We start from the raw sequence: 576716 nt of genomic DNA, 5'->3' as shown, positions 1-576716 counted from the left end.
TTACAAGAAATATTGGGGACAAGAATATATTAAATAATATTGCTGAGATCCTATCAGCAGAATCTAAAATATGGGGAACTGTTGAGGAAAAAGACCGAGTTTATTCAACAAATAAACTGCCAATACAATAAAGGTAGAGGGTGGAATCTACAATTAAAAGAGATTTAAGAGATACATCAACCCAACGTGTCTTAATTCAAATAACCCACTGTAAAACATAATTATGACACAGTGGGGGAAATTTAAAAACATTTGGTATCATTAAATTAAGGAATTACTATTACTACTTTAGGTATGATATAGTTGGTTTTTTAAAATGTTTATTACTTATCTCAATTGTGATATACATACTAAAGAATAAATGAATGGAAGAATGTATTTGGGCTTTACTTCAAAAGAGCCCAGTTGGGGTTGGAAAGTTAGGCCAAGGGTAGATAAAACAAGGTTGGTCAGGAGTTGATAATTTTTGAAACTGTATGATGGGTACTTGGGAGTTTCATTATGCTATTCTCTCTATTTATGTATATGCTTGAAGATTTCCATATTAAAGATTTCTTTTAAAAGTATCTTCTACAGGTCCTCATTGCTTACAGATAAAGTCCAAACTACTTGACAGAAGCAGAACACTAGGTTTTCTGTAATCTGGCCACCTTCTAGGCTCATCTTCACCTGCCCTCATTCCCAGCTACCTCCTCTTTACCTGTAAGGAACTACATTTATTTCCCTGAACATACCCTGTATTTTCATGCATTTGGTAATCCCATTTGCTTACCTGGAAAACCCTTCATTACTTTCATCATTTGGTGAACTCCAAGACCTAGTTCAAGTGTCACTGTTTCTAAAAATCTTCAATAGACTCCTTGAAGTAGGATTAATCCCTCACTTCAAAGCAATCCCAACACATCATGGACATGACACTCCAGTACACCCCTTATATCATCCCATCATCATCCCCTCCCCTCCCCATGTTACTCAGATAAAATTCTATGGTCCATCATTATGATCACTCCCTTTAACATAACCTCAACTCCTTTGCCTCTCTCTCATACTTGCTAGGATAAATCACAAACCTGAGTAAATGCTACCCTCTGCCTAATGTATGCCTGTACTCTTGCAGCTGAATGTGAATGAATGGCTGATTTCTTTTCAAACTCACTTTCCCTAATGTCAGTGGGTTCTTAATACTGCCAGCCATCTTTTTTCCCCCTTAATCTGGCTGCTTTTCCAGTTTTCAATCTGAAACCATCATTTAATACATTTTCCTCTTTCTAAATCTCCAGTATCTCTTCCCCCATACACATCTCATAAAATCATCTTTATTTCACTGAACAAAATAAAGGTAATCAGAAGAGAATTTCCAGGATAACCAAATGGCAATAAGCATATGAAAAGCTACTGGGTTGGCCAAAAATTTCGTTCGGGTTTTTTTCTGTGCCATCGTACGGAAAAAACCCGAAAGAACTTTTTGGCCAAACTGATACTTAACATCATCACTCATTAGGGAAATGCAAATTAAAACCACCATCTGATACCACCAACACCCACCAGAATGATTAAAATGACAGAGAAAGATTAATAATATTAGCAAGGAAGTGAAGCAAATGCAACTCTCACACCTTGCTGGTGAGAGTTAAATTGGTAGATCATGTTGTAAAAACTATATGACAGTATTTACTAAAGGTAAACATATGTATACCTTATGGCCCAGCAATTTCACTCCTACATACCTACTCAATTGAAATGTATGCATATGTTCCCTATAAAACATTTCAAGAGGTTCATAGAGCACAATTCATAATATATAGATAAAAGCTGAAAACAACCCAAATGTTCATCAGCAATAGAATAAAGTATGGTATATTCATATAGGGAATATTACACAGCAGTAAAAGTCATTGAGCTATGGCTACACACAACAACCTAGGTGAATCTCAATGTTGAGTTTAAGGAGCCATAAACAAAAGAGAACACAGTATTTATAAAAAATTCAAAAACAGGCCAAAGAACCTATGGTGTTGTTACTGAACGCAACTTGGGTCCACTCACCTGACACGCAGCTAAGCCAATCTAACACCAGGCTGTGATAAAGGAAAGTACTGCATTTATTTGCAGGGCGCCAAGCAAGGAGAATTAGGAGCTAATGCTCAAAAGACCCAAACTTCCCAATGGCTGTTGGTTTTTAAAGGCAACTTTAGGGGTGAGGGTTGCAGGATGCGTGATCAGCTTGCGGACATTCTTCTGATTGGTTGGTGGTGAGGTAACAGGGTGAAGTTTCAGGAATATTAATCATTAATCTTCTGGTTCCTACCAGTCTGGGGTCTATGATCTTGTGATCCACATGTAGTCTCAACACCCTCCACCAGATGGGAGTCTTAGTTTCTGCAGAACAACTCAAAGATATGCATCAGACTGTTATCTATATCCCTTCAGGAGGAACTAGGAGTCCTCTGACTCTATTGTTCAAGCCCTTTGTTTCACATTTTCTACTTCTCTAATCATTAATTTGAGTCTACTCTTTGAAACTTCAGGAAGGCCTAGGAAAGGAAAGCTTTTTCTACAAACCAGAACTGGAGACACAGAAGGGCTTGCACCCAGGAGGGCCCTGCAGGGTCCTGCTCAGTTTCAGTGGTGTATCACATTGATTGTTTTGCATATATTGAAGAATCCTTGCACCCCTGGGGTAAATCCCACTTGATCATGGTGTATGATCCTTTTAATGTGCTGTTGGATTCTGTTTGCTAGTATTTTGTTGAGGATTTTTGTGTCTATGTTCATCAGTGATATTGGACTATAATTTTCTTTTTTTGTGTTATCTTCCTCTGGTTTTGCTACCAGGGTGATGGTGGCCTTGTAGAATGAGTTTGGGGGTGTTCCTCCCTCTGCAATTTTTTGGAAGAGTTTGAGGATAGGTGTTAACTCTTCTCTAAATGTTTGATAGAATTAGCCTGTGAAGCCATCTGGGCCTGGACTTTTGTTTGTTGGAAAATTTTTAATTACAGTTTCAATTTTATTACCTGTGATTTGTCTGTTTATATTTTCGAATTCTTCCTGGTTCAATCTTGGAAGGTTGTACTTTTCCAAGAATTTGTCCATTTCTTCCAGTTTGTCCATTTTATTGGCATATAGTGGCTTGTAGTAGTCTCTTATGATCCTTTGTATTTCTGTGGTATCCATTGTAACTTCTCATTTTTCATTTCTAATTTTATTGATTTGATCCCTCTCCTTTTTCTTGATGAGTCTGGCTAAAGGTTTATCAATTTTGTTTATCTTCTCAAAGAACCAACTTTTAGTTTTATTGATCTTTGCTGTTTTCTTTGTTTCTATTTCATTTATCTCTGCTCTGATCCTTATGCTTTCTTTCCTTCTATTAACTTTGGGTTTTCTTTGTTCTTCTTTTTCTAGTTGCTTTAAGTGTAAGGTTTGATTGTTTATTTGAGATTTTTCTCAAATAAAAGGTGAGAAAATTGAGGTGAGTTTGAATTGCTATGAACTTCCCTCTTAGAACTGCTTTTGCTGTGTCCCATAGGTTTTGGATCAGCGTGATCATGGTGTGTCTGTCGTCATTTGTTTCTAGGTTTTTTTAATTTCTTCTTTGATTTCTTCAGTGATCTCTTGGTTATTTAGCAGCACACTGTTTATCCTCCATGTATTTGTGGGGTTTTTCCTGTAATTGATTTCTAATCTCATAGCATTTGTGGTTGGAAAAGATTCTTGATACAATTTCAGTTTTCTTAAATTTCCCAAGGCTTGATTTGTGACCCAAGATGTGATCTATTCTGGAGAACATTCCATGTGCACTTGAGAAGAAAGTGTATTCCTCCTCTTTCCAGCAGAATATCCTAAAAATATCAATTAAGTCTATCTGCTCTATTGTGTAATTTAAAGCTTGTGTTTTCTTATTTTCTGTCTAGATGATCTATTGGTGCAAGTGGGGTGTTAAAGTCCCCCACTACTAGTGTGTTACTGTTGATTTCTCCTTTTATGGCTGTTAGCATTTGCCTTATGTATTGAGGTGCTCCTATGTTGGGTGCATAAATATTTATAATTGTTGTTTTCTTCTTGGACTAATCCCTTAATCATTATGTAATGTCCTTCCTTATCTCTTGTAACAGTCATTATTTTAAAACCTATTTCATCTGATACGAGTATGGCTACTCCAGCTTTCTTTTGATTTCCATTTGATGGAATATCTTCTTCCATCCCTTCACTTTCAGTCTGTATGTGTCACTAGGTCTGAAGTGGGTTTCTTATAGACAGCATATATAAGGGTCTTATTTTTGTATCCACTCAGCCAGTCTGTGTCTTTTGGTTGGAGCATTTAATCCATTTACATTTAAGGTGATTATCAATATGTATGTTCCTATTACCATTTTCTTAATTGATTTGGGTTTTTGTGGGTCTTTTTCTTCTTGTGTTTCCCGCTTAGAGAAGTTCCTTTAGCATTTGTTGTAAAGCTGGTTTGGTGGTGCTGAATTCTTGTAGCCTTTGCTTGTCTGTAAAGCTTTTGATTTCTCCGTCGAGTCTGAATGAGATCCTTGCTGGGTAGGTTTTTCCCTTTCATCATTTTAAATATGTCCTGCCACTCACTTCTGGCTTGCAGAGTTTCTGCTGAAAGATCAGCTGTTAACCTTATGGGGATTCCCTTGTATGTTATTTGTTGCTTTTCCCTTGCTGCTTTTAATATATTTTCTTTGTATTTAATTTTTCATAGTTTGATTAATATGTGTCTCAGTGTGTTTCTCTTTGGGTTTATCCTGTATGGGACTCTCTGCACTTCCTGGACTTGATTATTTCCTTTCCCATGTTACGGAAGTTTTCGACTATAATCTCTTCAAATATTTTCTCAGACCCCTGCTCTTTCTGTTCTTCTTCTGGGACCCCTACAATTCGAATGTTGCTGCATTTAATGTTGTCCCAGACATCTCTGAGACTGTCCTCAATTCTTTTCATTCTTTTTTTTTTTTTTTTTTTTTTTTTTTTGGTACACGGGCCTCTCACTGTTGTGGCCTCTCCCGTTGCAGAGCACAGGCTCCGGACGCGCAGGCTCAGTGGCCATGGCTCACGGGCCCAGCCGCTCCGTAGCATGTGGGATCTTCCCGAACCGGGGCATGAACCCGTGTCCCCTGCATCGGCAGGCGGACTCTCAACCATTGAGCCACCAGGGAAGCCCTCCTCCCCTGTATTCTTAACTCTTTTCCCCCTCCTTTACTCTGCTCCGTTTACACCAGCTTCCTTGCTCTTCCTCAAACGTGGCAGGTGTGGTCGTGCTTCAGTGCTGTGCAAGTCTTCCCTCTAGGCCTAGAATGCTCTTCCCTCATTTATTCTCACGGATCATTCCTTCATCTCCTTCAAATGTTTACTCAAATGTCACCTTTTAATTAAGGGCCTCCCTGACCACACTATTTAACATTTTCCTCCCCACTCCACTCTCCTAAGGTCTCATTTACTTCCTTCAATTTCTCTCCAGCACTCGTCTCCTTCTAATATACATATACATTACTTACCCATGTATAGTTGTTTTCCCACTGGTATGTGAACAACATGAACATGGGGATTCCTGTTTTGTTGACTGCACTATCCCCAGTGTCAAAAACAATACCTGGTAAATAGTTAGAGCTTACTTAATATTTGTGGAATGAATGAATGAGTTATTTCATCGCTTAGCATACACTCAAGCGTCATAGAGATGGGAACCATATCTTTGTAATGACTGACCAACTAAGAGGAAGAAGTAAGAATAGGTATTCAGTTCAATTGAAGGACTTAAGGCAGGCAATGGATTTAATTATTCTTTCCATTTTTAAATTGAAATACTTTCTCTCCTCAAATAAATTATATCTTCTGTTGCCAGACAGGGTTAACTGTCTTTTCTTCCTTTCTTAAATTTTCGCTCAGTCAAGAAAAGAGCAAAGATTGCAATAGGCAGAGTGTGCAACAAAAAATATAGTTATTAAAATGCTTATCAGGACTTCCTTGGTGATCCAGTGGTAAAGAATCCACCTTGCAATGCAGGGGATGCGGGTTCAATCCCTGTCCGGGAACTAGGATCCCACATGCCGTGAGGCAGCTAGGCCGGCGTGCCACAACTACTGAGCTCGTGCGCCTCAACTAGAGAGCCTGCATGCAGCAAACTACAGAGCCCACGCACTCTGGAACCCACACGCCACAACTACAGAGCCCATGCGCCCTGGAGCCTTTGTGCCACAACTAGAGAAGAGAAAACCTGCATGCCACAACTAGAAAAAAGCCCGCACACTGCAACAAAGAGCCTGCACACCACAATGAATGATCCTGTGTGCCACAACTAAGACCCAACACAGTCAAAATTTAAAAAAAAAAATCACTTACCAACAGGCCACAAATCAAAAGTAAAGAGGAAATTCAAACCTTGAGAATATAAACATAGTTGCTCAATTCATTAATGAGATTTTTCCTTTCCAGAGAAAGGGTATAGAAACAGGTATGACTCAGAGGGAAGGAAAAATCAACAGATGTGTTGGTTTAATTGTACGGTTTCTAAAATACACTCACCAAATGAGGGAGAAATTTGACCCTTCTGATAAGAAGACCTTAGGTTTTTTATTAAATAAAGAGCACTTCCTATTCACCTTTGAATGTATTTCTAGAGGAAATTTCAATGCTTGGAGAATTCCAGCAACTTGTTCCCCCAAAATGACAAGTTCACATTTTAATCTTTTTAACGTATTTATATAAAAACTTATTTATTTCACATGAAAATTTAAAGAGGAAGTTGACTATGAAGCCAAAAACCCACATTCTTTTCTCAGAACACGTGCACTCGGAAACTTTTCTGCCCCCTTGCAGCCCTCTCAGAGGAGGACCAAGGACAGTCACAAAGGCTAACAGGTGGAGAGGTCCACAACCACCACTGCTAGGGACAGACCTTACAGGGATCATCTGTGGAGCATCCGGCTATTCATTAGTCATCCCCATGATGGGGCTGAGAGCAAAGTGAAGAGGACTCAGTGTGACAGTGCAGGTAAGTTGGTGGTGGCAATGCCCATTACCAAAGGAGTACAACCTTACAAAAAGCAATCACTAACTTATTAAATTCACTGTATCAGACACAGTGATATCTATGTCAGAGTACATGGGTTGCAGGGAAAGTTGGTTGTGAGAGAACACTTGATTAACTGAATCAAGATCAGAAAAGAAACACACTAATGACATCACGACATATTAATGGGAACATCATTCAAATTACACAAATTAACTGGTATATAGATCACTTTTGCAGAGCAGATTGTATGCAGAAGACCAGCTCTACCATATACAAGATATGCTTATCTGTTTATGAGGTATCCTTTTCCCATCACAGAAGAATATAACTAACAGCTAATTGCCTTCTGATTACCTGACAATTATCTCTGGAGCTTTAGAAAGGAAGCTGTTTCGTCAGGTAACATTTGTTAGGCAGGCGGATGGAAGTGTGAGGCAGAGAACACATGCATGCACACACACACACACACACACACACACACACACAAACTGTCTCCCCACAAGGAAATGTATAAGCCACAGAACTATGAACAGTGACCATTCCATTCACATACTTAAATAAGAGTTTTGACTCAAGAGGCATAAAGATAGAATAACCAGACCTAGTTTATTCTTGTTATCTAACATAATTAATACTATAGCACCCACCCACCTCCAAGTAAAATGTGTTCCAGTTTTGACAATAAATTATACGGTGACCTTACCTAATGGCAACTACCATCTTTCTCATAGAATGTTAAGCTTTGGTTGTGAAGCTTGCAAAATTAGTGCTGTAATTTTCCCATAAGGATATGGATGGTCATATTGGTTAAATCACCCTGCCTTTTCCCTTACAGAAAAGTCATGAATCTGGCAATGTTAACAAAATGAGGAGGGCTTTCAATAATGAAAGAATCAGCTGTGTTCCTCTATATTCTTTTGCATCTGCCATTTATACAGCTTGCCATGATCATTCCAGAACAATGGGGATTCTCTTGCTGGCCACCAGGGATTTTAAATGTCACCAATAGTTATGAGAAAATGTCTCAGAGTTTTATCTTATCTCTGGCTTACTAGACAAAAAGTAGAGTCAGGGATTTGAATCAGAAGCTATTTATCTTTAAGTTAATAGTACAAAATACAAGGCCTTTTCTCCCTCAAGGTCCCCTCCCTACTACCAAGCCTAGAATTATTAGGAATGGCATCTCCAAAGAGTGAAAAAGCCAATACCAAGAATTCAACTGAAATCCAGGGTTCTCCTGCCACACTTCCCCCTCCCTTATTCACCCAAAGAGCTGGTTCTTATTCCCAACTCGGTGGGAAAGTCAGTGGAGGAGCTATTGGAAGTGAGGTGAGTGAACAGTCAGTGTTCAGCCAGGGCAGCAATTTGCAAGGCAACAGATCTACTCACCACACTCCAAGAGCAGCCCCCTGACCCAGGGAGATGCCATGGATTCCAGAGCCCTGGTCTCCCACCCCACACTGTCCCAGCATGTCCAGGGCACGTTTGTACATGTTCCTGCCCCTCGGGTAGCAATCCTCACACGGTGCATCTCAGAGTTCAGTCCCATAGATGGCCTTATAACGTAAATACTCTTCTAAGCACTGAAGAGCATTATCATCCACCTTTGGGTCAAACTTGTTCGCCAAGAGGTGATGATTCTGAAGAATCCAGTGCAGGTCCCCAGCCCCATAAATGCAGATAGCCCGCTGGTGGATTCCAGAGCAAGGTGCATAAGGTGCCCCCATACTGATGTCTCCCTCATGGAGCTGCCATTTGACCAGCCTGGCAATGGCGGTCATGTCTGAGATGTGAAACTTGGGGTGGTAGGGGACAGAGCCAGGCATCCACGGTGCACGCTGAAGGGTGGCCCAGAGGTGTTCATCGGGGCTATAGGTGTCTTTTGCCCATTCAATCAGTCGTTGGGATTTGGGGTTCTCTAAGACATGTTGGACAAAGGCTCGAGAAGCCACAAAATAGGCATTCCCTGTGAACACAGGTAAGTTATCAGGGGGAGGGTCCTTCATCTTGCTGGTTAGGTGCAATGTGTCTGTCACCTCATAGTGGTATTTCCAGCGAGACTTTTTGTACTCAGTAGGTATCTCGGACTCCATACTGTTCTTCCCATTCAACATCTTGAGGGCCAGGACCATCTCAGCATTGGTCTTTATAGGAAAATCTGTCCCACATGTATTCAGTAAGTATTTCCATGGCACCGAGCTCTGGAGCAAGTCTTCCATACAGTTCAGGTCAGCCTGCACCCTGGACCAGGAAGCGTAAACCACCCGGACCAACTTACTGGCCATGAAGACATTTGGGAAGCAGGAAATAATGGCCTTGACTGCCTCTTTGAAAGTTTCTGGGGACTTCTCATCCACATGGATGCAGTATATGTTCTGAGGGGCATACACAGCTCGCAGCAGCCGTTCAAAGTTTTCAATCTTCTCATGGACCACCACAGAGTATGCAATGGGGAAGTCTAACTCTTCTTTGCTCAGTGGGAACTGTATGAACTTCCTTTGGGACTTAAACTGCTCACAATCTCTGGTCATGTTGAGGTAATCGGTGTCTGTGAAAGGCTCCCGCTTCTTCTTGACCTCCAGATTGTCCAGGAGAGCCTCGACCACTGCTTCCTGGTCCCCTCGGGTGACCCCAGAACAGTTGATGGATCTCTTTGCTGGCAGCTTCAGGGACTTGTACAAGATGTCCTTACAGCGCTGGCTTCGAAAGTCCCTGGATTCCAGATCCAGGGAATCTATGTCACATTTTAACCTGAGAGAAAGTCTCAGAGCAACAACGGCCAGCAGCATATAGCAGCCCAGGGCCCACAGGTGATGCACCCCACAGAGTTTCTTCTTCCACCCAATCATCTTCATGAAATGGGAGATCGGTAGAGTTTGGGCACAGGGAAGGAGGAGGAGGATGAAATCCTTGGACAGAACAAAATGCCTTCAGTTACAAACTAACCTGGAACATGCTCAAGGAACATCAAGTTCAACTCCAAAGTGATGGCAAAAATAGGTTTCTTCTCTAGACGAATATCCTCAGTCAAGTCCTGCCTAGGAACTTCATACACCCAGCTCACTGATGGAGGTCTATAGCCTGATACTACAAACCAGCTGATCGTGCTGGGATTGGAATCAGGATCTGGGTCCACCTCCACCTCAGGAGAGAGAAAGGGAAGCAGAGCTGAGTACCTGTTGCTGTAGAGGTGTAATTAATAAGAGGAACTCCCCATGCTTCATTTTTCCTTCTTCCCCCCAAACCTTACCACCCTGTTTCCAACACAGCTCTTAACTGGGGGATAGAATTTCTGATCGGTCTAAAGAGAAAATCCATGAAATTCAAACTCTTAGCTTCAGTTCTAAAAATGTCCTTTTAAAAGATAAAGTACACTTCTTGTTCTTATTTGACAGTTCATATTTTAGGATGCTTTCACCACATATAATTCATTGGTTAGATGTGGCATCTAGCCACGCTTTAAAGAAAATGTTCTTAAACAAGTACAAAAAATTGGATGTAATTCCAAAAGTACATTGTAATCATTCATACAGATAACTCTCAGTCTATCCAAATTTAAAATATATCCACACAGAGACACACAAAGCTATGCATATGCAATATTTAATGAGAACTTTCTTTGAGCCAGAAATTTCTTTACATTTTCCCAATGAATCTTCACAACATGCCTAAAACAGAGTAATATTAGGCCTCTTTTATAGAGAGGAAAACGGAAGCTAAATAACTTGCTAAATTAAATGTCATATACATTATAAGAGGCAAATCTGGGACTCTTCCATACTCCCTGTTCCCCCCCAATTTTTTTTTTTGTGGCGTGTGTCTGTAAGCCTAATACTTGCTCCTCCAAACCACAGCTACCTTTTAAATACAATACAGGGTACTTAGAAACTACTATGTAAAAAACAGATAAACAACAAAGTCTACTATATAGCACAGGGAACTATATTCAATATCCTGTGATAAACCATAATGGAAAAGAATATGAAAAAGTATGTACATCTGAATCACTAAGGGTACTTAGTACCAACAAAGAAAACCAGATAGTATAGGGGGGAAAAAATCCCTAAAAGGAGAAAAAGAGGAAAAAATGTGACATATCCTGCCAGCAATAATTCTTTTTCCTTATCGCAATCTTGTTCAAAGCATAAGACTGTATCCTCTTTAGTAATAACTTATGGGAATCTAAGAAGAAGAAAAAATGAAAAGTAAAGAAAACTCTCACCTTTAATAGCTTCTTTCCTATTTAGGGAAGATCTTTTTTCCCAAGGGAAGAGCTGTTGGGTTCCATGGAAGCAAATGTGAACACCATGTCCCTTCTTCTTTCAGCCTCTCCAAAATATATTTTCTAACATTCATAGGATGTCCAAGAAACTGCGTCAGGCTCCTTAATCTCTGCAAAGTAAAGAGCAGCAGGTGGCTCCGTCACTCACCTTCTGGCTTCCTGCTCTCAGATAAGAGAGCCACTCAGATATATCATTCAGGAGCATAGTCTCAAGGACAAGTCATTCAGGGAGGTGAGCAAGCAGGAAAAACATACTGGCAATGCGTGAGAAGGCAAGCAGCTATCTGATCCAGAATAGCCCAGTTTGTACTCATGCTCTCCTGCCACAAAACCATTCATAAAGACTTGTCAATACTCATACAAGAACTTGAAAGCTTTTTCTCCCCTTAACACGGAACTGTGGAAACCACACAGGTATGCCCCTATATTCTTTTGGCCTGGAGTTCAAATATCACTCCTCTTATGTTCCCTGAATACTTCCTGAATTTCACTGAAGAGTGAAGCAATGAAAATGACCTTCAAGGATTATTTCTTTTGTTCTTTTACTTTAAAGGAAAAGTCAGTGAAAAACACTTTGCTCTTCCATGGCAACTGCTCAAAAAAAATTCATTTGCCTGTCTTTCCATGACTGTTAATGATTTGTAGGTTGGAGAAATATCCTCGGGGCTCCAGATTGTAGATCTCCGTCACTAATGTCTGTGAGTCTAGGGTTCCTGGCAGTCTGAACAAGGCTAACACTAAGGGTGGTTGGACTTAAGTGAGAGCCCCATGGGTGGTTTTGGCAATACAGTGTGAAAAGTTACTTCTTCAAAACTGCTAACATTGTTTGCCTCTCCCCATCACCCCCAAAGCACCCCTCCAAATATGCAGCATTCCTGGCCAAATATTTGAAATAACAAATTTAATAATTTCACATAAAGAACTTAACCAGGTATCAAGTTAAGTAGATAACAGAAAGCAGGGGGAGGGGTAGATGATGCTAAATCATGAAGGAAGTAACAATTGCTGGAAGTAGCTACCACCCCCAGGCTGGAGGAAGGAGGAAAATATTGGGGGATTATTGAGAATTTGGTAAGGGGATGCCAACAAGCGGAAACTCAGACCTCTGGTTGGTGCTGGGGTCTCTGAGCTCAGAGGAGGGCCTCCTAGGCTGAGATCCAGACCTCTCCTGAGGAGCCTGGTGTCTCTGTGCTCCGTTACTGTAAACTAGATTCGGTGCAGCTACATAAAGGAACCACAACTGAGAAGGAAAAAGGTGTTGACATAGTGACGCTCACAGAAGCAGGAAATACCTACGAAGCCAACAGGAAGTCCCGCCTCCAGTCTGTCTTCCTCCAACGCCCCCTATTGGCAGAGCCTAATAAGGGGCAGTTGGCAAGGCACAAACGTGATTTGCAGACTTCCCTCATCCAGCATCACAAAGCTGAGTCCAGGAGGGCGGGCTTCATCTGAAGACAACAGCTTAATAACGAAGATGAGTTAGTGTTGCCTTCCTCCTGCAAGAATTGTTTATGCAGCCCCCAATAAAGCACTGGGAATTTAGGTCTTTTCTTTTTTTGGACCTCCTCTGCCTGTTTCTGACTGTAGATGAAGACAGACCAATGGCACGGAGCCATATGGAGTCATGTGCGCCTGCTCTTTTATTGGCCCCGCTCTGTCTTCTGTCAGCTTTGGTCACTCCGAGGCAAAAACGATTAAAGGATAAACACTTGCTCCTGTATCGGAATCTAGCAAAATCTTTCCAATTTGTTTATATCTTACTTCTCTTTGATGGCCACCTCAAAGTCCCACCTTCTTTCCCCCAAAAAAAAAATCAAAGAATCTCTCAATAGAGAGAAAATATTTTAAATATTTGATTTTTAAGGTAACCAAAACAGGTATCCACTTTTATTTGCTAAATATATGCTAATGTAACATTAACAAATTGTGGATATATTTTGTTAAGATAATCTACGTATGAGTAACACCAAGTGGCTAGTAGTCATGGGCACACCTGGGCTTTGGCAGGAGAGAGCTAGGTCTGAGTCCTGGCCCTGCTACTTTCTAGCTGTGTGACCATGGGCAAATTCTGTAATCCCTCTGTGCTTCAGTGATTTCCTTGGTATAACTGGGGCTAATACTAATAGCTATTTTATAGGATTGCTGTGAAGATTAAACAAGATAACACATATGAGAGACTTGACTTAAAACCTGGCATATGCAGGCCCTGGGTGAAGGTTACTGTTAAGTAGTCTCCAGTACCAGCCCACAGAGGCCATTTTGCTCACAGAATAGCTCAAGGAGGGTACAAATAGTGTTCTTTAACTCTGGACCAAGGAAAAGTATTGATGCTGGTGATGTGGGTAGATCAGGGAAGAGACCTGGAATTGTCCCCTTCTCTGTGCTCTGGAAAGAGGCTCAGTTTAAGTGGTCAGTGTTAGCAGTGCAGAGGGGAGAGGTGAGCTGCAGCTGACCCCAGGGAAGTGCAAGAGAGGAAACAGAATAGCTGGAGAGAGGCACAGGAAGATCAGGAGCCAGGCAACCTGCAGAGATCACAAAGCAGCAGATTCCACACCTTAACTCAATGCTGGCCTTAAAGAGAAGGTGGGGACCAGGCAAGTTTCAAGGTCTAGGAGCCCAGACCTAAGGAATGAATCCCTTCATGAGGGTTTCTTTTAGCCCTGCTGAGGCCCAACAGAGCCAGGTGAGCCTGGGGCAAATGTGTCCAAGGGTCCAGGATTACATGAAGATACTTACAAGTCCCAAGCACTGAAAATGATGAGGGCACTCAGCTCCCTCAAGTACTGAGAATAAAAGCAACATTAAACCCGATAATAAGTGTAAACCTAACACAGTCCAGAGTTCCCACAACGACTACTGCTATGGTGGCGTTTCTGAAATAGCAGACTTTTCCCGCTCAGACCCCTCCATCCTTTTCTCCTAATCATGAGTCTAGTCTGATTATTGGGCAGATAGTTTTACCTCCTTCTGCTATTTTGAACTGTAAATCCCTGTATGTCTGTGAAATGGTCTAAGCGTTCCAATAATGGGGAGACTAAGCCAGGCTCATCAGGGTGGATCTGAAAGAATCCAGTGGAGTTTGGTGTTAACTTTGATGGAGGTACAGGGGACCCTGCAGTCCCAACAAGAGGGTCAGAGGAAGGCCCAGGCAGCAGGGATCTGACCTTTTCTTTTTTTTTTGCGGTACGCAGGCTGGGCGCGCAGGCTCAGCGGCCATGGCTCACGGGCCCAGCCGCTCCGCAGCATGTGGGATCCTCCCGGACCGGGGCACGAACCCGCATCCCCTGCATTGGCAGGCGGACTCCCAACCACTGCGCCACCAGGGAAGCCCAGGATCTGGGCATTTTAAGCTGAGTTTACAAACTGGCAAGTGCACCCTTTTACTTATTTCAACATGGTGGTGTTTATCTCTAGTATGTGTCAGTTTTGTCCTCTCATTAGACTACAAGCTCCTAGAAATCATATTCGTTCTCTCTCAGCACCCAGCACAGTAGGTGTTGGCAGAATTCTAAGGCTGCGCAGAAGAGAAAGGTTGCATGTGGTCACGAGAGCAAGGAAAGCCCCACTGACTGGCTAAAGAGAAGAGGCCATGACTCAGAGAGGCAGGAAATAGAAAGACATAAGCAAGCCAAGTTAATGTGTTACCAGATGGGTGGAGCTGGAGTCTGAAAGAGACAAAATGTACTGAAGAAGATGGGGTGTGGGTACTTTGAGCCCTAACCTTATTCAATGTTCTGTATCAGTAGGCTCTTGGAGAAGATGGGCTATGATCTCTAGCCACAGAGAAGTGGTTCAAAGACTCAGTATGACCATCTTTGTCTCCAATCAGGGATGTAGGACACAGCTCAGGGTCAGCCGAGATTTGCTGGCTGGCTGGGGGCACTCTCCAGTCCCACCCAGACCTCCACTTCCTCTACGCACCCAAAGCTCTCCCTCCCCCTGGACACACTCCACCTAGAGTGAAGGAAAAAAGAGATTCAAGAAAGAAAAGAAAAGAAAAAAAAAAACAGCCCACAGAACTCAGTAAGTACTTATTTGCTGAATGCAGAGGAAACTTCTGAGAGCAGAGAAGAAACCAATCTCCTTGGGTGAAATAATCCAACTTGTTCCTCCCTGCTTCTCATGTTTCCAAGGTGAATCATTTGCTAAATTATAAAGGAGGCCACCTTTCCTTACTCCCCATGCCCCACCTTTGGGTGATGCTCTGATTTCTACCAAGGCCAGGGGTCATGCTTCTCAGCACCGCAGACCGAGGGGCAGCCACAGCTAGGCTGTTTCTATGCCACCCCCGCCCCATGAACTCATCAAAACTCACCCATCTCTGGGCTTCCCTGGTGGCGCAGTGGTTGAGAGTGCGCCTGCCGATGCAGGGGACACGGGTTCGTGCCCCAGTCCGGGAAGATCCCACATGCCGCGGAGTGGCTGGGCTTGTGAGCCATGGCCGCTGAGCCTGCGCATCTGGAGCCTGTGCTCCACAACGGGAGAGGCCACAGCAGGGAGAGGCCACAGCAGTGAGAGGCCCGCATACCGCAAACAAACAAACAAACAAAACCCTCCCTCATCCTCATTGTGGTGTCCTGATCCCAAGGGCAGAGACCATGTCTAACTCAGCACTGCCTCCTTAGAGTAGCTATAGCATGAGAACTTCCACGTGACAGACGCACCAGGAATGTTTCCGGAATGAACAGCTTCCCCAGGGTCCCTGAGAGGTCCTCTGATTACTGGAGTCTTGAAACCCTGGTTTACTAATAGTTACTGGAATTGATGTATGGAGGTGCCCTCCAATTGTCCACAAAAATACAATGCCACAGGGCTTCCCTGGTGGCGCAGTGGTTGAGAGTCCGCCTGCCGATGCAGGGGACACGGGTTCGTGCCCCGATCCCGGAAGATCCCACGTGCCGCGGAGCGGCTGGGCCCGCGAGCCATGGCCGCGGAGCCTGTGTGTCCGGAGCCTGTGCTCCGCAACGGGAGAGGCCACAGCAGTGAGAGGCCCGCGTACAGCAAAAAAAAAAAAAAAAAAATACAATGCCACAGAGTTGAAACCAACTGAAATCCAAACAGCATTAATGGGATTAATTTTGTTTAGGAAACTTCCTCAGAAGTAACCTCCCAAAAATGAGATTTAACTTGGAGATTAAGGTACCTCCTACTGAGTCATTAGAAAGTAACCTTTTAAAGGGAACTAGTAACAAATGGCATGTAACATGACACTCTTTCATTTGTTCAGTCAGTTTAACATTGATTGAGGAAGCTGCTAAATTTTCAATGTTGGAGATACCAAGTGGATTAAGACAGTCCCTACTCTCAAGGTGCTCACAGTCCTGTGTGGGAGAAATGTTTCAAAATGGATTATAATGCCATGTATGAGTGCAAAAAAAGACATGTGTTGGATACAGTGGAGGTCCAGAGGTTAAAACTAAAAAGGGAATGGTTAGCAATACAAGTGCGAACAAATTAATGTAGGTCTGAATGAAATCTAGAAAAAAAAGATTAAGAATTTGTCTGGGTGCCTCTTGCACTGTCTAGGGAAGGATCTTGGCTAATGGCTACAAGAGGAACAGATATTGTGGGTTAAAGAAAATGTCCCTTTACGGCAGCCATTTGGAAAAAGAATGTTAGATCTCTACCCCACACTATAAACATAAATAAATTTCAGATTAAAACTAAAAAGAAAAAACAGTCCTAAAATTCCAGAAAATATACAGAATACTTTAATGATACTAGGTTGGGAAGATATTTTTACTATTACACCAAAACCTGAAAATTATAAACAAAAAAGAAACAGATTTGACTATGAAGAAATCATAAATAAAATTACAATTGAAAGTATAAAAGGGGACTTCTGGGAAAGCTCCTTAAAAGGGAGAGGCTAAGCCTTTCTTCCCTTCCTTCTTTTATTATCATGAATGCAGATGTAATGGTTGGAGCTCCAGCAGCTATCTAGGACCTGGAGGCAACAATGAGAAAGGAAGTCATGAGCTGAAAGATAGTCATACCATAGAGCCACTTCACCAGTTCTAGACTGCCTACTTCTGGGTTTCATTTATATGAGAAAGAAACAAATTTCTGCCTTATACAGCCACTACTTTTTCAGGTCTCTTATATGAGTCACAAATTCTTAACCCATACAGAATCTGTTTCCTAATTCAGGGACATTTAGAAACATAGGTATGAAAAAGGCATACGTTTCAGGGAAGTAAAAAGAAGTTAGTCTGAAGCCTGCAGAGTACAGAACAGGAGCTCTAATTCCCATTCTCTCTACCACCACTTCTCCCATCCCCATACCACCACCACCATTGTTTGTGTCTTATTTAAAAACACATTTCAGGAAAAAGTCTGGAAAGGAATGCACTAAAATATTAAGCACGGTATTCTGGGTTGTGTGATTGCTACTGGTTTTCCATTTCCTTTTTTTTTTGCCTCATCAGTTTTCTAATTTATCTAGAATGCACAGGTATTATATATTTTTTAGTTTAATTAAAAAAGCTATTTTAGAATCATCTTAGGAAGCAAAACAAAATAATGCCTTCTACTATTTACAATAGCCAAGACATGGAAGCAACCTAAATGTCCATTGACAGAGGAATGGATAAAAAAGATGTGGTATATATTTATACAATGGAATACTACTCAGCCATAAAGAAAGGATGAAATAATGCCATTTGCAGCAACATGGATGGACCTAGAGATTATCATACCAAGTGAAGTCAGTCAGAAAGAGAAAGACAAATACTATATGATATCACTTATATGTGGAATCTACAATATGGTACAAGTGAACTTATTTACAAAACAGAAACAGACTCACAGACATAGAAAACAAACTTATGGTTACCAAAGGGCAAACGGGGTGGGGGAGAGATAAATTAGGAGTTTGGGATTAGCAGATACAAACAACTATATATAAAATAGATAAACAACAAGGTCCTACTGTATAGCAAAGAGAACTATATTCTGTATCCTATAATAAACCATAATTTAAAATTTAAAAAAATATATATATACATATATATGAATCATATTATATATATATGTGATACATCACATATATATATATACTGAATCACTGCTGCATACCAGAAACTAATGTAACGTTGTAAATCAACTATTCTTCAATAAAAAAAAAATCATGCTGTCCTTGATTGCAGAAGCCAACCATGATTTTACCTCTGTGCAGGTCTATGTGAACAGATCTAGTCTTTATTTTGGGGGGGAAAGTAGGATCGTGTGCATGTGTATATGTATGTATGTGCATGTATTTATGTCTAACTGGATACTAATAGAAGTACCTTTTTAATGAATGTAAAATTGGAAGTTTTTATAATGAGAGCAACTTAAACAAGATAATTGAAATACTTGCACCACCTAACACTCACAAAATGCCACTTCACTTACTCATATGATCTTTTAAAGGAAAATGACCACCATGCCAACTAATATGAAAATATAAAAATGTATTAAATGACAAAACAACACACAGTGCATCTTAGTTCTATTTTCTTGGTCTTAAAAAACAAAATAGAAATAAGGACACTACCGGCTCTTCATGCCATCCTTTTGGATAGCACATGAAGAAAGTATTTCTAGGGTAGGGCCCTCTCTAGGCTGTCCTAGCCCATAAGGTCCTATCAGCTGTGTACACTCTAGACCCCTAGAAGTTTTCATGTGTGTGGTTATGGTCATTGCCATCTTTCAGGCATAGACCACTGAGACAACATGCTGGGCCCCAGGCAGAGAGAGTCTACCTTCTTGGGTGGGGAGCAGATGGAAAGGTGAGGAGGGGGAATGCAGGCCTGTAGGAACCAGTGGTGTCTACGACTTCTCTCCAACCCACACCTACCAGTCAGGAATGCAGAGTAGATTCCTGAGCAACTGAGAGGCCAGACAGACTGAACTTGGTCCTCGGTACCTCTCAAGCCCTCAAATACCATAGTTCCAGCTCATCAGAGATGGGCTTTGTCTTTTTTTCTTTTTACTTTTTTTTTTTAAATTGAAGTCTAGTTAATTTACAATGTTGTGTTAATTTCAGGTGCACAGCACAGTGATTCGGTTTTATATATAGATGCACGTATGTGTACATATATATATATTCCTTTTCAGATTCTTTTCCCTTATAGGTTATTACAAAATATTGTGTAACGAGCTTTGTCTTTGCCCTGACCAGCAAAGCTCGGCTGCAGCCCACATCTGGCCTGGGTATGTACCTGCTTCCCGTAGTTGGTAGTGGACGTGAGTCCATGGTGTAACAGTTGTGGAATTTAAGAACTCGAGTGAAAATTCTATCTCCCTTTATCCTTGGGAAGCTCTTGGACCCTCTTCTGGCCTCTGTTAGCTCATCCATACTAACAGATATGCATTGGTAAACAAGTGCCATGCATATATTACCATGGAGGAGCTCCTAGTTTGGTAGGAAGAGCAATCAACAAGCAGGGACAATAAAGTTTGGAAAGTACCAAGGGTACTTGTACCAAGTAGACATAAAGCTCTGTGGGAAAGTGGGATCCCTGGAAGACATCCTGGAGGAGGTGGCATTTAGGCTAATACTTGATGGGTAAAGAGATCAGTCAGGCAAATAGCAGGGGTAGAGGAAACAATCAGGCTGAAGGTCCACCTTAGTCGCCTTATCCTCAAAATCATGATACCTGTGCTCAGGGATTTCTCCTGCTTTACTTTCAGTTCCTGGAAATAACAAGGCTCAATCTCAGCTCTGGACTTTGACCCCGGCTGTTTAGTCCACCCAGAGGGAATGACCACCTCCGCCTCCTCTAGGTCTCAGCTTGGCTGTGGCTTCCCCTGGGCAGTCTCCCCTGACCCTCCAAGCCTGGGTTGGAGGCCCCCCTTCCTTGCTCTCTTAACATCCTGAAACATTACCTCATCATAGTATTTCCCACACTCTATTCTCCACTGTGTCATAAATTCCTTCAGTTACAAGGACTGTGCTTTCTGGTCCACCTTTGAATCTCTAGTACCTTGCAAATAATAATCATCAGCATAGACTGAGACATTGTGTGCCGGGCACCGTCTTAAGCACTTTACATTTAATTCTCACAACAAATCCTGTAAGGCACAGAGATACTGAGTAATTTACCCAAGACTACACAACTAGTAGGTGGCAGGGCCAGAATTTGTACCCTGATGCCTGGCCCGGCTCCCACCCCCTTATCCCCTCTGCACGCCAGCTGCCCACACTAGGAATACAATTCCTAGCCAGGCTGCCTCTCCTGGGACAGTTCTAGCTCAGCCTCAGCCTCTCCCTAACTGGGAAGCCACCTAGGATGCAGCCTGTACCTTCACTGGGCCTCAGTTTCTCCACCCATGATGGAAGGTAGAGTGGATCATGTGTAAGGGAAGAAGTTAACCTGCCCGAGAAGAGCGCCATGTGATGGGTTCACACTTAGGCAATCCCATTTCAGAGTCAGTTTACTTAACCTCACTCACTGCCTCAGGTGCACAACGAAAGTTTGTGCAATTAGTTAGTGAGCAGGTGATTGAGTGGCTGAACCCTGACCCTCTCTGAAAGGACGGAGGATCACTGAACCTATTAAGAGCTATTAACCCAGCAACCTAATTATTGACTCATGGTATCTTTATAGGAATCTTCTAGAAGAATGCATATCAACAGCAGTCAAAAAATATTATTCGGGCTTCCCTGGTGGCGCAGTGGTTGAGAGTCCGCCTGCCGATGCAGGGGACATGGGTTCGTGCCCCGGTCCAGGAAGATCCCACATGCCGCGGAGCGGCTGGGCCCGTGAGCCATGGCCGCTGAGCCTGCGCGTCTGGAGCCTGTGCTCTGCAACGGGAGGGGCCACAACAGTGAGAGGCCCGCGTACCGCAAAAAAAAAAAAATATATATATATATAATATATATATATTATTCTAATGATGATGCAAAAAATTGGATTCTGTTTTACCTGCCCTTTTGAATCTTGCTTTTTCTCTTTACAATACACATTGAAAGTCATTCAATGTCAGTACATTTTTATCTATGTAAATGAAGTTATTTCCAATGCATTTTCAATTATAAAAATTGCTGCATTAAAAATTATAGTTTTGTACATTTGTTATTTTTATAGAATAATTTATTCTATAAAAAATAACTTCTAATAATTTAGTAGAAGAATAATTTCTAGGTCAAAGATTATGCAGATTTAAAATTGTTTAATTGGCACTACCCAAAAGGTTTTACCCACTTTAACCATAAAAGTACCTGTTTCCCCTCATCATCACCTGGTATTATCTTTCATTTTTTGTCTTTTCCACAATCAATACATGACAAATGATAGACTACTATGATTTTCATCTACTTTTCTTTGATTATTAGTAAGCTTGGGCTTCTTTTCATGATTTTGGCCATCTGCTTTTTTTTTTTTTTTTTTGGCCATGCCTTGTGGCTTGTGGGGTCTTAGTTCCCCAACCAGGGATTGAACCCAGGCCCCAGCAGTGAAAGCATCAAGTCCTAACCACTGGACCGCCAGGGAATTCCCTATATTTCTTTTTTTTTTTTTTTTTTTTTTTTTTTTTTTTTTTTGCTGTACGCGGGCCTCTCACTGTTGTGGCCTCTCCCGTTGCGGAGCACAGGCTCCGGACGCACAGGCCCAGCGGCCATGGCTCACGGGCCCAGCCGCTCCGCGGCATATGGGATCCTCCCAGACCGGGGCACGAATCCGTATCCCCTGCATCGGCAGGCGGACTCTCAACCACTGCGCCACCAGGGAGGCCCCCTATATTTCTTTTTAAATTTCTTTCCTGTTGATTTTTTCTACCCATTTTTCTATTGGATTGTTAGTTTTTCTTATTCATTTGTGAGAGCTCTTTGAATTTATCAGTTAAGTATCCTTTGTTCTGGTTTTGGAGGTGTTTCATCCCAGTGTGTTGTTTGACTTTGATTATGTTTTATGGGGTTCTTTCCAAGGCGCAACATTTGATACGTAGAAGTTTGCAGTTATTTTCTGTAGTTAAATTTATCTATCTTCTCCCTTTGGCTTCCGAAATTCATATAATCCTTAGAAAGCCCAATTCCACTCCAGGGTCATACAAATATTCACCCACACTTTCTTTTAAAAAACGTTCTGTGGGGGGCTTCCCTGGTGGCGCAGTGGTTGAGAGTCCGCCTGCCGATGCAGGGGACACGGGTTCGTGCCCCGATCCCGGAAGATCCCACGTGCCGCGGAGCGGCTGGGCCCGCGAGCCATGGCCGCGGAGCCTGTGTGTCCGGAGCCTGTGCTCCGCAACGGGAGAGGCCACAGCAGTGAGAGGCCCGCGTACAGCAAAAAAAAAAAAAACGTTCTGTGATTTGTTACATTTGAACTTTGGATCCATCTGGAATATATTTTGATGTATGGAATGAAATAGTCAAGGTAATGATTCTGCTAGGACCCAACAGCTATGCTTTGAAAAAAAGCTATGAACCTTTTGGCTTGGCACGTCAGGAAAAAGCCAAACACCAATGAATGGAAGGAGGAGCTGGCATGGGGACCTAAGGACACAGTGCTGGCTTGAAGGGGAGGTGTCACTAAGTTCCAAAAATGCATTCAATTTTGATTATGTAAACACCAGTCAGTGATTTTGAAAAACCACACAATGCTGGCGATTTTGGAGGGGAAATCAGAACCTGGCTAAAGAAAGAGAAAGCAAACAAACTAAATCTTAGTTGGTATTACACATGGGACTTTATTACCTCTATTAGGGACCATCTAATCTTGGCTACATCCTGAGTGGCAGAGTCCAGATAACTCAGGTGTTAAATAAATATTTTTGTGGGCTCTAATGATGACCCCAATTGCAAGAAAGTGGATACGATGTGTACTGTGATCTAGGCAATCGTGCAAAGATAAACAGCATCTAACACAAAGCTGACTCAATTATAGTTGTAGGGGAAAAGTTTAAGGGACTAACTCACTTACTGGTTCCCTGTGGGAGAACCACAAAAAGAAGAGGTTAGAAGGTAGTATTCGTGAAGGAAGAGAGAAGTAGCATTGGGAGGCCAGAGGGCTGGAAGAAAGCAGAAACAGACAGTGGGGAAAAAAAAACAGAATTAATTATGGGAGTATCAGGAAAAAACAGCCACATGATCCAATGAGTGGCAAAAGAAGGAAGCCAGCCCTTTCTGGGGTAGAAGTGGGCAAGATACTAAAGCCAAAGGAAACGGGTCAGGACGGCTCTGGGAGGTGCTGATTGAAGCCAGAAAAGCTTGGATTAATTGGCACTCCCTTCTCCATGCCCATTAATGGAAATATTTTCTGCCCTGTACTTTGCAATGGAAGTGACGGGGGAACAGGCAATAGCTGGGATTTATGCACAAAGCCAGTTTCCAGAGACTGTCCCAGCACATTCAACCTGATTGCTAACCTCTTCAAAATGATTCCCCTCCCTCCCTGTGTGACTTTAACTGGGTCTCTGTTTCCTCACTGTGTGGGAACCCTAACCCTAAACCTTAAGCCTAACCCCTAACCCCTAACCCTGAATCTGAAGGACCAGCTTTTTCATAGCAGCACTATTTACAATATCCAAGACATGGAAACACAAACTAAATGTCCATGGACAGGTGAATTGATAAAGAAGATGTAGTACATATACACAATGGAATATTACTCAGCAATCAAAAAGAATGAAATAATCCTATTTGCAGCAACATGGATGGACTTGGAGATTATCATACTAAGTGAAATCAGTCAGAAAGAGAAAGACAAAGACGTCACATATATGTGGAATCTAAAATACAATATAAATCAACATACCTGTGAAAAAAATAGACTCACAGACATAAAGAACAGACTGTGGTTGCCAAGGGGGAAGGGGAAGGGGGTGGGGGAGGGAAGGAGTGGGAGTTTGGGATTAGCAGAGGCAAACTATTGTATATAGGATGGATAAACAAGGTCCACTGCATAGCACAGGAAACTATATTCAACATCCTATGACAAACCATAATGGAAAAGAATACGAAAAAGAATATATATGTATAACTGAGTCACTTTTCTGTGCACCAGAAATTGACACAATATTGTAAATCAAGTATACTTCAATAAAATTTAAAAAAAAGAAAAAAAGAAATTCTGTGTTCCTGCTGCCTGGTGTCTTTGTCCTACAAACATCATGTCAGAGCCACAGTTCAAAAATCCTTATTTGGAGGTGGATCTTACCAGGGATGGAAGGAAGGGGCAAAAGACTGGCAGTGAGGAAGCCTGTGGGGCAGATATTACAGTGGTCAAGTGGATATGATGAGGGTCCAACCAGGTGGGTGGCTGGTCGATGTGGATAGCAAGAGGAGAGGGCTGTGAGGGACAGGAGGAATGTAAAAGCACCTGAGAGAGACATCTGAGAAGGCTTGGGAACCAAATCTGAAAGCTAGGAGCCTTCTGACCCAAAGTTCATAGGACTGCCAGGAAAATTAACCATGCTAAAGCATAGCTTTCCCTAAAGTTAAAAAACCACTCTCCCCAAATATACATTGAACGTGCATCAAATGCTCAGCTCACTACTTAATGGACACAATAAGATGGTAAATCTGGTTCCAAGAGGATTTTGAGAAACTGGCTATTTGTACGCACTTATAAAGGAAGGTTAGAGTCAAGTTTCTAGTGTACATGTACTACTGGTTAACGCCCTACAAGATAATACAAAACCATAACATTTGGAATCTCCCTTCTCCTGGGGAAAAATTATTTGCTTCTCAACAGAGTAAGATCTGCAAATTGAGAAGTAACTTGACTGAGTCTGAGCCCTTAACAGCAAACAGCAAATGTTCAACAGCAAATAACAAATGTTCATTCTTCTAAATCTGTGGTTCTCAAACGGGGGCAATTTTACCTCCCAGGGGACACTTGGCATTATCTGGAGACACTTTTGGCCACAACTCAGCCAGGAGTAGGGAGTGGGGAGAGGGATGGCATCTAGTGAGAAGAGGCCAGTGATGCTGCTGGACACCCCACAGCACACAGGACAAGCCCCAGGCAAAGAAGTATCCTGCCCAAAAGGTCAGTAGTGTGAAGGTGAGAAGTCCTGCCCCAGAGAATTAACGAGCCCGCAGGTAAGCTTGTTAAAGAATGCCCTTGTGTGGGACTTCCCTGGTGGTCCAGTGGTTAGGACTCTGTGCTTCCACCACAGGGGGCACGGGTTCGATCCCTGGTCAGGGAACTAAGATCCCGCATGCCGTGCAGCATGGCCAAAAAAAAGAGAATACCTTTTGTGCAAAGATATGCTGCCCCCCTCTTTTCCTTATTTCCAAGTTCTAAATAATCTTTCTTAATGGTAATAGTCAACCATCTGCCTTCAAAGGAAAGTAGACTTCTTTTTACGAATATTTCACCTGAGTATGTTAGAAAGGTTTCTAATTTACCTGAAGGACATCAGAAAAATTCAGTTAAACAGCACACCCTTTCCCAGTTACTGAGCCTTTTGTCTTATTAAGATCTTACTACAGTTGCTGTCCAAAGACTATGGGATTTTTCCAGGGAGCATGCAAACACCTGGAACTTTCTTAAAAACAAGAATATCCAACCCCCCCAAAAAGCAACAACCAAAAAGATGTGCTGACATCACTGGGAGAAGTTGGCAGCAGGGCAGAAGCATCGTCACAGGAAGTACAGCTGGGAAAAGACAGACAGAGGCTGATGACCCCTCCGCTGACCCAGCTGGGACACATCTCCTTCCTCCCTGTTCCTGCTCCAGCCCCATTGTTCCAAATCTTGGCCAACTCTACCGTCTACCCAGGTACCCAGGCCAGACTTTGCAATGATGCCTTAGCTTCCTCTTCTTTCCCTCCCATCCACAGGAATTCGCTCATTCAGTAAGACATTTATGGATGGAGCAATGACTCCCAGGCACCACGTATATACAGAGCAGTGAGCACAATGGTCTTGCAGCAGATTGCCAAGGCCCTCGGACTCTTCCTTGATTAGCTCTCCATTCTCACCACCCTCCTTTCTTGCCTTTAAGCTCTGTAGCTGCAGCCTCTTAAATTATTCCCCTGCCCGAGTCTGGCCTCTCCTGTTTTCAGATTATCACCCTGAAACACAGCTCTGCCTGTACAGCTCCCCTGCCAAAAACAACTTTGAACTTCCCTTTGCTCAGGGAATGGGCTCAAAGAATAAAATCCAGACACCTTTGCACAGCAACCAGGTTCCTTCATACTTAACCCCCCTTGCTCAAAGACACTACTGACGAAAGCAGCATTCACGGCTCCCAGGACAGATGGCAGGCTTTCCCACACCAAAGCCTTTCTTTCTGCATCCTAATTTTTGTCAATTCCCTCATCTGCAGGTATCGAAATGTACCAATTAACATATCTGTCATGCTAGATAAATATTTGCCGGCCCCCAAATAAATATTCCTAGTGTGAGAAGACAATTTATGATAATCTACAGCATGTCTGTAGGTTAATAACACATTTTAAAAGGTTTTTCATTAAAAAAAATAAATTTTGCTACTTTAAAACGTTCAGAGGTAGAGTTTTAAAAACCTAAATATGAGGAGTAAATTCTCTGGAAAAAAGACATTCATCAAGGGAAGCAAGTGCTACGTTCTCTTTAGGAAATTTTCACAAAGAACATTTATCATTTCAATATTGCATACAAGGGTGTTCTTGGTGGCCCAAATGTGGGCTTATCTCAAGACATAACAGACTTCTAGAGAATACAGGCAGGTATGAGACCGTGAGTTAGGTGATCGGATAATGTGCTTTGGAAACAAGTATGTGGGTCAGAGAGGACTCGCGAAAGAGGTCACTTCTAGGCTGAGACCTAATGTTTGTTTCTTTTAAGTTTTTTCATTTTGTTTTATAAGCAGAAAGCTAATTAAGACTGGATTGTCCAGTTCAAAACCTGAAACTCTTTTAGCACTTGTCAGAATGCAGCATAGAGAGTCGTTTAATGTCTGGCCTTGCACCCCACTACCTCACTCCTTTGGCCTGCCACCTTGTTGCAGATAAAGACTGTATCTTACTCATTATGTATCCCCAGGACCTAGGATTGTGGCTAGTATCTGTGCCAAACAACTGTTGTTGGAACAGACTGGAATGAAATGAATGGAATGGAAAATAAAATCATGTGGTTATATTGGTGAACAAATTCAACTAATAAGTGATTGATTCACCTATAATGGAAAAGAATCTGAAAAGGAATGCGTGTGTGTGTGTATATATATATATATAACTGAATCACTTTGCTGTACACCAGAAACATCGTAAATCTGCTATACTTCAATTAAAAAGAATGTGATCCATCCAGTCCAATCATTGCCTTGACTTCCCTTTTCTCCACTGAAGTGAACTTACCAAGCCAACCCTTCCACAGGCAATTGCCACTTAAAATGCTCTAGAGCACAGCTGGCCCAGAATGGAGAGTGGTTAAATAAATCTACATATCTACCTTCTCTCTTTCTCAAGTGCTATGTGTGAATCTCAGAAATGAACAAGAGGCAATAAATATTTATTGGTGTGTGAGAGACTGAACTCACTTACACAGCAGTTGAAAGGTATGAAGGGCTGGGCATTTAACCATACTTCTCTTATTTCAGGGAAAACTCGCTGAGTTTGAAGTTATCCGGCTGACCTATGAACAACACAGGTTTGAACTGCACAGGTCCGCTCCTATGTGGACTTTTTTTTTCAGTAAATACATACTATAGTACTCCACAATCTGTGGTTGGTTGAATCCATGGACGTGGAACTGCAGATATGGAGGGTTGACTGTAAAGTTATATGTACTTGGATTTTTGACTGCACGGGGGTCGGCGCCTCTAACCCCTGTGTTGTCCAAGGGTCAACTCTAGTTTGAATACATGTGAAATATTTCAGATTGGACTAGTAATAATACATAAAAAGGACTGTCTAGGTCTGGTCGACCAGGTGAATCTTCAGACCAGGTGGGATCCCATCCTGTGCTGCTTGTACCCAAGCTGCCCCTAAGACCTAGGGTGGAGGACACAAAGGCATCTCAAGAAGGAAGTGACAACCAGAAACGTCTCACTTGGAAGCTTGAAACTCCCTTTCATATCTTTTCCTAATCACTGCCTTTCTTCAAATAAGATACCGTTGATTAAAAGATGCATCGCTTTTTTATGAGCCACTGAGGAAGAACAAATGCCACAACAGATAAAGCTGGACACGAAGCTTTCTGGTCATTTATTTATTTATTTATTTATTTATTTTCATATCACATTTTAGTGGTGTGAAAATAAATAAAGGTAATTTTTAAATTTTAATTCATAACGCAATCACAGAGCACTTAGCTCTCTTAATGAACATACTTCTCATACTCCAGGGAATTTTTAAAATCTCTCAGTTCAATTACAAAATACTCAGTGAGATTCAATCATACTGAGAGCTTGTTCTATATTCCAAGGGTAAATAATACATTAGTGCTAACATATACATATGGAATCTAAAGGAAAAAAATGGTTCTGAAGAACCTAGGGGCAAGACAGGAATAAAGACGCAGACACAGAGAATGGACTTGAGGACATGGGGAGGGGGAAGGGTAAGCTGGGACGGAGTGAGAGAGTGGCATGGACATATATACACTACCAAATGTAAAACCGATAGCTAGTGGGAAGCAGCCGCATAGCACAGGGAGATCAGCTCAGTGCTCTGTGACTACCTAGAGGGGTGGGATAGGGAGGGTGGGAGGGAGGGAGACGCAAGAGGGAAGAGATATGGGGATATATGTATATGTATAGCTGATTTACTTTGTTATAAAGCAGAAACTAACACACCATTTTAAAGCAACTGTACTCCAATAAAGATGTTAAAAAATAAAATAAAATAATCAGGATAAAGAATAATAGAAAAAATAATAATATATTAGGACAAGCAAGAGGTACAAGATGGGGAGTAGTTAATTAACATCCAATTCAAAATGCTTATATGTACATCAAAACAATGAACTAGCTGTTTTTTGTTTTGTTTTCATAAATAATGCAAAATATTCCAAGAATCAAGCAAATTTGTACAAAATACAATAAATGTGACTGGAAAAGACTGAGTAGTTGTGCAGCCAATTAAATGAATAAATTATTTCAGTATTTCAGGCAAGCTCTCCTTTTTTAGTCAAAAAGGCTGTGCCTTGGTCAGTGATAGTTAAGAATGAAAATTGTCTTCATAATTTCACATAAATGTTTGAATTTCATATCAGGAAAACAAGACAACATTATTTCTGTAGGGAGACACTGGTGAATAATACTTACCATATATCACTAAAAAATAATGTAACTGTTGGAATTTGAGTATAAACTGAAAAATAAAAAGTGAGTTTGTTGGGTTTCTAGACTATTACTAGTTCAAAAAACTTAGAATCTTTTCAGCTATAGCCAGATATTTTAACAAGTAACATATTTTAATTCAGCAGAAAACAATTCTTTTGAGTTATGCTCAGAAATAATAAACACAACACATTTTATTCAATGGGATAAGAAACAAAGCAGCAGCAATGTTGTACAAATTCACATTATTAATGTAACTCTTACATGACAAGGATTTTTATATTAAATAGAAACAGATTGCTTTGCCTTAGCTGGAATGCCCATCCTGGTTGGACTACTTTACATGGTAAAGTAAATTCGGTCAATAGAAGGTTTGTTTGAATTTTAGAACATGGAAGAGTTTAGAGACAATCTACATATACCCTCTATTATGTTTTCTGTTTTGCTGTTCCCTCAATTTCTCTTTTCCTATCCAAACCCATTCTTTGATTGCTGTACACCTGAAACTGACACAACATTGTAAATCAACTATACTCCAATAAAAATTAAAACAAACAGAGCAACAACAAAAAACCCCATTGTTTGAATAGAGTAATAGCCTTTGTTAAGTGCACCTAGCACAGCAACACCAAAGTATCTTCCTCAACAATCTTCTTGATTCATTTCAACCTCTTTGGGGTCATATTGTTATTATTATTACCTATAAAGGTTTGGTAGAAATTCCTTGAATTAATTTTCCTCCTCTTTCCCTGCTTGTGATTTCTTGACAATCAGTGTGACCCTTAGACAAGCTTGTTTTCCACTCAGATTTGTTCATGCTGTTGAAAGAAACGTCTTGTAAACATGACTAGGGCTGTTGCTAGTAGAACCTTCCTATAAACACCTTATTTTTATTTTTTTTAATAAATTTATTTTATTTTTATTTATTTTTGGCTGCATTGGGTCTTCGTTGCTGCACGCGGGCTTTCTCTAGGTGCGGCGAGCAGGGGCTACTCTTCGTTGCGGTGCGCGGGCTTCTCATTGCGGTGGCTTCTCTTGTTGCGGAGCATGGGCTCTAGGCACGCGGGCTTCAGTAGTTGTGGCACACGGGCTCTAGAGCTCAGGCTCAGTAGTTGTGGCACTTTCTGGTCATGTAGAATGTTTACCTTATGCTTATAGAAAGAGCTCCTTCCTGTTTGAACATATTTGAACACAAATGACCTGTAACCTGTGCTCTAACATTTAGCATTTACATTGTAATTTTAAGGATGAAGAGCCCTGGGGTTTAGTCAGCATTTTATATTTGGCTACATTTGTAGTTTGGGTTTTGGCTCCACTGAATCACTTGTCTCTGGATTTTGAGCAGCTTCTGTTCAAACTCAGCAGGAAGCTCCCAACGATTAACGATCAACTCCTTAATCATAGTTCAGTGTGATGCACTTCACGTTGACATGTCATGGCTTTGAAATTTGTTTCAAGGAATTTGTCAATTCTTCCTAACTTCAGGTACAGTGCTTGGCCTTGTATCAGTAATAAAATACAAGTTTTTATGACCTTATAGCTAACCTTCTTTGTTATCTCTCATAACATACTTTGCTGATGTTGCAAGAAAATATTGGATTGTGATTATTCCTCTAACAATGAACATGTGCTTCTCTAATATATAATCTATGCCCCTTTTGTACTTTGACTTTTTGTTTTAATGCTGTATCATAAAGTGATTTTTTTATTGAGATGATGATTTTATGGAGATATATATAGAGAGAGATATAGATATATAGAGATATATATATCCCTACAGGTGTGCCTTGGAGATATTGCAGGTTCAGTTCCAGGCCACGACAATAAAGCAAATATCACAGTAAAGCAAGTCATGCAAAATTTTTGGTTTCCCAGTGCATGTAAAAGTTGTGTTTACACTATACCGTGGTCTAATAAGTGTGCAATAGCATTCTGTCTGAAAAAAATGTACATACCATAATTATTACTTTATCACTAAAAAATGCTAACTATCATCTGAGCCTTCAGCATGTTGTCTTTTGGCTGGTGGAGGGTTTGAAATATCACGAGAATCAACAAAATGTGCCACAGAGACAGGAAGTGAGCAAATACTGTTGGAAAAATGATACCAACAGACTTACTTGATGTAGAGTTGCCAGAAACCTTCAATTTTTTTTTAAACATCCTTATTGGAGTATAATTGCTTTACAATGGTGTCTTAGTTTCTGCTTTATAACAAAGTGAATCAGTTATACATATACATATGTCACCATATCTCTTCCCTCTTGTGTCTCCCTCCCTCCTACCCTCCCTGTGCCACACCTCTAGGTGGTCACAAAGCACTGAGCTGATCTCCCTGTGCTATGTGGCTGCTTCCCACTAGCTATCTATTTTACGTTTGGTAGTGTATATATGTCCATGCCACTCTCTCACTTTGTCCCAGCTTACCCTTCCCCCTCCCCGTATCCTCAAGCCCATTCTCTAGTAGGTCTGTGTCTTTATTCCTGTCTTGCCCCTAGGTTCCTCATGACCTTTTTTTTTTTTTAAATTCCATATATATGTGTTAGCCTACAGTATTTGTTTTTCTCCTTCTGACTTACTTCACTCTGTATGACAGACTCTAGGTCCATCCACCTCACTACAAATAACTCAATTTCATTTCTTTTTATGGCTGAGTAATATTCCATTGTATATATGTACCACATCTTCTTTATCCATTCATCTGTTGATGGACACTTAGGTTCAAACCTTCAATTTGTTAAAAAAAAAAAGAAAAAGAAAATGCAGTATCTGCTGAGCACGATAAAGAAAAGCACAGTAAAATGAGGTCTGCCTGTATGACAGAGAGAGAGTAGACTTGAAATATGTGCAGTTTACTGTATGTCGATTATACCTCAGTCAAGCTGTTTTTAAAAAGCATTGTAGGGCCTCCCTGGTGGTGCAGTGGTTGAGAGTCCGCCTGCCGATGCAGGGGATACGGGTTCGTGCCCCGGTCTGGGAGGATCCCATATGCCGCGGAGCGGCTGGGCCCGTGAGCCATGGCCGCTGGGCCTGCGCATCTGGAGCCTGTGCTCTGCAACGGGAGAGGCCACAACAGTGAGAGGCCCGCATACCGCAAAAAGAAAAAAAAAAAAAAAAAAGTATTGTAAATCATCAATAGGTGAATGGATAAAACAATACATGGTATATATATATATATATATATATATATATATATACACATATATATATATATATATATATATATTCAGCATAAAAAAGGAGGGAAATTCTGATACATCTACAGCACATAGTCAGCTCTTATACTCATCTGGCACTGGGGTTTTACGTCTGCTGCCCAGGGGATGATTCTGGATCCCCTGGCTCTGGTGGCCAGGGAGGCTTGCATTCCTGGGTCCCTGGAAACTAACAATTCTGGAGACAATCCTTGACAAGTTAACACCCCTAGGGCATGGCACAGAGCAGACTGAAACACAACCCTGTTTTTCCATGAAAGAGGCCTATTTACTTGTCCTGGAGCTTTGGCCTAAGGGGCAGTTTCAGGTTTGGCTCACAACTAGAGGCGGGTGGAAGTGCACTCAGAGAACACAGGCTGGTGGACACCATCTCTACATCCTCCCTTTGCCTCACTGCAGCATTTTGGTATCTCCCAGAAAGTAACTTATACACTTGTCTGGAGCCCTGATTTTTCAACTGCTTCCCACAGGACACCTCCAAATTGCCAGGCTCTCGTGGACAGGGAGGCCTACCCTTACAGTCCCACATGACTCCATTTATTTGCGTACTTTATAAAAACTGCTGCCTGAGGGTCTGGCTTCTAATCATCCTGAATCTAGGTGCTGACTGAGATCCTCCCCTTTGGGACACTGACAGGTCTTGGCATAGCCTCAACTACTGGCAGCGATTAAAAAATAAAATAAGGGCTTCCCTGGTGACGCAGTGGTTGAGGGTCCGCCTGACGATGCAGGGTACGTGGGTTCGTGCCCCGGTCTGGGAGGATCCCGTGTGCCGCGGAGTGGCTAGGCCCGTGAGCCATGGCTGCTGGGCCTGTGCATCTGGAGCCTGTGCTCCGCAGCGGGAGAGGCCACAGCAGTTAGAGGCCTGCATACCGCAAAAATAAATAAATAAATAAATAAAATAAAATAAGCTGCTTGGACAATCACAAAGGTTTGAGAGACAACCAAGAGCTAGGGCAGGGTTAAATAATAAGGCTTAATCTGCTGCACGAGGCCTCTTATTTAAGAATGGGACAGATGGCTGTTTTATCTACTGCATAGAAACCAACACAGAGAGTCAAGCAAAATGAAGAAACAGAGAACTATGTTCCAAATGAAAGAAAAAGATAAACCTCAGGGGAAAAAACCCTTAATGTAACAGAGAAAAGTAATTTACCTGATAAAGAGTCCAAACTAATGGTCATAAATATGCTCCCTGAACTTGGGAGAAAAATGGATGACACAGTGAGAACTTCAACAAAGAGATAAGAAATATAATAAAGTACCAAATAGAAGTCAGAGAGCTGAAGAATACAATAACTGTATCAAAAAAATACACTAGAGGGATTCAACAGCAGACTAGATGAAACAGAAGGATCAGTGAACTCAAAGCAAGGCAATGGAACTCAACCAATGAGAGCAGCAAAAAGAGAAAAGAATGAAAATAAAAATGAAGATAGCTTAAGAGACATACGTGACACATCAAGTGGACTGACATTTGCATTACAGCGCTCCCAGGAGGAAGAGAGGGGAAAAAAATAGCAGAGAACTTATTTGAAGAAATAATGGCTGAAAACTTCTCTAACCTGAAGGAGGAGACAGGCATTCAAATCCAGGAAGCCAGAAAATTCCAAATAATAGGAACCCAAAGAAACCCACACTGAGGCACATTATAATCAAAATGTCTAAAGTTAAAGACAAGGAATGAATCTTAAATGTGGCAAGAAAAAAAAAACTCATTACATACAAAGGATTCCCTGTGAGAATATTATCAGGAATTTTGCAACCAGAAAGGAATGGCACTATATATTTAAAGTGCTGAAAAGACATAAAACAAGAATACACTACCTGGCAAAGTTATCATTCAGAATTGAAGGAGAAATAAAGAGCTTTCCAAACAAGCAAAAGCTAAAGATGTTCATAACCACTAAATTAGCTTTCCAAGAAATATTAAAGGAAGTTCTTTAAGCAGAAAAGCAAAGGTGCTAATTAAGAACAAGGAAACATCTGAAAGTGTAAAGGCAAATAAATAGTAAAGATAGGGGATTAATCACTTTTAAAGTTAGCATGAAGAGTAAAAACAACTAGCTACAATAATTAGTTAAGGGAGAAACAAGATAAAAATATGTAAAACTGTGACATCAAAAATATAAAACATTGTGGGGGGAATTGAGATGTGGGGTTTTTAAATGCGTTCAAACTTAAGTTGCTAACAACCTAAAATAGACTGTTATAAGTTGTTATATGTAAGCCTTATGGTAATCATAAAGCAAAAACCTATACTAGATAATCAAAAGGTAAAGAAAAAGGAATCTAAGCATATCACTACAGAAGGTCATCAAAACACAAAGGAAGAGGGCAAGAGAAGAAGAAAGAAACAGAAACTAAAACAGCAAGAAAATAATTAACAAGATGGAATAAGTAAATACCTAAAAATAATTACTTTAAATGTAAATGGACTAAATTATCTAATCAAGAAAAACAGAGTGGTTTAATGGATAAAAAACAAGACCCATCTATATGCTGCCTACAAGAGACTTGCTTCAGAAGTCACACACAGACTAAAAGGGAAGGGATTGGAAAAAGATATTCAAAAGATATGCAAATGGAAAACAAAAGAAAGCTGGAGTAACTATGCTTATATCACACAAAATAGACTTTAAAGCAAAGACAAATAAGGGTATTACATAATGATAAAGAGGTCAATCCAACAAGAGTATATAACATTTGTAAATATTGATGCACCCAACATATGGGTACCTAAGAATGTGGGGCAAATATTAACAGACTTAAAGGAAGAAAAAGACAGCAATCTGCTGATGATAGTCCTGATGAACAATTCAGTGTAACAGATCAAATCACAAGAAGAGCAGGACTAAAGGAAGTGCAAGCTGCTAACCCTTCCCAGAATTGGAATTCTGTTGAAATTAATGCTCCTCTAAAGGAACTGCAAAAATTAAGAAGAATTTTAATATTCCACTTAGTTCAGCCCCTGGATGCAGTGTTGGATGATGGCATTAGCTGTGCTGTCTGGCTTGTTCTACAGAAATTGGGTGGTTCGTGACCCAGGATGAAGCGAAATCATATCAGAGAAATGCAAAGGTAGTTCTTACTGGACCTGGTGTAGATGAGCAACTTGCAGCTTATCATCATCATCAGGTCCATTTTGAGACAGGTGGGCTGGACAGATTGAATAAAGAAATTGAGATGGAACTGGGTCAGATTTCTGCTAGAAATCTTGGTTGTGAAGACAGAATTATTACTTAACATGGTAAAGCAGCAAGATCTCCTTTCCTGGATGAAAATGTTGTCTCCATTCTAAATTCCGCACAAGTTTGGGAAAGGGCAAACTTGACTTTACCTGGTGAAACTGGTAAAAAACTATTTCTGTGTCTTGCAGCAGTGGAACTTGACCTAACTATCTCTGTTCTTCTTCTGAAACAGGCCATGAAATTTGGATCCAAAAGTGCAAAAATGGAAAAAAGTAATGAAAAGCCATCTGATAAATGTGGAAGGCTCCAAGTCATTTCCTCAGAAAACCTTTCTATTGAAAATGAGATTAGAAGATGGTGCAGTGGGAGGACGTGGAGGTCATGTCTCCCCACAAGTAGGGCACCTACTGGATGCTGGTGGGAGAACTTGAAGCCCAAGGAGATGGGAGGAATCCCTGAGCGATAGGGTTGGACATTGGGGAGGAGTGAGGGGGGAGGAGAAGTGGAGGTCGGAAGGGACGAGCACCCCTGAGAGGTGGTTGGGAGAGGGGAGGGGCATGCCTGGAGGGACCCTCAGGGGCTCAGAGAATCAGGTGGAGCACACCTAGCATTTCCCCTACACAATTGGGCCCCAGGAAGCCTGCTGGGGTCCCAGGCTGGGTCCCCTGCCTTTCAGGGTCCCCTCTGGCTACGTTGGTCCTAGGGGCAAGGTGGGTGGGGGGGAGGAGAGAAGAGGAGAGGAGAGGAGAGGTGGATGGAGAGGGACCATCCAGGATCAGAGGATCAGGGGGAAGGCACCTAGCATTTCCCCTGCCCACTTGGCCCCAGGGAGTCTGCTGGGCTCCCAGGCTTGGTACTCTGAGCTACAAGGCCCCTCAGGCCACGTGGGTACTAGGGGTGTGAGAGGGAGAGAGGCAGGGGCAAGAGGAGGAGAGGCGGACAGAGGTGGGGGGGCTCTCAGGGATCGGAGGATCAGGGGAGACGTGGCTAGTTTCCCCTGACCACTCAGGCCCCAGGAAGCCTGTTGGGTTTCCAGGCTTGGTCCCCAGCAAGGCTGTTGGGCTTCCAAGCCTGTTCCCCAGCCTTCCAGGGCCCCCTCTGGCCAAGTGGGTCCTAGGGGCATAGGAGGGAGGGAGCAGGGAAGAAGAGGAGAGGTGAATGGGGAGGGATCCTCTGGGATCGGAGGATTGCAGGAATGCATGTAGCATTTCCCCCACCCACTTGGGCCCAGGGAGCCTGCTGGGCTCCCAGACCTGGTCCTCCAGCCTGAGGCCAGAGGCACTGCTGGGTCCCTCCAGTCTGCTCTGAGCCTAAGCCCCGCCCCCCAGGGCCTTTTTGACCCCACCCACTGTCTAAATCTCGCCCCTGCCTAAGCCCAGCTCCCCACAGCCAAGGCCTTTCTCTGGGTTTTTTTTTTTTTCCCTCCTTTTTGCTATTGTGGTTCTGTCTTAACTTTCAGTTGTCGTTTCATCTATATTTTTATTTTTTCTAACATATCTGTTAGTTTTCTAATCTTATTTTATTTTTTACTCTTTATTATTGTTCTGTTCCTTTTTCTCTCTCTCTTTTTTTTTTTGCGCCACCCTGCATGGCTTGTGGGATCTTGGTTCGCAAGCCAGTGGTCGGGCCTGAGCTCCTGTGGTGAGAGCTCTGAACTTGAACCACTGGACTAACAGAGAAACTGAGACCCGAGGGAATATTCATCGGAGTGAGGTCTCCCGAAGGTCCTCATCTCAGCACCAAGACCCAGCTCTACTCAACAGCCTACAAACTCTAGTGCTGGAAGCCTCAGGCCAAGCAACCAGTAAGACAGGAACACAATCCCATCAGTCAAAAAAAAAAAAAAATGAGATGACGAAAAACTACGTTACAGATAGAGGAGCAAGGTAAAAACCTACAAGACCAAATAAATGAAGAGGAACTAGGCAACCTACCAGAAAAAGAATTCAGAGTAATGATAGTAAAGATGATCCAGAATCTCAGAAATAGAATGCAGGCGCGGATTGAGAAAATACAAGAAATGTTTAACAAAGATCTAGAAGAACTAAAGAACAAACAAACAGACATGAACAACACAATAACTGAAATGAAAAATACACTAGAAGGATTCAATAACAGAATAACGGAGGCAGAAGAACAAACAAGTGAGCTGGAAGACAGAATGGTGGAAATAACTGCCAAGGTGCAGAATAAAGAAGAATGAAAAGAACTGAAGACAACCTCAGAGACCTCTGGGACAACACTAAATGCACCAACATTCGAATTATAGGGGTCCCAGAAGAAGAAGAGAAAAAGAAAGGGTCTGAGAAAATACTTGAAGAGATTATATCAAAGATTTCCCTCAGAGACCTCTGGGACAACACTAAATGCACCAACATTCGAATTATAGGGGTCCCACAAGAAGAAGAGAAAAAGAAAGGGTCTGAGAAAATATTTGAAGAGATTATAGTCAAAGATTTCCCTAACACAGGAAAGGAAATAGCCACCCAAGACCAGGAAGCACAGAGAGTCCCATACAGGATAAACCCTAGGAGAAATACACTAAGACACATATTAATCAAACTAACAAAAATTAAATTCAAACAAAAATATTGAAACCAGCAAGAGAAAAGAAAACAATAACATATAAGGGAATCCCCATAAAGCTATCAGCTGATTTTTCAGCAGAAACTCTGCAAGCCAGAAGGGAGTGGCAGGATATAGTTAAAGTGATGAAAGAGAAAAAACGTACAACCAAGATTGCCCAGCAGGATCTCATTCGGATTAGACGGAGAAATCAAAAGCCTTACAGACAAGCAAAAGCTAAGAGAATTCAGCACCATGAAACCAACTCTACAACAAACGCTAAAGGAACTTCTCTAAGCAGGAAACACAAGAGAAGAAAGACTCACAAAAACAAACCCAAAACAACTAAGAAAATGGTAATAGGAACATACATAAAGACAATTACCTTGAATGTAAATGGATTAAATGCTCCAACCAAAAGACAAAGACTGGCTGAATGGATACAAAAACAAGACCCATATATATGCTGTCTACAAGAGACTCACTTCAGACCTAGGGACACATACAGACTGAAAGTGAAGGGTTGGAAAAAGATATTCCATGCAAATGGAAATCAAAAGAAAGCTGGAGTAGCAGTACTCGTATCAGATAAAATAGACTTTACAATAAAGACTGTTACAAGAGATAAGGAAGGACACTACATAATGATCAAGATATCAATCCAAGAAGAAAACATAACAATTATAAATATTTATGCACTCAACATAGGAGCACCTCAAAACATAAGGCAAATGCTAACAACCAGAAAAGGGGAAATCGTCAGTAACACAATAACAGTAGGGGACATTAACACCCCACTTACACCAATGGACAGACCATCCAAACAGAAAATAAATAAGGAAACACAAGCTTTAAATGACACAATAGACCAGATAGATTTAATTGATATTTATAGGACATTCCACCTGAAAGTGGCAGAACACACTTTCTTCTCAAGTGCACACAGAACATTCACCAGGATAGATCATATCTTGGGTCACAAATCAAGACTCAGAAAACTGAAGAAAACTGAAATCATATCAAGCATCTTTTCTGACCACAATGCTATGAGATTAGAGATCAATTACAGGAAAAAAAAACTGTAAAAAACACAAATACATGGAGGCTAAATAGTGTACTACTAAATAACCAAAAGATCACTGAAGAAATCACAGAGGAAATAAAAAAATACATAGAGACAACTGAAAATGAAAGCATGATGATCCAAAACCTATAGCATGCAGCAAAAGCAGTTCTAAGAGGGAAGTTTACAGCAATAAAATCTTACCTCAGGAAACAAGAAAAATCTCAAATAAACAACCTAACCTTACACCTAAAGCAACTAGAGAAAGAAGAACAAACAAAGCTCAAAGTCAGTAGAAGGAAAGAAATCATAAAGTTCAGAGCATAAGTAAATGAAATAGAGATGAAGAAAATGACAGAAAAGATCAATGAAATTAAAGCTGGTTCTTTGAAAAGATACAGCTGATAAACCTTTAGCCAGACTCATCAAGAAAAAAAAGGGAGAGGGCTCAAATCAATAAAATTAGAAATGAAAAAGAAGAAGTTACAATGGACACCACAGAAATACAAAGGATCATAGGAGACTACTACAAGCAACTATATGCCAAAAAATGGACAACCTAGAAGAAATGGACAAATTCTTAGAGAGGTAAAATCTCCCAAGACTGAACCAGGAAAAAACAAAATATGAACAGACCAATCACAAGTATTGAAGTTGACACTGTGATTAAAAAACTCTGAACAAACAAAAGTTCAGGACCAGATAGCTTCACAGGTAAATTCTCAAACATTTAGAGAAGAGTTAATACCTATCCTTCTGAAACTATTCCAAAAAATTGCACAGGAATGAACACTCCCAAACTCATTCTATGAGGCTACCATCATGTGGATACCAAAACCAGATAAAGATACCACAAAAGAAAATTACAGACCAATATCATTGATGAATATCGATGCAAAAATCCTCAACAAAATACTAGCAAAGAGAATCCAACAATAAAGTAAAAAGATCATACACCACAATCAAGTGGGATTTATCCCAGGAATGCAAGGATTTTTCAGTATCCACAAATAAATCAGTGTGATACATCACATCAACAAATTAAACAATAAAAACCATATGATAATCTCAATAGATGCAGAAAAAGCTTCTGACAAAATTCAACACTGATTTATGATAAAAACTCTCCAGAAAATGGGCATAGAAGGAACCTAGCTCAACAAAGGCCATACATGACAAACCCATAGCTAACATCATACTCAATGGGGAAAAGCTGAAAACATTTCCTCTAAGATCAGGAACAAGAAAAGGATGTCCACTCTCACCAATTTTATTCAACGTAGTTTTGGGAGTCCTAGCCACAGCAATGAGAGAAGAAAAAGAAATAAAAGGAATCCAAATTGGAAAAGAAAAAGTAAAACTGTCACTGTTTGTAGATGACATGATACTATACATAGAAAGTACTAAAGATACTACCAGAAAACTATTAGAGCTCATCAATGAATTTGGTAAGGTTGCAGGATACAAAATTAATACACAGAACTCTGTTTGCATTTCTATACACTAACAACGAAAGATCAGAAAGAAAAATTAAGGAAAAAACTCCATTTACCCTCGAATCAAAAAGAATAAAATACCTAGGAATAAACCTACCTAAGGAGGCAAAAGACCTGTACTCTGAAAGCTATAAGACGCTGATGAAAGAATTCAAAAATGACACAAACAAGGGCTTCCCTGGTGGCACAGTGGTTAAGAATCCACCTGCCAATGGAGGGGACATGGGTTCGAACCCTGGTCCGCAAAGATCCCACATGCTGCAGAGCAATGAATCCCATGTGCCACAACTACTGAGCCTGTGCACCACAGCTACTGAACCCACACACCTAGAGCCCATGCTCTGCAACAAGAGAAGCCACCGCAATGAGAAGCCCTCTCACTGCAATGAAGAGTAGCCCCCGCTCTGCACAACTAGAGAAAGCCTGCACACAGCAATGAAGACCCAATGCAGCCAAAAATAAAATTATATATATATATATATATATATATATATATATGAAAATGATACAAACAGATGGAAAGATATACCATGTTCCTGGATTGGAAGAATCAATATCTTCAAAATAACTATACTATCCAAAGAAATCAACAGATTCAATGCAATACCTACCAAACTACCAATGGCATTTTTCATGGGAACTAGAACAAAAAATCTTAACCTTTGCATGGAAACAGAAAAGACTCCGAATAGCCAAAGCAATCCTGATAAAGAAAAACTAATCTGAAGGAATAAGTCTCCTTCAAACTATTCTACAAAGCTACAGTAATCAAAACAGTATGGTACTAGCACAGAAACAGAAATATAGATCAATGGCACAGGACAAGCCCAGAAATAAACCCACACACCTAAGGTCAATTAATCTATGACAAAGGAAGCAAGAATATACAATGGAGAAAAGACAGTCTCTTCAATAAGTGGTGCAGGGAAAACTGGACAGCTACATGTAAAATAATGAAATTAGAACATTCTCTAATACCACACACAAAAATACACTCAAAATGGATTAAAGACCTAAATGTAAGACCAGATACTATAAAACTCTTAGAGGAAAACATAGACAGGACACTCTTTGACATAAATCACAGCGATATCTTTTTGGATCCACCTCCTAGAGTAATGAAAAGGAAAACAAAACTAAATAAATGGGACTTAATTAAACTCAAAACTTTTGCACAGCAAAGAAAACCATAAACAAAATGAAAAGTCAACCATCAGAATGGGAGAAAACATTTGCAAACCATGCGACTGATACGGGATTAATCTCCAAAATATACAAAGAGGTCATGCAGCTCGATATCAAAAAACCAAACAACCAGGACTTCCCTGGTGGTGCAGTGGTTAAGAATCTGCCTGCCAATGCAGGGGACATGGGTTCAATCCCTGGTCCGGGAAGATCTCACATGCCGCAGGGCAACTAAGCCCATGTGCCACAACTACTAAGCCTGCGCTCTAGAGCCTGCACAACTACTGAAGCCCACACACCTAGAGGCCATGCTTCACAACAAGAGAAACCACCACAATGAGAAGCCTGTGCAACGCAATGAAGAGTAGCCCCTGCTCACTAGAGAAAGCCCATGCGCAGCAACAAAGACCCAACGCAGCCATAAATAAATAAATAAATAATATAGATAGATATAGATATAGATAGATATAGATATATTTAAAAAAACAACCCAATCAGATAATGGGCAGAAGACCTAAGTAGACATTTCTCCAAAGAAGACATACAGATGGCCAAGAGGTACATGAAAAGATGTTCAACATGGCTAATTATTAGAGAAATGCAAATCAAAACTACAATGAGAAATCGCCTCACACCAGTCAGAACGACCATCAGCAAAAAGTCTACAAACAATAAATACTGGAGAGGGTGTGGAGAAAAGGGAATCCTCCTACACTGTTGGTGGGAATGTAAATTGGTACAGACACTATGGAGAACAGTATGGAGGTTCCTTAAAAAACTGAAAACAGAACTACCATTTTATCCAGCAATCCCATTCCTGGGCATATATCCAGAGAAAACCACGGTTCGAAAGGATACATGCATCACAATGTTCATTGCAGTGCTGTTTACAGTAGCCAAGACATGGAAGCAACCTAAATGTCCATCGACAGATGAATAGATAAAGAAGATGTGGTACATATATACAATGGAATATTACTCAGTCATAATAAAAGAATGAAATAATGCCATTTGCAGCAACATGGATGGATCCAGAGATTATCATACTGAGTGAAGTAAGTCAGACAAAGAAAGAGAAATATCATATGATATCACTTATATTTCAAATCTAAAAAGATGATACAAATGAACTTATATACAAAACAGAATCAGACTCACAGACTTCGTAAACAAACTTATGGTTACCAAAGGGGAAAGGTTGGGGGGAGGGATAAATTAGGAATTTGGGATTAACATACACCCACTACTATATAGAAAATAGATAATCAACAAGGACTTACTGTATAGCACAGGGAACTCTACTCAATATTCTGTAATAACCTATATGGAAAAAGAATCTGAAAAAGAATGGATATATGTATATGTATAAATGAACCCACTCTGCTATATACCTGAAACTAACACAGCATTGTAAATCAACTATACCCCAATATAAAATAAAAAATAACAATCATACACCATGATCAAGTGGGATTAATTCCAGGAATGCAAGAATTGTGCAACATGCACAGAGTAATCAGAGTGATAAACCATATTAACAAATCAAGGATAAAAATCATATGATCATCTCAATAGATGCAGAAAAGGCATCTGAAAAATTCAACATCCATTTATGATAAAAACTCTGAGAAGATGGCGGAGTAGAAGGACATGCTCTCACTCCCTCTTGTGGGAACACCAGAATCACAACTAGCTGCTGGACAATCATCGACAGGAAGACACTGGAACTCACCAAAAAAGATAACCCACATCCAAAGACAAAGGAGAAGCCACAATAAGACAGTAGGAGGGGCGCAATCACAGTAAAATCAAATCTCATAACTGTTGGGTGGGTGACTCACAGACTGGAGACCACTTATACCACAGAAGTCCATCCACTGGAGTGAAGGTGCTGAGCCCCACGTCAGGCTGCCCAACCTGGGGGTCCAGCAACAGGAGGAGGAATTCCCAGAGAATCAGACTTTGAAGGCTAGTGGGATTTGATTGCAGGACTTTGACAGGACTGGGGGAAACAGACACTCCACACTTGGAGGGCACACACAAAGTATTGTGTGCATTGGGACCTAGGGGAAGGAGCAGTGACCCCAGGGGAGACTGAACCAGACCTACCTGCTAGTGTTGGAGGGACTCCTGTAGAGGCGGGGGGTGGCTGTGGCTCGCCAGGGGGACAAGGACACTGGCAGCAGAAGTTCTGGGAAGTACTCCTTGGCTTCAGCCCTCCCAGAGTCTGCAACTAACCTCACCAAAGAGCCCAGGTAGGCTCCAGTGTTGGGTTGCCTAAGGCCTAACAACTAACAGAGAGGGAACCTAGCTCCACCCATCAGTAGTCAAGCGTATTAAAGTTTACTGAGCTCTGCCCAGCAGAGCAACACCCAGCTCTACCCACCACCAGTCCCTCCCATCAGGAAACTTGCACAAGCCTCTTAGATAGCCTCATCCGCCAGAGGGCAGACAGCAGAAGCAAGAAGAACTACAATCCTGCAGCCTGTGGAACAAAAACCACATTCACAGAAAGATAGACAAGATGAAAAAGGCAGAGGGCTATGTACCAGATGAAGGAACAAGATAAAACCCCAGAAAAACAACTAAATGAAGTGGAGATAGGCAACCTTCCACAAAAAGAATTCAGAATAATGATAGTGAAGATGATCCAGGACCTCGGAAAAACAATGGAGGCAAAGATCGAGAAGATGCAAAAAATGTTTAACAAAGACCTAGAAGAATTAAAGAACAAACAAACAGAGATGAACAATACAATAACTGAAATGAAAACTACACTAGAAGAAATCAATAGCAGAAAAACTGAGGCAAAAGAACAGATAAGTGACCTGGAAGACAGAATGGTGGAATCACTGCTGTGGAACAGAATAAAGAAAAAAGAATGAAAAGAAATGAAGTCAGCCTAAGAGACCTCTGGGACAACATTAAATGCAACAACATTCTCATTAGAGGGGTCCCAGAAGGAGAAGAGAGAGAGAAAGGACCCAAGAAAATATTTGAAGAGATTATAGTCGAAAACTTCCCTAACATGGGAAAGGAAATAGCCACCCAAGTCCAGGAAGTCCCATGCAGGATAAATTCAAGGAGAAACATGCCAAGACACAAAACAATCAAATTGGCAAAAATTAAAAACAAAGAAAAATTATTGAAACCAGCAGGGGAAAAACGACAAATAACATAAAAGGGAACTCTCATAAGGTTAACAGCTGATTTCTCAGCAGAAACTCTACAAGCCAGATGTGAGTGGCATAATCTACTTAAAATGATGAAAGGAAAGAACCTACAATCAAGATTACTCTACCCAGCAAGGATCTCATTCAGATTCGATGGAGAAATCAAAAGCTCTACAGATAAGCAAAAGCTAAGAGAATTCAGCACCACCAAACCGGCTCTACAACAAATGCTAAAGGACCTTCTCTAAGTGGGAAAGACAAGAGAAGAAAAGAACCTACAAAAACAAACACAAAACAATTTTAAAAATGGTCATAAGAACATACATATCGATAATTACCTTAAACGTGAATGGATTAAATGCTACAACCAAAAGACACAGGCTTGCTCAATCGATACAAAAACAAGACCCATAAATACGCTGTCTACGAGAGGACCCACTTCAGACCTAGGGACACATACAGACTGAAAGTGAGGGGATAGAAAAAGATATTCCATGCAAATGTAAATCAAAACAAAGCTGAGTAGCAATACTCATATCAGATAAAATAGACTTTAAAATAAAGAATGTTACAGGAGACAAAGAAGGACACTACACAGTGATCAAGGGATCAATCCAAGAAGAAGATATAACAATTATAAATATATATGCACCCAACATAGGCGCACCTCAATATATAAGGCAACTGCTAACAGCTATAAAAGAGGAAATCGACAGTAACACAATTATAGTGGGGGACTTCAACACCTCACTTACACCAATGGACAGATCATCCAACATGAAAATAAATAAGGAAACAGAAGCTTTAAATGACACAATAGACCAGATAAATTTAACTGATATTTATAGGACATTCCATCCAAAAACAGCAGATTACACTTTCTACTCAAGTGCACATGGAACATTCTCCAGGATAGACCACATCTTGGGTCACAAATCAATTCTCAGTAAATTTAAGAAAATTGAAATCATATCAAGCATTTTTTTGGACCACAATACTATGAGAGTAGAAATGAATTACAGAGAAAAAAACGTAAAAAACAGAAACACTTGGAGGCTAAACAATACGTTACTAAAATAACCAAGAGATCACTGAAGAAATCAAAGAGGAAATAAAAAAATACCTAGAGACAAATGACAATGAAAACACAAGATCCAAAACCTATGGGATGCAGCAAAAGCAGTTCTAAGAGGGTAGTTTATAGCTATACAAGCCTACCTCAAGAAACAAGAAAAATTTCAAATAAACAATCTAACCTTACACCTAAAGGAACTAGAGAAAGAAGAGGAAACAAAACCCAAAGTTAGCAGAAGGAAAGAAATCATAAAGATCAGGGCAGAAATAAATGAAATAGAAACAAAGAAAACAAGAGCAAAGATCAAGAAAACTAAAAGCTGGTTCTTTGAGAAGATAAACAACATTGATAAACCTTTAGTCAGACTCATCAAGAAAAAGAGGGAGAGGACTCAAACCAATAAAATTAGAAATGAAAAAGGAGAAGTTACAACAGACACCATGGAAATACAAAGCATCCTAAGAGACTACTATAAGCAACTCTATGCCAATAAAATGGACAACCTGGAAGAAATGGACAAATTTTTAGAAAGGTATAACCTTCCAAGACTGAACCAGGAAGAAATAGAAAATATGAACAGACCAATCACAAGTAATGAAATTGAAACTGTGATTAAAAATCTTCCAACAGGGCTTCCCTGGTGGTGCAGTGATTGAGAGTCCGCCTGCCGATGCAGGGGAAACGGGTTCGTACCCTGGTCCGGGAAGATCCCACATGCCGTGGAGCGGCTGGGCCCCGTGAGCCATGGCCGCTGAGCCTGCGCGTCCGAAGCCTGTGCTCCGCAACGGGAGAGGCCACAACAGTGAGAGGCCCGCGTACCACAAAAAAAAAAAAAAAAAAAAAAAAAAAATCTTCCAACAAACAAAAGTCCAGGACCAGATGGCTTCACAGGTGAATTCTATCAAACATTTAGGGAAGAGCTAACACCCATCCTTCTCGAACTCCCAAAAAATTGCAGAGGAAGGAACACTCCCAAACTCATTCTACAAGGCCACCATCACCCTGATACCAAAACCAGACAGATACTACAAAAAAAAAAAAAGAAAATTACAGACCTATATCACTGATGAATATAGATGCAAAAATCCTCAACAAAATACTAGCAAACAGAATCCAACAACACATTAAAATGATCATACACCGCGATCAAGTGGGATTTATCCCAGGGATGCAAGGATTCTTCAATATATGCAAGTCAATCAATGTGATACACCATATTAACAAATTGAAGAATAAAAACCATATGATCATCTCAATAGATGCAGAAAAAGCTTTTGAAAAAATTCAACACCCATTTATGATAAAAACTCTGCAGAAAGTGGGCATAGAGGGAACCTACCTCAACATAAAAAAGGCCCTATACAACAAAGCCACAGCAAACATCATTCTCAATGGTGAAAAACTCAAAGCATTTCCTCTAAGATCAGGAATGAGACAAGGATGTCCACTCTCACCACTATTATTCAACATAGTTTTGGAAGTCCTAGCCCCAGCAATCAGAGAAGAAAAAGAAATAAAAGGAACACAAATCGGAAAAGAAGAAGTGAACTGTCACTGTTTGCAGATGACCTGATACTATACATAGAGAATCCTAAAGATGCCACCAGAAAACTAGTAGAGCTCATCAATGAATTTGGTAAAGTAGCAGGATACAAAATTAATGCACAGAAATCTCTTGTATTCCTATATACTAATGATGAAAAATCTGAAAGATAAATTAAGGAAACACTCCCATTTACCATTGCAACAAAAAGAATAAAATACCGAGGAATAAACCTACCTAAGGAGACAAAAGACCTGTATGCAGAAAACCATAAGACACTGATGAAAGAAATTAAAGATGATACCAACAGATGGAGAGATATACCATGTTCTTGGATTGGAAGAATCAATATTGTGAAAATGACTATACTACCCAAAGCAATCTACAGATTCAATGCAATACCTATCAAATTACCAATGGCATTTTTTACAGAACTAGAACAAAAAGTCTTAAAATTTGTATGGAGACAAAAAAGACCCCGAATAGCCAAAGCAGTCTTGAGGGAACAAAACAGAGCTGGAGGAATCAGACCCCCTGACTTCAGACTATACAACAAAGCTACAGTAATCAAGACAATATGGTACTGGCACAAAAGCAGAAACATTGATCAATGGAACAAGATAGAAAGCCCAGAGATAAACCCCACGCACCTATGGCCATGTAATCTATGACAAAGGAGGCAAGGATATACAATGGAGAAAAGACAGTCCCTTCAGTAAGTGGTGCTGGGAAAACTGGACAGCTACATGTAAAAGAATGAAATTAGAACACTCCCTAACACCATACACAAAGATAAACTCACAATGGATTAGAGACCTAAATGTAAGACTGGACACTATAAAACTCTTAGAGGAAAACATAGGAAGAACACTCTTTGACATAAATCACAGCAAGATCTTTTTTGATCCACCTCCTAGAGCAATGGAAATAAAAACAAAAATAAACAAATGGGACCTAAAGAAACTTCAAAGCTTTTGCACAGCAAAGGAAATCATAAACAAGACGAAAAGACAACCCTCAGAATGGGAGAAAATATTTGCAAACGAATCAATGTACAAAGAATTTATCTCCAAAATATATAAACAGCTCATGCAGCTCAATATTAAAAAAAAAAACAACCTAATCCAAAAATGGGCAGAACGCCTAAGTAGACATTTCTCCAAAGAAGATATACAGATTGCCAACAAACACATGAAAAGCTGCTCAACATCACTAATTATTACAGAAATGCAAATCAAAACTACAATGAGGTATCACCTCACACCAGTTAGAATGGGCATCATCAGAAAATGTACAAACAACAAATGCTGGAGAGGGTGTGGAGAAAAGGGAACCCTCTTGCACTGTTGGTGGGAATGTAAATTGATACAGCCACTATGGAGAACAGTATGGAGGTTCCTTAAAAAACTAAAAATAGAATTACCATATGACCCAGCAATCCCACTACTGGGCATATACCCAGAGAAAACCATAGTTCAAAAAGACACATGCACCCTAATGTTCACTGCAGCATGATTTACAATAGCCAGGTCATGGAAGCAACCTAAATGCCCATCAACAGACGAATGGATAAAGAAGTTGTGGTACATATATACAATGGAATATTACTCAGCCATAAGAAGGAACGAAATTGGGTCATTTGTTGAGACGTGGATGGATCTAGAGACCGTCATACAGAGTGAAGTAAGTCAGAAAGTAAAACAAATATCGTATATTAATGCATATATGTGGAATCTAGAAAAATGGTACAGATGAACCGGTTTGCAGGGCAGAAATTGAGACACAGATGCAGAGAACAAACATATGGACACCAAGGGGGGAAAGCTGCAGGGTGGTGGTGGTGGTGGTGTGCTGAATTGGGCGATTGGGATTGATGTGTATACACTGATGTGCATAAAACTGATGACTAATAAGAACCTGCTGTATAAAAATAAAATAAAATAAAATTCAAAAATTAAGAAAAAAAGATTACTGAAACACAAAACCACCACAAAAAAAAACTCTCAACAAAGTGGGTATAGAGGGAACATAACTCATATCATAACTCATGATAAAAGCCATATATGACAAGCCCACAGCTATCATCATACCTAAGGGTGAAAAGCTGAAAGCGTTTCCTCTAAGATCAGAAACAAGGCAAGTATGCCCACTTTGACTACCTATATTCAACACAGCATTGGATTTTCTAGACAGAGCAATTAGGCAAGAAAAAGAAATAAAATGCATTCAAATTGAAAAGGAAAAAGTAAAATGATCAATATTTGCAGATGACACATTATAGCTGATTCACTTTGCTGTACAGCAGAAACTAACACAACATTGTAAAGCAACTATACTCCAATTTAAAAAAAAAGCAGAGGATCTGAAAAGAAATTTTCCCATACATATGAAAAGACATACAGATGGCCAACAGGTACATGAAGAGATGTTCAACATCACTAATCATCAGGGAAGTGCAAATCAAAACCACACCTGTTAGAATAGCTATATCAAGAGGACAAGAAATAACAACTGTTGGCGACAATGTGGAAAAAAAGGGAACACTTGTGCACTGTTGGTGGGAATGTAAACTGCTACAGCCACTATGGAAAAACAGTTTTCGAGGTTACTCAAAAAACTTAAAAATAGAACTACCATATGATCTAGCAATTCCACTTCTGGATATTTATCCAAAGGAAACAAAAACACTCAAAAAATACCTACACCCTCATGGTTTTTGCAGCATTATTTAAAAATAGGGAAGACATGGAAACCACCTCAGTGCTCATCGATGGACAAATGGATAAAGAAAATCTGGAATATTATTCAGCCATAAAAAGGCATGAAATCCTTCCATTTACAACAACATGGATAGATCCTGAAAACGTTATGCTAAATGAAATGTCAGACAGAGAAAGACAAATACCATATGAAAATATCATATGATCTCACTTTTATGTAGAATCTAAAAAACAGCCCCCAAAAAACAAAAAACTGACCTCATAGATACAGAGAAGAGATTGGTGTTTGCCAGAGGCTGGGGATGGAGAGTGGGCAAAATGGATAAAGGAGGTTAAAAGGTACAAACTTCCAGATATGAACTAAATAAGTCATGTAATGTACAGCATGATGACTACAGTTAATAACATTGTATTGCACATTTGAAAGTTGCTGAAAGAGTAAACCTTACAAGTTTTCATCACACATAAAAATTTTTTAAACTATGTATGGTGACAGACGTTAACTAGACTTATCATGGTGATTGCATACACAAATATGGAATCATTATGTTGTATACCTGAAAGTAACATAATGTGTCAATTATACTTCAATAAAAATAAAAACAAAATGTGGTATACTTATGATGTAATATTATTGAATCTTAAAAAGAAGGAAATGATGACACATGCTACAACAAGGATGAACCTTAAAGAACTATGGTAAGTGAAATAAGCTAGTCAAAAAAGAACAAATATTATATGATTCCATTTACACGAAGTCCCTAGAATAGTCAAATTCACAGAGATGGACAGTAGAACAGTGGCTACCAGAGGCTGGAGGGAGTAGAGAATGGGAGTATATTGGTTAATGGATAAAGTTTCAGTTTGGGATGATGAAAAGTTCTGAGATAGATGGTGATCATTTTTACACAATTTGAATGTACCTAATGCCACTGAACTGTACACTTAAAAATGGTTAAAATGGCAAATTTTTTCAACTCATTTCATTCCAACAATGTACCTAACTCAGTTGAAGGAACCATTGGAATAGAGATGCCCATATTTGCAGGCATATGTAAGCAATGACAAATATATCAGGACTGCAGCCAGGCCAACAGGGATCAACAGACTCTGTTGATGGTAAGAGATCTCCAACTGGGAATGAATATGCATCTTAGAATTAATGAAATATGATTTTTTAAAGTTCACTGGTTACTATGTCTTGTGTGAAAGACCTGTTAACCTCCAACTATTTCACATATTCCTGCAAGACCTGGCTCAGCCTCTTTCTTCCAGTGTGCATTTAATTCACATCAGTCAAATGAAAAAACTGAGAATTTGTTAACATTGCAAGGACAAAATCTTATACTACCAGCTTCACTTTACCTAAAATTTTGATCAGTTTTCCAATTCAGTACCACAAAGAGTTATTGACAGCTTCAGGATATGTGTTTCTGCCTTTAATTTCTGATGCTTAATACTAGATAAATACAGTATACATTCTGTTATTTTTTGAAGAAATCAGCCTCTCTACAATAACAAAGAGTGGTAAGTGGCTAGAGAAAGCAAGATAAACTTTTAGAAATGTAATTGATTCTTTTTTTTTTTTTTTTTTTTTTTTTGCTGTACGCGGGCCTCTCACTGCTGTGGCCTCTCCCGTTGCGGAGCACAGGCTCCGGACACACAGGCTCCGCGGCCATGGCTCGCGGGCCCAGCCGCTCCGCGGCATGTGGGATCTTCCGGGATCGGGGCACGAACCCGTGTCCCCTGCATCGGCAGGCGGACTCTCAACCACTGCGCCACCAGGGAAGCCCCTGTAATTGATTCTTAATGACGTATTGGGCTAACACTGGAATCTTTTTCAAATACACGTTAACTGCTTTTTCAAAGAGCCCTTATGAAGTTTACAAAGTTAGAGTTACAGGATCCACTTTTCCCTTCCTTAACGTGTATCACAAAGTCCCTTTGTCTTGCCTTGATTTCATGTGATCTTCTCTGCAGACACAAGACAACACTCAGAAGGGATCTTAGGTCATAATCATCAATAAAATAAGTTCTGTCACTGTGATGTGGTAAGAAACCAGTCTGTGGTGGTTGCCCAAGTATATGATCACTCCTCTCCATTTGTCCCACCATGCAGTTCTTAGAAATAATCTCAGAGTGTTGTGACATTCTGAGTCTGTAGTCTTTTTGTCGCACGGCAAACCATGGAACAGGCTGACCTACTTTTTGTCACCCAAAGTCGTGCAGAGTACTACGGTCAATAGTGCCGTTCTTTTGCTCACACAGGCTCATGTGACTGATATGGGTGTTTCTGACCCTGTGGAGACCATTAATGATGACCTCCAGATTGGGTTCTCATTTCCTGGTAAATATCAGGGAGTCAGAGTTTCTACCTGGTATCTCTCATGAGCAGCGCCCCAACTGTGAGTGGTTCTTCAGCCCTGCTCCTGGCTCTGCTGTGGACAGTCCCCACAGCCACTGCCTAGAGCTTTACTTTCCATGAGAAGATGGCACTCCCTGTCCTCAGGCACCAGGAAGAAGGTTGACTTCATTGTCCTCCAAGAAACAACCACCACACAATATTGTCCTTGTGTATTAGGCTTTCCTGAAAGATTTGGAAGAAACTCAAAGGAATTCAATCTATAAGTGGTGTGATTCTAACTTTGCACCCAGGAAGTTAAAATTCTCTCAAAGCACTCCCCAAGTCCTAATTTGGATCTCTTGCCCACTTCATATTGCCTCTGCCTTCTGTCCAAAATAACCAGGCCTCCTATCTGTAGGGATTGATTTTACTTCAGTATCCCCTGTCCTCCACTTGCTATACATTTTCCAGAGTCTCAATCCGGAATCACAAGTCAGAGTGTGTGTGATTCACAGGGTTCGTGGCTCAGCAGGACATTCAGTGAAGGCAATTATCACCCCCAACCCTTCAGAATAGACTCCCCAGTTTTAATTTTCAGACAGTCCACTCTCCTCTCTCAGCAGTCCAGCACAGAACAACATGGAGAAATAATAGTTCTGAGACAATATAGTATAAATCCCAAAGGCGGAAGAGAATCCATCTCCCAACTGACTCATTCTTTGCAAGGTAACTTCCTCTCAAGATATAGCCAATAGCTCACATTATTACACAAAGCAGCTTTAGTTTTTTTCCTTTGATCTCTGCTTTCCAAAATGGGCATAATTCAATTAGGATAATGTCCTCCACCTGAAAATCTTAAAGTCCAAACTTTCAGATTTTGACCATAAAAATAGGATTACATTTTTAGTCCAATATCATCTTTATGTTTTCTGAGGATGTGTTTGTGGGCAGAGATAAAGGAAGATTATTTTATTATTCTAGTTATACATGATTTTGAACAGACCATATTACTGTACTTCGAAGTTTTTGATACTGTCCTGTTAGGATACAAAGAGAAAAAAGAGGAAAGGGATGTTTGTGAAACTTCTATAAAGATGTAATTCTATACTGTATACGGGGTGTGTATTTTCTATGCAATTATGTAAATTACACATAAGTTACATATATAACCATTATATATATTTGTGTGTAAGTATTTATTTGTGTATATATATAATATTGTAGAGCTGTTCAAGAATGTAGGCCCTTTGTAAATCAAAGTATACAGACTTGGGATAGATAGACTCTGAAGTCTATATAATTCAATGATTCCTGAAAGAATAATGTAGGAACCCTAATTTCTAGGAAACACCAGCTCTCCTGAGTTTATGTTTCAAACTGTGTATGAGTGTGAGCCTTCCACTCAGTAGCTGAGCCCTCCAAGGTGGTTTCCATGACTGGTGTAAGGTGACTGCTTCGTGTGCGGTCTCTGTGTGAGCTCTGGGCTGCTGCCCTGTTTGGGCTTGTCTAGAGGACAGGTGAGAAGGATGGGCCAGGATTCTGTCTGACTCATAGAAGAGACCACAGAAGGAAGATAATTACCCTCTTGGAGATTGGAGAGAGGGACAACTATGCTTTGGAAAGAAATTACATGAGAAATGGCATCGCCTCCAGGCCCTAGGGAGGGGCAATTTTTTTAAACATTTTTATTGGAGTATAATTGCTTTACAATGTTGTGCTAGTTTCTGCTGTATAACAGAGTGAATCAGCTATATGTATACATATATCCCCACATTCCCTTAGGGAGGGGAAATTTTAAATACAGAAGAGAATCAACTGCTCAGTTTCAGCAACCTCAAAGTGTTGGTTCAGGTCCTTTGAGCTGCTGACACTACAATGGAATTGAACATGCAAGACAATCATTATTGGGGAAGTTCCCTGTGAAGAATAAAGGGGACGGGGGCGCTTTCAAACAGCAGTCTAGGTCCTATTGTCAAAGAGAGAGAGAAGGAAGGATTATGTAGGAAGAGCGTCAGCCCACAGTGCGGTTCTGAGAAACTTTTGGCAAGGATGATGGGGAGTCAAAGTTGCCTGATGGAGGAGTCCCATGCTTGGCAGGAATCTGTGGGCACACATACCCCCACTGTGTGCAGCCCATAGGTTGGAAGCAGCCTTGGAGAAGTGCAGCTTCAACATTCACGGGGCAGCATCTGGGGCTGCCGGCAACCATCCTCCCCAGCAGCTTCTCTTAACAGGTGATCTGAGTGGGGTGCTCCTTGGCCAATACATAGCCACTTCTTAAACTTGTTCAGGAAGCAAGCTTCCAAGGTTCCTGTGGGCCTCTCTTCCTGAGAGGAAACTTAAATGAGAAGATTGGCAGGATGAATTAGACCCCCTTTGGTCCATCTCAGCAATGGACCTCGTACTCACTCAGTCCTTTATCTACAGTCTACTCTAAATTTCCTTCACCTTCATCTATCACCTCATAGTCCTTGGTGTCTTATTGATGATGTGACACAAACCTTCACTTTCTAGGATCTGCACTTTTGGTAATCAGACCCTTCTTATGTTGGTTCATGTTACAATGAGGGGAGGGAAGCACCCAGAGTCTCTATACATATTTCTACCTGCCCCTATTGTGTGAAAGTAGCCTTGACTCTTTCTAATGATCAGGGTCAATACTCCTGCTAAGATGATGACTCCTCTTCTCACCAACTGTCCTTGAACTCAAGTAGTTCAGAGGGTCTTGGTGACTGGTATAGATTATAGGCTTTTTCTCCCAACAAGAGTCCATCCCTAATAGGAACCAGAACCTCCAGCCCCGTAGGACCCAGAGCTGTGAGGATGGAAGCACAAAGTCCCCCTTTGGGACTGGTCATTTCTGTCAGTGCAAGTCCTCCAAGAAACAGAAACAATACAAGATTAGATATCTATAAGCTTTGTTGGGGGAAATGCCTGTGATGGATAAAGGGGAAGGAGGCAGACTAGGTAGGGAGAGCCTTTGGGCCACAAAGCAGGTCTGACATCTTTGAAAAGAGAGAGGGCAACGGAAGTGTTCTGTGCCTTGATATCCATTCATCAAACCTGACAGAATGATACATGTAAGAATGAGCAGTTTACTATATATCAATTATACCTCAATAAAATATTTTAAAATATGAGATCTAATCGTAAAGAAACTTTTCAAATAAAGATAGAAGGTAGAAGATAAATAAATTCCTATATAATCTGGGTATAGGGAAAGACTTTCTATTACTGACTCAAAACCCATGTGCCGTAAAAGAAAAGACTGATACATTTAACTACATAAATATAAAAAGCTTTGCATAGGAAAAGTAGACCAAAAGCAAGGTAAAAAGATAAATAGGTAGGAAATAGTTGCAACATATATCACAATTAAAGGACTAATATCCATAATACATCAATTTTTAAATAGAAGGAAAAGAGACCAAACATTTTATAGAAAAATAAAAGACAGAAACAGAAAAATCAAATGCTATAAAAATGGCCCTTAAATATGTGAAAAGATATTTGACTTCACTCATAAGAAGTATACCAGTTAACAACTCCAGACCTTGATAAAACATATGTTGATGAGTCTATGGGGAAACAGACCCTCTCAAATATTTCTGGTGGGAATGCAAAATGGTGTAATCTGTTTGAGAGAGGAATTTGACAGTATCTAACAAAATTACATACATTTATCTTTTGATGTAACAATTTTCACTACTAGGAATTTGCCCTGAAGTTATATACTCAGTAATTTGAAAATACAAATGTACAAAGCTATTTAGTACAGTATTATTTATAATTGCAAATTACTATGTAAGTGGCCAAATATAGGAGATGTTTGTACTGTGATACATCAACACAAGGAATATTCTGCAGCTGTAAAAAGGAATGAGGAAGACCTCCTTAAACTAATATAGAATGATTTCCAGGATATACAGTCAAGTGAAAAAAGCACTGCTGGTGGGAATGTGAATTGGTACAGCCACTATGGAGAACAGTATGGAGGTTCCTTAAAAAACTAAAAATAGAACTACCATATGACCCAGCAATCCCACTACTAGGCATATACCCTGAGAAAACCATAATTCAAAAAGAGACATGTACCAAAATGTTCATTGCAGCTCTATTCACAATAGCCCGGAGCTGGAAACAACCTAAGTGTCCATCATCGGATGAATGGATAAAGAAGATGTGGCACATATATACAATGGAATATTACTCAGCCATAAAAAGAAACGAAACTGAGCTATTTGTAATGAGGTGGATAGACCTAGAGTCTGTCATACAGAGTGAAGTAAGTCAGAAAGAGAAAGACAAATACCGTATGCTAACACATATATACGGAATTAAAAAAAAAATGTCATGAAGAACCTAGGGGTAAAACAGGAATAAAGACACAGACCTACTTGAGAATGGACTTGAGGATATGGGGAGGGGGAAGGGTAAGCTGTGACAAAGCGAAAGAGAGGCATGGACATATATATACTGCCAAACATAAGGTAGATAGATAGTGGGAAGCAGCCGCAGAGCACAGTGAGATCAGCTCGGTGCTTTGTGACCGCCCGGAGGGGTGGGATGGGGAGGGTGGGAGGGAGGGAGATGCATGAGGGAAGGGATGTGGGAACAGATGTATATGTATGACTGATTCACTTTGTTATAAAGCAGAAACTAATAAAAAAAAAAAGAAAAAACAAACAAACAAAAAAAACCAAAAAGTATATATTGAATACTACCTTTTCTTTGTAAGAAAAGAAGGCAAAAAAGAAAAAATATATGTATCTACTTTTTAAAATATAATATAGAAAAAGAAGTAATGAAATTGGCTAGCCTGAAAGGAAAGGTGGAAGAGGGAAAAGACGGAAAGTATATGGGAGAAAGGGACACTTCTCTCTGAGTGTGTATTTTTGAACAGTTTTGACTGTTGGAAGTATGATAATGTTCCATATGTTCAAAAAATAAAATTAAATAGATGAGGGTGGGGGGAATAAGACTAAAGACAAACAGAAATACATAAACCCCATTGTATTTCAAATGAGTAACATAACCAATGAAGATGGTGAGGAGAAATAATCCAAATGACTTTGAATGCAGTACTTTGACTATGTACCTTTAGGCTAAAGACAAAGGAACTGCAAACAAATCTTGAATTATTTCTAGGAAGTTTGTTTTACACAGCGGTTGAGTGTGAAAATCTAAAATTATTTTATGCACACTGTAGGACTGAGCAAATAAGCAACATGAAAAATATGTTGACATTGTTGGCAGCCAGTGTTCCCACTGTGGAAGAAGGGAAATATAAATGTGGAATGAAAAAAGGAAAAGAAGGACCTTTGTGGGGTAAAATTCAAAGTACCAAAGTGAATTCATGGTTTCTAGAATCTGGGTATGTAATTTTAGAAATCATGAATCAAACATTAGGTATATACATATTTTCCTTAGCTCAATCCATGGACAGAGCCTGCGAACAATGATACCCCCCAAACCATGAGCACAGCTAGTGCCCAGATCTTGGCTTCTAAACATTGCTTCTCCCCTAAAAGGAATCAGGGCTCCTTGGAGAAGTGGATGATTCTAGGGCTGGGTTAAGGAAGGCACAACATAAGACTGGAATATCTTATTGTGCCAGAAAGTAAGAGAGTACGCAAAGCATAATGGAAGCGTGTTAAGAGGATACAGGAATCAACTTGAAGGGAGTTATCTCAAACAACTGAGCATTAAAATATATTAGAACAGGGATTTCCCTGGTGATCCAGTGGTTAAGAATTCGCCTTCCAGTGCAGGGGAGGCAGGTTCGATCCCTGGTCAGGGAACTAAGATCCCACATGCCACAGGGCAACTAAGCCTACGTGCCACAACTACTGAGCCTGCGTGCTGCATCTAGAGAGCCTGCACACTCTGGAGCCCGTGCCCCACAACAAGAGAAAAGCCCACGTGCCGCAACGAAAGATCCCACGTGCTGCAACTAAAACCTGTCGCAGCCAAATAATATTATATATATATATATATATATTAGAACAGTGATGGAGTATAACAAATTGAATAAAATAGGAATCCATAGGTTCATATTCATAAAAGAGATCAATAGATGATGGGTAGATGGATGGGTGGATGGACAGACACACAGGCAAGCAGGCAAATGAGAGAGGAGGGAGTACGCTTCCCTACAGTAGAATACCAGCTGATAAATGTGCAGGGAGTGGTAGAGTGGGAAAATCATCATTTTGCAACTATTACATTAAAGGTTGGTCTATGCAGGGATCATCAATGGTTTCTAAATATAGGGCAGATTCTAAATACAGGGTAGAAAATTTGAAGAGGAACTGGATATCTGCATGATCTTAAAGTGCCCACACAGATTATTTATCGATTGCAAGGGGTAAAATAATTAACACAGTGGAGAAACCAGACAACACCTTGACACCCAGACCTGGTGATAATTATCACAACCAGTGAGGGGCAAATAGACATAACTTGCTTCCAGATGCAACATCCTGGGAAGGACACACACTCTCTTACATAATGTTCCAGTCAGACCTGACTATAGTGAGGAGGAAACATCAGGTATTCCCAAATTGAGAAATATTCTGTAACATAAATAGCCTGCATTTAAAAAAAAAAAAAAAGTCAATGTTTTGAAAGCTAAAGAAAGGCTGAGCAAGCATTCCAGATTAAAGGAGCCTAAAGAGATTGGACAGCAAAATGTAACACATGATCCTGCACTGGGACAGGAAAAATACTGGATAGAAAAATGCACTATAAATAAAAATGTGCTGTAAAGAACACTAATGGAAAAACTGACAAAATTAGAATATGGACTATAGGTTAGATAAACATGCAGTATGGAGGTCAGATTTCCTGAACTTGCTATCTGTGCTGTGGTCATGGAAGAGGATATTCTTATTACAAAATACACAGTGGGGCTTCCCTGGTGGCGCAGTGGTTGAGAGTCCGCCTGCCGATGGCAGGGGACATGGGTTCGTGCCCCGGTCCGGGAAGATCCCACATGCCACGGAGCGGCTGGGCCCGTGAGCCATGGCCACTGAGCCTGCGCATCCGGAGCCTGTGCTCCGCAACAGGAGAGACCACGGCAGTGAGAGGCCCACATACCGCAAAAAAAAAAAACACACACAAAAAAAACACAACGCAGTGAAGTCAGTCTTAAGGGATAGGGATCAGGGGTATGAGTATGTAAACTACTCTCAAATTATGCACAGAAAAAAAAGAACACCAAAAAACAGTATTTTCGTGTGTCCAGGGAGTTGGGGAAAGGGAGGGAGACAGAGAGAAAAAACAATAAAGCAAAAGTAGTGAAATGTTAACATTTGGAGAAACTGAGTGAAACATATGGGATTTTTTGGTACTATTTTTACAACTTTTCTGTTAGTCTGAACATATTTTTTTTTATTAAAAATGAAAAGCAGTTTGAATGTATTTTCATTACAACCTAAAAAGTTTTTAAAACCCAGTAAGGAGTCTACCAAGAGGAGAGAAAAGCGGAGGAGGAGGAGGGAGAGAAGCAGAAGGGGGGAAATGGCACGGGACCCTCCCCCTCCCTCCCCCAGGTCTCTTTCCTGTGTGTGGTAACAGGTCAGGGCAAAGGCGAAGCCTCACGTTAGTTTGGTTCGATGGTGTCAAGATTATTTTCTATAGAAAGAGAAAAGTGAGTCACTTATGGAGTTATATGAACTATGCATGAATTTTTACAAAACCCTTCACTACTTGAAAAAAAATGTGATACTCAGTGAGGGCTTCTTTTGTCCAGGCTGGGAACCCCCAGGGTTGACCAACCTCAATTCCCTGATTCGAGAACACGCAAAGAGTATGGCAAAGCCAGTGCATACAGCGGAGGACTGGAACCAAAGTTTTCGGAGCAGGGATTTGCCATTTCTAGAATTTATGCCAAAGGTAGTTTCGTAGACAGAGCTGGTCCTGGCCAGCCTCAGGTAAAGCCATGGCGCGGGGCCTCTCTGGGTCAGGGGTCAGAGGAGCTGGCCGTGGGCCTCCCTGCTTCAGTTCTCTATTACTCCATGGGTGGCACAATCCCTGTCTCTCTCCTGTCACCCCACTGCTCCTGGGAGCAGTGAAATGGTTCCTGAAGTCATTTAACAACCCCATCTAGATGGCAGGTTCAATGGTCAGAACAATCCCTTCCATATGTTCAGTGTTTTGGCTGCTCTCCAGGTTCCCATAATCCTGTGGGGCAGGTTGGGATCCCTGGGCTGAGGTGAGACCACCAGGATGCAGAGGGGCTGAGTACTACACTGTTGGTGGGCTGGGGTCCCAGCACTCAGACGGATCTTCTGGTTCCAGGTTCAGTGGATGTGGCCTCTAAGGCCCCTGTTAGCCAGATCGACCTCTGTTACTATTTTTGGAGCACCTAACTTTTTCTATTTTTACATAGGTGAGGATGGGGGTGCTTAGGAGCACTTTTCCCACCTTCCCCCCATCAACAACCTTTTCCTCCTTTTTGGTTTCCCCTACCCATTCCTGGAACTCCTCATTTTCCCCTGTCACTCCCACACAAAGATCTAACCTTTGTATAATGGCAAGACACTGGAAATAACCTAAATACCTATACTACAGGAAGAGGTTAATAAAGCAGGCCACATCATTATGAAATATTAAACTACTTAACATTATTATTGTGAGAGTTCATTAGACACATAGGGTAGTGCATATGATAGTAATTAGAAAATAAAGACAGTATAGATAGAAAAAAATACAGATTACAAAACTGTACACACACTATAATCATGAGAATGTAAATTGCATGTCTGGGTGAGGTCTGGAAGAGAAACAAAAAATGAGCATCATTCTCTTTTGTTATTAATATTTAATTGGTGCTTGCCACATGCTAGGCCCTGGGCTAAGAGCTTTAGAAATATAACTTAATCCTCGTAACAACCTCCTAACAAGGTAGGTACTACCATTTCCCCGTTTTGTGGCTGAGGACACAGAGAGGTTAAATTGTTAAAGGTTACACAGCTGCTTAGTGGTAGGACCAGGACTTGACCCCATGCCATCTGGTTCTGTATCTCCCTGATACTCCTTTACTACTCTTACACTGTTGACCCTTGAACAATATGGGGTTTAGGAGTGTTACTACCCTCGTGGTTTAAAATTTGCGTATAACTTTTTTTTTTTTTTTTTTTTTTCTTTTTGCGGTATGCGGGCCTCTCACTGTTGTGGCCTCTCCCGTTGCGGAGCACAGGCTCCGGATGCGCAGGCCCAGCGGCCATGGCTCACGGGCCCAGCCGCTCCGCGGCATATGGGATCCTCCCAGACCGGGGCACGAACCCGTATCCCCTGCATCGGCAGGCGGACTCTCAACCACTGCGCCACCAGGGATGCCCTGCGTATAACTTTTGACTCCCCCAAAAGTTAACTACTAATAGCGTACTGTTGACCAGAAGCTTTACCGATAATATAAACAGTCAATTAACATATATTTTGTATATTCTTACAAGAAAGTAAACTAGTGAAAAGAAAACATTAAGAAAATCATAAGGAAGAGAAAATACAGTATCAAAAATTACAGTACTATAATGTAAGTTTACATTGTCTGTTTACAAGATGAATCGTCTGTTTGTCAGTACCTACATCAATATTGCCTCATATGATACAAAATACTGTAGATGTTATATGTATTACTAACATGAGACATCAAAAGTGAAAAGCTAATGTGAAAAAGAAATTCATATTTACAGGTGTAATGATTCATGCACTGATAACAAAGCAGCAGCAGTATGATTGCTTTATGGTAGCCTAGTATAATCAATATACTTGTTTCACGATAGCCTAGCCTATACCCTAATAAACAAATTATTATACAATTTTTCTTTTTTTTTTTTTTTTTTTGCGGTACGCGGGCCTCTCACTGCCATGGCCCCTCCCTTCACGGAGCACAGGCTCCGTGGCCATGGCTCATGGGCCCAGCCGCTCCGGGATCCTCCCGGATCGGGGCACAAACCCACGTCCCCTGCATCGGCAGGCAGACTCCCAACCACTGCGCCACCAGAGAAGCCCCATTATACAATTTTTATGGCACACTGCATTACAGTGATATTCATAAAAAAGTATTGGAAAGAGTGTTACTTTTTTTTAAAAAAAACACTTACCTTTGATGACAGGCTGATACACTGTTTCTCCAAGGGAGAGAGAAAGCTACACTATTCACCTGCTAGCTTTTTCAAATTGTTGCTCATCTCCAAAAAATTTTCCAATATACTTAGTGAAAAAATATAAGTGCAACCCCACAGTTCAAACCCATGTTTTTCAAAGGTCAACTGTATTACTAGAGTAGTTCCATTATACTACTCTACTCTATCTCGTAAGTTAAGAAACTACAGATAAGTTCCTCTTTTTGTTTTGTTTTTTTCCTATTACCCTTATTCTTTATTACTTAAAAATTTAAAACAAACAAAAATATTTAAGTCAACATGACCATGTTTGATAATGTTACATATATATATAATGTGTATAGTTTCAAAATCAGATCCATTTATTAGTGAATTTTTCCTAGGCAATGTTTTCTAATGACAGTGAGAGAAATATTTTCATGTTATGTCAACTGAAAGACATTTAGCTTTATCTGAGCAAACCTAGTATGTGATTATTTGAGATTTGATCTATTGACAAGGAATTTCAATAGAGGTAGCCCAAAACAATGACTCAAATAAGTGAACTGTGTCTTGCTTTTATGTCCTAATTTAAGAATATATTTACAAATAAGATGGTGTCATATCTGGGAATGCTTCAAATTAATAGTGAATTGAGGTATGAATAGGACAAGACTGGTCAATGGGTTAACAAATACTGAAGCTGCATGATGGGTTCATGGAGGTTCATTTCACTATTCTGTCCACATTTTGTGTCCGCAAAATCCTTCAAAATGAAGGTTTTTTAGAGCACATTTACTATCAAAAAATGATGAAATCCAATGTTATTGATGCAATGCTGATGTGATTACAATTCTCAACAACTATTTCTTGGAAATTTATATGTACCAAAGAATAGAATAGTAATGGACAAATCTGATATTTTTAAGGTAGTTGCATTTAAAAAAATCCAAAATATAAAAAAAATTCAAAATATAAGTTAGTCCAAGTGAAATTTTAGTAATATGGGTTTGAACTATCAAAATATAAATTTCAAGAAGTTTAAGACATGACATAAATTAATAGTGAGTATAGGTCAAAGACATACTTAACTCATTAATAAGGGAATCAGCAGGATATTAGAGCTGGTTCCAAGGAGGATAGGATTGGTAAATATATAATTAAGGGAAAAAAGAATGCCAAAATAAACCTTCTGGTTAATGTCGTACAAGATATATCAACTGTAAGTTTTCAGGTTATCTTTTCTAACAGACAAAATCATTTGCATCTATTCAAGACAAAAATCCACAAGTTAACATTAATTTCATGGACTCTGGGCCCTAATCAGTCATAAGTAACAGGCTAAACTCTCACCTCTTAGAATCAGATGACTTAGCAAGTGTGTTAGACAATGCTTTAGTGACTAATATGATTTTGAAAGGGCATGCAGCACTCTTTGCCTCATTTCTCAGTTTTACATAGTTTTTCTTAATAAGACCTCACTCCCCAACAACCATGAAGCATTACAGTTCTTTGTATCATCAAGTCTCAACCAGAAAATTAGGGACTAGATTCCACATGTTATCATTTCACTTCAAGTTCAGTGAAATTGGCAAGGATTTACTCAATGTCTTCTTTGTACCCCAGTTTCTATTCCAGGTTCCAGGTTGCCTGAATAAAGAAAGCACTTCCCTAGCCAGTCTGGAGAGGCAAGAACACAGACTCACCCACATTCTACCTGCAGGGTCAGAGTGTGCACATCAGGTGTTTTCAGCCTCAGTGGCCATAATCTCTACCTGACCTGCCTCATAGGCTTGTTCTCTTGCTCATTTATGTCAAAGTTTATGAAAACACTTTGAAACAATAATGGCACGTGAGCATAAACTGATATTACCGTCATTACTCCTTCGTTTTGGCCTAGAGTCTGGAACTATGTTTATCCCCACTACAAATATAGCAATGGGTTGGAGGTTTCCTCTTTTCTAGGGTCTGGTAAGGATCAGTTGCAGAATTTGGTGAACAGATCTATACTGGAATCTACACTTTTCATGTATCACACCAGTTTCCCCAGGCTGCACCAGTTTTGAGGTAAAAATGAAATTTTTAGAAGTCTGTCTCTGGCTCCAAATCCCACAAGCTTTGGGGACCAGGACCACCACCCTTTGCCCTTTAAAGTCATCCCTGAGAGTGTGTCCTGTGCTCACTGGGATGCCATATTCTCCTTTCTTCAACCGCTCTTTTGAACCGTACCCTGGCTGAAGAGCTACCTGCAAGAACCTCATGGCTTCCACTGTAGCTGGTGTCACCTGTTAATGGCATTGTCGCCCATGCCAAGTCCCTGTCGCTCACTGCCCCTAAAGCTACTTGTGCCTTCAAAGTCGCAGATGTCTTTAAAATAGTGCTGAGCTGACAAAATGCTGAGCCAGGACTGCCAGGGGACCCTGTGGTGATGTCTGAGGCCAGAGCCTCCAATGTTCCACAAAGACAGCTCATTTTAGCTACTGCTGGCAAATGGAGTGTAACGGTGCTGGCACCATCTCTCATCTCTTATTGACACCCAGGACTGGCTACATAATTTGCGTGGCCTAGATAAGACAGGGCCCCTTGCCAAGGAAACAAAAGTATTAAGAATTTCAAAATAGTGACAGAGAGCATTAAACCAAAAGCACAGGGCCCTTCTCAGTGCAGGGCCTTGGGTGATGGCACAGGTCACAGGCCCACAGAGGTTATCCTGCTGACACCCTGAGACTGTCTTGAACATATACCCGAAGAATTCATTGCTTCCTTCACCTATGTGCCCCACGGCATTAAACTGGGCTTGATACAAGCTCAGCTTCTTCGAGACTGTGTGCCTAACCAAACGAACAAGCTCTTCTGGTTTGGTTGTTACTGTTGCTGTTTCTTTCCCTCATCCTCTGCACTGGACCCGGGCACAGAGAACCGGTGCTGTACTCTCAACTGCCACACTCCTCCTCTTACCCCACGCCCAGCCACAGCCCTGCACTTGAACTTCTCTTTCCTTGGGTGAACTCCTGTCAGCCCATCTCCTCAGCCTCAAGCAAGTGAACTTACGGTGGCCACCTGCACCTTCCACCAGAGGAATCAAGCTCCCAAGGCACCCACACAGTGACGGATGCACCCAACAATTCTGGCAGTCTGATAGCTAGAAGCCAGGGAGACCACTATGCCGAAACTGCCAGGAGTCTTATGTTTAAAGGAGAGGGAGCATTCAACTTTGGTGCTAAAGTTAATCGTTTATTCTGCAATACTTCATGGCTATTTCAGAGTTGCAAAGGAAACAGCCAGATCCTGCCCAAGAATAGGAGGCTTGAATCTGAAGGGGTGTCATCCTTGAAGATAGAGCCATATATCCAAAGGGGTGCTGAGGACAGAAGGGGAGGATTTCCTCCTACCTGGGTGTGATATTGTGATTTATAATAAGAAATATATATTTGGTCTTTATCCCCTTTTCTGGCACTGGGCTCCTAAAACCCTTAGAATTTTCTAAGTTTTGAGAGCAGCAAAGGTGTCTTTTGTTATGTTAATGGAGTTACTTTTGGAAGGTTGAGGGCTGGGTGCCAGGAACACCAACCATAACATTAGAGAGTTGGAACTTTCAGTCCCACAGACATGACCCCTGGGGGAGGGGAGAGGAGGTGGAGGCTGAATTGATTGTCAATGGCCAATGAGTTAATCAAATCATGCCTATGTAGTAAAGCCTCCATAAAATCCCAGAAGGACAGGGTTCAGAGAGCTTCTGGGTTGGTGAACACATGGAGATTTGGGGAAAATGGCACACCAGAAGAGGGCATGGAGGCTCTGAACCCTTTCCCCATATCTTGCCCTATGCATCTCTTCCATCTCGCTCTTTCTGAGTTCCATCCTTATATAATAAACCAATAATATAGTAAGTAAGATGTATGAATTCTATGAGCTACTATAGAAAATTAATTAAACTCAAGAAGTGGGTCATTGGAACCTCCCATCTAAAGCCAGTTGGTCAGAAGCACAGGTGATAACCTAGACTTGCAATTGGTGTCTGAAGTGGAAAGGCGATGTAGGGGAGAAAATCTTGTAAGACTGAGTCCTTAACCTGTGGGATATGACTGTATCTCCAGGTAGATAGTGTCAAATTGAGTTAAATTGTAGGACACCCACCTGGTGTTTGAAAATTTCTTGGTGGTGTGAGGGAAAACGCACACATTGGAAATTGATATCAGAGCCATTACCGGGCAAAGGAAAGATAAGGGGCTGGATCAAAGGAAGCAAGTCGGCTCCTGCAGCAAGACAGCCAGTAGGAGTCAAGGGAGAGCATGAGCCTTCAAATGGCCCTTCCTATTATCCCCAAGGCTTTGTTTATTAGGGGAAAAGCCTATGTCCTTGCTTGGGGGCAGGGATAGCAACTGCTTGGAAAGGCTATTTAGTGATGGCTAGAGTATCCCAGGGAGTGTCTGAAGCAAGAATCATGGCTGACACAAGCACGACCTCAGGACAGAGAGGGAGACAAGCTCATAGCATCTGGGCAGTCTCTGAAATACTCATGGAGGAGAACCCAGGGGAAATTCTATCTCCGTTATGGAGGTGAGAATTGTGTTATCTGGGTAAAAAGGGAAGGTGACCCCTACCAGCTGGAGAAGTTTGAGACATCTGGGTTACTTGTGTTTTACCCAACTCAGATATGCTGTTTCAAGGTTGGCGCCTGTAATCTGTCTTGGGATTTCTGACCCTACTGCCCTTGTTTTTCCCATGACATAAAATTTGCCAAACAAATTTAGGAGAGACCTCCAGAGCAATGGCGAGTAAGTCAAAGTTTCACAAGATTCTTTTTCTAGATATTCTGTTAAATTTTTCATGTCCATTTCCAAGATGAAATACTTCTGCCCACAGCATTGAAAGTAATAAAAAGATTACTGTAAGAGGAGACATTACAACTGACACCAGAGAAATACAAAGGATCATAAAAGACTACTATATTATACACCAACAAATCGGACAACATAGAACAAATGGATAAATTTCTAAAAACATACAAACTACCAAGACTAAATCATGAAGAAATAGAAAATCTGAACAGACCAACTACCAGTAAGGAGAGTGAATCAGTAATCCAAAACCTCCCAACAGTCATGTGATCCAGGACCACATGACTTCACTGGTGAATTCTACCAAACAGTCAAAGAAGAATTAACACCAGTCCTTCCCAAACTCTTCCAAAAATAGACGAGGAAGGAACACTCCCAAACTCATTTTACGTGGCCAGCATTACCCGTATACCAAAATCTGATAAGGTCACTATAAGAAAAGAAAATTACAGGCCAATATCCCTGATTAACACAGATGCAAAATCATCAACAAAATATTAACCAACCAAATTTCACAATACTTTAAAAGGATCATACACTGTAATCAAGTGGGATTTATTCCAGGGATGCAAGTATGGTTCAACAACCACAAAGCAATCAATGTGATACACCACACTAACAAAATGAAGGATAAAAATCACATGATCATCTCAACAGACAAAGGAAAGGCATTTGACAAAATTCAACATTCATTTATGATTTAAAAAAACTCTCAATAAATTGGGTATAGAAGGAATGTACTAAAACATAATAAAGGCCACATATGACAAGCCAATGGCTAACATCATACTCAACAGGGAAAAGCTCAAAGCTTTTCCTCTAAGATCAGGAACAAGACAAAGATGCCAACTCTCACCACTTATTTGATACAGTATTGGTAGTCCTAGCAAGAGCAATTAGACAAGAAAAAGAAATAAAAGGTACCAAATCAAAAAGAAAGTAGGGCTTACCTGGTGGCACAGTGGTTGAGAGTCCACCTGACGATGCAGGGGACGTGGGTTCGTGCCCCGGTCCAGGAAGATCCCACATGCTGTGGAGCGGCTAGGCCTGTGAGCTATGGCCACTGAGCCTGCGCGTCTGGAGCCTGTGCTCTGCAACGGGAGAGGCCACAACAGTGAGAGGCCTGCATACCGCAAAAAAACAAAACAACAAAACAAACAAACAAACAAAAAGAAAGTAAAACTGTCTCTATTTGCAGATGACATTATAATATATGAGAAAACTCTAAAGACTCCACCAAAAAACTGTTAGAATAAACAAATTCAGTAAAGTTGCAGGATACAAAATCACTATACAAAAATCAGCTGCATTTCTATACACTAATAACGAACTATCGGAAAAAGAAAAAATTTTAAATCCCATTTACAATTGCATCAAAAGGAATAAAATACCTAAGAATAAATTTAACCAAGGAGGTGAAAAACTTGCACACTGAAAATTATAAGGTTGATGAAAGAAATTGAAGAAGACGTGACAACCAACAGTAGAGTCAGCAGGACGTGAAGAAAACTTGTGTAACTATGTGTGGTAAGAGATGTCAACTAGATGACTGTGATGATCATTTTTCAATATTACATATATTGAGATCAGGATTGATGGGGACCCGTTGCTGGACTCCCAGTCACGCAGCCTGCTCCTGACCCTCCTGGTACGCATCCCTCTGCTCGGGGTCGTGACTGAGAGTGGGGACTGGAGATCGGGGACCAAGGACTGGGGACCAGGAAACTTTTTTCCCAAATGTCTCTGGGTGAGGTACAACTGCCAGGGAAGGGACAAGTTCTTCCCTCCCTAACACACCTCCTGGCCCATGGTGGGCCCATTCTGGGCACCAGAATTCAGGAATTCACTTCCAGTTTTCACCACAGACCACCCTCACCCAGAGTGAGCACATAGAGAAATTTCACCATCACCTTTGGTTAATATCACACCCTTTGTACATGCATGAAGAAAGTTTCCATGTTTTCCCCCTGCTGCTGCTGGACCACTGTCTTACACCATACACAAAAATCAACTCAAAATGGATTAAAGACTTGACCATAAGACCTGAAACCATAAAACTTTTAGAAGAAAACATAGGGGGTAAGGTCCTTGACAATGATCTTGGTAGTGATGTTTTGCATTTAACACCAAAAGCAAAGGCAACAAGAGCAATCATTTAAAAGTAGGACTACATCAGACTAAAAAGCTTCTGCACATCAAGGGAAACCATCAAGAAAATGAAAAAGCAGCCTACAGAATGGGAGAAAATATTTGCAAATCATATATCTGGAAAGTGTTAATATCCATTATTATAAAGAACTCATGCAACTCAATAGCAAAAAATAAGTCTGATTAAAATCAGGCAGTAGTTCTAAATAGACATTTTTCTGAAGAAGAAATAAAGATGGCTAACAAGTACACAAAAAGATGCTCAACACTGCTAATTATTAGAGAAATGCAAATCAAAACAACAGTGAGATATCAGCTCAAACCTGTGAGAATGACTATTATCAAAATATCTAGGGACTTCGCTGGTGGTGCAGTGGTTAAGAATCCGCCTGCCAGTGCAGGGGACACAGGTTCGAGCCCTGGTCCGGGAAGATCCCACATGCCACAGAGCAACTAAGCCCGTGCGCCACAACTACTGAGCCTGCGCTCTAGAGCCTGCGAGCCACAACTACTGAGCCTGAGTGCCACAACTACTGAAGCCTGCACGCCTAGAGCCCGTGCTCTGAAACAAGAGAAGCCACCGCAATGAGAAACCTGCGAACCACACAAAGAATAGCCCGCGTGCAGCAACAAAGACCCAAGGCAGCCAAAAATATAAATAAATAAATAAATAAATAAATATTTTTAAAAAAAATCTACAAATAACAAATACTGGGGAGGATGTGGAGAAAAGAGAACCCTTGTGCATTTGTTGGTGGGAATACAAATTGGTGCAGCCACTATGGAAAACAGTATGGAAGTTCCTCAAAATTTAAAAATGGATCTACTATAGGATCCAGCAATTCCACTTCTGGGTGTTCATCCAAAGGAAATTAAAACACTAACTTTAAAAGACAACTTCAGGGCCTCCCTGGTGGCGCAGTGGTTGAGAGTCCGCCTGCCGATGCAGGGGACGCGGGTTCATGCCCCGGTCTGGGAGGATCCCACATGCCGCGGAGCAGCTGGGCCCGTGAGCCATGGCCGCTGAGACTGCGCGTCCGGAGCCTGTGCTCCGCAACGGGAGAGGCCACAACAGTGAGAGGCCCGTGTAACGCAAAAAAAATAAATTAATTAATTTAAAAAAAGACAATTTCAATCCCATGTTATTGCAGTATTATTTACAATAGACAAGACATGCAAACAACCTAAACGTCCATTGATGGATGAATGGATATATACACACAATGGAATATTATTTAGCCATAAAAAGAAAATCTTGTATTTATGACAACACGGATGGACCTTGAAGGCATTTATGCTAACTGAAACTGGCAAACTGAGAAAGACAAATACTGTATGATCTCACTTACATGTGGAATCTAAAAACAAACAAAAACTAAACCCAAAGATACAGAGAACAGATTGGTGGTTATGAGAAATATGCAGTGGGGGGTGTGTAAAAAATGAATAAAGGGGCGCCAATTATAAAATAAATAAGGCCTGGGGATGCCATGTACAGCATGGTGACTATAGTTAGTAATACCGAATTGTGTATTTGAAAGTTGCTAAGAGAATAAATCTTATAAGTTCTCATCACAAGAAGAAAAATTGTGTAACTATGTGTGGTAAGAGATGCCAACTAGATGACTGTGATGATCATTTATCAATATTACATATATTGAATCAATGTTGTACACCTGAAACTAATATAATGTTATATATCAATGATCTCTCGATTAAAAAATTTTCTACATGTCACTGGATCTGACAAGAACTTATATAAGTGTTCAGCTCCACAAAGCAGGATTAAGTAGCACCAATAGCTTTTCTAAGATTGGGGGTGGGAAAAAGCAACAATAAAGCTGTTTGCTCTCTCTCTTCCTATTAAAAGAAGGGCATACCCAGCAACATTACCAGTAATTGAATAGTTAATCTTTTGATAAACCAAATAGCTTGTAGCCATACCTTGAAAGTTAAACTCTTAAGCACTACGTGGCAATATAATAAATGGGGACACTTTTCTGCAAAGCAGTTAAATTTTAAATTTTTACCTAATTTAGCTACTTGGTTGAGGAGGGGGATGGCAGTGAGATGGGCAGAGAGCATGGCTGGGCCCTGACTCTGGCTGCTTCTCCTTCCTTGGAAACATCTCTGAGACCTGTCCATAGTGCTTGCAGCTGCCAGCCCGAACCCCAGTGGGTACTGGCCCAACCCTCAGAAGGAATGGACCAGGCCAGGAGACGCCTACTTGCCCACTCTCTCTCTCTCTTTTTTTTTTTTATAAATTTATTTATTTTTGGCTGCGTTGGGTCTTCGTTGCTGCACGCGGGCTTTCTCTAGTTGCAGCGAGCAGGGGCTACTCTTCGTTGTGGTGCGCAGGCTTCTCACTGCAGTGGCTTCTCTTGTTGCGGAGCATGGGCTCTAGGCATGTGGGCTTCAGTAGTTGCAGCACGTGGCCTCAGTAGTTGTGGCTTGTGAGCTCTAGAGCTCAGGTTCAGTAGTTGTGGCACACGGGCTTAGTTGCTCCGCAGCATGTGGGATCTTCCCAGACCAGGGCTTGAACCCGTGTCCCCTGCATCAGTAGGCGGATTCTTTTTATTTTTTAATTTTATTTACTTTTTTTTTGCGGTACGCGGGCCTCTCACTGCTGTGGCCTCTCCCGTTGTGGAGCACAGGCTCCAGATGCGCAGGCTCAGCGGCCATGGCTCACGGGCCCAGCCGCTCCGCAGCATGTGGGATCTTCCCGGACCGGGGCATGGACCCGTGTCCCCTGCATCGGCAGGCGGACTCTCAACCACTGCGCCACCAGGGAAGCCCGGTAGGCGGATTCTTAACCACTGTGCCACCAGGGAAGTCCCAGCCCACTCTCTTTTTGCATCAGCAGATCCATGCTCTTGTCCTGTTTTCCACAGTGACTATCATAAACGTGCCTGCTCTGAGCTGGGAGTGCTGCCCTCAGAGCAAGCAGAGACTCAGGGACATTGCCAATGCTGCTTCCAGTGCCCAATGTTGCCTCCCAACCAAGTCAGAGGCTGAGCACCCTATGGTTCTAGGGTACCCTGAAATAGAGTGGCATGAACCCCATTACAGCTCTTGGGCTTGAAATCTACATTTGGCTGCCCTGAGTTTCCCCCTGCCTGGCCTCCATCAACTGAGCCAATGCACACAAACTCTAACTCAGGGATGGAAAAGGGAATCTACCTCAGGTGAGTAGATCTGCCCCAATACCTGGAAGGGCTAGACTAGGACAACCCCGAGGGCAAGCTGAGATTTGGGCTGAAGAAACTGACAGAAGAAAGAGACAACCCCAGGCTGTTTGAGCTTCAGTCCCAGACTTGACCACCAAGCCAGCTGGTGAATGGACCCTCTGCAGCAGCACAAGACCAAGAAATGGGCTGGGCTGCTGCATGTCAGCCTGGGAGGGAATCCCAAACAGCCTCTCCTAAAAGAGTGGGTCCCCAAGGAGTATCCAGTTAATTGCAAAGAAATAATCTGGCCCTGTTGAGAAGTTCTACAAAAAATGGAAAGAGAACAAAAACAGAGCTAGAAGGTCAAAATCATCCCTAAAGTAGCTGTCCAGGACACATCTGTTCTGTTCTCATCCTTTCAGGTGTAACATGGACCAGGGGTGAGATGGTGGCATTCCCTGGAGGGACAAGGAACCTGGTTCCCCATACGAGCTGTATAGGCCAGCTGATTTTCGCTTGGAAGCATGGGGAGGTCTGGGAAGCTTTCCCAGGGGAAATGACCTAGGTGAGACATTGGAAACCTAGCGCTGACCATGGAAAGGAGGAAAGGGTTTGCTAGACAGAGGGACAGCACATAGAAATCTCTGAAGGTGAGAAGACAGAGGGGAGCTTCCAGGACAGATGGTAGGAGGCTGCAGATCTCAATTTGGGACAACAGCAGCAGATGAGGCTGACAATGTGAATAAGTGGCTTGCTCACGAAAAATCATTTAAGCTAAGGTAAGAATTTTACCCCCCCACCCCCCCGCACTGTGGGGTGCAGCTAGGGGAGAGGGACACAGTACAAGCTGTAGAACCATCTGCCTGTTGGTGCGGTGGGCATAAACTGGGGTAAGACTAGAAGCAGGAGGACCAGGTAGGAGCATGTTAGCCCAGCTGGCAGTGAAATAAAACCACCTGGGAGAGCAACACTATGAGAACTTGCCTAACACACTCGCAGAGCTGGACACAGCGCCAAGCACGTTGTCGTTACACGTTAAATCGATCACTTAACCTCCGCAGCAAGCCCATAAGGAAGGCGCTATTACTAGTATTTCCATTTTACATTTGAAATGAGGCAGAGAGCAGCTGAACGATTTCCCCTGGGCTGCAGAGCAGCGAGGACAGAGCCAGAGTCCACCAATGCTCTCAACCATGACCCGTCCTCACCTGAAGGTGGGAAACAATGGACAACAGATTCTAGAGATGGTTGTCAGGAGGCAGAATTGACAGGACTTTGTGGTCAATGAGGTATGAGGGGGGAAGAGTCAAGAATGACTCCCGGGCTTCCCTGGTGGCGCAGTGGTTGAGAGTCCGCCTGCCGATTCAGGGGACACGGGTTCGTGCCCCGGTCTGGGAAGATCCCACATGCCGCGGAGCGGCTGGGCCCGTGAGCCATGGCCGCTGAGCCTGCGCGTCCGGAGCCTGTGCTCCGCAACGGGAGAGGCCACAGCAGTGAGAGGCCTGCGTACCGCAAAAAAAAAAAAAGAGAATGACTCCCAAGTTTCTAGCTTGGGTATCTGGATGGAAGGTAATGCCTCTTGCTGAGCAAAGGTGCACAGAAGATGGTCCACATCTGTGGGCATTTCAAGGAGGGCATTCCAAATGCTGCTGGAAAGTCACAAAAGTCTGAAAGGTTTATGGGAGATATGAGGAAGAGCAGAAGCAGTGGATTAACTGGGAGTGGGCTAAGGCGTCAAAGCAAGGTAGAAAAATAGAGTGTGTAGACAACTCCGTAAAAAAGCTTGGCTAGGAAGTGGAGAGGGGAGCGAAGTGTCCCGAGGAGGGATTTTGCTTTTGCTGTTTTTTGACTATGACGACCCGAGCAGCTCCTACCTCGTGACAGGAGGGACTATGGAGGGGTTGACTCAGGTGGGTTCAGTACAGAGTGAAGGAATTTGCCATTTGGTGGTTCCTATTTTATCTGGAGGAGGGGGGTGGTAATAGAGCACTTCACAAATCTCTTTGATGGTCTGCCCAAGATTATGCAGGCTTCTCATGCTGTGTTAGTTTCTGTTACACAACTTAAAAGGTTTCTTTTGCTTTTTTCTCAAGCAAGTAGCTTTGAAATGTTACCTTCCGTATAAAGTGGAATTATAATATTTAGCATGTAAATTAATCTTGTTTCATAGATGGCTTTCTCTTTCAAGAGAGAAATTCAAACAGGTTTGTGCAGAAAGTGTCCTTCACATTATTCAAGATAAATGTTCTATTCTGGAGATCGGGAGGCTGAGGGGGATGAGGAATCACTTATGAGTTTTAGGTTGCAATGCAGCCTTTAGAAATTCACTTACAAGTTGCACACCAAAACACTCCAGGAAAAATGAGTAGTTTCTCCAATTTGGATTGTATTAAATAAAAAGAGAAAAAAAGTAAAGAGTCAAATTAAAGATCATGGAGGCTAGATTGGTTTGGATGATGTTCTTAAACTTTTATAGTGAGGGTTGGGGATTAGACTCAATGTCCAAGAACTACAGTCTGTGTGGTAATATATCTAAATATAGATAGATGGGTGGTGGCAGGGGGAGAGGGGGAGGGAGAGAGCTACTCATTGTAACAACTTGGAAAGGTCAGTTAAGGACAAAAACGTCATCCCTCTCTCCTAACACAGAATCATACTGCTCTACCTGGTCTTCTTTTTTTTTTTTTTTTTGTGGTATGCGGGCCTCTCACTGTTGCAGCCTCTCCTGTTGCGGAGCACAGGCTCCGGACGCGCAGGCTCAGCGGCCATGGCTCACGGGCCCAGCTGCTCCGCGGCATGTGGGATCTTCCCGGACTGGGGCACGAACCCGCGTCCCCTGCATCGGCAGGCGGACTCTCAACCACTGCGCCACCAGGGAAGCCCACCTGGTCTTCTTTTTAACGCAAAAAAGTCACTGTACGCATACAGTCATGGAGTCTGCTCTTTTCACTTAGTATTTTATGGCAGGCGATTACTCACGCCATGAAGACCTTTTTGTAAACATTATTTGAATGGCGGCATGAGGTCCCAGCCCAAGGGCATCCTGTAGCCCATTTCCTCAATCAAAGGATCCCTATTGGGCAGAGAGTATTTGCCATCTGCTTGTTTGCATAGTCAGGTGGAGACCAGGGGCTTGTAGCTAAGAGGAATAGGGGCCTTGTCCTCTGAAATACAATTTTTCTTTGACTGGCTGTTCTTGAATTTTACTGTGTTAAAACAATAAAAAAAAAAAAATCAACCAGCAGGAAAATGCTAAGTTTGATCATTCACGGATTACAGTGTCTCTATTTTTTTCTATTTTCTAGGTTTCTGAGACAATAATCATTTGTTTAAGCTCCCATGGGTTTAGGTCTGGCTGAGAGTTTTGGACAAACTAAGGTGTTGCACTTCACAGCCTTGAGCAAATAGGGTAATAGGTCTAACATCCCTCTGTTGTCCAAGAGGAAAGAGTCAGATGTACAGGCATCTCCCGGTCAAATAATAAATTATAGAACACCCACCCAGATGCTACCCACACACAACGCTGCAGGAATTCTTCCCCATCCCCGCCCTCCCACCCCCAAAAATAGACTAGACCATGCTAAGTCATTCAGCCTAATGACCCCAATACTCGGCCTTGGACCTGCTGGGCTACCCTTCCTGTCCACAATGTAACCTTCCTCCAAAGTCCAAGTTCAAGCCCTGCCAATGCAATTTCCCCTGGCTAAAATGTCATAGGATTTAATCAATTGTTGGGAAGCAATTTATCTGAGCTTCCGCTTCTTCATCTATAAAACGGGAAGAATGTTACTTAATCTTATCGTTTCAGGTATCTGAAATTACGTTTACTTCTGCCAAAAGAAGAGTAAAGATGGTGATAAGGAAGTGTTCCCACATGGAAGTGATCTTGATATCCCCAAGTGAAGGATATTGACATTTCTTGCCATATGTTAGTTTCAGTACATGGCCTTACAAAGCTGAGATAAAGGCATTGGACCACTAAGAAGCCACTCCACACCATCTGAAGGTCTGGTATTAGGAGTAACTAAATCCAGTGAGGAAAGAGCCACTGCTTCTGATGCAGCAACTGTGGGAGTTTCAGAGACCTCGCCACACAGGGGCCACTGCAGTGCACACCCTGCTTGCCCAATGCTGAATTACAGGCACAAATGCAGGAGCAGAATGCCTGGGTTCAAATCCCAATTTTGCTACTTCTTAGCAGTATGACTTACTTGGAAGTGTCATGTAACTTCTCTGTGCCTTGGTTTCCTCATCAAAAATGAGTTCTACTTCATAGAGTTACAATAAAAAAAGGCATATATGTAAAACCCTAAGAGCAGTACAACCAGTACCCGGACACAAAGAAATGCTCTATAGATGTTGGTTACTATTAATCAGATTCTTTTTTTGAGATCTAAGTCAACTCTTTCCTTCCCTTTGAAGAAAGGTCTGATGCTAGAGAAGCAGCAGTGGGTAAACCGTGGTTCCAGAGAAACCACAGTTAATTTGGTCATTTAACGAATTATTGAGTGCCGAGTGCTCTCAGAATTTGAAAACTTGGAGGGGTATTGCAGGGACTACTACTATCTTGCTAATAAAACCTGCTCTAAATGTTACCTACCTAACACTTGTTTAGTGCTTTTTATGGGTTAGACATAGCTAAATGTTTTACTCATTTATTTCCATAGCAATCCTATGAATGTGGTGTTGTTGTTGTTATTCCCATTTTACAGATGAGAAAATAGAGGCTTGGAGTTCTCAAGTAAATTGCCCCGATCAGCCAAGAAGGTGAGGAGGAAGGGCCACTTCAATGTGTGTATCCCATCTTCAGCAGAGGGAAGCATGCCTTATCCCTGGTTTGTATCATTCAGAGCCTTGCATTTAGCAAGCTCTCCAAAGTATTTCTGGAGTAATTAATTTATTAGTGTGCAGCTAGCTTGACCTTTAAGAAAACCTAGACTTGGGCTTCCCTGGTGGCGCAGTGGTTGAGAGTCCGCCTGCCGATGCAGGGGACGCGGGTTTGTGCCCCGGTCCGGGAAGATCCCACATGCCACGGAGCGGCTGGGCCCGTGAGCCATGGCCGCTGAGCCTGCGCATCCAGAGCCTGTGCTCTGCAACGGGAGAGGCCACAACAGTGAGAGGCCCGCGTACCGCAAAAAAAAAAAAAAGAAAACCTAGACTTCACTACTTTTCACTTTTGAATAATACATGTCAATATATCCAGCAAGACACTTATTTAATAAATAGCTCTGGCATAATTAGCCATCCATCTGGAAGACAAAGTTAGATCCATACCTCATTCCGTATACAAAATAAATCCAAATCGATTAAAACTTAGTTTCAATATAAAAATGTTAGAAAAACAAAGGATAATATTTGTATTGCTTAAAGGGAAAGGTGATTTTTTTTTAAAAGAAAAGACAGGTAACAGAAGCTGTAAATAAAATTTTAAAATCCTGAGATTTAACAGCCTAGAAGTTAAACATTTCAGTATGGCAAAAGACACCAAAGTCAAGTGACAAACAGTAACTCAGGGAGAATATGTTCAGTTAACATCCATAATAAATCACTTCTTCTCTATGACAATTAGAGGTTGCCATGTCCTGCTGAAATTTGCAGGGGTGTGTCTTGTGACCAGCCCATGGTGGGTACAGAGGGTGTGGGGCAATGGTCTTACTTCAGTGGATATGTAACAAACAGAATAAATCAATTCTATTTTAATTAATTTATTAAACACTTCAGTAAGTTAATTCTTCTTAAATCTTTTTAGCAGCAACCGGGACTTTTAAAGTGCTTTAACACACGTTGTCCTTAGCCAGGTCAATAGGCACAGCTAGCCCATCTCTGGCTGTATCTGCAACATTTCTCCTCTTCCTCATTCTATTCCTCACTCACTAGTCTCCTTGATATTCGCAAACATTCTAGCACCTCCTGTCTCAGGACCTTTGCACATACAATTCCTTCCTTTGGATACCCTTGTCCCACATACTCTCTTGCTAGATCTGTCATTTCATTTACGTCTCTCCTCAAATGTCCCCTCCTCAGTCAGGCCTTCTCTGACCACAAGGGCAGGGACCCTGTTTTGCTTCTGCTGTGTCCCCAGTGCCTAAAGCAGTGCGCTGCCTGTAACAGGAACTCAAATAAAAATCTGTTGAATCAGGATTTTTTCATTTAATTTGATTTTCACAATAAAAAGATCTGTTTATCCAGGATATTTACATTTCTTCATTTGAATGCAATACACGCCCAGTTTTTCTTTTCTTTTTTTTTTCTTTTATATCCTTCCAGCTCAACACACCTGCCTCCCTGAAGCATGTAAAGGCCAAATGTGCCAATGTGAATTATTCCCACTATAGAGATTCTGCTGTCTAAACAACTCGCGTGAAGCCAACATTGTAACGAATACTACAATGTGACTCATTCTTCTTTCCTCCAGTTGATGATAAAAAGCAGTCAGTATGGAAATTCCAACAGTTTGCCACCTGTTAGCAGGTCACCTCATAGCATTCCTGCCCTGTGATGATTCCAGGTTAAAGTGGCACTTCATTGCCGTTTCCTGCAATAATTTCCACCAACACACGAAGCTATCCTGCCCCATCCCTGTGCTTACCTGCTGTCACACCATGACCAGGTCTCACAACAAGCCCCAGCAGGTCCCAGCAGGGCACAGAGACCTGAGTGTTTTACATCAGGACCACACTTAATGGGCCAGTGATTCTTGGAGAAAGATAAATGCTATTTCCATCATCTAGTCCAGGGCAGGGGGTAAATAAAATATACAAAGTTGTTTAAAATACTTGTTCTCGAGAAGTTAAAATAGGAGATTCAAGTTATGAAACCATGAAGCAGCTTATCACAATGAAAGTCGGAATGAAATAGATGCTAAATAGAAGTGCAAGCACCGTGCTGGGAAAAGGTACCCTGAGGGAGAAAGGAGAGAAAGAGAGGTTTTGTGTTTAAGGATGGGGGTGCTTGAGTTAAACTGAGTTAAAGTTAGACTCAAGGGTGTGGGAGCACTTCCCTGGCAGTCCAGTGGTTAGGACTCCATGCTTCCACTGTTGGGGGAAGGGGGCTTAGACCCCTGGTCGGGGAATAGGATCCCCAGGGAACTAGGATTTAAGATACAATAAAGAAGGGATGATTACTGGTGAAGCAGGTGATCGTGAGTGCTTGGGTGGACAGGACGGTCTCGGGCAAGAGGAAGGATGATTTCCTCCTCTGAGACGTGAAGGCATGAGTTGAAAAGAATGCATGGGGATGTGGTGACCTCTTACTGAAGGCCAGGAAGGTTCATGCCACAGTCTTCTCAGAGAAGTAGAAGGCTAGGTCACTCAGTGAGTGACAGCACGAGGAAGAATGAGGCTGCAAGTGAGAATATTCCAAGCACCTGGGGGGAATAAGAGAGAGTAACTAAGGGTAAAGAAAAGAACCAGACAGCATTCGGGGGCCAGCTAAAGAGCGATCACCTGACTCTGTAATGAAGTCAGGCAACATGGTTCTCTGTTTTTGGTTTTTCGTTTCGCCAGCACTCTCTCATCAGCTTGTGTGAACACGTACAGGAAATTTGCACCTAGGCTTACCTGTGGTGAGAAATTGACTAGGTTCCCAAAAAGAAAGTTAAAGGGTGAGAAGAGGGACTTCCCTGGTGGCGCAGTGGTTAAGAATCCGCCTGCCAATGCAGGGGACACGGGTTCGAGCCCTGGTCCGGAAAGATCCCACATGCTGCGGAGCAGCTAAGCCCGCGCGCCATAACTACTGAGCCTGCGCTCTAGAGCCTGCGAGCCACAACTACAGAGCCCGCGTGCCACAACTACTGAAGCCCACACGCCTACAGCCCGTCCTCCGCAACAAGAGAAGCCACTGCAATGAGAAGCGCGTGCACCGCAATGAAGAGTAGCCCCCGTTCGCCACAACTAGAGAAAGCCTGCGCACAGCAACGAAGACCCAACGCAGCCAAAAATAAATAAAATAAAATAAATGTATTAAATAAAAAAGGTTAAGAAGAAAGGAGGAAGTTCATGAGAGCAGAAAAATGAACACTAGGTCCACCCTCGATAGCGAAACAAACTAAGCCAGCAGGGACTCAGGCGTTGGGAGAAAAAGGAAGCACTGAGGAGCCAGAAATGCTATCGCAGAGCAGGTCTAGGGGGAAGGAGGATGTAGAAAAGGTAAAAGGTCACCTTCAGAGAAAGCAGCTTCCGGGTTTGTAATTTCAGATTCTGCAAAGGGACCTGTCCAAGCAGGCTGCTAACATGGAGAGGAAGAAACACGGTAGGGCCACATGCTGGATGGATGAGTCACTCATCTGGACACTGGGGACACCCCGGATGGCCATCAGGGACTGAGTACAGGGCATGCCCGAGATCCAGGGGCCAAGATGCTCAAGGCATCTGGAGGCGACCTGGAAGTATGAGCAGCAGGCAATAATGGCTGACTGGTGGTGTCTTAAGAGGGGGTGCTCAAATCACGGTCTGAAAGCAGAAATGGAGAGCACAGAGGTGGTGCTGTCCTCCTGGTTCCAGCAATGCAGGGACTATGAGGTTGTGGCGAAATTGATCTTTTTAAAATTTATTTATTTATTTATTTATTTTTGGCTGCGTTGGGTCTTCGTTGCTGCACGTGGGCTTTCTCTACTTGCGGTGAGCAGGGGCTACTCTTCATTGTGGTGCGTGGGCTTCTCACTGTGGCTTCTCTTGTTGAGGAGCACGAGCTCTAGGTGTGCAGGCTTCAGTAGCTGTGGCACGTGGGCTCAGTAGTTGTGGCTCGCAGTTCTCTAGAGCACAGGCTCAGTAGTTGTGGTGCACGGGCTTAGTTGCTCTGCAGCATGTGGGATCTTCCCAGACCAGGGATCAAACCCATGTCCCCTGCATTGGCAGGCAGATTCTTAACCACTGTGCCACCAGGGAAGTCCCCTATTATTGATTTCTAAGTCAATTTCACTGTGGCCAGAAAACACTTTGTAATACTTGAATTTTTATATTGAGAGCTGTTTTATGTATGGTCCAGAATATGGTCTCTCTTAGTAAATAATCCATGTGTACTTAAACAGTGTAGTATGCTGTCATTGGGAAGAGTATTCTATAATCACCTGTTAGATCAAGTTGATATTTTTGTGGCAGAGAAGGGAGAGCTGCAGGGTCCCATACCAGTTCATAAATGCTTCAACCACTACTTAATTAGTTCATTGGTCACAACCAGTTACATGGCACTACCTACCAACATGGGACTGGGAAATGTTGGGGAACACATCATGTAATATGGCCTTGCATGTTTCTTAGAATGGAGACAGGAACGACCTTTCTTAATAACGCAGCCCCAGGAGATGAGATCTGGAATTACAATGCAAATGCATGATCTCCTGAAACCTCCAGAGGGAAAGTAAAACTTGGTTTCCTCGAAAGGATGACACCTGGGAGTGAGGAATATATCAGTTCTTTTTCACTTTAGTTTTTGCTCTAGTCATTTTTAGTTGTTTGATATTTAATCCAAATTAAGTAGAATATTTTTGATATTTCATTTCTTCCATTGGGGGTGTGTGTATGCACGCATCATAGTCCCATCTTCCCCTGGGAAATTTCAGGTTTAATTATCAAGTGTATTGACTGTGATTTATTAGAGGCATCAAGAGTAAGAGATGAGGGCTTCCCTGGTGGCGCAGTGGTTGAGAATCTGCCTGCTAACGCAGGGGACACGGGTTCGAGCCCCGGTCTGGGAAGATCCCACATGCCATGGAGCAACTAGGCCCGTGAGCCACAACTACTGAGCCTGCGCGTCTGGAGCCTGTGCTCCTCAACGGGAGAGGCTGCGACAGTGAGAGGCCCACGCCCCACGATGAACTGTGGCCCCTGCTTGCTGCAACTAGAGAAAGCCCTCGCGTGGAGGCGAAGACCCAACACAGCCAAAAATAAATAAATAAATAAAGAATAAGAGATGAGAGCAGAGATCATTGCTGTTTATTGGGCTTAAGAGTCATAATCATTTTGAGGATTTTAATCCTTTCTGATAAATCTTTCAGCATTTCTTTAATATGGGGCAATATTCAGTGACCGCTGTTCCTGATATAGACCAAGATCCTGCGGTGTATGACTCATAACTCCAGCATTCAAGGTCCAGAAAAATGGCAACGCTGGGAACCTGCTGAGCAGTAAGTCTTGCTCCTGTGGTCTCCCTTCAACTCTCCCAAAGGCATTATACACCTCAGTACAGAGGCAAGGATGCAAGGTAAGCACACACAGCCACTCCAGAACCTCAGGCCTAGTGGTGAATCCCTGAAAACCCACATCATGTGGAACAACTGAAATTTACCAGGGTTTCTCATTCTTGTTTCATGACACACACCTATACCCATCCTAAAAGTTCTGTGACTGGGTGAGGGGCAAATTTCTTCAACTCCCAGCCCTCTCCTTTGGAATTCAAATCTGTGCCTTCCTCTCCCCTCAGGTGTCTCACACACTCTAAAAATGTCTCAAGTTAGCATCTTGATTTCCCCTCCATTTACAAGCCCCTCTCTCAACCAAAGCAGCCTCTCTTCCAGGTCTCCCATCAGTAAAGGGTACCAATGGTTTTTAAGAGAAACCCAGGAGTCATTCTTGGCATCCACTTTTTCCTCATACCAATGTATCACCAGGTCCTCTCAATGCTACCCATCAATGCCTTATTTCCTCAGTTCTAAAACACTGAGATATTCCTAGAAGCAGAAGTGTCGTGAAGATTAAATGGAGTAACAGAGAAATTGCTTAACAAAAGTGTTCAGTATTTACTGTTTTCTCACAACCTACATCAAATAGCCATTAGGCAGGGGGGGTGGGTTGTGTCACTGAGGTTGTGTCACTGATAACTGTCACTGCTCTGCATGTGGAGACTTGGCTGTGCAGCACATCTCTCACCACATTTGTGGGACACCTCACAATAGAATTATTTGGATTCTTCATTCTGTCCTAAAATAACTTCCAAAGGCATTATACTGATATTATGCAGGTTTTCTTTTAACTTTTGACACAATTCACTTACAGAAAAACTGCAAAAATTTAGTACAAAGAACTCCCTTATACCCTTCATGAGATTCCCCAAATTTAATATTTTGTTTGCTTTCTGAACCATTTCAAAATCAGTTATGTGACTGGTGAGATGGTGCCTTTTACCCCTAAAAATAAGAACATTCTCTTACAGTGCCCCGATGCAACGACCAAACTCTGAAGATTAACACTGATCCAATTCTGTTACCTAATCTATAGACCTGACTCACATTTTGCCAATTGTCCTAAAAGAAAATCTGGATCACGCACCGAATTTTATTGTCACAGCTCTTTCATCTCCTTTCATCTTGAACATTTCCTCAGCCTCCGTATTTAATGACACTGATACGTTGGAAGAATGTGAGCCAGTCATTTGCAGAATATCCCTCACCTTGTGTTTGTCTGATGTTTCTCATGGCTGGATTCACATTATGTGCTTGTGTTAGGAAAGCCACAAAGTGAGGTGTTCTTTATGGTCATGATAGTTTTAAATAGTTTTAAAACAAAAATCTATTAAATACACAGATGACTGCTTAGCAATGCAAATATTAAAAATTGCCTATTCTTTTTTTTTTTTTTTTTTTTGTGGTACACGGGCCTCTTACTGGTGTGGCCTCTTCCATTGCAGAGCACAGGCTCAGGACACACAGGCTCACGGGCTCACGGGCCCAGCCGCTCCGCGGCATGTGGGATCTTCTTAGACTGGGGCACGAACCCATGTCCCTGCATCGGCAGGCAGACTCTCAACCACTGTGCCGCCAGGGAAGCCCTAAAAATTGCCTATTCTTTTCAGACTAGCTGAGTTGGAATGATTTTGAAAGATGGTCAGTCAGGACTGAACATACACTTAAAGGATCCAGGTGAGTTTCAAAAGAAGCCATTTAATTTCTAGCATTATATGATTCAATTAATAAAACCCAAATCTATGAGTTTTTAAATAGAAAATGCAGGTAACCCCTCTCTCCATGCTTTTCACTATCCTTGTAAGTATATACCTTTCAAGGAATATACCCTTAAAAGTATATTTTCAATTCACAAAGGCGCTAAAGAAATTGAGAGTACAAGCACGGGGGAGGGGTGGGAGTGACAGCCTGAGTTCTTATCTTAATAGATGAAAGTGATTCAGAACTATCTTAAGGCTCCACCAGTTTCAACATCTTAGGCTTTTTGATACTTAAAATAATTATCACTATGTGAATAATCATATGTGACTGTCAATTAATTTAGAATTAGTGCATTTAACATGCAAACACTTTTACCCACAAAAGAATACCAATGTACTTATGTACACACATATGCCTAAAGAGTTTAAAAAAAACCCAGAACCATATAATGGCACAATGGCATGTGACATTAGAATGATTTTTATATGTTAACAAATAGTATTAGATAAGGTTGGCACTTTTTCCTAAGTCAACTGACAACTGACAGAATCCTTAGAGGGAAAAAAAAGTGGTAGAAAAAATCCCATGTCTGTCTTCATTGACTCAGGAAAAGTTACCACCCTAAGATACTCATTTAAAATGTTTCCAATACAGAAAACAATGGTTATTTTCCAAGTTACAGGAAATTGCTGAGTTCAAGGTTTATTATTATGAAATCTGGAGTTCACCTGGCATCAATGATGTGGGTATCATGGTATATTTTCATTTATTGAAAATAAAAGGTGATATTCCTTCTCACACACACCCCACCCAGCCAAACCATGTCCTCTGTTCTTGTAAGATACAACAAATGAGAAGGTGAAATAGGGACTTTTCTATAGTTTTTTTTTTTTTTTAATTCAGGCATGTCCTTAGGGCAGAACTCATTCAGCCCAATCTCCCACACCATTTTCAGCTACAGGTTGTACGACAGCTGATGTTAATCAGCATTATGAGGCATAATCAAGCTCAAAGAAAAATAAATTATGTGCCATTAATTTTAGTATAATGTCATTCTATAGTTCTGGGTTCACTGTTTAAAAACAGATTACCCATGTGTAGTAAACATAGAAAGTCTCCATTAAATAGAATTTTCAGGGCTTCCCTGACGGCGCAGTGGTTGAGAGTCTGCCTGCTGATGCAGGGGACACAGGTTCGAGCCCTGGTCTGGGAGGATCACACATGCCGCGGAGCAACTAGGCCCGTGAGCCACAGCTACTGAGCCTGCACGTCTGGAGCCTGTGCTCCGCAACAAGAGAGGTCGTGATAGTGAGAGGCCCGCGCACCACGATGAAGAGTGGCCCCCACTTGCCACAACTAGAGAAAGCCCTCGCACAGAAACAAAAACCCAACACAGCAAAAATAAATAAATAAACTCCTACCCCCAACATCTTCTAAAAAAATAAAAAAATAAAAATAAATAGAATTTTCAGTAAACCAGGCCACATCTGATTTCCTTACCTTTTTGATAAACAGATTTGTGTACTAACAATGCTATGAAATCAAGTAGAACTTAATAAGGGAACACCTAATTTACAGTTTTTGCCGATTTCCATGGTATCAGTACACCTATCATGTCTCATTTCAAGTTATCAATAGTTTACCAACCAGTTCACAAATTTCCTTCATACAAAATTTAACAATAGGTTCTTGTAAGCTGGTATATGCAGGTTCCAGACCACTGCCCACATTCTGAAGAAAATATCTAAATTGAAGCACAGAGTCAAAGGATAGAAAATGCAGGTGAGAGGTAAGAGAGATAAAGGATACAGTGTAAAGTTCTCAGGTTTAATTGTAGTTGCAGAAGGAGAAGGATAGAAATGATCTTCAACAAGGTATTACCTGAGAGTCCTCCAAAACTGATAGAAGACATTAATCCACAGACGTAAGAAGCCTTATTAACCCCTAGCAGAGTAAATTTTAAAAACCCTTTTCTAGACATGTGGTAGGAATACTGCTGAGAACCAAAGGCAAAGAGAAAATTCTAAAATCTAGAAGCAGCCAGAGACAAAAAGCTTATTGTTTTCCAAACCATTAGACTAAGAGCTAACACAATAGAACCTAAGTGATAGAAACCAGGAAATAATGGAAAGATATCACCAAGGTTCTGAAAGAAAATATTTGCCAACCTAAAATTCTATAACCAGTAAAATTATCCTTCAAGAATGAAAGGAAGGGCTTCCCTGGTGATGCAGTGGTTAAGAATCTGCCTGTCAATGCAGGGGACACGGGTTCGAGCCCTGGCCCGGGAAGATCCTACATGCCATAGAGCAACGAAGCCCATGTGCCACAACTACTGAGCCTGAGCTCTAGAGCCCGCAAGCCACAACTACTGAGCCCACGTGCCACAACTACTGAAGCCCACGTGTCTAGAGCCTGTGCTCCACAACAAGAGAAGCCACCGCAATGAGATGTCCACACACCGCACTGAAGAGTAACCCCCACTCACTGCAAATAGAGAAAGCCACGCACAGCAACAAAGAACCAAAGCAGCCAAAAATAAATAAACTAAATAAATAAATTTATTTTTAAAAAAAAGAATGAAAGGAAAAAAGTTTTAGACCAACACTAAGAATGTTACTGGCTCACTGCTCTAAAGGAAATATTAAAGAATGATCTTGAGGCTGGAGAATTCAGTCCCAGGTAGAAGCAAAGAAATGAAGACTGGAGCAAGGAAAAACAAAAACAATAAACAAAATGAATATAAAATCTAAATGAATATAATCTAAATATAAATGAATATAAAATGGTAACAGCTATGTCTTGTGCGGTCTTAAATGAATTAGAAATTAAATATTTGGGCTTCCCTGGTGGCGCAGTGGTGGAGAGTCCGCCTGCTGATGCAGGGGACACGGGTTCGTGCCCCGGTCCGGGAAGATCCCACGTGCCGTGGAGCGGCTGGGCCCGTGAGCCATAGCCGCTGAACCTGTGCGTCTGGAGCCTGTGCTCCACAACGGGAGAGGCCACAACAGTGAGAGGCCCGCGTACCGCAAAAAAAAAAAAGAAATTAAATATTTGACAAAAATAGTATATAAGGGCTTCCCTAGTGGCGCAGTGGTTAAGAATCCACCTGCCAATGCAGGGGACACGGGTTCGAGCCCTGGCCCAGGAAGATCCCATGTGCCGCAGAGCAACTAAGTCTGTGCACCACACCTACTGAGCCTGTGCTCTAGAGCTCACGAGCCACAACTACTGAAGCCTGTGTGCCCAGAGCACGTGCTCTGCAACAAGAGAAGCCACCACAGTGAGAGGCCCATGCACCGCAACAAAGAGTAGCCCCCACTCGCCACAACTAGAGAAAGCCCACGCGCAGCAATGAAGACCCAATGCAGTCATAAATAAATAAATAAATAAATTTATTTTTAAAAATAGCATATAAGTCAGATGGGATGTAAATGGACTCAAAGTATCTTAAAGGTCCTAAGATTATCAGCAATAAGGTAAAAGCACAATTAACATTAGCTTTCCAAATTGATATATAGATTTACTGCAATCAATTCCAATCTAAATCTCAGTCTTTTTTTGTAGAAAGTATCAAGATGATTCTAAAATTCATGCAAAGGACTCAAATTAGCCAAAACAACTTGAAAAAGAACAAAATTGAAGAGCTTAACACTCTCTGATTTCAAGACTTATCATGAAGCTACAGTATTGAAAACAGCTTAATATTAGTATAAAGATAGAAAGATAGATCAGTGGAACAGAATAGAAAAACCCAGGTACATATGAACTGATTTAAGACAACAGCAACATACGCAAAGTCAGTGCATTGGGGAAGGATAGTCATTCCAACAATTGAATATCCATATACAAAAAAAAAAAAAAAGAAAAGAAGGAGGGGGAGGAGGGGGGAGGAGGGGGGAGGAGAAGAAGTTTGGATACATACCTGTAACTCAAAATCATATAAATGTAAAGTCTAGAACTCTCCTGTCTAGAGGAAATCATAGGAAATCTTTGTGACCTTGGGTTAGGCAAAAATTTCTTCAGTAGGACACTGAAAGCACAATATATAAAAGAAAAATGAGGGCTTCCCTGGTGGCGCAGTGGTTGAGAGTCCGCCTGCCAATGCAGGGGACATGGGTTCGTGCCCCGGTCCAGGAAGATCCCATATGCCGCGGAGCGGCTGGGCCCGTGAACCATGGCCACTGAGCCTGCGCGTCCTGAGCCTGTGCTCCGCAGCGGGAAAGGCCACAACAGTAACAGGCCCCCGTACCGCAAAAAAAAAAAAAAAAAAAAAAGATAAATTGGATTTCAAAATTAAATACTCCTGCTCCCTGCAAGACACTGTTAAGAGAATGAAAAGGCAAGCCATAGACTGGAGAGAAATATTTACGATGATATTTTAAAAGGACTTGTATTCAGAAAATATTAGAAAAAAATAATTCTCAGCTCAGCAATAAGAAAACTACCTAATTTAAAAATAGGCTAAAGATTCAGACACTTCACCAAAAAGAGCACATTAAGATGCTTAATCATTAGGAAAATGTAGATTAAAACCACAAGATACCACTACACTCCTATTAAAGTGCCCAAAATTAAAAAGATTTGTCCTATCAAGTGTTGTTAAGAACGTGGAAAAACTGCAAGTCCCAACAGGAATGAAAAACAGTACAACCGGTGGTAATGAAAAGATATTTAGTACAAGTACCTCAGAAAACAATTGGCAGCTTCTTTAAAGAGTTATACACCTATGATGTAATCCACCTATTTCACTCCTACGTATTTACCCAGAAGAAAGGAAAATACGTGTCCATACAATGACTTGTACACAAGTGCTTATGATATTGGGCTGGCCAAAAAGTTCCTTCAGGGTTTTCTGTACGATGTTTCAGAAAACCCTGAACAAACTTTTTGGCCAACCCAGTAGTTTTTGTAATAATAAAAAAATAAACTGCAAACAACTCCCATGTCCAACAGGTAAATGGACAAATCAGAAAATGCCAGCCCATCTATAGTGACAGAAAACTGATCTTTGGTTCTTAGGGAGGGGAGGAGTGGGGAGGGAAAGGGAAGGGTATACAAAGGGACAGGAGAAAAGTTTAGGGCATGATGGACATATTCATTCACTTGATTGTTGTGATGGTTTCACAAATGTTGACAAAACAAATTGTACACTTTAAATATTTTCACAGTATTTTATGTCAGTCATAGCACAATGAAGTTTTTTTTAAAACTACATTAAGGCACCATTTGTTCCCTATTAGATTTGAAAAGCTTAAAATATGACAGAACCACACAGATAAGACTGTGCAGAAGCTAAGGAGTTCTCTCTACAGAGAGCCATGTGACACTAATTATCAGCATAAAAAATGCAACTACTCTGACCTGCAGTGCTACTTCTAGGAACTTATCCTACAGAAGTACTTCAGCATGCATAAAGACATATTAAGATAAGACCTATTGAAGCATTTTTTGCAATAAATTGTTGCCAAGTAGTAGAAACACTTCTGTGTCCATCAGTAGGGTCTAATTAAAGTTAATTGAAATCAATTATGGTAAATTACTGTAAGAACACACTATAGCTATAAAAAGCAGGGGGGACTTTTTTATGTTCTGAGAATGGAAAGATCCTCAGGATACACAGTGACCCTTGGACAACATGAGTTTGAACTGCACAGGTCCACTTACAGGTGAATTTTTTTCAATAAATATAATACCTGTATTTTCTTTTTACAGATGAACACACAAATCAACTGAGTGTGGGGCAAAGTTTGTTTGATTAGAGATCGCAGCATGTGGAATCACAAGAACTAGAGTTTGAATCCCGATTCTAACCAAACTGTTTCAGCTTCCTGCCCTTGAGAATCATTTATCAATTCCTTCGTTTCTGAGGCAGATAGCAGCACGTAGATTTTTGATTGGGGAGGGGGGAACCCCAATCCCTGTGATGTTCAAGGGTCAACCGTATTTTTAAAGGGCAAGGTGTGGAACAATATGCATATGTTACCAAGTGAAAAAAGCAGGCTTGAGAGTGTAAAGACTAGCCACAAAGGTGAAGATAACATTTGCAATGTAACAAAACATTTCTTTGCACCATGAGAAAAGACAAGAAACTAAGAGGAAAAAATGGTAAGAGACCAGGTATTTACAAGCGAGGACATCCAAATGGCCAATAAACAGGAAAACATGCTGAGCTTCACAAGTGATAGGAAAATACCAATTAAAACCACCATTAAATAGCATTACAGACCTGCTGAGTGGCTTTAAGTTTTAAAGACTAACAATACCAAGTGTCGGTGAGGATGTGAAGTAACAAACTTTCCTACACTGCTGGTTGGAGTATAAGCTGGTACAGCCACTATGAAGACAATTTGGTAGTATCTACTGAAATTGAAGATATTCACTCTCTGACTCAGCAATTCTACTGCTAAGTATATAACCATCAGAAGTCTGTGTACCTGTTCACCAGATACACATACAAAAATATTCTCAGGAGCTTAACCTTCAGTAGCCCCTTTAAGCTCTGCACACTCAATTTCAATGCTTGGGGAGGGTTTTCCTCACACCACCAAGCAATTCTCTGACCCCCGCTGGGTGTCCTACCATTCAACTCAATTCTGACACAGTCTACCCTGGGATAGCAACCGATTCCACAGGTTAAGGACTGAGTGCCACAAGATAGCCCTCCACTTCATATAACACTCACAAACCCAGGTTAGCTTCTGACCAACTGGCTATAAATCAGAAGTTCCCACAACCCCTTCCTTGGGTTCAATTTATATATGGGCTCACAGAACTCAGGAAACCTGCTTACTCGCTAGATTACTGGTTTTTACCAAGGATATTAAAGGATACAAATCAAGAGCCATATGAATAGGTACACAGGGTAAAGTCCTGAACAAAGGAGTTTCTTCCTCATGAAGTTTTAAACCCTGCACGGTGGCACGTGGAAACTCTCTGGTTTCCTAACCTGGAAGCTCTCCAAACCCCCTTCCCTTTTGTGTTTTTATGAAGGCTTCACTACGTTGTCACTGTTGAGTAAGTCATTGGCCTTTAGTGACTGATTCAACCTTCAGCCTCTCGCCCCTCCTTGGAGGTCATGGGACAGGAGAAGTGGAAGGGAGACTGAAAAGTCCAACCCTCCAAATATATGATTAGTTGCCTGGCAACCAGCCCCTATTCTTAAGGCGCTTTCCAAAAGTCACCTCATTAACATAAAACCAGTTGTGGTAGAAAGGGGCTTTTGGGGCCTTCCCTGGTGGCACAGTGGTTGGGAGTCCGCCTGCCGATGCAGAGGACATGGGTTCGTGCCCCGGTCTGGTCTGGGAAGATCCCACATGCCACAGAGCTGCTGGGCCCGTGAGCCATGGCCGCTGGGCCTGCGCGTCCGGAGCCTGTGCTCCGCAGCGGGAGAAGCCGCAGTGGTGAGAGGCCTGCGTACCGCAAAAAAAAAAAAAAAAAAAAAAAAAAGAAAGGGGCTTTTTATGAATAACAAGACACCCATTCTTCCTTTGGGGAAGCTACTAAGGACAAGAGACCAACCATTAGAACAAAAAATTGTTCCCATTGCTCTTATCACTCAGGAAATTTCAAGGGTTTGGGGAACAATGAGCCAGGAACCACGGACAAACACCAAAAATGTATTTCTTTTTTTTTTTTTTTTTTTTTTTTGCGGTACGCGGGCCTCTCACTGCCGTGGCCTCTCCCGTTGTGGAGCACAGGCTCCGGACGCGCAGGCTCAGCGGCCATGGTTCACGGGCCCAGCCGCTCCGTGGCATGTGGGATCTTCCCGGACCGGGGCACAAACCCATGTCCCCTGTATCGGCAGGCGGACTCCCAACCACTGTGCCACCAGGGAAGCCCTGTATTTCTTATATATCACAATATCACAGCCCTAAACAGGAAACAACCCAAATGTTCACCAAGAGTAGAATATATAAATTGTAGCATATTTACGTAGTGGAAGAGTGCACCCAGCGGTAAAAGTGAACAAACTATGGCTACGTACAACATGAACCTAACAAAATGGGCAAAGCAGCTCATTACAAAAAGATATGTAGGACTTCCCTGGTGGCGCAGCGGTTAAGAATCTGCCTGCCAGTGCAGGGGATACGGGTTCCAGCCCTGGTCTAGGAAGATCCCACATGCCGCAGAGCAACTAAGCCTGTGTGCCACAACTACTGAGTCTGTGCTCTAGAGTCCATGAGCCACAACTACCGAGCCCACGTGCCGCAACTACCGAGCCCATGTGCCGCAACTACTGAAGCCCGTATGCATAGAACCCATGCTCTGCATCAAGAGAAGCTACCGCAATGAGAAGCCCGTGCACCACAACGAAGAGTAGCCCCCGCTCACCACAACTAGAGAAAGCCCACCTGCAGCAGTAAAGACCCAACACAGCCAAAAATAAATAAATAATTAATTAAAAAGGAAAAAAAACCCTTGGGTTTTACTCTTTACTCACTGAATATCCTAGAACAAGTCACTTATTCCTTTTCCAAACCCAAATTTCTTTCTCCGTAACATGAAGTAACATCTCTTCCAACTACACCCACAACTGGATTAAGAGTTAAATGAGATGGGCCTCCCTCGTGACGCAGTGGTTAAGAATCCGCCTGCCAATGCAGGGGACACTGGTTAGAGCCCCTGGTCCAAGAAGATCCCACATGCTGCAGAGCAACTAAGCCCATGCTCCACAACTACTGAGCCTGTGCTCTAGAACCCACAGGCCACAACTACTGAAGTCCACACGCTTAGAGCCCATGCTCCACAACAGGAGAAGCCACCGCAATAAGAAGTCCACACACCGCAATGAAGAGTAGCCCTTGCTCACCGCAACTAGAGAAAGCCTGAACGCAGCAACAAAGACCCAACGCAGCCATAAATAAATAAATAATGTAAAAAGAGTTAAATGAGCTAATATGTACAAAAGGGCTTTTCAAAACACAGAATTATGATTTAGACTGTGTGGGTAGAGAAGAAGAACAAGCTTTATGCCCTAATCCAATGATTCAATTTAACTACATATAAACTGCCAATCTAGGAGGGTCTAGACAGCCAGGGCAGAGTTGGAACTGGAACCCTGAACTCCAGATGCCAAGTTCAGTGCTTTTTTCCAAGCTGTCATGTTACAAGCCTTTAGCAGGTTGACAGTGAGGCTGGAGCATCACTCAGTCACATAGCCCAGGTTTGTGTCCACACCTGCACCTGTCACTAACAGTGTAACCTGGAGCAAGACCCTCACACCCTCTGGGTCTTTGTTATCTTTTCACACCAAAGAGTTGGGCTACATGCCAATCTAGCAATTACATTCTAAGGTGTGATCCGAGGGCCAACACACACACACACACTCTCTCTCTCCTTTTATTTGGCCACAGAATGGGCTTCGCAATTGTATGAATTCCCCCCCACCATCTTCTAGGACTGCTCATTGCCTTAGATCAAGTCAAGTCCAAATACCTCTTAACATCCAAAGCCCTACCATCACCAAACTGCCCTTCTAGTTCATCACTAAACCACCTGAACTTCTCAGCCCACTGTGCTCCCCACTGTCCCCACACGTACCTGCCACTTCCCCACCTCCGTGTTTTGGTTTATGCTATTCCTGAATTGCCACCCTTTCCCCATTGTTATCAAGACCCTGCCTTTATTTAATGTAGGAGGATGGTGGGAAGGATCCTAACTCACCTGACCCACCACATGCATGTCGCCAGGGTGTAATGCTGTGGGGGGGACTAGGTCCATGTTCTGTTCTTCTCAGTTTCCCCAGAGTGCTCAGTGATACGCCTCCACACACGTAGCAAGGGCTCCACTACAAACACTTTCTGCTTTTGAGTTTGAAATTTTTTGTGGAGTTGGGGGAGAAAAAAAGGATCCAGAGAAGGGATGGGATTGGCCTAACATAACACAGCAGATCAAGGACACTTCCAAGATAGCTGAGCCAGAAAGGAAGCCTGGCTCACCTCACTTCTAGCCAACAAGCCTGATCTGTTTTTTTCCCTATTGATGAGTAGAATAACTGAGCATTTAAAATGTGTGTGTGTACGTGTATTGGGATTCTATTTTTAAGAGTAAAAAATTGAAAGCCACCAAAATAAGAATACTTTATGGTACTTCTAGACTATAAAAGCTTATGAAGTCATTAAACCATTTTAACAGTCATTTGGAATCTTTAAAAAATGGTTTAGAGCATAAAGAATGAGATACATGGGAAAAGAGCCAGGACAGGTTGTCAATGAAAACAAGTGTAGGGGAATATGAGTAACAATTCATCTGCATAAAAAGGAAGCATACACACTCACTCACACACATGTATGCAGGCACACACCAAACACCTGTATTAGAAACCGACCTAAATTATTAACGGTGCTTTGCTGCACTGGGAGAATTACATGGAAATTTTTCCTATTTTATGTTCATATGTAGTATGTGTGTGTTTTATAATGAACATTCACTATCTTTATAATCAGAAGAAATAAGGATCCAGCCATTTTGAAAATATAAAATGTAAAAATCTTAAAATTTGTATGGAGACACAAATGACTCCGAATAGGCAAAGCAATTTTGAGGGAAAAACAAACAAACAAAGAAACAACAACAAAACACAGCTGGAGGAATCAGGCTCCCTGACTTCAGACTATACTACAAAGCTACAGTCATCAAGACAGTACAGTACTAGCACAAAAAGAGAAATATAGATCAATGGAACAGGATAGAAAGTCCAGAAATAAACCCACACACCTACAGTCACTTAATCTACGACAAAGGAGGCAACACTATACAATGGAAGAAAGACAGTCTCTTCAATAAATGCTGCTGGGAAAACTGGACAGCTACATGTAAAAAATGAAATTAGGGGACTTCCCTGGTGGTGCAGTGGTTAAGAATCCACCTGCCAATGCAGGGGACATGGGTTTGAGCCCTGGTCCAGGAAGATCCCACATTCCACAAAGCAACCAAGCCTGTGTGCCACAACTACTGAGCCTGCGCTCTAGAGCCTGTGGGCCACAACTATTGAAGCCCGCGTGCCTAGAGCCCATGCTCCACAACAAGAGAAGCCACCCGAATAAGAAGCCCATGCACCACAACGAAGAGTAGCCCCCACTCACCGCAACTAGAGAAAGCCCGCATGCAGCAACAACGACCCAATGCAGCCAAAAAATAAAATAAATTTATTTTAAAAAATGAAATTAGAACATTCTCTAATACCATTAAACTCAAAATGGATTAAAGACCTAAATGCAAGACTGGGTACTATAAAATTCTTAGAGGAAAACACAGGCAGAACACTATTTGACATAAATCACAGCAATATCTTTCAATTCGTCTCTGAGAGTAATGGAAATAAAAACAAAATAAACAAATGGGACCCAGTTAAACTCAAAAACTTTTGCACAACAAAGGAAACCATAAACCAAACCAAAAAAAAGAACCCACAGAATGGGAGAAAATATTTGCAAACAATGCAACCAACAGGGATTAATCTCCAAAATATACAAACAGCTCATGCAGCTCAATATCAAAAAAACAACCCAATCAAAAAATGGGCAGAAGACCTAACAGACATTTCTTCAAAGAAGGCATACAGATGGCCAAGATGCACATGGAAACATGCTCAACATCGCTAATTATTAGAGAAATGCAAATCAAAACTACAATGAGGTATCACCTCACACCAGTCAGAATGGCCATCAGCAAAAAGTCTGCAAACAATAAATGCTGGAGAGGGTGTGGAGAGAAGGGAACCCTCCTACACTATTGGTGAGAATGTAAGTTGGTACAACCACTATGGAGAACAGTACTGAGGTTAAAAGACTAAAAATAGAGCTATCATATGATCCAGCAACCCCACTCCTGCGCAAATATCTGGAGAAAACCATGGTTTGAAAGGATACACACACCCCAGTGTTCACTGCAGCACTGTTTACAATAGCCAAGACATGGAAGCAATGGAATATTATTCAGCCATTAAAAAGAATGAAATGCCATTTGCAGCAACGTGGATGGGCCTAGAGATTACCATACTAAGTGAAGTTAGACAAAGAAAGACAAATATCATGTAATATCACTTATATGCAGAATCTTTTAAAATGATACAAATGAACTTATTTACAAAAGAGAAACAGACTCACAGACTTAGAACAAACTTACAGTTACTGGGGGGGGAGGGCGGGGGCAGGGATAGATTGGGAGTTTGGGATTGACACGTATGCACTGCTACATTTAAAACAGATAACCAACAAGGACCAACTGTATAGCACAGGAAACTCCGCTCAATATTCTGTAATAAGCTAAATGGGAGAAGAATTTGAAGAATAGATACTTGTATATCTGAATCAATTCGGGTGTACACCTGAAACTAACACAACACTGTGAGTCAATGATACTCCAATATAAAATAAATTTAAGAAAATATAAAAACAGTAGAGAACTTCTTTGACAGGCATACGTCCCACCCAGCAGAGGAAATGACAGAGAGAAATGCAAACAGGCAAGTGGCTCAGCACCGAGACTGTGGCAATCACTCTACTAGGTGAGCTCCCACCTGACAGCTTAATTGCTCCCCTGGTTTAAGAGCTTCCCCATTAAGCCCTTAGCAGCTGCGTCAAAGGATCAAAGCCATTCTTTACTGACAGGAACCTGAGGACAGGAGGAGGAGAGAGCTGCAGGAGATTTTCCAGTGTGGCTCCTGAATAGTCCAAGAGCCCCGCCCACACTATTTCTAACAGGTCAATTTGCTTTCTATTCCTCTCACTCCTGAAGATGCTTTCTTGGTTATGGTGGGAATCACAAGGAACTGACCCAACACCTGAGGCTCAGTTCTGTCACTCATTGCAAAACAAGGGGCCAGTCACCTCTCCCTGAACCAGTTTCCTGTTTTACAAAACGACTAACTGCTCATCTCTCAAGATTTTCCTGTCATGTTATTTAAAACAGAACTCCAAGGTCTGAACCTAACCTACGCAGACATTAAGATCGGGGATAGAGCCCCTGTGTGAATGTGCAAAGGGCATGAAGATGGATTATTAAGTGAAAAAAACTCAAGGCACAGAAAACTGTGCTGGGTTGATCTGGTTTGGGTGGGAGATATAAATTGCCTGCTTCTATGTGCTAGATGATTTCTCTCTAGGCTCTTGAAAAACTGAGATGGTCTGAGGGAGACAGGGCTGACATGAGCAAGGAAGCCTTTATTTTTCATTTTCATACCATTTGGCTCTGAATTTTATTTTATCTTGTACTAATTTTCTTATGATTTAAATTAAAATAGAAAATGGTATCTAGTTAAAAAGGTGCATGAGCTAGTTAAAAAGACTAAATGAAGCTGTGTGTATAAAACTTTTCTGTAAAGTTTAAACAACTCACCAATATTTTTTTAATAAATTTATTTTATTTATTTTTATTTTTGGCTGCGTTGGGTCTTCGTTGCAGTGCGCAGGCTTCTCATTGCAGTGACTTCTTATTGTGGAGCACGGCGCGTGGGCTTCAGTAGTTGTGGCTCACGGGCTTAGTTGCTCCGCGGCATGTGGGATCTGCCCGGGCCAGGGCTTGAACCCATGTCCCCTGCATTGGCAGGCTGATTATTAACCACTGCGCCACCAGGGAAGCCCTCCAATATCACTTATCATTCTTAATAGAACCAAATATCCATTTATTGAACTCTGTTCTCTGATTAAATAGGAATCACCTGATTTAGAACTTTCATCTTTACTATTTTTGATGGTTTTAGACAGGAGACCAGTCACCATCTTAGGGTGCTATGTGGGCCGCTGAGGGTTTATCCACCCCCCCGGGTCACCACCCTGAGGCCATGCCCCCATCTAACCAGGCTCCCTGCTTCCTTGACCCTTGCCCTTCTCCATATAGCAGTTACAAGGAACAGCTAAAACTCAAGCCAGATTATGTCATGGCTCGGCTCACGACCTTTTAATGGCTCTCACATCAGCCAAAGCCAGATTCCTTACTAGGCCCCTCATCATCGGCCTCACCCCTTCCACTTTTCAGACCAGTCCTCCCACTCCTCTGGCCACGGCTCCAGCCGTGGGTCTCTTCGCTGCTCCTGGCCCGCCAATACCTCCCTTCCTCAGGGGCTCCGTTCTTCCTTGTATTCTAGTACCTGTACACTTGTCCCTGGTTACCTGGATGGCTCACTCCTGCAAGTCATGACTCAAATGCCACCTTCCGAGGACAAGCTTTGCTGAACCCTCACTTCCAAGTTACGTCCCTCCACACGGGCACACACATGCCCTGACCCCCTTTCCTGGTTTATTTACCTACCCTAACGCTTAACGTCACGTCTTTTACTATTTCATTTATTGCCTCTCCCCTCACCGCAAAGTTCACTCCAGGAAGGAAGGAGAGTTTGTTTTGTTCACTGCTACCTCCCCGCTCCCTAGAACAGTATGTGACACGTAGAAGGTGCTTGACAAATCATGTTTTACTTAATTCTGGCCATGGGGAGATCAAATAATGAGTTGAGCTCCCTGCCAGAAGAAAAGACAAGAGGAACTTGAGTAGATAGGTGGGACATCCACCTTTGGGGAGTCTTTTAAAATTGGAAGGGTGTGTGTGTGATGAAAGCAGGAAGAAAACTAGCTAGAGGAGATAATAGAACCATTCTCTTAAACTGACAACAGCGTATGGGCAGCCATGAGTCATGCAGTTGCTAAGCATCATAAAGGGCTTCCAGATATCAGGCAATATTCAGAGTACAGTCCTCCTGGAGGGAAATGAGGAAACATTCTTGCAACATATGAACAGAATCAACACAATTATTAGAATAATGATACTAATGAAAAAACAGGCAAAGTTAAACACTTACTCTGCACTCACAGTAAATGCATTAGATCACAGAGGTTGGGAGATACTGGGGCATTTCCTGGATGAAGCAATAATGACCTCTCCTCTGACCACGTCACTGGGGTAAGTATCCCTAGTGTCAGGATTGCTGTCAGTTTCATAGCTGTGCTCACCCAGCCAGAGGCTCAGGCATGTGAGTTTTATTCGTCCTGATCATGAATATGAAGTTCCTGAGAAATGAACAAAGGGAGGACCTCTAAAAGTCAATGAGTGACAGTCTTCTTGGGATGGTATAGTCAGTCAGAGCCGGGTGGGACCCCCACTCTTGTGAGTCATGAGGAAACCAGAGGGGTCCAGAACCTGAATGTGAGACAAGACCATTAGATATTCCCAAACCTCCCAATAGAAGAAGCTGCACTTCCTTCAATATACCTGTGCGAAGCACCTATGGCCAGCCAGGTCACTGTGGGAATGTTGTTTGTGTTTCACGAGATCTGATCTTTTTTTTTTTTTTTTTTTTTTTTGCGGCACGCGGGCCTCTCACTGCTGTGGCCTCTCCTGTTGTGGAGCACAGGCTCCGGACGCGCAGGCTCAGCGGCCATGGCTCATGGGCCCAGCTGCTCCGTGGCATGTGGGATCCTCCCGGACCGGGGCACGAACCGTGTCCCCTGCATCAGCAGGCAGACTCTCAACCACTGCGCCACCAGGGAAGCCCACGAGGTCTGATCTTGTATAGTAAGAGGGGCGAATCTAATCCTTGGAGTAGAGCCATTTCATTCTGCTCCTCTCACCACTTATTTCCAACCTTCTCTGAAGCCTCTTCCATCTCCTGTCCTTCCCTCCCTCAGTTGTACTTCTCTCTCACTTTCCAGTGACTGTCACAGCACATGACACCTTTGAGTTAGAGGGTATTAGTAAGAAGAAAAAGGGAAACTGTTCTATTTATTCTGGATGTTGTTAATTCCTAGAAGCCTGAGCAAGTTAAGTATTCAGTTCATTTCTTTTCTTACTGGATTAGGATTGAGTAAGAAAGATGAGGCAAAGGCACAAAAGGGACAGGACATAATATGGAATCAGGAACGTGGCTAATACAAAATGTATGCCAGGACGTCTCACACCTTACGAGGGTTAGTTTCAATTCTAAATTTTCTACCTGGAAAAACAACTATCAGTAACATGAGTCCTAGGGTCTATCTGATTCAAAAATAAAATGGTTTTGAGAAACACATACCTGACCTGATACCAATAGGAGAAAAAAAATTTCTTCTACAGATACAGTGTAATGAACAATGCATCATTATCTTTAGAATGTTCAAAATGACAGTTTCACAGAACTACTTAGAAGATGCCTCAAGGAAAACCATGGGCACCTCTCCTCAGAGCTATTTACTGACGGCAATTCTAGGGAAGTCCAGGCCTGGAAGATCAGCCCATCTGACATACGCAGTCACAAACTAGCAGCACACACATGGGTTTGGTGTAGCTGGGACTGGGTTGTTTTTTTTTTTTGCGTTACTTGGGCCTCTCACTGTTGTGGCCCCTCCCGTTGCGGAGCACAGGCTCCGGACGCACAGGCTCAGCGGCCATGGCTCACGGGCCCAGCCGCTCCGCAGCATGTGGGATCTTCCCGGACCGGGGCACGAACCTGTGTCCCCTGCATCGGCAGGCGGACTCTCAAGCACTGCGCCACCAGGGAAGCCCGCTGGGACTGTTTTGTGATTGTTATTGCTGTTGTTTAAGTTAATGCTCTTAGTAGGGATGTGCATGTCTCAACTCTCCACCCACCTTTGTTTTTATTCCAGTCGTTTCATACTTTTGTAACATAACTGGCCTCTAAAGGCATTGTGTTGGGGATGGTCATTCATCTACTTACTCAGGTATTTGAGCACCCTACTGCCTGATACTGTTCTCTGCAAGCAAGCAAGCAAGCACAAATAACATCCTGCCTCAGAAAGCTTAAATCCTAGAGTAAAGGAATGGGCAATACACAATAAAGTAAAAGTATATGGTATATCAGATGGGTAAGTGTTATGGAAACTAACAAAGAAAAAGGGAGTGCTGGAGGGAGAAAGAGTCTAGGGAGTAGCCAGGAAAGGTCTCAGTGAGAAGGTCACATTTGAGTAATGACCTGCAAGAAGTGAGGAAGCTATGTGGATACCTAGGGGAACAGCAAGTGCAAAGGCCTTGAGGTAGGGAGGAAATAGTAGGATGAACAGCACACAAGGTAATGTGACCAGAGCAAAAAGTCAGGGTGAGTCAAGAAGCCCTCAAGGGAGGGAAGAAATGGTAGGCCAATATGGGTACCTAAGGAGACAGCCACTCTTACCCTCACAGAGGTGAGCTGACAAAGCCCACAGAAAATCTGATTCAGCTCAAGACACAGGGGTGACTAATACCCCCCTGGAGTGGGGCTCCAACTGTTGGGTGCAAACTATTCAAGCAGCAGATGCCAACAAAACTTTCATCAACTTCCTCCTAAGACACGGTGCCCAGGGAACACTCAGCTCTGAGCAAAGGTTACTTCCTGGTGGGCCCAAACTGGAAGGTAAATGAAATCTAACGCTGGCTTCCTGGGATCATAATAATCAGTTAAAATGTGATTAAAAGCGAGGGCCCTTGAAGGTAGGATAACGGCCTGGAGAACAATAGCCCTTTCTTCTGGTGTGAAAGGGTTTCCACGTGTCCTAGCAGTTAAGACACCTGAGCAGGGAGAGCCCCTCCCCCCTTGAGGTGGCCCAAGCCTCTGTGAGCACCTGTGTGCAATGGACAAGCACCCCTGGCGTCCCAAGGCTGCACCTTGTAGTGGGGAACCTTGGGCAAGGCACGTCTCTGAGATGCAGTGTGTCATCTCCAAATGGAGTTTTATGAGGATTCCATGAGATTATAACCGGGAGGAATGGCACAGATCAGAATGGGGATTCACTCAGTTCGTAGGTTCCCTTTGCCTCCCCCGATCCAGGCTGACCAAGGCGGGGTCCCAAGCAGGGCCCCCAGCACCTCTGACTGCTGTTCCGTCTGACCTGCCTTTCCCAAGCGCTGGCTACAGAAGTCTGAAGCTCCCCCATCTGAGAGTAAGGCCCGAGAAACCCACCAGAGACCTGATGGGTTGCTCGTACGGAAGACCAAGCAGGTCCTCGGCACGTTCCTGCTGCGACCCAGGCCTTCACCACCCCCATCACCACACATGATGTCCCCCAACCTGCCGCCCCACGCACTGCCCTTGCCCAGCACACCCGCAACCAAGGAGAAAGCCCTGAGGAAGGGCAGGAAAGCTCCACACACAGAACGCCCCGGGGCCTGCACACTTAGCACAAGTTCTCTGAATTTCACTCTCTACCAAATACAGACAAAATGCAAGCTTGCCTAAGAGGGCTCCAGGTTTCGAGAAAGATAAAAGAGGAGTTCCTCTGTGGGAGAGGAGAGTTTTCCTGGGTGTTTCACACACAAGCAAAGTGCCCTCAAGCCTCATCTAGGAGACCGAAGAGCAAGGGCTCAGGCCACAAGCGCCTGGACACAGGATCCCCACCCTCTGTAGCCTCCGTCCTTTGGGGCTCTTGGCCTCTCTCCCAGCCGCCTCCCAAGATTGTGGAAGCCACAGAGAGGCTGGGGATCCCACCGGCAGACACGAGGCACACACTGGGGCAGAGAGGGGAACTGAACTATTGGAAAGACAGAGCCCAAGAAATAAGATCCAGAAAGCCAAGTTGCCAACACCTGTGAAGCTGCCCGGGGGCCCAGACCTCTCCTTCCCAGGTCTCCCTGGGTGGTCCCGCTCGGCTTCTCCTCTTCAATTCACAGGCACAGTGAACCCACACTGCTTGAAACAATGGGAGTCTGGTCCTTCCACCCGAGGACGTCATGGTTCCCCCTCTCCTTTCTAGAGCTGTTTCTACCTAAAGCACCAGGCCACCCCAATCTGAGATCCTCTTCTCTGGCTGGTGCAAGATAAACACCCCTCCAACGTGACCCCAACCCCTGGTCCCACCTCCCAGCCCATGTCTTCTGGTCACACGTCATGATCTCAGAGACCAGAGCACAGCAAGATGGGGCCTCAGGACTTTGGGGTCACCCCTGCTGGATTTGGAGGTGTCCAGAGTCTCCTCCCACATGCTCTTGTATAAAATACATCTCCCCTGTAGGGGAGCAGAATTTGCCACCCTAAAATATGTCTCTTTGGCATATTGTTTTAAGCTGGTCATTTTCTGAGAAACAGCAGACATAGGAAGGGCTCTGAAAACCAAATAGGAGTTGCCCTTTTGCAAGAAACACAGTTGTAAGGGAAATCCCCATTTTTACGGGCGACTCCCTCTCTGTACCAGGAAGAAAAGGATGACCTCATCTCTAGAAATTTATCAGTGGAGAGGCACTGATTGCAATCCACATAATAACCTTACCCTTGTTTACTGTGCTTTTCCTGGTCACCGCCCATAACTAAGTCTCTCCAGCTTTAACATCCTCTTGTGTCTTTAGCTGAAGATGGTATTTAAGGTGAGGGTTTCAGCCATTTTGGCGAGTTACTCAATTTTCCTGAGTCTCTCCCACATACACACGTTACTAAGCTTTTGTTTGATTTTTCTCTTGTTAATCTCTCCAATGTCAATTTAATTCTTAGACCAGCCCGAATAACGCTGGCAGGTAAAGGAAAATGTCTTCCTCCCTGACACGGCTTTGTGGGCATCTCCTCACAGTAGGTTGGTTTTTATCAGTTTCACCCCAAAATACTGCATTCACCAGGACCCCAGACTCAAGTTCGGACACATCTCACCTCAGCTCCACAGGCACTAGGTCCCCAGGTGACCCGACAAATTCCACCACTTCAACTCCATAGACACTATTTCAGAGTAGCAAGACAGCTTAGAAATCATCAAATCTTTACAACGCTTGAATTCCTTCTGCCATCATCAATCGAGTGTGACCTCCTTGACAAGAAGCGTAACCCCCATAGACCCGGGGGCAGCCAACCAACCAACCCCGCTGGACAGAATGAATCCCCCTAACCTCCTAGGTCTTCCTCTGGATGACACATCCCTCAGTCCCCTCCTCCATCCTGAAACAGCCTCTCGAGGGTCAAAGCACTTACCTGCCTCCTGCTGTTCTTTCTTCTCTCCTCCTGGCTACACATCCTCAATTCCGTTCACGCCTGCTCAGATGCCGCAGTTCTGAATCCCATCAGTAGCCTCATGGCTCTTCTTTAAATATACCCTGGGCCCAGCGTGCTTCTCACACCTTAATGTGCATGAAAATCACCTGGGCCCTCCCTGGCATTCCTGCTTGGGTTCCATAGGTCTGGGTGGGGCCCAGGAGTCTAAATTACTAAAAAGCTCCAGGTGATGCTGATGTTGCTGGTTACCACTTTGAGTATGAAGGCTTCCACTGGGGATGGCATTTCTGCTTGGAGTCACCTGGCGCTTGTTAGAGACATGACTCCTGGGCCCCATCCAGATCATCCAGAATCAGAATCTGCATTTTAACAAGATCCACAGGTGTATAGTATGCCTTTGAAGTTTTGAAAAAATAGAAGCTGGCAACCATGGCTGCGTATTAGAATCATCTGAGAAACTGGAAAACAATCCCATGGCCCAGCAGCCCCGCAGACCAATTACAACAGAGGGTGGGATCCAGGCATCAGCGGTTTTAAACCTCCCTGGGTGGTTGTAATGTGCAGTGAGGGTTGATAACTCTGCCATCAAGTGTCTTAAAGCACAGGCCCTACCTCTGAGACCACTGCCAGGGAAAGGCAGGATGTACTCTGCCACCTTGAACTTCTCAGGTCACAGCCAGAGGTTCCATTTGCTCAGGGCAACCCTCCACAGTAAAACAGAGCAGGACCCCTATGGTCCTCCCCACCTCCATGTCCTCTGCCTGTCTTTTGTCTATACAAAAACTTTAGTCAAAAAATAAATTTAATCAGAGAAGTGAGAAAATGCAGAAGCAAAGGAAAACAGTCAAACAAGACCAAATAATAATAGTTTAATCATTAAGAAAAGTCAAGTGCCTTTAGTTCTCCTTCAAGCTCTATAGATAATATTCTGAGTCATATACTTTGAGCTGTTTTGTAGATACTGAAACCCACACCAGGTGGAAGAAGTTAATTACATGATAGCCAAACTGTAGCCATGACTTAAGCTGCCACAATTCCAAGAACTGGCTTCAAGGAAATAGGAACAAACTGACCCTGGAACTAAAGAGTAGCTGTACTTAAAACAATCAAGATGACACTGATCAGACCACTGCATGACTAATTTCAAGATGGCTGTCAGAGATGACTGTGCTGTTTCTGCATGTACCCCCCTCCCTCCACTTATACACCCCTGAGACTCCCCTTTAAAAGCCCTTGCCCAATGATTGTCAGGGGGCAGTTGGCCTTTGGACATGAGTCTGCCTTCCTCCCCATTTGCTGGCCTCCGAAATAACGCGAACTTTTCTTTCCATCAACCTTGCCTCTCGAGTATTGGCTTCCGAGCGGCGAGCAGCCGGACCCCACTTTCGGTAACAACAATGCCGATTCCTTCTGAGGCAGTACAGAGCAGCGGGTACGAGCACTATTCTGGAGTCAGGTAGAGCTGGATTCGAATCCAGAGCCCAACATTAATCAGCTGCGTGATCTCAGAAAATGTACCTAATTTCTCTGTGCCTCATTCCCTCGTGGGTAAAATGGAGCCAAGACAGTACCTACCAAGTAAAGTCATTGAGAGGGTTGAATTAAATGAAAAGCAGGCACAGTTCTTAGCACAGTGCCAGCTCCACCAAGTGATGGATCATGGTTAATTGCAGTTATTAACATTGAAGCTAAAACTCCTGATATTTTGCATGTGCAGCTGCTATGCCACATTGATTCAACGTATCTGTTGAGGTTTCCCTTCACAAGCAACTCCAGTTTAACCGATTCTGGCTAAGCTAGGCAGAAAAGAAGTATCTCAGAAGACGTGCCCAAAACTAAGCACAGGAATGGAACCAGCCCCAGGGATCTCAGTGGGAAACTTGCAGGTGGCGTCCTGGGAAGGACACCACTCGGCTCAGGGTTCAGATTTACAAGCCAGAGTCTGATCTGGTTCAGCCAGGGTCACTTGCCCCCTGCATGGCAGGTCAGGGGCCCTGTAACTTATGCTCCCAACAGGACCATCAGAAGGAAGCTAATTCTCCAGAGAAATCAGAGACTGTCACCTAAAGAAGGTAGAGGCTGGCCAGACAAAAGGAGATGTCCACTTCAGCCCCTTTAATTCTTGGACCCAAAGGCAGGACCATGCGTTTATTCTTATTACGTTTTCAGATGGAAGTTTTTATTTCTTCTTTGAGTGTGTTTTTAATGACAGCTTTATTGAGATCTACTCCACTCTTTTATTTTTATTTTTTTACATTTTTATTGGAGTATAATTGCTTTACAGTGGTGTGTTTCTGCTTTATAACAAAGTGAATCAGTTATACATATACATATATCCCCATATCTCTTCCCTCTTGTGTCTCCCTCCCTCCCACCCTCCCTATCCCACCCCTCTAGGTGGTCACAAAGCACTGAGCTGATCTCCCTGTGCTATGCGACTGCTTCCCACTAGCTATCTATTTTACATTTGGTAGTGTGTATATGTCCATATATACATTACCACTCTCTCATTTTGTCCCAGCTTACTCCACTCTTTTAAAGTGTACAATTCAGTAAGTTCTTAAATATATTTACCGAGTATCACCAGCATCAAATTCCAGAACATTTCACCACCCCCAAAAGAAACCCCATTCCCATTGGCCATCACACCTCATTCCTTCTCCCCGCACCCAAGCCCCTGACAACCACCAATCTACTTTCTAGCTCTACAAATTTGCCTACTCTGGCCATTTCATATAAGTGGAATCATATTATTTGTCCTTTTGTGTGTCAAAATTCCATTCCTTTTTATGGCCAAACAATATTCCATTGTATGGATATCCATTCATCAGTGGATGGACATTTGGGCTGTTTCCACCTTTTGGCTATTATGAATAATACTGCTATAAATATTCTTGTACACATTTTTTGTGTGTACATGCGTTTTCAATATTTTTGGCTCTATACCTAAAAGTAGAACTGCTGGGTCACGTGGTAACTCTATATTTAACCTTCTGAGGAACTGCCAGACTGTTTTCCACAGCAGCTGCACCATTTTACATTCCCGCCAGCAGTGTAAAAGAGTTCCAAATTTCTTCACATCCTCACCAACACTTGCTATTGTCTGTCATTTTTATTCTAGCCATATTAGTAGGATTGAAGTATTTCATTGTGGATTTTATAAACATTTCGATGACTAATGATGTTAACCATCTTTTCATGTGCTTCTTTTCTATTGCGTATTATTCTGTTAAATTCAGCCCATCACCTCAACTGATCACATATTTGGACCCTACTCCTATACGGCAATTCTTTCAGTGCCTGGTCAATTGCAAATGTCATGGGATAACCTGTTCTCAAAAAAAAAAAAATTATTGGCCATCTTGGGACAGATGGCAGGACCCTGTAGAATGACACAGGGAATCTCTTAGGTTGGCACTGAACCTCCTTTAGCCATCTCTGAGTGAGATTTAATTCTCTCCATAGCTCTAACCCTAACCAGCTCTCTCATCGCCCTCTGCCCTGGGGCTGTTTCTCTGCCCCTCTGTACTTTCAGCAGATGCTCCTTCAGACACCTGGGCCCCTTTCCCCCAACATTTGCCAGCTAAGCCCCCAAACTATAAAGTCTCCACACCACATCCGTGGAGAGGAAACCATGTCTGGTTGCTGGAGAAACACCCAACTCCTCTCCTGTTTGGTTGGCTTATTCCTTCCTATGTTCATTCTCTCCCACCTAGATGCAATGCTCAGGAAGGTGAGAAGACCCTTCCTGATCTCAATCTGGCGTTTGTGCCTTAAGTGACAGGGCTTTTTAAATACACAGACTCTCCAGCACCCAGGCAGTGCAGCCACGGTCGACTGAGCAGCCAGAAAGAGGCTCACTGACTGAGATGGACTTGTCTCCTGCTTTTAGTTCCTTCATCCAGAGCACGGCTTTTCAAGTTGTGGTCTGTGGACTGAGTCAGACACACCTGAGGGATGGGGGATAAAACTCCACAACTACTAAAGCAGATTTTCTATGGGGTGGATCCTGAAAAAAACACATTTAGAATAAGCGCCTCAAGGATTCTTACCTACACTAAATTATGAAACCCAGACATCTAGAGGTGATATTAATGTATTGTTAATAGACATACATGTATTCACAGGGCTCTTTAAAAATGTACATTTTTGTCCAAGGTCACACATCCTGTAATCAGTAGTGAGGATGCAAACACAGACCTTCCAACTCCTTGCCTTGAGCTCCTTCCCCAGTGTATCAGCTGCCTCGCTTTTGTCTGTGGAAGCCTCGGGGCCAAAGCCTGAAGCACAGTCACCTGCTTGACACCAGAGAGCCTTGTCACTTCCCTAGAAGATGAGGGGCCTCTGTATCTCACTCCATCTCTGTAAGTCTCTCTCCCTGTCCCTTCCAAGATATAGAATGTACACTAAGCAGCTGTGGGATAAATACCTACATAACCCAGATACTAGCTAATTTATGTCAACCTTCCTTCACCACCTCATCCCCTAGCAAGCAGAAGGGATTGCATGCAAGTTTAAATAACTATAGACCCAACTCAGCTTTTTGCACCAAATCATATTAGAAGTCACTAGTTCACCTCTGATTGGCTGTCTTTGATAGGGTGTCTACCTTGGTCCAATCAGCTGTGACCAGGGGCATAAGCCATCTGGGCAAAAGATTGTGTGCAGAACCATTTCATTTAAAGAGTTGTGGGCAGTCACCAAAACCAACATTTCTAGAATAATTTAGAAGGTGGCCAAGTCACAGAAGGACTCCTGAATGTAAAGTTTATGATAATGAGTGTTCCATACATTTAGTGTTATTTGGTGTTGCTTCAAACAGAAACAACACCATCCACTCTTAAATTTCAATACGTGTTCAGTAATAATCATTCATTGAACAATACTTATTAACTACCTATTAGCTACTGGTCTATTTTCTAGGCATTAGAATAAATTTATATTTTAAGAGGGATTCAGGGCTGTAGTGGGGGGGGGATCACCATGTAAAGAAAGAACTTCTTATCACCAACAAGTATTTTCAATCTGAGAATAATGAACACCCACAAGGCTTTATTCAAAGGCCCAAGGCCAAGCTACCTACAACTACCTACAACTGGCAGTAGAAAACTACTAAAGGGACGTGTTATGAAAACACCTGAGAAAGGTAGAAGGAGGAGTGAGAAAAGGGAAGAGGGATTTTTTTTTTCAGGATGAAACTATGAGTTTTACACACTGATGCTATAAAGGTAACTCTTTCTCATGTTCCTTTCTCCGCCTCTGCAGCTTTACAGGTCCTATGAGACGCAGGCCTAAGTGGACCTGTGCAAAGGAAGGCTCTGACATAGGAATTCCTTTCCAGAAGCTTGAGGGATCTAATAGGTGGTAGTAGGAATTGCATTAGACTTGGTATCACAGAATGTGGGTGCTCAGCCTTGCTTCGCTGGTTATATGACCTTGACCAAACTCCCCTGAGATTTAGTTTCCCTATTCGTAAGATTTAAAAGGTAATTTCTTACTCATTGTGTTCTTGTCTAAATTAAATGAGATATACAATTTTAAAGTGTCTGGCACATAGTAGGTGTTCAATTAAAATTAGTAGCTTTGGTTTCTTTATCTAAGAATGAGAATAATAATAGTAATGCAGGGGTTTTATGAGGGCTAAGTATTTTAGGCAAAAGTGTTTCGTAAATTACAAAGTCCTATACGTGTATCAGGTCATCATTATTTAAGAAATTTGAAAGTTGGGGTGGGGGGGGTGTTGGGGTTTTTTTTGTTGCTTCTTAAAAATCTACCTTATTGTTCCATCTAATGATAGACTTCATAGCTCTACAGTTTCTATAGTTGAAAAAGAGCCAAAATGAGGTTAAGCTGAAATGATTTCTTCTTCTTGAGTCTTATAAAGCCAGAGAAATTTACCGTCTGGCTTTCGGAATGCCTGTTTAAGACAGGTCTGCCATAAAACTTATTTTTCACAGTGTCCAGAAACAACAGGTAAACGAGATAATGTGCAAAATGTCACTTTCCATAGGGCATGTGCTTAGTGAATGACTAATGCAGTGGTCCCCAATGTTTTTACCTTCCTTTTGGAATTTTACCCCAAGCACAGACCCTTTAGAAAGATTAGTTTTTTTTTTTTTTTTTTTTTTTCTTTTTGCGGTATGCGGGCCTCTCACTGTTGTGGCCTCCCCCGTTGCGGAGCACAGGCTCCGGATGCGCAGGCCCAGCGGCCATGGCTCACGGGCCCAGCCGCTCCGCGGCATATGGGATCCTCCCAGACCGGGGCACGAACCCGTATCCCCTGCATCGGCAGGCGGACTCTCAACCACTTGCGCCACCAGGGAGGCCCGAAAGATTAGTTTTTTAAACATGCATTAATTAAACAGTTAATTCATTTTACTTTTCATTCATCAAAGACCTTAGCCCATCTGGAACTATTCATTGGAGTCTCTAACTAGTCTGGGGCAGGAAGCTGCCCTACAAGGAGCTGTGATAATGGGAGACAACATAAGGAAACCTGAAACAGTAGTTAATCCATACATCTTTTCATGGTTAGCATCTGACTTCTCTTAGACATTTTGAGATATTTGGGGAAACGTGACCATGCCTTTTAAGTAGATCACAGTCTAGGAGGAGGATATTCAGGTATACGTAATGGGATAATATTTTGAAATAAACTAATTGACTAATTGTGTCATTTGCATACCTTGCCTTCCACCTGTCCCCTATTCTATGGAAGTATCTGTTTGCTGAAGAGGGAACTGGGATGGTGACAGCAGGAATGCCAAGAGAAAGTAGTTCACATTCAGTTTGGAAACCCAGAATAGCTGTCTTCAACACCTAGACAAATCTCAAAAGCCAGGCTTTGTCACAAGAGAAAGAACCTTCTAAATTTCTTTTCCTAGTAGGAGCAACAGCTATGGACTTGGTCATAAACCAAACCTGCCTCCCTGGTGCAGAAAGAACCCCCTTCTACCATAAGGGGCTTGGAATGAGGAGGGCAAGGCAGAGTGGGAGGCCAGTCCAGACAGGAAGCAGAAATAGGACACCCAGCCTTCTCTTTCATCCAGTGGGGTATGAGGAGGAGAGAGGACAGCTGACAAACACGCCCTCCCTTTTCTCCCTCTTGGGGTGAAACCCAGAGGTGGAAAACTGGTCCAAATGTCCAGATGGGTTTGAGGATGCTGAGAACATCGTGCAGAGAGTGGACAAGCTGAGGTCCTACTTAAGAAACTCAGTGTGTGGCCCTGTCCATCCTGGTTGGGCAGCAGCACAGCAGCTGTTGGACATATGAGTTCCTGGCCAGATTCTAGAGTGTGCGCCTGAGGGTCTGGGAGCTGCTGATAGACCAGCAGGGGCCTGGGGCAGGGATAAAGGGGCTGCTCTGTCCAGACCTCTTGGCAGATACAGAGATCAGTGCCTAGCACAACGTGGGGCACACTCAAAAAACCTTAGCTAATAGAGGTGCTGTTGGCTTATCAGCAAGCACAAACCTGGAAGTTCCAAATGTCGATGCAAATAATCAATCAACAATCTATAACAGGAACAGAAGAGAGCTGTGTTCAGCCAAACGGAGGATTATAGCCCGGGAGCGCAGCTTTCTTTCCAAGAAAGAAAGCCCTCTGGAGAAGCGTGGTTTTCAGCACAGTTTTGTATCTTGTCAGAATCAAAGAACATCAAATATGACAGAGGTGCGTTCCATCAAGGTTTCAAATGAGGCAGATTGGCACATACATAGCGAGTCAGCATGACCTCGGTATCTGGGAAGGGAAGCTTATCTTCGAAGGAGTACTAGCTGGGGACTATGAAGGGGTGGGGAGAGGCATTTATCCCTATCTTCACAGTGGACGTACTTTACTTTTGGATAATGCATTCTTCTCTTAATGGCTAAGGCAGATGTACAATGCATGATAAACAGGCCATAAGACAGGCCATTCTCATTAACATGAATTCAAGCCAGATTGTGTATAAGCCAGGATGACTTACCCATACCTCAATATGTGAACATTTCTTCCATCACAAAGATCTACATGGCACTGGAGGAAAAGCATGTGTGTGATAGGGCAGAGCAAGTGATAATCCCGGGTGCAATTTACTCGTTATGTCAGCCGGGGTCCATTCAGAAAGACAGAAACCTCCCTAGGTATTTCACACAGGGAATTTACTACAGAGAATTGGTCATCCAGGGTATGGAAACTGAGAAGCCAAATAGGGGACAATGAGGCATCCAGAGATCATAAAAGCAGGGGGAAAAAAGCTGCTAACTGTTTAGCCAGAAGGACAACATATTAGCAGCTAGATGGATATGGAATGTCTGAATTATAAATAGGGTTATTTTATAAAAATAAGAAGATGTAGGTAAATTCTTCCCCCAGGTAGCTGCCTGGTTCCTCCCTTATCTCCATCAGGCCTTAACATCTCAGCAAGGCCTTCCCTGGCCATCCTCCTGCGACTGGCACCTCCCTTCCTGGAACCCCCTACCCCCAACCCCTGCTTTATTTTCTTCCAAAGCGCTTACCATCAACTGACAGGCTTGAGATTTACTTGCCTGTTGATTTTCTCTCCCTACCCCCACCTCACACTAGACTTGAAACTCTATAAAGGCAGCCAGGGGCTTCCCTCGTGGCGCAGTGGATAAGAATCCGCCTGCCAATGCAGGGGACATGGGTTCGAGCCCTGGTCCAGGAAGATCCCACATGCCGCGAAGCAACTAAGCCCGTGTGCCACAACTACTGAGCCTGTGCTCTAGAGCCCGCGAGCCACAGCTACTGAGCCTATCTGCCACAACTACTGAAGCTCACAAGTCTAGAGCCCGTGCTCCACAATGAGAAGCCACCACAGTGAGACACCCGTGCACGCAACGAAGATTAGCCCCCGCTCGCCACTACTAGAGAAAAGCCCGCACTCAGCAACAAAGACCCGACGCAGCCAAAAATTATAAAGGCAGACATTTTGGTCTGTTTTGTTCATTGCCACATCCCAGACAGTGCAGAGTTGGTGCTGAGTCACTATTATGATTACAGCTTGTCTATCATACTGTCACGCATCCTCACCTGCAAAGCCCACTTTTAATTTCTCTGGTTTCCTGTTCTAGAAAATGAGAGTGGAGTTCAAGGATCTCCAAGGGCTCTTCCACAGAGGCATTCCTTCGTTCTGGGTTCTTCCTACTGAAACATATTCCCTATATGTGGAATCTAAAAAATAAGACAAATTAGTGAACATAACAAAGCAGAAACAGACTCACAGATATAGAGAACAAACTAGTGGTTACGGGGCAGGGGAAAGGGGCAGGATACGGGTGGGGGATTAAGAAGTACAAACTATTATGTATAAAATAAATAAACTACAAGGATATATTGTACAGCACAGGGAATATAGCCAATATTTTATAACTATAAATGGAGTATAATCTTTAAAAATTGTGAATTACTATATTGCACAACTGAAACTACTATAATATTGTAAATCAACTGTACCACAATTTTTTAAAAAAGATTCCCTAGAAGTTTCTATTCCCTCCACATAGGGGCAGCAAAGGACAGTGAATCCCAAGGGCTGGCCAAGTGGCGCAGCAGAGCTCTCTCTAGGATGACAGCAAGTGACGAGACCGTGCAAGCATTTTCACTCCTCTCCATCCCGCTCCCCTGCCATCCTCCTCTGAGTCTCAGAAAGGTCAGAGCTTTGTTTTCTTTGTGTCCCAACCTACCACCAAGAAAAACTGGGTCACAAGTCTGAAAATTAAACAAAGCATGACAATTAGGGATAAAAACAGACCAGAAACCACCTAAAGCAATCAGACATGCCTGTGATAAGCTAATAACAATAATTGAGAACTGGATTTAGCTCCAAATTTCTAGATCTCTGGGCAGGGCCGGGATTAGAATGAGGTGAGTGAGCTCTCATCTCAAATGCTAAATATAAAGAAAAGAGCAGCCAAAACCCTCAGCTGTCAAAATAAATAGTATTTTTGTGCAATATTTCTAAAAATCTAAATTAACAACCAAAAAAACCTCATGATGCACAAATGTCAAAAAATTTAAATAAAATTACATAAAACATGTATATAGGGCACACATTTTTCTTTTTGCCTCAGGTCCAAAATAGCTCCATACAGCATGGTTTGTGGAGGTTTGGTATTTTGTTCATTGTGCATTTTGTGGCATTAATTTTGATTTTTAAAAAGTACTGCATTGACATACTATTTATCTTAATTACAGAGTATTTGGTGCCCCTTTATATTTTCCACTTTGGCTCACCCTAATCCAGGCCTGCTGGATCCATCTCCCTAGGGGGCATCAGAATCACTCAAGTCATATATACACTACCAAACGTAAAATAGATAGCTAGTGGGAAGCAGCTGCACAGCACAGGGAGATCAGCTCGGTGCTTTGTGACCACCTAGAGGGGTGGGATAGGGAGGGTGGGAGGGAGGGAGATGCAAGAGGGAGGAGATATGGGAACATATGTATATGTATAACTGATTCACTTTGTTATAAAGCAGAAACTAACACATCATTGTAAAGCAATTATACTCCAATAAAGATGTTAAAAAAAAAAAAAAAAAAGAATCACTCAAGTCCCCTGGCTGGCAACCCCTTGCTGGGCATCCTCCACGCCTGGGATGTCCTGGTGAGAATCTGCAGCTGGCCCTGGCCCTTGGGTCTGGCACCAGCCTTCGGATCCTTCTCAACTCAGTCCAGGCAGCAATATCTACTGATCAGGACTGGCAGATGAGACAAAACCTTATAAGGACCTGGGAAATCATCTCTATTAGGGACAACTGACATAACATTGTAGGGATGAGGCTGGAGGAAAGTTCCGGGTCCAAAGCTCGTTCTAGGCTGATCGACTTAGGTACAGAGTTGTGCACAGCTGTCAGTTGAAAAGGTGAGGAAATTATTGCTGTAGATCAGAGCTGTCTAACAGAACTTTCTGTGACAATAGAAATGTTCTACATCTGCACAGGACAATACTGTAGCCACTAACCACATGTGGCTATTGGGCATGTGAAATATGGCTAGCGCAACTGAGCAACTGATTTTTTAAATTTACTTAATTTGGATTAATTTATATTTAAATTTAAATGGTCGACGTGACTAACGGCTATTGTATTACAGTGCAGCTCTAGCTCAGTGATTCTCAAATTCCACTTGCATTGGAATCTTCTGAAGGACTTGTTAAAGTAGGTTGCTGAGCCCATCTCAGAGTTTCTGATCCAGTGGGTCTGGGGTGGGGCCCGAGAGTTTATATTTCTAACAACTTCCCAGGTGATGCCAATGTTGCTGGTCTGGGAACACTCTGAGACCACGGATCCAGAGAGGATTCTGATTCCAATCAGCTTTGGGATTATTAAACCAATCACGTTATGTCTTGGTGTTGGCTTATCTTGGAGCAAAATGCCAGCCTGGGCTTTAGAGAAGGACAGATATGGATTCACATCCCTGCTCCTCCACTAATTAGCTGTATGACCTTTCATAATCTGCTCCCTCACAAAATGGAAATAATAGTACATACCAAATAGGGTAATTACAAAGATTAAATGTGATTAGGTATATATGTCATTCGATATGTTTTTAAGGTCATTTCCTGCTCAGAAAGTGTATTAAATAGGATTATATATGTGGACAATGTAATTTGTAACATAACATCAGGCATTTCCACAAAAAAATTTCTGTCAAGATTCCCCAGTGCTGGTGTGTTAATTATTGTATATAACAAATTACCCCCGAATGTAGGGACTTCAAACAACACGTATTTTATTACCTCACAGTTTCTGTGGGTCAAAAATGTGGATGTGGCTTAGCTGGGTACTTCTGGCTCACTGTCTCTCATGAGATTGTAGTAAAACTGCCAGGGCTGCAGTCTCAGCTGAAGTCTTGACTCGGGTGGGTGCAACTCCAAATAAAAGTAATAAACTTATTCTCCTCTTTCACGTTAGTCACACTCTTTATATTAACAATACCAATTATAATAACAAAACCAACATTTACAAAAGCAACAAATACCCACCATATGTAAAAACCCCTATCTCATATGCTTTTGTTACAAGCTTAATTCCAACAATATGAATTCATACAGGCCAAGAAATAATTATCTCAAACTGACGATGAATTACCATCCAAACCCTTAAATTATCACTTAGCTTCAAAACAGACTATTTCTCAATAATATTTGTACCAGTAGCATTATTTATAAGATGGTTTATTATAGAATTTTCAATATGATATATACACTCAGATTCTAATATTAACCAATTCTTCAAATATTTACTCCTCTTTCTTATCACAATATTAATTCTTGTCACTGTTAACAACCTTTTTCAACTTTTTATTGGATGAGAAGGGGTCGGAATTATATCTTTTCTTCTTATCGGATGATGGTATGGATGAGCAGATGCAAATACAGCTGCTCTCCAAGCAATTCTATGTAACCTTATCGGAGACATTGGATTTATTAGAGTAATAGCATGATTTCTATTGAACTCAAACGCATGAGATCTGCAACAAATCTTCATACTCGACCTAGGCCACTCAAACCTACCTCTAATAGGACTTGTATTAGCTGAAACTGGAAAATCCCCCCAATTTGGTCTTCACCCACGACTTCCCTCAGCAACAGAGGGCCCTACCCCCGTTTCAGCCTTACTCCACTCAAGCGCAATGGTTGTAGCAGGTATTTTCCTACTTACCTGCTTTTACCCTTTAACAGAAAATAATAAATTCATCCAAGCAAAAGCATTATGCTTAGGGGCTATTACTACACTATTTGCAGCAATATGTGCCCTTACCCAAGAAGATATTAAAACGACTGTCGCTTTTTCCCCTTCAAGCCAGTTAGGCCTTATAATGGTAACAATCGGTATTAACCAGCCTCATCTAGCATTCCTCCACATCTGCACATACGCCTTTTTTAAGGCCATATTGTTTATGTGCTCTGGGTCTATTATTCACAGCCTAAATGGTGAACAAGACATTTGAAAAGTAGAAGGCCTATTTAAAGCAGTACCTTTTACCGTAACAGCCCTCATGATTGGAAGCCTAGCACTGACAGGAATACCATTCCTCACGGGATTTTATTCTAAAGACCTAATTATCAAAACCACTAACATGTCTTATACCAACGTCTGAGGCCCGCAAATAACTCTTTTTTTTTGCTCTATTTATTTATTTATTTATTTATGCTACATCTCTATTGGAGTATAATTGCTTTACTTTGTTAAAAAGCAAATAACTCTTAATTGCCACGTCCCTCCCAGCTGTTTATAGTACTCGCATTATTTTCTTCGCACTGCTAGGACAACTCCGCTTTTCCACCTTAACTTTAATCAATGAAAATAACCCACTCCTAATTAATTCCACTCCTTTGGTTCTTTTTTTTCTAAATTATTATTGTGGTAAGCTATATGTAAAATTTACTATTTTAACCACTTTTAAGTGTAGAGTTCTGTGGCATTCAGTACATTCACATTGTTGTGCAACCGTCACCACCATCCATCTCCAGAACTTTTACACCTTTCCCACTTGAAACTCCGTATGGATTAGATATTAACTCCCTCTTCCCCACTGCACCCCTCAGCCCCTGGCAACTATCATGCTACTCTCTGTCCCTATGAATTTGACTTCTCTACGTACCTTGTACAAGTGGGATCATAGAATATTTGTCCTTTTGTGACTGGCTTATTGCACTTAGCATAATGTCCATGTAGTAGCACGTGCCAGAAGTGCCTTCCTTTTTATGGCTGAATAGTATTCCACTGTACGCATATGCAATGTTTTGCGTATCTATTCAACCATCAGTGGACACTTGGGCTGCTTCCACCTTTTGACTATTGTGAATAATGCTGCTATGAACACAGGCATACAACTGTCCAAGTTCCTGCTTTCATTTCTTTGGGGTGAGGGGATTCACTTCAGTTCACTCACATGATGGCTGGAAAGTGTCAGTTCATTTCAGGCTACTGGACTGAAGGCCTCAGTTCTTGGCTACACCACACGGCCCTGTCCACGAGGCTACTTACAACAGGACAGCTTGCCTCCACAGCACAAGTGATGAGACGGGGGTGGGGTGGGGAATCCTTTTATAACCTAATCTCAGGAGTGACAAGCCATCACGTCTGCCATATTCTATTCATGAGAAGTGCGTTAACAAGTCCAGGCCATACTCCAGGGGAAGGGATCGCACAAGGGGTGAATACCAGCAGGTAGGGATCATTGGGAGACATGTTCCACACTGCCTACCACAGCCAGTATTTTGACTCTAATAGGTGGATCTGCAGTGCAAGTATCTATATAAAAGGATACCTAGAAAAGTCCTTTAACTCTGGAGTTATGCAGATGACAAAAAATGTTTTTGACATTAACTGGACCCAAAACTCAGCATGAGAAACACAATCTTCTGCACATTATGCTACGTGTAATTCTACGGTACTGCCGCTATTTGAAGGGATACTGAATTCACCTGGCAGTTTTTCCTTAGCATAGCGCTGACGATTGTCTGCTTCTGATGCACACCTTTTGTCATCCAGCCCAGCCACACACTTGAGTCTTCCAGTCTATATACAAAAAAGCCTCAAGGGGCTTCCCTGGTGGTGCAGTGGTTGGGAGTCCTCCTGCCGATGCAGGGGACACGGGTTCATGACCCGGTCCGGGAAGATCCCACATGCCGTGGAGCAGTTGGGCCCGTGAGCCATGGCCGCTGAGCCTGTGCGTCCGGAGCCTGTGCTCTGCAACGGGAGAGGCCACAGCAGTGAGAGGCCCGTGTACCGCAAAAAAAAAAAAAAAAAAAAAAAAAGCCTCAAATGCCAGCCAGCCATTTGGGTTCAGCCCCCATGGTTCTGCATCTCAATTCCCAACCTGAACTCCGGGCTCTGCATCCTCAACCTCCGTATCTGTCTTTACCCCTCCTGATGTGGAGTCTGTCCTTCCCCAGCTCTGATCCCACCCATCACAAGCCTCTCAATGCTCCTGGGGAAGCCACACCTGCTCCACAGATGAGACCAACTAGCTTGAGGATCTACCCAGCCCTTCCCCTCATTCAGGGATTATCCCCACGCTGGTCTCATCTGCTTATTTCTTCATATGGGCTCTACTGCTCTTCTCTGTCTCAGGCTGGGCTATCACTTTCTTCGGAGGTTAATCACTGCCCATACACAGTCCCCGCAGATAATGGGACACTTTGGACCGAAACGTGGACCCCCATATATTTTCTGCCCTCCCCAGGCCCCATTTTTCACCATCTGATACCTAATACCTATTGCATAAATTACTTCAGTATTTTGAAAAGGATAAACCAGCTGCCTCTTTTAAATTATTTTCATCTCTATTCTGCAGATAAGAAAAATGAGACTCAGAGAGGTTAAGAACTACCCAAAGTCACACAGCAGTGACAGAAAAACTCCACAGAGTTACCATTGAGTTTCCAGGATGTCCTGAGTGGTTTGTGATTTTTCTTTTTCAGGCTGAAAGCCTAGTGGAATGACCACAATTCAGAAGGGGCTGTCTTTCTATTCTGCTCTGTACTCACCCAACACAACCCATCTCCCAACGCACAGAGCCACAGTCCACTACCTCGGACAGCCAAGAACAGGGGATGAAATGCCAATGATCCTACAGTCCTGTGGCATCAACTACCTCACCTTCACTGATACAACCAGAGGAAGACATCTGACCCAAGCAAAGCTAATAAGATTGCCTCTCTTTGGTATTTGGAATTGGGGAGTTAAAATGCACAGCGACTCAGATGGCAGAACTGTAAGGTCATGCAGAGATGGGGCTGGAGTCAGTGGCCTGGCAAGTCTGAGTTATGTGGGAAGCAAGGCTGGGGACTTCCCTGGTGGTCCAGTGGTTAGGACTCTGTGCTCCCAAAGCAGGGGACTAGGGTTTGATCCCTGGTCGGGGAACTAAGATCCCACACGCAGCATGGCGTGGCCAAAAAAAAAAAAAAAAAAAAGTTAGGCAAGGCTGTATCTTTAGAGGTAGGGTAGGGGGTAGGGTAGGGTAGGTGCCCAGACTGTGGAAGTAAGCTGCCAGGTTTGATCATGCCTCCCACTTACCCGCTGCAGGATTTGGGGCAAGCTGCTTCACCTTTACATGACTCAGTTTTCTCATCTGTAAAATGGGGAAACAAACAGTATTTAACTCAACTCGTTGTTGTTATAATGAAATGAGTGAACATCCACCAAGGTCGTAGCGTGGGCACACAGCACACGCTAGGAACTGCCAGACATGGTTATTCCAGAGCCGAGAAGACACCCGTAGCTGGAGACCCAAGGATGGAGCAGCTCCCCATGACTTTCCACTTACCAGCAGGTCTGCCAGGACTCAGAGCACTTTATTTCAAGCACCAAAAGGTTTCCCCAGAAAAGTAAGAGGAGATTTCCTATGGTATTTTACCTAATTAAATTTCACCTCACACTAAAAGACTAAAAGTCTAAAAGTTTAAAAATCATACGCCACACTGATTTGGAAGTTTTATTCTTTTTATTGCAAATTTCTGATAAAGGAAACTACAGGGAAACTGATTCTCATTTAAACTTTGGTGATAAGAGGACGTTGGAGCTCGGGGCTCACAAAACGTGAGTCACCCAGGGGCCTCTGACATGTGTGGCCGCCTACATCCCCTTCCAGAGGTTCTGACTTAGTTGGTCTGAGGGGGCAGTCTGGGCGTTGGCAGCTTTTTGAACTGCCCAGGTGATTCCAACTTGCAGCCAGGGTGGAGAACCCCCGCCAGAGCTCGTGACGTGGTGGTGGCAGCATTAGAAGCATCACCCACTCACGTCACCCCTTGACCTGAGTCCAGCTGCTGTCCTCTGTCCCCCTCTTCCCAGGTGTGACACGTGCTGACTCTTCCTCCTCGAGACCCACAGAGGAGAGAGACGCTGGAGGGGCCATGGCTCTCGGTGCTGTGGTTTGTGCTGAAACCAGGAGAACTGTACTAAACACGGCTACTCTATCACAAAAAGAAACTCACTTTCTGATTGCAAAAGAGCATTAACCTTTTTGTTTTTTCATTAAGTGGACATAGTCTTCCTATATAGAGATGCAAAGATTTGTGACAAAATAAGGAAATATATGTTGGATGACATATTCCTTATATGACTTCTCAGGTCCAAATTAAAAAAAATTTTTGTCAAGCCATTGAGGGTAAACTATTATGTACTTCAGCAGCACAATTTATATGGGTAAACAGTAATAGCCAGTTAGAGATTTCATTTATGATTTATTCTAAAATAGAAAATGCTTTAATTTTCCTGAGTCCTAGGCAAACAAAAAAAAAGTTTTTAAATTTTTCAAAGTATCCCTGTTTTCTTTTTCCTGGGCACCCTCATAGTTTAGAATGGCGTGTGTCTCAGTATTAGCTTTTACAGACATAGGTGAACAAATAGCAGTGGCGCCAATTTTCAATGATTAATCAAATATAGCGATTGAAAATAAAACACCCATCATCTACGAAGTTGCTCAAAATGAACGTTTCTTAACATTGTTATAAATGCAATATCAATTTGATTCTCTGGCCGTACAAAAGTATGAATTTCTGTTCCGTTACTGATAGTGAATGATTAACATCTTAACAGTGATAAAATTTTTAGAGCATTTAAAAAATACATAGGATCCCATTTTTACATCATAATTCTGATGTATTATCGTGCCTTCTATTTTGTCCGTAAAACTTTTATAGGGTACAGTGCACTGACGTGATAAAACCAAGGCACAAGAATATAGTTACAATAAGTTTATATAAACCTTAGCACTTTGTGCCAATTTTGGAAAAATTTAGAGAGGAGATCAAAGAGCCTGAAAATTTTTCACATCCCATTACGATTAATGAACAACTAATTGTGTAATAAACAGGCTATTAACCACCATTCCATTACTGAATATATGGCTATCACTATACAGGCAGTGGATAATTGAAAAAAGTTTTCAATATTAAAACCTGGTATAACTAGGTGGTCGATGTAGATAATTGTGCCTTGCATTATCTAGGTAATTGTCTTAAGTTTCCATTTTAATTTGTAATCTATATGGCAGTTATCAATTTTTAAACTATTTTCACTGCATAAATGGTAGGTTTTTTTCCAAATGTTAAATCCCCTCCCCCTACAAAAGACAGAAGATTTACAAGAAGATACCAATATAAGAAATGCACAGACAACAATAATAAAATCCAAATGTGGACTCAAAGGTTGAATTCTAATCTATCAGGACATTCTCTTAATTTAGGGTGAGGAACAACACATTCCTGTGATAATTCATTATCTTCTTAATTTAAAAAAATCACCACGACATTTTTCAATAGTAAAGTCTTGGCTAGAGCATCAAGCATTGAAGGAAAATTGTTAAGTCTTTTCTCATTCATAAAACGAAAGGGATAAAAGCCTTTCAAAGGGGGCTTCCCTGGTGGCGCAGTGGTTGGGGGTCCGCCTGCCGATGCGGGGACCACGGGTTCGTGTCCCAGTCTGGGAGGATCCCACGTGCCGTGGGGCGGCTGGGCCCGTGAGCCATGGCCGCTGGGCCTGCGCGTCCGGAGCCTGTGCTCCGCGATGGGAGAGGCCACGGCAGTGGGAGGCCCGCGTGCCACAAAAAAAAAAAAAAAAAAAAAAAAGCCTTTCAAAATCCAGGGAGGGCAGGATATTCCATTGAATTTAGAGAAGTGGAATAAAGTGGTAAAAACTGTACGTAATACTTTTAAAGAGAGTGTTTTCAAGACTCCAGGTAAACATTTAGAACCATGAAAACACATTTCTCGGCACATGCACGCCATGAATAGAACAATCCTGAATGCAGGTACAGCCTGGCTACAGAGGTATCCAGTTCCCGGCCCCACTGGCAAAACCACCTTTGAAGTCCATGTCCCAAGTCCCTTCACATTGGAGCTTCCGGCTTCTGCATCTGTTGGATTTGCTTCTGTAGCTGGTCCTTGTCCAGCTTCATCTTGGCTTCGAGAACTTGCCTGAGGGATCCTATGCTTTCATAGATGGCTGTAAACCCTTTAAGAAGAGGTAAATTTCATAGGACTTAATATTAAAAAACAAGCCTGTATCAAATCTACAGCAGATAGTAATAATTGATCTGGGCAAAAGATATCAATAGATACTAAAACTACTGGAATAAAAGTTTGATGGGAAACAGGATAGTTACCTAGTTTCAGAGTATCTCCCTACAGATACAAAGGGAAAAAGGAAATATTACAGTGGAGAAATCTGACAGACACCACTTTAATCAAGAGATCAAAGCTAACTTCACCAACACTGGGAGGAACCAACATCATGTATCTCTGTAAGAAAACCCTGGGAAGGACACATCACTTCTGTGGCACTGCTGTTCAAAATGCACACCCTGAATCTAATTAAAAGGAAGCAAACAGACCCAAACTGTGGGACATTCCACAAAATGCTGGCTTGTGTTCTTTAATCATGACAACATTACTGTGGTACTGATCTAGATGAAAGGAGACTAAATAAAGAAACAGGATAACTAAATGTGATATGTGATTCTGGATTAGAACCTGGACTGGGGAAGGTTTGCTGTAAAGCAAACAATGGTGAAACTTGAAAATTGAGTATCGAAAAATGTTTCATCAATATTACATTGTAGGGCTTCCCTGGTGGTGCAGTGGTTGAGAGTCCACCTGCCAATGCAGGGGACATGGGTTCGTGCCCCGGTCCGGGAAGATCCCACATGCCGCGGAGCGGCTGGGCCTGTGAGCCATGGCCACTGAGCCTGTGCATCCAGAGCCTGTGCTCCGCAACGGGAGAAGCCACAACAGTGAGAGGCCCACGTACCCTGCCCCCCCCAAAAAAAGAAGTTACATTGTACCATAGTTACTTAAAAGAATGTCCTTGTTCTTAGGGTATATACATTGAAATAATATAGGGGTAAAAAGGTATTCTGGCTTTTGCAACTTACTCCCAAAAGATTTAGGAAAAAAAATTATATTCATACACACACTCACACATTAAGCAAATTTCAAAAGTGTTAACAATTGGTGAATCTAAGTGAAAGATGTATAGTTTTTGGACTAGTCTTAACGGTTTTACTAAATTTGAAATTATTTCAAAGTAAAAAACTAAAAATAGAAAAAATTCCCAATCAAAAGGTAATTTTGTATTATTCTATATTCGTATTGTTTTTTTTAAATTTATTTATTTATTTATTTTTGGCTTCTTTGGGTCTTCGTTGCTGCGCACGGGCTTTCTCTAGTTGCAGTGAGCAGGGGCTACTGTTCGTTGCGGTGCACAGGCTTCTCATTGCAATGGCTTCTCTTGTTGCAGAGCATGGGCTCTAGGTGCACGGGCTTCAGTTGTTGTGGCTCACAGGCTCAGTAGTTGTGGCTCATGGGCTCTAGAGTGCAGGCTCAGTAGTTGTGGCGCACAGGCTTAGTTGCTCCGCAGAATGTGGGATCTTCCTGGACCAGGGATCGAACCCATCCATGTCCCCTCCATTGGCAGGTAGATTCTTAACCACTGCTCCACCAGGGAAGTCCCCTATTGGTTTTTAAAATAAGTGTCAAAAACATCTTGTCTTCATTAGCATATTTAGAATTTTCTCTCAGAAAATTTTCTTTATGTAACAATTCATGAAAAAGAAGTATAAAAACTACTTATTAGGGCTTCCCTGGTGGCACAGTGGTTGAGAGTCCGCCTGCCGATGCAGGGGACACGGGTTCGTGCCCCTATCCCGGAAGATCCCACATGCCGCGGAGCGGCTGGGCCCGCGAGCCATGGCCGCGGAGCCTGTGTGTCCGGAGCCTGTGCTCTGCAACGGGAGAGGCCACAGCAGTGAGAGGCCCGCGTACAGCAAAAAAAAAAAAAAAAAAAAAAAAAAAAAAAAAAAACTACTTATTAAAAATAATTTTGTTGGGAATTCCCTGGTGGTCCAGTGGTTAGGACTCGGTACTTTCACTGCCGAGGGCCTGGGTCCAATCCTGGTCAGGGAACTAAAGATCCTGAAAGTCACATAGTGCAGCCAAAATAATAATAATAATAATATTAATAATAATAAATGAGCGAGTTTTAAAAAAAATAATGTCCTTACTGAATGAAAAGATACAACATATTACTAAATAAAAGAGTAGGTTGGGCCTCCCTGGTGGCGCAGTGGTTGAGAGTCCGCCTGCCGATGCAGGGGATACGGGTTCGTGCCCCGGTCTGGGAGGATCCCATATGCCGCGGAGCGGCTGGGCCCGTGAGCCATGGCCGCTGGGCCTGCGCGTCCGGAGCCTGTGCTCCGCAACGGGAGAGGCCACAGCAGTGAGAGGCCCGCATACCGCAAAAAAAAAAAAAAAAAAAAAAAAAAGAGTAGGTTACAAATCAGCATGTATTGCATGAGCCTGTATTTGGAAAAGCATATATATATCCTGTATGTATAGAAAGATAATATACATAAAAAATAACTCTGGGTAATAGGAGGTTTTTTTTTTTTAATTTTGTGCTTTATGATTTTCCACTAAGAAGTCTGTTTTTGTAACAAGAAAAAGTAAATCTTTTTAATTTTTAAAAGGCTCATATGCATTTCTTATTAGGTACTAACTATTCACAACTTCAGTGATATGTTGTATAGCTGATAATAAATCCACTCAGCAAATGATGCAAAGTTAACCATCAATAAAATATTCAAATACCATATTCTACTGGCCCAAAAGACCAAGAAAGAAAATTCATTTTTATCTTCACAAGTTCTAAAATTCAAAAATTTAATGGCGGGCTTCCCTGGTGGCGCAGTGGTTGAGAGTCTGCCTGCCGATGCAGGGGACACGGGTTCGTGCCCCGATCCCGGAAGATCCCACATGCCGCGGAGCGGCTGGGCCCGCGAGCCATGGCCGCGGAGCCTGTGTGTCCGGAGCCTGTGCTCCGCAACGGGAGAGGCCGCGGCAGTGAGAGGCCCGCGTACAGCAAAAAAAAAAAAAAAAAAAAAATTTAATGGCATCTTCTCCTTAAATAAAATAGTTACCTTGTGGTGGTTACAACAAAATTATTCTTGGGATAACTAACTACTTTTATCTCCATGTGGCCAAAATAGAACAATTCCATGAAGAAAATTCACAGAACCAAAAAACTGGAAGGAATCAGGAGATAATATAGTTCCCCCTCCCACACTACCCGACTGTCTTCTCTTTCCTGACCATGGTCAACAACTCTTCACTTAAATACTTTCAGTAAAGAGCTCTCAGCCTCACAAAGCACCTGTGTCTTTCTAGGACTGTTAACTGTAGATACTTCTGCTTCATACTGAGTTAAAATCTGTCTTCAGGTAACTTCCAGTTATTGGTCCCAGTTCTGTATTCCTGAGTTCAGAGGATAAATCTAATCCCTCCTTTACCTGGCAGCACTTCAGAACTTAAAATCATCTGTAACACTGTCTTCTAAACAAGTGTAGAGGAATGGGCCCTGTGGACTTTTGAGCAGAGGAAAATCATTCATTGCCATGGTGGGATACTGCCAGCAGTATAAAATAAGCCTTCAAAGGCCCCTCAAAGATATATGCTTTATATATATACATATAAAATGCTTTTAACAGAGAAGAAAACAATGCATTTTAGTTTTAATAGTATTTAATCTTAAAGAATAAAAATATTCTCTTTAATTTTGTTAAGATTTCATTTTGTCTTATTCCCTATATATTCTCTAGTTCTTTGTTGCTAGATTATACAATGGATCAAATAAGCATTGGAGACAAATTTAGTAAATATAGAATAAAGAAAGTATTTAAGCCTAAAAAATAAAAAGATATATGCTTATTTCTGAGGCATATTGACCTTGGCTTTGATCAGAGAAGAATGTGCAGATGGCACTAAAGAAAACGTACATCAGTTGCAAGCTAAGCGATTTTAGGTTTGTTTGCCTGTCTCTCGAGGTCTATCTTCATGTCCTTGGCAATGAAGCAACATTTTCGTTCAATATACCACAGCTACTTAGAAAATCACCTAAGGACACTTCATCAGCCAGGTTTGTGGTAGTTGCAGGGTAATACTAATTCATTGGCTTTTAGATCAAATAGAAAATGACCCAGAGAACTGTTTTCTTTTTGGCCTACCTGCATCAACTTCTGCTTTTATTTCCTTCATGTCCTCGGTCATCTGTAACTCAAGCTTGCTGATTCGCCCATGCACCTTCTCCTCTTCTTGTTTTGTCCTCTGTACCTCCATATTCTTCTTTTGACTCTCTTCTATTTTGTCCAGTCTGGCCGACATCTGGCTGAGCTTCTTCTCCATGTCCCTTTCACTGGCTCCCTGAGATCCATGATAAGAATGGCACCTGATTATTCCAAAGAGTCTGATGCATTCGCATCAGTCATAATACCATTTAAGAACAATCTGCAGGGAACAGAATTGCAAAGGTTGCTTGTTGCTCACCCCAATATCCATTCTCCCCTTCTTCCATAACAGATCCCTGAATTTCAGCTGGCTATAAGGTCACCCAGAGTAAAGACTACCTTTTCTATTGTCTCCTGAGTTTGCTGTGGCCATATGATTAAGCTCTAGCTAATGAGATATAAGTACAAACATATGTGGCAACTTCCAGGAAAAGTTAAAAAAAGCTGAGGCATATCCTTGCCTCTTCTTTCTTTCTTCTGTTCTTGGAATTAAGATGTAATGGCTGGAGCTCTAGCAGCCATCTTGAACTATGAGTACAAGGGTCACTCTCTAGGACTGGCAGAGAGTTAAACCAGAAAGATCATGGGTCACTGAGGACTGACAAGCTACCACAATAGCCCTGTGATTCCTACACCCAGACTTCTTTTATGTGAAAGATAGATAAGCTTCTATCATATTAAAGTCACCATTATCCTGGAGTTTATTGTTAGTTATTAAGCCTATCTAGATGTAAAAATAGTGCTCCAAAGACCTAGAAGCCTACAAATGTATTATTATGAATCTAAGTAAAGCAGGAGATCTGATAAAAATATGGAGATATGTAAAGAAATATTTGAAACAGAATATTTTCTTTCCTTTCCTCTCCACTATGCTTGGTTCTTATGAGAATCTGGGTCTGCAGGCAAGCTTTAGAGGCCAAGACTGCAAACATCAAGCTGTAAGGGGGCTACAGCATAACAAAACTCTCTTGATGTGTTCAGTGCACAGTCTGCAATTCAACAGCTCAGCATCGAGAGAGAGCAGAGCCAGAGATGCAATCTACACCAGTCACTTATGCTCCATCAAAGTCCAAGGGGAGGAAGCAGTGAAAGAAAAGAGAAGGGAGAGGGAGATGGTCAGGCTAGATAACCAAACCAAAAAACAACTGCTTGCCAAGTACTGATATTGAATACTACATGTGCAAGGCTTTCTTGATATGATTTTTGAGTAGTTCTGCAAACCTTAGTTCTGCAGGAGAGTGGGGTAAAATGAGAAGGAACATGGAAAAGAAAACTGGATTTTGTTTAGATCTTGCACTGACACCTCATACTGGGTTTATAGTTTGATGGAGGGGCTTGGAGGGAGAAATCTAGTCAACACTGTTTCTACCAGATCGCAGAATTAAAACAAACTAAGATGAAGTATGTAATTGTAAATGCAGCTGGACAATTTGGTTCATTAAGGTCTTGATTTGGCTTCATCTTAGCTGAAAGTACTGAAAATTTCTACTTAGTCTTTGTAACCAAAACAAGCCAAAGTGCTCTGTCTATATAACAAACACAGAGAGTCAATATGAACCATGGAAAGAGATTCTAAGGCAAGAAACAACTGTAACAGCTTAATGTGGTGCTAAATAAATCAATGATAAGTTACGAGGTATTATTCAAACATTGCAGGCCCCACCAAATAACTTGACTATATTTATGGCTGAACATCAACACCTACACTGTTTTCCTTAACAACCAAGGAAAGCTGATCGATTTTCTGTAAAAGTTCTTTTTCCATCCGTTCTTGTTCCTGTTGCAACCAATTCCGTGCAGATAAAATCTGGTTACTGAGTTCCTCAATTGTACCTTTAAATCTAAAATAAGGAAGTTAGCAAGTTAGTCATAAAACCATTTTAATATGACATCAAATAGTCTCAGTCTCTGACTATCAAATCTCTCAGAAATATATCAGCATTAAGTTCAGCTCACTCAGAATTACATGCTTACCTTTTTCTTAGAGTTGCACTTAGCGCTACATTGGGAAGGGCGGAGAGAAGGAGGATATAACAGAAAAGCACCTAATAATACTCCCACCCGTGCACAGCTGAGAGTGTGGACACCAAGGTGTCACACAGTGACAGAGAGCCACGCCACGTACTAATCTTTGCAGTTCAGAGGGTCCAGGGTGCTCTTGGCTCAAAGGACACAGTAGCCTGGCTCCCCTCCAGGCTCCCCTCTTGCCCTGGACTCTTCCTCCTTCTCCCTCTTAACTCCCAGGACTGGAGCCTGGCTCCCTATCTCTCTAATGTTCTACAAATTGCTCTTGCCCCATACAGATATTTCTTAATTTAAACCAAACAGAAAATTAAAAAAAAAAAACCCCAACTTCTATTCCTATATAACTCTCCCTTTCCACATACCTTAAAATCACACGCCTTTTATTTTATATTTAAATATTTAATAAAAATTTAATAAAATTTATATTTAAATAAAATCCCCCCTTTATTTTTATTATGAAAGTAATAAAAGTACACAAGAATATATGTGACTTAATAATAATAATAAAATGAACACCCCCTGTGGTAGAAGCCCCCAATTCTCTGCAGTATCTGTTCTCCTCTTCTTCCTTATTAAGAAACCCTCAAATGTGAACTGGATCCACAGCTACCTAGTCAAAACTACACTTCTCAGCCTCCCTGGCAGCTACGTGTGGCCCTATGGCTAAGCCAGGGAATGGGACACATGAGGAAGTTATAAGTAAACTTCCTGGTCATATCATCAAAAACAAAGCTTCTCAGCCTTACCTGGGCAGGAAGCCAAGCCAGCAGTCCTGCCCAATTATGGAGCCCCACGTAACCTGGGAGACTGACCATGGAGCACAGCAGCTTTACTGAATTCATTTATTCTAATAGTTCTTGGATGGAGCCCTTAGAGTTTCCTCTATAAGATCATATCATCTGCAAGCAGGGATAATTTTGCTTCTTTTTTTCTGAATTGAATGCCTTTCATTTCTTTTTCTTGCCTAATTGCTCTGGCCAGGAGTTCCAGCACTATGTTGAACAGAATTGGTGAGAGTGGGCATCCTTGTCTTGTTTCCGATCTTAGAGAAAAAGCTTGCAAAATTTCATCATTGAGTATTAGATTAGCTGTGGGCTTCTCATGTGTGGACTTTATTATGTTGAGATACATTCTTTCTATACCCAAATTGTTGAGAGTATTTATGATGTTGAATTTTGTCAAATGCTTTTTCCACATCTATTGATATGATCGAATGATTTTTATCCTTCATTCTGTTAATGTGATGTATCACACTGATTGATTTGTGTACATTGAAACATCCTTGCATTCCAGGGATAAATCCCAGTTGATCATGGTGTATGATTCTTTTAATGTGCTGTTGAATTGGTTTCTTAGCATTTTGAGATTCTTGTTCATCAGGGATATTGGCCAGTAATTTTCTTTTCTTGTAATGGCTATCTGGTTTTGGTATCAGAGTAATGCTGGTCTCGTAAAATGAGTTTGGAAGGGTTCTCTCCAACTTTTTGGAAGAGTTTGAGGATGACTGGCATTAATTCTTCTTTAAATATTTGTTAGAATTCACTCACAAAGCTATCTGGTCCTGGACTTTTCTTTGTTGAGAGGTTTTTTTTTTTTTTTTTTTTGCTGTACGCGGGCCTCTCACCGCTGTGGCCTCTCCCGTTGCGGAGCACAGGCTCCGGACACACAGGCTCCGCGGCCATGGCTCGCGGGCCCAGCCGCTCCGCGGCACGTGGGATCTTCCGGGATCGGGGCACGAACCCGTGTCCCCCGCATCGGCAGGCGGACCCTCAACCACTGCGCCACCAGGGAAGCCCTGTTGAGAGGTTTTTGATTACTGATTTAATCTCCTTTCTCATCATTGGTCTGTTCAGATTTTCTGTTTCTTCATGATTCAGTCTTAGTAGGCTGTTTCAGGAATTTATTCATGTCTTCTAAGTTATCCAATTTGTTGGCATATGATTGTGCATAGTAGTCTCTTATGATCCTCTGTATTTCTGTGTTATCAGTTATAGTATCTCCTCTTTCATTTATAATTTTATTTATTTGAGTCCTCTTTCTTTTTGTCTGGGTTAGTCTAGCTAACGTTTTGTCTATTTGGCTTAACACTTAGTTTTATTGATTTTTCCCCCAATTGTTTTTCTGTTATTTCCTATTCTCTATTTCATTTATTTCTGGCCTAATCTTTATCATTTCCTTCCTTCTGCTATCTTTGGGCTTAGTTTATTCTTCTTTTTCTAATTCCTTGAGATATAAAGGTAAGTTGTTTATTCAAGGTCTTTCTTTTTTCTTCATGTAAGCATTTATCACTGTAAACTTTCCTCATAGAACTGCCTTTGTGGCATCCCATAAGTTTTGGTATGCTGTGTTTCCATTTTCATTTGTTTCAAGATTTTTCGAATTTCCCTCTTGATCTTCTTTGACCCACTGGTTGTTCAGGGGCGTGTTCTTTAATTTTCACATATTTGTGAATTTTCCAAATTTACTCTTGTCATTAATTTTTAGTTTCATACCATTTTGGTTTGAAAAGGTACTTAACATGATTTCACTCTTCTTTAATTTGTGAAGAGTTGTTTTGTCACCTAACATATGATCTATCCTGAGAATGTTCTGTGTGCACTTAAGACAAATGTATATTCTGCAGCTGTTGGATGGAGTGCTCTATATACGTCTGTTAGGTCTCTAGTTGGGCAGGGCTGAGGTGTGAGTGGTGGGGGACTGCTGGCTGGGCTCTACGGTCAGGTGATCCTACTGGCTGGGCTCCCAGGGAAGGCAGGGCTGCTGGCTGGGTCGCACAGTCAAATGGAGCCACCAGCTGGACTCTGCAGTTCCCTCTGGTCCGGTGGGGTCACTGTGTTCCCTAGCATGGTGCTGGTGCTGGTTGGACTCCATGATGGGGCCTGAGGCTCCACAACTGGGCAGGCTGCTGGTTGTGCACCACTGATGAGTAAGGTCACTTGCCGGGATCCCTGGTCAGGCAGGGCCACCAGCTGTACCCTGCAGTCAGGTGGAGCTGCAGGCTGAGCTCTGTGGTTGAGTGGGGTTGCTCTCTGGGCTCCCTAGTCAGGTAAGGTCACTGGGTATGTTCTGCTTTTAGGAGGGGTTGTTGGTTGGGTTCCTTGTTTGGGCAAAGCCAAAGGCTCTGCTCGGCAATCAAGTGGGGCCATAGGCTGGGCTCCACTTCTAGGGTTATAGGCTGGACTCCAAGGCCATCTGGGTCACTGTTCAGGCTCCCTGGTCAGGTGAGGCAAGAAGTTACATTTTATTTTCAATGATTATATTTTCTAAAAGCTCAATTTGGCTGTTTGTCAATTCTGTTGGGTTTTTTTCTGGCCACACCATGTCACTTGTGGGATTTTAGTTCCCCAACCAGGGCTTGAACCCAGGCCCTCAGCAGTGAGAGCACAGAGCCCTAACCACTGGACCACCAGGGAATTCCCCTGACTGTTCATTTTTGGTAAGCTCTTATTCCTTAGTTGTACCTTCAAAATGTGTATGTGTGTGAATACCCACACATACACAGACATACATATATACACACACATCACTTTATCCACGAATTCCTATATATGCAGTATTTAGAAGTCTGATTCTGCTTATTGTTGTTTCTTCTCACTCTATTACTTATGTGATTTTTTTTCCTTCTGTTGGCCTACAATTTCTGATGCGGACCATTTTTAAAGTCTTTACTGAATTTGACAATATTGCTTCTGTTTTATGTTTTGGTTTTTTGGCCGCAAGGCATGTGGGATCTTAGCTCCCCTGGCCTACAACTTCTGACTGTACATTCATGTTCCTTGGAATTTCATGTCTGTGGGAAGACTTGAAGACTGAGTATTTGCATTTGCTTCTGCCAGGCATCTCGGGCCACTACCAAATCAAGCTCATTCTAAGATAAATTACTTATTCTGGTTTCTTCAAGGTGCTTGGGTAACGTAAATTCTAACTCTAAATCCACGTAAAGGTTGTACTGTGGTCCTGAATTTTCAAGGAATACCTTTTACCCTTCTACCCAGAATCAAGATTTCGACAGGAAAGTTTCCTTATGATGTCTCTGTGGAATATTTTTTTTTTCTCCTAGTTCATCCAACCAGGGTTTTACCTTTTGGGTCTCTAATCTGTCCTTCTACCTTACACAGGCCCCAGGCTTGTTCCCCTTACCTCTGTGAACAGCCTTTGTGTCTAGACTTCTGGACTTTAAATTGTAGGAAGAAAAATAAAGATGTCATGACTGCTAATAATATCTACTAAGGAAGAAAAAATACTAAGATATTTATTTTCTTCCTGTGCGATGGAAGGAAGGGGATGGGAGATCTCTCTGTACTTGGCAAGATTGCAGAATCTATGAGAAAGAGTGACGTAACTCAGTAATGATATAAATACAGATAATTAGAGGAAAGGAAACATGGTTTTCATAAGAGAATTCCTGTTAAATCAGCAATAACCCTAAAATGGCATTAAGCATGGAGAGAATGTGATACAAGAACCAGGAGAATAATAAATTTAAAACTTCCACAAGCCTCTAACAAAGTTCCATACTGAAGTCATCTTTAAAAAAATATAATAAGTCAAATACACAAACAAACACACACATACACATATATGGTCACTACTGGCTCTGCTCTGGCAGGAAAATGCCAAGCTCATGAAGATTCATGACAGGGAAACGTGTATGGTTCTGTGACTAAGCAGAAGAGCAGCAGATGAGTTTCACTGGGGGCAAGTCCAGTTTAAAGTGTCACTAAAGCACAATGCAAAGTATAACACATTAGAGGGTCCTAACTAGACAGCTCAGCAGCCCCTAGGTGCAGACCTCTCTCCCCTAGACGCCTGCAACAATGCCCCCCACCAGCCGACGTCCCCATCTCTGCTTCAGCCCCTGTGATCCATCTTCCAACTGCAATCAAGGCCATTTTAAAAAAATAACATACACATCTGACTATATCACCCTATCTGCTTAAAATCCTCCAACGGCTCCTTATTGCTCCAGGGAAAGAAACAAGATGTCCTGAACACGGTCTACAGGGCCCTGCGTGCTGGCCCACCTCCTCTCCAGCCTCATTCCCCACCAGCACGCTCTGTTCAGCGCCCTCTGCACCCTGCAGTTTCCTTCATGTCACATGCCTCCCGCGACGGGCTATTCCGTCTCCTGTGTCTTCACCTCACTCTTTCCCTCGTGAATGCCATTCGTGCTTCAGCTCTCACTCCCAACATCGCCTCCTCCGGAAGGTCCCACAACCAGGCTTCTGTTACTCATTCTCACAGCACCACCATACTAGCTTCCCATGGCTACTGTGACACGTCACCACACACTTGGTGGCTTAAAACAACACAGTCATTCCCTTTTGGTTCTGAAGGCCAGAAGTCTGAAATCAGTTTTCACTGGAGCAGAGGTGGTCCCTTCTGGAGGCTCTGAGGGGAGAATAGTTTCCTCGCCTTTTTAAGCCCCTAGTGGCCGCCTGTCTTCCATGGCTCATGGCCCCCTCCCCCATCTTCATAGCACATCACACTCCAATCTCCTGTTGTCACATGGCCTTCTCTCCTGATTCTGACCCTCCTGCCTCCCTCTTATAGGGACTCTAGGGACTATTACATTGGGTTTACATAGATAACACTGTATCATCTACTCATCTGAAGATCTTTAATCTAATCACATTTGCAAAGTCCCTGTTTGCCATATAATATTCACAGGGATTAGGATGTGGCGATATTTGGAGAAACCATTATTCAGCGTACCGCAACCACGTATCTTTCCTTCAAAGCACTTACCACCATTAGTGATAATACAGCATGCACCATATTGAGTGTGCTATATATTTAGGTCATTTTTTGATTAATACTCATCAGCTCCCTAGACTATCAACTCCACAAGGATAAGAACAGAGCCTGTTTTTCTTCATTACTGGATCCTCAGCACCTAGGCCATATTCAAGAAATATTGGTTGGATAAACAGATGGGTTATTATCCAATCACTAAAAACAATAATTAGGAAGGTAAAGTGGCAACAGGCTACAAGGAAATTTTCCTGTGAACTTCCATTATGGTTTTCACTTTGTTTGTGCAATAAATAAAAACCAAAAGGGAAAAAATTATAGTATTGAGTAAGCTCATGAAGAACTTCAACCAAAACCGATGTTTCTAAGTTGATGACTCACTTAGTATCCAAAAGCTGAAGCTGGTGGTTACTGTCTCTGTGGGACATCTTCAGTTTGGTGCTTTGCTCGGATATCGACAAGTCCACTCTGTTCAAAAGCTGAGAAATCTGGAAAAGAAACTTCGCTTGTAAATGTCACATCAAACCTTTTCAGAGGTAATTGCAGAAAACATTAGGGAGCTGTATTCTAGTCAATGGCATTAAATTCAATCTAATTTCATAAATTCATTTAGGAGTCCACCTCATCTCTCCACTTCCATTTTCTTTTATACACACCCACCAAAAATCAAGACCAGGGGCTTCCCTGGTGGCGCAGTGGTTAAGAGTCCACCTGCCGATGCAGGGGACATGGGTTCATGCCGCGGTCCAGGAAGATCCCACATGCCATGGAGCGGCTGGGCCTGTGAGCCACAGCTGCTGAGCCTGCGCGTCCGGAGCCTGTGCTCCCCAACGGGAGAGGCCACAACAGTGAGAGGCCTGCATACCGCAAAAAAAAAAAAAAAAAAAAAAAAAAAAAAAAAATCAAGACCAGAGGAATTCCCTGGTGGCCTAGTGGTTAGGATTCTGGGCTTTCACTGCCGTGGCCCAGGTTCATTCTCTGGTCAGGGAACTGAAATCCCACAAGCTGCGTGGCACAGCCAAAAAAAAAGAAAGACCAGTAGCACTGCCAAAATATTCATCATGCACTGAGCACTTAACTACAGGTCTCTGATGAGCAAGCCCAGCTTCTGCCCAGGAGCACTACTTCCCCCTGCTGGCATATGTGTGGTTGCTAATCACAGAATGGACTTCTTATCACTTACAAATTCCATCAAGGTCCCAGATTTACCTCCATATCAAGTTAAGTCACCAGAATATATCATTTTTAAACTATAACCCCTCTCACTCCTTTGTCCCACTACCTATCCATTTCCCTTGTCTTTTTACTAAAATGTATTGAATAATATAAAACTAGCCCTTTATGAAATGCCTTTATTTTCTGCAAAAATTCTGATGTTCAATGTTCCTTAATTCGAGATTCACGGAATAAGTATTTATCAGATCCAAAGCAAAGAAAAATTATGTCTCTTTTTATGGATTTCTATGTTTTTTTACTAGAAAGCTTAGTATTTTGGCTACTAGAAAGCTTAGTATTTCCTTAGCATCTATTTTCTGATCTGATAATTCTGTCCTCGCATTTCTTTAGAGAAAATTATTGGACTTATTTCATTTTATTCTTTTTTTCAAGGTTCTATAATAACTATTTTTTACATAAGTAGCTTTAGATCCTTATCAGAGGTAGCTAGCACACAAGTATGTTTAACCCAGTAAATTGACTAGATACCCCATTTTATTGAACAGTCTCTCTTTGAATGAAGAATAGCAAGTAAGGCAGACACTGTAGGGAAAGTCCTAGAAGATAGGCCCCATTATGGCAAAGGGGAACTTCTAAGAAGCCAAAAAACAAACTGTGAAATGCCAAGAGTTTTGCTTTGAGAAATTAATCTGTGAATTGCAAGGTGGAATACTCTGAAATTTATTAGCCAGCCTACTCTCTAGCTTTGTTTTAATCTTTTCCCACATACAAACTATGTGATGAGGTAGTCCATAAGCCTCATGAATAAAGTATCTATTTCCTGAACCCCAACTGGGACGAGTGCCCTGTAAAACAATGCTTTGATCACTTATGTGTGTAAGAAGTAGTTTTGGAGATATAATTTAGAATTTTTGGAACATGTTAATTGTTTGAAGAATGAGGAGAAAGAATCTTTAAAATTAGGATTGTACTGAAAAATCTTGGCATTTTGGTCGCATACTTACAAAGGGCCACTCCAGTGAAACAGAAGGAGGAAGAAGAAAAGGGATGCTTATGCTGGGTGCCCTACCTAGTTTCTCATGCAGGAAATAATCAACACCATGTTATTCTTCGATAAGAACAAATACTCACTTTCAAAAAGGTACCTGAAACAGGTCATACCTGTCCCTCTGCATCTTTGATTTTCGTTTCCAAGATCAGCTTGGCAGCTTGCTGCTCTTTGTTCAAGTGCTGGAGCCCCTCATAGGTCGTTTTGTGCTCAGCAGAGAGTCTGGCTATGCTGGCGTCACATCTATCCGGGCAAACGACAAAGATAATTCTTATCAAAGTCTTCAAACACGCGCTAAAGCTTCCTTACACACTATAAAGCGCATGACCCCACTCGAAGAAACTGCACTATGAAACATGCCTTTTAACAGAGTTCTGAATGAATTCGGGGAGCTGCTCTCATTATGGTTTTTAAGTTAAACCACAGGGATGTTGCTTAATAAGACTAGAGATGTAACCATCAAAGCAACAAAGTCTTTACAATGCTCACAAGTACAAAACTGAATATGCAGTGAGAGCCCAATTACAAAAGCTTACACAGTGAGCCAGATGTAGTCTGTCGCTCTGTAGTACCACTTCCGCCCTCTCAGGTTCGGGGCCTCTCTGGATTTTGGAGGCAACTTCTACTACATTTGAAAGTACTATTCCTAACCTTTTACCAAACCACCTGTAAGGCTGTATGCTTTGAGTGTGGTCCAGAGCAGAAGGCTCTACAGCTGGTCCCAGCTGCTCTGCCCTTGAGCCTTACAACTTGGCCGTTCCAAAGGTGCCCAAAGTATCTGCGGCAGATAAGCTGGGTTATCTGTCAAACCCTAACAGCAGAGTCACAGAATGACCCCCTAGGAATTGAGAGCAAAGTCATGCCCTGTTCCAACACAATCATTCCTGCTTTGAGAAGGAGGAGCCAGCTTGCTACTGGGCTCCAGGAGACACGGCATGCCTAAGCAGGGGTCACTGAGTGACCATGCAATCTGGGCAGCCCATCATGAACACCAAGCCATAGAGGTGGGCGTATGGGCAGCACTCCGTCTTGGAGGGAAAGGGATATATAGACGTCAGGCTTAACAGTCCTAAAGGCATAAGTTAATTAGAGGAGCCCAGACTCCTGTGGCCTCTACTCTTACTACTGCCAGTTTCCTTCAACTCACATGTATGGCCTGGGATCAGATGAGCTTAAAATACAAATGTTTAAAGTACTCAACAATCAAAGATAGATTAACATCCATCAAGAGAACTCTAAACTATTTTTTTAAAAAGCAGAGATGAAAAAAGAATAAGGGGTTAAGAGAAAAAAATAAGAAATCCTAGAAATAAGCTAAACAGTTTTCTTAATAGAGCTGACAAACATGACTGGACATGATTGAAGATAAAATCAGTGAATTAGAAGATAGTAGCAAGGAGCTCACTCAGAATGCAGCAAAGACAGACAGAGATTCAAAACATGAAAAAATAGTTAAGAAAGATGGAGGACAAATAAAGAGATGCTAACATCAGTCAAAGGGAGGTTGAGAAGTCCCAAAAGAAAAAATGGAGAGAAGGGCAAAAAAGCAATATTTGAGGTGTGAGTGCTGACAACTTTCTAAAACTGAAAAAAGACATGTGTTTTAAAGTATTCAATGAATACAAAGCGGCATAAGTAAAAATAAACAGAGCCTGGTGAAATTCAGATAACCCATGATAAAGATAAAAATTTTTAAAGCTACCAGAGACTAAAGACAAAATGACTTTTTTGACTGACTGTAAGATTGACAGCACACAGTTGATATCAGAAGACAGTAGATATCAGAAGACAATAAATATCGTAAGATGTTGCAGAAACAGCTTCTAAGGATTGAGCGGAAACAACCTATCATGCAAGAATAAGTACAAAATAAAGACAGTTTTAGACATACAAAGATTAAGAAATGTATCACCCACACAGCCATACTGAAAAAGTCATTAAATAATACACTTCAGTAAGAAGAAAAGAACACCCAGAGAGAAGGAGTAGGACGTAAGAAACAACAGTGAGCAAACTGAGAAAAATTTTGGAAAATTTATTGTTTTGTAGACTCTGAAGAAAGTAAACTACCAGTTCAATTATTCCAAACTTCTTGAGTCCTTACTTGGTATTGAATCACATTTTCTCTAAATTGAACAACTTGTTTAGCTTAATCATTTGGCTAAAATGCTACAGTCCTTTTTGGAAGTAACAGAAAAAAAAAGTATTAGGATAAAAAAATGTTTAATATTGACTAAAATATTTTTTAATATTTTAAAACACAATCTGACAAACTGCATATATGCACTTTCTAAATTTCAATGTTCATAATAAAATAGACACAAAGCAACAATTATGTCACTATCCTTCTATACTGGAAATCTTTTTTAATGTTTAATGCTCCATGCTGGCATTTGTACAATCATGCTATACCGCACACTGTAGGTGGAAAAGTATATTTTATAGGCTTTCTTGAGGGCAACTTGGCAGTATATACCCCAAATCTTGAAACATGAATATATTTCTATGTATCTTTCAATCTAGGTATTAACCCCAAAGAAACAAAAGTGTGAGCAAAGAAAAATCAAACTAATTAAATTCTGTATAAATTCCTTGAACAATTTCCTGTTTTAGGATAAAAACGAAAATCCTTTAAAACGCTCAGAAAGAGTTGGTCCCAACCCACTTACCTCCCTGCATCATCTCCTATATTCTGTCCCCTTTTTTCCTCTGCCCTCAGCCACACTGATTACACTTCAGGGCTTTGAACTTATGTCACTCCTTCCCACTTCAAGGCCTTGATGCAGGCTGTTCTCTCCGTCTGCAGTGTTCTTCCCTGACCTTTTCACCTGCTTAGTTACTATTCATCCCTCAAGCTAAGCACACAAGTCACTTCCTTATGGAAGCCTTCCTGGAGCCCCCAGAGTAGATCATGTACAGCAAGTACACACTTTCAGGATGCCCCATATTTCTCTTTTACTGAACTTCTTATAATAAACATTTATTATTATTACTATTACTATTATTATGATTATCATTAATCTCTTAATCCTTGTTCCATGACACGTTCTCATCATTAGTCCATGCATGGCTCACTTCATTCAGTTAATTATTTTTTAATAACTGCTCCTATTCTGAATCCTGTCATCATTCCCTTGTTCTCCTTTTAAGACTATATTGCACACATACACACACATATGCATGTGTGTGTATATATACATACATACATACATATATATATTTCTTGAAAGTATGTTATGTGTGCATTAGTTGAATTCAACTTCTAAAAAGCCATTATGTCATATGTAATATTTTGATACTTATTGTTTTCACTTATTGCTAAGATTCAACTATATTGTTATACGCCATTGTAGTTGTTCATTTTAACTACAGAATAACATTCTACTGTTTGTTACAATTTATTTGTCCATACTCCCACTGATGGGCACTTTGGGTTATTTTGGGATTTTGCTATTGTGAACAATGCTGCTATGAACATGCTCTCCTGTGGTACAAGTACAACCATGTATCTCAGGCAGAAATTAATGGATCACAGACTATGTGTATGTTCAACACTGGGAGGTAATATCAGACCCCACTAATTTATACTCCTACTAGCAATGGGTAAGAGATCCTAGGCACCTGCACCCTCTCTAATGCTTGGCATTGTCAGATATTTCAGATGCCAATCAACTGGGTGTAAAAAAAAGCATATATTGTTATGTTTTTAAATTTTCATTTCAACATTAACCAGTGATGTTGAATCTCTTCACAGGTTTATTGGCCATATGTGTTTCTTCTTTGGTAAGATGTCAGTTCATGTCTCTTACCCACTGTTATACTGGGTTGTTTGCATTATTCTTATTAACTTGTATGAGGTCTTTATATATTCTTGACACTAACCTTTTACCATCCAATATCTTCCTCAATTTGTAACTTCTTATTTTCTTCTTTAAGAATGATGAGCAACATTTTAAATTTTAAAATAATCAAATCCATCCATGCCTTTTATATCAATAAGAAATCCTCCGCTACCTAAAGGTCTAAAACAGGGGTCCCCCAACCCCCGGGCCACGGACCAGTACTGGTCCATGGCCTGGTAGGAACCAGGCTGCACAGCAGAAGGTGAGCGGCGGGTGAGCGAGCGAAGCTTCATCTGTATTTACAGCCGCTCCGCATCGCTCGCATTACCGCCTGAGCTCCGCCTCCTGTCAGATCAGCGGTGGCATTAGATTCTCATAGGAGCGCGAACCCTACTGTGAACTGCGCATGTGAGGGATCTAGGCTGCGCGCTCCTTATGAGAATCTAATGCCTGATGATCTGAGATGGAGCTGAGGCGGTGATGCTAGCGCTGGGGAGTGGCTGCAAATACAGATTATCGTTAGCAGAGAGGTTTGACTACACAGAGACCATAATAAATCAACTGCTTGTAGACTCATATCAAAACCCTATCAGGGAGTGGCAAGTGAAAACACACTCAGGGCTCCCACTGATTCTGCATTATGGTGAGTCATATAATTATTTCATTATATATTACAATGTAATAATAATAGAGATAGGGACTTCCCTGGTGGCGCAGTGGTTAAGAATCCGCCTGCCAAAGCAGGGGACACGGGTTTGAGCCCTGGTCCGGGAAGATCCCACATGCCACGGAGTAACGAAGCCCGTGCGGAGCAACTAAGCCCGTGGGCCACAACTACTGAGCCGGCGGGCCTAGAGCCTGTGCTCCACAACAAGAGAAGCCACAGCAATGAGAAGCCCACGCACCCCAATGAAGAGTAGCCCCCGCTCGTTGCAACTAGAGAAAGCCTGCACGCATCAAGGAGGACCCAACGCAGCCAAAAATAAATAAATAAATAAATTTATATATATAAAAAAAACCTATTACTGAGTGGTAAGTGACAATTAAGCTGCATCTGGTGGCAGGCTTTACAGTGGCAAGTGAGTTGATGTACTTCAATTGTAAAGCTGCATCTGGTGGCAGGCTTTAAGTCAGAATCCAACACTTATTTTAGTCCACGCGTGGCCCGCCCATTATTTTATTTACCACCTCCATCCACGCCTCTTTCCCACACTGTGCACTTATCTCAGTCACAGTTTTGGTAAGCCCACAAGCTAACCCTAGCCAAAACGAGTAATAAACAAACACTGCTGCAGAGCTTCTTTGAAAAGACCCAGTGATGAGACAGCAGAAGCCTCTAAGACTGCCAACAAAAAGAAAGCTGCATTTAAAAGAAAATACCAAGAGTCCTACTTAAATTATGGGTTCATCACAACAGGGGATTCACATTCTCCAAGCCCGCTTTGTATAATACGTGGCAACTGGCTATCCAACAAAGGCACGAAACCTTCCAAACTGCTTCTCCACATGGAGACCAAGCACCCTGCATTAAAAGACAAGCCTTTGGAGTTTTTCAAAAGACAAAAACATGAACACGAAGAACAGAAGCAATTATTGAAGGTCACCACTTCATCAAATGTGTCTGCACATCATCACTGAGAGCATCATTCTTATTGGCTAACCGCATTGCTAAAGCTAAGAAGCCCTTTACTACTGTTGAAGAGTTGATCCTGCCTGCTGCTAAGGACATTTGTCGTGAACTTTTAGGAGAGGCTGCAGTTCAGAAGGTGGCACGTGTTCCTCTTTCGGCAGCACCATAACTAGACGAACTGATGAAACAGCAGAGGATACTAAAGCACAACTGTTAGAGAGGATTAATGAGTCACGATGGTATGCAATCCAGGTTGACGAGTCTACCAAAGCTGACAACAAGGCAACAATGCTTGTTTTTGTGCGATACATTTTTCAGGAGGATGTGCATGAGGATATGTTATGTGCACTTTTGTTGCCAACCAACACCACAGCTGCAGAACTATTAGAGTCTTTGAATGATTACATATCAGGAAAACTGAATTGGTCATTTTGTGTCAGTATATGCAAAGACAGAGCGGCTGCCGTGACTGGACAGCTTTCTGGTTTCACTACTCAGCTCAAAGAGGTCGCTTCTGAATGTGAGTCTACACACTGTGTCACCCATAGAGAAATGATGGCTAGCCGAAAAATGTCACCCGAACTTAACGTTTTGCAGGATGTGATTAAAATGATCAACCACATTAAAGTACATGTCCTTAACTCACGTCTGTTCGCGCAGCTCTGTGAGGAGATGGACGTAGGGCACAGACGTCTTCTCTTATGCACAGAAGTGAGATGGCTTTCTAAGGGTAGATCACTGGCCAGAGTTTTTGAGTTACGAGAGCCGCTCCAGAGATTTTAGAAAAACAGTCACCAGTGGCAGCACATTTCAGTGACACAGAATGGGTCACAAAACTTGCTTACTTGTGAGAAATATTCAACCTGCTCAGCGAACTCAATCTGTCACTTCAGGGGAGAACCACAACTGTGTTCAAGTTGGCAGATAAAGTGGCTGCATTCAAAGCCAAACTGGAATAATGGGGGCGACGAGTGAACGTTAGGATTTTTGACATGTTTCAAACATTAGCAGAGATTTTGAAAGCGACTGAGCCAGGGCCTTCTTTACCCCAGCTGGTGCATGATCACCTATCTCAGCTTTCAGAAGAGTTTGAGCATTACCTCCCAACCACAAAATACCCCCAAACTGGGAAGGAATGGATCCGCGACCCATTTGTGAATAAGCCAGGTGAAGCGACTTTGTCCATGCCAGAAGAGGATCAACTTCTTGAGACTGCAAATGACGGTGGCCTTAAAAGTATGTCTGAGACAACTTCATATGGTCTGGATTAAGGTGAAAGTGGAATAGCCTGAGATTGCCACAAAAGCACTGAAAAGCCTGCTTCCATTTCCAACATCCTGCAGAGTTTTCTGCAGTGACAGCAACCAAAACAAGATTATGGAGTAGACTAGACATAAGCAACACACTTCGGGTGTCACTGTCTCCCATCATCCCCAGATGGGACCATCTAGTTGCTGGAAAACAAACTCAGGGCTCCCACTGATTCTGCATTATGGTGAGTTGTATAATTATTTCATTATACATTACAATGTAATAATAATAGAAATAAAGTGCACAAGAAATGTAATGTGCTTGAATCATCCCTAAACCGTCCCCCCTCCGCCCCGGTCCGTGGAAAAACTGTCTTCCACAAAACTGGTCCCTGGTGCCAAAAAGGTTGGGGACCGCTGGCCTAAAATATATCCATCTATATACTTCTATTAAAAGTTTTAAGTCTTATGTTTAGCATTTAAGTCCTTTACTCATCTGGAGTGGATTTTGTACCTGGTGTGAGGCAGGAAAAAAAGGATCTTTTTTGATATGGATAATAAATTTTCTAGCTCCATCTACAGAACAATCCCTCCTTTCTCCACTGATCTGCTGTGCCATCTATCACATATACCAAAGTCCCAGGCATGTGTGGTTCGATTTCTGGACTTTCTATCCTATTCCATTGTTCAGTTTCTCTATCCCTAAGCCAACAACATACCATCTTAATTACGGTAGTTTCATAACAGGTCTTGCTATCATCTGGTAGGGCAATTCTCCCCTCCTTGGTCATCTTCAGAAGTGTCCTGGATATTTTTTACTCTTAACCCTGACATAAAAACATTAGGATCATCTTATCAAGTTTCTCTGTAAAACTCTGAATTCTAATTGGAATTCCATTGATTCTAAAAATTAATTTGTGAAAACTGATACTTTTAAAGATATTAAGATTTCCTACCCTTGAATATAATACCCATTTCTATTTACTAATGTTTTCTTATTATTTTTTTCTTTTTTTAAAAATAAATTTATTTATTTATTTTTAGCTGCGTTGGGTCTTTGTTGCTGCACACAGGCTTTCTCTAGTTGCGGTGCGCAGGGGCTACTCTTCATTGCAGTGTGCGGGCTTCTCACTGTGGTGGCTTCTCTTGTTGTGGAGCATGGGCTCTAGGCGTGTGGGCTTCAGTAGTTGTGGCACACAGGTTCAGTAGCTGTGGCGCACGGGCTTAGCTGCTCCACGGCACGTAGGATCTTCCCAGACCAGGGATTGAACCTGTGTCCCCTGCATTGTCAGGCAGATTCTCAACCACTGTGCCACCAGGGAAGCCCCTCTCGTTATTTCTTAATCAAATTTAAAAAAATTTTCAAGAAGTCTTGAATAATTTTTGTTAGATCTATGCATAATTACACATTCTCTGATTTTATTTTAAATGGTATCTTCATTTTAAGTATGTTTTCTAGTTGTTTGCTATTAGTTTACAGTAAGGAAACTGACCTTTGTACATTAATATATATAGCCACCTTGCTAAATTTACATTAACAGATTAAGAGAGAAAAATTATCTGATGATTTGAACAGATGCAAAAAACATTTGAGAAAACTCAATGCAAATTATAAAGATTCTTAGTAAATTTGGAATGTAAGAAAACATACTGAATCTGATTATCATCCCAAAATGGAAAACCTCTGGAGGTATTCTCATTAAAGCTGAAAACCAGATAAAGATGCCCACTACCACAATTTCTACTTAACTGTATTGAAGATTTTAGCCTGTACAAGATGACAAGAAAAAGAGACTAAGGATATGAGGATCAGAAAAGAAGAAATTAAATTGTCATTATTTGTAGATGATATCATTTCTACAGAACGCCCCCCAAATCTACAAATCAGAATCATAAGTGAAATAAAATAATTATTTTGCAATAATTCATTTAATGTCTCTCTCTCCTGCTAGAAAGAATATAAGCTACATTTAAGGAAGAAGGACAACTGACTTTTTCATCACTAAAACCCTAGTGCCTAGCACATTGCCTTGCATGTAGTAGGGGCTCAATAAATATTTGCAAATGAATGACTCTAAGGAATAGTACTACGTACCATGCACTGTACAAGATACATGACATATATTAGTTCATTTACTCCTCACAAGTCATCCCCACTCCACAAATGCTGGTTAAAAACACCACCAAATACAAACCCTTCTTTTTAATTTTGAGTTCACAATTTTTAAGCAAATCATTATTTAAATCGTATTTGGGGAAATCTGAGGTTTTAACATATTACAGAAAGGCATTATTTTCCAATCCAAATAGAAGATTATTGGCTAGAAACTGTCAGGTATCACTACATCAGACCAGTTCACCATCTTTACAAAGCTGTTCAAGGGACAGACTATGTTTGAAGAAGTTACTTGAAAAGGTCTCAGAATGATCCTGAAGCTCATGGCTCACACATTTGCATTAGCTATAGCTTGGCTTTCACATTTTGTCTCACTTGGAAACACAAATACTACTACATAAATTTCCATTAACACAGGAGTGGCTAAATACATTCAAATATGGTACATACATATAGCAGAATACTCTCTATCCAATTAAAAAGTATGCCAGATCTGTGTGCATACTAGAAGGAGGCCCACAGTATATTGTTATGTAGAAACAAGTGGCAGAATAGCATGTAGAATACTTTGTAAAATTAAAATCCCACTGTTAGGTAATTATTACACTGCAAATCATTACATTACTGTAGTGATAAATTATAATTATGTATGAGAAAAGTCTAAAAGGACAGATACCAAACTGTTAACATTAATTACCTCTAAGAAGTAAAACAGAGCTAGGAGCTGGTGAGCCTCCATTCTTCTACTTCATGTATTTCATAGTATTTCTGACTGTTTATCACAAGCATATACCATTTCTGTTCCTTTATAAGTACAAGGGTAGGGTAGGCAGGGGATGCAGGGAGGGACACAGGGTGTGATACCAAAGCCTCCCATCAGGAAATATACACAGTGAAATCAACTGTGGTTTTCTTAGATTAATAACAATGTATTCTCAAATGTTTCAGGAAAAAATTTCTTTTTAAAAGAATAATAGAGTAAGTTACTTGTAATAATGATAGAGTAAGTAAAGTGCTAACAATTGGTAAATCTTGCAAGTTTTCTATAAGTTTAAAATTATTTCAAGTATATATATATATATATATAGATATATATATATATATATAAGAAAAAAGGATAAGCAATATTACTCTCAGCTAGTATTGAATCAAAGACATCATTCTTCTCTTTTCTAGAAACACACTCATAAAAGGCAGCCTCGGAGCTTGAATATAGCTGCGTGTGTGACTCAGCTGCTTTAGTTAAACAAGAATTTGCAGTGAATCTGACCAGTTGTCCTGTTTCATCCTGAAGTATACTATAGATGAACCGATAATGCACTCATTGCAAACTTTCCCTTTTCGCGTCTTTGGGCAGCTGTTATCTCCCAGGTACAGTTCTTGGTTGTGGCCATCAGGTGGCAGAATGACTCTGTCACTTGGCTGTCTGATCAATGATGGCAGGGAGGTGGTCAGAGTCCAGAACAGAGTCCCGAAGGTCTAGCAACAGACATGACTTGGGCACCATGCTTAGGCAGATCTTCTCTTACAGCTTATGAGATGGTGGCATATGGCATTGAAAAGGCAATGACGCACATAATGCCTATGTCATTCACCTTACTTTATCTCTTCACATCGGCATTTTATAATCTTGCAACCTTACATAGGTGAATACAGTACAATAAGATATTTTGAGAGAGACCACATTCACATAACATTCGTTATAGTAAATTGTTATAATTTTCTATTTTATTATTAATTATTGTTAATCTCTTATTTTGCTTACTTTATAAATTAAACTTTATCATAGGGATGTATGTATAGGAAAAAACATAGTATATATAGGGTTCAGTGCTATCCTTTGTTTCAGGCATCCACTGGGAGTCTTGGAATGTACTCCCTTGGGACTGTATCATAATCTAAGCCTCCAACATGGGTGTTATCCATGGCCTAACAAAATATTGGCATTATCAAGAGGTTCCATGATATAAAAACACATCTTACAACTATATCAACTTAAATTCCTAGGTGCCTATCACTGCATAACCACTGATAGAGTGCTTTAGGTTTTGGGGTTTTCTTTGTTTTGCTTTCTGCTAGTTATTAAATTGTAGTGAATGACATTCATAGGAAATATCTCTAGTTCCAGCTTGATCTCTTTCAATCAACAGCAATAAAGCCAATGTAAGTTGAAAAAAAAAGGCAATGACACTTAAAACATTAAGTTGCTCACCTTCCATATTATAATAATTATTATATATATAATTATTGTATGTATACATCATTAAGCCCTTAAGTGCTGGCGATAATTTAATTGAATTAGACTACATAGAAATTTACATCCCAGGACATTGTCAAAAACAGCAGAACATGACATATACACACTACTATATATAAAAGAGATAACCAACAAGGACCTATTATACAGCACAGGGAATTATACTGAATATTTTGTAATAACCTATAAGGAAAAAGAATCTGAAAAAGAATATATATCTATATCTGTATCTATATCTATCTATCTATATCACTGTCTGTACTGTACACCTAAAACTAGCATACTGTAAATCAACTAGTCGTCAATTTTTTAAAAAAGAATTATATTGGGGATACTAGGTTGTGTAAAATACAATAAAAATAATTTAAAAGCATATGTTTGGAAAGAAGAAAAAAAGTAAGCAAAAAAAAAAAAAAAAAAAAGAAACAAAACAGTAGAGCAATCTGCCAGGAATCAGTGGAACCTAAGATTTGGATGTGACACCAACATAGGCAGGCAGCTTTATAAAATATGAGGGGAAGAGATGGTCACAGAGAGCTTTGGTAAAACCACTATCATCACAGACTGACTGTGCAGCATCTGAGGACCAACATCAGTCTTAACATGAGAGGCCTCATAGTGCAGGAGAAACAGACATGACTAAAATAGTCCAGCTAAGTCACTAACCAAACAAACAACAAAAACAAGCCCGAGGGCATCGGTATCCAGGATTGCTACAAAATACTACCTAAAACATCCAGTTTTTTTTTTTTTTTTGGCCATGCCACATGTCATGCAGGATCTTAGTTCCCTGACCAGGGATCAAATCTCTGCCCCCTGCAGTGGAAGAACGAAGTCTTAACCACTGGACTTCCAGGGAAGCCCCAAACATCCAGTTTTTTTTTTTTAAAAACATCTTTATTGGAGTATAATTGCTTTACAATGGTGTGTTAGTTTCTGCTTTATAACAAAGTGACTCAGTTATACATATACCTATGTTCCCATATCTCCTTCCTCTTGCGTCTCCCTCCCTCCCACCTTCCCTATCCCACCCCTCTAGGTGGTCACAAAGCACCGAGCTGATCTCCCTGTGCTATGCGGCTGCTTCCCACTAGCTATCTATTTTACATTTGGTTAGTGTATACATGTCCATGCCACTCTCTCACTTTGTCCCAGCTTACCCTTCCCCGCCCCCGTATCCTCAAGTCCATTCTCTAGTAGGTCTGTGTCTTTATTCCCATCTTGCCCCTAGGTTCTTCATGACCTTTTTTTTTTTTCTTAGATTCCATATATATGTGTTAGCATACGGTATTTGTTTTTCTCTTTCTGACTTACTTCACTCTGTATGACAGTCTCTAGGTCCATACACCTCACTACAAATAACTCAATTTCGTTTCTTTTTATGGCTGAGTAATATTCCATTGTATATATGTGCCACATCTTCTTTATCCATTCATCTGTTGATGGACACTTAGGTTGCTTCCATGTCCTGGATATTGTAAATAGAGCTGCAATGAACATTGTGGTACATGACTCTTTTTGAATTATGGTTTTCTCAGGGTATATGCCCAGTAGTGGGATTGCTGGATCGTATGGTAGTTCTATTTTTAGTTTTTCTGTTTGTTTGTTTGTTTTGCGTTACGCGGGCCTCTCACTGTTGTGGCCTCTCAACAGTGGTTGGGAGTCCACCTGCTGATGCAGGGGACACGGGTTCGTGCCCCAGTCTGGGAAGATCCCACATAGCCGCGGAGCGGCTGGGCCCGTGAGCCATGGCCGCTGAGCCTGCGCGTCCAGAGCCTGTGCTCCGCAACGGGAGAGGCCACAGCAGTGAGAGGCCCGTGTACCACAAAAAAAAAAAAAAAAAAAAAAACAAGCAGACCCAATCAAGAACATAAAAAGAAAACCCTTAGAATGGGGGAAAATTTTTTCAAATTAGATATCTGACAAGAGAATTGTATCTAGACTATATAAAGAACTACTACAACTCAGTAATTAAAAAAAAAACAAAACCTCAATTTGAGAAGGGACAAAGGATCTGAATAAACAGTTCTCCAGAGAAGATATACAGATGACCAATAAGTACATTAAATTATGCTCACCACCTTTAGTTATTAGGGAAATGCAAATCAAAACCACAGTAAGATGCCACTTCACACTCACTAGCTTGGCTATAATCAAAAAGACACATAGGGCTTCCCTGGTGCTGCAGTGGTTGGGAGTCCGCCTGCCGATGCAGGGGACGCGGGTTCGTGCCCCGGTCTGGGAGGATCCCACGTGCCGCGGAGCGGCCTGGCCCGTGAGCCATGGCCGCTGAGCCTGCGTGTCCGGAGCCCATGCTCTGCAATGGGAGAGGCCACGACAGTGAGAGGCCCGCGTACCACAAAAAAAAAAAAAAAAAAAAAAAAAAAAAGACATATAACATGTGTGGAAGAGGATGTGTAGAAACCAGAGACTCATACGCTGCTGCTGGCAACATAAAATGGTGCAGCCACTTTGGAAAACAGTCTGGCTGTTCTGTTCCTCAAAGGGTAAAATACAGAGTTACCATATTACTCAGCAACTATACTCCTAGGTATACACATCCAAGAGAAATGAAAACATATGACCATACAAACTTGTATGTGAATGTTCAAAACAGCATTATTTATAATGGCCAAAAAATTTTAACTTGATGATATCCAATTTATCTATTTTTTTCTTTACACCAGGACTTGCTTACCCTGAGGGAACTTGCACACCTGCCTCAGTACATAGGTACTTCTCCTCTAAGGCTCTGACACCATCCAAACAGACCTCATAGAGGAAAGTGGATGAAGCCACTGAGTCTTGGACAAATGAAGATGATAAGCCAAATAACGGACCAAATGTCTCGTTAGGAACAGGAAAGCTAAACTCTGAGCTCTGCGTTAGGGAGGGGTAGGAAACTCTCTGAGACAGTCCTGTTTAGGGTGTGTTCTGCTTAGTGGGGTAGGGGTGTCTGTCACCTCCATAGAGAATTTGCCTTTACTCTTTCCAGCTGGATCTCCAGGGAGGAATCAGGACCTGTTTCCTATCAATTACTTCACCAGTGGATCCATGAACACTATAAGATAAAACCTGAAATAATATTGCAGCCTAGTAATTTAAGACTATCACTGTAAAAGTTCATACCCTTTCAACACCATGATATAATTAATGCAAGAAAACCAAAACTTTGCCAAGGAATTTTTATTTCACGTGAGTTTGTTTCAACAAAGTCTCATTAGCGTTCCAGGAAAAAGATGAATATAGCCACAAAACAAAGCAAAAGTATGTGGTGCTTCCAACACGTTTTTAAAAATTGTTTCGGAGTAAAAGCATTTGTTACAGAGAAAGAACAAGCTGGGTAGAGAAGTTAGTAAGAAACTGCAGAAGAAAAATGTAAAATTCCTGAAAGTATTCCAAAAGTTTGTAATTAGAACCAGTATTATGAGGATAATTTCACTGCTGCTGCTCCTGAGATAATAATAGGTCCCATTTGCTCTATATTCACTCCATGCCATGCACACACTAAGCCTCTTACATACATCACCTCGCTTAATCTTCATCTGCAACTCAAGTGACTAGGAAAATTTCCAAAGTTCTCCTGAAGTTCCTACTCTTCCTTGTAGCTCTGAAGCTCCTTAACTCCTCACAGTTCTGAGAGGTGTAACAGAGCTGGAGTTTCTTTACAGCTGACCACCACAGAAAAGATTCAAGTTTTCTCAGTCCAATTACAGTGATTTTCCAAATCATTAATTCATCCAAACAAACATTTATTGAGTACCTACTGTTTTCCAGAGACTGTTCTATGCACTGAGGGTACAAAAATAAAAGATGCAGTACCCCACCCCCAGACAACAGAGAGACTCAATAGAAAAGAGAGTGGGGTACCTGGGAAGACTTCCTGGAGGAGGCAACACTTAAGCTGAATTTTAAAGGCTGACTAGAAGTTAGAAAAGAAGGGGAAAAGGCATGCTAGGTACAAGAACAGCATGTGCAAAGGCACAGATATAGGAGAGCATGGCCCATTCAGGGAACAGCAAGCAGTGGATTACTGCTGAAAGGTACGGTGCGAGGGCAGAGAGAGGTAAGGGGGTCAACGGGGTATTTCTCACCAAGGGCCATACTGAGACTGGAGTTCACCCAGATGAGGACAGAAAATCACACAAGAGTAGAACCAGGAGCCCTCTGCTGTGAGACAGATGTTCATCCAGTGGACCCAAATACACAGGCCAAATATTCAGGGCCCTTCATGTGTTGTCTGCACAAATACCCCCTAACATCCCAAAGAGGCCTTGGATCCTGTGGGTCCCCTTTTCCCCCTCCTACCCTTTGCAGGCCACTTTCATTCTTGCCTCAGGATGATTTGAATCTCGTATTATCTCCACAGCTCCTGTGTACACTCGTGCTTGACCCTTAACAGCAAGAGAGGGCAGAAGAGGCCTGCAAATGTTTTAGAGATTGTGCACCTCCAGCAAGCTCCCAGGTGACAGGGACGCTACTGGTCCATGGGGCACCCTTTCAGTAGTGAGTGCCTAGAACAGCACTCTTCCTCCTACCTGAGGGGAAAGATCTCTTTTTCAAATGTACAATCTACCATGGACCAATACTTCCAGAAAATAAAATAAAAATGAATGACAAGAAAAGTGAAATTTTAAAAAGACACACAAACTATACGTCCCAACTGTGTATTATTGGGCTCAGTAAACATAACGTTAACCTAGCAAATTACTCAGGTCAACTGAGCGCTCCCCTCATCGACTCCTGCAGACCCAGCTCCAACTACAGAAGCACAAGAAAGCAGGGGCTGCTCAAAACAAGGTCTAACCGCCACTGCTACATTGTATGGGCAAAGGAGGGGATGTACTAGAAGAAGCAAAGGATTTGCTCTGGGGCTCCATGAATATATTCCCCACTAAAATGGAGTCGATGGAAACTCGCTCCTGATACACAGAGGCGCAAACATCTGACCACCTACCTGGCCACTCGTCCCCGGAGATCTCCCAGGCCGGAGAGCTGCCGCAGCTCCAGAGTCTTTAAGGCAGAATTTGTTCCATAGCTAATGTTGTCCCGGGCACGGATCTGCTCCTGGAGTACCTGAGCAACACACAAAAACACTAACGGGGTCATCCGGGAATTCACATGCTGCCACAGAAGCATTTTACGCTTTTGGCAAAACCAAGAATGTTCAACTCCTTTCAGAAGAGGCTCCTTTGTAAGAGTCACCTGATATACATGGAGAACCAGGGGCTTAGAAGAGAGATCTCAGAGATGACACTTGGACCAAGGCCCTGCATTTACTAGTAGAAACACTGAGACTCAGGTGTCAGGTGACTTGATGGAGGTCCCACTGCAGGAAGAGGCAAAGCTGAGACTAGAAGTCTGGACTCGTGGAGCACAGTTCAGAGGTCTTACCCCGCTCCAGGGTGCTTTTTAAATTTTTTGAATTTTATTTATTTATTTATTCTTTTGCGGTACGCGGGCCTCTCACTGTTGTGGCCTCTCCCGTTGCGGAGCACAGGCTCCGGACGTGCAGGCTCAGCAGCCATGGCTCACGGGCACAGCTGCTCCGCGGCATGTGGGATCTTCCCGGACCGGGGCACGAACCCGTGTCCCCTGCATCGGCAGGCGGACTCTCAACCACTGCGCCACCACGGAAGCCCTCAGCCATTTTTTTTAAATTTCCGATTTGCCTGATGGCAACTTGAGTATCTATTCTCTTTTGCTTTCTTTGTTTTGTTTTTTGTTGTTGTTATTTTAAAAGATGAGTACCAAGTTCCTTTATTTTAACTATTTCTTCCTTAATAATGAAGACATTTTCTTTTCAGTACAGTATTTTCTGTGTCCACGGGTTGTGTGTGAAGTGTTTTCTTTTTTATTGTTTAATTTCAGTTTTGAATTCCTCTTTGGTCTAAGGATATCTAGATATCTAAAGATTACTTAGAATTGTATTTCTTCATTTTCAAGGAGTTTTCTTCCTATCATTTTTACTATTTATTTCTAACTGTACTGGCTTATGATCAAAAATATGATCTGTAATATATTTAATTTTTTGAATGTATTGTGGTTTGCTTTGTGGCACATGACTGATATTTCAAAAGTTTCATGCAAAAAACTATTCAAGGAACAAAAGGTTCAATACTGCATATTAGATTGAGTTTGCTGACTTATTTATTTTTGTCTACTAGATCACTCCAACTATGGAAGAGATGTTATGAATTCTTACACTGTAAGATACTTTCATCAAGGTCTCCTTACATTTTTAATGCTGTTTACTTTACATATTTAGCTGCCATTTTATTTGGACATACAGATTTATGATCAAAGTGGCCATAGCCATTATATAATAACTTTTTATCTCATTTCGTGCTTGTAATATTAAGTTTCATTTTACCTAATATTAACATTGCTACTATATTTTATAAATAATAAAGCAAATATCTGCTTGGTATAACTATACACCAGACACTGTTCTAAGTGCTATAGGCATGGCAACTGGTTTAATTCTCACAAAACGCTATGAAGGAGACACTATTATTATCCCCATTTCACAGGTGGTGAAATCTCTAAGTGATCAAGTAACTTGCCCAAAGCCACAGTCAATACCTGAGGGAGCTGGGATTTGCACCAGGAGCTTGGCTCCACAGTCTGTGCTCTCAATCATGACATTATGCTGCCTTATATTTTCATTCGTCCTTCCATCTCATTCTTTTTTTAAAATTTTATTGAAGTATTGTTGACTTACAATGCTGTGTTAATTTCTTCTGTGCCGCAAAGTGACTCAGCTATACATTATATATATATCTATATATGTATCTATAGATATATTCTTTATCTATAGATATATAGATATATATTCTTTTTCATATTCTTTCCCATTATGGTTTGTCACAGAATATTGAATATAGTTCCCTGTGCTACACAGTAGGACCCTGTTGTTACATCTCACTTTCAATTTACAATTTATGGTGCTTTTTGTTGTTGTTTCCCTTCTCCTTTTCCCTATTTTGACTGGTTTAATCAGGTTACCGTTCATTGCCTTTTCTCCCCCCTTGTTAACTGGGGAATGTTCTGGCCATTGCTAGTCCATGAATGGCTACCTCCCCTTTCCCAACATTTATAACCATGTACGCACCTACTCCAGGCTCTGTCCCTGCACAGCACCCCTCTCCTCCACACGAGACACTTATTTAGCACATTCACACCCACCCTCCTTCATCCTTCAACCCCAGATGATTTATGTGGAAGGATTTTTACTTTTCTCCCCCTCTTGCTTTTCCCCACACCAACTAGGCTTTGCTAAAATAACTCAATACTTCTAGTTGGGATACAATTAGAATTTTGCTTGTAGAATGGCCCTTCTTTTTCAACTATCTTTTTTTTCTTCGTCTTTTTTTAGCACTGTTACCCAGTCCCAGGCATTTATCTATATCCATTTACATGAAATGACAGGTCTTTTTCTAAGGATCACCAATTACCTTTGTGCTTCTCCTTTTCATTTCCCCCTATCTTGGGGTCTCTGTGCATAGTCACTGTGTATTGGTTAGAGTCCTTCCTCTAGCATTTTCCTCAGATCAGGCACTTGGATGAAAGATTCTCTGGATCCCTGCGGTGTCTATTATCTTCCTCCCTGGCTCTGAAGGGTGGGTGATAAACTGAAAGGGTATGAAATTCTTGACCTAAAGGCCTTTTCTCCCAGTGAACTTTGAAGCTGACAGGAAGTCTGATGCTTTTTCCTCTGAAAGCACCTTGGCTCCTTAGGCCTAGATGCTTGTTTTCCATCTTTAGAGTTCAGGATCTTTATCAGGATGTACCTAATTGTGGATTTAAAAAAAAAAAATTTGATTCTACCTAGAACTCATTGAACACTTCAAACTGTAGTCTCAGATTTATTTTCAACTTGGGTAAATTTTCTTCTTCTATGTAATTATTGTTTTTTCTTTTCCCTCTGTTTCTTTGTCTCCTGGAATTCCTATTATTCACACGCTGGGTGTCCTGGATCTGTCCTCTAAGTCTTGTATCTTTTCCCCCATGGTTTCTCTCTCTTTGTATCTGGCACTGATATTTCAGCACTTCTTCTACTTTGTCTTGTGGGTAACTAATTCAATTCATAAAAGTAACCATCCTTGCCTCTAGCTCATCTACTGACTTTTAAAAATTAAGTTCAAGGAAGAAATTTTATGTTGTACCTGGATCTCCTTAAGCACTCTGTCTTATTACTCATTTGGAGCTGTTGTAACAAAACACCACAGACTGAGCGACTCATAAACAAAAAACATTTCTTTCTTGAAGTTCCTCTAAGATCCAGGTGCCAGCATGGTCGTGTCCTATGAGGGCTCTCTTCCTAGCTTGCAGATTGTTGCCTTCTCACCATGTCCTCAGTGCCAGAAAGAGGAAGCTCTGGTCTCTCTTTCTCTTCTTATAAGAGCACTAATCCCATCATAAGGGCCCACCCCCCATGACCTCATCCTAAACCTAGTCTCCACCCAAAGGCCCCACCTCTAAATACCATCACATTGGGGGTTAGAGCTTCAAACATATGAATTTGGGGGAGGGGACACAAACATTCAGGCCATAACATACCCTGATTATTTTTCATGCAAGGGCCACCTGTTTCCTATTTCATTTGGGTCTGTTCTAAGGGCTGTGCTTATTCTTCCTCCCTCTGGCTGCTGGGCCCACTTAAGTGTGATGTTTCTTTTTGTTCTCCGCTCATTGGAGTGAGATTAAGTAGGTAGTCCTAGGTGTAATGGAAGGAGCTTATGAGCTGGAGGTGCAGCCGATGAGAGCGCAGAGCCAGGGTCCAGGTGAGGTGCCGGGAAAAAGCATCTCTGTGTCCTTCTCTCTGCAGCCCTCCCAGCCTGGAGCCAGCGGGGAAACAGCCCATCTCTACAGTCCCTCCTCGCCTGCCTCCACCTCAGTAAGGACAGGAGAGCAGCTCAGACACATGGTGCACAAGGCCAGTGAGACCAGCCTTCTCTCTCTTACTCCTAAACCATGGCATCGAGGACCTGTCTCCCAGCCAGGTCTTTGCTGGCTCCTCCAGACCTTCCTGCCTGCCCATCCCAGCTGTTCAGGAAGGTGGCACTGGAACTGGGAATAGGGAAGAAGGCACACTAAGCCACTACCTTCCTATCACCTCCTGCACCAATCTAGAGGTTTAAAGATACGTTCACGTGTAGCTACTTGTTACCATTTCTAGAAGTTTGATGATTTCCAGTATACTGTCAATTTGCAGTCCAATTTGCAAACGTCCTATTAGACAATAGATTTATGCTTGCATAAATCGTTTTTGTGCTCCCTTCTATCAACTATATTTTTAAATTTAATTAATTTATTTATTGGCCACACCGTGCAGCATGCAGGACCTTAGTTCCCCAACCAGGGATCGAACCCGTGTCCCCTGCAGTGGAAGCATGGAGTCTTAACCACTGGATGGCCAGGGAAGTTCCACTATCAACTATTTTTTAAGTATAACATATATGCAGAATGGTACACTTATATACATTTTTTTAGGATTTTCAAACTTCCTTGTAAAAAGCAGAAATGAGGAATGTGAGGATTCTGTGTTTTCCTTATTGGAAACCTGGCTGGAGTCACCATTGACGGAGTGATACTGACAGTGACAGTAAAAAAATTTCACTGGCAGGAATTTGGAACTGCTAGACCTATCTGTTATTTGCTATAGTTTCCAGCTTTTTCTGAATGAACCTGCTCAACAGAATAGAAGAATGCAAACCAGTTACAATCACCTGTGAATGATAAAACGTTAGTCATTGGAACACACTCTTGCAAGAAAACTCGAGATCTGACTAATCTGGTTCTGACACTCCCACTGGTGAGAAGGCAAAGGGGAGCTCTTTCTCTTTTAATAGGAAATAACGCTTATTTGTCACAGTTAATAGAAAGTAATACTTATTTTTTTGTACATAATGCTTCAAATCTTTGTTTATAATAAGGCTTAAGACCATGGGTTCTCAACCATCTTTGGGGTATGTAAGGATCCCCAAGTGGCTTGTTAAACACACAAGTTCCTGGGCCCTACTCCCAGGGAATCAAAGCAAGGTAATGGGCCCAGAAATGCAGATGGTAATGGTCCACAGACCACTCCTGGAGAAACACTGCATTAGACACTGGAGAAATGACAAAGGCTCCAACCAATCATTTCATCTGAGTTGTTTCTCAGTCAAAAAAATCACTAAGCAAAGACCATGAAGAGCAATTCACCAAACAGATGCTAAAAATAATTAAACAACACATTTTTTAAAAGGTTCAACCTTTCTGGGACTTCCCTGGCGGTTCAGTGGTTAAGACTTCGCCTTCCAATGCAGGGGTTGTGGGTTCGATCACCTGGTCAGGTTTGGCTAAGATCCCACATGCCTCACGGCCAAAAAACCAAAACATAAAACAGATGCAATAGGACTTCCCTGGTGGCGCGGTGGTTAAGAATCCGCCTGCCAATGCAGGGGACACAGGTTCGAGCCCTGGCCCGGGAAGATCCCACATGCCGTGGAGCAACTAAGCCCGTGTGCCACAACTACTGAGCCTGCACTCTAGAGCCCTCAAGCCACAACTACTGAAGCCCGTGCGCCTACAGCCTGTGCTCCGCAACAAAAGAAGCCACCACAATAAGAAGTCTGTGCACTGCAATAAAGAGCAGACCCGCTCACCGCAACTAGAGAAAGCCTGCACGCAGCAACAAAGACCCAGTGCAGCAAAAAAAAAAAAAAAAAAGACATTAAAAACAGAAGCAATATTGTAACAAATTCAATAAAGACTTTAAAAATGGTCCACATCAAAAAAATGCATAAATAAAAAAATAAAATGATAAGTGGAAAATAACCATTGAAAAAAGACAAAATTAAAAAAAAAAGTTCAACCTTTCTACAAGCAAAGAAACAGGAAATAAAAACCATATCATTATAATGCACCACTGTGCTGCAGATAAGGATAGTGCGGAAGGCTGTACCTTTGTGGGGACTGGGAGTATGTATATGGGAACCCTGCTCTTTCTGCTCAGTTTTGCTGTGAACCTAAAGAGGCTCTAAACAAATAAAGTCTATTATTAAAACTTTTAGTCCTTGCTGGTGGCGCAGTGGTTAAGAATCCACCTGCCAACGCAGGAGACACGGGTTTGAGCCCTGGTCCGGGAAGATCCCACATGCCGCGGAGCAACTAAGCCCGTGCGCCACAACTACTGAGCCTGCGCTCTAGAGCCCGCGAGCCACAACTACTGAGCCCGTGTGCCACAACTACTGAAGCCCGCACGCCTAGAGCCCGTGCTCCGCAACAAGAGAAGCCACCGCAATGAGAAGCCCACGCACCGCAATGAAGAGTAGCCCCCACTCGCCGCAACTAGAGAAAGCCTGCACACAGCAATGAAGACCCAACACAGCCAAAAATAAATAAATAAAATAAATTAATTAAAAAAATTTAGACAAAAAAACTTTTAAAATCACACCATTTCCATGTATTAAAGAAGGAAATACTTTAAATTTATAATATTAAAATGCATATCAAAAATTGAAAATGCAGTTGGCCCTTCACAATACAACTTTTCCAGAGTATGATCCTTCAAAATATATTCATAATGTTCATAACCTTTGACCCTGTAACTCTAGTTCTTGAAATTAATCTTAAAGCAAATAATAAGATGAATGACAAAAGTGAATGCACAAAGATGTCTTCATAGTGTGATGCATATACCAAGTATTTTACAAGGTATCTGCATGATACATTATTATGCACCAGTAAGAGGTTCATGGTGAGCTTTTAAAAACAAGAGAAAATGTGTACAATTTAATAGTAAGCAAAAAGAAAGGGTACAAAATAAATACACAGCATGATTCCAGCTCTGTATAAGGTACATAAAAAAATAATACTAGAATATTAATGACTTGCTTATCTCTAGGGTTAGATTATGGTTGATTCCTCTTTTTTGTATTTTCCACAATGGGCTTACACTACTTTTAAAACCAGAAAAAAAAAAAGTGTGCATATGTATGTGTGTTTTACTGCTTAGAAATAAGAAAAGCCCATTTATCTTTCAGAATTCTTATGCAGATGAATAAGATATTATATTAGAAGTGCTTTCTTTGAGTAATACAGAAAAGAATTGTGTCTGAACTTAACACAATATTCACATTACTGAAAAGTTATGTGAAAAGAGAAGGCATTAGAGAGGTTACTTTTTTTTTTTTAATCTGAAGGATGTCACTTTATTTTATTTACTTATTTTTTAACATCTTTATTGGAGTACAATTGCTTTACAATGGTGTGTTCATTTCTGCTTTATAACAAAGTGAATCAGCTATACATATACATGTAGCACAGGGAGATCAGAGAGGTTACTATTTAAAGGAATTCTATGATGAAGCCTTAGAAAAACAATCCCTCTGTAAAGCCAGAAACATTTCCTCATTTGTCATTTTGGGACGATATATCATCATGATATATTTACTTTAAAAAGGTTACAACCCGAAGTATATCATCAACTCTCCATTATTGCCAATTCAATTCAAGAAACGCTTTTCTGTAGGCCTACTATGTGCTGTGCACCAGGCCTGCCTTCAGGAAGCTCAGCTGCAGCAGGTAAGACTACAGGGTGGAAAGTGTGTGGCCTAAACCCACCTGAGCAGAGAGAAGAGGCCGGCCCCCTTGAAAAAGTGATGTCCCGGGTCTTCCTTTATTTTTTCTAATATAAGCCCTATCTTTACGGAAGATTCCTTCCCAGAGGCGGTAGCAAATGGCACCACTGTGTGAGCCTCATAGCGTTCTATCATGCCGTTCATGCAAAGGTGACGAGGACCCACACCCGGGGACCTCCCCACCCAGACAGGCTAGGGGTGCCTAGGGACGACCAAGAAGAAACAGCCCTCCATGCTTCTCCTTCTTCAACTCTTCCTGGATTTGTGAGGATTTGAAAATGAAAGTGTGACTCCAATATCACATGGAGAAGGGCCCAATCACAGTAGGGCAGGGCCTTATAAGACAGTATCTTCTTACATAGATGTTTAATCTTCACACTAGGATTTAAAACGCCCCAGAGTTCCAGCTTCATATATCAACTGCCTTCTTGACATTTCCACCTGGATATTCAATGGGTCCCTAACACTTGCCAAGTCCTAAACAGGAGTCTCTCTAATGCCAACATGCAGGAAGTCCTATCAGCTTGACCTCCAAGACAAATCCAGAATCCATCCACCCCTCCCCATCTCCACCCTGACTCCCTAATCCAAGCCGCTCTGGACACCCCCAGCCTGTCTCCCTACCTCTGTTCTTGCTTCCCCACATTCCCTTCTCCAGGCAGCAGCCAGAGTGATCTTTCTGAAACACAAATCAGTCCATAAGCAACACGAGGGCAGGGGTTTTTAATCTGTTTTATTCACTCGTGTATCCTCAGCATCAAGCATAGGAACGAATTCTCTAAATTCTTTCGCTTAAAATTAAATAATGGCTTCCCATCACCGCCCCCCCCACACCAATGCCACTACAGTTCCATTGGTCCTCTTTCTACTCCTCCAACATGCCCAGCTTCTTCCGCCTTATGGCCTTGGAACCTGCCGTGCCTTTTCTCTGGTATGTTCTCTTCTCTGTGTATCTCCTGCCCCGACACCACCACCTCGGCTTTGCTGGTCCTTCTGTCACCCCAGTCTCAGTTCACATGTCACCTTAGACCCCCATTACCCTTCCTAAAATAGCCCCACAATCACTCTCCATCATATTATCTCATCAGAGCCCTGGACTTAGGCTGAAATTACCTCAGCTACTTAGGATTTACTGCTATAAGCCCCACCAGAATGTACAGCAGGCCTAAAAGCAGGGGCCTTGCATGCCTGGGTCGCTACTTTAGCCCCAGTGCCTCTAAATAAGGCCTGGCTCCCAGCAGGTAGCTGAGTAATTTGTCAATTATTTTAGCTCCATGTTCCAGGATTTGATCATCTACACTGAAGGCTCAGAGACTCTTTTTTTTTTTTTTTTAAATAAATTTATTTGTTTTTATTTTTGGCTGTGTTGTGTCTTTGTTGCTCTGTGCTGGCTTCTTATTGTTGTGGCTTTTCTTGTTGCAGAGCACGGGCTCTAGGTGTGCGGGTTTCAGTAGTTGTGGCTGGCGGGCTCAGTAGTTGTGGCTTGCAGGCTCTAGAGCGCAGGCTCAGTAGTTGTGGCGCACAGGCTTAGTTGCTCTGCGGCATGTGGGATCCTCCCAGGCCAGGGATCGAAACTGTGTCCCCTGCACTGGCAGGCAGATTCTTAACCACTGTGCCACCAGGGAAGCCCTCAGAGACTCTTATCTAGCTGGTGCCTGGAGCTGCTCAGGCCCTCAAAGATGGAGTCAGACAAGCTAAAATGTATTAGAGACAGGGCAGACACCTACACACCAACTTGTTAATTTACTTTGGAAAAACTTCTATCAAATATTCAGAACTAAACAAATATTCAAACTCCATTCACTACCTTCTCCCCCTAGAGTAAGCCACATGACTAGCCAAGTCTAGAAGGTAGAGTTAAAAAAAAAAAAAAAAAAAAAAGAATTTGGATCATTATCCATAGTTAATTATATGTCAGCTTAACTGGGCCATGGGATCCCCAGACAGCTGGATAAACATTATTTCTGGGTGTGTCTGTGAGGGTGTTTCCAGAAGAGATTAGCATTTGAATTGGTGAACTTAGTAAAGCAGAAGACTCTCCCCAATGTGGGGAGGCATCATCCAATACACTGAGTGTCATAATAGAAAAAAAAAAAAATAAAGGAGAAGGAAGGTGGAATTTGCTTTCTGCCTGACTAAGCTGGGACACTGATTTTCTCCTGCCCTCAGCACTCCTGGGTCTTGGGTCTTCAGACCTGGAGTGGAATCTACACTATTGGTTCTCTGGCTCTCAGGCCTTGGAATTACACCACCGGCTTTCCTGTTCTCCAGCTTGCAGATGGCAGATGGTGGAACTCCTCAGTCTCCATAATCATGTGAGCCAACACCTTATAGTAAATATATCCTATTTATTGGTTCTATTTCTTTGGCGGTCTCGGACTAATACACACAATAATCATCGAAGTCCCTCTGCTAATATACCTGTTCCAATGGGACAAGATCATGCACCTGCAGGCTGAAATTCCTTTTTTAGGTAACTATATGAGGTTCAATAGCTAAGATTCTCTCCTAGTTGACAGTGCTAGATTCACACTGAACCAAGTTCCCGTCTGTTCGTCCAACTATACGTTAACATCATTGTCCACAACTCTGCTGTGACATGCCAATAAGGCCCAACTCTGCATATATCACTTGAGTTCAACAAACTCTTCAATAGCCCATTTGCAAATTATTAAGCTAGAAAATTATGTGTGATCTAGTCAATTAGATGAGGGTTTGATACATTTTTCCCATTTCCCACCTAAGTCAAAGCCAACACCCCAAGCCAGCCGGACATCATGAAGCCTGAGCACATGGAAACCAAGAGTAGGTCTGCAGATTCTAATCAGCTGGGTAGCAGACCCTGGCCAAAGACATGCTGAAAGCCCCAAGGGGACATGGGGGTCCCAACCAGTTCCCTAAGCCATCAAACTGGCATGAAAGGGAAAGCTTACCCCACAAAAGGGCCATGGACTGCTTACCATGATTTGGCTCCCAGGGGCTGATATGAGCTTAAATCAAAGGTAGTATGGATAATCCAGACGTGTGTAATTCATAGTTGACTACTACATTACCTCTTTTGAATTTATAATGATGATGAAAATTTGTGGAAAGTTTCTGAGGAATAAATAATTGATAACATACTCCACATAGCAAGGCAAACTGCCAATGGAGACAATGAGTCGGGATGTATTAAAACAATAGATTCTGGGCTTCCCTGGTGGTGCAGTGGTTGAGGTCCACCTGCCGATGCAGGGGACACGGGTTCGTGCCCCGGTCCAGGAAGATCCCACATGCCGCGGAGCGGCTGTGCCCGTGAGCCATGGCTGCTGAGCCGGTGCGTCCGGAGCCTGTGCTCCGCAACGGGAGAGGCCACAACAGTGAGAGGCCCGCGTACCGCAAAAAAAAAACAAACAAAACAACAACAACAAAAAAAACAATAGATTCTTTCATTCAACATTTATCAAGCACCTACTAGACACTAGCCCACAGAGTCATCTGTTTTGACATTGGAATCTGCTGACAGAATACGGGCAATAACTACAGGATTCTCGAAGAACCAAGGACCCCAGAGCCTCTGATTATGAAAGATTTCTTGAGCTCCTATAATGTGCTAGACACTATACTGTGTAGGTGCTAAAAATGGGAAAATTAAGACTCAGCTCTAGTTCTTGAGGATCACATAGGCTAGTGGTTTGACAATGTATTTTACTTTTCTTCCTGTATATAACTGTGTACAGAGCCACATGATAACCATAAAGACATGAGGCAAATTTACCAAGATATAGTATTAACATATCTCAATTCGACTAGCTCTATCAGGAGCCTGGACTGAGCTGTACATGTCAAGAATGGTTTCAGCTTTAGTTTTATAATACAAAATCACCTGCAGGGACAGATTTTTACAAAACAAATACCCAGTAAAATTTTACTGAGTGAACTGAAAAACCAGTGTAAACCAGTAATGAAAATAACCTAAAAACCAGGCAATTTACAGAAGAAATTCATTAAGAATCTATAGACAAAAAATACACCTTTCATATCATTTAAATACAATTTGAGTATCTTCACATCTCTTTGCTTTAAATATGCATATTGCCTTTGCATAACATCCACCCTCCTAATTTTATATTGCTTATATATAAAGACTTCCTTTTAGTACTTTTAATCTACACCATGATTTCATTTTAACAGTTTGGCTACAATGTGACAATTCTGATGTCTCATTAAGCATCTTAATTTTGGTTATGTTTGGGTAAACATGCTTAGGCTCACAACATATATAAAACTATGTAATTAGTGTTTCATATAAAAGTCTATTAAATTTCCAAACTTTCTTCTGTTACTTTATAATGATATATAATTATTACCAGTTACAAAAAAGTAAATGCTTATGTATGCAAACTTAATTTTTTTCCAGAATTAGATTTTACTCAGACTTCCCTCTCTACAACGGAAATCATCTATTCATTTGCAAACTGCACACTCCAAAAATATATGTAAATGGAAGAGTGCTGTCTGGTTAAGGGAAGAATAATTGTTACATAAAATGTGTTTCAGATGGAAAAACTCACTGCATTTTAAATTATTTAAAAATCGTCTTAAATACACATTACAGAAAAATCGTGTCAAAAACACATCTTAAAGAAAAATAATTAGCAAAAGCCTAAATGATTAATGACTTTGGATTCCTAGGTATGTTTGCTATTAACTGTAATTATCTAAGCAGTTCAATGAACTCACACCAAAGGAATGAGGGGGCAGGGGAGAACTCAGTGAGAACTAAAGCTTTAATTACCTAGTTTCATGAAGAAATTCTTCCTGAGGGAGTAGAAATACTCAGAAAGCAAAGAATGACTGAATAGCACTGCCTGTCACATTTGAGAGTTGGTTACCTAAGATCGGGGTTCTAGAGGAGCTTCCAAGAGGCAAAGTAGAAAAGTGAAAGGAGCTTATCTTTGGAGTTTAATTAACAGTCTGGGTTTAGTCTCAGCACTGCCACTTACTGGCCTTGAGATCTCAGAGAAGTCTCTTCACTTCCCTGGGCCTAGGATGCCTCATCTGAAAAGGATGCAGTTTGCACAAATGACCTCAGAGTCTCTTCTAGTTCTTTTTGCTACCATAAGATCTGCAATGGGCTTCAGTCTGAAATAGGCATTTATTCACTTAATAAGCATTCATGGCATTTTGCTCCAAACATTGTGCTGGACAATGTGAAGATGAGTAAGACAAAGTTCCTTTCTTTTTTTTTTTTTAAACATCTTTATTAGAGTATAATTGCTTTACAATGTTGTGTTAGTTTCTGCTGTATAACAAAGTGTATCAGCTATATGTATACATATATCCCCATATCCCCTCCCTCTTGCATCTCCCTCCCACCCTCCCTATCCCACCCTTTTCTTTTTTGAAGGGCTCCCATTCTATCAGGGGATACAGATTTGCAAAGAAACAATGTCAGTCCTATTCAGTAAATACTACAGTAACAGTATCAAGTGCTGGGTGCCCATGATACATTAAGGGAAAAAGAACTGGGGCCAGGGAGGGAACTGGTAGCGAGGGCTTCCTAGAATGAAGGAACTTTTCAACAGCACTGAGGGCTCAGCTGAGGTTGGAAATTATATATTTTAAATGGTTCTGATGGTTGGATTAGTACAAAGGGAAAGTTATTCCCCAGATCCCACAGCTGCAGCTAAAGCACTATCACCTCTTACGGGGACAGAAAAAATTCAGTCCAGAGCTTTCTAAAGGTAGAGTTACACTCTCTGCTTTTACCTGAGGACAGTAATGTGGAATAGACTGTCTCCAGTCTCTGGTCTGTCCGCCACCCACATAAACAAAAGAACCCAGCAGAGTACCCATAGAGAAATGGGGAGGTCACACTACCTTCTAACATGAAACATAGGGGTGTTTGCATTTTTTTGTGACACATTTCTTGCCACTGGTGGAGGGAACAGGAATATGAGAATCATTATTTATCCCCAATCACTTTGATTTTATCTATCACCCTCTCTAGATTTGAGTGCAGCAGGGTTATCAGCCCCCTAATATATCTCTCTTTTCAAAACTGAAATGTTTAAGTTGGGGTTTTTTAATTTTGTGAAGGTATCAACTTGGGGTTGCCAAGTTATTCAGCCTCTGGGATAAAATTGCTTTAGCACTCAAATATAAAACTGGAAAGATCATTCTAAATATAGACACCACCTTCCAAAAATAAGTAAATTATCTACAGCAATCTGTTAAGCATTCTATGCCCCTTGGATACCATTAGAGTTCTTTGGCTGCCGGCAATTGAACCTGACTCTGGCTAACTTAGTTGGAAAATCTGGAATTTATTGGAAGGATATAGGGGAGAAGTGCACACAATCAACAGGGTAGCTGGGGATCCAGACTGAGAAAAAGACACGAAAGGTATTTCTGGGACTTCCCTGGTGGTCCGGTGGTTAAGACTTTGCCTTCCAATGCAGGGGGTATGGGTTTGATCCCTGGTTGGGAAGCTAAGATCCCACATGCCTCATGGCCAAAAAACCAAAACATAAAATAGAAGCAATATTGTAACAAATTCAATAAAGACTTTGAAATTGGTCCACATCAAAAAAAAAAAAAAAGAAAGAAAAAGAAAAGAAAAGGTATTTCCTAGGGTCCAAGCAGCAGGAACCACTGCCCAGCATCCTACAGGTACAGCTGCAGGGATGGCACTCCTGTCACTGGAACACTCTGCACAGATTTCAAGCTCCAAAGGGAAATAAAACTGCTATGACCCAAAGAAATTGGAATGGATGCCATGAGTCACCAAAGCAACAAAGATCCACGACATCCCCTTATAATAAACATATGGTCCTTTTCTTTAAACATCAAAAGAAGGATAGACCAGAAATTTTAGAACCCTGAAGACAAATGTACTTAAATTAGAGTACAACTCTGAGTAAATCTCTGTCCTTAGTAAAGTGTATGCAGTAATCTGAAAGGACAGTGAAAACTGTTAATCATGTGGTACACTAGGACCTCACTTAGGTATAAGCTGAGTGAGAATCATCAAAAAAGGAAATCAACTATGCAAACAGTAGCCATAAAAGAGCCAGAATAGCTATATTAATATCAGACAAAATAGACTTTAAGACAAGAAATATTACTAGAGATAAAGAGAGACATCTTATAATGACAGAAGAATCACTACCTCAGGAAAATATACACATTATAAATGTATACACACGTAACATCAAAGCCCCAAAATACATGAAGTGAAACTGACAGAACTGAAAGGAGCAATAGACAATTCAACAATAAAAACTGGACATTTCAATAACTGAAAAAGAGTCTCGATAAATTTAAAGAGATTAAAAATATACAAAGTATGTTCTCTGCCCACGTGAAATTAAATTACAGATCCACAACAGAAATAAATTTGGGGAAACCCCAAACATTTGGAAATTAAATAACACACTTCTAAGTAACACATGCGCCAAAGAAAGAAATCACAAGGGAAACTTTAATATTTTGAACTGAATGAAAACAAAAACACAACATACCAACACTCATGGAAGCAGCCAAAGCAGTGCTTAGAGGACACATTATGGCTTAAACACCACTATCAGAAAAGAAGAAAGATCTCAAACCAATTCCCTGAGTTTCCACGTTAAGAAACTATAAAAAGAAAAACAAACTAAACTAAAGCAAACAGAGAAAAAGGAAACAATATAGAGTTGAAAGCAATGAAATATAAAACAAAAAAGCAAATAGGAAAAGATAATAAAACCAAGAATTGATTCTTTGAAACAATCGAAGACTCAATATTAAGATAGAAATTCTCCCCAAATTGATCTCATTCAAAGCAGTCTCTGTCAAAATCTCAGCAGGCTTTTTTTTTTTTTTTTTGCGGTATGTGGGCCTCTCACTGTTGTGGCCTCTCCCGTTGCGGAGCACAGGCTCCGGTCGCGCAGGCTCCGGACGCGCAGGCTCAGCGGCCATGGCTCATGGCCCCAGCCGCTCCGCGGCACATGGAATACTCCTGGACCGGGGCACGAACCCGCACTCCCTGCATCGGCAGGCGGACTCCCAACCACTGCGCCACCAGGAAAGCCCTCAGCAGGCTTTTTATAGAAACTGACGAGCTAACCCTAAAATCTATATGAAAATGCAAAGGACCTAGAATAGCTGAAACAATTTTGAAAAAAAGAGCAAAGTGATTTGAAATCATGATTTCTCTAAAGCTAGAAATTAAGGCAATGTGGTATTAGCATAGGAAAGCCATAAAGATCAAGGGAATTTAGAAATTAACCCTTAAATTTTATGATCCATTCTTTTTTAACAAAGGGACAAATGGGAAAATCATAAATTTTTTTCATATGATATTCAAGGAAAATCTAACTTAGATCTTTAATCTCACTTCATACATGAAAATTAACTCAAAATGGATCATAAACCTAAAGGTAAAAACTAAAATTAACTTTTGAAGTAAACAGAGCAGAAAAGCCTTGTGACCTTGGGTTAAGCAAACAGTTCTTTTTTTTTTTTTTTTTTTTTTTGCGGTACGCGGGCCTCTCACTGTTGTAGCCTCTCCCATTGCGGAGCACAGGCTCTGGACGCGCAGGCTCAGCGGCCATGGCTCACGGGCACAGCCGCTCCACGGCATATGGGATCTTCCCGGACCGGGGCACGAACCCGCGTCCCCTGCATCGGCAGGCGGACTCTCAACCACTGCGCCACCAAGGAAGCCCCAAACAAACAGTTCTTAAGACACAACACCAAAAATATAAACCATAAAAAAACCTGATAAGCTGGACTTCATTAAAATTTGTAAAATTTGTGCTTCAAAAGACACCATTGGAAGAATGAAAATACAAGCCATAGAATGGGAGAAAATATTTTGCAAATCACATATCTGATAAGGGACCTGTATTTAGACTATATAAAGAAAATTTACAACTCAATAACAAGACAAATAATCTAATTTAAAAATGGATTCTGGGGGGCTTCCCTGGTGGCGCACTGGTTGAGAGTCCGCCTGCCGATGCAGGGGACACGGGTTCGTACCCCGGTCCGGGAAGATCCCACATGCCATGGAGCGGCTGGGCCCGTGAGCCATGGCCGCTGAGCCTGCGCGTCCGGAGCCTGTGCTCCACAACGGGAGAGGCCACAACAGTGAGAGGCCCGCGTACCACAAAATAAATAAATAAATAAATAAATAAATAAAAATGGATTCTGGGACTTCCCTGGTGGCACAGTGGTTAAGAATCCGACTGCTAATGCAGGGGACACGGGTTCGAGCTCTGGTCCGGGAAGATCCCACATGCTGCGGAGCAACTAAGCCCGTGCACCACAACTACGGAGCCTGCGCTCTAGAGCTCGTGAGCCACAACTACTGGGCCTAAGTGCCACAACTACTGAAGCCCGTGCACCTAGAGCTCATGCTCCACAACAAGAGAAGCCACTGCAATGAGAAGCCCGTGCACCGCAACAAAGAGTAGCCCCCGCTCGCCGCAACTAGAGAAAGCCCACGTGCAGCAGTGAAGACCCAAAGCAGCCAAAACTAACTAAATAAATATATAAAAAATAAATTACTAAATTAAAAAAAATGGATTTTGACACATGCTACAACATGGATAAATCTTGAAAACATTACGCTAAGTGAAATGACCCTGACACAAAAGGGCAAATATTGTGTGATTGCACTTATGTGATATACCTAGAATAGGGAAATTCATAGAGACAGAAAGTAGAACAGAGGTCACCTGGGGCTTGAGGTGAGAGTGGAATGGAGAATTATTGTTTAGTGGGAACAGAGTTTCTGTTTGGGATAATCAAAAAGTTTTGAAAACCAATAGTGGTGATGGTTGCATACAACACTGTGAATGTAATTAATGTCAATGAACTGCACACTTTGAAATGGTTAAAGTGATAAATATCTTACACACAATAAAAAAATAATTTTTAAAAATGGGCAGAAGACTCGAGTAGAGACTTCACTAAAGAAGACACACAAATGACTGATAAGGACATGAGAAAGTGCTCAACATCATTAGTCATTAGGGAAATGCAAATTAATAGTGCAATGAAATACCACTACACATCCACTATAATGACTATAATCAAAAAGACAGATAATAGCAAGTGTTGGTGAGGATGTGGAGAAACTGGAACTCTCACACATTGCTGGTAGGATTGTAAAATGGTATAGCCACTTTGGAAAATTGTTTGGCTATGTTTTAAAAAGTTAAACACAAGCTTACTGCAAGACTCAGCAAGTTCACGCCTAGCAATTTACCCAAGAGAAATGAAAATATATCTCCATACAAAGACGTGTACACATATTCACAGCAGCTTTATTCACAACAGCTAAAAACTGGAAACAACCCAAATGTCCATCAACTAATAAATGGATAAAAGGAATGCTGCATATCCATACAATAGGATACTACTGGGACATAAATACAAATGAAATATTGATACATGCCAGAACATGGCTGAACCTCAAGAAGATTATGCTAAGTGCAAGAAGCCGGATGCAAAAGACTTCAGATTGTAAGATTCCATTTATACAAAATGTTCAGAAAAGACAAATTATTTATAGAGACAGAAAGCAGATTAGTGGTTGCCTGGGTCTGGGGTGGAAGGAGGGATTATTGGCAAACAGGCTTATATAAATTTGCGGAGTGATTGAAAGGTTTTACAACTGAACTGTGTTGATGGTTGCACAATTCTATTAATTTGCTACAAATCACTGAATTGTATGCTTACAATGGGTGGATTTTTGTGGCTTTTAAGTTATACCTCAATAAAGCTATTAAAATAAATAAATAAAAATCTGACATCGGAAAAAAATGAGTCTTGATTTCAGGAAGCATAACTTCAAAAAAAATGAGTCTTGATTTCAGGAAGCATAACTAAAATACAATATCCAGGGAATTCCCTGGTGGTCCAGTGGTTAGGACGCCATGCTTTCACTGCTGAGGGAGCGGGTTCAATCCCCGGATGGGGAACTAACATCCCACAGGCTGTGTGCCACAGCCAAAAAAACCAAAAAAACAAAAAACAATCTCCATGATGTGAAATAAAGATTTTCCTTAATCTAGCCATATATCTTTTATTCATACATCTTCAAACTACACATGTAGGATACTGACATTATTCAGTGACGTCAGCCCAGGCCCTATATGATCTTAAGCTTTCTGAATTAAATTCTGTGGTCCCTGCGACTGCTCCATAAAAAGCAGTATATTTAAAAACTCTAAAAACAGACAATATTGACTTTTTATTGGGTTCATTTTAGAGAAAAATAAAGCAATAAAAGGGAGTCTGAGAAGCAATTCACATCCCTAGATTGTCTGAGTAATAAACTGTATTATATATAATCATTATGACCTAGAAACATTTAATCTGAAGCAGCAAAGGCTGACCTAGTAATTGATTTAATAGCTGTCTTCAGCTACATGAAGGGTATTACAGGGAAACTATTTGACTGGTTCTCCTCTCTTTCCCTTGAGAGCCAAACAAAACAAAAGTGATTTAGTAATCAGCAAGGTACCCTGAGATTAAACACAGATAACACTGACAGTAACTGCTGTCAAATACTGGAGTACATTTAATATATTTGTTCAAGCTGTTTCCTTGGCAATCCTTAGGACTAGACAAGACAGACAGCTTTGGTCTGAACACAGTACTGCTTGGGAGGGACGCATTAGACATGGAACAGGTCTGTGGAAAGGAATGCAGCCCACCTGACTTCCACGCGCCTTACCTCGATATCCCGATTCAGTTGCTTCACTATGGCAGTTATGTTTCTGATGTGCTCCTCCAAGAAAAGCCTGGCCAAGCGGTCACCTCCCCCTTTGTTTTGCATTTTCTGCAAGCTGTTGACGATGTCGTCTTTGATCCGGAAGGCATGCTCCACGAGGGCGGCCGTGGTTTTCTCGTGGCAGAGGATCCTGTCTTCCAGTTGCTCCACTAGGCTTACAGATGAGTAGGGTGCCATGGTCAGGGACTGGCTGTGTCGGGGCATCGTTCTAACTCGCCTACGGAAGGGAGCCCCACGTTACTAGAGTTGTCAATTGGGAAAAAGTCATTTTTAAAGCCAGATTCAAGACTTCCCAGAAAAGGAGAGGCAAATTATCTATCCCTACAAGCTAAATGGGATTTGAGGCAGGGTTTCTACCCCCCCGAAGAGTTTTCTTGGTGAGCCAGGCAGCAACTTTAAACAATGGTCCCCAGAGAGTTAAGTGCGCTGGTAGCAGGCTCCATGACCTCCCAAAGCAAGAGGCTGGAAGATCAAAGCTTGTTAACAAAATTGCCGGACATGCCCTTCTCCTCCCTCCCTCTAAAGCAGTGGCTACAAACTCAAATGCCTACAAGAGTCAGGCAGGGGACATAAATGAGTGAAGCACACCACAGAGAATACACTAGGGAGTGGTGGGGACTTTGGAGAACTGACAGGGCATTCCTCAACTAAAGGGAGCCACAATTCTGCTCCACCCATGAGTGACCATCTGGGAATGCAGATCCATTTTTCCAGATCATGTGATATTTCAACAAGAGGCAGGAAATGTAGGCTTGTATGTGAAGTCACCTGATTTTTAAAAATGTTAACAATTCATTAAAAAAGTATTTAAGATGATCCAGGCCAAACAATGTACTTCTATGAGCCAATTTTGGCCTATAGACACGCCACTTCTGATTTAAAAGGGTTAGCAGGGACTTCCCTGGTGGCACAGTGTTTAAGATTCCATCTGCCAATGCAGGGGACACAGGTGTGAGCCTTGGTCCAGGAAGATCCCACATGCCACGAAGCTACTAAGCCTGTGTCCCACAACTACTGAGCCTGTGCTCTAAAGCCCACGAGCCACAACTACTGAGCCTGCGTGCCACACCTACTGAAGCCCGCGCACCTAGAGCCTGTGCTCCACAACAAGAGGAGCCACCACAATGAGAAGCCCACGCACTGCAACGAAGAGTAGCCCCCACTCGCTGCAACTAGAGAAAGCCCGTGCGCAGAACAAAGACCCAACACAGCCATAAATAAATAAATAAATAGATAGATAGATAGATAAATAAATAAATAAATTTGTTTTTAAAAATAAAAATAAATAAAAGGGTTAGCAGGGGGACTTCCCTGGTGGCGCAGTGGTTAAGACTCTGTGCTCCCAATGCAGGGGGCCCATGTTCAATCCCTGGTCAGGGAACTCAATCCCACATGCATGCTGCAACTAAGTTCGTGTGCCTCTACTAAGGAGCCCACCTGCTGCAACTAAGACCCAGCACAACCAAACAAATAAATTTTTAAAAATAAATAAATAAAGGGGTTAGCAGGGGTATCAGCCCCCAAACCTCCAGAGGTACATTTCACTGTTGACCAGAAGTGCAACTGTACTAAAGGGCTACTGTGAAATCTCCAACTGTCAGGGTCACTGAATACTCGACAGTATCCTACAAGTCAGAAGCCAGAGAGGGGACACAACAGTACTACTCTTGCCCTCGAAAAAAGTCATTGTTGGATAATATAACAGCCATAAGCCTTCTTTTATAATGGTCACACCCACTAACAGCCCACATGGAATTGGTGGAAAGAAAAAGTATACCTTAGATGCATATTTTCCATATATTATACCTTTCCTCGGTGACAAGAGAAGGAAATACAGTGCTCCGTTGGGCCATTTTCTTTTTAATAATTCACATCTGTTGAAAAAATAAACATTACATTATTTAACGGTTTATATCTAGAACTTAAATGACCTCTAAAGCTTATTATTAATTTACTAAGGGGATCAAAAATTATGCTGCCATGCTGATCAATTATATTATTAAATACCTTATATCTTATATACAATAGAAACAGAAGATGTCTCTAAATAAGGAGAAAAGAATCAAACGTCAAAATGCTTCTGCTAGATAGATCAACAAGGACTGTCAAATGGAGTTTCCTTAAGCCTTCTCAACCCATATCTGCATCTCAAGCTTGAGAAACCACTTTTAAAGAAACAATATAGTTTCTTCAATAGGCTTAGTCAGTCCTGTACTTCTCCACAGGAATGTACAGGAAACTACGCTAGGAAATTTGATCTCAGCAAATTTAGTAAATTCTGTAGCATAAGAGCATTATTTAAAAATTAATCTTAATAAAACAATGCATGATCAATGGGATCTGATTTGGGGGAACTTATCTATCCACTAAGAGAATGAGAATGATACTCTTCATTAAAACCTTAAAACTGAAAGCAATTATACTCCAATAAAGACATTAAAAAATAATAAAACCTTGAAACTGTATTATAAGATATAATCATTCATATTACATCAAGCATATATAAGGAAGAGTTGATCATCACAATGCATTAGAAATCTGAACAAAATTGGATAGTTTTAAAAATATCTCATTACTGGAGATTGGTTCAAGATGGCGGAATAGAAGGACGTGCACTCACTCCCTCTTGCAAGAGCACCAGAATCACAACTAGCTGCTGGACAATCATCGACAGGAAGACACTGGAACTCACCAAAAAAGATACCCCACATCCAAAGACAAAGGAGAAGCCACAGTGAGAGGGTAGGAGAAGCGCAATCACAATAAAATCAAATCCCATAACCGCTGGGTGGGTGACTCACAGACTGGAGACCACTTATACCACAGAAGTCCACCCACTGGAGTGAAGGTTCTGAGCCCCACGTCAGGCTTCCCAAACTGGGGGTCTGGCAACGGGAGGAGGAATTACCAGAGAATCAGACTTTGAAGGCTACTGGGATTTGATTGCAGGACTTCGACAGGACAGGGGGAAACAGACTCCACTCTTGAAGGTCACACACGAAGTAGTGTGCGCAACAGGACCCAGGGGGAAGGAGCAGTGACCCCATAGGAGACTGAACCAGACCTACCTGCTAGTGTTGGAGGGTCTCCTGCAGAGGCGGGGGGGCGGCTGTGGCTCACCGCGGGGACAAGGACACTGGCAGCAGAAGTTCTGGGAAGTACTCCTTGGCGTGAGCCCTCCTGGAGTCCGCCATTAGCCCCACCAAAGACCCTGCAGGCTCCAGTGCTGGGTCGCCTCAGGCCAAACAACCAACAGGGAGGGAACTCAGCCCCACCCATCATCAGACAAGTGGATTAAAGTTTTATTGAGCTCTGTCCACCAGAGCCACACCCAGCTCTACCCACCACCAGTCCCTCCCGTCAGGAGGCTTGCACAGGCCTCTTAGATAGCCTCATCCACCAGAGGGCAGACAGCAGAAGCAAGAAGAACTACAGTCCTGCAGCCTGTGGAAAGAAAACCACATTCACAGAACGATAGACAAAATGAAAAGGCAGAGGACTATGTACCAGATGAAGGAGCAAGATAAAACCTCAGAAAAACAGCTAAATGAAGTGGAGATAGGTGACCTTCCAGAAAAAGAGTTCAGAATAATGACAGTGAAGATGATCCAGGACTTCGGAAAAAGAATGGAGGCAAAGATCGAGAAGATGCAAGAAATGTTTAACAAAGACCAAGCAGAATTAAAGAACAAACAAACAGAGATGAACAATACAGTAACTGAAATGAAAAACACAGTAGAAGGAATCAACAGTAGAATAACTGAGGCAGAAGAACAGATAAGTGACCTGGAAGACAGAATGACAGAATTCACTGCCGCAGAACAGAATAAGAAAAAAGAATGAAAAGAAATGCATACACCAACATTCACATTATAGGGGTGCCAGAAGGAGAAGAGAGAGAGAAAGGACCCGAGAAAATATTTGAAGAGGTTATAGTCAAAAACTTGCCTAACATGGGAAAGGAAATAGCCACCCAAGTCCAGGAAGCACAGAGAGTCCCAGGCAGGATAAACCCAAGGAGAAACAGGATTAGTAACCCAAGATTACTATGTGTGCCAAGACACATAGTAATCAAATTGACAAAAACTAAAGACAAAGAAAAATTATTAAAAGCAACAAAGGAAAAACGACAAATAACATACAAGGGAACTCCGATAAGGTTAACAGCTGATTTCTCAGCAGAAACTCTATAAGCCAGAAGGGAGTGGCACGGATATACTTAAGGTGATGAAAGGGAAGAACCTATAACCAAGATTACTCTAACCGGCAAGGATGTCACTCAGATTCAGCAGAGAAATCAAAAGCTTTACAGACAAACAAAAGCTAAGAGAATTCAGCACCACCAAACCAGCTCTACCACGAATGCTAAATGAACTTCTCTAAGTGGGAAACACAAGAGAAGAGATGGACCTACAAAAACAAACCCCAGGGCCTCCCTGGTGGCGCAGTGGTTGAGACTCCGCCTGCCGATGCAGGGGATACGGGTTCGTGCCCCGGTCTGGGAGGATCCCATATGCCGCGGAGCGGCTGGGCCCGTGAGCCATGGCCGCTGAGCCTGCGCGTCCGGAGCCTGTGCTCCGCAACGGGAGAGGCCACAACAGTGAGAGGCCCGTGTACGGGAAAAAAAAAAAAAAAAAAAAAAAAAAAACCCAAACAATTAAGAAAATGGTCATAGGAACATACATATTGATAATTACCTTAAATGTGAATAGATTAAATGCTCCAACCAAAAGACACAGGCTTGCTCAATCAACACAAAAACAAGACCCATATATATGCTGTCTACAAGAGACCCACTTCAGACCTAGGGACACATAAGAGACTGAAAGTGAGGGGATGGAAAAAGATATTCCATGCAAATGGAAACCAAAAGAAAGCTGGAGTAGCAATACTCATATCAGATAAAACAGACTTTAAAATAAAGAATGTTACAAGAAACAAGGAAGGACACTACATAATGATCAAGGGATCAATCCAAGAAGAAAATATAACAATTATAAATATATATGCACCCAATATAGGAGCACCACAACACATAAGGCAAATGCTAACAGCTATAAAAGAAGAAATTGACAGCAACACAATAACAGTGGGGGACGTTAACACGGCACTGGCACCAATGGACAGATCATCCAAACAGAAAATTAATAAGGAAACACAAGCTTTAAATGACACAATAGACCAGATACATTTAATTGACACTTATAGGACATTCCATCCAAAAACAGCAGATTACACTTTCTTCTCAAGTGCACACAGAACATTCTCCAGAACAGATCACATCTTGGGTCACAAATCAAGCCTTGGTAAATTTAAGAAAATTGAAATCATATCAATGATTTCCTTGATTTGACTGAAATCATATCAATCATATCTTTTCCAACCACAATGCAATGAGATTAGAAATAAATTACAGGGAAAAAATGTAAAAAACACAAACACATGGAGGCTAAACAATACGTTACTAAATAACCAAGAGATCACTGAAGAAATCAAAGAGGAAATCAAAAACTACCTAGAGACAAATGACAATGAAAACACGACAATCCAAAACTGATGGGATTCAGCTAAAGCAGTTCTAAGAGGGGAGTTTGTAGCAATACAATCCTACCTCAAGAAACAAGAAAAATCTCAAATAAACAATCTAACCTTACACCTAAAGGAACTAGAGAAAGAAGAGGAAACAAAACCCAAAGTTAGCAGAAGGAAAGAAATCATAAAGATCATAGCAGAAATAAATGAAATAGAAACAAAGAAAACAACAGCAAATATCAGTAAGACTAAAAGCTGGTTCTTTGAGAAGATAAACAAAATTGATAAACCTTTAGTCAGACTCATCAAGAAAAAGAGGGAGAGGACTCAAATCAATAAAATTAGAAATGAAAAAGGAGAAGTTACAACAGACACCACAGAAATACAAAGCATCAAAAGAGACTGCTACAAGCAATTCTATGCCAATAAAATGGACAACCTGGAAGAAATGGATAAATTCTTAGAAAGGTATAACCTCCCAAGACTGAACCAGGAAGAAATAGAAAATATGAATAGACCAATCACAAACAATGAAACTGAAATTGTGATTAAAAATCGTCCAACAAACAGAAGTCCAGGACCAGATAGCTTCACAGGTGAATTCTATCAAACATTTAGAGAAGCGCTAACACCCATCCTTCTCAAACTCTTCCCAAAAACTGAAGAGGAAGGAACACTCCCAAACTCATTCTACAAAGCCACCATCACTCCGATACCAAAACCACAAAGGTTGTAAAAAAAAAGAAAATTACAGACCAATATCACTGATGAATATAGATGCAAAAATCCTCAACAAAATTCTAGCAAACAGAATCCAACAACACATAAAAGGATCATACACCATGATCAAGTGGGATTTAACCCAGGGATGAAAGGATCCTTCAATATATGCAAATTAATCAATGTGATACACCATATTAACAAACTGAAGGATAAAAACCATATGGTCATCTCAATAGATGCAGAGAAAGCTTTCGACAAAATTCAACACCCATTTATGATAAAAATTCTCCAGAAATTGGGCATAGAGGGAACCTACCTCAACATAATAAAGGCCACAGATGACAAACCCACAGGAAACATCACTCTCAATGGTGAAAAACTGAAACTATTTCCTCTAAGATCAGGAACAAGACAAGGATGTCCACTCTTGCCACTCTTACTCAACATACTTTTGGAAGTCCTAGTCATGGCAATCAGAGAAGAAAAAGAAATAAAAGGAATACAAATTGGAAAAGAAGAAGTAAAACTGTCACTGTTTGCAGACGACATGATACTATACATAGAGAATCCTAAAGATGTCACCAGAAAACTACTAGAGTTAATCAATGAATTTGGTAAAGTTGCAGGATACAAAATTAATGCACAGAAATCTCTTGCATCCCTATACACTAACAATGAAAGATCAGAAAGAGAAATTAAGGAAACAATCCCATTCACCACTGTAACAAAAAGAATAAAATACCTAGGAATAAACATAACTAAGGAGGTAAAAGACCTGTACTCAGAAAACCATAAGACACTGATGAAAGAAATCAAAGATGACACAAAATAGATGAAGAGAAATACCATGTTCTTGGATTGCAAGAATCAATATTGTGAAAATGACTATACTACCCAAAGCAATCTACAGATTCAATGCAATCCCTATCAAATTACCAATGGCATATTTTACAGAACTAGAACAAAAAATCATAAAATTTGTATGGAGACACAAAAGACCCTGAATAGCCAAAGCAATCTTGAGAGGAAAAAAAAAAGAGCTGGAAGAATCTGACTCCCTGACTTCAGACTATACTACAAAGCTACAGTAATTAAGACAATATGGTACTGGCACAAAAACAGAAATACAGATCAATGGAACAGTATAGAAAGCCCAGACACAAATCCACACACCTATGGTGAACTAATATGACAAAGGAGGCAAGGATATACAATGGAGAAAAGACAGTCTCTTCCGTAAGTGGTACTGGGAAAACTGGACAGCTACATGTAAAAGAATGAAATTAGAACACTCCCTAACACCATACACAAAAATAAACTCAAAATGGATTAAAGATCTAAATGTAAGACGGGACACTATAAAATTCTCAGAGGAAAACATAGGAAGAACAATCTTTGACATGAATCACAGCAAGATCTTTTTTGACCTACCTGCTAGAATAGTGGAAATAAAAACAAAAATAAACAAATGGGACCTGATGAAACTTAAAAGCTTTTGCACAGCAATGGAAACCATAAACAAAACGAAAATACAACCCTCAAAATGGGAGAAAATATTTGCAAACAAATCAACAGACAAAGGATTAATCTTCAAAATATATAAACAGCTCATGCAGCTCAATATTAAAAAAGCAAACAACCTAATCCAAAAATGGGCAGAACGCCTAAACAGACATTTCTCCAAAGACATACAGATGGCCAAGAAGCACATGAAAAGCTGCTCAACTTCACTAATTATTAGAGAAATGCAAATCAAAACTACAATGAGGTATCACCTCACACCAGTCAGAATGGCTATCATCAAAAAATCTAGAAACAATAAATGCTGGAGAGTGTATGGAGAAAAGGGAACACTCTTGCACTGCTGGTGGGAATGTGAATTGGTACAGCCACTATGGAGAACGGTATGGAGGTTCCTTAAAAAACTACAAATAGAACTACCATATGACCCAGCAATCCCACTACTGGCCATATACCCTGAGAAAACCATAATTCAAAAAGAGTCATGTACCAAAATGTTCATTGCAGCTCTATTTACAATAGCCTGGAGATGGAAACAACCTAAGTGTCCATCATCCGATGAATGGATAAAGAAGATGTGGCACATATATACAATGGAATATTACTCAGCCATAAAAAGAAATGAAATTGAGCTATTTGTAATGAGGTGGATAGACCCAGAGTCTGTCATACAGAGTGAAGTAAGTCAGAAGGAGAAAGACAAATACCGTATGCTAACACATATATATGGAATTTAAGAAAAAAAATGTCATGAAGAACTTAGGGGTAAAACAGGAATAAAGACACAGACTTACTTGAGAATGGACTTGAGGATATGGGGAGGGGGAAGGGTAAGCTGTGACAAAGCGAGAGAGAGGCATGGACATATATACACTACCAAACGTAAGGTAGATAGCTAGTGGGAAGCAGCCGCATAGCACAGGGAGATCAGCTCGGTGCTTTGTGACCGACTGGAGGGGTGGGATAGGGAGCGTGGGAAGGAGGGAGACGCAAGAGGGAAGGGATATGGGAACAGATGTATATGTATAACTGATTCACTTTGTTATAAAGCAGAAACTAATACACCATTGTGAAGCAATTATACTCCAATAAAGTTGTAAAACAAACAAACAAACAAAAAAAACAACCCAATCCAAAAATGGGCAGAAGACCCAAGTAGACATTTCTCCAAAGAAGACATACAGATGGCCAAGAGGCACATGAAAAGACGCTGAACATCACTAATTATTAGAGAAATGCAAATCAAAACTACAATGAGATATCACCTCACACCGGTTAGAATGGGCATCATCAGAAAATTTACAGACAACAAATTCTGGAGAGGGTGTGGAGAAAAGGGAAACCTCTTGCACTGTTGGTGGGAATGTAAATTGATACAGCCATTATGGAGAGCAGTATAGAGGTTCCTTAAAAAACTAAAAATAGAATTACCATATGACCCAGCAATCCCACTACTGGGCATATACCCAGAGAAAACCATAATTCAAAAAGACACATGCACCCCAATGTTCACTGCAGCACTATTTACAATAGCCAGGTCATGGAAACAACCTAAATGCCCATCAACAGACGAATGGATAAAGAAGATGTGGTACACATATACAATGACATATTACTCAGCCATAAAAAGGAATGAAATTGGGTCATTTGTAGAGACATGGATGGACCTAGAGACTGTCACACAGAGTGAAGTAAGTCAGAAAGAGAAAAACAAATACCGTATATTTAACACATATATGTGGAGTCTAGAAAAATGGTACAGATGAACCAGTTTGTAAGGCAGAAATAGAGACACAGATGTAGAGAACAAATGGGGGGGGAAGTGGGGGCGATGCGGGGGGGGATGAACTGGGAGATTGGGATTGACATGTATACACTGATGTGTATAAAATGGAAAACTAGTAAGAACCTGCTGTATAAAAAATAAATAAAATAAAATTCAAAAAAATTTTCATTACTTAGGTTTCTCAATACTGTTGTTAATTGCCTTAAAACAATGCCTAGTCACTGTGATCTGATTCAGTAATTAGTTCTCATTTAGATGTTGGATTCAAAAAGCATTTCTGATTGAAACCATTGTTTTGGCATCATCTATCCAGTATGTTATTTGTAGAGTTTCAAAATGTGAACATTTGACTTTTCTAGACAAAGAATTCTGAATTTAAACAAAATGCATTTAAGAAAAAAAGTGATTCAAGCCAAACAATCTACAATGCCAAAGGAGTTCTTCAGTATTAAAGAATAATTTTTGCCATTTAGACTACAAAAATTAAGCCAGTGTGAAAGATGTTAATATTTAGAATCACAGAATCTTTACAATTCTAAAGTTGTAAAATACCTTAGCTGAAGTGTTAATCTATAGAATAACCCAACCTACGAGACATTTGGCATCTATTATGTAGACAACCTAAACAGGTAAGATAAAAATCCCCTCCCTCAAGGGCTTCACAGCCTACAGAGAAAGGTAGACATCCCAACCAACCAGGAAACACTGGGATAACTGGCTAACTAATCATATGAACAGAAACGCATGGGGAGAAAACACTAACTCAAAAAGTTATATTCACCCTTATGTCCACTGCAGCATTATTTAAAATAGCCAAGATATGGACAGTACCTAAGTGTGATGAATAGATAATGTAAGATATACACACACATACACACCCACGCACACACATATACATACACACATGCACAGTGGAATACTATTCAGCCAGAGAAAAAGAATAAAATCTTGTCATTTGCAACTGTATGATCTTACTTTAAATCTTAAAAAACAAAACAAACACACAAAAATCCCACCAAACTTATAGATACAGAAAACGGAATGATGGTTGCCAGAGCCAGGCACTGGGGAGTAGGCAAAATGGGTGAAGAGGGTCAAAGGAACAGACTTGCAGCTATAAAATAAATAAGCCATAGGAATGTAATGTCAGCATGATGTCTATAGTTAATAATACTGTATTGCATATTTGAAAGATCCTAAGAAAGTAAATCTTAAAAGTTCTCATCATACACACAAAATATTTTGTAATTATGTGTGCTGACCGATGTCAACCAGACTTATTGTGGTGATCATTTTGTAATATATACAAATATAGAGTCGTTATGTTGTATACTTGAGACTAATATAATGCTATATGTCAATTATACCTCAATGTAGAAAAAAATTTTTTTAACATTTAAAAGAAAAAACAAACATGGGGAGGAAAAAGGGAGAGGGCTTTGTTTTTTTCCTGGGTAGCAACCAGCTCAGGGAAGAACTGATGAGAATGAGGAGTTCCCAAAGTAGAGAACAGAGAGGTTGTGTCATACTTTCTCTGTGCCACACTCCGGGATTCCCTCTACTTCCTTTACTCTCAACACACCCCAGCCTAACCCCTTCTTCAGCCTCATCCCTGGCCACTCCATACCACAGCCCAGTTAACTCTAACCTTCCCCAAAGCCGCCCCACCTACCACTGTCCTGCAGCACATCATGCACGTTGCTGCCATCACACCTTTGCCTGTGTGCTCTATCAGAAATGCCCTTCCCCCCTCTGCCTGCCGAGAAAACTCGTACTAATCCTGTAAGGCCCCACCAGCCCTTCCATTCAATAAAATGGCTCCCTCGTGTGTATCCTTTAGCTCTTTATTCTGTGTGTTTTATACTACTTACTATATCCTATTATTCTTAGCTGTTTAATAGTCTGTCTCCCCTACTAACTTATATGCTCCTTCAGGGCATGTTTCAAATCTTAACGGGGGCTTCCCTGGTGGCACAGTGGTTCAGAGTCCGCCTGCCGATGCAGGTTCATGCCCCGGTCCGGGAAGATCTCACATGCCGCGGAGCAACTAGGCCCGTGAGCCACAACTACTGAGCCTGCGCGTCTGGAGCCCGTGCTCTGCAACAAGAGAGGCCGTGACAGTGAAAGGCCTGCGCGCCGCGATGAAGAGTGGCCCCCGCTTGCCGCAACTAGAGAAAGCCCTCACACAGAAACGAAGACCCAACACAGCCAAATATAAATTAATTAATTAATAAAAAAAAAAAAGAATCCACACAATGAGAGCATGATTAGCATTCCAGTATCAGAAACTGCAGCAATAAAGGCATTAGAGAATACGGTTTAGTTAAAAGTATAGTTCTCTACTGAGACCAAATCCCAAACATTAATCACTCAGTATAATACCTGGGAATGAATGGAGACCTTTGCAATGCCTTCTTCTGAAAGTCATTTCATCCACCTGGAATTATCCTGCCTGAGCTACAGAAGCCCAGCTACATTCCCTTTCTGAAAAAGGAGTCTACCCACCACTCATTGTCTGAGATTGCTTTTCAATAACACACCTCCCTGTAACAAACCAAGCACTGTGCACGCTGTGAGAGAAAATGTCACATGGCATGAGTCCACAACATACACTGAGGTCTGTTCAGAATTGGTGCCCTTTTTATGAGTGTGGTGGGCAAGTGTTTATCTGTTAGGTCTCTTGGTTGGTTAGTATCATGATTCTTTGCCAGAACAAAGGGATCTATATTCCTAATGAATAAGGATTAAAAATAAATGTCACTGGAATAAGTTACTTCTCAAAAATTGTTTCCAGATCTTCCCATTAATTCTGGCTCCCTTGCCTGAGGTCATCAGCTCTTGCACGTTTATAAATCTCATCTCTAGCACCACAAGTGGGTCTGCAACACTATCAGGCAGGTCTGGGTCGTACACTGTTTTGATTGTGCCATATTTTGCTGTTATTATATCAATCTCCAGTTTATGAGTTTAAAAACTTGGGGAAATCAGGGGAAGGGACAGGTAGGTAAAGCAAAGACAGAAGAATTGAAAGAAATAAGAGAAAGTAAAATTACAATGCCCAAAATATGCAATAGATCGACAGAATTTGGAGGTTAAAAGAAGAGTAAAGGGAAATGCTATTATCTAAACCAAAACATTTATTTCTGATTATAAGGATTCTGAGATATTCTCAGATACATATATAGTTTTTAATGACAAAAGGAAACATTAATCCCAATAAATTGTTCTATTTTTGTAAGTAAGATGACACTGGATAGAAATACCTACATATCATTTTAATGTAAAATGATACATGAACTTAACAAATTAAAATTTTTACGGAAACATTAAAATTTAGTTTTTCAGTTTACTATTACAATACAGCGCTGATGTGTTCTGCTGAGTGTCAGAATTTAAAAAATAGGCAAAGCATTTATGAATTAAGTCGTTGTAATGTGGTGGTGGGGAAAAAAAAGCTGATTTCCTTATAGTTAAAAATAGAGTGAAAGGAGAGAGGGCGGAGAACAGTGGAAGGCGTGTCTAGGAAGACAGATGGGAGTGTTCCTTAACTGATCTCTGAGGCCAGGCTCAGGCTTGGACCCTGTCCTGGGGCAGCAAGGACTGATCAGGGATGGGAAACTCAAGGGCAGTGAACAGCCAGCGGCGAGATCATCTCAGAATAGGGGAGAGGTTGCAGTGGCAGATGCTGGACCAGGAATCCCTCCTGGGAGGGACAGGATGGGGCCCAGGAGGGAAGAGGGGCTGAGGGTTCCCTCAGAGCCTCTTTACTCCTTTCTCTCCATTGCTATTCAGCGCTTCTCCCTCCCTTCTCACTGCCTCCTCTCGTTTGATTTTCCCTTTTCCGCCCACTCACCCCTCTCCATTCATCTTCCTTTGCTCTTTCCCTCTTCTTAACTTTCTCTTTCCACAGTCCATTTTCCTTCCCTCTACCATCTCTCCTTTCCCTCCTTTGCTCTCTCCCTTTCCACAGCTACAGTCCAACATACTTTTCCATCAGGGAAGACATGGGTGGTGGGGTCAGGAAGGTCCTCATTTGAAGCCTGGCTTCCCCAATAACTATGATCCTAGTGGGCTTGTCGGGTTGGGGACCGCAGAACTAATAGCTGCTCCCTCTTTGGAGTGTTGACCCCATGTCAGGCATTCATGCAGCACGTTTGCGGGCATTAACGGAATTTATCCTCACAATCATTCGTGAAGGGTCTGATCTTACCACCTCCATTTAACCAGAGGAAACAGAGACCTAGAAATGTTCAGCAACTGGCCCAATGTCACAGGAAGGAAGAGAGCAGGGATCTGAGCCTAGGGCCCCGGCCTTTTCATCAGCAGGCATCACCCATAGAGAGGTGGTGGGGTGCCCAGAACAGAGTCTGGCCTCGGGGCACTGGATATGCTTCCAAAAAGGGCTGTTCCTTTCTCTTCCCTGCTTAATGTCCTTTCATCACATCTGACAGAAAATATATCTGTTTTTTAAAGTAAAACTTTATATAAAAGGTTCAGCAAATATAGTATTCATTTGTTGAAAGCCCTATTATATAGTTTACTATGGTGGGTTAGTGGGGAAATCATTAGGTAGTTGCTATCACCCGTTCATTTGGCCAAAGCTGTTCCTCTGGCACCGATGTGTGCTGAGGTTACAGCTGGACTGAAGCCAGCTACTGTCACTTGTGTTTTTGAAACCAGAGCACATACATGAAGAAAACAATTTGCGGGAACACCCTGGCGATCCACTGGTTAGGACTCTGCACTCTCACTGCCGAGGGCCCGAGTTTGATCCCTGGTCACGGAACTAAGACCCCACAAGCCTCGCAGCACAAGCCACACACACACACACACACACACAAATTGCAACACACATACTTTGTATGAAGAAATTTGGAACATTTTAAAAAACACCTTTCCTTAAACTGAAAAATGCTTTTTGTGATTAATAAAGTAATATAATTTAAAAATTTAGGGGGCTTCCCTGGTGGCACAGTGGTTGAGAGTCTGCCTGCCGATGCAGGGGACACGGGTTCGTGCCCCGGTCCGGGAAGATCCCACATGCCACGGAGTGGCTGGGCCTGTGAGCCATGGCCGCTGAGCCTGCGCATCCGGAGCCTGTGCTCCACAATGGGAGAGGCCACAACAGTGAGAGGCCCGCATACCGCAAAAAAAAAAAAAAAAGTAAAAATTTAGGCTCTACATAAAGGTATGAAGAATAAATTGAAAATCACCACTCAGAGAGTGCTGATATTTACATCAATTTACCTTGTTTTAAGATCTCTCTTCAGGATACATATAATTTTCCTTTATGAAAAAAAATGAAATCCTACTGTATACTATGTGTACCCTGCATTTCCTAAATAACACTATATCCTGAACATCTTTCTATCAATATATAAAGATACATACCACAATTTTTAATGCCTGCATAATATTCCATTAAATGGACCTATCATACTCGTTAGGCAGCCCCTGACTGATGGATATCTACACTGAAATACTATTTATAATCCAGGTTTAGTTCAACTTTTTGGTCTCTTGTTTTCCTTTTCTTTCCTTTGTTCTACAAAATGACACAGGTAGTATAAAAAGTCAGTGGGGCAGATTGCAAGCTACTTACAAACCTGAAGTTAAGGTGAGACACTGACAACGAAACCTAAAGAATCAAGAAGGGATGAAATCAGCAGATCTGTAAGAACAACCCAAGATACTGCCAATACGCCCAACGGAAACAAGGCAAACAGTCATCACACCTGTGCTTACTGGCTCACTGTCAGTCTTTGGCTCTATACTGTGAGCTCCATGAGGAGCTGTACTGTCCACAGCTCAGTCCCAAGCACCTGGCACACAGCTGATCAATAAGTGTTTGCTGGATGAATGAATCTCAAGGATAGATGACTACAATGAAGTCATTTCAAAATGCTGAATTTAATCAACTGAATTATATTCCAACTAGAGAATTAATGGGCAACCAGAAAGGGAGCTGGGACACACAGCATGTCTAGTAAAAGCAGAGTGTGGAGAGGCAAAGTTGATCAGTGTTTCCAAGAACCTAGGAAACTGGGGTAGCAGGAAGAACTGTTATGGAGAGGGATGCATGAAGCTGTCAGGGCTCAATGACACCGGCCACTAAGATCATCCTGTCGCTCCTCTTGCCTGAGCCCGCACTCACCAAGCACATCATTTAGCTTCCCATGTGGATGTGCACAAAAGGAGAAAACACGGGAATCAGCAAACTCGAGCCCCAGGCTAACTGCCAGCTTCTCTTCTCATCATGAATTAATACTCTGACGTGACACCTCTGTTGAGAACTGGACTTGGGTAAGTCAGTCTTCTGAAATCTGAACGTCACTGACTGCCCTAACAGTGCTGAATATTTAAACCATGACACTGAAACATGGTACCTATTGTGAAGGCCAGATTCCTGCAGAGGTGGCCCCCATGCTCCTAACCTCTGGGAATCCATACCTGTGTAAACCCCTCCCCTGACTGTGGTGGGACCTGGGACTTGCTCCTAACCAACAGAATACAGCAGAGACCAGCCAAGTGGCAGTCACCTGGACCCCGTCGGTAGGTGCAGTCAGCTGGGACTCTGACACCAAATTATATAGGGTATACTTCTGATTACTGGGAAGAGGATATTTATTTCATAATCTAACTTTTAAGTCATTTAATAGATATCTAAACGGTTGTGTTAGAAAAATCTCAAAAGGATATTGTAGAAGGACTTCCCGGGTGGCACAGGGGTTAAGAATCTACCTGCTAATGAAGGGGACACGGGTTCGAGCCCTGGTCGGGAAGATCCCACATGCCGCAGAGCAACGAAGCCTGTGCGCCACAACTACTGAGCCTGCTCTCTACAGCCCGTGAGCCACAACTGCTGAGCCTGCGTGCCACAATTACTGAAGCCCGCACCCCTAGAGCCCGTGCTCCACAACAAGAGAAGCCACCACAATGAGAAGCCCGCACAATGCAATGAACAGTAGCCCCTGCTCACCGCAACTAGAGAAAGCCCGCACGCAGCAATGAAGACCCAACGCAGCCAAAAATAAATAAAATTTAAAAATAAAAAATGTTTTAAAAAGGATATTATAGAAAGAATAAGAAATTTAACAGTTTTTTTCCTATCACTGGCTCTGTTCTGGCCAGTGGAAGAAAATTATAAAATAAATCTAATTTGCTGCAAGAGATAAAAACACGATACCAATTTATCCCATCAGATTGGCAGACTGAGTATAGACAGAAGCACATGTGGGACAATGGGAACACCAGGTGGGAATGTGAAGTACCACCACTTTGGAAAGTAATCTTCAATATCTAGTAAAGCTGAAGATGCACAAACCTCATGACCCAATAATTCCACTGCTAAGAAATATCCAAAAAGCTTCTCACACATGTCCACAGGAGACCTTTAGAAGAGTACCTAAGGCAGCACTGTTTTCTAAGAGCAAAAAAGTGGGCAGAGAGGGGGTACTGAACACCCATCATTAGGCAAACGGATGGATAAACTGTGATATATTCATGCAGTGAAAGAACAAACAGTTGTGGAAATAACTGGATTAGAATTACAAGTCCCAACACGAACGACTCTCACAAATACATTAAGTAAAAAAGGGTATGGACACTATGATGATATTTTCATAAAAGTTTAAAATATGCCAAATAATATGCCAAATCTCTAATATCTAAAGACGAACGTAGAAATGACAAACACCAAATCAACGTTATATTCATCTCGGAGTGGGAGACAGAGGACTACAGGGGCTTCAACTAAATGCATACTGTTTTTACTTCTTCTATTTATTTTTCATTATATCATCAAAAAAGTAAGAAAATTACTTCTTCCTGCCCTCACTTTAAGAAAACCCAAATCTGGGCTTCCCTGGTGGCGCAGTGGTTGAGTGTCCGCCTGCCGATGCAGGGGACATGGGTTCGTGCCCCGGTCCGGGAAGATCCCACATGCCGCGGAGCGGCTGGGGCTGTGAGTCATGGCCGCTGAGCCTGCGCGTCCGGAGCCTGTGCTCTGCAGCGGGAGAGGCCACAACAGTGAGAGGCCCACGTACCGCAAAAAAAAAAAAAAAAAAAAAAAATCCCAAATCTGCAAAGACCATGAGCTTGAAGGGAGTCAAACTGTTAGTCCCTCAGGACATGCACAGAACTCAGTCTTGCCCTGTACGTTCTGGGGACCACCAAATTAGAATTACAGGGCAACAGTAACTAATCTCCATCAAATCTCTACCCTTCACACCTTTTTCCATACTGAATATGTGATCTTATCTAGATGTCAACATTTTCTATAAATGGTTATTGGTTAAATGTCCAACAATAAAAGAGTAGTTAATTAAAACATGGCACATCCACTCAAAAGGATATCAAGAGCTCTTTAAAATAGTGGTTACAAAGAGTATGAAGTAACATAGAAAATATTTACTAGCTATGGTACTTTTTTTTTTTTTAAGAACAAGATTTGAAACTGGATTTTCAGTACTATATAGAACCATAACCAGGGCCTGGGAACAGAGCTTTGCCCTGTGGCACAATTTAGGTGGTGCAAACATTTTATGAGCTTAGAGGACCCTTCAAATGTTTAAGTTCGGGCTTCCCTGGTGGCGCAGTGGTTGGGAATCCGCCTGCCAATGCAGGGGACACGGGTTCAATCCCTGGTCCGGGAAGATCCCACATGCTGCGGAGCAACTAAGCCCGTGCGCTACAACTACTGAGGCTGCGCTCTAGAGCCCGCAAGCCACAACTACTGAGCCTGAGTGCCAGAACTACTGAGGCCCGCGTACCTAGAGCCCGTGCTCCGCAACAAGAGAAGCCACCGCGATGAGAAGCCTGTGCACCGCAACTTAAGAGCAGCCCCCACTTGTTGCAAATAGAGAAACCTGCATGCAGCAACGAAGACCCAATGCAGCCAAAAAATAAATAAATAAATTTTAAAAAATGTTTAAGTTCTACCCCTGCCTTCTTCCTCTCCAAGGTGGGGAGCTTGCCCGACCCTGGGCCAGCAGAGATGGATGAGTTAGTTATCAAGGACAAGCCCCTCTGTGTGCATAGGCCACCCTCACCTGCCTTCATCCTTCTCCCATCTGACCACCAGGGGCCCCTCGCTGCAGGAACGCATGCTCCCTTGACTTGTGGCCACCTTCAATGCTACTTCCCTACCCCACCCCTGCATCAAATCGCTAAGATTGTTCTATAGTGTGAAGAGCCGGTATCTGCGTAAATGACGTGTTTTCAGTACTAAGGGGAGGAAGAGGGCTGTGCAACTGAGGCCAGGGATGACTAATTCAAAAGCCAAAGCCTTGATAAGAAGGTCAAAGAAGGACCACTGGTAAGAGCAGGAACTTTCCATAAATTAATAACAGGGCTCAGCCTGGGGGAGTGCCTCTGAATTAGGTACAAAGGAAATGAAACAGCATAAATAAGCACACCCTGTCTCCTTCTTAAGAGGCAGTTCCCCTCTCCCTATATCTGGCTGGAATTTTGGAGAAGGGATGAGCCATCTTTAGGAGGCAGGAGAGAGATGGGCCCCTGGGCCAGACAGCTGGTGTCCGTCAAGTGGAATAAAACTGAAGCTTTGCTCTCACCCAGACACTCCAAGGACAAAGCTTGTGGCAGAAGCTGAGTTCTGCTAAAGTAAAGAGATAAGGTGCCCACTGCTGAGGTCAAGGAAAACTTCCCTGTCTGCACATGCGCAGGAAGGCGCCTTGGGGGTCAAAAAGGGAGGGGGTGTCACCCCATCGTAAGTGTGGAATGCACCCACAGGCCTCTGCAGAGGGCTCCATCTCAGCAAAAAGTTGCGCACACATCTTGGAGAGGGTCCTAGGACCAGTCAGGTGTGAAAAAAGAAACGAGATAATTGACCAAATGTAAACAAAGACCGGAAGGGCTGTCCCCTGTAAGTGATTTAAATCCCCTCTTCACTGTACTCCTCATCGGGGACTCCCACACTCCCCTCCAGGTGTGTATTTCTGCCTGGCTTCTCACTTACTGTGCTCCTCCGCCTCATTAGAGAGGACCTCCGTACCCTTTCTCTCTGGATGTGTATTTCTGCCTTGCTTCTGTCTTAAATAAACAAACTGCTTCTCTGTGTGCTCTCCCATACGTTGTGCTGTGTCTTTAATAATACACTTTGTACCTGTTTTTACAGTTTTTGCCTCCTTAAAACATTCTTGCTTTCAAACGAGGGAAAGAGCTAGGGCCAATGTGCTTCTAGCCTCTGGCCCCTGGTGGACTAGCAGCTAGGATTCCTGGTTTTCATCCAGGCTACCCAGGTTCAATTGCTGGGCAGGCAACTAAGATCTCTCTTCAGGACCGCTCACTGCTGTCCCTCCGAGATCACTTACTAGAAATATATTGGGCTAGCATATTTTGGGATGTAGATGGCATTATGGTTATGAGGTGGATCTGAGGGAAATCTGGGTAAGTCTCCACAGGAAGGAATGTTATAAGGACTTACACAGCCTCTACGACGTTGGGCATCTTCACAACAAAACATCCCTCTCTGGATGCATTAGGTCAACGGCAAATGAAGCTTACCTGACACAGCCTGTTATTTTTTTTCAATAGCACATTACCCCAGCAGCCCACAAATCCCTCAGCCACCCTGGAGAGAGTGTGGCAGGGGTTCCTGTGCTAAGAAGTACTATTATAATAATATTTTTTTAAACAGTGGAAAGAAAGAAATCAAAACAATGGCCCTGGGTACATCTCTATTCTACTTTTCCTCCTCTTCAAAATACTTCAATGAGTATGCTATTTTCAAGACAAAAATTTAAGTGAAAACTTCTTGCATAAAAGAATGAACCATTGAGAAAAGACACACAAACAAACAGAAAATGCAGAAATTGCCCATTTCTAGCTATCAAAAGCAAAGAGACACGACTGATTCTGGGTGTAAAAGAGTCAATGGCTCAGTTAAAGTAAGTGTGCTGTTAAGTTTTGTTTTACCGTGGTTCAAAACATATAACATGAAATTGACCACCTTAAACATTTTTAAGCTTAGAGTATAGTATTAACTACATGCACATTGTGGTACAACAGATCTCCAGAACTTTTTCATCTTCCAAAACTGAAACTCTGTATCGACTTAACAACTCCCAGTTTGCTAATCTGTACCCATTCCCAGTGGGTACATAATGAGGCTTGAGCCCAGGACCCTCGTCAAAGCCCCCATGGAGCCCTGGATTGCCCTTGTATCAGGCTCGGGGCTGCCATCAGCGGGAGCCACCAGCAAGCACGGCATTCCAAACAGCTTCCGCTCCAGGGAGAGTGTGAGTCCTTCCCCCACCCCGCCACCAACAGGGCCCCAAGGCAGGTATTTCCATTCGCTTTTGTGGAAATGGCCTTCAATCCACCTTGCAAGACTTGTGTCCTTTCTGCTCCACACTAGTGCATTCACCAGGGGAATTCTGTTGATGGTAGAAAGGTGAAGCGTGGCTGTATTTCTGACCCACACGAAAACGAACTTCAAAATGTTCAAATCATTTACAGTGGCCTTGCAGTCAGGGCAGGGACTGCTGCATAACTGATGGGATCCTGTAAATCTGCAACATACATGTGGCCTCCGATAGGTCCAGATGGATTCACGAGTGGACTGAAATCATTGGGACCCCTGGAACCCAAGGAGTGGCCACCGATGTTGCTCTTATCCACTCTGCACAGCTTGGAACGATGCTAACATTTTTAGGAGAATCCCTGCAAAAACAGATTGGTTTCTGTTCCCATCTATTAATAACAGCTATTTTGAAATGCTATTTAAGTCTTCTATTGTTAATTTGAACTTTTCGTGGGTTCTGTCTCCCCAGCTGAGCTGTGGTGGGGCAGCAGGGACTACACACCACGTGGATCTGTAACCCCCCCGAGACGGGCACAGTGCCCCTTCACAGATGCTCGTAAACATTGGTTCATTTGCTCGTTCCACTTTGGTAAGGCCCATCATTTTAATTAGTGACTGGCTCTGCCCAAATGACATATCGATTGCTGACTCAAGGTGCCTTCCAGCCGTGAGCTCTGCTTCAGGCTGCCCTGCAGTGAGCACGGGCGCTCACCCATGCCTGCACCCACACGAGAAGTGTGTTCGTATTACCTTTAGGGTGTTTTATTATGATCCACAGCTATATTTGGCAACTTTTCTTTCTAGCATTAGAGAAGACACATTACCAAATGTTAAAAAAGGAATCTGCCGAATGCACCAGCTAGAACAGAAAAAGTATTATTAAAAACCTGCGTAAACTCTCTCCCTCCCAAACTACCTACACCCCCGATGCATCCAGGATAGTACAGAGGAGGGGAAGGCATGACTTTGTATACTCACGCGGACACAATGCTAGTCGTGACTTTTGGGTTCATACCCGACACCAGTCTTTGGCTGAAAAGCTAAGGATTTGGGCTGGGAAGAAAGATCCAGCCTCCTGTCTCTGCCCTTTTCCTCATACATGGCGGGAGGGGCCTGGACTTCCCTGTCGAACACAGGAGTCTGTAAGAGACTCTTTTATCTGGAGTAACGACTTGAGTTCAGCACATTAATATTATAACTATTTTAGGGCAGGGGAGGCCTCCTGAGCTCTTCTAGAGATAATTAAAAACGGGGGAAAAAAAGAAATCTGAAATAAACAAAAAACAAGCTGAAGGCACCAGGGGTTTCTGAATAACATCTTCCCGGTTAAACAATTTTAAGAATTCCATAACTCAAAAGCAACCCCCCTCATTCTCTCCCACATAAACACGCTTGTTATTTCAGCCCCACTCAGCTGAGCAGCAGCATCTCTTGCCTTCACTTCGGCAGCTACTTTGTCCAGAGATGTCACTGGCACAAAAGCATTCTCAGGAGAGAAAAAAGGCTGACCGTAGCCAGCAAGTGCAGGCACCCCTCAAGGAGGAATAACCTCAACAACTCACCACCCTGCGGTCAGATTGCTGACCTCAAGCACCAGTTTTGCCTTAACAGACTAAAAACTTCAGCCCTTTTGATGTTTATCAGCATGTTCCCAGTAACTCTCTTGCTGTAGCAGAAAGGTAATCAAAGAAACCATTTTATTATCACTGATGACTACGTTTTTATAATACCAAGATCTACTGACCCTCGTTGGCGGGGAGAGGGGGGGAATCAAAAAAAAGCCCACCGAGTAGTACAAAGCCATTGTTTTATCCTTTTTTCACCTGCTTTTAGGTTAAACACCTATGGGACATGAAACCACATCCAAGAAGTCAAGAAATAAAATAATCAATCTAGGGAGAAGGAGGAACATAGAAGAATTATTAAGAGAAAGGAACAGGCAGAAAGAGTGAAATAAGGAAGAGGAGAAAGAGTGAAGGGAGCATGGAGGAACGGCGGCAGTGCTGACGGGAGCAGAGAGAGAGTCGGGGTGACAATGGAGAGGAGAGAACAGGTGGCTGAGGGCTCGAAGGGAGGATGTGAGCCTGAGAAACTGCTCACACATTCAGTTGCTCACTTGGGGTGTGAAGAAATAGATGGGCCATTTTTTAATATGCTGTTAGGTTTCTCTCTCTTCTTTTTTTTAAAAAAATCCAACCTGCCCTTTCTTTGTCTTGACACATATACACAAAGTTAAGATGTCATGGGGGGGGGGCCTCCCTGGTGGCGCAGTGGTTGAGAGTCCGCCTGCCGATGCAGGGGACACGGGTTCGTGCCCCGGTCTGGGAGGATCCCATATGCCGCGGAGCGGCTGGGCCCGTGAGCCGTGGCCGCTGGGCCTGCGCGTCCGGAGCCTGTGCTCCGCAACGGGAGAGGCCACAACAGTGAGAGGCCCGCATACCGCAAAAAAAAAAAATAAAAAAAAGATGTCATGGGGGGGAAAATCATTTATTCCACTTACAACATGGAAATACCTTTCTGAATTACGTATCGTTTTGCTAACAGGCCCTATTTTGAACCAACACCTACCTGACCCTCAGAGTAAAGCACGGGTCTCACGCCTACCACCACGTACGGCACGCTAGCAGACAACTCTAAGGTCAGCCTGCGCATACGCTTAATGATTTTAATCAAGTCGTTTAGTCCAGTCAACAAATATTCACTGAGCCTCTGCAGTGCTGAATAAGACACAGCTCCCGCACTCAGGAGTTTCGACTCAATAGGGAACTAGAAGAGACAAGCCACCGTGCAAGAGTGAAGAGGCTGGTACGTGCCAAGTGGTGGTAGTGAAGTGGCTGGTACGTGCCAAGCCAGGCACGGCCTCCAGGAAGGGGCAGGATCAGTTTGAACTGGGCCAGCAGGAAATGCATTTGAGAAGCAGCCATTTGAGTGGGCTATTCAAAGGGGTGGGTCAAGTAAACGCAGGACAGCTTGAGAAAGGGTGGAAGGAGGACAGAGCAGAGGAAGTACTGACCAGTGAAAATTACCGCATACACGGATTCCTGCTGGGAAGCCATGATGAACAGTTGCCAGGACCATGCGCGGAGGCCTTGAACCCACAACAGGAGAGACAGGAGGAATGGAAAGGGACAAATTGAAAGAGACTGTGCAGGGAGCACTGTAACACTCAACAGCCAACTGGATGTAGGAGTGTGAAGAGGAGAAAAGTCAGAATAACCCAAGAGAGCAAAAGCAGGTCATAGAGAGGATGATGACAGCACGAAAATCGTGACAGATGCACCGAGAGGGACATGATGTCTCTCTCCCCTGTGGGATGCTTTCCTGATGATGGATAACCTGGACCTACCCCGAGAAAACTCCAGACAAACCCAAGTTAAAGGGTATTCTACAAAATAACCAGCCTCACCCTTCCAACGTGTCAAGGTTATGAAAGACAAAGAATGACTGAGGAACTGTCCAGAATAAAGGAAGTTAATGCGGCAAGACAACTAGCAAAGTACAAGACCCTGGACCTGGATCCTGGACCAGGAAGAGGCTTTTTTTTTTTTCTTTAAGATTTTTTCCTTCTTTCGCTGTAAAGAACATTATTAGGACTCTTGGTGACACCTGAATAAGGTTTGTAGATTGGATAATAGTACAGAATCAATGTCAATGTTTTGATTTTGATGTTTGTTATGCAAGAAAATGCCCTTGTATTTTTTAGGAAATATACACTAAAGTATTTGAGGGTGGAGGTAAAAGGGCATCATGTCCATAACTTACTCTGAAGGTTCAAAAAAAAATCACAACACGTGTATGTGTGTGTGCGTGCATGTGTGTGTGTGCGTTCGTGTGTGTGTAGAAAGAGAGCGAATGTGTGAGAAAGAAAAAGCAAGTGTGGTGAATAGTTATTATTTATAGAATTTGGATGAAAAGTATATAGAAATTATTTAAATGATTCTTGCAATTTTTCTGTAAATCTGAATTATTTCAAAATAAAAAGTTAACGGGAAAAAAGATTAAGGAAGCTAGGATGAAGAGCTGTTTAGAGACAAAAGAGCTGGGCTTCTGGGTATTAAATTCTGAATGGGATTCAGAAAGCTGGAAATGGAGGTTTGAAGGCGTCTGGGGGGGCTGAGTAAAACCTGGTTAAAAGCAGAGCTTGAAGGCAGATTGCCAGGGCTGCTCTCTCAGTTCGCTCCTTAACAACCAGCAGTAGTAACAATTGCTTAAGTTATTCTCATTTCTCTCTGCTTCAATTTCTTCACTCCATAACAGCAATGATAAGGCTATCTGCCTCACAGATGTGGAGCGAGGATTGAAGGACATGATACAAGCGAGGTGCCCCGTGAGGCACAAGGTAACTGTCCATTAGCGACTAATGTTGGCCCTGAGATGGGGTTGACGCTGGGAGAAGGGAGGAGGCCAGGTAAGAAAAAGACCCAGGACAGGATCCCACTGAATCTCCTATTCAGAAGTCAGGAAGAGAAAGGAGATACTTGAGGTCTGAGTTGCCCCTGAAGAGCCAGTGACAAGGAGATGTGGAAAGAGAGAGGCTGGGGACAAGGGTGCCCGCCTGCAGCAGATGCGGGGCAGAGACCAAGGAGCAGGGAGACAGAGTACAGGCCTCAGCTCTGCAACCTGGACACCTCTGCTGGAGCCCTACGCGACAGCAGTCTCAACAGAAAGGTGGGGCTGAGGCCAGAAGGAGTAAGTGGGCAGTCCAAGGCGGGAAACCTGAGGACAGTTCAACAGAGGAGCAGGGTGCAGAACTGCGCTGCCCAGTCCAGCAGCCATCAGCCCCAGGTGACTATTTCAATTGAATTTAAATTAATTGAAATTTTACAAAAATCAGAAATTTAGTTGCTCGGTCACACTTGCCACCTTTCACGTGCTCAGCAGTCACATCTGACTACTGGTGACTATATGGCTACTAGTGACCATACGGCTAGTGACCACCACGTTGGACAGCACAGATACAAAACAGTTCCATCACTGCAGACAGTTCTCTTGGATGGAGCTGGGACTCTAGCACCATTTCCTTTATTACGAGAAGACGATTTGAATATAGGGTGGAGGGAGGGCTGCGGCAGAGTAAGGAGGGACCAAAGAAATTAGAGAAAGGGAATAACAAACGGAGCAAGTTCCCAAAAGAGGCAAGGAGGAAGGGGAAAAGTCCAGAGCGTGCAACACATGTGAGTTAATCTTGGGTAAGGGACTGATAGACATGTCCTTCCTCAGAGGAAGGAAATAAAGAAGGACAAAGATGGGTAATAAAGAATGCTTGGGGTGGTGAGGAGGGTACAGTGGGAACTAACATGAAAGCAGAAGGCAGTAAACTCCAATGTAAACATCCTTAATCTTGTGAATGAAAAAAGGCTGTCTCCAGAAAGGAAACTGACTGGAAGTTTAAGGAATGGAAAAGTCTGGCATAACCTCTAATAGAATGCAGCTGGGAGTTCATAAAAGATGGATTTTTTTTGTCATAGAAAAGTAAGACCTGGGTGAAATTAGAGCTAGCGTAAGTTTACAGTGGAACCAGTGCAAATGTCTCTGGGATAACTTGGCAAACTGGGAGAAGGAAAAGCAGATGATGAGGGTGATTTTGGATTGAGGACTGGAATATGAGAAGTCCAACATGTTAAGACAAAGGATTCTGGGATTCTGGACAAAACCGAAATGGCTGGAACGTATACCCTCCAAGTAGATAAACAGAGACATAAAGGGATTGGAACAGTAAGTGATTAAGGGACCAGAGTCTTCAGTGACGGTTAGTCTGGTGCAGTAAGTGGGAAAGAATTGGTGAAGCAAACTGACATCCAAGTTCCAGATCTTGAAGGTGGAAAAAATTCCCATGACTAAACAAGTTCAAGAAGTGAGTGGCTGAAGTAAAGTAGAAACCAAGGCCATAGAAGTTGATGTTGAGGACCTTGATGAACTTCAAGATCAGTGAATTAATAGAGCCTCAACAGTGATGCCCAAGTCACCAGCAAGAGACAAGGTAGAGAACAGAACCAAGTTAGTTGTTCATGTTTGTTTCTTTGTTTGTTAATTTTTTTGTAGCATCAAGTGAAGTGATTCCCAAACCTGGGAGTACATCAGAATTATCTGGTGAACCCTCTCTTCCCTCCCCATCTTCCCTCTCCATCTTCCCTCCCCTTCTGTTTCCTTCTTTTTGGGTTTGTTTTTAAAATAAAAATGTTTAGGTCTTGCCCACCTGATGATTCTGATGTGGTATGTTTAGGAGAGTCTAAAGAGCTGCATTTTTCAAAGTGCTCCAGGTGATTCTGAGGAGCCACCAGGTTTGGCAAGCACTGATTCAGAAGATAAGAAGGAGGGTATGGGGCACAAGCAGACAGCATGACGTATAGCGAGAAGACTCTGTTAGGGCTGGGTTAATGGTCTGGAGCCAGCACTGAGAAGAAAGGGGAAGCCCAGTCCCTGCACCGGTTGGGATGGGAGAGGGCTGTTCTGAGGGAAGTTGTTCACTCAGGCTCTGGAGCTAGGGGAGGGACAGGTGATGGACTCAGCTGCAGCAAAATGAAAACAAAGGCATGTGGCTGCAGGATGTAAGAAACAAGAGACTGAAAGGCAGGTTGGAGACACACAGGTTAGCAGCCTGCAGGACAGGAGGCTGAACAGTTTGTTATTAAGGGATCCAAGTGTAATGAGGTGTGATTCATTAAAGGGTCTGTAGGGCTTAGTGGCTGGATTCTTGGGCAGTAAGGATTTTTCTATCTGAACGCTATCAGATTTCTAATATGTAAACCATTAAAGATTATTAAACCTTCGGGTAAACAAGCTTGCAGAAGCTTATTCATTAACATTGAAAAATCTGTCTTCCCAACCCACATTTTCATACAGATGAAATCAGACTGGAAAGAATATCAAGGTTTGCTTTGGAGCAGAAAGACAGATGGGGCAACCCCAAACCTGTGAGAGGGACAGGGCATTCCCTCCCTTCGCTCTCCCAGAAGGAGGGAAATTTATGAACTGAGAATACAGAAAGGGGCCCCAGCCAATGTTAAGAACAGAAGAGGTGACACAGATGACTGAGTCTCAGGAGCACTGCTACCCTCACCCGCCCCCCACATCCCCCAATGGGTAAATGCTAGGGATGTTTCTCAGTAAAGAACATATTTACTTTCACAAACCCAACTCATTTAAAGAGCAAGCTACAAATGTTCGCCCCTGCTTCTGAGAGAGCTGCACTTCTGTAGGTTCAAATCTGCTTACTCCTATGAAATAATTTCTAACACTGACATACACAGACTTTAAGATGAGGGCGTGAGCGCAGCCAGGCACACACGCACGCGCGCGCACACACACAACCTCGTGCATATTGAAGAAATGACTCACTTCATTTGCTGCTGCCTGCCACTATTGGGTTTTGATTCTACCTGTTCAAATACAAAGTTTCCTATTAGATTAACTACAGGAAAGAACTCAGGAGTCTTAACCCTGGTTTTGTGCATGACTTTGGAGCACTCAAGAGGCTTTAACCTGGGCATCAGGAGAAGCCACTCTCTGATCAGCCACTGCTTTCTCTCCATAATCTTTCACAGAACGGTAACATATCTTACCACTTTGAGAGCCAATTAATGGAAACCCCTGGTAGAAGAAACAAGGCTAAGTCTCGTATGTCCTGTACCTGCAGTACTTGGGGGCCCCTTCTCAGCTCACCGTAAGACGCCACAACAGCACCCTGGAACTTCAAAGAACCCGAGCCCCTCCTTATAAAGATGAGAAAGGGGTGGGGAGGGGGCAAAGAGGTGAACCCGCCCAAGGTCACTCTGCTCTGAGTAACGGGACGGCTGACTTGGCACTGCCCCCTGGCAATCTGTGCTCCACCCCAGCTCCCCCAAACAGTCCCTCGGGGCTTCTGCTGGCTTGCTAGCATGCAACCTCCCCCGGCCCCCGCAAAAATGCAACGCCAGTCGCGCTCGGTGCCCAACTTCATCCCTTCGCGTCAGCATGCAGTTAAACCCTCCGGCCGGCAGCAGGTCACATGGGCTACGCTCAGCTCTCTCTCCCCCGAGCCCGGCCCCCCGGCGGCCGCCCCAAGGTCACCGGCTGGCCCGGGGAGCTCCCGCCTCGGGCGACGGGAGACGGCAGGGCGGGGGCCTGGGGCGCGGCACTCACCGGCGAGGGGGGCGGGCGCGCCGCGGCTGCCCATGTCCTCGCAGGCGCGGCTGGGTGCGGCGGCCGCTCGCGCTGGCTGTGCTAGGCGCCCGGCTGCGGGCCCGCGCCGCGGGGAGCGCCGTCCAATCAGCGCGCGCTTGCCGCCTGGCCCGGCGCGCGGCCCGGCCGGGTTCGCGGCTCCCGGGGGGCGCGAGCCGCCGCGCGCCGCCCGAGCGGCTTCCGGGCGCGTTGCCTGGACGCGGTTGCCGTGGCAGCCCGAGCTGGAGGCTTTCCCCGCGCCCGCGCCCAGCCCCGCGGCGCCGCCCCTCCTCCCTCCGCTTTCCCACACCCAAAATAGCCTCTCCTCCCGCTGCTGTTTGCCACCCAGCTCGCAGCCCAGCCGCTCGGAGTCGGCGGGCGGGGATTTCGCTTATTGGAAAATAAGTCCTCTTGTAGGGCTGGTTGACTTGAAGAGAGGGGTGTTGAAATGGTGCCTGATTAAGATAATAGCCATGGTGCCTGCCCTGTAATTCTCTTCAGAGCCCTAACATCAGTTATTTACCAAACCTCTTTCCCACAGAAAGCGTTATTATCTACCCCCACCCCCTTCCAAATCGAGGAGAAGTTATTTTATGAGGCCACCGTCTGGGAAACAGCTTGTGCGTTGACGCCCCACCTGTGCAGTGGAACTAACTAACCCTCGAGGCGGCCAAGTGTCATCTAATGAATCACCTTGACACCGGCCACTGGGACCAAGGATCCGGTCTCATGGCAGCAGGCACGACGCAAGAAAGAAAGAACTGCTACCACCCCTCTTCTTCACATCCCTTCCTCCTCCCTTCTGCCTCACCCGCCTCCTAGGGCGTCCTAACTCTTTGCACCTTCCTCTCAATGTGCATTCTGAGCAGGATGCACACGCCGATCCACTCAGAAATTTGCTTCCTCTCTGTGGGCGGGATTTAAGCAGAGTTGGGGACCCCCACCTACGCCCACCTCCAGTTCATACCTCTTTCGTGTCGCTAGTATTTACCCAGGAAGGGTGTTCCTATCCGTCTCCTCCACCAGCCACAGCCTCTCCAACCCAGGGAAAGGGGGAACTTGGTAGAAAGACCCTGGGCTGTGGAGTCAGGCTGAGTTGTTCTGGAGTCCTCTCTCCAGCAGTTACTTCTATGTGGTCTTGGATATTCTGTTTCCATACCTATAAAACGGGATAATATCCCCACAGAGGGCTAATGCATCCATAACATTCAGTGAACAATGCTTATTGGATGCTTGTCAAATTCTAGAAACTGTGCACACACAATGGTGAAAAAGAAAAAGAGACACGAATCTCTGCTCTCATAGAGCTTACAGCCGGAAACACATCAATCAAATAACCACAGACATCATGAAACTGACATTGTGATAAGAAGAGTGCATGACCTTGAGAACTGTGGTGTGGAGATCTGACCTAGGAGCATCCCTTTAGCTCAGTGATTATTCTTTCCTTTTTTCCCTTTGATTCCCACTGCCTGGCACATGATATACACTCAGTAAGTGTATATGGAATTGAATCCTATGTCATCCTGATAACAGTATCGCTCAGTTTCCCACTGACTTTCTCTCACTGAAAATATATTTGAAACATACATAACTCTCTGCTATGTCTGGAAAGACGTGCAGGTCTTACGGGAAAGTACTCATTCAAACCCAGAGCCCACCATCAAGTGTCCCAAGAAAGGTTCAAAATGTTTCTTGCCTGTCCCCATTGGGTTGCCTTCCAGAGTGTAAGGTGTGCATCTCAGATGGGCACATGAAAGTCCCCTCTGCCTCATTTCTTCCAACCCCCACCCTTACTATTCCACTCTCTCCCCTGGTCCCAGCTCCATTCTGCCACTCCCCCTTGATTCAGAGCTGCAGGGCACCCATTCCTGGCTTCCTAGGAGAATGCCAGCAATCCTTATAATCCTCAGAGTAGAGCATTTGTAAAACAGAGGAAACTCCCTCCTGTACTTCTGCTGGCCTTCAAAGCATAACTTTATGCTGTAATTGCCACAAGACTCCATCACTCTCAAGGGTAGAGAAGAAGAGGACCTGGTAAATGAGGGCCCTTGCTACGTATATACACCATTTCATTCTGGCTGACTTTAATTTCCTTTTAAAAAATCATATCAATTAGCATAAATAGAATCTAAAATTTTAAAAGATTCATTAGTAAGAAGACAAATAATTGTAGCTCTTGCAAACTCTGAATTCCTCAACAGGAATCCTGAAGTCTCATAGTATAGTAGAGCCACGACTTCCCACTTCTGACCTTTTCTTCCCCCCTGTTCAGGTGACATGTTTTGAATCCTGAGGAGACACAGTGCACAATGATTTAAGCCTACCTTAATTTTTTTCCAACTCAAACTATTTCTGTAGGATAAATTTCAAAGAACTATCTGTTTTTCCAGAATTGTTTGATTGTGACTCATTACAGGAAATGGATTTTTTTTGCATTACTTTAATTTAAAAGCTATGATGGATCACAAATTATTTAATACTGGCACAGATTAACAAAAAAAGTTTCATCAAAGAGAGCAATTTTATAAACCTGATGGTTGTCATACTATTCAGCAACCAGTTATTAAATACAAATAACTAGTGCAGAGTATTTTGCTAGATGCGGTGGAAAATTTTTTTAAGTGATTTATGGCACAGCTGAGGGGGTTTGTTTGTTTGTTTGTTTGTTGTTGTTGCTTGGCTGCACCACACTGCTCGTGGGATCTTATTTTCCTGACCATGGATCGAACCCATGCCCCCTGCAATGGAAGCGTGTACTGGACCGCCAGTGAATTCCCACAGCTGAGTTCTGGTCCTACCTGTGTCTCAGCACCACCAAAAGTCACGAAGATATGATATGTGAGGCTTCTATGAGCCCAGTGAGCAGGCTCATCTAGGGAAAGGTCAAGGGACTGTATAGGTCAAAAGTGGTATTTGTAAAAAGGCTGGAAAGCAGGTAGACCAAGAATGTGGTGAGCCCTGCAGGGTGGTTAGCACTTTATCTCTAACTAAGGCTTGTTACTCAGTGGGGTGTCAAGATCCATTGTGAGGTGTGTCACACAGTGTTCTTCACCAATAATAAGGTGTTAAAAGATTGACCCACAAGCAATGGTCATATATAGGAACCAGAAAGAGGAAGAGGGTTCCCACAAAGGGAACAACGAGGAAGAATCAGAGATGTTAGGGACAACGTCAGAGAAGCTCCAGGTGGAAAGTTTGGTGACAACTTGGTGACAAGTCCCACAGAAGTCAAGAAAATTTAGTGAATAGAAGGTCACTGGTGACCTTCATGGGTATTTTTGAGTTATTGGACTGCTGTGGGTTAAGAAAAGACTGGCTGCCAGAGAAATGCAGGAGGAGGTGTGGGTCACTCTTTAGAGAAGTTTGGTAGTGCAGGGAAGGTGAGAAATAAGGTCAACAGAGAGGTTTTTAGTGCTAAGTGAACATTTTCAAGATAGGAGAAAATACGCTTTGCATTTATATGTGCCGTTGGAGTCATGAAGAAACGGAAAGCACAATACATCATTTTGCACTGACTAACTCAATCTAAATTCTGTCCCTAATTTCATCATCACCATATCCATTTCCTTTTAAAAAATCTTTCATCAAATAAGAAATCTTACATTGAACAAAGGTGGGGTTCAGACTGTGGGACATTATTCTCTTAATAATCAGTTAATAAAATATGTGTTATTCTTTATGACTTTTCTTTGGTGGTTTTCTTTGTTGATAATAGTAACATCTTAGAATTAAGGAAATCCCTTGTTTTTCTCTTTTATATGTAAAAATAATGGATGTTTCACATGTTTTGAGTAAACTGTAATTGACTTATCTGTTTTTGCTAATAACTTCCCTTCATGTGTTGGCTAATTCAAATATTATGTTTTGCTTATGAATTTGTTGGTATCTATCCATCTCACAAGGGTTTTTTAATTATAAGTAGGGCACAACCAGCAGGGAAGCATAAAATATTGGAAGACTCTTCCTAGTAGTGTAGTAGTGTTAACTTAGGAGGTGTTATCTATGTCTTAACTTAGGTAATTGCTGGTGTACATAGCAGGGCAAAGGCAGCCTGGGTTGTGTTGAAACAGCAAACAACTGAGCCTTAACATAATACTACTCACTAGAGAGTGAAATCTGGAATAAAGGAGGATTTATCCAAAGAGTTTATGGCCAGAAGTTCTAGAATAACCTTATAATTAAACTGATTCATCCAAATCCCATTTCATTGGCAAGAGGAGGGAGCACTATAGAAAATTCCATTGCAGATTGATTTTTTTTTCAAACTGATGCAAAATATTTATTCCAAGTTAGTTATTTTATGCAGTAATTTCCCCCCTCAACAGACTTGTGATAACCACATCTTTTAAATCTGTAAATAATGTTATCAAAATAATCTTAATCTTTGAGATCTCACAGAAATGTATATTTTACAATCCACCCTGAATATCAAGGCTGCAAGAATAACACAACATTTCCTATATCCAAATATTTTACAGCTGTACCCAGAAAGAAAAAAAAAAAGTGAAAAAACCATATATGCTGGGTTAAGGGCTAATGTTACCCGAGCAGCCAGAAATAAAATAAAATATCCAAATTATTAGCATTAATTTAATACAGTTATAACTTCAATAGTCACTTTGTCATTGACAGTGATTGCTTGAGCGCAGGGGTGAGTACCCCAAGGGCTGGTAGTAGAAGCTGCTGCTGCAGACCCATGTCTCCTCCTCTCTGCCCTGCCAGCTCCCACCTGTGCATCGCGCCCCATATATACTGTGTGTATGTGTGTGTGTGTTTGTTTGTTTGTTTTGTGGTACGCGAGCCTCTCACTGTTGTGGCCTCTCCCGTTGCGGAGCACAGGCTCTGGACGCGCAGGCTCAGAGGCCATGGCTCACGGGCCCAGCCGCTCCGCGGCATGTGGGATCTTCCCGGACTGGGGCACGAACCCGTGTCCCCTGCATCTTGTCCCCTGCAAGAAGGCGGACTCTCAACCACTGCGCCACCAGGGAAGCCCTGTGTGTGTGTTTTAAAAATCTTTCCCACCACACAAAGTTCTATTAAGCGGATAACAGGGAAGAACAACAACAAAAGCTAAACCAGCCAATCGCTCGCTCTCTCTTTGGGATATGATTATTTCCCTTGTGCATGAAGTATTTAACAACAACATAAGAAAGAGAAAAGGGAAAGAACGATTTCTTCTGTATAACCCCTAAACACACAAGCTGAGTTTACTGGGTCAGATTTAACAGTAAGCATTTATATGCCTACTTCCAGGCATCGTCATCAGATGTTTCACTGCTACTTGTTTCCGTGTCGTCTGAGTCCTCAAACTCTGTTTTACAAGTGTTTCTCCAAGGGGAGAACAGGCTAGAACTCTGGCTCTGCGAGAAGCCATTCTTCCCAAAGCCATTTCTTCTCAGCTCCTCTGTCTTCTTGTGGAACTCTCTGAGCTCATCCTCTGAGAGGGGAAGGCAATTCTCATCATTTTCAGGACACTCCTGCCATCCCATTGCTTTCAATAACCTGTGCTCTGCTTCCAAAGAGTGAGAGAGGACCTCCCCTTCGTCTTCTACGGGGAGAGCAAGACCCTTCTGATGACAGCCTTCCTCTCCATTTTCTTTTGGTTCAGGTGTGCTGTTGTCCTGAATCCTCCAGCTTCTCAGTCTCTGCTCTCTGAGAAGTCTCCATTCCGGTCATCCTTCAGAGTCTTCAGGAACTCGCTCTTCCTGTCAGTAGTTCGGCAGGTCAGCTTGGTCAGACGAGAGGAGCTGATCTCAACTGGAGGAGTGGTGCTGGCGGGGACTCTCTTTGGGGGAGCTTAAAACTATACCACCAGCCAGCACTACTGGTTTGGTAACAGAGATTGGACTGGTAAAAGCAGACTCCCGGCTAGAGGCAAGGGATCCTGATTTGTGTTCCATTCTGTTAGCTTTCCACGCACTGGGCTTGGATGGAGGTGGTACAGGCTGAGGAACCAGGTTCTTATAGACACTTGGAACCATAGTTGACAATTTGTTTCCGTTTGCATGGTGAGATCCTGGTGAGGTGAATGCAGCAGAGAAGGCAGCAGCAGGATCTTCTTTGGAAACTTTTTTGATGACTAGCATTTTGGAGGGCTGCTTGGCACTAGGTGGGTTTTCCCACACTCCAGAAGGGGGTCCCAATAGGTCTGCATGGCTGATTCTGTTTGCCAGCTTCTGGATTCAAAGAAGGAAAGTCGTCTTCTTCAAACTGCAACTCTCCCACCTTATCATCTTTCTTCTCTTCCCTAATCTCTGTAGCTGGCTTTCCCTGAAAGGCACAGCCTTTCCGGGAGTGGAAGCTGCCATTCCAGTTGCGATGGTTCCCTGTGCCACCCCACAATGCTGGCTCATGCCATCGTGACCTCGGGAAGAGCCATGCCAACCAGATAGGTTCCCTGTGATTCCAGCATATGCTCCCTTAGAGACACCAGAGTCCACGGAATCGTGGCGGAATAGGGAGGGCTGGTGTCAGGAATCTCCTGTCGTTCGTAGAGGTCCATTGTTAAAAAAGCCATCAGAGGAATTATGTCAACGACGGCTTACTTCAAGTCTACCATCTCCTCAGGGTAGGTGCTCTCCGTGTTTTTCAAAGATGGCTGTAGGTGACTTAGCTGGCTGTGGTGTTGAGAAATTTAGCCAAGCAGGAACAAAGTCATGCTGCACCATTTAGGTCCAGTGTCTCTTTTCAACAAGGTGAGGCATCCAACCTCATGGCCAGGATCCCAGAGTGTAACCTCTGTGGTCCCGTTTCCTGAACTCCTTGAGTCTGCCAGCTGGATTTCCACGAAGTTCTGTTGTTAAAAGAGTACTTAAAATTAGGCTGGCCAGCAGCACACCTTATGATGAAACACAAAGAAGCCAGGCTCTGTGTGGATCAATTTCTCAGTCCCCTCAATTGCTCATCTTAAACTATCTAGATCCTGACATGTTTCCAAAAGGGGAAAGGGGAAAAGGGAAGGGGGAGGGGAACATAAAAAGTATTTGTTACATTTAAAAAATAGGGGAGGGCTTCCCTGGTGGCGCAGTGGTTGAGAGTCTGCCTGCCGATGCAGGGGACACGGGTTCATGCCCCGGTCTGGGAAGATCCCACATGCCACGGAGCGGCTGGGCCCGTGAGCCATGGCCGCTGAGCCTGCGCGTCCGGAGCCTGTGCTCCACAACGGGAGAGGCCGCAACAGTGAGAGGCCCGCGTACCAAAAAAAAAAAAAATAGGGGAAAGGGGAAAGAGCTATATTAATGTTCACCTCATTCACTTTCCTTGAGTGATGGCCCTACGATGTTGCTTAAATAGATAACACATGGACCTTTGCACATTGAATGCAAACACTGTTCATAAAAAGGTCATAGCTTAGAAAGACAGATGGACTTTTGTTTGGGCAAATAATGTCATTGAAGTGATAGATCAAAAATAAAACACTGAAGAGCTATAAAAGATCTTCTGAGCAGTCAACTCTAGTAACAAAACATCCACATGACAAAGCCCTTAATTTATAAATCTCATTATTCTTACACAGCTGCTAAAAATAGCGTGCAGGTAATTATTTATATTTGACTTATCCTTCAAAATCTAAGGACATGAGAAACCTTGTTTAAAAAAAAAATCAGACAGGAACTTGATATGCTTTTCCCTCAAAAGAAGAGCAGCTCTCAAGGCAAATTTCTTGGTATAAAGCTCTCAAATGTTTCTTCTATTTCTTTGGTCTTCACTATTTATAAATTCACAGCAAAATCAAAACAAGTAGAAAGATAGGGCTTAAGGAACAGTCATGGGGAAAGTTCCAAAGTGAGGTTTTCTTCTCTTCAGTTTTCTGTATTTCACTCGCTCTGCCCCTTTCTTAAGACTAAACTGAGTTAATGGAAGGTAATAAGAATCTTCTGCTTCAGTAGAGAAGTCACTTTGCATCCATTTCCATCATTATTCAATCATTTTAAAGTCCACGGGAATCTATCACTTTGGCTCCCTCCTTCCTTCACGTGCATGCGCTGTTAAGACTGCTGCACAGTGATTTTGGAAAAAATGTTCCTTCCAGCAATTTCAGAAAATAGGCCAAAAAATATATATATATATATATATACTGTATAGTCTTTAAGCTCTTCTGAAGTTTCATGCCACAATAGCTCAGTTCAGTATAGCTGAGAAAACAATCATGTTTATTTACCATGTATTAACCAGTCAGGACACCACAGTTTAGGCAATGGAGCCCCACATAAGCTGACACTCTTGTTTTAGCTTCTCTGCCAAGTAGTACATTATTGGACAGTGATCCTCACAGGTACGAGAATTAAGAGACAACTTTCACTTCTGTTCAACAACAAAAAAGAAATGACAATACCCACTAAATAACAATACACACAACATACATGATACATTATACTGTGCCATTCCAAGCCACAGTGAAGTGAAGCAAAGGAAAAATCAGGACTATCAGTACTGTCCTTATTGAAATTTTTGATAGTTTGTTCTTCATGGATTTTTGGCACTAATTTCAATTTTTAAAGTATTGCATTAAAATATTATTTATTTTCATTACTGAGTTTTCTGGGCACCCCCTTAAATTTTGCACTTATGTGCCTTACCTCACCTGGGCCCTGGCCCTGATGCTATAATAGCCAGTGTTTATGTGTCAGGCCCTGGGCTAAATGCTTTACCTATAGTATTTAATTTATTCCTTGCAAAAATCTGTGAGTAAAACTGAGGCTTAGAGACAATGCTATGGCTTGTCCAGGTCCCAAAGCTTTATGGCACTAGAAAGGATGAATACACAGATAAAGAATATAGAGGCTGGGCTTCCCTGGTGGCGCAGTGGTCGAGAGTCTGCCTGCCGATGCAGGGGACACGGGTTCGTGCCCTGGTCCGGGAAGATCCCACATGCCGCGGAGCGGCTGTGCCCGTGAGCCATGGCCACTGAGAGCCTGCGCATCCAGAGCCTGTGCTCCACAACGGGAGAGGCCACAACAGTGAGAGGCCCGCATACCGCAAGAAGAAAAAAAAAAGAAAAAAAAAAAAGAATATGGAGGCTTTGTTTGCATGTATGTTTCAGATAATTTATCTGTAGCTCACACCTTTGCAGATATGAGTCACAGATGAAGAGGCAGTTATTTTGTCTGATGTATAGTGTATAGCTAGAAAGCCTCCTGTTGGGATTTGCAATATTAAGCAGATTTCTAATAGGGAGTGGAAATTTCATCATGATAAGATAGATATTTGATAGGGCTGGTAGATCAATAAATGAGTTGTTGATAATCTTGATTAGTGGGTGGGATTTTCAGATGTTGGTATTTGATATTCTTGTATTTGAAACACAACATCGATCTTTCATGTTATTGGCCATAGTTAGATTTCATGTAAGAATAATAATGACATATATTGTATAAATTTTAAGTGCTATTTTTGTGGTGTGGTGGACTTTGAACCTGGGCACTTCTGATGCCACTGCCTGTGTTTTAACCAGATGCTTGATGGCCTCCCAATGATCACATCAGACTAGGAAGGAAAAAGGCATCATAGGGGCTTCCCTGGTGGTGCAGTGGTTGAGAGTCCGCCTGCCGATGCAGGGAACACGGGTTCATGCCCCAGGCCGGGTAGATCCCACATGCCGCGGAGCGGCTGGGCCCGTGAGCCGCTGAGCCTGCGCGTCCGGAGCCTGTGCTCCGCAACGGGAGAGGCCACAACAGTGAGAGGCCCGCATACCGCAAAAAAAAAAAAAGCATCATAAACTTCAGTACATAAAGTGCGTGGCATAGTGAGACGTGAATAAATATTGCTTCAGTTCCCCTTTTGTTCCCCCAAGGATTGTACATATCAAATAATATGAAGAGTAACATACAAAACATTTTATTTTGGGGAGAGCAAATTAATTTTAACACTCTATCTGATTTCTTACACCTTCACCCAGTCTACATTGGCAAAGAGTGAAGATTTAGTGTAATTTTCTAAATGAACCTGATAAAAGAATTTTTAGTTTGAAATATACAGAGCCAAAAAAATTTTGGGATTTGAGCATATTCTTAAATAATGAAACTGAAGTGCTTTATGAGTGCATGCTTGCCAGCAAAAGGTATACAGAGTGCTATTCTTTAAAGTTCTGATTAATGGACAATACATATTCTGCACTTAAAATTAATATTATGCAGTTGTTCTTACAGGAGAAATACCAAGTATAATCCTCTTTGTTTCCTCTCCAGCATTTGGATACACTTTAATTGTTTTCATGTACATATAGCAGATTCCCAAGGTCATGTGAATGAGCTGTAGGACTTTCTACCAGGAGCTGTAACCGCCTCCCACCCCTCCATAGTCATGTAATAGGTTTTCATCACGATAGACTCAGGAAGTAACTTTCTCTTCCCCTTAGAATCATAAACTGTAAATTTGACACATTCTTTTTTTCTTTTTAAGGAGGATTCACTCTGTGAAGTTCCTAAACACTACTGGTATGTGTTTAGGATACTTAACGTCTCTTTGACTCAGTTTCATCATCTGTAAAATGGCAGTAATGTAGTGCCTACTTCACTGGATTCTAATGGAGATCAAAGGCACTAACTCATGTAAAAAAAACTTCAGGGCAACACTTAAGTTACTATTTTAATATTATTTATTATATCTAATATCATATAAATTTTATTATTACTATTTTCTCCCAGGATCCAATCAGAATAGTGAAGGTCTAATTAATACTGGCTCAACTATTTTGTCTTACATACGCAGACAGAAGTTGGTAATTAATCTGGTTGACTCGCTCCTCACACAATTACTGATGCTGCTTGTCTTGGAACAATTCTGAGTATCCTTTTGGTGTCAGCCACACCCCAAACCATTTCTTTCCATTGCATGAAGTTATCAATGTCCTAGTCAAACGGATGTACAGCGCCTAATATCCCGATCATTTTTGGCTGCACCTAACACAAATTCCAAGTTCTCCTCTAAGAACAATGAGTGAGATTGTCACACTACTGCTTCTGCCTTATGTATCTGCATCCTTCCTGCTCCACCTATATGATTCAACCAAATTAAGCACCCACCCAGGCCCTTGAAAAGGGAAAGAGGCCTATGCATAATACTTGGTGCTGTGGGAAAGGTGCAGATGGCATCACTAGCCCATCGTCCTTCCTCCCACTGCCAGTTGAAGTCATTCTGCTCACCATGGACATCTCTGAAGCTGAATATAGCCAGCGATGGCTGAGGAGTCAATGATTACCACTGCCACCACCAACACCAGACAGTTATCTGGCCCCTGCTTTCAGCTGTATGGTTTATTCTTCTGAACTATAAAGTAGGATTTCAAAGCATCACCAGAACAAGGAAGACTTTTACTTCTCCTGCCACCACCTGACCTGGGTTCTGCCCTCTAAGATTCTTTCCTCCACCTGCCTACCCTGTTCTTAGCACCAGGAGTAGATGTGGCACATTCCTGACTAGTATCTCTGCCCAAGTCTCTTACATCAGAAGTCAGGGCTGAGCTTTTCCCAGCTTATTTTCTCCCAAATCCAGTCAGAAGAGTGAGCAAATAATTAATATTGGTTTGACTATTTTGTTTTATTCCGGTAATTTCAGTACTCAAAAGTTGGAGCATCTTTTTTGGATAGATCTTTGTGACAAATACAAATCTCTTGCTAATTCATTAAAAATTTAAAACACAAGGGACTTCCCTGGTGGCGCATTGGTTAAGAATCCGCCTGCCAATGCAGGGGACAGGGGATCGAGCCCTGGTCCGGGAAGATCCCACGTGCCACGGAGCAACTAAGCCTGTGCACCACAATTACTGAAGCCCGTGCGCCTAGAGCCTGTGCTCTGCAACAAGAGAAGCCACCACAGTGAGAAGCCTGAGCACCACAACGAAGAGTAGCCCCCATTTGATGCAACTAGAGAAAGCCCTCTCACAGCAACGAAGACCCAATGCAGCCAAAAATAAATAAAGAAATAAACAATAACTTTATTAAAAAAATAAAACACAAGCATACACAGTATCTAATCTTAATATAATAAGTTTGACATTTCTTTTTCCAAGGAAGAGTCTACTCTTTTTCCAAGGGGAGAAAATAATAATGATATCTGTAGAAAATTTTTTACAAGAGATATCAGCTCACCTTTTGTTAAACTGAAAGAGAGAAAATTATAAATCAAGCTTTAAAAAAACTTCAACACAAGCATTTTTATGAGCAATATTGGATGACACGCCAACCAATAAGACTGCCCATAGTAAGCCCTCTAAAGTTGCAGAAACTACACAAGAAAATTTCTTATAACTGTAGGACATAATCATCTAGATTGAATAGAACCACCAAGTACCTGGCACAGTGAATTAAAAAAAACTCATACCAAGGCAGTTCATTTTGAAATTTCTGAACACTAAAGATAAAGAGAAGATCCTAAAATCTTCCAGACTGTAAGTCTATCACAGACAAAGAATCAGGAGTCAGAATGACATCAGACTTCTCAATAGTAATACTGGAAGCAAGATCAGTACCTGTAAAATTCTGAGAGAGACTTATTTCTATTATAGAATTCTACATCCAGCTAAACTATCCATTGAGTCTGAGGGCAAAATAAAGACATTTTCATATATGCTACTTCCCAAAAATGTACACTTTCTCAGGATTTTACTGAGAAATGTAAACTGCATAAGAAAGTAAGCTAAAAAGAAAGAGACATGGGCCCAGGAAGTGGAAGATCTACTCCAAGATAATAGTAAAGAGAAATCTTAGGAATATGATAAAAGTAATATCAGGACTGATGTCCAACAAGTCTTTTTTTTTTTTTTTTTTTTTTGGTGGTACGCAGGCCTCTCACTGTTGTGGCCTCTCTTGCTGCAGAGCACAGGCTCCGGACGCGCAGACTCAGCGGCCATGGCTCACGGGCCCAGCCGCTCCATGGCATGTGGGATCTTCCCGGACCGGGGCACGAACCCGTGTCCCCTGCATCGGCAGGCGGACTCTCAACCACTGCGCCACCAGGGAAGCCCCAACAAGTCTTATGGAGAGCAACAAGTACAGACTAAAGCTAGAAGTAGAGCACCACAGGAAGGATACTTCCAAGAAAATGAGAGAGAAAAAAAGAGAGAGAGAAACGGATTATCTAATACGTTTGTACCACAGTGAAAGGAGTTATAGTTCTATCAAAAAGTCTGTAGATGGTACTTCCCTGGTGTCACAGTGGTTAAGAACCCGCCTGCCAATGCAGGGGACACGGGTTCGAGCCCTGGTCCGGGAAGATCCCACATGCTGCAGAGCAACTAAGCCCATGTGCCACAATTACTGAGCCTGTGCTCTAGAGCCCGTAAGCCACAACTACTGAGCCCCTGCTCGCCACAACTAGAGAAAGCCCGTGCGCAGCAACGAACACCCAACACAGCCAAATGTTAATTAATTTTAAAGTGTTTTTTTTTAAAAGTCTGTAGATGAATTAGTGAGAGGAACAAAAAGAACTAAAGCAATGGCCAAAGAAGGCAATCGTTAATACTAAGAAAAGAAAAAAGTTGTCTGCAGTCATACATAGCTCAGCTGTGAACAACAGACATAATGTAAACATGGATTATCAGTTTAATCAAAAATTGTTACCTCACCATATTGGGGAGATTGGAGGAAAAGTGTATGTGGCAGAAGGTAGACTGAGGCATTTAAGAAAGCTAAATCCGCATCTTCCACAGTAGAAAGTCAACAGATAATAATTAACAGTGAAAGATCAAGAAACATCAGTATAAACATCTTTGACTTTATATAATAAGTATTGATACATGTATTTCTCTGATGCAAAAGAAATTAAAAGAAAACTCGAGTTATGAGGAGAAAATCATAGAGCATTTTTAAAATATATGTACCTATTATTTTGAAAATCCTCAGGTTATTTACTTAAGAGTCTTATTACTACCTTTCTTCCTAGGACATAATTTCTGTATTTCTATTTCAGGCACTTTCAAGATGTGTTGTTAACAAACCACAATTCTTCCCTTTGAGAATGGCATTATGAAACCTTTTATAGAAGATGTAAGACTCTAAATTAAAAACCAATTTTGTTCAAAAGGACATAAACCCATTGACTGCATAGTAAATTGTTCCAAATTTATTTTAATAATTTTCTGACAAAAAAATCAGTGTATGGCTTTTCCTATCAGTTTTAGCCCATTAAAAATAGAATAGTCAAGATAAGGCCTATTTGACTAATACAAAAACATTTTCCAGATACATAGAATATTCATTTAAGGTATGGGTGTGTGTGTATGTGTGTGTGTGTGTGTGTCTGTGTGTGTGTGTGTAAATATAATAATGTTTCAGAGCAAGGAAAAAGAAAAAAATTATTTTAGTTAGCTTTTTATAAGCTTTATGAATAACAAAAAGCCAGGGAACTTTTTTCCATTACTCAGATAATGAAAATAATTGCCTGCTGAACATATATTACATGCATTATCATGTAACAGAAGGACTCCAAGATTCAGAGTGAAATTTTCAGATTTGGGTTCAAATTTTGGCTTCATCTCTTACTAACAGGATGATTTTGGACACATCATTTAATTTTTTTCAGCCTCCATTTCCTCATCTATTGGGAACCTAGACTGTGATAGGCACTATTTTAGGCATAGGGGATACAGTAGTCATGCATAGTCTATGCGCTCATGAAGCTTATATTTTTTTTAACTTTTTTTTTTTTTTTGGCCATGTCACATGGTATGCTGGATCTTAGTTCCAGACCAGGGATCGAACCTGCACCCCATGCAGTGGAAGCACAGAGTCCTAACCACTGGACTGCCAGGGAATTCCTGAAGCTTATATTTTAAGTGGGGAGATAATAAGCAAGCAAAGCAATTTTAGATAGTGGTGATCCTCATGGAGAAAATAAAAAGAGCCATAGGATAGCGACCAATGTGGAGCATGTTGGCTAGTTTAGAAAGGATGGCTAGCAGGGACTTCTATAAGAAGGTGGTATTTGACTGACACCTAGATGATCTAAAGTCAGCTATGTAAAGATCTAGGGGAAGAGAATTTCAGGCAGAAGAAACAGCCAGTCAAGAAGGGGCTTGGCATACTTGGGGTTAAGAGGAGATTGGTGTGGCTTAAGCTCAGAAAGAGGGGAAGAGAGGGGGGTACTAGATGGATTCAGAGAGCAGTGTGCATAGGAGCTTGAAAACTGCAGTAAAGAGTTTGGGTTTTATTTGAGGTGAGAACCAAAAGACAGTTTAAGCAGGGGAATAACCTGATCTGATTTGCTCTGGTGGCTGTCCTGAAAATGAATTACAGGAGGGCATAAGAGAAAGCAGAGAAACTAGTTTTAAGCTATTGGGTGTATTGTAACGATGACATAATTGGTATGATTATGGCTTGGATTACAATGGTGGCAGGGGAGATAGGGATAGAACTGGACTGATTTTGGATATAATGTAAAGGTAGAGTTAAGCAAACTTGTCATGAATTAGTTAGGGATGGAGGAGAGAAAAATCAAGGTGGTTGCTGTTTTTTCAACCTGAGCAACTGGGTAAATTATGATGCCATTTATAAGATGGAGAATTCTTCGGGAGGATCAAGTTTAGGGGCAGAAATCAAGAGTTCAGTTTTAGACATGTTAAGTATGAGATGTCTATTAGACCTCTAAGAAGAACTATCAAGCTGGCAGCTGGAACTATGAGTTTGAACTCTGGGGGAGAGTTTGAGCAGAAGATATTGTTTGATTAGCATTAGCATATAGGAGGTACTTAAAGTCAAGGGACTGGATGAGATCTTCTAGGGAAGACAGGCAGATGGGAAATTGCGTGCGTCCTGGAACCAAGCCCTGGGGCAGAGAAAAAGGAACCAGATTCCGGAATCAAGAATCAAGAACCCAGAAAGGGGGCTTCCCTGGTGGCGCATTGGTTGAGAGTCCGCCTGCCGATGCAGGGGACATGGGTTCGTGCCCCGGCCCGGGAAGATCCCACATGCCGCGGAGCGGCTGTACCCGTGAGCCATGGCCGCTGAGCCTGCGCGTCCGGAGCCTGTGCTCCGCAACGGGAGGGGCCCCAACAGTGAGAGGCCCGCGTACCGCAAAAAAAAAAAGAACCCAGAAAGGGAGCCTGTGCAGATGAACGAGAGTCAGGAGAGTATGGAGAGGCAGCAGGCAAAGAAGAGTTTCAAGGAGGTCAGTGGGGTCAAAGGCTGCTGAAGTTTCAGAAGTTAAGGCCCCAAAAGAGAGTCATGGATTTGGCAACATGGAGGCCACTGGTGACCTTGATGAGGGCTGTTTCAGTGGAGTCGGGGGGGATGGAATCTGTTTGAGCAGGTTGACGAAAAGATGGAAAATGAGTGAAGAAGTAATGACCATAGACAACGCTTTCAAGGAGTCCTGCAATAAAGAGGAGCAGGAAAATGGGAAGGTAACCAGAAAGAATTTTTGAGTTTGTTTTTTAAAATAGAAGACGTTGGAACAAGTTTCCTTTCTGATGTAGTGATCCAGTAAAGGGAGAGAAACCAGTGATGCAAGAGAATCATGATTTTAAAATCCTGACAGTTGAACAATTAAATACAAGTCACTTAAACTATATGAAAAACTTCCAGCAAAAACTCCCTAATTCTGAACAGTTCTATGAAGATTTCTGGTGTTTTGTTAGCTTTTTCTCAGTCCTTGTTTCCAAGCATTTAATCTTGAGTTTACATGTATCTAGTTTTTTGCTTGCTGACACTTTAACTTTCTTCATAATCCACACTTGTCATAGATAATAAGTCTGTGTCCACTTGAGGTATCATTTCATTGTGATTAAGAGATCAAGTCCTTGAGTCGGACTGGCTTGGATTAAGCCTCAGCTCTGCCAGTTGGTAGCTGTATGGCCTTGGGCAGGTTAATTAAAATCTCTGAGCTTTAGTGTTCTTTTCAATCCATATTATTAATAATAATACCTATTTTATTAGGTTGTTCTGAGGCTTAAATAAGAAAATATATGTAAAGTATCTGGCATATAGTAGGCATTCCATAAATAATAGCTGATATTATCATTACCACATAGACAAATAAAAAACAAAATGAAAAAATATTAATGTAGCTAAGATATTCACAATTTTAAGAGTCAATAAATTGCCTAATGAATTCAATAAATGACAGAAATTTCTTCTGAATCACCCAAATAATCTTTGTTTTCATATAGCTTTCAAAAGGTATGCATTAAATGTTATGGGCACTAGATAGAGGTGGTGTTTGCACAAAGCATGAATGTAGATGTATATTGTATACTTTAATACATGAATTGTATACTTGAAAATGCTTAATTTTATTTTCATGAATTTTACAGGCATAAAAAGTATGCATTGAATACCTGCTATGTGCAAGGCATATACTGTGTGCCTCTACCTTATTTTATTTATGAAAATATGGCCACAATGAACTTTATTTTCCTTTCTTGGTCAAGAACATCAAATTTAAGCAGAGATAGATGATAGATCAATGGATGGATGGATAGATAGATAGATAGACATATAGATACATAGGAGATAGATAATCAGGGTTTGGTGGTTTAGAAAATACGTCTTCAAGGAAAGAGCTTAAAGACCTCAATACTTTTTCCTAGGCAGGCCCAAAGGCTCCAGGTATTGGCCAGAAATAAATACGAGGGATAATCAAGCATCAAAGTCCAAGAAGGGCACATTTTCAAACAAGGATTTAGATTGATCTTTTAGACAAAAGAGCTAAAATTCAGGAGGAGATCCTGTGAGGAAAGGAGGCTTGGGAGAAGTCTCAAGCAGCACCAGGGAGAGCTCCCAGCCAGTAGCTGTTTCCTACTATATCCTAAGAAGAAGCTACCCATTTTCTTTTTTTTTTTTAAAGATCTTTTTTTGATCTGGACCATTTTTTAAAGTCTTTATTGAATTTGTTACAATATTGTTTCTGTTTTATGTTTTGGTGTTTTGGCCGCAAGGCATGTGGGATCTTAGTTCCCTGAGCAGGGATGGAACCTGCACCCCCTGCATTGGAAGGCAAAGGCTTAACCACTGGACCCCCAGGGAAGTCCCAAATTTAACCATTTTCCTTCAGAAACTCAAGTTTTCCTCAGCTTGTTCTTCTTTCAAAGTAGGATCACCTAAAACTTAAGGACTTTTCGGACCTCCAGTGATAGGGACCACATCTGCTTCCACACAAGAACCTTTGGTCAAGTTTTCAAGAGACCCAGTTCTACCTAGAACATTGCTACCCAAAGTGTGGCCTGTCCTTGAGATTGTCATACTGAGTGAAGTCAGACAGAGAAATAGAAATATCACATGACATCACTTATATACGGAATCTAAAAAAAAATAATACAAATGAACTTATTTATAAAATAAAAGCAGACTCACTGACTTAGAGAACAAACTTATAGTTACTGGGGGGTAGGTGGTGGGGAGGGCTAGTTAGGGAGTCTGGGATTGACATGTACATACTGCTATCTTTAAAATGGATAATCAACAAGGAACTACTATATAGCACAGGGAAGCTCAATATTATGTAACAACCTAAATGGGAAAAGAATTTGAAAAAGAACAGATACATGTATATATATAACTGAATCACTTTGTTGAACACCTGACACTAACACAACATTGTTAATCAGCTATACTCCAATATAAAATAAAAAGTGAAAACAAACAAAAAAAACCAAAGTGTGGTCTGTGGACCAGGAGCACCAGCATCACTTCTGTGTTAGAATGCAGATTCACAGGTCTCACAGCAGATGTATGAAACTGAATCTGCATTTTAACAAGATTTCCAGTTGATTCATATGAACCTTAAGTACCGAGAAGCATTTGCCTGGTGAACATGACCCCACCAGAATCCGGTAGACTCTTCAAGAGCCTTGTTTTTTCACTGGATAAGAAACTGGTTCAGGAGGTAGGAAGGCTGGTCATTAGAACCATTGGGAAAAATCTGGAATTTTGTCTTCTAAAAGAACCCTAGTCATGTCTTGCCATTTGGAATTTATAAGGAATATCTATTTGATTATATAATAACTCATAAACAAACAGGAAGATGTGATAAAAAGGAACAAACAAATGGGAAAATTCACTCTAGGCTGATATTTAGCATGCGACAATATGAAACAGATATTCAGTATGACTTGTTTATTTTTCCATTAAACTCAGCTGTCCTAATTTGAGAGTCTCCAAAAATATCAGTTGCTATTTAGCTTCCCTCAGTTAAGAGTTGTTTAATTTTTTTAATAGACAGTGAAGTTGATTCTCATCACCGCAGAAGGGAGAACAGAGTGTCATAAAGTCACAGAAGGATGACTCCACCTACACATGGTCACAGTGCCATGACTGGGGGACACTGTGACTAAAGGCACGTCCTGGTCATATAAACTTAGAGGGATATGATGGGGATTGCTAGAATCAGCGCTAGAAGCTGCATAGAAGTGATGTGTTTCCTGCGTGTATTTGCTTTTTGCATTTCAATTTCCCAGCAGAAACATTTTTGTCCTGCTTCTTAGAAGGCAGTCCCCAAGGAGTGATTCTCCATTTTTCTCTTGCAATGGATTTTCTAGATCATCATTTCAGGTAAACTCTCTGTGAATCAATCAAGTATACATTAGGCACTTGCTCTGAGTCCAGCTCTGGGCTGGGGAGTGTGAAGGGGAAAGGGAACTGGGGAGTGAGACCCAAAGTATATTTAAGTTGCATGATTCCTAGCCTTGAGAGGTTTCTTGTCTTGCTGGCCAAAGTTAAAATAAAAAAGACATACCAAAACAAACAAACAAACCTACACACACACAAACAAACAAAAAAACCCAAGAAACCATTGGGAAGAAATGAAAGAGTATTATAGTGCTAAATTATATAGTTCACACTCTGAGTGCTAGAGAAGGTCAGGAGGGCTTCCCTGGTGGTGCAGTGGTTGAGAGTCCGCCTGCCGATGCACGGGACACGGGTTCGTGCCCTGGTCCGGGAGGATCCCATATGCCGCGGAGCGGCTGGGCCTGTGAGCCATGGCCGCTGACCCTGAGAGTCTGGAGCCTGTGCTCCGCAGCAGGAGAGGCCACAATGGTGAGAGGCCTGCGTACCGCAGGAAAAAAAAAAAGAGAAGGTCAGGAAAGAATGAGTTCTTTTCCTCTGAAAAGAGGAAAGGAAAGCTTAAAATGGGCTCTGATGAATGTGTGGCATTTCAGTATATAGGAGTAGGATTAGAGTAGTTCCTAGAGAGGAAAAAAGGAGAGTAAAGGTGAGTTATTTAATACCTCTTTTTTTTTTTTTTTTTTTTTTTTTTTGCTGTACGCGGGCCTCTCACTGCTGTGGCCTCTCCCGTTGCCGAGCACAGGCTCCGGACACACAGGCTCCGCGGCCATGGCTCGTGGGCCCAGCCGCTCCGCGGCATGTGGGATCTTCCGGGATCGGGGCACGAACCCGTGTCCCCTGCATCGGCAGGCGGACTCTCAATCACTGCGCCACCAGGGAAGCCCTATTTAATACCTCTTAATCTGACTTTTTACTTCCCTAAATGGGAAAAAGGATAATAGTATTCGTTTTGGTTGGCTCATGGGTTTTTATGCAAATTATATGAGATGGTGTTTGTAAATGTTTTACATCCAAACAGTAATCCAACAGATGAAATGATTTCAGTAACCAAACTATCAGTAGTGATTTAAAATCAGAATATCAATTTCTGATTTTATAACTAACTGAAGAAAAAATAGCCAAAGGGGTTGTATCAGCTTCTACATAAGGTTTTTTCCTGCAGTCAGTCTATCCAGAAACCAAATTACAAATCAAAAGGAGAGTGATGATCCCAATAATACTGGCCACCATTTATTGTACACCAGTGTCTTGGGCTCCTTGCCCATATGGCCTTGCTGATTCCTTGCCCCAGTCCTGTGAGGAGGAAATATCACTGCCACTCTGCACTAGCCAAGCTTCACAACTAATAAGTGATGGAGCCCAAATGTAAACTCATGCTCATCTGGCTTAAAAGCCCAAGCTCTTACCCCTATGTTACCAGGTTTAAAAAAGGAATCAGAGTAAGAGGTTATCCATTAAAGTTTTTCGTACCATGCCTATTGTTAGCACGAACAAGACTGAGAGGAAAAATAGCTGAAAAAGTGAACTGAACTGGTTGTTATACCAGTCTTGAGAAGCACTTTTGAGTTATTGATCAGACTAAATTCTAACCTTTCTAAGCTTTCTTAACTCACTCTTAGAGAGACTAGATTCCAGAGAGACCACAGAACTACTCTGCTTATCCCTGTGAATTAGAGAATATTGTTTTCTGAAAGGGGAAACATTGAGTTACCGCTAATGAATTTGACTGGTTGTGAAAATCAGTTTGGGTAAGTTACAAGGCATCTCTTTCCTACATCAGGTAGGTTTTCTGTTGCCACTGTTCATTGCCTCACCTCTGCAGCTAGTCCATAAGCCCAGTCTTAGAACTGCCTCCCAGCTCGTGTTGTATCTTCAATGTATCGTGAAGTTTATACTAGAATATTCATTTGGTTCCTAGAATAGAAAGGCTTAATGCCTTCCTGGTAAAGCAGAATGAGTCTTTTTTTTTTTTTTTTTCCTATTGCTATGTTGATCATAGAGTAAGTTTAACACTTAGAACTTGAGGAGGTGACATTAAGAAAATCAAGTCAATATGAAAGGGGAGATGACAGGTTGGGATGGCATTGGAGCCACTGACTCAGCATCCACAGACTCTGGGAGGGGAGGGGCACTGAATCAGGATGCTGGAGAGCTCAGCATTCATCCATTTGGACCTGCAGCAAGCTGAACTCACTTTTTATCTATAGAGTCTCCAGTTTTGATTTTCCTTTATTTCCCAGGATTCTTTGAGGGTAATGACAGAAGCTCCTCTAACTGCTTCACCACACACACCCCAGCCCCTATTAACAATTTTAGTGGTTCTGTGCACATCACCTGGGAAGACACACCTGCAGAAGTCTAGGACAGTGATTTACAAACTCTTCAGCTGCTTACCCACAGAAATAATTTTGAAAAACTACGCACCCCCATATACAGTTTAAAGTTAACATCTAAAAATTTTCACCATAAATTCAAATTGTTGCAAAAGATATAGTTTCTGGCACAATAACATTTTAAAATTGAACTGTTCCAACACACTTTGGAATGATTCCAATATCCTCTAAGCACTACAGCTCTTTGAAATGTACCTGACAGGGTCATTATGAAGACCAAGGACTTAATAGCTGACAGTGCCCTGCACATGATAAACAGTATGTATTTGCTGTTTGTGTGTATGTATAGAAAGGTGGAAAGGGGTGGCAAGATGTTAGCAGTTAATCTTAGGAGGGGTTGTAGCAGGTGATATTTTGATGTCCCACACCGCATCTCCTCAGCCCATGTTTGAGTTCACACACCCCTGTGGGTCACAGTTTCTGCTGTGCTGAAGACTTTACATCTCAAATGGTGTACCGCTCTGCTTCCCTGCTGGAGAGCTCTCTCCAGCTCAAAGGAGTTTACTAACACTGATGCCTAGACACAACGTGGAACCTGAGGCCATTGACTTCCTCAGGGTCAACGCTCAACCAACGGGAGACAGGGCGCAGTGGGAAAAAGCCCCAGTCACCCCCGTCCTCTGGTGAGACAACTGTGAAATGTGTTATACAATTTCCCAGACGGTCCCCAGCAGGACTGAGCCCGGGTGGCCCACTGTCTTATTAAAGCACACATTATTGCTGTTTTTTCCTTTATCTGTCTTTTCAAAGTAAATAAATAGATTTTTTTTATAGTTCATGTGTTGGTTTATTTTAAGAAAACATATGCTATATGTTTTTTTAAATCCTTCAGTTTGTCTGATTAGCTTTTTACCTTGACCTTATATCAGAAAATTACGTTTCAGATTTAATGTATGGAATTCCAAAAGGCCACATCCATGTGTTCAAATTAACTTTTTTTAAAAACATCTTTATTAGAGTATACTTGCTTTACAGTGGTGTGTTACTTTCTGCTTTATAACAAAATGAATCAGCTATATGTATACATATATCCCCATATCTCCTCCCTCTAAGACAAGAGGGAGGAGATATGGGGATATATGTATACATATAGTCTCCCTCCCACCCTCCCTATCCTACACCTCTAGGTGGTCACAAAGCACCGAGCTGATCTCCCTGTGCTATGCAGCTGCTTCCCACTAGCTATCTATTTTACATTTGGTAGTGTATATATGTCCATGCCACTCTCTCACTTCGTCCCAGCTTACCCTTCCCCCTCCCCGTGTCCTCAAGTCCACTCTCTACGTCTGCGTCTTTATTCCTGTCCTGCCCCTAGGTTCTTCAGAACCATTTTTTTTTGTTTTAGATTCCATATATATGTGTTAGCATACGGTATTTGTTTTTCTCTCTCTGACTCAAAGTAAATAAATAGATTTTTAAAATATGTTTTAGAAAAGCAGCCCCATGGTATGGCTGGGCATTGTTCCTGGCTGTGTGCTCCAGAGCCTGTTCTGTGGCCCTCCTAGAGATTCTATAAGCTATGGAATGTCCCTTTATAAATCTATTTCTGCTTAAAAACAAGTCTTTGGTATTGAATGTGTTTAGTAACAAGAAGTACAGGAGAGTGGTTCTGAAGGGGTAGTCACTCTGTCACTTAAGGACACCTAAACCCCTCTCAGTCTCTCTACTTTTCCTGTTGCTACCATGAATTTGGTGGCTTATCATGGCACCGATTATTATCTTACAGTTCTAGGTCAGAGGTCCAATATAGATTTCACAAATCGAGGTGTTGGCAGGGCTGCATTCCTTTTTGGAGGCTTTAGAAAAAGGCTCCCTACCCTGACTTTTCCAGCTTCTAGGGGCAGCCTGCATCCTTTGGCATGTGGCCCCTTCCTCCATCTTCAAAGCCAGCAACAATGGGTTGAGTCTTTTTCACATGGCATCTCTCTGGTCTTCTCTCTGCCTTCCTCTCTCACTTTTAAGGACTCCTGTGATTAGATTGGCCCCATCTCAAGATTAGCTGATCAGCAACCTTAATTGCACCTGCAACCTTAATTCTCCTTTGCCATGTAAGGCAACACATTCGCAAGTTCTGGGATCAAGATGTGGACATCTTTGGGCGAGCCATTGTTCTACCTATCAGAGCCTCAGGACAGCTTGACTCCCATCAACTGACTCTACGGATGACAGGATCACCTGGGAGGAAGCTGTGGCTTCCCAAGCCCGTATGTTTCCAGGCCCTTTCCTGAGAAATGAAGACAGCCGTCTACCAGTGGCTTAAACAAGAACTCTTGAATGCAAATAGGAAGAGCAGGCAGTGGCTTAGAACTCTTCAAATTTAGGCTTAAGTAGAGAGACTTTTATATGTTACCAGGTTTATACGTCCCCTAAAATAAGGAAATGAGGTTTGCATTCCTAGGTTCACAGGATATAATACAGTTTATTCACATGCTGACTTGACCCAGTTTTGAGGGCCTGCCTAGAGGCCAGTCACTTCCCCTTCCTGAGCTGTCAATTAAGCCCACACCCCAACCACATGCCCTATCAGGTGCTCATACTCCAGGCTGCTGTATATCACACTGGCCACTACAGGACCAGGTACCATACAACCAGGGACCACGGCCCCTATGGCCCAGAGCTTGCTGAATTTACTCAAGTCAGCCAATGCTAAGCCTTCTTACTCAATTTTTTTTTTTTTCCCGGTATGCGGGCCTCTCACTGTTGTGGCCTCTCCCGTTGCGGAGCACAGGCTCCGGACGTACAGGCTCAGCGGCCATGGCTCACGGGCCCAGCCACTCCGCAGCATGTGGGATCTTCCCGGACCGGGGCACGAACCCGTGTCCCCTGCATCGGCAGGCGGACTGTCAACCACTGCTCCACCAGGGAAGCCCCTTCTTACCCAATTTTGCCTGTTCCTTCTCACAGAATCCACACTAAGGTGCTTGCCCATGGTTCCACTTTCTCCTTTGCTTGTGACTGGCCCCAGTGTTTCCCCCAAGTGGCCCTGCATGCCTCACTGTTTCTCCCCAGGGAGCTGCGAGTATGACAAAACTGTAACACTCTTTCCGGTTGCTTTCATGACCCACGTCTGGCCTCACTCAAGGTAATAGGGTTAAAACACAGGGTAAGTGTGTTTAATTGATTTTTCTCACTTTAAAAATTTTGATTGATTTTTCTCTCCACCAAAGGTTCACAAGAGACCTTTCTCAATGGGTTCAAGACTAATTTTAATGCAAGAAAGGGAAGTCCAGAAAGGCCTGAGGCAACTCTGCTGAGGGCATCCCTCTATTCTCTCACCCCTAATGCCAAGAGACCTGCTCGGGCCACTCCATAGCAGATGGCAGCAGAGAAAGTGCAGGGAAGGGTACTGACTGCAAAGCTCTTCCTTTGGAGCTGTCTTTTGATTGGTCCGGAAACCAGCCTCCAGGGTAGGAACAGGAATTCTGACTGGAAGAGACAGCTTCCCCTTTACAAATAACCCATAACTTTCCCCTTGATTGATGAGAAGGAGGCCAGGTTTACTTTTATCTCAGGCAGGTCATGTTGAAGAAATGTTAATGATGTCATCAGGTGATGGATTTTCTCATACCTTCACTCACTGAACCGTGCCAGATCTATCAAGCCCCATGCAAGGTGGATAGCAGAACACAGAGCTTGACTGCAGAAACGGTTCCCTTATAATCAACTTGCAGAGTAAGTGTAATGCGGTGATGGGGACGCATGATGGGACAGAGCAAAAGTCCTGAAAGTGGTGCCCATGAGCCTGATCTAGCCTACAGGGGTATGTGTGTGTGTGTGTGTTAAGCTCACACATAGCTTCTTACTGGGTTTTTTTTGCTAATTTTCCCCAACATTTTATTATGAAAATTTTCAAATGCACAGCAACACTGATTCATTAACGTTTTACTAAGCTTGATGTATCACATATCTATCTTTCCATCCATCCCTCCATCCATCCATTAATCCATCTTATTCTTAGTTCATCTCAAAGTAAATTGCAGACATCCGTAAACTTCCTCCGAAATACTTCAGGATGATTGTCATTAACTAGAGTTCAATATTTGTTAATAGAATTTTGTATATAATTTACATACATTGAAATATATACCTTTTCAAGTGTACATTCACTAGGTTTTGACAAATGCATGTATCAGTATAATCCAAACCCTATGAAGATATAGAATATTACTACCATGCCTGAAAGGGTACTCACTCCCTTCCCAGTCAATCCCTGCCCTCATCCTGGGTTAATTTTGCTTGTTCTAGAATTTCAAATAAATGGGCGTATGGCAATCTGAAAAAAAACAAAAAACAAAAACAAATGACCCCAAACTGCTTCTCAGACCCATGATGCTCCAGCAAGTCTTTCCGTTCCCAACAAAACTCCTGAATTTCCTTCACCATCGCAAATGCTACACCATCTGTCCCAAACTTCCAACCTTTCCTCTCCAGCTTACAAATCACAGTCCCCTTTCCACTCATGTGCCCTGACTCTCTCCAGCATCGTCTCCACACTCGGGGGGAGCAGAAAGCTGGATCCGTGTACACATCTGGGCAACCAGCCCATGAATGGGAAGCCCTCCCCATCCCCATTCCCCTCCTATCTCACTCTGTCCCATTCTCCCCCTTTCTCTTTCCCAGGATAGTTTCTTCTCCCTCATTTTTCTCCTACCCACTCAAGCAAGGGCAGCGGTAGATTTCACCCAGAGGCATAGACCTAGGAGAAATACAGACAAAGCACTTTATTCTTCTGGTGGAGGGAAGTAGAGGGATGTAAACTTTGTCTACCCCTGTGTCTCTGCCCTGCTCTGAAGGAGAAGTGGTGCAGCTGTGTTGAATCTGTTGTTTGAGGACTGCTATAGAAATTCTCATTAATACTCAGAGTAATTTCCTTCCCCTAGTCTTGCTTCCAGCTGAATTCTTAGTGGGAACGCCTGTGGTCTCTATGGGAAGATTCATACATAATACTTTGTTTTTGATGAGGATCGAGGTTCATCCTGCTTCTCCTTCCAGGTCTCCAAGTCCAGCTCTGGGATCCCCACAGCCTCACATAGAAAGAACCACTCCCTCCCCATGTGTCCCCTGCCCCAGTGACTCTTCCCAAAGCAAATCCCAGCCAGTGTTCTGTGCTCTGTCCATGCCCTTCTCTGACCTGTGGGGCTGAGCTTTGGGCTCATACATGCAGCAGAACCCTAGAAGCCACTATAATTCAACATAACTCAAAAGCAAAATGAAGAGCCCAGTGTAAGATCTACACTCAAGAAACACCTGTTGCTTGAGCTTAGTTTAAGTGCAACGTTGTTCCAACTCATTTCTAACTTTCAAAATGGTTTCTTTCTTCCCAACACAAGATGTGGGAACATTTCTCAGGTTAATTAGCTACCCATTTCACTGCCGCTTCTGGGTTACCAGAAAGTACGTGCAGTTCTTTCTCCTTCAGTCACTGTGATTGTTTCTTGAAGCCCCAGCTCAGATCCTGCCCCCCTCCCCACACTCACCCCCTTCCCTGGGCGGGGAGCTGGAAATGGGGGAGAGTATTGCTATGGTTAAGAGCTGAGTGCATTCAGCTAGCTTCACTGCCAACTCTGTAACCTTAGGTCAGTTTGCTTAACCTCTCTGAGCCTCAGTGACCTAAAAAAATGGGGCTGATGATAATAGTACTGATACTATTTTCTGCACTAATGATTTCTATACTAATAATAGTATGATATTATTTTTGCACTAATTTATGTCCTACAGTAATAATTTTTTTTTTTTTTTTTTTGCCGCACCGTGTGTCTTGTGGGATCTTAGTTCCCTGACCAGGGATTGAACCCAGGGCCACAGCAGTGAAAGTGCCGAGTCCTAACCACTGGACCACCAGGGAATCCCCCACCTACAGTAACAATTAATGACTTCAGCACTATAATAATAGTACTGATACTATTTTCTGTACTAAGAATTTCTACACTTTAATGATTTCTGTACTAATAATACAGATATAATAAAGTCTGTGCTACTAATAATTTAATAATAATTCTGTATAATTTCTATGCTAATAATATCTGTACTAATAATGCTAATAGTTTTCCATAAAATGGGGCGAATAATACTACTGATCTAAGAGGGTTATTCTAAGCATTATATGAGAAAAAACAGGTGAGATATACAGAGCATGACACAGAGTGGTGCTTAATAAATGCTAGCTATTATTATTGTCATTGTTGTTGTTAGGCTTCCAGCCAGTCTCCCCAGAGCTCCTGCACCAGAGAAGCCTAGGAATAAAACTTAAAACTGCCTTGCTTATTTGCAGCACCATGGATGGACCTAGAGATTATCAAACTAAGTGAGGTGAGTCAGACAGAGAAAGACGAACACCGTCTATCACTTACATGTGGAATCTAAAAAAATGATACAAATGAACTTATTTACAAAACAGAAATCGAGTCACAGACATAGAAGACAAGCTTATGGTTACTGAAGGGGACAGGTGTGGGGGGAGAGGGATAAATTAGGAGTTCAGGATTAACAGATACACCCTACTATATATAAAATAGATAAACAACAAGGACCTACTGTCTAGTGCAGGAAACTATATTCAATATCTTATAACATGTGTATATATATATATATTCTTTTTCAGATTCTTTCCCATTATAGGTTATTATAAGATGTTGAATACCATATATATGTGTATATATATATATACACGTATATATATATATATATGGCCTTACCCCAGGGGCTTCATGAGCCCATGTGCTGCCTTTCCACCTGTGGAGAGAATTTGTTCCTGGTGAGAAGAGAAATGGGTATGAGAGGGGTTGGAATGGACCGCATGTTCATGAGGCAGGGGCTTTGTTCTCTCTCTGGGTGGAATGGGAATTTCATTCAGAGGAACAGGAGGAGAGAAGGGGTTCAGCTCCCTCGTCTGTCTCTCCACCTTGGAGAGGAACTTAGGCCTTTGCCCCAGAGAAAGACATCTCAGGAGTAAGGGAGGGTCCAGAAGCAGTAGAGCAAGATACCTAGAGAGAACCCAGGGTCTGGAGCAAAAATAAATATTACAAGTTTTTATGGCCATAGTGGGTGGATTTGGGGTGGGAATGAAAGGAGTTAACTCTTTGCTATTGTCTTCCTCGCTTCCACTTTCAGGGAGGAGCTTCCTTACTGGGTAGGAGCCGGGCTGGTGTGCCGTAGGTTGGCCCTCTGGATTACGTTTTTTCAATGAGATTTGTAGGGCTTCATTTCACTCTCTGTATTTTATTTAAAATAGAACCATTCCTGAAACTATTTTGAGTAGAAGTTCATGAATTAATATCGATTCCCCATGTTTTTAGAAATAAAAGAACAGAAAAATCAACATGTATGATTCCCCAACTTTGGTTTTCTGCTTCCAGCCCGGCAGTGCCCAGGTCTGTTTCCTCAGAAGCCAGGAACAGTTAACAAACACACTTTCCCTCCAGGCCTCTTGCAGACGTGGAGGTACAATACCTTCCTTCTTGTGTTCATCCACAAACACACCTCTGAACTGAATGTTGAGAACAAATAAACAGTCTTCACAAAACAAATGCAGTTTTCCATAAAAGATAATGCAGGATGATTTCATTTATACAAAGTATCTAGAAAAGCAAATTTGTAGAGGCTGAAAATAGATCAGCAGCTGCCTAGGGCTGAGGGTAGGAGGGGGATTACCTGAAAATGGTCATGAGGAAATATCTGGGGCAGTGGAAATGTTCTGAAACTGGAGTGTGGTGACGGTTGCATTGAATCTCAAACTTACAATGGGAGAATTTTATGATATATAAATTATGCCTCAATAAAGTTGTTTAAAAAAAAGGTAGTGGGCTTCCCTGGTGGCACAGTGGTTGAGAATCTGACTGTCAATGCAGGGGACACGGGTTCGAGCCCTGGTCTGGGAAGATCCCACATGCCGCGGAGCAACTGGGCCCGTGAGCCACAACTACTGAGCCTGCGCGTCTGGAGCCCGTGCTCTGCAACAAGAGAGGCCGCAATAGTGAGAGGCCCGTGCACCGCAATGAAGAGTGGCCCCCGCTTGCCACAACTAGAGAAAGCCCTCGCACAGAAACGAAGACCCAACACAGCCATAAATAAATTAAAAAAAAAAAAAAAAAAAAAAGGTAGTGTAGGTAACTAACTGGTTTAAATTGGAGTGCCAAATAACACCGTGGTTAGTTAGTAACTACATTATGGTCCTGGCTATTTGCAAACCATGTGAGTTGGAGAAAATGACTTCCCATCCCTCAGCCACAATCTCCCCACGTGTAAAATGGGAGATGACAATGCATATGTCTAAAGCAGAACACCAATTAAATGGGCTAACTTGCAGAAAGCATTCAGCTCCGCAGCTGGCACAAAGCCACTGCTTCTTGAATATTATATTTTATCCCAGAACTAGGAATGTGGGGATAGCCTACAGGGAGGTGTGAGTGTTAATCGTTTGTTACTTTGGAGGGAAGTTCACTCTGGATATTTTAATGAGAATGATCTGGAAAGATCTGCTGTAACACTGTTTCCAGCTTCTTAGGCCCACCAATGCCTCTGTGTCCAATGGTTCCACGGTTCCACACTCCTTTTCCAGGCATCCCTGGACATCCTTTCACCTCATCCTGGGTCAAGTTGTGAAAGTAAGAGGAATGAGATTTGTTACCAGGCCCACAGAACAGATGCTCTGGGATCCTTGGTGACTGTCCCAAGCTGAATGCCCTATGAGACGCTCTAAGGGAGATGTGATCTGGGCAACAAGATGTGCACAAGGACCCTTGTCTCCTGAGAGATGCCTAGATGAGCCCAGAAAAGTCAAATCTGATTTGACTGCTGGGATCAAAATAGAATAACTGGGATTTGCTTCTAGAAAGAGGCAGCGTGGGAGGAAGGGGTGGAGTTCCAAGACCAGTTGGGAGGGCTTGTTCTTTCCTTGCATGTGGAGGACACTTTTTTCTAAAGTGTTCAGGGACAAGGATGAACAGAATGAAGTAGTAGTCATTCTTGCACGAGAGGCATATAGTTGCACCACGCACACCTTCACATTTCCCATTCTCAGTCTGTTCTTGGCAGGCTGACCTGCTCATTTATTCATTCAACATACATCTACCAAACTCCTGCTATAGGCTTGGGGCTATGCTAGACAAGGTCCTTGCCCTCAGAGACCTTATCTTCTAGTGGGAGACACAGACGGGGAGCAGGAAATGAAATGATCTATATATGAGTGCTAACGAGGGTAGGGTAGGCAGGAGGCAAGGTGGCTGGTTTAGATCAGGTGATCAGGAAGACCTCTCTGAGGAAGTGACAATTTAGCAAAAGCTTGAGAGACCAAAAGAAGCAAAGATCTGGAAGAAGGGCATTCCTGGCCAAAGAAAGAGAATGTGCAAAGGCCCTGGGGCAGGTGTGAGTTCTATGCGTTCAAGAAGCAGAAAGAAAGCAGTGTAGCTAGAGTGGAGTGAGAGGAAGTCACGGTGGTAGGAGATGAGTTCAGGGTGGTGGTCAGGGCCCACACCTGTTGGCCTCACTGGCCACAGGAAACATGGGTTTCATTCTAGATGTGATGGGAAGCCGTTTGGAGTGTTTGGGGACAGGGGAGACAGGTGATATGATGTGTAGAAGATTATTCTGGTTGTGTAGCGAACAGAATTCCAGGTGCAGGAAATTTCTCACTAAACTACTAGTACAAAATTCCACACCAGAGTGAACAGCCCCTTCTACCTGAGACAGCAAGGCAAAAAGCACACACACAATGTCTTATAACTGGCATCTCCTACTCTCCATGTACCTGATGTTGTCGTACTTGGCAAATCAAAAGTAATTTAAAAAACTCTGATGGTTTGACATTTGGAATATTGAAAGCAATCTGGAAAATCCTGATAGCCAGTGTTTGTGTCTCCATCACTAGGTGTAGAAAAAGATTGTCAGGATGGATTTCAGTAAGATCAGCGGAGTGAGTGTATCTGCGTAGATCAGCTCATCTGTAGCACCATTAATAAGCATTTGGTGATATACTCTTTAGCAGACTCTAGCAGTGAGTCTATACTGATTAGTTCACCTTTTTCCCCCAGAGCCTTACAGAGGTCAAATACAGTGTGATGGTGTTTCATACCGTTACACCAAGGGTTTCTGCTTTAACTGGCTCACCTGTTACTGATAAAGGCTTTAAAGTATAAGCAAAAGTAATAATGGCCAAGAGCTAGGTAGAAGTACAAAACCTGGATACTATCTTAGAAATCTGAAATAAAAATAATTGCAGATTATCAGTAGAATAATGTCCAAATGTCTGGACCAATCTGATAATCTTATAGGTTGAGGTCCTAATTATGCTGTATTTTTGGACTTTTCTTAAGCCAGCAGAAGCTTCAACAATAACTCTTATCAGAAGGCAAATGTTCATTAATTTAAATGACTAATTAATTTGCCATGTAATAGTCCATCTGATTCTCCTTTTCCAGCTCCAAAAGCACAGTCACATGCCCCAGCTTGGAACAAGAATCTCTTGTTCAGGGCTCCAGCCAAAGGACTCCACAAAGTAGCCTCACTCCCCAGAGTATGGCCACGAGGATTTATGCAAGTTTAGCCTCTAGCACATGGGTCAGAGAGTCCAACTTGGCAATATCTATTTATGAACAGTAATCAGAAAATTCATGTAAAAAAAAAAGAAAATCAAAATAATAATCAAAAAAAGAAAATCAAAATAATAAAAATCAAATAAAAATCATCAGATTGGAACTCAAATAAAATGACTTCTCTCCCTTCCATTACATGAAACCTTCTTTCCCCCCTGCAACTGATTGTGCTTGTATTACCCTGTTTAACAACCTTCCGCCTACCTGGCTCCAGGGATCACACTGTAACCAATGTAGCAGGGTTCTCCTTTTCCCATAACCGATAAGGAGAAAGGGAAAGGGTAGAAGTTTCGTGCTCGACCTTGAACTTGCACTGAGGCAATGTGGCTGGCACATCTCCCAAAGAGGATCTGTGGCACCAGCACCACTGGACAGAAACCAGATTTGCCAGATTGGTGTGAGGCCAGACTTGCCTATTTGACTGGCTGGAAGATTCTCTCAGATGATGCTCAGCAAAAACCAAGTGTTTCCTGGAGGTAACATTGAGATAGTTTTTGCTGAAGCTGTTTTTCTGGTTATGTGTCAGCTCCTGGGAGTAATTTGGATGAAACTTGTAAGAAATATATTTTCAAGGCCCGAAAACACAAAATTTGCCGGATTTAAGGTAGGCTTCCTAATGATGGTATTATGAGAACCCAGTGCAAACCTGGCCTCCTGGGCTCCATTTTGGTCAACCCATAATATTCAGGAGTTACATCATTTCTCTTTCCAAACTCCCAATGGCATTTCCCAGTAACTGTATTTTTGAAATGAAAATGCAGATGGCAGAGTAAGTATCAAGTTAATGATATTTCGCTCAAAATCAGGATGGTGTACTGACTTCCAAGTATGGTTTTTGGTGGGGATGACAGGAATAAACTTCAGAGAAAGGTAAGATGTTATGGACTTTCCATCTCACCAACTGCCCTACCCTAAAATACTGTCTCCTGCAGAGTAGGTCTTGATATAATGCCTTATGTGTTTATGAACACCTCTCCAGAATTTTTGTGTCCAGTCCTTACGCCATTCCTGGATAAGATCACATGAACTAGCCTTCATGGCAGAGTCTTTCAGAGCCTAGTAGCTAAACTGGGGGAAGAGAAGCTTAATACCTTCCACAGTTTCATAGCACACCCGCCTCCCTCCAGCCTGAGTCAGGGGGCAAGAAGGGACTACATAGCACATCCAGCTCCAGGGTATCAGCTCAGCTTCTAAGGCCCTCCCACATCCCTTCCAGATCCGAAGTTCTGAGTTCCTGGCCTGCAGAGCTGCCCTATCTCACGGTTGGGTCCACACCACTTGAGAAGGGTCAGAAGACTTCAGGGTGATACAGTTCGTCCCCATGCCCCCAACAGAACTGACTGCACCTGAACCACAGGTGCAGAGATAGAAGACATGGTGGCCCTTCTCCAGGCCTTGGTCATCTTTAACTACCCTCCTCAGATTCCCCCTCTGCCTCCCAGCCTAGGTATCAGGAAAGGTTATCTGTGACCAAACAGGGAAACTAACAATTCCTGCTGATATGCTCTGCCTTTAAAGGTCCTCCCCTTGGTGCTCATCCCAACAGTTCAGAAAGCTGTAGGGAACAGAGGGGCACTTTGCTTCATGTAAGAAGCTGGCCAAAGGGCACCAAGGGGTCAGGGTGGACCATGGTCCACTGAGCTCTCCCAATACCCTGTTCAGCAGAGGGGACTGAGGTGGCATAAATAACATTTAGAACTCATGAAACCCACTCCCTACCCCCTAGCAGCACTGGCAGTTAATAAATAGTGACCTTGACCTTGAATTTCCCCAAATCATCTAGGGGAGGACGTAAAAAGATTATCAGTTAGGAGTGGACTGTTTGGCAACCCCGTTTTCTGAAAAACACATGGAACCCCAGAATTCTGGCAAGGAACTCTAAGGAGTCCAAGAATTCTAAATTCAAACCTGGACTTCCAGGTTGCCTGAGGTATTTTTGTCAAGGTAGGAGGACAGAACATATTTTATTTAATGATTTGTTCGCTTGAGTTATAATATTTAGACATATGGTTTGTGGGCCTCCATTTGTGCTCTTGTCTTGGGGCCTACCACACCCCACGCCCCAGCCGGCTACCTTCTGGGAGAGAAGCCTTCACAGCCCACACAGCTCAGTGGTCCAGCTGAACCCACATGCTAAACGGCCTCGCATCTGTCCTACTCTTCAAACTGCCCTATTTTAGCTCCTAAGAGCGGTTAGTGGTTAGATCATACAGGCCATTGAGTTAAGGATTCATCCTTATGGCCACATGTTTTGGACAAACCCTGTATTAGTTTCCATGTCTGTGTTGCTTAGGGCATTAAGAATATACATTTTATCTAGTTCTAGGGACCATTACATCAATCTAACTGAGCCAGGAGCCTTGGAGACATGCCTGAAAAAGATGAGGTGGTCCATATTTGGATGACAACCTGATTTTCTTTTTACCAGGCAGCGCGTGCCGGCTGAGGAAGAAGAGAACAATATCAGGCACAGCAGGGCCCAGAAGGCAACTTGGGGGGAAAAGGGGATGAAGCAACTGACTGCTAGGAGAGAGACTTTTTTTTGTTTTTTTGTTTTTGGCCGTGCCACAAGGCATGAGGGATCTTAGTTCCCCGACCAGGGATCGAACCCGTGCCCCCTGCAGTGGAAGCTTGGAGTCTTAACCACTGTCCCTAGGAGAGAGATTTTGAAGAAAGATTAGAGGTATATACAGGTATTTTTAGGGAAATTTTCTATATGTTCTGAGGAGCTTGCCTAACTTTCCGTAAGAAAAGTCAGTGAACTCTCCATTATTTGAGACTGTTTAGGAATTTGGATTTGTTTCTTTGTTTTGGAGAAGGGTGACCGAGGGAGGGGACCCAGTGCCGAGTCTGGCCTGAAGATGATCTTGGAGTGACAACAGGAGCTACAAAGGGCCCATTCGGGTTAACTAAGTAAAAGTTTCTCTTTCCCCAGAGCTGACTGTGTGAAGGCTTTAAAGGACCTATGTGACGACGATATAGCTGAGACTGGACCCGGGGCGGTGGCCACAGGCTCATTCGGGGCTTCCTGGAAGACGAACTAAGAGAGGGATAAGCAGTGTGTGTGTTTGGCCCTGGTCCACCACACTCTCTGCTTTTAAGTATATGCTTTGGTTGTTTTCTTTTCTGTTTTCACTATAAAAGTGAAAATGAAAATGCTCCTGAAATAAAATGTGGGAAATATATAAAAAGTTAAAGGAAAAGAAAATCATCCATGGTCCTGCCATCTGAATCCCATCAATGTAAACATTTGTTATATTTCCTTCAAGGCTTTATTTTTTGTTCCTTGTATAGGTGGTGTGTGTGTGTGTGTGACAGAGAGAGAGAGGGAGGAAGGGGGAGAGGGGGAGGGAGAGAGAGAGAGAGAGAGGGAGAGAGAAAGAGAGAGATCGAGAGAGATTGATTTTAACATAATTGGATCCAGTTCCCTAAAGCACTGTTTTCAAGGCAACTGGATTAATGTGATTTTAAAGTACTAAAATGAGTCATTTTAGGATTACTGAGCAACTTCATGAGGTTTGGTGTAAACAAAGTTGATTTTCCTTTATCCCGTCATCAGGAATTATCTACTCTAATCTTCAGCTGCTCTTCCATGGTCCATGTTCAGTGGAAAGGATAGCAAGATACAAACAAAGAGATGTAAAGGTAAGAAATACAACTAAGGCACATGTTATTATGACTTCGACACTTAAATTATTATACAAACCTGAGTCCCTTAATCACAAGAGACCTATTTATGATTAAGGATAAAGAGGTTAAGAATCATGTTTAATCATTTGAATTTTCTGCTAAGTCTTGCCATAAAATGGATTGGGATTCAATTTTTGTGGCACAAGTAACTTCATATTTACTTGGTGACTTTTCTCAAAGATGAGCAGTGGATGAGATCTGACAGATCTGAGGATGGAATATCAACAGTATATAAGAAGCATTGTAAGTTGCATTTTCCATTGAGCAAAGACTGGGAATCCAAATTCATTTTGCCACAGTTCCAAAGAGACAAAAATGGACTCTCAGCTCATTATTTTCTCAATGAGTTTGAGAAAATGTCCTGGGGAGAAACACTTCCAGTCAACTCTATAAGCTTTCATACCCCTAGGCTTTTGCTTATGCAGATCCTAAAACCAAGAAGATCCTATGCTAATTCACCATCTTTCTAAATCAATATTTAAGGGCAGCCAGCCCAAATGTCACCAAATATAGAGGAAGCCCTTCTATATTTTCAAAGTATTTGTTTGCACGATCCCTATTTAGCCTTTGTATTATTCTGCCATATGGAACAATGTATTTTGCTTGATAATATTTTAAAACGTTCCCGAGTAACATGTTTACAGCGGTTCAAAAATCAAGCAATATAAGCCAGCATTAAAAGGTCCAGAAATAATAAATGTTAGCAAGGGTGTGAAGGAAAGGGAACCCTCTTACACTGTCAGTGGGAATGTAAATTGGTGCAGCCATTATGGAAAACAGTATGGAGATTCCTCAAAAAACTAAAGATAGAGTTGCCATATGATCCAGCAATCCCACTCCTGGGCATATATCCAGGCAAAACTATAATTCAAAAAGACACATGCACCCCTATGTTCATAGCAGCACTATTTACAACAGCCAAGATATGGAAACAACCTAAATGTCCATTGACAGATGAATGAATAAAGAAGATATGATATATATATATATATATATATATGTATGTATCTCCACACCCATGCGTACACACAATGGAATATTACTCAGCCATAAAAATGAATGAAATAATGCCATTTGCAGCAACATGGATGGACCTAGAGATTATCATGCTAAGCGAAGTAAGTCAGAATGAGAAACACAAATACCATATGATATCACATATGTGTGGAATCTAAAATAGGACACAAATGAACATATCTATGAAAAAGAAAGAGACTCACAGACATAGAGAACAAACTTGTGGTTGCCAAGGGCAGGGGTGGAGGAGGGAAGCATTGGGAGTTTGCGATTAGCAGATGCAAACTAGTATATATAGGATGGATAAACGGCAAGTTCCTACTGTATAGCACAGGGAACTATATTCAATATCCTGTGATAAACCATAATGAAAAAGAAGATGAAAAAGATTGTATATATGTATAACTGAGTCATTTTGCTGTACAGCAGAAATTAACACAACATTGTAAATCAACTATACTTCAATAAAATGTTTTAAAAATAAAAATAAAATAAAAAACAAAATGTACCCCTCCCCAAAAGAAACAAACAAATCAAGCAATATAAATCGTATCCAGCATAGTCTTTTCCCTGCCCCTGCTCCCACATATTACAAACACTTCTGTAAGTTTCTCATGCCTTTTCCACAGTTTCTTCATGCAAACATAAACACAAACCTATTATTTCCCCATCCCTGTTTTCTTACACAAAAGGTAGCTTGATATACATATGATTCTTGATATACATACTATTCTGTACTTTGCTCTTTTCATTGTAACTTATCAGTGCATCTTGGAAATCATTCCATATCAGTTCAGGGAGAAATTCCTCATCCCGTTTTAAAAGTCTTTTAAAAATTTAAAAAACCTATTATATGTTGTCTCCTAATATATTTCACCAGTTCCACAAATGATGGTCATTTGGGTTGTTTCCAATCTTTTGCTACACCAATGATGCTTTGTAGACATATGTTAATTTGCATTGGGTATGTACATCTTTGTATAAATTCCCAAAAGCAGAATGGCTGGGTCAGAGACTGGACAATTTTGTAATGTTGCTAGATAGTGCCAAGTTGCTCTCCATAGGGTTTCTAACTGTTTATACTCTCATCAGAAACATAGAAGAGGGCTTCCTTGGTGGCGCAGTGGTTGAGAGTCCGCCTGCCGATGCAGGGGACATGGGTTCGTGCCCCGGTCCGGGAAGATCCCACATGCCGTGGAGCGGCTGGGCCCGTGAGCCATGGCTGCTGACCCTGCACGTCCGGAGCCTGTGCTCCGCAACGGGAGAGGCCACAACAGTGAGAGGCCCGAGAACCGCAAAAAAAAAAAAAAAAAAAAAAAAAAAAAAAAAAATATATATATATATATATATATATATATATATATATATATATATGAAACCTGTCTCCCCACAGCCGTGCCAACAGAGAGGGAAGGTTTAGGAAAGAATGGTTTGGTATCAAAAGCAACAAGAGGACAATTAGATGAAGACCGCAAAGGCACAGATAATGTCAGACCCGACATCTCCCCTGAGGTTCAACCAGTCTCTCTCAGAGATACCTAGAGATCTCCCCCAGAGATCTCTCCCAGAGATCTCTGTTAGCTCCAACTGAACACGTCTAACTTGGAATTCACTGACACTGGAGCCTCCTCTCTACTACCAATGGAATCACCATTTTCTGGAGCCTCAGTTTCTACCAATGGAATCACTATTTTCTCACATTTAAAATCTTGTAGGAGAGAGTGTGGGTGAGTAGACTTTCACTTTTTATTTTACAAACTCTGAATTCATATGCTTTATTTTATAATATGAAGTATATATTTCTTTTGTAATTTAAAACCAATGATCATGTACTGCAAAAAAATTGGGAGCCTGGTTATTTTTCTTTTGGTTTTTATTTATCTATTCAACCACGTTTTATTCTGTTAGCTGCTTTTTTTTCCCCCTTTTTTTCTGCCAGGTGCTTTTAGTTTAAATAACTTAGCCTTATAAGGAAATTAATCAAGAAAAAACCATTACTTCTACTTTATAAATTATTCCTAAGCATCCCCTTCCCTGGCACCACTCTCATACACACTCCCAGTTTTTAAACTGAAAAGAAATTAAGAAAGAACTCCTAATGAAATGTTTAAGTAATAGTTATTAGAGCTGGGATACTATTTTAGGGCAAATTTGTATAGTTAGAATTTATGATAGCTGCATGGTATTTTTATGTGCTATAATATGCTTTTCAATCCACTGAGGTCCTTTCTATAACAAAAGTGCACATTTATATCCATTTTATACCATTTGGAGCAAAACTGTACTAAAATTACAGAAGCTTTATAATGGTCATAGCTGCTTTTAGAATCACATTCTCGGTCAAATATATAATTCATTTGTTACCAATATCTTACTGAAGCGTCCTTTTATGGGAAACTATCATCAACTTTATCACATTTGGCTTTATTTTGGGATTTCCAGGAATTTAATAGAGTAAAAGGGAAAGGCCATCTCCTGGTGCCCTTGACCTTTGTCTATTCACTTTTGCACAAATAAGGACACTGTACATTAATGTACCTGACCCATCTTTCCTATATGGCACCAGGCAATAAGCCAGGTAACAAAGGAATATTTTGATGGATCTCACGTGGTTGCTTCCTTCAGGCTCAGCTCACAGATCAGTTCCTTCTGTGCCAACATCTTTCTCAGTCTCACAGCATTTATTCAATTATGTTCGTACTAAGTTGCATTTAGCCTTGTTGCTTTATCAAAATTAGTGAAATATGGGGAAAATATCAATGCAAGCACCAGTCAACAGAAGTATAGTTCTCATAAACTTAGAACAATTGAGACACAGAAGGAAATCATTAGCTGGTGAATCTTTATCCTCAATAATGACGACTCATACTGAGAACTCTCTATGCCTTAGTCACTATTCTAATCACTTCACATGACTTAATTGAAATAAATGGTGGAGGTGTCATTACTTCTGTTTTTACAGGTAAAGAAAACTATTCCTGATCCATAGGGAGGTAAACAGCCTGACCCAAATTGGAAAGCTGCCTTTGGGCTTTAACTGGTCAACTCTGCTCAGCTGGGGTGGAGAGCTCAAATTTAAAGAACATCTACCAAATTTTGGAATTACAGCTTAAGACTATATCTAAGAGACAAGGCACAACTAGGAATTTTAGACTGTGTTTTAGCTCTCTGGAAATAGAACTCTCTCCTTAAAAAACACAAATCTGTTTTTGAATTTGATGTATCTAACGTGGTGTGTATTTTGGGGAGTATGTTGTGTATTGAAGTAGGAAGCCCTTGTGTTGTTGTGTATGGTTTTTTTTTTTTTTTTTTTGGCCGTGCCATGCGACTTGCAGTATCTTAGTTCTCCGCCCAGGGATCGAACTTGTGCCCCCTGAGGTGGAAGCACAGAGTCCTAACCACTGGACCAGGAGGGAATTCCCATTGTTGTGTATGTTTTTGATGTACATGGAAAGATGTGAATCCCAGGGGGACAGGGCACTTGTCTTACAGTTCTCCAGCACCTACAACAATGCTCAGCAAATGTTTGCTATGGTGGTGAGTGAAAAGAGTAGTGGTTTGGAAACCATGCTGCAACATGCAGACATCCACGCCAAGAAGCACTCTATTCAAAGTAAATCCCCCTGTTGATAATGGGGGAGGCTATGCATGGTGGGGGCAGGTGTATGGGAAGTCTGTACTTTCCCCTCAATTTTGCTGTGACCCTAAAACCACTCTAAAAGATAAAGTCTATTAAGAAAAACAAATCCCCCCAAGTTGTAACAATATCTTGAAAAATGTCATCTTAAACACACACACATCTATGTGTATATACAAATAGTTATAAGCATGCATAAACACACATTTCTAAGTGCATGATAATAAATGCAAAACATATGTCACATCTTAAGTATATAAATACATTTATAGGTGTATGACAATAAAGTTGAAATGATGATGATTGTTGCAAAACCTATGCAATTTTTTCTGTTGAAGAGGTGAATGAAACTTCCCTCCTGGCCTCACCAAGAAAACTGTGTATAAATTAAAGTAGCAGACAGTCGCCGTTGGCAAATGGCTGCGTACCCCTAAGTTGGAGTATCCCCTCCTCAGAGACTGTCCCCATTTACCATCTTTTGTTAATAGTGCAGTAGCTCTAGAACACTACCCTTGTGACAACATTTGCTTGCAATGTGACTATACAGATACCTTGTTCAAGCAGAGCCTTACATAGGCTTTCCAGTGACCTATGACCTGGTGGCATGGTTTGAAAGGTTGAGCTGGTTGAGTCAGACTCTCTCTCTCTTTGTTTCCCTCCCTTTCTTTCTCTGGGACTTGAATCCAGAGACTAAGGGGGAAGTTTCCAGTAAGTTGTGGGCAGCACAGCTAAAAGGTGGTTTGGGGGCCTGAGTCAGGATCACGACGAACTAAAGACACTTTGCAAGCTGAAATTATGGAAGGAGGAGCAACTATGAGTAAGTGAGAGAAGCTTGAAGAGACAGAGAAGAACATCCATCCTTGCAGAGAAGCCAGAAAAGGACAGAGAGCATATATAGCCCTATCTTCCTTTGTGTTTTTTTTTTTTTTTTCCTGCGGTACGCGGGCCTCTCACTGTTGTGGCCTCTCGCGTTGCAGAGCACAGGCTCTGGACGCGCAGGCCCACCAGCCATGGCTCATGGGCCCAGCCACTCCGCGGCATGTGGGATCCTCCTGGACCGGGGCACGAACTCGTGTTCCCTGCATCGGCAGGCAGACTCTCAACCACTGCGCCACCAGGGAAGCCCTGTGTTGTTTTTTTTTGCTGGGCTCTGGGGCATACATTCCTTTAAAATATTTTTCTCACAAAACAACCCATGTGCGTTTTTTTTCTTTCTTTTTTTTTCTCCTTGTTACTAAAGAAGACTAGACTGGAATAGCAGGAGAAAAAAAGTCTCTAACAATGGAGGATATAAAATTTAAAGAAAAAATAGTATAACTGTACAAGTACAGCAGTCCAGGGCCATAAAGTATAGTGGCAAACGGTGGTTCCATTCAATAGTCCCCAAGGACCTCAGTTCAGTATAACCCTGTGCGATAATTGATATTTATAGTGATGACCTTGAGTCTTCAAGCACAGGCTGCTTGATGTTCAGCATATTTTCAAAAGGCAATGAAGCATGTAGAAAAATTTTCCTCCAAGTTAAAAAAAAAGTTTCAGTGCTTAAACAAGGGAAGGCTCACACAGTTATGTGTTATTTTTTTAGTTTGTTAAATGTTTATATTTATTCATACATGCCTTGCCTTGTTCCAGCAAAAATTAAAGATGACTTAAAAGAATACACAAAATCCAATAAGACAGCATAAGTTGACAGTAGGGGGAAGAAGAAAGAAAACCAGGCTGTGGTCACATTATTGATTCAGGAGATTCAGTTATCAGCAAAGCTCCCTTCTGTAGATCACCTCACTCCTTGATAGATCATGGGACACCATAACTAGTATTACTCATTATTTAATCTCTTTTTTTTTTTTTTGCGGCACGCGGGCCTCTCACTGTTGTGGCCTCTCCCGTTGCGGAGCACAGGCTCCGGACGCGCAGGCTCAGCAGCCATGGCTCACGGCACTAGCCGCTCCGCGGCATGTGGGATCTTCCCAGACCGGGGCACGAAGCTGTGTCACCTGCATCGGCAGGCGGACTCTCAACCACTGCGCCACCAGGGAAGCCCTATTTAATCATTTTTAGATCTGGAGAAAGGTCAGGGCTTATCTTCTGAATGTAAAAATCAAATTGACACTGGAAGAAAGAAAGAAAAGAAAAGATTGGCTTGTATCAGAGAAAATATAATCATAAATTTATATAAACGTGCACTTAGTAAGCTGTCAATCTAAACATATGTTTAAGTAATTCCTGTTCTTTTATTTTGGTAAAATAATTGTGATAGCAAAAAAGTTATATTAATCAGAAGTAGCATCAGGGACTTCCCTGGTGGTGCAGTGGTTAAGAATCCGCCTGCCAACGCAGGGGACACGGGTTCGAGCCCTGGTCCGGGAAGATCCCCCATGCCGTGGAGCAACTGGGCCCGTGCGCCACAGCTACTGAGCCTGTGCTCTAGACCCTGCGAGCTACAACTACTGAGTCCACATGCCACAGCTAAGGGAGCCCGCGCGCCTAAAGCCCACGCTCCGCAACAAGAGAAGCTGCCGCAACTAGAGAAAGCCTGTGCACAGCAACAAAGACCCAACGCAGCCAAAAAGAAAAAGACAGGGCTTCCCTGGTGGCGCAATGGTTGAGAGTCCGCCTGCCAATGCAGGCCATGCGGGTTCGTGCCCCGGGCCGGGAAGATCCCACATACCGCGGAGCGGCTGGGCCCGTGAGCCATGGCCGCCGAGCCTGCGCGTCTGGAGCCTGTGCTCCGCAACGGGAGAGGCCACAACAGTGAGAGGCCCATGTACCGCAAAAAAATATAAATAAATAAATAAATTTATATAAAAAAGTAACATCATATCACATTATCCCACTGTTGAAATTCTCTGCAATATCCTTTTCACAAATCAATATTAACATATTAGAAGAACAAAGAATGTTTGAAGTTGACTTAAACTCTCTATACAAATGTAATTCATAAAAAGGCAAGAATTTTTTTAGAAAACAAACTCATGGTTACCAGAGGGGAAAGGAAAGGAGGGATGAATTAGGAGTTTGGGATGAACAGATACACACTACTATACATAAAATAGATAAAGAACAAGGACATACTGTATAGCACAGGGAATTATATTCAGGATCTTATCATACCTATAATGGAAAAGGATCTGAAAAAGAATATAAATAAATAAATAAATATCTATCTATCTATCTATCTATCTATCTATCTATCTATATAACTGAATCACTTTGCCGTACACCAGAAACTAACACAACATTGTAAATCAACTATACACCAATTTTTAAAAAAATTAAATAAATAGCAAGAATTTTTCCAGGATCCTGGTTTGGACAGGCTTCTAAGGTGTGCTCCCATTCATACTGGGCCTGCATAAGGGGAAATTTTTTCTAATGGGCATTCCTACTACAGAGTCACTGCTTAGAGGGTAAAAATTTGGGCTTCAGAGTCAGACAAATATATAGATTTGATGCATGGTAGCTGAGTGATATCTTGGGCAAGTTACTTCAAACTCTCTCAACTTAGTTTCTTAACTGCAAACAAAGTTAATAGGGTTGTATGGAAGATGGAATAAGATATTACACAGTTAGAACTTAGCTCAGTATCTGATACCTACTGAACCTAATAAATGATGCCTGTTATGGTAGAAACAGTGATTACCCAGGACATCTCACATTGATGTGATGCAAGCCTCTCTTTCATTAGTGTCTTGTTAAAGATTTCTGCCCTCATTTTTCCATTAACAAATTTTTCTTTAATTGTACTGTGGTGAACGCATTCTGATGTTCTTTCATGGTACTGACGTGGAAACTCGTTTCATTGCCCTATATTATCTTCTTACTAATTATTTTCCAAAATACATGAGCAGTGATTTTTTTTTTCACTGATGGATTCATATGGGGATTTGAGCTTTGTATTCATCTTGATTTTTTCTTTCATTCCTTTTCATTCCGCCCCAGATAAAACGCAGTTAATCATGCCAACTTCTGTATAAAGTCTCATCTGACTAGCTCCATCATGTGTCTAGAATGAGTTTTACAATTTTGAAAGTTGCTTTCCCTTCATTGCTACTCTGATCTTGAGATCATAAGAATAAATATCTGGTAAGATATTGAGTCCTCTGAAAAATAGGTGAAGTCAAGAAAATTGGAAAAACTTTCATTTTAAAAAGTGAGGAATTTTTTAGGGGGTGCAACTTGGCAAAAAATCTATGGTGACCATGGTTTATCATTCAAACTAGGCCTGTTGGGAATGCAAGAGGGGTGCACTTTATGATTTCATTGAGATAAAGGCATAAACCGGGCTCCCCCAAGTAAACCAGGGTGTATGGTCACCCCAGCCAAAACTGACAAGGTACCTTCCGAAGATGGGGATGGAGCAGGGGAGGGTTTGAAGGGATTCTTCATGAAATTATAGGCTCTTCCACGTCATCACACACTGTATTCTATGCTCAAACTGTGAATTAGTGGGTTTTGCTTTGAGAATCCAAGAACTTCTGTGCTTTTAGTATCAGACTCAGTTCTAATCCCTATGACTCAAGAAAAACACAATAATAGAGACAAAGATCCAGAGAGGCATAACTAATATGATCAAGAGCTGTGGATCCTAATGTTCTGGCAGTTACCGAATCTTTGAGGATTTGATGAAAGCTATTAACTCTCCCTGAAGAAAAGGGCACACACAAACAGCCTCCAGGAGTTGGCATGCAATTCAGAGGGCCAAGGACCATCTGATCTCACCCAGGGATCTAGGTCTGAATCCCTAATCAGAAGGGAAAGGAAAAAGGAACCAAAATTTGTTGACCATCTTTGCACACATTTCGTTTCAGACTTACATCAATCTATTTTATAGATAAGGGCGCTGAAACTCAGAGAAATATCAATCTATTTTATAGATAAGGGCACTGAAACTCAGAGAAATTAAGACATTACAGCCAGTTAAGTGGAAAATCCAGACTACAAATTCAGGTTTATGTGCATGAAATCTCATATTCTAAGTACTGCTTAGGCGTAGGCATTAATTTATATTTATATTTAATCTGGAAAGGAATTATATTACAAAATCATGAAAAATGAACACAAGCAGACATCTTCATCAAAGTCCCACCTACTAGAGCTGGGAACACTTCTGGAAACTGGAAAGACATTATTAGGGCAAATAAAAGTAAGCACTTAAAAAAAAATCTCAAATGCTAATACAACTGACAGATAGTGTCAAGGTAGTTTTAGATAAATCCAAGACTGATAGGTTGGTGATGGATTGTTAAGAGATTTTCAGTGTTGCATATCCTTAGGTTAACCTTGGGGAAAACAGCTACATCTTTGCTTGTATCCCTCAAAGCCCATCTCAGTCTGATTACTAATCAAGGTTGCACGGACAGGATGGTGGTTGAAGCAATGTGTCAATTCCAACCTAAGTAGTGTTTTTTTGTGTAACTGGTAAGCTCAGATTTCCCTTTTGTTCATTAGTTGTTTTTCTTTCCCGGTGATCCTAGTTCCTCCACCAGGGATTGAACCTGGCGCCTGCAGTGAAAGTGCTAAGTCCTAACCATTGGACCGTCAGGGAATTCCCTGTTCCACTAGTTCTTAAAATGCCTGATTGCAGTTTGAAGCTGACACACCTCTGAGACATGGAACCAGATTTACCTGAGAATAATGTATCACATCTGAATGTATTTAGCCAATGATCACGCCTGTGTGGACCTAGTTCATAATGAGTGTTCAACAGATGTCTCATGGTTTCCTGTCCAGTCTGTGCTACAGAATGCTACCAGATGAATTACCTAACCTATAGCTCCAAATATGGCAGTTCCTTGCACAAAATTACTGTTACTTCTTATTGTATTTGTATCTTTCCTGTAATTATTTATTATTTTAAAATCTATCTTTTGTTTCCCTCCTTCTAAAATTGTAAGCTTGGTGAAGGCAGAGACCACTGTATTCACAGTGGCCATGATGACCTATGGTAGGCATTCAATTACATTTATTTGCCTAACTGTGTGGATGATTACTACGAGAATTTGGTCAGCATGTTTTTAAAAAAAAAAATTTGGTCAACATGATTTTCTTTCAGTTTTTAAGATGGAGATATAATTCACATACTATAAGATACACCCTTTTAAAATGTACAGTTCAATGGTTTTAGTATATTCACAAAGTTGTGCAACCATCACCACCATCTAATTCCAGAATATTTTCACCAATAAGAAAACACACCTATTAGCAACTACTCCCATCCTCCCCTCCCCCAGCCCTTGGCAATCAATAAGTTACCAATTTCTGTCTCTATGGATGTCCCCATTCTCTATTTTCATATAAATGGAATCATATAATATGGGATCTTTTTTTCTGGATTCTTTCACTTAATATTTTCAAGGTTCATGTTGTAGCATGTGTTAGTACTTCCTTCCTTTTTAAAGGCTGAATAATATTCCATTCTATGGATACACTACATTTTGTTTACCCACTCTAGACAAGAGGATTTTTAACATCCATTCCAACTCCAGGATCCTTTATTCACGTGAAGGGCTACCACCAAAGTTCATAAAGTAAATCACAATAAATCATTATGCTTCATAGTTTTTCTGTGCCCTGAAGCTTTCAAGTCTTACCTACCACAGATCCAGAGAGGACCATCCTGTTATAACCAAGTTTACTTCCTGAACCCTGAAAACAATAATATCAGACCCTCTACCTTTATTTCAGAATTCTGCTCCCCCCGCCGCCCCCCCCGCAATCTTCTCCTCACTGCCCACCTGATTTCTTGATTGTAATGCTAATTGCTCTCAACAGATTTGTGTTGACTGAGATTGGATGGCGCATTCTTCCCACGCCTCTCTCCCCTGTCCTTGGCCTCCCTGCACGTGCAACTTCTTCACCATCAAAATTCCCCTTTCCCGCCTCCCCCTCAAAAAGCCTTCCTTTGTTTTCCAGGAAATTCAGGTAAAAGAAAGGGTGGGGGAAACGATATTTTTGACTTTCCTCACAATCCAGACGTTGGAAAGAAAAAGGATTTCCTTTGGGCTGCTGCCACGACTCTGATCTTTTCTGCTGATAAAATATTTCCTTCTTAAAAAAAAAGTTATGGGAAAAATCATACCACTTCAGCTACACTTACTCTAACTTTCGCGTTTAAAAGAAAAAAAAAATTGGAAGTTTACCTCTCTTTCACAGAGTGGTTTTCTTCTTACCAGTTCAAGTCATGCCACCGGGAGCTAGCTGGGTCAGCAGCCCTCTTCGGAGGCTGGCGTGGCGGAGGACTACAGGATCCAGAGGGCTTTGGAAACTCCAGCAGCTCCAAGCTTGTTGGCTACTACGGTTTCCCTGAGGAGTGACGCTATGAAAACAAACCCTGATTGGTCAGGCCTGAGCTGAATTCTCCATTTATGGACAGATTGCCCTGCCCGAGCTGAGGCTCAGCCAGAGGAGTACGGAGAAGGTGGCCGAAGGAAGAGGAGCGAGGCAGGGCAGCTAGTCAGACGCGCGGAGAGCACTGCACTCACCTAGGCAGGCGGCGAGCGCCCGGTCCGGGTGGACCCCTGCCCTCCGCAATATGCGCCCCGCCTGCTAAGCCGCCTCCTGCTCGCCCTCACCTACCGCCGCCGATCCCGCCTGGATGGAGTCCCCCCAGGGTTCCCATTGGTTCCTGTGAGTGCTTGGGTGTCGAGAGCCTGTTTTTGGCGAAGGGAACCAACTTTTGAAGTTCGCCCAGGAGACTGCGTTCCAGCCCCAGCTCCCCGGCAGCCGGACCCGGCAGAGGCGCGTCCGCGGCGCGAGTCACCATGGTGAGTTGGCCGCGCGGCGTCCTGGGACGCCTGACCCAGGGATGGGGCGGGAAGCCCGGGCGCGGGGCACCCACCTTGGGCGCGCTGCCGAGGCCAGGGGTGGAGAAGCTGGACGCGGGAGTCGGCACGTCGCGAGCCCTTATTTCCTGCAGCTTTCGCTCAACCGGGGCTGGGGGAGACGGAGTGAGGGGCCAAGGAAAACTTTCTTTCAAGTCACTTCGGCGTCGCCAAACTTTTCGTGGCCGGGGTGGCTATGGCTGCCAGCTGTCGGAAGCCGGAGCGCGGGGAGATCCGCGTTCAGGGGCACGGCCCACCGGGGGGGTATCAATTCCCTCCCGCTGGGAAGGTGGGAGCGGCCGCCTGCGCCCCTCAGTGCGCGCGCTCCCCGCCCGCTGCACCGGCGCCGCGGACCGCTGCTCCTCCTCCGGCCGCCCGGCAGCGCCGCAGCTGTCCCGCTGGCATCCGCGCGCCGGCGGGGGTGGCGCGGCCGCACAAAGGCAGCGGGGCGCCAGGTAGGGCGAGCACCTGGCGGTGGACTGGAGGCTGCGGCCGAGGGTGTCGCGGGGCTGCCGGGAGCCAGGCCGGCCTGGGCTCCGCTGGGCGCCGGCCCGGAGGGTCTTTGCACCAAAAAGGCCGAGTAAACACCACCCTCCTCCACTTCCCCCAAGTGCGAGGTGGCTGGCACTTTTCGGGTGTACAGCGAACGGTACGCATGGGAGGAAGTCGAGTGTTTTGTTCTTTTTCCTTTGGCACTTTGGGTATTGATGGAAGTGTCTGGCTCTCTCTCTGACTCGTTTCTGACTTTTCCTCCACCCCGACCTCCCGGCCTCGGCTACCCCGCCCCCAATAACCTTAGCCGCATCCCTTGGGCTTTGGGGAGGTGTACTTTTCTTTCCTAAGCACAAAAGCAAGGGCTCTATTTTGAAGAGATTGGCAGTCTATCAGAGGGGGGAAAAATTCTACTACAAGGCTTCATAGTTTCCACACTTGGTTCTTTTCAAATAATCCGGCTTAGGTGGATGAACTGGTCCTCTTCTGATTGGTTTTTGTTGTTTTTTAGTGACTGTGAAAAGGGTGCTAAGTCATAGTGATAACCGGTACAGCACTAATTTAAAAATCTCTATCCTGCAGGAGCCTGAGGGAAATTAGGAAAGGCCCTTAGGAACCTACACACAAAACTCAAAAGCAGCCCTTGATCCAGTGCTGTGTTTATTCAAAAGAATGATTAAAAACAAACAAACCAAAATCTTTTTTAAAAGGGCATCCTTGACCAAAGCTTTTTCTTTTCACCTAGTCCAACGTTATGTCACCCTTGTGTCTACCGAAGAGGACTCTTTATCTGTAAATAAAATTTCCCTTTCAGTTTTAGGGTTTAAGAAGTCAGTCCACCCCATATTTTTGGAACCCCTAAAGAGAACCATTTACTTACACTGTGTGTTTGGGTGGAGCTACGTAAATGGGGCCACTGCCTAACTGGCTACCTGAACTTAAGCAGTGTGAGTCTTAATACTTTATAATTGCTATAATTATTTTCCATGGTTCAATAATTCTAAAAGAAAAAAATGTGTTGTATGTCAAGAGCTTAAAAAATCTTGCTGAATTTAAGTAGTTGAGTGGTACCTTGAGAAAGTTAACTTTCCCTTAGTTCACTCATTTTTCATGCTGGAGAGACTAAAAAGTAGTGTAAGATGACTTTTCCGGGGACCTCAGAAACTGGATGCTCAATTCGGTCCATTGCTGTTGAAGTAGATGGTTTGTGAAGTGGGTGCAGAAGAGGCATGTTCTAAGGAAGAGCTGTTTCCAGAGTGTGTAGGGTGTCTATTGAAGGACAGGGGTATGACTTACCTATTGATGTTCCCTGCCAACAGCACAGATGGCCGTATTGTGGGCCTCCAGGAGACTATCAGTGCATCAGATACAGTTGCTGAGGCCCCGATTCCCTGACAGAAAAGTTGAAACAGCTGGCTGTCCTGAAATAGGAGCTGCGCCATCACTCCATCTACTGGATCTAGAGTAATTTGGCAAAAATTAAATGAATCATTTCTTCGCTGGCTTGAAAAATTAAGTCTGTGCATTGGATGTGTGAAGTTGCCTTAGAACAGAGCATCAGCAGCTTAAATAGTCAGAAATCTCAGTTATTATAGTATTTACTATTTATGTAAGATCCCCTTCCAGCCAAATGAGGCTTCATTTTGTGTTTCACATCTGTCTGAGTCTGCCCAGCTGCATCCCTCAGCTGCTTAGAACAGGAAGAGAAGGGGCAATGCCTCCAGTTGGTGTGGCTTAGTGTTAGCATGGAGAATATAACTCATCAGGCCCTTGGCACCTGTACTGTGGATTTCTCTGTCTCTTGCTCTCTGTGAGATATCTTAGGAAATCTGGTAGTAGATTAGGAAGGCTCTCCACCTGTACCAAAGGCCCTACCAAGGCTCACTCATTTGTGATTCATAAGGAAGATTGCTATTTTCTGACTCATGAACAAAGTGTATAGCTTACAGTTTACCTTATATTTCCTCCTGAAAACTCACTTTGGGACATTTTTCTCCATCTTTGGAGAACCAAGAATACTACCAGGCAATAGCAATTTGTTTCTTTTTTTTCTTAGACTTGAAGGACCAAAAAAAAAAAAAAAAAAGAAAAACACCAAAAAAAATCTCTGCATGTCTCTATAATTTAGTATACATTGGTTAGGAGGGTACAACAATCTCCTTTGACTTTAATCAATAATAATACCCATCTAAGGTTTCCTTTGTAGAATCTGGCTTTATCATCAGCCACAAAGGAAGTTCTACTTTTGTGGCCATGACCAGTTTGGACTGTCTAATGGACTGGAACCCATGTGTATAGCTCTGCTGTATACTTTGGAGCTAGAAACTATGATTCATAAGGCTTTTGTGACTGAGATATACTGACGTATTTGATTACATCTGAATTGACCATCACCTCAGAATATGTTCAAGATGTGTCCCCGTCTTCTTACTTGCATATTACTTGTGAGTAAATTGCAGATAGTACACATAAAAATACACAGGAATAGGCTTACGAACTTAGAAATCTGATGCAGCTGACTACAAGGTAGGTAAGTTCCTTTGGGTGAAGGCATGGCATGTATTTAGAAAGTCTGGAATCCATTTCAAACATGTTTTCTGCGAAGGTAACCTAGTCCATTCCCACTGATTAGTTTATCAGATTTCTAGTAGTAGTCTCCTGGCCAAAACAACACAACACAGAACCAAAACAGAAAGGAATGGGATGAAGTCCAGAAAAGTTTTGATAGAGGTAGAGGGTTAGGGCAAGAGTGGAATCCAGGGCATTGTCTTGGGACCACTGTGGGTGGGCCTGCCTAATAGGAAATGTTTGGCAGCCCAGGGCAAAGAGGGAAGCCCAGTGGGGCCATGGATGGAGGGGATGGAGAAGTAGAGGAAGCAGAGAGTTGCAGAAGCTGAAAGCCACTTCCTCCTCAGTTTTGCTGGGGATTTCAGCTTTGTTAGTGGTTGCAAACTCAAATGTCTACAGAGGCCAGGATACAATTTTTGATGGGGTGAGACTGGCCTCTGGAGAGTAAATATAGAACATGTGCCCGTCAAAAGAGCCATCATTACTTGACCTTAGGCTGTAATTACATTGACCATATTACCAAATTGTCTGCTTTTTCAGGAGAAGCTGAAAATCTAGATTTTTTTTATGCCAGAGCTGCCAATTTTTATAAGCGTGCTGATCATCGCTGAGAGGCCAAACAGGTCAGCTGTTTGCAGCCACCCTGCTGTAAATCTCAAAGTGGTGTCCTGGGAACCACTGTGCTTCCTTCCATTCACTCGCCGGCAGCAAGTCTAAACTTTAGCCACATACCCAGTAAGGACATTCGATTTTCACTGACACGTGCACACCTTCCCACTGTGTTTCCCTTAAGGAAGGGAGTTGCCTGCTGTTTCCAGCCCGTGGACTCTCTAAGCTATTAAACAGGGGCAGTATGCATCCAGCTGCTACCGTTTGGAGCAAGCTAAACACCTGTGCAGGTAGTGCTCTGAGTGGTGAGCCTGTAAATTGAACTTTTTCTTTTTTTTTAACATCTTTATTGGAGTATAAATGCTTTACAATGGTGTGTTAGTTTTCTGCTTGAACTTCTCTTTTTCTTAACCCTTTAACTCCCTCCAGTGAAAAGGTACTCCCCCTCTCCCCCAACCTCCATATTGCATGGTGGACCTCTTTCCCCTGGCATGTGGGCCTCTCACTGCTGCGGCCTCTCCCGCTGCGGAGCACAGGCTCCGGACGCGCAGGCTCAGAGGCCATGGTTCACGGGCCCAGCCGCTCCGCGGCATGTGGGATCCTCCCGGAACCGGGGCACGAACCCGCGTCCCCCGCATCGGCAGGCGGACTCTCAACCACTGCGCCACCAGGGAAGCCCGGTGGACCTCTTTTATTACTCTTTTCCCTGTTGCATCTCATGAATTTGAGGTCTGTTTCGGGGGTTCTCCTTGGGGCTAGATAATGAGCATTTTTGTAAACATGACTTGGAATACAACCTTTTTCCCCTGACTTAGTGTTAATGTTATGAGCTCATGTGAGACCTCTCTCTGATGAGGAGAGGACTGGGTCTCATTACTTGGTAAGAACTTGTGAAAGCTCTTTTCATCAGCTTCAAAAAAGCAGAAATATTTTGAAACCTCCATGCAAATGTAAAGCATCATTATGGATCATAGAGAAATTACGTACATTTGTAATTTTCCAAGTTTGAGTCATCTACTATTTTTTTTTAAACAAAGATGCAGCAACTTGTGTTTTTATCAGTATGTGATTAAAATGGGTTTCTCCGTGGTGAGATTTTAATATTTTAATTTTTTTTTACCATGCTGGGACTTAATATTTACAGAACAAATAAGGGGTTAAAGGTTAAATGCCAAAGGTATTAAAAATAAACAGCTTGGCCTTGTAAGCACATTCTGTAACAATGGTAAACAAATTGTGTTTTGAATTTCAACTTCAAAATTTATTTTGGCAGAGGTGAAAGGTTTGGGGGCATATTAGTGAAGTCTTTTTTTTAGATATCTTTATGACAACTTTACTTCAGAGAAGTAAAACTATAAGAGTCATCCCTAAAAATAGGGACAATGGCTTTGACACCATATATGCAGGTGAAGTCAGCCCTTCTTTCTGAATTGCCACCATGGGAACACTGTCATTAATGTTGTTCAGGGCACTTAGGAATGGTCATTTAAGAAAATTTTTTTACTTCCTTTATGACCTAAAATGCTAGTGTCCAGCGTGATCAGCCATCTTACCAGCCTTTGTATAAGATGCCTCTCAGCTGTTTCCAGAAGTTACATTCTGCCTCAAAGGGGGAAAAAAATTGGTCCTGAAGATGTGCAGCATAGGCCCTGGGGGCCAAAAAGGAGGTGGTTCTTCCAGGAATCAGTACTCTAAGAACTGCTCTGAAGGAGGCCACACTGTCTTAGGTGTTTTGAGTTCTGTTGTGTTTGTTAAAAATTCATTCATGGGACTTTGAAATCATACACTGCATTGTAGAAAGTAAAACATACACTACATTGTAGAAAGCCCAGAAGAGAATTTAAGAGTCTATCCTAAATCCTTTGGCTTGACTTCATAGAAAGATCTAGAGGGGTTAAATGGCTTCAAAAGTCTCAGAGCTAGGTTTTGACTGATCTGGTGCCAGAATCCAGGTTTTCTGATCCCAGTTTAATAAGGCTTTTCCCACCAAACCACGGTGGTGGATTAGAGTCTAGGCATGACCAGGTAGTTTTCTTTCTGGGGCCCTTCAAAAAAGCCTGCTTGGAGATGGACGGTTGTTAATTATTTCTGATGCATTACTGTATCAACTTTAAAAGATTATAAAAAATAAATTTAGAGGAATTCACTATAATACCACTACCCTAGTGCTAATTTTTTTCATGTCTTTGGGTTTCCTTCCAAACTATCCAAACGCACATCATTTTTATGTAGTTGTAATTATGGGGCTAATATACAATTTGTGTTCTGTATTTCCCCATGTATTTTGTAAACTCTTTTCCTTGGTAAATATATTTATCGTATTTTGGTGGTGGTATGATAATCCCATGTAGCCTGATTACCCAACTTGAGCCCTAACTGTATGGAGACCTGCCCTCCAGATGCACCAGTGACTATTCCTCCCTGCCCCCATTAGAACTGCCCTGGTCAGTGCTGGGCTGCTCAGCCTCCTGTCCTGCTGATACATGGAGCCCTCTCTTTGGTGTAAAGTCTGAAGGCAGGACTGGCTGGCTTGGTGTACACTCCACACTCCCCGGTCCTGACCTGAGGTGGGTACTGTGGATGTTCTCCCAGGATCATGATACTGGAACTCAAATGTGTGACACCAGTGGGTGCTCAGGCCTCTGACTGCAACTTGGCAACTATGAGTTCCCCTGTCAGAGGACCCAAGTGGTTGGAGACGAGGAGCTTTGAAGCCCAAAGTGGAGAAGGCACAGCAGTTGCAAAGGAGGTTAGCGTACATGCCTGATAGGTAGGAATTCTTACCAAATACGGTGGCACCTGCTAGGAAATCAAAGGTGAATTAAGTACTGCCTCTGCTTATGAGGTGCTCACAGACTAGGGAATAACAAAGGGTTTTCTTATAGGTGATTTCATCTCATTCTTGTACAAATGATGGTTTTGTCTGCCATTTTACAGGTAAGAAAACCAAAGTGCAGTGAGGGAAAGAATTGTTCAGGGCCATACAACTTGTATGTAATGAACCAGGTCTGCTAACTTTATTCTCTTTCAAAAGCAATTGAGTACATTATTTCTGAATTTGAAATTTCTGGGTCCAGATATCTGTATAATACTTCATTATTTTACATACTCCTGAGGGAAAGCAAGGTTGATTTTTTTTTTTTTAATCTATTTTAAAGTCTGGGTTTTTAATTTCCTTGTTCGGGGATGTTTGCATGTCACAACATTTGGGGACTAGATGATATCACACCGGGATCAAGCATAAAAGTAAAAGAAAGTAAGTAAAAGAAAGTCATGCTAGAAAGCTCTCTGATCTCAGTTAGTTTAAAAAGTAGAAAATAAGGGAAACAATATAACTACAAGAACTTTAGCCCTCAAGTCCTTATATACATGACAGAAAACAAACAAAAATTAGGATAGCGTATCATTAGTCTCTTAGTAATTTAATTGGTGTGACCAACTTTTGATGTTGACAGCAAGTTAGCACAATATTACTTGGTAACAGAATGATTTGGACAGTATCATTGTCTGATTCTAAAAAATTTTCAATAACAAAAAAATTATGGTTGTTTTTAGTGTCCCAATTAGATACAGACCTTTGTTACAGGAAATTTTGGATTTAAATGTAGAAGCATCTATTAAGCTACTTCATAGTATGATAAAGATGGCACCTCCAAGATTTGGGAATGCTCAAATGCAGAAATATGTCTGCAAAATGATGGTAGTTCTCCTTTCTCCCATCAGATTGTCAGAGATTCCTAATATTTGGGGGTGTCCCGAGGCCCTCTGAAGCTATTGACCTGTTTCCTGACAGTGTTTGTAATAACAAGAAAAACAAGAAAACCAAACAAAAAGACAGGAACAATCTAAATGTCCATTAGTAGAGAAATGCATAAACGTATGTGACTTATTGGTAGTAGGGAATCAATATGGATAGATCTCACAAAGGTAGTATGTGGTGAAGAAGCAAGTTGTAGAAAGATACATGTAAAGTCATTTGAGAAAAATTTCAAAACACAAAACAAGGCTATCTGTATTGTTTGGGGATATATATACTCATATATGTATATATTTATGTATATGTTCTTTTAAAAATATAAATTGATGGACTAGAAAGATCAAATTCAAGCTGCTGAAGGGGGAAGGAAGAAAGGAGAGAACTGAGGTCAGTGGACTAACTGTAACATTATTAAGAATGTTTTATTTGCTTTATTAAAATCTAAAGCAAACATAGAAAATAGTATCATTAATTCTGGGCAGTATGGGCATAAATATTTATATTTTTCCCCCATAGTTTTAACATCTTTTTATAATTAAGAAGAAAAAAACCCCACATAAACACAATTCTTCATTTAATTTTAGGAGGTTCATAAACCTCCAAAGCCCACACAGTATCATTCCCAGAGTTGTAGCAAACCTTGTCTTAAGGTGAATATTAGGGAGTATGCAATTTTGGGTCTATGTCAGGTTTTTTGTTTTTTGTTTTAAGATTTAATTTTATTTCTGGCTGCGTTGGGTCTTCGTTGCTGCTCGTGGGCTTTCTCTAGTTGTGGAAAGCGGTGGCTACTCTTCATTGTGGTGCATGGGCTTCTCCTTGAGGTGACTTCTTTTGTTGCGGAGCACGGGCTCTAGGCACGTGGGCTTCAGTAGTTGTGGTGTGTGGGTTCAGTAGTTGTGGCTCGTGGGCTCTAGAGTGCAGGCTCAGTAGTTGTGGCACACAGGCTTAGTTGCTCCGTGGCATGTGAGATCTTCCCAGTCCAGGGATCGAACCCGTGTCCCCTGCACTGGCAGGCGGATTCTTGTCCACTGTGCCACAAGGGAAGTCCCTGTCAGGTTGTTTTAATGACAGTTGACATACAATCAAATCAGTAGTAAGTCCCACTGAGTTATGTAAAGCTCCATTAGGGATTATGTCCCAGGATGTTCAGCATCTTTTAAGCATCTCTTTCTTACCTTTTCCTTTCTTACCTTTTCTTACCTTACTGTCTATTAAGTTTTGATATAATTAACCACCCCAAACTTGGTGGTTTAAATAGTAAAGATTTTATTATTTTTCATGATTTTATGCATTGGCTGGGAAGCTCTGGGCTGGATTGGCTCGTCAGATCCTTGTGGTCGGCTGGTGGCTTGGCTGGGGATGGATGAGCTAAGATGGCCTCACTCATGTGTCGGTTAGTTGGCCCAGGTTCAGTTGGGGCAGTGGAGATGGCTTGGCCACCTATCTCTTTCACAATAGGCTAGTCCTGGCTTGTTAACACAGCAGTGGTCACAGGGTTCCCAAGAACAGCAAAAGAGAAAGCAAGCCATAGTGCACAAGCATTTTTTTAACCTCTGCTTGCATCATGGTTGATATTGTCTCATTGGCCAAAGCAAGTCACAAAGCTACCCTCAGGGTTAGCGTGGGCAAGGACTGCCCTGGGGCTCAGATACAGTTCGTACCCTCCACCTTTTCTTTCAGCGTGTCTAGTTGGGTGAATACATTGAGGCAGGAATAGATTTAGTGCAAATCTAGCTTTCCTGGCTGATCCTGTAAACCCCTGTGTATGACGGAAGCCCCCATTGCTCCTGATACATCCGCTGCTGTTTTCCCAAAGTACGAGGAATTAAAACTTGTAGTTCTTTTGTATTATGGAGCCTCAGTATGATTTTTAAATTGCTATTTTTGCTGGAAAAAAAAAAGTAAAAGCAGAAGCTAAAAACAAGAAGAAAAATCTTTTTTTTTTTCTTTCTGTTAAAGGGAGTTTGTAAAAATAAACATTTCACGATTAAGTCCAAGCTTCCAGAGCAATGAATCATGCCAAACCAGACTGGGCTGGATGGCCTGTTGGATATAACAGTGGAGCAATACTGTTTGGAACAGGTCAGGACAGTGCTGTTCACTGACTAATTCTGCCTTTTTGGCCAGCCTTGAGCTGTCCATGTGGAGAAAGACATTCTTCACACACACACAAATATTTTTTTTGTCTTGAATGAAAGTCATGTGTTTTGGATTGTATTATGGTTCCCAGAATAATCCATATTGGTGTCACTTCAGTATTCTGTGAGCCACAGGCTCCTCAACAAGATGTGGATTGAGTAGGATTAACCTAGCTTTGGGCATAGGTCTCAAAAAAATTCATTAATCTGTGGATCTTTCACTTTGATTTTCTCTTTCTCCTTCTCTTTTTATTGTTGTTGTTGTTTTTTTTGCGGTACGCGGGCCTCTCACTGCTGTGGCCTCTCCCGTTGCAGAGCACAGGCTCCGGACGCGCAGGCTCAGCAGCCATGGCGCACGGGCCCAGCCGCTCCGCGGCATGTGGGATCTTCCCGGACCGGGGCACGAACCCATGTCCCCTGCATCAGCAGGCGGACTCTCAACCACTGCGCCACCAGGGAAGCCCTCCTTCTCTTTTTAAATGGAAAAATTTAAACTACACAAATGGGGAGAAAACTCATTGCTGGACTTCAGCAATTGATAACTCATGGCCAATCTTATTTTCTCCATTTTGTTAATGTGGTGTATCACATTGATTTGCAGATGTTGAACCATCCTTGCATCCCTGGAATAAATCCCAATTGATCGTGATGTATGATCTTTTCGTGCATTATTTATTTATTTGCTGTGCCGCACAGCTTGCAGGATCTTAGTTCCCTGACCAGGGGTTGAACCCAGGCCACAACAGTGAAAGTGTGGAGTCCTAACCACTGGACTGCCAGGGAATTCCCTTTTCATGTATTACTGAATTCAATTTGCTAGTATTTGTTGAGGATTTTTGTGTCTGTGTTTATCAGGGATGTCGGCCTATAATTTTCTTCTTGTGTTGTGTCTTTGTTTGGTTTTGGTGCTAGGGTAATGCTAGCCTTATAAAATGAGTTTGGAAGTGTTCCTTCCTCTTCTGTTTTTGGGAAGAATTTGAGAAAGTTTGGTATTAATTCTTTCTTAAATATTCGGTACAATTCACCAGTGAAGCCATTTGGTCTTGGACTTTTCTTTGTTAGGAGGTTTTGGATTACTGATTTAATCTCCGTACTAGTAATTGGTCTGTTCAAATTTTGTTTCTTCATGATTCAATCTTGGTAGGTTGTATATTTATAGGAATTCATCTGTTTCTCCTAGATTCTCTTAATTTTTTGGCATATAATTATTTCAATCTTGTTTTCTTTATTCTCACCTTCTCTAGGTTTATTTTGAAGCAAATCCTAGATATCATTTCATCCTAACCATCTCTGTATTACATTGGCATTAATTTATTTTTATACATTTTTAAAGATTTATTTATTTTATTTATTTTTGGCTACATTGGGTCTTCGTTTTGCTGCGCAGGCTTTCTCTAGTTGCGGCGAGCCAGGGCTACTCTTCACTGTGGTGCGTGGGCTTCTCCTTGCAGTGGCTTCTCCTTGTGGTGGCTTCCCTTGTTGCGGAGCATGGGCTCTAGGTGCACAGGCTTCAGTAGTTGTGGCACAGCGGGCTCAGTAGTTGTGGCTTGTGGGCTCTAGAGTGCAGGCTCAGTAGTTGTGGCACACGGGCTTAGCTGCTCCGTGGCATGTGGGATCTTCTCAGACCAGGGCTCGAACCTGTGTCCCCTGCCTTGGCAGGCGGATTCTTAACCACTGTGCCACGAGGGAAGCCCTACACTGGCATTTAAATAAAGCAAAACTCAGCTCTCAGCTCTTGGTACTGTCTACTTCTTGGGTTGGAAGAAGGGGTGTATCTCAGAGAACCAAAGTAAGTAGCTTCCCTTTGATTTTTAATATTACAGGCTTTGTTTTTACAGAATAAGGTAGACATCTCCAGTAACTGGGTAGACTCCTCAAAGCTTGGCCTAATCTCATCCACAGGAGTATCTGGCAATGATATCTCGGCACCCATAGTCTTGGTGTGCAGGGCAGAGGTGGCTCCCCAGCCTACAATCCTAGCTCTACTCAGGCACTCTCTTTAGGTATAATTTGCAGGGCCAGTTCATGCTTATTCGTCTCTTCATTCCTTCTCATACATACCTGTATCGTGGTGATGGCTGTGCAAATAACACTTGTTTCTTTCAATGATCAGATACCTTTAAACATAGAATGTCAGGATGAGAAACGTCTCAGAGACTACTTGGCGGGGGGGCGTGGCCTATGAAATTATATGCTGAAGTTTGTGTCTGTGTCCATGTGTGTATTTTTCCCTGGGAAGAAGAATCCTAACTCCCTAAAGTGGTCCATGGCCTCCCGAAATGACTCTCTAAGGTCCAGAGAATTTAAGTAGCCTGACCAAGGTCACCTGGCAAATTAGTAGGAGAAGTGGCCTTAGAGTACAAGTCTTTTGTCCAGGGATCCTAACCTGGTCCTAAACCTGATTTTACTGGAAATGTTTGAAAAGCAAATATAATGAAGTTTTAGAGAGAAGGGAAGTTGGAAGTACTGAGTTAAAATAATTCTTTGTAAGATTACCAGAGATACTAAACCAATACAAGTTACCATGAGGCAATGGTCAGTATTAATTGTTGACAACTGACTTGATTTTTCAGAATAGTTATAAAGCATAAAACTAGAGTCACAGCATTGGTCTCATATTTATTAGGTTTTTATATTCTCCTGTGATCATGAAGAGAAATACATCCAATGCAGACTTCAAATATAAGTCAAAGACATAATGGTTTGACATTTATGTAAATAATTGAAAACTCATTTCTCTGATGAGGATTCATTATTATTCATTATAAAATTAATATTAACTAATTGAGGACACATAAGAAGGAAATTGCTGGACTCTAATAACTGGACTCTGGATCACAGTTCTGTGCTCTGTTTCTATTCTGTAGGACTAGGGCTTGGAGTGTAGGAAAAAAATTGGAACTGTGGTAGCCTCTTCCTTCCAGCTCTTTTTCTCCCCTGCCCCCAAGCCCCAACCAGATTCTACATCTATCCTGCCTCCTGCTCTCCCCCACAAGGCTCTTGCCCTTCTAGACTCGGGAGGGGTGAGGAGGAGGGTTAGAGAAGGCAGGAAATATATAGTTTGCACCTGCTTACAAGTGAGCACACATAATTAAGGCTTCCTAAAAGAAGGGGAGCACCCTCCTCCCATCTTGGAACCCTCTTTCTCCTCCTCCAAGTAACCCCGCTTGGCACCTCTGCAGCCAGTGGGGAATCAAGCAGTGTCTGCTCTACAGCAACAATAAGGCACTGTCATCTTTGTTTGGGGCTGTGAATCCGAGTCCTCAGTTTTTGCAGCAGTTGTATTTAAACGTGCGTTGGCAAAGGTATATTTTATATACTCTAAATATAAGATGTAATGAATAGCAAGATCCCACCACCTGCTGAGTCCTGTGGATTACACCTGTGCAGCATGGCTTCACCCTGCCTTTTTTTTGCCTTGTCTTTCGCCGAGGTCACCTGGCCAAGTTCCACTACTTGCTGTGCCCCTTGCAGGCTTGGATAATCTTACCTTTCTTTGGCTGATGTCTGGCAGCAGTCAATTCCCTCCCCTCCCGCATCCCGATGATCTAATTCTCCTTTGAGGTCGGCCCCACTTCCACCTTCTTGAGTCGCCTAGTTGGAAGTTATCTTCAAAACCTCGGAACTCTTGATCTGCAAAGATCTCTTGATTGTTTACGGGCATTTTATCTTCCCTTCTGATCAGTTACTTTTCAGGTAGAGTTGTTTCTTATTCATCTTTGTGTCCCACCCCCATTCTGGGACTTGCCATACTAGATGTATACAGTACTATTTTTAAACGTAGTATCAGAGGAGAAGTGCTTGCATTTCCTTCTGCTGTGAGTTATACATTCGTTAATGCTCCCTAGGCCTTCATCTCGAGGGAGGAAAGTAGAGTGCAGAGCTGCCAACGCAGTGAAGCACTCTTAAAATGCATGCCAGTAAACTGGCTCTTAGTCGCTCAGCTAATGGAATGAAACAGGGGAAGAGGGAATCCGTGAAAGCGCCCTGTGATTCAGATGTCACTGGAGCTTTGATTTTAGTGGGAGTACTGAAGTTGTCTGATGCAGGGGTCACTCCTCACTTCACTCAGCATGCCCTTTGGAAGATGGAATGGTGAAGACAGAAAGGGGAAGAAGCATAGCGATGCTTCAAAGGGCACCTGAAAGCCGAGCCGCTCGTTCACAGAAGGCAGGGGAGTCATTTTGCCCATCACCATGCCTTTCTTCACTCGTCAGCCAGCTATAATGTTGAAAACAGGGCAGACAGCCTTCCCCCGCAACTCTTTCAGAGTCTGTGAAAATAGTTCTCCCAGAAAACGGCATCTATTGTATAGGTTACCAGTGATTTTCCCAAGCGTGGATGTTTAAGGAATAGGCGGAGATAATAGATGGAAGAAAGAATTGAAATGGGATTTTGAAGCAGACAGTATGCTTTTTTTAATTGCATGTGGTTTTGGAGGACAGGTTGAATTCAGCTGTTTTAAAACTCACAGGGCATCCAGATACTGGTAAATTCAAACTGTCCTCATGAAATCTTTGTATTGGAACTCATCAGCAAACAAAATGGGCAGATTGGCATCTTTTGAGCTTTGTGGAGCGTACGTTTTCTATGCTCAGCTCCAGGTGGATGGGTGAGGTATTCTAAGCTTTCCGGAGTATAGAAGAAGTGGCCTCCCACGTGAGGCGGGAAAAAAGGGGACAAGTCCAGGTAACTCATGGGGTCTGGGAAGATACGTAGTATGATCATCAGTTAGGGCATTTTGAGTGAGGAGATTTGAGTGGCTTGTAGACCAGGAACACCAGAGATGAGACAGGCAAGGTCAGTTGGGGCCCTCATACCAACGGGATGTTTTAGAGTGATATTATTTCAATAAATATGTTTATTCTGTCCTACTGGGCCGTAAACTCTTTAAGGGGCCACTGCGTCATGCTCATTTTTTGTATTTCCATCACCTGACATGACGTCTGCACGTGGTAGAATCAGCAAATTGGTTGAATTGAACCTAACTTCCCACTAGACGAAACGTGTACAGAGGGCTGGATGGTTGTAGCAACGCAGCCGCCAATGAATTGATGAGAACCGGTGATTTAAAGTAGATGATTAATTAATTATAAACTGGAAATGTTTTCAAAGATAAAAATAGCCCCCCTCAGATAAAACTAGTAGGGCTTCCTTTTGTTAACTAGTTGGGCTCGGCTCCTGCAGAAGCCAGACTGAGCAGGAAGCTGGGTGGGCTGGGAGGGCTTCTACACCTGACTCTTCCTCCCTTTATTCCAGCCTTCCTTCCACTGAGATCAGAAGGGGCTAGGTGATTGCCTAAGGCCACACAGCCAGTCCCAACTTGTCTCCTCAAGGGCTGGTGCTGCTCTTTGCAGGCAGAAATGGGAACAAGATGCACCAGGGTCCTTTCTGAGGAAAGGTTCCCAACTCCAAATGCAACCATCGCAAATGGGGTGTGACCTGTGACCTCTGTTTAGGACTTCTCTTCACTGTGGCAGGGGAGAGGTTGGGCAGGTTTTGGTGATGTAAAAAATCACTACTAGATCAGCAGATAGGATGAGAAGGTTTTCCCTGTTCAGCTCTGTGGAGCTTCAGAATGTAAAATTTCCTGACAAAGTTTTCATCTGTCCTGGTTGAAAGAGCAGTATATAATGCCTTCGTTTTTCGGTAGTCAAACTAACCACTCACCTGCCTAAGTGGGATCTGGTTTTGCTTTCCTCCAAAGGCCAGATTGTCTCCAAGGAGACATGCTAATGGCTTAATTGTTTTGTTTATTTTGCTCCTCACAAATTCCAGTAGCTTCATTTGCATCAGGAGTTAGAATGCCTTCATTCCAGGGCCTTGGCATTTCCTTGGGGTTAGAATGGCTCAATGTTTGCTCTCAATGTTTTTTTAAAAGGTTGGTCAGCCCCTAGTGATAGGTGTGGCTTCCTCTAAATAGGAGTTTCTCTGGGTGTGGGATGGAGAAAGTGAGAAAAAGGGAGAGGATTAAAAAAAAAAAATTATATGCTATATATGTACAACAAACTGTAGATTATTTTGGAGCCTGATATTTATGTAATTATGTTCACTTGGCTCACATACTTTAGTTTTGGGGTTAAAAGATTAATGCATGCAAGGGAATGTTGATATTTATCTTGACAAAACTATGCATTTACAGAGCTGTGGTTTGCTTTCCAAAATGTAGAAATGTAGAGAAGGTTTGCCTCTTCACCTACGAAAAAAGAATTCCAAGTGTAAAACTATTCTGGTTCATGTAACAAACGCGTTTTTCTAAGTTCGGTGTAAATGACATTTTAGATCAAACAGCTTTATAATGCATTAGGGGAGTAATCGTCAATGCTGGGTGGAATCTGACTTTTGGGAAAGGGAAATTTGAATGTTGAAGAAGCTTAAATACACTGGTGTTGGTTAAATCTAGGTGTACTGGCCTCCATAGAAAAGAAATGCTTTCTTTCCCTGCAAACTGGAGTTTGGGAATTTCAGAGCTGAGAAATCGTGTAACAGATCTTAATGTTATAAATCACTCGGACAAATACAAGATAATGCTATTTGGAGACGTGTTTGTAGTTATGCAGGATTACGTGGTGATAAAGAATTTTCTAGGGACTTTCCTGGTGGTCCAGTGGCTAAGACTCTGTGCTCCCAATGCAGGGAACCCAGGTTCGATCCCTGGTCAGGGAACTACATCCCACATGCCATAACTAAGAGTTCACATGCCACAACAAAAGATCCCACACGCGGCATTGAAGATCCTGTGTGCCACAAATAAGACCTGGTGCAGCCAAGTAAGTAAGTAAATAAATAAATAAATAAAATTTTTTAAAAAGAATTTTCTATGGCTTCTCGAGTTTCTGAGGGTGTTTTGTGCTTTGCATTCTCAGTAATTCCCTCTCGAGACCTTAGCATTTGGGGGCGAGACCTTAGCATTTGGGGGCGGGTAGGTATGCTTCTGTGAATTTAACAGTTATCCCCACCATTGAAGAGAAGGGAATCTGCTATTGGGATTAACAATTGTTGAGGACCCCTTCTGGATCGTCCAGCATTTGTATCTTTTTTTTTTTTTTTTTTTTTTTTTTTGCGGTACGCGGGCTTCTCACTGCTGTGGCCTCTCCCGCCGCGGAGCGCAGGCTCCGGACGCGCAGGCCCAGTGGCCATGGCTCACGGGCCTAGCTGCTCCGCGGCATGTGGGATCCTCCCGGACCGGGGCATGAACCCGTGTCCCCTGCATCGGCAGACGGACTCTCAACCACTCCGCCACCAGGGAAGCCCTAGCATTTGTATCTCTTTTGAGGTAGGTATTATTTTTCTTAGTTTACAGAAGGGGAAACAATACATGAGTGAGGTAACCTACTAAAGGTCATACATCTGAAAAGTGTCAGAGGAGGGATTTAAATTCAAGATCACCTGAATCTAAGATCTGCTTTGGAGAGGAGCTGTCTATTCCTAGACACATACTCAAGTTGTGAGTCCATGAGCTGGCATCATGGGCATCACCTGGGATATTATTAGCCCTGCAGAACTTCAGCACCCTCCGCCTCCCAACCTACTGATTCTGCATCTGTATTTTAGCAAGATTTCTAGGTGATTGCAAAGGACTAATGCACGGGAACACTGCAGCCCAAGCAAGGTAACATGACTCTAAACACGCCCCCCGGGAAATTCTGACGGTTGTCCTCCAGGATATCATTTTCCAAGGACAGGGATGCAGTTAAACGCCCTGAGCTTTCAGGAATGTAGTCAATCATCTCTAATTATCCTGCTGAAGGAAAAATGACGGGGCAATGCTCAGGGGTGGGATTGAGGGAAAGGTTTCTCCTAGACAGTTCCAGAGTCAGCTGTCCTGAAGTAGGTGCATGGGGATGGTGGTTGTCTACAGCATGCCTGGAAAACTCTCCACCCAGAACGTCTCCGCCGGAGCTGCTGGCGATGCTGAGGTTTCTACCCTTACTGATCCCTCTGACCTACTGCACTTGTCTGTTAATGACAAGTCACTGTGAACTAGACTACCCAGTCTTCTAAGGCTACACTGATGTGCATAAAATTGATGACTAATAAGAACCTGCTGTATAAAAAAATAAATGAAATAAAATTTTAAAAAAATAAATAAAGCTGCTTGAGAGCAGATTTTATCAGGCTGGGGAAGAAAGAAAGAGATCCAGACTGGGGAATATCAATAGCATGAAAAGAGAAAAGTGTTGAAGAGAGCCCAGCCTCCAGAACATTCCAACCCTGAGGCTGGAGAAAGTACGCCTAACCTTTGCCTCCTAACTGGTTTTACTTTCAGAATTCCCCCAGACCTCTAGGCTGGAGACATCAGGGTCCTTGTCTGTTGTCCTTCTGCCTTCCAGATTCCTGTTGGTTCCCAAGCCCCGCAAGTATGTCTTCACACTGCTCTGCCTTCCTTTTCACAGCTGTCGCCCTAGTTTGAATCTGCATTGTCTTACTCTGGGACCTTCACAAGAGTTTCTTAAGCGGTCTTCACTGTTCCCCTGAAATTCACATAAACAACATTGCCAGAATCACCCTACTGGTAAATACAGCTTTGCACCTGTCGCTCTTACTCAAAAATTCTCCGCTCTCACTGAGAATTGGCTTTAGCCCAACATGCAGTACTGTCTAAAATCTATTCCAGGCTGCCTCTGGCCAACTCATATTTTCCAGTAGTCCTTCTGGAATATCTAAACTCCATAAGGGCAGCCAGAATGCCTAGTCTGCACTGTTAGCTCCTAGCATGGTGCCTGCATACTATAGGTGCTCATAGAGATTGATTGAATGAGTGAATGATGAGCTGATTCTCATGTCCATATTTTATAGCCTGGCTAGAATACACTCCTTGGTCAGCCCATCTGCCATGAATGGACTTCCCTTTCTTGTCATTTATCAAAATCATTTGAGGCCCAAATAAAGTCTCATTTCCTAGAAAATCTTTGATTTAGCTCACTAAGAACATTCCTTCTTCACAACCTAGCCCATGTCTTGGAGTTATTTATTTGGTGCTTAATTATATGTAATCTTGCATTGCTATCTGTGTGTGTGAGTCATACCGCCCAGAGAGACTATAAGCCCCTTGAGATTAGAAATGATTTATATTTCTTTATACTCCTCAGAATCTACCATCTTTCCCTTTGGCCTCTCCATGTTCCTGTCTGCCCTCCTCATTCCCTCGTCATTCACAGCTTTTTCCACAGCACTTGTGTTGAGTATTATTGTTGCTTGTGGACCAGGCATTCCCTCCCCCCACCCAGGAATGCCCATAGTCCCTGGGGGCAGGGACTGTATCACCTAGTTTCTCTTTCTGTCATCTTTGGTTTGTTGACTGATGGATGCTATAAACTTTGTCCTTTTGAATTTTATCTCCCTTCTTTTCCTTCTGCTCAGTTCTTAGAACTCCAGTTTCCATTCTTCTACAAGTGTGATGCTAGTTAATGCCACCTTGACTCAGTGTGTCCTCCAGCAAAGGTGACCCAGGAGCCACCTCCGGCAGCAGCAGTGGATTTGTTCCACCCTGAGAGGGAGGCAGGAGCCTGCCTGGCGATCAGGAAAGAGGTTTTTTCTCCCCACCTCGTTGTTTCCTGGCCCTGAGTAGAACAAATTTTTTAACTCTCTGTACTTCAATTTAATTTTTTTAAAAAGGAAATAAGAATAGTTCATTCTCTTTTTCTAGTGGTGATACATTGAATATTAATAAGAACATTGCAGGGAGATAAACTGGGAGTATGGGATTAACAGACGCACACTACCATATATAAAATAAACAAGGATTTTCTGTATAGTGCAGGGAACTATATTCAATATCTTGTAATAAACAATAATGAATTGGAAAAAAAAGTGTAGATATATACATATATATGTAACACCTGAAACTAACACAATATTGTAAATGAACTATACTTCAATTAAAAAGAAACAAAGCCAACAACAACTTTATAACATGCTTTGAGTCCAGTCACTGAGAGTATGTAAAGTATCAAAACCCTATCAAGGCTGAAGCTGTATACTAGATACCCCTCCTCCTGACTGTCCTGTCTCCCGCCAAAATTGGAGACAACTGTCCCCAGTACAGTTAGTACATTAGTATTTTTCTAAAAAATTTGTTCAAGTCTTGGCTCAGTAAAATTTAGGGAAACCATACCATTTCTCTCCAGTCTCTTAACAAATTGTCTTTGAGTTACACATTGCCTGTTAAGGAAATACATCCAAATTGGAATCAGTTAAGTAAGGTTAGAAATGTTTCAGGAAAACAGACACATCTCTACATGCTCTGCCCAACTTCAAACTTTCACATCTACTGGTTTGGGGAGGGATGAATGGTAGAGAAGAGAGATCACAGAATGAAGTGAATTAATAACGTATTTGTTGAATTTGGACAGGGCAGCTTGCCTCTTTGAAAAATTCTTGGCAAAATGTCATCACCCTCCTCTGTAATTGGCTGGGTAATTTCAAGTAGGCTTACTGCATTTGAATTTCCTGAACAGAGTGAGTTCAGTTTACCCTTTTGTACATGGCGGATTGTTGCATTACTGGGGTGGGGGAAAGACATCCTTTTCTGCCTTATCCCTGGGCTAGATGGAGGAAGCACAGCCTTGTCTAGAAGCATGATGAACATATGATTATATCCATTTCGTACACATGACAAAATCTTCTTAGTTGGAAGATTATATCAATAATTGCAAGAAATAAGGGAGGCATATAGATGTATATACATGTGTGTATGTGTACAGAAGTGTATATATATAGTATATATATTTAGATGTTCATATGAGAAGTTACGGGGGGAAAATGAAGTAATTAGTTACTAACCAAAATAAAGTTTCTAATGATCCTTTTTTTCCTTCTCTGCCTGGGTGCCCCCTCTCCATGCCCGGGTCTTAGATAACTTTCCGGGTCTAGTCTCAACAAAATCCCATCCCCTTAAACAAGCCTTCCCAGACAGACTTATCCCTCTGCCATACATCCGTCCATGGCACCGTGTCTGGAATGATCTTATCTCATACAGCGTGTTTTACCTTGTGTTAGAACAATCAGGATTCTGTGTCTCATTAAGGTGTGGAACTCCAGAGAGCGGGGGTTGTTTCTGGGCCAGTGATCTCAGTCTAGTTTAGAAGCGCCTGTGGAGCTTTTCAAAAAATGTCAATCCTAGACCAGTTGAAATCGGGGTTCCTGGGGGTGGGACTCAAACACACTGTATTAGTTTTCAAGGCTTCCTGGGTGACTCTAAAGGCAGCCAGTGTTGAGAGCCACTGTGAGTAGATATTTAAGAATTGATGATTATGCCATCATTTGGTGCAACATCTAAAGCAAACTGACCAGGATGTATTTTTGCCATGCTGCAGCAAATGACTGAACTTACGAGGTTTGGGTTTTTTTTTTTTGGTGGGGAAAGGGGGAGGGATGGGGGGGATTTGTTTAATACAGCTGACTTCTGTAAAATAAAGACTAGTCCTCAGGGGACTTTACAAAAGAGGAATGGTTGCGTGCACAGCACCTGGGGGCCTTCAGGGATGTCGAGGCTGTAGTGGCCTGGTGAATGCCTTGTAACCTGAATCCTCCTGCCCCACCCTGCTTTGGTGGTGTACCCTAGACCAGAGGCCTCAGACACATGGTGGGGGGGGCGGGTATCACATCCACCTGGGGAGATGATTCAGCAGGTTTGGGATGAGGCTCAGGAATCTAGTTTTCACAAGGGTTCCAGGTGATTACACTTTCCCAGTGGCTGATCTACAGCTCTGTGGAAAATGCTGGGGGTCTGGTATCATAAGCACTGGGTCTTTTTTGTGGGGAGGGGGGAGTTCTTTACTAGATTGTCTTTCTTACCCCCAAATTATATAATCATATGCATATTTTCTCTAGAATGTTTCTATATTTTCAAAGTTGAGCTCCTTGTATCATCTGAAATTTATTTCTCTGGTGTGAGGGATGACACCATATAACTTTTTCCAAATGGGTATTTAATGGTTCTAAAAATTTGTTACATAATGCGATCTTCACGCTCTGTTCCACAGTGCCACCTCTATCCTATGTTAAATTCACGTGCGTGATTTGTTTCTGGCATCTTCTGTTCCTTTGATGCTTTTCTCTATTCTTGAACCAGTTACCAATACCAGACTGTGTAATTACTCTAGTTTTAGAGTATGTTTTTATATTTGTTTGGGCAAAACTTCCCTAATAATATTCCTTCTTAAATGAGTTCTTGGCAATTCATCTTCAGTTACTCTTTCAGATAAAATTTAGGAACAACACGTCAAATTTCCAAAAGAGAATCTCTTTAGAACTTAGATAGCAGTTTTATAGGCTCTATGGAGCAATTTGGGAAGGTGAACATTTTTACAGCCATGGCTTTTTATCTACAAACATAGTGACCATCTCCATCAGTTCTTCTTTTAGGACCTTCAGTAAATCCTGTGTTTTTTCATACATGGTTCTTTCACATTTTTTATTAAGCATATTACTGGTATTTTTTAACTTTTGCTCCTAATTTGAATGGTATTTTTTCTATAACCTTGTTTTTTGAAAATATTAATCATTTTTTTCATTTTTTTTCTTATAATTTAATGGCTATCATGTCACAACCCACAGAATTAAAATAAGAATCTCATTTACTTGAGTATGTAGGGATTGTGGCATTTGGTTCATTCCATTTTTAAATGAATGTACATTTTCCTGGTTTAAAACAAAGTGAAAATACCCCCCACCAATGTCCTAGTTATACTCTTTTCCTAGTTTCGTTTCTTCATGAACAGAGTGACTTGGACCCTGAGGTTATCGTTCTGAAGACTTACGGCAGATGTGTGGCCCATGGGTGCAGAAGGGTCAGAAGAAGCTGGACCAGATGTATTGGTAGCAGGACACACCCTGCAGTGTACTTCTCAATAGATCCCTGAGAGTGGCCAGATGTTCAGTGATGCACCTTCTCTTCTTAAAGGTCTAGAAGGCACAGTTAAAAGTGAAAAGAGGAGAGAAGTGTTGTAAGTCAGCTTAGCAGAATGAGGGATTCAGAAGTGGGAGCCAGGGTTTTGCTAAGAATCTCAGTAGGAAAAAAGAGTGACTCCAGGAATCAAATAATTCTAAGAACTAACTATATAAAAGTGTTTTGCAAACTATAAAGTGATATTCAGATGTGTTAGGAGGTACTAACTCCAGGTGTTTTAGCTACATTTGAGAGACTTCCAGAAAATAAACAGTGCCATTGTTGGAAAAAACCTGGTCCTTCTTCCCCAAGATTGTTGTCTTGGCCTTAAAGGAAGTTTTATGTGAGAGCAGAGGAAGCTGTAAGATCACTGTTTAATCCAGATATTTGTCTGAACCATGAGTAACACATAGAAAGCCTTGGGATTCTGGTACTTGGTGAATGCGCTATCTGTTCTCAGCATCCACAGGCTAAATACCCCTCCGTTCCCCAAGTGAGGGCATGGGAAAATAGCGTCCCATTATTAATAATTAATAATGTCCCATTCCTGGTACCTCTCTCTTTGCCTTTCCCTGTTTTTCCTTGATATCTTGTATCGCAGGGAATATAAAAAGTAGTTAACGGCAATCCTGTGTTCTGATATTAAGAATAAAAGCTAAAGATTAATGCTTAAACAATTGGGTTCTAACAACTGGTGGAATCAAGAGTTTCATGTACATGGAATAAGTATTCTGTGTACCTAAAAAATTACTTTTTTCATCTTTATATTTTTACATTATATTCTGCTGCCATGAAATAAGTAGATGTGAGATTTTTTTGAATGTTGATTTTCTTTTTAAAGAAAAGATTAGGAGAATATAATCTATAAAAATACTGAATCACTATGCTGTGCACCTGAAGCTAATATAATATAATATTATAATATTGTAAGGGATAGAAAATATATTTTAAACATCATTGATTAAATGCTGGGATATATTTCAGTAATTTTAAAATAGAAAAGGAAAGGTTAGGAAATCATTACAAAAACTATGTATGTATTAAAAATAAACTTTGGTCCATGAAACAGACAACCTGTTTGTTATTACTGGGAAAATTAAGGGGAGGAGAAAATAACAATTAGAGACTTCCTAAAATAGAAACGGCTAGGAATTCTTGGAACTTGTATTTTATTTAGGATCTTTGGTTCTATCCTTGGGTATATTTCTATACTGTGGGTCTATACTGAAGTGAATTTAGATGTCAAGATGGTTTTACTGGTGAGTTCTGTAACACTTTTAAGGGATACAGAGTTTTTCCAAAAAAGTTTAAGAGCAGAGAAAATGATTCTGAATTTTCTTCTGTGGGGTTAATACATCTCAATTAAAAACACTGGACAAGGATGGCACTAAAGAAAACTAGAGACATTTTGCTCATGAATATAAATGCCATCCACTTTAGAATTTTTGAGGTGGAAGAGACTTTGGAGACATCTAGATCACGCCTACCATCTTTTAGGTGAGGAAACAGGTTAGAGTGGCCTGATGCTTTACGTATTTAAGGGCACAGTTTGGTGCACCTGTAAGAAAGGTTGTTCTTGACTATGCGAAGTCAGAATTGTGCCCCTCTCAGGAAGGGTGGGAATTAGCAGTAAGTGAGGGAGTGCCTGTGTCCACCAGGGGTTCTGTGTGGACTATCTTCTTTAACCTCACATTTTATGTGAGAAAAGAATCTGAAAAAGAATGAATATATGTATAATTGAATCACTTTGCTGTACGCCTGAAACTAACACAACATTGTTAATCAACTGTAATCCTGTAAAATTAAAAAAAAAGCAAACCCTTACATCTGTCAACTGAAGGACATTGTATTGTTTCAGTTGTTCAGAAGAGAAAGCTGGGGCCCAGGGAGACTACATTGTGTATGCTGAGGGTCAAATCTAGTTCTGTTTACTTTTGCTTTTTTATGTTACTTTTCTTTTGCAAAGTTCTATGCTTTGCTTAGGTTTTTTTTCAAGTCCAAATAAATTCTGCATTTTTGATCAGTGATTCCGTGCACCACTCCCTGACTGCTTTAGGGACAGCACTTCCAATAGGCTAAAACACATTTAATAATACACTGTGGCTTCTAAACTCCCCTCTCCATGGGGGAGAAGTGACCCTTCTGTCCACTTGATTAATTAAGCCTTTTAAAAATTTTTTATTTTTAATTTTTGAATTAAAAAAATTAATTGAGGTATAGTTGATTTACAATATAATATTAGTTTCAGGTGTACAAAATAGTGATTCAAAATTTTTATAGATTATACTCCATTTGAAGTTACTATAAAGCATTGGCTATATTCCCTGTCTGTACAATGTATCCTGGTAGCTTGCTTATTTTATACATAGTTAATTTGTATCTCTTAGACCCCTACCCCTAACTTGCCCCTCCCGCTTCCCTCTCTCCACTGGTAACCACTAGTTTGTTCTCTGTGTCTGTGAGTCTGTTTTGTTATATTCATTCATTTGTTTTATTTTTTTAGATTCCACATATAAGTAATAACATACAGTATTTGTCTTTCTCTGATTTATTTCACTAAGGATGATACCCTCCAGGTCCATCTGTGTTGTTGCAAATGAACAAATTTTATTCCTTTTTTTTACGGCTGAGCAGTATTCCATGTATATACCACATCTTCTTTGTCTTTTTTTTTTTCTAAATTTATTTTATTTGTTTATTTTTGGCTGCATTGGGTCTTCGTTGCTGCGCGCAGGCTTTCTGTAGTTGCGGCGAGTGGGGGCTACTCTTCGTTGCAGTGCGCCGGGCTTCTCATTGCAGTGGCTTCTCTTGTTGCGGAGCACGGGCTCCAGGTGCACAGGCTTCAGCAGTTGTGGCATGTGGACTCAGTAGTTGTGGCACGCGGGCTCTAGAGTGCAGGCTCACTAGTTGTGGCACACGGGCTTAGTTGCTCTGTGGCATGTGGGATCTTCCCGGACCAGGGCTCAAACCCGTGTCCCCTGCATTGGCAGGTGGATTCTTAACCACTGAGCCACCAGGGAAGTCCCTATTTATTTGTTGATGGATACTTAGGTTGCTTCCATATCTTGGCTATTGTAAATAATGCTGTCTGACCATCGACATATATTTTTTTGCATATATTTTTTTGAATTAATGTTTTCATTTTCTTGGGATCAATACCCAGGAGTAGAATTACTGGATCATGTTGTAGTTCTGTTTTCCTGAGGACCCTCCATACTATTTTTTGTTTTTTGAGGACCCTCTGTACTGTTTTCCATAGTGGCTGCACCAATTTACATTCCCACCAACAGTGTACTAGTGTTCATTTTTCTCCACATCCTCTCCAACATTTGTTATTTGTGGTCTTATTTTTTATTTTTAATTAATTTATTTATTTTTGGCTGCATTGGGTCTTCATTGCTGCCCGCTGGCTTTCTCTAGTTGCGGCGAGCGGGGGCTGCTTTTCCTTTCAGTGCATGGGCTAATCATTGCGGTGGCTTCTCTTATTGCAGAGCCCAGGCTCTAGGCACATGAGCTTCAGTAGCTGTGGCACAGGCTCAGTAGTTGTGGCGCACAGGCTTAGTTGCTCCATGGCAAGTGGCATCTTCCTGGACCAGGGATCGAACCTGTATCTCCTGCATTGGCAGGTGGATTCTTAACCACTGCGCCACCAGGGAAGTCCATGGTCTTTTTGATGATAGCCATTCTGACAGGTGTGTGGTGATAGCTCATTGTGGTTTTAATTTGCATTTCTCTGATGATTAGTGATGTTGAGCATCTTTTCATGTGCCTGTTGGACATCTGTATATCTTCTTTGGAAAAATGTCTATTCAGGTCTTTCCATCTTTTAATCAGGTTGTTGGCTCTTTTGGTATTGAGTTGTATGAGCTGTTTATATTTTGGATATTAACCCCTTATTGGTCATATCATTTGCAAATATTGGGTTGGCCAAAAAGTCCTTTTGAGTTTTTCTGTAAGATGTTATCAATAAAAACCCAAAAGAACTTTTTGGCCAACCCAATATTTTTTCCTCCTATTCAGTAGGATGTCTTTGCATTTTGTTGACAGTTTTTTTTTTTTTTTTTGCTGTGCAAAAGCTTTTAAGTTTAATTAGGTCCCATTTGTTTATTTTTTTAATCTTTTTAAAAACATCTTTATTGGAGCATAATTGCTTTAAAATGGTGTGTTAGTTTCTGCTGTATAACAAAGTGACTCAGCTATACGTATACATATACCCCATATCTCCTCCCTCTTGCGTCTCCCTCCCACCCTCCCTATCCCACCCCTCTAGTTGGACACAAAGCACCAAGCTGATCTCCCTGTGCTATGCGGCTGCTTCCCACTAGCTGTCTATTTTACGTTTGGTAGTGTATATATGTCCATGCCACTCTCTCACTTCGTCCCAGCTTACCCTTCCCCCTCCCCATGTTCTCAAGTCCATTTGTTTATTTTTGCTTTTGTTTCCTTTGCCTTAGGAGACAGATCCAAAAAAAAAATTTCTATGATTTATGTCAAAGAGTGTTCTGCCTGTGATTTCTTCTAGGAGTTTTATATTTTCTGTTCTTACATTTAGGCCTTTAATCCATTTTGAGTTTATTTTTGTATATGGTGTGAGAAAATGTTCTAATTTTATACTTTTACATGTAGCTGTCCAGTTTTCCCAGCACCACTTATTGAAGAGGCTGTCTTTTCTCCATTGTATATTCTTGCCTCCTTTATCAAAGATAAGGTGACCATATGTGTGTAGGTTTATCTCTGGGCTTTCTATCCTGTTCCATTGATCTATGTTTCTGTTTTTGTGCCAGTGCCATACTGTCTTGATTACTGTAGCTTTGTAATATAGTCTGAAGTCAGGGAGCATGATACCCCCAACTCTGCTCTTCTTTCTCAAGATTGCTTTGGCTATTCAGAATATTTTGGGGTTCCATACAAATTTTAAAATTATTTGTTCTAGCTCTGTGAAAAATGCCAGTAGTATTTTGATAGGGATTGCATTGAATCTGTAGATTGCCTTGGTAGTACAGTCAGGCCTCTGTTTTCTTGATTTTCCTTCTTTTCTTCACAAAAAGTTAGGCATTTTAGAAATTTCTTTTTTTCCCCCAAATAAATTGCTTCAAATTATTTTGCAAGCTGTGGTCATAGGTCTGCAATATGAAAATAAATGAATTGATAAAAGTGACATGCTAGTTTGTGTTCTTGGTCCTTCAGTGTCCATTGATTCTTCTTGCCTATTAACTGGCTACTCTCAAGGCTGCTTGTATTTAGTGAATCTAAATATGTTCTTTTAAGACTTCTGAAATACCTCCTTGATTTTTATCCCCAAATAAAAATTAAACATCATAAAGTTAGTTTTAATTTTAACTTAAAATATCCTAGTAAATTAGAAGAAGAAGTAGGAAAAGGACAGTTATTTGCAAAGATGATTATAAATATGATATTCACTCTGTCATTTAATGCAACACAGTAAAAAGGCATTGAGTTGAGGTCATAGAGACCCACCCCAAACCTGACCTTTTCCCATCTTGGCAATTTTCCTCTTCCCTCCAAAAGTCCACAGAAATTAAACTATCTAGAGAAAATGTAATAAGAACATAGCATTTCAGGGAACACCTCACTGAAACAGGTTTCATGTGAAAGATTTGCTTTCCTTAATTTTAATGTTAGGCTAGATTTAAAAAAATTCTTAATAGAGAAGGCCTTTGATGAGTGAGGTGTGAAGGTAGGGAAAGCCTCCTTTTTCACCTTTCAGCTTTGCCCTGTCCACCTACCCCTGTACTTCCGCCTTGCACCTCAGGCTTCTGTGCTCACCTCTGTGTATCCTTGACGCTAAGTTTGGAGCTCTCCTCATTCCGAAGAATACAGCAATGACCTCTTTTTCCTTTGAAGAAAGATACTTTGCAAGTCCAAGTACATTTATTCCCACTCAACTAATGTAAGTTCCATACACCGAATTCCATTATGCATATTTTGATTTTGGTTGCTCTACATTCAAGTTGCAGCTTTGTCCAGGTGAACATATTTAGGGGGGAAAAAACCTCTGGACATTGACCAGGAAGTTGCCTGGAGAGCCAAAGAGAAAAATAGATGAATCAAAATAAGGAACACCTGGGAAGGGAGCCTAAAGTCCCTAGACCCACCCTTCAGTGTCTGTTGGGAGAGGTGTTGGCCTGGAGGTCAAAGGAAAGCTGGACAACTTGAGAAATATCCACAGCACAGAATGGGCCTTGTCAAAGATTTTCCACCTCAAGTAACCAAGTTACTTTCTATCTCTGGCTCCACTTGGGAACCAGAAAGTCAACTGAACATTTGGTTAGAGAATCAGTCACCGGGGAACAAGTGTCTCTTATTACACATAAAATCTACTTTGGAGCACAGTTAATTCACAACCAATCATTAGGCCCACTGGAGGGGAAGACCTTGAAAGATTTCAGTCTAGCAAGGAGCGATAAAATGGAAGTTGAGTGTAATACTCATTATTGCTAGTTCAAGATGTATATAATATCATTAGCATTTTAAAAATTGGGTGCTGGGGCTTCCCCGGTGGCGCAGTGGTTGAGAGTCCGCCTGCCGATGCAGGGGACACGGGTTCGTGCCCCGGTCCGGGAAGATCCCACATGCCGCGGAGCGGCTGTGCCCGTGAGCCATGGCCACTGAGCCTGCGCGTCCGGAGCCTGTGCTCTGCAACGGGAGAGGCCACAACAGTGAGAGGCCCGCGTAACGCAAAAAAAAAAAAAAAAAAAAAAAAAATATATAAAAAATAAAAATTGGGTGCTGTCTTTATTATTTAAGTGTCTATTTTATTTTATTTTATTTTATTTTTTTTTTTTTTTTTTGCGGTACACGGGCCTCTCACTGTTGTGGCCTCTCCCGCTGCGGAGCACAGGCTCCGGACGCGCAGGCTCAGCGGCCCTGGCTCACGGGCCCAGCCGCTCCGCGGCATGTGGGATCTTCCCAGACTGGGGCACGAACCCGTGTCCCCTGCATCGGCAGGCGGACTCTCAACCACTGCGCCACCAGGGAAGCCCTTAAGTGTCTATTTTAAAATGTGGTTGTTGCCCTGAGGAGCTCCCCGCCCCCCCCCCCCCCGGCCAATCATATCCCAGGGCCTTGCAGCCAGCTGGCCAGGGGCCAGCCCTGCCAACAGTGCACCCACGGTAGTTGCTCTGCTACAGCAGGACCCCCACAGTCCAAGTGGGGAGCACCACAAGTGCATATGGCTCTGGTGACCAGAGGGGAGAGTGAGCTGCTGGGCCCCAGAGGAGGGCTCCTACATAAGGCCACTTCTCCAAGATCAGGAAACACAGCTGACTGACCTACCACAGAGAAATAATATCGAGAACTGGGCAAAATGAGGAGACAGCAATATGTTTCAGACAAGGAGACAAGACGGCACCTCAGGAAAGGAACTGTACAGAAGTGGAGATAAGCAGTCTACCCAATTAAGAGTTCAAGGTAATGATCATAAAAGATGATCACCCCACAGAGGAGAATGGATGAACATAGTGGCAGTTCCAACAGAGAGACAGTATAAAGGAGAACCGAACGGAGCTGAATAATAGGATAACTGGAATAAAAACGTTGATGAGATTTTCATAGCTTCACTCCTGGCTTTGGTCCTCTTGCATGGTTTTTCCCCTGGCATCCTAAATTTGTAGCCACAGGGTTTTGGGGGACCTTGCCCCTCCTACCAGTGGGAAGTGATTACAGGTTAAAGGGGGTTGAAACTCCCCTACTGTCTTTCCCTGGTCAGCAGGCCAGGTGGGAGCTGAGCACAACTTGGAGAGCAGAGTTGACTCAGTGTTTTATGGAAAGAGCTTAGGGGGAGGGGTTGTGAAAACACAGAGGAAACAATTTTCTGTTTCCCAGTTCCCACTTCATAATTCAGCAGACAGTGTGCCTTCATGGATTGATAATACAATCCTCTCGCTGACGGACAGGTTGGAAAAGTTTGCTTGGCCCAGGTCTGGGAGTCAGGAATGTACTGTGTGCCGAGTACATTTCAACTCCTCTTTGAAGCAAAAGGAAAGTTTCCACACTGACCTAGTTTACGTGGCTGCTGTAAAGTATCCCTGTTAGTGAAAACAGAAATTCGGATGTAAATAGAAGAGGCTACCAAACTCCAAATTCATCTATTAATTTTTATTTTCAAACTTCATTCCATTTGCTTTGCCTCACAATGCAATTGTTGCTATGAGGCCGCTTTAGCTACACCTAGTAGCTGAATCTGCAAATACCACAAAGCTGTACTTCCTTCAGAAGGATTTTGTTTGATTAATTTACACTCTTGGGTGACATTTCTCTGTTGAGTAGGAGGGAAAGAACTAGCGTGATCTAACCACATTACCCACATCACGGATGGGGAAATGGAAGGAGTGTGTGTAAGTGATTTATTTGCCTCATTACTTAAGTGAAGATGTTTCTAAGCTTAGGTTTTACCTTGTTCTCTAAGAATTTTATGAGCAAGATATTTTAGATTATGGTGGTTTGATGTTCTTTTAAGTCTGGTACTGCAGGCTAAAGCTCTGTTTTCTGCCAAATGTGAAATACTAGAGCAGAATAAAACCATGTGCTTTATATTATAAAAATTGTATCTGATGGGTGTTCATGTTTAGAAAAATCATCATCAAGCTCACCATTTGTAGGTATGGATAACACAACCCTTTGCCAAATAAAGTTGGTTTCATCATAACTGCTTGCCTTTGTTTTATTTTCATATCTCTAGTAAACTCGATTTGGTTACACTTAAAAACTATTCAGTGGAAATTTGTAGTATGGAGCCTGGCTCTTGTAATTTTAGAGGAATTTCCTCAGTTTTCACATCTGTAAAGTGGAAATGTTCATAATACTCGTAATAATCATTTCCTAGAGTTATAACAATCAAATCAAAGTGTCTGGAAGTATATCGTAAGCTGTAAAAAATTTAATAATTGTAAGGATTTTATAAGCATGGATTTGCTTTAAAACAAGAGTGTTCTTAGGAATATGCTATATTAATTACTGGAGGTACCAGAGAATTTTCCACATGGTCCAAACCTGTGTCCAAAATTCAAGTCCTAGTAAAGACACATATTTTAATAATAAAAGACACTTGTCATGGCATTCCCAGATCTAGATTTAAAAGGACATAAGCAGAGACTTACCTGGTGCCTGCCAGTGCAGAGGACATGGGTTCGATCCCTGGTCTGGGAAGATCCCACATGCTGCGGAGCAACTAAGCCCATGCGCCACAACTACAGAAGCCTGTGAGCCACAACTACTGAGCCCACGTGCCACAACTACTGAAGCCCACGTGCCTAGAGCCCATGCTCCGCAACAAGAGAAGCCACTGCAATGAGAAGCCCTCACACCGTAATGGAGAGTAGCCTCCGCTCGCCACAACTAGAGAAAGCCCACGTGCAGCAACAAAGACCCAACGCAGCCAAAAATAAATAAATTTTTTTAAAAAGGACCTAAGTAAACATCGGGTTTGTTTTTTTTTTTTTTTTTAATCCAGGAAAAAGCTTCAAGATTTTCTTTTGCTTTTGGTATTTGCTGGGTGTAGTTGGGGAGAGGAGTCGCAAATAGGAGTCACTCCGAGACTGATCCTTTTGTGTCCGCAGAGAGATTTACACACCACAGACTCAGGAGCTTATCACCTGAGAAGACACTGGACGCATGCGAGCAGACAGCAGTGCATATATTCTAAATGGCCCTTGTGACATTCCTCCCCCAAAATTAAGGGCACGCCCAGTTCCAAATGATGAAAGTGTTCTCCCACCATTCTCAAGGGGAGCCATTCCAATTTATTAGTTTTTTCCCCCATTGTACCTGCCAAAGTTTATGTGTAAATAAATACTCAGGTCGTTGAGCAGTGGTTGTTCTCTGGGGCATGGAGTGTTATACAGTTTTAAGTGCAAGTCCATCCTAGCCTCTAAGTAGCCAGGAAAAACAGGTGCTGGACTTCAAAGAGATTCGGAAGTAATCCTGGCCAGGTGTCATCTACTTTTCCAGCCCTTATCATCATGTGGCATGTGCATGGGACTGCAGTAAAAAAGCAGCCCACTTGCAGAACCAAGTGGGTTTTTAATTATTCATATGCAATGCAGATCTGTTGATGCAAAAAACATGCTCTCCTGATGTGGCCACTGAATCACCACTTGTTTCTTTCATGATCCCTAAAATCTTGTATTCTGGTGGTATTGGGCAGATCTCATCTCAAACTGCAGCAGCCTGTGCTGGCCAGTGAAGTGTCTGAAAATGGTTTCAAGTATCCATAATTTCAACAGACTCTTTGACAGTCTACCCCCTCAGTACATATTGAGAAACGTACAAACAACCACCAAGTTGTGCCACATTTTCTTTCTTTTTTATTTTTATTTATTTATTTTGCGTTATGTGGGCCTCTCACTGCTGTGGCCTCTCCCATTGCGGAGCACAGGCTCCGGACGTGCAGGCTCAGCGGCCACGGCTCACGGGCCCAGCCGCTCTGTGGCATCCCGGACCGGGGCACGAACCCATGTCCCCTGCATCGGCAGGCGGACTCTCAACCACTGCGCCACCAGGGAAGCCCTTCTTTCCTTTTTAATTTTAATATCAAATTTGTACTTTGTTTAATAACAAAAGTGTAAAGCTATGAGCTATGCAAGGAATGAATAAAGATTATTCTGGGTAGGCTTGTGTCCCACGTGAATACCTTTGTTTTTTTCCTTTCATATTTTGACCCGTTAGGGTGTGAATATTCTCTTTGTATTACATTTTTCTTATAAGAGATATGAAAAATGGTTAAGTCTTAATACTAATAAATGTGTTAAGACTTCCTCAGCAATATTCACAGCAAGGAAGTGTTGGTGGATATGTGGTTTTTTTTTGTTTTTTGTTTTTTTGGCAAATAAGCTTCCTTTGTCCGCTTAGTAATTTCCTTCCAGGTTTCTGAAAGTGTCACCCGTAGATGATACATATGGGTGGATGGAGCAAAGTGATGGAGATATTTGTGCCAACGTGATAAGTGAGTAATTCTCATAGTCAGTGTTAAAGAGTTGGCAAGTTTCTCTCAGATGCCCTACTATTTTTTTTTTTTTTTCTGCTGTACGCGGGCCTCTCACTGTTGTGGCCTCTCCCGTTGCGGAGCACAGGCTCCGGACGCACAGGCTCAGCGGCCATGGCTCACGGGCCCAGCCGCTCCGCGGCATATGGGATCCTCCCAGACCGGGGCACGAACCCGTATCCCCTGCATCGGCAGGCGGACTCTCAACCACTGCGCCACCAGGGAGGCCCCTGCCCTACTATTTTTGACCGCGCCAACTGGGCCCAAAGGCCTGGCAGTGGGAGAAGGGCTGCTGCCTCTGCGAAGTGATTTCTGTCTAGTCAACTCACAGAGACGCAACAGGCTTTGGAGAATATTTGGATGAAGTTGGTGGTGGTTTTATTGCTACCATCTGATTCTGCTTTGGGCCTGTAGCAGCTTCTGCCACTTTGTGACCAATGGGAAAAAAATGTCGTTACCATAATGGAAAATGTTGACATTTGGTAGCAGTTTCCTATTGCATCTCAGAAATCATCCAAAATGTCATACTTTGAAGAACAAAGCATTCTATTGATGTTGGTTTGGCTCCGAGACATTGATTACTTATTCTAATTTGAAATGATATTGTCCATCCTGAGCATGGGCAAGAGGAACTAACAGAAGGGAGCAGTGTGAGGGTATGTCGAGGTCCCCTTGCCCCTGGCGTCCATTTGGGTCGTACAGTCCTGCCACACTGTGGGCCCGAGGGAGGCAGAGCGTCTGTCCTGTTTACCGCTTTTTTCTCCAGAACTTAGTGCAGCGCCTGGTGTAGAGTAGGAGCTGAGTTTGTTGACTGAATAAATGAATGAATGGCGTAAATGGGGAAACCAAGTAGAAAAGACATTGTGGGAGCAGCTGCAAGAATAAGCAATTCACACAATCAATTGCATTTCGTGTAGTTTTTTCTGATTCGTTGGTTTTCAAAGGCTGAAAAGTATATGGAAAATCTCACCGGACTCCAGTTATTACATGGTTGTCGTTTACTTATGATGTGGATGGACCGTGAGGGCATCCTTTCTCCATCCTAGCACCTCCTGTGTTGTGTCTTGGATGTCACCATCAGCCACCACTTTGTCCCCTTGTTGCTGCTGTTCTCTGCTCCTCAGAGGTACCCAGTATTCGTGGACATTTAGATAATTTCCATTTTTGTTAAACACTTCTGCTAGTATGCCTGTCAAATAGATTCTTTGAGGCAGGATTTGACACTTTTTGAATCATGCCTATGACACTTTTTTTAGAAGCTCCATAATTGACTTCCAGAAAGGTTTTACCAATTTACATGCTCACCATGGGCATAAACTAGTACAGAGTTATGAAAATAAGGTAACATTTTGGACTTATTGGAGAATAATTACAAGTTACTAAAAAGTAACTTCTCGTAAGCTCACAAAAATTTTGAGGACAAGAGAGTCCTTATATTTTATATTCTCCACTCTACAGAATTGATCTCTTGAGTCAGGAAGTCTCTTACCTTTTATACTCTTCCCCATTACCTTAGGCATATATCCAGGCTGTTTTGGAGGAAGAAAAAGTAGCCCTTTCCTATGAGGATAGACTGGTTCCAAAGTGTTTACTTAGATACACAGTGGAAGCTCAAAAGGTATTTACTGAACTCATTCTTGTGGTTCAGCTTTCAGCTACTAACATTATAAGAAGAAAACTAGAGGCTGACATTAAGGCAAGAAGAGAGTACCTCTAGAAGGAAGTGGGAGACCAGGTTGCTCAGAGGAAGAAGGACACACCACCAATGGGCAGTTGGTCTAATGTGTGTGGTGGGGTGGAGGTGGTAGCATGAAGTCTTAGTGTAGAAAATTGGTGCACGGATGCGCTATATTAGAAAGGAGATAGTGATGCAACTGGATCGTTAAAGCAGAGACTTGTAAGGCAAGGTGTGGAATAGAAAAAGGGGATTTCGGAATTTAAAAGAAATGTGACTTTTTTTTGTAGATTGTACTTAGGTTGTTGAGGTCAGTATGTATGGCCAGTCCAGATAAATAAGACCACCAAGTCATCATGGAAAGGGAGGAAGAATTGGGGACTCATATCTCTGCCCAGCTTAGCTCCTTTTTAGGGTACAGCTGAGGTGGGTAGAGAGATATGGTTAGGTTTGTCTACATAATGGGAAATACCCAATTAAAAAATAATATGGAGCTACTCTTTTTTTTTTTTTTTTTGCGGTACACAGGCCTCTCACTGTTGTGGCCTCTCCCATTGCGGAGCACAGGGTCCGGACGCGCAGGCTCAGCGGCCATGGCTCACGGGCCCAGCCGCTCCACGGCATGTGGGATCTTCCCGGACCGGGGCACGTACCCGTGTCCCCTGCATCGGCAGGTGGACTCTCAACCACTGTGCCACCAGGGAAGCCCTGGAGCTACTCTTGACAATCAAATTGGCTGCATTCAGTAGAATGCCGACAAAGTCAATTCCTGAAATCTCTTCCATTCTGTGGTAACATAAGTGATGGGGAAGTTTAGTTTATGTGGCTTTATCATTAGACAGGTTAATGACAATTCTGCTGTGGATTTACAGGACAGGGACTACTACAACTAGAAATACCTGTAACTAGACTACTGGTGCCATTCAGGTCCATCTGTATCCCAATGAGGATGAACATTCCCTCCCCAGTGACGACCAAATAATGGCAGTCCTGGATCAGCGTGCTCACTCACTCGGGTCTAACTGTGAGTTATAATGGGAATATTGAGGTTACTTTTTTTTTTCCCCAAATTTATTTATTTGGTTGTGCTGGGTCTTAGTTGGAGCAGACGGGCTCCTTAGTTGTGGCATGTGAACTCTTAGTTGCGGCATGCGTGTGGGATCTAGTTCCCTGACCAGGGATCGAACCCAGGCCCCCTGTATTGGGAGCGTGGAGTCTTAACCGCTGCACCACCAGGGAAACCCCTTGAGTTTACTTTTAATTTTGAGAAGGTAAATGTGTTTGTAAGAGCTATAGAAAAGCTCAGAATTCCTTTCCGCTAAATTAGCTGCATTCTTGGACATTGTAATCCTATCACGCACTCTGTCTCACAGCAGAAGTAGAAGCAATTAGGAGACTTTGAATTCTTTACCCATGACTTTGAGGCAGTTGATTTAACCTGAGAACACAGTTCCTCATCTGCAAAATGGAAATAATGTCTACTTCCAGTCACAGGGTTGTTTGAGGGCTCAAAATGGTAAAGGAGGTAAAAGCTTAAGTATCGCAAAATTGTTGGGCACTTTTTTATTTTAAATTAATTTGTATTTATAAGTCAGTATTTTATCAAGGGCTTAGATTCTGGGCTAAGAAAGAGAGCTTTTAGCTTCGTTCCATGTGAATTAGCCCTGTTTTATCCTTACTTTAAAATTAGTCTTTGTGTTTCCTTCCACCTCTTTTGAGCATCACCCCTATCCTTCAGTAATAAAATGGAGCTGCAACTAGTGAAATCAGGCTGTAAAATTAAACAGTTGTAAATCTGGAACTAGCTACATGTAAAGAGAAAAGCATTTGGATTAAAATAACTCATCAATATGAAAATGACCACCAGGTATAGCTCTAACAGGATTATTTAAATTTTTTAGGGATGTGCTATTGACAATCTAAATTTCAAATTGTGGAAAATATGATGTGTTGGTAATTCGGGACTCAAATTTCTTTTCAGTTCAGTGTTTAGGGGATAGGGGAATGATGTGTCTCTACAGTTTCCCATTAAACAATTTGGTGCTGACATTGACAATCAAATTGATTGCAATCCAACGAAGAGGAAGTCCGTTCCATCTTTTTCTTGCCATTTGTATATATTGTACCACCTCCTCCATCTCTTCCTAAAACATGGGGCGATTACTGGGTTCTAAAACGTCCTGACATGTTGCTGACCTCTAATTACGCATATCAGTGTTCTTCCTTTAGCTCAGGAATGTGCTTCTATTAGTTGTAGATTGGAGTATGAAAAGAAAGGTGGTTGTGATGTAAAAGGCTTGCCACTTCTCCAGATATTTCAGTCTCCTCAGTGCTTCCACAATATAGTGAACACAACGGTGGACTATGCAAGGATGCACTCATACCTTTTGGCATTTTCTTCAGTTTGTCCTTCTACATCAGTCAACAAACTTCTGTAAAGAGCCAGCTAGTAAATATCTTAGTGGACCATACAGCCTCTGTCACAGCTTCTCAGCTCTGCCATTGTAATGAAATCAGCCATAGAGAATACATACATGAATGTGTGTGGCTGTGTTCCAATAAAACTTTATTTACAAAAACAAGCAGTGGGCCATTTGACCCAGAGGCTGTAGTTTGCTGACCCCTGTTCTACATCATTCCCATAAAGATAGGACAGATGCACTTACAAGATTAAATGAACGCATTTATTAATTTGGGGTATTAATTTGTAAATATCCTAAAGTTGAATCAAAGATAGATTTTTCTTCTTCTTCTTTTTTTTTTTTTTTTTTTTTTTGCGGTACGCGGGCCTCTCACTGTTGTGGCCTCTCCCGTTGCGGAGCACAGGCTCCGGACGCGCAGGCTCAGTGGCCATGGCTCATGGGCCCAGCCGCTCCATGGCATGTGGGATCTTCCCGGACCGGGGCACGAACCTGTGTCCCCTGCATTGGTAGGCGGACTCTCAACCACTGCGCTACCAGGGATGCCCAAAGATAGATTTTTCAAAGTTCGTTTAGGAATTTACCTACAAAAGACTGTGTTATCACAATATTTAGTTCTTTACACTGTACATTTGACCCTTGAACAACACAGGTTTGAACTGCATGGTTTCACTTATACGTGAAATACATATATTTTCAATATATATACTGGAAAATTTTTTGGAGATTTTTGACAATTTGAAAAAATTTGCAGATTAACCACACAGCCCACAAATATTGAAAAAATTAAGAAAAAGGTATGTCATGAAGGCATAAAATATATGTAAATACTAGTCTATTTTATCATTTATTTCAGTAAAATATACACAGATCTATTATAAAAAGTTAAAATTTATCAAAACTTATGCACAGAGACACTTACAGACCATACATGGTGCCATTTGCACTTGAGAGAAATGTAAAAAAGATACCTTATCCAATCATAACTGCACAAAATTAAATGTAGAACAAGCTGTACTACTGTAATAATTTTGTAACCAAAGTTAATCTATTTATATTACAGGTAAGGCTTCCACTCACCAGTAGGCTATTCCCAGTTAAGTTTTGGGGGAGTCAGAAGTTATATGTGGATTCTCGACTGTGCAGGGGTCAGCACCCCTAACCCCCGAGTTGTTCAGGGGTCCACTGTAGATTGAAATGGTCTAAGGCCTGGCAACAGACCTTAGGAGTATTTACTTTTTTCAAGTATTTACTTTTTCTCAGATACTTTCTCAAGTATTTACTTTTTTACACGCGTAGTCTAGCAGATTTCACAGTGCATTGTCATTTTAAATTAATGCCATGGACCTAATGCCAACTATATGCTGTTCAGCGAGAAACTTGTAAGAGGGAGAGCAAGGAAAGGCTGCAAGAGGGAGGTTCACTTTAAATGATCCTTGAAGTCAACATCAGATACCTTGAGAAAGAAGCCACCGCTGCTTAATTTGTAAGATCTTCAATTACAGTACTTTGATTCTTAACCTTAAAAAAAAATTCTCCTTCAACCATTTCAAGCCATGTGGAATATCTATTACTGCTTAGGAATTTACTGTGGTTTTTCATTGATCGCAGCCCCAGACTCTGGCATATATATTAATTTATTTGGGCAGAGAGTACAGGAATCCACATGCAGAATAAAGTGAACTTTCTGCTGAAGCAGAACATTGAAGCTGGGAATGATTAATTCTTCAAAAACGAACCATCAGCATTAATAAATATTGAATTCTAAGACGGTTATTTTGCAGTTTTCTTTTTTAAAGTACTGAGGTATTCTGACCAAGTTCCCGTTTAAATGGGAGGGTTTTTTCCCATCATGAACAATATTTGTTTAGAGTCATTAGTAAATTATTAATCTGCGTTCCACTGTTACATGTTTGAAATACCAGTCCTCCCTGTCTGTGCTGGATTTGATCTCACGCTGTAATCAGTAGAGCGTTCTGGGAAGTGGGAATGGCTGTGGTTTGCTCTTTTAAAGACCTTAAGAGAGAATCAGAAAGCCTGGGTTATAAGGAAGGAGGACCGCCTAGTGTTTGACAGCTGGCAGTTTCTATATTGAGTCATGTGAGGCCATGAACTTGGAAGGAACACTAAATTGTGGGAACGTTTGGGTGGGCTTCCTCCTCCCTCTGATTTGCAGACATCCTAGAATGTCCTTCAAAGTGTTTCTGCAGCTCTTTTGAACAGATGTCAAAAATCTCTTTTGGTTTGGAGCTACCCCAGATATTTATGTTCTTTGGTCCATTTTCTTCCAGTAGTGCACGTTTAGGTTTGCTGTTGGGACATCTAATGAACTGGGTTGGTCCTAAGATTCTAGGGAGTTCTGCCCCTGGCTCCACATCACTTTCTAGCTTTGGAACAGTGGGTAAGTCACTCAACCTCTCTGGTTCCCTCATTGAATGGAGGTTATGACAGTATGTACATCACAGTGTTGCTTGAGGAGGAAAAGGAATAACTTGTGGGACCTGGCACGAGGTTTCCTCCTCTAGAATGTGGAGGAAGCTCCTTGGGGAAGCTGTATTCCAGTGCCCATAGCAGTGCCTGGCACACAGTAGGAGCTCAATAAATATTTGATAAATAAATTAATACTGAGCACTCAGTAGATGTTAGTTATTACAGTCATTATGGATAGTATTCTCATGCTTATTATTACTTATGTTAGCCCCAGACTCACATTTCATTTTGAGTCCCTCCTTACCACCTGCTGATGACAGAAACCTTTATGAAGCAGCTGTGGTGTCAGCAGAGTGCTGGGTTCAGATCCTGATCTGCCCTGGTTAATTATGTGCAAAGTTGCTTAATCTCTCTGAGCTAGTTTCTTCATCTGTAATAATGGTGCCCTCTCACAGAATTTAAGTGGGTACTATAGCTCCGCCTTTGTTTTGAGAATAGACAGTCATAAACAACCCCGGTATCTACTCCTTTCCCCATTTCTTGGATATTCACATACCCTAACTGCCTAACCCTGCAGGCGCTGTAAACTCCATACTGGAGTCCACTGTGGATTGCCCGGTGTATGGAGGTCTAGTGAAGTCCTTTCCCCAGGGAACAGCCATGTTGAGAAGGTTTGTCAAGTGGTCAGATTTCCTCTCCACGTGGTTCAAAACCATCTGTGTTTTGATCAGGATGATCTCTGGACAACTGACATGTATGTATGTCCTTTCAATTCCCATGATCTGTCTTCCTAAGGTACTAACCATAATGCTACTTCATGTTCTGTGGACTGGAGAGATACCAAAAACAGCACCACATCTGGGGGTTCGCAGAGGTTGTGAAATGAAGTTTCTGACGCCCTTCCCGACACTCCTTTGGTTCAGTGTCTGGTCTGTCGCCAACCCAATGCAGGTGCGTTCCAGAGCTTAAAGTCTTGACGGTTTGAGTCTGGGAATGGGATCAAGTTCTCTTCCCTCCCACAGAATCTCTCTTCCACGCCACACTCTGGGAAGTAGCCCAGATGCAAGTTGAAGCCACCTCCCCAGTGCGAGAAAAGGCACCACTCTGCTCCTACTTCTTTGGTTTGAGCAAAGGCCAAATTCCACAAGGCCTTTTAGTGCCTAGTTAACACCCATGGGTGAACTTTCTCTCACCCTGTCTGTTGCTACCTCTGTCACCTGGCCCTGTGCCCGCTGGATGTAGTGCGTTAGAATTAGAACTGTCACCGTCGCAGCTGCTCCTGCCGGTACCAGCCCACCAGCACCTGAGCCCCACCACCCCTCTCCATCTCCTTCAGAGGTAGGAACCTCCGGGAGGCTTTGCCTTCTCCTCTGTCTCCTTTCAGCAAGGGGTGAGCTCCCACACTCCTACCCATGCTCTTGGGCCCACCTCCTTCTCTGTCGAGACAGCTCCCATAGTGCTGGGGAGGGACGGGGAAGGGAGTGTCCCTGTGGCTAATATTCCTTTGCTCACTGGCCCAGGGTGTATCTGGAAATGGCAGCCCAACCCAGCCTTTCCCTGACTTCACTCTTTCCCTCACCCCTGACATCCAGCCATCAACACGTCTTCTACTTATAAAGAGACAGCAAACCTGACAGCTCTGTATCACTCCATAGCTGCCACCCTAATTCATAGACCACCATTTCTCACCTAGAATGGTATAGCATATTCCTAATTGGTCTCTCTGCCTCCATACTTTCCCTCCTGAACTCTCCACAGAGTGTACTGTTTTTTGTTTTTTTGGGTTTTAAAATAAATTTATTTATTTATTTTTGGCTGAGTTGGGTCTTTGTTGCTGCATGCGGACTTTCTCTGGTTGTGGCGAGTGGGGACTACTCTTCATTGTGGTGCACGGGCTTCTTCTCACTGCAGTGGATTCTCTTGTGGAGCACGGGCTCTAGGCGTGCGGGCTTCAGTAGTTGTGGCTCACGGGCTCCGTAGTTGTGGCTCGCGGGCTCTAGGGTGCAGGCTTAGTAGCTGTGGCGCACGGGCTTAATTGCTCTGCAGCATGTGGGATCTTCCTGGACCAGGGCTCGAACCTGTGTCCTCTGCATTGGCAGGCGGATTCTTAACCACTGAGCCACCAGGGAAGCCCTGTACTGTTTTTAAGGTAGATAAATGCAAGTATTTATATAATGCTTACAATGTGCCAATATATAAAGTAGTATTTAGACTAGGTTTCCTTAAAAAAATGTACAAAATGGCATAGGTAAACAGGCATTGAGTTTAGCAGTGCCGAGCGGTGACCTGGGACAGCACTTGTATTGGGTGCGGGGGGACAAGTGGCAGAGCCTTGTCCCCTACAAGGTGGAGAACCAGAATGGAGATTCCTGCTTAGAGCGGTGTGCTCCATGATAAGAGTCAAGTGGGGAAATAGCTTCCCCCCAAAAGGGAGACGATACCATCATGGCCATGGTAGTTCCTTCTCCTACTGAGACTCCATGCAGTAAGCTCCACCCAAGTTCCAGTTCCTAAGGATGTGTGTGTAGATGATTGCTGAATCCTGGTGCTTATGACCTTCCTACTCTTTGTCCCCTGAGGAGTTCCCTGACTTGCTGTTTTACAAACCATTTTTACTTCTCTGGGTGGTGGATGGGATCTGGGCCACTCAACCAGTAAGAGTTGGACTCTGAACTGGATGCTTTTGAGTCATTTTCCAGTGTCCTTTCTACTTTATTGACGAAGGGAGGAATTTATGTAGCGATCACATCTTTAATTAAAGCATAGCTATAAAGATTGCAAGTAGCAATGCATATTTTTATTATTATTGATCAGTTTTTTTGTTTGTTTTTTTCTTGGCCACGCCACGTGGCTTGCAGGATCTTAGTTCCCTGACCAGGGATTGAACCCAAGTCCTCGGCGGTGAAAGAGCCGAGTCCTAACCACTGGACCACCAGGGAATTCCCAGCAGTGCATATTTTAACACAAAAGCAAGGTCCATGACAAAACCAGAAAGATAAAACCGTAAAAATGTAAATCCATTGTGTAGGAGTCAGAGTATTATTTAAAAACCAACAGATACAACCAGCTGATGTGACACTGAAAAACATCTTGTGATTTTAAATTGGAAGGTGGGTTCAGGCTGACCACCCAACTAATCCTACTGTGAAATTTTCCAGAGGAAGTGAGAATTATTTGTGTATTGAGAGAAATACATAGCTGTCTGGGTTTTTCTTTTTTCCATATAAGCACTTGATAATGAAAAAATGTACCCAGTAGAAGAGGAACCAAACCTTTGAGTTTGATTAGAGTTTGGTCTTTAAAGTATCCAAAACCATTTAGAATGTGTGACGACTCTTTTCTTCCCATTACTTTGAAAGTTCTAATTGTTGTGCTTTGAGAAGATTCTTGATGCCTCCACATTCTGATTCGCTGGACAGCCCTGGTCACAGAGGTCAGAGCTGGAAAGGGCTGTGAGGGTCAATCCATGTCCCCCATTTGACAGGCGAGAAGATCAAGGCCAGATACTCAGAGTCCAAAGACCTGCCTAAGCTAATATAGGGTCACGACAGATGCAGTGAAAACAGACACCAAGCTTCCACACTCAGCAGCTTTTTCCCAGCCTGATCTGTTTAAGAAGCAAATACTTGTTTAATTTTAACTAACTGAATTAATTTACCAAAAAATAAGGAGGAAATGCTAGATTACTTTAAAAAATAACTATTAATATGCTTTCATTTTAAAAAGCTTACAAAGTAATTGGACATGTACATTTTAGGGTTTTTTTTTTGCCTGTGCCGCATGGCATGTGGGATCTTAGTTCCCTGACCAGGGTTCGAACCTGCGCCCCTGCATTGGAAGTGCAGAGTCTTAACCACTGGACCGCCGGGGAGATCCCAGTTCTTATTTTCTAAAGGATGTATTATTAGATCGCACTATCATACTCTAGGAAATCCTGAGTTGAAATGGTAAATCATCTCCACTAACAATTTATCTCGGAGCTATGTGCTGGTCAGCTGATCTCACACCCTGCTGACTGGGACTCACTACAGGAATTTAAGGCCTTCTGTCAAGCTTTGATCATTTCCACAAAATCCCTGGTTATGTAATTTGGAGATTTTTTTTTTTCCCCTAATAGAAAAGAAAAATTGAATTAGTTTAGATTGTGAAACCCTGCTGAAGGGAAGATAGTTCCCCAGGCTAAAGTCATATCTTTGCAAAAAGCCTTAGAATGCTAAAAATAAAAACAAATTCAACTATTATTTAAAATTTGTAACTTGCAGTTGAGATTCTCCTCAAGGCCTTCTTTACTCCCTGATAGAAGTAAGGCCCTTAGGAGTCTTTTAACATCTTTAGGACATAAGACTCCTTCTAAAGTTTACTCAACAGTCTGACCAAAGTAGGTGCAGCACTTGGGCATTCATTCAACCAGTAATTCTGAGGCTCTGTTCTGTGTTGCTTTCTGTGTGAGGTGCTTAGATAGGAATAAACAGACAGGACACAGCTCTCTCCTACCTGGGATTCAGGGAGAAGAACATTCACCTTGAACTTGGGGAGCTTTGTGTGTCAGCATCTTTGAGATGCTCCTTCCCCACCTTTCCTCGCCTTGAACCAACCCAGAGTCTCCAACTCTCCTGACCGCTCCCCCAAATCTGCCCAATTCCCAAAACGAGACAGCCTGATTTTCTAAAACAACTATTCTCTCTTATACAACTCAGGATTTAACTGATTTGACCAACACTTGCCTATTGTGTGTCCACAGACTAGGGACACTGCTTAGTAAAGACTGGGTTTTCTAATAGTTCGATGTTATATACTCTGCCTCGTTGTCCGCATAGATGTATGTACTTGTCTGACTTTGTGCCATGTTCTTTGACCTCAGAAAATCTAGTTACCTCACCGTCTCCCATCTGAGCCTTCTTCTGTTTATAATTTGTGGCCAGAGTGGGTCCTGCCCTCTAGGACTGAGGCCACGTGGAAGGATGCCCCACTTCATGCAAATGTACAGGTGAGACAAGGGGAGATTCCCTCCCCCTCCTCTTTAGGTCTTGAACCTCAGATGTCTCTAGGATTCTGTTTTCATCCTGCTCTTGGAAGCTTCCTCTGTCTCCAGGCAGCAAGGAAGGGCTCCTGGGGTCAGAGAAGTCTCCGTGGGCACACAGAAGGCTCTTTGTAGCTCCAACTCGGAACAGCAGAGCCCTGAAAGCTTTAGTAATAATAGAAGGTGACAACCCCCAGATGCTCTTGTGGGCCAGCCAGATCCCAAGTCTGCTACTTTCCCTTAACCTCGAGGCCCCCTCCCCACCTAGGGCCCACAGCCCACACCAGTGCTGATGCAGTGCACACAGCCCTGCTCCATATCACCCTTAATTCTTTTTTTTTTTACCCTTAATTCTTGAGTAGGAATTTTAATTCTCATATTGAAACTGTTTATGTATCATGTTCAGAAATGACCACATTTCATCAAAACTAAGTCTCCGTCTGTTTATTTTTTTAAAAAACGGATGTTTATTTTCTGTCAACCTTATTTCCATTTTCTGTTGCCATTGATATTTTTCTTTTTTTTTAAACAACTATTTATTTATTTATTTATTTATTTATTAGTTGTGTTGGGTCTTCGTTGCGGCGTGCGGGCTTCTCTTGTTGCAGAGCACGGCCTCTTGGCACGTGGGTTCAGTAGTTGTGGCTCACGGGCTCTAGAGCACAGGCTCAGTAGTTGTGGCGCATGGGCTTCGTTGCTCCGTGGCATGTGGGATCTTCCCGGACCAGGGCACGAACCCGTGTCCCCTGCATCGGCAGGCAGACTCTCAACCACTGCGCCACCAGGGAAGTCCCTGTTGCCATTGATTCTTAAGACGCACCATTTAAAATGTATATTTAGGAAAGAAAAATGCTGTTAACTAAAAAGGGACATATCATCAGTTGTAAGATACAGTCTGATTTCAGCTGTGTTAAAATGCAAAAACAAAACATTGTGCTTCCCCTGCTCCCCCTCCCCACCAATGTGCTTCTTAGAATCAATAAAATCTGGGTCAGGACTCGATTAGATTTCACTTTCGCTCTGGCGGAGCTACTTAGGTTGTTAAAGTAGCCAGGTAAGCAGGACACTTCCCTTTCAGCCCATCACCAGCTCTCTTGGCTTCCTTATAAACCATGCTAGGTAAGCACTTTGAACTTGAAAAATATTTGACTGTTCTCTCAAATGGTCTGGATTGTTTAACCACAGAAAGCTTGGGCTTTTATGTCTAAAAGTGCTGTTGGTTTCTTTTTTCTTTTAATTTCACTTTTCACAACTAAAAAATAGCTCGTAAGGTCACAATTGTCAAAACCATTTGGAGGTATCGATATAGCTTCACTGGGACTTCTCTGGTGGTCCAGTGAGTAAGACACCACACTCCCAATGCAGGGGGCCTGGGTTCCATCCCTGATTGGGGAACTAGATCCCGCATGCATGCCGCAACTGAAAGCCCACATGCTGCAACTGAGAGCCCACATGCCCCAACGAAGATCCCGTGTGCCGCAACTAAGACCCAGCACAGCCAGAATAAATAAATAAATATATTTTAACAAAAGATTTTTAAAAATACAGCTTCACTGTGACAGTTTCTTAAGCTATAAAGCTGGCATTAAGGACACCTTTTCTCAGAGGAGTCCAGTAGCGTCATCCAGGGAGAAGGGTAACATTGAGAAGTGACCAGTGAAGGAAAAAAGGCAGGACGTTAAGAGAGATCTATCTTGGTGCTCTTATGTTCCAGCTTTCCCTTGTCCAGAAATCCTTCTGACAATTTCTGACAGTGTTCTTGAATATGTGGTGTCTCAGAAGGGAGCCTGCTTATTTCTGAACAGCTAAACTTATTAGAAATGTGAGGGCAGTTGTGTTTCTTTTGTTTTTCTCTTTTAAAGAAATTTCACATAATCCATTTCTTTTCTTTTGAAATTAGAATAAATACAGGTTACCACAGAAACTTGATGTTCAAGCTAAAATTTATTTTTTGTGTGTGACATTTATCCATTCATACTGGTTCTGCTTCTCTAGATTTACCCAGCCATGAAAGTCTTTCTAACCCATTATAATGTCTTCTAACTCCTCTGAGATTTATAGGAAGTATCCAGTTCCTATCAGACATGAAGTTAATTTATGGGTTTATTTCAAGTTTAGTTGCAAGTTCAGCTCTACAGTTTACTGTGTGATCTTGGGTAACTTACTAATTTTTCTCGTCTTTAAAATGGGGATAATAAACTAATTTATTTCTCACAACACTGTATCTCAGAGTTTTGTGAGAAATTAGTTGGTGCATGTAACTCCCATTGTACAGTGCCTGGTAAATAGTAAGTGCTCAATAATTGTTAGTATTCTCAGTCACTATTCTGGTCAGCTCCTTCTATCCCCTACCTCCCAAACTGGAGTAAAGCGAAAACATCTTTACTACTTTTAATTCCTTCATTTCTGTGAATGGCACCACAAGTGTTCCAGTCTCAGAATCCTGAAATGCTGATGTCATTTCCTTTTTTTTTTCCTTCAGTCTTTCCATTGATTTCAGTGTCTAATTAGTTATTAAGTCTTCTACCCACCCCTTCCTCTAATTCTCACAACCACTCAGTTTGACAATTATAATAATCTACCACCTGGTTTCCTCGCCTCAGCTTCGTAGGGCAGTGTGGTTGTAACAGCAGGGACTTTCATGGTAGCCTCACTTGAGTTCAAAATCTGATTCCACCACTATAGGAGTGAATGGGCATTTTGAGACTTAGGTCCAGTATCAGTGAAATGGGAATCTGTCTTTCCAGAGTGATGGTTGGGTAATTCGATAATATTATAAGTCTGAGGAGGTCTGGGTACACCTGAGGCATTCATTAAATGCCAGTTACCCTCCTCCACCCCTCCAGTTCATTCCATGTTCAGTGACTACATGAATTCCTGAATCAATGCTTTAATTACATAGTACCTTGCTTAAGAACCCTCTGTGACTTCCCATTTCCTACTAAGGCATGTCTAAAGTCTTCAGCACACATGGAACGTGGAACAGAGGTTCTCGGGCCAGGCTGGGTGTGTTTGAATCCTGGCTCCAGGACTTACTAACAACCTTGGGCAAATTTCGCGACCTCTGCCTCCAGAGTTTCTTCATTTGTAGAATGGGAGTGATGATGATGTTACCTACCTCATAGGGTTATCATAAAGATTAAATTAGTTACCCACGTACAGGACTTGGAAAGGTCCCTGACGTCAGTTGTCCCAGGCCTTCCCTGATGTCCCACCAGCTTTCCTTCCTGGCACTTCTCTCATGACTCTTCTTTTGTACTCCTAGGCTCCTTACAAGCCAGACAATTTGTTTTCCCAAAGCTGTCCCTCACTTCTGTCTCCCCTTCTCTTGAAGGTCTGTGTTGCTGCTCTCTTCATAAATTATTTCCTCTGTTGGTTTACCTTGGAGAGGGCGAGTTTAGAGTTCGCCCCAAGAATCTGGACTGTTTACATGATTCATATCAGATTAAATTCTCTCATCCCCCTCCTTCCAGGTTTCTTTACGGAGGAGGATGAGAAGAATATGTCTTACCATACATGACTCTTGTCTAACTATTAGAATTGCTTGTTAGTCTGTCTTTATGCCTCATTGGACTGTAAGCCCCAAGAGGATGAGAAAAGTACCTGTCTTGTTCATCTCCATCTCCCAACTCATAGCAAAGTGTCTGGCACATAATAGGTACTCAATAAATATCGATTGAATAGATGGATGGTGAGCAAGATTGGGAAGTATAATGCCCCTTTTGACGTTTCCAAATTGCAAATATCGGATGCACTTTCTTCTCTGCCTATGGAGGAAACCACTCCTAGCAAGAACGCAACTCAATGCTGTAGAATACTCTCTGGGCTACTGAGGTTATCTGGGAGGCTTTGCTATTGACAAAGTCATGGGAATTTAGTTATTAGCATATATGAGTGATCTCTTAATATCAACTTTCACAAGTGCTTGAACTGAATCCAGATTTATTTTCCTAGTATAGTTTCAATTTTTAATGTGCATTATTTGCTTTGTATGATACCTTACTTACATAGCACAGTGCTTTCATAGAAATAATGAACCCAGAAAAACTCACATAAATCCTTTGTGAAATGTGCAATGGAAGGCAATAGAACCAGTATCCAATCTACACATGATGAAATGAACTTCGTCATTGAAAGACCAGTTTACTTGGTAGAAAGTGATCAGAAATAAAGTAGGAAGGACAAGTGTGAAAAAGCATATGTAATCATTTGGTCTTAATATCAGAATTCTTTCTGGAGTTTATTCACTTCCATTCCATTTCTTTCTTTCTTTCTCTAATACTGCTGGAAAGAGAGAGTACTACCCACATTTTTTTTTTTTTTTTCAGACTCAGGTATAAGTTAATTAACATTTTGGCCTCCAGGCTGGAGAGCAGACCCTGTTCTCTTTGTAATGGGTGCTGTCAAGGAAGCTTTTCAAAGGCAGAGGGAAAAAATGGTACCCACTCCACTGTCAAGGATTTTTATGAGGGTCAAGTAGCCTTGGAAAGAATTCAGGCCACAGTGACTTGGCTGCTACAAAGAATGCCACAGCCCTGTGACAGGTTAGATTTGCCATAAACCTGCATTCACTAAATTCTTATGATAGTGAGAGACTGTTGCACTCTAGCCCAAGAATTTCTTGTATACTTTTGTTTTTCCTTTTTTTGCAAGTGCAGGTTAGATAGGTTGCTGCCCTCTCTTTGCTCACTTTCCCTCTTGCTGTTCTTGCCCCTTCTCAGAATCACCATAAGCCAAATCACCCTAGGACTTGTTGGTCCTCCATGCATCAACATAAAAAATATTCTTTAGGGTCCACACAGTGTTCCAAAAATGTCTCAGTAACTGATGAGACATGGCTTATTTGTCCTGGGGAAGTCTGATTTCATGCTCAAGTTCCACCCTGTGTGAGTTTTTATGCTAAGCCTCAGACAAACGTAATCTTGACTTAAGGTGTGCTAGTTTTATTATTTTTATTAACAGCATCAGTAGCATTGGAGCATTATTTCCAAAGGCAAAGGATTCAAGGAGGTTGAGGTGATATATGAAGTCATTCAATCTTCCTAACAGCCAATGAAGTTTCATTATCATCTGCATTTGACAGATGAGGAAACTGAGGCATGAAGAGGTTAAGTAATTGGCCAAATGTTTTTCTTGGCAGGTCAGGATTAGATTTTTTTCTAAGGTTCCTTTCAACCCTGAGAGATGTAAATTCTTCTCTGGGTGGAAATGGCACATCAGGTCAAAAATGTAGCAGAAGTGAGGGAGGGAGAGAGAGGATCAGGGGTGTGTACTAGTTAAAGCTTTGGGGGGATACATGTAACATCCTGGGCTTCCTTACAACATCCAAGGAAGTAAGGGGAGGAGCTATATAGCTTCACAGAGTTGTGAGGGAGACTTTGGATCTTCCTTCAGGTCAGAGATTACAAACTGCTGACCCCCTAGCCTCCATGGGACCTGAAGATGTGTTTATTTGGCCCATACATTAAAAAAAAAATTGCACCAGAGTTTAAAAATCAGATTTCATGTGAAAATCTGAATTTCCAGCTTCACTAGATAAATCGGATCCGGCAACCTTGAGTGCTCATATCCTGGGGTGACATTTGGCTGGAGCGGCATAGGGGCTGCCGTCTTCTTCAGACCTTCCAGTCAGCTCAGCTTCCCCACTGCCTGCATCAGCCCTTTATTATCTGCCTGGACCCTGTAGGCATTTGCCTTGCAATCACCCCTCTGGTGCAGGGTTTCTCGTCCTTGATACTGCTGATATTTTGGACCAGATAATTCTTTGTTGTGAGGGGCTATCCTGCATGTTGGGGAATGTTTAGCAGCATCCCTGGGCTCCATCCACTACATGCCAATAGTACCCCTTCCTCAGTGTGACAACCAAAAACGAATCCAGAGGTTGCCCAGTGCCTGCTGGGGAGTAAAATGGCCTCATGAGAACTACTGGGTTTGTGTAATGAGCCTGAGGCAATGGCAGCTCCATCTCTAAGCGTCTCTGTTATCAATTTCTGGGCATGAGAATCTGATTGGTCTCACTTGGCTCGGGGGTCTCTTCCTGTGGTCAGGTGGCAAGGTGGCATTGACCATCATGACTGCCACCTCCTGCAGAAAAGGGAGCAGGACAGGCAACCCAATAGGTGTCCATCATAAGAAGAGGGTTGCAAAAGATGCTATGTGAAAACAAGAGAGAGTCCAGGAGTAACTCTCAATAGCATAACAATCTTAACTTTCCAAAGGATGTTCTTTGTACCTATTCCCTCATTTTATTCTCTCCTCCAGCGTTCTATGAAATAGCCAAGGCACATAGTTTGCCCTTCTAATTCAGCACATGAGGAAACAGAAGTAAATGTAGTTGCTTCAGTGCACAAAGCCACTAGATAGAACCCAGGCTTTCTGGAGCCCACTGCCCCTCCGGTTACCCCTGAAATAGCAGCCCTCTGTAACACAGCACCCTGTCTACTCCAGGGAGATTGAGGGAGAAGAGCAAAGCCAGCGGTCAGCAGACAGCCCAACCCTGAAAACATGAACGACTCAGTCACTCATGTCTGCAGAGCAGGTTTTGTTGGCAGGAGGCCACCCTGTCTAAGTCCTGTTCCAGTCCGTCTGGGTGTAACCCAGCCATTATGGTCTCTCCGGTTTCAAATGCACAGGAACAATTAAGTCATTCTCATAATTTCATGTGGTACAGAAAGTTCCAAGCCAAAAATACCATCCTTGCTTCCTACTTTTAGACTTCCAGGGAACTTCCCCCTCCTTCCCTCCCTACAATTCACTTTGATTCCTTCTATTTTTCTCTTCTTGAATGCATTGCCCAGACACGGAGTCCTAGTTTACTTAACGAGGAGCTGTAGACCCAACACAAATCAAAACAAACCCAACCTCCATTTGGCAGGAGTGCTGAAAATAGGGAGTTGACAGCGGCCCTCAAGTACAGAAGGTTAGAACACAACAGAGTGTGCAGATCTCACCTCCAGTGTGTGGAAATAAGAGAACTGATCACCAGATGATCACAGAAGGGTGGTGGGATGACAAGGGAAGCAGTTGTATCTAGTATATTCCTATTATTATTTCTGGGTCCTAAGTAACCATGGTCAAATCACTTTCTTTATCTTCAGTATATAAAATTTCCTGTCCCATAGGACCATCACATCAGTCCTGTGTTGCTTCCTTAAATAATTAATTTTTTTAGATCTTTCTCAGATGTTATATTAACAGTAACTTCCCGACAGACAACTGATTTGGTCTGTGTGTACACACACACTCACGTGTGCACACACTGTCTCTGCCTTGGTGCTGGGTACATGTTGCTGGACCACCATTGAGCTTATATCAAGAATGAAATGAATTCCAGTTAGAGATGATTTGAAAGTTTCTTCTGTAGGAATAGATATTATAAGTTTATTTGTAACATGTCTTCTCCTTAGAGCAGTGGTTCTCAAAAACTTTAGCCTGCATCATCATCACTTGGAGAATTCATAAAAACACCAATGGCTGGTCCCACTCTCACCCCCAGAGCATCTCATTCAGTAGGTCTGGGGTGGCGCCAGGACTTTGCTTTCTAATAAGTTTCCAGGTGTTGCTGATGTTGCTGTCTGGAGGCTCCTTCTGTGAACTAAACTAATCAAGAACGGTGCTTTGACTTTCATTGGTCGTCCCGAATCTGGGTTCATCCGACACCAGCTACCTCTACCGTGCCACCTAAGTTTGACCCCAACGAGATCAAAGTCGTGTAGCTGAGGTGCACTGGTGGGGAAGTTGGTGCCACGTCTGCCCTGGCCCCAAGATTGGCCCCCTGGGTCTGTCTCCAAAAAACGTTGGTGATGACATCGCCAAGGCAACTGGTGATTGGAAGGGTATGAGGATTACAGTGAAACTGACAATTCAGGACAGGCCCAGATCGAGGTGGTATCTTCTGCCTCTGCCCTGACCATCAGAGCCCTCAAGGAACCATCAAGAGAAAAAAAGAAGCAGAAAAACATTAAACACAGTGGAAACATCACTTTTGATGAGATTATCAACATTGCCTGACAGATGCGGCATCGATCTTTAGCTAGAGAACTCTCTGGAACCATTAAAGAGATCTTGGTGACCACCCAGTCTGTGGGCTGCAGTGTCCATGGCTGCCACCCTCACGACATCATAGATGACATCAACAGTGGTGCAGTGGAATGCCCAGCTAGTTAAGAACTGCAAAGAAAAATAATAAAGGGTTATTTGACAACCGGTGGGGGAAAAAATGGTGCTTTGGGGAATTCCTTGGTGGTCCAGTGGTTAGGACTTGGCCCTTTCACTGCCGAGGGCCTGGGTTCGATCCCTGGTTAGGGAACTAAGATCCCGCAAGCATCACAGTACAGCCAAAAAAAAAAAAAAGCATCACAGTAGCATCCTACAGATCAATTAATAATTCCAAAGGTAAAATGTATCTTTAAAAAAAAAAAAAAAAAAAAAGAATGGTGCTTTGAGCACTAGGTGTCCCTAGCAGTAGTGATGACTTGCTTCTTCTGCTTCCGTGCCTTATTTGTGTTGTCCCTGGAAAGCCCCCCTCCTCCGATTGGCCAACCAAGTCCTGTGCATCTGCCAGGCCCAGCCTAAGTTCCCATTCCTTCACCTACTCTTTCCTGACTACTGCGCTTCACACTTGTCACTTCCCTTCTCTGAACTCTTCCAGTTTTTGGAATAAGCCATAGAATTAACTCTGCTGCCTGCATCATGAGCATGTTGCACGTTAGTCCTTTCCCCATCGAGACCAAACACATTTGATGAGTGAACGCAACTATGCCTCCTAAACTTTTCTGTGTGTCCTTAGCACAGGGCTAAGCACATTGTAGATGACTCAGTAACTTACTGATTGGTGAATGCTCAATGTGAATTCAGAGAGGAAATAGAATGCTGCAATATGACCAACTGATACTGCCTGATAAACCCACCAAATTTTGCTTCTGATGTGGTAACCCCTGTGACTTCTGTCCTCAGAGCCACAGATCCTTCTGCCTGATTCAGCACTGCCTGGACTTCGGTCTTCAGAGAAAGGACGTTATGGGCTGGTTCCAGCTGGTGGACACCCAGGATGGTTGTCACCACTGTGCCTGTTGTCAACTGTGCATGAGAATCAGTCCCTGGACTCCAGGGCAGTGTGATGGCTGGAGGTCAGCGTGCAAGGAGAAATGTCGAGAGGAGGGGATGTTGGTGATGTGCTGGAGAAATGGGTTGGGACCAGATTCTGAAGGTTTTACATGGCTATTAGGGGCTTGGAGTTTGTCATATAGAAAATGGAGGGGTTTTATAACAAAAAAGGGAATGAGGTAATCAGGTTTGTTCTTTGGAACCGTAACGTGGAGGCCCCTGACTTCTTATGGAGAAGGTAAGAAATTAGCAGAGGCAAACTTGTGAAGTAGAGTTGTTTTGATTTGAAGACTTCTTTCTTTCTTTCTTTTTTTTTTTTTTTTGCGGTACGCGGGCCTCTCACTGCCGTGGCCTCTCCCACTGCAGAGCACAGGCTCCGGACGCGCAGGCTCAGCGACCATGGGTCACAGGCCCAGCCGCTCCGCGGCATGTGGGATCTTCCCGGACCGGGGCATGAACCCGTGTCCCCTGCATCGGCAGGTGGACTCTCAACCACTGCGCCACCAGGGAAGCCCTGAAGGCTTCTTTCTTGATGATCATCTCTTCCCACCTTTCTTTAGATACTGTTTTAGTTTCCTAGGGCTGCTGTAACAGATTATCAAAAACTGGGTGGCCTAAGACAACAGAAGCTTACTCTCCCACTTTAGGAGGCGAGAATCCAAATTTGGTCAGATCATGCTCTCCCTGAAGGCTCTGGGGAGGATCTGTTCCATCACTCCAATCTCTGCCTTTGTCGTCACATGGCCTTCTCGCTGTGTCTCTGTCTCTTCTCCTCTTCTTATAAGGACATCAGCGTTACTGGATTAAGTCCCACCTAGTGACCTCCTTTTAACTTGATTACATCTACAAAAACCCTTTTTCCAAGTCAGGTCACATTACAAGTACTGGGGGGTTAGGACTTTAACATACCCTGTTTTTGGAGGGGGACACAGTTCAACCCACAGCAGACACTTATGTGCTACACCTTATTGCCTTAGGGCTCACGGCAGCAGTGGGCTTGCTGCTGTAATGGGCCCACTAGTTAACTCACCCGTGTAATGTGCTCTCGGGGAGGGTTAGGAAACTGCTGCTATCTCCAGTAATACCAACAGCTCACTTAAGTAATCATGCAGGGTGGGTGCACAGGACCAAGCAGCAGCAGGTGGGGAACTGACCGAAAAGAGCAGTTAGGGTGCTGTTGCAGGTGAGAAATAGTGAGAGCTCGAGTAAGTTGTGGCTGTGAGAATAGACAGGAGCGGGCAGAGTGGAGGAACGGGTCTGAGGTAGAACCAGTAGGATTGGATGTCGGGGGAGGAGGGACTCAGGGCTTGTTATCAGCCTGTTGGAAGATGTGAGAGTGAGTGTGTGTGTACAGGGATGTAATATCTATCTGTGTATTATATATATATGTGTTATTTTGGGGGGGAACATAAACAAGGCCTTAGAGACAAGTTTTTCTTTCTTTGTCTCTCATGAATTAACTCAAAAGATGCTGTATTGTGCTGGAAAGGAGAGTAATAAACTGGAAATGATATGGAAGAAAGTGAAGAGCAACCTTGGAAATCCATGGGGATTAAAGATATTTTTAAAGGGAAAATGGGGAAAAAAGAAAATTTTGGCCCACAGCCTTCTGAGAAGTTTCCTCTAAATGGTGTATAGTTGTCTCAGGGCAACCTTGGAAATCCATGGGGATTAAAGATATTTTTAAAGAAAAAATGGGGAAGAAAGAAAATTTTGGCCCACAGCCTTCTGAGAAGATTCCTCTAAATGGTGTATAGTTGTCTCAGGGCATGGCATCCACTCACCTAAGTGGACTTCTTTTTTTTTTTTTTTTTTTGGCTGCATTGGGTATTTGTTGCTGTGCGGGGGCTACTCTTTGTTGTGGTGTGCGGGCTTCTCATAGCAGTGGCTTCTCTTGTTGCTGAGCACAGGCTCTAGGTGCGTGGGCTTCAGTAGTTGTGGCACGCGGGCTCAGTAGTTGTGGCTCGCGGGCTCTAGAGCGCAGGCTCGGTAGTTGTGGCGCACGGGCTTAGTTGCTCCGTGGCATGTGGGATCCTCCCAGACCAGGGCTCGAACCCGTGTCTCCTGCGTTGGCAGGCAGATTCTTAACCACTGCGCCACCAGGGAAGCCCTAAGTGGACTTCTGACACAGCCCTCCAGGCCCTTCATTCAGGTCCGTTCCAGGCCACCCCCCAGGCTGAGACTGGGCCACTGGCTGACCTCGAGGGAGACTCACATATTCTTTGTGAACATAAGCTGCCAGGTCCTGGCATCATCCTCATAATGTTCTCTTAACCCTTTAGTAGCTGGCTTTTGCATCTATTACCTGATTTGGTTTTCACAACCTTGGAACAATGGAAAATCCCGTGACGGGGCAGAACTGAATTTCAGTCCTTTTGGTTTTTTTGCTGGGAGTGGGGGTTAGTGTTTGGACAAGACACTCAACTTCTCAAAGCTCCGTTTTCTCATCAGCAGTGAACCAACAACCCCGTTCTTGTAGGATCATTGTGAGGATGAACATCAGACAATGTATGTACGGTGCCTGGCTCAGAGCTGGTGCACAATACATATTCATTCCCTTTCCCCTCCTTTTCCATCTTCTTTCTCTTTCTTCTTCCAGGTTTTCTGACTCTTGGGGCCAGAGCTCTTTGCCATTCTATCCCACTGGAAATAAAACATAAATAAATTTAAAAATAGAGAAGTTATAAACAAATTCCTGTAGAGGGTTTGTTTTAAACTCACTGGAATCAACGATAAATTGCATACTCATCCAAAGGGCTAGATTAGGGGTTTGGGAATAATCGAAGCAAACCCTGAGAGTGAAGGCGAGAAGGAAATGTCAGAATTATAATCGGGATGAATGTAGATCTAATTTGAGAGACAGAGTCTGCTGCTATCTCTGTCCCTTTCCCACTGTGGTCAGTCCCAGCTGCTGTTATCTGCTTGTTCTTCCAATAGAAAACAACTCTGCAGAGCCTCATCCTTCTGGCACCCAAGGTATTAATGCAGTTGCTGGCGGATCTGGTTGGCTAACCAGGCTCAAGTGCTACCCAAGGTGCTGGAGCGTGGCCACCACCCAGGTCATCACGGCAGCACCCCTGGGCAATGTCCACTTGGACTTAGTTTCACTCTGAAGTTAGAAAGCAGTGGCCTACATTGCCAGCTACATAAAACTGGGAACGTTGATCTAGTCAGGCCTGCTCCTTCAGCCTTCTGTCTCTGTGCTCTCCTGTGTTTCCCTGACAGCACTGCTTTCCCAGTGCCCTGCTACTTGCTCACACCCCATCCTCAAATCCCTGATCAGAGATTCCGTGTCAGAATCCCTCCCACAGAGATGTTAGCTCAAGGTGCATAGATGCAGGTACCAGAAAGCTTACTGCCACGTTGCTCGTAACCCAAAGGGCCATCCACAGGGAATTTTGGGTGGATGGCTTCTTGAGCAAGTAACTCACCCTCTCAGAACTTCTAGCTCCTTGTTTGTTACACGTAAATTACTAATATCTAGCCTGACTATGAGGACTAAGACATGATGAGTATGAAAGCACTTTCTAAATTGCAAATGGTCTTACAGATGTGAGGGATATGATGAATCAACAGTGAAAACAGCCCCTTGAGGCCTTTTACAAACAAAGGCATTTTTATATATTTAAAATCTTGCCACTCACAAATTTAATATTTGAGGTTTTGCCAACCTGGGGAGCAGTTGCATAGCAGTTTGCAGTTTCACTGAGGTGTATATATTTTCGTCCCTCCATAAATGTGAATATCTCCCAGGAGGATGAGAAGTGAATAGATGAAGTAGTAGAAGTTAAAATAAGATTACATGACAGAGTCTTTAAAGGTTCATTGAAACAGATATTTGTGCAGTATCTTTTTGCCCCTATCAAAGGGCTCTGGTTTATTGGGAGTGAGACAAAAAGGTAAAAATTAGAAATATACTGTGTAATTAGGTAAGCCATAAATACACTCATAAAACAATTAATAAGCATAGCAACAACAAAGAAAGCATACCAATATACACCATTATTATAAACAGATTCTGTAGCCTGGCGCTCTAGAAGAACTTCTGGAATTAAGTTTAATTTTATTACATTTAAATGGGGAGAAAACAGTCCCACCCGAGACTATGCAGATGCAGTTACCAGTGGGCTTTATTGTTTGTTCCGGGTGTGAGTGTTTATTTCTCTCCCATTTAACATCCTGGATGTAGGCAGTGCAGGGTTGGTGTGGAGCCCTGCAGTTGTCTGGGGTGCAGGCTCCCTTCCATTTCTGCTCTGCCAGCCCCAGGGTGTGGCACTGGTCCTTCTGGGCTATGGCCACCACCTGCCAACTTGGAGTTTGGAGCAAGGGCGGTAAGGGGGTCACGCCCCCTCCCTTCTTTATGACGCATCCTAAGACTTGCACACACCCCTTCCACTTCCGTCACCTGGCCACACCTAGGTGCACAAGGATCTGGGAATGAATTCTTTATTGTGAGTAGCTATGTGCCCAACTAAAAGCCAGAGATTGTGTCACTCAAGGAAGGGAAGCACAGACGCTGGGGAGCAATGCACAGGTGCTCCCACCGTTCAGCCTCCTGTCTGCCCAGGAGCTGACGGTAAGGGAGGAAGAGAGACAAGTCAGTGCAGGAAGATTGTGACTCAAGGCTTATCCAGTCTGTCAGGGAGCTCCTGGGGCAGTTTAGTGCTGATGATATTTTTGGTTTCACTAAGGAAAGGTTTTGTTTGAATTAAATTATTATTGAATGACCTTTTTGACTTTCTGTTCGATGTGAAGGCTGCTCAGAGGCAGCTGTTTGAGAATGAAGAAGCAAGTGCTGACCTCCTCTGGCCTGACACAACTAGACCTCGGTGCTGTTGGAGCCGGCCTGGTGCTCACACCCCTGGCCCCAGACAAGGTCCCTCTGAAACCATGGTCAAGTGAGGCCAAGCAAGCCCGCAGCGGAATTTCATCTAAGCACAGACTAAAACAGAGTTCCCGTACAACCCACGATACCCACCAGACGTCTTCTCCCCCGCTAGTAGGAGCAGCCACTGCTTCTTTACCGTTTTATGGTCCTCTCTGTCCTCCAGTCAGCGCTCTCTGTCCTCCAGTCAGCGCTCCCTGTAGATAACATTTATTGAGATACTCAATCATAGAATTGCCACGCTTTCTGACAGCGCCCAATCTAGAGCAAACCCTTGTTTCCTTAGACTTCCCTAAAAACCACCCAACCAAAGCCAATCCTGGAATAGGTTCTGTGGAAGGGGTGATACTGTCCTGTACATTTAGAAAATCTGTGTTCATTTAAAGGAGGCTTGACTGCAACCTGGGGCCAGTTTCTTAACCTCTGAAAGCTTCAGTTTCCTGATCTATAAACTGAGGATAGTAATATCAACTTCACAAGGCTGTGAAGGTGCTTTCTAAAATTACAGAGCACATTACAAATGTAAGGAAGGCATTTAATGACGAATTCTATTTTTCTAAAATTTGATTTGAGCCAAGTCAGTGAATAGCTCAGTTTATAACTTAATTTACATGAGTAAGTAATTTTGCATTCATAGTCGCCACTTATCTGTACTTACGAACTGGGAGCTTGGATCCTTGGCCATTTCTACCCGAACCAGGGCAGTTTCAACAGAGCCCTCTTGAGAGGAAAGCTTTTCTGAAAAGAAGATAACAACTGTCATTGGAGTAGAGAAAATGAAAAAGGCAAAAGTCACATTATGATTTATTTTGTGTAATACCTAAGTAGTTAGAAGACAGCCCCTCTTTTTAAAAAAAATTATTATTTATTTTTGGCTGCGTTGGGTCTTCGCTGCTGTGCACGGGCTTTCTCTAGTTGCGGTGAGCGGGGGCTACTCTTCGTTGCAGTGCGCGGGCTTCTCATTGCGGTGGCTTCTCGTTGCGGAGCACGGGCTTTAAGCGTGCAGGCTTCAGTAGTTGTGGCCTGTGGGCTCAGTAGTTGTGGCTCTCAGCCTCAGTAGTTGTGGCGCATGGCCTTAGTTGCTCCGCGGCATGTGGGATCTTCCCAGACCAGGGCTCAAATCCGCCTGCATTAGCAGGCGGATTCTTAACCACTGTGCCACCAGGGAAGTCCCAGCCCTTTCCCTTAACAGCCTTTGTAAAATTTTCACTGGGCTTCAGAAATCTAAAGGAAAACTCTAGAACTAAGAAATATTTCAGCTCACTATTTCTCAGGGTCACTATCACCCCAGTTTTGTGAAGAGATGAAAAGAGGCTACCTGAAACAGTGGAGTAAGAATCCACTCTGCCTTTTGCTTTATATGTGACCTTGGCCAAGTACCTGACCATTACTTTCCTCATTTAGAAAATGGAAATAGAGATGCTTGCCTTACAACTGCAGTTGTCTCTTGGTATTCTTGGGGGACTGGTTCCAGGACCTCTGCAGGTACCAATATCCTCTGATGCTCAAGTTCCTTTATTTAAAATAGCATAGTATTTGCATATAACCTAGTACAACCTCCCATGTACTTTAAATCATCTTTAGATTACGTATAATTCCTAGTACAGTGTAAATGCTATGTAAATAGATGCCAGCATGTGGCAAATTCAAGTTTGCTTTTTGGGACTTTCTGGAATTTTTTTCCCCAATATTTTTGGTCTGCAGCTGGTTGAATCTGTGGATATGGAATCTGCGGATATTGAGGACTGACTGGACTTCAGCCATCACTCCAATAGGATAATGTATGTGAAAACTCTTAGCTGTGAAGTGCCATATATTCAGGAAAGGAACCATTATATTCCTGGTGGTCGTATTTTATTGGGAGAGCCTGCAGGGCTGCTTTAGTATAACAGGCTTCATTAGAGTGCTGACTTTGTGCCAGTTGCGTGTATGGTAAATTGTGCCACCACTCTTGCAAGGTCTGTAGAGGGCCAAATTAAAGGAGATGTTTGTGCCTCGGTGCCAGTACTTGGAGACATAACCCAGCTGTGGGTTATACTGCTTACTCCAAGGGGAAATCTAGAAGGCACCGTAGCCTCTCGCTTTTGTGTTTCAGACAATGGATTTCATCAAGTTGGCAGCTGATTCTACCAGTCAGATTTAGACTTGATTGGAATCTGAAATTGAAGGCTTTCTTTGCAGCATGGAGCTTACCTGTTAAGCTGGTTTCTAGAAAAACCAACCAGGGTGTCACATTTTCTTTTATGTGAGAATCAGTTAATATGGTAGGTAGCTTGGAGTGATGCTAAGGGCTAGTCTCACCAGACAACTGCTGAGAGCATTTCCTTTCTCCACCCTAGAGATGCTCTAGGCTAGCAGACTAAAGTCATAGGCCCTGGCCACAATGTCATTTTCTCTTGGGCAGAAGTGGAGATACCTTGACCGGTCCTTACCTTCCAACACCATTTTTACATTTGAATTGCCAAAAGTCTTATTTGCCTTCAATACCTTATCTTTACATATGTGTAGACCTTGTATATTCAGTTTATAATGCACTTTACATCTCATTGTTCTATTATAAATTTAATAAGATCAATCAAGCCCAAGCCCTGAGGGCTGCCAAGCACTGTGCTAGGTGGACTCTGGAGATTCAGAGAAAAGGGGACAGATTTCCCTGTCCACATGGCACTCACAGTCAAGTCAGAGAATCAGTTGTATTTACATCTAATTAATGTCAAGACAGCATGTCAAACCCAGCCATCGAGATGGGTCCCAGGTTTAGCACATTTCTCTTAATGGTCCTTTGAGTTTGGTTGTGACACTCTTTTCGTGGATGAGGAAAGTGAGACCAAGTGGCCTTAAGTGGCTTCTGTGATCACCCAGCTAAAGTGGTCTGACTTGTAAGCACTGGCCTTTTCCACCCCTACACACTACCCTGCTGCTCTTGCCTTGTCAGCGTGCTTTCATAGCATGCTGCCATATCAAGGTGACACATTAATGTCTCTGTTAATCATATAGAAGTTATATTTTGGATTGACTGCTCTCTCCAGACATTTAGGAAAGCACCTTAGTTATCTGGATACCTCCTAAATCTTACTTCAGTAGCTAACTGATCTCCTCATTGGCTGATGGTTTCTGTTCACTTCACGGTGTACTGTTTCTAACCTTTTCCTGCTTCACCTTTCCCCACATCGATGCTCATCCTGCCCAGGACCTGCCTGAGGTTTGAGCCAGATCCCATCCTCATTTCCTCCAGTGGAGGCATTACCCTTTTTTAGGTGTTCTTTGCACTATTTTAGAAACAGGTTTGAGGAAGGGGGGAAGGTACATTTTGCAAAGTATTCATAATTAGTGTGAGGGTGTAAATTCGGAGAAGTTAATCAAATGGTATCCCTGATTCTCTCTTGATGTCATCACAGTAACTCATTTATATGGCACCAGTTTACAAAGGACTTCCTGTCTTTTACCTCACTGATCCCTCACGAACAACCCTGAGAGGGTGGGAACAAGAGAGTTTAAGTAAATCCCCCAGGCCACCCAGCCAGTAAGTGGCAGAAGAGGAAATGTGGGTCCGTTCTTCCAGCTCCCAGTCCTGGGCTTTTGCTGTCTGCCAAGTCACGGCAGAATATGGACTTAGTGATAATAAAGTTGGCCCCAGTGCTGAGAGTGGTCGTTACTCACTTTATTCCTTCCAACATCCAAGAGAATCTTCTCAATTTAAATGATAGCCTCCAGCATTAGCCCTGAAGACACCGCTGAGGGTCCCAAGTGCTTTCACCCAATTTCCAGGCTCCTGTTAAATCTCTGAGGGGCATGAGTGCATCACAAATGAAGGGTAGCCTTCAAGATTGCAGCCGAGGGGGATAAGATTTCCTAGGAACGAGGACATTTCAGAGGAAAGAGAAGGTAAACTCTAGTGACTGCCAAGTTGTCATAATATAAACGGGGAACTTTTTTTTTTTTTTTGCGGTACACGGGCCTCTCAGTGTTGTGGCCTCTCCCGTTGCGGAGCACAGGCTCCGGACGCGCAGGCTCAGCGGCCATGGCTCACGGGCCCAGGCACTCCGCGGCATGTGGGATCTTCCTGGACCGGGGCACGAACCCGTGTCCCCTGCATCGGCAGGCGGACTCTCAACCACTGCGCCACCAGGGAAGCCCGGGAACTTATTTTTAAGTGCTCAAATGTCCATATACATAGTAATTTGGAGTCCACATTTTCCTCCAAAGAGAATGCTTCCTGGGCTGTTGTGTACATTAACTAATGTAGGTCCTTAATTGAGGGGAGTGTGTGTGTGTGTGTGTGTGTGTGTGTGTGTGTGTGTGTGTGTGTGTGTGTGTGTGTGTGTGTGTGTGTGTGTGTTTCCCCGACCAGGGATCATACCTGTGCCCCCTGCATTGGAAGTGCAGAGTCTTAGCCACTGGACCTCCAGGGAAGTCCCAAGGAGACATTTTAAACAAATTCTGAGGATTTATATGCTGTCACTGCTAAAATGTAAAGAGAAAAAAATAAGCCCTCTCAAAGAGTTTGTTATTTCTGTTACTCTTGTTATGATTGTGATTTTATCATTTGAATGTTCCCCTAGAGTTAGTCTATGAGCCCTTCCAAACAGCCTACCCACATTCTTCGTAACCATACCTCCAACCCAAGGTGAGCACTTTTGGAATTTCTTTTTAAATTAGACTACTGGAAGGCTTATAGCTAGTAAGCCACCTCGGGTTTCTAGATCTGCCAACTAGCTTATTGTCTTCAACCAGCGTCAACTTCCTTTTTACATCATGTGACCCACTTCCAGATTTTAAAAACTGACAGCACCAGAGGTAGATTCACTTCCTCTGTGATTAAGTCAGAGAGAGGGGTGGGTGGGGAGGATGGGTGAGTGAGAGTGGTGGTGCAGCCTGTTAAATGGTTTAAACTTTTGGTGGTGTCTTTTGCCCGTAAAGAGTTAGGAAAGGGGATGGCCTTCGGTGTGGGCAGGGCGGACAGAGCCCTGGGAACAGGAAAGCCCAGTCCACCCTCAGCCTTTCTCCAAGGACTGGTCTTGTCAGACCTACTGGTTGGGAAGAGCTGCCCTAGATTATCTAGGAGAGATTCAAGGGGACCCGAAGCCCAGGCATTAAATGCCTGGGCTTTACTTGATGATAAATTATAATGTAGCTAATTGATCTGTAGCAAACAGTTGCTCAAATGCCTTTTCAGCTTCTCAGTGGCAACAAAGTATATGTGACAAAGCTCTTACATTAAAGATTTAGAGATTCCAGTTAGGATATTTAAAACCTTATGCCAGGTGGGAGATAGTATCGTATACCTCACACCAAATTGCTGAGTCTTACAGCTGGGCATTGAGATTTTTTTAAAAGCAGTGTTTGAGGTGGAACAGAACAATTTTTAGAGAAAATGTAGCCAACTTCATTTAAATGGCATAAATGATGATTATAGCTGATTGTTGTCTGACAGAGTTTGGGCTGGTGTTTCTAAAATGAAATTAACTACAGAGTTCTTGAAATGGGGTCATCAGGTTAGAATTCAGTTGTCTGCGAAGATCAATGATTTCTGTCTTCTCAGCTTACCTGGCAGGTAGGGGTAATATATCACAATTAGGTGTGAAGTGCATTTGCATTCTTTTTTTTTAGTAGTCACCAGCGCATTCAGTATTTTTACGTAATAAAAGAATTGAACATTATGGCAACAAAATTCATTCTTCACACTGGAACTACCACTGCATACTTAGGTAATTAATTGGTAAACCTTTCTATCTTAAAAAAATAAAATAAAATCAATATATCCCCAGGGCCTGGCACAGTACCTAGCAGAGGTGTTTTTTGTTTGTTTTTTTTTAATAGATCTTTATTGGAGTGTAATTGCTTCACAATACTGTGTTAGATTCTGTTGTACACCAAAGTGAATCAGCCATATGCATACATGTGTACATATTTCCCTATATCTCCTCTCTCTTGCGTCTCCCTCCCACCCTCTCTATCCCACCCCCCAGGTCGTCTTAGAGCACAAGCTGATCTCCCTGTGCTATGCAGCTGCTTCCCACTAGCTAACTGTTTTACATTTGGTAGTGTATATATGTCGATGCTACTCTCACTTTGCCCTAGCAGACGTGGGGTTTTTTTTTTGTTTTGTTTTGTTTTTTGCGGTACGCGGGCCTCTCACTGCTGTGGCCTCCCCCGTTGCAGAGCACAGGCTCTGGACGCGCAGGCTCAGCGGCCATGGCTCACGGGCCCAGCCGCACCGTGGCACGTGGGATCATCCCGGACCGGGGCACGAACCTGTGTCCCCTGCATCGGTAGGTGGACTCTCAACCACCGCGCCACCAGGGAAGCCCAGCACACGTGTTTTTGATGGGGCTAAAATGATTGAATCAGTGAATGACTGAATAAGTGAAAAACATAGGATGAGGTTCAGGAAAAAGACCACAAGAGCAGTTGTTATTAAAAGACTGCCATCGCTGAAATTACTATTATCGATGCCAATTCTCATTTATGTTTATGAATCTTTAGGAATTTTGGAGTATACTTTATAGCCCGTTACTCTAGTTAAGAGAAGAAAATTCTTTTTTTTTAAATATTTATTTATGTATTTGGTTGCGCTGGGTCTTAGTTGCAGCTCCAAGGCTCCTTAGTTGTGGCATACGAACTCTTAGTTGCAGCATGCGTGTGGGATCTAGTTCCCTGACCAGGGATCGAACCTGGGCCCCCTGCGTTGGGAGCGTGGAGTCTTACTCACTGCGCCACCAGGGAAGTCCCAGAAAATTCTTAAATGTAAACTTTTTACCTAAAAAGTGTAAAACTTTAATTTTTCTAATGGTGTTTCAGCAGTCGTTCTTAAAAATCACTAGCCTCGGGCTTCCCTGGTGGCGCAGTGGTTGAGAATCCGCCTGCCAATGCAGGGGACACGGGTTCGTGCCCCGGTTTGGGAAGATCCCACATGCCGCGGAGCGGCTGGGCACGTGAGCCATGGCCGCTGAGCCTGCATGTCCAGAGCCTGTGCTCCGCAACGGGAGAGGCCACAACAGTGAGAGGCCTGCGTACTGCAAAAAATAAATAAATAAATAAATCACTAGCCTACATATATATTTCAGGAAGGGGCTCCAGGCTTGTGTAATATTGACACGGCAAGAGAATCTTTGGTTGCCGAATAAGCTCCCTGGTCTTCCTTTCTGTGCTAATCTGCTGTAGAGACGGTTCGGGCTTCTTTCTAAGGTTCTGTCCTGGCCACTCCGGTTGTGGAAGTGACCATCTACTGGTAGCTCTTGTATAATAAAGTCCTCTGAGGTAATATTTCTACACAATCATTTTTAGCCAAAAGAAACTGTTGGCGATCTCAGGTGGTGGCAGACTCCCTCATGGGAACGAGAATGGCTGGAATGGAAGGTAGGGCATAAAGAAGGTCTTCCCTCTTTGTGGCTCAAGAACAATTGTGGGCAGCCTCTTGGAGCTGCTCAGTTGGATTTCACCCTTTCCACCATGTTGTTCTTTGCCCTTGACCCCCTTGTCCCCACCTGGCTTTAAGCTCTCTGATCCAAAAGGACCAACTCCATGTCCACCTTTTAAATAGATACTCATTCAGCAGCACTGCAGCTAAAGAAGAGAGGAGGGATGGGATTGGTGTGGGGAATGAGGCTCATAGGCACATTGATGGAGGGAACCAGAGACACGTCCCACACGTAACAGCTTTGCATATGGACAGACCTGATTTCCTTGTATGCATCTTTCTATGGGGCTATCTGGGCCATTAAGAATCACCCTGGGGAAAAAAAAAAAAAAAGAATCACCCTGACTCATACTTCTGGTTTTCAGTTCCACTTCTAGGAATGCATTATTCCACACCCTGTGGAGGTGGAACTTGGTGTCACAGATGAGGAAGGCAGCCCCCTGCCCCCTCAGCCTATCTGGAACCCAGCAGGTGTGAGGAAACCAGCTACCACGTCTCTGAGAAACCCACAGAGATGCTCCATAGCCCTTGTCTGTCTGAAACACGCAGCTTCTGAGAATAAGGCGTTCTCCCTGAGTCCCAAATAACGGGGCTTGAAATTTTAATTCTGTCAAAGCTGGTTGTCAGAATTTGATGAGGTGCAGAATAGGTACATAGTCTCACATTTTTATCTCCCCACAAATTGCTTAGCAGTTACAATAGGAATAAAAAATAGAAATAATATAGTGGAGAAATGGGACAGTACTTAATGAAATGATAAAAATGAATACCGCCCACAAACATGATGTACCTCCAGATGTGATACCCTGAGAAGGACACAAAATCACTTGACTCGAATTCTAGCCCAACATGCAAAAGCTGAATCTATTATGGGGAAACATCACACAAACCCAAACTGAGAGAGATTCTATAAAATAACTGGCCCGAATTCTTTAAAATGTCAACATCATAAAAGACAAAGGAAAGCTAAAAAGCTGTTAGAAATTAAAGGAAACTAAACAAATACAAAAACGAAATGCGATACGTGATCTTGCACCAGGAAAAAAAAAATCTTGTCAAAGGACATTATTGGGATAATTGATGAAATTGGAATATTGACTTGGATAAAAAGTATTAATGTGACATTTCCTGAAGTTGTTTACTCTGGTTATATAAGAAAATTCCCTTTTTAGGAAATACATACTGAAGTATTAAGGAATAAAAGGGCATGATGTATACAACCTATTTTTAAATGGTTTAGATTAAAAAAAACTATATATACACAGAGACAGAGAGAGGGACAGAGGGGAAGCAAACGTGACAAAATGTTACAAATTGGTAGAATATAAGAATTTTTTTTAACTTTTCTGAAATGTTGAGATTATTTCAAAATAAAAGGTTTTTTTTAAAACCATCCTTTCGGGCTTCCCTGGTGGCGCAGTGGTTGAGAGTCTGCCTGCCGATGCAGGGGACGTGGGTTCGTGCCCTGGTCTGGGAGGATCCCACGTGCTGCAGAGCGGCTGGGCCCGTGAGCCATGGCCACTGAGCCAGCGGGTCCGGAGCCTGTGCTTCGCCACGGGAGAGGCCACAACAGTGAGAGGCCCGCCTACCAAAAAAAAAAAAAAAAAAAATCCTTTCATTATCCTACCATCAAAAACAAATTGAACAAAATGCCCAGTTGTTTCATCTACCCTGGGATGGGTCAGCAATCAGCTGAAAGGGCTGGAAAGAGACTTCTGGCCCCCTCCTGCCCCCTCATTCTTACTCCCAAGTCAAATGGCCGGATGTGGATGATTCCTGCAGAGACACCAACCAACAGGTCCAGGCTCTATTTCAAGGGCAACAGGCCCAGGGAACTGCTAGGTGAGATTGTTCTTCTCCGCATCTCAGCCCCAGAGAGCCAAGAATTCTCTCAGCAGCAGTAATGGTGGCCGCAAATTGAGGTCAGTAGGAAAACAGATCTGTTTTGGGTTGTAAAGTCACACATAATGCGATGAGTGAACAGAAAAGAACGTACCCCAGTGAAGGGACGGCCTGTGAACTCCGGGTCTGGTTCTGAATATTCTTACGATGCCTAGCATAGAAAACAGGAAACATCAGTTAAAATGGGAAATGGCTGTGGGCTGAATTACTGTAATTCCTCGTCTTACTTAGAAGTTGGCACGGAGTAGGCCTTCATCCACAGCCTGACATCTCCTGCTCTTCAACGTCTTGATAATTTTGCCCTTTCTTAAGGGTGGTGTGTTACCAAGCAAAGAGGCTCTTAGGCTGGAATTTCTACCTTTAAGTATGCTTAGAAATTGTGTTTTTAAAGAGCTGTTTGTCCCCGCCCCCCGTCTCTCGGTTAAAAGCAGCCTGGCTCTGCCTCTGCTTCTGGTTCCCTCCTCCTGCCCCCTCTTGCTTTCTAAGTAGGCGAGATCCAGCACACAGAGCGACTCACAGCCTGGCTTAATAATAACCCAGCAATAAATGACATAGCCATTATCATGCTAGACGGATAAACAGAGGGACATTCCCCGAAGCTGTGAGCCCAACCACAAATTAGCTTTTCAGTCCTCCCCGCATCTCCACCATTCCTTTGGGGTCCTCTAAAGTATCAGGGAAGTTCTGGCAGCCTGTCCAAGCTGTAAAATGGAGATAATTATTCCTGCTCACTGCCTGCCTCGCTGAGTTGCTTTAGGGCTCGCATGGGATGATGAATGGCGAAGTAGTGAGACACTGGAAGCAATATACAAATAAGAGGTGGTGTTAGTTCTCTTACTGGATGAGGATCTGACTAAAGTAGTTTGGGCCCGTGCCCTTTGGAAGGAGGACAGTTTTTCTGGGTGACCTGGGCTGCACCCTCTGATGGGCAGTCCATCTTGGCTGTCTGTTTCTTGTCCCAAGTGCTCCTCCGCTTGCCCTTCTGGCTTTCCTGCGGCCGCCTCTCTTTTTCCTGTCTCTCTGTTCCATCTGTTGGTTTTCTGCCTCACTAATGAGAAAGTAAGCTTGATGAAAGCCAAAGTCTTGTCTGTATGGTCTGCAGGTGTTACCCCAGTGCTTAGAATAGCGCTTGACTCCTGGTAGGCCCATAACTATTGGAATGAATGAATGAATGAACGAACAGATGAAATGCTTCCCATCCTCAGTTTTCTTACCTCCTGTTGGCTTCCTGCTCATGCCCATGATGAGAACTTGTAGTAGCCAATGGTGGACTCCTGGCCCATTTCTTGCTCCTAAGCTCCAGAACTCCAGATCCAAATGCCCAATGCCTATGTGGAAAAAGCTCAAGAAAGAAGGGATTACGAGTGTAGATTCTGGAAGCAGAATATTTGTTCACTGGTGTTGATCTGGGGTAAAGGATGTAACTTCTTTCTGCCAGGGCTTCCTCGTCCTTAAAATGGGAATTAATAATAATGCTGGCCTTATAGGTTTGCTGACACAATTAAATGATTTAATACATGTAAAGACCTTAGAATGTTGCTTGGTACATAGTGAGCCCTCAGTAGAACTCACTGGACAGGGATTTTGATTCTGGTTTAGTGTTCCATCTGGGAAATTGGGGTGACTGCCTTTTCTTCATATAAAAGGGGCACTCTTTATGTGCCGAATCCTGAACTGTTTTCTCCCAGCGAAGTGCGGGATTATTCTTTGCTTGTGCTATTTGGACCATGGGTACCCGTGCAGCCCCTGCTCAGCTCTAGAAAAGTGCATTCTCAACTCAGCAAACATGGTGGCTGCTGAAACAAGTCATGAACTGTGGGACCCCAAACTCCCCTTGGTCTGCAAACTCCCATTTTCCCACCACCCCCCAGTCTAGGGGAAGATACTGTACAGGTTCACTCTTCAAGCTCTGGCTTCTAGAAATTCAGTCCCTTCTTTGGCTATGTGGATGATTTAGGCAGCAGGTAGTGGGTTATGTTCAGATAAAAAAAAGATCCCCTAAATGGGGAGGCCCCTGTTCATGTGCTGTCTTGTTTGTAACTGTAGTCCTGTCACAATTCAGTGGAGATTTTCATCACCCTGGTCAGGAAATTCATGGTGAAGGTTACTACAGCAACCTTCACTCTGCTCTGGAAAGCATATCACTTACAATGGGGCCTTTCAGCAGTGGGGCCCTGAAGCTGGGCAGTGATTTGGTCTATTCAGAACACAATGGGGCAAAACAGAATAGAAAGGAACTACACATTGTCTCAGGCTCCCGCTGCCATCTGTAGCATTGCGCATCGTTGTCCATCCTTGTGCCCAGCTTAAGGTTTGTTTCTCCCGTAACACACTTTTAATTTCACGACGCACATGCCTGCCAGTTGAAGTGCATTTCATGGAAGTTTAAATAATAGTAACAATTCTATAGGGGTGTACAAACTCAGCCAGAAAGTGCTACAGAAATACCTTTGAGAAAAGGTGGTATAGGCTTTTGATTTAGAGACAAGGGAAATACAAACTGGGTTTGTTTAAAAATATTCAAACCACTCTTCGATCGATTTGCCTTGGACTCCTGTAAAACACCCACAGATTTTTTTTTTTAAGGGAGAAAATTTTAGATGACAGGAACAAAAAAATAAAATAAAATCACCCTTGCCCTTATTCACAGCTACTCAAAACAAACCCACCCACTTAACAGAATTTATCCACTGATAGTAAATGACTGGTTCACTTAAACTAAAAAAAAAAAACAAACTAGAGAATGTTACAGAGGTTTTTCAAAGCTGAATTTAGCTGTTAAGCATGTGAGCAGTAGTTGTACCAAGGAAAAGAACTAAGGAAGTTCCATTCCTTAGAATGGAAGTTGGAAAGAAACTTTTTTCTTCTTTAATTTTTTTTTTCCTTTAGTGCATTTACGGTATTTTATTTATTCACATGGCTTGCCCCATGATCAAACAACTTTTCTTTGTTGTATGTTTATATCTCTAGGATTGTTTCATGCCCTTCCCTTCTTTAATGTTTCCCGTATGTTTAATTTAAATCATTTGCCTTTTATCTTTCTCAGGATCTCAAGCTCTTTGTCTCTTTTCTAACCTTTGTACTCTTCTTGCTGCACCCAATTTAAAAAAAAAGAAATTGAAATGAGCTTTTCTTCTAAGTGCAAAGCTAAGATACTTCTGTATCTTAAACCCAGCCAGCCTGCACCAAGCAAATGGTGATTCCATTTTGCTTTTGATTCCAGTGAACCTTAATTGACGTGTGGTCACTCCCAGGTATCTTTGGGTGTTGGTTATTTGATCAGTAAGTAATACTGTGCTTTTGGCCCAACTCCCAGGAAGAGAAGGGGTCACAGCCAGGGAGAACATAAGAACTGCTGGCGCTATGTTTCCTCATATTTTGGGTCTCAGGGTTCGGGTAGAAAGGAACTTCTGTGCACTTGGGAGCAGAGTGTAGCACAAATCCTTTCAGCATTTCTGCAACCAGAAGCCATGCAAATGTTTTTGCAAATCCACTTGTGGTCTTGCTGGCAGTTTTTGAAAACAACCCTCTTTGTGAGGCGGTGATGTTGACATTGATTTTCTATTCACTGTCCTGCCCCAAAGTGAGCACACTGTTTTCTATATAACTGGGTGGGCACACTCTTCTCTACCTAACACTGAGAGCAGCCTCAGTGTGTCTCAGTTCTTGCATAAAGTGATTTCTGTTATTACTGCTTTGGGATCATTTGTGTGTCAATTCCAGCCCTCTTGACTCTCATTCCCGTCCCTAGTACAAGGAAGACCAGAGTTTGTTACCCGCTCTTTGCAGGGCTGGGAGCGGCTGTGGTTTGGCTTTGGAAGCTCTGTAACAGGTTCCTCCAGCAGATCCCTAGCTGGGACTGTTTTGGCTGAACGAGAATTTCTGTGAGGTTATTTTTAACCTGAGTGTCTTTATTGTGTTGAGAGGCACCTTTGCCACAAAGGAAAACCATCATCTATCTGGTCCCAAAAGAATTTTGAATGAGAAGCCTGCCCTTACTGAAGACCAGGGTGTGGGGCTCTGGCCTTGAAATTGGCCGTTGAGGAGTCCTTTGAAGGTAGAGGCCCAGTGTCGCCGGGTGGCTCCAACCCTTTGGCCTCTCCACTTCACTGAGGCCTCTTACGACACCCATTGTCTTTGCAGGAGTCAATCCTACCTGTGCCTAAAACGCCCCTGTTGAGAGCAGCAATCTCTGTTCCCGAGCCAAGGTAATACTTCATCCATCTTGCCACGTGGAACCTAAAAGGCAGTTCCAGGCACTGCATTTGAAACCTTGCTATCAGAGAACGGCTCCCTTGACACACTTTCACAGAGTGGGGAATCCATTTTGTTTGTCTTCCATGGCCTCCACGGAAGCTGCTGTGGGTTTCCAAACCCACCAGTACAGATCTGGACTCCATGACTCTCTTTGGCCAAGTTTTTCATCTGTTACACGGGGATCAAGGTACCTCCCCAATTCTACAATTCCTTTGAAAACAAATGAAACAAAGCACCTAACAGAGTGCTTGGCACATAGTAGGTGTCAAGAAAAGCAGTGCTCATTCCTTGCTCCCCGACCACTGTGGACCACACCTCTAGATGACGTGGGTTGCCTTTTTGATGCTGTACTATATTTCACAGAATACAATGAGCAATGGGTAACAATCACATAAACTTTCTTGGATTTTCTATGGAGTTGTGAACTTTAAGCTGGTGTGACCCACCCTGGCCTCATAATCACATCAGATATGGTTAACTTGTGTTTTGTTTTCAATTTTAGTGATTCTGGCAGACGAAAGTTACTACTGGAAGGAGCACATGGAATTCTATAGAGATCTCTAGTTAGATTACAACTTTCCAATTTCTTTGGGCATTTCCCCGCATTTTCTGGAGATTGCCTTTCTCCTTTACCTACTTGTTTCTGATTTTTAAGCCAATGCTTTGACTTTTTTTCCCTCCATAAACAGAGGCCTGTATCTTGGGTAGAAGGCAAGGGGTATTAGGAAAGTGGTCCCCTAAGTGCCGAGTCTATGCACCTTTGCATACAAGATGACCCACTAGAAAGCAGATATTAAAATTTCTATTTACATTTATCTTAATATTAAAACCTAGGAAGAAATTAAGCTCTTCAAATATTTACTCTTTGGATGGACACCAGTGCCCTTATGCAGTCTGATTGCCAGAAGGTTGTGGTTCACAAATGATCATGTTTATTTGAGTAATTTAAAATATTTAAATGCCTAGACTCATTTGATTGTTTTTCCCAGAGCTTTTGTGGGTGATCAAAACCTTTGCTACATACAGGCTTGCTGGGGAGGGGCTGGTGGTAGAGAACTGCCCAGGGCTGGACTGGGAGCTGGAAGACTCGAGTTCTAGTCCTGGTTCTCCTGCCAAGTAGCTTGCACCATGGACACGTACAACTTCTCTGGGCCTCAGATTCCTCATCTGTACAGTAAGAGCTTTGGACTGGTTGATGAATAGGCAAGGCCCCTTCCAGCTATAACATGTTCGGATTCAGAATGTAAATGTAGAAGTATTATGCCCCTTTCTTACCCCTCTTCCTTTGTAGTTTGTTTCAACCCTTTCCCTTTTTTTGCCTGTAAGGCATCAGTCCGTGACTCAAGTGGTCCTTACTGTAGTTCATGACAGGCTTCCTTTTTAGTTGGTTAAATTCCCAATGTGTCTTCTCTGGCAATGACTGTCTTTCTTCTACTCTGCCATAGTAGATCCCTATTCCTAGGGACTCCTGGGATTCTAATGTCTCACATATTATGTAATTATGCATCGCTTGAGCATCGTGAAACTGTAAGAGTTCCATATTTCTTTACTGAATCTTGCCTCTGCCAATATCTTCTTATCAGCCAGATTTGAGATGACAGTATTCTTTCTTAAAACATCAGATATGCAATCAGAGCATTGGTTCTGGCTACCAGCATTCCCAGGTCACTTTTTATTATTAATAACTTTACTTAACACTTAGGGTAGGCCAGACAGTATAATAAAACCTCTCCATGCATGATCTTATTGAATGCCCTCAAAAGCCCCGAATGGTAGATACTGTTATTATCTCCATTTTACAGAAAAAGAAACTGAGGCTTAAAGATTGGAATCCTTGCAATGCCATTTTTATGGAATGTCCTTGAAACATTTAGCTTCCTTAGAAGTCTTTCCAATTGTAGGAGTACTAAAACCTCTCTCCATTTAAAACCCCTTCCCCTCAGAGAGAAGAAACTACTCTGTTTCTCTCTCTCTGCCTAACCTCTCTTTACCTTCCTTTCCAATTCCTGTTTTTTAAAAAATCTGTATTTGCTTGCAGTTGAACGTTAGTAAGGATTCACGCTGGTCAGCGGAAGGCAAAGTCTACCTGTTGGTGGCCTCCCCCCAAACAGGAAGAGCACAATAACTAGGGTCCTGGATAAGTTCCCAGTGAAGCTGTGCTGATCTCCCAAATTGTTTTGTTTGTTTGTTTTTTGTTTTTGTTCTTTTGCAAATTCATCCACAGAACTTGCTTTTTGAACTGAGGAGGGTGGGTGCACAGCAGGTACGTGGTAAGAGCCCCTTGGAAATTCTGTAGGCACCCAAAACATAAATACGAGATATTCGTGTCTCTGCTCCTTGCTGCGCAGGCACCCATGCCTATCCACACCCTTGCGGCCCGGTGCTGGCCTTCCGCAGTTCAGCTGTGGTTTCTGAGAGAGAAGCTGATAACAGGAGACATACTTGCTGAAGTGTGAAGGTTTGGGTCATGAGAAGAAATGGCTAGGTGGGTCCTGTGTCCTCCACCAGGTGATGAAAGGGGTGAGAGGTTGGACCCAGTGTTTATCTTCGCACGTGGAGCTGTCCTGAGCCTGCAGGACTCTTGGGGACACCCACCCGCAGTGCCATTTAGGGGTGCTCTGGTGACTTCTCCCCCTGAGATGTGTACACAGAACCCTCCTCTCTGCCTCCCTGACAGCCAGTCTCTCTGTGGCCCCAGATCTCTCTGGATTTGGTGAACATGTCTGGTTTGTACCCTAAAAGCTCCTAGACAAACGCCTTATGGCTCCATTTTGCCCCTAGAGGAACGTGGCATCTCTGTGCTGCAGATCAGGCCAGATCAAGCAAGCAAAGGGTCTAGCTGTGCCCACGCCAAAACCAGGAGAAGGTGCTGAAGGCATTTCTCAGTTCTGTATTTCTTTGTTCGTTGTTGGCTAGTGACTGTGGTGCTTGGGGGACGCCCCTTGCCCCTGCGCTCGGCTTCTATCCTGGACTTAGTATCCCCCATGGCTAATCCACGACAAAGGCTGCCTGTTCCCCCAAGACACCCCTGATCAGACCCCTGATCACACTCCCTTCTCCCCACCTATCACATTCTGAAGCACACATCCTGAGTTTTCTCCTTCAGATATGCCCAAACAGTTCATTTTTCAGAAAAAGTAAATTACACTTAAAAAAAACATCAAATGAGTTGATTCTCTTGTGTTGTCGTACCTCCAATATTTTGTGTGATATAAATAATACATGTTTTGTAATCAGTGCAGAAAGATGCTATGAATGATAGTGAGTCCTGGAAGACTGTTTTTAATTAGGTTGATATCAATTCTGCTGCAGTCTGCTAAGTCTTTACATATTTTTCTTTTTCCACAGAACAGTGTTTAAATTAGAATTTCTTCCATAGTACAGAGGAATAGCTCATTTTAAGTGACAAGGAATTGCTCTATTATCTCCCTGTTTCTATTTCCATTTCAGTTAATAATATGAATAAGAACCATCAGTGCCGGTGTTTCCAGCTGGTCTGCATCATTACTTTGGCTTCTTAATTCAATTAAAGAAATTTACTGAAGAGCTACCATTGATTGCTTCAGGGACTGTAATTTTTAAACCAAAAATTATGACACATAGTCTGATAGGATTTTGTTTTCTTGGTTTATGAATCTATTAATGAAAGTCCTGTCAGTAGAGGTGCAAAAACTAAATCACATTTACATGTAAATTTAATAGACTACCTGAATTGCGAAGAATTAAATTCCATGAAACTGACCTTGCCAAGGTCACAGAGCTTATACTTGAACCCAAGTCTGTTGATTGTAATAAACTGCTGGATTAGCAAGAAGAATGGTATCCCCCAACCTTTGTACTTGAAAACAGGAGTGACGACAGGGAGGTCCCTGAAGGGACTGATAAATGCTTGACATGTTGTCAAACTAGCAGAGCTGCAGCTGAAAAGACAGAGACTGACATCAGTGTGACTCTTCGTCATTTGTTTGATTAAAATATAAATAGAGGCAGAAGTAAAATGAGCATGTGTCATATAATGGGATTTCACCCATTTGGTTCATTTTATTTTGTAGCTTGAAATGTCCTCACCCTGTGGTCAAAATTAGCCTGTTTTCCTTACCTGGCTGACAGTGGACAGTTAAGAGAAGGAGAATTGTCTTTAAGGGCAACATCTCTTCCCTTTGATCTTCTGGGCTGGGGGCATTAGGAAAGCTTTAGAAACTTCTTTCTTCCTTGGGGCAGACTCTGGACCCAGGACCCCCATTTACCCCACTGACAGCTGCCACAGTGACATACACCTGGTCCTGAGATGAGCCAAAGCCACTGGGAATTCATTGGCCCAACTAGTACTGATTGAGCCACGACCGTGTGCCAGGCACTGCCCTGCAGGCTGGGGACTCGGCAGGGAGTAGACGTACTCCCAAGGCCACGTAGGGCCAGACTGCTTGCTCTGTGGGCTCCTAGATGCTGGGCTTTGCACACGGTACCCTATGTACCAATAATAAAAGTATCTGCTTCATGCTGTTGTGCGGGGAAAAAAAGTTGATACGTGGCAATTACTAAACATGCAATAAAACAATTACTGTTATCTCTAGCATTATTGCTGTTTCCCACATCCACTTACTTATTACAAGACGCAGTAGGTATAATGATTAAGTGCAAAGATTTGAGAGCCAATTGGCCTCAATTTGAAGCCCAGCTTCTGGGGTTGGGCAAGTTAGTTAACTTCTCTGTGCTTCATTTTTCCTGCCTGGTAAGGTTGTGAGGATTAAATAAATTATCATGTATAAAATGTTGCGAACAGTGCTGGTATGTAATGAGAATTAGCTGTTGTACAAGAAGAATATTCTCCCCCGGGGAGAGAGCCACTACCCTAGATTTCGTAAAGATTGAGAGGAAGAAGGATAGAACAGGGCTGATAATACTTGCAGAAAGTGCTTCCCTAGAGAGAAAGAATAAATTGCAGGTGCCCAAGAGAGAATTTCCTCGTCAGCCTCAGGACAAGCCCTCACCCAGGGGACCGATAAAATGTCCCATGTGTGGCTGTTTTCTGAGGCGAGGGGACTAGAGGAAGGCCCTGGGGATCCCTGATGGAAAGTGCAGGGGATTTGGGATATGAATTCAGAGCAGTTTCTACTTGTGAAAACGAAACCTAGCCTCTCATCTGCTACCGAAAGGGGAATCTAGTCTTGCCAGGTGAGATTTTTCCACGGCAGAGAAAAATACATCTGGGAAATAGAAGTCATTTAAATTCTCTATGGCTAGACTTGAAATTGGTGGGAATGGGCCCAGGAGAGAGGGGCAGCAGGTCCCCACATGTGGGATATGGCACCAAGGTGCACGGGAAGGTCAGTGTGTCTGACCCCATGTTGTGTATTTTAAATCGTTTATCTTCATTATTATTTTTTTAAAATAAATTTATTTATTTATTTTATTTTTGGCTGCTTTGGGTCTTTGTTGCTGCGCTCGGGCTGTCTCTAGTTGCAGCGAGCAGGGGGCTACTCTTCGTTGCGGTGCGCGGACCTCTCACTGCGGTGGCTTCTCTTGTTGCGGAGCACAGGCTCTAGGCGTATGGGCTTCAGTAGTTGTGGCATGTGGGCTCAGTAGTTGTGGCTCGCGGGCTCTAGAGCGCAGGCTCAGTAGTTGTGACGCATGGGCCTAGTTGCTCCATGGCATGTGGGATCTTCCTGGAACAGGGCTCAAACCCATGTCTCCTGCATTGGCAGGCAGATTCTTAACCACTGCGCCACCAGGGAAGCCCTATCTTCATTATTTAACACACTGAAGAAATAAAACTGGTGATTTTATGGAGATAGTTGTTTAGGATTTAGCCAAATTAAAAAGGACAGTTTATATAAAAATGTGACGCATAGGGCTGGTGCAACTTGGATACAGAAGAGTTGTAAAAGTTGTTGAAAATGAGGTTTAGGAAATGTTGGAGTATAGTGTATGCACATGAAGGCCAGAGCTCAGTGTAATCCACTGGGGAGGACATATCATCTGTGGGGCAGCAGTGAGGGAAGGGGGTCTCCTGCTTCAATGGTCTTAATACTGAAGGAATTTTTAGATTGAAAGAGGTCCAAATGGAACATGCCTTTACAAATCGAAGAGGAGATTACCTTGCTTTGCAAACTTGTGGTCTGGTGTGGGCAGCTTGATGGGAGCTGCTTGTCAGCCAGGACACTCACCCTCATCCTGTTTGGGACGGGGGGTGAGGGTGTGGGGGTGGCGGGTGGAGGCAACAGCTACAAACATTATCACAGCAAAGCCTCCAGAACTGGGCAATCATCAACCTCACCAGTAAAACCACTGTACAGTTCCTGAAGTGACATTAATACATGGTACAATGCTTCCAGAATAACAGAAAGCTTTATAATATCTTTGCTGATATTAAACCAGTGACTTCACGTTTGTAAAGTGCACAGAAGGGGGGCCTGGCTCTTTGGAAGTGTTTCATGCCACAATTTATCAAGCCTAAGATGCTACTGGTTATGAGTTAAGCTGTGACACAGCATTGGTTATAAGACACGTCCTAGTTTCACATTGTTAGAAGTATGAAAAAAATGCATCTTAGAATTGATGGAATGTGTTAACTGTTCATTTATAACATCTTAGCTTTGAACTGTTCATTGATATAAAAAACCATTCTTTTGGGAGCCACATTTCAGTCAGAGTAAGTGAAAGAAAGGGAGTTTCTTTTCCTGCTAGGGGCCCATTGTTATTTAAAGAAGAGTTTACTATAGCTGCAAGCTGGGGTGAACAAAGCTGACATGGAATAACAAGAGAATATGGGGAAAATGTCATTTATACATATACTTCATTGTACAAAGTATTTGATCTAATTTCTTTTTCACTGAAAATAACTGTATATGTTTGTGCACATTTTATAAATATTTACTCAGCAGAGAAATAAAACCATACAGAAAGTACACTTAGATAAATAACTGCGTCATTTTAACAACTGTATTGTCACATAGAGATATCATTTTATATAAGTAATATCACATATGCAATTAAAACCAAATTTGGGCTCCTTACCATCTCTTGGGTTTTTTTTCCCCCAAACCTTTTTTCCTTCCCCCACTCAATTAGTCCAGCTAATGTTGGCAGCCTGATGGTGTGTATCATCCACACTTTGCCCCCAGATCATGTCATCATGTAAAACCAACTCTACCCCTAGAGGGATTGGGGGTTGATATGATTGTCCCCTGGGGGCAATGTAATATCAAGAACCTCCTTCTCCTGAGCAGGCCGCTGAGAGGCCCGGAGAGCCTCAGAGAAGCTGAATGATTTGTGGGAGACCCTGAGGATCTTGCTGGGAGGGCTGGTCTTTGAGAGCTGCCCATGACTTTTCTGGGATCAAGCTGGTCACAGATACAGCCATGCGGCCCGAGACGGTCCCAGTTGATGCCTCTTGTTCCAGCTTTATTATTAACAACATCCCCTTCTGCACGCAGAGTGTCTTGGTTTGGATGATAAATTAGGTTTGCTCTAGTCACTTCCAGGAAGGGTGACTCTAGCCAACCCTGGCTTAGAAACCACTGGATCTAGTGATCCTGGAGCCAGTGTCTACACTTGGCCTTGATAATGGTATCGGAAGTGAGCCATGGTGTAGCAGAAAGAGCAAAGAAAAGGAAGTCAGAAGTCCTGATGACAAGTCTCAGTGCTGGCCCTTTGTCACAGGGATTAACTGAGGCCATGTATATGGAAATGCTACACAAATATTCAACTTTTGATCAGGTCACATGTACCTACGTGAGTGAGACCAATGAACACATCCTCTGCATTCACTGAGCCTCCTGTGCTCCTACTTTGTGTGCCAGCCCCCCATGTACTTTCTCATCCCCAGCCCCTCCGAGTAGAGGCAACTTGGTACATTATAATCCCAGGCCTCACTTTACCCATTTGTAAAATAGTGACAGTGCGATTGTAATATTCATGTCTTGCAGGTGTTGTGAGAATTCAATGAGATGTAAAGCTTCGGTGTATATTATGATTTCAGTAAAAGTCAGTTCCATTTACTTTAAAGGTTGAGGGGAATAGGGGTGTTTGTGGGCTCCTGACTGCCCACTCCCACTCCTACCCCCCCACCCTCTTCCAGAAACACCCCTTCCTTGCACTCTGTTCACTGCAGTTCAGCACCCACAAATGCTTGCTTCAGACATCCATCTTCACACCACCAAAATAGCGAGGGCGTCTAAGTTCCATAAAGTTGAAACACCTTGCAAGCCCAATGCTGGCTTACTATGCCTGGCACATAGACAAACAAATATATTTTTTTTCCATCGTTTGCAATGGAAGTGTTTCATTCCAGTCAAACAGCAGAACTGTGAAAAGTAGAATACTCAGACTGTCGATTAAAAGATGAACGTCTAACAGATAGTGAGTTCCAAGCCTTTCCTGTTATGACTCACTGGGACAGAAAATCCCATTAAAAAATAAGCTCAGCTCGTCAGGCCAGAGCATTACCCATTGTCCATTGTAGACAATAAGAATATGGTTTATCTGCCTTTTGTGGTGATATGCTTATAACATTGGGGACATTTTCGTCCCAGGTTTTCTGGAAATCGACACCCCAGAAAATGCTTGATAGTATTGGCATCATATTCCACATTTCTATTTATTTTTAAATTTTACTAACACATTCATATGGTTTAAAACAGCAATAAAAAAGTAAACTGTGCAGCAAAGTTTAAAATGGAGAGTAAAAGTCACCTTTCTCCCCAAACCCCAGGCCTTCTCCCCAATGGAACCTTGTGTATCTTTCAAGAAAACAATTATAACACGTCTTTTATTTTTTTAATTTTTAAATTTTTTTAAAGATTTTTTAAAAAATAAAATTTATTTATTTATTTTTGGCTGCTTTGGGTCTTCATTGCTGCACATGGTTTTCTCTAGTTGTGGCGAGCGGGGGTTACTTTCTGTTGCGGTGCTTGGGCTTCTCACTGCGGTGGCTTCTCTTGTTGTGGACCATGGGCTCTAGGTGGGCGGGCTTCAGTAGTTGTGGCATGTGGGCTCAGTAGTTGTGACTCGCGGGCTCTAGAGCGCAGGCTCAGTAGTTGTGGCGCACAGGCTTAATTGCTCCGCGGCATGTGGGATCTTCCGGGACCAGGGCTCAAACCCGTGTCCCCTGCATTGGCAGGCGGATTCTCAGCCACTGTGCCACCAGGGAATCCCTAAAGATTTTTTTTGATGTCCATTTTTTTAAAAAAGTCTTTTATTGAATTTGTTACAATATTGCTTCTGTTTTATGTTTTGGTTTTTTTGGCTGCGAGGCATGTGGGATCTTAGCTCCCCGACCAGGGATTGAAACCACACCCCCTGCATTGGAAGCCGAAGTCTTAACCACTGGTCGGCCAGGGACGTCCCAACACATATCGTTTAAAAAATTTAGGCAAGTGCAGTCCTTGAATACTAAATCCACGTATTGACTGCTATTTTCATGAAACTGGGGATCTTGAAGATCTTCCAAGTCAGCACAGGCAGATTCCTTTCAATGACCGTGTGGAACACCTACAGGGAGTGCCATGTTCTAATCGGTCTCTAATCCATATGTCCAGTTTTCCTCATTACAGACTTTGTTACAGTGAGCAACCTTCTACATACATCTTGGCATGCTTGGTAGATCTTGAGGTAAATTCCTATAAAATGGCTGGATCAAAGAGGGTATGCATTTTATTTTTATTTAGTTTAGTTAACAGTTTATATATTGGTCTGTGTGACTGAAGTTTTTTTTTTTTAATATTTATTTATTTGGCTGTGCAGGGTCTTAGTTGTGGGATCTTTAGTTGAGGCATGTGGGATCTAGTTTCCTGAGCAGGAATCGAACCTGGGCCCCCTGCCTTGGGAGCTTGGAGTCTTAACCACTGGACCACCAGGGAAGTCCCATGACTGAAGTGTTTTGTTTTGTTTTTTTTTTTTTTTTTTCCTGTATGCGGGCCTCTCACTGTTGGGGCCTCTCCCGTTGTGGAGCACAGGCTCCGGGCGCGCAGGCTCAGCGGCCATGGCTCACAGGCCCAGCCGCTCTGTGGCATGTGGGATCTTTCCGGACCGGGGCACGAACCCGTGTCCCCTGCATCGGCAGGCGGACTCTCAACCGCTGCGCCACCAGGGAAGCCCGGGTGACTGAAGTTTTGATCCCTATTTCAACATGACTCTCTCAAGATACTGTGCTGTGTATTCTTTCTACAAGAGGGTAAGGGCGTTTATGGCCACCCCTTCCCCAGGCCCTGCCCAACACTGAGCCTGTTGTATTTACCCAGCACATATGATGGCCTCCCTTTCCTGGGCGTCTGAAGGGCGTATGAGGAAGTGTAGTTACTCAGTATATGGTCGTCTCCTCTCTCCGGGATGAACCAAGGAAGGAAAATGCTCAGAGACACTAGTGAGAGTGTGTGCAGAGCCCTGGCTGTGGGCGGGACTGCCCTGGGGCCCTCTCCGTGGGAGTGGAGGTTGGCTTTCAGGAGACAACGGTGCCTGCGCTGACTCACCTTTGCTCACCCTAGTCCCCACCCTGCTAAACACACCAGTTCATGACACTTCTCCTTTAAAAATCAGTGACCGGGGGCTTCCCTGGTGGCGCAGTGGTTGAGAGTCCGCCTGCCGATGCAGGGGACATGGGTTCGTGCCCTGGTCCGGGAGGATCCCACATGCCGCGGATCGGCTGGGCCCGTGAGCCATGGCCGCTGAGCCTGCGCGTCCGGATCCTGTGCTCCGCAATGGGAGAGGCCACAACAGTGAGAGGCCCACGTACCGCCAAAAAAAAAATTAAAAAATTAAAAAAATAATAAAATCAGTGACCGGATTCTTCCCCAACGTGAGTTACTCCTGTGTCTTGGTGCCACCTCTGAAATGTGAGGAGTACACCGGGCCATTAAGTGGGTGTGGGCATACCCCACGTTTTAGAACTTGCATGTGAATCCATGCTTTTTAATCAACTGTTTCATCATTAGGAAGTAACTGTGGACCAGAGAAAGTCTGCACTCAATGTTTACCTAGTGAGAAGTATCTCTTTCATAATTTGTAATCATTGTCAGGGCTAAGAGTAACTTTTTATCATCATCATCATTATCATTATTATTAATATTATTATCATTTCTTAGCTGGCACATTAGCAGCCATTTTCCGTCCTCTGTACGGCGTTACTTCACTTACCAAGAACTGTTGGGAAATGAAATACCTCGCTGAGTGCCCCTACTTGTTTAAAATGTTACCATTTTTTGGTGGGGAAACTAAAAGGAGTTACCCCATCCAAAAAACCCACAGAAGAGAAGGAAGTGGAGTCTCACTGAGGTGTTAGCCTGGTAAACTGGACTTTTGTCATCTGAGGAAAATGTACCTCCTCACACAGATGGGGAAGTCCCCGTCCCTCGGGTTGTCTTCCCAGCAGGCGTGGCAGCCCATCCTGCCCCTACCCTCCCAGACAGGGGCAGGAGGAAGAAGCAAAGAAGTCCAGGTTATTTGCCCCAGGAACACCATTCTTGTCCACACAATTCTAGGACAGTAGTTTGTGGTCTGAAGGCAACTTTCAGCTTCTGCTTCCAAGGACATTGTCTAGGGCAGCGGTCCCCAGCCTTTTTGGTGCCAGGGACCGGTTTCCATGGAAGACAATTTTTCCAAGGGGGGAGGGGTATGGTGGGGAGGGGTGGGGGAGGGGGAGAGGGTGGTGGGGGTAGGGGATGGAGGAGGGAGGGGGATGGTGGGGAAGGGGTTGATGGTTCAGGTGGTAATGCAAGCATGGAGAGCGGCAGATGAAGCTTCGCTCGCTCACCTGCTGCTCCCCTCCTGCTATGCGACCCCGTACTGGTCTGCCGCCCCCCGGGGGTTGGGGACCCTGGTCTAGGGTTGTAAGGTGATAACCGTTTCCCACTGTGTTCCCCACTTACTCTCTATCAGTGTCTGTGTTCCAAGTCACACTATGATCAAACACTGTTGTCCCCTATAGAAAAACAAAAAACAGTTGTTCTTTTTTACTGTGGGGAACTTTGAAGCTTCCCTGGGTTGGGATGAGAGCCTATGCATCCTTGTTTCGTTTCCAGCTTCCCGGATCCGGTTGTCACTCTCCGCTAGAACTGCCCAGCCCAGCCCTGTCCCAGCTTTCATCTACCTACGGGTGGGTTCTATGGATTGCCAAGGACAGGTCAGCCTTCCCCAAAAGGCTCTAAGGTGCTCCCAGCATCCCTAACTATTTTCCCTCCTGCCCTTTACCGCATCTGAATTTCGGGGGGCGGGGCAGGGGGGTTGGAGAAGGGGGAGGAGAAAAGCATAGTAAGGGTGGGGGTCAATAAAGACAGAAGCTACAATTAGAAGACCTTGGGCGATTTACTTTTTTTTCTTTTTTTTTTTAATCAGCAACATAAAAATAATACATAGTATGGGAGATGATTGTGAAGATTGATTGAGTTCACATATGTAACTATAATAGCCTGGGAGGAAGTGGGGGAGAGAGAGAGATTTGTGACCAAATTGGTTATAGGAAATATGTCAGATGAAAAATACCTCCAGTGTTTTAGTCTTTGATGCTAAGAGAAGGTGGCCATTAACAAAGATTGTATAGTCTTCCCTTTGTATCCACAGGGGATTGGTTCCAGGACCGCTGTGGATACCAAAATCCCTGGATGCTCAAGTCCCTTATATAAAATGGCATCGTACAGTCGGCCCTTCTTATGTGCGATCTACGGTTGGGAATCCACGGATGCAGAACCCGTGGATACGGAGGATCCTCCAACTGTTTGTCTTTTTAGTGATGAATTCAGTTATGTCTTTTTAGTGATGAATTCAGTTAAATGGCATTCTGTTGCCATTTAAACGTCACATGTGGAAATATCCAGTAAGTCACTAGGGAGAAAATGTGAAGAACTTGTGATGTTTGAATGAGTTCATAATCATAGAGACTTTGGTTCGCATCTTGCCTTTGCTACTTACTGCTTGGGGCGTCTGTTTCCTTGCATGTAGCATGGGAATGTTAACCCCTCTCTCATAGGGTTGTTTGGAAGAGCAAAAAAGCAATTGCCTCAAATCAAATGGCTCATTGCCTTGCTTATAGTAACTGTCAGGTATCCTATTGGTTCCTTACCCTCTTGTAGAAGTCTGGAGACCCAGCCGGGGACTTTTTTGTGTGGAGGGATATTTGAGACGATGAGAATCAATGAACTCCACGAGGAGCCCTGTTGCACTGGGGAGTAACTGCTGTTAGGAAGAAGACACTACCTTTGAGATGGGACAGACAGTAATGTATCACACTGCAGTGAGAGAGAGAGAAAAGACAGTTGGATTGGGCACCGAGATGGACTTGGGTTACCTTGAGAAGGCATTTCTGTGGATCAGTACAAACACATACACTATGACACAGAGCCCGTCCATTTCTTGTCCTTTGCACATGTTAAATAACAGCTTATTAGTAGCCCTTCTGTTTTGTTCAACTGCTTACATTTTTAAAGAGAAAATAATATTTTTGCCCTCTTTTAAGTAGGTAGATATTTATTGGGGTTAAAAAGAAACAAACGGGGCTTCCCTGGTGGCGCAGTGGTTGAGAGTCCGCCTGCCGATGCAGGGGACACGAGTTTATGCCCCGGTCCAGGAAGATCCCACATGCCACGGAGCGGCTGGGCCCGTGAGCCATGGCCGCTGAGCCTGCGCGTCTGGAGCCTGTGCTCCACAACGGGAGAGGCCACAGCGGTGAGAGGCCCGCGTAACGCAAAAAAAAAAAAAAAAAAAAAGAAACAAACGCACACACCTACTGGCTAGTTACTCCAGGGCCCTAGTTTTCTATGCAGAGTAATTTTTGCGGGTGCCCAGAAAGAATATTCAAGCTGGGAAAGCAGGGAGGGTGGAGGAGGGGAGGAGTCTCCAGGAATCTTTTTCTGGTTGGAAATAGACGGTGGACCTTCCACTGAGATCCAGTGAGTCATGCTGTGGCCAGTGCTTTCTGCTTTGCCGCAAGAATAAGGAGGAGTGGTGAGGTTTGAGGTAATTTTGGAACTGATTGAGGAACTGATGCTGCGTGTGGTTCTGAGAAAGTCCAATTTATCACATAAACAGTCCCTCTGTAAGGCAGCCTGGGTGGCAAGCTTTCCAGAAAGGGTGGCTCCTTTCTGGAGCTTGAACCCATCGCACTATGCTTTTCCTATGGTGGCCCCTTCCTTGGCTGGTTTTTTAATAATTGCTTTCCCAGAGCTTCTTAGATTTTGCCATTTCAAAGGGCACATGTCTCCTGCAGGGAAAGCATTAAACATTTTTTTAAAGTGAAAATTAAAATGTTACTTATCTTGTTTCCTTCCACCTTCCCCTTTTCTCAGAGAGCCTATTGCCTTTTCTCATCCTAGTTTTGACATTTGAGCAGGTGGCCTTTCTAGATACCCTAATTCAGAAATTTTTTCTCCTTTATCCAAACTCCTCTCAAAAGTAAACTCCTGAGGAGGGAGAGAAGCCAGTCTTGCTTGGTTCAGTGCCCACCACGCTTGTCCAGCGTGTGACATGTCCAGTAGGATTCACGGAGAGCTTGAAGGGTAGGGAGAGTTTTCTAATATCTTGCCATGTATTATTTGTCATTATTTCATATGTATTGGCTTTTTTTTTTTTTTTTGCACCGTGAGTGTAAATTATAATGAATATCCTTCCTTGTCTAGTCTTGTCTGGCAAATTCAAAATATTTTAGGTCCACTTCACATGGCACCTTCTCCAGGAAGTGATTTCTGTCTCTCTTGGGGCAAAGGAGTCTCCACCCACTGGGGAACACCCATTTTACATGTGTTTACATGTTGACTGTTGCTGACGCACAAATTATGAATCATTTGGTGGCTATCTCTCATGTCCTTCAGGAGACCATGAGCTCCCCAAGTGCAGCCACAATGGGGCTCCCATCTGCCCTTAGCTCCAGGATTTGGCACGTAGTCCAACACATGGGGGATCCCACTGCAAAAATGCCAAGTGATAGGAAGCCCTGCGGGCCACAGGGTGCTCAGAGGCCACCCGTGGTGTTAAGCTGTAAATCCAGTAAGCAGACAAGGGCTCTACCTATCCAAGGAAGCTGTGAGATCAGATGAGGTTCTTCTGTCTGTAGCATGTTCTGTGATCATGTTTAGGCCGTCCTGTCCATTTCCTTGTTAATATTAGCAGTGATCAGTCATCAAAATGTAGCTTATCTTTTGAATGTGGAAGGCCAGTATTACATCGACAGTGGTAAGTTCATGGATGGAAAGCAATTCAGATGGCTTGAGAAATTATGACAATGTGACCTAGCCATTGTGGAATACATATTCTTTCCACTTCTGAGTTCTGTCAGATAATTTGCGAGACAAGTCTAGAAAGTTTCTGTTTCATTGCTTAGTTTACTGGTCAATTCTACAAAACAATAAGGTTGAAGGAATTATCCAAGCCCATTGATCATTTACTGTGCTGTACTCTGGATACCGCTTGGTGCTTTACATGTTGTTTTATTTAATCCTTACAGCAACTCTATGAACTGGGTCTTATTTCTCCCATTTTTACAAAGAGAGAAAAGCCTAAGTGACACAAAAGCTTAGATCACTTTTCCCCACTTCACTTAGGTGGCAAAGCGGAAATCTGAATCCAGATCTATTGATAGCAAGATCTTTGTTTGCTTTGCTCATTCTCATTTGATATAAGGAATATTCGGGAACTCAGTGACATTTTTTGTTTCCCTCCAGGAGAAAATAAAGCATCCTCATAATTGTGTGTTTTCTGTTTGCAGGGAAGCAAAGGTGCCTACCGGTACCACTGGCAGAGCCACAATGTCAAGCACAGTGGCGTGGATGACATGGTGCTGCTCTCCAAGATCACAGAGAATGCCATCGTGGAGAATCTAAAGAAGAGATACATGGATGACTACATTTTTGTATCCTTTATTGGTTTCTTTGGACATTTCTAAGTGAGATGACATGTCCATCCTTGTATAAGAGATCCGTCTGAAATTCTGAACTGACACTATATGCTCAAGTCATTTTCACCATTGCAGAATGTGGTTTTGTACTTTTTGTCCCTTGGTTCAGGCTATAGGAAGGGCAGAGATGGTGCCAAAGTTTTCCCCTGGCATTTCACAAAAGCAAGATGGCGCCAGGGACTTCCCTGGCGGTTAAGACTCTGCGCTTCCACTGCAGGGGTCACGGGTTCCATCCCTGGTCAGGGAAGTAAGATCCCGCATGCTGCTCTGTGTGGCCAGAAAAAAAAAGATGCAGCCAGTATTTCTCTATTTCAGTCAATGGCACTGTACCTTTGACATGCTCTAGCCACGCACGTGGTGTCTAAAACCTGTGCTCTTCCTAGAGAACGTCCTGGTCTGCAGAATTCTGTCGATAGCGCTTCCTAATTGCAAAGCAGAGACAGTTAAGTCCAGACTTAAAAGGTTTAAAAAAGATTGCCTCATGCAAAAAATATGCCATTTTGCCAGTTTTTCTGCATTCTTATGTTTACGAAAAGAAACATGAGAGAGAAGTGAAGATCAACTGTTGAAAATGTCTGATATTCTTTTTTTTTTTTGCGGTACGTGGACCTCTCACTGTTGTGGCCTCTCCCATTGCGGAGCACAGGCTCCGGACGCGCAGGCTCAGCAGCCATGGCTCACGGGCCCAGCCGCCCCTCGGCATGTGGGATCTTCCCGGACCGGGGCACGAACCCGTGTCCCCTGCCTCGGCAGGCGGACTCTCAACCACTGCGCCACCAGGGAAGCCCGAAAAAGTCTGATGTTCTTGAAGTGTTCTTTATGTTTCAACTTTAGCTTGCCAGATACCATTTTTTTGGTAGGACTTTAAAAAATTCAGAATGGAAATTTGATTCAAATGTGTGTTGACTTCATTGTAAACAGGGAACTGTGATAGTTGCTTAAGTTCCTACAGGATTCAGGAGTTCTGTTTGGTGCAACTATGTAAAGTTCTTTTAATAGAATTATTGTGGAGTTGGTCATAGATAAGCAAGGGTCTGTGAAAATCTATATAGTAGTACCAGAAAGTTTAACCATGATGCTCTTGGTGGCTTCTGAAGGTATGGTATTCTGGATGATCATTAAAAGCGGAGTCTTTGCAACTATTGTAACATACATTTTAGATTTTAACCCCCAAACCTTGGGAAGGTAAAGTTTTCACATTTGTAGCTTCTGTTTATTATTTACACCACTCCTTTGACTCTTAGGTAAAAGCACCCATAGCAATGCAGTAGTACTTTTGCAGGGACTGCCTGTTCCATCATTGGTGAGGGGGGAGTTCAACTCACCAGGTGTTAATACTGATAGACATTATTCCAAGGTACTTGGAGAGTTCTAACCAATACTGTGCTGTTTCTTGTTTACCACAGGAAAAATTTCCAAATATCTGGGTAGTTAAATCCCTAAACCTCTGCTTTTAAGCATTAATAGATATATTTGGATTCATTAGCCACATTATAATAGCATCTTGATCAGGTGTGGAAGCCCACTGCCTAAAGACAAAATCCCACCCACCACAGGATTTTATTGGAATGTAGCCATGCTTGTTGGTTTACTTACTGTATGTGGCTGCTTTTATGCTACCATGGCAGAGTTGAGTATTTGCAACAGACCCTATGATGCGCAAAGCCTAAACTATTCTCTGATCCTTTACAGAAAACATTTGTTGATTCCTAGATACCTGCACAGAGCTTCCTTTAATTGTATGAAAGCAGTTTTATTCAGTTGTAAGTTTTCATTTTATTTGGTCAAAAAATTGAAATATGCTCACTTTATCTGGGCTTATCATCATTAAAAGATTTTAATCACTTTTATGTGCAAGACCTATGGCACATGGAAACTGGCCGATGACGGATCAGAAAGAGTTGGGATGAATCTGGACAGCCTGGCTTCAAGCTTTAATCTGCATGAGCTTGGTGACCTTACACAAGTTTTGTGATCTGTGTTCCTTGATTTCCTCACCTGTAAAATGGGAGTGATGATAAAACCTCCCACATGAGGCTGTTATAGGGTAAAATGAAATAATGAATGCTGTGAGTACAAAGTAAGCATTAGTTATTATTATCGTATGCTAAGGCAAGTATATAAGTTCCTCCCATATTTCTGAATTATGTTCCAAAACTTCAATGATAAAGTTGTGTATTGGACATTCAAATGCATTTTACAATAGAAGCTTTTATTTATTTATTTTATTAAAAATTTTTTTAATTAATTAATTTTATTTTATTTATTTTTGGCTGCGTTGGGTCTTCGTTGCTGCACGTGGGCTTTTCTCTAGTTGCCGCGAGTGGAGGCTACTCTTCGTTGCAGCGCACGGGCTTCTCACTGCGGTGGCTTCTCTTGTTGCGGAGCATGGGCTCTAGGTGCGCAGGCTTCAGTAGTTGTGGCATTCAGGCTCAGTAGTTGTGGCTTGAGAGCTCTAGAGCACAGGCTCATTAGTTGTGGTTCACGGGCTTAGTTGCTCCACGGCATGTGGGAATTTCCCAGACCAGGGCTCGAACCCATGTCCCCTGCATTGGCAGGCGGATTCTTAGCCACTGTGCCACCAGGGAAGCCCCATAGAAGCTTTTAAATGGAGGATTGGTTTATTGACAAGCCCATAAAAGACTCATTTCCAATGGATGTAGTTGAACTCATTATTCGGAACGTTCTTAGAACGTGGGCTCAGCTTATTACATTATTTACATAGGCATGGTTTGTTTGTTTTTTTTAATTAATTTATTTATTTTTGGCTGCGTTGGGTGTTCGTTGCTGCGTGCAGGCTTTCTCTGGTTGCAGCGAGCGGGAGCTACTCTTCGTTGCGGAGTGTGGGCTTCTCATTGTGGTGGCTTCTCTTGTTGCGGAGCACAAGCTCTAGGTGCATGGGCTTCAGTAGTTGTGGCACACAGGCTCAGTATTTGTGGCTCACGGGCTCTAGAGTGCAGGCTCAGTAGCTGTGGCGCACGGGCTTAGTTGCTCCACAGCATGTGGGATCTTCCCAGACCAGGGCTTGAACCCGTGTCCCCTGCGTTGGCAGGCAGATTCTTAACCACTGTGCCACTAGGGAAGCCCTATAGGCATGGTTTTTGATCAGCTGGGTAAGAAAAGAAGAAAATATCAGTGGTTATCAGCAGCCAGTCCATCATCAACCTAGACAGACTCACTTTTCCCCCTACAGATCGTTTACCCCTAAAATACTAGAAACTCCTAAGAACAGGGACTATGTCTTCTATACCTTTTAAAAAGCAAAGTTTAAAAACCACTTTAAAGCAATATGTGTTCATTTAACACGATTTACAAAATGCAGTTAACTAGAAAGGAGAACATTAAAATCCCCTGCTATCCCACCATATAAGTTTTGTTCCTATTAACCTGTTGTATATTTTTCAATTTAATCACATATAAACATATCTCTACATACATGTGCTTTCTTGTTAATTTTAGCCAAAAAATGGCATCATCCTGCATTGTTTATTTCTTAGTTTCCTGCATAATTCTTGGCATGGTGCATTATATTAGATGTTCATTGAAAATTTGTTGACTATGGAGACTCGCTTTTTATATTCAGACAGCAGAATTTTAAAATGACTCACACAGAGGGGGCTGATTCCCAGCCTTTGAATTAATGTCTTTGAATCAATGACTGACTAATCATGTGTTCTTCCAAGGGAATGAGTTAGTTGACCACTAATAGACTTCGTGTTGTAGAAACCTCTGCCCACTCAGTATATGAGAAACTCGGCATCAGCGTGCTTTCCGGCAATAGCACAGAGCAGCTTTCAGCTTTGAGGAAGCTTGATGGCTCTGTTGGATGTTTATGAAATGATACCAAGGGTCTAACTGTGAATCTTTTCCTCTGATAAGTGATAAAAGCCTCCTTTATAAGTTCAGTGCCCAGGGAATGTTATTATGATAGAGTAGCATTATTTTGAATGAGTTTTTCCCCCTCTCTCCTAAGCTTAATAATTAAGACAAGAAGAGACTCGCCTTTAGGTTAAGTTATAAAATTGCTCATTTTTTACCTATTCTACATCTAATAGCAGCACATTGTTTCGTACTGAAGGTCAGCATTTGGAACAATCAAGTGTTAATGCATTCAGGCTGACTGCACATTTCTTTGTTCCACATTAGAAAAAAAAATCTACTTGGAAAATGCGAACATTGTTAATCAACAAAAACCCATTTTTTTCAACTATTTATCCTAAGACCAGGAAGGTTTCATTTACTATCTATTTTTCCTGAGTGTTTCCACACTTCTTACAATTACATTCTAAAATATAGGAGGGAAACCTTGCAGTATTTTCTCTCTGCTGGGTGAGATATCATTTATAGCCACTTGGCTGACAAAAATAGTTCCTGTACAAAGCACTCCATGCTTATTTGGTCCAACTTTCTCCAAACTTGTTTTTCCTCAAAGACCACATGCTCAAGTGTGCTTGGCATTTTCAGCCCTTGAATTAGGAGTTGAGACACTTGTGCCAGACCAACCGGAGCTCAGGGCAGCGCCATTGATTTGAATGAGGTTTGACCCTTGGCCGTCAGTTCATGTTGGGGGGCAGCCACTGCAGTGAGATGAACGTGAGTCTGGTGTCTGGAGCCAGGGGCTCAAGTTCCAGCTCCGTCGTCTCCACATATGTGATTTCACGCAAATCACCTCACCTCCCTGCCCTACCTCAGTGATGAGTCCAGGCAGGTCGACTAGATCAGTGTGGGCAGTTTGGGGGAATTCACTGGCTAAATGTTGTTTTTTTAAAAAAAACATTAAACTCTTAACCTTGCCTTATAAGACCATTAAAAACAAGTTTACAGAAGCTGCACTACCATCACATTTCATAAAAGAAAGAATATTTTAACACCCCAAAAGTAGAAAGGAAATAGTGTAAGAATAAAGGAGGGTCCTTTATACTGAATACATTGGGCTTTATAAAAAATTCAGGGCACTGTTTCTCTTTTTGTCATTCTTGCTGCAGATTGATGAAAGTACAAGGATCCACAGAGTAGTATTTGGGATACAATCAATTAAAGATCTATTGGCTGCCTTCTGTCTTGCATATGCTGTTAAATAAGATGGCATTTATCTTATTTCTGGGTTTTTTTTTTAATCATAACCTTGCATATCTCCATACAATTTGAAAATTAACCTTGGGCCAGACCTTTCCAGCCAAAGGTTGTGTGGGTAGAGACAATGATGGAACAGCTTTTTCCAAAGGCACACCTGAATTATGCAGCAGGGAGTGGGAGTGAGTATTGGAATTACATGGAGAAGTGGCCCAACCCAGTCGATGACCTGTGCTGTCAGGGAAGTAGCTGAGGTCTCTGCAGACCCAAGCAGGTCGGAAAAACATATTTGTTTCCTTTAAATTCCAAATCAAATTCTCTTGTCTCCATTCTGATTTAAGTAAATTTGTAGCTAGATAACGAGCTACGTTATTCATTTCAAACCAAACTTTATTTTTCAGGAGTCCTCCCAAATAATACTGCCCGCGAGAGCCCTACTAGGATCCCTCTTCCAATCTGAGTCATGGATTCAGGATTGGCCTAGAATACTCCAAAAGAGGTTTTTTTCTTTGAATGTCTCCTTGCCAGAGTTTATGTAGACTACTTAGTGAAAATCAAGACTTTACAAGATGTCTTTTCACATAGCAGACTATTAACAGTAAAAAAATGTTGGTTCCTGACCTTCCCAGGTGGCAGACTGGTTAAGAATCGCCTGCCATTGCAGGGTACATGGGTTCGAGCCCTGGTCCAGGAAGATCCCACATGCCGTGGAGCAACTAAGCCCGTGCGCCACAACTACTGAGCCTGCGCTCTAGAGCCCGTGAGCCACAACTACTGAAGCCTGTGCACCTAGAGCCCATGCTCTGCAATAAGAGAAGCCCCTGCTCGCTGCAACTAGAGAAAACCCACATGCAGCAACGAAGACCCAACACAGCCAAAAATGAATAAATAAAATTTTTAAAATGTTGGTTCCTATAGGAGCTCTTATGCAACCCAAACTAGATTTATTTATTGGGGAACAAAGTTGGGTTGGTGATTCCTTTGGCTTGGGTCCTCTGGCAGCTCTTTATTCTCTGAGTGCAGTGATTGGTTTATCTAGGACAGGTGACATTCACAGCAGTCCCTTTACAACTAAGGAAGGAGCACCATCCTCCACGGAAAGATCCTATTTGGGGATGGATGTAGGCATAGACATCTACTTCTGAAATGAATATGGTCGTAGCAGTGCTGTACTTCTTGAATGTTGAAGACTTCTCTATGCCTAAGTCTCCTCCTAGTAAAATAGGATTAAAATAGTAACAGGATTGTCATTAGGAGCTTAGATGAGTGCCATGTATACACGTGTGTGTTCGATCAGTGTTTTTATCATCAACACTTACTGAGTCTTGGCTGTAACACTATGGACACTTCTGACCTGCTTAATAATTCTAACAATAAATTTATCTGTTCTAAATTTTACCTCAAAAAAAAAATAAGCCACTAACGTGTGGTTGGCCTCATCTGACTTTGGCACTTGGAACTACGTTTGCTCTTGGCCCTTCTTCTGTGACTCTGTAGTGATTTTCAGTTATGATTCACTGTCTCATCTGCATTTTCTCTTAGTGCCATGGCCTGACCCCAGAGCAGTGCTGGGTGTATCTGGATGTGCAGTGAAAATGGACCCCATCTTGTCTACTACTGTTTCATGTTCAGCCCTCTCAATTCTGAAGATCTTTCTGTTCAGTGAAAAAGCAAGCAAAATTGCAACCCAGTCATTCACCATTCTCACCTTCATGTATAAATATTAATTTTTAAATATTATATGATCCATTCCACACTTGGCTCATTTATATTCAATAATAATACCAGCACTGCATCTCAGAGATGTTAACGTGACAGAATGAGCATCCTGATGTGTATGAATTAGGACATTGCCTCTACTACATATCAAACATTGTGCTGAGCATTTTATACTGTTTCATTTAATTCTCATAACAAGCCTATCAAGTAGGTCCTATTTACCCCATCACCCAATAACCACCGCTTAGAGATGTGACTCAAGGTCAGAGTAGAATAGAACTGGGTGTGGGGAGCTAGGCAATCTGACCAGATTCCCTGTGCTGCTCTATTTGACACTCAGGTCCTAATATATGAATATATAAATGTACCCTTGGAGGAGGAAATCTCATAGCTTTACATTCTTTCTTTTTTTTTAATTTATTTATTTTTGGCTGCGTTGGGTCTTCGTTGCTGCGCATGGGTTTTCTCTAGTTGCGCCGAGTGGGGGCCACCCTTTGTTGCAGTGCACGTGCTTCTCATTGCGGTGGCTTCTCTTGTTGCGGAGCATGGGCTCTAGGCAGGGAGTTTTATCTCTTCTGTCCATTTTGTTCACTGCTGTATCTCTGCATCTGTAACAATGCCTGGCGTGTTGTAGACATCCAGTTCAAACTAGTTGATTGTTGAATGATAAATGGAAATATTTTGTATGTTATAATAACACTTCATTTTGGGGGCATATGTAACACATTGTCTTCTGCGGGGCCTTCTGGTATTTCCCTCACAGAAATAAAACCTTCTTCCCTAAACCTGATCTATGTGGGTTTGTAATTTTCTGCTCTGAATACCACTTATGGAAACAACTCAGTTCTCCAGAGTTTCTAAAGAGCAGGACTGGGGCTTCCCTGGTGGCGCAGTGGTTAAGAATCCGCCTGCCAATGCAGGGGACATGGGTTCGATCCCTGGTCCGGGAAGATCCCACATGCCCCAGAGCAATGAAGCCCGTGCACTGAGCCTGTGCTCTAGAGCCTGCGAGCCACAGCTACTGAGCTCACGTGCCACAACTACTGAAGCCCACGTGCCTAGAGCCTGTGCTCTGCAGCAAGAGAAGCCACTGCAATGAGAAGCCCACACACTGCAACGAAGAGTAGCCCCAGTTCGCCGCAACTAGAGAAAGCCCGTGTGTAGCAATGAAGACCCAACGCAGCCAAAAATAAATTAAAAAAAAAAAAAAAGAGAGCAGGACTGTTCAGTTCATCTTATATCCCTCTACTTGTTAAACAGGTAAATGAATATGTTTTTAGTGTACCTAAGAGACATGAAATTTCCAAGGAAAAAATATTTGCTCTTTTTACTCCTTGGTCATTTGTTTTATTTTTTCCTAACTGTGCATGTCACCAGTCTTGAAAGAATGTGCTTCAATTCACTTAAAATAACGATTTCTTTTAGTAACACTTTGGTAATTAAGTTCATTACTCTTCCTAAAGAACAAAACCTGAGCTAGTTGGTAATTGCTTTTGTCTTTTTTTTTTTTTTTTTTTTTTTTTTTTTCCTTTTTGCGGTATGCGGGCCTCTCACTGCTGTGGCCTCTCCCGCTGCGGAGCACAGGCTCCGGATGCACAGGCCCAGCGGCCATGGCTCACGGGCCCAGCCGCTCCGCGGCACATGGGATCCTCCCAGACCGGGGCACGAACCCGTATCCCCTGCATCGGCAGGCGGACTCCCAACCACTGCGCCACCAGGGAGGCCCTGCTTTTGTCTTTATTGGTAATCTTTTAGAAGACAAACGTGAGCTTTTCATTGGGACAATCATGCATTCTTGATAACATCTGGTTGCTTAATTCAAAAAATGTGTAGCTATGAAGATTAATGATAAACCTTAACTGGATTTAAACTCAGACATATATAGGATCTGTATTAATCTCAGTCAACCCTTTCAAGCAGATGCCATATTTTGGGGAAAAGGAAATTGAAATGTACCAAGGAGCGGTAAGTTACATGCCACATAAATTACTGTAGTGTTTGGGGGCTTTTATGATGCATGGGCAATTGAAGTTTGCAATACATTTGCATTTTCTTATTATGAATTATTTATTGGGGAAACGCAAGTAGGTGACATTGTTTGATTTTTAATAATGTGCTGCTCTTTAGAGTACAGCTCAAAAAAGCATAGGAGTATTATTATTGGAACATTATATACAAAATTAGTTAAACAGGATGTAGGACTTACAGCTTCAGGCATCTTCCTCCTTCCACATATGTCACAAAATTCTAAGGACTGAAAAAAAACACTACTCGGTAAAAAAACATAAATAGGGCAACGGGAACTTTTCTCTGCAAGTCACTTAAGCTGTGGCTATGAGTGGAACATGAAAAATGAATCTTTTATTACTTCATTTATTAATGTGACCCTGATCTCTATTCAGACCCAGCTCTATAGCCATTTCAGTTGTGTGATAAAAATGCAATCCATAATCCTAATTAATATATTTCATCCCATGGCTTATCACTTCCCCAGGCCTCCCCACCTCTGCATCTTTTTCCTTCCCTCTTTCCTTTACAGCAGAAGCACAAGAGCGTTCATTAATCCTGACCCCTGGAAAACAAACAAAAGGGAGCCCACACAAATTCATCAGTTGAAGTGGAAGGCAATTTACCCAGAGCAAGAGCCCACCCCATTGTTGCCAGATGAATGGTGCTGGTAGCTGGAGCCGAAGGAGGCTGCCACGCGAAAGACCTTTGATAATGCTGCTTTTATGGAAGCCCAGCACAAGGGAAACACTGTCAGTAGAGGCTGGGCCCTGCCCTGGTGTCCTGATCAGCAGGGCCCCGGGGCAGCAGGCACGGAGCTGGCTTGGCGTCCTCAATGACAGCCAAAGCGGGGTGGGTGGAAGTGCTGTGTATTCATGTTGTTTCTTCCCATTTCTCTGAAAAACATTGCTACATGAGTCCCTTTCAGACCATTCATCTTTTGAAGAGCTCTCTTTAAAGAAATGCCCTAGAATTTTTAAAAATATATTTATTTTTAACTGCTAGTGGTAACAGAATGTTGTAAAATTGGTATTTACTTAGTGCCAGGTACTATGTTACACTTGCAACAATGATAAATCAGCCCTATATGCTGGCTATGGATTACTCTTCATCCCCATTTCACAGATGAGGAAACTGGAGCTCAGAGAGGTAAAGTACTTGAATATATTGAGTGTTGAAGCTGGGAGTTGAAGTCAGGTCTCAGTGACTTTCAAGGGTAAGGGAAGATCAGGTAGAGGAAATGCTTACCCTATAGTTCTCATCGGTAGCTGAGAAGTACCATGAGTCCATAGATGGGAAACCAATTTGAAAATTAAAAAGTGACATGCAGAGGTCAAGTATAACTAGCTAAGTGACTTTGAAGCCTTATTGAGCAATGACTTGCCCACTCCTTTCCCTCCACTGCTCACAGCTTTCTCTCCACTCCATTTCCTTCCATTTTCCATCCTGTTTTTTTTTTTTTCTGGCCACATGGCACAGCATGAAGAATCTTAGTTCCCTAACCAGGGATTGAACCCGTGCCCACTGCAGTGGAAGCTTGGAGTCTTAGCCACTGGACCACCAGAGAAGTCCCTCATCCTCTTTTCTTCTCCTGTTTCCTTGTTTTCAAAGAGGTATTAAAGATAATAATATGAGCAGTTTGCGCTGGAAGAAGACAATTTAAGACTCTTATCCTGCAGTCCAATCTACGCATCCCTTCTCACTATGAGGTGAAGGCAGGAATGACATTATTTTTGTCCCTGTATAGAATTATTCAGTCCATCAGTCCCAGGAATAAGCTAGACCCTCATGAGCAGTTTCCTTTCTGAGCCCCCTGCTCACATGTGGGGAGCCATGGGCACTGGAAACACCAGTGCTTACCATTTGTGCAGGTATCGAGCAATCTCTCACCCCTTGTCACTCCACTCTGATCCGCTAGAGCTTGCAGTGAGTAGCAATTTCTGGGCCAGGCCCCTTACACTGTAGTAACTTGTTGTGTAACAAGGCTCAAAGCTGGATTAAGTAAATTCTGCTTTACCTCTGCGTTTTACTTACCTTTTCTAATTACTTTCCCATCCTTCATCTCAGTTACCTTGTGAGATGTGTACCATGGACATTATTATCCCCGCTCTAGAGATGCGAACCAGAGAAGGGAAAGACAGAGTCTAAATGTCTTCTCCCTCTGGATTTGTCTTTCTTTTCACTCTTTTATGGTAGATAGTCTTAAATTTAAGGCGTGTTCTTTCTCCAGCTTTCCACCATATGAAGTATTATTCTTTTTAGTGATTTTTGAGGAAGTAGTGGAAGTGGTGCCAAGAAACTGAAGAAAGCAGGGCTGCAGTCGTCCTGACGCAGTGAATTTACTGGTGGATTTATATTTGTGCATAGCTAAGATATCCCATGAGACTGAAGCACAAACCCACTACCTTGGCATGGTAGGATTTTTTGTTTTTCCATATTGAGATGGGACAAACTGGTCAAATCTGTTTATCTCTTTAAAGAACCACACCTCCTGCCTTCTTCTAATGGAAAGTTTTTAAGTTTTTTCCTTATTTTCATATAGTCTCACTTAATTTCCTGTGGGGTCCCAGGATCTTCAACTTGCCTCTTAGAAAAAAAAAAAACTATGTAGAAATTCTGAATTAGTACAAGTCATATCCAGGTTTTTAGTTAGCCCTCTTAAGACCTGTTGCCCAAATGTCTTCAGAAACACTTAGAAATGGAATGTGGTCTACAGAGGTGTGCTGGGTGGAAGGGTGTGGTATCGGAGTGTCTGAAGACATTGATAGTTATGTCTGAAGGCTGAATCACACATAGGCCTACAGAAAAGTCCTTCCAAATTCCATCTTCATTGTTTTAGGTGTACCTCCTCATGACCTTAGCAAGTTTATGATTCTTGTATTATGCAACCTTTAAGACTGGAACTATAACAGTGGGGTATTCATTTCCAAGGCCAAGAGAAGAAAGGTAATGTGTTGCTCTAACTGACCATGGTTTTGTTTGTTTTGTTTTTCTTTTCCAGGCACAGTATGAAAACCCACCACATATCTATGCTCTTGCAGATAATATGTACAGAAACATGATAATTGACAGAGAGAACCAGTGTGTCATCATCAGGTATGGAAAAGAGCCTTCTTAGGTCCAGGGAACATGAGACCATGCTGTAGTTAGGATTCTGTCAAGGAGCAATGCTTTTGCAGTAGTTGCTCATTCCAGAGGCTGGTTAATGTATCTGAGTAGCAATCAGCCTGTTAGCTTTGCCTTGGTTTGTTTTATAACTCCAATTCATAAAAGGTTTGAGCTTCTGTGAGGTTGCTTTTTATACCCCTGTCACTTAAGGCATTAAGGCCTTAGGGCACATGGTTCTGGCTGGATCTTTCTCTGATTGTCATCAGGCCTTGAAATAAAATCATAAGACACCTCCCTTCCCATTTGATTGTATTGTGGCTTTACTCTGAATTGGAGATCCTTTATGTTACAAGTATAGTAAGCATGTGTCACTATTTTGTCAGCTGGAGTCTTTTTCTCTAGGTCCTTCTTTTTCCTTCATTTAATATTGGGTTGGCCAGAAAGTTCATTTGGGTTTTTCCATAACACAGAAAATCCTGAATGAACTTTTTGGCCAGTCCAATAGTTCGAGTTTGAACACTTTTGGTTTTTTATCATTTGCTTTTAATTTTCTGAGAGCATTACTGGTCAATGCCAGCATTAGATGTCTGTAACTACATTTCACAATCCTTGTACCCTGACCTAGCTCTGAGTCTTTGCTGGATTCAAGTGCTTTTACAATTTTATTTACCATTACGAACATTTTCAAACATACAGAAAATGTAAGCATCTGTATTTCCATCACTTAGAACTTGACAGTTTTTAACATTTTGTCATATTTGTGTTCATCTTCTTTAGTCACTTAATTTTTTAGTCCTCCATTTTTCAAAAATGAAAATTAAAGAAAAAGAGCTTATGGATATTTACAAACACAAAATTAGAAAGAGAATTATAAGCACCTGTGTATCTATCATCCAGCTTGTACAACTATTAATAGTGTACAATATAATAATATAGTGGCGAATCCTGTTTCACCCAGTCCTCCCACCCTGCCCCACTTGGTTATTTAAAGCAAATCCTAGGGAGAATATCATTTCATTTGTCAATAATTTAGCGTGTACCTCGAAAATATCATTCTTATCACACCTGAAAAAAAAGAATAATTCTTTCAATGTCGTCTAATATTATCAGTGTTCCACTTCCATGACTGTCTTATAAATTCTTTTCTACAGTTGATTCATTTTTATTTAGGTGCCAAAGGCTCACACTTTGTCCTGGTTGTGTGTCTCTCAAGTCTGTCGTTAACACTTCTCTCTTGTTCTTTTTGTTTTCTTAGTATTTATTTGTTAAAGAAAAAGGTTTGTCCTGCAGAATTTTCTGTAGTCTGGTGTTAGCTAATTGTATACCGTGACTTTGCACTGTCCTCTCTATTCCTGTTAATTGACAAATCTAACAGCTTGATCAGGTTCAGATTCAATTATTTGGGAAAAAAAATGCTCCATCATTGATGCTGTGCACTTAATGCCTGTTGGTCTGTCTTTGTGTGATGTTCAGATTTCCAGTGGGTCAATCCATTATAAATTCTCATTTCACAATCATCATTTAATTGATGGTTGAAAAAGAATCATTTTCTATTTCTATTATTCCTTCTACATTAATTTATTAGTTGGAATTTTTATTTGTTTACCATAAAATACAATCTATATGGGAAAATTAGATTAAAAAGCTTGATTTGTTGTCTTTATTTACTAATTTTTTCAAGCAATGAGTTGATGCCCTAGCAGCAAAGTAAAATGTTTTTGTTTTCAATATCATTCTACACTGGTAGATTTTAAATACCTTACCTGTTGAACAACATTGCAGTTTTCGTTTAGGCTCAAATAGTCCTACCTTTGGCCAGTGAGAGCCCTTTGTATTGGCTTCTTTCTCCCTTTGACATGACTCCAGTAGTCTTTGATAGTTTCCTTATTTAAGATGTTGCAGACTCCAGCCTAGGAATGGGGCAGGGCAGCCATGAGGGAGTAAGAGAGCCTGAATGGAGGCCGGGTCAAAGGTCAGGTCCTTTTCCTGGCTGCCGTGGCAAGGATCCCTACCTGAACACTGCAAGTGACTTTTACCCTGGGATTCAGAAATGTCTACAGGACTGAGACTGGACCTGCTAAAGCTGTCTCAGGGCATTGATGAAGTGTGTTGTTCAAAGGAGGTTTGCAGTTGGGAAATGTGCCCAAACAAAGGTAAATAAATGAAGCTTTAGATAAGGAATTGATGAAATAAATCTACAAAGAAGCCTTATTAAACCCTTTCATATCTTATATATGGAATATACAAGATTTATAAAGAAATATGTTCCTATAAAGTAGGGATAAGGAAATCAGGCTAAAAACCACATAACTCCATTTATAGGTACAGCTGGTACCTGTATGTGATTGTGATAGGAATGGGCAATGCAGATATGTTAATGGATTTTAAATTATCTAAAAATATCAGGTTCAAAATTTGTTCAAAAATCAAAAAACAAAATAAATAAAAGGTAAATAGTACAGTATAAAAAGTAGAGCAACAGGAGGACCTTCAAGATGGCAGAGGAGTAAGACGTGGAAATCACCTTCCTCCCCACAAATACATCAAAAATACATCTACATGTGGAACAACTCCTACAGAACACCTACTGAATGCCAGCAGAAGACCTCAGACTTCCCAAAAGCCGTGTGGCTAACAGGGTCTTGGTGCTCCAGCCGGGTGTCAGGCCTGAGCCTCTGAGGTGGGAGAGCTGAGTTCAGGACATCAGTCCTCCAGAGGCCTCCTGGCCCCTCGTAATATCAGTCGGCGAGAGCTCTCCCACAGATCTCTGTCTCAATGCTAAGACCCAGCTCCACTCAACAACCAGCAAGCTCCAGTGCTGGACACCCCATGCCAAACAACTAGCAAGACAGGAACACAACCACACCCATTAGCAGAGAGGCTGCCTAAAATCATAATAACTTCACAGACACCCCAAAATACACCACCGGATGTGGTCCTGCCCACCAGAAAGACACGATCCAGCCTCATCTACCAGAACACAGGCACCAGTCCCCTCCACTAGGAAGCCTACACAACCCACTGAACCAACCTTAGCCACTGGGGACAGACACCAAAAACAAAGGGAACTATGAACCTGCAGCCTGTGAAAAGAAGACCCCAAACACAGTAAGTTAAGCAAAATGAGAAGACAGAGAAACACACAGCAGATGAAGGAGCAAGGCAAAAACCCACCAGACCAAACAAATGAAGAGGAAATAGGAGTGTACCTGAAAAAGAATTCAGAGTAATGATAGTAACAAGGATCCAAAATCTCGGAAATAGAATGGACAAAACACAAGAAACATTTAAGAAGGACCTAGAAGAACTAAAGAGCAAACAAACAATGATGAACAACACAATAAATGAAATAAAAAATTCTCTAGAAGGAAACAATAGCAGAATAACTGAGGCAGAAGAACAGATAAGTGACCTGGAAGATAAAATAGTGGAAATAACTACCACAGAGCAGAATAAAGAAAAAAGAATGAAAAGAATTGAGGACAGTCTCAGAGACCTCTGGGACAACATTAAACGCACCAACATTCTAATTATAGGGGTCCCAGAAGAAGACGAGAAAAAGAAAGGGACTGAGAAAATATTTGAAGAGATTATAGTTGAAAACTTCCCTAATATGGGAAAGGAAATAGTCAAGTCCAGGAAGTGCAGAGAGTCCCATACAGGATAAATCGAAGGAGAAACAAGCCAAGACACATAATAATCAAACTATCAAAAATTAAATACAAAGAAAAATATTAAAAGTAGCAAGGGAGAAGCAACAAATAACATACAAGGGAATCCCCATATGGTTAACAGCTGATTTCTCAGCAGAAACTCTGCAAGCCAGAGGGAGTGACAGGATATATTTAAAGTTATGAAAGGGAAAAAGCTACAACCAAGATTACTCTACCCAGCAAGGATCTCATTCAGATTCGATGGAGAAATTAAACCCTTTACAGACAAGCAAAAGCTGAGAGAGTTCAGCACCACCAAACCAGCTTTACAACAAATGCTAAAGGAACTTCTCTAGGCAGGAAACAAGAGAAGGAAAAGACCTACAATAACAAACCCAAAACAATTAAGAAAATGGGAATAGGAACATACATATCGATAACTACCTTAAATGTAAATGGATTAAATGCTCCAACCAAAAGACCTAGACTGGTTGAATGGATACAAACACAAGTCCCGTATATATGCTGTCTACAAGAGACCCACTTCAGACCTAGGGAAACATACAGACTGAAAGTGAGGGGATGGAAAAAGATATTCCATGCAAATGGAAGTCAAAGGAAAGCTGGAGTAGCAATTTTCATATCATCAAAATAGACTTTAAAATAAAGACTATTACAAGAGACAAGGAAGGACACTACATAATGATCAAGGGATCAATCCAAGAAGATATAACAATTGTAAATATTTATGCACCCAACATAAGAGCACCTCAGTACATAAGGCAAATGCTAACAGCCATAAAAGGGGAAATCAACAGTAACACAATCATAGTAGGGGACTTTAACACCCCACTTTCACCAATGGACAGATCATCCAAAATGAAAATAAATAAGAAAACACAAGCTTTAAATGACATTAAACAAGAGGGACTTCATTGATATTTGTAGGTCATTCCATCCAAAAACAACAGAATACACTTTCATCTCACATGCTCATGGAATATTCTCAAGGATAGATCATATCTTGGGTCACATATCAAGCCTTGGTAAATTTAAGAAAATTGAAATTATATCAAGTATCTTTTCCTACTACAACGCTATGCGACTAGATATCAATTACGGGGAAAAAACTGTAAATAAACAAACACATGGAAGCTAAACAGTACACTACTAAATAACCAAGAGATCACTGAGGAAATCAAAAAATACCTAGAAACAAACGACAATGAAAACATGACAACCCCAAACCTATGGGATTCAGCAAAAGCAGTTCTAAGAGGGAAGTTTATAGCAATACAGTCCTACCTCAAGAAACAAGAAACATCTCAAATAAACAACCTGACCTTACACCTAAAGCAATTAGAGAAATAAGAACAAAAAACCCCCCAAAGTTAGCAGAAGGAAAGAAATCATAAAGATCAGATCAGAAATAAATGGAAAAGAAATGAAGGAAACCATAGCAAAGATCAATAAAACTAAAAGCTGGTTCTTTGAGAAGATAAACAAAATTGATAAACCATTAGCCAGACTCATCAAGAAAAAAAGGGAAAAGACTCAATAGAATTAGAAATGAAAAAGGAGAAGTAACAACTGACACTGCAGAAATACAAAGGATCATGAGTGATTACTTACAAGCAACTATATGCCAATAAAATGGACAACCTGGAAGAAATGGATAAGTTCCTAGAAAAACACAACCTTCCAAGACTGAACCAGGAAGAAATAGCAACTATAAACAGACCAATCACAAGTAATGAAATTAAAACTGTGATTAAAAATCTTACAACAAACAAAAGCCCAGGACCAGATGGTTTCACAGGCGAATTCTAACATTTAGAGAAGCGCTAACACCTACCCTTCTCAAACTCTTCCAAAATATAGCAGAGGGAGGAACACTCCCAAACTCATCCTACGAGGCCACCATCACCCTGATACCAAAACCAGACAAAGATGTCCCCCAAAAAGAAAACTACAGGTCATTGATAAACATAGATGCAGTATCACTGATAAACATAGATGCAAAATCCTCAACAAAATACTGGCAAACAGAATCCAACAGCACATTAAAAGGATCACACAACATGATCAAGTGGGGTTTATCCCAGGAATGCAAGGATTCTTCAATATATGCAAATCAATCAATGTGATATACCATATTAAGAAATTGAAGGATAAAAACCATATGATCTCAATAGATGCAGAGAAAGCTTTCGACAAAATTCAACACCGATTTATGATAAAAACCCTCCAGAAAGTAGGCATAGAGCAGACTTACCTCAACATAATAAAGGACGTATATGACAAATTCACAGCCAACATCATTCTCAATGGTGAAAAACGGAAACCATTTCCACAAAGATCAGGGGCAAGACAAGGTTGCCCACTCTCACCACTATTAATCAACATAGTTTTGGAAGTTTTAGCTACAGCAATCAGAGAAGAAAAAGAAATCAAAGGAGTCCAAATCGGAAAAGAAGAAGTAAAAGTGTCACTGTTTGCAGATGACATGATACTATACATAGAGAATCCTAAAGATGCTACCAGAAAACTACTAGAACTAATCAGTGAATTTGGTAAAGTAGCAGGATAGAAAATTAATGCACAGAAATCTCTTGCATTCCTATACACTAATGATGAAAAATCTGAAAGTGAAATCAAGGAAACACTCCCATTTACCATTGCAACAAAAAGAATAAAATATCTAGGAATAAACTTACCTAAGGAGACAAAAGACCTGCATGCAGAAAACTATAAGACACTGATGAAAGAAATTAAAGACGATACAGACAGATGGAGAGATATACCATGTTCTTGGATTGGAAGGCTCAACATTGTGAAAATGACTGTACTACCTAAAGCAGTCTACAGATTCAATACAATCCCTATTAAACCACCAATGGTATTTTTCACAGAACTAGAACAAAAAATTTCACAATCTGTATGGAAACACAAAAGATCCCAAATAGTCAAAGCAATGTTGAGAAAAAAAAAAAAAACAGAGCTGAAGGAATCAGGCTCCCCGAGTTCAGAGTATACTACAAAGCTACAGTAATCAAGACAGTATGGTACTGGCACAAAAACAGAAATATAGATCAATGGAACAGGATAGAAAGCCCAGAGATAAATCTACACACATATGGTCACCTTATCTTTAATAAGGTAGGCAAGAATATACAGTGGAGGAAAGACAGGCTCTTCAATTAAGTCGTGCTAGGAAAACTGGGCAGCTACATGTAAAATAATGAAATTAGAACACTCCCTAACACCATACTCAAAAATAAACTCAAAATGGATTAAAGACCTAAATGTAAGGCCAGACACTATAAATCTCTTAGAGGAAAACATAGGCAGAACACTCTGACATAAATCACAGCAAGATCCTTTTTGACCCAAGTCCTATTGAAATGGAAATAAAACCAAAAATAAATAAATGGGACCTAGTGAAACTTAAAAGCTTTACACAGCAAAAGAAACCATAAGCAAGATGAAAAGACAACTCTCAGAATGGGAGAAAATATTTGCAAACAAAGCAACTGACAAAGGATTAATCTCCAAAATATGCAAGCAGCTCATGCAGCTCAGTATGAAAAAAACAACCCAATCAAAAAATGGACAGAAGACCTAAACAGACATTTCTCCAAAGAAGATATACAGATTGACAACAAACACATGAAAGGATGCTCAACATCACTAACCATTAGAGAAATGCAGATCAGAACTACAATGAAGTATCACCTCACAGCAGTCAGAATGGCCATCATCAAAAAATCTACAAACAATAAATGCTGGAGAGGGTGTGGAGAAAAGGGTACCCTCCTGCACTGTTGGGGGGAATGTAATTTATACAGCCACTATGGAGAACAGTATGGAAGTTCCTTAAAAAGCTAAAAGTAGAACTACCACATGACCCAGCAATCCCACTCCTGGGCATATACCCTGAGAAAACCATAATTCAAAAAGAATCATGTACCACAATGTTCATTGCAGCTCTGTTTACGATAGCCAGGACATGGAAGCAACTTAAGTGTCCATCAACAGATGAATGGATAAAGAAGATGTGGCACATGTATACAATGGAATATTACTCAGCCATCAAAAGAAACGAAATTGAGTTATTTGTAGTGAGGTGGATGGACCTAGAGACTGTCATACAGAGTGAAGTAAGTCAGAAAGGGAAAAACAAATACTGTATGTTAACACATATATATGGAATCTAAAAAAATAAAATAAAATGATTCTGAAGATCCTAGGGGCAGGAGAGGAATAAAGGCACACGTAGAGAATGGACTTAAGGACACGGGGAGGGGGAAAGGTAAGCTGGGATGAAGTGAGAGAGTGGCTGGGACGAAGTGAGAGATTGGCATGGACATATATACACTACCAAATGTAAAATAGATAGCTAGTGGGAAGCAGCCGCATAGCACGGCACGATCAGATCGGTGCTAAGTGGCCATCTAGAGGGGTGGGATAGGGTCGGTGGTAGGGAGACACAAGAGTCGAGGGGGTATATATGTATACATAGAGCTGACTCACTGTACATATACATGTATATGTATAACTGACTCAGTTTGTTACATAGCAGAAACTAACACACCACTGTAAAGCAATTATACTCCAATAAAGATGATTAAAAAAAAAAAAATGATGTTCCAGGCTCATCTTGTACCTTTTCTGCCAAGCCTTGGAATCATCCATTTCATCAAAAAGCCCTGGTTCATTTTAATGGGAAATAGTATTTAGAGACCATCAATCTAGTCACTAAGAGTGCTCACTACAGTCTGTTAACAGTGCTTCTTATTCTTTTCAGAGGACAAAGGCAAGGAATATTAACTTTTTAAGAAAAAAATGAAACATGAATTCATATTGATAATGTCCAGTTATTTTTTTTTTTTAATTTTTTCGCCACGCAGCATGCGGTATCTTGGTTCCCAGACCAGGGATCGAACCTGTGCCCCCTGCAGTGGAATTGCAGAGTCTTAACCACTGGACTGCCAGGGAAATCCCCCAGTTCATTTTTAAGATTATAGGATTTTTACTTCTTTGGTTTTTATATTTGTATCCCCATTTTTCTTACATTGAAAACCTCGATTCCTGATGACATTATTACAGTTACTTGCTCTATAATGTGTAGGTGCATAAAACTATAAATAAATAAGTATATATAAATGTATATTTATAAATAAATAATATATTTCATAGTAAATAATGGGATAAAGCAAATAAAGTAATTCTGTTAATGCTTGAAGATAACAATACCAACATTATTCGTAGCAATACTGAATTTACTTAAAATTTTTTTGTTCTTTCTGTTCTTTTTTGTTCTGTTCTTTCTTAGGATGTACAGTCAACATATTGGGTTTTAAAAGTCCCTTAAAAGAATTCTTTTCTGTGTTATTAACATGCCAACTTGAACTACAGTTAGATTCATTTATTTCATGTTGGATTTTAGGAGTTTAAATTTTTTTAATTTTAATTTTGTTATATAATTGTATAAATCATTACAGGGCTCCAAAGTCAAAACTATAAAACAAAAACATTGAAGCTTCAACATATAGACTTCATGACATCTTACCTCTAAATGTTTCTCTATGCATGTCTAGAAAATAACGTTTTCTAACTTAGCCCCAATACCATTATCACAACTAAATAATTAATACTAACTTAATGTCATCTAAAGATAAGCAGTCTCTGTAAATTTCTGTGATTGTGGCAAACTTGTCCTTTCTTGCCAGTTTATGTAAATCAAGGAACACTGGCTGCATTTGGTTATGAGTCATTTTTTTAATCCTACCACAGTTCCCCTTTCCCATTTTTTTTTTTTTTTTCTGTTGACTTGGTCAAGAGACCAACCCACTTTTCCTATAGACACCTTTTAGATTGGTCCAGTTGCTTCCTCATGGTCTCATTACTCTAATTCCTTCAATTTTCTGTAAATTGGAAGTTAGATCTAAATATTTAATTAGCTACAGGTGAAGCCCTTTGGAAGGAACATTGGGTGTTGATGAGTTTGGTTGCTGAATTGGAAATGCTCCTGTTTGACCCCAAGTGGAGGTCACTGGCCAATAGAGAGGTGGGAGGTGTTTTCTTGACTTGAATTAAATTAGAGAGGATAGGATGAGTTTTCTAACATATTCCCTTGCCCTTTTTCTTTCCTCCTGGGCCCCTAGTGAGATGAGAAAGAAGGGAATGGTCTTGTTGCATGAGCTTCTCCAGTTTGGAGCTACTTCCTGTTTTTCGTAGCCCACCTCTTTCCCTCTCTTGGATCCCCTCAATCTGTCCTGCAGAGTACACTTGCCCTGAAGCAGGACACATGCCCACTTCTAGGATCCTTCTTTCCAGTGTTCAGGTGGCAAAGACTTGAAGGCCCTGCTCCAGGGATTTCTATTGCAGTGTCTGTGGTTTAATATAGGAGATGGTGGAACAGGGAGCTGCTTTGACTTCTGACACTAACCACCTCAAGTCAAGCCAAACTTCACACGTGAAAGGCACAGTCCTCCACAGACACCAGCTGCAAGTTCCAGGGTTCTCACCAACCCCTCAATTTCAGTAATTTACTGGAATGACTCACAAACCTCATGAAAGCACTGTGCCCTATGGTTACCGTTTTATTAGAGCAAAAGGATACAAAGCAGAACCAGAAAACAGTAGAGACACAAGGGCAAGGTCTGTGAGAGGTCCACGTGTGATGCTTCTACGCATCCTCTCCCTGTGGAGTCATGGATGGTGTTTCCTCCTTCCAATTGTGGTGTGGGAGTTGACAGTATTGCCAACTAGGAAGTTCACCCAAGCCTTTGCTGTCCAGAGGTTTTATTTGGGCTCAATCACACACTGCCTGCATGACTGACCGGTAGTCTCCAGCCCTCCTGAAGATTTGGGCCAATATCTGTAGCCTCCATTTTCTCCATGGGTCAGAACTTAGACACGGCTTTCCAAAGCTCTTAATCATAAATCACTGGCCAATTCCCAAAGACCCCAGACAAATTTCTTTACTACCGAAGAGCTGTGCTTCATCTGCTTTGAGAAAGTAGATTTGCTATCTCTGCTGTGCTGTGGTTCACTCTCACCAGCTCTGTGATCCTGGGCAGCAAACCTAACACTCATCTGGGCCTCAATGTCTTCACTTATGAGTGAACTGATTGACCAGATGACCTCTGAGGTCTCTCCTGGTTTGGGGGTTTTGGAACTCTTCCAAATAATGCTTGAGGGAAGGGAAGGGAGGGAAATGCTGTTCTGGGTAGAGAAGCCCAAGTTTGCAGCTACTGACATGGGAGAGCTGGGTGCTCATTCAGCTAGGGCCGAGTCCAATGCTGCCTACCTGAATGCACTTGTGAACAGAAAACAAACAAAACCAATTTTCCTGGGGGCTGGAAGAAAAGTCTGCTCCTTGTGCAAAGGGCTTCTGCCGTAGCTGGAGAGACTAGGAATTTTTAGTATCCTTTAATTAGGAAATTAAAAATTAATGATGATCTAATCTCTCTGGTGTTCTTTTAGACTTTCACCTTCTGATTTCCCTGGTATATGACCTTATCTACATGATGAAGTGCATATGCTTTATTTTTTATTTATCTATTTTTAATTTTAAAATAAATTATTAAATTTTAGTATCTGATTTGTTAAACATTTTATTAATAATATATGTATATAAATATTTTTTGTTTAAAGCATCTGGCTTTAGAGAGAAATATATTTGGGATTTCCATGACAATACATATTTTATGCATTTTAAATCATGCTGTAGAAGAAACTGAAATGAAGGTCAAATACATTTAAAGAAGTTTTTTAAAAGAAAATTATATTAATATAAGAAAAAAAATTATGATTTTTTAAAATTGATGTATGATTGACCTACAGCACCATGTTAGATCTAGATGCACAACATAGTGATTCGATGTAGCTGTACATTACAAAGTGATGACCACGAAATGTGTACGCTTAGATGGGATAATGCAGCACATAGAAGCAATCTTATCAGTTCCATCCCAATCTTATGTTTTCTGAAGAGGTGGATACAGTGACAGGATGGACTGGCAGCTGATTATTTCTGGATAGAAATCAGTGTAACAAATTGAATTTAAAAAGAAAGAAATCAAGGAAGAAGACAAGCTGCTTTCTCAAGTGCAGACCTCCATCCAAGCCTTGGCCCTGAGTTTGTTTTTTAATTGAAGTATAGCTGATGTACGGTAATATGCACAGGTGTATAATATATAGTGATTCACAATTTTTAAAGTTTATACTCCCTTTATAGTTACTATAAAATATTGGCTATATTCCCTGTGTTGTACCATATATCCTTGTAGCTTACTTTATACATATTAGTTTGTACTCCTTAATCTCCCACCACTATCTTGCCTCTCCCCACCTCCCACTGATAACCACTAGTTTGTTCTCTCTGTGAGTCTGTTTCTTTTATGTTACATTCACTAGTTTGTTGTATTTATTAGATGCCACATATAAGTGATGTCATACAGTATTTGTCTTTCTCTGTCTGACTTGTATCACTTAGCATAATGCCCTCCAAGTCCATCCATGCTGCTGCAAAGGCAAAATTTCTTTCTTTTTTGTGGCTGAAGAATATTGCATTGTGTACATCTTCTTTATCCATTCATCTGTTGATGGACACTTAGGTTGCTTCCATGTCTTGGCAGTTGAAAGTAATGCTGCAATGAACATTGGAGTACATGTGTCTTTTCCAATTGGTGTTTTTGTTTTTTTCAGATATATACCCAAGAGTGGAATTGCTGGGTCATTCTATTAGAGTAGTTCTATTTTTAGTTTTTTTGAAAAACCTCCATACTTTTTTCCACAGTGGTTGCACCAATCTATATTCCCACCAGCAGTGTATGAGGGTTCCCTTTTCTCCACATCCTCGCCAACACTTGTTAGTTGTGTTCTTTTTTTTTTTTTCCTTTTTGTGGTATGCGGGCCTCTCACCGTTGTGACCTCTCCCGTTGCGGAGCACAGGCTCCAGATGCGCAGGCCCAGTGGCCATGGCTCACAGGCCCAGCCGCTCCATGGCATGTGGGACCTTCCCGGACCGGGGCACGAACCCGTGTCCCCTGCATCAGCAGGCGGACTTTCAACCACTGCGCCACCAGGGAAGCCCCTTGTTAGTTGTGTTCTTTTTGATGATGGCCATTCTGACATGTGTGAGGTGATATCTCATTGTGGTTTTGATTTGCATTTCCCTGATAATTAGTGATGTTGAGCATCTTTTCATGTGCCTGTTGGCCATCTGCATTTCCTCTTTGGAAAAATGTTTGTTCAGTTCTTCTGCCCATTTTTTATCAGGTTGTTTATTTCTTTGATGTTGAATTCTATGAGCTGTTTATATATGTTGGATATTAACCCCTTATTGGTCATTTCATTTGCAAATACTTTCTCCCATTCAGTAGGTTGTCTTTTCATTTTGTCAGTAGTTTCCTTTGCTATGCAAAAGCTCTTAAGCTTAATTAGATCCCATTTGTTTATTTTTGCTTTTCTTTCCTTTGCTTTAGGAGACGGATCCAAAAAATATTGCTGTGATTTACGTCAGAGAGTGTTCTGCCTGTTTTCCTCTAGGAGTTTTATAGTATCTGGTCTTACACTCAGGTCTTTAATCCATTTTGAGTTTATTTTTGTGTGTGGTGCTAGGGAGTGTTCTAGTTTCATCCTTTTACGTGTAGCTGTCCAGTTTTCCCAGCACCACTTATTAAAGAGGCTGTCCTTTCTTCATTGTATATTCTTGCCTCCTTTGTTGTTGATCAGTTGTTGGTCCTGAGTTTTGCAAACATGTACAGACTTGATTTGTCAAAATAGCTGGAGTTGAGCAGCCTCAGGTTGACTGACTGGCCAACCAGACTCACAAGTGAGTGTGAATTAGACCCCAGTTCATGATTTTATAAGGAGAATTCTGCCTGTGGTGGACTGCTCTGTTGATTATTTCCCTGGAACACAGTCCATGAGGGTTGCTGGATTACCATTAGAGGGTTGGATTCCCTCTAGAGGGATGATCACAGTGGCTAATGTCGTCATGTCATGGCCCCCACTTTTATCTGGAGAGAGTAGTCTGCTCCTCAGTAGTCTGTTTACTTGGGGAAAACCCATCGTGTCTGCTGTTGATTTTTCATGTCCTGACTCCATGTAGGGCAACCCCTTTGTATTAACCTACACTTTGTCCTGTCAGCCCCTACCATGCAGTAGGTTAAGTTCTATCAGGAATAAACAGCCAGCATTTGCCTTAATGTTTCCCGAGTCTTCCTCAAGAGCTCACTGGCAGACAGGTCAGGGAGAGTGGCTGCCGTTGATGCTGATTTCATCCACTGTGCCTTGCGTTCACTAATTTAACTTTCCAGGGATAAATATCTCCCATTCCTGAATTGCCCTGTTCACTCAGTGCCTATAAAGACATCTAGGCTACCCTTCTCAAAATTCTCTTTCAACTGATTTATGGTGGGCCCAGGGCATCCAATATCTTTTTTCAAGCCCCCCAATTTATTCTAGTTGAGCACCAAGACTAAGCCTCCTGAAATCCTCATTCCCAGGCTGGGTGATCTGCAGATAAACCTTCAGGTCTTGCTGATGTCTTGCAGGTCTCTGAGCAGAGACACGATACCATGAAAGGCTGGTTCACAAAGACGAGTCTATGGGTAGAAAAGTGATGGGATCTTGAGCAAATACAGATATGTAGTGAGGTTATGAGGGCCTGACCTGAGTTGGAAAGGCAAAGAGGAAACTGATGTGTGACATTCCATAAGCCTCTGAAGGAATTAAAGGAATAGGAAGTGAATGTGGACTCCAGGCAGTGCCAAGAGAAAAACACAACAGCTGTAGCCACATTAGTATCATTGACAATGATGAGCACCTGAAGACACAGGTATCCACCTATGAGCCCAGTAAATGAGCAACCGAAATCTGCTTAACTCAATAGTTTTCTGTGCTCCAGAATCCAGAATTTGGACTTGTGTTTTAGAATTGCATATGTGGTAACTTTGGACCTATCAGAGACATCTATGCAAATTTACTGAATAAAATAATCATGGTGTGGGAAGAGAGGAAGGAGAAACGGCAATTTTTTCTCATATTCTCTACCATCTATGTATCACCAGACCAGACTTTGGCACTGTGGCCAGAGGCGTTTCTGCAGCCCTTGCCAGCTGACCTCTGTAAAGACTTACAGGGTCTTAGAGAGCATTTATGTGACAGTTTTATTGCTGCCATCAAAAGTGAATTCCACTTTTGGCCTGCATCAGTTCTTGCTGTCCTAGCACATTTAAAAAAACGTGATGTTGATTTGAGAGCATCACATTTGATCCAGTTTCTAATTTTTTCTGCTTGAAATATCCTTAAGCAGTTGTTTTTCTGAAAAGTAGGGTGTTCTGTTCTTAATGTATACAGCATTTGCAAAGTCTTGGTAGGTTGTATCCTGAATATGTGCCAAATAAATATTTTTTAAGAAATAAAGACGTGAGAGATCTTTTGAAGGCACATCAAAAGATTTGGTGACTGATTGAATATGAGAATTTTCATAGAGGAAAAGGAGATAGTTGTCACTATTGGATCTAAGATTTCTGAACTATCCTCTTCAAGAGATATTTTGGATTTGGAATCCCTAAGATTTGCAGGAGTAAAGATTAAAGATTTAAATAATTTTAAAAATCAGATCACTTCTAATATTTGGCTTATGTCTTATCTCTGCTCTCTGACTCAGCACTGTCAAGTGTCTCATGGATTCTCAAGCTGACTTCCTGTCTTTGATGTATTTCAGGAGCCTTTTATTATTAGCATTGGAACTCTTTTCTGTTTCTTTTGGTCCACCCAATTTCTTGTTTATCCCAACACCAGCATCCTTTGAGGCTCCCTGTCCCACTGGCCTGGCTTTGGGAGGCCCAATTAGCTCACACCCCTGACTGTGGGGTCTGCATGAGGCCTGCCCTGTGGCTGTGGGTTTGAAGAGCTGGGGGCTCAAATGTGCCCTTCTACCCCAAGTTCCCTGACCAGGCTTCGTCAAAGAGTGTTATTCAGGAAACCTGACTCATTAGCTCATTAATATATTATCTATAATCATAATAATAACCCCTTTTTAAGTATTTGCTTTGTATCTCAGCATCTTTTACTTATGTTATTTACAACCTAGTAAGCTACGTATTACAACCCCCCTTTTTGCAGATCAGAGAACTGAGTCTCAGAGAGGTAATGAAACATGTTAAACGTCTCACATTTGAAATGTGGCAAAGCCATGCATCAAGCCAGGGCCGCCTGGCTCCCCTAGTACACTCTCTCCACTTTTCTCTGCTGCTTTGAGCCAGCAGGTGTCAGGTTGTCTGGTTAGTAACCTGTTACTGCCCATGGTCATGTGGTACAGTGGAAAGATCTCTGGGGTTGAGTCACGGGGTAGACTTGTTATTCTGTTCTGTCGAAAGTGTGTGACTTCTGCAAGCCTCAGTCACTTCTTCTGCAAAATGGGGATTAATACCTTAAAGGAAAACTATTGAATAAGGAAATACATATAAAAATTATTTTTAACTGTTAAGGAGTGATGTAAAATACCTGGTAGTAACAGTAAAAGGAACTGCAGAGCTAATAAGTAGCTGAGTTGAGGCTGAAACTTGGTGTTCAGACTAAACATTGGGTTTTTCCTATTGCATCAGGCTGGGCCAACATGCGCATTGCCCCGGGGCCACTTTCTTGGCAGACCGTAGATGATAATTTTGTCCGCCTGACAATACTAATTGATTTGGAAGACATAACAGTTCTTTGTCTTATTCTCACTTTCCTCATTATGTTAATGAATTTTTATCATTTACTCAGTCGTGTTGGCATGTCTGTTTGATTTTGTATTTTATACTTTCAGCCGTTGCGTGTACTTGAGGCTCTATTTTTCAATGTCATCACAAGCTCTGACAGATCACCCCTTTCTCTCCAGCCCTGGAACCCTTCAGATGGGCAACAGAGATGCTTCACTTCAGACTTATTTCTTTCCCAGATCCAGTAGGGCTGCCAAGAAGGGTGTGTGTGAATTGAGTCTTTGGAGGAGTCTGTCCAGAATCTTCTTTGATGTGTTTCTTCTTCCCGATCACATCTTGTCTTGTGAGCACAGTGATGCAGGCTATTATTATTTGTTAGCTCCGACTGTGTGTGAGATAATAAGTGTTTTGGCAGAAGCCTTGCTTCAAGGGGTGTGTATCAGTAAAAACTCAGTAACTAAAAGTTTGATTATACTATGAACTGTGCTATTCATGGAGTTCTTTAGGACACTTTGTTGATTTTAATTGACTATCTAAATATAGACCTTCATCTGAAGCAGTATAGCTCAGACTTCTGATTTAAACTATCTCAAGTCCTTTCCTAGTGATGCCGCTCACTAGCTCTGTGTCCCTGAGCAAGTTGCTTAGCCTCTTTCATCAAATAATGGGAATAAGAATAGTCCCTACCTCACAGGGCTATTATCCAGATCAAATGATTGAAGCCCTTAGAGCAGTCCTTGACGTGCCTTACCCACCCAGCAGACACATGCTACAGTGAATACATCTGCAAAATTTTAGTTTGCTTTCAAATCTTCTTTGGAATTGATGTTATTTCTCATCTGGACTCTTTTCAGTCACCAATATGTTTATCTTTTTTTTTTTTTTTTTTTTTTTTTTTTTTTTTGCGGTACGCAGGCCTCTCACTGTTGTGGCCTCTCCCGTTGCGGAGCACAGGCTCCGGACGCGCAGGCCCAGCGGCCATGGCTCACGGGCCCAGCTGCTCCGTGGCATGTGGGATCTTCCCAGACTGGGGCACGAACCCGTGTCCCCTGCATCGGCAGGCGGACTCTCAACCACTGCGCCACCAGGGAAGCCCTGTTTATCTTTTATAACTGTAAAATTAGAAATAAGTTTTTAAGCTATCTCTGTGTTTTTTACCCTTGGGTTATACCTTCTGAAATAAGAGTCAAGTTTAGTACTAATATGTCCCTATATAAAAAAAGTCAGGTCTAAGAGAGTAGGACCCAGTGGCAATTTTCATAACTTCATTGTCCTATCAATCATTCATTCTGGGCAGGAATGCCGCCCTCTGATGCTTACCTGCGTGTGTGCACATACACACGCACACACACACACATACACACACACACACCCTCATTCCCCTACCTGGCTAACTTTATCTGTCTCGTTGAAATGTAAGTAGTGTGACTTGACTTAGCTTGCGCTTTTCTTTAGGAATCTTTTCCTAATACAAACTCAGGAATCCCTAAAACTGTACCCGTATCTCCAAGGTGTTATCACAGTGTTGGTGCACTTGCCCTCCAGGGCAGGAGACACATTTCATCCCAGCCTCGCCCTTGGCACAAGGAGGCACTTAGTGCATGCTGGGTAAGCAAATGCACATACAATTTTTGTTTTAAATTTTTATCCTTTCTAAAGTGCAAATAAATGTAAAGTAGGCAGAGCAGCATTTCAATTACATTAACTTGAACAGTTATAAGGGAACAACAGCTAGTGTGGTAAGAACCAGCAAAGATAAAAATTTTGAGACTAGCAAGGGGGAGGTAGGAGGAATGGTCGACCCTACCTATTCTCTGGGATACCCACCCCCAAATACGACTAAGATATTTTTACATTTGCTAGAATCAGTTGAACTGAATTGAAAACACTATTGATTTTTAAGTGAGGAATAACCTTCGGACTAAGAAAAACAATTATAGTCTTTGAATCCAATTATTAATGTATCATTGTAAATAGCGACCCGCCCCGCCCCGAACATTCTTTCCATTTCTTTGAAATTTTAGCATGTTTCCATTTGTATAGTGAATGCAGTCAGAAATATTACATTATTTCCTATTTGAATTGATGTTTCCTATGAAATCTGTCTTGACTGCGTTTTACATTTGTTTAGCTGGTTCCCAGCCAGCTATATGAGAACTAGGGAGTTTGTTAGAAATCCTTATTTCTAGGCCCTGTCCTTGGAGACCAGGATTCAGCAGGTCTGAAGACAGGCCCAGACATGGGCATTTTTTAAGTACTTTGAGGATTCTGATAGGCTGCTGGACTTCGGGACCACTGGGGCATTTTTCTAATTTTAAGGCACATACATTTCTAGAGTATTTTTTGGTCCACTTTAGGAGTCAAGTGAAGGCAATTAAGAAAGGCCTTATAGGGCCTCCCTGGTGGCGCAGTGGTTGAGAGTCCGCCTGCCGATGCAGGGGATACGGGTTCGTGCCCCGGTCTGGGAGGATCCCATATGCCGCGGAGCGGCTGGGCCCGTGAGCCATGGCCGCTAAGCCTGTGTGTCCGGAGCCTGTGCTCCGCAACGGGAGAGGCCACAACAGTGAGAGGCCCGCGTACAGCAAAAAAAAAAAAAAAAAAAGAAAGGCCTTATAACCATAAACAAAGCAAATTGCTCTAATTGCTGTGAGATGCAAAGCAAATAATTTCACGTGTGCTGTATAATCTGTCTGATACCTTCACATTCTTTTAACATGGGTTTTAGTCCAGGGGAAGAAACAATTTTTTCCCTGAAAGGGCCAATGTAATTATGGTTATATATACTGTAAGCTTCAAGTAATTATGGAGCACTCCATTCTTGTACCATATTCTGAGCAAATTACCAGCCTCTGATCAATAAAATTTCTTTTTAAGCATCTGTAAATTGAATCCAAGAAATGAAAATTCCGATCAAAGTTCAGCCATAACTAATTATTTTAAATATTCGGAAAAATATCAGTGTTACTGAGAATGTAGATGTCCTATTAATGTACCTGGCATACTTACTTTAATATATGAAATGAGTTACTTTCCATTAATCTTCCTTTTTTTTCTTTCAACAAAAGACACAAAATATTTTATGTCTGATCACACTACTAACCAAAGACACAGTGGGGACATTACTGTACTTTCATTTAGTAATTGTAATAGGATTTATTGGTTTTTTTCCTTTTCTCTTTTACACACTCACAGCTTTCTCTAAGGAATTCTACATACGAAAGTTGTTTACTCATGACATAGTAGTAATCTAAAGAAATTAATTCTGTTGATTGTCATTGTGATGTGCGATCCCACTTTTCCTGGAAATGCTGGGAAAAAATTCTGTTTTTTTTCTGTTCCTTTTTTTTTCCCCCTTGGCCACACTGCACAGCATGTGGAACTTCCCCAACCAGGGATCGAACACATGCCCCCTGCCGTGGAAGCACGGAGTCTTAACCACTGGACTACCAGGGAAGTCCTATATTTTTTAAAAATATGAAATATATGGGTAACTGTCTCTCTCAAAACTTTAAACCTTAAGAGAAATCACATCAAAAGAAACAAGAATCGTCCAGATATCAGCCCCCCAACAAGTCAGAACTGTTTCTTTTTCCTTGTTCCATTTCTGTTCTTGTCCATACATTATTTTTACATAGTTGTAATCAAGTTATAGGTACAGTGTCTTCTGCTTATGTTGCCACTTAGCCTTAATTGCATTGTTTTTATATTGCCACATAGTTTTCTAACTATTTTAAATGTCTGTGTAATATTATATAGGCTGGTTGTACCATTGTACTCTTGGACTTTCCAGTATTCTTGAATGTTCATGTTATTTACAGCATTATAAAATGAAGTTTCATTGTTAACAAACCTATGCTTCAGATGAGTGAGAGTGCATGTTTTGACCTTGGATCTAGGGTATGTATCTTCTGATTACATGGACCATTTGAACAGATAACTTCCTCATGGAGCTGAAATATTTATTATACCTACTTGTGCCTGTGAGTAAGCATGGCTCTGTAGTCAGTGTGACATGTCATCCCAGGCTCATTGGCTTTCTACTTTCCGCCTTTCATACCTTATGAAATACCAGTTTGGTTTCTGTATTCATGTGACCTGGAAGTCAGGAGCTGAGTACTAGGATGCTGAATGAGTTGCACAGATGGAGTCAGACCTTTAGAAGTCCTCACAGAGGATGGTTCCCTCATTCTTCCCTATAATCTCTCTAATTAAGCATATAACATATTAGTTCAAAGAAATTCAACAGAGTTCTGAGTTTTGCTATGGTGGTGACTCTAATCCTCGTTTTGTTTTGTTTTGAAATAGCAAATTATTTCCAAATTTATTTCAGTTTCCTTTTGGGGATGGGGGCCACCTGGCTTGGTTGGACCCTAAGCAAGTGTTTGCTCTTTTCTTGAGTACTTAAGCAATTGGTAACAGTTCATTAGGTTGGGTGTTCACAGAATATTTGCTCTGTACCCCAAAATTCTTGATCACCGATAGCAAACAAAAATAGTGTCTTAGGAACTCACAGCAGCCTGAATTTTTCATGTTAAATTTCACCATTATTTTACATGATAATGGATTCCTTTCATCTAATTCTATCATGGAAATACAAGGCTACCAAGAGAGAGATGAGAAATCTGACTGACTTAAGCATGTTTTGAATTGAGGTCGTCATCACTTCAAGGGGATTTTGGGGGAAGAAACGGAGATTTTGGAGATCTGACTATACGGTGTTAACAAAAGGCTTTCCCCATGCAGTAAGGCCACCAAACGGAAGTAGTCTTTGTTATGCAGGATGTGATTAATATTACCTCATCATTTAATTTTAGAACTTCTAAAATAAAGTTGCTTGCATCAGTTCAAGGCACATGGTTTGAAACCTGAGAGTGCCTACTTTTTCTTTTTCTTTTTCTTTTTTTTTGTGTTTTTTTTTTGCGGTACGCGGGCCTCTCACTGTTGTGGCCTCTCCCGTCGCGGAGCGCAGGCTCAGCGGCCATGGCTCACGGGCCCAGCCGCTCCGCGGCATGTGGGATCTTCCCGGACCGGGGCATGAACCGGTCCCCTGCATCGGCAGGCGGACCTTCAACCACTGCGCCACCAGGGAAGCCCCCCCCCCACTTTTTTTAGTTACAGAAGAGATATGTGATTACTAAAAGTTTGGAAAATAATGAACTGAAAGAAGTCTCCCACGGTATCTTTTCCTTTACCAAAACCTCTGCTAATATTTTTCTTATGTGCTTTTTTTTCTTTACAGTTTTTCAACCCTGTTTACCCTGTTTTGAATCTGATCTATTTCACATAACACTACTTTGTGTGCTTTTCTCCCGCAATGTTTACAATCTTCCTGTCAGTTGTAATCTGTCTAGTCTGTCCTTCTGATGTTCCGTAATGTTCCTGTTCATGCTTCCTCCTATTATTGGGCATTTAGAATGCTGAATTGTCTGTCCGGTACACAGTGATGGTTATCAGAACCCTGGCCCACACAGCATGTTAATAGTGATCATACAAGTCATGGAGGTAACCTGATCCTGCTGTGATTTAACTTTCTCAACCAGTATTGTGCATTTTTTACTGAATTCCTTTCTGCCTGTTTCCTTTTGTTTTTGGTTTTGTTTTGAGGGGGTCTTTTCAGAGGAAAGGGAGCTGGTCATGAACCACTTCATAGGTGGGTATTTTTGTCTTTCTTTCCTTAGTGGTGAAAGTGGTGCTGGAAAGACAGTGGCTGCCAAATACATCATGAGCTACATCTCCAGGGTGTCTGGAGGAGGCCCCAAAGTCCAGGTGAGTTGATGCTATGGCCCATTTTGAGACTTTGCGCTCTGTGAAAGTAAGAGGCTCCATTTGCTGTTTAAAAAAGAATTTTTCTTCCACAGAGAAGACATTGGTATTATAACCAAGAAACTTGAAATATGCAGAGAAACAGCATGTTATGGGCTGGAGATGCCTAATATGTAATGAGTATTATATACAATCGATGAAAAGGTCACAAATCCAAAAGTAAAATAAACAAAGGGCATGAAAGCCATCTCATAGAAAAGGAGATATAAATGACTCTTAAAACATGAAAATATGCTCACCTCCATGAGAATAAGAGAAATGCATATTAAAATTACATTGAAAAACTATTTCTTAACTGTCAAAATGGCAAAAATTTTGTAGTATTTTAAACACTGCTGGTAAAAAAACATAGGGGCATAGTCTGTCTAACACATTACTGGTAGGAACATGAACTAGTACACTTCTGTGGAGGGCATTTCGGCGATATTTTTCAAATCTATAAGTATGCACCCTTTGACTCATCAATTCTGCTTGGGAGAATCTAACCTTTAGGTGTCCTGAAATGTATACAAAATGATATATGTGTAAAGATCTTTGATGTGACCTTTTTTGATGATGGAGAAGACTGGAGACAAATGCTCATCAGTTGGTGATATAATTTATGGGGAAATAATTTATGGTTCATAATAGACTACAATATTAGACAGCCATAAAAAAATGAAGCTTCAGGTACTGATGGGGACTGATCTTCAAGCTATAACATGAATTGCAAAAAGCAAAGTTCAGAACATTGCGTATAATGTGCTACCATGTGAGAAAAAGGAGAACACATATTTATAATATTTACATTTGTTTGCATATGTATAGCATAGCTCTAGAGGGATACATAAGAAATTGCTAATAGTGATTTCTCCAGGGGGGAGACTGGGGGAGGGGCATCTCTCCATGTAGAACCTCCCAAACCTTTTATTTTTTATGTTACTTTATTTTTTTGATAGGTAAGAGATGGATTTATTTAGAGAGATAACACATTCCATAGGCAGAATGCGGTCTGTCTTAGAAAGTGAGAGTGGCCACGAACCTTTCATTTTTTGAACGATGTGAATCAATCTCCAATTCAGAGAATTTACAAAGATTTTTAAATGGAGAAAGGAAAGGAAGGAGGAAGGATCAGAACATTATCAGGAAACATTAGGAAAGGGGGGAAACCCAGAGAACGAGGACACAGGAGAGGGAGAAAGAAAAGGGGGGGATTATAGTATGGGCAGAGAAGGGGCAGGTTCAAGAGGAAAGTATGAAGAAAGCAGTAGATGCAGCCTTTCCTGTCTTGAGTTTTACTCGTTGTGGTAGTGGAATCAGCATCAGCAGGACTGGTGAAGCCCCCCTCCCACACCCAGAGAGCAGTGGAGGATGGCTATGGGGGCTAAGGTCCACAGGGGGCTGCCCAAACTCACACTGCTCGTCACTGGCACAGACTGCTGGGAACTTTTTTTTTTTTTTTTTTTTTTAGAAATCATGATCCAAGGTAGATGTCACCCTAAAGATTAATTTTTTAGTTAGAATCATTTAATGTGATGTTATTGCCATACTCAGCTGTCGACTTTAAAAAGACACATCGAAATTCTGTTTATTATGGCTCTGTCTACTAAATCAATAGTGCTCCATCCTGTCCTGGGGGATCAGAAAGCTTAAGGCGGAGGCCAGTATTCCTTACACAGAGTAAAAGGGTCTTAGAGTAGCCTCCTCTACCAAATGAAAGGAAGATCTAGAGCAGCACCATCCAGTAGAAAGATGGTGCACGTCACATGCGTAATTTAAAATTGAATAGTTACAGTAAAAAAGAGTAAAAAGCATATGAAATTAACTTTTTAAATATATTTTATTTCACCCAATAGATCCCCATATTATTTCAGCATATAATTACTAATCAATTAATGAGCTATTTTACATTCCTTTGTGTCCTAAATCTTTGGCATCCAGTGTGTGTTCTACACTTACAGCACATCTCAGTTGGGACTGGCCACGTTGCATGAGCTCAGCAGCTTCCATGTTGGACAGTGGGTACAGCTCTAGGACTTAGGTTGATATGGTACAGTCCACTTGCTTTTCTCCATCTGTGTGATCATACCCTGTCCATAGAAGATGGACATGGAGCCAGGAATCCAGGATGCTCTTTTGTGTATGGGCTGCTCCTTGAATTCACTCTTTCTCTTTTCCCCCTATATGCTTACCACATGCCACAAAATTCTGCTGGACATCTTGATAGTTGATGGAGGGGTGGATGGATACATGCATAAAGATTCCCAGTTACAAAGTCAATCATGAAAGAGGGAAAGAGACAAGGGAGGGTCTTTCTTTTGTTCTGCCCCTACAAGAAGTTGAGTGTTGATAAATGGTGTAGGCATGCCTGGCCATCAGACAACACATATAAAAGATTAATGAAGACCCACAAAGTCAAAATTAATTTTACAAAGAAAAGCAAATTTTATATGAATCCATGAGTTTTTAAAGGAGAAGCATGCTTAGAAGTATCTTTCTAAGCTTTGAAACCGACGTCCTGGTGGGACCATCCATGATTTACTCTTCCTTCCATTGCTAACGACGTGTGCCTGGTTGATGGAATTCCAGTTCTCGGTCCTCTTCTGAATGTCCAGGCGGTGCCAGAGGAGCACTTTGGCTGTTACATAGTTAGTAGTTAGTGCCTTCATCTAGTCCTGTTTGCTGCAGGCGACGACCTAGTGGCCAGACTGCAGACGTTTCATGTTGATTTTTCTCTTCCTGTTTTCCTAGGAGGACAAGGATACAGAGAGCTCTTGGCTTGAAATTAGTCAGTAGCTAAAGAGCACAAGCCAGAGACTTGTTATTTCTGGAACATGTTTAACCATAGCATGTGAATAATTAGAAGTACAAGGAATGACTCACTTGTTCAAAATCCTCTCCAACATCAACTCCTATCTGTTGAGCTGTCTTTGCCCATGGGGTGTTTTGTACTTTTCAGTCTGACATCAAATTGGGGTGTATGAAAACCAAATTCTTCCCCTCCAATAGGCCAGGAATTGTTCCACACCATCCAGTGTCGACCCTTGTTGCTCAAGTGGGAAAGAACTGGCAAAACCCGCAGCACTGGGGAGCTGGTTAGAAATGCAGACTCTCGGGCCCCACCTCAGACCTACTGAATCAACATCTGCATTGTAATGAGATTCCCAGGTGATTCACACACATGAAAGTTCGGGAAGCACAAGACTGTGTCTGCAGCTTTGTTTGGGGAGGAGAAACTGTTTAATTTCCCTCAAGGTGCCTCTCACTTGCAGTGAAGAGAGGGAGTGCGGGATGCAGTAGGTGGGGAGAGAAGTTGAGTAGAACGGGAGTAGTGACAGTAAAGCCTCCAGTCAGAACCCAAGGAGATGCCCCGTCCTGCCATGATGCCCCATACACAGGGAGCACGGGATGAAGGTGCAGCATCCGATTTGGAAACCCAGTCCGGGAACGTTTGTAGATCCTGATTTACGGTGGCACCCTGGCTCCAGAGAATCCTGCATCAAGTCAAGGGAGCTGGAAGGCATGACCACACAAACAGGGTTAGGTCTGTCAAGAGGAAAGAGTAAATCCTCCAGAAATCCCAGGGACTTGGATTTGAGGCCTCTCACCTTCACCATATTCAGAAACCATGTCCTTGGGAAAGTCTGGCTTTACATCGTGGAGTAGGTGTTCGCATCTTCCTAATCTGTGGTCTTTTTGCTGTGACAGCACGTCAAGGACATCATCCTACAGTCCAACCCGCTGCTGGAGGCCTTCGGGAATGCCAAGACGGTCCGGAACAACAACTCCAGCCGATTTGTGAGTTTCTTTCCTATGATAGAGAATGTCACCTGATTGATGATGTTGACATTCCTGATTTAAGTCCTGTGTCCCTGAGGAAATAGGGGGTTTTCACACATCATCAGGAGGCCGCTTTTTCAATCTTTTCCTCGTTTTCTCTAGCGGCGAGCTGCCAGGCTTCAATTTGCCCTTTGACTCAAGTTATTTTTGAGCCTTGGGGATGTAAATAAGATAATTTTTGAAACCAGTTCTCAACTTGAGTTGCCTTCCTAAGGAAAATGGAAGTGTCAACTTTGGTCTTGGAGGAGTTTGCTTTGGGCCCTGGAGAAAAAGCCTTCTTTCCCTGACAAAGAACTGAGGAGACTAGATCCCAGGTCTTGTCGCCTTGGTTTGCTTCATAGAACTTGATCTGTGGACCCTGAAGGAAGCACTTTGATCCGGCACCCTGGAAAGAAACTTCCTCCTCTCTGTCAGCCAGAGGGAGCCGACTGCTTACCCCACCCCTCTTGGCTTTGTGTGTGCGTTTTTTGCATGTTCATGTGACATAATGACATGTAAAAGTGACTGGACTTAGTCTACAGATTCCTTCTAACTGGCCCACTTACCCAAGGGAATGAAGATATCAGGCAAATGCGTGAATGCCTATTGAGATGTTTTTCTGAGTGTCTCCTGAGGGGGTAAATTGGAAGGCTGGCAAGGATGAATATGAATATATGCCCCTTGACAAAAAGCCACATTTGCAAAGAAATGAATGTTTGCTCAGTAGCTTTGATTTATGTAGATTTTGTATCTTATCTCAACCATAGATTATGTCTGGCAGTAAAGCATTTAGGGAGCCATCTGTGAGGTGGATTCTGGACCATTTTAAAATAAATAAGTGAGAATTTTGGAGAAAAACGATTTCTTTTTTACCCTTCTGTGTTGGAAGGAAGCTTCCATTTCCAAGAGAATTCTTGCTCAGTTCTTATGCAGTAATTGTTAAGCTCCCTGGTGAGTTTTATCTGTCAGAATTATCCTCACTTTCCTCGCTGTTTAATATTATTCAGACTACTCATTTGTTCATCTCTCATTTTTCTGCTCAATGCCAGTTGTCCATCTCAGTCTGCCTTGTAAAGATGGACTTGACCAAATTTAACTCTCTAGCTACCCATCCCCCTTCTTTTGCCTTCCTTAGAGAGCAGGAAGATAACCATATCAATATTTTCCTTGATATTTCCAATATAAATTATTTTTTATCCTTGGACAAGGAGGCTACAGCAGTCAGTTTTTGTAAAGCAAAACAAAAATACCCAGCATTTATTATTTTTCTGATTACAGAATTTCGTACAACCTTGATGGAAAGATGGGAAAACTATACAGAAAGGCAGTTCTCTCTCTCTCTCTCTCACACACACACACACACACACACGTGCACACGTGCACACACGTAGTGGAGTCTGGTGGGGCATCAAAAGATGTTCTCGTTAATAATGAGAGAAATGTAAATTAAAACCATATATCATTTTCTGTCTCTCAGATCATGAAACATTAAGGAGAAAAGACGCTATTGGTTGAAGACTGACACCTCCCAGGAGAGCAATTTGACAATTCTTATCAAAGTTTAAAAGACTCATTGTCTTTGACCCAACAATACTTTTAGTGTATGATATCCACGTTCCCTGTTAATAATGATTTATTTTAAAAGATATCCATATTGTTAAATTTTTTTAAGAAGGTTACAAAACAATATCTGTAATATGGTCCTATTTATTTTAAAATGCACATTTATATAAAGCATAATTAAGGTGTCTGCAAATCCAAGTTTGAATATCCTATTACAGTGATTAGTAGGAGGAGGTAGAAGTGGCATCAGCGTGGGATTATGGGTAATTTCACTTAAAATGGATATGTTGTGTGAATCAAAAATTCATCTATTTCCACTTATAAATCTTTTCAAGTTTTAAGAACTACATTATGAAATATTTCAAATACTATTTTAAAATAATACAATGAACATTGGGGTACCCAGTATCTATCTTAAGAAATAAAACATTACCAAGAGTTGAGGTTTCTTTTCATTTACTAATGGAAATATCATATCCTTTCTTTATACAGTTTCCTCTTTCCCCCAGGCTGCTTTACAACAAAACTAAACTTTTTGCTCTCTCATAAGGGATTTTGCCTTTTATATTACCATTTTAAGTTGTGTATAAGCATTTCTGTTACATTAGAACAGTGATTCTCAAACTTGGCCACATATAAAAAACACCCAGGCTTTTTACAGCTACTCCCGTCTGGGTGCCAGTCCCTAGCGACTGACTTACTTGTCTGGGGTGGCATCAGGAAGCATTTCTTTTTCTTTCTTTCTTTTTTAAATTCAATTTAATATTTATTTATTTGGTTGCACTGGGTCTTAGTTGCGGCAGGCAGGCTCCTTAGTCGCGGCTTACTGGCTCCTTAGTTGTGGTACGTGGGCTCCTTAGTTGTAGCATGGGAACTCTTAGATGCAGCATGTGAACTCTTAGTTGTGGCATGCATGTGGGATCTAGCTCCCTGACCAAGGATCGGACCCGGGCCCCCTGCATTGGGAGTGCGGAGTCTTATCCACTGCGCCACCAGGGAAGTCCCCCTAAGGCAGCATTTCTTAAAGGCTCCGCAGGTCTTTCTAACATGTAGCCAAGGTTGTGAACCATTTCCAGAAGGACTTGAGAGTTTGCCGTTTGCCACATCTGCCCTTCCTGGATTTGATGTCCTGTTTTGTTTCATTTCCATCCTCAGGTTGACGGGGAATGGCGGTGGGGTGGTAGGGTTGTACACAAATGGACACTGAATTATCCTCTTCAGAATGTGGCTGAAGGGAAAGATGGCGAAGGATGGCCACGGTAGGAAGCAGAGGGGTCTTGTTCAGCAGACTTTTCTCATGAACCACCGTAATTCGGGATAGCTGCGGTTTGTGGTGCTTCTGGATGTTTATTTTTGGGTTTATTTTTGGGAGAGGAAGGAGTCAGCAGATTAAAACAAATAGACAGTTAGATGGTGGCTTTCCTTTGTAGCCTTTTTGATACCTGGAATTGGCGAATACCTTAGCAGGAACACAGCAGGTGCTAGGTGCTGTCGGCAGCAGGAAAAACACGCAGCAGGCTTTCCTTCTCCTTAGTGAGTTTATGGTTCTAGTTGGAGACTTGCTGCTTGGCAGGCTTCAGCCCTGAGATGGGGGGATTTCAACAGCATACACATTTTACAAATATTAAATGTGAATGCAGTTAGGCTGGGCATGCTCTCCAGTCTGACCCTAGGCCACACCACTCCCTAAAACCCACATTTTCATCTTTTTCTTCATTTATATTTGCCCTCCTGGACCTTCCTGAGGACTGGAGAGAAACTAGATTGTAGTGGGGGGAAAAAAAATCATTTACTTAACAATCTGGACACCTTTTTCAGCTACCCTCCAGGGTTTTATTCTCCTTTGTTCCCTATTAGCAGTAATTTAAAAGGAAGTATTAACAACAGTAGCAAAAATCCCCACACCCATAAGTAGCTGGAAAGGACTTATAACCAAGTGTTTTTATTTTACATAAGCATATTAGATGCTTCAGAGGTAAAAAGGGATTGCTTTTGTTCAAAGCCATTAAAGTAAGTCTGCCCAAGGGAAAATTTGCTTCCTCTGAAAGAGGCAGATAGAGTTCACTCTTGTTAGATCAAGGGGACCATGTGATTTTCTGTCCTATTCTTTACAGCTTCCGGTTTAGCAGGCAAGCACCTACTGGGGGAAAATGGGAAGGAATATAGTGAGCATATCCTTATTTAGTCAGGTTGGAATGATAGATTCTCTCTCTCAATACAGAATTGTGTGATTGGACAAAGGCATGGGTTATTGTCTGATAGGAAATGGTGAGGAAGTCTAGACCAGAACTGGGAATAATTCAGAACATATCTTTCATTAATGAATTTCCTTGAATTATATGCTATATCCAAGGCCTGTTTGGAACATCATGTTTTTGTTCACCAACCATTGAAGGAAATCCCTAATTTTCTTGCAGGGAAAATACTTTGAAATCCAGTTCAGTCCTGGTGGGGAACCAGATGGTGGAAAGATCTCCAACTTCCTTCTGGAAAAATCTAGGGTGGTGATGAGGAACCCCGGAGAGCGGAATTTTCACATATTTTACCAGGTTTTCCTTTATATTATTTCTTTCCTACTTCCTTATTCCTTCTCCACATTTAAAATTTTCTTCTCTCAGTCCTCAGGTTTAGACAGTCTAGTCTGGCAAGCCCAGGAGTCTTTATTGCTGTAGGATGTGTAAGTCAGTGTGCAAAAGAATTGTGAGAATGCCCTTACCTGCAAGAACAATGAGTTCTAGTTGGGATGAGAAGACAAAAATTTCCCTAGAGTAAAATAATCAAGAAAGTGTTGACACACTTCAGAACAAAAGTAGGAATGTTTTATTCTTTGCCAAATAGGAATTCGCAAGGGAAGACTTGGCTGGGATGGTAAGGACAGCCATTAAGGAAGCCCAGGATAGCATGGAGGGGAGATTGACTCAGGCAAGTCAGGTGGCCTGAACAAAGCAGGAGTGGGAGGGAGAGGGGGGAGGGGGGAGGAGTAGGCTAATGTATGAGTCAGGCCCCAGCTGGTCTGCAAGGGCAGAGGTCTCCAAAAGGTGAACTGTTGGACAAAAGACTTGAAATAGACTTGGGAATCTTTCATGCCAGGTCAAAATGTTTTGGCTTAGACTCTCAGAAGCCATGGAGAATTTGGTGCTAGAGCAGTATGCCGGCTGCTTTGAACGTGTGTTCCAGGCTTCAGCAGTCATTTGCTTTGACTATTTTTAAAATGTTTTTAAGTATTAAAAGAATTTAATGATACCATACACAATTTTTTAATGTATGGATTTATGTATTAGTACTTCATATATTGGGGATCCACATTAGATTTTCTTTGAAGAGTTGGCATGCAGTGGTTTTGGGGATTTTTAAATGTATTTTTTGTTATAGTTTGAAGATCATTGGATGTGAAGGCAGGTAAGCTGTATTGGTAGCTCACATTCAGTCTTTTCAATTACACAGACATGTTAGGTGATGGCAAATAATTCTTCTGGTTGGCATCTGTTGGCTGAAAGCATACATAAATGACCAAAAGCTTCTGTTAATTCAGGAATGCTTTTAATTATATCAGTCCAAGCAAAATGTATAGATGTTTGAAAAGTAATTTCATGCGTCACACACATAGTGTATTATTTATTGAGCACCAGACAGAAGTTCATAATTATTTCCCAGACACCTTTTAATAAATGCCAGCCCCGGACTTCCCTGGTGGCACAGTGGTTGAGAGTCCACCTGCCGATGCAGGGGACACGGGTTCATGCCCCGGTCCAGGAAGATCCCACATGCCGCGGAGCGGCTGGGCCCGTGAGCCATGGCCACTGAGCCTGCGCGTCCGGAGCCTGTGCTCCGCAACGGGAGAGGCCACAACAGTGAGAGGCCCGCATACCACACACACACAAAAAAAGCCAGCCCCATGCCCCTCCAGATTCCTCTTCCTACAGGTTGGAAATCCCCAGATTAGAGACTGGGGAAGTGATGAGATCAGGGGAAGACAGAGTTCCAGATTCTGACATAGAAGTAATAGTCGAAGCTGTGAAATAGGGGAGACTCCTGTGGGAGTGAGTGTGGAGAGAAAAACCATGCCCATATAGGACTTGGGGACCTGGGGACCACCTATAGAATGAGGAGGCATTGAGGAACCAGGGAAGTAGTCAGAGGATGAAAGCCAAGATCCTGCAGTGTCAGCAAAGCCAGAGGGAGCTCGGTGGAGGGGAGTGTGGGCCAGGATCCCATGTTCAGAGCTTTGGGGGGAAGGATGGGGCAAGGGCCTTGTGATCAAGAAAGGCCTGGTGACCTCAGCCACTGGAAGGTAGCCATGAGGGTTATTTCTTCAGAATGGCGATGGCGAGAAAGAAGCCAGATGAGGAAGTAGGTTCTGTAGCTTGAAGGATCTCACAGAGGCAAGGAAAAGCTTCTAGAGAAGGCAAAGAGCAGCATGTGTTTGTAGATGGGAGAGAATTAAAGAAAGGAGTGTTTGAAGATTCAGGGAGCTACATACTGTGGGGAGAAGACTGAGAAGGAGGTGGGGGAAGTTCTTCCTTAGACACCCCGCCCACCCCACCCCACCCCCCAAAAAAGAAAAAAAACAGAAAGCCAGAAGGAAGAAAGGAAGAGAGAGTGGTGCAAAAAGATTTTGAGGAGATAGGGGAAAAAACTCAGGGAACCTGATGTCGTCAAATGACCTAGAGCTTCTCAGTCATGGAGATGAGGTTCCCTATTTTAAGGGTGTGGAGCCGGGGTGACAGGAGGAACTTGACCAGGATGGAGGAGTGTGGATGGGGCTAACTCCTTCCGGCTGGGAGCCAGCAGTGGCTGGCACTGGCTTGCATGGGCTGTTTGCATCTCTCCCTTCAGGGACATTTCTTGGTAGTTTGAAATCAGTCATGGTAGGAGGATTCACACCATGAAAGTCAGCAAACTACAACTCTAGTCCCCACCCCCAGCTCAAGAATGGATAGTTGAACATTTTCCAGCACACCTAAAAGGGTCTTGCTCACAGCTAAGGCAAATACCAGAGATAGAACAGAAAGCCAAGGGACAGGACACCAGCAAGGGGGACCTGAGGCTGTTCTTGACTATGCACCCTTCAGTGAGAAGCAGGGAGGGTCCAGCTGCACTTTAAAAAGCCATGTGCAAGCTAAGCAGGAACAAAGTAATTGTCATCTGGCTTGCTGTCTACTTTTCCAAGGGATCTCACCAGTGTGACCATGCAGTTCCCTGTATCGGACAAGGGAAAATTCTCAGCTCTTGCAGGTCTAAGCAGAGTTAAGAATTAGAATTTGCAAAGATGATTTGGGGCTACTACACAGAGAGCACATATGCTGAAGCCCCTCCATATTTTTGCGACTGGACCACCCATCCATTTGGGAAGCAGGGATAGGAAGTCTCATCGCCTGGGCTCCGGGGCTGGAAGGAACCGTGTGGTACCTTCGATTGCTTTCTGGGCCTCTCCACGCACACGCCACTTTCTCTTGCTCCAGCTCATCGAGGGCGCCTCTGCAGAGCAGAAGCACAGCCTGGGCATCACCACCATGGATTATTATTACTACCTGAGCCTCTCGGGGTCCTTCACGGTGGATGGCATTGACGACAGGAAGGAGTTTCAGGAAACTCTGGTAAGTGCTGGCGCGGGGCAGCTCTTCAGACCGGGCGTTGCCTGTGGCAGAAAGGGCAGGGGAGGTTAGCAAAGCAAAGAACAGCCCGATATTCCCACCTCATGCTGCTGGAAGCACTCCATTTTCTGAAACACACTTGTAAACACCCTTAAATAGCCATGTGTCCAGTTGCTGGAGGACCACTTAATGATCTTAAATGGGTGTAAAAAAAAAATAAAATTCATCATTACCCGCTGCAGGTGCTCTGATTAACAGATAAAAACGATCGTGGGGGGCTTCCATGGTGGCGCAGTGGTTGAGAGTCTGCTTGCCGATGCAGGGGACACGGGTTCGTGCCCCGGTCTGGGAGGATCCCACATGCCGCAGAGCGGCTGGGCCCGTGAGCCATGGCCACTGAGCCTGTGCGTCCGGAGCCTGTGCTCCATAACGGGAGAGGCCACAACAGTGAGAGGCCCGCATACCGTAAAACAAAAAACAAAAAACAAAAAAAAAACGATCGTGGGTAATGCATTTACCATACCTGTTTGCCAACAGCTTATACAGTTGTTGAGCTGTTTCCTTTCAAAAAGCAAAGCAAAAACTGCTCTTAGGATCTTAATCAGGTTTAGAAATCTTAGAACGCCTTCAGTCTCTCTCCGCCCGCTCTCTCTTCCCCTCTGTGTTTATAGGTCAGAAGGAGAGCCTCTACCCCATTCTCTTCACGATTTATGTATTTTATGGTACAAGGTATGAATCCAGGTAGATGATTGAGGGTTCACGTCCTTGGGGAAACGACTTACTAAGTCAGTCTAGAACTTTCTGAAGGTGGGCTGTTCACCCATTTAGCCTCAAAGAACTGCATCACCACTGCCCTTTGAGTCGGGTACCAGCCTGCCTCCTCCCTCAGCCCAGATCCAGAACCAAGTGGGAGAACGGGCAGTTGGAGGTACAGTTGAGGGGAAGCTGACCTTTGTGCTTGTGTGTCCCGGGTGCCAGGGAAGAAGATGGCATCAAGGGGCCGCATGGTCTCAGAGGAACTGGGAGAAAAAATGCAGATAGGCCTGCATTGGTCCTAGAGTACAGTTCTCTTAGGATATTGGTATCTAAGACTCAGGCATCTCAGCTCCTTTTATTGAGTTTAATGGACCTTAGAAACAAGGCTTTTCTAATGATGCTTTTATTTGATTTTCCTGGAGATTTTTTAATCACCATCCTTTTGCAAGTACAATTTATTCTCAGCCCTGCCAGTGAAGAGGAAGATCTATGAGTATTGAGAGTGGCTGGAAAAGGGGCACTGGTGCCCTTAGAGGGAGAGGAGTGGCAACAAGGAGAAAACTAAGGGACGAAAACGGACTTGTTGACCATGCAGCTGCCGCTCCATCTGGGTGTGTTCCCCCCAGAGCTCTCTTGCCCTTATTCCTGGAGGATTACACGTTCTCTATGTAAAGACGGAACTGCCTCTCCAGCACCATGTTGAGACTTGAATGTGTGAGAGGACATTGGTCAGTGAAAATGTCTTACAGGGACTTCCTGCTGCCATCGCAGACTAAGCCGAGTGTGACTGCACACGCAGTTTGGCGTCTTTCTGATGTGCTTCTATAGCTGGGGACCGACTTGTCTGGATCGCTTCTCTCTTCTTTTCCAGCACGCGATGAACGTGATTGGGATCTTCGCGGAGGAGCAGGCGCTGGTGCTGCAGATAGTGGCGGGAGTTCTCCACCTGGGAAACATCAGCTTCAAGGAAGTTGGCAACTACGCGGCCGTGGAGAGTGAAGAGTGTGAGTGGTGTGGGCACCCGGTTGCCAGATGAGAGGACACAGTTGTTTAGTTCCGATCAGAAGTAGCACACCACTTTCCTTTGCTTTGGGTTTTTTGGTAAGAGAGGCTGAGAACACTTAGGTGTCCTGCTGTGGCAGAGCTTAACGGCCTCATGGGAGTCTGTGCCTCTTCTGTACACTCACACTATGGACCATTAATGAGATTGTTTCAGTTTATCATTAACTTTGGGGAAATCTGGCAGAATTTCACATACAGGTTTAAAAATAGTGATACTTTAATGAAGATGAGTAAGATTTGTCTCCTACTAAAAATCTTTTCTGTAACTGATCTTTAGGGTTGATATTCACCTAAAGGTTCTAAAGAGCATCATAGGCTATATATAAATAAGGAAAGCTCATGTTTATAAGTTGCCCCATGGGTTGGATTAGACCGGGCTTCTGAAAACAGGAAAAAAAAATGGACCCTGACTGTTGTGTTGATATTGCTGGTGACGGCCTTTAATGTCCTCTCTGTAGCAGTCAGAGCCTGAAGACCTGAATGATCACTTTTACTCTTTGAGACGAAATCAGGTGCAAAAGAGGCACGTCACTAGTTCTATGTGCTCCACTGTGCCACAGCTGCCGTGGCATGTGACTTTAGCCTCTTAGGCATCAGTTGGCTTTCCAGGCTGCTCTCAGAACCCACACATCCTTTAACCACCCAGGGAGGGAGACGTTTCTTCCTTTCTCAGCATTCTTCAAAGATGGTAAATTTAGATGCCTAGTAATAAATAGTATCCTACTCATTGCTGACAGTGCAGTAAGGCTCTTTCCATTCCAAATAAGGTTCTTTTTTATATTTTTGTTTTCTTTGGTGATAAAAGAGTAAAGTTCTGCCAACTTTTGATGTCTGTCTGATAAAGAGAAACGTGAATTATGTTTACCAGGGAAGGGAGTGAGGTGGAAAACAATAAATACTCAGGGTGTCCATAGGGTCTAGAAACACAACCTAATAATAATAATAACTGTGTTTCTAGACTTCATGTACTTTATCCTTCCCATTTAACAGATGCATGTATGTGTCCAGGAGGGTGATGAACACTTGCCTTTCAACATTGATCTCTCCAGTTTCTTGGTAGTTTTCTGTGGACGTAGACTGGAATTCTCTTGCCTTCTTGGATAGTACAATCCTTTACTGCCTCTGTAGGCTGGAGGAAAATGTCATGACTCTGACACAGCAAGCATTTCCCTGGGTGCTTGAGCCAAGAAGTGGTTCGTTGCACATTAGTGTCCAGAGGAAGTAGCCTCCTCAGCCAACTGGGTAAAGCCCAGGATTGGCAACTGCCTATGAAATCTCCTGATTGTAAGTGGTGCAGGGATGGAGATCAGAAAAGACTATGCTTGAAGCCAAAGAGGTCTAACAAAGAAAAGTGTCCTCCTCCCAATCATTCTGTTTTCTTTCAGTTGGTAATACCTTAACATGGTTCAGGGGGGTACACGATCAGAGTTATCACATCTACCCCTTTGCTAGTCGAGTTATATCCCTCCCCCGAGAGAAACACTGTTTCCAATCTCTTGTATTCCTTTCAAGGGAATATTGTGTTCCTGAGAAACTACTCATATCTCTTCTTTTTTTCCCACTCTTGTATGTTAATGGGAGCAAATAACATGTTCTACAGTTGCTTTTTCACTTCAAATTACATCTTGGAGCTTATTCTGTATCAGTTCATTAAGAAGCGTCATCCTTCTTATAGCTGCATTAGCATTCCGTTGCCGGGCTATACTGTAATTTATTGAACCAATCATCTGTTGATTGACATAAACAACACATCTTTTGCTCTTCTAATTACTTAAAATGAATAACCTGGTTTGTGTCATCTTTCTCATATTCGAGTTTATATATGGAATAGATTTATAGAGGGAAGGGCCTATGTTTTTATAAAGGAAGAAAGCAGACTTTCCTTAGCTATTGTATTGTAGAAAAAATTGCTAAGACTCCCATCACAGCTGGCCTACTGAAGCAAGATATTAAATACAAATTAACCTAAGAACTTTGTTGAAAGAAATAAAAATACTACTTAAATAACCACGGGAATAAATTGACAGTGCTATAAATAAATTGACCCGTTACTAACAGGTTAGAAAGCACAGAATCTCAACACCCAAGACTGATACACCACATTTACCTTGCCGTTTCTTTTTCTTTTTTCCTGCGGTGCGCGGGCGGGCCCAGCCGCTCCGCGGCGTGTAGGATCTTCCCGGACGGGGGCACGAACCCGTGTCCCCTGCATCGGCAGGTGGACTCTCAACCACTGCGCCACCAGGGAAGCCCCTTGCCGTTTCTTTTAAATTTGTAACAGGGACTTTTACTTTGCTACATCTTTTCGGTTTCTCTATCTTCCCTATACGTCCCTATACTTAAATGGAAAAATTAAATCCAACCTTGCTTTACACTTGAGTGCAGTAATAGAAATCTATCCTCATTATCAAAATGTGCTAAAACATTACTTTCTAGCAGGTTCTTTTATGTTCTGCTTAACTCTTTAACTGTACGAGAGTTACATAAGCATTTTTTTTTTTTTTTTTTGCGGTACGCGGGCCTCTCACTGTTGTGGCCTCTCCCGCCGTGGAGCACAGGCTCCGGACGCGCAGGCTCAGCGGCCATGGCTCATGGGCCCAGCTGCTCCACGGCATGTGGGATCCTCCCAGACCGGGGCATGAACCCGTGTCCCATGCATCGGCAGGCGGACTCTCAATCACTGCGCCACCAGGGAAGCCCCATCAGCATTTTTTAATTAATCAGTGCCTTCTCCTTGCCCTCCTCCTCCTGTCCCCACTCCCCAGCCTCCAACCTTCCATACTGCTGCTCCTATCCAGCCACCCTTGCACACACCCTCGTGGAAACTCACAGCTGGAAGGAAGTCAATATGATTAGCCCTATAATTTCAGCACCAGGGCAGTCACTGAAGATGACAAGAGGCCATAAAAGCTAGTACCTGAAAAACATGGCATGGATTTTTTGGAAAGCAATTACTAGATTTTCTCTCTAGACTTCTTAGCTGTTTCCCTAAGCCTGTGGCTCTGATTCTTGGCCAAACTCCATGCCTTGTTTTTCAAGTGCCTGTGATCCTTCACTTGTGCCATCTTCTTTTCTACAGAAGAGGTACGAGGCATGGAAGGAATATCATGTTTCCTTGTTAGTCCTGTCTGTTTTGTCTCAAGGACCCAAGAACTTAGTCCGTATTGCTTTATTTCTTTAGCTGTGGTCATAAAGGTAATAGCATAAACTTTTCTACCAACCATTTTAACCATGTCCCTACTTTAGCATGGTTGGGGGCTTGGGAGAAGCCCATATTTAATCTACATGCTATCTGCCTGGTGAGCGTGATAATAACCAACATTATAGTTTCCCCTTAATGAAGGCCTCCCCGATGTCAGACACTTTGGTAAATGTCTCTTGAGTCTCGCTGCAGAGCTGCATGTGTCCAGTGTGATTTATGGGCGTCTTCTGTCCTCGTTCTGTGCAAGGTGATTTTCTTTTGGCAGGGGACACATGCAGATTCCTTAACATCTGTGTCAACGGTAAAACTAAACTGAAAAAAATGGCCATTGGCAAATGAGTGCATTTCATTTTGTTCACATGCCCTTTGAAAAAGGAAGCCCTCTACTTGTCCTAGTGTTTCTGTGGAACAGTCCTATAGTTAATAAATACCTTGTTCTGGCATTACACTTTTTCAAAATGCATTCACTGACTTAATCTCATTGGGAGGTATATACTGAGAAATGTCAGCCTGTTACATTCCAACACCATCTGTGAAATTCAAACATTATCCTTTATTGGGAGCCTTATGATCTTTGAGCATTATCATAAGGTCTTTAATAAATAAAATCCCTTTATCAGAGAATTTTGGCAAAGCTTTATGCAGAAAAAGAAAACTCATATCCAAGTTCAAATTTTTGATTTGTGTCCATGAACATCTTCCATTCATACTGGAAAAAAAATCTGAGCATTCTTTCACGTGCAGGAATGTCATTCTTGTCATTTATTCACATTAGAGTATTTTGACCAAAAGTCAAGAAAATCTGTTTATATCACTAGCCCCCCTCTTGGTGAGTTTCTTGACCTGATACAATTTGCTGACCCATGAGAACCTCACCTTTTCAATCCAAACTGACCACAAACTATGCCCACTACATGTCCTTAGGACTGGATGGATGTTCTGTGATATGAATACCACCAATCCCCTCCATCACTTTGTACACCACCCCAGGGAAATCAGATAACACCCCTCTCTAGAAGTCATCCAGGCCTCCTTTGACTCCAACCCAAATATCCCCTACCATTCAGGCCCTCCACCATTGGAATTCATCCTAATCTTTTTTTTTTTTTTTTTTTTGCGGTACGCGGGCCTCTCACTGTCGTGGCCTGTCCCGTTGCGGAGCACAGGCTCCGGACGCGCAGGCTCAGCGGCCATGGCTCACAGGCCCAGCCTCTCCGCGGCATGTGGGATCTTCCCGGACGGGGGCACGAACCCGTGTCCCCTGCATCGGCAGGCGGACTCTCAACCACTGCGCCACCAGGGAAGCCACATCCTAATCTTTTAATCACCTACCTTGACTTTCATCTCCAGCTAGTACTACACACCTCAGCTGTGTCTCCCACATTCTTGCCTCCTTGCCTTTGCACATTCCACTCCCCTCTCTCCCTCTTCTTTCTTCCTCTGCATCTGTACAAGTCCTGTTCATCCTTTGAGCCACCACCCCCCAAGTCCCACATCTTCCTTGACCACCCGGCAAACAGTAATATCTTCCTGTTCTAAATTCCTCCAGGACTTTATTGTCTGTCTGTGCCACATACTCAGCTTTCTGTAGGCTTCTTTATTTGGTAAACAACCTTTGCCTCATCTAGATTGTCTTTAAGATTTCTTAAATATTTTATATCCTGCCCTCTCTCTTTAGTAACCCTACACATGGTAAGCACTCAATAACCATGTGATTTGTTATCTTTCTGAGCTTGATGGTGTCAGGTGCTTCAAGCTGTTTGGGAATGATGATGCTATGAAAACACTGCACCAAAAAGGAAGAAAAACAATATATGGAGCCAAGGAAATGTTTCTTGATTTAGTTCCTTCCGGGCTGTCTTGCTGCAAGCTTGGCAAGATGTCCATTTTAGGCATTTGGCTGTGATCTCAGAAGGGGGGATTGGTTTGCCACCCTTCTTGGATCCTGATTTGTATTATTGGAAGTCTCAGTCATCATAGGAATTGACTCATGTAATAGAACAATTGGGAAAAACAAAGTGGATGGATGTGTGTGGGAATGCTGATAAGCAGTCTTCATTAAGTGAAAGTTCTTGGGGGCCAATGACGATGTCTTCTGTGTGTGCACATACACTCAAGTGTCTCCATGTATTTGTGAGATGAATTGTTAAAATTCTGAAAGACAGTCATGTTTTATTTTGTTTTGTATAGTTTTGGCTTTTCCTGCCTATCTCCTGGGGATCAACCAGGACCGGTTGAAAGAAAAGCTAACGAGCCGGCAGATGGACAGCAAGTGGGGAGGCAAGTCGGAGTCAATCCACGTGACCCTCAATGTGGAGCAGGCGTGTTACACCAGGGATGCGCTCGCCAAGGCCCTGCACTCCAGGGTCTTTGATTTCTTGGTAGATGTAAGTAAACACAGGTTGGCATTGTTGATGCTTCGTATTTTAGCATCATGTAAAGAGTGAAACTTCTCAGAGCTTTGTTTTCATGTTTTGTCTCATTCCTTATAACCGTTACTTTACTCCTCCACTTTTTATCCTCACACTGGGATCATTTTTTACTTTTCCACTTTTACTTCTAGCATTGTCCAGCAAGACTCTAATATGGTAACAGCTTCTTATGGACAAAATATTTAGTAAAGCCAGGACCACAGGCCAGAAAAAGAGGAGACCCATGGTCATGAATCCTTGAGCCTAAAGGTTTAGAATGTTGTACTTGTCATCTACTGCTATGTTACAAATTAACCCCAAACTTAGTGGCTTAAAACAGTAAGCATGTATTCTTTCATAGTTTCTGTGGGTCAGGTATTTGGAAGTGACTTAGTTTGGTGGTTCTGATTCAAGGATGAGAGTGCAGTCAAGATGCTGATTAGAACTACAAGGCTTGGACTTCCCTGGTGGCGCAGTGGTTAAGAATCCACCTGCCAATGCAGGGGACACAGGTTTGATTCCTGGTCCGGGAAGATCCCACATGCCACGGAGCAACTAAGCCCATGTGCCACAACTACTGAGCCTGCGCTCTAGAGCCCGCGAGCCACAACTACTGAAGCCCACTTGCCTAGAGCCCATGCTCTAGAGAAGAGAAGCCACCACAATGAGAAGCCCACACACCGCAATGAAGAGTAGTTTCTGCTCGCCGCAACTAGAGAAAGCCCACGCACAGCAACGAAGACCCAATGCAGCCAAAAAAAGAAAGAACTACAAGGCTTGACTAAGGTTGGAGAGCCTGGTTCCAAGATGGTGCACTCATATGGCTGTTGGCAAGATGCCTCAGTTCCTTGCTACGTGGGCCTCTTTTCTGGGCTGCTTGAGTATCCTCCCAACATGACAGTTGGTTTCCCCCAGAGTGAATAGTCTAAGAGAGGGAGCAAGGAAGAAGCCACAAAGCTTTTAATGTCCTCATCTTGTCCTCAAATATTGCCACTGTGCCATCTTCTGTTCATTAGAAGCAAGTCACTAAGTACAGTCCACAGTTAAGGAGAGGGGAATTAGGTTCCTCTTTTGGGGGGGAAGAGTATCAGAGACTTTTTGGATATATTTTTAAAACTGCCATATATTTTTTAAATGATGGCATAACCGTATAGATATTATATATACATATTCATATAAATACATATTTATATAAGTATACCACTTATAATTGTGAAAATTAGTCTCTCAGCAGTGTAGAACTTCCAGTGACAGTCTGTTAATCACTGTAGCTTCTAAATGGTAGAATAATAATAGCAAGCTCTTATATAGCACTTACTATGTGGCAGATACTGTTCTAAGTAGTTTAGAAAAAAATAACTTAATTTTTACAACAACCCTGTGACTTAGGTATTATTATCTCTATTTTACAGATAAGCTAACTGAGGCACAGAGAGGTTAAGGAACTTCCCCCAGGGCACACCACTATTAAGTGATAAACCTAGGAATTAAACCCAGGTAATTCGGCAGTGCTCCAGCTATTTTATTCCTCTGCCTTTCATATATTCAAGCCAGAAAGTACCCCAGGGGGACCCTAGTCAAGGGACAGCAGCCTGGCCATTAGATCCAAAAAGTCTGTGTTTGAGTCCAGGCAGCAACATCTATAAGGCTTAAAGTATGGTTGGGTATGTTTAGGGTTGAGTAAGTGGAGGCAGGGTAGGGTAATTATTCTGTGTACTACTTGTGGTTATTTTAAGGGTAAGATTGCTTGGGAAGGTCAGGGTCATAACGAAACATTAGTCATGCTTTTACCTTGTCCAGGCCCCTCATTTTTACTGAGAAGGGATCTTAGCCCTGAGTATTGGTGGTTTCACCCAAGGCCATTCAGCAAGAGGGTAGCGCCGAACTGGGATTAGAACCCACATCTCTTGTCTCTGTTCAGTGTACCTTCCAGTGCTGGCCTTCCCACCTTATTTCCTTTCTGTCTTCCCTTGATTTTTTGTGTGGTATAATGAGATAGATAAGCAATACCAATTGGAGCTGACATTTACTAAGCCCTGACTGTGTGCCAGGCACTGGGCTAAGTGCTATGTATCATTACCCATTGGCTCATGAAATATGAGTGTCCTTTTCTTCACCTGGAAAACACCTCTGGTACTTAAAAAATTCATCCAGTTGTTCACCACCTCCAGGAATTTTCCTCTTATATTCCTCCCTCCCCTGCAGTCCTCACCAACCCCCTCTCACCTCCACCTACCCTCCTATCATTGTCTGTTCCATTGATTACACGTCTCTCCTCACAGTGGTCAAGAACACAGATATAGTCATCATACTACTTAAATTTAATTCCAGACCCTTCCTCTTGTCCAGTGTGATCTTATGCATTATGATGTTATCACTGTTGTTAAGAGAATTGTAGTGAGAATTAAATGAAACAACACTTGAAAAGCCCTTAGCAAAGCCTGGCACAGGTGACTGTTGAATATGTGTAAGCTGCTTTTATTATCATCACTTTAATACTAACTTATGGTATTACTATCCATAGTTGCCTCTGAGAATAGAAACTGTCTTCTTGACATTCCTGCCGTATTATGTTAGGTGATCATTAATTGACTACAGGGCATCCCTCATTTTATTGCGCTTTGCAGATACTGTGTTTTTTTACAAATTGAAGGTTTGTGTCAACTCTGAACAAGTCTGTCGGTACCATTTTTCCTACAACATTTCGTGTCTCTGTGTCACGTTTTGGTAACTCGCAATATTTCATACTTTTTCATTATTTTATTTGTGATGGTGATCTGTGATCAGTGATCTTTGATGTTACTACTGTGACTTGCTAAAGGCTCAGAAGATAGCATTTTTTAGCAATAAAGTAATTTTTGATGAAAGTATATATATATTTTTTAGATGTAATGCTATTGCACACTTAATAGACTACAGTATAGTGTAAACATCACTTTTATATGCACTGGGAAACCCAAAAATATGGTATGACTCACTTTTTTATGATATTTGCCTTATTGCACTGGTCTGGAGCCAAACCTGCAGTATCTCTGAAGTATGCCTGTACTGAATGGGGTCAATGGAAATAATATTTACAAATCTTGTAGTATTGGTTCTTTTTGTGAAATAGGTTTTACTTCAATCACCCAAGATGATATTTTCTTCTAAATCTTAAGACTTCTTGAGAAAAACTAGCTCTGCCAGAAATTAGTGGTTTTCATCATTAAGCAAACTTTTTTTTCCCTATCAGACTAGTTTTTATTAGATTCTGGTGGTTTCCCAAAGTACTTGACATTGCACTGAGACCTTTTTTAAGGGGCAATTCACCTGTCTTTTTGTCATCCTCGATTTCTAGTAAACAGGAGTATGTGCTTCCCTCCCCCCATGCATGCCCATTTTTAATATGAATGTAAAAGGAATTACTTACCATGCTGGTTACTTTCTTCTAGTCCATCAACAAAGCAATGGAGAAGGACCACGAGGAATACAACATTGGTGTCCTAGACATCTATGGCTTTGAAATATTTCAGGTAAGACCAGTTTCAGTAGTTGGAGACTACGAAGGGTGATGCTTTTTACCTGGCTTGAAAGAAATAATTCTAGGCAATGGAAAAAAACCCATCATGGCTCATTTTTGCCTCTTTGAGTTCTTCATGTACCTTTACCAAATTAGTTTCTCCTAAATATAAACTATGCTGCTTTCTACTGATGCCTCCAACATTTCTGTTAAGCCTTTTCACTAAATCACTCAAGAAATGACTTTAAAATGATTTTGCAGAAACAATTACATGAAAGTAACATTTTCTTTTTTTTCCCCAGAAAAATGGCTTTGAACAGTTTTGTATCAATTTTGTTAATGAAAAATTACAGCAGATTTTTATTGAACTCACATTAAAGGCAGAACAGGTGAGCAGTCCCCCTTCCTTCGTCTTGTTCTATTTCTAATTTGTTTTGTTTTAAAGGGCATAGATTTCTCTCTTTTGGTAATAGATTCAGATTTTAGTCTTGTATTAGCAAATGTACTTAATAGAGTCAGGCAGAAAAACCATATGCCACTGTGACATTTTAGTCTGAAGTATAAACACCATCTGCTACCTTTTCTTTCTTCTTTAAGTAAATGATGCTGTGAAGTTGGACTTATGACTGGCTGTTTTTACTACTCTCTGACTCATTGACCAAGCAGAAATGGAAGCCTGTTCCAACCCCAGCTGTCTGTGGCATGTACTGTGCTCCAAAGGAAAACTTGGTTTTCTCAGATTTGCTCTGCTTCCAATCTAACATAAAAATAAATGTGTCTTTAACAAAGCTGGTATTTAAATTTTGACTTGAGGTAACTTGTCTTGCTTATACTACCTTCTGAAAGTCCAGAGCAAGTTCCCTTTTATCCTGGTACCTACTGTTTGTCGATTTCTTGGGTCGCTGTAATAAGGTACCACAAACTGGATTGCTTAAAACAATAAAAAAATTTTTCTCTCCCAGGTCAGGAGGCCAGAATTCAATATCAAAATGTCACTAGGGTAACACTCATTCCAAGGGCTCTAGGAGAAAATCCTTCCTTGCCTTTTCTAGCTTGTGGTGACTCCTGGCATTCCTTGTCTTGTGGCAGCATAACTTCAATCTCTGCCTCTGTCTTCACATGACCTTCTTCTGTCTGCATCCAAATCTCATTCTCTTTTCTCTTATAAAGACGCCAGTCATTGGATTTAGGAATCACCCTAAATCCACGATAATTTTATTTATGAGATTCCTAGCTAATGATACCTGCAGACATCCTATTTCCTCACATTTTGAGGTTCTAGGTGGGCACAAAATCTTGGGGGACACATTCAACCCATTACACATATCAAGGGCTGTTTGAGGAATGTTTATTCATGGACGTGTTCGTGCCTCTGCTTAGGAACCCCAGTGACCAATGGTTTTCACAGAAACCTCTGCCCTGGGATTCTTCCACTCCATCAGTGTAGCTAGAGCAAAACCATAAGGGAGGACATGGTAGGGACTGAGATGGGAGAAGAAGGCGGAGGCTAGATCACAGAGGAACTTTGTAGGGGATGGCAGATTTTAGAGTAAGTACGATAGGAAGCCATTGGAGAATTTTGACTAGAGAGTGACGCGAGCTGATTTGTGTTTGTTTTTGACCAGGTGGCTCTGGCTCTGTAGACCTACAGGTAGGGTGAAGCAGGGGAGGGCAAACAGGAGTGGAAGTTTCAAAACCGGTTAGGAGACTCCTGCCTGAGACTGGGCAAGAAAGGGGGTGTGTAGACAGTGATGGCAGCACTAGAGGTGGTGACGTGGTGAGGTGGTCAGATTCGGCCTATGTTTTGGAGAGTGAATCCGCCTGACTTGCTCAATATAATTACCAAAGGGAAAAGGAGTCAGGGATGATTCCTACCTCTGTAGCTTGAATAACAGGGCCAATGGGGAGACTCTTTACTGAAGGGTAAGATGAGGAGAGCAGCTGGTTGGAGACAGTGGAGGGATGGAGGGCCAGAACGCTGCTGAACGTGGTAGGTTTGCAAGGCCTGTTATACCTCTGAGTGGAAATTCCAGTATATGAAATATATCAATATATGAATCTGGAACTCAGTGGGGAAGTCTAGACTCGAGAAATAAATTCAGGTGTCATTAGCCTATAGGTGTTATTTTAAGCCAGGGAGTTGATTGGAATTACCTAGAGAATGAGAGTGGAGGAAACAAGGCTGGGAGATTGAGCCCTGAAAGTCTCCATCAATATAAGGATCTGGAAAAAAAAGAGCCAGCAAAGGAAGCTAACAAAGCAAGATTGATGAGAAAGGAGGAAAACCAGGAGACTGTGATGGTGCTCATCAAGTGTAATGAGCAGCTGACCTGAATGAGGGGCCTTCCCTTTAAGTACCGAGATGCTAATCAGTACTTCTGTTCTTGTTAAGTTCAAAAAAGATTGTTTTATAACTGGACCTACAGGTTAAGCCATTTTAAAGTGCCATTTTTGTATGTCAAAAACAATTGTATGGGGCTTCCCTGGTGGTGCAGTGGTTGAGAGTGCGCCTGTGGATGAAGGGGACATGGGTTCGTGCCCCGGTCCGGGAGGATCCCGCATGCCGCGGAGCGGCTGGGCCCGTGAGCCATGGCCGCTGGGCCTGCACGTCTGGAGCCTGTGTTCCCCCCACAGGAGAGGCCACAACAGTGAGAGGCCCACGTACCGCAAAAAAAAAAGAAAATTACCAAGCAATGAAATGCTCCTTTCCTCTTCCTCTTAGAAAAAATTAAGATTGCAAGTTTTTATTGAAGGGCATTCAGGTTTTTCTTTCCTGATGATTCTTGTGCCTGTGGTATCCATCTGTGCAGAGCTCCAACTGGTCTCCACTGGGTAATAATGTGAATTCCCACTTTCTGTTCTACAGGAAGAATATGTTCAAGAAGGCATCAGATGGACACCCATCGATTACTTTAATAACAAAGTCGTGTGTGACCTCATCGAGAACAAAGTTGTAAGTATCGGTCTGGTGTGTCTCTTCACTGCTCACAGGTTTACACTAAGTGAGTTTTTGTTCTCTCTGTCATTGTATTAGAATAAGCAAAGTGACAGCTCTGATTTGCAGAGAGTTTTAGCGATTACATTTATTTTGCTTATAGGTATATGTGTGAAAATATAGTTTTACTCTTGTAGTTAATATACACGTGTTTGAGTACATTGCCAATTTACGAATGGAGGTTGTTACTGAATCTCAAGAGAAGACGATTACGACTTATGTTGATGGCATAGCATATGAAGAGATAGAAACTTGGCCCTGCCTCCTAGACCATTGATACAGCTTCTAGGACTTTAGCCCTAGAAATTATTCAAAAGAAAATAAAAGGGTATAGAGAGAGATCTGTACAGTACTGTTTTGTTCTGTTTTTTTATAAAAGTCCCAACTGGAAACAGTGAAAACATCCATAGAGAACTCAGTCCTTAAATAAACTATAGCATATAAGAGTAGGGAAATATAGCTATCAAAATAATAAGTATAAAGACTGTGTAAAACAGCAGGATTATTTATAAACTAGTGCTATGCAGAAAAAGTAGTACATGATAGAATGTGTCCAGTATGTAGCTGTATTAACCATGTCTAGATGGGTAACAGGGTGAAAGCGAACATTAAGAAATGAATTAGGGTCCAAGGAAATGTTTTTTTCTTTAGGGTTTTAAAAATCAACCTAGTCCAAATAGGAGTGAGCAGATAATGATCTTTCATTTATGGCTTTGAATAGAACTTCGGGGAGTTAAACTAGTCTCTTTTTTTTGAAAATGGACTTTCCCCCATCGTTAGATCTAAGTGGTGACTCCCATTTGGGATTATTAATAGCATTCTCCCTCAAAGGGAAAGATTGACTTTCAAGATGGTATCTTAAGTCTAGGGAGCGGTTTCCTTGCTTAAGGAAAGACCTGATAAACATTATATATTTTAAAACAGTCACTGAATTGGGACTTTGCTCTCTTGGTCCCATCAGAACCCCCCTGGGATCATGAGCATCCTGGATGATGTATGTGCCACGATGCACGCGGTGGGTGAGGGAGCGGATCAGACGCTGCTCCAGAAACTTCAGATGCAGATTGGGAACCATGAGCACTTCAACAGCTGGAACCAAGGCTTCATTATTCACCATTACGCTGGGAAGGTATGGCCAGGGAGCAGGGGTTCAGCAGGAAAGGGCAAGTTATCCTTTTCAATGTCTATCTGTATTAAGCCTTTGGGTCTGTAATCTATTTTCTCACGAGGCAACTGAAAGCAATGTCCGTATAGTTTTATGTGCCTCACTGTGTTTTATTCATCCATCATTCATTCATTCAACAACATGGGACCCATGAAATATTTGGAGAGACAAACAAAAGATAGTGCATATACACCACTGTGTATTTTTTAGCATGAATCACCCTTAATATAACATAAGCATGAATCAACCTATATATATATATATATATATATATATATATATATATATATATAGTTTTTTTTTTTTACATGTTGGGGTAGGAGTTTATTAATTAATTTATTTTTGCTGTGTTGGATCTTCATTTCTGTGTGAGGGCTTTCTCTAGTTGTGGCCAGCGGGGGCCAATCTTCATTGCGGTGCGCGGGCCTCTCACTATCGCGGCCTCTCTTGTTGCGGAGCACAGGCTCCAGACGTGCAGGCTCAGTAGTTGTGGCTCACGGGCTTAGTTGCTCCACGGCATGCGGGATTCTCCCAGACCAGGGCTCGAACCCATGTCCCCTGCATTAGCAGGCAGACTCTCAACCACTGCGCCACCAGGGAAGCCCCAACCTATATATTAACTGCTGAAGGAATGAGATTTTTTCTCGCCTCTTATGCAATCACAAGCTTGCATTTTTTACTTGCCCATCCTCCCTGGGAGTATACATAAGGACCAGAGGCTCACTTTGGGGTTTGTTCTCATAAAATGCATGATTACTGGGTGCTACTGGGTATCAAGCTTTGTGTGGGTGCTGGTGATACACAGATAAGTAAATTGATGTCATGATATTTGGGGACTTCCTAGTACTGTAGAAATTCATTGGTCTCACCCTTCATCCCAATAAGTCTCTTATTAACCAAGGAGGGTCCTTGAGCATGAGACTTCAGCTGAACTGATCTAACTCTGACACCATTTGTAGGAGAAATCGAAAAGCCTCAGATGACGTGGCCCACTGCACTGCGTCAGTGAGCACAGAGAGTTTTATTTTACTCCATCTTACCTAAAATTTAGAGAAAGAATTAAGTGTATTATTTACATACCCCTATAGATCCATCGAAGAAGGGCTATGTAGTCATGAGAGCTGGGGTCCTGGTCATGTATCATTTGCATCGTGTAAGCAGCCAGAGACCATTCATCAGCATCTCCATGCCATCGCCAGCTGAAGTCATCTAACAAGTTAAAACATGCACAGCCTTAATGTGACAGATCGGGATGAAAGCCCAATTGTTATATCTGGAAATATACACACTCTCTGGAGGATAGCCATGCCAGCTTGGATGTTTTGTTCAATGAAATACTTAAAGGATAAAATTCGATATCTTTCCATTCTTGGCCAGGTATCCTATGACATGGATGGCTTTTGTGAGCGGAACCGTGATGTGCTGTTTATGGATCTGATTGAGCTTATGCAGAGCAGTGAGCTGTAAGTGTGTTTGCCTTACCCGACACGGGATATAGGTTTGATCAGATTTTCATATTAGAGCAAACTCGTGACATTTGACTGGTCAGCGTTATGTTTCCTTGTACTGTTGGGTCTGGGTTATCATTAGACAAGTCAGCTTCTCAAAACAGCTTTTTTCCCCCCGGTCTTAGTCTCTCCCTTGTACCCCTGATACTTCTCACCCCACATGCGAAGTGCTATCTGCATGCCCTTCAGGGCCCCCAGCTTCATCATTTTCAATGGTTTTTATCGGGGAGAAGTGCCCATCCTGGAGTTGGGCTGGGATGGCTGTGCCTGACTGTCTAAGACTGACACAGTCTGGCTCTGTGACACTTTGCCCTCGGGACATCATCCCACGAATTCTCCTTCTGTTTTTGAAAATGCTAATAGCTTAGCTACACCAAAGTTAACCTGAATTGCTGAAGCACTTGGGAAATGGCTCAAGAACTCGGGGAGGGGCACTCAGAGATCCATTTTAACTCCCAAGACCCTGACTAAGCTAAAGGCGTAGAGCAGTGGGGGCATCCGCCTTGCAAGCTGCTGGAGCTCTCAGGGCCAGCTTTGCCATGTCCTTTCCTTCCCTCTTCCGTGCAGAGGTCCCCATGGTCCTGGGTAATGATGTGAGATGTCATTTACATGATCAGACCTGTCCATGCCTGGCAAGTACAATATTGCACAGTCTTCCAGATTTTACAAGTTTTAGAGCTGTCTCCAAGTAATAGTTGCCATTTTAGTCTGTTACTTCACCTCTCATAATATCAAGGTTAACTTCTTTGATCAACAGCTGCAAGCCTGATAATTTTCTAGAAAAGGCCTGACTTCAGTGAATGCAAAACCGAGTTTCCTTTTTGGTCCGTGGTTCAAAGTTCTGCTCCGTTTAACCCTCTTCCCCTCCCTCCAGCCTCCACTCCTCCCTGGCCCTCATCTCCCCAGGCCTGCACTTTCGTGGCACTCACACCCCACACTTCGGAGATTCTTCTCTCAAAACATAAAATCTATTTGCTCTTAAAAGATCAGGTAAACCACACGTCCTGGCTTGTGGGGTTTATGACAATCAGGTGCAGGCATGCTTTCAGAGATTTTTTTTCTTTTTAATTATTAAAATTACTGCAAAATTCAAGAGCTATTGATGCTTCCATGTAAAACTCCTGTCACGTAGACATGGTCTGTTGTTTGGTAAACACATGTGCTGTAAAAATCTATAATAGTGTCTGGTGAGGTTATGAAAGTAGATTGCTGTGGAGACTTCCTAGAAAATCCATGATGCCCAATAAGTCCTTTAGGGGGAATTTCCTTTGAGTGGCAGATTCCCAATTTACATGGATCACATCATTCATTCATTCATTCATTCAATCAGCAAATATTTATTGAGCACCTACTGTATACTAGGCTCTGTTCCAGACACCAGGGACACTAAGGTGACTAAGACATTGTCCCTGCCCTGTGCCTTTTGAGGCAGGCCTGTCAACAGATGTAGCTCAGTTACAACTACTAATGAAGTTGTATATTCAGCAGGCAAAGCATTAGTGGATTAGCTGCACTTAAAATTGCTCATACTCAAAACACGTTTTGTCTAGGTTTTTTGCTTGAGGGAAGGGAGGGTTGATACAGTACCCTATTGGCATCTTGTGGGCAAAGGCCACTGATGCTGTGAAACATCCTACAATGTGTAAAGCAGCCCCAGGCCCCAGCACAGAATTATCCAATCCCAAATACAGTAGCACCAAGATTGAGAAACCCTGCTTTAGAGCAAAGCAGAATCTGCATTGGATCTGGACAATTCATACAAATCCCTGTGCTCTGGTCTATCTTACTTAACTCAGAAAACTCACACTGACCCCCCTCTGTTGTGTCCTGTTGCCAAGGTGTATCTCAGTTCTAGTGCATGGGGAAATTTGAAAGGCAGAGTTTAAAATTTTATTTTTCAGGCCTAGACTCCAAGGTGCTTCTGTCTTAGAATTCTCTCTCCATGTTTCTTGTGTCCATTGCTTTTTTTCTCCCGGGTCACAACTTGATGGCTTGAGTCAGATGGCCATTCTGTATCCAAGGTTCTGTGCTTCTGGACGACTCTCCTCTCCATTCTCTATGGAAGCAGGCTTTCCAGCCCCCAAGGTACCTACTGATTGCTAATCCATTCTCTTTCTCCTTTTCCAGACCTTTTATAAAGTCTTTATTTCCGGAAAATCTGCAGGCTGACAAGAAAGGACGCCCAACTACTGCTGGAAGCAAAATAAAGGTTTGTTCTATTTTAATAGGGAAATTTATGGATCCCTATTAAGAGGTAGGGTTTTCTAGGAGTCAGGAACTATACCGCTGGGCCAGGACGCAGTCAGGGAGATGGAACAGGTTGGTTACAGAAGATGGCGAGAAGTAACGTTGCTGCTTGAGAAAGGGTTACAGGATGCAGGTGAATTTGACTTGGCTGTACTGAAACCCCAAATGGATATTAAGTACCTCATAGCTTAATAGTCAGCAGATGATAATCAGTTACTTTCTAAGAGGAAGTGGCTTTATACTGAATCTAGGAGAATTCACATTAAACTGTCAGAGAAATTTTATGGTCAAGAGCCACATTTTGGATTTTCCAGACCAGACCCCAGAACTTGCCAATTACGGAACTTTACGAACCTGAAATTCTACCGGGTCTTATATGGGGAATTTATGCACCTTCCGCACTGGGTCTTGTGGGCCCTCCTTTCTGTGAATTACAGGCATCTTGGCTTCATAGTGTCTCAAAGTCAGAGGAATTCTTAGTGTTTCTTGAGAGCCTCTCACGGAGAGTGCATTGAATTATCGGAGGCACTGTGTGATGAAATAGGTTGTCCCTAATTACTCTCTGAATTTAGAGGTTGTGTCAAACACACTCCATCATGTAATTTTTTGAAAAATAGTCACTAAACTTTTTCTTATTTAATTATACCAGTTAAAAACCGTTTCTTATTTTATATTTTTATTATTATTATTTTTTTTTTGCGGTACGCGGGCCTCTCACTGTTGTGGCCTCTCCCGTTGCGGAGCACAGGCTCCGGATGCGCAGGCTCAGCGGCCATGGCTCATGGGCCCAGCCGCTCTGCGGCATGTGGGATCCTCCCGGACCGGGGCACAAACCCGTGTCCCCCGCATCAGCAGGCGGACTCTCAACCACTGCGCCACTAGGGAAGCCCTATTATTATTTTTTTAATTTTTATTTTATATTGTAGTTGATTTACAATGTTGTGTTAGTTTCAGGTATACAGCAAAGTGATTCAGTTATACATATATCCATTCTTTTTCAGTTTCTTTTCCCATGTAGGTTATTACAGAATACTGAGTAGAGTTCCCTGTGCTATACAGTAGGTCCTTGTTCATTATCTATTTTATATATAGTAGTGTGTATATTAAATACAGTTTTTTAAAGAATCATATCAATTAAATACCACCCTGTCTTTATAACCAATGGAATCATTGAGTAATTAAGAGTAGAGCTCTGGGGCTCGTCACCTGTGTTCAAATCCCTCACCGTGTGATAGCCAGCAAGTTATCTAAACTCTCAGTGCCTCTTTTGCCTTAGAGATTTTAGTACCTATCTCAGGGGGGTACTGTGGTGATTGATTTCCATCGTCCATCTAAGGCACACACTGCCTGAAACATCATAAGCCCAAACCGTGTGTGCTTTCCTGTTCCGTACCACTCCATCTGTCCCCTCCCTCTCTGCCATGCTTTTTCATCTCTGCTTAATTCTCAGTGGACACTTGATGTGCTTGTGCTGACTGTCCATCCCCCTGTGTGGCTCTGTGTGTCCAGATCCTACATGTCCTTCTCACAGTGCCCTCCAATAACCGGCCCTGTGAACACCATGGTTGCTGCTGCCTGTTTTGTTCACGAGCGTTTTCTTCTCTGAATGTTGCACATATGGAAGCCTGTCTCCCCAGCCTCTGAGGGCATATGCACTGTGTGAAATAAAGGGAACATCACAGCAACGAGACGCTTCCATCCAGAGGAGCTTCAGGTTTTGTGCAGGAAGTCAGGCGCAAGCTAGAGGGTAGGGTTTTGAGCTGGAGGGTAGAGTCCTCTGGGATTAAGGACAATCATGTTCAAGGAACTTGAGATATACAGTAGTCCTGGGACAGTGTCTGGATTGAGTTCACTGGGGCAGAGAGTTGAGGGCAGGGAGGAGATGCAGTTCTCACGAGGTCCCAGATAATTGACATCTGCACGAAGCTCTGACTCAGGCTTTGACTTCTAGGTCCTGGATAAGGATTAGCTCTAGGCTGGAAAATCTAGTCACAAGACTGTCACATTCAGATCCAAGGGCCCCAGATCATCAAGGCTGCAGTGACTCACATTCAAGTGGTCTGGATTCTCAGTCCAACTTATTCCCTATAAAAAGGAGGGTGGTGTTAGGAGCATTTTTCTCCTCCTTGGAAGACTTGACCCCTTCATATTCTTGACTAGTAGAATGCTCAAAATTGCCACCTTCCGGTGTACTCAAAATTTTCAGGATTGCTGTGGTCTGGGGAGGTCAGCCTGAAGTCAGCCAGCTCATCTAGGGAGACCGTACTATGCATATTCTCACCAATGGTATCCTCTGGGTGAACTGTGTGACCTCTGCCTGTCTGACACTCTGCCTCCATGTAGGAATGAGATTCTCCCTGTTTTATGTCTCCTGCGTCACCTCTTAGAGATGCATAGCCATGGCCCAATCTCTTACACCTTTCATATCTACAATATTTTGCAGATGCTAAGTATCATCTTTTTTATTTTTAAATTTTTACTGAAGTATGTTTGATTTACAATGTGTTTCAGGTGTACAACAGAATGATTCAGTTATACATATATATGGATGTATTCTTTTTTAAGTTCTTTTCCATTACAGGTTATTACAAGATATTGAGTATAGTTTCCTGTGCTATACAGTAGGACCTTGTTGGTTATTTTATATATAGTAACTAAGTATCATCTTAATGATATCCCTGAGGTTAAACGCTTAAAGGGATCCTGAGTTCCTTGGAAGAAAAATTAAATTTATGTTCAAGGTAGTTTTAGTGTTGGGAATCTTATTGTATTCTAATTCCTTAAAATTTAAAACTGTTCTGTAGGATTTAATTAATAGAATATTAACTTGGTGAGAACTCCCACTATCTTTGTTTATAAATAAGAGTATTCTTTACTTAATAACATGTGATTTTTGAGGCTTTCCTAAATTCTACATTGTTGTGGCTAAAAGGGACCGGTTTTGAAATTAGAGCCAAAGATTTATGGAATGGAGCTCAGAGCTGGCAAAGTGGACTGGGCTACAGCTTTATCTAAGGGAGACTGGGCCTCTAAAGGAGCAGATATGATAAGAGATGCAAGTACCATGAGGTAACTGGACTCGTAGACATTTAACATCTCTTCCAACCTTCAGATTAAATTAGAGGTCTTCTAGTTCAACCTACTTAATTTACAGATGGGGAAACTGAGGCCCAAAGAAATTTAGTGATTTGCAACATAGCTCGCAAAGAGCAGAGCCAGGATCCCAATTCAGGCTTGCTAACAATCTATGTGGAGGGTAGAATGATGAGCTGTCACCCTAAGCCTTTCTCACTGTCCTGTCTGCATTTTTTTTTTTTTTTTTTTTTTTTTTTTTTTTTTTCGGTACGCGGGCCTCTCACTGTTGTGGCCTCTCCTGTTGCGGAGCACAGGCTCCAGACGCGCAGGCTCAGCGGCCATGGCTCACGGGCCCAGCCGCTCTGCGGCATGTGGGATCCTCCCAGACCAGGGCACGAACCCGTGTCCCCTGCATCGACAGGCGGACTCTCAACCACTGCGCCACCAGGGAAGCCCCTGTCTGCATATTTTAATGCCTGCTTCTGTAGGCAAGTAGACAAGCCTCTGTAGGCAAGCCTCTGCCCTTGTAGGGCAAGTGCCTTTGGTAGCTTTCTGTTCTAACTCATTGGGCTCTTCTTGTCTGGAGCCAGATTAAATCCAAGCTGCTGCTTCCCAGCCACTTCAGGGGGTATTTAAAGTTGACCCATAGCTAAATACAGGATAATTTTGAGATATATTCCTGTTTGCTCAAATTGATTATTCCAAAACCTAAAGGCTTCTCTCTAATCCTAACTCACCCAGTTAATTCCTTTTGTTATCACACTAAATTATCCCATATCTTCCTTAAGGAGGAGGATGACATTGTGGTTAAGAAAAAAACTTGGTAGCTCACAGACTTGGGTTCTAGCCTCACTTCTGCTTGCTAATTATATCATCTTGAGTAATACTTTATTTCTTTAAGGCCCCATTTTCTCATCTAAAAAATGGAAATGATAATTGTAAGAAGCTACTTCTTACAATTGTGAGGCATAAATAAGAAAATCCATGTGTCTAGCCCATTGAAGCATATTCAGTACTTGTTAGCCGTTACTATTTTGAGCTATTGAATGAATAGCTCAAGTGTCAAGTGTCATATAAACTTAAGTCGAACTTGCCCCTGTGTTTTCTTATGCTAAGTTGAAAAGGTATGCTCCTAAATGCTTAGGACTAAAGAGTCTGCCAAGTTATACTTAAAAATTAAAAAATAAAAATTAAGAGTTTGGGAACTTAAAAAATAAAGCTTTATTATAACCAGTCCCTCCCCAGCTTCATCTTACATGTTGCAAAGATCATTAAATTTGTTCTCAAGTACAATCTCTCTCTCATCAACAAGGAAGATGAGAGTCAATTTACATTTTTATCACAGAGCTTTGCTTTGATCATACAACCTCGGCAGCTTTGCCCTGAATTCCAAGCATTGCAAAGAATGCCATATTCTGCACATCTAAACAGAGAACTTTTGCTTTGAATATACCCAAGAGTTTTTCTCAAGGGTTTCAGATTTCCCAAACCCATGAAAACAGGAAAGTCCTAATTGAGAGAGGGTTGACTACTGCAGGCAGATCCCTTCTGCTGACTTTGTCATGGTTTTCTGGCTTTGGAGATCCCTTTCCTCTATTTTCTTTTAGAGGTTTTCTCTCTTCGTGCTGATTTGCTTAGAATGAGAGGTTGCATGTGTGCCCCATTATTGGATCCATAGGGGATGCTCAGCTGTGTGGTGCTGGGAATGCTGATGTGGGCTCTGCTCGTGTTTCTTCAAACAACATTTGTGGTACTCATGATTTGAAATACCTCATAAGCAATTTGAGCTTTATTTATGTGGCTTTTTCTTCTTGTACCCAGTTCCATCGTGGGCACCCGATGTACAGGTAGTAAGAGCTGATTTTACATTGAATATTTTAGTTCATGAAAGAGTAAGTTTCCTGCCACACTGAAAAGGCTCTGAGTCAGCAGGTTTGGAAAAGGACATGCTGAGGAAGAAGGTGAATGAAATGGCCTATAAAAGGGAGATTTTTATGTATCTCCCACTTTTTAATTGTGAATTTCCATCATTTTAATAAGGTGATTCTTCATTGGTTAGATTGCCTGAAAAGAGTACAGGGGATTTGGATGATTTATCCTTGCAAATAAATTTGTGCACCTCCCTTTCCCTCAGAGTTTATGAGAAAAATGTATTTGCAGAGGCCGTCAATCAATATAAAATTAACTAAATTTGTTAATAATTGGCATGCTTCCCTGTTTCTCCTAAAAAGAATTATATGGGAGGATTTACTGGGTTTTGGGTGGGGGGTTGTCTTATTTTATTAACTATACTAAAAATACTGCATCGTTTTCAAAAATCTAACTTCAAACCCACTTAAGAATGTTCAAATCACCATAACAGTCAGTAGAGCTTTAAGAAAGTGTAGTAGACCCGAGCTGAGCCTAATGAACAAACTGTCATGAGGATGAATTTCTAGCTGTACATTTGCACACTGGTCTCCTTTGAAAGTTGGTCTGCTTTAGAGCAAGTTCCATGTTTCTAAATGATGTTACTCTTCCTTTCTAGAAACAAGCCAATGACCTTGTGAGCACCCTGATGAAATGTACACCTCACTACATTCGCTGCATCAAACCCAATGAAACCAAGAAGCCCAAGGACTGGGAGGAAAGCAGGTATGGTGAAGACACAGACAGGAGGTCAAGGCCAACTTACATGGTCCCACCCTGTTTTTCCCTCTGCTCAAGCTGGGCCCTCCTATGCCCGAGGCAGGAGCAGTTTCAATTGCCTTCCAATGTGTTTTGTGTCTTAACTTTTTCAGGAAGAAGCCTATGTAGATATATTTTTCCCCTCCTTGTTTTTTCCTGAAATGTTAGCAGTGCCCTTCAGTTCAGAATTAGTGATTTATAATGTTGATCTTGGCTGGTCTGGGGACAGATGGAAAAAAGAAAGCAAACCTTAATACAGCAGAGTCAGGATGGTTTTCAAATTAGTTTGAGGCTCTGTGTAGACATTTTTAATGCACTCAGCTCCTCATCAGCACATGCAGGATGTGGCCTGGAATGCTTAGCTCAGGGTTGAAGTGAAGTTCCAAAGAGCTGGTTAAAAACAATCTGTCGGGTGCTTCCCTGGTGGCGCAGTGGTTGAGAGTCCGCCTGCCGATGCAGGGGACATGGGTTCATGCCCCGGTCCAGGAAGATCCCACATGCCACAGAGTGGCTGGGCCCGTGAGCCATGGCCGCTGAGCCTGCGCATCCGGAGCCTGTGCTCCACAATGGGAGAGGCCACAACAGTGAGAGGACCGCGTACCGCAAAAAAAAAAAAAAAAAACGCTATCTGTCGGGGCTTCCCTGGTGGCACAGTGGTTAAGAACCTGCCTGCCAATGCAGGGGGACACGGGTTCGAGCCCTGGTCCGGGAAGATCCCACATGCCGTGGAGCAAATAAGCCTGCGTGCCACAGCTACTGAAGCCCACGTGCCTAGAGCCCGTGCTCCACAACAAGAGAAGCCACTGCAGTGAGAAGCCCGTGCACCACAACGAAGAGTAGCCCCCGCTCGCTGCAACTAGAGAAAGCCCGCGTGCAGCAACAAAGACCCAACACAGCCAAAAATAAATGACTAGATAAATAAATAAATTTATTTTTAAAAAAAATTCCTAACCGCCCATTACCTCTTCTGAGAGACATGGATGGGTCCATTTCCCATCCTACCAGCAAGATCCTTTCTAACCCACGGCAGGTAGACAATGCTTGATCCTTTACAGGGAGGAAAAGATAAACAGGAAGGAAAATGCCCAAGCTCAAGCATTTGCTGTCTGCAAGTCTTTCTTTGTATTTTCACACTTTATGGTGCAGCCTGAGTCTTTTTTTCTCATGTTAAGGTGCTGTTGGGATGTAGCAGCCTTCCGTTTGGTCATTCCACAATATTCTGACTAGTCTCATCAGTAGATGTGTGTTTCTAAGGCATCTTGTCTATTGAACTGCTCAAATTTTTCAATTTAAGGTAGTCTGAGATTCCTCTTACAATATTATCCATTGATGATATTCAGACTCTGATAAGAAGCCCTAAGTCACCAGTTCACATTTGGATGCCTCTTGGCCATTAGCAAGCTCTCCAGTCCTTCTCTAAATCAGTTTTACTGTAATCTCTAATCGGTCATAAGAATCATTCTTGGGACTTTTCCGTGTGACAGCTTTTCTCCTAGTTCAAGGCAGTCACCATGTTTCCCTGGGATCTTCTCTTCAGCAAGCTCATCACTCAGCTCCTCCAGCCATTCCCTCTGAAGGAGCTGGATGTGGAATCCGATACTTTCCCTTCATGGTCATTCCCCTGCATGTACTTAAATTGCCCTCTGCTTTTCTGAACTGTGTCACTCACTTTCTCTTGATATCAGGAGGATAACAGATGGAAAATGTCTGGGGCTTTTTACCTTGCAACACTAGTTCTCAAACTTGAATGTCAGAACATCCCCTGGAAGGCTTATTGCTGGGTCCCATTCCCAGAGTTTCTGAGTCAGTTTCTGGGCCTCCAAGTGATGCTAGTGATGATGGTCTGGGCCCCATAGTTGGAGAATAGCTGATCTAGAGCAAAGGGCTAGACTAGGATTTGGAAGAACTGTATCCTGATGCTGGCCTATCACTAACTAGTTTGAGTGAAACGCTTAATCTCCTGAGTCCTCAGTTTCTTCCTCTTTAAATAAGAGGGTCAATCCAGAGTGGGACTCCTTCAGGCTGACAGAATGAACTCTCCCTCATCTGTTCCCCCCTGTCTGTCATGCTGCCTCTCCCTGTCTCTACGTCACTCCTACACTCACCCCCTCACACGCCACACTCACATCTCATGCATGGTGACTCTGGACGCTTTTTTGTTTTACACACAGAGTAGAAGGGTGGTGTCACAGGCAGCGTCAGAAATAAATTACGAGGGCTTCCCTGGTAGCACAGTGGTTAAGAATCTGCCTGCCAATGCAGGGGACACGGGTTTGAGCCCTGGTCCGGGAAGATCCCACATGCCGCGGAGCAACTAAGCCCGTGCGCCACAGCTACTGAGCCTGCGTGCCTAGAGCCTGTGCTCCACAACAAGAGAAGCCACTGCAGTGAGAAGCCCGTGCACCACAATGAAGAGTAGCCTCTGCTCGCTGCAGCTACAGAAAGCCTGCACGCAGCAACGAAGACCCAGTGCAGCCAAAAATAAATAAATAAATAAATAAAATTTATTTTTTAAAAAAAAAAGAAAGAAAAATTACGAGAGTCAAGGAAGCAGAGGTATTGCTAAGGGGTGCTTTAGCCCACCCTTCCCCCTACTTCAAACTCTCTCCAGCTTCCCTTCCCAGCAAACATAATCGTGAATGAAAACAACTCACTTGCCCTCCAAATGCAAAACCTCCCTGGCACACTCTCCCCTGCTCCACGTATCCAGCTCTGTTGATCATCACTCTAATGTGGAAATCTTGCAGTAGCTACTGGTTGGAAGTTCCTCAGCCCTGATGCTACCTTCTCGTAAAATCCAAACTGATTCACTGGAATATCAGAAGCTGGAGAACTGAAGAAAGTGGTACATTTTATTCAGTAAATTTTCATAGAGTTTCCCCCAGGGTGTTTTCCCTTTTTTTTTTTTTTTAAGTTACACCCCCTTATTGGAACTGCAGTGAGGAACTTGCTAACATACACTCACGTACACTGGTTTTACAAGGTCTAAGGTATCCCTTGGTCAGGTGTTGATTTTCTAGGAGGATGGCTTCCTGGGATCCGCCCCCTCATCTCGGTTCAGGTTTACTGTGTGACAGATGGTCCCACTTCATCCGTGAGTGTGGAATGTCGGGGTCCATGAAAGGGCAGTGTGCTTCGTCGTCAGGGATCACAGGGTCAATTGAAGTTCTTGGTGGACAGGGTTACTCATTCCACAAGTTTATGGCGTGTAGTTTATTTTTCGTTTCCTGTTGAAAATGTGTCTTTGTTTGGCTTTGGCAAAGTTGCCTGCCCTGGATTCTAAATAACTGCCCTAGTTGAGTTCTCAGGCCTTGACCTTCTGAGGACAGTCTTGAAAGAGGACTCCTTCTGAGGGAAGGAGATGGTATACCCAGGGGAACAGCGGGCATTGCCAGCCTGGCTGATGTTTACTGAGGAGTTGACTGCACTCCAAGAATATGCAAAAAGCAGGACATTTATTTATTTGTTTGTTTGTTTATTTTTGGCTGCGTTGGGTCTTCGTTGCTGCACACAGGCTTTCTCTAGTTGCTGTGAGCGGGGGCTACTCTTCGTTGCGGTGCATGGGCTTCTCACTGTGGTGGCTTCTCTTGTTGCGGAGCACAGGCTCTAGGCGCAAGGGCTTCAGTAGTTGTGGCATGCGGGCTCTAGAGCGCAGGCTCAGTAGTTGTGGCGCACGGGCTTAGTTGCTCCGCAGCATGTGGGATCCTCCCAGACCAGGGCTCGAACCCGTGTCCCCTGCATTTGCAGGTGGATTCTTAACCACTGCACCACCAGGGAAGTCCCAAGCATGACATTTTAAACATAACAGAATATGTTGAACTAGTTGTCTTGTTGACAAAAATTTGTATAAGAAGGTTTCCTAGTGATGGAATTTATAATGAATGAAACGATGTTTTCACATGAGGCACATTGTTTTCCATGTGATTCACGGGAAAGGAATCAATGGGTGATGCATTCCCTGCCTCAAAGCTTGGGGTGAAGCCAGAATTTGTGAAAAATACTTAAAATGAGCAGATATCTCTAATTGGCAACCTCACGTATATTTTCCTTAGTAGAGAAAAGGCTGGTGGTGAGTTTGGGATTTGGAGGATGGGAGAAAGGAAAATTATTTTCCTGAATCAGATTTCTACCCTTTCAGTTAACCAGATATGTATTAATATTACATAACCTGAGGGCCAGCTCAGACTCTGAACACTATAAATTATAATCTTTTTTACTATGCTTCCCTGCAGTGTGGAATTGGGAGTTTGGGGGGAATGGTGGGTGGGAGAACAGAGTGAAAAGATTATCCAGTAATGTCCTGGCTCCATTCTCTCCTTTATAGGGTAAAGCATCAAGTAGAATATCTGGGCCTAAAAGAGAACATTCGAGTGAGGAGAGCTGGGTATGCCTATCGGCGCGTCTTCCAAAAATTCCTACAGAGGTAATGAACTGGTAACTCTGGACTCTTTTTGGTTTTAAACAAGTTTATTGACATATAATTCACATATCATACAATTCACCCATTTAAAGTATACATTTCATTGGCTTTTAATATATTTACAGAGTTGTGCATCCATCACCACAATTAATTTCAGACCATTTTCAAAGAGAAAAATCTCACTTCCCGAGTCATCAGCCCCCTATTTGGCCCTCACCCCTGGCCCTAAGCAGACACTTCTTTCTCTGCCTCTTCTGAGCATTACTTATAAATAGAATCATGTAATATGTGTCTTTTGTTTCTGGCTTGTTTTACTTCACATAACGTTTTCAAGGATCATCCTGTAGCATATACCTGCACTTCATTCCTACTCATTGCCAAATAATGTTCCCTTGCACCAGTGTTCCAATAGACCACATTTTACTTATTCATCCATCAGTTGACAGACATCACATTTTGGCTGTTTTGAATGATGAATAACGCTGCTCCCAGTGTTCACATACATGTTTTTATGTGGACATATGTTTCTATTTCTCTTTGGGACGTAACTAAAAATGGGATTGCTGGGTCAAATGGTAACTATGCTTAACCTTTTTGATGGACTGCTAGATTGTTTTACAGAGTGGCTGTACCATTTTACATCTCCTTTGATCATTTTTAAATTATTTGCCTTTTTAGTCTTAAGTTATAATACAGTTCTTTTTAGCATTATTTATTGTAAGTAAATCAGTAGCCACAAGTATTTTGTCTGTTTAGAGTGATAGATCAGAAATTCATGGTAATTGTGACATGGGGACGGACTGAGATTTAACTTGACTGAGCAAATTAATAGTATGAAGACAATTTTAGGAAAATATTTACAAGCTTAAAGTATTTAACCTCAGATTTTTTGTGCAGTCCAAATATAAAGTTAAACTGATTTTTGTGTATGTGTGTGTGTGTGCGTGCGGTACGCGGGCCTCTCACTGTTGTGGCCTCTCCTGTTGTGGAGCACAGGCTCCAGACACGCAGGCTCAGCGGCCATGGCTCATGGGCCCAGCCGCTCCGCGGCACGTGGGATCCTCCCGGACCGGGGCACGAACCCATGTCCCCTGCATCAGCAGGCGGACTCCCAACCACTGCGCCACCAGGGAAGCCCCTAAACTGATTTTTATATTTCCATTGAAGTGCATTTGGCAGGATCTGTACTAAATTGTTCTTATTTTGCATTGTTTTTAAAAAGGATAACATTTAATGTCCTTAAAATATTACGATTCGAACTTCTCTAATGACTGTAAATTAGTGATGTTCCACTGATTTTCTACATCTGTTTCATTTCCTGTATGAAAGAAGGAAGCCATATTTAGTATTTTAATCAGAAAATAATTATGTCTTCCTGGTATATGATACAGGAGCAGGATGTAAGAAATTTTTATTGAATTCAAATTGTATGTAACAAAGAGGTTGTAGGATGGAGAAGAGCTTAATTGCTGTCTTTGAAATCCAGTACTTCTAATAAAGCAGCTTTCCCTTTGAGGATGTTGTTTCTTCTGCCATGAGATTGGGATGACTGACCTACTGCTCATCAGTGTGGGTCATCATATGTGGAAGGTCAGAAGAGGCTTAGCAAAAGCACGGATCATTCCATACAACAAAGCTTCATTGATTCTGTCCCCACACATTCAAGATTGCTGCTAATTTTGGAGGCTGATTAGACTAGGAATAAAATTCACTGACACAGCTCTCTGAATTAAAGGGCCCACTACACCTCTAGTGTAAGCAGAGCAATATGAAAAGATGTCTTTAGGAAAGTGAGAAAATAAATTTGGAGCGCTCTTGCATCACTGTAGCAGCATCCATTTGCTGACAGACGACTGAAACGTTAATTATCAAAGACTTTGCTCTTCTTTAAGCAGATGGGTGACGGTGACACTAGCTTAGAACAGGATTTCTCAACCTCAGCTATTGATATTTTGGGCTGGATGAGGCCTCATTGTGGCAGCCGTCCTGTACATTGGAAGATGTTTAGCAACCTCCTTGGCCTCTACCTGCTAGATGCCAGTAGTGCCAACCCCCATCCCACCCCCATCCCCATCTTCCCCGAGTTGTGACACCCAAAACTGTATCCAGACATTGCCTAATATCCCCTGGGGGCCAAAGCTAGTTGAGAACCATGACTTAGATAATCTTTAAAATTTTTTGTAAAACTACATTTCTTTGAAAAATACCCCTTTTTAATTAAGAGGGAAAAAAATTAAATTCAGAAAATAGTGAAAGAAGAGTATTTCCTCCATCTTGCCCTAATGTAGAAAGGCCTGCCCTCAACAAGTCCAAAATGTTTATAGTTTTATCCTCCTTCAGTATTTTTTCTGTACTTAAAAACTCTTTATGCGATATTTACAGATTCTCTCTAATTGGCATTACTACTGAAAACTGATCAGATTTTTTTTAAATCTGACCTTGTTTTGTTTGTTTGTTTTTGAGAAACCAGTTATGAAAGACCTCCCTCCTTCCATATTATTTAAAAACAAACCGACAAACCTGACTTCCGTAAGCATTGCTGGGAGCTCTACGTCACTGGGGGGAGCGGGAAGTCCACGCTTTCCTCTCCTGGCAGGAATGTCTGGGGTGCCCTGAGCGGGCTGTGTTACTTGTTTGCTGCAGCTCCTTAAATGAGCTGTGAAATGACCTGGTTATAATATCTGGACCTCTCTCAAGTGCCAGGCTAGCTGCATGGCTCCACAGGTGGTATTTTCTTCTGTGCCTTACACAGAGTAAGCACTTATTGTATATCTCTTATGCCCTTTGTGTTGAGGGACTTTCACTGAAATGATTTTATCCTTGGGTGCCTCCCTCCTTAGCTCTCCTGCTGTGGGCTTTTCCTTTCAGAAGAGACAAACAGGCAGCCCTGTCTTATAAAAAGGAGGCTCTTTTGATGTTGTCATATTTCTTTTGATTTGAGAGTACTGGGAGGATAATAAAAATGAAGTTTGGAAGGAAAATTTGTTTCTCAATAAGAAGTACATGTTTAGTCTCCCACTCAAAAATGGCTACAAGGCCATATATCTGTCAATGGGCAAGGAATATTTTTCCAGAGACAGTGCTGTTTTCCATAAGGTGTATGAGTCTGGGGTTGTAACAGGATTTGTCCAGAATCATCCAGTCACTGTCTCATCCTGTGATCCCCTGTGAGTAATTAAAACATCTTATACCTTTATTATCTCAGGTATGGAGTGTAGCGAGTGTCCTGCTGGCTGCCAGGATTTTAGTGTCCTTGGGGGTCAGAAACATCCTTAAATCCAAGTGCCAGCAGCTAGAGGTCTGCTGGGCTGCATTTCGTCTGAGAAGGAACCATTGGATTGGTCATCTGAGAGATTACAAGGAGCCGTCCAGACTAGGGGCAGGAAAGGGAGTTCTAGGCAGAGAGAACAGCCAGTGCAAAGGTCTTGAGATGAAATTTTGGTCTTAAACTGAAAATACTTGATGAAAGGAGTATAAACTATTATCCTCATCTCTCCAGAATTATCACAGGCAACCTGTTAGGCAGTGCACCATTGCCTTGTGCAACCAGTTCCCACCAGTATATCCTGGAGAAAGACGAGTGAACTGGGTGTACTTACATAGTGGGAGAACATTGTACTAGAATTATGCCCTGGCCTCTCCAGTGAAGTACAAAAGGAAGTAAGGAGGATATCATCAAGCTTCCTGAAAGCCAAGGGGACCACCACAAGTGGTCCATTGTCAAAGGGCTCTGGAAATGCCAGGCAATTCCCATGTCTTACCCAGACCCAAACTCTCAGCGGCCTTGTCAGGAAAAGGAAGAAGAAAAAGTCTCTTCAAAACAAGTTCCTTACTATTAAAAAAAGAAAAAAAAAAGAGAAATACAGCATTATTTTAATAGGGGGGAAAATGTGAATTGCAAAGAGCTACCTATTTGAGGTTGCACAATAAAAATACTTTGGTTTATAATTACGATTTGATTAGATCAAGCCAGGCAAACTCGTACTCTTAGAAACTTGTCACCTTGGGAGTCTGGTCTTTTCTTTCTCACCCATACCCTGCATGAACTTTCTCCCTCATCCATTTATATTGCCAGTACATTCCTACCTTTTCACCACATCCCCCCCCCCCAATGGCAACCCTGCTCTCAGTCATTTTTATGTGACTTAATTTGTATAACTGACTTCATTATGCCACATGTGAAATGTATTCCTGCTAATGTGTGGCTTCAGCCAGGCATTTTCATTTTTAAGCTTTTTATCGCTAATTAGTGAATAAGAGGGTTTGCTTCTCCAGGAAATTTGTATTATCAGGCAAGATGTGGATATTTAGGAGGACCAGAGAGGGTCCCTAGAATCACCTTAGTCCCAGCCAGCTAGACCTAAGGGTGTGATGAGCACTGGCTCTGTCCTCTTAGGGAGCCCTGGATCCTGAAGGCGGAGCCACTCTTCTTGTCACAATTCCCTTCTCCCTTGGATGCCATTAGTCAGTCTAATCCTCTTAGTAGCTTCTGGGAACAAGGGAGGACACTGGCTTCTTCAGAGGCCTGGGGCCCATTCATTGCCTATGTTCTAGATGTGCCTGCCCCTAGGCCACGCCCTCCAATTCCTCACCCACAGTCTTCTCTGATTTCCCCTTCTTCCTCCCTCCCTCCCTCCATCCGTCTTTCTCTTCCTTCCACCTCAAGTCTTTGGTACCTTCTGTATCTGACATTTTGTAATGTGCTTCTGTCTCCTCTATTAGACTAGCTTCTTACATAATTATGATGTTTCTAACATAGATGTGTAGTAGACTGTATCATCTTTAAAGGGAATATTTACCTGTATACCAATCCATGTCTTGTATGTAGTGCCATCATGAAAGAAACAGCTTGGGGTTCAAATCCCAGCTATGACTCCTACTAGCTAAGTAGCCTTGAGTGGGTCTCTAGTTGCCTGTGTTTACTGCTTTGCAAAGTGGAAAGACCAACTGGATGAGGTTGCTGTAGGAATAAAATGAGATCAAGGATCTAACGCACCAAGAATAGCACCTGATGCAGAGAGCACCCTATAGTGTTGGAGCCCTTCATGTTAGTTCTTACTGCCGCATTCCTGGCATTGTGTAAGGTGCCGGATGTGCAGGGTGAGCTCCCATTTACGGAGCTCTTGTCCCCATGGAGGTGGCATGAGTTAACCAAATAGATGCCAATATGACTTATCATTATGAGTTATGATACGTGCTCTGAAGGAAAAATATTATTTTCTATGAGAGAGAATAGCAGGGGGACAGTGTTTGCTTGGGTCCACCCCAAAGGCCTCTCTTGAAGGGTCACTGAAGGGGAGCACCCCCTGAGTGGGAGCCAGCCACCTGAGGAGTTTGGAGAACAGCACACCTGGTAGAGGGAACAGCATGGGTGAAGGCTCTGAGGAGGGAAAGTGTTGAATGTGCATAAAGAAGAGGCCGTCCTCCCAGGAACGTGGTGAGCCTGAGGACAGTAGAGAGACGAGATTGGAGAATAGCCGAGGACCAGATCACCAGGGCCTCCTGTCTCAAGATGCAGAGAACTCCAAAGATGAAAGTTGACCCATCGTAATCATAACAGCTGCTTATGGGGAGCTTTGTAAAACTCTTCACATTGACTGTTAAGTGCTCCTGAGACATCAGGGGAAATTGGTATCGAGAAAAGACTGATTTTGCTGGAAGAGTGTCACCGGGGATGTTCAGGAATGCTATTTTTGGACAGTGGTAGAAAGGAAAAGCAGATTTTCTCCAGGGCCTTCACGTGGAAGTGGTCAGATAAGGAAGGAGTTAGGAGGCAGCTCGGAAATGGGCAATCCGGACCCAGTGGATTTTTGCAGTTGTCGAGGTCCATCCCTGAGCCTTGGAAGGGAGGTGAGGGGATGGCTAGGACCCTAGCAGCACCGAGCGCCTTTGGGGGGTGGTCCAGGCTGAGCCTGATCTTTCTCTCCCTCATTGTCCTCACAGGTATGCCATTCTGACCAAAGCCACCTGGCCTTCGTGGAGAGGAGATGAGAAACAAGGTGTCCTCCACTTGCTGCAGTCTGTCAACATGGACAGTGACCAGTTCCAGCTCGGGAAGAGCAAAGTGTTCGTCAAAGCCCCTGAGTCTGTGAGTTTCCTCAGGGCCGCCCCTCTCCCCACAGCCCCTGTCGGCCCCCTGCCCATGGCGTGGCTGGCTTCTTTTCCTCATCCTGCTGTTCATGCCTTAAATGTGGGCTCCTCAAAGAAGGCTTTCCACTGCTCCCAGTCTAAGCATAGGCCATTCTCCACGCCCCAGAGCCCTCAGCATGGATACAAAGCTATTTTCTTTTCTTACTTAAAGTCTCTCTCCCATTCTAGACGTCATCACCTTAAGGTCAGGGAGTGTTTTGTGTGCTTTTGTGCACTCAGAGCCTCATGAGGAAAGTGGCTCATAGGAAGAGCCCAGTAGTTATTTTTAGTGTCCAGTGGTGCCTAAGCTAATAGGTACTTCTTTGCCCACAAAGGAGGCTTGGGTAAACCTACATCCTCACCTGGGTGACACCAAGCAGGTTGTGTAACGCAGGCCCAGGCTTCCTCCTTAAAGGGGGAGCAGATCCTGGGAGTGACAGTTTCCAGAACTGTATCTTGAAGACCATGAGGAAGCCCGGAAAGGACTTTCAGGGGACCAATAGGTAGAAGGAGAAATCTCTGGGCTTAAAGGACAGGGATATTTACCAGTAAGGAATTCAAACATATAGGTTTAACAATTTGCAAACTTATCAGGCCTCCACAGATTAATTTAGTGGAACTTCTTCATCTTTCCTGATGAGGGTGTGGTCACTCTGCCGGTCACTAATGAACGTCCGTCCACAGGAAGTTCTCAGTTTGAGCAGGAACCCAACCCAGCCCCTCAGTTCTGCCCCATAGCTCTGGGGCTGTGGAATGAAGACACTTTTTTTTTTTTTGGCTGCACTGGGTGGCATGCGGATTATTAGTTCCCTGGCCAGGGGTGGAACCTGTGCCCCCTGTGGTGGAAGCATGGAGTCCTCACCAGTGGACCGCCAGGGAAGTCCCAAACATACTCTTTTTTTTTTTTTTTTTTAAGAGTTTTATTAGCAACTAATCAAGATGCTTTTTTTTTTTTTTTGCGGTACGCGGGCCTCCACTGCTGTGGCCTCTCCCGTTGTGGAGCACAGGCTCCGGACGCGCAGGCTCAGCGGCCATGGCTCACGGGCCCAGCCACTCCGCGGCATGTGGGATCTTCCCGGTCTGGGGCACGAACCTGTGTCCCCTGCATCGGCAGGCGGACTCCCAACCACTGCGCCACCAGGGAAGCCCATATACTCCTTTTTAAGTTGGAGAAACTGCTGGAACTAACCGGGGCTGGGCATCACCATTTCTTGAGGTTCCTGTAATAATCACAAGACTCCCATTTCAGGAGTCTTTGGTGAATTTGGCAAAATTAGTCACCATATCAAGGGGAAGTACCATGAGAACTTGCGGTGTTGGTCATAATGGAAACACTTGACTCTAGGCAAATTCTGGTCTCGCAGTAAGTTTTCTCCTTTACAGTGGGCCCCATGGCTGCTGTTCTGCCTGCCTCACAGGATCAGCCCTAGATCAGAAATGCTAATGGTTGTAACTGAATGGCTTTATGAACTGTAAAGGTTGTTAAATAAATAAGTGGCACACATCGACAGAACCCATTTATGAAAAGTTTGTGGTAGCATTTTCCACTTTGAGTTATTTGTAGCTTCACAGTAATTTCATTTCCAATTATAAAATGAAAATGTTGTGTCATACACCATTAAGCAACCCACAGAACAGTTCCTGTTCTTTCTAAAACAGGATGGAGTGATTTACTGGTACAATGGAGAACTCTTCTGTTGTTTTATACCCACTTTTACTTTTTTGACTTGCTAAATTTTCACAAAAACAGCCTCAATATTTTTCATACTTTTTTTTCTGATTCAGTTGAGCTTTGAGATTTTACTTCAAAAATCAAGATTTATTTTTGGTTTTTCTTTTCCGTGTCTTCCTCCCAATTGCTTTTTACCATCACTTGACTGTCCTCTCCCCCATCTTTTTACACACGCACACAAATCCCATTATCACTACTCTCTCCCCACCACCATCACTCATCCATCCACATCTAGCCCTGACATTGCAAATACTTTTACAAAAATTGGTTTTTAGGGACCTCCCTGGCGGTCCAATGGTTAAGACTCCACACTTCCACTGCAGGGGGCACGGGTTCGATCCCTAGTTGGGGAACTAAGATCCTGCCTGCCGCATGGTGAGGCCAAAAAAAGAAAAACGGTTTTCAAAAATCTACCCTGTGATCTCGCCTTGATTTTTATAGTAAATGTGCTGAATTTACAAAGTAACCCATTTGCTTTTAAGAACCCACATTAGACATCAGGCACCAGAGGGTTTGGTTTGGTTTTATTTGTTACATGTGTCCATGATTTTTGCTTTTTTTTTTCCTCTCTCTCTCTCTTTTTCTTCTTTTTTTTTTTTTTTTTTTTTTTTTTTTGCTGTACGCGGGCCTCTCACTGCTGTGGCCTCTCCCGTTGCGGAGCACAGGCTCCGAACGCACAGGCTCAGCGGCCATGGCTCACGGGCCCAGCCGCTCCGCGGCATATGGGATCCTCCCAGACCGGGGCACGAACCCGTATCCCCTGCATCGGCAGGCGGACTCTCAACCACTGCGCCACCAGGGAGGCCCTCTTTTTCTTCTTGAACCTCCCTGATTTCTAACCCGTATGGCTTTTGGAAAGAACCTAAAAACCAGATAATCTTTGAACTCGTCTGTAGGAAGCTGGGAACTGGTTGCATCTTCATCCTTTCTGAGTCACAAGTGTATTTTCTATGACACTCCCAAAATAGTTCTGTGAGAAAGAAGAAGAAAACAAGACTTACCCAGCAACCCAACACACAAGATAAGAAACACCAACAGATAATCTTCCAGTCGACCGCGGGGCTCAGATTTTAAACATTCTGTCCAATTGTTAAAAGTCTTTTGCTTTGGAAATATGTTCCTTGTGTTTATTGTATATGGCACTGATGGCTGTGGAATGAAGTGCCCCTCTCTTGGTATTTTGAGTTTGAGATGTGGTTTTGACACAGCTGGGGATGTGAGAAGGAGAAGCTGAGTGTCAGGGGGAGATCGATGTGGCTCCAGGGTACAGACCCAGACAAACAAGAGACAACAAATCAAGCCCAGCTGCCTTCAAACCAAATTCACTTGTTTATACTTCTGGAACATTTTAACAATGACATTCATCATCGTTACTTTGGGTTTTTATTGGTCCGTTTTATTTTTGTTCCTAGAGAGTCATGTAAACCACTTTCTAGGTGAATGAGAGTTTCCCACCATTTTACGAGTTGATTAGATGCAGATTTACAGAGAAAGACTTGTACGTCCAAAGACCTTGGTTCACTTTCCAGCCTCACCCAATCTTAGTTCCAATGTTCTCATCTGTAAAATGGAGATAACACAAATATGTGGTTCATGTAGTTGTTGAGTGGTTGAATGAAAGAATGTGTGTAAAGCATCTAGAATGACTCCTGACCTGTAGTGGGCACTCGGTTCATTACAGCTGCTTGCTGTCATCTTCGTTATTCCAGAGCTTTGTTGAGTGGGGTGCAGAAATCAGTATTCATCGTTAAGGTTGCCTGAGTCTCAACACCTGCCAGTGTCTGATATGAGCCCTTAAGTAAAACAATCTCCAGCCCCTCTTGGTGAATCTAAGTCCTAACTAACACATCTTAAGTCCAGCTCCAGTCACTGGTTATTATCCCTGCCCCAGTGACTCCTTGGAGATTTCTATGAGGCAGGAAGTCTATACTTCTTTCATGGAACCAAGAGGAGGGCAGCCCTCTTTCCACTGCAGCACAGGCTCTGCTCTTGCAAAAGCTGGAAAGTTCTAGTAAGACACTATAGGCAGCACTAAACAACTGCCTCCACGAGCTCATTTGATCAAGCCACTTAATATCCTCTTTGGATTGAGGTGGGAAATAAGTAGATAAGTGCTGAATCACTCATTTGATTCTCACAGAGGTTATGAGCAAGGCAGGGCAGACACCATCATTAAGGTCCAAGTGAATACACTCAGATCCAGCTATTTTCCACTATGTTTTTTGTTAAAAGAATATGTGTATTATATTATAGTATTATAATATATTATATTAAAAGACTATGTATATATAAAAGTTATAGTGATCATAAACACATTTTTTCACCTTTGTTGATGAGTCTGAGAAGCTGCTCCCCATTATGTCCTCAGCTAAACTGAGTGTCCCTGAAATACCCAAAAAAGTGATGTTCAGGTCCTGTGAATTGGCTCACATTGGTCTTCTCTATATTCACAGCTCTTTCTTCTAGAAGAAATGAGAGAGCGAAAGTACGATGGGTATGCTCGAGTGATACAGAAATCATGGAGGAAATTCGTGGCCCGGAAGAAATATGTCCAAATGAGAGAAGAGGGTATTGTAGTCATTTTGTTTCATGAATTTACCAAATCTAAGAATACTTTTGAACTTAGACGAATTACAGGTTCATTTTACTTTGCATATAATGTCGTGTGTTAAAACCTTGCATTCATTTAGAGTTTCTCTGTGTCTTTCCACACTGAGCATTTTCCTCCTTCTCCTCGGGGACTGATCCTTCTCCCTTCTCTGCCCTTTTGGGAATTGCAGCCTCTGACCTCCTGTTGAACAAGAAGGAGAGGAGGAGAAACAGTATTAACAGGAACTTCATCGGGGACTACATAGGGATGGAAGAGCACCCGGAACTCCAGCAGTTTGTGGGCAAGAGAGAGAAGATTGATTTTGCAGACACAGTGACCAAGTATGACAGGAGGTTCAAGGTACACGCTGACTGCCCACCTCTGAGAGTCACCAAACAGATTCCTTAGTTTTAAAAATAACTCGTAATTTTGCTTTTCTGATTACCAAAACAGAACATGCTCGTCGCAGACAAATTTAGAAAATGCAGATAAGCCAAAAGAAAAGTAGCCACCTGTACCCAGAAACAATCACTGTTAACATTTTGTGTGTATCCATTAGAACTTTTTTTGCAGGCATACATTTGAATATTTAGTTTTACAAAAATGAGATCTACCTTACATGCTGGTTTATGTCCTAGGTTGTTTTGCTCTTAAAATATGCCAGGGAGAACTTTCCATATTAATAGATGTGTCAATATAAATTATTTTGTTTAGCTGCATAGTATCCAATTCAACAGTTGCTTCACTATATATATATTTTTTTTTTTTTCGGTACGCGGGCCTCTCACTGTTGTGGGCTCTCCCGTTGCGGAGCACAGGCTCCGGACGCACAGGCTCGACGGCCATGGCTCACGGGCCCAGCCGCTCCGCGGCTTGTGGGATCGTCCCGGACCGGGGCACGAACCCGTGTCCCCTGCATCGGCAGGAGGACTCTCAACCACTGCGCCACCAGGGAAGCCCGCTTCACTATAGTTTCTCATTATTCTTTTCTCAGTGGGCTTTTTTTTTTTTTTAACCATCGTAAATAAAAGGATGCAGTGAGCATCCTTTCACATGTCTTTGTGCATTTGTCTACTGATGCTTTTAGAATAAATTGATAGGAGTAGATTCATTGGATCGAAAGATTCAGAATTTAAAGTGAAGTGTTCTTACCCATTTTCCCTGAGCAAATGACTATGCAGGGCTTTCACAGAGCCACTGGGGGCCAGCTGATTTTTTTTTTTTTTTTCCACCTCTTAGACATTTTCTTTTGCCTGATAAAATCTTGACCCTAATAGTGAAATATGAAGCCACAATAGCTTATGGGCCCATTAAGAGCTTTTTATGTGTGTTGGTTCTTGTTTGTTTTTTTGGTCAGGAAAAAAAATAATGAAATTAATAACAGTATTAATTTCACAAGAAGGATGATGTTGTTTTGCCAAAACCAAATCATTCCTTACAACCCGAGTATGGTACCAGCTGCTCTGGTGGCAGATTTGAATGCAAACATGAGTGCTTAAGTCTCTAAGTAGTATTTGAGTATAATACAGTATGTTTATATTAGATTTTTAAGGATTGTCATTGAAATGAAAATTTATCAATTTTAAAAATTAAAAATTTCATGGGCTCACAAAATTTATATATGCACGGATCCCTGAGAGAGAAACATTCTGCAGCAGATCATTGGTAGAGTCGTCCTACGTGTTGGTTTGCCCTGATACCTTAGGTGTTGTCCTGATGGTCTGCCATTTTTGTAAGTCAAAGAGAGTCAAGTATCAGCAATTTTACATGTCAACCTAAGAATCATGAACAGTGTCCCCTTTTGCTCTCGAGGGACGGCCATCCAATGGTAGTGAAAGTTCACTACCTAAAGCAGCATCCCTTCACCTGGTCACAAATGCCCTTTGTGTGGAGTATTTTCACTCTGACACTTTTTAAAACACCTCTCCTTACAGAGCGTAAAGCGAGACTTGCTTCTTACTCCGAAATGCTTATACTTAATTGGACGAGAAAAGGTCAAGCAGGGTCCAGACAAAGGCCTTGTGAAGGAGGTGCTGAAGCGGAGAATCGAGATGGAGAGGATCTTGTCTGTGTCCCTCAGGTGAGTGGCCAGGGCTGGGGGCAGGGGAGCCCTGTCTATCCTCAACATCACCAACCGCTGTTCCAAACACAGCCTAGAGAAAGGGCCCGTCAGGCTCCCCAGTTGTAACAATCATGATGAAGCGAACCCAGTTTCCTCTCCTTCCCAAAGAAGGGCTCATCTTCATGGCTCTCAGGGAGTCCCAAGATGACGAGAAAAATTTGCCCTGATCAAGGGATACCCAGATCCTTTGTTCCCATAAAATTTGAGAAATAAATGTAGTATGTGAAACAACCAGCACAATTGCTGTTATTGAAGTAGGGCCAATGTTCCGAGCCCTGCCCCCAAGCCCACCTCGCCCCTGTTGAAGACCTAACCAGTTTCACCAGGAAAGGCCCAAGCACAGGTGGACATTAGGTCATCAGTACTGCTTTTTAGCTTGCTGTGACGTCTGACTGTCCTAGGTGGGAAGTTTCTTTGGACTCCTTGAAGCCCTTTATGCCTGTTAATACCCATGGGGGGAGTACAAATTGGTCTCCATAATCTATAGCCCTGGAGTCATTGCCAAATGCTCCCTTCAACTCCAAGTTCACAGGTAGGGGCCCTTGCTCTTCCTGTCAGCACTATGGCTTTCTTTTGGCAGAGGGGCTTCTATGCATGCTGAGACTTCCCTAAGTCCCCTGCTAATAACTCTCAGACTAAGTTCCCTCTGATGAGAGGAAATCCTCTCAGTCCACAGAAGGCTAAGAAAAGAGGAAGAAAGGCCCCTTTGAGCCCAGTAGCTTCCTCCTTGAGACATGTCCCTGGCCCTTCTGAGGATACCACTGCCTCTCTCACGGCAAGCTTCTTCAGGCTGCCATGGCATTAAAATCAGAGATGTTCTGGTTACTTGCGAACATGTCTTCCTGGAATTTGGAACTCTTATTCCACATAGAAGACAAAACTCCTGCTCTTAGGAAAAAGCAGGGGTTTTGTGTGCTCAGGCATCTGATTTACCAGGCTAGAAATCCTGGCTCCAGTGTGATAATCCAAAGCAGATTTTAAGTTGTGTCCATTCTTGCCTGTGTCACTGTGGTTTCTGATTCTATCTGTTCCCAATTTTCCTGATAAAGAGCCAGGCAGTACAGTGAGGTTAAGAGTTTAAAACCCTTCAGTTCAGGATGTGGTAGAACTAAGCAGATGAGTCCATCAGCAGCCTTTTGCAGCCCCACCTCAGGTGGGTCTCAGTGCCATGGATTTCACTGAAACGCTCTAGGCGCTGTCGGGTTTTCCTCAAAGGTCTTTCTGAGAATTCAGCTCGTGGGCCACGACCTGCTGGCCACAGTCTCCTGGCTAGCTGGGCCCTGAGGCTGCCCTTGCTGGTCCAAGGAACCCAGCTGGAAGCTTCTCTTTTTTTCTTGCATGGGGACCAGCTATACCTGGGCTAAGCTGGATGAGCTGAAACGTGCTGTGCACACTTGGCAGTAGCCGTGGCTATAAGACCAGGAGTCACAGCTTTGGGGCACATGTGCTGATTACTCTGAGAATGATCGTTGTTCTTTCTATTATTATTGCCCAGGTCTGTCTGCAGCCTTCAGACCATCAGGGAGTGCTTGATCATCATATGCCTACATTTGTATCAAGCACTTTGACACTTAATATCTTATTGATCAAGTCTTTGAGGCTTATCAAGGTTTGGGATATTCACACTCAAGTTTGTTCCTTCTTTTTTTTTTTTTTCCTCCTCTCTCAGCCTCTGAGGATACAGTGTCTCATAGTAAAATCAGATTCTTTTTCTGCTTCCTCTTTAGTATTTCTAAAGAGAAATACTATTATTTCTTTAGTATTTCTGCATTTCTTTTTAGTATTCTCGACATTTGCTTCCTTATGGTCTTTCCTTGTTAGAGGATGTAATAAAATGAGGTACTTAGCCTGAAATTTGTTCTGGATCTAGGGGAAAAAAAGAGCCTGAGTCATTTAAACTTGTTATATCTGCATGTTACAGTTACTGAGCCCCAACTTGCGAAGATTAATACTGTTCCTGCATTTCCTTCAGCCGTTGGGTTAGGCTAGTAATCTAAACCAAGTTAGGAATGCAACCACATGGATCGTAGAGTGTGAAATGGATTGAGTAGTGAAATGGAATCCAGAGTAGAAATGGACTGTGGTACCAGGAGAACGTGTGTGTGTGTGTGTGTGTGTGTGTGTGCGCGCTCAATGTATTTCAGTATTGGCATAGAGAAAAATTTTAACAGTTGTCTAGCTCTTCAGGAAGAAAGTTGTAACGTGTTTTGAACACTTTAGGAGGCTTACTTCTTGACTCTTGGCTGGAATGACCACCTAATGGATTCTTCTAGTTCAGACTATCAAAGTGTCCTACAAGCTTCATCTTTCAGCCCGTCCCTAACTCTTACAACTACTGGGAAAGCCAAATTGGCTCACAGTTCCCTATTCAAACAAACCAACCATACGAAAAAAATTACGGGACAATTTGGGGACATGTGAACATAACTATTTGATATGAAGGATTTATTGTTCATTTCTTAATGTGTGATAATGGTATTGTGGTTATTTTTATTTAAGGAAGCTTTATCTTTTAGAGTTACAGACTGAAATATTTAAGGATAAAATAATATAATATTTATACTCTGCTCTAAAACCTAGCTGGTGTGTGGAAGTGGGGAGAATGAGACTGTAGATACATTTGATTGTCTGTGGCTTGATCATTGTTGAAACCTCCTGACATGTGGAAGTTCATTCTGCTATTCTGCTTTTTTAGATATTTGAAATTTTTCATAATAAAAAGTTTTTCCTAATCCTTCAATAGACATCATATTTTTAGAAGTCTTTACCTTTTTGATTTTTGTTTTTTTGGTTTTTTTTTGGCTGCATTGGGCCTTCATTGCTGCGTGCGGACTTTCTGTAGTTGAGGAGAGCAGGGGCTACTCTTCGTTGCGGTGCGCGGGCTTCTCATTGCAGTGGCTTCTCTTGTTGCGGAGCACAGCTTCTAGGCGCACGGGCTCAGTAGTTGTGGCTTGTGGGCTCTAGAGCGCAGGCTCAGTAGTTGTGGCACACGGGCTTGGTTGCTCTGCAGCATGTGGTATCTTCCTGGACCGGGGCTCGAACCCATGTCCCCTGCATTGGCAGGCGGACTCCCAACCACTGTGCCACCAGAAAAGCCCAAAAAGTCTTTACCTTTTTATAAATGGTAATATATCTAGTTGACTTATAACTGAAATTTTAAGAAAAATGTTTTTTTAACTTACAAGAAAAAAAATAGATTAGACCCAATAGCTCAGAGAACTACAAAGACTACAGTTACTCAAAGGGCCAGGAAAATCCTTATCTAAATAAAAGTTAGACCAAAACACTGACACCTGCATTTCTGTCTTGGTTGAAGACGTGGTGAGACGATCAGGAAGTGACCCACTGATATGCAGGTGAGACATCGGATTTCCAAGGCTTCGGGGATTCTGCTGACAGAAGGCCCAGAATGAATTTTTGAAGGATCCTTCAAGAGCCGCTTCTTATCCAAGAACCGTATACTGGCCTGGCCTTGCTCTTACTTGAAAAACTCAATTTGCTGGCAGGGTGGTCACAAACTTCAATAGCCCATGTTCTTTGCCTTCCTGTCGTATGTGATGAGATTGGAATTATAAAATCTCCTATGTGGGGTTCTCTCTGATGAAGCCTCTAGTCCTCCTCATCCTGACAGCTGACCCCCAGAGACCTTAAACCAAAAGCTGTGGGGCTGCCTGTCTGGTTCGGTAGATTTTCCAGTACTTGTACATACTGGGGAAATCATCCTGGAGGAGGGGGCTTTAGACAGAGGCTCCAGCTGCCCTGGGCATGACATTCTTGCCTAGACTGTTTCATTGCCTGATTGCCCTAAACCTCTGGCAAGAAGAACAGGCTGCTTCACTGCTTGTTCAGCTGACCTGACTCATTCCTGAAATCTTGCCTTGCTGTGGCTTTTGAGCTTTTGGAAACCTGGAATTTCTCTCTGTTTTTGGACTGATCACCTACCTTGTGTTCAGCTCTGGATCTGAAGGTGAACGAGACACAGTCCCTGTCTTAAGGAGCTCCATCCCGTCCTGGAAGGAGGAGCAGGGCCCTGAGTAAACATGGGACACACAGCTTACAGGTGTTGAGAGACTTTTATCCAGGATACTCCTGGGACACAAAAGATGTCAGTGAGCCTTTCCCCTGGGGTTGGGTGAAGCTTCTCCCAGGAGGCCTGACACCATGTGTATCTGCACTTTCTCAGATTAATGTAGGATCCCCAACTGGTGCCACTGGTGTCTCTGGGTGGTAGAATTCTGGATAAGGTTTATTTTCTTCTTCTTTTTTTTTTTTTAACCTTTGTAGTTTTCAGTTTACTAAAAGGAGCATCTATTTCATAAGCAGGAAACATTTTTTTAAAAGGCTGAAATAAAGGCAGGGGCCGTCCTACCTGAAACTGACTTTTCAGCTTTAAAAAAAAAAAAAAGAGTTTACCCAGGGTTTTGTAACTAATGTTTTTGTGAAGAAGATCTTGGTTAAGGGAGTGAAACAAGATTTTCTAGTGTTGTCAGCGGTAGAACAGTAAGCCACAAAGGCGAGAGGATAAAGAACCAGTAGTCAGCCAAACCAGAGACTAGGAAAGCATCTTTCAACACGGCCTACTATGCCAGTCGTCTGTAAGGAATTGCAGGTTGAGCATATGAATAAGACGGGGGTGAAGTCCAAACATAAGTCTGATTTTTTAGGGAAAAAAAATGTGAAAGCTTTGTTTTCAGATCTAGGAACCTGGGCTGAGGAGAGGGGAATGAGTTGAAACTCTGGCCTGGGTAAAGATGATTTCCTAACTCTCTGACTCTGGTCACCAAAGGGAGGGGTTTTTGAACTTGGTTGAAGTCAAAGTATCCAAACAGCCTCTTCTCATTTCCAGACTCATGCTGATAATTGACCTTGATGTTTTGGCCTGCTTGCTTTATTTCTTTATGATCATGAAACTTCTAATACATCTGAGCACATTAAACTACTCAAGGTTTCCTGTGTTGGACTCATTTAATAACCCTGTTGAATAATCACTCTCCCACCTAAAGTACAGCCAGGCAAACAGACATGCCCAGACATGAGTCAGGCAGCTGAAATGGGAGTTTGACTCCACCGCACACACCAAAAAGTGGTGCTTCTTTTCTGCCTCTTCCCCATTGTACACCCTCCTTCCTAAAGCAGAGGTCTTCTTAGACCTGTGCTAGGATGCTGGGGCTTTATTTCTTTAATTCCAAATGACTTGGCAGAGCTGTTGTGAGCAACTTTTACACAAGTGCCTTTTGGAGTTTTGAATTGTTGTCACTGAAGTGATTAAGACAATTCCAGACTTTTCATCTGCCTAGAAACAGGCAGATGATAGGAGCTTTGTGGCCACACCTTCTGAGGTATATTATTCTCATACTTTAAGAAAAGATTCCAGTTCCAAGTTTGGAAAAGTTCGTGAACAAGGAGGTATAGTGGAGATTGTGAGCTGTCCTGTAATACCCATTCTCTCCTTTCCATGTTAATAGCTGGCAGCCCACCCAGAGACTACATTTCCCAGGCCCCCTTCACCTAGGTGTAACCAAGTGACACAGTGCTGGCCAGTGGGGTGTGAGCAGAAATGACTTGTACAACTTCCTGGTCGTACCTGTAAAGAGGAGGAGTAGACGCTTGGCTCCCAGGCACTGTAGAACTGTCATGTTGGCCCTGAATTGCCTTTACACATGCTCTTGAGTGACAGAGATTAAACCACTGGTTGTCAGGGTCTTCATCACAACAAATCCTAGTGAAGGTAGCATGGTTGTGATGTAGGGATGTTTGAAAACAAACTTTTTTTTTTTTATACAGACAAATTGTCCTTAAATTCCTGATTTTAAAAGTCATATGAGAGAATATTTCACTTATGCTTTTGGTGGGCTATAAACTTCTTTTAAAAGCAGATTTTAGTGACTTTATTTTTATACTTCATTTTGTTGTGTTTTAAAGATTTTCAGTTATTACAGAGAGAAAGACGGTAGAAATTTAGTGCTATTTTACAGGATTAAAAAAGGAGTGGAGGGCTGCCCTGGTGGCACAGTGGTTGAGAGTCTGCCCCCCGATGCAGGGGACATGGGTTCGTGCCCCGGTCCGGGAAGATCCCACATGCCGCAGAGCGGCTGGGCCTGTGAGCCACGGCCACTGAGCCTGCGCGTCTAGAGGCTGTGCTCCGCAACGGGAGATGCCACAACAGTGAGAGGCCCGTGTACCCACCAAAAAAAAAAAAAAAAAAAAGTGGAAAAAATCATGGAATAAACAAAACTACAACTTTCATTAAGTCTTTCCAATCTCTTTGCAGTACTATGCAGGATGACCTCTTTATTCTTCATGAGCAAGAATATGACAGTTTGCTTGAATCCGTCTTTAAAACTGAGTTCTTGAGCCTCTTAGCAAAGCGTTATGAGGAAAAAACCCAGAAGCAACTACCTCTGAAATTTAGCAACACGTAAGTTGGGATCTGGGGCCTTGATCTCACTGTTGAGGTCCAGGCTGAGAGGAGGGGAGGCCTATGGGGTGGGGGGATGGGGTCTGACTGGCTTGGGTGACTCTGAGGAGCCCTGGGTGCCTTGACTTCCCCCGTGGACTCTTAGGGCCTGCAGAAGACAGTCTGGATGGTTGCCACAGGCTTTGAAAATGTCACTTTTCCATTTCTGTGAGATAATGACTTCATTGGATGGTGTATCTTATCCTTTGAACAAAGGTCACCAATGTGAGGCCAGGAAAAGGCAGATTTTATATATCACCAATAAAAGAATATTTTATTTAGCAGAGCAGGCAGAAGTAGTGTAAGGCTGAAGCAGAAGAAAGTGATTGGAGTGGAGCTTAAGTTCCCAAGATCAGTGCATAATACAGCGTGTTGCTGGGGCATTTGGAGACTTGGGGGCTGTGGATGGCTGGTGTCTTGTGTCTGGGCCCTCACCTTCATTTGCTTTAACAACATTGTCTCGTGGACCAGACACTGGAGGACTGTTGAACTTCTAATCTCATGTTTGCTGAGTGAGTTATTTGGCTTTTTTTTCCTTCATAATTTACCCATCTATAAAATGGGGATATCCTCCACTCTTCCTACTCACAAGGAAGAGGCCAAAGTAAAGCCTTAATCCCATAAGGAGGGGACCTTACCATAACTCATGCTGCTGCAGTTACAGTGAAATAGATACTGGAAGCAGAATGAATTCATTACAGCTTTTCCAAAAAGCAATTTGGCCATGAGTACGGGGGGCAATTATTTTTGTCTGGGAATTTGTGATAAGGGAATAACTCAAAAAAAGGAAGAATATAGCCAAGCCACTCAATAGAATAGGCGGCTACTTGAAAAACTTGAAAAATCAATTATGATTTTTCTGTCTTACAACATGAAAAAATATAAGGTAAAAAAAACAAAATATGAAATTGCATTATGTAGGCATTTAGGCAATGTGGAAAATAAAATCTGGCTGAGGAGTTCTGCAGTTGTGAGTAAGCTTCCCTTTTATTTGGGAAGGGAAATGTTGTCTTTTTCCTGCCTGGGGTAGGGGTGAGGGTGGAGGAATAGAACTTAAATAGCAGCCACATTCTGTGCAAAGAAGATGTGAACTCTCTGTGCCTGGCATCTCTCGGTCCTCCACAAACACAGACCTGGGCAATCAGAGAGAAGCACAGTGACATACCGCAGCGGGTATGGCCTGGTGATTGGCCTTTCTTTCTGTTCCCGGGGCAGTCCCACCTGTATCCACTTGACAGAGTGACAAAGCACCTGTACTGGGGTACCTCCCTCACCAACTGGTGTCTCCCAGGGGCTGGACCCCGAATGCTGCCTCTGTCGGGGAAACCCACGGACTGTCATGCCTGTCCGCCGGGCCCGGTGCTGGTTCCGATGATCCAGCCTTGCCTTGTTTTTATAGCTCGTTTGCCCAGCAGCACAACGCCATGCTGGAGTCTATGAGCCACACTTGCTCACTGCTCCATCTCGACTTGTTAATTCCAACAAATATGCTTGTCGCAGGCTTGAACTCAAGTTGAAAAAGGAGAACTGGGGTCCCTGGAGTGCAGGGGGCTCCCGGCAAGTGCAATTCCACCAAGGCTTTGGTGACCTGGCCATCCTCAAGCCCAGCAACAAAGTGCTGCAGGTCAGCATCGGACCCGGGCTGCCCAAGAACTCCCGTAAGTATTCACGGGCCCCACAGGCAAGACCACTGCTAGGCTTCTGGGTTTCCCGCCTGGCCCTCCCTCACCCTGCCCTGAGCCAAACTCTTTTCCTACCAAATGATCATAACACTGCACAGATCTGCAGGGCAAAGAACCAGTACTTTGACTGCTTTCTGTGGCTGGGGTTTGCTTCAGATTGAAACATTTCAGACTAAACCAACGTCAAGGCAAATGGGCAGGTTAAACCTTTCTGAATGATTTTGTAGTTATGTGTAGTATTCCTGGCATTACAGCATGAATTGTGTTTAAAACAAATCAGTTTGCTGGCTTTACATTTCCCAGCCCTTTCCAGTCCAATCTTGTCAACAATACAAACCTCATCCTTTCTGTCAATTTTATTTATTTTTTATTTTAAAAATATATTTATTTGTTTGTTTGTTTATTTATTTATGGCTGCGTTGGGTCTTCGTTGCTGCACGTGGGGTTTCTCTAATTGCAGCGAGCAGGGGCTACTCTGTTGCGGTGCACGGGCTTCTCATTGCGGTGGCTTCTCTTGTTGCGGTGCACAGGGTCTAGGCACGTGGGCTTCAGTAGTTGTGGCGCATGGGCTTAGTTGCTCTGTGGCATGTGGGATCTTCCTGGACCAGGGCTCAAACCCGTGTCCCCTGCATTGGCGCGGATTCTTAACCTCTGCACCACCAGGGAAGCCCTTTTCTGTCAATTTGAAAGAAACTGACCATATTTACCAGCTCCCTACAAGGTTTTGCTCTGTTACTGTGCATCACATTTAATACCGCCCTCCTTCACTGTCAGTTGCTTCATTAGAAGACATACATGCAGTAACTCACAGCACAGTCTGACTTCTTTACTGGCCTTTGATTCTTTCTCTATTTATAAATGATATTTATAAAATTATATTTATAAGGCACAGTATAGAGTAATTACATATGCTATGTACTCATATAATGTAGGTATCTTTACAGAATGCAGCCCATGTGTACGGTCGATGAAGAGTAAGGCAATTCCCTGGTGGTCCAGTGGTTAGGACTTGGTGCTTTCACTGCCGGGGCCTGGGTTGGATCCCTGGTTGGGGAACTAAGATCCCGCAAGCCACACAGCCAAAAAAAAAAAAAGAGTATGACAGGTATAAAATAGGCCTTTATGACATCTGTCTACAAGGCACACATTGGCACGTACTATATAACTCACTAATACAGTACAGAGAAATAGCCACTCAGACAATGTTGGTATATATCTGTGTATCAGTTGGTATTTGCAGAAGACAGCACATTTAGGTGGGATTTTTTTAAAGAGACTTTTACATAAAAGGACTCTTTGCAGGGGTGTTGGCAGGGTTAAGGGAACAAAGCTGGGGCTCGGGCAAAGAACAGCAGGATGCCACTATTACCCCTAAGGATACAGGTAAAGGAGACCCCAGAAAAGAATCTGAAAAAGAATGTATATATATCAGAGTCACTTTGCTGTCCACCAGAAACTATAAATCAACTATACTTCAATTTGGGGGAAAAAAGGAAGAGATACCCCAGCCCCTCTCTCCTCTGGCCCCCCAGTCTCCTGCCGGTGCCTCCCACTGATGAAACCCAACTGGAATGCAGAAGCCTAGCACTCCATGGGGCTCAGAACCCAGGGCACAGAGCACGGCAAAGGAGAGCTGCAGATAACCAGCAAGATGTGTATGAGCAGTGCTCAGCAGGCCTCAAAGTGAAACGTTGTCTAAACGTTGTCTCTTCTCTTTACTAGGAATTCCCTCTGCACCCCTCTTCCTGCTGGTTTAATCAGCTTCATGTCCTGAAGCTCCTTCATGTCCCACTCGAGACCTTATTTACTGTGTTCCTTTCCAACACATAGTCTCTGCAGAGATCTCGTCTGGCCCCCAGTGGCCCTGCCTCCCCAGCCCTAATTCTGGCCCACATGAAGCTCCATTTGGCCCTGCTTGTTTTTTAACACTTGCACGTCTATGTCCAGGGTATCAGTCTGCTTCTACCCTTCAGGCTCTCTGTGTTTACTTCAAAGACTGTAGAAGGGCTTCCCTGGTGGCGCAGTGGTTGAGAGTCCGCCTGCCAATGCAGGGGACGCGGGTTCGTGCCCCGGTCCGGGAAGATCCCACATGCCGTGGAGCAGCTGGGCCCGTGAGCCATGGCCGCTGAGCCTGCGCGTCCGGAGCCTGTGCTCCGCAACGGGAGAGGCCGCAGCAGTGAGAGGCCCGCGTACCGCAAAAAAAAAAAAAAAAAAAAAAAAAAAAAAAGACTGTAGAACGCAAACTCTGGCAAGAAAGGCTCTGGACTAAAGCAGAGGTGCTGGAGCTGCGGTGTCCTTCACGCCAGTGACCATGATGTGCAGCAAGCACAGCCTCGGCTTCTGCGGTGCTGTGGTCAGAACATGAGTGCGAACATTCAGATGTCTCCTCTGTCTCTTTGCAAAGTCTACAACAATAGAAACCCCTTTGTAAGCTTATTAATAATACCTCTTTGTAAAGCTATTGGCTCTGACATTTCAAATCCCTCCCTCCATCACATGTCCTCCAGCCCCTCCCATCCAATAGCTGCCAGGACAATTCTTCCCTCAAACAGCCGTCTCCACTGCAACCAGTCTCCTGCAGATCCGACGGAGACCTGCGTTCCAAACTTCTCAAAAGTTTTCCATAAGCAAAAAACCGTCGGGAGCCATAAAACCAGCCAGTAGCACCGATTTTAACTTTGTCTTACTGGTTTATTTCAGGTCCTACCCGAAGGAACACCATTCAAAGCAGAGGTTATTCCAGTGGGACTCACAATGCCAACTACCCAATGAGAGCTGCCCCTCCGCCACCAGGTAAGCCAAGCGTGCGCCATAGACTAGACCCAGATGTGTAAAATACCTTGAGGAAGAAACGCATTAGCCAATAAGTGCCCACGTATTAGCCAGCCGTGAGCCATTTCAGTGCCAGATGTACTCCTCCCAACACAATGGCCCTACCTGTGACCCCAAAATGCAGGGAAGGTATGTATGAGCTAGTGAGAGTGCACTGTGGCTGAGTTAGCGATTTGCATTTCCTTACCTGGCAATGTTACCTCCCTTAGGAAAGGCTTTGTACATCAGCAAGAGGAAATAGAGCTCCGTGTCCATGACGACCAGAATGTCATCAGCTTTTAAGTTCTAGGACACTGCCTCTATGGAAATTGGAGTTTGCAAGGCATAACCCCACCACTACTCAGCTCCAGCCAAATACCATGACAATACTTTGCAACTAGTTAACAGCTGAGTGAATAAATAGAAAGTCTATTCTTAATCAGATAGAATCTACGAGAACTGCTCCAAGAAATAAAGTAATATCTGAGAAAATACAAAATTGATTCAGAAAAAATTTTAGAACTTATGTTTCATTTTTCTCATTTTTTTAAAAGGAATTTTGCCTTTTAAAAATTTTTTTATTTGTTTGTTTATTTATTTATTTGTGGCTGTGTTGGCTCTTCATTTCTGTGCAAGGGCTTTCTCTGGTTGCGGCAAGTGGGGGCCACTCCTCATCGTGGTGCGCGGGCCTCTCACTATCGCGGCCTCTCTGTGTTCTGACACAGGCTCCAGATGCGCAGGCTCAGTAATTGTGGCTCACGGGGCTAGTTGTTCCACGGCATGTGGGATCTTCCCAGACCAGGGCTCGAACCCGTGTCCCCTGCATTGGCAGGCAGATTCTCAACCACTGCGCCACCAGGGAAGCCCAATTTTTCTCATTTTTTAAAATGATAAAAATATAGCATGCAAGTCAAAATCCAAACCCAAATAAATGTAAGAGGTTTTACCCTTAAAAAAATCTGTTCAGTATTGGAAGAGTACTCTCAAAACTCACAAAATGTTTTTCCATCACTCACAATTCAGTTAATAAGAAACTGCCCCCAGAATGTTTGATGTGAATAAGTTTAGGATTGTAGGTCTGAGAAGGGTCATCTTGGGACCACACTTGACTCAGATCATCCCAGACAAGGGAATTTGTTTGTAGCAGTGTCCAAAATAAGCAGTAAAAAGCATTTCTTTTGTCGCCTGCTCTGGAATCTCACAGTTGCATGCTAAAGTATGGACAACCATGCCTATCAGTGAGAAACTAATTCTCATCTCTTTTGGAGTCCCCATCCTGCCTGGCCCAGCTGTCTTTCCTCCCCTCTTTATCCTTGAAGAAAATCCAAGCACAAAAGAACCTAAGAGAACCAGTGTAGTATTTTGTTACTACTTATGTGCCAGCCGCCCGTGCAAAATCCTGGCCAGACCACCTGGAAAGCTCATTTGCCTCAGCTGTGTTGGCCACAGTCGGCTCAGACCAAATACCTGACCTTGAGCACAGCTCCCAACCTCTGTATGTGACAGTTTCTTCACCAATAAAATGAGGCACTTGGACCCCAATCCCTTACATCAGTACTTCTCATACTATCTATGGTGAAGGATCAAGGGCTTGGGGTTTTGTTTTGTTTTGTTTTGAGTTTTTGTGGGGTTTTTTACTTACTTTTTAATCCATCACAAACTATACTTTCGTAAGATATAATAAAAGTTACTAGAAGAATGGAATTTTTAAAGCATTCAAAATGTAAGCCAAAATTTCTTACTAGATTCAACAGACATGAGATATGTCTGTGAAACTGCTGTGAACGTTTCTAAATGCTTGCTCTTAATTTTTGAGCTTATTGATGATGGGTGGGTCACGAGTGGCATGGAGCAGTCCATCTATGGGACCCCTTTTGCGTATCATGGCCCTAGAACATGTCCCAAGCTGGATGCCCTTCTGCTGTCCTTGGCAACCTTGGCAGTATGTGGGGTCTCACCAAGCTCCTTGTTTCTTTCATGAAGAAGTTGACACTCAGAAAGGTCAAGTATCTCACTCAAGGTCAACACAGCTATCAGAGGCAGAGCCAAACCTGAACCCCGAGTCGCCTTATAAACGAAGGGTCATCCCACTGGTACCAAAGAGCTCTTCTCTTAATTCGGATGGAAGAGGTTTGCTTTATGGTGGGTTCACCAAAAGCGTGCCTTGGGGAGCCTTGTTCCCCTTCACTCTTCCCCAAATCTGTCAGTGGGAGAAGAGATAGGGCTTCTTCATACATAGCTTGGAATGACAGTGCCGCTTTCAGCCAAGGCGCACGGTTTGGAGCCCAGCACCAAGAGTCTGTTACTTACCAGATAATGTGATCTTGACCAGGAGCAGTTTGGCTAAGACAGCTTGCTCTCTCCAGATTAATCCAACCAATGGCCACATCTCCCCTGCCTGTGTGGAGTGCTCCCTTCACCTCCCACAGCAGGCTCCTGCAGAGGACACCCTGGACTGACCCCTTGAAAATGGATGTCCAGCTGTTTAAACAGCTGCCTGCCAGCCCTCTTGAATCACAACGTCATCATTTTTCTTAGACCCAAGAATGTGCCTCCCAACTAGTTGCAGACTTACCTTTCTTTGACCATTGGCTTCGAAACCCCTGAACATCTGGTGGTTCTAAAGTCAAGATCAACAAGAATGCATGAGCATCTGCTATGTTCCAGGCACTGGCCGGGCAGTGTACAATGTCTTGGGCTCTATTCCTCGCAAAATATGAGCAGTTATGCCCTTCCTTATTTCAGAAGGGGAAACTGAGGCCTGGCAAAGCTAAGTAACTCACTCTTGGCTAACGGGCTGAAAAAAATTTGGAGAGCCTTTAGCATAGGATCAGAAATTTTCTGCTTTGTTTTCTCCTCTTTCCCACTTTCTAGGCTACCATCAGAATGGAATCATTAAAAACCAGTTTGTGCCGCATCCCCACGTTGCTGGAAACCAGAGGTCAACTCAGAAGAGCCTGTGCCCTTCTATGGCTCGCCCACCCTTACCGCGACAACAGTCCGTTGGCTCAGACCGAGTGTCACAGACGCCGGAGAGCTTGGATTTCCTCAAGGTCCCAGACCAGGGTGCTGCAGGGTAAGAGCCCCACCTCCCATGGGTGAAACTCACGACCTCCATCTCCACCAGCCACACCAAGGCTCAAGGATTTGGGAGGCCATCCACACATGATTCTCAAGGTCGGTTTTCCACCCATGTGTGTTGTCATCCAGCCCCAAGGCTGTGAGGCCCTCGGTTGCCATTTTCTAAAAGTACAGGCAAGTTGATCCCACACACCTCATTCTCCAGAGAGGCCTTATCTCAGAAACGTCAGAAGAGGGGTCCCCTTCCACCCTGAGATCTGATCGCTCTGTGACCTTTTTTGCTCTCTGGGATGGTTAAGGAACAATGGGGGTTTCGATTTGTGTCTGTGCCTGAAGTTGCATAAACACAACAGCTCAAAGAGTCACTAGAAACATAAAGAATACCATCCCAGCATTCTATGAGATGCAGCTGTTTGGTTATGAGGACAAATCTTCAGAGCTTTAAAATGAGACCCTCTCCGCCTTTCTATAACAGAAAATGAAGAGGGGAAGAAAAGAAACCAAGGCTTTTTAGTTGGAGGAAGTAAAGATTCCTGGAACTCTGTGTAGATATTCAGTTATCAGTGTAAGAAGGGGGTTTGCTGGGTCCTGTGGAGTCACCAGGCATATCACTAGGGCCAACTTCAAGACGAGTGAACTCTGCCAGGGGATAGATTTTGGCACCAGTAAACAAAAGAACATTCCAGTAGCCCAAAGGTGAACTACCCTAGGATGTAAGGAGCACCTTGTCCCTGAAAGTATTCAGGCACAGGCTGGATGGAAATCACCAGGCTGGAGTATTATAGAGTGATGGTGTCACATAGCAGATAAGGATGAGAATCCTGTTTCAGCCCCTGTTACCTGTCTAACATTGGACCTGCTCCTAACCCTCTCTATGAGTTTTATTTTGCTTATCTGTACACTGAGTTAATACCACCAAGCTTGCAGGGTTGCTGGGGCCGGGTGGGGGACGAGAGAAAATCTACATAAAACACCTACCATGGTTCCACGCATGTAGGAGGCTACTCAGTCAGCTGTAGCTCGATGACGATGATGGTGGTGATGAAGCAATCATTATCTCATGGTGGATGAGCTAGTGACTTTTGAGGAATCTTCCGACTCTGCATGATTCTCAGTAGTTCTCTCTGCCTAACCCAATTGTGGGGTCACTGCAGCCCACTCTTCCCCTCCCTCCTGCCCACCTCCATTTTCTATTCTCACCATATCTATAGAATAATAAAGGACTTTCAAGTGTGATCAGGAGACTTGTGTACAAAATAGGGTAGTGCTGGGTGAGAGGCAAGAGCTCCTTCCTCTGGGTGGGCAGCCAGGCACCCATTCACCTCCAGGCCTTCTCAAAGACCGCAGAGCTCTTAGGAACTTTTCCAGACGTCACCAGGTTCTTTCCTGGTGTTCCTTTTCCCCTAGCAAGTCTTACCTCATTTTGGCTACAGAGAGGAAAGCACCTTGGTTTTATACAAATGGCCATCAGGAGAGTGGCTGCCACTTTCTATTAGATCTCTCTCTGTGCTCCCCCAACTCTTGCATAAGTAGCTCTATCCCACCAGTTCTAATGATCATGGTTTACCTGATTGGCTTGGTCTAAAGAGGAAGTTCTCACACTTTAATGTACACCAGAATCACCTGGAGAACCTCCTGGCCCACCTCCAGTATTTCTGATTCAGTAGGACCAGGGTAGGGGCCAAGAATTTGCATTTCTACCAAGTTCTGAAATGACGGTGATGCTGTTGATCCAGGGAGCACATTTTGAAAACCACTTGTCAAATCATTCTGATGAAACCAGGGAAGTTTTGTATGAAGGTGAATTGGAAGGGTGCTGTTGAGGCAACTGGAGCCTTACTCCGTAACCCAGGCCTATACTATTCAAATGGACGGAAGAAACTAAAATAATCCAACAAGACTTCCTGGGCCCAGTTTGATTTCCCGAAGTAGGCAGGGGTTTAAAACCAGTCAGCAGAATGCACCAAATCTCTTAGCTCTGTCTGCTAGCTTCCTACTTGCTTTGGTTTTGGCAAGCAAAACCATCTTTCCAGCCTGCTTTGCAAGTTACAGACTTGCACACCAGCCAGCTGGGAGCATCTGTCAGCCAAAAAGCAGGCAATTTAGGAACATTGTGTCTTAACCGAGGCTGCTCCCTTCCAGCCCTCAGCTGCGCTGTTCCCTATTTAAGTCTTATCACACCCTTTGCCACCTTTAGGCCTAAAAGATCAGGCATACGTGACGCTATTTTGGCAGTGGCTGTGAGGCTGGAAGGAGAAGGAACCTTCACAACCATCTACTAGGCAGTAAGATCTTCCTGTATGTAAAACTTGTGTATAAAACTCGTATGAGGCACACTGAGTCCTGTAGCTACAAGAATCCCAGCCAGCCTCCTCTTTGTACACTTAAATCTGCTGTGATGCAAATATTCCTTAAGAAATCATACTCTGATCAAAAGGCTGAGCTTTTTCTTTGTATTTATTTTCTAAAACACATAAAGTCAAAGTTAAAATAATTTCTAATGTGGCCAGAGACTTTAGACAAGCATTTCAGGGGCCTCGTGGTTACCTACATTCAACAGTTCTTCTTTGCCAAGAAAACATGAATTCCATTTATTCCGTGGGACGTTGCTGGAGCAAACAGGGACCTTTGGGGTCCCGAGCTTGTACGTTTCCACAGAGACGAAAGTTCCTGTTTACATTACAGTCCCAAATAGTGCCCTTGAATTTACCAACCTATAAAAGGGAGATTACCACCAAGTCTCCTTGGACTTTCAACTCTTGGGTTCATCTTTCCTTTCCCTCTCCCACCCTCAATGCACTTTTCTTTATAGACATATTTAGCATAAGCAGTCATCTCTTTTGGATCATGCAATGTGGATAAAATCAAATGGTGTAATTAGCACCTCAAGTTAATTCAGGAACGTCTTTGTCAGTTTATTTCGGGTTCAGTCGGTTTGGGTTTTATGTTTTTTGGGTTTTTTGTTTTGCTTTTGGAGAGAACATGAAGCCTTCACTAAATTAATTACCACCCCAACTGGATTCTTTACCCTTGCCATGCCATGTTTGTTGTCATTGTCATTATTATCATTGACCAAGAAAACTAAGATGTAGAAGGAATCATAATCTTGTAGTCCTTGAACATACCTTTTGAAGTCTGATTCAGGTTCAAGATCTCCCTGAGTCTCAGGGAAAGAGAACAGGTAAAGCAAGAATCCATATAAATAGTTCATTCATCAGCCTTTGCTCTGGCTTCACAGGAACACTTGATTTGCCAGTCAAGTGTGCTTTATATTTTCCCTCCTATAACTGAGATGTACATAATCTACCTCCAGTTCATTACTGGAGGCATTAAAACCCAGACTGGAAATGTTTTTTCTGTTGGCCTTTTTAATCCCGTGGTCCATTTCATGGGAGGACAACTTTAGGAAATTTCAAGATACTCCAGAGATTAATCCAACTGGAAGTTGGAGAAACAGAAAAATATTGAAAGTGCTCAGTGGTAGGGCTTCTGGCCATGCCACAAAAGAAGGATCGATAGAAAAATTTAAATGCTGCCTGTGTGTCTCTTGACAGGATTCTCCTAATGGAGCCATATTTTTCAAGGAGCTTAAAATTTCCAACAAGTGTCCAATAGCAGTATTTCTTAACCCATAATCTGCAGGAGCCGCAGCCATATCCTGGCCCAGGCAGACACGAAGCTTAGGAATTCCTGGCATCCGTTCCCAAATTTCCAGTAATGTTTATAGATTCAACCTTTTGGAACAGAGCATATTTTAAAGAGCCAATGAAATAAAATGCCATTATTTTCCTTCTTGGAATTTCAAGACATAAATTTCACATCTGCAGAACAAAGACGTGATATTTGAAAGCTTAATCCCAGCTCACCCTGTCATAGATGAGGCACACCCGGGTGTCCCAGAGGTGTGGAGACTGCAGAGAAGTTCACAGAAGGTGGCCTGGCCACGTGCAGAGAGCACAGATTCACACTGGCAAGGACTGGGTATGAGTCCCCGGTCATTTGTTCCTTCCTTCATTGATTCATGCATTGAATATTTACTGAACCATGTGCCTTCTGTGTGCCACGTGCTGGCCACATGGATTGTTTCACTAATTACCAGCTGACACCCTCGTGTATGTCACTTAATCCTCCTACACCTTGGTTTCCTTACCTATACTGTATAATAGAGCTAATAATCAGAAATGTAAAACCCAATCAGGGTTTCAGGAAGATTAAATAAGGGCTTTGTAAACTATAAAGCACAATGCAACTTGAAAGTTTATTTATATTTATTTTATGACTGTTTTTCATGTGGTTTGGTCTTGCAGGGAGATATTAATATTTTACCAGGATTGAGAAGTGGGTGTCCCCTGGCCCAGTGGCTTTACCCTCAAGAGCTCAAACCTCTGGCCTGCATAGAGCTCTAGACGCCATGAGGAGCTAAGCTTCAGGCACTGCTGGCTTTAATGGGGGGGGAATGGGCAGCCTAGCGAAGCCAAGACAAGGGGACGAGTCAGGGAGACACCCTCTCCCCATCCCGCTTCCCTGACACACACACATCTAATAGCCATGCTGCTCTCTGTGGGCTCAGAGCAACAGCAGAACACAGAGCTGAGAGGTAATATTGCAACAGACACTAGCTGCATTTCAATAACTAAATGAAGTCTAAAACTCCTTCTCCTGCTTTACTATTCCACAGTCTTTTTCTAGTTAAACCTCCTTTGCTCCAATCACTATAACAACCTACATCCCAGGAACAGAGCGAATGAACAATCCCTGACTTTACAGCGCTTTGTTGTCATTGATGTCACTTGGCGTTTTGTGTTCTTGTGGGCTTCTGGCCTCTTGTGAGACCAGGCAGCTGTCCACGAGGGCTCAGAGGTCGGTCGGCATCCTGATGTCTCAGGGCGAAGGCACCACTTGGTCTTCCCAGGCACTAAAACAGGGCTTTTCTAGCAGTGCAGGTTTTCACAAAGCAAACTGGGTATAATGTGCTTGATTACTCAGGAAACTTTGTGGTGTGGGTTATAATGTGACTGCATTAGATGTTTAATTCTCTACTCAGAAAAAGACCTGCTGTAAAAGCAAGGTGCTGTAGCCGAGCTTCTTCATGTGTTTCTTTTCTTAATGAAGAATAGACACAATAAAGTGGTAAATGTGTACAATCCCTTGGTATCCACAGGGGATTGGTTCACACACACACACACACACACACACACACACACGCCAGATACAAAAATCCATTCATGCTCAAGTCCCTTATATAATGTGGCATAGTATTTGGCATAGTATTTGCATATAACCTATGCACATCCTCCTGTGTACTATAAATCATCTCTAGGTTACTTATAATACTGAATACAACGTAAATGTTACGTAAATAGTTGCCCTGCCCAGCAAATTCTAGTTTTGCTTTTTAGAGCTTTCTGGAATTTTTTTCGGAATATTTTCCAATCTCAGTTGGTTAAATCTGTATCTGGGATGCAGAACCCATGGATGTGAAGGGCCAACTGTACAGATTACCTTGAAATGATGGGTCACATAGTAACAGGAAAACTAAATTACACTGTGCCAGAGTTACATACAATGAAACAACTGGATTTGCTCTGTGATGCAGAGTTTTATAACTGTATACCAGTGGCAATAGGAAAAATAACTTTGTCGTTGTGAGTCTGAAATTCTTACTCCTGCCCCCGTTATCCCAATGAAATAGTTGTTTTCAATCATGTGAGGTTTATTTGGGATACAAATGTCATAAAATGTGAGCACTACCAAAATTATCTAAATCCTGCATATCCATTACAAAATAAATCTAGGCAAAGCACTTTTAGATGAGTGAAAGTGAGTTATCATGAGGGTAGTGGAGGGACAGCAAGCGGTGTGCTGTGAACAACTAGCTCTCTGGGGACGAAAAGGCAGGAGCCGTAACATTTGTCAGTTTCTGCTCACTGTGGCCGATTTCAAGCTACCAGGGTGACTACCCCTGGTCCCAGAGCTGGGGGGAGATGTACAGTCTCCCACTGTCCTATGGTGTTCCCACCACAGGTAGGCAGCAGACATTAATAACTTCAAAAGCATGGAGAGATGTAAAATGCGGTAAGATAATTAGGTAGGGTCAGATTATGAGTATTTGTTGCCTTTGCTTTTAATATAATTTATTCAGTTAAATGTGTTCAATTTCATCTTTAATAATGACTCTGTTTAACAACTGACCACAAAACTCCTGAAAGCGTAACAACCCTCTCTCACAGGCTGGGCTGAGCCAGTTCCTGCTCCCTGGGCACGGGGGTCTTGTTTGCTGTGTAAGAAAATCTCAATCCCTTTTTCTTGGCTGTAAGTGGAGTCAACCAGCACCTAAAAGACCTTGATAATTTCTGGCAGCTGGTAGAAAGCCATCCTCTCTCCTCATTATTGACTGCACAGGATCGCCACCTAGTGGTGGAAGGAGATTGGACTGAAGGCTGAGTCTGTCAAACAGAGCTGGGAAAATGGCTGTTCTTACAGGCTGATTCCTGTGGTGCTTTCCAGATCCACAGTATGGTGAATGGAGAGAGTGATCGCCCCATCGGGTCAGGCTTCCTGTGTCCCATGGTACATCTGACTGTAGGGATCTTGTTGAGAACACTCTGTAAAGCCTTCTTAGAATTAGAAGAAGGGCCTGGGCCATTGCCGGAATTCCCTCTTTTTACCCCGTGAAGACACTGATCCCTAAAGAGGTGAAGTGATGACCCCAAGTCACATGCCAGCGGGTGTCAGAACTGGGCCTCAAACCCAGTGCACTGACTCTGACTCTTAAGCCACTGTCCCTTCTGCTACTCCCTCAGAACATGCAGGTTGAGGCCACACAGTCTTCCTGGGCCTGGCCCGCATGGAATCTACTGCCCTGCCAGGGAGTCAGCTGGTACAGGCCCCTGTCCCACTGCATTGACCCCCTGCTCTGAGCAGGTGCAGGCTACCAGAGGATGCTGCCCGGGGTGAAACAAGACCCAGAGGCTGAGCAGGAGTTAGCAGCGATGGTTAGGGGGTGGGGAGCATGGCCAGACCATGGGGCCAGAAAGGTCAGTGTGGCTGGAGCTCTGGGAGCCTGCTACGTGTGCATCATGCCATCCACTGATGAAGCCAGCAGGAAATTCCAGGAACCTAGGTCAGTCATTTCGCGGGAATTGTTATGAGGTTAAATGAGGCAACATCTGAAAATGCCCAGCACAGTACCTTGCCCAGAGCTCCAGGCAGGGGTTCCCAGACCACACCCCACCTGTCAACACTCACAAGAAGAGTGAGGACATGCTTAGATGTGAGAATGAGGCAGGAGTGACCAGTGAGAAGGCGGGCTTTGCTGTAACTGGCTCACTTTGCGAAGGTGCTGCCCTACTGGAGCAGTTGTACCCTTTCCTGGTTACAGAGGACATTTAAAAAGGAAGAAGCCAGACAGTGGTTACCTTGGGATTGTCTAAGCAGCCCCTTTCCTGATGCAAAATGCAGAGCTGTTCTCCACCTCCACGTCCATTCCCCATCAAACACAGTCCCCCAGTCCACACTCTGCTCCCCAGCAAACAACACCCCATCTCAAAGCTACCTGGAATCTCCCCTCTCCCAACTGTGGAGTGCTGTGAGCCCCATTCAGCCAAGGGATAAATGACCAGATGACTTTACACTGCATGGTAGCAGTTGTCCAGGGACAATCAAGCCAACTGTTGCCAAGAGTTTACTGTACATGGGAACCCAAATCCCCCAGTAATCCCTGAGGTTTTACTTTTGATTGGTTTTACTGAGGAAGTAGGCTCTGATGCCTTAGGATCAAAGGCCATGAAGCGGCTGTGTTCACACAGGTGTTTAAATGGTCCCCTCCCCTCCATCCTCTCCACTATGTCCCGTATCCTGGGTGGGACACTCAGCAGCTGCTTGTGTACAAGCTGGCTGAGCTCACTCTGGGTATCAGGAGTGCACTTCAGAGCCCAAAGAGGCCCATGCAATTTACTTTCTTTTTTTTAAAGCAGCTTTTTTGAGATATAATTTACATACCATAAAATCAGCCCATTCAAAGTACAATACAATTCAACAGGGACTTCCCTCATGGTCCAGTGGTTAAGGCTCTGCACTTCCACTGCAGGGGGCACGGGTTCGATCCCGTGTCGGGGAACTAAGATCCCACATGCCTCATGGCGCGGCCAAAAAAAAGTACAATTCAACAGCTTTTAGTATAGTCACAGAGTTGTGCAACCATCATCATAATCTAACTTAGGAAGATTTTCATTATCCCCAAAAGAACCCTTCTTCCCCTTAGCAGTCATTCCCCCATCCCCCGGCCCTACGCAACCACTAATCTACTTTCTGTCAGTATAGATAAGCCGTTTCCGGACATTTCATATAAATAGGATCATCCTTCTTTTGTTAAATTTACTCCTAAGTATTATATTCTCTTTGTGTATTGTAAATGAAATTGTTTTCTCAATTGCATTTCTGAATTGTTCATTGCTAGTGCATAGAAATAGAGCTGATTATTTTTTTATTATTTATATTTTGGCTGTGTTGGGTCTTTGTTGCTGCACATGGGCTTTCTCTAGTTGCAGCGAGTGGAGGCTACTCTTGGTTGTGGTGCGCGGGCTTCTCATTGCACTGGCTTCTCTTTGTTGCGGAGCATGGGCTCTAGGCGCGCAGGCTTCAGTAGCTGCAGCACACAGGCTCAGTAGTTGTGGCATGCGGGCCCTAGAGCACGTGGACATCAGTGGTTGCGGCTTGTGGGCTCAGTAGTTGTGGCGCACAGGCTTAGTTTCTCCGCAGCATGTGGGATCTTCTCGGACCAGGGCTCGAACCCGTGTCCCCTGCATTGGCAGGAGGATTCTTAACCACCGTGCCACCAGGGAAGTCCCCAGATAATTTTTATATATTGATCTTGTGTTCTGTAATCTTGCTGAATCTTTTTATTCTAATAGTTTTTTTTTTTAGTGTATTTCTTAGGATTTTCTATGTGCAAGATCATCTCATCTGCAAATAGAGGTATTTTCACTTCTTTTCTAATCTGTATGACTTTTATTATTCTTGACTAATGGCTCTGGCTAGAGCTTCCAGTGGGTATTGAACAGAAGTGGTGAGCTAACACCTGTGTTTTGTTCCTGATCTTAGGGGGAAAGTATATTTGTCACCAGCAAATATGATGTAGGCTAGGAGTATGTGGACAGGGGTCCTAACCCCAACCAGGGGCCAGACTTCCATGAAGAGAGTTAGGAAGATGCCAGTGTGGCCTGCAGCAGGATGGGAGGCTGGGAGCCAGCAGTGCCACACCTGACAGGGACTTTGTAGGCCAAGAGCAGAGAGAAGCTGTTAGAAGGATTTTCAGTGGAGGGTGAGGTAAACTAATAAATGCTGAGCTGGGGTGATGTTCAGGGAGCCTTGAAAGGAAGCAACTGGCAGGAAAGACATGAAGAGGGAGGAACTGGGTGACCTCCATCAAAGATGGAGGCAGATGGGCAGAGGAGCGAGCAGGGAGACTCTCGGGAAGGCTGCAGGCAGGATGGCCCTTCTTTTCAGAGGGTCATCCCGCTTTGCCTCCATGCTAAGAGGCCCCCCTGCCCAGAGAATGCACCTAAGTCCCAATACTCTTGGGCTCCAGACACCCCATCAACCTGTATTCTCCCCTGGACATAAGAGAGGCCAACTCTTCATCTATGAATATTGGGTGAGTGTATGTGTGTGCACACACGTAAGCCTGGACACACACGTGTGCATATGTGCACGTACCCTCCCAACCCTGTTCCCTGGAACTGCCAGAGTGGAGGCTTCCTCCCTCCCAGGGTGTTCTAATGCACACACCACAGCCCCAGCCCCTCCATCCCTTGTTACTGGGAAATCAGATGACTTCTGGTATCCAGGCTAATGGCTCTTATTAACCAAATGCTGACACATCCCTAATATATAGGTTGCTTAATTAAAAACCTGCTTGTCCAGCCAGCTTTCAGAGAAGCAAGCACTTCCCAAGCAGGGAATGGGGATTTCCAATAGACTAGAAAGGAAATGATGTCATGCTAATGAACTATACAATGCTTTTCCTCTTCCATGAAAGAAAGCGTCTGGTGGGGGTGGGAAGGTGGGGACAGGGTTGATCTGAGAAGAGTGGAGCCTGAGTTACCTTGGGGTTTGCTCCCTCCTACTCAGGGAACCCCCAACCCCTGCTGGGGACAGCTAGCAGACAGTAACCCCTCACCCCCAGCCAACCCCCTAGTGATCCGACTTGCTCATCAGCAGCCAGCAGCATCTATTATCACAGGACCTCAGCAAGGACAATGAGGCTCTGGCCTCTTTAGAGCACAGCTCAAAACTGGGTGTGCTTTTTCCTTCCAGAGCTCAAGCCCCAGGAAATACCCTCCCCTTTCCTCCCACCTCCCACAGGTGTTAACAGGCCCAGCCAGACCTAACAGCCAGCCCCACAATGTTGAGTTCAGCCCAGGCCCTCTTAGAAGAAATCTTAAGTTTCTTTCGTAAGTGAATGAATGTAGGCTTCACTTTGGTTAGTCCTTAAGGTAAGGGGGAGGGGGACTGTTTGCTATATTTCTATTTCCTAAATGCATTCTCTAAATGCTTTTCATGAACATATTTAATAAATGGTTGTTCCAGATATTTTTAAATATCTCACTGACTAGGACCAACCTAGAGTTACATGCCTTTGAGACAATGTATGAATGGTGACTGGAGGCTACACAGGTTGTAGAAAGAATACATTTAAAGCTAGAAGGCCTAGATTAGGGTCTCAAGCTGGAGATATTTTTGATGATCATGACCAGGGAGGGGAGGTGCTACTGGCATCCCAGGGGTAAAGGCGGGAGATGTTGCTTAACACCCTACAGTGCACAGAACAGCCTCCGCAGCAAAGTGTCCGTAGTGCTGATGTTGAGAAATTACTTTGGATAAACTTTTGCACAAGAACATTCATAGCAGCACTTTTTTGTAATGAAATTGGAATCATCCCAAATGACCATCAACAATGTACTGGATAAGTAAATTGTGAGATATTCATGCAATGGAATAGTAAGTATAAAGCAATGAGAATGAATGAATCAAACTACATGCATCAACAGTGTTCATCTCAAAAATGGAGCGAATGAGGGGATTCCCTGGCAGTCCAGTGGTTAGGACTCGGTGCTTTCAGTGCCGTGGCCCATGTTCAATCCCTGGTCAGGGAACTAAGATCCCAAAAGCCACACAGTGCGGCTGGGAAAAAAAAATGGAGCAAGTGATAGTGGCATGTGATTCATTTCATATAGTTAAAAAACAGACAAACTACAAGTATTGTTTAGGGATACGTATGTGCATGGTAAAACTACAAAGCAAAGCAGAATTATTAATACAAAATGCAAGCTAGGGGTTCATTCTGGGAGGGATTTCAGTTGAGGAGAGGCACCTGCAGGCTTCTATGGCAAAGTTCTGTTTCAAAGGTTGAGGAAGGGGGATAGATACATGACTATTTATTTTATTATCATTTAGATGTATGTTTTATAAACTTTGGTAGGAATATGTGTCTTGCTCACATTTCCTTCTATGCTGGGAACACAGCAACAGAGGCTAATGTTTATGAAGAGCTAGCTACGTGCTTTTGCAATGACCTTGTCAGGGAGGGTGTTTTACTCTCCGAGAAAGTTTAGGAAGCGACATGTCCTTCTAAGGGTAGGGCTGGACTTGAACTTGAGCTGGCCAGTGCTGGCCCCATGCTCCAAACTACCGTGTGGCCCTGCTGCCTCCTGTTGGGTCCCTTCTCACCTGCCTCCACTCTTTCCACAGGGTCCGGAGACAAACCACCAGCCGGCCTCCCCCAGCAGGGGGCAGACCCAAGCCCCAGCCCAAGCCCAAGCCTCAGGTGCCACAGTGCAAGGCTCTGTATGCCTATGATGCTCAGGACACAGACGAACTCAGCTTCAATGCCAATGACGTTATCGATATTATCAAAGAAGGTAAGTGCATGGCTGGCTGGGACAGCCTCCAAAAAGCATATGGTTATATTGCTATAAAAACTAGTATAAATGTGAAAGGAATTTATGGGCTCCTCTCACTGAAACTTGCAGAGGTAGGTCAGGTTTCAGGCTGATCAAGACTCCAGCTTCATTTTAAAAAAATACTTCTTTCAGCTCTGCCCTCTTCTTTGTATCTGTTCCCTCCTCAGGCTGTTTTTCCTCATGGTAGCAAAAAGGCTGCATCAGTTCCAGGCCAACGGATCAAACCATCTCTGAAATCCACTTTACCTCTGAAACTTCTCTTAGCCATTGGACAAAAGTCCCCGCTTTCCCCCAGATTGGACCAAATTGGTCATGTACCCATTCCTGAATCAATCTCTGTAGCAAGGAAAAGGCTGTACCCCAAGTGGGTTAGACCTGGCAGGGACTGTCTGAGGTAATGGGAGTTAGGCCTCTCCCACCCAGATTTCATGGCCTCCTCCTAATGAAGGTAGATGGAATGGAAGCCAGGGAGACAACTTGTAACATCTATTATAAAAGTGGTCTGTGGTCTTGGCTGAATACTTTATTAATTCGGTAAAGACGATAAGTTAGAATATAATATACATATAATCAAACATTATTCCTTATGGAAGCATAAAAAACAAAGATAACTCTTAACTTAGGATGTTAGAAAAAGCCTCATGAATGAAATGGCATTTGCGGTGAGGGATGGGAAGACTGACAGAGAGAGGAGCCATGGAGGCTAGAAAGAGTGGGCCCTTTTAGGAAAATGAGCCGACACTCAACCCAGGTGCAGAACCCCTGAGGAGAGGTCATGGGGGATGAGAGGAAGCCAGAGTGGCCTGGTCCTAGAGGCCCTGGGTGTCAGGCTCAAGGCAAGTTGTCAAGACAGAGTAGAGCCATCCAAGGTGTATGAGCAGAGCAAGGACAACCTGAGTGGACAGTGGTCCATGGCAGGGCTAGCTTTTGGGAAGAGGTAGCCGAGGGCAGTTCTAGGAATCACCTGGGCTCACTCCCAGGAGAATTCCAGGTCCCCAGACCAACCTCCTTCTAAACGTTCTCTGGGTGCTCTTTTTATCTCCTTTAGCCATCTGGTTTTCTACAGGTGTTAATATTTTAAGTCATTTAGTATCCTCCTTCAAAAGTTGGAATAAAAAAAGTACTGAAATAAACTCTTAGTAATACAAACAGGATTTTTATCTCCAGCTTTGTTTAGCAAAAATATGGGAAATGACCTAATATCCAGTGATGGGGATTAGTTTAATAAGCTTTGCTATATCCATTCAATAAACTTTGATGCAAAAATTTTTATGTTAAAGATAATGATGCAAAAGTAATACATTATTGAAATGGAAAAATGTTCATGGAGAAAAGGAAAAAGTTAGGTTAGCGACTGTGGACTACAGTCTCATTTTTGTAAAAATACACAACACATGGAGTAGACAAATGTTTTCTAAAACATTTTTAAAAATAGAAAATGTTAAAGTGGTCTCCTTAAGTGTTAAACTTTAAGTATTACTTTCTTTTCACTTCTCAATATTTTCAGAATTTTCTAGAAATAACATGTACTGGATATAATTAAAACATATATTTGTGTAAAATGTAGAGTCCTAAAAGTTACCAAAACATGCTATAAATTACTGCTGTAATTTAAACAGTGTGGTGTGAGTGCAGGAATTGACATATAGATACAAAGGATAGAATAGCATTCAGAAGCAGACCCTGTGTGCATAGGTATTTAACAGATGATAAATGTGGCATTTGAAATCGGGAAAGGGTAGACAGTTACTTTCCATTTTGAAAAGAAAATAGTTTCATCTCTGCCTCATACACAAAATAAATATCAGATAAATTAAAGATCTAAAACTATATAATTAAATTACAAAAGTCTTAGAAGGAAACCTAGAATATTATATTAATCTTTGGGTGGGAAAAGTCTTCCTATGGAAGATGTCAAACTCAAAAACCATATGGGATTTAACCTCATAAAAAGGCTAAATTAAAACCTATATGGTGAATAGCACTGGGAACAAAGTTAAATTATGGAAAACAGACTAGGCAAAAATGTTTTACATATATAAATAGCTCTTCCATGTAAATAATACAAATAATCCAGCCCCAAAGTGGACAAAGGCTATTGAGGCAATCAGTGCACAGCAGAGCCTCCTTAACCATCAGGGAAGTGCAAAGCAAAGCATTTCACCTGTGATATCAGCAAAGATTAAAATATGAGAGGGACTTCCCTGGCGGTCCAGTGGTTAGGAGTCAGTGCTTTCACTGCCCGGGCCCCAGGTTCAATCCCTGGTCTGGGAACTAAGGTCCCGCAAGCTGCGGGATGAGGCCAAAAAAAAAAAAAAAAGTGAGAGGTCACATTCCCTAATCCAAATCCTTCGAGCTAACTGAGTTTCAGAAATCAGAGATGGGAGCTTTTTTATAGTATGTAACACCCCTTGAGGGTCCCAGGGAAACAGCTTAGATCAGCCTCAGTATTTCTGCTGTGGAACCTAAGAGCATTCACATGCAGTGGAAAGAGACATCATAAACAAGCCCATGTCAGTCAGTTCAGGTCAAGTTTTCCCATGAAATGAGTTACAGAAAACTTAATTTTCAGAACTTTCTGGATTTTGCCATTGCAAATAAAGTGTGGAGTGTAATATCTTTCGTTAGTCAGGGAAATAGGTACCTCCTTTCACTATTTACTGCTGGAATAGACTTTTAGGAAGGAAATTTAACAGTATTTATCAAAATTGTAAAATCCCCATATCAAAATGATTACTTTGGATTTATATATTAACCCCTTCCCCCAAGATAAGTCCCAAATAAATTAATATTTACATGTGTAAAAGAAACATAAAAGTCCTAGAAGTAAGTATAGAAGAGTTTTCTTTTTTAATACTGTCAGTGTGGGAAAGGATTTCTAAAAGTGATAGAAAACTAAGAAGCTGTAAAATCATCATCTGATTCAACTGCTCAAATATTAAAATATAAAAATTTAATAAGAATTGGAAGAGGGATATTTGTAACTCATATGACAGATTCACTAGTATATAAAGAACTCCTAATCAACAAGATAAGAGACCAGCAACCAATAGAAAAATAGGCAAATAATATGAACAGTGGAATATAAGCAGCTATAGAATACAGAAGCTCTTTATATACAGATATGAAATGATCTGTAGTATGTATTATTAAGGTTTAAAAAGTACAGAACATGTAGTATGCTATCACTTGTGTACAAAAGAGGGTTTTTTTGTTTGTTTGAATAAATGCCTTTATAGACATGAAATATCTCTGGAAGAAAGTGCAAGAAATAGGTAATACTGCTTGCCCTCAAAGAAGGGATCTGGGTAGCTGTTTTCACTGTTTATCGTTTTGTACTTTTGCAAGTACACATGAAAGTATTACCTATTACAAAAAATAATTAGATTTTCTTACAAAGGATACTAGAAGGTGCATATTCTTTGATCCAAGAATCTATCCTATAGAACTGCTTGCACGTGGGCATAAAGATATATGTGTGGACATTTATTGCATTAACAATGAAAAATTGGGGAACAAATGTCCATCAATAAGGGAATGTTATATAAAATTTGGTATGCGATGCAGCTGTTTAAAAAATGAGATTCATGGAAAGATTATTGAGTATTGAAAAGCAAGATGCAGAATGGCCTGTTTAAAATGAATGTGTGTGTTTATAATCACAGAAAAATATATACCAAATTTCTGCTGAAGGGACTGGGATTAAGCTGGGAAGTAATTACGGTCAAGTGTTGCAGATCAGTTCTTCCAGAAAGGCTGTGAGGTGGAGTGAGGAGTGTGAAAGATGCAGTGGGGGAATAGCCACTGTCAAAGAAAAGGGGGGAAGCAGGATTAGAGCCATCTGACCACAAGGCGACCTCACAGTCTGCCGGCCCAGCAGCTGCTCCAGAGCCGGGACTGCTCACAGGGGAGGCTGGAAGGCTTAGGCCCCGAGAGAAGCAATGTCTCAAAGGCAGGGCAGATCCCACAGGGCCGAGAGCTGGAGACTGGCAGCAAAACCTCACATCTGGGCAGCGGGTTCTGCTGGAACGGGGCCTGAGTGGCACATTTGCATGTCTAATTTTCATTAAAATTAAGAAGGGAAAGAACATGGATGGAGCCCTTTGCCCGTGGGATGCACCCACATGAGCAGAGTGCATCTGGCCTGGGCAGAAAGCCTTGCTCACCGTCACCTCCACCATCTGTGTCCCTGCAGATCCTTCTGGCTGGTGGACCGGGCGGCTACGAGGCAAGCAGGGCCTGTTCCCCAACAACTACGTGACCAAGATCTGAGGCACAGACTCTGATGCACAGGACGAAGGAACTTCAGGCACAGACAGGGGAGGGGACATTTGGGGGCTCTCCTTCTGATCCATAGTGAGCAATTGCTTCTGCAAGGCCTGGAGCTATTCTGGCATCTTGCCCATGGAGGACTTCCAAAAGCTGGGCTGGGGACAGGGAGTGTCACTCCATAAATGATCCTAAAAGGTAGCCTATTCATAGGAACCCCGGAGGGCAAACCAAGCACCCACTCAGATTTATTTATTCTATTTAAACCTGGTGAGAGGACAGGTGGGGTCCACTGAGACCTTGCTGACTCTAACAAAATAGCACCTGCTCACTCACCAGGCCCAGGGAATGGCTGTAGGCGGCCACTGACAAGTGCCTTTAGTTGAAGAGCACATTTCTTTCATCCCTCTTTTCATTACCTGACGTACACATTCCTCGGCCACCTTCCCTCAGGGAAGACCCACTCTCTGCAGGTGGGGCTTGGCGTGAGCAGGCACTTCCCGTGCAAATGTCAAGGGCCCGCTGAGCCCGCAGGTGCAGTGGGTGCTGGTTTACACTTTGCTGGGCCGCAGGGGCTGAGGCTGGGCTGTCGGCCAGGCTTTCTCTGGGTCTTCAGTTGGAATGTGGCTGGCCCATGTTGGTTTTTGTGTTTAATGCTGTACCTATTACAAGAAGGTTCTCTTTTTTTCGAGCTGTACATTTATAAAAACAGATCATATACTGTATATATAAAAAATCTCAAGATGATAGAAACATGTATGAATGTACTAAGTAGTATTCCACTGTACTTATTCATAAGATAGGATTTATTACAAAACTCACACCAGGTACTTACAGTTGTGCACTACTCCTTTTCAACTATAGAATCAGTGTTACTGCTTTCTAGCTCAATCCCTGCAAACCCTTCCCAACCCTCTCCTGTAGGTAATTTTCCTCTGCTGGCCCCCAACCCCATGTCTCCTCCCCCTACCTCCTAAATAAAATAAAGGAATCAGTGAACCACCTTGTTCTTTCATGACGTCTGTCTGGCTTGGATTGTGTCCACTGCCACAAGAGAAGGTATGTTGAAGTCCTAACCCCTAGCACCTTACTTGGAAATAGGGTCTTTACAGAGGTAATTAAGTTAAAATGGGGTCATTACTGAGGGCCCTAATCCAGTACAACTGGTATCCTGATAAAAAGAGATTTGGACACAGATCAATCAACACACAGAGAAGGAGAAGATGAGGTGAAGAGTCAGCCACCTGCAAGCCAAGGGAGGGGGCTTGGAACAGATCCTCAAAGCCCTCAGAGGAAACCGTTCCTGCCAACACCTGCATGTTGGACTTCCACCCTCTGCAATGGTAAGGCAGTAAATTTCTGCTGGTAAGCCACCCAGTCTGCAGTACTTAATTAAGGCAGCCCTAGCACACCAAGGCAGTGTTTACTGCAGTAGTAGTGAAAAGCTGGAAACATTGTCATATCCATCAATAAGGAAATGGTCATAGGGGTACCATCACTTCTTAATCGCTCCTTCTCCCAGTTGCCCTCAGCCATTCTTAAGCTCCTGGGAAAGTAGGATTTGACCACACACACCTCTTGCCATTTCAGGATCCCCAAGTCCATGGGAAAAAAATTATCAGGGATTACATATTAGGGGAAAAATATATCTGAATTTGGGGCAAAGTAAATAATTCTGTTTTACTTCAAGTACAGAGAGAAAACTTCACTTGCTAACGATAAACAAATTTTAAAGTATATTTCAGTTCCATTTTGTGACCACCTAAGAGAGAGGAAAATAAAGCCATAATGTGATGACACAAGGAAAGGTAATTCTATGGACACTAACAGTCTCTATATTTTACAAGGGACTTTCAATTTCACATTCCTGAGCTCACTGAGAGTTGGAGGAAGGAGACAGAACCAGAATTCAACTGAGGAGCATCATGGACTCCCCTTGAGCAGACTCAAGGTGCAGGCTGCTTTCTCAAGGGCAGGACCGCCCAAACCGCATTCCTGTGTTACCATGAGCCCCTGTCCCAGCTCCCACATGGCTGGTCCAGGGCCATGCTCAAGTAAGTGCTTAACAGATGTTGCCCGAATAGGTGACTGAATTGATGTTTATAGGTGAAGAAGACTTAAACATTGGTTTCCTCTCATTTCTGGATCCAGCCAGGCCTGCCTTTTTGTTCACTGTTCAGTTAAACAGACATGAAATTAGTTCAAGAATCACTTAACCAGGGGCAACATAAAGAGGATCAAGGACCATCCCAGCCTTCTAGAACTTGCCATCCTGTTTAGGAGAAGGGGCATGTGTGTGCACACAACACACATGTATAGCAGTAGAAACTGCATTGTAAAAATGTGACAGATTCCTTCAGCTGATGGTTTAAAGACGTAACCAAGAGTTGGTTGTTTGGCCTGAGGTGACCCAACACTGGAGCCTACCTGGGCTCTTTGGTGGGGCTACTGGTGGACTCTGGGAGGGCTCACGCCAAGGAGTACTTCCCAGAACTTCTGCTGCCAGTGTCCTTGTCCTCACAGTGAGACACAGCCACCCCCTGCCTCTGCAGGAGACCCTACAATACTAGCAGCCTGTAGAACAAACACCACATTCACAGAAAGACAGACAAGATGAAAAGGCAGAGGGCTATGTACCAGACGAAGGAACAAGATAAAACCCCAGAAAAACAACTACATGAAGTGGAGATAGGCAACCTTCCAGAAAAAAAATTCAGAATAATGATAGTGAAGATGATCCAGAACCTTGGGAAAAGAATGGAGGCAAAGATCAAGAAGATGCAAGAAATGTTTAACAAAGGCCTACAAGAATTAAAGAACAAACAAACAGAGATGAACAATACAATAACTGAAATGAAAAATACGCTAGAAGGAATCAATAGCAGAAAAACTGAAGCAGAAGAACGGATAAGTGACCTGGAAGACAGAATGGTGGAATTCACTGCTGCAGAACACACTAAAGAAAAAAGAATGAAAAGAAATGAAGACAGCCTAAGACACCTCTAGGACAACATTAAACACAACAACATTCGCATTACAAGGGTCCCAGAAGGAGAAGAGAGAGAGAAAGGACCCGAGAAAATATTTGAAGAGATTATTGTCGAAAACTTCCCTAACTTGGGAAAGGAAATAGCCACCCAAGTCCAGGAAGTGCAGAGAGTCCCATACAGGATAAACCCAAGGAGAAACGTGCCGAGACACACAGTAATCAAATTTGCAAAAACTAAAGACAAAGAAAAATTGTTGAAAGCAGCAAGGGAAAAATCACAACATAAAAGGGAACTCCCATAAGGTTAACAGCTGATTTCTCAGCAAAAACTCTACAAGCCAGAAGGGAGTGGCATGATATACTTAAAGTGAAGAAAGGGAAGGACCTACAACCTAGAGTAACAAGGTTACTCTACCCAGCAAGGATCTCATTCAGATTCGATGCAGAAACCAGAAGCTTTACAGACAAGCAAAAGCTAAGAGAATTCAGCACCACCAAACCAGCTCTACAACAAATGCTAAAGGAACTTCTCTAACTGAGAAACACAATAGAAGAAAAGGACCTACAAAAACAAACCCATAACAATTAAGAAAATGGTCATAGGAACATACATATCAATAATTGCCTTAAACGTGAATGGATTAAATGCTCCAACCAAAAGACACAGGCTTGCTGAATGGATATAAAAACAAGACCCATATATATGCTGTCTACAAGAGACCCACTTCAGACCTAGGGACACATACAGACTAAAAGTGAGGGGATGGAAAAAGATACTCCATGCAAATGGAAATCAAAAGAAAGCTGGAGTAGCAATACTCATATTAGATAAAATAGACTTTAAAATAAAGAATGTTACAAGAGACAAGGAAGGACACTACAAAATGATCAAGGGATCAATCCAAGAAAAATATATAACAATTATTAATATATATGCACCCAACATAGGACCACCTCAATGCATAAGGCAACTGCTAACAGCTATAAAACAGGAAATCGACAGTAACACAATAATAGTGGGGGACTTTTACACCTCACACCAATGGACAGATCATCCAAACAGAAAATTAATAAGGAAACACAAGCTTTAAATGACACAATAGACCAGATAGATTTAATTGATATTTATAGGACATTCCATCAGAAAACAGCAGATTACATTTTCTTCTCAAGTGCGCACGGAACATTCTCCAGGATAGATCACATCTTGGGTCACAAATCAAGCCTCAGTAAATTTAAGAAAATTGAAATCATATCAAGCATCTTTTCTGACCACAATACTATGAGATTAGAAATCAATTACAGGGAAACAAATGTAAAAATCACAAACACATGGAGGCTAAACAGTATGTTACTAAAAATCCAAGAGATCATTGAAGAAATCAAAGAGGAAATTAAATACCTAGAGACAGCTGACAATGAAAACACAACGATCCAAAACCTATGTGAAGTTTATAGCAATACAAGCCTACCTCAAGAAAGAAGAAAAATATCAAATAAACGATCTAACATTACACCTAAAGGAACTAGAGAAAGAAGAACAAACCCCAAAGTTAATAGAAGGAAAGAAATCAGAAAGATGAGAGCAGAAATAAATGAAATAGAAACAAAGAAAACAATAGCAAAGACCAATAAAACTAAAAGCTGGTTCTCTGAGAAGATAAACAAAATTGATAAACCATTAGCCAGACTCATCAAGAAAAAGAGGGAGAGGACTCAAATCAATAAAATTAGAAATGAAAAAGGAGAAGTTACAACAGACACCACAGAAATACAAAGCATCCTAAGAGACTACCACAAGCAACTCTATGCCAATAAAATGAACAACCTGGAAGAAATGGACAAATTCTTAGAAAGGTATAACCTTCCAAGACTGAACCAGGAAGAAATAGAAAATATGAACCGACAAATCACAAGTAATGAGATTGAAATTGTGATTAAAAATCTTCCAACAAACAAAAGCCCAGGACCGGATGGCTTCACAGGTGAATTCTATCAAACATTTAGAGAAGAGCCAACACCCATCCTTCTCAAACTCTTCCAAAAAATTGCAGAGGAAGGAACACTCCCAAACTCATTCTATGAGGCCACCATGACCCTGATACCAAAACCAGACAAAGATACTACAAAAAAAGAAAATTACAGACCAATATCACTGATGAATATAGATGCACAAATCCTCAACAAAATACTAGCAAACAGAAGCCAACAACATTAAAAAGATTATACACCATGATCAAGTGGAATTTATCCCAGGCATGCAATGATTCTTCAATATATGCAAATCAATCAATGTGATACACCATATTAGCAAATTGAAGGATAAAAACCATATGATCATCTCAATAGATGCAAAAAAAGCTTTTAACAAAATTCAACACCCATTTATGATAAAAACTCTCCTGAAAGTGGGCATAGAGGGAACCTACCTCAACATAATAAAGGCCATATATGACAAACCCACAGCAAACATCATTCTCAATGGTGAAAAACTGAAAGCATTTCCTCTAAGATCAGGAACAAGACAAGGATGTCCACTCTCACTACTGTTATTCAACATAGTTTTGGAAGTCCTAGCCACGGCAATCAGAGAAGAAAAAGAAGTAAGAGGAATCCAAATCGGAAAAGAAGAAGTAAAGCTGTCACTGTTTGCAGATGACGTGATACTATACATAGAGAACCCTAAAGATGCCACCAGAAAACTACTAGAGCTAAGCAATGAATCTTGTAAAGTTGCAGGATACAAAATTAATGCACAGAAATCTCTTGAATTCCTATACACTAATGATGAAAAATCTGAAAGAGAAATTAAGGAAACACTCCCATTTACCACTGCAACAAAAAGAATAAAATACCTAGGAATAAACCTTACCTAAGGAGACAAAAGACCTGTATGCAGAAAACTATAAGATACTGATGAAAGAAACTAAAGATATAAACAGATGGAGAGATAAACCATGTTCTTAGATTGGAAGCCTCAATATTGTGAAAATGACTATACTACCCAAAGCAATCTACAGATTCAATGCAATCCCTATCAAATTACCAATGGCCTTTTTTAGAACAAAAAATCTTAAAATTTGTATGGAGACACAAAAGACCCCGAATAGCCAAAGCAGTCTTCAGGGAAAAAAACAGAGCTGGAGGAATGAGACTCCCTGACTTCAGACTATACTACAAAGCTACAGTAATCAAGACAATATGGTGCTGGCACAAAAACAGAAATATAGATCAATGGAACAGGATAGAAAGCCCAGAGATAAACCCACACACCTATGGTCAACTAATCTATGACAAAGGAGGCAAGGATATACAATGGAGAAAAGACAGTCTCTTCAATAAGTGGTGCTGGGAAAACTGGACAGCTACTGTAAAAGAATAAAATTATAACACTCCCTAACACCATACACAAAAATAAACTCAAAATGGATTAGAGACCTAAATGTAGGACCAGACACTATAAAAGTCTTAGAGGAAAACATAGGAAGAACACTCTTTGACATAAATCACAGCAAGATCTTTTTTGATCCACCTCCTACAGTAATGGAAATAAAAAACAAAAATAAACAAATAGGACCTAATGAGACTTAAGAGCTAAGGAAACTACAAACAATACAAAAAGACAGCCCTCAGAATGGGAGAAAATATTTGCAAACAAATCAACGGACAAAGGATTAATCTCCAAAATATATAAACAGCTCATGCAGCTCAATATTAAAAAAACAACCCAATGCAAAAATGGGCAGAAGACCTAAATAGACATTTCTCCAAAGAAGACATACAGATGGCCAAGAAGCACATGAAAAGCTGCTCAACATCACTAATTGTTAGAGAAATGCAAATCAAAAGTACAATGAGGTATCACCTCACACCAGTTAGAATGGGCATCATCAGAAAATGTACAAACAACAAATGCTGGAGAGGGTGTGGAGAAAAGGGAACCCTCTTTCACTGTTGGTGGGAATGTAAATTGATACAGCCACTATGAAGAACAGTATGGAGGTTCCTTAAAAAACTAAAAAATACAATTATCATATGACCCAGCAATCCCACTAGTGGGCATATACCCAGAGAAAACCATAATTCAAAAAGACACATGCACCCCAATGTTCATTGCAGCACTCTTTACAATAGCCAGGTCACGGAAGCAACCTAAATGCCCATTGTCAGACGAATGGATAAAGAAGATGTGGTACATATATACAATGGAATATTACTCAGCTATAAAAAGGAACGAAATTGGGTCATTTGTAGAGACGTGGATGGACCTAGAGACTGTCATACAAGTGAAGTAAGTCAGAAAAACAAATATCGTATATTAATGCATATATGTGGAATCTAGAAAAATGGTACAGATGAACCAGTTTGCAGGGCAGAAATAGAGGCACAGACGTAGAGAACAAATGTATGGACACCAAGGGGGGAATGCAGGTGGGGGTGGTGGTGGTTGGATGAATTAGGAGATTGGGATTGACATGTATACACTAACATGTATAAAATAGATAACTAATAAGAACCTGCTGTATAAAAAAATAAAATTTAAAAATTAAAAAAAAATAATTTGGAGCTATAAATAAATAAATAATAAAGTAACCAAGAACCACATGAGCAGGCTTGAACTTGGACCCTAGGGCAGAGGTGTTCAAACTTGCTGGACCAGCAGTTCCCAAACCCTTTACACTCTTCCATATTATTGAAGACCTCCAAGAATTCTGCTTTTGTGGGTTATAGCTATCAGTATTTACCATATTAGAAATTCAACTGAGAAAATTTTAAAACACCAATGAACACATACATTCTATCACATGTCATATAGCCTCTGGAAGATTCCACCATCAACTACTGACAATGAAGAATCAAAAAGGCAAATAACATGCTAGTATTATCATGAGGAGGGTTTTGACCTCATGGACTTCTTAAAGCTGGCCACATTTTAAGGACCACAGAGTGGGTAAGTGCTAATAAATGGAGGATGCTGCATGCAGGGAGAACACCTGGTTTTTTTGGTTTTGTTTTGTTTTTTTGGCTGCGTTGGGTCTTTGTTGCTGCATGCGGGCTTTCTCTAGTTGCAGCAAGTAGAGGCTACTCTTGGTTGCAGTGCGCAGGCTTCTCATTGCAGTGGCTTCTCTTGTTGCGGAGCACAGGGTCTAGGCATGGGGGCTTCAGTAGTTGTGGCTCACAGGCTGTAGAGTGCAGGCTCAGGAGCTGTGGCGCACAGGCTTAGTTGCTCCACGGCATGTGGGATCTTCCCCGACCAGGGCTCGAACCTGTGTTCTCTGCATTGGCAGGCGGATTCTTAACCACTGTGCCACCAGGGAAGCCCGAGCACCTGGTTTTCTGAAAACGTTATGCGAAGGGCCATCTCTCCACAGTGCTCAGGCAAGCGAGACTCACCCATGGAGAGGGCAAAGCTGAGCTTTCCCTATGAGCTTGCTCCCCCACCAGCAGGGGTGCAGACCACCCACATCCACCTGATCACACATGACCCGTCACCATTATTACCAAGTCCACCCCATGAAGGCAGAAAGGGGTGAGGAGTGCAGTTTCCTTTTTAAAGGATGTTCCCTCCAAAGCGCACACACCACGTCCACTCATATTCTGCTGGCCAGAACTTAGTCACATGACCTCAGATGCAAGGGGGGTTGGGAGCTTCTTGCTGGAGACAGTCTCTGCACAGAGCAGCTTGCCCAGGGCTGAGAGCTCCCTCTCAGCTATGGCTCCTTCCAGGCAGAGATGCTCACAAGAACAAGTGAGAGACAACATGGCTGCGCAGCCACAGAACTTAGAGTCTCCAACAGCTCGCTGCAGAGCAGGGCATGTGCACAATCCAAATCCTCTCACTTGTGACTCCTTCTCAACTCCCCCAGACCTGAGTGGAGCTGGGCAGACCTGGGCTGGCCCTACCTCTAGTACAGGTGGTTTTCTGGGCACTTTCTTTGGCAAGTGGGGATAGAGTCCGGGTTCAGGAGCAGAGCATGCATGGTACATCTTTGGTGGAGAGCCTAACAATTTCACTGAACCCCTCACCTTTGTAGACAAGAACAGGAGCCACTCTGTGTTGTTGCCTCCTTTCCCTCCTTGTTTTGTCTCCTGATGCCTGGCTGGTCTTCACAGTTCCTCCTGAATTTAGGAACTCACTTTTACTCCTCCCAGGTCATCTTGATCCCTTTCCTGTCTACTGTACGGGACCTATGCTGCTAACCAGGCTGTTCTAGTCTAAAATCTCCACTTTGCAAATGAGAAGGTGCAGGACGGTTCACTACCTCACCCAAGGTCACACAGCTGTCAACCAGACCACCCACTATTTGAACCCTGATTGATCCAAAGGCCCATGTTTTTAATCTTTGTCTTCAATTCAACAAATATTAAGGAGTTTGACAGTCTAATTGTCAACCTTTAAACTTCCAATATCTTTCTCTCAAAAAGCAAAAACCTAAAAACAGAAGAAAAACCTCACAAATATGACTCAATAGCTATAAATTGGTAAACTCTTTTGATGGGCAAGAGCTATGTCTAACACTTCAGAAAATACTACAAAGCTACAGTAATCAAAACAGCATGGGGCTTCCCTGGTGGCGCAGTGGTTGAGAGTCCGCCTGCCGATGCAGGGAACACAGGTTCGTGCCCCGGTCCGGGAGGATCCCACATGCCGTGGAGCGGCTGGGCCCGTGAGCCATGGCCGCTGAGCCTGCGCATCTGGAGCCTGTGCTCCACAACGGGAGAGGCCACAACAGTGAGAGGCCCACACACCGCAAAAAAAAAAAAAAAAACAGCATGGATTGGCACAAAAACAGATATATGCATCAATGGAACAGAATAAAGAGCCCAGAAATAAACCCACACATCTACGGTCAATTAATCTTCGACAAAGGAGGCAAGAATGTACAATGGGAAAAAGACAGTCTCTTCAGCAAGTGGTGTTGGGAAAGTTGGACAGCCACATGCAAATCAAGTAAGTTATAACACACCCTCTCACCATATATAAAAATAAACTCTAAGTGGCTTAAAGACTTAAACATAAGACATGACACCGTAGAACTCCTAGAAGAGAGAGAACATAAGCAAAACATTCTCTGACATAAATTGTACCAATGTTTTCTTAGGTCAGTCTCCCAAGGCAATAGAACTAAAAGCAAAAATAAACAAATGGGACCTAATCAAACTTACGAGCTTTTGCACAGCAATGGAAACCATTAAAAAAAAGAAAAAGACAACCTACAGAACGGGAGAAAATATTTGCAAATGATGTGACCAACAAGGGCTTAATTTCCAAAATATACAAACACCTCCTACAACTCAACAAAAAAACAGCCCAATCAAAAAATGGGCAGAAGACCTTAATAGACATTCCTCCAAAGAAGATATACAGATGGCCAATAGGCACATGAAAAGATGCTCAACACTGCTAGTTATTAGAGAAATACAAATCAAAACTACAATGAAGTACCACCTCACACCAGTCAGAATGGCCATCATTAAAAACTCTACAAATAACAAATGCTGGAGAGGGTGTGGAGAAAAGGGAACCCTTCTACACTGTTGGTGGGAATATAAATTGGTGCAGCCACTATGGAAAACAGTATGGAGGTTCCTTAGAAAACTAGAGTTGCCATATGATCCAGCAATCCCACTCCTGTGCATATATCCAGAGAAAACCATAATTCAAAAAGATACATGCACCCATATGTTCATAGCAGCACTGTGGAAACAACCTAAATGTTCACAGACAGATGAGTGGATAAAGAAGATGTGGTACATATATACAATGGAATACTACTCAGCCATAAAAAAGAACGAAATACTGCCATTTGCAGCAACATAGATGCAACTAGAGATTATCATACTAAGTGAAGTCAGAAAGACAAATACCATATGATATCACTTATATGTGGAATCTAAAATATGACACAAATGAACCTATCTATGAAACAGAAACAGACTCATGGACATAGAGAACAGACTTGTGGTTGCCAAGGCGGAGGGGGTTGGGGAAGGGATGGAGTGGGAGGTTGGGATTAAGCAGATGTAAGCTATTATATATGGAATGGATAGATAAACAAGGTCCTACTGTATAGCACAAAGAACTATATTCAGTACCTTATGATAAACCATAATGGAAAAGAATATTTAAAAAAAGAATGTATATATGTATATCTGAATCACTGCCATACAGAAGAAATTAACACAACATTGTAAATCAACTATACTTCAATAAAATTTAAAAAAACAAAAAAGAATTCTGATGTATCTTTGAATACCCAGAGTCCATCTCTTCCCAAGACGATCAACCTCCTTAAAATAATAGCCACTAGCATTCAAGCACCTCCAGATACTGTGCTTAACATACTTGAGTACAACACTCTGAGGTAGACGCTCTTAGCCCCATTTTACAGACACAGAAACAAGCACAGAGGTCACACAGCTGCTAAGTAGACTTAAACCCAAGCAAACCAGCTTTAGAGTTTGTGCTCTTCAAATACTGGGGTTACGTCATCTCATTTTCTAATTTCAGTGTTTTTATGATACTATGATTTCTACTTTCACAGCTTATTTCACATTTATAACACGTTAGTTTAGGTGCCTGCTTGGCAGATAAGTATCTTAAAGGTCTTTTTTTTTTTTTTAATGACATCCTCGAAGTATGAATTTCCTGAGTTAGGGTATTTAATATTTAACTAAGCAAAACATGTAATAAAGAAGCTATAAAATGTCTTTGGAATATGCCTGCAAAACCCATCCTTTCTTGATGAGAAGTTGGAGCTCAAGTGTCCCTGGGAAATAACTGCTTTTCAGAGCCAGGAAAGCTCCCTCTCATGCTCTCACTTCGTTACCATTCACACTTGTGACTAAGTTGGTCTAAGGCTGCCATGGGAACAAGCTTCACTAACTCACCAAGGGATATTTATAAGACTTTATACTAGGATTTAACATATAAAGACACCCAGTTCCTCTCCATGCTCGAAACTTAAAGTTTTACTAGTCAGGCAGCCCTGGCCTGCCCAGGCCTCGCTGGAGCCAGGCTCTCCTCCCGGGATGGGGCAGTCACACGCCACAGCCGAGTCAGACAGCCAGGCACCTGGGGACCTCAGTCGTGTAGAAGGCAGCTTTTACCACACTATAGGTTGGGGAAACACTGCATTAAATGAGTTTACTGCAAAGCTGCTCAGCCTTTATAAATCTTACATGAGTTTGCAGTGTTTCCCAAATGTATCTGACTGACTCCTTTCCCTCGAAAAACCAGTTAACTTCTTGTTGAACTAGTAGTTTGGGCAGTCGTTGCTCTAAGAGACTCATTTATTTCATGTTTTTTTTTTTTTTTTTTTTTTTTTTTAGGTTAGTGGTTGGAGACTGAGAATGCATTCCCTCTTTGATTACATTTAACATTGTTTTCTAATGCTCACCAAAAAAAAATAAAATAAACCATAATGTTGGTGTGATGAATTGGGAGATTGGGATTGACATATATACACTAATATGTATAAAATGGATAACTAATAAGAACTTGCTGTATAAAAAAATAAAATTCAAAAATAAAATAAAATAAACCATAATGTAATTAGAACAACAGGAAAAAGCATTCCAAGTTTCACCTTTAACAGGATGTCACAGGCCTGCTTCCTTTTTCCAGCTGTGGCCCCTTAGCACTGCTATTCCTGGTCTCAACCATGCCTTGGAGTGAAACACATTAGGAGGGTTACTCCTGGAAGCCATCAACCTTGTGGGCCAGGTGTTCCTGTATAGGAATTAGAAAATAGTTAACGCAGGTTCTAGAAAGGGAATATCATGGTTATCCTCCCATTTTAAATTTTATATAATGAACCAATCTTTAGGAATGGGTGAGCGTTCATTGAAGCCAAGTTGTAGTTTTCTCCGAGAGTGGTAAGGTCTTTCCCCAAGCCATCAGGGCAATAATTTACATATTACAATCATAATAGCTCAAAAAGAAATTAGTCAAACAAGCTTCTATTGATTTCTTCAGTATAGAATACCCAAAGACGCACACGTAGGATACCTTAAGAAAATCAATAGCTTTATTTTTCCTCAATATACATTTAGAAAATCAGTCTGAGAAAAGGTTTCATGAAATAGACCAGAGGACTATATATAAAGTCAGGAGTTCCAAATCAGCAAGACAAAGTGCACAGACGAAGCACTCTTCCATGAGGGCCTCGGCAGCCTAGGACCGTCCCAGCAGAGGTGAGGCAAGCTCTTGGATGGTTTTTGAGTTCAGCTGGGGAGTCGTGCTGATCTTCAGGAGTTTGCTGCTGGCATACTTATTCTTGATGGCCTGCAGAAGTCATCTGTGATTAAGCACACATCAGGAGCACCACCACCCCGCCACCCCCAAACTCACACCTTATGCCTAGTCTAATTTACAAGTATCAAAGGGCCAGACCCACAGTCTTCAAAGGGTATGATGATGCCAAATCACTGAAGCCAGCAAGTGCTCTAGGGCATGATGTGTTGTGCTTGACAATTTCCTACCACGCCTAGTGATGGATAAAACCCAGCTGGTAGCACAGGTGATGGTTTCAAGGTCCAAAGAGCAGGCTTTCTCTCATGAGCTCCCAGAGGGGTGGGAAGTGGGAGCTGTGTTTATCATACCCAAGTGCCATCAGGACATAACGGATTTGCCAGCACTGGCAGCAGTAACTGGCCATAAAAGTGAGTGGCAACTAGTGCTTAGATCCCAGATGATACTCTCAGGACTGAAAACATGACACTTCCACGGTGTGCTAAACCATGCTGACACTACAAGTAAGGAAGCAAATTAGGCCGTGAGGACACTTGGTACAAATGCCTTGCTCTCTGTCAGGCCCGTGGTGAGCTCTGATATGTGGCATCACACAAGCACAGGATAGCACCCCCTCTCCTCTGGTTTCTCCTCTCAGGTAGGCCACACAGAGACAGACTCCAAGCTCCCAGGATGCTTCCTGAATGGACTGCTTCACCATGCTGGCTGTTCAGGTGCCTCTCAGTCATTGTCCTAAAAGATGCTGGACAAAGGCCCTGAATGATGTCACCCGAATACCCAAGCCTTCCACAGGGCCACTTAAGTTGGACTCCTGCATGCCGGCCAGCCTTCCCTGCTTGCCGTGCGCCCTACCCAGGGTGCCGGGTCAAGCATGGATAATATATTGAATGGCTGCTTGGGCCTGGACATAGCGAGCCTGTCTACCTTATTTTAAAGAAAGTCAGTTCTTGGGGTTTGTGAGTATGCTCCATCCCCTGCTGTACTAGAAAAATATAAAGAGTTTGTGCTAAAACAGACTCTCACACATGCCAAAATATTTACATGAAAATGCAAACACACATACATCCTCTCATACCCCAAACCCATAATCCAGTGCTTTGAACAGCTTAGGAAAGAGTACTTACAATGAATTTCGTTAACTTTTCATTTACTTTCACTACATTTTTGGCCATGTGCTGCATGACTTCCAATACTTCATTCTCTGTGTATCCAGTGTAATACTGCTGCTTTAAGTTCTGGAACACAACGCAAAGAGAAGAAGCAAGATAAAGCCTCCATTTCTTTAGGAGAGCACATCTTACACATGCTGACATTACTTACGTAAAAGCTCTAAAAAATATTCTTACCTGCTGGAAAGTCAGTCTCAGCCCCAACCACTACCATGGTACCAGCAAAGCAGCCAGTAAATGCAGGATGACTGGCTCGGAGCAGGACTAAATTAAGACGTTACATAGCTCTCAGCTAAATCAAATGGCGAGGGTCCCAAATAATGATGTTTTAAAGAAGGTTGTACATGTAAGTAGGGTACTTCAAGTAACAAAGCTTTCATGCTTGCCTCTGTCACCACACTGAAAGGGGAAGGAAAGTGGGACAGAGTATAAACAAACCCAACAAAGGGTTTACAGAGATCTGGGTCTAACACATCTCAGTCCCCTCGTTAAAGCCCTGCCTGGCAGTGGCTGGTAGGAAGCTCAAGAGCACAGATATCTGTATTGTCGGTCAGGGAAAGGGGTTCAGGATTAAGAAATAAACTGGCCCATAAGCAGCAATCTAAGCTACCGAGCCCAGAAGAACGAAGACCTCCCAGCAGCACTCTCCTGTTGGGCCCTGTGTAGTGAAGCACTAGAGAACACAGCACTCAGAGAAGCATCTACACCCGGCCTCGTGGCCCAGCCTCCCAGAGACCGAAAGTCAAGCAAAAGGACAGCTGTTGATTGATAACATGACTTACTTTGTATGAAGATATGTAACCTGCTTTATTTCAGATTTGTGATAAAATCCTAAAAGCTAAAACACACCCCTTTCATATGCATAATATAATTGGGAAAATAAACCACGATATAACCTTAATCCTAAAATAGTTTAAAGGAAAAAAGAACTAAGCAGGAGTGAATCCTGATGTAATGCACAACTACTGGTATTTTGAAATCAATTGCCAGGAAACAGGGAGGCCTATAGTTAATAGTTTTAGAGCCAAGGAAGCACTTCTTAGAGTAATTTGGCTAAAATAAGCCATTGGTACCAAGAGCATGTGCCATAGATGTTACCAGTGGCTTTTTTGCCTTCAATTTTTATATCAAAAATTTTCAAATCTATAGAAAAACTGAAAGAATAAGATAATGAACATCTGTATATTCTTTGTGCAGATTCATCAGTTCTTAATATTTTGCCACTTTTTCTCTCCTCCTCTTTCTCTTTCTCTCTCTCACTCATGGTGTCTGCAACTCGCTTTCAAATGGTTCAACAAAAGTTGTGTGTGATTTTTGAAGCCATCAAACATCTGGACCATTTGAAAGTGAGTTGCAGACGCCATGACACATCACTTCTAAATGTTTCAGAAGCATCTCCTAAAAAGTATTTTCCTCCCTAGCTACAATACCTTTATCACATAAGAAACATCAACAGTTCCATAGTATCATCTAAAATATAGTCAATATTCAAACTTCTCCAATTGTTGCAAAAATATCTTTTATAGATTTTTCTTTTTATATCCAGGGTCCAATCAAGGTACAGACAGTACATTTGGTTGTTGTTGTCTTTAGTCTTTAAAACTCCCATTTTCTTGGCTTTAAATGACATTGATTTTTTTGAAGCATCCAGGTCACTTACTTTGAGAACGTCCCATTCTGGATTTGTCTGTGTTTCATGATGACTGGATTCACGTCCAACATTTTGGACATGAATTCTATTTAGGCGATAATGCATACTTCCTATTACACCAGAAGGTCGGTAAAGTCAGGTAGTCTCACCACTGGTGATACCAAGCTCAATCACTGGGTTAAGGTAGTAACTGCCAGACCTCTCCATCACAAAGGTACAGTTTTTCTTCAGAAATACTACACATCTGTGGGGTGATATATATATATATATATATATATATATATATATTTTTTTTTTTTTTTTTTTTTTTTTTTTTTTTTGCGGTATTGGGCCTCTCACTGCTGTGGCCTTTCCCGTTGCAGAGCACGGGCTCCGATGCACAGGCTCAGCGGCCATGGCTCACGGGCCCAGCCGCTCCGCGGCATGTGGGATCTTCCCGGACCGGGGCACGAACCCGTGTCCCCTGCATCGGCAGGCGGACTCTCAACCACTTCGCCACCAGGGAAGCCCTGTGGGGTGATTATTTTGAGAACAATGTAAATCTTGTTTGCCCAAGTTATTTTACTTAATGCTATAAGCATCAATTGATGATCCTTGCTTGAATCAATTATTACACTAGGGGTTTAAAAATGGCGGATTTCTATCTCTACCACTGTTTCTACTTTAATTAGCTGGCATTCCACTGATTTTTTTTTAAGTCCCTCCCTCCCTCCCTTCCTTCCTTCCCTTTGTTTTTTATCATTATGGGCTCATGCATTTTTTAATGCATTATAATCTATTACTGTCACAATTCTTTTTAATGCTCAACTTTAGTCAGAAGGAGCCCTTTCAAGCCAGTTTCTATGTCCTTTTGATGTGACCCCATTGATCTTTGAGAAGTTGCTTGCTACCTGTTACAAATTGATCTAGGCTCATCTTGTACTTCCCCTGCCACAGCCCTGAAATCAGCTATTTCTTGAAGGAGCCCTAGTTCCGAGTGTGTCATGGCACTGAGTATGCAAGATGTGAGCACTAGGTATCTTCATTGCTACTGGGTTGTCATTGTTTCTGGGCCTTTCATTATGAATTTATTGATATTTCTAAAACAGACTTAATATTATTATTATTATATATTATATATTATTCCTTTGTTTTTAATTGTTAACAATATTTTATCTTCTTACAGTGAAATTTTAGTCCTTAATAACACGAATCTTTGCTTTATCCTACAATAAAAATAGTTCCAGAATTATAATAACAGACTACTATTAACCTAGAAACAGATTAGTAAACCTCCTAAGTAAACTATTAAGTATGTTACCTTTTTTGGTCCTTTGTTTTATTTAATTTCACATCCCACTAAAAATGCACAGTCGGAGTGCTGTGTTCAAAAGTTACGGGAATTAATTCTTCCCTCTGGTTTGTTACCACTTTAAATATATAGTGACATTGTTTTTGCTTAATTCCAGTTTCGGGTTTGCATAGAACATTCATATTGCTCAAAAGTCAAAAAAGTTACATTACACTGTATACAAGTTAATAAAAAATTACAACCAGAAGTTCTGCTCCTATCCTCAACCTTCTACCCTGATACCCACCCTGAGGTATCCATCTTCATTAGTTTCTGGTCTATTCTTCTTGTATTTTTTGAAAAATTAGCAAATACATAAGCACAGATACATATCCTCTCTTACTCCCATTCTTTCTTACATAAAATATAAACTCTACATACTGTGTAGAGGAAAAGGTCCACCACGATGCCCTGGCATTCTTACACATATCCACCACATAGGCCACGCAGACAAAGGCCTGAACCACATTGATCTGTCTTGGCAAAGTGCTTTATGATCCTCCTGGAACATGCTGGGGTAGCAGGCGAGGGGGTCGCCTCCAAGCCATCTCCCACTCACTTCCCTATCTCTTCTGGGTAGGAGGCTGTAATGAGACCACTCCTTATCACCTCCTGGGCTCTGCTGGGGTGTTTGCTCTGCTGCTTGCGGGCTACAGATACAGACTCTAAAACTGCTTAGTGGCAGTGCAGAACGGGCCCATCCACAGAAGCGATTCTCTGACTCGCATTGCAGCCAGTGGCCTCTTTTGTTTCACTGTTATCCTTTTTGGTGTGTGAAACGAGAACCCAGGCAGGAGCTGACATCCTTGGCTAATCGTATGAAACTCGAAGTGGCTCATTTCATCTTTACCGGGTAAACCAGGTCAGGCCTTGGCCCTGTTTTGTCTTATGCGCTTGACAACTTGCTTGTTTCACTTAACAAAATATCCCAGAAATCTTAGCGTATCAGTTCTTAGTGGCCTTCCTCATTCTTTACGACTCTGTAATATGTTTGCGTACCATTGTGTTGTCACCTAGGTTATGCCTGCATCATTCCAAGCAGCTCTTTTAAGCCTGTGGCCTTTTAGCAACTGCTTCAAGGATAGTGTGTGACAAATGCTAACGCCTTTTATGTCTAGAGGCCCTAAAATACAGCTAATTAATTTCTTCTTAAATTCAATACTTACCCATCTTCCGTGGCCTAGAACCTTCTGGGACAGGCAGGAAGCGGCTGCTGCCACTTTAGAAGGGTGATAGTGCACCATGTCGTAGTCAATGAGAGTCAGTTCCATCAAGTATTTGGCTAAAGTGTGCTGTTCAACATTGACCTATGAATGAACAGATGGTAAGAAGCATGGCTGTTATGACTCTCTTGCAAAATTCTGGGTGAAGATCTAGGAACTCAAATCCACTTAACTAACTTTTCCTTCCCAGGCACTGCTCTATTCCACAGTATGTTACAAACACAGAACATGAAGTCTTTTAAGAACTGATAAGTTCCCATATCTCTTCCCTCTTGCATCTAGAGATATGGGAACATATGTATATGTATAACTGATTCACTTTGTTATAAAGCAGAAACTAACACACCATTGTAAAGCAATTATGCTCCAATAAAGATGTAAAAAAAAACCCAAAAAACAAACAAAAAAAACAATACCAGGTGAAGAGAAAGAGACACATGAGGAGAAGACCGTGTGAAAAGGCCCAGGGCAAGCTACAAGCCAAAGAAAGAGGCCTAGAACAGATCCTTCTTTCACAGCCCTCAAAAGGAACCAGCCCTGCCAAGACCTTGATTTCAGATTTTAGCCTCCAGAACTGAGAAACAATACATTTCTATTGTAAGCCACCCAGTTTGGGGTACGGTGTTATGGCAGCCCTAGGAAACGAATTCATATGTCAATGTTCAGCTCCTTAACTCTTTTCCCTTAAGAAATAGAGCTCAACTATTTACAATTACCAAGACATGGAAACAACCTAAATGTCCATCAACAGATGAATGGATAAAGAAGATGTGGTACATATATACAATGGAATATTACTCGGCCATAAAAAAGAATGAAATAATGCGATTTGCAGCTACATGGATGGACCTAGAGATTATCACACTAAGCAAAGTAAGTCAGAAGGAGAAAGACAAATACCATATGATACCACTTATATGTGGAATCTAAAATGTGACACAAATGAACTTAACTATGAAACAGAAACAGACTCACAGACATAGAGTAGAGACTTGTGGTTGCCAAAGGGGAGGGGGAGGGGGGAGGGAAGTATTGGGAGTTTGAGACTAGCAGATGCAAATTATTACATGTAGAATGATAAACAACAAGGTCCTACTGTATAGCACAGGGAACTATATTCAATATCCTGTAATAAATCATCATGGAAAAGAATATGAAAAAGAATATATATGTATGTATAACTGAGTCACTTTGCTGTACACCAGAAACTAACACACTGTAAATAAACTATACTTCAATTTTTAAAAATAATTTAAAAAAAAGAAATAGAGCTCAAAAAAAAGGTCACTTTGCTGTATAGCAGTATTTAACACAACATTGTAACTCAACTTTACTTCAATAAAAAAATAAATTAAAAAAAATAAAACTCAAAAAAAAAAAAGAACTGATAAGTGTTAGGACTTATCTAAAAGATGCATCCTATAAATTCATAAGTTTTCCTTTAATTGGGTCAGTTTTTCTGGGATGAGACAACAAACAGCAAAATAAAGTCTCCTACAGAATTGGAGGCACTTACCTCTCCGGCTTTTGATGCCCGTCTTAAGAAATGTAGTGGTAAAGGTCGACCCAACTCAAATTTCAGTTCTTTCAAAATTAGAGTTTCCATTTCTCGAATTTGAGAACTGGTGTAAGCATTGTCTGTGATGTAAACGAAGTCTTCAATATTTGGAGAAAACATCTCCTCATACTTGGAAGCCAAGAGCAGAGCTGTAATCCCAACCAGTTGAAGCTTCTTACGAGAGACTGGCTGAACCTAATTGAAGAAGAGTGTGTCAAAAGTCTTAACTAACAAGAGGATGGGGGCTCTGGGTGGAAGAAAGTAAGAGGAAACCAAGTCCTGAAGAAGTGCACTTTGTCTCTGCTCACACCCCTCTTAAGGGCACAGGAAGCTGAGTGTTGATCACAGGCACCACCATGGCTCGCAGAAGCTGTCTATCATGGAGTGCTTGCTATGTGCCAGGCACAGTGCTAAGATTCAAACAATCATCTCATCGAATCCTCACAAAAAACCTAGGAAGTACATATTTTTTACCCCACTTAGAAATAGATGGACTGAGAAAAGATGCAGACATCAGCCCAAGATCAGTCAATTGCTGACTGACAACCAAGCTCCCAGGCACTGCTCCACCCCCATCATCCTGGCTTGAGTGTCTGGGGAAGCCCCAATATGGCACTCAGCATGGTCTGAATCAGGATGAAGTCAAGCAAAAAAGCAGGAATTTAATGGATGACTAGGGTTGAGAAAGTGCCTTAAGTGTCTCCTTAATCCTCACCAAAAGTATACTCATTATTTAGCCTGAAGAACCTTCCAAAGATGCTTCAGGGTCAGAGAAAATCTCAGCCTAGAGGATAAGTGTTTCCCTTAACTTTCTTTTCTTTTTAAACTAGGAGTCTGTGTTTTTTGATTCAACTCTCAATATTGAAAATCTACCAAAAATATGACAGTGCTTTCCTATCCAGTGAGGACTGTATAATAAAAACCACTGACTCGGGCTTCCCTGGTGGTGCAGTGGTTGAGAGTCTGCCTGCCGATGCAGGGGATGCAGGTTCGTGCCCCAGTCCGGGAAGATCCCACATGCCACGGAGCGGCTAGGCCCGTGAGCCATGGCCGCTGAGCCTGCGCATCCGGAGCCTGTGCTCCGCAACAGGAGAGGCCACAACAGTGAGAGGCCAGTGTACCGCAAAAAAAAAAAAACAACAAAAAACAAGAAAACCAATGACTCTATGATTATTTAGCATTTTGCAGTATCTCAGGGTCAGTCTTATCAACACAATTATTACTGTATGGTTTGGGCTTGACCTACACCTATATTATAAATGTTGACTTTAAATAAATAAAGCCTTATCTGAAGGGCTACCCATTTGGTAGACAACGCACCAGTGGTTAATGTCTGGCATTTCTTCTAACTGCTCAGTGTTCTTACATTACCAATTGAGAAATATTTTGATGATCACTACGCTTCTCGGCTTAATTTCTTACCTCCCTCTTTACTTTAGACCTCACACTGGGTACACTCCCCACACATACCTCCAACCCCTTGTAAAAAGTCTGCCTCCTGCCTCTTCTACACTGATTCAATGCCACAGCCGGCTGGAAACTGTTAAGTCCTCTAGCCAAACTCCTCATTTTTCAGATGAGGAAGCTTAACACCAAAGAGTACTGAACCATGGAAACTGTGCGAGTGGGCCTGGAGAACCAGCCTCCAAAGGCACCACAGGCTTCAGATGGACTTTCAGACCATCTGATGGTTTATCTCCTCCAGTGAATGATTGCAGCAAGGCAGCACCTCCCCTGAGCACTTTTAAGCAGGCTGACCTAACAGAAATGCCCAGCATTGGTCAGCATCACCAGAGGTTTGACACACTTGGACTACTTCCTTTTCTAGCACTTGAAGTTCTTTGGCATCTCATAAATTGGCTTTTGGTTTTTTCTTCAGAGGCACCACACCTTGGCAGTGCATAAATGCAAAGTTCACTGAGCTGCACGAAGTGCCTTACCTGTAAAAATCGGTCCATGATGGCGACGCACATGTACAGAGTTTCCTGCAGCAGCCTAAACTTGGAGTGGACTTGCACCAGCCAATCCACCAGGATGGCACGCATGCGTCCATTTATATCTCTTCCATCTAAAAAATGTGGATTTATGGATTGTAGAACCTGTTGGTGGAATTAAAAGTTTAAAAAGCTGACCTCGATAAACAACAAGGTCCTAGTGTATAGCACAAGGAACTATATTCAATATCCTGTGATAAACCATAGTGTAAAAGAATATCAAAAAGAATACATATATCTATAACTGAGTCACTTTGCTATACAGCAGTAATTAACACAACATTGTAATTCAACTATACTTCAATGAAAAATAAATTTTAGGGACTTCCCTGGCGGCACAGTGGCTAAGAATCCACCTCCCAATGCATGGGACACAGGTTTGAGCCCTGGTCCAGAAAGATCCCACATGCAGCGGAGCAACTAAGCCCGTGCGCCACAACTACTGAGCCTGTGCTCTAGAGCCCGTGAGCCACAACTACTGAGCCCGCATGCGACAACTACTGAAGCCCGCATACCTAGAGCCCGTGCTCCGCAACAAGAGAAGCCACTGCAATGAGAAGCCCGCGCACCGCAACAAAGAGTAGCCCCCGCTTGCTGCAACTAGAGAAAGCCCGCGCACAGCAGGCCCAATGCAGCCAAAAATAAATTAATTAATTAAATTAAATAAATTTTTAAAAATAAGTTAAAAAAAAAAAGCTGAACTCATTTCCTTCCCAGCTATGTGGTAAATTCCACACTGCTGTACAACCAAAACACAAAGGCCCACTCACCTCAAGCTGCCTTAGATACTGGTAGATATCCTTAACATAGTCGCTGCAGAGCTGAGGGTTCTCCCAGTCTTCAGTATCAATATCCTCAATTTTGCAGAGCAAGGCATCAGAGAAAGCTTGGCAGAGGTTCTCTTCCTTCATGGAGATATCCACAGGTGTGGGAGAGGGACCCTACACCCACAAATGAAAGTGCATGTATCCCTACCTTAGGAGTAGCCTTGATAACAAATACAAGCAGGGCCAACTGGTTTAAAAGTATCATAAGCATTTTTATAAATGATAAAGCCAAAACAAATACATTTCAGAGTAAGAGGTGAATAATTCAAGATGTAGGGGATGAAGTTTTTGGAGATATACTCTGTTTAAAAACACTCTAGGGGGTGGGAGGGAGGGAGATGCAAGAGGGAGGAGATATGGGGATATATGTATATGTAGAGCTGATTCACTTTGTTATAAAGCAGAAACTAACACACCATTGTAAAGCAATTATACTCCAATAAAAATGTTAAAAAAAAAAAAAAAAAGAAACACTCTAGGGGACTTCCCTGGTGGCGCAGTGGTTAAGACTCCACGCTCCCAGTGCAGGGGGCCCGGGTTTGCTTCTCTCCAGCCTCCTGGCCAGGTCTCCCTCACCTCAAGCAGTCTCCCTCTTCCCAGAAGCCTCTTGTCCCTGTATCCACATGGATAATTCCCTCACCTTCTTCAAGTTTTGCTTAAGTGTTATCTTCTCAATTAGGTCTGTCCTATTTAAAATTACCATCTGCCTTCTATTCCCCCCACACGTTTCATCTCTTTTACTGTGTTTTTCCCCAAAGAATCAATAACCTCCTAATATACTACAGAGTTTATTTATATATGATGTGTATTATTTTCTGTCTACCTCTACCAGAATGTAAGCTTTATAACCTTACATTTATTCAAACTGATTTTGTCCACTAAGGTATCTCAAATATCTATGTCATCCCTGACACAGTAAATATTTATTGAGTGAAAGAAAGTTAGACACCTGGGTTCAGAGATTCCTAGAGCTGATAGTTCACTTTAGCAGTAGCCTCTTGTGCAAGTGTAATGTTTTCTTCTCATGAACCAATTTATTCTAAATTGAGAAATTGGCAACAAAAAAGCAGGAAAGCACATTCCAGCCTATGAATAAAACAGAAGGAGGAAGCAAAGACTGAGCAAGTATACACCCAGTATTTTACTTTCTTATGTTGACTGGGTGATTATTTATAAAAATCACACAAATTAAAATTTTATGAAGTTAAAACAAGCATTTAGTAATGAAGCATAAACAATTATTTTTTTAAAGAATAAGAGGTACTTCTCAAAGTATAGCCTAGGACTGCAAGGCTATAAGAATATGTATTAAAGTAATAAAATACAGAAGGAAAGAGAAAGCATTATAATAAACAATTTTAATTTACATTAAAGCTCAATGATTATAGTTTCCAGTCTTAGAGAAGAAGAAAACAGTAACAATATATATATCTATATATATATATATTGATAGCAATTCAAAACGTGCCCTTCCCCTTTTAAACCAAAGGTCTTAAACTGAGGAAGGGCTAGGTGAGCGAGAGGTATACAGGTATACCTCATCTATTCAAGAATTTAAGAACCGTTAGAAGGAATAAGAAGAGCTACTCGGGGTACCAGGGAGAAACTTAGTGAGGCTACCAGAGACTGTAGGACCTCAAGGAAAATGAGTAGGCAAAGGTACACAAGCACAAAATCCCAGGGGAAGCCAAGAAATAAAGGCAAGCCTGGGGGCTTCCCTGGTGGCGCAGTGGTTGAGAATCTGCCTGCTAATGCAGGGGACACGGGTTCGAGCCCTGGTCTGGGAAGATCCCACATGCCACGGAGCAACTGGGCCCATGAGCCACAACTACTGAGCCTGCGCATCTGGAGCCTGTGCTCCGCAACAAGAGAGGCCGCGATAGTGGGAGGCCCGCGCACCGTGATGAAGAGTGTCCCCCGCTTGCCACAACTAGAGAAAGCCCTTGCACAGAAACGAAGACCCAACACAGCAAAAATAAATAAATTAATTAATAAACTCCTACCCCCAACAACAAAAAAAGTGACATCTTTAAAAAAAAAAAAAAGGCAAGTGTGGGAACTGCATGTTGATTTGGGATGGCAGAAGGTAGTACGTGAGGTGACAGAAATGGGCTGGGAAGGTGAGCAAAACTTAGCTAAAGAGTTTAGATTTTATTTGAATGTAAGTGAACCCACTGAAGAAACTAAGCAAGAGTGATTAGAATCAGATGTAGCTTCAGTTTAAGGTTACCTTTTTTAAGGATAAGCATCATCACTCTCCCCAGGGAGGGCAATCAGTACCAGGAAGCCTAAGAAGGCAGAGGTTATCTTCATGTGCTTCAGACTGCCTTAGCAGCTTGAAATGTTTACCTGTGTCTACTCAGAAGTATATCTGAGTTTAGCCATATCCAAGGCCACCAGGATGAGACAAGGATAATTGCTCTGGACCTTAATTTAGAATTTCTTGAAAGCATTCCTTTTGGACTCCAACATAATCTAATTATTCTAAAATCCTTTCTAAGATCCCGCTTCCCTGTACAGATTATAGCCTAAGCCCTGTGGGCCAACTGTGCAATCCTGTCCAGAGTCTGCTGCATGCAAAGGTAAAAAAATGCATCAGATAGTTACCCATCACAAAAGTGGTTCTAGAACAAAAACCTTCAAATTAGATTAATGAATGAGTCCTGTGGGTTGTCAGAGACAACTGAAAAGTAGTAATAGAAACAATAAAGCTGTGAGATTTTGCTGAACTTGAGAAGCTGCTCTTTGGTAAAGGATGGGTGGACTGTGAGTAAAGGCTACTGAAGTTCTCCTAGCACCAACATTTAATGAGTCGGGTCTGTTAAGAGAACGGATTAATATGAATATGCAAATATATAGGTATTTACACAAGTTTTGGTAAAACACAAAATTCCTTTATTTACTAAATTTATAATAGATAAACAATGTCAATTAAGTGCAATAAGGAAGGACTCCAAGAAAAACTGTTGATTCCAATCAGACAGTTCATGATTTATAGCAATGACTGTGTACACGTGTGTACAAAAGCATATTCAGTTGCGGAAAGGCAAAATCAGTTACCATGATTAGCTTTAGGGAATGCAGTGGAGTGGAATTTTGGGGGTAGGGAGAATAGTTAAAATGAACTGACCCTTTATTCTATGTACTCTACTATTTCTGTATTGTCTTGCTTATTTATGCATATGTTTCTTGTATAATTAAAAATAAAAGGCACTCTATTTTTTTTAAAATATGAATAATTGTGCTCATTTTCTTTTATATATAGTTTTTGTTTTAGGGAAAGTTAGGCCATAAAAGATTCTTATAGTTGAATAATGACTATCACCAAATTTAGTGTTTCAATCAAATCTGTAAATCTAAAACCTCATCAGAATTTCTAGCTGCCACTCCGCAGTACATCTCCTAAGCTTGCATCTACCTCTGCTACAGGGTATTATAGTGCATGCTTTCACTCTGACATTCTCGACTTGACTGGGAGCTTCCTGGGGACAGAGTCAGTGGTTCACTCACCCTGTTTCCCCAGTACCCACCAAACAAGAGGGTAGTAAAAAGCCTTCTTCCTTCCTTCAAACTACTCAGTTTGCCAAAGCCTCATGAGTCAGCAAAAAACAGTTTTCTCCAAAAATTGCATAATAAGCTTCTGCAAATACCTGTGAATGGCTGGAGCCCTCTCCTTCAGATATTGCTGGCCCATTTCCAAATGCATTTCCCAATGGCTGTCTCTCTGTTACCTCAACAAATCTAAAGCCAAATGAGATACCCTCCCCAAAGCTACCTCAATCTCCAGAATTTCCTATATTTTATTAATTTATTCCAAAAATGGTTCATTAAATACTCAAGTGCTTAAGCTTCTCACTCCTCCACTCCAAGCAACATAGCCAAATAATTCCTTCTGAATACAGGATGATGTCCCTGAAAGGAGTTCTGGTACATCCCAACACATCTGAGGTTGTTTCTTAGCACTCGTATAGATACTGGTATGTGGATGTCCACTTAGGGGAGATATGGGCTCGTTCAAGACACCCATCAGCCCTTGCTTAGAAAACTGCAGTACCTCCTAATTAACGTCCCTTCCATGGCCACCCTACACTGCTTTCATCAGGTCTCTCCTCAAAACATTCCACAGCTTCCTCACTGCCTAATGGGATAAAATCCAAATTCCAAGGCCTTCAAATCCAGCTGCAACCTTCTTCCCAACTTTTTTGCTGTTTCCTCACACAAACCATCTGACCCAATTTAGACTTGCTGACTCTTTGCCCCAAAGGACATAATTTATAGGCCTATCCCCTTTTTGGTGCCTTGATTCCTATTGCTGCTTTGTTCCCCCAAAAGGTGCCCCTTCCTATCAGCTTCTTCCTGTCCTTAAAAATTCCACTTCTTCCAGGAAGTTTCCCCAGACCACTCCATCCCTCAAGATTCTCTCCCTCCTCTAGATGCACCTTGCATTCAGTCATCCATTGCCCATGGGCACCTAGCAGCATGCCCTCGGATTATATATTTAATTTTCAGGTACAGATGCCCCTTCTGGATAAGTCTCCTCAAGGCAAGATGTCTCTTTACCAGCCTTAACACAATTGGATGTGTATAGTAAGTACTCACCTGTTTCTCAAATATATTCAATGGTTTTTTTTTTTAATTTCAAACATACAATAATATATAAATATTTTGAGCTAGGAAGTGTGAAGTGGTCACTGTTGTATTCTCAGCTCCTACAACAGTGCTTGCTTCATTGTAATTATGTGAATGTGTATAATCTATGAATGAGAGCACACATGAACTAGAACATGGTGGAAGATGAACAGGCCAGTGGGTCCATTAGCGTTCTAACTTCAGTTGAGCTAACCAGTCACAGAGACTACAATCTATCAACACAGAATTTTGGCATTACTTTGTTCTTCCATGAGTGAAGGTCTCAGAATTGTAAGCTTCCATCATCTTCATGGGCAAGTCCATTCCTATAGTGAGTTATTTTAATAAAACCTACCAAATTTTCCTCTGAGATCACTAAATTTATTTGGGTATTAAGGTATTTAACTTTGTTATTCAAGGTCATAATACTATATTAAGGTACCATCACTGAAAAGATGCGTATGTTCATTTTCTACACTGTTGTTTTAAAGTAGAGCTCTAGCTATCACTGTTCTTCAAAAGTTGCACTGACAGTAAAGGTACCCTTATATCCTAGCCCCAAACAGCCTACTTCATTAAGTATGTTTGTAAATTCAGAACTTCCTACCTTTGGAGCCAACACTTCCATCTGCACTGGTTTCACAGAAGCAGTAGGTTTCAGGTGCTTGTTGACATTTGTTGTTTTGGTGGGTGGAACGGGTACTTTAGTGTTCTGAGCTTTCTAAAAGGGAAAAGAAATGTGAATAGGGCAAGATGGCCAGTGTTGCCCCTCAGTGCTCTACAGAATCAGCCTAGGGTGTGCAGGTACAGTTCTCACAGTTGTTACCTTAGTTACTTGTGTGGCTCTGATTGTAACTCGATTTCCAATTTCTTCTAAAACTGCCCGCCTGATAGTCACATGGCTTTTAGGTTTAGGATTAACTTCTGTGTCAATATTCTCCAGACTGGTGGACACCTAAAAAAAAAAAAAAAGGAAAAAAATTACTGAAGAGTTGAGATCATTTACAATACTTCGCTAGTGTCAGAATTGATTCAGGAAAGGTGAATATGCTCTCATCTATCTGCAAGAGGGAAAGGTACATTTTAGGAAGTCTAAAAATGCTATTTGTGATTTATAACATGACTCTATATTAGGCAAATCACTCATCCACCTTATCTATTTTTTAAAAATCCCACTAAGAGCTTCCCAGATAAGTGATCATTTCTCATATGGTACCCACATCATTTGTCAGAGATCCCTGGATATTAATGGCATCTATTTAAAAAACTTCCTTGACAGAGAAGAGTAACAAGTGCAATTAAGACACAATACTGGGCCTCCCTGGTGGCGCAGTGGTTGAGAGTCCGCCTGCTGATGCAGGGGATACGGGTTCGTGCCCCGGTCTGGGAGGATCCCATATGCCGCGGAGCGGCTGGGCCCGTGAGCCATGGCCGCTGGGCCTGCGCATCCGGAGCCTGTGCTCCGCAACGGGGGAGGCCACAACAGTGAGAGGCCCGCATACCGCAAAAAGAAAAGAAAAAAAAAAAAAAAAAAAAAAAAAACCACACAATACTAAAAAGCTGTTTTGGGCTTCCCGGGTGGCACAGTGGTTAAGAATCCACCTGCCAATGCAGGGGACATGGGTCCGAGCCCTGGTCCGGGAAGATCCCACATGCCGCGGAGCAACTAAGCCCATGCGCCACAACTACCGAGCCTGCGCTCTAGAGCCCGCGAGCCACAACTACAAAAGCCTGCGCGCCTAGAGCCCGCGAGCCACAACTACAAAAGCCTGCGCGCCTAGAGCCTGGACGCGGGTTCGTGCCCCGGTCCGGGAAGATCCCACATGCCTAGGAGCGTCTGGGTCCGTGAGCCATGGCCGCTGAGCCTGCACGTCCGGAGCCTGTGCTCCGCAATGGGAGGGGCCACAACAGTGAGAGGCCCGCGTACCGCAAAAAAAAACAAAAAAACCCCCAGATGTTTAAAACCTAAACTAGCTTTGATTCTTATGCCATGCTAGAAATAAGAAGTACTCAGGTAGACAAGATCTTTAGAGATACAGCTTTTTAGCCATGAGGGTGCCATAGCATGTACTCTCTATTTTATTAGGGATATTTAGAAAGAAAATAGTTTTCGTGGGTAAAATAGTTTTATCTCAAATTGAAAGTTTGAATTGTATGAAATAAAAATTGTTAGTTGACCTTAACCTGCTTTAGACAGAATGTCCTTAGAAACAAAACTTGTTAGTAAAAACAATTCACACAAAAAAGTTTATTTTATTATATGTGATAAACATTTCATGAGAAAAAACAGCCTGTACTATCCCTGAGAATTGGGGGGTCTTAATCTTAAAAAATTTCCCAACAGGGGGTTTGAATGGACCTACCAGGATAGACAGAGGGTCAGGGAAAAACTCAAGCCTTACCTGAATAGACAGAATTTGACTATGAAAGCACCTGATGGGATAGATTAGACAAAAATTACTTATCAATTTGACTCAGATTCATAAAAGGGTTATAGTTAAATACCGAGTGTATTCAACGTATTATTATTAGGATTCTCAAAAGCCACACTGTTCAATTTTTCCAGCAGTTCCTGAGATTTTTAAAAAGTGTTTCAAAGTTCAATTCTTATGGGTTGAAGCCTGGTAATCTAAATTAAGCCATCTGGAACGGGAAATCCCCAGCTTTTAACAAACCTACAGCCAGGAGAATGGAGCTCAGGTGTGTCAGTGCCCTCTATTTTTCAGCAAAGAAAAAAGTAGATCCAGGTACAATTCAAACCCACAGAAAAAAATCCAAAATACCATTAACACTTTATTTTTCGCAAAGACGAAATAAATGAATTTGGACCCTTCTCTCAGTCTGCCATATCACTGCAAATAATATGCAAAATCTCTATTGCACTTGAGTAAAGAAATTACTTTTTTAAAGGGACGAACCCATACAGTAGTGAACTTAGCCTTGTAACACTTCGTGTGCAGAAATAAATAGGAAACTATTAAAAGAGAAATGTAAAAACATCTGAAAAACAGCCACAGCTGTTGCTTGATCAAACATTAGAACACTTCACAGACTGCGGAATTTTTTCAGTCTTTCTCCCCATCCTCACCACAGATCCCTTAGCTGGCAAGGAGTTTGAGAAGAGAGGAAGGAAACCCCAAGAAGCTGTAACTCTAACAACAAAGCGCCCTCGGGGATCGCTCGCCACGTCCTAGGCCCAGTGCTCCGGGGGCTCACTTGACAACTGCCACCCCCGAGGCCCTTTCCCACACTTCCCCCACCCCAGCGCAGGGACGGCCAGGCCAGGAGCCGGGACCCGGAGGAGCGGAAGCGAGGCGGGGAGAAGCCGGCCGGAGCGGAGAGGACAGGCCGCAGGGCCCGGGCCTCCCGCAAGGGGAAAGCGGCGCAGGTTGGGACGAAGAAGCTCGGAGCGGAGGAGAGAGAGAAGCGAGAGGAGGCTGAGGGCGCTGCGCGGCCGGGGCCCAGGCCTGCGCTGGGGGTCGCCGGCCCACTCACCGTCGGGCGTCGGAACAGCGCCATGAGGAACGGGACAGGCAAGAGTGGCAGCCCGGCTCAGGGAGGGACGCGGACTGGAAACGGAGAGCACTAGCTTCCCTAGCGCCGTTAGGACTACCCTACGAGCCCGCACCGCTAGGAATCTTCGTGAAGTCGCCTAGTTCCAGGATTCAAATACCGCACCGCTCGCGCCCCCATTGGGCGGCCCTACGTACGGCGCCCTCTTCCCATTGGCTAAGTAGGAGACATTCCCGTAGGCTGATTGGCTGACTTTTCCAGACCCGTTTGGTTGTCATAACAACCGGTTTTTTTCCTGCCTACTGTCTTTTAAAAAATCTCGGCCCTAAAATAAGCAAAAATGAAATGCCTTGCTGGGAAAGCAGACGTAGGACGCCTTGTCTGAATTTTGACGAGGATGTCAACGGATGTCTACGGATTACGGATGTCTACGTTTGTACTGGGTGAGCGGAAGTTGGTACTAAGGAACACCCTGTAAATGCCGTTTTGACCTCTATTTCTCTTCCGGAAAATTTGCGTTCAAGTTTAGGTAGGGTTGGCCTGCCTGGGTCGGGGAACAGGCGCCTCTGGTTGGTTTAGGGCTGCGCTGTGTTAGGTGGTTGAGACTCAAACGTGTGCTTAAGGAATGGAAGTTGTGGCGTTTACTCAAAAGCTAAGATTCCTAGGAGAGGGGGGAAAAATGATAAATGCGATTTGTGTGACTCGTGATTCATGTAAGCTCTCCATTGTGTTGCCGGCACCTAGCACATTGTTTCGTGTGGGTTGTGATCGGTGCTCAGTAAATATTCGCCGAATAAATTATTATGATGAGCAAAAGATTTTAAAATGAGAAAGACAAGTGTGATCCAGCCTTGGGCAGCAGGGTGAGAGGCTCACATCAAGACCAGAGAAGAGGAAAGAAAAAGTGAGAGGAATGGGAAAGGAGAGAGGAAAGGAAAGGGTCCAAGGCCCACAGTAAAGGTAGTGAAATGACTTCTGATGATAGGCTCCATCTAACAATTTGAGCAAGTTTTCCCATCACTCCTGCTCTACTCTTTAAAAAATGGTTTATCTCTCTGTTACTGGGGTACTAAAATGAAGTGATCTGAATTAAATTCCTTCCCTTGCATCTAACATTTCTAAACCTACTCTTTAGTAAAACAGAAATAATTGCAGCTACTACGTGGCATGGGAAGATGTTAGTGTATCCATCGTCCTATAACTAAAAATTAGATATTCAGTGAAGTATTGGGAAGGGAAAGTATTGGGCTGGCCAAAAAGTGCCTTTGGTTTTTAAGTAAAAATAAAAGACACTTTTTTCATTTTCACCAAGAACTTTATTGAACGTATTCACCCTTTTGTTCCACTACCTTCTGCCATTTTTCAGGTAACTTCGTAATTCCATCTTCCCAAAACGTGTTATCTTTTTGAGCAAAGAACTGTTCCAGGTGCCTTTTACAGGGAGTTGAAATTTTTTCCATTAAGAAAATTTTGTAAAGACCAAATAAATGGAAATCCGAAGGTGCAATTCTGGTGAATACAGTGGATGAATCAGAACTTCCCAGCCAATCTGTTAACAGTTTTTGCCTGGTCATCAAAGAAACATGCAGTCTTGCATTATCCTGATGGAAGATTCTGCGTTTTCTGTTGACTAATTCTGGACGCTTTTCATCGAGTGCTGCTTTCAATTGGTCTAACTGGAAGCAGTACTTGTTGGAATTAATCGTTTGGTTTTCCAGAAGGAGCTCATGATAGAGGACTCCCTTCCATTCCGACCATATACATACCATCGCCTTCTTTGGATGAACACCGGCCTTTGGTGTGGTTGGTGGTGGTTCATTTCACTTGCCCATAATCTCTTCCGTTCCACATTATTGTACGGTATCCACTTTTTTTTTAATTAATTAATTTATTTATTTATGGCTGCATTGTGTCTTCGTTGCTGCGCGTGGGCTCTCTCTAGTTGCGGCGAGTGGGGGCTACTCTTCGTTGTGGTGCACAGGCTTCTCATTGCGGTGGCTTCTCTTGTTGCAGAGCTCGGGCTCTAGGTGCGTGGGCTTCAGTAGTTGCGGCACGTGGGCTCAGTAGTTGTGGCTCACGGGCTTAGTTGCTCCGCAGCATGTGGGATCTTCCCAGATCAGGGCCCGAACCCCTGTCCCCTGCATTGGCAGGCGGATTCTTAACCACTGCGCCACCAGGTAAGTCCCTGTACGGTAGCCACTTTTCATCACCCGTCACATTTTATTTTATTTATTTTATTTTTTTTGCGGTATGCGGGCCTCTCTTTGTTGTGGCTTCTCCCATTGCGGATCACAGGCTCTGGACGCACAGGCCCAGCGGCCACGGCTCACGAGCCCAGCCACTCCGCAGCACGTGGGATCCTCCCGGACCGGGGCACGAACCCGTGTGCCCTGCATCGGCAGGCAGACTCTCAACCACTGCGCCACCAGGGAAGCCCCATCACCCGTCACATTTTGTTTTAAAAACGGAACGTTTTCATTACATTTAAGTAGAGAATCACATGTGGAAAGGCGGTCAAGAAGGTTTTTTTCACTTAACCCAAACATCAAATCGATGAACATATGCAAATGATTTTCAACGCTTGATTTGTATATTTTGAGTATGTCGGCTATCTCCCACATGGTATAAAGTTGATTGTTCTCAATTAATGCCTCGATTTGATTGCTATTGACTTTAACTGGTCTACCCGACCAAAGAGCATAATCCAGCAAGAAATCTCCAGCACCAAACTTCACAAACCACTTTTGACACGTTCAATCAGTCACAGCCCTTCTCCATACACTACACAAATCTTTTTTTGCATTTCGGTTGCATTTTTATCTTTCTTGAAATAATAAAGCATAATATGGTGAAAATGTTGCTTTTTTCCTTCTGTCTTCAATATTAAAATGGCTACACAAAAATACACCAAATTTGATGTCTTTTTTCAAATGCAGGTGGATATGACAGATGTCACATACAATCTAACAAAATTATTAGGAATGAAGTTAAAGACAACTAAGTGCTACTACAGCCATCTTACAGAAAAAACCGAACGGACCTTTTGGCCAACCCAATAAATGTTTTGTGCACTGGGGTTGTGAGTATAATTATATTTTTGCTTTATTATTATAATATTGTGGTGTTATCAAAAGCTACAACTATAAAACAATCCTTACCACCTCTCAGGTCTTTGTAAACAGAAATGTTAAGAATGGTAAAGTGCTTTTATTAACTGATTTGACATGGTTAAAGCTGAATAATTTAATCCATATTAGACATATTATGTTTTCATTTAAAATAGAAGTACTGGGCTTCCCTGGTGGCGCAGTGGTTGAGAGTCAGCCTGCCGATGCAGGGGACGTGGGTTCGTGCCCCAGTCTGGGAGGATCCCGCGTGCCTCAGAGTGGCTAGGCCCGTGAGCCGTGGCCGCTGGGCCTGCGCATCCGGAGCCTGTGCTCCGCGGCGGGAGGGGCCACAACGTTGAGAGGCCTGCGTACCGCAAAAAAAAAAAAAATATATATATATATATATATTTTTTTTTTTTTTTGCTATATCCAATATTGTGACGTCAAGTCTTGAATAAGCAAGAAAATGTACTGTCCCCAGAGGTTTTGGAAGTTAAATTAGAAATCAGGATGCAGGGCTTCCCCGGTGGCTCAGTGGTTAAGAACCCACCTGCCAATGCAGGGGACACGGGTTCGAACCCTGGTCCGGGAAGGTCCCACGTGCCGCGGAGCAGCTAAGCCCATGCGCCACAACTAAGCCTGCACTCTAGAGCCCGCGAGCCACTACTGAAGCCTGAGTGCCACAACTTCTGAAGCCCACGCACCTAGAGCTCATGTTCTGCAACAAGAGAAGCCACCGCAATGAGAAGCCTGCACACCGCAGCGAAGAGTAGCCCCCGCTCGCCGCAACTAAAGAAAGACCGCGCTTATAGCAACGAAGACCCAATGCAGCCAAAAATAAACTAATCAATTTTTTAAAAATCAGGATGCAGTAATAACCAAAATGGGAAAAGAATTTGAAAAAGAATAGATCCATGTTTATGTATAACTGAATCACTCTGCTGTACACCTGAAACTAACAACATTGTAAATCAACTATACTCCAATATAAAATTAAAATTTTAAAAAATCAGAGATATGGGGACATATGTATATGTATAACTGATTCACTTTGTTATAAAGCAGAAACTAACACACCATTGTAAGGCAATATACTCCAATAAAGATGTTTAAAAAAAATTCAGGATGCATTTTCTACAAAATTAAGCTATTCCCATTTCTGAAAAACTAATAATAAAATGTCTACAGAGTTTACATTTTAATTTGTATTACAAATAGCATTTTTAAAACAGAGCTAGTTTTCTGTCTGTCAAATAGTTATGGTTCAAATGATGAAATGTGCTAGCAGCTTAAACAAAGTCACCAGATTAAAAAATGTTTCAAATATCAGTTTATCACTTGCATATTAACAACGATGAACATAAAGATTTGCTGACAAAAGAGTTTTAAAGTATTTGGATAGCTATCACTGAAATTTTCGTTTTGACATAAGATGTAGCAGGATATGGAAGACACCAAAGCACAGAAAGTTAAAATACTAAAAATTATTTTCTTTCTCACTTGGTTCATTACTAATCACATTTTTCTGTCATTAATTGCAGTAGCTTAAGAAGCTCCTGCATTAACAATTCAGGTATATGCTACAAATACTTGCATAAAATAAAGTTTAAAGTAATGATACTTTAGATCTTAAAAAAATCAGTAGCAATCATTAAACAGGTCAATAGGTAGTTGTGCATCTAAATCTGATTTAATATTAAAAAAAGAGAGAAATCTATCTGTATTTGTGTTTTGGGGAGCATCAAGAGGACTCCATTGTATAGAATTCTCCCCATCTTACCCCTTGGCACAGACCCTGGGTTTTCCAGTGGTAAAGTCCTACATCCATCACAGGCTACCTGAAGACAGGCTACTAGCTCTTGTCCCCAGTAAGATGGCAAACAAAGTCTCTCTCTTTTTCTCTCTCTCATTCTGTCTTGCCACTCCTCCCGCAACCCTTCTACAACTGCAGCTTAATCATCTAGTATTCTTTTTTTAAATTTTTAAATTATTATTATATATATATATGTTTTTTGGCTGCATTGGGTCTTCATTGCAGTGCGTGGGATTCTCACTGAGGTGGCTTCTCTCGTTGCGGAGCACGGGCTCTAGGCGCACGGGCTTCAGTAATTGTAGAACGCGGGCTCAGTGTTGTGGCTCTAGAGCGCAGACTCAGTAGTTGTGGCACATGGGCTTAGTTGCCCATCGGCATGTGGGATCTTCCCAGGGGTCGAACCCGTGTCCCCTGCATTGGCAGGCTGATTCTTAACCACTGCACCACCAGGGAAGTCCCTAGTATTCTTTTAAAATATATTATTTTATATCCAAATTTCTAAACCATAGTCCATCCTCCATCTCTACACATACTATGTTGAAGCACGCTGATACTGCCAATTACTACAGTGTAACATTTACTAATACAAAACAAGGGCAAGTAGCCATAATTGAATGAATACAAACATCAAATTATGCAAATGTCAACTTGAGTGAGATCACTGTTTTGAATTCCAAGATGTTCAGTGTAAACAGTTTTATAAAAATGAATTATGGGGCCTCCCTGGTGGCGCAGTGGTTGAGAGTCCGCCTGCCGATGCAGGGGATACGGGTTCGTGCCCCGGTCTGGGAGGATCCCATATGCCGCGGAGCGGCTGGGCCCGTGAGCCATGGCCACTGAGCCTGCGCGTCCGGAGCCTGTGCTCCGCAACGGGAGAGGCCACAACAGTGAGAGGCCCGCGTACAGAAAAAAAAAAAAAAAAAAAAAAAAAAAATGAATTATGAAACACAAAGACAATAGAAATATAAGTTATTTATTAATCAATCCACTTACAAAGCAGGTGGCTTAATGCAAGCTTATCGACATCTTCACATATGATCCATGGGAACATGTCTTCCACATACAGACAGTGATGTTACTGACTGATGCATTTGCAATCTGGGGCATATTAAGCATATTTAGACAAATAAAATTAGGCTATCCTGTATATGAAAGTATCTTGATAATACACATCCTTAAGTGGATTAAAACTTTCTCCAAAGGAGAAATGTTAGTACATTAACTTAACTTTAATATTCTATATTATGCAGTAAATCTTAACTATAGAAATTAAAATTTTTAAATCAGTGATCGACTCTTGGTAATGTATGAAGTGGGAGTCTAAAACCAGAGCAACAGTAGGTTGACAGTATAATTTGTGCCTCACAGTATCTGCAGATTTACTGTTTTCAAGTTTAAAGAGAAATAAAACAAGAGACATGTAGATTCAGCTGACTTTATTTATCTTTAAACTAATAAAAATCCCTTTAAAAGTGATCCTGGGACCTTTAGAAGTTCTATGAATGCACAGATACCTGCTGATGACTGCAATTCTAAATCCTGACTAAATGTGTTTACAAAAATCAATGTAAGCAGATATCTTTAATATACGTGCTTAGCAGAAGACTGAACAAAATTCTACATGTCTTCTCCAATTTCCCTAAAATTTTGTTAAATCTGCAAGTATGTACAATCCAGCTAATTGAAATTACTATTTAGTGTTCATCAGAGCTGTTTCACAGCAGCAAAAATTGAATCTGGGAAATAAAGTTCTAAACGATGTAGGAAAAAGATAAATACAATCAGAACAGCAGTCTAAATGTATGATATCAATATTCAACTCTATCTGCATTGTGCTGAAAGGAAAAGGATACACCAAGAAAATTTCTATTGATCACTCTGGTGAAGTGAATACCACCTGCATCTGATTGAAAATGGTTTGTATTCTGTTCCCAGTATCAAGAATGGTATTTAACTCAGAACTCCATATTGTAAATATACAGCAGCCATTTTGTCCTAATTAAGGAATGTCTTAATACACAATATTATCATTTTCTAGAGGATCTTTATACATTAAACTAAAGTACATGATTGATTAAATTAAACGTTAGTAATGGATAAAAAAAAATTCATAATTCTCAAGACCTGGTACTATGTAAAAAACAAAAAGACCACGAAATTCTACTTACTAAAGCAGCTAATCTTGCCTGCAAGTTTAGGGTCACAAGCCCATAATATGTGCAAAGAAATGCAATACAAGGAACCATGCAAAAATACAGTAAAATGATACAGGAAAAATGTCAAATCTAGAAAAAAAAAAGCTTTTATAAATACATCAAAATCAAGTGTATACATAAACTGTAGGTCTAGCATTAGTTGTACCATATAGCAGAGCCAGCACTCTAAGTTCACGGCTTCCAAATCTGCGCAGGTAAGTCATGCCATCTTTGGTAGACTGCAGTACCAGGAGGGTGGGAATGAGAGGGAGGGTAAGAGTTCTGAAACATGGTGTCAACTTTCACTTGGCAGCTGGGCCTCAATGTCCACTCTGCATATGGGGCACTTCTTATTGGTAATCAACCACTGGTCAACACACACTTGGTGGAAAAGGTGCATACAGGGAAGGCGTCTATTATAGGCAAACAAAACAAAAAGCAAAAATTAATTTTATGACAAGTGTAGTGGCATTTATTTTTAAACAAATGATACATGTAATAATTCAGTAATGTTCTGAAGTTACTAAACATTTTTCTCTTCTGCTAAAAAAAAAAACCAAAAAAAACACCCCTCTGTACTCAAGAGTTACACCTACATTAAATTAATACTCTGGGCAATATAATGTATAAATGACCAAGATAATTAACTGTCACAGGTATGGAATCAAATTATGTAAAATCTCGAGAATTTTAAGAACAACAATTACATTAGCAATTATTCCAGCTTCGCTTCTCTACATGAGCTGCCAATGCACTGGAGTTGGCAATATGTTTCCTGTAGCATAATACTGTAAGTACGTTTTTAAATATCAAATCATTGTATTTGTGAAGCACTTTCAAAAAAATCTCATTTAATTCTCTCTCAAAAACTTTAGAACTTATGTTGTAAATATACAGCAGCCATATCATACTGATTAAGGAATGTCTTAATATGCAATATTATTTTCTGTCTACAGGATCTTTACACATTAAATTTAAGTACCTGATTGATTAAAGGTTAATAATATTGTTTTCATGTTATATCCACTTAATTCTACGCTACTCTTTTAAAATTAGGTTAAAAAGAGACGTTTATTTTAGTACACTACACTACCAATTGGAAATTGAGAAATAAAGAAAGCTTCCATGCAATAACAGGGTAATGTTAAATCTAAGTGTAACAGTAGGATAAAAGTTACTGACTTAAGTGTCCATTTCAACTTCCCCCCCGTTAAGAGTTGTCATACATTTCAGACTTCCTAATATTTTGTAAAAATAGCTAAAAAGAGATGTTCCAATTATTCCTTGCACAGTATTGTCAATATTGTAAAAACAATTATCATCCATATTTATAAATCTTCACTGGAAATACACTGTTCAAATAACCTTATATGTGGTATAGTAGACAACTTTTTATAACATTTTTTCTCTCTCTTAGCCAACTGAAGAAATACGATAAAGTTTTCCTTATAAACTAGGGCAACAAAACTACTATACACTTTTTATATATGTTATAGGACTTGTTTCATATGGGATTATGTTACATTAGAAAAAACCAGAATAGGAACAAAACAATTAACTCAAGAGATTATAAAAAGAGAAATCTAAAATTAATATTTGGTTAGCATAATAACATTTCCTAAATCACAAAGTTGCAAGAAGAAAACAGTCTACAAACTGAGAGGAAATTTTAGAACAAGATTACTTTATAAAAGATGCTATAAAACAAACTGCATGGAGCTAATCTGGATCCCCCTCTTTAAGCTCTGGAGAATACATTAATATATCTGTCTTGGCCTCCAAAACCTCTCACCTCTCAAATTCTCCTTCCTGCAAGTTTTAAAGAAGACAATTTTGACCACAAAATTTCCCTGGCCAAGTCTTGGTGTGGCCCCAAAACAGGTAGTATATTTCCCATCCACACCCCTTTGCTGTTAATACAGAGACTTTAATCTTTTTTATTTCACTCACTATAAGAAGGCAATTCTACATGTCAGACTGGTAACAGGGTATGCCAGGAGTAATCTTTATTTGGGTTCTGGTCTACTTTCAAATAAAACCTTGTACAGTTTTGACAATGGATTTTAGATAATTAGTGTCTAGTTACCTCACATCTTCACCTTCCTCTAAAATAGACAAACAGATGGTACATTTTTCCTCTGTGTCTTCTTCAGTCCCTTCTTCCCCATCTTGTTTGCAGTGCAGTTTCCTCTGTGAGAACCAATCAGTTGTTACCTTGTTAGTAGAGATGACATTATTGAACAACTGAGTAAAGTCTGTGTTTATTTGAAAAACAAAACAAAACAAAACCAAACCACACATTCACCCACAACTTATTTCCCAGGTAAAACTGTCATGAATTAAAGGATGAATTAAGTGACTATTATCAACTAAGTGTTCTTGTAAGACCCTTAAGTAATCAGCATCAAAAGCAAAATTAAAAGTAACAGAAATTCATTAGTTTGAAATTTATCATTTTTAATCCACAATTAGAATACTATATACTATTTTTGTCCTATCATGAGCACAGCCAAATAAACTTTATTTTACTAATGAATATTTCAAATAACATTCAAAAAATTAATGCTAATTATAGTATTTAGCTTAAACAGTTGAAAGGACTTTAATGGTAATACCTCATTAATACTCTTAGAAAAAGGATGAAAAATACAATGAACAGAAATTTCACACTTTATTAGTCTCTATAGCATAGAACACTGTTGTCTGTTGAAAGAAATTTATTTAACATGCCTAGTCCATAACTTCTAGTTGTAATACTACATAAGGAATATAAGGGTAGAATATAAGAAATGTAGGTCAATTAAATGTCCATCAAAATAACTGACTAGTTAAATTATGGTACTACTGTATGATGGAATTCCGTATATAAGCGATTAAAAAGAATATGGATCATCCGTAGGTGCTGATATAGAATGAAAAGAAAACGTACAAAAATGTGTGTATATTATCCCCTTTATTTTTAAAAGTGAAAGAAAAATATATACATATGCATATTATTAAAAATATGTGGAAGAATACCTAAGAAATCTTTCAGCAGGATTTTTCTTCTGGGAAGGAAAACTAGGATCAGTAGGGTAAGAGACTTCGCAGTATATAATTTTATACTTTCAATTTTTTTAACCACATGCATGTATTGTTTTAATAATAAAAAATGTAGTTGCTAGACTCCACAAACTCAAAGGAAGTCCATAATATTAAATGTTATGCATTTCAATAATAATGTAGATGTTTCATAAAATAAATTCTTACTTTTTTGTATTTATGTGGATATGTACATCTTTCAATTGTCCCCTGGGATGCTCCACGATTGACATTTCCTAGTCTTTCTTCCAAATGAATAAGTTCCTGAAGGTGAAGAATAACTAGTATTAAAAGTCAGGATGATTATTCCTTGAACAGCACTGTCAATACTGTAAAAGCAATAAAGTTCCATATTTATAAACCTGCAATGTAAATAGAGTATTCAAAAAGCCATACATACAGTAGGGTAAATGACTGTTTATAGTTCTTTTCTCAGCCAACTGAAGTGGTATGGCAAAGTTATCCTTGCAGACTAGGGCAGCATATTACCACATGGTACTATGTACATCAGTAAGCATGTATGCATGCACGTAGAAGATGAAATCATTGTAGTAAAATAGGGAAACAAGTCAAACAATAGTTCTAAGTCCCAATGACTCCAACTTCCAAACTGACATGAAGAAACAAAACTTTACATCAGGGACTTCCCTGGAGGTGCAGTGGTTAAGAATCCGCCTGCCAATGCAGGGGACAGGGGTTCGAGCCCTGGTCTGGGAAGATCCCACATGCCGCAGAGCAATAAGCCCGTGTGCCGCAACTACTGAAGCCTGTGTGCCCTACAGCCCGTGCTCCGCCACGAAGAGTAGCCCCCACTCGCCGTAACTAACGAAAGCCCGCGCGCCGCAACAAAGACCCAACGCAGCCAAAAATAAATAAATTAAAACAAAACCCAAAAAACTTTACATCAAATTCAAATAACTTGTTCTTCCTGAAAATTCAAACAAGAAGATATTTAGTGAAAAACTGAATTACTTAGGTTTATTTTTCTACAGCAATACTTCTCTAAAAATTAAGCTTAGTCAAAAAGCATTAGAAGGGCTTCCCTGGTGGCACAGTGGTTGAGAGCCCGCCTGCCAATGCAGGGGACACGGGTTCGTGCCCCGGTCCGGGAAGATCCCACATGCCGCAGAGCAGCTGGGCCCATGAGCCATGGCCGCTGAGCCTGCGTGTCCGGAGCCTGTGCTCCGCAAAGGGAGAGACCACAACAGTGAGAGGCCCGCGTACCGCAAAAAAAAAAAAAAGCATTAGGCATCGATTTTAGTAGGAAAATATTAGAAAAACCTAAATGATTTTCTAGGAGAATGGTTAAATTATATTCATCCACACAGTAGAATATGAGAGCTATCGAAAACAATGAATTGGTCCAAAAAAATGATAGTACTGATTTCCAAGATATATTGCAAAAGGTAGATTTATATAGAAAATGTTACTGCTCAATTCTAATGCATTACAAACATCACATGGGTTCAATAAAGCACGTAAGTCTACTGCATTTATTTTTTTAAAAAAGCATTAAGGTTTTTCTCCCACATTTAATAGTATGGTTCTTTATCTGATATTTATATTAATTCAATAAATTTCTACATTCTTCTGTATTAGATATTTTCATTTACTCTTCTTCAAATACTTGGGTAATTTCTGACACTAAAATTAATATCACTTATAAACCTTTCTATAATAATCCCTAGAAGCAATACCAGAAATTCAGGTATTTTACTGCTTTCTGATCCCCAGCCACTGCAGCAATCCTATACAGTTGTAAATATTAATATTACATATATTCTCTCTCTGCATTATGGATACTGTGGCAAATATCTTCATTAATTTTATTACATACCTCAAAATTGCCCCTGAAAGGACCTCTGAATGATGTTCCATCCAAGCCTGATGAAATGTAACGAATGTGAGGATAGCCTGCCATGTCAGGAACCTATTTTAGTAGAAGAGATAGGCTAAATCAATTAAGAATAGGCTCAAGTTTTGCTGCTACCATTGAATAATTCAGACACTCAATTCTCTCCATCCAGCTTCTCACAAAAATCAACTTCAATAAGTATATATAGCTCCAAAAAAGCATTCTGTTAACAGGTTCCTCTTCAAAAATGATCTCTTTTATAATAACTCAAACCGTCATCAGAAGGAAAAAAAAAAAAAGGGAACAGCAGTTCCACAAGATAACAATTCTCTTCTACTTGATTTATTTTGCACAAAGAATCCTAAGTAGAAAATACTCAAACCTAAGAACGATGTTCTTAGTAGCCTAAATGTATAAAGGCTAAAATTTTATAAGATCTGATCAATTTCAGAGAGCTTTATTGAACAGTATTAAGAAACAGAAATCCACAAAACTTAACTTCAACATAAAAGTTTTACTTCCCTTCCTCTAACTCCCAAATAGTCAAAGGTACCCTTGGCTCCTTTTTTGGTTTGGCTCTGTTAGTGAAAGTTTTAACAGTGTTTTCTAATTTTTTTGTTAGGCATAGTCAATCCTCATTATTCATGGATGTCTTTGTTGTGAACTCACCTACTTGAGAGAATTTATTTGAATTTATTTGTAACTCCAAAATCAATAGTTGTGCTCTCACAGTCATTCATGGACCTGCACAGAGCAGCAAAAAATTTGACTTGCCCAATACGTGTGCCCAGCCTAGAGGAAGAAGACCCTGCCTAGTTGTTTCAGCTCTTACACTGTATACAAGTGTCTTTTTTGCAATCTACTTAGTGCAATGTTTTTCACATTTTTGTGCTATTTATAGATCATTTTATTGTTTAAAATGGCTCCCAGACAAAATGCTTAATTGCTGGCTAGTGTTCCTAAGTGCAAGAAGGTTGTGACTTGATTTATGCAGAAAATATGTGCAGATAAGCTTCATTCAGGCATGAGTCATGGTGCTGTTGGCCATGAGATCAATGTTAATGAATCAACAGTATATGTCAAATAAGGTATCTCTAAACAGAAAAACACATTACAACAAGGTGATGCATTGATTGGTGGTTGTGACTAGAAGCTTGCAATAACCTAGGGCTGTATTTACCCTTAGGAATAATATTGGGTTGGCCAAAAAGTTCGTTTGGGTTTTTCCATACGATGGTACAGAAAACACCGAACGAACTTTTGGGCCAGCCCAATAGTTCAATATCTGCTTAGTCAGCGTTCAGAGCAAATCTACACAACATAACGACCATGAATAACAAGAGTTGACCGTAGTGTTAGGAAAGGGAGATTCTGAGACAGAGCGCCATCCTTCCATTTCTATACATAAATCTCCAAAATTATTTTTTAATCAGCTTCCGCTGAAATGTAACATACTTCTAGCAGGTTTTACAGCTTTAAAAGACAATTCACTAATAAAAAAAATAAAAATTAAAAAAAAAGACAATTCACGCATGGAAAAGAATTTAAAATAAGCAATAACTTTTACCCTTCAAATAGCCTAGTATTTAAATATCTGCAATTTTCCTCATAATCAAGATCAATAGTATCCAGCTTTAAGCAGATAATCTAACTTCCTACACATCTCCAAGGAAAATGAAAAACATCAGAAAGGAGCTCCTGCCTTCCAAATTACTTAAGCCTGCACCTCTCCTATAACCCTCCCTAGCCTCCTTTCTCTAGCTTTTAGGGAAGCTGCTCCCCTCTTCTCCTATTCCCCGACCCTGGGCCCCCCTTAATTAACTGCTACCCACCCCTTTCCGCAACATCTTCAAACAAGCCCTCCCTAATGTTAATGTTGTTCTGTCCTAAACCTAAAATTACCTTCAAGTTTCCCCAAACCTAAACGACCTCTCTAATCCCGGAACAAACGCCAACCCTATTTCCCACTTTCCCTTCACAGCCAAGTTTATAAAGCAAGTGGTTTATATTCACAGTCTCCACATTTTTTAACCTTCCTTACTGTAATCTAAGAGGCACCCCATCTCCATCCCTCACCACTACTGAAATCACTCTGACAAAAGCCGCCAATAACCACTCCCATGCCAAATGCATTCAACATTTTTCAAAACTTTACTTTTTTGTGATGAAACGCTACTGACCATATTATTTTGACATAATTCTAACTTTATTTCTCCTCAACTTCTCTAGCCAATTCTTGGAATTCTTTGTTTGAAGTACAGTATTATCATTTAAATATAGTATTATTATTCTCCAAGGTTTTTTTCAATCTCTTGTCAGTCTGACAAATTAGATTAGATTTTCCTGGAAATCTAATCCTCTTCCATGGATTCATGTAATATGACAGATATGTAACACATATATATTGTACATTGACAGATCACAACCCATCTTTAACTAAGATACCAGTTTATTGTTTGGAGATCCAGACCATAAACCTAACTTCCTACTGGACATCCCACCTTGATACACATATTATCTCAGATTCAATATGTCCAAAACCTAACTCACCTAACCCCTTCCCTAAACCCTCATCTAATATTCTCCAACTTAGTGAATGGCAACACCATATACCTAATAACCAAAGCCAGAAATGTGGGAGTCATTCCAAATATTACTCAAATGTATCCCATCATTTTTATGTCAACTGCCACTGCCCTTGTTCAGGCATTCACCAACTTTTATCTCTTCTACTATAATGTCCTAACCAGTATCCTTCTCCTACCATGAAATCTATTTTACACACAACTAAAGAGGGGGTCTATTTAACTACAATCTGATTAAATCACTCTAACAACATAAATATGATCAAGACATTCCCCTTTCAATGGTTCCTGAGTCCTAGTTTCCTAGCAGGGCAGATATTTCATTGCTGAATGACCCTCACCCCTAAGATCTAGAAATACCAACTTACTTGGATTTCCTTGTGCTTATGCTATTTGAAAGCTCTTTACATGCTGTAGCCACTGTAAGAGTACCATTCTCAATTCTTCCAAAGCCTGCTTAGAAGCTGCATGTATAATAAAGTGTCTTGGCAACCTTCTCTGCAGTGCCTCTACCCCTACAAGACAAAACTACTCACTTCTCTGTACCACACAATATGTATTATGTGAAGAGCAAACTCAATTTTTGCGGAATTTGTTCTTTAGAACTCAAAATGGATCAACAAAATCTGAATCTGTTCAAATCAGATACAGAGAATTAATACAGTCCTTCTGCTGATCAGAAAATAAAGTATGAATGCATTAGAACTGACCCATTACCACTTACAACAAAATAAAGCACATGTCCTAGGGAGAGTGGATCAAGATTGTCATCTTCACATAAAAAGAAAAAAATTTGTCATTTTTTACATTAAGAAGAGTTTTTTTTACAATGCAAATACAAGCACATATTTTAATATATCTAATACCTTCTTATAACACAGTTTCAATCTAATAATAATAATTCTCAACTTCTACTGAAACACCTATTAACAACTAATACATTAAAAATATTTCCAATAAAATATTTAATTTAGAAAAGGAAGAATAGTTTTCGAAGGCAACTATGTCAGAATTTTGAAATGTTCCTATTTTACCATTAAAGGAAGAGCTCCTAATTGCAAGTGATGAAGTCGAGGTGGTGCATGGTAATGAGCCAAGTGAGGATGCAATGCTCCAGGTGTATAAGTAGCTGCAGTGACTCCGGCTTCAATTCCCAGTTCCCTGACAAAAGAGGAGAACAGTTTAAATTTTAGACATCCTTACAGTGTCTTTATTATCAACAGAAATGGGGGATGATGTTTACATTTTTAAAAGTAATCTGAAGATTCTTATCTGAGCTGAGAAAAAAAGATAATTTAGCCCAAAGGATGTAACTAATAATTTCAAATTCACTTTAGGAATTAAAATTCGAAGATCCAATTCTGTGAGCATGAGGAGCAAAGCATTTGCATTCAGCTTCACATCTCACAAAGGAAGGGAATACAATGGATGGCCCCTAAGGCTCCTTCCAATCTAAAAGTCTGATTCTTCTTGAGGAGCATATAGACTAGAGTTTACTTTTTTGGTTTATATGAATGCGCTCCCAGGTCTTCCGTTTGTTGGATAATGCCTCTGGATTGTTGGCATCAAGGACAATTACCTTATAAAGCAAGGGTAAACAAAATTTTAGAAAGAGTAAAATTTGGTAAATGCCAAATCTTCATTTATTTATTCTCATTTTATGTTTTGTCTCAAAAGTCATTGTGGATCAAGATCTCAGTGACTGCCTACAGACAACAGATCCAGAAAGAAAATTAATGCAAATCTGCTTCCATTTCTCTAGGAAAGAACACAAGCCTAGAGGATGCTGGCTGGATTTCCCCTGTCAACAGCAGGGGTTAAGGGTGGTACAGCAAATGTGAGTATAAAGGTTGGGGGCGGTGGATAAAGAAGTTATGAAACGTTTAGGGAGTTAACTTTTGACCGTAGATCCCTGAAAAACAACAACAACAAAAAGCTCTGCTCCTGTTTGACATGCTCCCTGCCCCAGAACTCAAGCTGCTACTCTCTCCTCTCCAGGTCTCTTAGGACTCACCCAGAGACAGTGCTTCACAGATAAGCTGGAATTCAGTTTCTCCACACTACCCTTCTCTAGGCATTCCACTACAAAGTATCTCTTCCAGGTTTCCACCACAAGAAACTGAGCATAGCTTTGAAATAAACAAGATACTGACCAGGCAGATCTTTCTGGAGCCTGTCGAGGATGTGAGGACATAGTCTGAGGCACATGAATATGATGCCCATGACCATAGTTTGGGTGCATCCTATGTGGATGGGGTGGGGGGCGTTCATGTGCCCGCCTGGAAACACAGAACACAAAAAGACCACTGGAAATAATTGAATAATTGGTTATTTCTTAGTGTAGAAAAAATAATATAGTATTACTATTACAAACATCTACAGATTAGTCTTGAAATTAATTCCATAAATTATAAAAATGTAATATAAAATAATTTAATGATTAATAATAAATCAATAATCATAATCCCACAAATTCTCACTGCTCATTTATTACAATGCCTCCAATCCGAATATCACCCAAGGAAAAAGGCAGTTTTAACATTATCTTGCATACCTGCTTTACAGCAAGTATTTTAAATAGAATAATAGGAACTAAATGAAAATAAAATTTTAAAAATTAATACTCCAGCATATGCTACAGGCACAAATAAGTTATTCTATATAAACATATAAAGCAGAAAAATGGAAACTTTTATTTTGCTTCACCTTTATACTGTAATAATATTCATCCATTTTAATGGATAAAACTTCTAAGAAAAAAATTTTAACCTTGTGCATTTTTTTCAAACACACGTCAACACATCCAGGGAACTGACATTACCTCCATTCACACTTTGTCATCCCAGCTAATTATATTTTCTCTTTCTAGTCTAAAGTCTGTCAAATTTACAAATGCAAATGGTCATAAAGTACTAAACAAATGGCACTTAAGAAAAAAAGTTCCAGGGATTCATTTTTTATAGTCTAATTCTTACTATTAGTTTCGAACACATTTACAGATTTTGCATGTTTAATCTTAATTTTCTAGATACTGGAAGATATGAATATGAAATTGGCAACTGTCTATATCAAGGGTCACTATATTAGAATGGCAGAAACAGCCAGAGATTCTGAATATAACCTTAAATTATATAACTAAAGAAAGAAGTTACACAAGTGCCAGATTATTGATTAAATCAAGAGTTTTGCAAACATTCTGGAAGGGCCAAATAGTTAATATTGTTCGCTCTATAGGCCACATGGTCTTTGTTGCAACCACTCAACTTAGTTTCTGTAGTGTGAAAGAAGCTACAGACAATACATAGATGAACAAGTGTAGCTGTTTTCCTGCAAACCTTTATTTACCAAAACAGGCAGGCAGAATAAGACCAACAAAGTACGCTGCCCTAAATTAGAATATCAGATCCTGAATTTTCAAAAGAAAACAAAAAGTTCAATTATAGTCTTTTCATAATGTTTGGGGGATATCTTAATATTTAAATTTATAAATAAACTAAGTTAATAAGACTAGTTTTTCAATATCAGCTGTTGAAAACTTCTACTAACACCCTTCTTCCCTCTAGTTGGTAAATAAAATAAATCAAATTCAATCTTTAATAACTTTACATCTTATTACTCAGGATCACCAATTTTAGCATTAATCTTTAGTATGGACTACTGAAGAAACAAACAAGAGATTAGTTTGCAAGAATAAATGACCTTGGGTTATATCCTGAAAGGGCTTTGATTTTATTAAATAACCTGATATAGATTTTTTTTGTCAGCACCTACAACTCAGGATGAGATGGAAGAACATTCTGGTTAGTAAAGAATTAATTTCCCAGTGAACTGAGGATTAAGTTACATCACTATTAACTGAGGATAGCTACATCCCTTCTAAAGACTTTACAGGTTTAAAGACTAATGGAAATAGAAGGCGAAAGAATAAAGTGTGATTATTTTTTTAAAAACGTAAAACATACGTCGGATGCTGCATCATTCTCCTTCTTTGAACCTCCATCCTCTGCATCACTTCATGAGGATGCAGTCTCTGTGCTGTAGGTGCTGTGGCTGGAATATGGTGTGAAATTGGCTGGTGTGTGGGAGGAAGATGCTGAGGGACTGGTGCGGCAGTACTGGCTAAATGCGTTGGAGGTGGAGGTGCCACGGGGTGAGACGTTGCATGAGAAGATATTTGAGAATGGAAAGCATGTACAGGATGAGGAATCACATAATCCACTTGAGGCGGAGGCTGAGTCTGAGGAGGAGGGTTTCCGTGAGAGTGGGGGCAGGCAGAGGTTTGATGATGAAGTGGTCTTGTCAAAGAAGCATCTGTAAGAAAAGCACAGGCACCATAGAGTTGAGCACATATTGGCATAATACATTCCTATTATATTTTACAGACATATTAGCACATATTTAATTTTTATGAATACTTTATCAATGCTTGAGTCTGCTTAGTCCTGTTTGGCATCTTGCTTTCTTCTTTGAGTAATCATAGGTATCTTCTCAGGTCAATATATATAGCTTTACTTCATTCACAGCTTCACAGCATTCCACTATAGGAATGCACCAAAATTTATTGAAGAAATTGCCACTGATAAAAACTGGAAGTAATCCAAAGCTGCAATAAACATCTGTATGATTTCCCTTGTGCTCTTTCATACGTGCATGTACAAGCGTGTGTACACGCATGCACGTGCATGCACGCACACACACACACACACACTGCTCACAGAGAGTTTCTGTAGCATAAATTCCTATAAGCAGTTCTCCATCTGAGAGAATAATTTAAATTCAGATACTGGTTGACAAAACACCCTTCCCAAAGTTTACATAATTAATTACCATCAGCAGTACATGAGAGCTCCTGCCTAATTACACTATCACTAAATTTTTCAAATGCTAACCAGAAAAAATTATGTATTTATTTATCACTTACATTTCTTCCCAGAATTATCTATTCATATTCTTAGCCTATTGTTCACCTTTTTCTTGTTGATTTATAAGTATTCCTTGTATACATGCATACATGCAAGCTTTGTCATAAAAAGGTAGTATAAACATTTTTCCAAATTGTCTCCTGTCAGTTTTACTCTGCCATACTCAAGTATTTTGCTTTTGTATAATCAAATGTATAAATTATATATTTATAAATACATAAATCTTGTTTTCCTTTGTCATTTACTGGTTATAGAGCACTAGAAAGAGGAAAGCAACTTGCGAGTCCTAGGCACAACTGCAAACATATACTTTCATTAGTGCACTTCTCCTCCTGCCCCATGCCACTTTTCCGGTGCTACATTAAGTAGAAGGGGGTATATCTGCCAGGAACTTGCCACGGAAATCAGCCTTCATAAAGATGGTTTCGTCCATTTCTTCATCCTGAATCTTTATGTTGCAAAGTGACTGTTGAAAGGTCCCTCAGAGGAATATGTATCTCTCTTACTCTAAGGGATATGCATCTGTCTGAGGTCTAAAAATAAGTTTGTCTCCTCTTTGGATTTTAGTTCTAATTTCATTTTATTTGTAAGATTTTTCTTGGTAGCCTGGTATGGAGCTACAGCCATTCTCTAGTTTCATTACAGAAAGACTGCCTTCAATTTTTAATTGCTTTGATTCATGTATCAGTGGTGAAAGTTAGGTAACCATGGACTCATTCAGCCATACTTCAGAGGAAACCTTGCTAGTATGTATTGTTATTTAAAGGAAATATTTAAAGGAAATAGTCACTAAATATTCACAATATTTAAAGGAAACTTTCACTAAGCTCAATGTAAGTTGTGACATATTTTTAAACTGATTTTCTAAAAGTTATATTTTCAAATCAATGCTTTACGCTAAGAAGTCACAAAGCTCAGTACTCCTTGGTCATCAAAAAGGAAGTCACTAAGTTTTATCATTGTTAACTATCCTTCCTCAAATTTAGAGCATTTTTCCCAGTTTCATGTCAAGGTTTTCTACTTCTATAATCATTATACAAGAAAAAATATTCACAAATATAACAAAATTTTAAAGTCTTGTTTTGGAATGAATCCGTTTTTTAACTCTTCATTAATCATTTTATGTTTTTCAACCTTACTGACGTATAATTAACAAATACGACAATATATTCAAAGTGTATAATACGATAATTTGACACATGTATACCACATGAAATGATTACCACAATCAGTTTAATTAACATATCCATCACCTCACATAGTTGCCAGTTTTTGTGTGTGGTGAAAAATTCAGCCATCATTATAATACACTGTTTATCTAAATAAAACAATTACTAACCACTGTATAAAGATGACATATTCTGCCTTCCCACAGACCATTTCCCTTCTTCTCTATTTTACGTGTTCTTGCAAGTAAAAACAAACAAACAAAAAAAGTTCTTGATCTTGCTTCTTAAAAGTTCAGCATGTCACTTTAACCCAGCAATCTCACTCCCAGGAAGTTACCCTACAGACAGACTAAAAAACTACAAACAATTTAAATGTCCATTAACAGAGGACTAATTTAATATACAATGGAATATTATGAGGGTATTAAAAACAATGAGCTAGATTTTTATATGCTAATATGAAAAAAATCTAAGATGTATTGTTGAATTTTAAAAAAACAAAAATGAAAAAGCAAGAGGCAAATACTATGTTTGATATAATCCCATTTTTTTTAAAAGGAGAGATATGTCATAATAAGAGATGTCATAATAATGTGTGGAGAAAGAAAATTTCCAAAAGGTTTTATAATAAACTATAAACAGTTGGTACCTCTGAGGTATTAGCATTAGTGGGAAGAAAGGAGAAGGGCTTTTAACTTCTCATTTTATATCATTCTGCAGTTTGAATTTCTTAGGGTGTACACCAGTTACTTTTATGATAAAAGTAAAACAAGTTTAAGTCTAAAACATTTTTTTATTAGGACATAAAAGATGAATGGATACACTTATAAATTGCTTCAGTATATTATTTTTAAAGGGGAGGGGGAGAAAACCACACATTTTGAGTTCTTAATAAAAGATAATCAATTAAAGATGAATATCAACAAGTATTACAGAATAGCCTGTACATCATACCAGTGTTCACACACAGAATTTGCCCACTGGTCAATGCTTTGCAAAAACTAACTCGTTTCAAAAGCTTTTTTCTACGTTATACTTTAAAGTTGCATTCTTGAAAAGTGATATATCACCAGATTTCATTGTACAAATTCTGGGTTGACTCCAGCTGTGCCTGCAGGACCCAGATTTTAAAATTATAGGACTGGAAGAAGAGATCTAAGAAGATATATAACTGAAAATTATCCCTTGTATGTAATCAAAACAAAAGCAAATTTCCTTGCCAACTTTCTGGTTTACCCCTGGCATGAATTTTCAGTGTTTCTTTTAAATCAAAGTACTTAATAAGCTTCCATCTGATTATTAACCTATGATTTAACAGAGCAATAAATATATGTTACACAGCCTAAGGGTATTTCTCATTTCTTATGGTATCTCATAGATTTCAATTTCTTTAGACAAGCCATGTCTGATTCTATTTTAATTGCTTGCATCAAATGAGTACAGAAACCTTTCTGCAATTGGCAGAGCTTTCTGTCAAGGAATTTTCTCTTGTGCCTCAGTTAAGCTTCAGAATTATTAATCAAAGTTTACTTTCCTATGTGTAGAAATGATTACTAAACTTTCAAATTTCCTTTTACTCCTAAAGGATAAATCCTTAAAATTTCCTTTTATAGGAATCTAAGGTGCCATTCAATGTACGAGTTCATAGATATTAATTAAAATGTAAATGTTAGTATGTCAAACAGACAAAATATACTTTTTATTATTTTCCCAGACCTTTTACAACAACATCTGCCCTTTTTGCCTTAGAAGACTGTTCTGGGTACGTGAGGTAAAGGGAGGATGAAATAGGAAAAATACACTCCACTCTTAGGCCAAGGAGGTACTAAACATTTATAAACTAGTATTACTGAAAGGTTATTTCATGAGAGGACGATGCTTCATCTATGTGCCTCTAAGCCCTCTGCCTGTTAAATTCATACTTACAAGGAGGCGGCATGTAATGTCGGCAAGATGACAGCGAGGCTTGTGGAGGGGGCTGGGGCTGGGGCTGTGCAACCACGCTGGATCCGTAACCATCTACTGATAATGGCTGGCTCGGGGCGGCAGCAGCGGCAGCCTGGTGGCTAAAGATTGCAGCTCGGGAAGAGGAAACAGGACAGCAGGGGTCAAAGGCAGATGCTCCATGAAAACCACCACTTCCATGACTTCTGATACCACTGCTGCTCAGGTCTACTGGCAATGCCTGCTGTATAAAGAGGAACTATGTTTTATCTTTCTAAAATTTGGTCAAAACATTGTTTCATGTTATATTATGAAAGTACTCCTAATGCAATCTAGAAAAATAGAATCTATGAATTTAAAACTGGTAAAAATTTTGAGTGTGAAGACCTACTGAGCACCAAGAAGATACTGTGTGCATCTTGGACTGTAAAAATTGTAGTGCTTATACACTTAAAATCTATAATCAATTTTAAATAATCAAGCATGAGATCATGCTGTAAGATGAACAAAAGTTAATTAATATATTATTCTAAGATCTGTTTCTCTTCCATTATCTAGATTTTAAGAGAGAAAGAAACTTTTAAATTACACTTCCATATCCTCCTTTACCCCAAAATTCTGACTGGTAATTTAGGACTCCTTTACAAAACATATAATCATACCACTGAAAACATTTAAGGCTCCAGGTAAAAATCTGTTCTGTTTTTAAACTGTACACAGCAAGCATTCAACTGAAACTCTAATAGTGCAAACATTATCCAAGATAACAAAGGGCCTAAGATTATTCAAGCTAAACCATTAGCTAGCTTTTCCTCATAACTTTTTTCGCTCAAAAAAAAGAAAGATTAAACCATGATTACTTTTATTAGGAATATAATTTTAGGGAAGGCCCATTTACCAAGTTGGAAAATCAAAGAGTCTAGATTCCATCTCTACTCAAAAGTAATTAAGTTTTTTCCCCTAAGCACTTTGAAAAGTGCTTAGTAAAACACTTTACCTTCTACTCTAGAGCAGATTACAAAAACAGAATTGCTTCTTTATATTCTTAAGTATTTTAAATACAAGTCTTTGCTTAGTGTTCAGTACAGCTGTAAGTTTTAAAATGTGATTAAAGAAAATAAAGATGTTATATATGGAATCACATGCAGGAATTGTTCAATACTGAAAGCTGAGGGGCTAGCGGTGAGGAAAGCTAGGGTAATGCATTTATTAGAGGCCCAGGTCACCCAGTCCAGTGAGGAACCATAGTGGTCTTTGTACTTTTTTAAAATTTGTTTTATTTTATTATTATTAGTTTTTTAGAGACAGAGTTGTCTTTGTACTTTCAATGGCCTCCCAGCTCAGAGGATAACAGAAACATGAGAAACTCTGGATACTAAAAGGGAAGGAGGATGATGGTACAGGAGAAGCTGTAGGAAGGTGAAAAGAAAGAGCTACTTTCCTCTTCTATATTATGTATCTACAATCAATTAAGTAAATGTCTCAGCTCTTTCTTTTGAGTTGGCAAATACAATATATGCTCCCAATTTGAATAAATAAAGTTTAAGAGTAATATTTTAAGATTGTGAATTATTACTTATGGTTCAAATCCTTTCCGTATTTTCCTATTTAGGCTAAAATTTGGCAAATGGACTGGAATATCAACATACTATGAAGGTGAGCAAATTTCCTATCTTCTTCTCCAGTCAGTGATTAAGAACACTCCCAGAGAGTGAGTTAAGTAGGGTGAAGGTCCTCCTAGAAGGAACCGAGGGTAAAGTTAAAAGTAGAGAATAAAAAGAAAAGGGGAAAAATCAACACAGAGAACCCTCTTCCTCACAATTCCAACAGTTTATTCAATTATTATTATAGAAGGAAAAGGGAGGGTAAGCAAAATGGCACAGAAATGGCAAATATTACTTTACACAGCTCATAAGTAGTGCACAGCACTAATTAAACTATTCTCTCAAAAGAGAAAGCTACATCAAAAGGAGTAGTAGAGTACAGAGTCAAGTGATTACTGCAACTCCTCTCGTCAAGCCTAATCCTCCCCAATCTTTCTCTGCCTATCTACAGTCTGACACTCAATCATAAGACATCCACACAATTATAAATCCTCAGATCAGTCTGCCTCTCCTCAACTTCCTGCTGTGTCCACACAGGTCTCAAACGGAGACTATACGAGGCTACCTCATGAGCATGTGGCTAATTTCAGAGTCCTACAAATAGCTACATCAATCACAAGCTGTTCATATTTCCAAAACCTCATTCTTTGTTTACCTTCATACCCATTATAACCACTGAATGCCTGATCCTGCTGATTCTTCTCAAGTTTTGTGTACAGTCCAAATACCTCTACTTAGATATAGGTGAGTAGGTTACATCTATATTTTACACAAAAGAGATTCTACCTCTAATTAACTCACTCAGGTTCCTTCCTCATTCCCAAGAGGTAGAACAGGTCTAGACAATCCATAGATGTTAATACTTAGAACTGTTATCAGAACCAAAACATCATCTAAAATCTCTTTAATAATATTTCCTACTAAACCCTTTCAAATTTCCTTTTGGTATCAGCAGCTAGTTTTTTCTTCTTAAGGGAACACCCCACTTTCTTAATTACTTTTAATTTGTCAGAACCAGAAGAGATAACCAGCAAAAATTTAAAAGATGAAGCAAGTACTTTAGGAAAGGTCAGAGGGTACAGTAAAGCAGCTGCTCTGAATTTCTTTTTGACTTTTTTCTAGCACATTTTTTAGCACGTGTCACTTACAGTTTTAAATTACATGTTTTGCTTTTTAAAGTATGCACCACCAAGGTTTACGTCACAATTATACACAGAGACGACGGAGCAAAAGTTAAAATAGCACATAACACCTCACTTTATTTACTCCATGTGGTCACCAATATTAATTTAATATTATTTGACATATCAAGCACTCACTAATAATATCAACTAATTTACTTAATTAGCAAAAAATTTCTTATAATTTTTGCTGACATTTCAATTTCCCACAAACTAAAAACCTCATCTGCTCCTGAGAAACTATGTCACAGGTCTGCATCTGAGACGGCTGTTTATTTCTAGATGAGTGGAGATTATAAGGAGGCTCCAGAATAGGAGGTAGGGTAGAGGAGGAAAAAACTGGGAGAATTCCCAAATTTCTCATGAATTAGGTTGACACTGCAGCTTCTACACTTTGTTTGAAATAAAATCCCAAAGGTTTAGATCCACCTACATTTAACTAAAAACACCTAAAAACAGTCCAGAATAAAAATTAGTATCACGTCCAATTTTCTACATCCCTGGCCCCCTCAATTAGTTGCAATAATTTACATGAGAAAATCCTAAATACTTAATTTAAAAAAATCACACATCATTAAACTAGGCCACTCTTGCAGGGGCAACAAGAATGACTTATTTAGCATATAAACTTTATCATTAGGTGTTTTTTTTTTTCTCCTGAAGGAACCACAATTTTAAAAAATCAAGATGAACTCATCAAATTCCACATACCTGGTCATGGTAGCTGGTACCAGAACTACTATTTGCTCCACAAGGTGCCTGTACTTGTGGAGGTCTTTCCACAGGGCAAGTAGGATCACCAAAGGAGGGAGACACTGGGACAGCTGGGTGGGGGGTATGATGGTGGTGGTGATGATGCTGAAAATGGTGGCCATGCTGCTGAAAGCAACTTGTGTGTGGATGTCCTAGTGCATGGTGACTCTGAGACGACCCTCCACATGGCGAGTGCTGGGGACAGCAGGAAGGTAACCTTGGCATTGCAGGAGGGCCAGTTTCCGTTATAGCACTAGATGCAGTTCTCCTTGAGTCATCTTGAAACGAAAAAATACATAGAACCAAATGATCAAATATCACTGCGTAAAAGAAAGTGTATACTTCATATATGTGTATAAATGTGTATAAATAAGTAAATAATTAAGAAGTGATTACTGAATTCAAATATCTGTAAATAATAATGTGATACAGTCACATTCTTAACACGCATATCCTGTAATTTCAGGCAGTGATCTTCACTGGGATTTTCAGGCAAGCTTTAGGAGGCTTATATTTACCATGATGTTTAAATATGGAAATAGATCACCTTTTCCTAGGTCATTATAAATTATTAGTTTTAAATTGTATTTTAAAAACTCTAAAATATCATGGGAGTCTTTCCATTATATGCAACAAAGCTAAGGTTCTCCTGAGCTCCATGAGCCTCTAATATTATAAATCATTCCTATATAATGAAGACTACTATGTACTTCTTAAAATCTTATCTTCTTAAGACATAACTACACGGGCTTCCCTGGTGGCGCAGTGGTTGAGAATCTGACTGCCAGTGCAGGGGACATGGGTTTGAGCCCTGGTCCACGAAGATCCCACATGCCGCGGAGCAACTAAGCCCATGAGCCACAACTACTGAGCCTGTGCTCTAAAGCCCGTGAGCCACAACTACTGAGCCCACATGCCACAACTACTGAAGCCCGTGTGCCTAGAGCCCATGCTCCACAGCAAGAGAAGCCACCACAATGAGAAGCCCGCGCACCGCAACGAAGAGTAGCCCCCGCTCGCCGCAACTAGAGAAAGCCCACGCGCAGCAATGAAGACCCAACGCAGCCAAAAATAAATAAATAAATTTATTTTTTTAAAAAAGACATAACCACCCAACTCAGAGCATATCTGGCTAAGTCTCACTAACTTCCAATGTCTTTTCCCTTCCTCTGGTCTTTAAACTCAGACCCAACAGAACATAAGAAATAAGACTCTACTATGTCGAAAATTAAAGGTCTCTTATAATGATCTAGTGACTCAAGGTTGAACAGTGGGAAAAAACATGGAGTCAGATGGGCCTGAGTTCTAATCCTGAGCCTGTTTAATCTGGAGCAATGTGACCTTAAGAAAGTTATTTAACCTCTTTCTCACCTATTAAATGTAGCAATAATTGCCTTGCATGGCTGTTGTTAGAAAAGATACTAATCTTCTAGGTATGAAATATCTGAGTCCTGATTATGCTCTGTCACATGCCCAGAGTTATTGTGAAGGTATGTTCTTCATGCCAAAAGAACAGCAGAAAGTGTCCCCAGAAGGTTTATCCTAGTGTTTCAAACTCCTCTAAAAAAAAGCACCCTTTCCTCAAACTACATGTTATGTGGAAATTAGGTAAAACAGATAAAAATGGAGATCAATTTTTTTACCTAAAAATAAAAATTAGAAGAGTGGAAAACCCAAATCCCTGTCCTTCCCTTCCCCCACCCCCACGTGACTCATGAGGCATCTCCTCAGAATCCTTAGGATTCTGGAGTACCACTGTTGTAGACTTTTTTCTAGAGTAACCAATGCCAGGGATACCCTGCTCCTACTTGGCTCACAGTACATAGCTATTCTCTGCTGGGCCAATGTACCAAAATTAGGAATTTTCTGGTTCTTTAAAAATAATACAAAAATCCAACCGAAACTGGCTTAAACAATAAAGGGAATTTATAGACTCACATAAATGAATCTGGGTGGGGATGCTTCAGGCTCTGATTGATGGGTTTGACTGCAGTACACCTCCCTGTAATTCTCCTGGGTCTGCCCTCCCATACACGTCCTCTCCTGCTTTTGCTGATTCTCTTCTGGGCAAAGTCTGTGATCTAAACCCTGTTAGGCAGTATCTCTATTCTAAATCTATGTATATTGGTTCCCCCCACCCCAAGTTCCTACTCTGGCCTACTTGGGCTAATTTCCTGAACCCTTTTGTAAAGGTTCTTAACCTCAGAACTAGAATTCAGGAGTCTGTAAACCTGGATGGAAAAAAACTACAAATTCTTGCTAATCTCTAATAGCCTCCTGGAATTAGTACTACCTTGTTATCATCAGTTGAGAGGTTAAATATTACAAATAATTTGTATCAAAAAACAATGAAAGTCAACAAGCTGTTCACTTTTAAAACATAAGTAACAGCAGATTCAAAGTCAGTTCTATAATTAAATCACTTTCATTCATTTGCATTCTAAATTTCTTTAGTAACCTGGACAGAGTCACAACTGGCATACCTGGAACTGACCATGATCAACAGCCTATCTTCGCTATGCTGAATCAAACATTAAGTAGCTATTTCCCAAAGGCTGTAAGATTTACAGCAATATCATTATTATAGGAACTTTACTTCCTACATTTTCAGCCCCCACGTCAAAGTGTTACACAAGTAAATGTCATTTATTGTGTGTTACTTCAGAAAAGAAAATCGAAAACCTTTGGGACACTAAATCCATTCAGTGGATGGACTAAATGACCTTCATGATTCCTTCCAACTATGACACATTAATTTTACAAACCCAGTTATTTGAGGATTATGTGTAACTCTAAGACTCAGGAGATGAGTCTGTAACCAGAGCAAGAGATCTAGGGACTGCTAGGGCCATGACTAAAGTAACAGATATGACACTTAACCTGTTTGGAAATGATGTGCCCTCTTGGTCTTCAATTATTTCACATACAAAACTCAGAGTGAGTGAAGAGGAAGCACAATGACTTTAATATCCTTAAGGCTGAACATGTATTTAAGGGGTTATATGATTAACAGTATGGCCCCTAAAAGAGGACTGACCTTATAGCTCTATTTCTTATGGTACAGTTTTGGCTTCCAATTAAATTAATATCTATTTTCCTACAGTCCAGAAGCTCTTTGTTGCTCAAACAAGGTAGCAATCCAAAGTAAAGACAACTGAATCTCCTCTTGTTCAAGAGTTACTGACCAAAGAAAATTGCCACAGAGTAGAGGTGAAATACAAAGACATCTGATTGAGTAAGTAAAACACTGCCTTTTTTATTAAAATTAGGCCGCTGAGTGGCCACTAAAAATAGATAATCGCAAATCTACACCAGAAGAATTAACTCCACAGTCCAGTGACACCAAGCTGGTTAAAATACTTTTATTGTAATTCTAGGAGGATTACTGAGATGTACTCATGCATTTATTCATTTATTTGGCAAGTCTTATACATAATAATGACATGGTTAAGGATCTACAAAGGTACTGAAAAATGAAAGTCCTGGCCTTTAAAATAACTAATGGATATTGTCTGCCTTTGTTGTTTTATCTCTAGAAACTAGAAACATGCCTGCACAATGTAGGTGGTTCAATAAGCACTTGCTAAATTTAAGCTAACCTCACAAGGGAAAAGAGGCATGCCTGCATGGTTGCAGCTTAGTGCTGAAAAAGAGAAAGACTTGATCTTTGGTCCTCAAGGAGCTCATCATCAAGTACAGAGAAAATTTAGAACAGACATCAACCAGTATTATAACAGAAGCACTAGGTTCTAGGTACAGTATAGCGCAACACTGCCCCCCAGGGAATATCTGGCAACACCTGGGGATACTTTTGGTGTCACAGCTGGAGGGGATGTAGAGCCACTGGTTATTTAGTAGGGAGAAGCCAAGAATGCTTCTATGGCTACGGGGGGCAGGGGGAAGGGGAGGATGATTGGGAGATTGGGATTGACATATATATACGCTACTATGTATAAAATAGATAACTAATGAGAACCTACTGTACAGCACAGGGAATTCTACTCAATGCTCTGTGATGACCTAAATGGGAAGGAAATCCAAAAAAAGAGGGGATATATGTATACATATAGCTGATTCACTTTGCTGTACAGCAGAAACTAACACAACATTAAAGCAACTATACTCTAATAAAGATTAATTAAAAATATAATAATGATGCTGCTAATATCCTACAATGCACAGGACAAGCCCCCCCCACACACACACACAAGAACTGTCCAGCCCAAAGACAACAGTGCCAAGGTTGAGAAATCCTGGCATAAAGAAAGAGTACAGGATCCGAGTCAGACTTTGTAGGTTTGAATTCTTGCTCCACTATCATATAACCTTAGACAAGTTACTTTACCTGTAAAAGGAAAAGAACAATAGAATCTGCCTCATAGGTTATTACAAAAATCAGTTAATATAAGTAAATTATTGACCAATATTATGAGTTCAACAGATGTTAGCTATTATTATCCACTACAATTGTTAGCTCTGTTTATGTTGTGTTCCCGGTGTCTAGAACAGTGCCTGATACATAGTATGCAATCAATAAATACTTGCTGAATAAATGAATATATAAGATATCATATATGCATAAAGCTAAGAACATTGAGAAGTCAGACAGATGATAAGCTGATTGGGGCGTGTTGAGTTCGAGGTGACTGCAGAATGGTCCAGAGGAGAGGCGGTTGGATATGAAAGTTTAAAACAAGGAGAGTGTTCTGGAAGCACAATACGGTGAGTCATCGGCATACTGGTGGTATGTGAAAACACCTACAGTTATGAGATGGACGAGTGAAAGAAGGGATGAAAATAGAGTCCTGGGAGAAAATAAGATGAGAAGAAAATTACTGCCAGATTTTTAAACATCATGTTTGTTTGTTCTGAAAGGAGTCAGAGTTAAAGTTAAATGAAGGAGTTTAAGGTGAAGAAGATCCACTTAGGTATACATAGACTTAACACAAATGTACATATGCGTGTACGAAGGGGATGGAACCAACAAAGATGCTGAAGACACAGGGAAGATAACTGATAAAGCAAGGTCAAGGACACAAGAAAGGACAGGAGGTGGAGCATAGATAAAGAGACTGGAAACTATAAGAAGGAGTTAAGAGACCAGGAGTTAGGAGATATGGATAGGTATAAATACACAAAAATTTTTATTAAAGGGGCTGGAAGTTACAAGTATTCATGCTTGAGAACCTTCATTTATTTTTTTTTATCCCCCCTACCTCTGGAAATGAGAGTCTTAAGAAGAATAAGAGAATTTTGGAATAGACACTGAGGGGCAGGAAAGGGAACCGATTGGGATTTATCACACTATGACAACTTACTACCAAAAGCCCAAGATTAGATACCATAAATTCATGAGGCATCAATCTGCATGGTTCTATGATTTTTACCAGTCCCATTTGGGAACCCGGTTAAGAGAGAAGCTACATGGCTCAAGTGATTCAAGGTTGGAAATATACAAGAAGGTGCAAAGTAATGACAGGATGTGAAGAAAACAGGTGAATGACCTTCTACAGTCTTGGAAGGAAATAAAGTCAGCAGAATTGAACGCCCCTAATGTAATCTGAATGTCTGTATGTACTTCTATCAGATTCATACAGAGGAACAGTTTGGCCTGGAACAAGGTTCTCCTAGTCTAGAGAAATACAACATGAGCAAGTCTATCCCAAGGGTGGCCATTAAAAGATAGAGTAATATCATGAGAAGGCCATTCAGGCAATGAAGTTACTACCTAATAGATTAAATGTGAATCCTAACTAAACAAGGGTGTTAAAAAATAAGTACGTAAATAAAAGCTTTGAGACTGTCTTGAAATAAAGTTGGGACTGTTTGGGCTTCCCTGGTGGCGCAGTGGTTGAGAGTCCGCCTGCCAATGAAGGGGACTCGGGTTCGTGCCCCGGTCCGGGAAGATCCCACATGCCACAGAGCGGCTGGGCCCGTGAGCCATGGCCGCTGAGCCTGTGCGTCCGGAGCCTGTGCTCCGCAACGGGAGAGGCCACAACAGTGAGAGGCCCGCAAACCGCAAAAAAAAAAAAAAAAAAAAAAAAAAAATTGGGACTGTTTCACATAACATCTAGAGCATAGGGTACATAAAGCTACCAGGAAAGACAGTGCACTCAATAAACAAAATAAAAGCTCGTTTCACTTCTGCCTACATTTTTTTTTTTTTCCAAGACACCCCTGAGAAATCTCCTTGTTTCCTCAAGCTTTGACTCAAGTTTCCAGGGAAGGGAGATCTAAACCAGACACAAGCAGTTTTCCAATCTGCTCAAGGTAAGTTACAGGGATATTATAAGAATTAAATATATTATTAAAAGCCAATGGGGGCTTCCCTGGTGGCGCAGTGGTTGAGAGTCTGCCTGCCGATGCAGGGGACACGGGTTCGTGCCCCGGTCCAGGAAGATCCCACATGCCGCGGAGCGGCTGGGCCCGTGAGCCATGGCTGCTGAGCCTGCGCGTCCGCAGCCTGTGCTCCGCAACGGGAGAGGCCACAACAGTGAGAGGCCCGCGTAATGCAAAAAAAAAAAAAAAAAAAAAAGCCAATGGGCTTCCCTGGTGGCGCAGTGGTTGAGAGTCTGCCTGCCAATGCAGGGGACACGGGTTCGTGCCCTAGTCCGGGAAGATCCCACATGCCGTGGAGCAGCTAGGCCCGTGAGCCAGGGCCGCTGAGCCTGCGCATCCGGAGCCTGTGCTCCGCAACGGGAGAGGCCACAACAGTGAGAGGCCCGCATACCGAAAAAAAAAAAAAAGCCAAAAAAAAGATAGAAAATATATGGTGGTTTCGTTATTAATGGTGATTATTATTATTATTGGTGATATAGTCAATCTACATGCTATAGGGTCTATGATGTCTCTGTTACTAAATAGCAAGTTCCTATCTCTGTGCCATCATTCAAGAGCGAAAAGACTACTTTAAGACCCAGTTAATCTGAGATAAGAGTTAAAACTATAAAACTCTTAAAAGAAAACAGAGGAGTAAATCTTTGAGACCTCTGGTTAGGCAATGGTTTCTTAGATATGACACCAAAAGAATAAACAACAACACGAAATATTGGGAAAATGACATCATCAAACTTTTTAAAACTCCCAATCCTATTTTCAATTCTTTTGGATACGAATCTAGGAGTGGACTTGTGGGTCATATGCTGCTAACTCTATGTTTCACTTTTTGAGGAACTGTCAAAGTGTTTTCTACAGTGGCTGCACCATTCTACATTCCCACCAGATATTAATAAAGGTTCCAGGGGCTTCCCTGGTGGCTCAGCGGTTAAGAATCAACCTGCCAATGCGGGGGACATGGGTTTGAGCCCTGGTCCAGGAAGATCCCACATGCTGTGGAGCAAATGAGCCCGTGCACCACAACTGCTGAGCCTGCGCTCTAGAGACCGCAAGCCACAACTACTGAGCCCGCGTGCCACAACTACTGAAGCCTGTGCACCTACAGCCCATGCTCTGCAATGAGAGAAGCTACCACACTGAGAAGCCCATGCACCGCAACGAAGAGTAGCCCCTGCTTGCCACAACCAGAGAAAGCCCGCCTGCAGCAATGAAGACTCAACGCAGCCAAAAATAAATAAAATAAAATAAATTTATGAAAAGAAAAATAAAGGTTCCAATTTATCTATATCCTTGTTAACCCTGCTTATTTTCTGATTTCCTGTTCTTTGTTTTGTTTGATTATAGATATCCTGGTGGGAGTAAAGTGGAATTTCATTCTGGTTTTTTTCGTTTGTTTGTTTGTTTGTTTTTGCGGTATGCAGGCCTCTCACTGTTGTGGCCTCTCCCGTTGCGGGGCACAGACTCCGGACACGCAGGCTCAGCGGCCATGGCTCACAGGCCCAGCCGCCATGTGGGATCCTCCCGGACCGGGGCACGAACCCAAGTCCCCTGCATCAGCAGGCGGACTCTCAACCACTGCGCCACCAGGGAAGCCCCCTCATTCTGGTTTTGATTTGCTTTTCCCTAATAACTAATAATGTTTTCATGTGCTTCTTGGTCATTTGTACAAATGACCTTCTTCTTTGGAAAAATGTCTATGTAAATTCTTAGCCCATTTTAAAACTGGGTTGCTTTTCTTTTTATTGTTGAGTTGTACAAGTTCTTCATATATTCTGGATACTAGACCCTTATCAAATATATGATTTTAAAATATTTTTCTCCCATTCTGTAGGCTATCTTTTCACTTTCTTATAATTTCCTTTGATGTACAAAAATTTTAAATTTGATGAAGTCCTGTTTATCTACATTTTTCTTTTGTTGCTTGTATTTTTGGTGTCAGCCATTCAATTCTCCCCCATCTCTTTCAGTTGAGCTATAATACTTCAGTAACATATAGCACACAGACTCAAATATGAAATCATAGTCTAATTCTAATAGAGACCACTCTGTTCACATATGATGCTTATTCTAAGAATACACTCTTGCTAACACAGCTAAAATCTTAAAAACAACAATCCTTTTTCAAACAAAGAGTCCCCTCCTCGCTCTTCTTTTTTTTTCTTTTTCTTTTTTTACATACCTCCTGTAGAAGTACCACTCATACTATTGCTTGCAAGCATAGGTGAAGTCTCTGACACTGCGGAGGGTTGGCTACTAGTGACAGCTGAAGCAGTATCAGAGGGCTGCTCAGAGGTAGATGGATTTGAATTGTTAATGGAAGCGCTTGTGGTTTGTGATTCCATTCTTGTGGAAGTGGTTGGTACTACAGTAGGTTCTACAATATACAAAATGTTTATTTAGCATTTCAAAACAAATTAGGCAATGGGTTATATTTTAATAAAAGCTAACATTTTTATGATAATTATTAAAACAAAATATGAACCCTCTAATAAGTACAATATACAGTAAAAAAAAAGTTTTCATAAAGTTAAACTGCAACATTAAAATGGCATGTTACTGCATTTTTAAAAACCTAGCACATATATGTATATTCCAATAATTCAAAGGACTAACATAGTTTTTTTGGGTAATGACCATGTAAGTTTTCTGATCACAAAGAAAAGGGGCAAAGTAAAAGTCCCTCTGCTATGTCCATTGTCACAGGCTGTTAGAACAGTATACAAATTGTACTTTCTCTGGTTACATTATGGATTCTAGAGTCACACAGCTTGGATAGCAATTCTGATTTCATCACTGACAGTATGATCTAGGATAAATTACTTATCCACTCTCTATTTCCCCACCTGTAGAACTAGGAAAGTACAGAATTTTCTTCAGAGAACTGTTGTTAGGATGAACAGAGATCACACATATAAAACACTTTATATGATGCTTTACAAGCAGTAGTCACTCAATAAACATTAGCTATGATTTTTAATAACCATTTTAATTTCTTTCTTACATGCCTTTTTGTATGTTTTTCCCCCAAATTTTTTTGCCAATATTAATATTCATCAGTGCTTTCTAATAAAAATTAAAGTTTTTATAGTAGAAATTAAAAGAAATTTCAGGCAGACCTTAACTTATGAATGAGTTATACTTTAGACCCTAATTGTTAAATGATTGTTTAAAAATTAAGAATAATGGGAATAAATCTGTGCAAAGCATAGTCACAATAATTAGACCTCAATTATCACTCTTTAAATGTGATATACAATGAGAGGACAACTATTCTATACAATGAAGTAAGGTACGCTGATTCCTGAAACACAAATAGTACCTGTTAGTCTATATGGGACCCTGTACTTCAGATGCTTAAAGAAATATATTTGCCTAAACATAAAAGGGGGAGGGAGGAACCTCTGTTGATTTGCAAATAGTTTATCTCAGTTTCTCAATCTTAGTGGTATTGACAGTGGCTGAATAATTCTTTGTTGGAGGTGGGAGGGGGGTCGGGGTGGACTGTCCTTTGCACTGTAGGACGTTTAGCAGCATCCCTGGCCTCTACCCATTAGATGTTAATAGCACTCTCTCCCAACTGTGAGAACCAAAAGTGTCTGTAGATATTGCCAAATGTCTCTAGGGGCACAAAATGGCCAGTAGGTTAAGAACCACTGGTCTAACTGATAAACTTAAGTTTTGGATTTATTTTTAATAAGATAGAAGCCTTCCACTAAAAGAAACCAGTAGGGAGAAGGGGGCATCTGCTGATCACTGGAATACTTTTAACCTAAAAGTAAAAGTATTCTGTTTGAACTAAATTCTAGTGGGTTAAAAGGCTACTCGGTCACCTTTTATTACTTTACTGGATGGCAGGTGTCACATGGGACAACACACAAAAAGTTTCCAAAAGAGCCATCAATATTTAATTGAGTAATCTTTAATTAATCCCTACTGTATTAACCACTGCCTTACAGATAATTTATGGTGCTTCAAAATAAAAACCGAGACATTGTTAAATGAAATGTAGACAATGGGAATAAATGATCTCTTAATAAACATCTTAATTCCAAAGTACTGCTACTCTGAAAGTTATGATCATCCAAACTGCAAACAGCCGATACACGAGCTGACTGCACAAGGCCCCTAATTCTTCCTACCTAGCGAATGTATCTTTTCCAATTTATAGCTAACTGCCAAAATTAACAAATTCATATATGGCTTACTGTCTCCTTAAGGAAATTATGATTGACCATTTCCTTCTAAGATGTAACTATTACTATCTGAAGACAATTCTCACTATGAGGGAAAGTTCACATATGTATTCACATATTCATACTTGCTACCACTTTCCCTAACCTCTGTTTTCCAACTCTAGCTTTATTTCCTCAGTTACTTGGGTGCAGCTGTAAGCCAAAACAAAACACTAAAGCTGAGCAGCACATAAGGTAACCATATTATTACACTGAAGGATAACACAACTTTTAAAAGCAAATTGAACATTTCAAATAACCAGTATTAACCATTTAAACTCAGTTATATTGCTTTCCTGTTCTGTATTTTTAAAGTGCTGTTTCTATTTTTCATAGCAAAGTTAAAGTATGATAACAATATTATAAATGAAAGTATCAATAACACATAAGTCTGAGGATAGATCAAACCACCTCTTGTAAAAATAATTTTTTATAAGAAAGTAACTACCAAGCAATGAAGTAATAATCAGAGAGAATTTTTAGACACAACTTACAAACTGAGGTTATTATATTAATTGAAAAATAACATTAGGATACCTGGCAACTTCCCTGTAATTTAATATATATTACCATTAAGCAGCAATAGAAGTTTCTAGCATATTAAGATACTTCATTTTACCAAATCTTCTTCATAATTCTACACTGTTAGTACTCCAACTTACCATCTTCATCAACAGTAAGGTCCACAACTTCTGCTGCATTCTGCCTCAAGGGCTGTATAACAGTAGAAATCCTACTGCGGTTCCGTGGCTCCTGTGGCCGACTTGTATGAGAACTTGAACCTTGGCTCCAGTGAGATCTATTGTGTCCAAGGGTTGAACGAGACCTTAAATAACAAAATTTTTAGTTACCTAAGAAATCATAAGCTTTCTTACACACTAAGTTGTGAAATTCTTCATTCAAGAATTCTCCAGAGGGGCTTCCCTGGTGGCGCAGTGGTTAAGAATCTGCCTGCCAATGCAGGGGACAAGGGTTCAAGCCCTGGTCTGGGAAGATCCCACATGCCAAAGAGCAACTAAGCCCGTGCGCCACAATTAGTGAGCCTCGGCTCTAGAGTCCGCGAGCCACAACTACTGAAGCCCGCATGCCTAGAGCTTATGCTCCACAACAAGAGAAGCCCGCGCACCGCAATGAAGAGTAGCCCCCACTCGCCGCAACTAGAGAAAGCCCGTGTACAGCAACGAAGACCCAACGCAGCCAAAAATAAATAAATAAAATAAATTTAAAAAAAAAGAATTCTCCAGAGAAATAATCATAATAGAATTTAAAATTCTGACTAGCATAATACCTAGCACTCAATAAACATCTGCTGAATTAAATGTTCAACAAATGTTCACCAATCAACTGACCTCAGAAAATGAAAAATGATATGTTAGACCAATCACTGGTGTAAAATACAGGATTCTGTTTCAAGAATGCTGGTCCCTTTTCAATGTTTACTTTGAATATTCACCTGGGTTATAATCAATTATTTACGTTTTATGTTAATACCTAAAATTATTCACCATAGGTATAGTAACAAAAATATCAACACCCTAAACATTTAACGTTCACATGATCTTCTATGTTTAGTTTAGACTGGATCTGCAAAGCATGGCTTTGAGAGTCCCAAACCAAGCTAAGTTTCTGGGACTGTCTAAAAGAGATTCAAAGCACCGGAGAGAGTTCTTGCCATCAGGAGAGGTACGGATAGTTGTAGCTAGTTTACTATAAGAAACATCACCGTTTGAGCTGCTTTAGGCTTTAAAGGCATATAATCACAAACCCTCAACACCGAATGCTTTTATCATCTTTTAATTATGTGTATTGTACTAAATTACTTACAGCATATATTTTATTTAAAAAAATTCTTAAAGGATTCACTGTAATGATCTGGACTAAGGTACCAGAGGGATAGTATGTAGAATATGCAGTCCTCAGGCTTCAAAGGAGAAAAAGATAAATATGTTTTAGAAAGATGGGGCTTACGAAGTTGGTTTTTTCTCCTGCCCAAACTGAATGTAAAACTGCCTATAAGCTTATTGTCACTATGTATGGAAAGAGTGAGCCAGATCCACAAACACGCAGTCATCATATAAGCTTGACCACTCAGAAGAGAACTCCGAAGTTCAAACTGAGCTGACAATGGCCTCAGCAATTATAGAGCCTAAAAGTTGAGAAAGAAGTTCAAATTCTAAAATTAAGTTTTCAAGTAACAGGAGTACAGAGGTTAAATCCTGAGACAGAGTTTTTAAAAAAGACCGTGTATTCCAGCAAGAATTTTATAGATTAAGGCATGAAGGTAAACAAATATTTCAAGCTGAAATGGTTTTAGATAAGAATGATCACCATTTAAAATTCTTGAGAAACCAAGAGTCTTTGATGAGAGACTGAGTAGTCTATTATTTCTTAGAAGCTGTTAACAGCTGCAGAAACTTTCACGTCCACTATGCAGCACTTCTGTGAAAACTTCACAGGATGTCCTAACTCCAAATATAATGCTGAGTAAAGTACCAGCAAAAAACCTGATGTATGAGGAACAGTTTCACAGAGGCCTTAGTCGCCCCTATAATTAGTGGCAACTGTCAAATCCTGACACAAAGGGATCTGAAACACAGATACATTCTCTCTTAAACAGGAAGGGCCAAGAGCCAGCTAAAGTGACAAAGTTAATATTCTAGGTAACCATAAGGAAAATAAATATGGCTAATGAGCACTGTGTGTCTCTTTCAAGAGCACTGTCTATCACTATGTAAATGCATCTGCTTGAACATTTAAGCGTCTACATGAAAAGAAAGTTCTCCAGTTCCACGAAAAAACATATCCTTAGTTTCAACAATTGTTATAGCTCATAAAACCTGAGTCAGTGTTGTACCAACCACTATGGACAGTCACAGAATAACTGTGGCACGTACTGTGGAGTATCAATTTTCCTCGGAGTTCGGGAAAATCATTTAAAACTTAAACAGGGATATATTATAGAGTGCTCTCTTCCATGCCATTAGAAGTAGTACTCCAATGGGAAAGTAGCAAGTAAAGAAGCACATTCTAGGTATGATTGTAACATGCTTCCAAAATAAGAACGCTTTTTAAAAAAATCAATAACAAATTAAAATACAATAAGCAAATGCATTTCTAAATTCATTCCAACACAAAAATTAAGATTCATCCACAGTTTGGTGTATCAAACGAAAGAGAGGAGCATTTCACTGCTTCCTTTACCAGTATTTGTAATCATCTAAAGCACAAAATGAATTGTGTTCGGGTCTTTCTCTCTCTCTTTTTTTTTTTCCGTCAAAGTGATTCTCAAAAGGGCAATGTCATTTCCAGTTATTTATCAAAACAAATGAGGATACCTCATTCATTTTTTACTACAGGGCTTATATAAAATTACTGAGTGAAGGACAAAAAAATCCAAAAACTATGTTTTATACTAAGTTGTCCTAACATAATAGCATAAACACCACTGGTATTAATGAGATACCAATATCATTCCCAATACTTATGTACTATTCACATCTAAATTTCAGAGGAGTTTGTGAACTTTCTGAACCATAAAACAAATTCAATTTTATAAAACACCAAGTAAAACTGATGTTTATCTAGAGCAATGACTCAACACTCACTGTATACTTGGGGTGCTTAAAAAAATACTGATTCCTAAGATTCTGGTTCAGCTGGTCTGGGCTATGATCCAGGCAACAATATATATTTTATCATCTTCCCAGATAAATCTAACACAGTCTGGTTTGGCAACCACTAATCTGGTTGGTATACACACACTAAAACTAGGTAAAGAAAAAAAAATGCAAATATCTGCAGCACAAATGGGTCTAAATATTTACATTTAAAACTTCAAATATACAACTAGGAATTAAAATCTTACCGATAGCTTTCCCCAACTGTTACTATCTCCACTTCACTGTCAGTTGAGGTAACATTAATTTCTTCATTGGCAGTGATCTGGGGAGTGGAGGAAGCTTCTATCACCACAACATCTTCATCAATATTTCCTGGAAACAAAAAGAAAACCATTTAAAGGGCATATGGGATAAACAACAAGGTCCTACTATACAGCACAAGGAACTATATTCAGTATCCTATGATAAACCACAATGGAAAAGAATACAAAAAAAAAAAAAAGGATGTATATATATATGTATAACTGAATCACTTTGTATATATATGTTTAACTGAACACACAAAAAAGAATGTATATATATATGTATAATATATATCACTTTGCAGAAATTAACACAATATTGTAAATCAACTATACTTCAATTAAAAAAATAAAGAGCATATGCCTGTCAGCTAACTTAAAGACAAAAATTTTTATCTTGACTTTGAAGACTGAAATTCATTACAAAAGTAAAATTCATCTGTCAAATCAAAGTTTTTAAAACCAGAGCTCACTATGCAAAGTGAAAACAGTACTTACTCTCTTAATTTGCACGTTTGTTTCCTCTTATGATTTTTGTTTGTTCTTTACAAACTTTTAGTAGTTTCCATATGAATTTGTATAATCTTATATAAAGATATTAATACTGTAATATCTAAAAGTACTGATTTAAGATCTTATGTAAGATATTCACATTCTATAAGATATCAACCCTTTAATATCTAAAATGAAGATACTACACTCTCTGTAAGTTTTCTTCAAGGTTTTTTAATTTATGTAATATGGTATTCTTTTAAGAAAAACACAGTAGCTTTTGAGTTTTGTGCTACAAAATCTGTAATTTTTTTGTACGTGTTCTTTTCTAAAGTATTCCAGGTTCGGAAAGTGCTTACTCATCTAGAAGATGGTACATACTATACTTGGTGCAATGTGTTTCCTTAGTATTTACTTCACCTAGAACTAATTTTTACTTATGGCATTAGATAAGATTATAAATAGAATCTGGCCCTGCTCAGTTAAATAACCCAGTCACAAAAAAACACTGTATGATTTCACTTATGTGAGGTATCTAAATTAGTCAAATTCCTAGAGAAAGTGGAATGGTGGTTACCAGAGTTGGGGGGTGGAAGGAAAAGGGAGTTGTTTAATGGGTATGGAGTTTCAGATTGCAAGAAGAAAAAGTTCTGGAGATCTGTTTCACAACAACGTGAATATTCTTAAAACTACTGAACTGCATACTTTAAAATGGTCAAGATGGTTAAACAACAACAAAAAAGAAAAGTTATGCTCCATTTCTTCTCTTGCTATATTTTCCACAAATCTAGGGCTAAAATGTCTTCTTTTTTAAAACATTCTTCTCTCTTCATTACTATCATCTGTCAATGTAAAGATCAGACAACAGTTTACAAGTAATATCTTGTGATAAGAATTTTCCCATAATAAGAATACTGAGAGCTTAAAATTTCACCCACTTTAAGTGTACATTTCACTGATTTTAGTGTGTTTATGGAGCATAGACATCACCTCAATCCAGTTTTAGAACACTTCCAACACCCTAAAAAGATCCCACATGCCCTATTTCAGTCAATCATTGTCCCTCTAACCCCATCCCTATATCCCTACAACAACTAACATGCTTTCTGTCATTATGGATTGATCTGTATTTTCAAGAGCTCAATATAAATGGAGTAATTCATTACATATACTTTCATATCTGGCTTATTTCACTGAGTGTACTTATTTTGCGATTTATTCATGTTGTGTGTACCAATAGTTCATTCTTTTTTACTGCTGGGCAGTATCCTATCATATGAATACATCACAGTTTGTTTATCCATTCTTCTGTTGATGGACATCTGAATTTTTCTCACTTTTGGCTATTACAAATAAATACATGTACTTCAGGCATACATGTACTTTCATTTTTCTTGGGTAAATACTTAGGATCGTAATTTCTAAATACTATGGTAAATTTATGTTTAGCATTTTAATGAAGTGCCAAATTGTTTTCCTAAGTGACTGTTCTGTTTTACATTCCCACCAGGAAAATGAGGGTTCCATTTTCTCTACATCTTCGCCACGAATTGTTACCATCTCTTTTTTATTATAGCTGTTCTACTGCATGTATAGTAGTATATATAGTAGTATATATTCTTCTCATTTTCTTAATGGTGTCTTATGAAACATAAAAGTCTTTCATTTTGATGAAGCCCAAATCAGCTATTTCTTTAATGGATCATGTTTTTGGTGACCTTTTAAAGAAATCTCTGCATAACCAAAGGTGACTAAGAATTTGTATGTTTCTTCTAGAAGTTGTAAAATTTAGCTCTTACATTTAGGTCTGTGATCCATTTTGTTAATTTCTGTGTCTGACATGATATAAAAGGCCTAAATTCACCTTTTTAACATGTAGATCCATAATTGTCCCAACACTTTATTGAAAAGACTGGAATAATTCTATTTTGATACTTAGTAGATTCAGGTTTTCCTAATTATTCTTCAGGATTATAAAATCAAGGGGAGAGAAAAATTCTTGAGATTTGGACTGGATTGGCATTAAGCATCACTAACAAAGCCCTGATATCTCTATAATATACATACTTTCATCTAAGAACATATCTTTCCAATATCATATTTATAAACCTGTAGAAAAACTGAGGGTTTGGTTTGATTATAATTGTAACTCTCTATAAAGCTACATAATTTTCTTCAAAGAAGCTAAATATACTCCTATTGAGATTATTCTTACACTCTTTATTCTCTTTGCTGCTCTTGTAAACATGCTCCCTTTCTTCATTACATTTTCTATTAGTACAGTGGTATTCCATTGATACCATATATTCATTTTTATCCAACTCTTACAGAACTCTTGCTTAGCACAATGACAACAAATGGCTCAACTTTCTTCTCACTGTGGAATTTACGCAGTCTACATTCCTTCACCCGAGGCACCATTCCTAGACAACCTGGAATTTCATCTCTAATATACCTCTACATAATCAAATATCTGCACTACTTCAAAAGCTGGCCAGTATCTGGAGGAGGTTACAAGCCCATGACAAAGATCTATAACATGCTCTCTGATACTCCAAAGAGCATAACAAGGAAGGCACTGGTAAATCACAGAGGCAATAAAAAATGATCTGATTGGAGAAATAGTTATTTTAAAAATATTCCATAATATTTCTATTTTGGAATACTTACAAATTGTTCTATCCATTAAATAGAAAAAATTAAGATTTAAAAATTATGTGCAAATTTTTAAAGTAGTTTCTAAGTTCTAAAGATTACACACATACACGTGTTCAGGTCAAATGTATTTTTTCGGTACGCGGGCCTCTCACTGTTGTGGCCTCTCCCGCTGCGGAGCACAGCTTCCGGACGCACAGGCCCAGCAGCCATGGCTCACGGGCCCAGCCACTCCGCGGCATGTGGGATCTTCCCGGACCGGGGCACGAACCCGTAGTCCCCTGCATCAGCAGGTGGACTCTCAACCACTGCGCCACCAAGGAAGCCCCTCAAATGTATTTTTAACAGCATAAATATAGGCAGAGAAAAACAAAATAGCAGCACTCAGTGGCTATTTAAAATAATATTATCGATTCAATTTCCAAATTACTTTTCTAATTCTTTGTAATCACATACACGATGAAGCTTAAGGTAAGTGTACACAGGCAATCATATATTTAAAACTAAAAGCATTATATATAAAAATAAAAGACCATGGATTTTTTTTTTAAAAAACCTCTCTTATTTTAACCCACCAACTGGACATTACCACTTTACATGGAGAAAAGCTACATCTATATATCAGCTTTATTAGTGATTTTTCTCCATATATGTATACATGAAATTTCTTTACAAGCCTGTAAAAAAAAAAATCACCTAACATTATTGAACACCTTTTACACAGTTATGCAAAGTCCAATATAAATGTAACATTTTGAAGTTCCAATGATAAATGATACAAAGCTAGCTTTGCTAATGCATTAAAATTCAATTTATATAGTTTTTTATGAACACAGAGAGTGTATAACTAAAAGTTATATAAATTACTCATTTAGGCACTGTTACTCTATTGCTTAAACATCATTTTTCTAAAAAGAATCTTTATAAGTATAATTTGAACATAATACATAAAAATCATGTAACTAAATAATAATCACAATTAGGCAAGATTTGGGCATCTTTAGAATGACTATGATTTAAAACACAATTTAAAGGAAATATTCCTAAAATTATGAAGTTAACCTTAATACAGCTTTTAAAAAATCAAGACAGTAGGTCACTTCTTATTGGGCCAATTTCATTTTCCTGTCATTTACATGTAGAAATATTAAAGGACAAGAGACTTGAGTGCAGCCAAGAGTGATGGGACTGCAGGTGATTTAGCTATTTCTTTTAAGATTACTTATTTTGCTTGTACTTATTTTGCTAGTACTTTTTAACACATTTTTGACTGGAGACATAGTTTCGGCAAAAATCCCCCTGTCAATAATGTATTAATACATCATAAGAAAAATAAAATGTGATAACCTGGGTAGTGTAACAATGGTAACAAAAATAATGGTTTCTCTGACAGAGGTCTTCAAGAACCCCCCAAAATCATTGATTATTCTGGTCCCCCTGTGCCTTAAGTCTGGTATGATGCCAATAACAAGAATAGCTTCCAATTTGTGAGCACATACTTTGTCCCATGTATAATATTCTGCATGTCTAGCTCCATGAAGAAACTGAAACTTAGAAAGTTTAAACGACTTGTCAAGCAAACATGAGCAACACTTGGAATTAACACCTAATTTCAATTCTAAACTCAGGCTCTTTACATGAAGTGTATCACCATGCCATAACTACTCAGCAAGTTGGTGCTAATTACTATCAAAAGAATCTTCCTGTTACGCTACTGCTCCTGTCTTTTGCAGTCACAAAAGTTACAGAAGTTTTAACAGCTTTGACTCTTCTTTGGGACTCTTCTGTTGGGTATCTATCCAACAGAAATGAAAACATATATACACAAAGAATCTGTACCCAAAGGTTCATAGCAGCATTATTCACAATGGTCAAATACTAAAAACAATTAAATGTCCATCACCTGACTAATGGTGAACAAATCCATACAATGGAATACTATAAAGGAACTAAGTAATAAAATAAGAACAGAATAGAATTAAATAAAAATAAAAATAAAATAAAATGAAATGAAATGAAACTAAGTACTGATATCTGCTACGACATGGATGAACCTCAAAAACACTATGCTAAGTGAAAGAAGCCAGACACAAAAGACCACATATTGTATGATTTCATTTATATGAAATGTCCAGAAAAAGCGAGTCTATACAGACAGCAACAGATTAGAGGCTGTCTGCGGAAGTAAGCGTAGGACAGGGATTAACTATAAACAAACAGGGATCCGGGATCTTTGGGGATTAATGGAAATGTTCTGAAACTGTACTGCAGTAATGGCTGCACAGTTCTAAATTTACTAAAAATCACTGAATTGTATACTTAAAGTGGATGAATTTTATGGTAGGTAAATTATACCTCAATGAAGCTGTTAAAAAAACAAAACAAAACAAAACAAAAAAACCTGTAAAACATTCCCTGCAAGATACAAAACTACGGGGCTTCCCTGGTTGAGAATCTGCCTGCCAATGCAGAGGACACGGGTTCAATCCCTGGTCCGGGAAGATCCCACATGCTGTGGAGCAGCTAAGCCCGTGTGCCACAACTACTGAGCCTGTGCTCTAGAGCCCATGAGCCACAACTACTGAGCCCACGTGCCACAACTACTGAAGCCTGTGCGCCTAGAGCCCATGCTCCACAAGAGAAGCCACTGCAATGAGAAGCCCGCACACTGCAACAAAGAGCGGCCCCCACTCACTGCAACTAGAGAAAGCCTGTGCACAGCAATGAAGACCCAATACAGCCAAAAATAAATAAAATAAATAAATATATTTAAAAAAAACAAAGATACAAAACTAGATTTGAGTAAATGAAAAGACATTCCATACTCTGGAAGAGGAATACCCAAAATCCTAAAGATGTCAGTTCACCCTAATTTAGCCTACAAATACAATCCCAATAAAAATATCATCATGTGTCTCCCCACTACCACCATCCTCAGATAAAAAGTTGATTATAAGTTCATTTGGAAGAATAAACAGGCAAGAATAACCAGGAAAACATGAAAGAGTCTATAATTAAAACAGTGTGCTTCTAGTGCATGGACAGGCAGACCAACCAATGGAACAGTATGAAAGCTCCATAAATAGATCCAAATACTTATGGAAATTTAACATATGACAAAGGTGGCAACTCAAGTCAATAGGAAAGTTTTTAATGATTTGTTTGGGATACTTGGATAGCCACATAAGACAAAAAGGATCCATTCTTCACACTGTACATGAGGACAAACATCAAATAGATCTGTGCTTTATACATTTTTTTTAAAAAAAAGGTAAACAATACAAGGGCTAGGGGGGAAATGGGTTAGTTTCCTTTTAAACTTGGAGAGGGAAAAACTTTCCTAATTATGATTCAAAAACCCAGAAACAGTAAAGGTCAATAAATGTGACTAATTCAAAAAAATTTTGGCAAGGTAAAGAAGTATTGCAGAGTCAAAAAACTAATGACCAATTTGAGGAAAATGTGTTATATAGGATGTATACCTCTAATATATAAAAAACTTCTAAAAATGGATGCCAGAATGAAGACCAACATTCCGACAGAAAAACAGGCAAATTAAGTGAATAGACTGATCACAAGAAATGTGAATGACCTTTAAAAATATGAAAAGACACACAAATATTAGTCATAAAAAATACAAACTAAAAATGTATTGACATACTATTTCTTGCCTCTCAGATGGGCCAAAAATTAAAATCTGACAACTAATTCTGCTGGAAAGGCTTTGGGAAAATAGGCACTTTCACACACTGCTGATGGACCCAAAATGGTTACAATCCTCTTAGAGAAATCTGGCCATATTTTTAAAATAAAATACACTTTTATCTTTGACTCAACAATCCCCTCCTAGAATTCTATCCCAAAGACACAATGGCAAAAACTATTAAATGACATATACAAAAAGCTATTCACTGCAATGCTATTCATAATAGTAAAAGTCTGCAAACTGTTCATCGATAGGGGACTAGTTGAACAAATTAGGGTATAACTATACAATGGAGTACTGTGGACCTGTGGAAAAAATAAAAGAGGAATGAAGAAGAAAGAGTAGAGGAATGAAAGCCTATATATTCTTTATATCTCATCATATATAAACTTTTATTCCTCTATTATATCTCTATACTCTAACAACTGTATACATTGTTAAGTGAAAAAAAGAGATATGTTTTGAGTAAGATAAGGGGAGGATGTATGTATGTGTGTATGTACATGTATATATATATATATATATATACACACACACATATATTTGATAATTTTTTTTAATAAATATATTTTATTTATTTTATTTTTGTCTGTGTTGGGTCTTTGTTGCTAGGCGCGGGCTTTCTCTAGTTGCAGCAAGCGGGGGCTACTCTTCGTTGCGGTGCACAGGCTTCTCATTGCAGTGGCTTCTCTTGTTGCGGAGCTCGACTCTTGGTGCGCGGGCTCCAGTAGTTGTGGCACACAGGCTCAGTAGTTGTGGCATGCGGGCTCAGTAGTTGTGGCGCACGGGCTAAGTTGCTCCGCAGCATGTGGGATCTTCCCGGACCAGGGCTTGAACCCATGTCCCCTGCACTGGCAGGCGGATTCTTAACCACTGTGCCACCAGGGAAGCTCTAATATTTTTGAAGAGAAAAAAATGGAACAACAAACTAAAACAGAAACTAGTGAAAAATGATTATCTATTAGGGAGAAAAAGATAGGAAGAGAGGGCAGAGGTGGAACACTAGACCTCAATGAATATATCTTGTTTAAAAGTTTTGACTTTGGAACCAGGTAAATATTTCACATAATTAAAAAACAAAACTAAAAAATTTTTACAAATCTCTTAAAAAACAAAACAAAATACTTTGCAACAACCACAAAACAAATGATTCTAACTGCATATTAAATTGGTGGCATAACCACACAGAAAACCAGCCAAGGGCAAAAAAGGAACCACACAGAAAAATCTTTTATTATATTCAATAGAATTACTGTTAGTAATAATTGTAGAGATTTTCATTTACATTCATTTATGAGTGTTCACTTATGTCTATGTATTTATAGTTTGTATAGAATAAAAAAGTAATTGTTAATAGTGTTAAGAATCCAGATTTTCAATGTAATAGTAAAGAGATCCAAAAATAAAACACAAGCTTACATAAAAACCCTAATCCTAAATTTTCAATGGAAATAGTCACATGAATTAATGATTTATCTTTCTAAAATCTTTACATTCCTAACTCTGTCCATTAAGAAAGACAAAAAGCAATGATAACCCAGTAGAACAATGAGCACTTTCGTTCCCAGTGGATAGCTTCTAACTATCACTTCTCAATAAAAGGAAATCAGGAGTGCTTGGAATGACTGGTTCCAGGTTTGGAACAGGAAATGTAAAGGATGAATCTGGACTATCTTGTTACATCAGAGAGTAAGGAAGTTATCAAAGACTACTGGAGTGGCATCAAAAGGACACAAACCAGGGACTTCCCTTGTGACGCAGTGGTTAAGAACCCGCCTGCCAATGCAGGGGACACGGGTTTGAGCCCTGTTCTGGGAAGATCCCACATGCCGTGAAGCAATGAAGACTGTGTGCCACAACTACTGAGCCTGCGTTCTAGAGCCTGCGAGCCACAGCTACGGAGCCCACGTGCTGCAACTACTGAAGCCCGCGCACCTAGAGTCCATGCTCCGTAAAAAGAGAAGCCACCACAATGAGAAGTCCATGCACAGCAACAAAGAGTAGCCGCCGCTCGCCGCAACTAGAGAAGGCCCGCGCGCAGCAATGAAGATCCAACACAGCCAAAAATAAATAAAATATTAAAAAAAAAGGATACAAACCAACTTGAAGATGCTCCCACTGGCCAAAGATGAAACTATTTGAACATCAAAAAGAAGAAAAAGACTGCAACACATCAACTATGCTAAAATCCATGAGTTCAAAATGATAATTGAAAATGAAAAACCTCTCTGAATATTGCTAAAGTTTATTCTGAAAAGTGGCAAATGAAGGTAAAGACTCAAGCATTCATCTTACATTTACTGTATGACCTTCATTTCAGAGTAAACAATTAGCTGATGCAGGGAGAATTCTTCCTTATGAAATAACCTCCGTTAATAAATGTAACAGAAAGATAGAAAGTCAGCATTTTGCAACCCTAATGAAATAATGGATCTAGGCAAGATCATCAAAGCTGCTGAAAGTATTACATGAAATGTTGATGGGGAACTTTATAGTGGAAGGATCAGGATGACACCATCTGAAACCTCTAATCAATTTTTTTTTTTTTTTTTTTTTTTGTAGTACGCGGGCCTCTCACTGTTGTGGCCTCTCCCGTTGCGGAGCACAGGCTCCGGATGCGCAGGCTCAGCGGCCATGGCTCACGGGCCCAGCCACTCCGCGGCATGTGGGATCTTCCCGGACCGGGGCACGAACCCATGTCCCCTGCATCGGCAGGTGGACTCTCAACCACTGCACCACCAGGGAAGCCCAGTTCCTTAGAACTTCTGCTTTACATCACCAACCATCCTGCCTCACTAATTTCAAGCAGAAATTGGACTCTGCTGCTCCTACTCCCAGAACTAGAGTCTTCACATTCTAATTACCTGAGAAAAATGTGAAATGTGACAATTAAGCAAGACAATGCCTATTCTCACCTCCCTCTTTCTCAAGACACCTCAGGGAATGGTTGCTGTAACCTCCTTTCAGCTGCAGGTGATCTCAATTAACTCTTTTTAAAACAAATATTTGGGTAGGTTAAAAAAAATGAACTAACCATAGTTGAGACTAAAATTAAGAACAAAGTTGCTCATTTCAGGGTTCTGGCAAGGATAGAAAAATAAACGTGGAAGAGGAAAGGGTGTCTTGGAAAAGGAAGGGACCCATATAGAAGGAGAGAAGAGGGAGAAATGGCATATCTGCACAGGAGACTAGTAAGTAGGCTTTGTCCTCAACAGGCGGGACATCAGGCAAAGACTAGGAAAGCTCTGTGTCAGTAATTGGAAACCATTATCTTAGCCGTTTAAAAAGCTCTCCCAACCCCACTTTCCTTACACTTTCACAAGAAATTAATCTTTTACCTCAGTTCAGACTTCACTCCTCAATGCTCACTTCATCAAATTACCTTAAATTACAACAAACTGTAAGAATGGTTTATATGGAACATACACTTCAGAGACTGTACATGAACTTATTCTAGTTAAATATAACATTTACTGTGGTGAGGGGCACACTCAAGCTAATAATCTATCGATTCATTTTTAACTGATTAATCATAGGCTCAACTGAGCACCGTCAGGACTAAAAGTTTGTGTTCCAGTATTAGAATAAAAGCTACCTCTCAAATGCTTGAAATTATTTTTCCGTTATAAAGAACATGACAAAGGAAGAGTAAACAGTAAGAATAGAGTACTTAAAGGAAAAATAAGCGTCTTTTTTTGGTGATTAGAATTGTTCTTACTGTAGTTGAATGTGAAAGAAATCCATCACAGAGCTATCTGAAAAGGCACTCATAAAAGTTAAACGTACTAAAGAAGCACTATGGGGAAAAAAAACTGTACCATAAATCAACAACTCACAAAATATAATCTGATTATGTATAAAATAAAAACTTTAAAAAAAACCCAATAAAACCTCTTGCTTTATTTGTACCAGAAAAATAGAAAATTTTTAAATTTTCTATTTAAAATTTTAGAAAAATTTAAAATTTGTATCTTAGAATTGGAGTCATGGTTTAATACTACAGTTGGTAATTTATTTATATGGCTTAAAAATAAAAGTTAATAGAGCCTCATATTCCTTCTAAATACAATGAAATCACTAAAATGTAGAAGAAAATAAGCACAAACACAATGCGATAGCTTCCATGCTATACTAAACTTAAGAAACAAAATTTTTACCTGAGGGAACAGTTGGATTGTTTTGGTGGTTTTCACTGGTAGAAACAAACAAATCTTCTTCTCCTTCAGTTGATGAGCTGGAAGAGGATTCACTGCTGAGGTCATTCTCACTAGAACTACTAGAACTGGGGAGCAATGCATATTTTCTTCGGGCTAACACTTCTCGTTTTTTCCTCTGCATTAATATCCTCTCTTTTTGTTTCTGTGTCCTCTGGGAGGAATTATTTTTCACAAATCTCTTTCTGCATGGAAGTCTCCTTAATGAACTGCTAAGAAAACAGGGTCTTTTCATTAACAATCCTGAAACAGATTCTGTCTCAGTCCGAGGCCACTTATGGGACCGTGCACTATGAGTTCTACTTTTAGCACTCAAAATTGACTGGGAATGTCTTACAGAGACTTCTTTATCCTCATCTGAACTCACAGTATCAGAGTCTCCAAAATGTAGACTAGATGAAGGAGAAGAAAGACAATCACTAAAAGAGGAATCGTTATCTTCATCACTTGGTGTTTCTAGGTGTTGTCTCAATCCTAATATTCCCTGGTTCTCTTTAGCACAATTTTGCATGTATGAAGGGCCAGCCTGCTGGCTTTTGCGTTTTTTCCTCACAACAACACTTTTTTCTTGCTCTTGTTGGTTACCATTCATGTCCTTCTCTTGTTTTTGAGAATCATCACACAGATGTGAGAATTCATTCCCCACTTTACTATTAATCATCTCAACTCCTGCAGGAAAACTTCTGGCTGCCCCAATGGGCTCTGGATGCAAGAGGATCCCTTTCAGACTCTCCTGTGTCTTTGGTGCATCAGAAGGAATCTCACTCTTCATATCCACTTTTAAGGTATAGAGCTTGTTATATTCAGGAGTCCATTGAGACATGGGAAACTTTAAGGAAGGCCTAGAAGACACAATAAGATATTAAGAAGATGGTTATGTGTTTTATTATACTGTTTAAACAGTTCTCAGATTCCACTGAAAATATCCCTGTAATAGGGCAGAACTGCCTTTTCCTCATCAGAATATAAAATGGCTGTAATGAGTCATTTTTCTCTGATACCTCTTACCCATAAACCCAATTTTTAGAAATAAAGATTACAGAACATAAGCCTACTTCAAAACTTCTATTAACCAAAAAACTGATCTTACTGTGTATCTTCCTAACTTCAGCAGCATAACATATTTGGTCAAAATCAAACAATTTCTCCAAAACCTATTATAGTAAAAATAGATAAAAGGATTAGAATTCAAAAGACTTTGATTAGTCAATACTGGTTTTCTCCTGGTACCACATTTTCAAGTGACAATTACATCGAATACTTTCTGTACATCTATATGGTTACTATGTTAGATGTAGTACTATAAACAATGAACTAATATAAATATAGCTTCTCTTTCATGGTTCTTTCCTTCATACCACTCTAGTCTCTAACGAGAACCTGAACTCACCAATACACAGTAGGCACAACTACTGCATTTCATAAAGTTTTAGATACATACAGAATGACCAGAGCCAAAACCGAACTGCTGGAGATCATTCAGTTAAAGCAACACAGCAGAACATAAAATCAAACTTTCTACAGCTAATCTAAGAATCTAAATCATTAAATCTCTGAAATTATGAGCAGCTGAACAAGGGGACTTGAAATTATAGCATCTACATCAACTCAATGTACATACAAGAATGGTGATAATCTAAGGTAGTAAATATAATGACTCAAAATGGAATATACTTATTTAAAAGGTAGTTAATATGACAAATGAAAACCTTTACTAGTGCTAAAAATGATTTAAACAATGTTAACAATTTTAACTTAAGTTTTCATTGAAGTATATAACAAAGACACATGTACTCTAAGTCTATAGCTCGGTGAATTCTCACACATCTATGTAACTAGCTCCAAGATCAAGAAGCATAAGATAACCAGCACTCCAGAAATCCCCTTCCAGTCACTCCACCCACCAAGAGTTGTAACCATTAACTTAACTTCTAACACCATAGTTTTGTACTTAACATTCACTTTGTAAACCACTTCCGAAAAAGAGAGGAAGAAAAGATAGATATTTAGTAGCAAGTTTTTTCTTCTCCACAAATGACAGTTACAGGAATAAACAACTTCACAGGTATATATTTTAGTATATAACTATTATCAAATAGATGAACAGATGACAGTAATTTAAAAATGAAACAACCTATTTCTATACGAAGCTATCAAAACCTCTATCTTCTTCAAGGGCAGGTGGTGGTGTACCCAAGATCAGTCATCAAGCCCTGTCTGGATCACAGTAAAGGAGGAACAAAAAGATGGGTGAACACATGGGTAGAGCAATGAGCAACTGTAAGAGATGGCCAGTCACACAAGGATCACCATAATTAAATGCAATAAAAACAGGCCAAATGATAAGGCACAGGTATATGTGATTCAAGATTTAAGCTGGTCCCACTAAGATAGCTATAATAAAAAATACAGATAACAGGGCCTCCCTGGTGGCGCAGTGGTTGAGAGTCCGCCTGCCGATGCAGGGGATACAGGTTCGTGCCCCGGTCTGGGAGGATCCCATATGCCGCGGAGCAGCTGGGCCCGTGAGCCATGGCCGCTGGGCCTGCGCATCCGGAGCCTGTGCTCCGCAACGGGAGAGGCCACAACAGTGAGAGGCCCGCATACCGCAAGAAAAAAAAAAAAAAAAACAGATAACAGCAAGTACTGGCAAGGAAGTAAAGAAATTGGAACCCTCATACATTGCTGGTGGGAATGTAAAATGGTGTATACACTTTGGGAAAGTAGTTTGGCAGTTCCTCAAAAGATTAAACACAGAGTTATCATATGATCCAGCACTTCCACTCCAAGGTATACACCCAAGAGAAATGAAAACATACATCCACACAAAACTTTATACACAAATGTTCATAATACCATTAGAGCCACTAGTAAGAGCCAAAAAGTGTAAACAACATAAATGTCCATCAACTGATGAATAAATAAATCCACAAAATAGATTAACACTCAGTAATCAAAAGAAATGAAGTAGTGATTCATGTTACAACATGATATGAACCTCAAAAACACTATGCTAAGTTTAAAAAAAGGTCAAAAGAACCACATATTTTAAGATTCCTTTGATGGTTGTTCAACTCAGTGAATATTATGAAAACCACTGAGTTCAGTACACTTAAAGAGAGACTTGCATGGTATGTGAATTATATCTCGATAAAGCTGTTGCCAAAAAGTCAAGACGTAAAGTATCATAATTATCTGGGCATAGATAATTATGGACCCCTCTTTTGATTAACATCAAAAAAACCATGTCATTTGAAAAAATCTGGGGTTCTTCCAGAAGTCATGTCTCCCAGGAGCTGTGCTGAGTTGGATCTCTGAGGATATAGTCTTTATATGCTGAAGAAAAAAAGTGTCTTAGACTTCTCATCCCTAATTACTAAGTCACCCTCTGGGCCTTGGTAATGGAGATCCTGAGAGGCAATAAAAACTTGCCAAAAGAACAGATAAATTATGAGACCAGGAATACATAAGTGAATTTACAAAGAAGTGATTCATAGCATAATTTACTAAACTCAATTTCTCTTCCATCAGTTTATGCCCCAAAGCCAAAATAATGAACTCTTTATGGTTAACTCTGCTCTGGTTTTTGGTAAATTCTGTCTGCCCCATTCAAGGCGGGGAGGGAGTAAGGGAGAATGGTGGTGTATAGTGTGGTGTGTGGTATGTGCATTTGTATACCAGTAACTGTTCTCTGCATTGTCATGCAGTCCTTAGATGCAATATTAACATCCCATGTTACCTGAGATGTTCCCACCAGGGGAGTACAAATGTATGCTCTATTCTGAACTAAGAAAAAGAAGAGAAGCAAGGTCATGTGAAGAAATAAATACCAATACTATACTTTTTTAACTAAAAAAGCAACAAGATTAACACAAAGGATCAATAAAGAATGTTCTGAACTATTTGCTATTTGATAAAATCATGATCTAGTCTTTTATTTCTGTAAAAATTATTGGCTGACCTAATTTACAAAGGAGGCAAGTTTGCACTAGATATATCTATCTCCTTGGCCACATTATGAATGGCTTGATATTATACAGTGTTTCAATACTGAAACCATAACACTAGTCCCTCTTCGTACTGGTTTGATCCAATCATTTTACTGCTATAACAGCAGCATACCAATTACTCCTGACAGACAAAAGTTTAGAATACACAGCTAGTAAATCTTGCATGAAAAAAGCACAACACCTAAAAAGGCTGACTTTCAGAACTAAAAATTAGGGTGAGGATTTGGCAATTTACATTATAAATTAAGCTTATATGAGGGTATAAGCTTAGTAAGGGGGGTAAAAACCCATTAAGATTACCAATACAACTTTCAGGAACTGTACTTCTAGACTATAATACAGTTTAGAAACAGTCACTATTATTAGTATGAACCTTCACTACCAAAGGTAAATATACTTTTTTATGATTAACACAGTAGTTTAAATTTTGAATTTTTTAAATAATTAATTTTACAGAACTCTAAAGGAACAAGATTTTAAAAGAAATGTATAAGATAATTTTGAATCTTCTACAGAAGTTTTAGAGGTTTTCAGAAAATGAACTAGAAATATGTTTGCTGTTTATCTTCTTTCATATAATTACATGGAAAAAATTAATATTTGTGCCACAGGCATGTTTTAAACCTTTTCTCTTTCACTGATATTTATTTTACTTTGTGCCAGTTTAAGAATATTAAATCAGGGCTTCCCTGGTGGCGCAGTGGTTGGGAATCCACCTGCAGATGCAGGGGACGCGGGTTCGTGCCCCGGTCTGGGAGGATCCCACATGCCGCGGAACGGCTGGGCCCGTGAGCCATGGCCGCTGAGCCTGCGCGTCTGGAGCCTGTGCTCCGCAACGGGAGAGGCCACAACAGTGAGAGGCCCGCGTACCGCGCAAAAAAAAAAAAAAAAAAAAAAAAGAATATTAAATCAATTGCCTGACAGAATACTTTCCTATTATTTAAATACTTTATAGAAATCACTACTTATAGCTAGATAATATAGACAGTATACTTTACATATTCCGAATAATGAAAATTTCATTAGTAAGAAAGAACAGTACCAACAGAGTGAAAAGGCAATCTACAGAATAGGAGAAAATGTTTGTAAATCACACATCAGATAAGGGATCAGTATGAATACATAAAGAACTCCTGGAACTCAACAACAACAAAAAAACAAACGACCCAATTAAAAATTAACTAAGGACTTGAATAGTCATTTTTCCAAAGAAGATATACAATAAGCACATGAAATAAGCACATGTGCCGATAAGCACATGAAAATATGCTCAATGACTTCACTAACCATTACAGAAGTGTAAATCAAAAATATGAGATACCACTTCACACCCATTAGGAAGGCTATTACCAAAAAAACCCAAAATAGGGCTTCCCTGGTGGTGCAGTGGTTGAGAGTCCGCCTGCCGATGCAGGGGACACGGGTTCGTGCCCCGGTCTGGGAAGATCCCACATGCCGCGAAGCGGCTAGGCCTGTGAGCCATGGCCGCTGAGCCTGCGCCTCCAGAGCCTGTGCTCTGCAACGGGAGAGGCCACAGCAGTGAGAGGCCCACATACCACAAAACAAAAACAAAAACAAAAACAAAACAAAACAAAGCAAAACAAAACCCAAAATAGCAAGTGTCAGTAAGGATGCACAAAAACTGGAACCCTTATGCATTGATGGTGGGAACATAAAATGGTGCAGTAGCTCTGGAAAAGGGTATGGCAATTCCTAAAACAATTAACAGAGAATTAGTGTAGGATCTAGCAGTTCCATTTCTGGGTATATACCTAAAAGAAAGCAGGGACCTGAACAGATATTTGCACACACACGTTCATAGCAGCATTATTCACAATAGCCAAAAGGTGGAAGCAACCTACGTGTCCAATGACAGATGAATGGATAAACAAAACGTGGTACACATACAATGGAATATTCAGCTTTAGAAATTTAGGAAAGAATCCACAGAAAAACCTGCACATGTATGTTTACAGCAGCTTTATTCATAATTGGCAAAACTTGGAACCAAGATGTCCTTCAGGAGGTAAACTGTGGTTTATCCAGACAATGGAATATTATTCAGTGCTAAAAAGAAAGAAGCTATCAAGTGATGAAAAGACATGGAAGAACCTTAAATGCATTATTATTAAGTGAAAGAAGCCAACCTGAAAAGGCTACATTGTGTATGATTTCAACTATTTAACATTCTGGAAAAGGTAAAACTATGGGGGGCCTCCCTGGTGGCGCAGTGGTTGAGAGTCCGCCTGCCGATGCAGGGGATACGGGTTCGTGCCCCGGTCTGGGAGGATCCCATATGCCGCGGAGCGGCTGGGCCCGTGAGCCATGGCCGCTGGGCCTGCGCATCCGGAGCCTGTGCTCCGCAACGGGAGAGGCCACAACAGTGAGAGGCCCGCATACCGCAAAAAGAAAAAAAAAAAAAAAAAAAAAAAAAGGTAAAACTATGGAGACAATCAGTGGTTGTAGATCACTGGTTGCAGGGCAGGGGCTGGGGGAGGGGGAACAATGAATAGGTAGACTACAGAGGATTTTTAGGGCAGTGAAAATACTCCGATATTATGATGATGACTATACGCCATTATACATTTGTCTAAACCCACAGAAGGTACAACACCAAGAGTGAACCCTAAGGTAAACCATGAACCTCTGAGTGATTACGATGGGTCAATTTAGGTTCATCCTTGGTTAAAAAAAAAAAAAGTATCTTTTGATGACATACTGATAACGGGGAAGGCTATGCATACGTGGGGGTAGAAAGTATATGAGGAATCTCTAAACCTCCCTTTCAATTTTGTTGTCAACCTAAAACTGCTCTAAAAAAAAAAGTTTAAAAAAAAAAGAAGGAAATTCTGACACATGCTACAACATGAACGGACCTTGAGGACATTACGTTAAGTGAAATAAGCCAGTCACAAAAGGTCAAATAGTATGAGTCCACTTATATAAGGTACATAGAGTAGTCAAATTCATAAAGACAGAAAGTAGAATGGTGGTTGCCAGGGACTAGGGGGAGGGGGAAGGGGAGTCAGTGTTACATGGGTACAGAGTTTCGGTTGGGGAGTACAAAAAAGTTCTGGACATGGATGGTGATGATGGTTGTACAGCAATGTGAATGTATTTAATGCCAAGCCATATACTTAAAAATGGTTAAAATAGTAAATTTTATATTATGTGTAATTTACCACCACAAAAATAAAAAACATCCCTACACATTTAATCCTGTTGTGGCATCTGTTTCTCAGAGGACCTGGACTAACACACACTTCATTTAAAGAACCAATCTCTTTTCCCCACCACTCTATATCACATCCCGATTTCTGTAAAGACTTGCCAATTAAATGAAATTATCTCATTATTTACTGTACTTTGTACAAGTTCCCTCACTAGAATGGAAGTTCAAAGAAAGCAGAAACCTTGTCTGTGCTATTCACTGCCTGACTTGTACTAATTAAAACAGGTGACTGGGAAGCAGCTGCATAACACAGGGAGATCAGCTCAGAGCTTTGTGACCACCTAGAGGGGTGGGATAGGGAGGGTGGGAGGGAGGCTCAAGAGGGAAGAGATATGGGCATATATGTATATGTATAGCTGATTCACTTTGTTATAAAGCAGAAACTAACACAACATTGTAAAGCAATTATACTCCAATAAAGATGTTAAAAAAAAAAAAAACAGGGCTTCCCTGGTGGCGCAGTGGTTGAGAGTCCGCCTGCCGATGCAGGGGACACGGGTTCGTGCCCCGGTCCGGGAGGACCCCACATGCCGCAGAGCGGCTAGGCCCGTGATCCATGGCCGCTAAGCCTGCGCGTCCGGAGCCCGTGCTCCACAACGGGAGAGGCCACAACAGTGAGAGGCCCGCCTACCGCAAAAAAAAAAAACAGGTGACTGGCACATAGCAGGCACTCAATGAATATTTTTAAATTGGATTAATCAGTAAAAGAATGCATGGATAAAAGTAAAAAATGACTGCTGGGGCCTCCCTGGTGGCGCAAGTGGTTGAGAGTCCGCCTGCCGATGCAGGGGATGCGGGTTCGTGCCCCGGTCTGGGAGGATCCCATATGCCACGGAGCGGCTGGGCCCGTGAGCCATGGCCGCTGGGCCTGCGCATCCGGAGCCTGTGCTCCGCAACGGGGGAGGCCACAACAGTGAGAGGCCCACATACTGCAAAAAGAAAAAAAAAAAAAAATGACTGCTGTATTTTTTGCTTGGGTGACTAAGAATATGAGGATACCAATCAGATAGGAAAGAGGAAAATATGAAGAATGAGAATAATAGTAATAACAAAATTATGTAATAATTATGTCTAAGACTTCCTGAACATTTACCATGGCCCAATTTTCAGTTACAGAAGCTCTAGAACGACAGAAAACATTTATCTTATATTTGGGAGTCCAATAAGCCCTTAAAGTAGAGAAACTGATCTCAAAAGGGAACAGTAGGGAAATAAGACATTTTTCTTCTCTATAAAATTGGCAAACCTGATCTACATTACTGCTTCTCAATGTATAGTAAGTATTAAATAGTGTTAAACAGTATTAAATACTGATTGCATCTTCCAGAAAGTCTGTAGAGACCACTTTTAATGTCTCTGAGGGCATCAACGTCCAAGGTTAAAAAATAAATTTTCAGGGACTTCCCTGGCAGTCCAGTGGTTAAGACCCCACACTCCCAACGCAGGGGGCCCAGGTTCAATCCCTGGTGAGGGAACTAGATCCCGCATGCTGCAACTAAAAGATCTCGCATGCTGCAACTAAAGACCCTACATGCTGCAACTAAAGAGCCCACATGCTGCAACTAAGGCCCAGAACAGCCAAATAAATAAATAAATAATAAATTTTTAATAAATAAATAAATCTTCAAACCAGAGAATTGGCTGGATTCAGTCATACACATGTTTTATTTGGCCTGCACAACTCAGGGGGGAAAAAAAGATTTAAAAAACTGATAGTTAATGGTGAAACACGATAGGCATTCTCACTAAAATCAAGAAGAAAAAATGGTTTTCATCACTATGTAACATTGTTCTGGAAAGGCTAGTCAAGTCGTTCAAACAAAAGAATGGACATAAAAAAAATCACTTCCTTTTTAAAATTTATCATTATTTGCAAATTACATCAACAGATGCGAACAGGAAAACCACTGGAAACAGTAAGACAGGACAGGTACATGTATGTTTACCAAAATAATACTCCAAAATCAATGACTTTCCTTTAAATAAACAGTAGCTAGTTAGAAAATATTACAGAATAACAAAAATATACCACTCACTCTAGAGGTGAAAAGATTTAATATCTAGTATCAAATTTAACAAGAGACACACAGGACCTGTAAGAAACAACTACTATCATGTCAATTATGCAAAAATTAATGGGAAATTTTCTTCAACTATAAAACAAGGGAAACTAGCATTCCAGTTCTTTTCACCTTCAAAAATTCTGTTATCTATAGTCCTCTAGCATACTGTAGTTCACAGCTTTATGTTAAGCAGCTCAGAATTTCTGCTTACTTTTCCAAGTAAAATCTTGAAACCCTCTGAGTAGAGAAAGGGAAGGACAGGGAGTCTCACTGGATGGCTCCGTGTTGATATAAAAGGGAGTATCCTATTATTTGCTAGAGTCACAGGTCAGTCTTAGGGCTGCATTTCAAAGTAAGTGAACTAAGAAGGACTTATATGGAGAGTGAAAGGATTGAGACCTAAATCCAGAGATTACTCTACTCCTTAACCTAAAGAGATATCCATAGAGAAAATGACTTGAGAGGAAGTGGACATGGGATATCCAGCCTCCATTCCATGTTGCTCTGGGCATTATTACTCATGGTGTTAAAAGGAATGAAGGTACAGTACAATGGAGTTTAGAACTATCAGACTCTTTTAGTTGCCTTATGAGAGGTCTGCCCAGGATCACTACCTCCCCTGAAAGGGTAAAAAGGAACCAAGAAGCACAGAAAGCACCCAGTTTACATTTAGAGTTCCCATGGGTTGATTATTTCATCGAAGGCTTACTCTGTGAATGTAGAATTTTTGTGCCCCACCATCCCAGTACAAACTTGACCTCAAATGACTTGTAGAGAACTAGCTGATTAACCAAACCACCAAGAGGAAGCCTTCAAAAAAGAAATCTTCTATCTCCAAAATACTCTAGGAAGCTAGAAAATAAAGACAGTACAATAATAATCAAAAAAGCTATAGTGAATCTAAGGACTTTGGGAAAATATTACGGAAAAAAAAACACTTAAAGAATACTGAGTGAAAGGGAAGGTGATTATCCACATTTAAGTGGGATCACTGACAAAAAGGAGTAAATAGTCAAGCAAAGGTAAGTGTTATTCATTTGTGTACTAAAAAGATCTGGGTTCAAGTCTCTACCCCTGACTATCTGTGTAACCTAGGGCATATTACTTAAACTAACACTGTTTCCCCTTTATAAAACTGGGACAATAACAGTATCTAGAGTACCTATCAGAGTGCCTGGCATAATGGTTGTTACTAATTCCTTTTCTACAGTTACACAGGTAAGGCATACAATGTTTAAGACCTTCCCTTATACCTAGAAATAAATGAAATCCTCAGAGTCAAAGAAGGGCATAAAATCGACTATTCCTGCAGAACCTTAAAGTACAAAAATAAAGGCCTAAGATTCTTTCGCACAAAACCTATGAAAGCAAATAATTCCAGACTCTCCTTTACTATGGAGGATTAGTTTGGGGAGCTGGATGTTTCAGCTGTCCAATTTCTAATACTAGACATTATACTTTTGGAAAAAGAGAAATTAAATATCTGTCAAATAATAGGTTTCTATTACTCAATGAACTTAATGATTTTCTTGTTTGTCTTGTTTAAAGTACTCTAAAATCCCTAAGTATTAGTCATCAAAGAAAAACACAGCTAGCATCTATTTAGGTCTCCTATGAGTACAAACTGGGTGGAGTTCAATATATTATAGAGAGTCTACTGCTCTAGTCATGATTGTGTTATTATCATGGCCAGTAACAAAATGAAGGGTGTATCTATCCTGGCAAGCCTGAAGAGTATCTGGCAGTCAGTTTCAACTAGTTAGTAAGGCAGTATTACAAATTATAGGGTACAATGCACAAATATCTAACATTTCTGGCCTGGACTTTGGAATTTATATTACAACATGAAATATGAGATATAAAGATATTGCTAATTATCTATTATATAAAATATATTCTATCAAGAAAATATGAATCAACCAAAAAAGGCTTATATGCGAAAAACTACAAAACTGTACAACACAATCCTCATAAGTGGAGAGACACCTCATTTCTGAATGAGCAAACACTCCAAATTGGCTCTGTTACAAATTAGAAGATACAAATTTTTAAAATATAAAACATAAATACCATCACCATAGACATCTTGGGCTTTTAAAAACATCATTTTTTTAAAAGTTTAAAGACATAAATGTAAAGATTAATTCAAATTCATACTGTTTGCATTCAGTTTCTCATCATTTTGTTCACTGAAAATTTCAAATAATTTTGAAACAATTAATTTTGAAACATTTCAACATTTAATTAAAAATAGTAACAACTATACAGTTATATGTATAACTGAGGAAGGTAGAAGTGAAAGGGAAAATTTGAACTCAAACTCTTTTTTTTCCTTTTTTAAAATCAAGCATTAATTTTTACAACAAAGATAAAATTAGGTACATCTTGTTATCACTTATACGTGAAATCTAAAAAATAAAACAAATAAATGAATATAACAAAACAGAAATAGACTTACAGATATAGAGAAAAAACTACTGGTTACCAGTGGGGAGAATGAAGGAGGGAGGGCAAGATAGGAGTACGGGATTAAGAGGCACAAACTACTACATATAAAATAAACAAGCTACAAGGATATATTGTACAACACAGGGAAATATAGCCATTATTTTATAATAACTTTAAATGCAGTATAACCTATAAAAATATTGAACCACTATGAAACCAATACACCTGAAACCAATAAAATATGGTAAATAAACTATACTTCAATGAAAAATTCAGGGTATATGCATAAAATAAGCTGCTATGCAGCCTTTAAAAATGAGGTAGGCGGGCTTCCCTGGTGGCGCAGTGGTTGAGGGTCCACCTGCCGATGCAGGAGACACGGGTTCATGCCCCGGTCCGGGAAGATCCCACATGCCGTGGAGCGGCTGGGCCCGTGAGCCATGGCCGCTGAGCCTGCGCGTCCGGAGCCTGTGCTCCGCAACGGGAGAGGCCACAACAGTGAGAGGCCCGCGTACCGCAAAAAAAAAAAAAAAAAAATGAGGTAGGCTCTGTACAAACCGATAATTTTTTTAAAGCAGGTTGCAAATAAGTGTTATAATGTGATCCTTTTTTGTAAAACAACTTATATTTATACATGCATGGGGAAAATACAGAAAAATATACACTTAGCTTGGGACTGAAACTGTAAGGTGGAGACTTAGAGCACTGGGTTAGGAGCATTTATCTTTAGTGTTACAAATTTCTGCATGGTTTGAATTTTTTATAAAACGATCATTTGCCACTTCTGAAATCACAGTACAAGAATTTTTTAAAGGAGTAAAAAAAAGGACTGAATATATTTTATTTTTCCTCTGGACTAGGACACAACTTTGTTAGTAGCAGATTACTATATAAATCAAATATATGATAGTATGATTTTTTTTTTTTTTTTTTTTTTTCAGTATGTGGGCCTCTCACTGTTGTGGCCTCTCCCGTTGCGGAGCACAGGCTCCGGACGCGCAGGCTCAACGGCCATGGCTCACGGGCCCAGCCGCTCTGCGGCATGTGGGATCTTCCCAGACCGGGGCACGAACCCGTGTCCCCTGCATCGGCAGGCGGACTCTCAACCACTGCGCCACCAGGGAAGCCCGATAGTATGATTTTTATGAGAATCTTGTCTAAGCATAAAATTCCTCCTTAGTGACCAGAAATGACCACCAGTCCTGGACAGCTTAATGAGAGAATAGGGCAGAAACTGATAGCATCTAATTGTTAGCAAATCTGAATGAAGTTGTCAAATTTGACAGTTGATTATGCTTTTTAGTTACTGATACTAGTCTACCTAGGCACGTTGTTTCTGAACTTATCTGTATGAAGAAATTTTCATGCTTGGAAAGTAATAATCTATCATCAAATAATCTTTACCAATGAAAGTACAATAATTATTATAGTTGAGTTAAGTGAAAAGTGTCCATAAAAAGTCAAAAAAATGTTCAAGGAAAACAAACCTCCACAATCTTTCGTTCTTGATAGTTTTTCAAATAATCAATCTGCCAACTTTAAAAAAGCTTCAAATTCACAAACTACTCTTAAGAGATTATTACTATTATTATTTTTTTTTTTTTTTGCAGTACGCGGGCCTCTCACTGCCGTGGCCCCTCCCGTCACGGAGCACAGGCTCCGGATGCGCAGGCTCAGCAGCCATGGCTCACGGGCCCAGCCGCTCTGCGGCACGTTGGATCTTCCCGGACCGGGGCACAAACCCGTGGTCCCCTGCATCGGCAAGCGGACTCTCAACCACTGCGCCACCAGGGAAGCCCTTAAGAGATTATTATTATTTAAACTTTCAGTTTCCAAAACTGAACTTCAAGTGGCATCCAGCTTTCCTTGGAGATTGGAACTCAGTGAATTGAGAGTTCTTTCTTTTTTAAAGTGATAGAGGCCAACATAAAGACAATATTTTTATTTTATATGTGGAAAGGTATCTGCTTTAACTTGCCTAATTTGTTATCAAAATTTAATAATCTGCAAGAGCTAAATGTAGAATTAAACCATACTGCTAAATAAGATCTGAAATCTTTACCAGAGTACATTTAACATTTTGAACTAATTTTTGTTAATAATTGTAAGTGATTTGGTCTTTTACTTATGAATAAACAGTCACATATGTTGAATGATGCTAAAGTAGTACGGAGAAATCAAAATCAAAAATACAAGAATAAAAATTGTGGCTTATGCAAGACTCTTTGAAGTCACAAAGAGTCACAACCTCAATGAAGCAGTGAGCACATCCTTGTGAGAAGCAGGAAAGACTATTTGAAATAGGTAGGGTGGAACCAAATGATGGTGGGCTGAAAAAGTCAAGATGAAAATTTCTGACTGATACAGTATATGCCTAGTTATTCAATTAGTTCTAGAATAACTACAAGCCTATGTCAAAGGCAAATGCAATAACCAACTTAAAGTGGACACTCAAGAATCACTACCTATGAGGGCTTTATGGATCTGTGGGCAGAGATATAAATAAGATATAGGGTCTTATCTTTCAAGAAGTTCATAATTTAGTACGACAAAAAGAACATAAAAGACCCAAAATACAGAATGCTATGAATAATGATATAAATAAAAGCACTCTCTATAGAACACAAAGGAGAAAGCATGTGGTGTCTCTGGTAAAGGATTCATATAGAAGGTGACATCTAAGTCAAACCATGAAGTATGCAGAAGGTGATGGCAGGCAGAGAAAATCCTTAATTTCAAACAATGCTGAGACATGGCAAAGAATGACAGAATCAAAGTACTCTGATGTTTGGGGTGTGGGTTTTTTTTGGTTTCGTTTTTTAGTGGGAGAGACTAAGCTAGAGTCAAATCATCAAAAAGTGAGGGATAATGTTTCTACTTAACACAGTTTAGATTGAAGGTGGTGCTAACAGCAAGAGGCTGGAGAGAAAGCAGAGAGACAGGGAGAAGGCTTTGCAGCGGTGGGGGCAAAAGGTGGTTTTAGGGTTGGAGGGTGGTGTGAAGGAAGGAGAACTTGTTTACCAAATCAAGGGCTGCATCCCCAGAATCGATCAAACTTGAGCCAAAACACCAAAATATGACCCTGAAGCTGTCTACATTTTTTCAGAGCACTGCTCAACAAGTGAGCTAGAACCACAAACTGCAGAACACTACAGAATTATGCCATTTTGGAATGAATGCTGTTTCTTCCTGGTACCACACTTGGCCTTAAACTTCATACCCCCTAAATGAAAAAAACAAAAAAAAAACCTTCATACTCCCACCCAAAAAAATACTCATGTTAGAATATGGTATCTTTCATAATTAAGTAACTTATAATTCCCTTGCATAAAATACTCTTCAGGTTTTATCATGTTGTTGAAATAACTCCCCTTTTCTCTTTCTGTAAGGCAGTAATAAATACTCCATTTATTTGGAAGTCAGATTTCCAACAACTTCAACTCTTGGGAACAGAGCCTAAAGGAAAATGATTCTACGAAGGTTCAAAATAATTGTCAGAAAGGCCACATGCAATTCAATACTCAGAGACTATTATTTTATATTTAATACTAATAAGTTTAGTTGTCTGATTACAGGTATAACAGATGGAATACTGGTGGCAGCACCTAATAATTAAAAGATAGAAGAACGAAGCCACTTGTCCCAATGACTAAAAAGTCATTTGCCTAGATTAAATAACATTATTTATGTAAACAGATTCTGAGGGCAACACTGTAATAAGCAAAGAATAAAAGCTGATGTTCAGAATCACGATTCTGAGCCATCCAGAGGACAGACTGTTCCCAGTAAAATAAACAAGCATACTGCATGTTTTAGACATATTTATAATAATATGGTTAAAAATTTTTAGTTGCTTACCATGGGTTAACATGGTAACACGTCAATTGTGACTAACAATATTATCTCAATTTTTATTGAAAATGTACAAATAAGATGACAATGTCGATGGTACAAAAAACCGCATATAAATTCACAAAAATGGTAAAAGAATAAAATATACAAAATACCTGCAAAATATGAAACTATATTCCTAATATGCAAAGTTTCTTCAAATTGACAAGAAGGAAAACATATGTGAATTCTACCTATAATGTTTTACTTACTTTAATTCTTTTTTTTTTGAGAAATTTATAAAGCGAAATAACCAAATAGGAAAAAAAAAAAAAGAGAGAGAGATTCAGATTTGTTATTTAACAACTTTAGTCCCTAGTGGGTGTCAGATCTAAATTGCTAAATATAAGTAGGAGGACAAAGGCTGAACTATAGAATTTTTTAAAAATTAGAAATTCAGAAAACCTTGTGAATATCACTGGCTCTTTCTTCAACTGTTAAGACAAAGATGAACTCTGCTATTCTTTGACTAAAACCTTTTCTTAGAGCTACAGTTGCTATTTCAAATCAGGTTTTCCAAGAGAATTCAACAACAAACTCTTTCCTTGATCCAGATCCATTCATTTTCTAAAATACTTAGTAAAGTTTCAAGGCAGCAATAGATTTAAAAGCTCCAATTTCCATTACTTGCAACCAAACTCCAGCAAAAGCAATTGGAAAGAGGCTCCAACCTCCCTAATCTTTTACCTGCCCTGACAGTCTACAAATCATTTGTAAATGACTTGTATGTTTAAAAACAAAAAATTTCAGCATTATGGAAAAGAAAGGTAAGGCTGGAATAACAGCAGTTATGGCAAAATAATATTATTGATGATGACAGCAATAATGATGATGATAATAATGGAGAGGAACAGGCTCAAGGAAGCCTGAAATTCCTGTTAGCAGTTCTCAAACACACTTCTTTGTCCATGGAAGGTTTCCTGATGACACCCTTCCTTTCTGCATCCAAAGAGAGTTCATCTTTTCTGAAATTCAGAATAAAACAGAAGAACCTAATGACTCTTCCCCATTTGCCTGCCCTAAAACAAGCATACATTCCTTAAAGCTTTCTGACTTTAACTTTTCTTTTTTTAAACACTTAGAAGTACTTTTAAAAATCTGATTTTATGACTCCACAGCAGAAGACAAAGTCAACACACACAGATACTATCAAGTACTATGATACAAATGTGTGATGCTATAACCACTCTACCATTCATCCAAATATCCAGATTCAGACTTTCAACAATGTGCACAGGAATTGAAGAGTCAAGAAAAGGGCACTAGGACCCAGCACCCAGGTTCTGATTTTTAATATCATTCTTCAACAAAAGGAATCAGGGCTCCTTGGAGGAATGGCTGATACTAGAACTGTGGCAAGAAAAACAGATGAGCCTGGAGCATCTTACAGTGCCAAAAAGTAAAGGACACAACACACAGAAGAACAGGGGCATGTCAAAGGGACACTGGAGCCAACCTGCAAGAGCTCCCAATGGCCAAAGCTAGAACAGTTGTGGCAACAAAATAAATAACATAGTACTGAATTCAAACCCAAAGTATGAAATAAATATCCATTTAGTCCACACTGATATAAACAAATGATTAAATAAATGAGTGGGAGTGAAAAGACAGAAGAATTCCAAATGATTATTGTAGATACATCCCTTCCAGAAGGTGGAACTTTGAACAATTTTTCCCCTTTAATGACTTGCTTCCAAAAAAAAAAAAAAACTAACAGGAAAGGACAGTAACTTTACTGTGGCGAAACCTGGCAAACCCTACCTTGACCAGGTGATCAAGGTTAATATCATCAATCATAAGTCATGATGCTAACAAGGGCACTTCACCTCTGTGGTATTCTTCCCGGAATCCACAACCCGAGTCAAACCAATGAGAAAAATATGAGACAAACCCAAACTGAGGGGCATTCTACAAAACACCTGATAAGCACTCCTCAAAACTGTTAAAGTCATGACAAACAAGGAAAGACAAAAACTGTGAGAGCACAGGAGACTACAATCAAGTAATGTACTAATGTTGGTTTCTTAGTTGTGATAGATGTACAATAGGTAAGATGTTAACAATAGGAGAAACGGTGAGGGGTTTATGGGAATTCTTTGTACTATCTTTGCAACTTTTCTGTAAACGAAAAACTGTAAAATAAAAACATTTTTTAAGGGGAAGGGGGGCACTAGGGTATTATTTGCAAATTTCCCCCATTCCTAGGAAAGGGAGGAGACAAATGAGAGACAATGGAGCTTACCCTGCTCTCCAATCTCACCATTACCTCACTACTGCCAACAATATCCCCCAAAACCTTACACTGAACTACTAAGGGAGGAGGGAGTGGGACTCTAAGGCTAGAACTACCAAGGGAAAAGAAAGGGCCTAAAACTATCTGGTAGCTCCACTGGGATAGCAAGGCATGTATCTGTATACACTGGGAAATTATGTATAATTCATGGAATTTCTACAGAGAAATTATTGAACGGTGTCACCTTTCCAAATTACCACTGGGAATTTGGCAAATAAAAATGTATTTCTTTGGCTCAACATCACTAATTATTGCAGAAATGCAAATCAAAATTACAATGAGGTACCACCTCACACCTGCCATCATTAAAAAGTCTACAAATAACAAATGCTGGGGCTTCCCTGGTGGCGTAGTGGTTAAGAATCCGCCTGCCAATTCAGGGTTCAATCCCTGGCCCGGGAAGATCTCACATGCCGCGGAGCAACTAAGCCCGTGTGCCACAACTACTGAGCCTGCACCCTAGAGCCCGTGAGCTACAACTACTGAAGCCCACCTGCCACAACTACTGAAGCCCGCCCACAAATATCTGGACAAAACTATAATTCAAAAAGATATATGCACCCCTATGTTAATAGAAGCACTATTCACAATTGCCAAGACATGGAAACAACCTAAATGTCCATCGATAGATGAATGGATAAAGAAGATGTAGTACATATATGCAATGGAATACTACTCAGTCATAAAAAAGAATGAAATCATGCCATTTGCAGCAACATGGATAGAACTAGAGATTATCATACTAAGTGAAGTAAGTCAGAAAGAGAAAGACAAACACCATATGATATCACTTATATGTGGAATCTAAAATATGAAACAAATGAACGTACCTACGAAACAGAAACAGATTCACAGGCATAGAGAACAGACTTGTGGTAGCCAAGGGGCGGGGGTGTGGTCAGGACGCAGTGGGAGTTTGGGGTTAACAGATGTAAGCTATTATATATAGAATGGATAGGGCTTCCATGGTGGCGCAGTGGTTGAGAATCTGCCTGCTAATGCAGGGGACGCGGGTTCGAGCCCTGGTCTGGGAAGATCCCACATGCCGCGGAGCAACTGGGCCCGTGAGCCACAACTACTGAGCCTGCGCGTCTGGAGCCTGTGCTCCGCAACAAGAGAGGCCGCGACAGTGAGAGGCCCACGCACCGTGATGAAGAGTGGCCCCCGCTTGCCACAACTAGAGAAAGCCCTCACACAGAGACAAGGACCCAACACAGCCAAAAAAATAAATAAATAAACAAATGTGGGGTTTAAAAATAAAAAAGAAAAAGAATTAAAAAAAAAAAAAAAGAATGGATAAACAACAAGGTCCTACTGTATAGCATAGGGAACTATATTCAATATCCTGTGATAAACCATAATGGAAAAGAATAAAAAAAAAAGAATGTATATATATGTACAACTGAATCACTTTGCTGTACAGCAGAAATTAACAAAGCATTGTAAATGAACTGTACTTCAATTAAAAAAATGTATTTCTTGGGTTAAAATGTTCAGCAACCATGCATTAACAGCCAATATGTACACAAAGCATTCATGTACCCAAATGCATGTGTGAGTGTGTTTTATCACTTTTTTGGATATAAAGAGTGAAGGAAAGAAAACTTAGTAGTAGTAGTACTTCCAAGCACTAAAGGCTACAGCGTCTTAATCATTAATTATGTACGACAACTACATTAAGACAAAACACTAGAATTAAGCCATTTGTTCTTATACAAACTAGGAAATCTTTGGTCCCAACCTTGACAACCTTGGTTTGGTGTTGGACCATAACAAATCCCCTTCAGCTGGAATGTATGCCAAATCAAAAAATTCATGTGCTATGGACTGAACTGTGTCCCCTCAAAATTCGTATGTTGAAACCTTAGCCCCCAGTACCTCAGAATGTGACTATATATAGGGCCTTCAAAGAAATAATTAAGGTTAAATGAGGTCATATGAGTGGGCCCTAATCCAATCTGACTGGTGCCCTTTATAAAAAGCGGAAACCTGGACACTCAGAGAGACACAGAGAAAAGACCATGTGAGGATACAACATGAAGGCAGCCACCTGCAAACCAAGAAGAGAGGCCTCAGGAGAAACCAAACCTGCCCACAACTTGTTCTTGGACTTCTTGTCTCCAGAACTGTGACAAAATAGATTTTTGTTGTTTAAGTCACCCAGCATGTGGTATTTTGTTATGGAAGCCCTAGCAAACAAATACACCATGCAATGAACATTTCCTAAGTGCTAGACTGTCCCAAATATTGCAAATACAAAGATGAATAAGACGCAGACCTGTCCTTAAAAAGTTACAGACCAGCAGGTAGAGAAACCTATCAGTAGGTAGTTAAAATACAGTATCATGAAAGAGGTATGCACTGAAACAAACCGGAGTAGAACTTAATTCAATTCTGAAGGGGAAGCTGTACCAAGGAAGGTTTTCCAGGAAGAATAAAAGGAAAAATAGTGAAATGGGAAGAAACAAGACTTGATTACCCTATTTCCATGGCAGAAGTTCTCTGAATGAACCACAAATTTAATGACGAAGTACACCTACAAAATTTTAAAAAACAGTGATCTGAAAGACAACATTGATCTTCTGAGAGACAACATATAATCTTCAAATATGCCATTCCACTTCAAACAACTATTCGTCTAGAATTACTGTTAAGAAGAAAAGGAGAAAGTAAGATGACTTCTTGGGATACTTTTCAGCATATGAAAGAATAGACTAAGGTCCACAGAATTACAAGATTTCCCCCAGAATTTGTCTTAATTTAGTATGAGACGGAGGAATCTACTTCACAAGAACTAAAGCCCTATGTTCTGCCTTCATTTCCACCCTTAACACTAAGCTCGCTCCCTACCACTCTAATCAGGCAGCACAGTCTCAACTTCATTACCTTTCAACAGGTAGAGAAAAATTGTAAGCTACAATACACTTAGAAGTTAAAACAGAATAAAGAGCAATCCCAAAACTTGTCTGGAATATACAAATAAGCAGCAACATAAAATGAGCTGTATAATTAAAAATTAGCCTACAAGGTGCATTCCAAAATCTGTTTTTAGCCATGATTTCACATGAGGGCATAAATGGAATGTTCACCATAGTCTCAAGTGACACAAAGCTGAAAAAGGATTACATATAAACCGAATGACAAAATCAAGACCTGAAAATAAAAGCTTAGAATGAGATGAGCAAAATCATTTAAAAACAAAAACTTTAATTAATATAAAGTACAACTAAGTTTACCTTATATACAGATTAAAAACATAGGGGAGGAATTTTTTTAATGTTTTTCACTGAATAATTTGCCTAAAGTCAATAACTGGGTAATATTCAGAGACATTCAGTTACAAATGCTCCAAGTTCTAATTTTGGTCTAGTTCTACAAAAAGAATATATGATATAACCATCTTTTTTTTAGCCTCAAATATCTAAGTTTTCTGGTCTGAATTTATCAAATTTAAAAGACATTTTCATAAATCATCACCATCTGGTCACTTCTGTGAAAGTGGAATGGAAAAAAGTGAGTTCTACCAGCATCTTCCTCATAAAGACACTCACCTTCACAAGGATTGTTCTCTAGCCACCACCCCAAAATTTGAACAAAGAAATCCTCCCAAAACTACTAACATGTAAAAGTAAAATGTATGACAATAATAACACAAAGCACAGAAGGGGAGCAAAGAATAGGCTGTTGTGTTTCTTACATTATACATGAAATAGTCTATTATTCCTAGAAGGCAGACTGTGAAAAGTTAAATATGCATAGTGTAAACCCAAAGAGACCATCAAAGATAAAAAATAAAACAAGTAGGTATAGCTAATAAGTCCATAGTGGAAGTAAAATGTAATGCAAAAAAACAAAACACAAAAACTAAAAAAACCTCAAGACTAAAGGGGACAAGAGAAGGTGGGGAAAAGGAACAGAGAATAAATGGGACAAATAGAAAACAAATAGCAAGATGACATTAAAGCCCAACTGTAACAAAACAGGGTGCTATTGGCATACAGATAGACTGGAAAGTCCAGAAATAGCCTCACACATATCATCAAATGATTTTCAACAACAGTGCCAAGATAATAGGGAAGGAGTAAGTCTTTTCAACAAATGGTGGTGGAACAACTAGTGAGCTGTCTGGGAAAAATCTCAACCCCTACCTCACACCAGATACAAAAATTAACTCAAAACAGATCACAGACTTAAACCCAAAAGCTAAAACTTCAAAAAGAAATGAACAGAAAATTTATGTGACCACACCATGGGCAAAGATTTCATAGAAAACAAAAAGGACTAAACATTTTTTTTAACTGATAAACTAGACTTTATAAAAATAAAAGCCCTCTATTCTTCAGAGATACCATTAAGAAAACAAAAAGGCAAGATAGCAAGCATAGGACAGAGAAAATTACATATACATATATATAATTTACATGTATATACAAATACATACCCAATTTGAATCCAGAATATATGTAAAACTTTCACATCTTAATAAGACAACCCCCCAAAAAACAGGCAAATAATTTTTAACATTTTTCTAAACATATACAAATGGCCAGTAAGTACATGAAAAAATGCTCAATATTTTCAGTTATCAGGGAAATGCAAACTAAAACCACAGTGAGATAAAACTGTATACCCAATAAAAGGCTAAAAGACTACAAAGACCAAAACCACCAAATGTTAAGGATGTGGCACAACTGGAACTCCACATACAACTCTTAGTAGCTGCTAGTAAAGTCACACATTCATCTAACCTATGATCCAGTAATTCCACACCTAGGTTGGAAAATACAGGTATACAAAAAGATTTGTATGTCAATGTTCAGAGCTTTACTCCTAAGAACCCAAAACTGGGAAAAGCAAATCTCCAACAAGTGAAAAGATAAACAAATTATGATATATAGGTACAATGGGATACCAAACAGTAACAAGAACAACAGCAAAGAAGGAACTATTGATACAAGTAACATTACAGATGACTCTCAAAAACATCCTGCTAAGGGAAGGAAATCAGATATGAAACATCTATCTATACTGATTCCATTTATATGAAGGTTTGTGCATTTCATTATATAAGATTTGTGCATTTCATTGTATGTATGTAATTTTACTTCAAAAACAAAGAACTGTAAACAAGTATTCGACTCTAGTTAATGACATGGAAGCTGAATTTGTTTAGGGGTAAAATGCACTGATGTCTGCAACTTAATTTGCAATACAAAGCCAAACAAAACACCACACACACCAATAAACTTGACTGATGAATGGTTAGAGGAATGGATAGATGGAATGTTATGTGATAAAGCAAAAAAGCAAATTGGTAACTGTAGAATCTAGGTGATAGGGAAATGGGTGCTTGCTGTACAATTCTTTCAACTTTTATATGTTTGAAATTTTTCACAATAAAATGCTAGACAGAAAATATTTGATGAGCAGAAGCCAGACACAAAACAGTAATATTACATGATTTGTATGTATATGAGGTTCTAGAACAAACAAAACTAATCCATGATGTCAAAAATCAGATCAGTGGTTGCCTGGGACAGGAGATAGGGATGACTTATTGCAAAGAAGCAAGAAAGAACTTTCTAGGGTGATGGAATGTTTTATGTCCTGATTGGGGTGTTGGTTACATGGATGTATATATTTGCCAAAACTCACTGAACTGTACAGTAAAATGTGTGCCTTACACTTTTTATAAATTATACTTCAATTGATTTTTAAAATATCTTCACTACAGAAAATCTAGAATACACAGAAAAAGCACAGAAAAATTAAGTCCCTCCTAATCACACCATCCAAATAAAATAACACCACCCTTCCCTCTCTCTTGACAAAGGCCATGCCCAGTGGAAATAAAAATACAGCTTACTGTTTTCATTAAAGGTATTACAGAAATTCAGATTAAGCCCTTCTTCATATAGTTGAATTTATATTAGTGTGCTCTCTGTCTAGAGGTGTTCCCCTATCCAGTTTTCAGCCTTTACCTTCAGTCATTAAAGTGTCAGTAACTCTTCCTGGTTTTTCTCTTATGACTCTTTTTCTCATTCTTTAGAACATACTATTTAATTAATATTCTCCAGGTTACATATTTTGCCCTAGATCACATAGGTAGAGCAAAAACAACTTTTATCTAAGTACACTTGGACTTCATTCAGGGAGAAATTGTTCCCTTGGACACTTTTGCTCAGCATATTAGGAATTTTGGAATTCCTTTCTCATGTGACTCAAAACCTAATGAACTTAAATCCCTTCAACTCCATCATTGCTGTGAGTCTTCATCAAGTTACTAACCATCCTGTGCCTAAATTTCCTCATCTGAAAAATGGAAATATTTACCTCAAAAGGTTATAAATTTTAAGCAAAATAATGTATGCACATACTGGCTTTCATTACTGTTTTTAAAGCTAAATAGTCAACTAGCTTTTAGAAATCATCTTGGCAAAAAAGTCCACAATCTGCCCCCAATGAATTTTTCTTTTTTTTTTTTGGCAGGCCTTCAGTTCTGTAGGTACACCCACTTCAAGTTAGTCTTATTCGAGAGAACCTCAAATTCTTCTTGCAGATCAGACCAAAACCCTGAGTTGTTAAAAGCCCCAAAGCAAAGGTTTGGGTAACAAAATAAAAATAAAACAGAAAACTAGATTAGAAAAGATGGCAGCTACTTTGAGACTGTAAGAGCTAATATGCTGAGCAAAAGTGTCCAAGGGAACAACTTCTCCCTGAATGAAGTCCAAGTGTACTTAGATAAAAGTTGTTTTTGCTCTACCTATGTGATCTAGGGCAAAATATGTAACCTGGAGAATATTAATTAAATAGTATGTTCTAAAGAATGAGAAAAAGAGTCATAAGAGAAAAACCAGGAAGAGTTACTGACACTTTAATGACTGAAGGTAAAGGCTGAAAACTGGATAGGGGAACACCTCTAGATAGAGAGCACACTAATATAAATTCAACTATATGAAGAAAAAAAATAATTTAAACCATATAGATTATGCCTGCTATTCTGCTCAATGAGTGTATGCCCAAAATGAACACAAAAAGGTAATATTTTACTACTCTCTAGTTGGTCTTACTTCCCATGTGCCTCTCGTGATATAAGCATCTTGCTGTGCTGTCAGATTCTAATGTTTAGAGCCATTTATTTTTCCCATAACATGGACCACAAACATAGCTTACAACTTCATCTAGTGTTTAACAATGAAACGTGATTTGTTCCAACACTGAAGGAAAAATAGGATGTGTTGGACTTTCAGAGACTGTATATCTATATTTTATATTTTATGGGCAACTTTAGGGATTTCCAAGATTATTTGGACCAAATGACATTTTTGTCTTCCTTGAATCTGTGTATTCAGACAGCAAGTGAAAATCTTTGTGGCAAAAAGCAAAAACAGCAAGCTATTAAACAATCCCAGGGTACTGGTTTGGGGAAACCAAGGACTTATTATCCAGTATACTAATGTCAGCTACTTTACTCAATAAACCTTTTTTAGTTTTTTGCTACCAGTCACTGCTCAAGGTGATAATTTAAAAGATAGTTAAGATGTTACCCTGTTCCAAGAATTTCAAATTCTAGATAAATACAGTAATCCTAACCTTAATGTGGATTCCTATACATGTCTAGCCTACAAACATTTACTCATATACTTTTTGGGCAATCTTCAGAATTTTGGTTTCAATATACATAAACTGTGACTTCTTGTTGGGGAAGAAAGTGGCAACTGAAAAAGAGGCAACTGAGGGTTAGTGAAGATGACAGGAGGAAAAAGAAGAAAATCTTTTAAATTGAAACTTGTTCAAGATAAAGGAAGATGACTGAAAAGTAAGTCGAGGCATTAGAACTGCTACCCAGAACTGCTATCTATGAGGAAAAATATTCACTCACACTGGAATAAAATGGGTAAATGCAAGTCTAGGAAGAAGGTTTCAGAAAAGATCTATTCAGTTCTAGCAGGATAATTACAAGTCAGGTTATCCAAACTTTTTCTATCCCAAGCATCTGAAATCAGATCAGGATCTGGAAACAGGTAACAGAAATGAATTTTACAGTAGTTTATTAACATTTTAGAAGATACAATATCACTGATAATACATTAGCTACCATTTATTTATGTATTGTGGTCATTCAATAAATATTTATTGAGAGCCCATTACAAGCTGGGCACCATTCTAGACACTGGGATCAGCAGTGAACAGAACACAGAAAGTCTCTCATGGAAACTGCATGCAAATGAGAACAAATAAGACACAAGTAGACAAATAAACAATCAAGATAATTTTAGAAATATGTGCTCTTAAGGAAATAAAACAAATGGTAAAGGTTAACCATCAACAGTCTCCTCACTAAGAAACTAAAGACACGAATCATGAGAAGGAACCAGCCACCAATCAACCAAGCCACGAAGTTCTGGAGGAAGAGCATTCCTAGCAGGGGGAAACAGTAAGGAAAGATCATGTAGCAGGAACAGGCCTAACATGTACAAAGAACAGAAAGAAGGGGAGTGGGAAGAAAAGGAGATGGCACACAATAAGCATTTTTTTAAAATATGTGCATGCGCACACACACACACAGAGGAACTAAAAGCAAGTATGAAACAGCAACAAAATCCAATCATCTGACTTCCAAGCAATTCCAAAAAGAGAACAGAGGAAAAAATGACTAAGTAGTTATCAAAGCTAATACAAGAACATTTCCTAAAAATGAAGGACATAAACCCTTTCTACCTTTGTCCTAAGAGACTACCATTTTCTCCTCCACTCCACTCCAGCCGCAACAGCTTCTTGGCTATTCCTCTGCCGACCAAGCATACTATTGCTATTCAATCTGCTCGGAATGCTTGTCCCCAGGATATCCATAAGGCTCTCCTACCTGCTTCTTTTGGGTCTGTGCTTAAATGTTTCCTTATCCTTGAGACCATCCCTGACCACCTTATACTTAAAAAGCTAACCTTACCCCCATCTTCTTTTTCCAGCCCAGTTATTTCCATAATCACCATCTGTAAAATTTACTTGTTTTCCCACTAAGGCCAAGACTTTGATTTTCATCATTACTGTGTTGAACACATAGTTGGCATTCAGTAAATATATGCTGAATTGTTATTTAAAATGTGCAACATTGTATCCTTTGATCTGCTTTATCCATTTTAACATCAGTTTGGACATTGTGACAAGAAACTACAGTGGAGTTTGAAACGGACTTGCAATGAATCTATAGATCAATGTGAGGGGAACTGGCAATACTGAATCTTCAATCCATGAGTGTGACTCATCTTCACATTTATTTAGACCCCCTTTAATTTCTCTCAGCCATGGTTTGTGGTTTTCAGTGCAGATGTCATGTACATCTGTCATTAAGTATTCAATTTGTTGATGCTATTATAAATGGCATTTAAAAAATTCATTGCTTAATGGTTACTAGTATATGGATATATTGTATCGACCCTGCTAAATTTGCTAATTAATTCTAATGATTTGTTTATAGATTCCTTCAGATTTTCCTCATACACAATCACGTTACCTACAAGTAAAGATATTTTCACTTCCTAAAAAAATAAATAAATAAATAAAATAAAATATGCAACATACTAGACCGTGGAGTTAAAGAAACCCAGAGACCTTTATCAATTAATTGACTGTGAATCTGTATAAAGAATAACAAAGCCTCTCTTAAAACATTTATATTCTTACAGTAAAAGGTTAAACTGATATTTATATAATAAAAGAGTAAATATGAAGTATGTTTTTGAAAAACAAAAGAAATAAAATAAAATAATCTAAAATTGTGATACAACTATATTGGGAGAAACGGTAAAGAGAGAAGTGTGAACTCCTTTTCCATAAGCAGTCAAAAGGTAATGCTTAAAACTGCTTAACCCTCTGGATTAACCAGCTGTAGCAGCAGTTTTTAAACTTCTTGACTTGTGAACCCCTTTTCACTCTTAAAAATAATTGAGGAACTCAAAGAGCTTTTATTTTACCAGTATGTACTGGTAATAATATTATAAAGGAAAGTTGGTAAAAATTTAAATTTTTTATTTAAAATCAGCAAAGGTAAATCCACTCCATGCTAACAAGTAACATTTATGAATGTATTTTTCCAAAAAAATTAGTAAGAATGGCACTGCTGTACATTTTTGCAAATCTGTTTAATAGAGAAACCCGATTTCTTATATCTGCTTCTGTAGTCAATCTAAAATGAAATTCCAGCTTCACACCAATATGTAGTTGATAAAAGAAGGAATATTTTTAATAACCTTTTCAGATAAGTGTGGATATTATTCTTCTTTGATATTAAGCCAAAACTTAACAAGCGTAATTCTGTAAAGGTTAGTTGCAAGGTGGACTCTGAAACCATATCAATGAAACTTTCCAGACCATTTCATTTAAAATCTATTGATCAAAAAAAAAAAAACTATTGATCTATCTTCCACTTAAGTAGGCCCTTATACCCACAGCATGATTCTGTTAATATCACGCATTGATCTTTTGAAAAAAGTTGGTCCACCGAGTTATGAATATCTTCCAAACAATGACACATTTCATTATAACACAGCAAATTAAAAAAATCACATTTGTTAATATCACCAACAATTTCATCAGCAAGGTCCTGAGACGTTGCCAAGATCACAGTGGCAGATATGTTTTCCAAAATTCTAATTTCTGCTTGAAAGCCTTAATTTTATCCTGGCAATAAATTCTGTTGGTTGTTTTCCCTGAAGTGACAGGCTCACTTCATTTATTTTTGAGAAAATATGTACAAATACCCAAGTTTAAATAACTACAGTTTGTCATTCTTTCAAGTAAAAATAGTGTTCCATGAAAAAAGTAACTAGTTTGCTAGTTGGGCTCGCAACTCAATCACACAAATATTTTTCTTCAAGACAAACATCATACTTTGGTATGCAGCAGAAGTGTCGTATAACATTCTTCTCATTTTGTCACATGAAATATTAAAAAAACATGTGCTCAAGGATCAAGATTAATAAAATTAACAAGTTTTACTGCTTCATGGAGGATATTCTTAAATGAAACCAGGATTTTCCCCCAACCGTTAATGTCTAGTGATGAAGAATACGACTATTAGTACAATTTTTGCCACTGTCTTGATATGCACTGCAGGGCCAGTAGTTTTACCCATCACTGTGTTTGCACCCTCAGTGCAAATGTCAACGGTGCAAATGTAACAAAGAAGTTAGTGCTATTATGAAATAGTTTCAGACCAACAGATAACTTGAAACATTTGAAGACCCCCCCTCAAGACTCCACAGACCACAGAGAACCACTGCCCTGGGATACATATAAACTAAGAAGAGGGAATATGTCTCCAGGGAAAAGAACTGGGTGGTGGGAAGACAGGGATGGTAAGAAGACTTATCTTTCCCTGTATACCCTTTGTACCCTGTGAATTTAGTATCCTTTGTATTGATATGTATTTTATCTTAAAAAATTAAATAATTATTTAAAAAAACAAAAAATGTAAACTGACATCTAAAGTGGCTAAGTAGATACATAAGCATATTATTTAGAAATATGAAGGTAAATACCAAAAGAAAAAAAATTTTTTAAGAGCTGAAAGTGTTCCCACTTAGGAAGTGGAACTAGGAGATTAGGAGGGGTAGCAGAGGGGACTGCTGTTTTTTTCACTATAGGCCATTTGGAACTAACTTTTAAACCATGTACAGATGTCAATTGGTTCAAAAATAAAAATCATTCAAAATACTGCCAGGAAAAATACTTAAAAGTTAAGTTTAAAAGACAAATAAAGCAAACACCAATGCAAAGGTGAGAGAATGGCTGTGAAATATACCAAGATGTTACAATAACTGCCTGGAATAATGTGCCTTTGAGTTCCCACTCTTATATGAAATATCATTCTATATTACAATAAAAACATTTTCATTTAAAAAGCTAGTTAAAAAGCAACAATTTCCTCAAACCAAAATGTCTGATGACTCAGTTAAAAACAGTTAAGGGGGCTTCCCTGGTGGCGCAGTGGTTGAGAGTCCGCCTGCCGATGCAGGGAACACGGGTTCATGCCCCGGTCCGGGAAGATCCCACATGCCGCGGAGCGGCTGGGCCCGTGAGCCATGGACGCTGAGCCTGCACGTCCGGAGCCTGTGCTCCGCAACGGGAAAGGCCACAACAGTGAGAGGCCCGCGTACCGCAAAAAAAAAAAACAGTTAAGGAGGGACTTCCCTGGTGGCGCAGTGGTTAAGAATCGCCTGCCAATGCAGGGGACACGGGTTTGAGCCCTGGTCTGGGAGGACTTAGTTGCAGAGCAACTAAGCCTGTTTGCCACAACTACTGAGCCTGCGCTCTAGAGCCCACAAGCCACAACTACTGAGCCTGCACTCCAGAGCCCGCAAGCCACAACTACGGAGCCCAAGTGCCACAAGTACTGAAGCCCGCGCGCCTAGAGCCTGTGCGCCTAGAGCCCGTGCTCTACAACAAAGAGAAGCCACCGCAAAGAGAAGCCCGCGCACCGCAATGAACATTAGCGCCCCGTTCGCCACAACTAGAGAAAGCCCGCGCGCAACAATGAAGACCCAATGCAGCCAAAAATAAAAGAATAAATTAAAAAAAACAACAGTTAAGTATATAAACCTTAAGTCATTTTTTAACAGTTAAGTGGTTAAACCCTCCCCACACACATATACATACACACACACACACAAGGTAACATAAAATAAAATAACCCTTTTTTCTTCTATTTCATTTGATCACGATTAAGATCAAATTAGAACTTATGTATTTGAAAAAGAAAAGAATAAAATAATTGCTTTATGGTAAATATAATTGCTAAATCTTATGTAATTACTTCATAAACAAAATCTTCAGAGAAATACAAACCCACTATCAAAGTCTAATTTAAATTTAGTTTCTCAAAAGATGTCCTTATCCAGAAAAGAAGAGATTATTTCTATATATAAATAGATAACTCAAAAGCAAATTGGATTCCCCGCTGTAAGGACCCAGGGCTCCCTGGAGAATGGCTGATTCCAGGACTGAGATGTGCAAAAAGAGAGGAAATACTCCAAAAAAATTATGAGGGTATGTCAAAAAGACATAGAAGTCAGGGTGGAAAGGCTCCCACTGGACAAACCTGGGACAATCTGATCATCAAAATAAATAAAGGCAGTAATGGAGTATAACCCATTGAGTAAGATAGGAAGTATTGATAATAGATAGATAAAAGGATGCTTCTGCCTTAAAACAGAACGCCTATTGACATAAAGAAACGGAGTCAGAAAATAACCATTTTGCAACCATCAATATAAACATCAGCACAGGCAAGAATCATCAATGGATGTTAAATCCAGGAGGGAAATTTGATGAAAATACAGATCTGATTAGAAGCAGGATATATGCTCTATCTCAAAGTTATCCCCACAGACTGCTTATTAGGTGAGAGGGGGAAAATAATAACTATACATTCCTGTGAAGAAACCAGACAACACCGTGACCAGGTAACTAAAAATTAACATCACCAATGAGGGGCAGACTGATAACAGGTACTTCAATATCATACCCTGAGAAAGATACAAAATCCCCCGCTGGGGATGCATAACCTAAATCTAATTACAAGGAAACATCAGACAAATCCAAATTGAGAATACTCTATGAAATATATAGCCTGTATTCTTCAAAAATGTCAATACAATGAAAGAGAAAGGCTAAGACACTGTTCCCGATGAAAGGAGACTGAAGAGATATGACAACTAAATGCAATTTGCAATCCTGGCCTGGGTCCTATGGGGAAAATGCTACAAAGGAACAAATGCTATTACTGGGACAAACTGACAAACCTGGAATAGGAGCTATAGATTAGATAGATTAGATAATATAGTATTATCAATGTTAGATTTCCTGAATCTGGTAACTGTATTGTGATAATGCAAAAGAATACAATACACAGTGAATATTTAGAGACTTGGGTATAATACATTCAATTTACTTTCAAGTGACTCAGAAAAGAGCATTAAAGCAAATGCAACAAAATTTCAAAAACTGGTAAATCTGACTAGAGGATATTGAAGAGTTCTCAGTACCATTTTTTAAACTTTAGGTTTGAAATTCTTTAGGTTTGAAATTATTTCAAAATAAAAAATTTAAATAAAGGCAAACTGGGATGTCAAAAGGTGGTAAAGTAAAAAGGTGATTTATTCTGATGTCCTATAGCACATATGAATACGGGAAATGAATACAACAGTGACTCAGACTGGCACACAGCTGCATACAGAACTTCCTAAACTCTCAATTCTCTAGAAAAAGAAAAAAACAATTTTTTTTTTTTGGCCACACCATGTAGCATGCGGGATCTTAGTTCCCCAATCAGGGATTGAACCTGTGCCCCCTGCATTGGGAGCACAGAGTCTTAACCACCAGACCGCCAGGGATGTCCCAAGAAAAATATTTGTTTAGTAACCACATAAACACTAAGATGCTGATCCTGTATACCCTCAGGAAAACACAGAAATCTATGATTTCATGTTAACACAGTCCACACTGAGGGACTCTCGATGAATGTTTAGAAAGAGGAACAAAAGTCTACATTTTATCAAAACTGGGAGAAAGAGAAAAAAAAGGAGAAGACATCTAAATAGGGTATAAATTATTTTAAGTGCACTTTAAAGTAAGAACATTTTCAAACCTCACAAAAGGAGAACAATATTATTACTACACATATACCTATCACTCCAATACAACAATTATCAGGATTATTCCACACTTGCTTCATCTAACTCATCTCTCCCATCCTTTCTTTGCTCTGAAGTATTTTTAAACGAATACCAAATTTCTCTTCCTCATTTTTCAGTCTCCATCTCTAAAAATGGGCATTTTCTTACATAAACATAATGCCATTAGCTTCCCTCACAGAACTAACAGTAATTCCTTGAAATCATCTAATACCTATCCACATTCAAATTTCCTCCAAAGTGCTTCAAAAATTACTTTCTACAGTTGGTTTGAGTCAGGATTTAAACAATGTCAACACATTACATTTGGTTACTACACATAAATTTTTTTTTTTTTTTTCTTTTTGCGGTATGCGGGCCTCTCACTGTTGTGGCCTCTCCCGTTGCGGAGCACAGGCTCCGGACGCGCAGGCCCAGCGGCCATGGCTCACGGGCCCAGCCGCTCCGCGGCATATGGGATCCCCCCAGACCGGGGCACGAACCCGTATCCCCTGCATCGGCAGGCGGACTCTCAACCACTGCGCCACCAGGGAGGCCCTACACATAAATATTTTTAACCTTCCTTTTACAATTGTCTATCAGTAATTATGAAAAAGCCTAACAGACAAACCAAACAATTAATTCACAATTGTAGATTCTCCAGAATCAAACCCAATCTAATGTATGTACTGTGCTTTGTCTGCAGCACTCTTCCTCCAGATTGCCACTATGGCTGACTCTTTTTAATCACTGATCGCAAATCAAGTATTACCTCTAAAAAGAGGCCCTTTCTAACCTCTCAATGCACAGTAGAGCCCCATTTTCATTCATTCTCCATTACATGCCCCTATTTTCTTCATGGCACTTACCACTACATAAAGCTATTCTGTTTATTGTTTCCCCTAATAAAATATCCACTGCATGAAGGCAGAGTGCCTTCTTCACTGAAGGCCAAGAATAATGCCAAGAACATGAGACAATCAATAAACACTTACAGGATGATTAAACAGTAATGCAGTACCTCTATCTAAAATGTAAGCTCAGTTTAGTATTTGTTTTTAAACATTTGTAGCTCACTCACTGCTCACGTCATGGTATAAATTGAGTACCTGCAGAAACTTGGGCCAGCTGTTACCAAAACACTATGGGATGCAGCAAAGAAAGAGCAGAGGTATAAGGCATTCAAATGCATTTCTGGAAATTCACTGAACAATGATTATGGGTTTCTGAAAGAAAAATTACTCAGGATGATTTAAAGAGCATTACCAGGAGTAAAATTTTCATTTTTTAGTATCATATGAGAGCTAATCATGAGTAATGTCTACAATGGGACAGAAGCATTATCTAGAACAACAAACATGGCTCAATCATTTGTTTTGTTTTGTTTTTTCCCCCCAGTCTCTAATATATACATACCATGAAGGAATTAATACTCTCAGTATAGCATTTCTTTCTGGGGACTGGATCATGATGAATACGATTAATACCAAAAACACCTAACTAAAAATGCAAACCATTAAAATTGGGACCTAGAGAAAACTAGAGTTACCTATCCCACACTTCTCATTTAACAGTTGAGAGAGATCTGAAGCCCCGGATGGATGGTCATCCACCAAGTCACAGATCTAATGAATAGCAAGCAAAGCTAGATTTAAAATCCAGATATCCTGTCTCTAGCCCTACACTCTTTATGTATAATAATGTCACCCATAGAATGTTAATGTCAAGTTATAACATACTTTACCATCATTTTTAGTACTGTCACTTTTTTTTTCCTATTGAAATCCTAGCCACCAGGGGAAACGTCAAAACAAGGGCACATATAATTACGCTCTAAGTAAAGCATGTTACAGAAACCCCTCTTTGACAAAATAATACAAGAAGCATCTAAAAAATTTAATTGGTTTGATTCAATGAGGTTTTTATTCCACATTTTAAATTTTAAAGTGAAAATAACTATTTAGGAATATCTGCTGACTATTCCTTTGCTTTAGATGAGTAAATTGCTGACCTCTTACCTTAAAGATCAGTATAGCTATTTTTCAATTATCTGTAGAAATAGAGTACTGAAGTGAAATCTGTCAAGGTATAACCTCCACTGCAATGCATTTTTCACCAAAATGAAATTATTTTTACTATATCTTTCATCAAAAACCAACTCTAGTGAAAGAACTAATATGCAAGTGACCAAGAGACACCAAACAAAAGGGAAAAAGTGACAGAAGGATCCATACACACAAGATATAGCTTCCCTGATGTACAAGGAGAAACTCTAATCTTCCTAGTTTCCCTACAATATTGTTCAGACCAATTCATAAATACCTTCACCAGTTCTTAGAATACTACTCTGAATTGTAGAGGCAAACAAATGCACAGGAGAGAGATGTCATTTGTCCAAGGTTAAATGACAAGAGATGGCCAAAAGTAAAATAATTCAAGGCTTTAAAAAAAAAATTTAAGATTCTTTTCAGAGTGAAAGGGTTTCTTTCTCACCCTACTTGTTTTGTCTCACAAACACGACCGAACACTACTGTTTTGTATGAAAAAATAACCTGGTTCACATTGACATGAAAATTTTTACTAAAAAACATATAGTAATGAAATATCAAAATGTAGATTTTTCACCCTAATAAAACCAAGTAAAACCAGTATTATAAAACTTCTATGTAATACCTTAATCACATACTAACATTTGAAAGCAATGACACAAAAAACAAAAATGGGAAAGGAAATGGAACCTTAGCTTATCTTTTCCCCAGTCTGTTCTTTTTGGTTGAAGAGGTCCCTAAAACAAGAAAATTAAACATAAAACACCAAATGAAATAAAGTTTGGGTTAAGTCAGGTTCAAAAAGCTTTATGAACTATAAAATGAAGTCTATGTCAGCTGGCATTTTAACACCCCAGCGAGTTCTAAACTCATACTGCACATAAACCAAGAAACAGGAAAGCATGCAATACAATGGAATCACCCCACACTACAAACATGAACAAATTAAATGAATACCTTATACTTCCTGGTATTTTTTAAACGTTAAAACTTAGACGTGCGTTAAAAACTTATCTGTAGAGATCTACTATAACCTATTTAAGAACTATGGTGACAAACCTCTATTTCTGCAGCACAAAACAAATATTTGCAACTACAACATTGTTACTGACTCTGATAAATTCTCTAAAAACAGTAACAAAAATATCAAGCTTCTTTTTTAATGACCAACCAGCCAACTCTATACAAAATCTGACGGGTCTGTATCTCAGCTGTTCTGCGGTCTACGTTTCCTTGATCACAGAAGAAGGCAACTCCCTAACCGGCAGGGCTGACTTAGCGCCCTCCAACACCCGGGGTGCGGGTTACCTTCATCACTCCATTGTCAAATCGCACTCCCACGCCTCAGTCCTCAGCCCCCATCCTAAGACTCTAGGGAGAGTCGAAAAAGGGAAAGAAATCCCTTCACCCACAACCCTTACTGAGGGGGGTGGGTGTGTCTGTAGACAAATGCTTTGCTCAAACACAACTAAATCTTCTGCGGAGACCCAAACCCTAAGTCACTACGGAGCCAGCAAAACCGGCCGGTCGCCGACCCCAGCCTTCCGCGGCCGCAGCCCTTCCTCTTTCTCCCCCTCCAGCCCGGCCCCTCCCCCGTTGCGCGCACGCGCGGCCTCCAATCGATCCCCTCCCCCCGCCCTCCTTACCTTAATCATTAGCAACCCTCTTCCCAGGCTCCGGGAATCACTGGCCCAGGAAGGAAGACAGGAGATGTAAGTGGGGAACAGGATGCGTCGAGAGCCAGTGATCCGCGCCTCGAATGTTGGCCTAATAGGCCCCTACAGTCAAGAGCAGCGTCTGTCACCGCCACCAAAACTGTACGAGCGGCAGCGCCTGGATCGGCCCAGCTGACCCGGCTTGGGTTCAGAATGCCTAATTTGGTCCCACGGGAACTCCTTCCCCGAAGCTGCGGGCGTTTCTATGCTGCGCAGACCGATCACCTCGCCACCGTCGCCGCCACTGCTGCTGCTCTCCGGCCGCCGCCGCCTAACCAATCCCTCCTCTACCGAGCGAGCACGACACTGGGGGCTTTACGACAGTTCGCAAAGTGAGAGAGCGGTAGCCTTCTCGCCTCCATTAACATCTGTTTGTTTCTGCGCTTGCTCAGATTCTCGTTTCTCACCGTGCCGCCCCCTCTTCCCCGAACCTTCCCCTTCGAACTCGCTTGATCAGTCTGTTGGCGTAACCGAACGATGTCATAAAGCTCATTATTTTATTTTCCTTGGTGAAATGCGGTATTTAAACAAAATGCTGACTACGTCTTGGCTGATTTTTTTCATAACTAAAAGTTACAACTAACCACAGAATTATTGACAGTACTTAAGGTAACAAATAAAAACATCGTGGTTTAGTGTCTTTCGCAGCAAATGATACAGAAAGCATACTTGCCAATGACATGGAGATCATGGTACCTTACCGTTAAGGTGACTTTGCTTCCGAAATCAGATAAAAGTGGTGATAGGTATCCTGGGA

At 41.6% G+C, this 576716-nt stretch overlaps 5 protein-coding genes, 1 long non-coding RNA gene and 2 pseudogenes across 18 annotated transcripts; 3 read left to right on the top strand and 5 right to left on the bottom strand.

Moving 5' to 3' along the window:
- Window positions 1-7608: 7608 nt before the first annotated feature.
- GCNT3 (glucosaminyl (N-acetyl) transferase 3, mucin type) lies at window positions 7609-114191 on the bottom strand. 2 transcript variants are annotated; one of them, XM_082617103.1, is made up of 4 exons: window positions 114120-114191; window positions 68969-69109; window positions 11244-11413; window positions 7609-9930 (listed from the first exon to the last, which is right to left on the bottom strand). In XM_082617103.1, the coding sequence occupies exon 4, from the start codon at window positions 9874-9876 to the stop codon at window positions 8554-8556; it is 1323 nt and encodes a 440-aa protein (XP_082473229.1). In that variant the 5' UTR covers window positions 9877-9930; window positions 11244-11413; window positions 68969-69109; window positions 114120-114191; the 3' UTR covers window positions 7609-8553. The 2 variants fall into 2 exon arrangements, 1 of the variants encoding a protein (XP_082473229.1); XR_014293692.1 differs by lacking the exons at window positions 7609-9930; window positions 68969-69109; window positions 114120-114191 and adding an exon at window positions 10118-10163 and having other exon boundaries at window positions 11244-11705.
- Window positions 114192-121546: 7355 nt separating this feature from the next.
- Window positions 121547-250708, bottom strand: FAM81A (family with sequence similarity 81 member A). Of its 3 annotated transcripts, none has more exons than XM_082617105.1 (9): window positions 250648-250708; window positions 175460-175527; window positions 173597-173870; window positions 154215-154333; window positions 138276-138405; window positions 136320-136426; window positions 129865-130000; window positions 128100-128295; window positions 121547-124054 (listed from the first exon to the last, which is right to left on the bottom strand). In XM_082617105.1, the coding sequence occupies exons 2-9, from the start codon at window positions 175504-175506 to the stop codon at window positions 123930-123932; spliced, it is 1134 nt and encodes a 377-aa protein (XP_082473231.1). In that variant the 5' UTR covers window positions 175507-175527; window positions 250648-250708; the 3' UTR covers window positions 121547-123929. The 3 variants fall into 3 exon arrangements, with proteins under 3 accessions (XP_082473231.1, XP_082473232.1, XP_082473230.1); XM_082617106.1 differs by having other exon boundaries at window positions 175431-175527; window positions 250648-250683; XM_082617104.1 differs by lacking the exon at window positions 250648-250708 and adding an exon at window positions 202660-202747.
- LOC309801960 (vasculin-like protein 1) lies at window positions 207706-250752 on the bottom strand (annotated as a pseudogene). The gene is made up of 2 exons (XR_014296157.1): window positions 250678-250752; window positions 207706-209473 (listed from the first exon to the last, which is right to left on the bottom strand). The product of XR_014296157.1 is annotated as a vasculin-like protein 1 (transcript).
- Window positions 250753-250899: 147 nt separating this feature from the next.
- On the top strand, window positions 250900-457698 carry MYO1E (myosin IE). Of its 2 annotated transcripts, none has more exons than XM_082617102.1 (28): window positions 250900-251271; window positions 339592-339735; window positions 348448-348537; window positions 351581-351675; window positions 373741-373828; window positions 377573-377662; window positions 381664-381795; window positions 384709-384843; window positions 386468-386600; window positions 392051-392247; window positions 395703-395783; window positions 396073-396159; window positions 398637-398723; window positions 399727-399894; window positions 401308-401393; window positions 403566-403647; window positions 409288-409394; window positions 413752-413850; window positions 419791-419935; window positions 424162-424276; window positions 424489-424658; window positions 426233-426378; window positions 432692-432838; window positions 434378-434535; window positions 437260-437352; window positions 440245-440446; window positions 452203-452372; window positions 456610-457698. In XM_082617102.1, the coding sequence occupies exons 1-28, from the start codon at window positions 251269-251271 to the stop codon at window positions 456684-456686; spliced, it is 3327 nt and encodes a 1108-aa protein (XP_082473228.1). In that variant the 5' UTR covers window positions 250900-251268; the 3' UTR covers window positions 456687-457698. The 2 variants fall into 2 exon arrangements, with proteins under 2 accessions (XP_082473228.1, XP_082473227.1); XM_082617101.1 differs by lacking the exon at window positions 250900-251271 and adding an exon at window positions 336644-336708.
- LOC309802243 (large ribosomal subunit protein uL11-like) lies at window positions 303936-304535 on the top strand (annotated as a pseudogene). Its single transcript has one exon. The product of its transcript is annotated as a large ribosomal subunit protein uL11-like (transcript).
- Window positions 457699-469681: 11983 nt separating the features above from the next.
- CCNB2 (cyclin B2) lies at window positions 469682-487990 on the bottom strand. Of its 2 annotated transcripts, none has more exons than XM_082617296.1 (9): window positions 487804-487990; window positions 485135-485263; window positions 484916-485029; window positions 479623-479793; window positions 478799-478957; window positions 476817-477053; window positions 475244-475384; window positions 471052-471162; window positions 469682-469960 (listed from the first exon to the last, which is right to left on the bottom strand). In XM_082617296.1, exons 1-9 carry the CDS (start codon window positions 487825-487827, stop codon window positions 469850-469852), a joined length of 1197 nt encoding a protein of 398 aa, XP_082473422.1. In that variant the 5' UTR covers window positions 487828-487990; the 3' UTR covers window positions 469682-469849. The 2 variants fall into 2 exon arrangements, with proteins under 2 accessions (XP_082473422.1, XP_082473423.1); XM_082617297.1 differs by having other exon boundaries at window positions 479623-479757.
- A 157-nt stretch (window positions 487991-488147) lies between these two features.
- LOC309802071 lies at window positions 488148-517255 on the top strand. The gene is made up of 5 exons (XR_014293711.1): window positions 488148-488264; window positions 490758-490900; window positions 504220-504294; window positions 512105-512148; window positions 517134-517255. It is a non-coding gene; the product is annotated as an uncharacterized lncRNA (long non-coding RNA).
- Window positions 493694-576443, bottom strand: RNF111 (ring finger protein 111). 6 transcript variants are annotated; one of them, XM_082617290.1, is made up of 15 exons: window positions 575891-576443; window positions 574935-574981; window positions 539531-540429; window positions 528464-528590; window positions 525261-525424; window positions 522546-522740; window positions 513989-514308; window positions 510475-510736; window positions 506420-506768; window positions 504611-504763; window positions 503492-503618; window positions 499855-499947; window positions 498186-498281; window positions 497023-497150; window positions 493694-495349 (listed from the first exon to the last, which is right to left on the bottom strand). In XM_082617290.1, exons 1-15 carry the CDS (start codon window positions 575897-575899, stop codon window positions 495232-495234), a joined length of 3087 nt encoding a protein of 1028 aa, XP_082473416.1. In that variant the 5' UTR covers window positions 575900-576443; the 3' UTR covers window positions 493694-495231. The 6 variants fall into 6 exon arrangements, with proteins under 6 accessions (XP_082473416.1, XP_082473417.1, XP_082473418.1 ...); XM_082617291.1 differs by having other exon boundaries at window positions 497023-497126; XM_082617292.1 differs by having other exon boundaries at window positions 504611-504736; window positions 575891-576442.
- Between the last annotated feature and the right edge of the window lie 273 nt (window positions 576444-576716).

Source organism: Mesoplodon mirus (assembly GCF_964341445.2).
Source record: "Mesoplodon mirus genome assembly, chromosome: 4".
In the NCBI taxonomy this organism is placed as follows: Eukaryota; Metazoa; Chordata; class Mammalia; order Artiodactyla; family Ziphiidae; genus Mesoplodon; species Mesoplodon mirus.
The sequence above is the reverse complement of the archived record's forward strand: the minus strand, read 5'-3'. Positions and strand labels throughout refer to the sequence as shown.

Bases quoted from the DNA above. Each gene is read 5' to 3' on its own strand.
- RNF111 (XM_082617290.1), bottom strand. The intron at 503,619-504,610 runs GTCAGTATCTTG...CTCTTTTGTCAG, and splicing joins GCTCCAGAAAGATCTGCCTG to GGAACTGGGAATTGAAGCCG. The intron at 495,350-497,022 runs GTAACTAGACAC...TGCCTATAATAG, and splicing joins GAGGAAGGTGAAGATGTGAG to ACGCCTTCCCTGTATGCACC.
- CCNB2 (XM_082617296.1), bottom strand. From the start codon at position 487,827: ATGGCGCTGTTCCGACGCCCGACG. The intron at 479,794-484,915 runs GTAGGAAGTTCT...TTGTGGGTGTAG, and splicing joins TGGAAGTGTTGGCTCCAAAG to GGTCCCTCTCCCACACCTGT. The intron at 477,054-478,798 runs GTAAGGCACTTC...TTCTTCAATTAG, and splicing joins TCATGGACCGATTTTTACAG to GTTCAGCCAGTCTCTCGTAA.
- GCNT3 (XM_082617103.1), bottom strand. From the start codon at position 9,876: ATGAAGATGATTGGGTGGAAGAAGAAACTCTGTGGGGTGCATCACCTG.
- FAM81A (XM_082617105.1), bottom strand. From the start codon at position 175,506: ATGGCCCAACGGAGCACTGTATTTCCTTCTCTTGTCACCGAGGAAAG. The intron at 130,001-136,319 runs GTGAGTCATCAA...TCCTTATTTTAG, and splicing joins CTTCAGCTTTTGGATACTAA to ATTTAAAGGTACAATTGAGG. The intron at 124,055-128,099 runs GTAGGCCAAAAA...CTCTTCTTAAAG, and splicing joins AAAAGCAGAAGTTGATGCAG to GGTTTACAGCCATCTATGAA.
- MYO1E (XM_082617101.1), top strand. The intron at 395,784-396,072 runs GTAAGACCAGTT...TTTTTTCCCCAG, and splicing joins ATGGCTTTGAAATATTTCAG to AAAAATGGCTTTGAACAGTT. The intron at 413,851-419,790 runs GTAATGAACTGG...TTGTCCTCACAG, and splicing joins TTCCAAAAATTCCTACAGAG to GTATGCCATTCTGACCAAAG.